General features: G+C 43.4%; 2 protein-coding genes, 2 long non-coding RNA genes and 4 pseudogenes across 6 annotated transcripts; 4 read left to right on the forward strand and 4 right to left on the reverse strand.

The window, feature by feature from the left end:
• Positions 1-13075: 13075 nt before the first annotated feature.
• Positions 13076-50716, reverse strand: LOC106992990 (uncharacterized). The gene is made up of 9 exons (XR_003722142.2): positions 50351-50716; positions 45218-45379; positions 44422-44495; positions 43499-43682; positions 34011-34183; positions 24989-25175; positions 22660-22837; positions 17817-18024; positions 13076-15100 (listed from the first exon to the last, which is right to left on the reverse strand). It is a non-coding gene; the product is annotated as an uncharacterized LOC106992990 (long non-coding RNA).
• A 42339-nt stretch (positions 50717-93055) lies between these two features.
• On the reverse strand, positions 93056-292497 carry LOC144333760 (uncharacterized). The gene is made up of 4 exons (XR_013402753.1): positions 291954-292497; positions 251904-251995; positions 160311-160422; positions 93056-93304 (listed from the first exon to the last, which is right to left on the reverse strand). It is a non-coding gene; the product is annotated as an uncharacterized LOC144333760 (long non-coding RNA).
• Positions 206115-207399, reverse strand: LOC144333950 (uncharacterized; annotated as a pseudogene).
• On the forward strand, positions 212092-212470 carry LOC144333951 (small ribosomal subunit protein uS8 pseudogene; annotated as a pseudogene).
• On the forward strand, positions 224914-225540 carry LOC144333952 (dnaJ homolog subfamily B member 12 pseudogene; annotated as a pseudogene).
• On the forward strand, positions 225829-226520 carry LOC100423759 (dnaJ homolog subfamily B member 12 pseudogene; annotated as a pseudogene).
• A 3738-nt stretch (positions 292498-296235) lies between the features above and the next one.
• On the forward strand, positions 296236-422718 carry SPRED2 (sprouty related EVH1 domain containing 2). Of its 3 annotated transcripts, XM_077958313.1 has the most exons (7): positions 296236-296306; positions 296748-296870; positions 386959-387136; positions 395141-395309; positions 397844-397908; positions 416674-416823; positions 419404-422718. In XM_077958313.1, exons 2-7 carry the CDS (start codon positions 296845-296847, stop codon positions 420070-420072), a joined length of 1257 nt encoding a protein of 418 aa, XP_077814439.1. In that variant the 5' UTR covers positions 296236-296306; positions 296748-296844; the 3' UTR covers positions 420073-422718.
• A 41405-nt stretch (positions 422719-464123) lies between these two features.
• ACTR2 (actin related protein 2) lies at positions 464124-505045 on the reverse strand. Its single transcript, NM_001266940.1, is given in 9 exon segments — positions 464124-466740; positions 469840-469972; positions 474096-474241; positions 480046-480195; positions 481844-481980; positions 485108-485180; positions 488838-489053; positions 495905-496015; positions 504855-505045. Coding segments are annotated over 9 exon segments (1185 nt in total). The 5' UTR covers positions 504903-505045; the 3' UTR covers positions 464124-466569.
• Positions 505046-576716: the final 71671 nt, after the last annotated feature.

Raw genomic sequence — 576716 nt, forward strand, 5'->3', positions numbered from 1 at the left:
CAGTCATGCAATTTCTTTAATTGCACCAAGTGAATCTGAAATGCCAGCATGTGCTTGAAGGCTGCTGGAAATCCCAAGACATAAAAATGGTAACTGGCAGGCAACTGGGACACCTCCTGAAATGTAATCCTGCAACAAGCTGAAAGTTAGATTGTAATACCATTATTTTCATGACTCAGGGTATTGTGGGTTTAAAGCCAAGTATTTGGCCCCCATCTTACCAAGTTTCTCTTTCTCATTTCTTACAAGCCCCAGGAAGGGGCAATACAGCTGCCAAGAAGGGGTCAGGCTGGGAGAAATGGGGTTCAGGCATTGCATAGGCTTCGTGGAGCAAAGCAGGTCACCAACTAGTACCCTACCTGAGAAAGTGGGGTTCTGGGGCCTAAGGCAGGTGAATGGTAGAGGCACAGGCAGACAGGTGGCAACAGAGACCCTGGCACTAGGACTAGGGACTTGGGTGCAAGAGCAGGTCCCCCGCTCCTGGAAATGCTGCTGAAAGCAACACAGAACTCAAATCTCTTAGAAACCATCGAATATGGTGAGATGAGGAAACCAAACGAAACTCAGGTAAGGGGGAATGTCACACCCAAACACAGACCAGGATCCAAGCAGGTGATTTGATCATAAGCAATAATGCAAGAAACCAAGCAACGGGCGAGTCCTTGAAAATTTAGAGCAAAACCAGTCCTGCTTCATCATCTTCCAAAACACCTAAGACCGGGCCTTCCTTCAAAGTAGCATGTTCAATAAACAAGAAAAATGTAGTCAAATAAAGCCTTGAATGTTAGAATCGAAAAAGATTCTAAGCGATATCTATTCCTTTGTACACACAGATAACATGAAGCCCCCAGATGTTTGGAATTAGTATAGCTTAGGAGATAAGACCTGAGACTCTGGAGTCAAAATCCTAACCCTATAATTCACTGAATGTGTTTCTTTGGACAGCTTTTGTGCTCATGTGAAAGATAATAATAGTAACTATTTCATAGGGTTGCTTTAAGAAATAAGTAAGAAAATTCATAGACAGCAATTGTAATAGTGTCTGGGCTAAGTAAGAACTCAATAAATGAAGCCTTCTATCATTATATTATTATTACTAGTTATTAGTTATTATTATCATTTTTATGTCTTTGGATTTCCAGCAGCCTTCTATTAATATTATATTATTATTATTACTATCACCATTATGAAGTGAATTGTGTCCCCCTAAATTCATATGTTAAAAGTCCTAACCCCTAGTATACCTCAGAACGTGACTGTATTTAGAGATGGAGCCTTTAAAGAGGGAATTGAGGTTAAGTGAGGTCATAAGGGTAGAGCCCCGATCCAAAATGACTGGTGTCCTTGCAAGAAGAGGAGGAGACACCAGGGAAGCTGGTGCACAGAGAAAAGGCCATGTGAGGACACAGCAAAAAGATGAGCCAAGGAGAGAAGCTTCAGGAGAAACCAAATCTGCCAACACCTTGATCTTGGACATCCAGCCTCCAAAACTGTGAGAAAATAAATTTCTGCTGTTTAAGCCATCTGGAATTTTTTATGGAAGCTCTAGAAAAATAGCATAGTCACCATCGTTATTATCTGGCCCAAGTCACACTGCCAACTGTGACAATGCAGAATGGGGACACAGCCTCCATGCTTGTTCCATCAGTTCTCCCTCCCATATTATTGCCCCAGATTTCCTGTTTGCTCTATTATACAAAAACACTGGTTCCTTGCCTGTTAAGAGAGGCCAAGCTATTATTCAAGAAAACATAGAAAGTCAAGGAAGGTGAATCACACACACAAGGAAGGCCACACTGAGACCAGTGTGGCCAATATGGAGAAACCCCATCACTACTAAAACTACAAAAATTAGCCAGGGTGGTGGTGCACACCTGTAATCCCAGCTACTTGGGAGGCTAAGACACAAGAATAGCTTGAACCTGAGAGGCAGAGGTTGCAGTGAGCCGAGACTCCACCACTGCACTCCAGCCTAGGTGACAGGGTGAGGCTCTGAAAAAGAGAAAAGAAGGGAAGGGAAGGAAAGGGAAGGGGGAAGGGAAGGGGGAAGTGAAGGGGGAAGGGAAGAGGGAAGGGAAAAGGGAAGGGAAGAGGGAAGGGAAGAGGGAAGGGAAGAGGGAAGGGAAGGGAAGGGAAAAGGGAAGGGAAGGGAAAAGGGAAAGAAGGAAGGGGAAGGGAAAGAAAGAAGGAAGGAGGGAGGGAAGGAGCGAAGGAAGGAAGGAAAGAAGGAAGGAAGGAAAAAGAAAGAAAGAAAACATAGAAAGTATAAAAAACATAAGTATCTGGGAGAAAATCAAGTGTCTCTATCTCAGAGAGATATACCGGTTCTGAAATTTATTCCCTCTGTTCTCTATTTGGAAGTTCAGACTGGAATCCAGTGCTTTTGTAGCAATTTCTCTCTCTCTCAGAATTTCAAGAGTTATTGCGTCTGAGCAAAGGGCCTGGCACATGAAAAGAGACAAGCTGAAACCCAGGGGCAATAGAACCAATAAGATGAAATGTTTTCAACTGGACTTACAATCCGAAACATTTTGAGAGCACATATTTGTCTAGTGACTTCCTTCCCTCCCAGGTGGTTTTCTTGGGTGCTGATGCTAGGCACGCTGTTGGTTGGTTGTACAGATACCCCAACCGAATCAGCTTCTCCAAGATGAAATTATGCCGTACACTAGGATTCCTAACTAAATGCATCCTTGCTCCCCATCAGTGAGTGTCCCAAGTGAGGAGAAATGGGTGGGTTGCATTTGTCTCTCTGAAAGCAACTGACATTCATCCCACACATTTTAATGTTTTGCCCTTCTTTCCCAGCACACCCATGTGCACACCCATGTGCAGGCCTGCCCACACGCCAATCCATAACCCCATTATTGTATTCATCTATGCCCTTAATAGCTTTTACTCTAATTGCACTCCAGCAAATACACTTCTACTAACCTCTCCTGAGGTTAGTGTTGGTAGGTTGAGTAGAGAAATCATTTTGATGCTCCCTAGTCTAGATTCCTTGGAAATATTTTCATTTATCTGCAAGCACTTTTTAAGATCTGTTTCATAATTAGGGATGTTTCTTGAGCTGTGCCTACAGGCATAGTGTGATGTCTGCAGAAGGAACACAATAAAGCAAAAAAATGCATCCCTGCCTCTCGGGACTAGTTCTCTGCTAGGTGGAGACAGGTATAGGTACTTGGAACAATTCCACAGCAACCTGAAGCTGTTCATAGTTAAGAGCCAACATGAGTGTGACCAGCTGGCAGTAGAGCACAGGGAATTCAGTACAAGAGAGAGAAACATGGGGACCTAGAAGCTCTTCACAAGCTGTTTTTACAGTGGACCTCAAGGGCCCAAGACCTGAGAGCAGAGAGTTTGATACAAATGCTGGCAACAATAGCTAAGGCTAGGCAATAAGTCAAGTTTGTAGAAGCAGGTAGATAAGTAGGTGAACTTTAGGTACCACATGCTAATGATTCTCAGATTTCTATCTCCACCCCCTTTCCTGGGCTCTGACTCACCTATCCAGCTGCTGAAAGACTTCAATGTCTTATAGGCCTGGGGAGAATGCATGATCTTCCATCGGTTGGCTGCATGTAAAAGAAACCCAAAATTGTAGTGGCTTAGCCAAGATTTATTTCTTGCTCACATAAAAGCCTGAGCTTGTTTGGGAGCTCAGCTCTGTAAAGTCATCAAGGGTCCAGGCTCCTTCTATGTTGCTGCATCGTCATCCCTAAGGTGTCATCCTTGTCCACTTGTTGCAGAAGGCTCATTACCATGGAGCAGCATTCCAGCCACCAGGAAGGGACAGCCATGCCCTTATCCTTTAAAGGCATGATCAAGCAAGAATTTGGTCACGTGCTTGTACCTAGCTGTAAGGAAGTCTGAGAAATACTGTACAGTCCTCATTACCAGGGATGCCATGTGCTTCCCAGGACAGCAGATGCTGGGAGCCAAGCAACAATCTGTGCTCCTCACCAGCAGACTCCTCCCATTGCTGCCAGCATCGTGTCGCACTGGACTCAGCACCTCTGTCTACCCACAATCGAGCAGTCGGTCTATCAGCTCTACCTTTAAATTAAATCTCAAATCTATCTATTTCTTTCCATTTCTAGTGCTGGGATGCTAGTTCACAACGTCATCCTCTCTTGCCTGAACTCTACAAAGGTCTCTAACTTTTCTTCGTGCTATCACTCCTGACATGGCAGCAGAGTATCTTTTAAAAATGCAATCCAGCCACGTTTCTACCTGCTGAAACCGTCCAGTGACTTCCTATTGTCACTTAGTGACTTAGAATGTGACTTAGAATGAAATCCCAAATTCTTGCCATGGTTTACAAGGTCCTACATAGTCTGGTGTCTGCCTAACCAATGACTTAAATGTTTTCTACTTTTGTTAATTGAAGAATAACATACATTTTTAAAATGCACAAGTCTTCAGTATACAGCTTGCTGAATTTTTACCTATATGTGTACACTCATATAACCACCACCCAGATCAAGATATAAAACACTTTTAGTATGCCAAAAAGCTCTCTGGTGTCCTCTCCCAGGTAATACCTCCCCACAGATACCATGATTCTTTCTATCACTATAGAGTATTTTACCTGTCCTTGGACTTCGTATAAATGAAATTACACAGTATGTACTCTTTTATGTCTGACTCTTTTTTCTTAGTATTGTACCTGTGGGATTCATCCATATCACTGCATACAGCATGAGTTCAGTCTTTTTCAGTACTAGATAGTATCCATCGTATGAATGTACCACATTAATTTTTTCATTCCATTGTTAATGGACATTTGGGTAGTTTCCAGCTTGAGGGTATTATAAATAAAATTACGTGAACATTTTGTACAGGTCTTTTGGTGGGCATATTCACTCATCTCTCTTAGATAAATACCTACAAGTAAAATAGCTAGGTCATAGAGCAGATAGTATGAACAACTACAGTCTTTGACCTAATTGTATGTTATTATCCCCATTGCTCACTGTTCTCCAGCACACTGACATTCTTTCTGTTCCTTGAACACACAAAGTTCATTCCTGCCTCAAGAGCTTTGTACACACTGTTCCCTCTTCCTAGAACACTCTTCCCCTGGTCTTTTACAGCCTGGCTTTTTCTCAAGACTCAAGTTTCACCTAGTACTGTAATTTCTAATTTGCTCTCCATTCATTATGCTCTATTTCCCCAAAGTCTCTGACATTCATCTGAAGGAAGTCAGATTTATCACAATGCACTCAAAAAATACCCCAATCCCAACAACCACAAGTATACTTCCCAAATCCAATGTGTCTATTCTACTCTCTCCCTCTTCCCATAGAGTGAGCACCTTCTGAAACCAGCATCATGCCTGGGCATTAACAGGTGACCTTTGTTCTCCTGTGGACAAGGAGTCAGTGACAGACCTGGAGAGTGCCTCTTCAAGAAAGAATTCACTTCTCCCTTCAAGAAAGAACTCTGTGTGACCTTCCAGGTCAAGCTCACATTGGCAACCTTGTGCCTTTGGTCTTTCAAATTCCCTGTATATGCACAGTTCTCCCTAACATTCCTCATTAAGACACATTTTATTTTCCAGAATTCCCTCATTTTTTCCAAGATCACTTTTTGGTATCTGATATGGTTTGGCTGTGTCCCCACCCAAATCTCATCTTGAATTGTAGCTCTCATTATTCCCATGTGTTGTGGAAGGGACCCAGTGGGAGGTAATTGAATCATGGGGGTGGGTCTTTCCCATGCTGGATTCGTGATAGTGAATAAGTCTCATGAAATCTGATGGTTTTATAAAGAGGAGTTCCCCTGCACGTGCTCTCTCACCTGCAACCAAGTAAGGCGTAACTTTGCTCCTCACTTACCTTCCACCATGATTGTGAGGCCTCCCCAGTCATGTGGAACTGTGAATCAATTAAACCTCTTTCCTTTATAAATTACAGTATCTTAAGGATAGATGGCAACTCTGCTTCCAAAAGGACAAGGATGAAAAGGTTAAGAGATCAAACTTTCATCTTAAAACTTTTTTTCCAAGCAGAGAGATGTCCCAGCCGCAGATGGAATGTCTGTTGCACAAAGAATGTACAACACTCACTCTTATTTGATTTTCAGATACTAAAATTTATAATTCCAGGAATGTTTGGAATTCCAAATTCACTTAACTGGAATTAAAAAGTAATTACTGAAGTGGAAAATATCTAAGGAGCCAGAAAGAAAACAGAAAAAAATTAACCTCCCAGACTATACTCATAATAAATGATTTCCCCACTTTCTGGTGGTTAATCATTTCTAAATACTACATTCATTCAAAATTATCTGCCTTCCTGAGCCTCCAAACTCAGTTATTACCTGAGTTTTGTGCCATGGGCATCTGCTCCTTAGCAGTAAACCAGATCATCGTGGTGCCATAAAACATCCGCTTGAAAACCGAGTGCGGTTAAAGAGCCCTTCAACACTTCAAGTAATTCAGCCTCCCTTGCTCAGGCAGAAAAGAAAAGATCGACGTGAAGAAACAAAGCAAGAAGATGCAAAAAGTCTCTTTGGCTTTTGTTATCTCTTTACTTCCTCCCATCTCTCTAGCCCATTTCCTTGCTTCTCACCATAAAATATAACTTCCCTGGAAAAAACAAGAGTGATTTTTCTTTAAAATGCAAACAGAAAAAAAAAAAAAAAAAAACAGAAGACTAGAAACAAAGATGCCATCTGTTAACAATGGACAATTCTGGGTACTAAGAATACAAATAGGCTTTAATTTTCTTCGTTTTACTCTCTTGTATTTTTCAGTTGTTCAAAAAATAATTTTTTAGATAAATAAAAATTTAAAACATGCCCTATGCATTTCAATGCTCTGTTCCCACCCACCTTAACCCCAAAACTATTTCAGTATAACATCCTGGCAATCCCTGGCCCCCAAATAAATGGGAAATATGATTTTTCTTTGAAATTTTTCTGCTCCCTTCTCCCTTTTCAATATTATCTCCCCTACCTACCATGACAGCCTCACCCTCCACCCAAGAATCAGTCCTTTCCCCTCTAGGGCTTAGAAGTCACTCCTTCAAGGATTATTGGATTTTATTATTTTTTATTTTGAGATAATTATAGATTCACAGGAAGTTGTAGAGAAATGTACAAGCAGGTCTTGGGCACCCTTCACCTAGCCCCCCATGCCTCCGTTCCAATATTAACATCTTGCTGAACTATTGTACTACAGTACAATATCAAAACCAGGAAATTGACAACACAAATCATAGAGCTTATTCAGATTTCACCAGTTATACCTGTGTTTGTACGTGTCTGTGTCTGTGTGTGTGTAGCTCTGTGCAATTTTATCACATGGTGCTTTGTATAACCACCAGTGTAATGAAGATACAGAATTATTGCATCACCACAAGACTCCCTTGTGCTACCCCTTTATATCCATGTCTACTGTACCCCCCTGACCCTACTACATCTCTAATTCTTGGCAACCACTCCATCTCTATGTTATTTCATAAATGTTTTATAAATGGAATCATGCAGTATGTATCCTTTTGCAAATGGCTTTTTTCCTTGAGCATAATTTCCTTGAGATTTATCCAAGTTGTTGCATGTGTCAATAGCTCTTTCCTTTTTAAGTTGAATTCTATGGTATAATGTACCACAGTTGGTTTTACCAACCACCCATTGAAGGACATTTGTGTGGTTTCCCATTTGGGGCTATTAATAAAGCTGTTGTGAACATTACTGTACAAGTTTCTGAGTGAACATAAGTTTCCTTTCTCTGGGATAAATGCCCAAGGAGAAGAATTGCTGAGTTGCATGGTAGTTGCATGTTTAGTTTCTTAAGCCACTGCCAAACTATTTTCCAGAATGATTGTATAGTCTTACATTTCCATTAACAATATATGAATGATTCTATTTCTCCAAAACTTTGCCAGCATTTGAAGTTATTACTATTTTTTATTTTAGACATCTGAGAGGTATAACTCATTGTCATTTAAAATTGCATTTCTCTAATGCCTAATGATGACGAACATTTTTTCATGTGCTTATCATCTGTACATCCTCTTCAAAAATGTCTGTTCATGTCTTTTTCCCATTTTATAAATGGATTGTTAGTTTTTTAATGTTCAATTTTGAGAGTTCTTTATATATTCTAGATACAAGTCCTTTGTCAGATACACAATTTGCAAATGTCTTCCCAGTCTGTCATTTGCCTTTTTATCCTCTTAATATGGTCTTTTGCAAAGCAAAAAGTTTTAAATTTCAATGAGGTTCAATTTATCAATATTTTATTTTCTGGACTATGCTTTTGGTGTCAAGTCTATAAACCTTTTGTCTACTCTAAGTTCACAAGGATTTCCTCTTATTTTTTTCCAGAAATTGTATAGTTCAGTGTTTCACATTTAAGTCCATGATCCATTTTGAGTTAATTTTGCATAAAGTGTGAGATTTTGGTTGACATCCGGTTTTTTGCCTATGGATATCCAATTGCCCCAGCACCATTTACTGAAGACTATTCCTCCTCCATTGAATTGCTTTGGCTCCTTTGTCAACAATTAACCGGGTATATTTGTGTGGATTTGTTTGAGTTCCCTATTCTGTGGCATTGATTCATGTGTTTAGCCTTCTGTAAACACCACACTGCCTTGATTATTAGAACTATATAATAAACCTTAACATTAAAATAATAATTTCTCCCATTTTCTTCTTTTTTCTCAAATTTATTCTGGCTATAATAGTGCCTCTCCTTTTTCATGTGAATTTTAGCAGGCTTTAATAGAAATAACATTATACCTATAGATCAATTTAGAGAGAACTGACATCTTTACTATGTTGAGTCTTCTAATCTGTGACATGTCTCTGCAAATATTTAGGTCTTTCATTTCTTTCATCAGCGTTTTGTCATTTTCAGTATACAGATCTTACACATATTTTGTGCCTAAGTATTTCTCTTTTTGCAGCATTTGTAAATAGCTTTTTTAAATTTTAGTTCATTGTCAGTATATAGCAATGCAATCGAGTTTTGTGTGTTGATCTTGTATCCTTCAACGTTGTTAAACTCATTTATTTCTAGAAGTTTTTTCATAGATTTGGGTGGATTTTTCTATATACACAATTATGTTATCTGAAAATAGAAGAAATGTACAAGCAGGTCTTGGATACCCTTCACCTAGCCCCGACGCCGCCATTCCAATGTTAACTTCTTGCTGAACTATTGTACTACAGTGCAATATCAAACCCAGGAAACTGACACAACACAAATCATAGAGTTTATTCAGATTTCACCAGTTACACCTGCATTGTGTCTGTGTGTGTGTAGAGGCAATTTTCTCTCTTCTTTTCCAGTCTGAATGCCTTTTCTTTCTTTTTCTTGCCTTGTTACAGTGGCTAGAAGTACTAATACTATGTTAAATAAGACTAGCGAGTGCAGACATTCTTGCTTTGTTCCCAGTCTCAGGGAAAGCATTTAGTTCTTCACCATTAAATACAATGTTAGCTGCATTTTTTCTAGAAGCTTTTTATGAGCTTGAGGAAGTTCTCATCTATTCATAATGTACTGAGAGTCTTTGTTATAAATAGGAATAAAATTGTGTTAAATTTGTTTTCTGCCCCAAGTGACATTATCAATGATGCTGGAATGGTAAATTATGTTGATTCATTTTTAAATATTGAATCAGCCTTGTATACCTGAAATAAATCCCACTTGGTCATAGTCTATTATTGTTTTTAATCATTGCTGGATTTGATTTGCTAAAATTATGTTGAATATTTTTGCATTTAAGTTTCTGAGAGATAATAGTCTATAGTTTTCTTTTTTTCTGTTGTGTTTGCCTGGTTTTGGAACAACAGTAATACTCACCTCATAAAATTAGTTGAATGATATTTCCCCCTCTTCTATTTTCTGTGGGAGACTGTATAAAATTGGTATTAATTTTTCCTTGAACATTTGATAAAAATCCTCTAGTAAAATCCTTCCATCTAGGCCTGGAAATTTTTTTCAGTAGCTATTTAATTACAAATTTAATTTTTAAATAGTTATACAACTATTTATGTTACCCATTTAATCTTGGCTGAGTTTCAGTAACTTGTGGTTTTTAAGGAATTGGTCTATTTCTTCTAAGTTTCTCATTTCTGAGCACAAATTTGTTCATAATATTCCCCTATTATCCCTTCAACAGCTACAGGATCTGTTGTGATAGCCTGTTTCATGCCTGATATTGGTTATTTGTATATTTTCTCTTTTTTAATCTCTGTCAATCTTGCTTGAGATTTATCAAATTCATTAATTTCTTTTGAATAACTAGTTTTTTGTTTCATTACTTTTTGTATTGTTTTCCAGTTTTCAGTGTCACTGACTTCTGTTCTTTATTATTTCATTCCTTCGATTTGCTTTGGGCTTGTTTTGCTCTTCTTTTTCCAGTTTCTTGGGATGAGAACTTAGGTTATTGATTTGAAATCTTTTATCTTTTTTACATAAGTAGTTGGTGTTATAAATTTTCCTCTCAACACTGCATCTCACAAATATTGATTACGTTTTTTTTCATTTTTATTTGGTTGTATTTTTGTTTTATTTCCTTTAAGGTTTCTTCTTTGATCTACAGATTCCCATTGTCTTTCCACTATCAATTTCTAGTTTGATTTCATTATGCTCCAAGAATATGTTCTGTACGATTTCAATCCTTTAAAACATTTTAGCTGGTTTTATGATCCAGGATATAGTCTTGGTGACTGTTTTGTGGGTACTTCAAAAGAATGCAGATTCTACTCCTGTTGGGTGAAGTATTCTATAAATGTCAGTTTGATCCTATTGTTTGACGATATTTTTCAATTCTACTGTATCCTTGCTGATCTTCTGTCTACTAGTTCTATCAACTGCTAAAAGTGAAATGTTGAAGTCCCCAACTATTCAATATTCTCTCCCCCATCTATCATCCCAATCCCACTCTCCACCCAAGGATCTAATACTTTGCCTTTTGGAAGCCAACCCCTTTAAAGGGTTTTAAGTAGGGAAGCCACTCCCTTAAGGATTATTGGCACTTTACACCAAGGCCCTGAGCACAGGTAAGATGTGGTAAAACCCAAGGCTGAGACTTGCTGAAGGTAGGTGCCAGCCACACATCAAAGTCAGTCCAGGAGACAGCAGATGAGTCAATCAAGCAAAGCCAAAATTAATTCCAACCAGTAGGCTGGGAGAGGCCAAGAGCCAAATAGAGTAGCCAAAAGCCAGAGTCTCAATCAGCAATGAAGTCAGAAAGCAGCCAAGAAGCTCAAGAAGTGTCAGGATCCAGGACCTGGGAGGACATGTGAGGGTGTTATTTAATTTTATCTGATCCTTGATGGCCTAGCACTCCTATGATAGGGTCAAGGAACACCTTCTGGGCCATACTGTTATTCACCTTAAAGGTGTTTGTAACTTCTAACACAACCCAAAGGATTGCTATTGGGATGATTTCTGTCATAGCAACAAAACAGCGAGGAAGATATTTTTGAGGTATATTTTCTGAATATTCTAAAATCACTCTAAATGAGTCTCATCTGACATCTCATTAGCCCTGGTCAGGAGCAGAAATGCCTGTTGAAGCGTCATTAGGCAAGGTGATGTCTAGGGGCAGTGATTTTAGGAAAAAGGGGTAAGACTTCCACAACTTCAACTGATAAGCAAGATGTCTAATAACCCACAAACTACTTATCCCAGATTTCTAAGAGGCAGAAGGCGCCATTTAGATGCACCTTCATGATTAACCCACCCCTACCTTATGGTATTCAATTGGGGATAGCTCTGAAATTATACTGACAATATTCTTTTTTAATTTTTATTTTAGATGCAAGGAATACATATGCAGGTTTGTTGCATGGGTATCTTGGATAATGCTGAGGTTTGGGGTATGAATGACCCTGCCACCCAAGTAGTGAGCATAGTAGATAGGTAGTTTTTAATCCTTGCCTCCCCTCTCTCCCTCCCTCCTTTTGGAGTCCCCAGTGACTACTGTTCCCATCATCTATAATGATGCTGACAATGTTCTCAACTACATTAGCAAACTGCTAATGACTCTTATTCTTTGATACCAACATTCCAACCTGCATGACAACCCAGTTCAAGGCCCTGCCCCTGTCCTGCAAGCATGAGGTTTGTCCTTAAATCCACAAAAGCACTCTGCCTGCGGTCTGGCCCAGAGCAGTGCCCTCAAAGTGATGTGACAGACCTGGAAGCAGAGGCCCTCAGGAGGTGCCGAGAGCTATACCTCTTTGCTCAGAAATGAGAGACAACAGCTTCATGTACTTCACAATCAACCAAAGTCAATCCCTTGCAGACCTCCACAGGACACCACCCATTGTCCTATCCCAGGCAATGAGAAAGTTGCTGGCCTCACAAGATTTTTCTCTCCAAGGTTTCAGAATTCCCCAAGATCAGGCATACAGGTGTGCAGCTGTAAAAGAAGTTCCAGGGTACCTTAGCAATCCTTCACATGCCACTGGTGCCAGTCTAATATGTATCGAGAAAAAGATGAAACAGAATGCACCCTTAGGAGATTACCGATTTATTTTATCACGTATTTTAAATGAGGCACAAAGTCTACATGAAAATAAAGTGGAACCAGGGCAACTGCAGAAAGTCCCGATCTCATGGCAAGTGAAAGTCTAAGTACACTGAGCCGGATCACTGTCTCATCAGACCAAGACACTATGTGGTGGTAATGTGCTGCTACAGTTCAGTACTGGACCCCAACAATAAAGCCGGGACTGTAATTACTATAATGACCTCCCACTGCTATTGTGTCTTTAATTAAGTCTTTATCAGTAGGCATTTGCCACTTAAACCTAACTCACTATAACTACGGCAGCGTATCATCTACATTTTCACAAAGAATTACTGAATCATATTTCTGTCACAAAGATGAAAGGGAATATTTCAGTTCAAGTGCCATTTGCAGACAAGCTGCATAAAGAAAAATCAAGCTGTCTTTTTGCGGCACTTTCTGACAAGCGAAACTCAACCGAGAGATGCCCGGGGGTTTGTGTATGTGTGTTTTGGCTGCGCTGGGTTTCTTTTTACCACAACTCCACTTCCTTTCTACACAAACTACGGGGAAAGAAAGACGCCAAATGAATAACACACTTGATTACATAAAATTTATTGAGGTAGAAAGGGGCTGAGACCCTCCTGTGAGGCCCAGAGATGCTGAGGGTGCTGTCCCCTCACACTGAGGGCGACAGGCCAGGCCAGACCCACAGCTTACACCTCACAGCTACGGGCTCTTCCCGCTCCATGGCAAGGCAGCTGAAAAAGCCTGTTTTACCCAACGAGGCACACTAGAAGTACCCTGGGCCTGGAGAGACCACATTCCAAGTTCAAGTTTCCAGTCCTAATCACTTCCTTACGTTAGCATGAAAGCCAGGGCTCAGATGGCTTTTTGGCAGAGCCCAGCTCAGCAAGCCAGACAGCCCTCTGTCAGGAAAAGCCGCCCCAATTCCAGGCCTCCTAAAGGGTGTCAGCCGGGAGCCTCTCCCTGCAGCGCTTGCCCCTTGAGGACAGAAGCATGAGCATCCCGCTCCAGTCCTCACTCCTCTGAGATGACTTGGTCCACCTAGGATCCAGGGAAAGCCCCCACCCCACGCCCAACCCCCAACCCCTGGGGCCAGCGAGTATGAGCCTCACTGGCCTGCACCCAGCGGCCGGGCCGTGGTGCCAGCCTTTGGGCTCTTGCACATCACCAAAAAGCCCTTTTGGCTTTAAAACCTGCTCCTCCAAAACGCATAAATCCCTTCAGAACTGGGGAAGGGCCTGTGCATTGCATGGGTAAGAGCTGGGGGTAGGGGGTGCTGTGAGGCCCCCTGAAGGAGAGGAAGGGGTGAGGGAGTCGGGAGGAGAGTCTGGATCTGCTCTGGGGTCAGCACGGCACTGGGTATCCCGTGGTGGGACCCAATGACTGAGCGGCCTGCAGCTCTGCTTTCCTGCCAACTTTCTGCCTGCTTATTTTAGGGGTGCAAACTCCAGCAGGGAAAACCTGATGCTGCCACCAATTTCCACCTTTTTTCAGTGTCATCTTTGGCCACAACTGCTCCCTGCTTCCTTTCGGTTCTAATTTCATTTTTAACAACATAAAGGTTTTGCCTGGGCACAGAGGAACTGAAAATGAGAGCCAAACGGAGAGTGGAGAAGGAAGCATGCTTCCTGGGGGGCGCCCCAGGGGAAATTTTATTCAATTTTCTCCCACATATTTGCACCCACTGGGGAGCATCTCAGGTTTTCCCACCTTGGCAGGGACACTTGCCTGGAAGGCGCGACCCAGCTTAGGTGTGGCCACTGCTGCTGGCTTGTTTCTACAACTGCACTGCTGAAGTCAAGGAGTCAAGCCTGCAAAATCCAGCAAACAATTCCATGTTCAGAGAAGAAATCGAAGCTGCCCTCATCCCCGAGTTCAGCAATAATTTCAGGATGCTTAATGTTTGTTTCCACCTATTGAACAAAAGTAGCCCTTTAGCCTAGAATCTACACACTTCCGATGACATAGGTGAGACCAGGAAGCTGGACTTGGTTTTGAATACTTTCAGGCATGGCACCTTGCTGGCCATTTGTCCTTGTTCTATGAAGAGCTCTTCTCAGTAGAGATATGTGTCTTCATATCTTCAGTCCTTTTTGCTTTGCCTCAGTCCTCTTTGCTTTGCTTTTCCCTCCTTGGCTGGCCATTGTGCCAGTGTTGCCACTATCGGTTAGTTCTCTCCGGGGTCTGCGCACAGCCAGGATGCATCTTGGTCAGTGTCAGTGGGAAAATGGGGCTCTGAGCACAGTGAGCCTGTGTTTATGAAGATCACTGCCACTGCTACTGCTGCAAGTGGACTTCTCATGACAGTCCACACCTGGGCTCCCAGCCCTCCTTGATTGAGTCTGCAGCTCTCACAGAGCGCTTAGCCCATTGACTGTTTCTGCTAATGCTCTCAGCTGCTACCTTTTCCGCTGATGAAGCACCCAGCCGAGTGATGAAAGATATAAGCCAGAATCCACTCTATGCTTCATCAGACAAATGCTTGGCTTTCTGGGGGCCAATACACCTTCTACTGACTGACATGTTTCTAGGTTCTTTACCACGCCCTGCTGCGGTACACATTAGGATGTTTCTCTGGGTAAATGCCAAGGTTCTCCCTGGAGGGGAAAAGAAATGTCAGAAACACCGCTCCTATTAAACAATCTGAAATTATCACATACCTAAAAAACATATTATCTAGAAAGAATCTCTCCTAGACATGATTTTCAACAGAGAGGTAATTCCCACCCCTCATAACATGCAGCTGAGCCCATAGCATGTCATAAATATTTGTTGAATATAAATGAATGATGCATGCATAGATGAATAAATGATTTTTCCCCTAGTGACATACCTGATTTCCTTCCCTGTTCCCTTGCTTGCTTTATTCTCAAGCATCTGGTTGCCATTGACTTACAAGAAGCCATGTTTTATTTTCTACATGGAAGCTGATGGGAACAGTGCAGGAGATAAGAGAACTAATATACATTACTATGAAAGAAAAATAAGAACAGGAAAACTGAGAAAAAGCAGGGGTATGTTTATCTTAGAATACCTGTTCTCAACCTTGTCTGTGCATGAGAATGTCCTGAGGAGCTTTAAAAAGTACTGACGCCGGCCAGGCACAATGGCTCACATGTAATCCCAGCACCTTGGGAGGTCAAGGTGGGAGGATCACATGAGGTCAGGAGTTTGAGACCAGCCTGGCCAATATGGTGAAACCCTGTCTCTACTACAAATACAAAAATTAGCCAAGTTTGGTGGCAGGTGCCTGTAATTCCAGCTACTTGGGAGGCTGAGACAGGAGAATCATTTGAACCCAGGAGGCAGAGGTTGCAGTGAGCCGACATCATGCCATTGCACTCCAGCCTGGGCAACAAGAGCAAAACTCCATCTCAAAAAAAAAAAAAAAAAAAAAAAAAGAAGTACTGATGCCTAAGTCCTACCCCCAGAGGTCCTGACTTAATTAATATGGGGTGTGTTCTAGCCATTGGGATTTTTCCAAGTGTCCCAGGTGATTACGCTGTACAGCCAAGTTTGGGAAACACTGGTTTATAAAATGTCTGCCCTAAAAGACTGGATGCCGGCTAGAGGAGAACAGCAAACTTGGCTCTGAGCCTCTTAGCAGCCAAAGTGAAAAGAAAAAAACATAATCCCTTGCATGATCCACAGTGTTCATGGGATAAAATCAAACCCCAGTTGTTTAGAAACAGTCAACCCTGAGACAGACAGTAAGAGATTGGCTGGGGGTCCTCATGAAGAAGACATGGAATGAACAAAGCAGCAGCATCTTCAACAGTGTCCCTATAGTATTCAATCAAGGAACATTTATTAAGCACCCACTATGAGGTCAACTCTGTTCCAGATAAACAGACAGACTTAAAACCTGTGGTGTGTGTCCAATATAGCATGTCTAGTAGGTGGTGGAGCTAAGATTCAAAACACAGGATTATCAGACTCAAGTCCATGCTCACTCCATTATAAAGTAGCATGGTACTACCTGGGAGTAAATATAATAAGTTTTGGATGACTTGTTGTTACAATATGCTTTACTATGAGATAATAGCATCATTTCAGCCACCATTCTTTTTTTTTTTTTTTTTTTTTTTTTTTTTGAGATGGAGTCTCGCTCTGTCGCCCAGGCTGGAGTGCAGTGGCGCGATCTCGGCTCACTGCAAGCTCCGCCTCCTGGGTTTACGCCATTCTCCTGCCTCAGCCTCCTGAGTAGCTGGGACTACAGGCGCCCGCCACCGCGCCCGGCTAATTTTTTGTATTTTTAGTAGAGACGGGGTTTCACCGTGGTCTCGATCTCCTGACCTTGTGATCCGCCCGCCTCGGCCTCCCAAAGTGCTGGGATTACAGGCGTGAGCCACCGCGCCCGGCCTCAGCCACCATTCTTAAAACAAATCTTCAAGAAGTTAGAACCACATGATTCCAGCTCTACTTAAACTACAGATGCATTTATCCTTTCTCCCAGCAGAGGTGTTCCTACAGGCATACCAGTAAACATAGGACGTACAACCCAGGATGTTCATTGTAGCATTATGTCTAATAGCAAAAGACTAGAAACCATGCAATGGGGTACTGGTTGAATAAACTATGATATATCCATGCTATAGCATAATATACATCTATGAAACATAAAGAAGACAGTCTGGGCAACATGGCAAGATCTTGTCTCTACAAAAAAAAAAAATTTTTTAATTAGCCAGTCATGGTGGTGTACCCCTGTGGTCCCAGATACTCTGGAGGCTGAGGCAGGAGGATTGCTTGAGCCCAGGAGGTGGTGGCTGCAGACAGCCATGTTTGCTCATTGTCATGGGTGACAGAATGAGACCCTACCTCAAAAAATAATAATAATTTTTAAATGTTTAAAGATAAGGAACATCTTTGTGTTCTGACACTATGAATGAAAAAAAAAACCAAGACAATGTTCAGGACAGTGTATATATAATAGGATGCTTTTTGGGTAAGGAAGGAAGAAAAATAATAATATATATAATAAATTTGCTTTTGTTTGCATAAAAAGCACCAGAAGAAACACTAAGAATCTAAGGACAATGGTCAGGGTAGAGGTGAGCACGATGAATAAGGACAGGACAGAACAGATTCCGAGCACACATATCCTTATATTGTTTAAGTCTTCAAACATGTCAAAGTATTCCCCATTCAAGAAGAGAAAATAAATAATGAAAAAGGGAACTGGATGAGGGCTGAAGTCCCTCAACTAGTAAGTGGTAGAGCTGAAATTTGAACCCAAGTCTATCTGTTCCCAAGTCCATAGTCTTGACACCATAGTGGTCACCTCCGCCAAAACTTAGGGAAGAAACTCACCAGGTGTTAGCCAGCTTGGGAGGCTGAATTGGCTGCAGAGGGCCCTGCTCCCACTCTCAGAGTTCCCCCAAAGGAGTTCAGGATCTAGGAGTTTCAAAGCACCATTGCAATCAGGTATGTTTGTTTGTTTGTTTTTTAATCTCCATCAAAGAATAGGGCAGCAGTAACCAACCAGTCCGGGTGGAAAGCCATGTGCTCTGGGTTCACTCTAACAAAGACAAGTTGGGTACATTTAAATTTACAGCCATTTGTAATCCAAGCATTTAGAACTCATCTGTTTAGGGTGAGTTGTGGGCTATAAACCCTCCTGGTAACAAATAACAATACATGCCAAACACATTATACCTGTCGACCTGGTTTATGGCTGTGTTTTGGCTTATATTAAGGAAAGGGCTGCTTCTGTCAATACAAAGATGCTGTTCTACACTGAAGAGAAATTTCAAACAAAATCTAGAACTTTACAGCCTGTCTGCTCTGATTTGGAATGGTATGTAATTTTTTACCCTCAGCTTCTTTTCTCAAGTTTGAAATCATCCCAAAGCTGCCTGAGAAGATACTTAGAAGAATTATTTTTGACATCTCAGGCACAGATGGTAGAGCTGCCCCCGAGATGACACAGCTGATCAGAAAGTGTTTATGCAAAATTCCCCCATTGCCCACCATGTTGGAGAAGCAGGTTCAGAGACAAAGGGTGGCACCACTGACCTGGACAGTGTAGAAACTCTTCCTAAGTTGTTGGTCCCTGCCTGACAGGGGATCTTGCCTAAGCTGAACTGATCTCCTTTTTCTCTTGGAGGGTAGGAAAGGAAAGACGGATCAATTTCCCTCCTTTCTCTTGAACCCAAGCCAGCCATGCTTGCTTTGCTTCCAAGAAAGTAACACGAACTGCCTGAGGTTTGCGGTTTTTCCAGGTCTGGATGGGGAATAAAGAATTATTCTATAAAAGGGGCCCAGATTGACAATACATTGAATTTTAAATTCAAATGTGTAGAGCCAGGGTCTATTTGATATAAGATGATTAAATGAGAGACTATTGTCGGCGGTCTTAGATTCCTCCCTTTCTGTCTTTATTCCCCCTTCTCTTCTCTTGGTAACCTAGTAATATCTACGTCAGTTTGACTAGCTTGGGCACCTACTAGGTCCTTAGTCCATGGTGCTAGAAATAAGATGGTAGTGGAAATTAGGGGAAAAAAAATCTAAAAAGATCACTCCAACAAAATACGGTGAACACTACAATAGAGGTGTTCAGACTGTGCTTTGAGAGCATAGATAGGGGGCTCTGGGAAGATCAGGGAAGGCTTCCTAGAGGAGGTGATATTTGAGCCCAATTTTTAAGGTTATATTAGGAGTTAGCCAAACACTGGCTTCAAGTTCAAGACTCTGCACTTCAAAATGCCACCAGAACCAGCAGCTGTAGCCTATTCTCAGTCTCAAGCAAAATGTCCTATCATGTAAATTTACCTGCCATTTTCAGAAACCATTGCTGTTTTCAAAGAACTAACTTTGTTTTAGTATTCTTGCATTCAAACGATTTTAGGTAAAGTGTTTCCAACTGTTGGCAGCTACCATACAGCACTTCATTTTCAACAAGTTCTTAACTCCCTTAACCCACCTAGGCTGAAAGTACTTCTGCTAGGGGAATTTAACTAGCATACCTGCATCCCCCATCCCATTATTTGGCCTATCTACCAAATAATCTGGTGGAATACATTTAAGCAGACCCACGGAAGCCATTAAATATCACTTTTAAAATGGGGTTCTATAAAAGTCAACCTACAGATGTTTGTTTCCTCACCTCACCACGCACCCCCCACCCACCATTCCGAAGCACACACACACGCAAGTCTCCTTTTTAACTTCCCTTTTGATGTCTTTTTGTTCTGATCCATGCCTAAAGAAGAGCCAAAGTACAATGCAGAAGGGGGCAGACCCTAATCTGTAAACTGTGTCCTGCTGTCCCAACTGAGAGCAGCTGGAACCCCTCACTCTTCACAGCTCTCTAGGCATCATCTGCAGTAGCCCCAGCCCATATAGTAACAAAAGCTGCTATTTTGTGACTGTCTTTGCCGTGTCAGGTGCTGCATTAAGCACCTGGTCTGCATTAGGCCATTTCATTCTCGCAACATCTCTATAACCTTATCGGAGAAACCTAGTAATAATCTCTTCAAGGGCAAGTTAACAGCAGGTAGGTATGTGATATTTGAATACAGAGTCTGGCTCTTGGACCCATACGACAGATACATCTTAACCACTTGTCATGATGAAGAATAGAGTCTTCAGGGCCCCAGACCAGAGTGTGAATCTCAGCTCTGCCATTTACTTAGGCGAAATGACACTAGGCAAGTTATTCATTCTCTCCAAGCTTCAGTGCCCTCATCTGCAAAATGGGATGAGTAATAGAACCACTTCATATGGTTATGGAGGGATAAATGATGCTGTCTTGCATGTATAGAACTTGGCATGGGGCCTAGTAGTTTGCAGGTGTTCAAACATGTTAGCTATTGCTATTACTACATATTTACAAATCTGTCTATCGCCCCACACACCATCTCATTAACCATGTCATCGAGGCCAGGGATCAAGTTTATTAATATCTTTCTCCCCAGGTGCCCAACTGAATGCCTTGGAAATGTTTGTTGAATGGATGGTTCAACAGCACTGGTTTTCTCCACTATTTCAAATGATCAAGCATGGCCCTCCTCTATTTTGACGCACAATATCCTCTTCTTGCTAAATTCTACTCCTTAACATTCAGAAATTAATTATCAAGTACCTAAAGAGATCATTCTCAAATTCTTAAATTAGAAGAGTTGTATGGTATTTCTTTTTTTTCTTGTCTCTAGAAAATGAGTGAAAGTCGGCCTCCCTTCCCTCTCCCAAATCTTCTTGGACTCTCAGAAGGAGAGACCTGGCATTTCAGGAAGGCCTCACTTTCACAAGTAGAGGGATGGAACTTGCAAAATAAACAATACCCAGGTTGGGACAGGGGTGGATTTTCACTTTACAAGGAGATTTCTACTTTCTTGAAATTTCAGTGATCTCTTCAAACTTCACTTTCTCCTAGAGAACTTCAAGAAAAATTTAGCTCCCCTGAAATACTTCGGGAGTGCATTCCTTTTGTAAAATGAGGCACACTCCTGTTGAACCCAGTTTGTTTCCCACAGCACTTTCTGGGCTCTCAGAAACCCCTTTAACACTGTCCACCACACAACCTACACATGTCTTTGCCCCATCTGAAGAGCGCATTCCTCCTGCTATCCACACCAAGCACAGCCCCAGCCAACATCAACTACCTGCCACCAAAATCTCCCTCCCACCCCTCCCTGTGACTGGGCCCACTAGGCCATCAGCAAGCATCCTGCTCAGTCAAGTATGTTAGTTTCCAAGGACTGCTGTAAGAAAGCACCACAAACTAGGTCGGGCACAGTGTCTCATTCCTGTAATCCCAGAACTTTGGGAGACTGAAGTGGGCAGATCATTTGCAGTCAGGAGTTTGAGACCAGCCTGGCCAACATGGCAAAAACCTGTCTCTACTAAAAATACAGAAAATTAGCTGGGCATGGTAGTACGCGCCTGTAATCCCAGCTACTCGGAAGGCTGAGGCAGGAGAATCACTTGAACCCAGGAGGTGGAGGATGCAGTGAGCCCAGACCACACCACTGTACTCCAGCCTGGGCAACAGAGCAAGACTCTCTCAAAAAAAAAAAAAAAAAAAAAAAAAAGAAGACCACAAACTAGGTGGCTTAAAATAGCAGAAGTGTATACTCTCCAAATCCTAAAGGCTAGAAGTTCAAACTCAAGGTGTTGCCCAGGCCATGCCTCCTCTGAAGGCTCTAAGGGAGAATCCTCCCTTGCCTCCTCCAGCTTCTAGTGGTTGCCAGCAAACTTTGTCATTCCTTGGCTTATAGATGCTTCACTCCTAGTGCTGCTGCTGTCTCCAAATAGCCTGATTCCTTCTAAGCCTACGTCTGTGGCCTAATGTCCTTCTTCTTATAAGGATATCAGTCATATTGAAGTTAAGGTTCACCGTAATCCAATATGATCTCATCTTAACTTGATTATATCTGCAGTAGGCCTATTTCCAAATAAAGTCACATTTACAGGTTCCAGCATGAATTTGGGGAGGACACTATTTCAACCCAGTGCAAAAAGAGATCCGTATGAGTAGAGAGACTCAGCATCGACCTATGGGGTATGACATAGAGGGTTTCAGGAAGAAAATCTTTCTCCCCTTCCATAAAGAAATGTGCTATAGCGCCTAAATCCCACCATTAAAGAGACTTCTCTTTGGCTCTCGATGCCTTTTTAGTGCCAAATAAAATAAAAGCAAAACCTGTAATAATCCAAATGCTGTCTGGAGGAATGACATTCATAAATCATATCATATCATATCATATCATGCTTGAGTGGTCATCAGTCCCTTTTTGAGCATGACAGCTAGCAGAAGTGAGGTTCTGTTCGAATGGAGCCTGAAATCTGTGACTAGAATGAAGCAGGTAGCATAGGAAACCTAGGTAATAAGGTACCACAGGTAGACATGCCTTAGTGCCCGCTTTGGTAACCTACCATATCCCAGGGAGCCCAGAGCCAGACCAGGCACTATGAGGGGGCAGGAGGGAGCAGAGTGCATGTGTACTCCAGTTCATATTTATTGAGCACCTACTGTATGACAGGGACCGTGCTTGGTGTTTCCACACACATTATCTCTTTATAGCAACCTCATGATGAAAAACATACCATCTCTCAATTCACAGATGAGAAAACTAAGCCTCAGGGGAGTTACGTGGCTTGGAAAAGGTTGGGAAATTAGCAGTAATTACCAAGTTCAAGTTCAGATACTGACATGTTTTCCCACATCACAGAGAAAAGGCAATAGAATCCAAGGTTTCCAGTCCCACTTCTGCTGGAAGCCAGTCCAGCCTGAAGCTCTCTCGCTATACATTCGAGTTTGCTCTTCTTAACTTCTGGTTTTAAATCTGCAGCCATTTTCTACTGCATTTCCAATGTGCCTCTGTATGTATCTTGGAGAGAGAAAAAAAGAGAATATATGGGTCAATATAAGCAGACTCTTAAAAGCGTATACTTTATCATTGTAATAATCATAATATATTTTACTTTACAGCCACTCATAACTGAAGCCTCTGGGCACCCTAAAAAAAACAGCTAAAAGAGAAAAAGAAATTATATTAAACAAAGGAAATACGACTATAAAACCCCAATAGCCAGGGAACTAAATGAACAACATAAAACCTCCAAACAACAAAACTACAGTGAAACCAAGAGGGGGAAAAAACCTTTTCACGAGTTTACCCTGAAGAATTCTATGCTGTGAGATCACATCTGTTTAAAGCACCATAATTTATCGATATGACATCAAACCAGGAACCAGCCATTGTAAACCTTTCCCGCAGAAACTCTCAGAAAACTAACCAGGTGGTCGGTGGGGGGGTCTGTAGCACATAGCTGGGGCAACAATGGCTTTAAAATTTTATGTTCAAATACATCTATGTGAAGTTCCAAATCTTGGTACTGAGATGCAAAAGTGAGTTCATTCCATGGGTAAACAGAATTTACAAACAGGGCTTTTTTAACAATATTCTTTTTTTCTGAGATAGTCCATCCATGATTACTCGCTGATGACTTCTCAAACTGCTGCTAAATGGACCATTTTCAAGAACGGGTCCTCTTTAGAACTAGCCACTGAGTCTCAAATACTATGAAAGGCTTTGGGGAGGATAAAAGCTCTTTCATTTATAAAGTAGCTGAGTTACTCAGCCTATCCTCCCATTCTGATGTTGCAGCCATTTCACAAACAGAAATTCCTGTTGACCCACGATACCACCATAAACCTTTGTTTAGGAACCACTGTGACTGCCATATTCATGTTTGTGAGGGCAATATTTCCCCTAAGCAATTGCTTCCCACATCCCTCCTACATGCTTTCCTGTTAAATATGGGAAGCAGATCCTGCTGGGGAAAAAAATCTTTAAAAGATTTGTAAGGTTACAACAGCACAAGCGTTTAGAAAACTACCTGGTTAGCAAAATGAAAGAAAATATTTAAAATGCTGAAAGACAACCCCTGCCTGTATGTAAAATGTTGTTCAAAATGTTCATCCTGAAGTACTTTCTAGGTCAGTATAGATCTGGCCCCAGGAATTAGGACACTCGTGGCAGAAATGTGGACCTCAAGCCCAATGTAGCTTCAATAGTAAAGCAGGTGAGAAAATAGTGCAGAGAGGAGAAAGAAGGCAGTATGGCAAGGAAAACTGACGATATAGGGGGAGCCAGGCATGCAGGAAAGTCAGCCCAGCCTGGGGTCTCACCTACGCTCTAATGCTTAGTAGCTAGAACACCTTGGATAAGTCACTTAACCTTCCTGGCCCCTGTTTTATCATCTCTGAAATGAAGAGAAAGTGCTAAGCAAACTCTGCTCTTTTTATTTTATGGAAGCCCATGCAGTTCTTCAGAGGAATGACCATCTCTCCATAGAACAACATGGCCAGCTCTCAGACACAGCATTCAGTTAAAAGAGCAAGCCATGGAATGACACACTGGGTAATACCATTCACATTTGGGAAAAAGAACCCACCCTGACAACTCTGGATGATTTCTACAGGCCCCTGGCTGTATGTGTAAGGGTACACAAAACTGTAGACTGAGGCACACAGGCCAAGGCACAAGGGTGGACTCTTCTGGAAGCAGGTTTAAACTAGGTCAGGGCAAGTGAAGAGAATATATTTATATATTGCTTGTGCAAGAGAGAAGAAAACTTTTATGTGGTCAGTAAAAACATCATCTAGCTTGTTTCAGGAATAAATACAGTAATTCTAGAAAAGTCTCCGCAGTCAATAAATGAGAGCTGGGGTTACAATGAGGCCAAAACTTGGAGAACCCCTGGGTTCAGGATGATGTAAATACGCTACCTTACTAAGCTGGGCTCAAAACCTACTTGAAATGGACCTTGTAAAGCATGATATGAAAAATGGAGTTGCAGCTGAGACTGGGGGAGCCCTGGGTGGGAGGAAAGCCTGGGGGGGTCCCCTCTATCCCAGTATGTCAATCAGAGGGCTTCTTGGTGAGCCATGCACTATGTACCTGCCAGGCATGGGACACACACTTTCATCAACACCCCAAACCAGTTACTGGGAGCACTACTATGATTGATGGTACCTCTACCCTGCCCCCATATTGACCAAGGCAGAGAACTTCTGGTTCTTCTCACTTGGAACTGCCCAGGTGGAGACACGTTGATCTGGAAGAGTTCAGAGCCAGGATCCAGACTTCCCATTGCCCTCTTCATTTTGATGAGCTCTGTAGCATTGCTCGATTTAAGCAAAAAGAGCTTCCATGGGCCTTCCTGGAAATACCACAAAGACATTTCTTTTTTATACACCAGAGGTAAAGGTATCACTAGCACACAAGCAGGAGAAAATGAAATGACCTCTGGCAGCCTGCGATTGTCTAGTGCTCAAAATGTCCCTCCTTACTTTAGATATAGACTGGGAGTCAAGGCAAAATTGTATTTAAATGTAGGTTAACTATTTTATTTAGATGGGCCAATCACAGCAGGAAGACTACAGAAGATGACTGGGGACATCACTTGGAATCTGCACCAAAATGATTACGTTTTCTTCAATGAGCAACTGGAAAAATATACATTCAACCACATAAATAAAGTAGACATTAATCCAGAATCCATGCTCCATTTCTAGCAAAGGCTGTCAAGCTCTGAAATACAAGAATATCAGGAGGAGAGGCAAATTTCCCCTCCTTTGTTCATTCCATTTTGCACAAGTCAAATCCCAGATAAAGCCTCTTGCTGGGAGGAGGTGCAAATAGGTGAGCAGAGAGGCTGATGGCCTGTGTGGCTACTAGCTTACCTGCTCCAGAGGTCAGACTCCACCCACAAAGCTTATTTTAAAAGAAAAAAATGTAGGTTTTAACCAACTTAAGTATCAGTTCACTTGGAGGGGAGGGGGATTATGTTGCAATTTTTTTCCATTTTGCCTGTGTAATAAAACAGTCCCTGTTCAATCTGGTGCACATCCTTTTAAAAAGTTTGAGTTCAATGTATGGGTATGTGGGTGGCGGGTGGTGGGGGTGTTAAATCAACTTTGGGTTTAGCAAATTAATGCAGGTTTGCCTGATTCTGGTGTATGGATCAGTTCCAGATCTGTTTTTAAGCACTAAGCTACTGAAGGATTATTATTTTTTGAATTTGTATTCCTTCTTAATCCCCTAATCCTTTCCGGAGAAATGTCCAGATTGTCAGGCCAACACATGAAAAAACCTCAGTGAAGCAGCAAGAAAAAAATATAAAACAATAGATAAATAACCATGGGATATATTGTTCAGCTTTTGTTGAGCTTGAAATGTGCCAAGTTGGAAATAGGAGAGAGAGGTTTGTGATATTCCACTGGAACATATTGTCACTGTTATAACCAGCCCACGTTCACCGGAGCTGCCAATTATTCCCCAGCCACCATTTTTTTCCTTTAGATTGATCTCCTGCTTGAGGCTGTTTCACACCCATGACTCTGAAGCTTCCCTAGTGGCATGTTGGCTAATTAAGAGCAAAATCCATCTCTTGATGAAATAATGCTGCCACTGAAAAGGAATTCTACATTTTTTTTAATTCTTAATCAGGCTGGAAGGAGTAGTATTCTAACACTTGTATTAAGCATAGGAAAAAAGGTCTATAGCTAGCAATTAGCAATGATGAAAAGGACAGCGATTTAAAGCATGTTGCAGTGACATTTTTATCAAATTAAATGAGTTTGCTAGGCCCACCAGCTGCATATGCTTATTGTCATTTACTGTTTGGACAGCAACACATCAGCCACTGAGTATCAGGAGGTGCCGAATTTAATAAGTCATTTTGACACTGGTGTGAAACGAACAGATCAGCATTCTGAGGAATGTGTTCACACTCTGAACAGACAGGCAGACATTCTAAGCATGTGAGGTGACACCAATCAACAGGAAGAAATGATGAAAGCCAGGCTAGGGAGCAGGCAATGGTGGTAGTGGTGACAACGGCAGGCGCGGAAACACACCACTGAGAAAAGAAAAAGATACGCACATGCACACATCGAACCTACCGTTTCCTGGTTTAGCTACACAGAGCATCTGAAGGGGAAAAGACTTTTCAGAAACACTGGGACATGTATCCATTCTAGATCCCGGACGTTTTCATGTATAATTTAAAAACCTACCCAGTTTTCTTAAAACCACCACTAAGAGAAGCTGATAAATCTTCAGATTCTGTTGTTGTTTTTGCTCCCTCATGTTTGAAATATGGCAAAAGAAACCAACAAAAACAAATTCTCTGCATGCTGGGAAAACAAATTTTCGTTTACCCTTTCTACCTAATATGTTTGCCCTAAACTGATTGCCTAGCTAGGATAAGAGGAGCTGGTATTACTTGGTTTTGATTTACAGTGAGGGAGGGTATATGTTGCTTTCAAAACTCTTGCTTGGAACGTGAGATGTGGAATGACATTCCGATAATCCCAGAAGCTATTTATGTCAAGGGTGAGATCTGATACCAATGTCTTAACCATGTACCTGGCATCAAAGTTAAAACACACCAGATAGTCGATTGCCAATTACCTCTTAAAACCTGCAGGTGTAATTTACAGCCTAACAAAGGTGACTAGTAATTAGTTCATGGCTTCAGAAGTTTCTAATGCCATCTAGTGGAAACGGTAAATCTGATCACTTCTGCATCAAAGGAGAGCCTCAAATTCCAGATAATATGTCATTACGTTGCTTCATATTGAGAAAAACTTTGTGCCAGAGTCCAATCTCAAACGTATCTCAAAAAAATTGCTACAGTGCTTTCATAAGACTAGAATACATTGCCTTGGGAAATAAGACTTGCCCAGAATACCCTTGGATGCCTGCCCACTGCAAATGAAATCATTATTAGCACCAGGCCACCACTGCCATGCCCGTAAGATCATTTTCTTCATCACTCTTCTCTTTCTTGTCTTCCAGACCCTAGAATCCAGAGATGGGTTCTTTGGTCAATTTTTAAAAATCATTTCGCACGTCTAGTGGGTTCCATAAAACCTGAAATATCTTTTGAAGTAAATTTTGCACTGATTTTAATCTAGAAAGTAGTTAAGGAAAGCTAAATACATGTTGATAGTTTAATACTGGAAGCTACTTAACTTTCAGCAGAATGTTCATAGATTTTCCTCCAGTGAAATTCTGTAGTGATATTCTGAGCAAGGACAGCATTGGAGACTTTCTGCCTCCTTTCAAGATGATCACCAAGCAGCTTTAGCCATGGAGCTATGACATGAGAATCAAATGGTGCCTCACATAATTGCAAACACAAAAATACTCCACATTTTATTTTGCATAGGAAGATGGGCAGGTGAACAGTCTCTGTTCACCTTTGCATATGTCACTCTCCTCTGTATCCACACTCAAAGGCAGTCCTCACTAGGAGCATGGTTATGGGAAGAGAAATTACTGTGCAGGGAATCTGGAACTGAGTTCCAGTGCAAATTAATGTGAAACTCAGAGCTACTCGTTTCAACTCTCCCCACTCAGTTTCCTTATCCATCAAATAAGGAAGTTAAATACAATATCAACTCAGAAGTCTTTTCTTCTCTAAAACCCTGTGGTTTAGAATTTCAAGTCCAAAATTCAGATCTTCTGTTTCATTGTAATACTTGTATTTAAAAGTACTAACTTCATTGTAGTTATTTCACTTAAAATAATAATGTTTATTAAAATGAGCTTTATTATTTATTTTATTTATATTATGTTATCTTTATTATAATTATTTGTTTTAAAATTATTGTATTATCCCACTGTTTGGACTGCCATTGATTTTAAAAGCAACTTATTGGCAAGAGGAGAGGGCTATAGTTTTTTGGTATTTTTAGACGGAGTTTTGCTGTTGTCACCCAGGCTGGAGTGCAATGGCACAATCTCGGCTCACTGCAACCTCTGCCTCCCGGGCTTAAGCGATTCTCCTGCCTCAGCCTCCCTAGTAGCTGAGATTACAGGTGCCTGCCACCACGCCCAGCTAATTTTTGTATTTTTAGTAGAGATGGGGTTTCACTATGTTGGCCAGGCTGGTTTCGAACTTCTGACCCCAGGCAATCCACCCGCCTCAGCCTCCCAAAATGCTGGGATTACAGGCATGAGCCACCGTGCCCGGCTGGAGTTTTAAAGAGTTAAAAATAGAAAATATGGTATACCTTTCCTATATATGCCCATTTAGCGTTGCTATGTTGGATAAAATATATTTTATTTTAGTATATTTGTAAAATAAAGAACTTTTTCAGTTGGAAAGAAATATATAGTCTTGCCACACATAAAGTCTTAAAAAAAAAAAAAAAAGATAAATCATTTGTAGCTCTAACATCCAAAGACTTGTCTTGTTCATTTAACACAACAGTGTACCCCCTCAATCTTCTCCTCATGTGTAATATTCACATAATTTTATCATATGGCATAGGTAAAATTGTACATGCTGATTTTCATAATAGCATTCATTTTTGTGACAAGAAATATACAGTTTATTATAAATATACAAATACACAAAGAAATTAAAATCACCCAGAATCTCATGACTCAGATATCCTCATTTACTATTTTATTTCTTTAAATTTTTTTCTATGCATAATTTAACATGGTTAAGATTATATTACATATTCTGATTTTAAGTACAATTAACCCAAGAAGAGTCATTCACAATTCCTAGTTGGAAGATGTTATAAAGAGGTTTTAATCACAGATTATATCTGCCACTGGTAGGTTATTCATTTTTCATAATTACGAAAAAACCCTATATACTCAGGTCATTCAAAATGAGTTCTTAGAAGCATAAAATTATTACTCAAGTTCTTTGTCAATGCAATTTTTTTGTATTGCTGAATAAAAATCAGTTTCAATGGAGGGATAAAAAAATACTTTCTGGGTTTAGTAATTCTGCAAACACAATGCCCTGTCATTTAAATATTGCAGGCCCTTTTTTTGTACTAGAAAAGAAGTAGGTTGTATTGTTTTAAGTAGAAGGTGATTCCATCTGACCCATGGGGTAAGGAATATTACCCAAAAAAAAGTATTTCCTGATTCTGAAAAAATAGCAAAACCCAACAATAACAACTAATGGAAAATAGCAAAAACCAACAACAACAACTAATGGAAGGGTTATAGACCCTAGCTTTTTTTGCCCCTGGGTTATAAATCCATTTGAAAATACCTAATATAATTAGATTTTTTTATTATGGAATCTAAACAGAATAAAAAGCTGTTTGTAAATCTTTTTACATCATGGTTTCCAAGTCCTTAATCCTTCAATTGGCTGGAGTAAAACTTTGAGTAATTTTTCCAGTTGTGTACAGCTTGGCATATTGTAGAATTTTTAATATTGTCTTCACAAATTAACGCAATTCTTGGGTTGTGACGTCCCCAATTCTTAATCTTCAAAACTCTGTAGGTGGGCATCAGCTTCTTTAGTTCTCTAGGGGGAACTCTGAGGCCAGCCTGATTTTTGTTCCTTTGTAGACTAATTTTGAACCCAGATGCTTAAAGAGCTTTCTTTAGCCTCATAATTCAAAGACAAAGGGGGAGTCTAAGGGTAGACCTCTTTTCTTGGACGATATCAGGACCTCTGTGAGTCCTTTCCATCTACATTCAAGACTTTCTTTGCCTCAGGAAACTTTCTGCTTATTACATCTCTGATGGCCCCTTTTGTGCAACATGGAGGGTGAGCTCTTCCTCAACAGCACCAATGGTCATGTTCGCTCTTCTCATTCCTCTGGCCGCCATCTCTACCCTACCCCACATCGTTTTAATCTTTATCTTATTTCCCTCCATATCCGAGAAAAGTTTTATTTTGTAGTATCTGTGCACCACCCTGCATAACTTCATTACAAATTTCTAACCTCCCACTCATTTCTAACTTCCATACACTCCATTATTTCATATTTTTTAATTCATTCTACATTGTTTTGTTTTTACATCAACACTACCGCCTTTTTTTAGGTGGTACAAATGTAAACATCCCTAATTGAAAAGATGTTCTTATTTCCCCCAATTTTTCCTTTATAAGAAGAAAAATTTGATCCAAGCATGGTGGCTCAAACCTGTAATCCCAGAATTTTGGGAGGCAGAGGCAGGAGGATCGCTTGAGTTCAGGAGTTCAAAACCAGCCTGGGTAACAAAGCAAGACCCTGTCTGTATATTAAAAAATAATTTAAAAAAAATAGTATGTAGAAAGAGTCTTCATCCACACATAACAGATGTTAATAGTTTATCATATTTGATTCTGATCTTTCTTAGACACATAAAATATCATAGATGAAGTTCAAGCCTCTATAATCCTCCAGTGTATTTGTTTTCGTGCTGCTGATAAAGACATACCCACGGCTGGGCAATTCACAAAAGAAAGAGGTTTATTGGACTTACAGTTCCACATGGCTGGAGAGGCCTCCAAATCATGGCAGAAGGTGAAAGGCACATCTCACATGATGGCAGACAAGAGAAGGGAGCTTGTTCAGGGGAACTCCCTTTTATAAAACCATCAGATCTCATGAGACATATTCAATCTCACGAGAATAATATGGGAAAGTCCCACCCCCATAATTCAATCACCTCCCATTGGGTTCCTCCCACAACACGTGGAAATTGTGGGAGTTACAATTCAAGATGAGATTTGAGTGGGGACATACCCAAACCATATCACCCAGATATAATTATTTTGAGGTTATTGTGTATCTAGTCATAGTTTCATACTTTTACTACTTATACATGGATTTATAAATAAATAACAGTGGGCTGTTTATTAAATTTCTATATGCAGTATCATATTGAAAATGGTATCATTTTACCACATTTGTTTCCTCTCAATATTATGTTCTGTGGAGAGGCCACATTTAGATGTTCCAGCTGACAGCCCCAGTTGAGGCATCACCCTACAGCCAGACTCCACCACCAGACATAAGAGTGCATGAGTCTCTTATACAATCCCACCCCTATTCCTTGAGCTGCTCCAGCTGATGCCAACTAGAGCAGAAACAAGTTGTACACATGGATTTCTGCCCAAATTGTAGATTTGCAGGCAAAGTAAGAGATGCCATAGTTTTAAGCCATTAAGTTTTGTGGTAATTTGTTATACAGCCACAGCAATGTGAATGGCTTCTTCCTGTTCCCTGTCCTGGTTCTTCCTCTTCCTTACCTGTTCTCCCGAGAGCACTGTCTCGATAAATTATTTGCATATGAATTCAAGAGACCCAGGCAGAGTTATGGGATAGTCCACACGAACAGAGAAATTCACAACTTCTCTTAAAAGCTCTGTTTTCATTAAAACTGTATTCTTCTGCAAATCAAAGCCACAATGAGATACCATCTCACATCAGTTAGAATGGTGATCATTAAAAAGTCAGGAAACAACAGGTGCTGAAGAGGATGTGGAGAAATAGGAACACTTTTACACTGTTGGTGGGACTGTAAACTAGTTCAACCATTGTGGAATACGGTGTGGCGATTCCTCAAGGATCTAGAACTAGAAATACCATTTGGCCCAGCCATCCCATTACTGGGCATCTACCCAAAGGACTATAAATCATGCTGCTATAAAGACACATGTACACATATGTTTATTGCAGCACTATTCACAATAGCAAAGACTTGGAACCAACCCAAATGTCTATCAATGACAGACTGGATTAAGAAAATGTGGCACAAATGCACAAGGAATACTATGCAGCCATAAAAAAGGATGAGTTTGTGTCCTTTGTAGGGACATAAATGAAGCTGGAAATCATCATTCTGAACAAACTATTGCAAGGACAGACCAAACACCACATGTTCTCACTCATAGGTGGGAACTGAAAAATGAGAACACTTGGACACAGGGTGGGGAACATCACACACCAGGGCCTGTCATGGAGTGGGGGGAGGGAGAGGGATAGCATTAGGAGATATACCTAATGTAAATGACGAGTTAATGGGTGCAGCACACCAACATGGCACATGTACACATATGTAACAAACCTGCATGTTGTGCACATGTACCCTAGAACTTAAAGTATAATAATAAATTTTTTAAAGATCTTAATAAAAATAAATAAATAAATAAATAACTCTTCTTCTGTGGTATCAGTCATTGGGCAAAATAAGCAATTGAACTAAAACGAAAAGGTGGCAAGAAGGAAGAAATATGCTCTCTGAATTCTCCTCTGAGTAAACACATTAACGGAGGAGTCAGAGAACCAAGAAGCACCCAGAATCACTGTTAACAATTATTTTGTAGAGAGTCCCATCTTGTAAAGGCAGTGCTTAAAACTTTCGCCTTAATAATCCTGAAAGAATCCCTAGGAGATTTTTCATCTCCCTCTCTCTGGTGGGGAAAAAAAAGAGCAAATCCCATTGCCCGCCTAATGTTTGCTCTCTAGTGAAATCACTGGGGTTCCTGTGAACAGGTGTCCTGCCAAATAGCTGGATACCAAGTGCAGGGAGGAGAGTGAGCATTAGTTCTGAGTCTCTAGTTCCACCCCTTGGAGGAAGAGCCTCTGCCAACAAATAGTTTACGGGGCAATAGAATTTCATTTGCTGATGAGTGTTGCTCCTCATAGTGATCTGAGCATTTCTTAGAAAATGACCTTCTCTTTACCCCCGGTGCTTGACTCTAGTCCAGTGACCTCAAGACAGCAACAAACAGCTGATATGCTTTATGGCAGGTATTTCACATACTAGGTCTTTGGAATGGATATCTCCTTCTGAAGTCTATTCTGCAGCCACTCCAGCATGGTGCATATTTCCAAGTGATTTTGACCTTGGCAAGCTCCAGTTTTAGAGTTCCTCTCAATGGTATCACTATCCAAGACTGCAAGTTCACAGACAAACCAACATCCTACGGCAATAGTCACATAATTACAGGCTTCTTTTAGTCTTCTACCAGGTCCCTTGGAAATAATTCAAAAATAATGAGCATACTTGGAGCACTGTGAAATAAGCCTTAGAGAATTTTCTAGGATGGGATGTATTTAAATTATTCTCCATCTTGGGGCTTTATTTGCATTACAAAATTCCTCCCACCTCCACCATGGAGGGCAGTTTATCTTTCCCAGGCTTTATGTTTCCCCAACCATCTGGAAAATGAAGCTAACCTAGGAGACACTGGAGCCCTTCACAAAAGGCTGCTCTATTTCCCTCCTAAACTCACCTTGGCCACTGTCTCATGCCCAGGAGAAAGCCTTACGCTGAGTCTGTCAAGAAGCTGAGCCTCTCCTGGTGTTCTTCCAACAGCAGTGTAACAGCACCCGTGGAAAACAAGGTCTCAGGTCAGCACCAGGGTTGCAAACTCCTGTGGCTCAGGAAAGTCCATCTGTCCTGTGCCTTCAATGGCCAAGAAAGAGAAGAAAACATTTGTATCACATGCAGTTGTGAGGTCCTCTGACGCAGATTCCAGAAAGCTGTATGGAAGGTCACTCCCAGAATGGCAATCACTTCATTTGGCCCATCCCCATAAGATACCTTTAAATTCTAGCAAACCTGAAGATGTCTTTAGAGCTTTGGCATTTGGCTTTTCATTTGTTTTTATTTTAACCTTTTTTTTTAACCTTTGCCTATGTTTCCCAGGATCAGTTAATTTAATCTGCAATAAACTGAAGTACCATAAAATTCATGGCAGAGTTCAGCCTTAGGGGTCAAGCAACCTAGATTTCAAGCCCCAGCTGGTTCTGTATCTTAATTTCTATTTTTGTGACCTTGGAGAAGTTATGTCAACTCTCTAAGCTTCCATTTTCTTTTCTCAAAAAAAAAAAAAAAAGTATAATTCTCTATAGAGTAATTGTGAACATTTCAGGAAATACTGCATGTAAAATACTAAGTTTAACACCTGACACCAAGTATGGATTCAGCTAATATTATCTATGTGAAGACAAATCCTATGAAACTCCATTTCATCCACTCATGCTCTGTCTGGAATATTCAGGACCAGGACTCTTCTAAAAACAAGGGGGATAATCTTGTAGCATGTGGTGAAACCCCATTTCAAAGGCACTAAAGTAGGTATTAGACACACACACACACACATACACACACACACACACACACACAAATAGAATAATCTGGATGATCTCCTGCAAGCACTAAACCTAAGAGAGAATAGGTTCCAGGCCAACACACATTTTCTGCAAAATTGAAGATCCACCCCACAATATGTACTATGTTGTTTAGACCTGGAAGCTTCTTTATGCTAGAGACCTCATTTGGGGACTCTTATGCAAATGGGATGGACACGGTTTTGAATTGTATTATTAGTTGTTGGGGATTCTTTCTGCAAAGTTGTCCAGAAATACAGAGATTTTTTTTATTATGAAAAACTTCAAAGATACGCAAAAGTAGACAAAATAGTATAATAAACCCCTATGTTCTCTTTATTCAGATTCTACAACTATGAATTCGTGGACAATTTTGTTTCACCTAGACCCCCACCCACTCTCCCCAGTCCTATTATTTCAAAGCCCATCCCCAAAATTATATCATTTCATCCATCAATATTTTCTATGTGTTTCTCAAAGGATTCACATTTGTAAGATCTAACTATATATCACTATCACACTTAAAAGCTTAATATCAATTCTTTAATATCAAATGTCCAGCTAATGTTTAAATTTCTAATTTGTCTAATAAATGTCATACTACTTTAACCGTGTATTTGTTTCAATAAGAATCCAAATAATGCCTATACATTTCAACTGATTTCTTTCTTTTCCATCTTTTTTCCATCTATAGATCTTCCTCAATATTTTCCCTTGCAACTTATTTGTTAAAGAAACCAAACTGTTCTGAGTATCCCAGAGTCTGGATTTTCCAAAAAGCCTGCTAAAGGGTTCTTAACTTTTCATAGTTAACCTCTAAACAGGAGGAGGGATAGAGAAGCTGAAGAAGCTATTAATCTGCTGGTGAGAACATTTTTATACTTTTCCTAAAGGCTGCTGATGCAATCGACAAGATCACTGTCATGTCAGTTGCAGGCTGCAGTGAGGAAGCCCAAGATTTGTTATGCCCCCAGGTCTTCCCCTATGTTCCTTCTAATGAAGACATCACAGGCACAAGGGCTCTGTGTACCTCATTATCACACACTGTTTTTCTTGAGACCCTGCTCCCTTCTCTCTCCCTGACATAGGCATGGGTCTGTGCAGTGGAACTAAGGGGATGAAGATGTGGGTTTAGCAGCAAAAGGCAACAGGTGGGAGAATGAAAGGGTGAAGAAATAGGTAGATGAAGCCAAAAGCAGGGGAGTCCAGGATTATGGATGGATAGGATGAGCAGACAGGGTATAACAGGGGTGTCACAGCGAAGGTGGTGGCTCTGCCGTGATCACTGAGTCTCATGCCTGGTGACAAGGAATTAGGCCACTTGGGCTGGGAATACATATGACCTTTTCCTCTGCCGTGAACACAACCTCTGCTACCTCAAACTAAAATCCTGTAAACAACTCAGCCATTGTAGGAGATGCATTATGACTTGAGTTGTTATGACAGATTAGATCTGGTTATGCAGTTATGGCAGCCCGTGCTAGGAAAGCTGTTAGCCCGCTGACTACTTTATTCTTCCCACACGAGAACCCTGCAGTGAGAACTGTTCCCCTTTTATATACCATAGTAAGATTCTAGAGCCTTCCCCTATGCTATAAAGGATCACATAAAAACAGCAATACCTTGCTGACAGAGAAATAATATAAAGCAGAGGTATATTTTCATAAAATAAAATGTTGATGCAATTCATGGACATTGAAGGTATACAGTCAGCCCTCCATATTCATGAGTTCTGCATCTGTGCGTTCAACCAATCAAGGCTCAAAAAAAATTCAAGAAAAATAATTGTTTAAAATACAAACTGTAAAATAATATAGTATAATAGCTATATATACAGCATTTACATTGTACTAGGTATTCTAAATAACCTAGAGATGATTTAAAGTAAACAGGAAGATGTTCGTACATAGGCTACATGCAAATACTATGCCATTTTATGTAGGGGAGTTAAGCACATACAGATTTTGGTATCTGCAGGGATCCTGGGACCAATTGCCCAAGGATACCGAGGAACAATCATCCTGTATCTTCTCCTTTTTATTCTCTTTTGTTCTCATAATAAGCTTTGAAAGTTAACAAATTTTTTTTCTCATGTAAAAATCCCTCATGAGAAAATAAAATTCCCTTCATGACACTAAACCCCTTCATGAGAAAAAAAAAAAAAAAAACTGATGATCTCCACTTCTGGCAATGGTGGCAATGCTTGTTAAATGCTCACCTTCCCACTGAAAACAACTAGAACACCTGGACTAGATACTTTTTAAAATGTATTTGTTGGCTTCAGAGACCTACCAAGCTGAGGAAGACTTGAGGAGCCACATTCCTGGAGAGAAAACTGCAGAGAATTGAGTCCAATATTCATCACTGCTTTTGCCCTCTTGGTGTTCACAGGTTTCAAAGCAATAGCTAAAAGGTTGAAAGCCTGAGCAGAAAGTGGCAGCTGAAAGACTAGACAGAGCATTGACAGTCTCAGGTGGGGAGGGAAGCAAAAATTGGAGTTCCAAGATCACCAAAGAGAAGGTGCCCTGGTAACCACATTATGCTTTCAGTTGGGACTCCCACTGGCTATACCCTAGGCATAATGGTGAACAAAAATTAATCCGACCTCACAAAATCTGAAGCCTACCTTCAAATCATCTCAATCCCAGGTCTGATCAAGGTGATCTGTCCCTGGGTTAACTTCATGCCAGACACAAAACAGGTCCTCTGGAAAAATGTAACATCATACGTAACTTCAAATTAGCTCTACAGTTCTTACATGCATGTCTAAGCATGCTAGGAGATGAGATCAAATAACCAAAAACCAACAGAAAAGAATAGACAGTAGAAACAGACTAACACAAAATCAAGACATTTGAGTTTCACAGATTATAAAGTAATTGAGATTAATTTGTTCAAGATATTATATGATGAAATGGAAAATATCAAACTGTAAACTTTTTTAAAAGGATCAAGTATAAATGCTAGAACAGAAAAATACAACAATTGGAATTAAAAATTCAAGAGTGGGGCTTAGCAGCAGTTAAAAAGATAATGGTTATATGGAAGATAGGCCAGAAGAAAATAGCCAGGCTGTGGGAAATCCAAATCTTAATAAGCAGAGTAAAATTTTGAAGGTCAAAGAAAAAGAGAAAATCCTAAAAGCAGATGGGACAGCGGTGGAGGGACACATTACCTTTAATAGAGTGACAATAAGACTGACAGCTGTATTCCCAACAGAAATAACTGAAGCTTGCCGGACATGTCCCCAGATGACATCGGTGACCAATTCTTACTTTCTTTTTTCGCTTACAATTCTCTAGAATAACTATAGAATATGCTGAGAATGCAATGGCCTGAGATAAGGAAGAACTAGCCAGAACAGCCTGGGCTCTGTTCCAGTCCCTCCTGGAACAAGATCTCCTGCAACACTGTAGCACAGTGAGTCCAGTTTCCTCTGGTATAAAACCCAAAGTGGAACACATTTTCAGGGACCCTCAGCTGTGGTGAAAAGTGGGATAAATCCATCCTCCCTGGGCAGATTTCCTGAGCCTTAGGGAACCAGCTCATCATGAATCCTAGGTTTCTACTGTCCTCTGCTGCCTATCTATGAGTAAAAAAGTTGCTTCACTTAATTTCTTGTGTTACCAGATTCATGCAAGTGAATTGAAACTAGTGCAGTGTTTAGAGTCCTTCCTTGAGATTGAAACCAGTACACAGTGAACATGCTTCACAAAGCCAGGAGACAATGGAATGATGCTTGCAAACTGCTGAAAAAAAGAACAGCTGAGCTTCCACTTCCAATATGGTAAAGTAGCTGCTACCATACCCAGATTTCCCACATATCACAACTATAAACTCTGGACAAAATTAGAAAAAATAAAAACCTGATGACATTGGAAAGTGAACAAACACAGGTAAATTGTGAAAGAAAGTAGACACTTGGAAAAAAGGAACAGCACGGGGTGAGTTGCCCATTTTTACAGCATTTTGCCTGAGTGTAGGCCAAAGTCGGTGCTGCACACTGTGGTTCTGATAGAACTCCACCAACACACCTCTACCGCACTGGCTTGAAAAAAGCAGAAGACAGAGTTTACGATAATCAGCCACTGGAAGGGAGAGGGAAGTCTCAGAAAGGATACAGTCAGAAAGAATGACCACAATGTCTGTGTTTAAACAGCCCAAATCTCTGGCTAACACCCAAAGCACAAAACCACAAGGCAGATTCTAGCTAAGAATATGAGCTTTGAATACCTGTGGGATGATATCAAAATGTCCAACATACATATAACTGGATCCCAGAAGAAGAAGAAGAGACAATAGGACATAAAAAATGAAGAAATAATTTCCAATTTTTTCCAAATTTAGTGACACACATAAATTTACAGACTCAAGAAACTCAGTGATTCATGAGCACGACATACACACATAAAATGACATCAATATCATCAGACTCAAACTGCTGAATACCAAAGATAAAGAGAAAATCTTGATAACAACCAGAGAAAAGAATACAAAACACACGGCTAAACAATGATTCAAAATATCACAAACTTCTCACTTGAAACTAAGATACCAGAGACATTGGTAAAACACTGAAAGTGCTGGAATAGAAAGCTATCAACCAAGAATTCTACATCCAGAGAAAATAAACTTCAAGAATCAAGGCAATATAATGTCATTTTCAGAAGAAAGGAAATAATTGCCAGCCTGGAAGTCTATACCAGTGAAAATATCCCTAAAGAAAGAGTGAAATAAAGATGTTTTACGATAAAGAAACATTGAAATAATGTATTGTCAGTAGATCTGTACCAAAGAAAATTCTAAAGCAGGTTCTTTGAGAAGATGAAAAGGATCTCAAATGGAGCTTAGAAATGCAGAAAGAATTAAGAGCCACAGAAAAGGTATGTGGGTAAACATAAAAGAATATATAATGTAAAAACTATAATAATCTTGTCAAGGGAGTTAAAATATACACAGAAAAAATATAAATGACAACAGTAATACAAATCAGAAGTCAAATGAAGTTAAAGTGTTCTAAGGTCTTTGAATCGCTTGGGTGGAGGTAAAAGTACTGTTTTACATGTAGCGTAATCTAACCCGTGCCAGTCAGACCTCCCCTTCAAGACTTAGGGACTTATTCCCTCAGCTGTCACCTCTCCTTATGAGTTGCCATCAGCTGAAAAGGGCCACCTTGCCCAGTGACATGCCTCCTTCCCGAGGCAGCCTACATCCCATAACTGCTTAATGTGTGGATATAAAAGCCTGGCCCCTCACCCAAACTCAAGACAATGCTGAAAAGCCATCCCCACTTCCAAGGTTCCCTGGAGAGCGCTTTAGTCTTTCATTCTAATTGCAGCACAACCCAACTTCTCCCTTTAACAAACCTGCTTCCTTTCCTTCCCTTCCACTGGTGTTAAGCCAAGAACATTTCCCCAGTAAACCTTCTGAACAATAACTACACCTCAAAGTCTGTCTCCTGGGAGACCCAACCTGAAACATTACATTCGACTTTCAAAAGTCTAGGAGCTATGTTTAAATTCTAGGATAACCTCTAAAAGAGTACAAAAACAAAATGTAAGATTAGCAAACTAAAAGAGGTAAAATAGAATAATAAAAAATAATCCAGGCTGGGTGTGGTGGTTCACGCCTGTAATCCCAGCACTTTGGGAGACTGAGGTGGGTGGATCACTTGAGGCCAGGAGTTCAAGACCAGCCTGGCCAACATGGCAAAACCCCATCTCTACTAAAAATATAAAAATTAGCAAGGCATGGGTGGTACATGCCTGTAATTCCAGCTACTCAGGAGGGCAAGGCACAAGAATTGCTTAAATCTGAGAAGACAAGGTTTCACTGAGCTGAGATCATTCCACTGCACTCCAGCCTGGGCAACAGAACAGAGACTCTGTCTCAAAAATAACAATCATCATCATCATCATCATCCAAAAGAAGGCAAGAAAGGAGACAAAAGGGAACGTAGAACAGGTGAATTAACCAGATGACTGTTAAACTTATGAAAAGACAATCAGTAATAATCAAGAAAATGCAAATTAAAGCAATACAATTATTCATCCAATAGATTTGGAAAGATTTAAAGAATGATACCATCCAGCACTGGCAAGGATTCCAGATTACGGACTCTTTCACATATTGCTAGTGGGAATGTAAACTGTTACCACCATTTGCAAAAGCAACTTGGTAATAGATATTTAAATTAAATATTCATTGACCCTTTGTAGCAGAAACTAACTATTCAAAAAATTGTTTCCTCTTGTTCTGGGCACACCTACACTACATTTTCCAGATTCTTCTGTAGGAGACAACTGAGTCCTAGCTCAGTTATGACATGACATTCCCTTGTCAAAGGTAGCAAGCTCCTGTGGCCTGAACCCTGGAGTGATTATGTGTAGGAGACCTCTGAGTACCTGGAACTAATGTGGACTATTTTACTTTTATTATGTTTGAAAGATGATATATTCTAGGGTCTATTTGTTACAGCAGTTAGCTTACTGTAACCTATATATCCTTTGACCCAACAATATTACTTACAGGCATCTGTCTTTAGAGGTAAAATTATAGAATACATAAGACCCTTTGTGTAAGGAAACATATGACCAGAGCAACCTGAATGTTCATTAATAAGAGAAAAGAGTTGCATCAGTTATAATACATCCATACTAAGGAATATTATGCAGCTATTAGGAGTTATCTCTGTGCCTACTGACCTGGAGAGACTACCATAATGGTTAAGGGGGAAAAAAACCAACCTGATACAAATGCTTAATATAATTTATTTTGTAAGAAAAGAGAAACTGACCCCAAAAAAATGGCATATACATGTGTGCATATATTTGCATGAGGATGGAGAAAGGTATGCAAAAATGTGAATCAAGTTTTTAACATTAATTATCTCAGTGATGTAAGAATGAGCAAATACAGGCTATGGGAAAGAAAAAAAGAATAACAGAATGGAAGCCTATCTCAGTGTAATATTGAATACAAATGTAGAATATAAAATTGAATCATTAAATATTAAATCAAATATGTAAAAATTAAATATATATGTATGTAGAGAAGGATGAGAAGGTAATATCAACTTATATAAAATTCACTTTTGTCTTAAATGTTAATATTTTAATGTTACTTTTATAATTTTAAAAAAACTGAAAAAAAAAAAAAGGAACAGGCTTAACCCCTACCTAGACTGGGCTTTTTATGCCACATAGTGACCATTTTTCTAAACTGACCAGCCTGGATTTGAGACTATGTAGTGGTGTTGGGGTTGTGTCAGTGTCTTGTCGAGCCCAAAAGTCCACTAAGCACTATGAGGGTGGAGTTTTCCCTGAAAAAAAAAAAAAAAAAGTCCCCATAGTCAGTCCTCCCAGGTAGAGTTCAAATCTGGAATAGGAAATGAAGGTGCGAGAGGCAAGTCTTAGACTAGAATAACTTCTTAAACTTTAATGTTCTTACAAATTGCCTAGAAGCCTTATTAAAATACAGATTATATTTCAGTGGGTCTAGGGCAGGGCCTATGATTCTGCATTTCTCATAACTTTCTAGGTGATGCTGACACTGCCAGTCCTTGGACCACACTTTGCACAGCCCAAGGACTAGTGTAAGGGAAATCTTTCTACTCTCTCTGGGGGCAGAAGCAGAATACAGGGAGCAGGGGGCGAGGTGTTAGCTAAGTTGCCCCAGACAAAGCAGGAATAAGACCGGGAGCTGGGCTACCAAGACACTCTGAAGATGGCCTGAGCCATGCATGCCTCAGTTGCGAGCTCCTGTGCACAGGCACTCCCCCTCCATCAACCTCAAACCTTCTGTGAAGTCTTGTTAAAAGTTACATCCCAGGCCCTGCTGCATTGTCAGGAATTACAAGTGATAATTCCTGGAAAGACTGATCCCATGCTTATGATGAAGTGTCAACAGTAACAGCTGGGTCTGTTTCCCCTGAGGTCAATGCAGTGGTTGCAAAGGGCTCCCCAGCAGGAGGAGCCCTGGTAGCCTCTGTCCAGGTGATATGAGGAGCAGAAGCTGCCAAATAGCACCCTTGATGGGAGAAGAACTGAGGCCGTTTCTGAACAGGGAGCAGCACTCTGGCACATCCACCAAATAAAAATGAACCAAGCTAAAATGGCTTGAGCAACAAAAAGGGGTTATTTTCTCATGTAACAAAGAGTCTGGAAGTCAAGGAATTTCAGGGTTGGCTGGTTCTCAATCCAACGACACCATTAAAGACCCAGGGACTTCCTGTCTTTCTGCTCTGCCCTCCCAGGCATGTTGGCTTTTGTCTCAGGCTGTCCCTTCATGGTGGCCAGATGACTGTGGATGGTTTAGGCATCACAAGGTCACACAACACGTAAGACAGAACACCCCGTCCTTGTATCCCTGGCAAAGATAACTTTCCCAGAAGCAGCACCCTCTTTCTCCAGTCCTCCTTGCAACTCAAGAGCCAGAATTGCACTACATGCCAAGTTCCTCTACCAACCACAGAACAGGGGAACAAGATTCCCTTGCTTGGCTTACAGGAATAAGATGATCTCTCTTTATGTGAGTGGGGTCTAAGCTTCCTTAACAATGCAGCTGCCTGATTCCCGAACAAAACTGTGGTCTGTGAGCAGGGAAATACCTGGACTGGGAACATGTACTGGTGTTGGGGTTGGATGGGAGAATGAATTTGGGAAAAGCAGACAGTGGTGTCTTCCATTCCTGAAAACACCCATAAATATATGGAAGGTTCTTTGAGGGGTGTTACTTTCCGTCAATAAAGGTAGTAGGTGGTCAAGACACCATCCTGCAGTCATAAATCAACCCTGGAAGACAAAGGAAAAGAAAAATTAAGGAAGTGGATAGAGATCAAGTTTCACCAAGAACTATAAAGATCCAAACAAAGGGCCCCGTGTGAACTATGCACATTCCTACTTCAGTGCTTTTACCTGTGCGGTCTGAACTGCCTCACCCCTACACACACACCTACCTGGCACACTCTCTTGTCTTTTATCACAGACCTTCATTCCCTCCATTTCAAGTCTGTCACACTTCAGAAACTTCTCTAACGAATCCAGCCTACAATAATTTATCCATTCTCTGTATTCCTTGAGCATTTGTAGTCTATAACACACTCTGTCATTTAACTATAGTGTGCATTTTCTGGAACTATTAGTTTTTATACATGATTATAACAGGATGTTAAAATGGAACTCTTTCTGACTCCTCTAGAGCACCTAGAAAATAGGTGTCAGCTATCCTCACTTTCCAAAGCAAGATGTCAAACCATCTATGCAAGAATTCCAAGGAAAAGGTCTCACAATTTTGAATGTTCTCACCACAAAGAAATGACGTCTTTGAGGTGATGGATAGGGTAATTCTCCTGATTTGATCATTACACAATGTATACATGTATCAAAACATCACACTGTGTCCCATAAATATGTACAATTATTGTGTCAATTAAAAACAAAATAAAACTTTTAAAAAATGGGGAAAAAATGGTCTGAGAAACAGTTTTGTGACCATTGTCCTTAATGGTATAAAATGTTGAAATTGAGCAACCTGGGAAGTAGACGTTTTCATTCTCCTATTAGTGTGCTTTCTGTCTTAACGTCCCGTTACAGGATTGGATTCAACTGCAAGTGAAAGAAAACACAAAGCAAATGACTTCTAAAAGAAAGAACTGTATTCCTCTCTCATGTAAATACTAAAGTAATGGCTCAAGGCTGATATGGTGAATCTATCCACATTCCCACCAGTAAGAAAGGAGAAAGGTCTAAGTCCTTTTAAGGAGACTTCCTGAACACAGCACACACACAGTCTTTATAGCCCATTGGCCAGAACTGAGTGACATAACTAACCCTAGTTACAAGGAAGACTGGGATATGTAATCTTTATTCTGAAAAGCCCTATGCCCAGTCAAAAGTCTAAGGCTACATCACTGCGGAAGACACAGTGAGGAAACTAGGTGTTTCTTCCATAATCCACCTCTTTTTTTTTTGTTTTCCTTGAGATAAGATCTCGCTGTGTTACCCAGGCTGAAGTGCAGTGGCACAATCATTGCTCACCTCAGCCTCAACCTCTCAGACTCAAACAATCCTCCCACCTCAGACTCCCAAGTAGCTGGAACTACAGGTGCACATCACCATGCTCGGCTAATTTTTTAATTTTTTGTAGAGAGGGGATCTCACTATGTTGCCCAAGCTGGTCTCAAACTCCTGGACTCAAGCAATCCTCTCTCCTTGGCCTCCCAAAGTTCTGAGATTACAGATATGAGCCACTGTGCCTAGCCCCACAATCCACCTCTTTAACCCTAAAAATGCCCATGTGCACCCATCTTGAAATACATAGAACATACCCATCCTTTCCATAAAAGAAGGCAATAACCCAATCAGTAACTGCATTCAGCTTAAATCCAGAGTGTATGACTGGTGCCCAGTCCTCTCCATCAGGCCCAGATGCAGCTCTCAGTGGTCAGGTGATCTATATGCTAATAGTGAGTTATCTTCCCATCACACACCTAAATTTAAAATGATAGAGAAGAAACAAGATAACAACAATTTCTAAAGACTCCCATTTGGAAATGGGGAGAAGGGGAAATGCCCAGAAGTCACTGGCCCATAACTATTACATAACCCACTGGGCAGGAACAGCAAAGGCTCCTGTCCTGATTCATAGTGAAGTCATTTCCTTGGTTGGACACTCTGGCAGCTTCTCACTCTCCTTTCTGAGAATAATTCCCTTGTCCACTGGCCCTGGCTTTTCCTTCTGGAAGTTTCTCCTTTATCCATCATCCTCTTGACCACATCTGAAATGGGCCTTGGAGGGCACACACAATCTCCTTTCACACACTCTTCCTGCTAATGCAGTCTCTGGAACACAGGCATTACTCTACAGAATGCTGCTCACAGGTTTTTTTGTTTCCAATATGATTCCCTCAAAATTTTAGTAGGCTTCCAGTTTATCTGTTTCCATGTGTGCAAAACCACAGATAACAATGTCATCTAGACACAGCTTTTAAGCCTAAAGTCTCAGGCTTTTTACTTACTGGCCAGTGTTTGGCCACACCTGTCTCTCTCTCTTAACATAGTAGCTACTGAAACAAAAGGTTTGGTAAGATTTGATTTTTGCAACCAGCTAAGCTGATTCCCATGATGGCAGAGAACTCGTAAAGTAAGTTGCTTGAAGAAGGTTTGGGGTCACAGTGCTACATGTTAGCGAGGCTGTCATTTTGCAGCCACCTCTTGGGGCAGGTTCAAGTTGGGGTACAGACACAGTCAGCTTAATTAACACTTCAAACACCTCCAAATTGCTAGACTCCCAGTCAAGTTAGAGTGCAGGCTGCATCCCAGAGTGCCTCCCTTAGCAAAGTGACATTTCCTTCCACATCCGCTTGTAGACTAGCTCTCAGCTGAATTCAACTCTCTCCTGTAGGACTTTGCTAAAAGCAGCAAAAAGCTGCCTGACCACCAATATTCTAGGCTTTTTCTACCATTTTCACTAACACATGGTCTGCCTTTTGAGGTGTAGCAGATGCAATTTTACCCAATGTTTTTTGCTACCATCTAATGGAGATGACCTTCTTCCTATTCTACAACATCTATGTTTCTGCAGCCTATCACCTTCCCAAGATAATGCTTAGCACTCCATTTCAAGACAAAATTCTGAATTACTTAGTATTAGGTTTAGTTGTGTCAGACAACCCATAACAATAGTGGATTTGCTTGTGGGTTGTTTGTTTGTTTGTTTATTTGTTTGTTTTGAGATGGAGTCTCGGTCTGTGGCCCAGACTGGAGTGCAGTGGTGCAATCCCAGCTCACTGCAACCTCTGCCTCCCAGGTTCAAGCGATTCTCCTGCCTCAGCCTCCCAAGTAGCTGGGACTACAGGCGCACTATGCTGCCACACCCACCTAATTTTTTTGTATTTTTAGTAGAGACGGGGTTTCACTGTGTTAGCCAGGATGGTCTCGATCCCCTGACCTCATGATCCACCCGCCTCGGCCTCCCAAAGTGCTGGGATTACAGGCATGAGCCACTGTGCCTGGCTTTTTTTTTTTTTTTTTCCTCTGAACTTTTCATTGGCCTCCTGCTGCCCAAAGGGTCCCCTGGTTCTGCTAACTTAATGTCTCAGAACTTTGGTGGTGTTGGTCTCAGACCCCACTTTGCCATCCACTATCCAGCGGGTGGTGGTCTTTTGGATGGTTTGCATGGAGTTGCTGCTGTCCAGGGCATCACCAAGATTGAAGTCCTTGCCATCTTCCAGCAGGCGGTGGTAGATGGCAATCTCAGCCTCCAGCTTGACCTTGATGCTCAGCAGGCCCTCGTACTTCTAGGCGTGGCACTGTTGCCCCGGCCCAGGTCTGTGCCAGCTCTGACTCCAGGTGCAGCAGGATCCTGTTGAACTGCTCCATCTGCAGGGAGTAGCAGGCCTCCACCTTCCTCAGGCCGTTCTCCAAGCTGGCCTTCAGATTTCTCATGGAGACCAGGTTGATCTCCAAGCAGCTCCGTGAGTGTCATCTCAGAAGCTCCAACCTTGGTGGACTGCATGGTGACTACTGTGATGCTCTCCTCAATCTGCTGAGACCAGTACTTGTCCAGCTCCTCTTGGCTCTTCTGAGCCAGCTCACCATATTGGGCCTGGATGTCTGCCGTGATCTTGGCGAGGTCCTGAGATTTGGGGACATCTACCTCCACAGTCAACCCAGAGTTGGCAATCTGGGCTTGTAGGCCTTTTATTTCCCCTTCTTGGTTCTTCTTCATGAAGAGCAGCTCCTCCTTGAGAGCCTCGATCTCTGTCTCCAGCTGTAGCCGAGTGACACTGGTGTCATCAATGACCTTGCAGAGCCCATGGATGTTGCTCTCCACAGACTGGCGCATGGCCAGTCTCTGACCTGGGCTCCCTTCTTCTCCAGGTGCTCCCAGATTTTGCTCTCCAGCTTCTGATTCTTGGTCTTCAGGCTCCTCACTCTGTCTAGGTAGGAGGCCAGGCGGTTATTCAGGCTTTGCATGGTCTCCTTCTTGTTCTGGATGTCTCCCATCCTGCCAGACCCCCGGCCATCCCCACAGCCAGGGCCCCAGACCCCATGCCACCCCGGAAACTGGTGGAGGGGGACACAGAGATCTGGGAACCAGAGCCCCCAACACCTGCATAGATGCTGGCCACACTGCTGACGGGCCGGGTGTCTTAGCTGGGTGCCTGGACAGAGCCCAGGGACCGGTAGTTGGTGGAGAAGGTGGAGCGAGTGGTGAAGCTCATGCTGTCCAGTGGGGGGAGAGAGAGAGGGGACAGGACTCAGGCTTTACCAATGATGAACAGTGGATTTTAAAAGATGGAAGTTTTTTTCTCTCACACATGCACGTTTCAGTAGTCAGTGTGTGTATGACTCATCAGGGGCCCAGGCTGCTTCCTGCCTACTGCCCGACCTCCTCAACATGCTGCTCCCACTTCTGCAAGCAAGATCTCAGCCAACTGCCTTCCATCCAGTGGAAAAGCGGGTTGAGGAGAAGGCCATGCCATCTCCTTTTGAAGATATTTCCTGGAAGTTGCCTACACTGCATGTACCCAATATGCCATTGATCAGAATTTAGTACCATGACAATGGGACTCCACACGCCATTGATCAGAGTTTAGTCCCATGGTGGTTAGCTGCTAGGGAAACTGAGAAATGTTGTCTTTATTCTGAAAAGCCATGTTTGCAGATGAAACTCACTCTATCATTGTAGGAAAACAAATGGAAAAAAAATTGGGGAACAACTAGTGTTTTCTGCCAAAGTGGTATTTCCCCTCACCTCAAACCTGGTGGAATGAGCTTCTGGGAGACAAAATCAAGCTTGTCCAAGGTCCCCTGAAGTCTGTGGGGTACCGGAGGGTGGTGCCAGAACGCTGGATGAATGAGCCTAAAGGGAAAGGGTGGGTACCAGGGCTGAAAGCAGAGAGAGGAGAGGAGGGCCTGCATGACTGAGGGAGAGCTGGCCTGGCACCCTCTTAAGGGACTTTGTCTAAGATGGCCTCCTGGGGGCCACTGGGACACAACAGAGTCTCCCTGTGTGAGTCGTCAGATCACTGGAAAACCAAAGAAACTGCAGAGAAGAGACTCCCAGAGAGGAAAGGCAATCTCCGAAGAATACACAAATTTTTGCTTCTGTCCCCAAAGCAAATCAACTTCAAACTTCTCCCACAGCCAGAATAAGCCATGTCAGGTGGCACTGATGCCAGTCACAGGAGACTCTCCCAGCCATTAGTTGTCCTCCCCTCCCGCCCACCCCAACCTCAGAACAGTCAGCAACATCGGTGAGCAAGCTGGCTAGGAGGAAAACACTCGTAAGGTCAGGTGAGAAGTCAAGGCTTCTCAAGCCTTCCTCCCTAACTCAGAATTGTAGGCCAGAGAAAGAGACCAGGAGAGCTTTTCATTTTAAATAAAATCGGAATTTTTCATGATTTATCTAGAATTGCACATTTCATTTCTGTGGTTCTCAACCCTGGCTATCCATCTGGAATTCCTGGGAAGGTTTAAAAATACTGCCGGGCGCGGTGGCTCAAGCCTGTAATCCCAGCACTTTGGGAGGCTGAGACGGGCGGATCACAAGGTCAGGAGATCGAGACCATCCTGGCTAACACGGTGAAACCCCGTCTCTACTAAAAATACAAAAAACTAGCCGGGCGAGGTGGTGGGCGCCTGTAGTCCCAGCTACTCAGGAGGCTGAGGCAGGAGAATGGCGTAAACCCGGGAAGCGGAGCTTGCAGTGAGCTGAGATCCGGCCACAGCACTCCAGCCTGGGTGACAGAGCAAGACTCCGTCTCAAAAAAAAAGAAAAAAAAAAATACTGATGTCTGGGCTTCATCCTCAAAGATTCTTTTTTTTTTTTTTTCATCACCAAAGATTCTTATTTCACTAGTCTTGGGGGTAGCCTGGGCATCAATATTTTTTAAGAGCTGCCCGGGCAATTCTGATGGGCCGGGTTGAAAACCACTGTGATAATATTGAATTAAGAACATTTTTGCAAACAAAAGATCCTGGAGTAGCCAGAAAAGTGATGGAACTTTCTCTAGATCCGACCCAAGGAATGGAGAGCTAACCCCACAGTCCAGGCTTAGACGGAAAGGATGACAACATTTTACAACTGCATCTGCAGGAGTCCTCACTTTCAATCTAACAGTTATATAAATCCTACTTCTTCAAAATCAGAAGCCTCTTCAGGGCAAAGGCCATGACAGGATTCTATGGACTTGCTACATTCATGGCAAGAGTTTAGTATATGCTTGTTGTCCTGTTGTTAATCTCTGACCTCCATGCTGGGATAAATCAAAGTGTCCTTTCTGATGCACTAAAGGCAAACTAAGGTGACTCCAAGAGAACCTTACATTGTCCCACATTTAAGCAAATTGTTGTCGCACTAATATAAGGAAAGGTCTTCCAGAAGGCTAAAATCACCAACATTGCATTGCAGATTTAAGGAGTAGGCTTAGTGTCTGGGAATGCTTGAAACCTACCTGGTTTAGTGAAGCTGATCCGGTTGATTAAGTCAGAACTTACCCCTCCATCTCTGTCTCATTCCCACATCTCCTAACCTGATGCAGAGGACAGTCTTACTGTTCACACCATCACCACGACCACCATCCTCAGTCACGGGAAATCCTGCCCCACTAAAACAGTCAAGGCACAATGACAGAATGCAGGAAAAAGCCAAAAACTTGAAAAACCACGAGCTGACCTCCAGGAATAGCTTTAGTCAGCCAACCCAAAAATGTCACATCCCAAAGTAGAGGCCTCCAGCATCAGGATTCCACCAGAGATGCTTCTCGAAATGTTCCTGATTCCCCCAAGCTCATGTTTATTGTACAACTCCATCAAACAGACAGGGGCTGATTGCCTAATGCATCGTGTGCCAAGACTTGACACTTGAGAAATCACCTTTTCCTGTGGGTGGATCCTGAAGCTTGGTATCAAGACAGCCTCCTTTCCATAACCTAAAAAGGAAAAGCAAATACTTTGAAGTATGTGCTAGTATGAGAACTGGCCTTCTCCATCACTACCTGCTGTCTTTTGTCTGATTCAAGGACTTTTTTTAACCTAGAAATAAAATGGACTCCACCATGAGCCCAAACCCAGACAGAAGTCTGCTTAAACTGCATTTGGTGAAAAGAGGCTTCTAACCCCAACATATTTTTCTAGACTTTTTCTAGCAGAGAGAAGCCCCCACATGAAAGGTAAGTTCAACCAGAGATGAAGTCCCTTGTTCATTCAGACACAAAAAGCTTCACCCTGTTGCCCTCCCCCTGCAACACTATGTCATCCTCAGGAAAGTCAGTTAACTTCTAGAGGGATCCATTTTAAAAGCTCCCCCAGATACTTGCAGTGCTGTCTGCAACGTCCATATTTTACCCTTTAGAAGCCCCACCTGCCGTGCGTTCTATCCTGGGTATTCCAACAGCACCAAGCCATGAGCCCCCCGTCTTTGGTTTTAATCAGGTATTAAACACTGAAACGTTAGATAAGCGAAGCATTTGATGATGACGATAACGAGTGGCCCATTAAAGGTAATTTTTTTTAAGTTAATGAGTTCTCCCCAAAGAACAGAGCCACGTACTGTACTGAAAAATGTCTGTAGGACGTACTGCACTTTCTCGTTATTTATTTAACTTTATGTGGATGCCATAAAACTTCTTTATTTGCTTTCAGTTAGCCCATAGGTTTTGACAAGATAAATTTTTATTTAGGTCTTTGCCCAGCTACAATCAGAAACAGGAGACTCACTTTCCAAAGCCAGGCTGATAGATGGATTAATCAAAGTACTCCCCACCCTCCTTTCCTTCTGGCAACCACAGGGATCCACAGACGGAGTTTTTCCTTAATTAAAGAAACTCAGCAACAAGGTGATTTATCGATGATGAATCTGGCAGGCCTTTTCATTGTGCGGTTACTTTTGGCCACTGTTTGAAATTTACCAACATAAATAAAGCCTCTCCATGACTAAACAAAGTTAAAGTAGCAATAAATTGAGCCTGCCATGTACTCTGGGCTAGATCTGAAGTCAACATAAATACCAGAATGCTTTGGCTGTGACACGCTTGACACGATGACATCATGCACTTCCCAACAGATACAGCCCAGCCCAAGCCAAAGCGAAAGCCTAATACAATTCCCCTAAATGAATCAAATTGCAGCGGTCTAGACTCGGCTGCGCTGAGTATTCAACTTCCTTGTTCTCCTCTGTCGAGCGGTCGCATTAAAAAATAATCTATATGCTGATCTAAATTTTGCTTTTTCTGCATGATTAAATTTTGGCAGGAGTAAATCTCTGTTATTCTCACTCCCCAGGAATGTTTGGAAAGTTACTAAAAATTCAGGATTTATCAGCTTAAGGTCCACCTGCTGTGATGGGATCCTGTAGCCGGCCTGCTGCTACCCTCAGCGGGAGACAGGACACTGAGTGTTCATACAGGAAGAGGGGGTGAAACTCTGCTCACTTCACAGAATGGCTCAACACTGGCTTCCCTCCCAAGGGACTTGCTCTGCCCACATCTAGCAACAGGCTGTCATGCAAGCCTTCACGAAACAAGAAAGTCAGCTAAACAGGGGCTCAACGCCCCCCAGCCCTGTTACTACTAAGAGATGAAAGGGGGGAAGAAACCTTTCAGAACGCACATGCAGGACAGCGAATTAAAAATGGAGAAAATCTAATAACTAATTGGTGAAACCATAAAAGCTGCCATAAAAGACATTTTCCTTAAACTACTTTACACAGGGCTGTATAATTTTATGTCACTTTTTATTTATGTTGCCGTAATGAAAGCTGCTCTGGGAGCTGAGGAGCTTGGGAAGAAAGAAATTGAACTACTTTTAAAAAGGAGGGGAGAAGTCCATTTACAGGGCTTCGAACAAGATTCCTTTTTGAAATATAGTGGGATTGGGGAGGAGAACCTATTTACTTCTAAAAGCCTCCAAGCAAAAATGTTTGCAATGAATAACTTTCTTCCACCACTATTCTCTCTACCCCGAAGGACTTAATTACTTAACATTCATAAAGTGGGTTTGATAGTATTTCACAAAACAAGGGCTGGGCATGGTGGCCCATGCCTGTAATCCCAGCACTTTGGGAGGCCAAAGCAGGCAGATCACTTGAGGTCAGGAATTTGAAACCAGCCTGGCCAACATGGCCAAACCCCGAATTCACTAAAAATACAAAAATTAGCCAGGCGTGGTGGTGCACACCTGTAGTCCCAGATATTCAGGAAGCTGAGGCATAAGAATTGCTTAAAACCGGGAGGTGGAGCCTGCAGTGAGCCAAGATTGCACCACTGCACTCCAGCCTGGGTGACAGAGTAAGACCCTGTCTCAAAAAAATAAAATAAAATAAATTGAATAAATATAGTATTTCACAAAACTAGGATGTGAGCTAGATAGACCAATGCTATTTAGACTCATCTGTGAAATCAGGCTTTTCTTGTGTACAACAGATAAAAAAGCAAGCTCTGAGCATCTAAAAGGATTCCTATAAAAATGAACCCCACTTTGGCAAGATATGGATGCATTTACAAAGCTCCATAGGACATTACAATGCCATATTCAAGGATTCTAGATAGGTGCTGTTTATTATGACCCAGCAGATCAGACAAGTTCTTTTCCCTTATTTGTATATGATGATTCAGGGAATGTTACACCATTGAGAAAAACAGAATAAGGTGCAATATAGAAAACCTTGAATAAATTATAAATAAGAGAAATTTAGAATAGTATATGTTCCCATGGAGAGGCATGAGGGGGCTTTTGGGGTGCTGACGATGTTCTGTTTCTTAATCTGGGGCCAGTTGCTAGAGTGTATTGGGTTTGTTAAAACTCACTGTATGCTTATTATATGTGCTGTCTTATCTATGCACATTATACTTTAATACAAAGCTTTTTAAAGTGACATATGTTCAGATGAATCCCTTTAAAAAGCTGCAAAGAGTGAGTAACATGCATACAAAAACACAGAAGTGTGCTATGATTTTCCCAGAGAAAATGTAGATCACCCCTTAAAATGCAGGGGCCCTCTGAACTCTGGCTAACTTTCAAAGCAAGATGAGGTTGTTTTTAGAAACAATTTCCCTTCTATTAACAATGAAATCCAATTCAGCCTCGAATATTAGAAAGTGAAACATATATACAACTCCGAGGGACTGTTGAAGTATCAAACAGATAGGGCATTATTTAGGGAGGCTCAACAGTCAAGGCCACTTTACACCATTACGGACCAGACTAAACAAACCTGACCCGCAGGGTGACCCTCCCAGGATCCCAAAAGATTGGAAACTCCGAAAAGGCAGCCCTGACCAGACTTTACAGCCTGGTAATGGCATGCAAACGACACTCCGTCTCTGTCACGCAGCCAAAGGTTGGTGTTGTATATGAGAGCAATTTCCTCAAGAATTCAGAGGAAAATGTGATACTTTCCCTTTTATGTATGGGACTCATACCAGCAAGTGGATTTACTCGTCGGGGACACCCAAACCTCCTGATGAATGCCCCATCATATCATTCCGCCCAATCAGTGGGTGGTGGCAGGGATGTCAGATGCAGGAGAAGGGGAGAACCCACTCGTGCAGAACAGGAAAAGCCTCATTTGCAGGATGTTTTAAATGCTGAAACCATGTGTAGGGAAACACCATTGAGATTCACAGTCTTCCCTGGGAGGCAGGTTTCTCTGTGTGTGTGTGTATGTGTGTGTTTGTGTGTCCCCCTCGCTGTCCTCAACACAGGCAATTCTTGCTGGCTTGGCTCCGAGCACCGAGGTCCAGCCTGCGTTTGTAATTCATTCTTGTTCACCTAGAAAATGTTGGCAGTGGGTGGCCCTGAGTCCAGCTTCATCAAGGGCCTGTTTTCACATGTTCCCCTGTCTTGTGGGGAACTAGTTCCCCCACACAGCCCTCAACAAGCAGTTGGCTGGGGAAAAGAATGTGTTTGCTGGGGGGCGGGGGGGAGGCTGCAGAGGGGGTGGGTGGTGAGCTGGGAGGGAAAAAAGGCAGGGGAAGAAAAGGAAAATACAGAAAAAACAGAAGCTACAACCATATGCTCTGATGAGGAGGATAAACTTTGGGGACAACTTCAAATTCAAGGATCACCATGATTTATCCAGAAACTTACTTTCCTCACTTTTTCCCCACAGAACAGGTCCGGAGCCCGGATCCTCATTACACATCTCGAACTGCTCCTTAGAGCCCTCTCGAGCCTGTAGAGAAGGCAGTGTGTCCCAGCCTCCGGACTTTCAGAACATCTTCTCTGACCTACTCAAACGCAGATCCCTTTCAGGACCATCAATGACATATCCCAGGCCCTCATTCCTCTTCAAGAGCAAACTGTCTGGGGATCACAAGAAAGGGACATCAAACCCATACTGGGAATTTAAAGGCCACTCACAACCTCTTTTAGAAATCCTCTTTACCCCTCTATGATAGAACACAGCATTTGGCTTTGATCCATCATATTTTTCAGATGACTGTTGGCCCCATATAAGTTCCAATGAGACATTCCTTTCAGCGTGGACCACAGCACGTTGCTGGCATTCCACAGGACAAGCCCTCGTTTTCAGGTGGATCACAAGCTCTGTGCTGGAGGTGGCAAATGCATATTATGTGTGTTGGGAAGCACGTGCATCTTGACTTTTTCCTTCCTTAAAACAATGATCCTGCTTTCAAAAGATAAAAAGAAAGTCAATGTGGCTACCGGATGAAGTGTAGACCTAGCCTGGCAGTTAAGAGGAAGCAGCCATCAGAAACACCTGCAGAACAGTGGTGTCCTCTCTGCCCTGGACAGAGAGGAGGGCACTGGCTCAAAGTAGCCCAGGCATTAAACACACAGCCTAGGCTCAAGATAACCAAGGCCTCCCATGGGGCAGAGCCACCAGGAAGCTGGGAGCTTCATTCACCTCCCAAAACGGAGAGCAAGTTCCTTCCTGAGCACCAACAAGCTTGAGCAGTTCCCTGCACCAGTTTCTGTATCCATCCCACCAGAAACCAGACACGAGGCAGGGAGGCCCAACCACCAGCCCAGGGGCCCCGTATCCTGCCGCCAGTCATCTCCCCTTTCATCTCTGTGAGAGTCACCTCCCAGGTGACCCCTGGCCCCACTCAAGTTTAAACGAGGCGAGGTGTTACTTTCAGCCCATACCCACAGCACATTTCGGTCCTCCCGTTCAAGGGGCCTCAGCCTCCACCCCCTACCTTCCTCTGCCCTTTAATCCCCGCTTGGGGAATTCAGTTATGCATATAGCTTGAAATGGGGACCACAGGCTGGGCCTCTACAAGCTGCTAATTGAAAACCTTGTCAGAAGTGGGAGGAAGAGGCAGAGGGGGAAAAACAACAACCCTTGACAGGACCCCACTCTCATGTTATGAACAGCAGCACGCCCTCCCAGAAGGGCGGTCCCTGCTCCACCTCGGCTGCATGGGAGGCCTTCCTCCCGGGCTTGAGGACTGAGTCTGTGGTAGACGCTGCCTACCACATCGGAAAGGATGCAGCTAAGGGGCCTCCAGCCCCTGCCTGACCCTGGGGCTGCCTTGCTCTCTGAGCATGCTGTTCCTGCTGCTTCTGGGGACAGGCTGCCTGGGTCAAGGCCTGGCTCCACTACTCTCAGCTGTGTGATCTTGGGCAAGCGACTCAACCTTTCTGAGCCTCAGTTTCTTCCCCTATGAAATGTGGATGAGAATTGTACCTATTTCAGAGGGTCATTGTGAGGATTAAATGCAATTATACATATAAACACTTCATACAGTGCCTGATACAGTATTCATAACTTTTAATGTTTTATTCTTGTTTATAACAATGAGAATTCTTGATCTTACCAAATTGGAGAACAGCCGGGGAGAGGGAGCTGAGGTTGTCATTCTATTTCCATTTCATAAGTAAATCTGGTACCAGATTTACCTGGTACCGTAACTAAATCTGGAAGCCTTTAAATGAAAACAGCCAAAGATGCATGTTTGTGTGAAGGTGGGGAGAGGAGGATGGTAAGACTTCAGTGGAGGGAAGAATACAAAGAGAATAGGGGAAGGAAAACAATGAATCAGCCAAGGTTTTTCAATCATCTATTGTATAACAGGCACATTTTCAGTGCTTTCATGACATGTCTGCACAATGCTATAAGGTAGTTATGATCACTCCTATTTTCCACTAAAAATTTGAGGCTCAGAAAATGCTTGGCTCCTAAATGTGGCACTGAATTGGCTTTGAATCCCAAAACCCCTATCCAGGCTCCACCTCCCACATGCTGTGCAATGGGGGCTCCTTCCTGCCTTTTAAAAGGGGCAAGAAATCCTCAGATGGTGGCATTTATCCAGTTTTCCGGAATTAGACACGTTTTTCTAATACTACATTTACAGAAGGTTCAGATTGGAATATGGGCACCTCTGGTGTGAAAGGTCTTGATCACCTTTTTTTTTTTTTTTTTTTTTTTTTTGAGACAGGGTCTCCCTCTGTTGCCCAGGCTGGAGTGGGCTCACTGCAACCTCCGTCTCCTGGGTTCAAGTGATTCTCCTACCTCAGCCTCCCCAGTAGCTGGGATTACAGGCATGCACCACCACAGCCCAGCTATTTTTTGTATTTTTAGTAGAGACAGGGTTTTATCATATTGGTCAGGCTGGTTTCGAACTTCTCACCTCAGGTGATCCACCCACTTCAGCCTCCCAAAGTGCTGGGATTACAGGCTTGAACCACCATGCCTGGCCTTGATCACCTTCTTTATTCAGAACAGAAGTTTCTAGTGCAGACTTTCATGCCAACGGTAGGTGGGAATGTGTCTGAAGCAATAAGTGGGAATACTTTAATACTTCCCTGTGAAGAGCTCTGGCTGAGGTGTTAACATCCAGGTTAAGAATATAAAAATCAAGCTAAATGAAAACACCATGATTACAATGGCGGTGACTTTATCCAAGGACCTCCAAAATCACTAGCAATTATGTGGTACGAAGCACCTACATTAGGAAAACGGCAATGATTTTGTATCTACTGATGAGGATAATGACTAATATATTCTGTCAACAGACATGACAGCTGTCTGTACATATTTGGAGGCATGTATTTTTAGAGGCTGTTACTGTATCTCCAGCTATTTTAACTACTAAATTTTGTTGACACCATGCAATCCAGTAACAAGGAGGTTTACGGGGAAAGGTTAAAATTCCTATTTCCAGCCGTTTCTCTTCCTTACATCATTTTTGTTTCATTATTCAATAGGACCCATAAATCTGCCACTCAGATCCCAGACTAAGTGACATGCTACAGGGAAATTGCTAATGTCAGTAGGAAACAAAATAAAACTGAACACTGGGTTTACAGCATTCAGCCCTCAAAAGCGTCATTCCTGGCCTGAGATTCATTCTAACACTCACACGCTGTCCGGAGAACTTCCGTCCGATGAAGAACCTGGGCTTCATTTCCTCTGCCCCCACTCCCCATTTTCCTAATTGGGGGCTGGGAAGAGAAGGGAGGTGGAGAGATTTGCAAGATGGGCTCTAATTTTAAGACAAAAGCCATCCCATTAAATCTTAACAGATGTTTCCCAAGTTTAGAAGATTAAGAAAGATTTCAGCATCAAAAATCAAAGAAAATACTCCATGACCTTAAAAAAGGATAAAACACAAAGCTCTAACAAACCCAAAGTCCACTTTGACAGCTGTCTCTGACGGAATTGACAAGGTGCTATTGATGTTTGGATTAAACCATGCCTCTGTGATCAAGTACTCAAACATGGGATAAAAGACGAATATATTCTTTAATCCTACCCACTAATTTTGTCTAGGCCCAGAAAAGCAATGAGTACTGAACAAATGTTGAAAGTGGTTTCGCTTCTGTTTATTGACAAAGCTATTTTTATTTCATTAATTTGCCACGTATCTTATCAGCATTTAAACTAACACAAGGAAATCTATACGAGGTACTGAACTCTCCACAAACAGATAGCTGCAACTTCCAAAGCCACTAAAGGTAAAATCAATAGAAAATGATTCTAGAAAGTGAGGAAGATGTCACAGGAAAATGTAATAGAAAAATTGTGTTCTGATTTATTTTTCATTTGTCTTTAAAAAAAAAAAAACTATAAGATAGCATTGGGAATTCTAGTTTTCAGCCTGGTGAGTTTTAAAGGAAAAGAAGAAAACCTTTTTTTTTTTTTTTTTTTTTTTTAAAAGGAAAGGGTGAAGAGGCAATTAAGTCATTAATTACTGTCTTTGTCTAGCGATGTCCAACCCATCAAACTTGGCCTCTTCTGTCTTCATCAAAGGTGCAGCTCACTCTACTTTACAATAAGTACCTCTTAATAAGACAATCTGATGTTTCAAAAGCTGCACTACGAGGAATTTAGATGAAGATAAATTAAAATAATACTTAGCAGCAGACACCAGAGTTTGACAGCCACACAGAGCCCACAATCACCCAAGGTTATCAAATGAGTAGTGAGAGGTTCAGGATACCAAGACACCACAGGGAAACAGGATGCTCTATGCCAAGGTCAAGGGGGATTGGGATTAGTTGGAGGAGAGACGAAACTGACACTAATTCTAAGAATTGAGGACTGTGATCCACACCTCACTCTAAAGGAGACAAGGAGGGACACAAGTTCTTTGTAGAAGCACCCAGCAAAAACACCAGAATATCCTAAGAAAGTAACTGAGGAGACGGGGTTCCAGGAGAAGAGTTAGATTAGCCTTAAGACCTCTTCAGTGGGAACACTATGGGCTGGCAGGTCGTGGCCCTGCCCTCCTAACTCTTCTGGGTAGCCACTTGGCTACTCTCCCCTGTATGCTCTGAGTTGCCCAGGCCCTGCACTGGCTCCTGCCTTGGAGAATCAGGCACAGTCTGGCTTCCTACAAGAGCAACACCTGACACCAGCGCTGACACCTGGTGTCTGCTGCACTGCCTCCCCGTACCCAAACCCAATCCTGCTCCATCCCTTCGACAGCAATGCTCTTCTCCCTTTGTCCTCACTTTGACTCTGACATCCTGGCACCCATCTGCTCTGCCCCCACCTGTGTTAATAGCACGGCAGGTGTTAAGAATGGGGTCCTAGGTCTGCACCACCACAGCTGGGAGGTTTTGCCTTGATAAGGAGGAGGAGGAACGACATGCAAGCTGCAAGAGAAAGATCCAACATGTATGCTCATGAACTTCAAAAGAGCACAATGTAATTACTTTGGTGGTTTCCAAAATGAAAGTTAAATTTCAAAAAAGAAAAAGAAAAAGGCCTGTCCAGTGGATGGGAATGACCTGAGGGAGATTTGCTCAGAGGGGGTCTCCATGTCTACCCCTGCAGCATACCTTCAGCCTCTTGAAGACCCCCTCTCCTAGACATATCTTCCAGGCATTGAGTGGCACCCCCATGAAAGGGCCCCTCTATTATATATATGATGAAGTACACTATTTTAGGGAGCTTAATGAGCTTCCTTGAAAGAAAAAAAAATTCTTTTAAAAAATTGACTAAGTGCCGGGCGCTGTGGCTCAAGCCTGTAATCCCAGCACTTCGGGAGGCTGAGGCGGGCGGATCACGAGGTCAGGAGATCTAGACCATCCTGGCTAACACGGTGAAACCCCGTCTCTACTAAAAAAAATACAAAAAACTAGCCAGGCAACGTGGCGGGCGCCTGTAGTCCCAGCTACTCGGGAGGCTGAGGCAGGAGAATGGCATAAGCCTGGGAAGCGGAGCTTGCAGTGAGCTGAGATCGGGCCACTGCACTGCAGCCTGGGCGACAGAGCCAGACTCCGTCTCAAAAAAAAAAAAAAAAAAAAAAAAATTGACTAAGTATGGCATGCCCACAGTGTGTTTTCTCACGTCAAGTTTCCTGTTGCTGATCCGGATGGAAGCATTCATTTCACAAGACCTTGAACCAATTCCCCCCCATGGCAAAGAAACAAAGCCACACCATATAAGGCAGATGCACGTACACGCAAAGGATGAGCAGGAGCATACATTTTACAGCTATTTTGGAAGACTGGACCACGCTTACAAAAGATTCTCCCCTTTCGTACCAATTTCCAAACATCCAACCACATTACATTCTAAGAAATGAGAAGATTCCACTAAGAATTTGTTGACTTCGCCCCCAGGTACTCTTCCTACAAGATACTGGAATTACATAAGTACTGGTATATTCACAACAGCTTTATTTTTGTGTGTTGCTATGGAATTTCAAAAACAAGAAAACCACTGATCAGTAGTTGTGATAAAACTTTTTAGCCACAGCATTGAGAATAAGGCCTAACTATTCTATAGACACGCTTTGTTTGCTCCAACGTCAAATTAACTTCAAATACGTAACAGCACACACTGATTTGATACGGTATGCAGTGCTGCTCAGACTGTGTTCCACGTACCTGGCATAAATCTCTCCTTCTAAAGACATTCATTTGTACAGGTGTCTCCATGGTATACGCCACCCACAAAACTAGGAACCAGAGGTGCATTCTATTGAAAAGAAAGTTGTTTCCAAGGTGGGGGGTGTATGTTTGTGATCGGATGGGTGGCTCACTCTCATTTGTCTCTTTACACAATAGAAACAGGGACATATTTTTAGGAAAATTAGCAGCTCGTGACTACGGAGATAGTTAAAGATACAACGTGAGCCAAGGAAAATTAAGAACTACGAAGAAACTTTTTAAATGGTTGGCAAAAATTGCCACATGCTGAGTGAGACAGGGCTGAACGCAGAGTGAGGCCTACACCTGTCATTTATCAACAAGCATGGATTAAATGCTTTTTCCATTATCATTCCTTTATTTAACTCTTACATAGAGCTTAGTTCTCTAAGCAGCTTATGAATATTAGCCCATGTATTCTTCCTCATAATGCTATGTGGTAGGTACGTACTATTAATATCCTCATTTTACAGAAGAGGGAAAGGAGGCACAGAGAGGTTAGTAATTTGTCCAAGGTCACACAGCTAGTAAGTAGCAGAGTCTGGGATTCAAATCTCAGCCCTCTGTCTCCCTAGTCCATACTATGCTACACTGCTTCTGACAATCATATATTCTGACCCTAATCTGGGCTCTGGTGTTACAAAACATGCTCCTTCTCTCAGGAAGCTTCTAGCCTAGAAGACAGTTATAACACAGTGTGGTAGAGCTGTGAAAGCAGTAAGCACAGGATAGTCCTGGGAGGCCCCAGGAGAGACACCCAACCAGTCTTAGAATAGCATACGGATCTATGTGGTTATAGCATACGTAGTATGTGTGTGTATACATAGTGGGGAGTGGATGGAAGGGTTGGTAAAGACCATTAAGATCTAGACCAGGGTCCTTCAAACTCACACTCTTGACATTTGGGGCCAGATAATTCTTTGTTGTGGAGGGCTATCCTGAGGGCTGAGGAACAGCCAGCACCATCCCTGGCCTCTACCAGCTGTTGGTAGCATAACTCCCCTCCAGCATGATGACCAAAAATGTCTCTAGACATTGCCAAATGCCCCCTGGGAACAAAAATCATCCCTGGTTGAGAACCACTGGTTTAAAGGAAGTGGTATCCAATCCAGACCTGAATTATGAGTAGTCATTATAAGAGAGAAGAATTGGAAGAGAGTTCCAGGCAGAGGATACAGCACATGCTAAAGGCCCCAAAGAGAGAGCCTGGCACTTCCTGAAAACTAAAAGTAATTCAGTATGAATGGCTCTTAGAATTAGATACAGGGGATTAGAAAACCGAGTCTGAAGAGTCAAGCAGGATCATCATAAAAGCTCCATACTCTCCTTTTGGGAGTTGCTCCTAAATGCAACTGGGAGCTATTAAAGGGAGAATGGCTTAATCAGACTTGCATTTTTTTCTTCCACACAGACAGGGAGTTAGAGACAAGACTAGAGACCAGCCAAGACACTGTTGTTTGTACTTTCTTTGCATGTTAATCATGTTTCCTTTTAAATATAAACTTATTTAAAATTAAATATGTGTTCTTCATATATAAAAAGTTCTTATGTGTCAATAAGAAAAAGATGATCACACTAATAGCAAAAGAACAAACTTCATGGAGGCAATTCACAAAGAAGTGGTACACAAGGTCAATACACTGTGAAAAACATGCTGCTTTTCTGATGCTCAAAGAAATGCTGTTTAAATTATGAAATCTCATTTTCCACCTATCATATTGGCAGTCAATTCTTAAAAATTGTAATTGCAGAGAAGCTGCGTTCTCCTAGACTGCTGGTGGGAGTTGACACTGATGCTGCTTCCCTAAAAGCAACTGAGGAAAAATAGTAATAAAACTAAGTTTTGTGAAGGACTAAATGACAAACTATTGAAATGATCTAAACATCTGATGAGAGAGTGGTTGACCACGTTTTAGAATAGTGTGTTTCCATTAGGAATACTTTTGTGGACTTCCGCTAGTTGAGATGGGAAAATATTTGATAAAAGGCAAAAAGTAAAAACATGGACAACATCCAGTGTCAGTAGACTGGATAACTGGCCGTGTAGTGCTGGCTACAGTGTAAGAAGGCTGGCTACAACGCTGGGGTAAGTTTTTATTTTCTCATCTGTACAAGGGCTAGAATAATTGTATCTAATCATAGAGTGGTGGTAAGGATTAAATAAAAGAATGCAAAATGCTTAGCACAAAACCCAACATATGGAAAGGTCTCTATAAGTACTAACCAACATTATTATTATCAAAAACAAAAAAGCTGTATGAATAATCATCTTCATCATAATATATAATAAAAAAAGAGGGATTTCAGTTTCCAGCTATAGGAGTATAATTAATTAAACAATAACATAGCCATTAAATGACATAGTATGTAACATTTAACTTTAGTGATTGTGCTTACACAATGGAACTTTAACATATATATGTGTGTGTGTACATATATGTATTTTTTCATGAAAAGTATATAATGACATGGAAAAATGCCTCCGTGACCAACATGACCTGTTTTAGAAGCTTCAGATATAAAATAAGGTCACATCACTTCCAATAGGAAATTAAAATGATTCAAGCCTCCATCTCTCTGAGAAAATCTATTTCTTCTTTCTCTGGGCTCTTTCCTCCTATAGAAGGCCCTCCAATACCCAAGGGGTCAGCCTGGGTTGCTCTCATCCTGTGGTCAGATCAGAGCTCAGATAGAGGACTCTGAACCCACTCAAAGGTGAAGAACTCTATACTGAATGTCCCAAAATAATAGCATCAGACACTAAAATGATTTGGGAAAAAAAACAAAAATTGAGGGAAAAATATGGTCCGTATTTCCATCATCCAAAGACGAACACAATTAACAGTTAGGGTCTTTCATTCCAGAGTTCCCTTCTATGTATAAGCTCTTTTTGTCAAGTTGTTATTGTACTGTGTTTTTAAAACTGTGTCTTCCAATACCAGAAATGAGAGAAAACCCCATCTTGGCAAGGTAGGATTTGCTCAATTGACCGTCCCGTCCTGAGCCTCCATGAATTCTCATGAGTCCCACAATATCTGTAGCAATCATTTTCCCCTCGATCCTAACAGGCCCCATGTGGCAAAATGTGCTAAAATTAAAAATTAAAAAATTTTAAAAAGTTGAAGCGTCTCCCCCGTGGTCCTGGATCGATAGTAGCGCCGTCATGGTTACCGTCTTTTTGCACACTGCCTAGTGATCCCGCCTCTCTGGAAAGAAAGGTGCTTGTCACATGGACATCCATTTTGTCTGTGGCCCTACTGCATTTTAAAAACTAAATTTAGGAGGTATGATAAGAGTAAGCGAAGACATTATTAAAGGTATTATGCTCTTATTGTTGTTTGCTTAGAAGATACTTTATTAGCCCCCATTGCAAAATTGAGAAGACTGATCCTTGAATATCATAAAAATGGAACTAAAGTAATCTAACGGGTCAAAGCCCACTCTAAAAGAGGGAACTCAGTTACTCCATAATCTTCAGTTGTGATTGTACCTAAGCCAATTTGGTGCATAATAACTGTTAGCAATTATTATGTTCTTCCTAGTAAACATGGATGGCATCTAAGAGTTAAAAGTGGTTGGAGTCTACAGATCCCTCCCCTCACCATTTGATAACAATGTAATTAAGTCAAGGCTTAATTCTGCCATATACACATTTATTCATTTAGCAAGCAGGCCCCCAAACAATCATACAATCTAGTCTGCAAGTTGGAAGAAGGTCCAGCTTTCTGCCCTTGTAGGAAGTCTGAAGTTCACCAAAGGCAAACATAACAATCATCTAGCAGGAGGTTTCAACTGAACTTACAATTAGATTTAGGAGACCAAAATTATCTGATCAATAACTGGGCATAAGGTCATTTCAGAATGAAGCCTCAGGCACCATACCTGAAAGGTATAGACTACTAGACTAGATTTCTATGGCCCATATATACAAGGGTAGAGGACCTCTGCAATATTTCTGGCCAATCAATAGATTTGAACACCACTTTTTTCACCTGTGAAAAATAACAAAGCCTCTGGTATTGGTTAGATATAAAGATAGCTAAAGTCTGTCTCTGGAGTGTGAGTTTCTGATTAGAAGCTTTCAAAACACTAAATATCTACCCCAAAAGTGTATGTTCCCTTTCAGGGCAACAGACTTCCCCTAGGATATACAGCAAAATAAATCTACACACAAACACACACACATCACATATGCCAACATGAGTTGCATTTGTACATGCACAGAATTGTGTATGTGTGTGTGTATATATATAAAAAATATATGTGTGTATATATATGCATATAATATATATGCATATAAAAATATACTCTCTCTATATATATATCAGGCTGTCTGTGGCAAAGTATTTTAAAGTAAATTACAGGCAATACAACATTTTCATATTAAAAACAAAAAGGTTTTAAAATCCAGATAAAAGAAGTAGGTAGGTAGGAACAACTTAAAGATCTCATTTCATTTTTAGGGATGGGTTTTAAACTCAATTCATTTGAAATAAGTCTGAATACATTAGACACATTGGGAAATAATCCCATTATTAGTATAATCACTTACATCTGTCAAATGTGCCCTGATGTATAATATGCTTTCTTTTACTCCAGAGGACCCCAAGGAAACAAAACTTTAGATGAAATTGCGAAGGAAAGAGAAAGAATATTATTACCCAGTGTTGAATCCTGTCACAAAAAGAAATGATACCCTGAAACCACTCATAGGCCAAACAATTACGATCCCATAGGATGCATGCAATTGAGGAGAGACAAAGACGTTCAAAAGAAGAATGAAGGAGGAGCTGCCATCACTGTGGGGGAAATCAGGAGACAGAATCTTAAGGAGTCACATTTGAGCTTGGTCTTGCAGGAGAGAAAGTTCGCCTGATTAAGACAGGGATGTCTACTTGACTCCCTTGTGTGTCGAGTGGGAAAGATAGAGCACCTCTCTCTCCGAGAAGTGAGAATTAGAGAGTATGTATTTAAAGCCTGGCACATGGTATGTATGTGCAGGAACCCACGTTATAAAATCTGAAACAGGCTGCAAAAATCTCTGGACCAAGAGTCAGAAGCCTGAATCCCAACCTGAGCTCTGTCCCCAGCTACCGGGATGACTTTATGTTCGTCTCTTCCCCTCCTTGTGTCATCATTCCTATGTGTCTACAATGAGGTCAGCAGAACTGTCCTGCCACCTCTCATGACAGGCAAGTGAAATCAAAGATCGGGAAGCACATTGAAGAGTTAAGTCCTTAGCAATGCAAGGCATTAGTTTTGTCACAAATACAGTACACTTTCCTGAGTCCAAATATGATAGGAAATCCATAAGGGTAGGGCAGGAAGGAAAGGAATCAAAAATCTGTTCTACTGCAGAGAGTAAAGAAGCCTTCCAAGGATGTCTGAGCCAAGCCTCCACCTTCAAGTCCTCTCTTCCCTGCCTCCATTTGGGATGGTGCTTTAGGCTCTTTTAACTGGACCATGAATATGTCCCTTCAAATCCAAAGCTGAACGGAAGGTTTCTCTCTGCTGAAGCTCTGGCATGAGGGTCACTCATCTCCCTTTCCCAGATAAAAGGAAAAAAAAAAAAAAAAAAAAAAAAAAAACCAGTTCTGGGGCTGGAGTGGCTTCCCCATTCTTCTCACAGAGTCAAGGGTCATGATGAGGGCTCTCCACAGTACAGAGGCAAAGGTGGTGCCCCATGCCACTTAGTCCCTTAATCCTCACTTTAAGCCAAATTTAAAAGTCTTCAAAGTGGATCTCTGATCAGAAGGAAAATGTTTAATTGAAAAAGCTGCTTTTCAGGCACAGTTAGTTGGTGCATGCCCCATTTTAAAGCATTCCCAGACATGAGAGTCTCTTGGTCTTAAGCATCAGCATCACCAGTACTAGTTCAGGGCTCTGGCAGGTACCAAGGGCCTGACTGGCCTTGCAGCTCACTTAGAAGTAAAAAGATGCTTGAAAAGAGGAAGTTAAACCAAGTCTCAACAAAGGATCTAAAACAGGTTCCTCCTTAAGCTGGTCATTGATGGTGCAAGAGTAACAGACCACTATTATTCTGATTGTTCACATGGACAAGAAGCATTTACTGAGCACCTTCTGTATGCTAGCAATAGACTAGTCATTGAGTCACCAAAGTTCAATTACTGATTGTTCCATGGGCAACAGACATTTATTGAGCACCTACTGTATGCTAACTAGTATAGTCACTGAGTCACCAAAGTCAGTTACTGATGGTTCACATGAGCAACAGGCATTTATTGAGCACCTACTGTATGCTAACTAGTATAGTCACTGGGTCACCAAAGTCAGTTGCTGATGGTTCACATGGGCAACAGGCATTTATTGAGCACCTACTGTATGCTAACTAGTATAGTCACTGAGTCACCAAAGTCAGTTACTGATTGTTCACATGGGCAACAGACATTTATTGAGCACCTACTGTATGCTAACTAGTATAGTCACTGGGTCACCAAAGTCAGTTACTGATTGTTCACATGGGCAACAGGCATTTATTGAGCACCTACTGTATGCTAGCACTAGAATAGTCACTGAGTCATCAAAGATGAATAAAATGTGGTCACAGCCCTCAGAATTCAGGACCTAGTAAGGAAGACAGGGAAGTAAACAGAAGATAACAATGCCTTCCACTAAGGTTTCAAGAGAGTACATGGGCTCAACTATCTGACCTTGTGGGTGGTGCAGAGGGATAGACCAGGCTGCCCACAGCAGGGCTTCCAGATCATCATCTAAATCTCTTGGAGTTCTTGTTAAATGAAGATTCCTGGCTCAGTAAGTCTGAGGTAGGCCTGGAATTCTGCACATCCAACAAGCTTCCAGGAGATGCTAAGATGCTGCTGATACACAGGCCACCCTTCGAGTAGGAAAGGTCTTAGAGGACGTGATACCTGAGCTGACTCTTGAAGGATGACTAGAAGTCAGGGTAAGAGGAAGTTGGGGTTGGGGAGCAGCCTCCTTACCCAGGTACAAAGGGGAGTATGTAGAGAGTTCAGGGAAGCACGGGTGCTTCCATTGGTTGGAGTGGGAAGTTGTGGGCAATGCTGGGGAGGAGGACAAGGACAAAGGCACACAGGGCCTTGTATGTCCTGTGATGGCATTTAGATTCATTCAAAAGACAGCAGGGAGCATCAAAAGACTTTTGAGCTGGGAACTGATATATTATGTTCAGGCAGCATTTTTTAAAGCTCGGTCAGCCAAAAGTATAGGAAATAGATGAGCAGCAATTAAGATGGGAGAGAAAGAGGCCAGTAAGGAGGCTATTGTTGCAGTACAAACAGATAAGTAAATGGAATCAGGAGGTATCAAGTAGACGCCATCAACGGGTGTCCTTTCCCCATAGCTTCAAATTTGCCTTCCCAAAAGTTCATTCACTTTGGTTAAGAGCTCTTCAGTGCCCTCAATACAATTTTGAAAGCTTTTAATATGGTTTTCAAAACATGCTCCAACCAGTTTTAGCCCATCTCTCTACTGGATCCCCACTGTAACCCAACGTGACCACCTGGCTGCTGCCCTCCTGCTGATGTTACCTTCCAGGCCAGGCTCCACCTCCACGCTTACTGTTCAAGTCACTGTTCAAGTCACCCAAGTGTCCCCAGTGCCTCTCTGCCTGCCCACGTTTCACTGTGCTGCTCGGCTCCGCAGTTGACAACCACATTGGCAAAGCTTCCCCAGACCATCCCAGTCCCATTGATCTGTGTAATGTACTGTCTGCTTCATTCTAGTTGCACTTGGTCCCAGAGGACCCCATGCTTTTAAATGCCTTTTTTATTTCCTTTTGCTTTTCATAAAATACTTCATCTTTCAGAAGTATACCTATGGCATATATGTGTAAATTAGATATGAATAATAAAAGGAAGCCAGGTGCAGTGGCTCACCCCTGTAATCCCAGCACCTCGGGAGGCTGAGGCGGGACCATCGCTTAAGCCTAGGAGTTTGATACCAGCCTGAGCAACTAGCAAAACCCCATCTCTACAAAAAATACAAAAAAAAAAAAAAATAGCTGGGTGTGGTGACACACACCTATAATCCCAGCTACTCGGGAGGCTGAGGCAGGAGGATCACTTGAACTCAAGAAGTCAAGGCTGCAGTGAGCTGAGATCATACCACTGAATTCCAGCCTGGGTGACAGAGCAAGACCCTGTCTCAAAAAATAAAAATAAAGAATAAAAGAAAACCTGAGCACCTTCCTTTTGGGTTCAGAAACAGGCGTTACCAAGATATTTGAGGCTCCTGTGTGCCCCTTCTTGGGGGCCTCTCCTAACAACATAACCTAAAATAAGACCTGAGAAACAAGAGCAGTCTTCTACATCTTTTGTTTCTTCCAAAGCTCTTGTCACAACACTTTTTTTTTTTTTTTTTTTTGGAAGAGACAGAGTCTCACTCTGTCACCCAGGCTGGAGTGCAGTGGCATGATCTCGGCTCACTGCAACCTCCACCTCCCAGGTTCAAGACATTCTCCTGCCTCAGCCTCCTGAGTAGCTGGGATTACAGGCATGAGCCACCACACCCAGCTAATTTTTGTTTTTTCAGTAGAGACAGGGTTTCACCATGTTGACCAGGCTGGTCTCAAACTCCTGACTTCATGTGATCTGCCTGCCTTGGCCTCCCAAAGTGCTGAGATTACAGGCATGAGGCACCGTGCCTGGCCAGCACTTTCTATACTAAAAATCTGGGCATGCAACCAGCCAGTATGAGTGTATTTGTGGGAAAGTGAGAGAGAGTATTTTAAATCAGATCTGCCTAGAATAATCCAGAGCATGGTATCACTATCACCCTCAGCATTTAGCAGACTATCCACCACCAGGCAGGCCCTCAGTGAATATTTCAATTGAATCCTGCTTTCTCTCCATCTAGCAGATGTAATGTAGATTCTAGCCAGATATAAAACCACTGCCCTCAGCAAGTGCTTTCCAAAGTAATGCCCAACTCGCACCCAAGTGTGCATTTATATCCAATGGGGTGTGGGAAAAAATATTAGAACTTGTTTACACTTAATTTTCTCATTCTTTTAAATGTTCTAATTTTTTGTATAGATCTCATGGTGGTTACAGCATTTGTATGTATATTTGTAATATATACTCCACAGTATAACATACTACATAGTGTAGGAGGTCCAGTATGGAGCCTAGCAGCATGGCAGTGATGGTACCAAGGCATCATACAGATGGCTAACTAGCATGGACAGCAAGAAAGAAAAAGGGAAGATCCAAAGTGGGGTCTTACCTGTCAGCTCCTAGAACTCATTCATTCATTCATTCATTCATTCATTCATTCATCCATCCATTCATTGACCCATCCAAAAAAAATTTTTATTGATCTCCTTGTGTATACCAGGCTCTACTGCCCAAACTACATCAGGCAGACGTGGTGTAGAAAGCATCTTTCAGAGGTTTGCCATGCTTGTCCTGTCTCACTACCCACAGGACTCAGGCAGCCAGAGTATAACACCAGGTGCTTCTCCCATGCCCAGAGTGAGCAACATACATCCAAATACATACCCCCTCCTAAGAGGACAAAGACGAAAGAGGTCAGCCAGACCCGGGCTGCTAATCCTGGTCACAAATGTGTGTTTGTTCACTGTGAGTTCAGAGCAACTACTTAACATGGCTCTTTTATTCACACCTGGCTTTTTCCACCAGCAAAGAAGGGAACTGCCTTCCAGATGTGATGCATAGGAAAAATCTCCTGCCCCTGAAAGACGCCTCTCCACCTGCTCCTAAATGTTTGGAACTGCTCTCAGAAGGAGGAAGTCCTGAAGATAAGACATGTGATTTTAAGTGTCCTTGCCATGGGGCCAGGGAACCTATTAAGGAATTTGCACTACATTGTAAATGACTCCTATCCAACACTCTCTGGAGGACCAGTTTTGATAGAGGAGAGAGATGGAAAAGAAGAGCAAACCAGAGTATCAGCCTACAATACCTACAGGTGAAGTTAGTGGGTCTCCTAGATGCAGAAACAGCCTTGGAAAGGAGTTATCAGGCCATGGGCCAGGGTGGGAATGTTGAACTCTGCAGTTTTGTCAAGTACAGCACTATTTCCAGCCCTGCACTTACTCACTGGCCTCAAAAACTTAGTTACTATAGAGAAAGTTAGTGCTATAAGGAAACTCAGAGAGGTGCCTACGTTACGGGAAGATGCTGAGATTCCAGAAGGTTACCATGACTCTGTCTGGGCTAGACCTGAGCCTCCCTGGTCACATCCCACTCCAGAGGTGAGCCTGGAAACAACAAATTGTTGTTTTGTTGGGTAAAATAAGACAAACAAAGAGACTTCACTTACTATGCAAGACTTGGGGTTAAATGTCCTGTGACAATTTTGGGGAATGATAGAAAAGAACAACATCTAAAAAGGTGCCTTCCTACTTCCAAAGGATGAGAAATTGAAACAGCCATGTAATTGTGTTGAATCCAGACACACATACTAAGTTCACTGGCAACTTACAGGGGGGTGATCAGTTCAATCATATGAGTTTCTTTAAATGTTTTATTTTGGGGCGGTTCCAAGATGGCCAAATAGGAACAGCTCCAGGTTACAGCTCCCAGCGTGAGCGGCACAGAAGAAGGGTGATTTCTGCATTTCCAAGTGAGGTACCAGGTTCATCTCACTGGGTCTTGTTGGACAGTGGGTGCAGGACAGTGGGTGCAGCCCACCGAGGGAGAGCCGAAGCAGGGAGAGGCATCACCTCACCCAGGAAGCACAAGGAGTGAGGGAATTCCCTTTCCTAGCCAAGGGAAACCCTGACACACAGCACCTGGAAAATCAGGTCACTCCCACCCTAATATTGCACTTTTCCAAGGGTCTTAGCAAACAGCACACCAGGAGATTATATCCTGCACCTGGCTCGGAGGGTCCCATGCCCATGGAGCCTCCCTCATTGCTAGCACAGCAGTCTGAGATCTAACTGCAAGGCAGCAACGAGGCTGGGGGAGGGGCACCCGCCATTGCTGAGGCTTGAGTAGGTAAACAAAGCAGCTGGGAAGCTCAAACTGGGTGGAGCCCACCACAGCTCAAAGAGGCCCGCCTGCCACTGTAGACTCCACCTCTGGGGACGGGGCATAGCCAAACAAAAGGCAGCAGAAACCTCTGCAGATCTAAATGTCTGTGTCTGACAGCTTTGAAGAGAGTAGTGGTTCTCCCAGCACAGAGTTTGAGATCTGAGAATGGTCAGACTGCCTCCTCAAGTGGGTCCCTGACCCCCGAGTAGCCTAACTGGGAGGCACACCCCAGTAGGGGCAGACTGACACCTCACACAGCTGGGTACCCCTCTGAGATGAAGCTTCCAGAGGAACGATCAGGCAGCAGCATTTGCTGTTGTTCAGCAATATTCACTCTTCTGCAGCCTCTGCTGCTGATACCCAGGCAAAAAGGTTATAAAGTGGACCTCAAGCAAACTCCAACAGACCTGCAGCTGAGGGTCCTGACTGTTAGAAGGAAAACTAACAAACAGAAAGGACATCCACACCAAAACCCCATCTGTACGTCACCATCATCAAAGACCAAAGGTAGATAAAACCACAAAGATGGGGAAAAAACAGAGGAGAAAAGCTGAAAATTCTAAAAATCAGAGCACCTCCCCCTTCTCCAAAGGAACACAGCTCCTTGCCAGCAATGGAACAAAGCTAGATGGAGAATTACTTTGACAAGTTGAGAGAAGAAGGCTTCAGATGATCGAACTTCTCCGAGCTAAAGGAGGAAGTTTGAACCCATCGCAAAGAAGCTAAAAACCTTGAAAAAAAGATTAGATGAATGGTTAACTAGAATAAACAGTGTAGAGAAGTCCTTAAATGACCCAGTGGAGCTGAAAACCATGGCACAAGAACTATATGATGCATGCACAAGCCTCAGTAACCGATTAGATCAACTGGAAGAAAGGGTATCAGTGATTGAAGATCAAATGAATGAAATGAAGTGAGAAGAGAAGTTTAGAGAAAAAAGAGTAAAAAGAAATGTACAAAGCCTCCAAGAAATATGGGACTTATGTGAAAAGACCAAATCTATGTCTTATTGGTGTACCTGAAAGTGATGGGGAGAATGGAACCAAGTTGGAAAACACTCTGCAGGATATTATACAGGAGAACTTCCCCAACCTAGCAAGGAAGGCCAACATTAAAATTCAGGAAATACAGAGAATGCCACAAAGGTACTCCTCGAGAAGAGCAACTCCAAGACACATAATTGCCAGATTCACTAAAGTTGAAACAAAGCAAAAAATGTTAAGGGCTTCCAGAGAGAAAGGTCAGGTTACCCACAAAGGAAAGCCCATCAGATCTTTCAAATCCATCACAAAGAAGCTAAAAATCTTGAAAAAAAGATTAGACGAATAGCTAACTAGAATAACCAATGTAGAGAAGTCCTTAAATGACCTAATGGAGCTGAAAACCATGGCAGTTTCTCAGCAGATCTCTCAGCAGAAACTCTACAAGCCAGAAGAGAGTGGGGGCCAATATTCAACATTCTTAAAGAAAAGAATTTTCAACCCAGAATTTCATATCCAGCCAAACTAAGTTTCATCAGTGAAAGAGAAATAAAATCCTTTACAGAGAAGTAAATGCTGAGAGATTTTGTCACCACCAGGCCTGCCCTACAAGAGCTCCTGAAGGAAGCACTAAACATGGAAAGAAACAACTGGTACCAGCCACTGCAAAAACATGCCACAATGTAAAGACCATCGATACTAGGAAGAAACTGCATCAACTAACAAGCAAAATAACCAGCTAACATCATAATGACAGGAACAAATTCACACAAAACAATATTAACCTTAAATGTAAATGGGCTAAATGCTCCAATTAAAAGACACAGACTGGCAAATTGGATAAAGAGTCAAGACCCATCAGTGTGCTGTATCCAGGAGACCCATCTCACATGTAGAGACACACATAGCCTCAAAAAAAAGGGATAGAGGAAGATCTACCAAGCAATGGAAAACAAAAAAGGCAGGGGTTGCAATCCTGGTCTCTGATAAAACAGATTATAAACCAACAAAGATCAAAAGAGACAAAGAAGGCCATTATATAATGGTAAAGGGATCAATTCAACAAGAAGAGCTAACTATCCTAAATATATATGCACCCAATACAGGAGCACCCAGATTCATAAAGAAAGTCCTTAGAGACTTAAAAAGAGACTTAGACTCCCAAACAATAATCATGGGAGACTCTAACACCCCACTGTCAACATTAGACAGATCAACGAGACAGAAAGTTAACAAGGATATCCAGGAACTGAACTCAGCTCTGCAGCAAGCAGACCTAATAGATATCTACAGAACTCTCCACCCCAAATCAACAGAATATACATTCTTCTCAGCACCACATTGCACTTATTCCAAAATTGACCACATAGTTGGAAGTAAAGCACTCCTCAGCAAATGTAAAAGAACAGAAATTATAACAAACTGTCTCTCAGACCACAGTGCAATCAAACTAGAACTCAGGATTAAGAAAATCACTCAAAACCACTCAACTACATGGAAACTGAACCACCTGTTCCTGAATAACTACTGGGTACATAACAAAATGAAGGCAGAAATAAAGATGTTCTTTGAAACCAATGAGAACAAAGATACAACATACCAGAATCTCTGGGACACATTTAAAGCAGTGAGTAGAGGGAAATTTATAGCACTAAATGCCCACAAGAGAAAGCAGGAAAGATCTAAAATTGACACCCTAACACCACAATTAAAAGAACTAGAGAAGCAAGAGCAAACACATTCAGAAGCTAGCAGAAGGTGAGAAATAACTAAGATCAGAGCAGAACTGAAGGAGATAGAGACACAAAAAAACCCTCCAAAAAATCAATGAATCCAGGAGCTGGTTTTTTGAAAAGATCAACAAAATTGACAGACCACTAGCAAGACTAATAAAGAAGAAAAGAGAGAAGAATCAAATAGACGCAATAAAAAATGATAAAGGGGATATCACCACCGACCCCACAGAAATACAAACTACCATCAGAGAATACTATAAACACTTCTACACAAATAAACTAGAAAACCTAGAAGAAATGGATAATTTCCTGGATACTTACACTCTCCCAAGACTAAACCAGGAAGAAGTTGAATCCCTAAATAGACCAATAACAGGCTCTGAAATTGAGGCAATAATTAATAGCCTACCAACCAAAAAAAGTCCAGGACCAGATGGATTCACAGCTGAATTCTACCAGAGGTACAAGGAGAAGCTGATACCATTCCTTCTAAAACTATTCCAATCAATAGAAAAAGGGAATCCTCCCTAACTCATTTTATGAGGCCAACATCATCCTGATACCAAAGCCTGGCAGAGACACAACAAAAAAAGAGAATTTTAGACCAATATCCCTGATGAACATCGATGCAAAAGTCCTCAATAAAATACTGGCAAACCGAATCCAGCAGCACATCAAAAAGCTTATCCACCATGATCAAGTGGTGGCTTCATCCCTGGGATGCAAGGCTGGTTCAACATATGCAAATCAATAAACGTAATCCAGCATATAAACAGAACCAAAGACAAAAACCACATGATTATCTCAATAGATGCAGAAAAGGCCTTTGACAAAATTCAACAGTCCTTCATGCTAAAAACTCTCAATAAATTTGGTATTGATGGAACATATCTCAAAATAATAAGAGCTATTTATGACAAACCCACAGCCAATATCATACTGAATGGGCAAAAACTGGAAGCATTCCCTTTGAAAACTGGCACAAGGCAGGGATGCCCTCTCTCACCACTCCTATTCAACATAGTGTTGGAAGTTCTGGCCAGGGCAATCAGGCAAGAGAAAGGAATAAAGGGTATTCGATCAAGAAAAGAGGAAGTCAAATTGTCCCTGTTTGCAGATGACATGATTGTATATTTAGAAAACCCCATCATCTCAGCCCAAAATCTCCTTAAGCTGATAAGCAACTTCAGCAAAGTCTCGGGATACAAAATCAACGTGCAAAAATCAGAAGCATTCTTTTACACCAATAACAGACAGAGAGCCAAATCATGAGTGAACTCCCATTCACAATTGCTTCAAATGGAATAAAATACCTAGGAATCCAATTTACAAGGGATGCAAAGGACCTCTTCAAGGAGAACAACAAACCATGCTCAACGAAATAAAAGAGGACACAAACAAATGGAAGAACATTCCATGCTCATGGATAGCAAGAATCGATATCATGAAAATGGCCATACTGCCCAAGGTTATTTATAGATTCAATGCCATCCCCACTAAGCTATCAATGACTTTCTTCATAGAATTGGAAAAAAATACTTTAAAGTTCATATGGAACCAAAAAGAGCCCACATTGCCAAGACAATCCTAAGCCAAAAGAACAAAGCTGGAGATATCACAGTACCTGACTTCAAACTATACTACAAGGCTACAGTAACCAAAGCAGCATGGTACTGGTACCAAAACAGAGATATAGACCAATGGAACAGAACAGAGCCCTCAGAAATAATATCACACATCTACAACCATCTGATCTTTGACAAACCTGACAAAAACAAGAAATGGGGAAAGGATTCCCTATTTAATAAATGGTGCTGGGAAAACTGGCTAGCCATAAGTAGAAAGCTGAAACTGGAACACTTCCTTACACCTTGTACAAAAATTAATTCAAGATGGATTAGAGACTTAAATGTTAGACCTAAAACCATAAAAACCCTAGAAGAAAACCTAGGCAATACCATTCAGGACATAGGCATGGGCAAGGACTTCATGTCTAAAACACCAAAAGCAATGGCAACAAAAGCCTAAATAGACAAATGGGATCTAATTAAACTAAAGAGCTTCTGCACAGCAAAGAAACTGCCATCAGAGTGAACAGGCAACCTACAGAATGCGAGAAAAATTTTGCAATCTACTCATCTGACAAAGGGCTAATATCTAGAACCCACAAAAAACTCAAACAAATTTACAAGAAGAAAACAAACAACCCCATCAAAAAGTGGGCAAAGGATATGAACAGACACTTCTCAAAAGAAGACATTTATGCAGCCAACAGACACACGAAAAAATGCTCATCATCACTCGCCAGCAGAGAAATGTAAATCAAAACCACAATGAGATACCAGCTCACACCAGTTAGAATGGTGATCATTAAAAAGTCAGGAAACAACAGATGCTGGAGAGGATGTGGAGAAACAGGAACACTTTTACACTGTTGGCAGGACTGTAAACTGTTCAACCATTGTGGAAAACAGTGTGGCAATTCCTCAAGGATCTAGAACTAGAAATACCATTTGACCCAGCCATCCCATTATGGATATATACCCAAAGGATTATAAATCATGCTGCTATAAAGACACATGCACATATATGTTTATTGTGGCACTATTCACAATAGCAAAGACTTGGAACCAACCCAAATGGCCATCAATGACAGACTGGATTAAGAAAATGCAGTCATAAAAAAGGATGAGTTAATGTTCTTTGTAGGGACACGGATGCAGCTGGAAACCATCATTCTCAGCAAACTGTCACAAGAACAGAAAACCAAACACCGCATGTTCTCACTCATAGGTGGGAATTGAACAATGAGGACACTTGGACACAAGAAGGGGAACATCACACACTGGGGCCCGTCCTGGGGCGGGGGGAGGGGGAATGGGTTAGCATTAGGAGATATACCTAATGTAAATGACGAGTTAATGGGTGCAGCACACCAACATGGCACATGTATACATATATAACAAACCTGTACGTTGTGCACATGTACCCTAGAACTTAAAGTATAATAAAAAATAAATAAATAAATAAACAATAAATATTTTATTTCACTTTCAACAATTCTACTTAAAAATTACTGATATTAGGCCAGGTGCAGTGGCTCATGCCTGTAATCCCAGCACTTTAGGAGGCCGAGATGGGTGGATCACTTGAGGCCAGGAGTTTGAGATCAACCTGGCCAATATGGTGACGCCCTAAAAATACAAAAAATTAGCTGGGCGTGGTAGCACGTGACTGTAGTCCCAGCTACTCATGAGGCTGAGGCACAAGAATCACTCGAACCCGGGAGGTAGAGGTTGAACTGAGCCAGGACGGCACCACTGCGCTCCAGCGTGGGCGACAGAATGAGACCCTGTCTCAGGAAAAAAAAAAAACTGATATTAAAATTGTTACAACCAAATCACAAGCTCTATTTCAAACATGCTAATATATCATTTTCACACATTGACTTTTGAAAACAATGTTGTATTTGTTATTCTGAAAACACTTTCACATCAAACAGCTCTGGAGGCTGGAAGTCCACGATGTCAGCAGGGTTGGTTCCTTCTGAGGCTTTGCTTTTGGGCTTGTAATTGTATAAGGCTGCCTGGTCCCTGTGTCTCCATATGGTCTTCCCTCTGTGTATGTCTGGGGCATCATTTCCTTTCAGGAGGACACCAGTCACACTGGATTAGGGCCCACCCTAATGACCTCATTTTACCACCTTTTTTTTTTTTTTTTTTTTTTTTTCCTGAGATGGAGTCTTGCTCTGTCGCCCAGGCTGGGGTGCAGTGGCACAAACTCGGCTCACTGCAAGCTCCACCTCCCAGGTTCACGCCATTCTCCTGTCTCAGCCTCCCGAGTAGCTGGGACTACAGGTGCCCGCCACCTCGCCCAGCTAATTTTCTTGTTGTTGTTGTATTTTGTAGTAGAGACGGGGTTTCACCATGTTAGCCAGGATTATCTCAATCTCTGACCTCATGATCCACCCACCTCGGCCTCTCAAAGTGCTGGGATTACAGGCATAAGCCACCGTGCCCAGCCAGCCACTTTTTAAGAAAATTTATTTATTTATTTATTTATTTATTTATTTATTTATTTGAGATGGAGTCTCACCCTGTCACCCAGGCTGGAGTACAGTGGTGCAATCACAGTTTACCATAGCATCAACCTCTGGGCTCAAGCAATCCTCCCACCTCAGCCTCCCAAATAACTGGGACTACAGGCATACCACCACACTGAGCTAATTTTTTTTAGAGAGATAGGGTCTTGCTATGTTACCCAGGCTGGTCTCAAACTCCAGGGCTCAAGCAGTCCTCCCTCCTTGGCCTCCCAAAGTGCTGGGATTGCAGGGATAAGCCACTAATTTTCACCTCTTTAAAGAGGCTCTAATCCCAGCCTCACTTTTGCCCCTTTAAAGACCCTATATCCAATTACAGTCATATTCTGAGATACTGAGGGTTAGGGCCTCAACCTATGAATCTTGGGGAGGCTCACAATTCAATCCATGACTATATGTATATACAAAGGTAGGCCTGCATATAGTATACTGTGCACAGATAACTGAGCATCTTGGCCCTAATTGTCACAAGATTTTTTTTTATAAAACCTGGGTATGATACATGTGGCTGTGCTTCTAATCGAATTTTTACATATTCTTAATAGAAATGATGAGAGTATGTAAATTATAATCTAGAATTCGTATAAAGAATAACACACACACACACGGCATTAGAATAACTTCCCTCAAAGGAACAGCTACTCCTTAATTCTGAACATTTTAAGACATCCAGAATCACTTTCCCTAAGCAATTATGATTTTACAAAATGCTGTCAAGACCATCACAAAGTTTTACTGCCCAGACAGAGCTAAATGCCTGAAGCTTTCAGCAGTGATTTATTATTTACTCTGGAGGTAAGCTGCTAAGCAAGATTTATTCAGTAAGAACAGAGCCACCCGTAACAGTACAGTATGAATTTTACTGGCGGGGGGCGGATTTTTTTTTTTAACCATTCCTGAAGAGAATTTGTTTTTTATAATCAGAAAAAAAAATACATCTGCATGTAAGTTTTCATCCTTTTGTGAAATCGAGGGCGCTGTTATGCGTCTGACAAACCAGTTTGGTTTCAAACATTCGTATTTGAATTTTAGATCTGAGAAATTTCAGTGAATTTTCGTAATAAAAACGTGAACAATTTCAAAGTCCATTGATAGAATCTGTTGGGTACCTGCTTTACCTACACAGGGCTTTTACTGGGGAGTGGCTTCTTTACACTATAGTAGCCTAACTCTCACACTCATACCATCTCAGAGAGACTTGGGATTCCTAACAAAAATAAAACACTAATAATGCAAATTTGCCAACTTTGGTTTTCAGAACTGATAACAAGTACTAGAGGCCAATTGCTGGCCTACTTCCGCCCCCTAGTGACGATAACGTATTTTTGCTTTTTGCAAAACGGAGGCTGGAGAGCTCGGACCAACGATTAAAGTGGCTGCCCCCATCCTGTCCCCACTTCAGCAACCTGTTCCCCAAGATACCCCAGGCCCTCTAGCTACCCCTTCACCAGATACAAACAAGGGATATGATAAATTCGTTCACATTTAGGTGGTTTCAACTTCAAGAACTTTGCTTCTCCCCAGACGGCGTGCATTTGCACAAAAACATTGAAGCAAGAAAATAATGCTGTGTAACTCAAAAAAGTAAGTCACAGGCCAGGCGCAGTGGTTCACGCCTGTGATCCCAGCACCTTGGGAGGTGGAGGTGGGCGGATCACGAGGTCAAGAGATCGAGACCATCCTAGCCAACATGGTGAAACTCCATCTCTACTAAAAATACAAAAATTAGCTGGGCGTGGTGCTGCGCGCCTGTAGTCCCAGCTACTCAGGAGGCTGAGGCAGGAGAATCGCTTGAATCCGGGAGGTGGAGGTTGCAGTGAACCGAGATCGCGCCACTGCAATTCAGCCTGGCGACAGAGGGAGACTCCGTCTCAAAAATAAATAAATAAATAAATAAAATTTTAAAAATAAATAAATAAAAAATAAAAAATATTTAAAAAGTAAGTCACAAATGGTGGAAATTTAGGCTTAAAGAGAAGGACTTTTGAGTTGTTTGGCTTTTAGGTTTTTTGGCAGGGGCGGCGGTTGGTTTTGTTTGGAGGAGAATTTTTGCTTGTTTTTTGGGAAGGTGTCTTTAAAAAGTCATATAATGCCTCCTTTTGGTAAAATCATTGCCCCTGCTATAGTCATAGGGGTGGAAATCAGCAGAAGACTTAAGAAAATGGTTCATTTCCCAGACTTCTCGCCTTCACTCCCATCCCTGTATCCAGCTAGAAGGTGCAGCTCTGGGGTGGCCACCGCATCCAATGGGGCATTTCACCCTGCAGACACGGAGTGGGTGGAAACATGAGCCAGGAATGTTCTGGTCAGACTCCAACCCTCCCACAGCTGCTAACAGGACTCCCTGCTGCAGTTCCTCAGCAGGTCAGGGAGTTTTTCAGGCAGGTAGCCAATCTCCAAGATGGCTTTAGATCAGGGGAGGCAGGGTTGAGTAAAGGGAGGTAGACAAGGAGGCAGGATCTGGGGAGTTTTACAGAGGCTCCAGGCAATGTTTCTAAACTCTGGTTTGAGCTGGTCATTAATCAAGCCCCTCCCAATGTTTGAAATTAGCCACACAACCCCATCAGGAGTCATGCCAGAGGGACACCCCTCCTGCCAGTGCCTAAATCCAATCTAGACAGAACCATGAAGAAAATGGAAAGAATGCACAGAGAGTGAGGTACCTTCATATTGCCAGTTAAACTTGCTGAGAAACCACAGGAGCTCTTCAGCTTCCAATCCACCATCACCAACTCCCACGGACACGGCATCTCTGGGGCAGCTGATGGAGCATGGCTAGGGGCTGGGAGTCAAAGGTCTCCATGTCAGGGCATAGTTTCAACTGTCTGTAGTAGTGCAATATGGAGAGAGTCTGGTATCAGGCAGACCTGAGTTTGAATCCCAGCTCTGCTGCGGGCTCGCCATGCAAGTTTTGACAGCTTCTACTCCATTCTTCAATCATCAGGGCAAAGGCTTATGCCCTCAGGGAGGCCATCTCTGACTCCACAAACTGGATCAGATCCCCTGTTTACAAATCTTGTGATCCCTTTAAATTTTCATTCATTACATATATCACTGTTTGTAATTTTATATATTTGATGATTTGTCTACTTTATTTTTTTTCCTTCTTGCATCCTAAGCTCAGAGAAAGCTGGGACCCATCTCCTTCATTCACTGTTTTACCCCAGGGACTAGCACATAGAATACACTTGATAGAGATTTGAGAAATGAATGAATTACACTGAGCTTTTACTGTCTATAAAATAGAATGTAGGTTTGTTGTGAAATTAATGAAAGAACACACATGTTAAAAAAATAATAAATCCTCCCTGTGTCTGACACAGAGTAATTGCTCAAAAGGAGGTGGTTCCTTTGCCACTGTCTCTTTGGGGACACTCCATAGGGGAATAGTTGTCCCTGACCTCCGGAGGTGCCACTGAGCAGTGAAATTAACCAAAACAGAAAACCAGGGACCTGAATAATCCACAAATTCCATCACAAGTCCCTGAATAATCAAAACTAGTTGGCACATTACAATTAATCGCCTCTCCTCTCTAGATGTCCCTTGATGGCAGGAAAAGTTATCTCCAGCTTCACTTTCTTTTCCATCCCAGATAGAGAGTAGCCAGAGGGACTGTAAATCCATTCCTAACATTTTCAGTTGTTTGAGTTATGTTCTACCAGAATTAAGAAGGTGACTTTAAAAACATGAAGGAGAAATAAAGGTTGCACTTTCCAGAGCAGAGTACAGGTGGAAAATGGAACTGAACTTTTAATATGAGGCTGCAGTAGAGGAGAGAGTACTAAGAATATTTTTATAGAATACTTGCATTATGGGTAATTTTTTTAAATCCAAGGTTCAACTTGCATGACACTGAGGCATAAGTCTACCACTTAATGACATTTACAACTCTGTAACAATACATTTTGTATAAATTACTGCTGAGGCTTAACATTTCTGATTATGATATATAGAATAAAGTGATGTCATAAAGGCGAAGTTTGTAAGTTACGATCTGTCCTGTTGCTTTAAATAAGAGGATTTCGGAGACAATTGCCTTGATGAATATAAACTCAAATGAACCTTGAATCTCTTCAATTATTCTTATTTAGAATTCATTTTCCTTTGAACTTTCATTTAACTCAAAGCACAATGGTTCCATTATAAATCAAATGCAAGCTTGTCTTTCCTGCAATAACAAGTATGCTTTAAATAATGAAGCAACACCTATGATCATAAAAGATAATGTATCAATGCACCAAAATACAGAAGGTAAAGAGATTTATTATCCTGGTTCAGTGAAGAGGAGTTGAATATTTTTGTAGCAACAGCCATCTCTATTGCAGACAACACTTTTTGCTTGACTTTTTTGTGTATTTCCTTTCCCAGAAGACTGGGTTGCCTTATTACCAATGACAGAAATCCAGGATTCAACATGCAATGCTTTTGGTGGCCAAGAAGCTCAAATCTCTCCTTGCTTCGTTTCCCCAAGAGACTAATGGGGATGAAATCTCTCAACTTCCCTGGGCCTGTTTTCTACTATGAAAGGGTTGGGTTAAATCATCCTAAATTCATCCCAAGCTCTAAAGACTATGACTCTGTATGCCTTTCCTTTTGCACAGAATTATGGAGAGGAACAATCAAGTTAATGGAAGCAAACATACTTTAAAAGGCATAAAAGTGCTATACATAGCACTTGATGGTTTTCACTCTGCATTTTGTAAATACCTTTACACATCCATTATGTGAACTCTGCTATCCAAACTATGCTAGAAAAACCTTGGCGCATCTCCAAGTCATTACAGATAAAAGAGTATAATAAACAAGATCTTCTAGAGTTCCCATAATAAATTCTCTTGAAGGAGATCTAAATCCCGCATAATAGGTCAAGTAGCCAAACCACCCCAAACAAGAGCCTGCTTCCCCATGGAAAATCTCATCAGCAGACAGGACACAGAACTAAACTAAACAGGTAGGCTGAGCAGCTGGAAGGCTCTCTTCCTGTTATCTCTTTATGCATTCCATCTTCAAAGAATTTTGACCTGTCTTCAATACACCCTCGGGTGTAGGATTTACATTTTTAATATTGGCATTTATGACGTGGTGCTTTCTCCTGGTTAATTGGTATCAGAGCAAAATGTTTGCCTCTCTCCTGAAATAAATCTCTTCAAGAGCTTCAATCACACATTCTTTTGTTCTATCCCTCATTTGAAACGGGTTCTATAAAGCCGCCAGACCACGCAACATAATCTTTCGCCTCTCACGTTTTTAAATCTGGGGGTTTATGCTTTAATGGCTTTGATGTGCTTACTATTCAGCCTGTTACTTAAACCACGTTCTTCCCCATCCAACACTCAGCTCTCCCTCAGCCTTGCAGCCTGTACCCTCTGAGGCTGAAAGGATTTATTTATCATCCAGAACGTTTCCATAATTTTGGAAACATATGTTTCGAAATTACATTCCAATATCTCATACTATGTTCTTTGTCTTGCATCTGTTCTATAAAAACAAACAAAACACGCATAATTATATTCCAATGGCTGCAAAGTCTACATTTTCCACAAGAGTTGGTTCTTCCACAAACAGTAAGAAACACAAAAAAGGCACTTACACACCCCTTCAATGTCATCTGAAATCACATTCTTGTGTTAATTAGAGCTAACCACTGATAATAACAAACTTCTACATCATAACTGTGTGAAACTTTAATTGACTCCTTTCCAAATCCATTTCAATTTTACAGCATAATCTCTTCATTGAAAATTAGCTATTGTTGAAAACTCAAATTCTCAACAAAATACTCAACTTTGCATGGACAATGACTCAGTAATCTTCTATTCTCCTAGGATATGACTTGCATTAAATAAATATACTTTTAAAAATCCACTTCTCTCTCTGTAATATCCTAGTGGAAAGACAGTAAGTCAATGCACAATTATAAAAAAGACCAGAAAACAAAGAAAAATAAACCTGAATGAAACAAGTAATTGACCAAAAAATTTATATACATATTTCATATAGCTATCTTAAAATATGTTATATTTCATGTAACATATACTATGTTCTTTGTCTTGCATCTGCTCAAAACTCTTACCCACCCACCACACAAACATCCTTCCTCCCTCCCTCTCCTCTCTCTCTCTCTCTCACACACACACTCACACACACATACCATTTAAATATAACCCAATTATTTTAAAGCTTTACACACACACACACTCACTCACATACCATTTAAACATAACCCAATCATTTGACATCCACCATGTTTTCCTAGAATGTCTGATGTCAAAATAGGACAAAATTAGATTAATTGGCATTGAAAAACCTCTCAAAACTAAGAACTTCTATTTATCCTATTAAAAATAAAATGTTACCACTAAAATAAGTTTCCTCTCCTAGTGATTCTGCCCCTGTTACCATGCTCCTTTTATTCTTAGGATTTTGGAACTGATAAGAGAGGTAAGCCTGATGTCTGTGGTGGTGCACTGGTAAATATTTAACAACCAGCTCCAAGTGAGGGAACAAAACTCTGATGTGTAGCATTTGTCAATTTCTATAATGTAAATACCTTTATCATGGCCAATTTCAAGCTACCAAATGGATGTTGCTGAATGATGGAGTTGGGAATGTCTTTGGACAATTGACTCCTCCAAGGTGGTACAAGCCGGTTCCACTACCACCACCAGATGCCTGGGACTCATCTCAGAGATTTTTAAATGTTCCCAGCACCTTTGACCTATGGCAACAGTTCTAGAGGCACTCTAATTCATAGAGCTCATGGTTTACTCTCAGCCATCTGTTTCTAGAATGTTTTCAGACATTCCTGTCAATTTCTTGGGCTAAAAATCACTTTCTAGGATCATGGGTGGAGAGGCCAATACTACTAATTCCCGTGTTCAGTCAATACACAACATGATCTATACAAATACTGGCCTCTGTGTGATCCAGTCTCAAAGATGTGTTCAAAGAAAACATGTGTAACATTCCAGAAGCTTTGAAAAACAGTATCAGTCTTGGGGTTTTCTTATAAAGTTTTATGCAAGTGTTTTACCCCAAAACCTTCCCAATCAACAACCCTCTTTAGACATTCTCATTCTGTCTCCAAAGTTTTATACTTATGTTAACAGCTAAACATACACACAGTTTCTCCCACATTCCCTCTCTCACGGTCCCCCCACGTTTATATACACATGCACACATGCACACACACACACACACACACACACAATCCTACATCATCATTCTGCTCCCTCATTCAATCCACACACCTTTATGTCAACACCACACTCTCTATCCATGACTGCCCTCATCATGCACAGTGCGCTAGGAAACACAGTTCTCCCAATCTGACTGTTTTTCTCTAGTTCTAGTGAGTGATCTTCTCTATTCCATTATAGTAACAGAAGCTATTTGTGAATGTGACTTTCCAGACCCCAATAATACTAGGGAACACTTACCTAGTTCCCATGCTATACCAGGTACTAAGCTAAGCACTTTAAGTAGAGACTCATTTAAATCATGGAGCCAGAACCAAAACCAGGCAGAGTGGCACAAGAGCCCATTGTTCCCAACCACCATGCCCGGCTGAGTCTCAGGTCAATCAGAACAAAACCCACTGTGGGACCTTAACCACATCAAAAGTTCTGTATCTCAGTGTCCTCATTTATAAAATGAGACTAACAATAATGCCTGTCTTTCAGGGTTTGGAGGAGAATTGAATGAGTTAACATATGTAAAGTCCTTAGAACAGTAGCTGGCACATAAAAAAAAAATTGATTATGTTAGCTAAGTGTCAGCTAGTGTTAACTAGTGCAAATCCACTCCTCATAGCCTATGGAATCCCATGACTTTTCATAGTGGCCTCTGATAGTGTCCCCTGGGCTGGCAATTTTTTTCTGTAAAGGGTCAGATAAGTATTTTAGGCTTTGCAAGCCACATACAGTTCTCTGTCACATAATTTTCTTAGTTTTTATTTTTTATGTCTTTAAAAATGTAAAAACCATTATTAACCTGTGGGCTAAAACAGATCACAGCCTGGATTTGGTCCACAGGCCATAGTTTGCTAACCCCCATGCTAGATGGAGAGAGAGAGCCCCATTTTAAATGCCATATGTTTTTAAAGAGGCAGCAGGTGCCATGTCTGGACACAAAGGTGGCAAAAAGCAGCCCCCGAAACAGCACAAGGAACAGGCCAAGGAGATGGACAAGGAAGATGTGGCTTTCAAGCAGAAACAAACAGAAGCTGAAGGGGCCCTGGACACAGGTGGAGTTAAGAAATCTGCCAAAAAAAAAAATTAGTACACCCACTGTAGAAAACAGTATGGAGGTTCCTCAAAAAAATAAAACTAGGACTACCGTATGAACAAGCAATTCCACTACTGGGAATGTATCCAAAGGGAATGAAATCAGTATGTCGGAGAGATACCTGCACTGTCATTTTTATTGCAGCACTTCTCACAATAGCCAACACATAAAATCAACCAATTATCCATCAATGGACGAAGGGACAAGGAAAATGTGGTGTATATACACACTGGAATATTATTCAGCCATAGAAAAAACTGAAATCCTGTCATTTTCAACAGAATGTTGAAATGGAAGACATCATGTTAAGTGAAATAAGCCAGGCACAGAAAGGCAAACACGGCATTATCTCACTCATATGTGAGCTCTAAAAAAAAATAGTTGATATCATAGAAGCAGAGAACAGAACAGTGGTTATGACTGGGAAGAGGAGGGAAGAAGGGAGGATGGGGAGAGGTTGGTCAATGGGTACAAAGTTACAATTAGAAAGATGGAATAAGTTATGTTGCTCTATTGTACACTAGGGTGACCATGGTTAACAGTAAGGTATTACATATTAGAAAATAGCTAGAAGGCTGGTCACAGCAACTCACGCCTATAATCCCAGCACTTTGGAGCCCAAGTCAGGAGATCACTTAAGCCCAAGAGTTTGAGACCAGCCTGGGAAACACAGAGAGACTCTAACTCTACAAAAAGATTTCAAAATTAGCCAGATGTGGTGGTGCACACCTGTGGTCCCAGCTGCCTGGGAGGTTAAGGTAGGAGGATCACTGGAGCCTAAGAGGTAGAGACTGCAGTGAGCCGTGATTGTGCCACTGGACTCCAGCCTGAGCCACAGAACGAGACCCTGTCTCAAAAAAAGAAAAGAAAAGAAGAGAAAAAAGAAAAGAAAAGAAAAGAAAAGAAAAGAAGAAAGAAAGAAAGAAAGAAAGAAAGAAAAGAAAAGAAAAGAAAAGAAAAGAAAGAAAGAAAGAAAGAAAGAAAGAAAGAAAGAAAGAAAGAAAGAAAGAAAGAAAGAAAGAAAGAAAGAAAGAAAGAAAGGAAGGAAGGAAGGAAGGAAGGAGGGAGGGAGGGAGGGAGGGAGGGAGGGAGGGGGAGAGGGGGAGGGGAGGAGGGGGGAGGGAGGGAGGGAGGGAGGGAGGGAGGGAAGGAAGGAAGGAAGGAAGGAAGGAAAGAAGGAAGGAAGGAAGGAAGGAAGGAAGGAAGGAAGGAAGGAAGGAAGGAAGGAAGGAAGGAAGGAAGGAAGGAAAGAAGGAAGGAGAAAAGAAAATAGCTAGAAGCAAGGATTTTAAAAGTTCTCACCACAAAGAAATTACAAATGTAGCCAGGCGTAGTGACTCACGCCTGTAATCTCAGCTCTTTGGGAGGGCAAGGCCAGTGGATCATCTGAGGTCAGGAGTTCAAGACCAGCCTGGCTAACATGGTGAAACCCCGTTTCTACTAAAAATACAAAAAATTAGCCGGGCGTGGTGGCATGCACCTGTAATCCCAGCTACTTGGGAGGCTGAGGCAGGAGGATTGCTTGAACCCGGGAGGCAGAGGTTGCAGTGATCCAAGATGGCACCATTGTACTCCAGCTTGGGCAACAAGAGCAAAACTCCATCTCAAAAAAAAAAAAAAACAGAAATTACAAATATATGAGGTGAAGAATATGCCAAATGCCCTAGTTTAATCATTATATGACATATACATGTATATAAACACCAAACTGTTCCCATAAATATGTACAATGTGCCAGTTTTTTTAGAAGTATTATAATGGGGAAAAAAAAAGAAATCTGGCAAAAAATAAGCTGCTCCTTGTGCCTGAGATGATGATGACCGTCAATTCCATTTCTATTTAAACATCTGGATTCTCTGCCATAATATCTTTTACCACCTATAACTAGAATAAACAGTTGTCTTGGGGCCTTTTGCACATTTAAGAATAAACTTGGCCGGGCACGGTGGCTCATGCCTGTAATCCCAGCACTTTGGGAGGCTGAGGCGGGTGGATCACAAGGTCAGGAGCTCAAGACCATTCTGGCTAACACAGTGAAACCCTGTCTCTACTACAAATACAAAAAGTTAGCTGGGCATGGTGGCATGCACCTATAGTCCCAGCTACTTGGGAGGCTGAGGCAGGAGAATTGCTTGAACCTGGGAGGTGGAGGTTGCAGTGAGCGGAGATCCGCACCACTGTACTCCAGCCTGGGCAACAGAGCAAGACTCCATCCCAAAAAATAAAATAAAATAAAAAATAAAATAAACTTTTGTAAAAAAATAAAAATGAATAAATAAATATCATATGTTTTTATGCAAGCAAATACAGGAACTCAGAAAAACAAACATGTAGCAATTCACATGTTGCCTTCACAAATGTTCACTTATCACTTATTAAGTGCCAGGCGCCATGTTGGTTGCTGAGGCGACAAAGATGGAGAAGGGTGTGGCTGGTCTCTGGGATGCTCACTGCTGGCTGGCAAGAAAGTTGCAGCACAGGGTGTGGTGAATGCTTTAATAAAGGAACCAGGGATCAGCTCTAGGTAGGGGAAGGTGATGGGTGAGGAGAGAGTCCAAAGAGGAAAAGATGCTGGAGATAAAGCTTGAGGGAGATGAGGAATTCACTCAACAGACAGAGGCACAAGAGAGTGAGGAGGTATTCATAAAATGGCAGTGCCTGGGATCCAAGGAAGTTCAAGAGGTCAGCAAGAGCCAGATTGGGAGGAGGAGAGGGCCCAGAAGACCCCGCTGTGGCACTAGGACTTTGTCCTGTAGACCTGTGGTTCTCAATCATGGCTCACCACACCCTTGACCTCCCAGCCTCAAGTGATCCTCCCACCCCAGCTTCCCAACTAGCTGGCACTATAGGCGCACACCACCATGCCTGACTAATTTTTGTATTTTTTGTAGAGATGAGGTTTCGCCCTGTTGCCCAGGCTGGTCTTGAATTCCTTCGCTCAGGGATCCACCTCCCTCAGCCTCCCAAAGTGCTATGATTACAAACATGAGCTACCACACCTGGTCAAGGAAAATCTTAATCTAGAGCCCTAGGTATAAAAGTAATCTGACTGAAGCCGGGAGGTGAGCCCACCCTCCCGCAAAGCCTCTTCACCATCAGCAGGTCACAGGTGAGCTTCCTGGTAGAACAGGTGAAATTTGTGGCTTCCGGCAGTGGGCAGCAAGCTGAGGGCCTGGGGAGTCCTTTGCAAATTCTTCTGAAGTCAATACATTCCATCTACCTATTTTTGTTTTGAACAGACATCCTGCTCTTCCCCAGTCCCTCTCCCTTTGCTGAGCTGCATGCTGACTTGCGTCATCACAGAATTGTTTCTTGAGCATGTTTTCTCCCCATCAAGATGAATCATCCTGAGGAAGGGAAGTGCATCTTGCTTCTCTTGTATCTCCCTCAACAAGCAGTGCAGGGCAAGACAGTACTGTTGAAAGGAAGGTCTCTTCCAACCTTAAGATATTTTTTCCTTTTTTGTTTTTTTAATTCTTAATGTTGCAAAATTGATGTCCCATTCCACCAACCTTAAGATCTTAAAACTCTCATAGGATAAAAGTATTTTCAGGCCGGACATGGTGGCTCACGCCTGTAATCCCAGCACTTTGAGAAGCCAAGGTAGGTAGATCACTTGAAATCAGAAGTTTGAGACCAGCCTGGCCATCATCGTGAAACCCTGTCTCTACTAAAAATACAAAAAAAAAAAAAAAATTAGCCAGGTATGGTGGCAGCCACCTGTAATCCCAGCTACTTGGGAGGCTGAGGTAGGAGAATCACTTGAACCTGGGAGGTGGAGGTGGCAGTGAGCCAAGATCACATCACTGCACTCCAGCCTGAGTGACAGAGCGAGACTCCATCTCAATCAATCAATCAATCAGTCAATCAATGGAAGTGGAGTATTTCATGGGAAAGTGTTTGTGTGTTTCAGGATTCAGGGTTGATTTGAACAAATTCTTCTGTTCATGAGACATTACTGTTTGAGGTCAACACACAACCCTGCATGCCCCACTTTTTACTAATTCTCTTTCTCTCCATTCCACAGACCAGTTTCTCTCCCCATATTGACAAGCATTGTATTGTGCTTATATGTATATGTGCTTTGACTATTGTCTTGTATGCATATATTTTAATGTATAGAAATGTTATGTTCTCATGCTTTAGATATCATCTGGTCTCTTCCTTTTTTCACCTAGCATGATGTTTTTGAGATCTATCCACATTGCCATGCATGCATCTAGTCATTTCTCCTAGATGCTGCATACTGTTCCATAATCTGTACCCACCAGATTTAACATATCCAGCCCCACAAGGATGGATAACTAGAATGTTTCCAACTCCTCACTACCACGAACAATGCTGTAATTATCTTCCCGTATATGTACTTATGAATCTGTATGGGAGGCTATGATGGGAGCGGTATACTCACAGCTGTAATCCCAGCACTTTGGGAGGCCAAGGCAGGCTGATCACTTGAGCTGAGGAGTTTGAGACCAGCCTAGACAACATGGTGAACCCCATCTCTACTAAAAATACACACAAAAAAATCTATATGGGAAATTCTCCAGCATGTATTCCTGGGATTAGGAAAGCTGCGTCACATGGTGTGAGTATACTTGGCTTCACTGAGTACTGCTAGGCTGCTCCCATTCTCCCTCCCACCAGCATAGCCTGAGGGTTTCGAAGGCTCACATCCCCACCAACGTTGCACAATACTCAGTGTTATGGATTGAAATATGTCCCCCAAGAAAGATATGTTAAAGTCATAACTCCCAGTAGCTCAGAATGTGACCACGTTTTAAAATGCAGTCAAGTTGAGGTCATTAGGAAGGGTCCCAATCCAACATGACTGGTGTCTTTGTAGAAAGGAAAATATTTGGATGCAAAGGCAGTCATGTATAGAGGGAAGACCATATGGACAGACACAGGAGAACATAATGTGAAGATGAAGGCAGAGATTGGGATGAGGCATCTACAAGCCAAGGAAGGCCAAAGATTGTCAGCAAACCACTGTAAGCTAGGAGAGAAGCCTGGAACTGATTCTTTCCCACACCTCTTAAAAGAACCCTACCCTGCTGACACCTCGATTTTGAACTTCTAGCCTCAGAAACTATAAGCAAATAAGTTCCTGTTATTTAAGCCACCGAGTGTTTGGTACTTTGCTATGGCAACCCTAAGAAACTAATAACCTCTACTCTCCAAGTTCTGCCACTCAGCTAGGTGTAACATAAAATCTTGATTTTTTTTTTTCTACTCATTTGTGAGTTTGCATACTTCATATGCTTTTTAGTCATATAAGCTTCCTTGTAAACTGAAAGTTTTCAGTCTTTGATTGCTTTTTCATAGGGGCTGCTTTTTTTTTTTCTTGATTTGCAACAGTTCCTTATAAATTCCAAATATTAGACTGTTGATATTTACAACTAGAGTCACCCAAACAATTATCTTTCTGTTCATTTTATCAATTTCTCATTGGGCAAAATTGCTTACCTCCTATTTAATCAAAGTCATCCATTTTGGGCACATGATTTGTGTATTTAGGATTTTGCTTAAGAAATCCTTCCCCACTCCTATGTTACAAAGATAGTCTATTATATAATATTCCACAAACTGTATTATCTTCAACATTTAGAACCAATATATGTATATGGTATGACACAGAGACCTGTTTAACACAGCAGTATAACAAAACACTCCAAAATGTAGTGGCTTAAAACAACAAAAACATTTATTTTGCTCATGTGTCTGCAGCACTGGCAAGGATCAGCAAGGATGGTTCATCTTTTTACCATGGAGTGTCAGCTGAAATGGCTCCACTGGGACTGAAAGATCCACCCTCAAGTTGGCTCACTCCTGTGGTTGGCAAGTTGGTGATGGCTGTCAGCTGAGAGTTCAGTTAAGACTGAGGGCAGGAGCACCTGAGTTCCTCTCCACTAGTGCCTCTGCACAGGCTGCTTGGGTTTCTTCACATTATGATGGCTGAGTTCCAAGACAAAGAAAAATTCAAAAGCTGTATGACTTTATAAAACCTTAACATCACTTGCTCAGGCTATATTAGCTTTATATATAACTTCAGAAATCATTTAGCATGACTTCCACTGTCATCACAAACCTGCCCAGAATCACAGCGAGGAAACATACATTTCACCTCTAACAGGAAGAGGCTCAAAGTCACTTTGTAAAGAAGCACACATGGGAGGGAGATAACGCTGCAATCCTCTTTGGGAATGGAATCTGCCACAGGATCCAATTCCCTTAGTAGGTCATCTTTATCATTCATTAAATTCCTTACGCACATGGGTCTGTCAACTGAGTGCTCTACTCTGTTACTCTGTTCTATTTTGCCACAATAAGGCTATGTCTTAATATCTTGATACAATATATCTTAATATCTGATAGGGCAACATTCCTCCCTGTGTTCTCCTTTCTCAAAGTTGTTATTCATGAACCTCTTAATCTTCCATACAACTTCTAAAATACATCATCAAGCTCCTTAAAAATATCCTGCTGGAATTTTGTTGAGATTGCCTTGATTTTATAGGTTAATTTGGGGAGAATTGTGGCCGGACACAGTGGTTCACACCTGTAATCCCAGCACTTTGGGAGGCCAAGGCAGGCAGATCACTTGAGGTCAGAAGTTTGAGACCAGCTTGGCCAATATGGTGATACTCCATCTCTGCTAAAAATAGAAAAATTAGCCAGGTGTGGTAGTGCACATCTGTAATCCCAGCTACTCAGGAGGCTGAGGCACCAGAATCGTTTGAACCCAGGAGGAGGAGGTTGCGGTGAGCCAAGATCATGCCACTGGACTCCAGCCTGAGCAACAGAGCTAGACTCTGTTTCAAAAATCAAAAAATTGAGGGAGAATTAACATAACTTTATATTGTCAACTTTATATTGACTAAAACATGTAAAAATTACTCCATTTATTCATGCTTCTTTTTATAGCTTTTAAAAGTTTTAATATTTTACCTATAGAGAGCTTGTTTATTTCCTAAATATGTAATAGTTTTTGTTGCTTTCATGAATATTATTTTTAAATTATATTTTCTAATCAGTTTTTGCTGGTATTGAGAAATTCTATTGCAATGCATAAGCTGATCTTGCATCTGGCAACCTTGCTTAACTCTAATGGTAGGATCTGCCATTTTTACTATGTAGATTATCACATTATCTGCAAATAGTGATAGTTTCATTCCTTCCCTTCTAATTCCCATCCTTTTTGTTCTTCATTTACAGTTGTCTAGAAAGTCCAGTGTTGTGCTAACAACAACGGGGGGTAATGGGTATTATCCTTGTCTTACTACTAGTCTTAAAATGTAATGCATCTTTCTCCATTAAGTATGATTTGTGTTCTAGGTTTTTCAGTATAAATAGGCATTTAACTTTATCATATCTTTTCTACATTTACTGAGATAATTATGTGATTTTTTTCTTTTTGTGTATTAATGTGGTGAATTATATTATGTTAAACCATCCTTTTACTTCTGAACAAACTTACCAAAAGACAATAAATACTTTCAATATTAACATTTAATAAGCTACAACAATTTTTTTAGGATTTTTGTATCTGGAATCATAAGCAAAAGAGGTCAGTAATTTTCTATTATTATCCTTATCTAATTGTGGGACAAATGTTATGTTCAGCTCAAAAACGAGAATGGTAGTTTTTGTTATTTTTCTATTTTCTAACTTTAGATGGCTAGAATTTTACTGTAAAACCGTCTGGGCCAGGTGCCTTTTTGGATTGGAGGTCTTTGATTACCACTTTAATGTTCTGGTGCCTACTGGTTTATTTAAGTTTTCTATTTCTTCTTTTACCAATATAGGCTTTTCTTTTACCAATATAGACCAATACCAATCGTGTTCTCTAAATATTTTCAGTTCATATAAGGTTTCCAAATTTAGCAAGATGAAGTTATTCATAATTTAGTTATCTTACCAGTTGTATCATATAGCTGTTTCTCCCTTTTCCATCTGTATCTTGTTTATTAATCTTTTTGCTGATTAGTCTTTGATTCACATTTTCATTAACTATGAAATATTAATAAGATACTTCCTGCTGTTTATATTTCCAAAAGGAAAAACAAGTTTTTTGTTGTGTTTGTCTAGTTTGTCTATTGTTTGTATTTGTTTGTTCATTCTTCATTGATTCTTGTCCCTATGTTTATTATTTCTTTCCTTCTTGTTTACTTTGATTTGTTCTGTTGTTCTTTTCAAGCCTTTTGGGTAGAATTCTTAACTCACTTGATATTAAGTTTTTTATTTCCGAAAAAGTAGATTTAAAGCAATAGATTCTTCTCTGACAACTGTTTTAGCTATGTCCTGCTTATTTGAATAGGAAGGATTCTTATTGTCATTTAGCATTAATCATTATTTATTTTTATTAATTTCTCTTATACTCATTAGGAATTTAACAAGTAAGCCTCCCTTTTAATTGAAGAATTTCTTAGTAATATTATTTCGTTTCCAGACATACGAGATTTTTCATTTTTTAATTTTATTCCGATGGGATTTTTCTAGGTAAGTTTTAGTCTTCTAGTGTTATATTCAAAGAACATAATCTGCATAATTATCATTCCTCGGAATTTATTGAGGCTTCCTTTGCAGCCTGGTATGTGGCCAGTTTTTACAAATGTTTCTTGCGTGCTCCAAAAGAAAATGTATCTCTATTGCTGTGCATAGCGTTCTACATAATTCTAATAGCATGAACTTGTTGTTATATTCGTCAAATTATCTATGCCTCTGCTTACTTTTGTTTGAGTTATAGTTTCTAACCCTGGTGTCTTAAAATAACTATTATTGTTGATTTATAAATGTCTTTTAAAAAGAATATTTTGTAGAGTAACAACAGAAGTAACAGAGAATAATTTGTCAGATCCCCTCAAATCAAAGGGATTTCATACTAGGAAATGAATGAAATTCAAGGCCCATACTCACTCAATCTTGGCTTGGACTGAGGGCTCCAAAGTGGCAACATAATATCTTGGCTACTTCATCTGCCCAAGGGAAACCTGTAAGTCTATGTGAAGGTAGGGTTAACCTTGATGTGCCCTTCAGGAGCTTGTGCCTCCAACATCTGAATCTAAATCGGGGATGGGCACAAGCCCCATCTTTGTAGCAGTGGTAGATCTCACCAATCACTCACTCACTCTTTAGGTAGCCCTCCAGAAGCCAGAATGAGCTTTTTTTGGCAACCTTTGTATCAACAACAAATAAATGCCACCCTGTTTTTTTTTGTTTGTTTGTTTGTTTGTTTGTTTGAGATGGAGTCTCACTGTGTCACCCAGGCTGGAGGGCAATGGCATAATCTCGGCTCACTGCAACCTCCGCCTCCCAGGTTCAAGCGGTTCTCCTGCCTCAGCCTCCTGAGTAGCTAGGATTACAGGCATGCACCATCACACCCAGCTAATTTTTGTATTTTTAATACAGACAGGGATTCACCATATCGGTCAAGCTGGTCTCAAACTCCTGACCTCATGATCTGCCCGCCTCAGCCTCCCAAAGTGCTGGGATTACAGGCATGAGCCACTGCACCTGACCAACCCTGACTTTTGAGACTTAAGGCATATCTAAGAAACTGAGGACTGTCTCTGAATTCTAGGTAGCAAAGTCAACCCAATGGCTCAATATTGATTTCTGACTGGCTCCAAAGCTCTGGACACAAGGATCACTCTATGCCCAAACTCCTCCAGTAACATGAAAACCCCTAGCATGTGAATAAGGTACCCACCTATTTTGTGAGATTTCTCAAAGCATTTCTGTTCTCCTGAGTCTGAATGAGGTTAATTTTCCTGAGCAAGAAGAACAAGTGTGAATGCCCACTCCTCAACTTGGAGTCTTCTACATAACTTGAATGTTGAGAACTTAAATACACCACTGTGAGCTGCAGGCTCTTCTTGCAGATATAACTATGCTCTTGGTTTAAGCAGGTGTACCAGTCAGGGTTGTTGGCCATAAACAACAGAAATGGCTCTGCCTGAACTGAGCAAACAAAGACTTTACTAAGGGCAGCTCAAAGACTCCAGAATGCCTGGAGAAAGAGGTTCAGGGAATGGGCAGGCGCAAAAGAAAGCCGGGTCCTGGAACCACAGCCCCAGATTCCCTACAGGCACATTTTGAAGAGTTCACCTGAGCCTGTGTCACCACTGCAAGTGCTTTCCTTGGTGACACAGACCCTGGAAACCCGATGTCACTGCCATTGCTGCTGCTGCCATCACCCTAGCGGGACCATCCCCACTTCTTGGCCTCACCAGCTCTCAATTCAGAGCCTCAGGCAGTGTCGTGCAATTGCCGAAGCATCAGTGCTTGCCTGCATCCTAGACACCCGGGGGGCTCAGGAGGGCAGGTATTGATTGGCCTTCTAGGCTTCTCTGCTGAAAGGCTAGCTCTGCTCACCCTAAGAATCACATGGTGGGAAGTTTCTCAAATGTAGGAAGGGGATTCCCATGCAGCACAGACCTAAAAAGACAAAAACCACTAAGCTGGTTAGGGTGGATTGCAGAATGGGTTCCTCAGCATCCTTCTGGGAGGGCACAGGTCCCAGAATAATTTGAACCCCATTTGGACCTTATTTTCATCTTAAAGATAGAGGATAATATCAACCAACACATGTGTTTGAAATAAGGTTTAAATGAAACGAACTATGTGTGGGTGATTTGTAAATTATACAATGTTATGTGGATGTTAGTGATTCCACTCACTCCTTTGTTCTTCCTGCAAATTTCTCATGCTTCATCTGGTGCTGGTCCATCACATAAATTTCACCTTCAGCCTCTCAGCAGACAATCTTGCCTCTTACTCCAGAGAGTCAACAGAACCCACATGAAAGAAACTCTACCAGCTTCCCACCACCAAACTGACAGACCTACCTGCATCTACTTCATCCTCTCCGCCTTCACTGCTGTTTCCATGGAGATACCCCTACTCCCTATCCACAGCCAATCTTGCCTTAGATAACTGGCTCCCACCCTTTCCTGCCTTCTCCAGAACGTTTCATTATCACTCGCCTTCTCTGTGTCCTGTATCTCTCTATTTCTTTGTCTCCACTAGATCCTTCCATCCTACTCTCTCCCATGTTATCCTCCCTACCTGACCCCCCAGACCCACATTTCCCGTTGGCTACCACCCACTCTTACTTCTTTCCTTCACAAACATCTCATGAGTTGCCTGCATTTACTCTCTCCTCTTCCTCATCTCCCATCTACTCCTCAGCCTGTTCCAGCCTGACTCTCACACTTATGTATCCACCAAGCCTGACTTTGCCAAGTCCAAGTTGCCCCTAACAGATACGTCTGTGGCTTTTGACACAGTGACCCACGGATCCCTCCTTCTAGAGACGACCCTTCCTTGGCATCCAGGACACTGTCCTCTCTCTCTCTGAATGCTCCTTGCAATCATCTTAGCCAGCTCCTGATTCTCAGGACAGTCTTTAAAGGTTGACTCTTCCTTCCCTTTTATGCCTCCCACATACACATCATCCATCCCTAAATTCTATCCATTCCACATTCCAAATATTTCTCTAATCTTTGTACTTCTACCCACAAGCACAGGACTGTAAAATCCTCCTATCTGGTCTTTCCACATCTACTTTGGCCTTCTGAACCATTCTCCATCCAGCAACCAGAGTAAGCTTTTTAACATATAAAAATAACCAAGTTGTTTCTTTGCTTAAAACCCTTCAATGACTTAAAATCCTTCAAATCCTTAACAGAGACTTCCATGTGCTACATATCTCAACCCCGGCCCACCTCTTCCCACTCCTCACTCTCTCTTTTCCCCTGGTTTGCCTGCATTCAGCTGGTTGCACAGAGCTTTCCTCTAACAGCCCGAGCTCCTGCTCACCCCGGGGCCATTCCTCTTCCTGAAGCCAGAGCCTCCCTTGCACTGTACCAGCCGTGCACTGCACGACTCCAGGGAACACCATTTGCCTCACTGGCATCACAGACGCAGAGTTACTACAATGATTCAGCAATAAACTGGCTTAAAGAGGTGTGTTCTTCTAATTATCAAAGAGTCTTTGCACTAGCTGGCATTAGGGCTGTCTGAACACCCTTCCTCTGCTCATCTTTTGGATCTCTTAAGTGTCATGTGGAGGGAGAATCCTTTCCTGACCCTCCAAACTAGTCAGGTCTCCCTGCAAGTCATGACCCCTCCATACTTTGCCTTTATGTTACTTACCGTAATTATATACATTTGGGTAACTATTCATAACGTATCTGTCTTCCTGATGGACTATAAGTTCCCAAGGAATTGTGACAGTTTCTGGGATGCTCTACCCTATGTCACCCTGAGTCCACCAAGGAGGGCATACTCAATTAACCGAGAAGTGACTTACGGATAAATGAAAGAATCAACCACACGGACTTCTGTTATGGCTAAACAGCTCTCCTCTGCTGTCTGAAAATATCTAAGGCCCCGTTCAGCAACTGTCTAAGTTTCCATGCTTCTAAGCCACAGGATAGAGGTCCAGTTGGTCGGTTTTCCACACACAACAAATGAAGTTCCCCAGGACCATAACACCACATTGTTCTGTTATCATTGGGGTTGCCATTTCTTTCTTTCCTTCCCTTCCCTCCCCTCCCCTCCCCTTCCCTCCCCTCCCCTCCCCTCCCCCCTCCCCTCCCTCCCCTCCCCTCCCCTCCCCTCCCCTCCCTTCCCTTCCCTTCCCTTCTCTTCCCTTTTCTTCCCTTTTCTTTCTTTCTTTCTTTCGAGATGAGATCTCACTATGTTGCCCAGGCTGGATTTGAACTCCTGGGGCTCAAGCTATCCTCCCAACTCAGCCTCCCGAGCAGCTGGGACTATAGGTGCATAGCACCATGCACCAGCTGGAGGCATATTTCAAACAAGCTAACCCACAGACCATGAGCCTGCCCAAACTCTCCTCTGCTGGCTAGGAAACAAGACTAACCTTCAGCCCAGAGCATGTGGATGACCAGGACCTCACCCACCACCCCATCCTGGAGACCAGCTCTCAGCCCTATACTCTTTCAGGCCAGAAGCCTGAGCCTGTGTCCCTTTGGGCCACTGCTCGAGTGTGCCCTCTAAGAGGTACTGACCCACAGGCTACAAGAGTATTTGTCCCATTTTTCTTATCCCTTCCCAAAAAGCAGCACCACTGAGTAACAATTACAGATTGCCTACTGTGTACCTGCCTTTGTACAAAGCAATACAAACCATAATATTTGCCCTAAACAGGCCGGGCGCGGTGGCTCAAGCCTGTAATCCCAACACTTTGGGAGGCCAAGACAGGCGGATCACGAGGTCAGGAGATCGAGACCATCCTGGCTAACACGGTGAAACCCCGTCTCTATTAAGAAATACAAAAAACTAGCCGGGCGAGGTGGCGGGCGCCTGTTGTCCCAGCTACTTGGGAGGCTGAGGCCGGAGAATGGCGCAAACCCGGGAGGCGGAGCTTGCAGTGAGCTGAGATCCGGCCACTGCACTCCAGCCTGGGTGACAGGGCGAGACTCCGTCTCAAAAAAAAAAAAAAAAAAAATATTTGCCCTAAACAAGTTTAGTCTCCAGCTGTGGAGACAAGAGTGCATGTGAACAGAGAAGGAACTCTGAGCAGGGATTTGGAACATCCCAACCTTGGTCTCAGCACTAAGCCCGTCTGAAAGCTGTAGAGGAAAGTGGTTCAACGTGAGGTCAGCACATTAGGAGGCCGAGGCGGGAGGATCTCTTGAGTCCAGGGGCGCAAGATCAGCGTGGGCAATATACTGAGACCTGTTCTCCAAAAATAAAAAATTAAAAAATTAGTTGGGCGTGGTGGCACGTGCTTATAGTACCAGCTACTTGGGAGGCTGAGGCAGGAGGATCGCTTGAACCCAGGAGTTGAAGGTTGTGGTGAGTTCTGATTGTGCCACTCCAGCCCAGGTGACAAAGTGAGACTCTGTTTTAAAAAAAAAAAAAAAAAAAAAAAAAAAAAAAAAAAAAAAAAAAAGTGAAAGCAGAGGTCCTAGCCAGAAACCTGGAACTCTACTCCCCTCTGCTGTTTTCTTGCAGACTAAATAAAGATCTGCCCTTGCAACCAAAGAGGGAAGCAGAAACACAGGGCAAATAAATAGGAGGGGAAGAACAGGACAGAAGGACAAAGAAGGGGGAACAAGTAAGGTGCAATAGTGAAATCAAAGCTATTAATACAGGGTGTGTCTGATTATGACAACTAATATTTGTGTAGTTTTTCACACAGCACTTACACAGGGACTTGCTCTCTGATTTCCCCAGCACTCCTGAGAAGTACATCATCCCAGCTTTACAGATGCTGAGACTGCATCCTCAAAGATGGTGAGGTACCCAGTCTTACATAGCTGGCAAGTGACGGAACTAGGACCTGAAACCCTGGCCTCTGACTCCAACACAGTCCTCATTCCTCTAAACTCCTTTCCTCCAGAAACAGCAAGTTTACAGGATAGACAAAGGAGAAGTGGCTCCCAGTTCTTCACACTTCTGCAAAGCCTCCTGCCACACTCACCTCCTGCCACACTCACCTCCTCCCCACCCCAACCCTCTGCACAGAAAACTGCAGGTCACCTTATTGGCTTCCTAAAGAACATGCTAGTGTTTATTCGCCAACAGCCTTGGCAGGACCTCTGTGCTGCCAAACATCCTGTCCTGGGAGCCAAAGGGTCAGCATGGGGAGGACATGAGGCTTATGCCATCCTCATCCTCCCCTGGGAGAGCTCATTACCTGTAGACACAGGTCTGGTAGATACTGGGAAGATGTCAAAGACCTTACAATGGGGCGTGATGATCTACCAAAATAATTATAATAACAGCAACGACAGCAGCTAACACTTCTTGAGTGCTTACTACCCACCACCACCATAAGAAGAGTTTTCAATGGCTTTGAATTGTGTTTAAGCCTCATGACTACCTAATGAGGTGTGCTCTAGTCTTCTGTGAGAAACCGAGGCTCAGGGAGTGAACTGTCATGTCAGAACCATACATCAGCAAGGGTCAGAGCCAGGACTCAAACCAGGTGAAGACTCCAGGGTCCAAACTCTTAACCATCATATATACTGCCTCTTTGCTTTATGAATACCCTAGGCGGGGCAGCAGGATGGTATAAACCCCAAACAACAGATGCGATTAATGTCTACCAACATCTGGAGTGGCGAGAAAGGTTCCAAAGAGGAAATAAGACTGATGTGGACCAGTAAGAAGGAAGAAGACAGATGAGGGGTCCAGGGTCACTTAGAAGAGAAAGGTCAGAGCAAAGGTGAGATGGGTTCTGGCAGAGCTTACACAGGGAAAGAAGGGAGACTGGAAGCAGCCCGAATGGTTCCATGGAAGTCGCTGCCATTGATGGCTCATCCTTCAGACTAACAGATTTGGCACCAGAAGCAGAACAGGGAGCAAAGGAGAACAGAGGAAAGGAAATCGTAGACACCGGGTGAGTTTCAAAAGTACCTAGTTGGAATGTGAGAATTTTTCCCATAATCTGATTATTTGGTCCTCTGGGGTGTCTGGGACAAAGTTTCCACCCTCAGAGTAGCTTCTTCCAAATAGTCCCAGTCGCCACCCTAGGAACCAAGCAGGTGTGTGCTCTTGAAACTTAGGAAGCCTTCTAGCTGTAAATAAAGGGAAAAGGATCTGGGAAAAGTGAGGCAATGGCAAGGGCGGGGAAGGCATTTGCAGTCAATTTGGGATGTCCCCACTGCATTGGATCCTCTCTGTTGCGGAAACGATCTATGCCCCTGTGTCATGCAATTTTCAGTCTTATCCAATTCCAGCCATATCTACACATCACAAAGTAGCACAGCGAGCTACCCACAGTCCGTCCAGTTTGCTTACTATGAACCTCCAAACAAAGTACCCAGGCTCCCGGGGGACAGGGGACTTCCTGTCAAGCCAGTTGGGTGCTCTGTCCAACAGTCTCAAGCCTAGGAATGGAAATGCACTGGAAAATCCTTGTCAATGCAACCAGTGCATTCAGACTCTCTACCGTAGCCACATAACCTGTGTCCTCTGTCCTCTGTATCACTGACTGTCACTGGAACATAGCTTCCTAACCTTCCCTGGGCCGCTGCAACCACTGAGAAACAAACAAAACAAAACCAGAGAGAACCTGTCTCCCGAAAGTTAACATTATTACTGGTCAGGAGAAAGGTTGGACATTTGGTCAAATTCCTCTAAGGTTTTGTAGTTCCCCATTATTAAGAAGTCCTGCTTCAGGAGCACAATGTTAACTGGTTCAAAGCTTTCATATGTGTGTCTATGTGTGTGTGTGTGTGTGTGTGTGTGTAATGATTTTACCATTTAGGCTATAGAAGACAGCAACCACAAAATTGAAATTCTGTCTTTCAAATTCTGTCTTTATGTACTCTCTAACCGAAAACAGCTTCACAATAAAAAGATCCAGTTTTACAAGTAAGTCCTACCCAAAATAGTAACTATGGCCTTAAGGGCTATTATCTCATTGCTGTATGAAGGATTTAGGGCATATAAATGTCCATTAACACAACTAAGCACAATAATCTGATTTATAAAGTACCCCTTGCCAGGGCCTTTACGGCACCCTACAATTACACTGCCCCAATTAAAACATCCTAGAAGCCTAATAGGCTTACCCTGAAAGAAACAGCCCTATAAAAGCATGACCCACTCCACCAAAAAATCTTGATGGAGGGGGTTCTACAGCAAGGTGGTGACAGCAAAGGGGGTTTTTGGATGGAAAGGAGAGCATTTTAAATGTCTGATTCCCATGCTCAAAGCCTGCCAAAGTATACAGGAGCGATAGTAACCCCAAAGCAAAGAAGCATTACCAGTATGGTTGTCTGGTTGTCCATCTGAGGCCTTCCTAGTAAATTTGGCGTTTGCTTCTTTACAAAAGAACACTTCTGGTTCCTAAGCTTGGGAAATCCAAATGACATTTGCAGCTGGAAAGCAAGAAGAACTCTTCTGTTCCAGAGACCTATTTGGAGCATGAAATTTGGACACCTTCTCTCAACCTTGGCCCAAGTCAACCCCAAGTTGCTCAGCTGAAATTTGCAGAGTCTCAGTCACTTGTGTGTATGTGTGTTGGGGCAGGTAGGGGTTGGGGGGTCTCGTCTGTCTTGACTAGTATTAGACAAGTCTATCACAACAAAATGGAAACATGCCTCTCAAAATTTACCCTTCATTCCCAGATATCAGTGGACAAATGAAATTTCCAAAAGACCTAAGAAATTGCTAAAGTAAACGTCTTCAAAGTTGGCTCAAAGGTAAAAAAAAAAAAAAAAAAAAAAAAAAAAAAAAGAGTGAAAACTGCCCGCTGAGCATTCTGTAGAGAAAAGCATGTAGCAAAGGAGAAAATTTCTAAAAATCTATTCACAGACAGGCAGAGGCAGCCATCCAGTGCTGTGTCCCACCCACCTCTTAACTCATTCACACCACCTTAGCAAAGATACTATTAATACTAATACTCAAAATGCTGGTGAGAGTTCAGCCGGACAGGTACTCTGACACTGCCAGTAGGAGGGTCAATTATTTGAGCCTCTCTAAAAGGCCATCTCTCAATAGCTACCAAAAGCCTTTAAAATGCCTAGATCCTTTGATCCGTTGGAAATGTATTCTAAGGAAATTGGCAAAACGTAGTCAAAGAGCAAAGCATACTAATGCTCCCTGTTACATCATTTAATCTAGAAAGAGATGGGAACTGATTCAGCAATAAGGGAAGAGTCATATAAATTATGGTAAATTCATAGGCAAAGTATTGTAAAACCTTTAAAGTTATGCTTACTGAGAAACACAAAATAAGATATGAATAAAATGAAATAAAAACTGTGTTCTTGGATAGGAAGTCTCAGTAATGTAAAGATGTCAGTTCTCTCCATCATAGTCTATAAATTCAATATAATCCCAATCAAAATCTCAAAAACAGTTTTGTTTGTTTTGTTGGGAGAGTAGAAATTTGACAAAATGATTCCATAGTCATCTGGAGAAATAGGCCATGTGAAAATAGCGAAGAAATGTTTTTTAAAAGGAAGATTAACAAGTATAGTCTAGACCTCATTGTTATAAACATACGTTTGAACTACAGTAATTAAAACAATAAGGTACAAATGTAGGACTAGAAAGAGTAGAACGTTCAAAGGAAGCCAAATCATATATACGAATTTAGTATATGATAAAGGTAGCATTTCAAATCAGAAGAGAAAATATAGATTATTCAACAAATGGTGTAAGATAACTAACTAAATGTTCGGGGAAAAGTTTATGCCAGTGCCCTATATTACATTTTTGTTTAATTTAAACATGAAAATAACATGATCTTATAACATGAAAATAATAACATTTTTTAAACTGGTAAAGGAAAGATAGTTGAATTGTCTAAATTATCTTGGAACAAATTAGACTCTTCTTAACATGAAATAAAATAATTGAGAAAAAAGACTAACAAGCTTGAGTACATAAACATTTTTAACTGCTGTAAAAGCACCATAACAGGTCAGAAGAAGACAAAAAAAAATTGTGGAACTACGCTATCACATATGACAAATAATTTTCTTAATATTTAAAGACATATAATGTATCAATTAGAAACTTATCAATAACATGATACAAAAATATACAAAGTATGTGAACTGCAGTTTATAGAATAAAAAATACAAGTGGCTAAATAAATGTGTGAATAAATGCACAGACTCACTCATAATGAATGACATGTAAATTTAAAGAGTGAGATTATTGTTTGTTTGGTTTTTGTGTATGTGTTTGTTTTTCATTTTTTGTCCCCATTATTGATAAGAGTATGGGAAACCAGAAAGATTATGCATAGCTGATGAGAATGTAAACGCATAAACATTTTTGGAGAGCAACTTGCCCATATCTTTTAATACTTTACATGTGAACCCTCCCTTTAGCCCAGAATTTCCATTTCGGGCATTAATCCTACATAAATACTTGTATACTGAAACATATGTGCAAAGATGTGCACAGAAATATATGCACAAAGATGCCTGATGCAGCATTGTTTATAAGAGGGGAAAAAAAAGGCCTGTGCATGTGGTTTATGCCTATAATCTCAACACATTGTGGGGCCAAGGCAGGATTGCTTGAGGCCAGGAGCTTGAAAACAGCCTAGGCAGCATAGTGAAACCCTGTCTCTACAAATATACATATATACATGTGTGTGTGTGTGTGTGTGTGTGTGTATATATATATATACATAATTTTTTTTTTTTAATTAGCCAGGCATGGTGGTATGAGCCTATAGTCCCAGCTACTCAGGAGGCTGAGGCGGAAGGATCACTTGAGCCCAGGAATTTGGGACTGCAGTGAGCTGTGAGTACACCATTGCACTCCAGCCTGGGCAACAAAGTGAGACCCTGTCTCAAAAAAAAATTTAAAAAAGGGAAACCACTTAAATAGCTATCAGTAGAAGTTTGGTTAAAGATGAGATTTTCCTGGAATGGAATACCCTTGCAGTAGTTTAAAAGAATAAGGTGGGTTTGTATGGAGTAACATAAAAGATGTCCAAGATATAATATGTGCAAAAATGTCGCAAAACTGTATGAATAATATGAACCCATGTTTTCTGTGCCTATGTATGCAAAAATAATGTCTGAATGGAAATATAAGAAATTGCTAAAAAGGAGTTACATCAACTGAGTGAAAAAAAGGAGAGAAGAGGAGAGAGGATATTTACTTTTCATTCCATATCCTTCATATCTTCAACTTTTTTTTTTTACAATTACATGCATTACTGTTGAAATCACAAACTAATAAAAAATAGTTGAAGTTTTAAAATTAAAATTCAAGTATTTTAATATTTGCCAAGACTCTTTTAAAGATCCAGAGAAGTAGTTATAATGTAGCATAAAAGGAAAATCCAGATCATGTAATTATAAAGAATGCTCTAAATTATTTTAAAATTTATATGTAAATATGTACATTTAATAAAATGCTGGCAGGAAACTCACCAAAACGGTCACGGTAATTACTTCTAGTACTAATGTTTCAACATTTTTTTAAATTTACTTATTTATATTTTTTCAAGTTTTCCAAAACTAACATATAATCAGAAAAAAATTTACTGAGCAATTCAGAATTTACTTAGCAAATTATTATATGTCCTACACTAGACTGGGAATCAAGGGGAGAGAAAATGTGGGACATAATTCCTTCCCTCAAGCAATTTACAGTTTCACAGATGAATCTGTACCTATGGTTAAAACATTTGTACATATAGAATCTGTACATGCTGTGATAACAGAGAACAACAATGAGCCAAGTGCTAAACTGAATCTTATCAAAGGTCAAAATATATGAAAGAGACAGTATGATTAATGGGACAACAAAAAGAGAAAAAGAAACACATGTCCCAATTATTAGCACCTCCCTAACCAGACAACCAGGGAAACAGCCTTGGGAAATAATATGAGAACTGTCTTCCAATGACAGAGTCAGAACTATATACAAGCTTGATTCTGGGCATTAAGAGGCTCACTTCCTCAAAACAATGCCTTCGCCACACACTGACAGCTAAAATTTTACTGTTAAAGATTTATCTCCTTATTTCATACTCTCTATCCCTCTTAAAAAGCAAATGCGATCTCGAAGTGCCAACACTTGACACTGGATGGGACCCTTCCAGGCCTCTGGTGCCCATGACAGACATCACTAGTCAATCTCAGCACTTCTTGCTTGTGAGAGAATCTCAGAATCTTTCTCAGCACAACACTGCAAGCAGCTACAACCCACTGAGCAAAGCTGGGATCTGAGTAGAACACTATTTGCCATCCCTTATTAAATTGATTGTAATAATAAACTTGCATTTGAATAGGAGCTGAGAATTTACAAAGCTCTGTCACATCCATTATCTCATTTGAGCTGGTGTTCTTTATGCCAAAATTGAGGATTTAAGAGTATCTGCAAATTGTTCAATGGCCACTCTTAAGAGGTAGGCCCCAGGTTCTAACAGGAAACAATCCTTGTTCCAAGTCCACTACTCTTCCTCTTAAACATCAGTCTAAAAGAATTGAGCCTATGCTATTCTCAGAGCCAGTTTGGGGAGGGGAGAGCATGAGGATCCTAGGAAGCACCGGGTTTCAGGAAAGAGCAACCCCGAAAAATGCAGGGCATCAGAACCCAGAGACCATAATTTTGCAAAAAGCCAGCTCTTTCCCCTGAAGAGAGCAGTAAATACATTCAGCTTCCCACCTACAACTGTTATCTGACTGGAATTCAACCAAGAATCCCATTAAGGGCAAGAACAATTCCAACCCTATGAAAATCTGACAGGTACTGAGCTGCACAGATAAGTTTCCATGCCTCGGGCTCTGTGGCCTCATTCTTGCCAGCTTCCCCACAGCCTCATTTCTGTTCTCTAGGTTGGGGAAGACCAGAGCCAGCCTGATGGTCCTCCCAAGTTCTCTCCCAAGTTCTCAACACCCAGTGGAAAATGCACAATCTATCAAGTCATTTTCTCCTTTGGTGCTTCAAACGTGACTCTCAGATTCCCTTGGGCTGCTCCATGATCATCTGAAGCTCCTCTCATCTGGCTCCATTTGGAGGTACATGAAGGTTAACTTCCATAAGCAAGAGGTCCACCTTGCACAGACATTGCACACATGCGCGTTTGTGTGTGTGTGTGTGTGTATGTGTGCAGGGACACCCATGAACTCATCCTCCAATCCAATCCAATATTAAAAGTGCAACGGTCCTAAAAGAGTTTTTAAAACACCAGGATTAGATAGCGTGCTGAATTTGAGGTTAACATATGGATTTTTGACTTTAAAAGGCTAGATTTTCACAACAAACACACGTTGCTATAGAGACGGCATAAGTCTATGTAAACTTCAGGCATTCATATTCATAGAAACTCCTGAAGCAAGACCAAATGTTGGCCCCAACATTCCTGTTCTTGCCAACTTCCAAAGAGTGCACAAATTATGCCAAAAATAAATGGGTGTGACTAATACAAGCTTAGAACATTTTTCAGAAATTTACCTTGAGGGCAACATTTGTTGATCTAGGAGCTGGGTGTGTAAAGCGTACTTCCCTCCTCCATAAATCCATCTGTTTTATTTACACTTCCTAAAAGACCTGCATGCACATTTTTTCCATAAATTGTACAACTGCTAGTAATCACGTATCATTTCAATCTGTGCCCCAGTTCTATTTTAACACTGTGTCTCTTCCTTTTTGTTTGTGTTCCATTAAGCACATACTAGAGGCAAAGCAGTCAAGACTTAACCCTTCCATTCCCAAATACCCACTAAAGGGCTGCAGAATTGGCCACAAGCTTTTGCATAGGTGACACTTCCCAGGTCTACAAGCCTGGGGTAAATCCTATTACAAAAGCTCAGAGATGTCAAATTGGTTTCTGCTACTGACCTTCTTTCTTGTGACCCCTGCCCCAACCCTCCAGGCCCCAATTCCAAATCCCTCATTTCTCCCACACCAAGGTCAACCTGTATGACGACTGAGCTCTGCCCTGAATCTGCTCTATCCTGTGCTGGATACTTGCTGCTAATTACTGTAGTCACACTTCTTAATTCAACAAGCGCCAGGCGGCTGCCCGCCATCTCCCCAGTGGGATGGGTCGCTAGCTATCTCATGCAGGTCACTAAGTCGGCATTTATTTCCTGATAGGAGATGGCATTACAAGGTAGCTGTTCCAACACGAATGGTAATCAACAGTAATTAAAAGTGATACACCTATTCTGACTCATATGATAGTGTTAAAAAAAAATCCAACAAGGGTGGTGGAAGGAGGGGGGAGAAAGAAAGAGAAAATAAACTGCTTAGCCAAGGCCAATAGGTTTTTCATTTCAACTTAGAATTTCTGGAAAATGTTTGCTTCTGTTTCCGTTTAGTTTACCCAGAAGGAGTACTTCCACATTGCAACCACAGTGAAAAGCAGTGAATTGGGTTTTTCCATAAGGGAAAGAAAAGCCAAATGCATCCCTTTACCTTGGCACTGGGGAGAACGGCAGAGCAGGGGGTCAGAGCACACTCAAAATCTCCCTGTCCTTGGAGGCCATCGTGAGTATCTCATGGGTGATGCCAACTTCCAATCTCAGAAACTGAAAAGATCAACTACAACCAACTCTCCAGCATCCAGAAGTGGTTTAGCCTGAGCTGCATAAATGACTGTGGCCCACTCAGATTCTCAGACGCCGTCTCAGTCCTCCTCTGGAGCACACGGGCAGCCCAGCCCCATGTATTACTCACCAGGCCCTACTGGGGAAATGGGCACTCCAGTCATACCACGGGCCTCTATGCAGGCCTCTATGCAGCTTTACTTCAGCTGTGATTAGGATTATCTATGATCCACACTCTCGTGCCATCCCCCCACCTTCTGCCACCCCCATCTTACAATGGGTCCCCCAGAATCAGATCTGGAGACTACAATTCACTTGTCAGTTATATACCAATAAAGTGCTCCCAGGAGAAAACGGGAAGGGAATGAGGGGAGCAGAACAGAAATGGGGAAAAAGCCAAGCACAGGTGAGATTCCAGCCCAGCCTCTGCCAGATTCCAGAGCATAAATTGGCACACATTGAGGCAATGCCTTTGTCACTCCCATATTCAGTTCTCTGCTACTGGCCACCTCAGGGCGAATGTAAACCCCCAGGCACTTCTGGCTCTCTGTACCTTTCCCCAAGCAGCTCCAGGGGCCCAAGGTCATCCTCCAAAGAAGGCCACTGGGGCCAGCCTGGAGGCAAAGGGAAGTGAGGCTGGATCATGGGCACTCTGAACTGGTGAAGGAATCCCAGGAACACCGACCTGTCTACTGCACCCCCAGGGAAGAGAACACTGTAGTATTTTAACATTAATTTCATAAAACAATTCTTAATATTAAAATCTTAAAGAAGCTGGCATGAATGGGGGAGAGTAAAACAACCCCATCACTGATTGTACCTACTATACAGGAAAACACCGAAATGTAAAGTCTGCTTATCGACTGTCACACCTGGACCAGGAAATAAGAGTGTGAGACCTGGACAACTGCGTATCCCAGTGCTGTCCTGAAGCACCTGTGGAATTTCAACATGCCACTTGATCACCTCCCCTCATGACCAGCATGCAAGCATGACTATCCAGCTCACACAGTGTGGCAGAATTTTAAGGGACTGCCTCCCATGCCCAAGACACCCTCCTGCCTTCTGACTCCTGTGTGGACTACATCTCACCTACTTTGGCCAGCTCAGGGAAGATAGAGAAATGGAGGGTAGGAATTGCACAGGAGCCCACATGCTCTCCATGAATGCCTCAGGACAAGAGCCTGCTCTGATTGATTGATCTATAGTGGCTCTGATGGAAAGAGTTGTCAGACTGAGGAGAGTGTGATGATCTAGTTTTGATGCCTAATGCAGGAGGAGGAAGTAAAGGCACATCCCTGGGGTATAGATGAGGCTAGAACCTCATCTACTCCTGAGGGTGCAACCTCCCTTCCAATGTCTGCCCTCCTCATTTCATATAAATTATACTCACACACACAAAAAGTAATGGGGGCCGAGTACAGTGTCTCACGTCTATAATCCCAGCACCCTGGGAGGCCAAGTCAGGCCGATCACTTCAGGTCAGGAGTTCAAGACCAGCCTGGCCAACATGGTGAAACCCCGTCTCTACTACAGATACAAGAATTAGCCAGGCGTGGTGGCATGCACCTATAATCCCAGCTACTCAGGAGGCTGAGGCAGGAGAATCACTTGAACCCAGGAGACAGAGGTTGCAGTGATCCAAGATCGTGCCATTGCACTCCAGCCTGGGCAACAAAACAAAACTCCATCTCAAAAAACAAAAAAACAAAAAAAAGAAAGAAAGAAAAGAAAAGAAGTAATGGATTTTTAAATGCTTACAAAGGGCCAGGCATGGTGGTGCACACCTGTAGTCCCAGCTACTCAAGAGGCTGAGTGAGTCAGGAGGATCACTTGAGCCCAGGAGGTCGAGGTTGCAGTAAACTCTGATTGCACCATTGCACTCCAGCCTGGGCAACAGAGCCAGTCTCAAAAAAATAAAATAAAAAATAAAGACAATGCTTACAAAGTTTAGAATTTAAAAGCATATCAAAGGACTAGACTGTATTGTTTGTCCTGAAGAAGTTAATAATCTCAAGAAGAACATGAGACATACAGAGAGCAAGTCTTAAGACATACATCATAAACTGGCAAGATAAATAAATGCCCAAGTGCCAACATATATGTAATTTCAGGTAATCAAGTGCCTGCTCCTGTGATGAGCATAAACAGGGTTCTGCGCGCTCATGCAGTGAAGAGACGACTGTTCTAGAAACATAGGAGGAGGTGGGATTTAAACAGTGCCCTGGAGTTTGAGTTGGATTTAGACAGGAGGAGCAAGAGAGGAAGGGTTTTTTACTCAATGGGAAGAACAACAGGAGAGAAACAAGCCATATTCTGGGAATGTCTGGTGAAGCTCTTGAAGATTCCGGAGTATAGAAAATCGTTTCTCCTATACCCCACACAGAAACAAAGTCCTGTTTCCGGCCACATCCCGCGGGCCGCTTTCAGAGAGGCTCTTCACACTCAGGGCTGCTCTCAGTGAACACAAGGGCTCGATTTGCCAGCCATTGGTGAAGGCAGAGGATGGAATTTCAACTCCCCAGCTCAGGGGTCTTCCTGTGCCGCCCAACCCAGTCGTGGGAATCCGGGCCAATCCGTGGCCTCTAGCTAATACTTGAGCATGTTCAACGCTCCCCCAAGAAAAGAATGAAAATAGCCAGCAAGGAGGCAAAGGCAGCCAGGGACGTCCCCCTTCCACTTCAAAAGAGTAATGGAAACCGTCACCTCCCTATAGGACAACAAATCACTCCCATAAACACCCATCAGCCACCTCTCGCCCCTTCGTGATTTATTTTCCAGCAATTGGCCCGCATTTAGCAAAATCTGAACAGCAGTGAGAATAATCATCAGATCCAGGACCTGACCACCTCAAACCCTCCCTCCTGCCTCCCCACCCACTCTCACCACCCCCAGGACTGGCTGACAATGCTGTGAGCCCCACACGGAAGCAGGCCTAAGAAGACAGGGTGCAAACTTGGACTTCGGTCTCCCGTCTCCTCCCAGCTCCCAGACTTCCCCCAGCGTGCACCCCTCTCCTCTTCCTGCAAACGCAAGCCCTTCTCCCCTCACTTAGCCAAGCCAAATACACACAGAACCAATTCAGTTTCCAGAAGTTAAAAATCAGCTCCAAGCCGAGACTTGTTCTAAAATAATGGAAGGGGGATGGGACGGTAGAGACGAGATGTGGGAACAGAGAGAAAGATTAAGGCTATAGGCTTTCTGTCATTTGGCAGTGAACCTGCCAAAACAAAGTTTGCCGTTTTTAGAGGCTTTAGAGTAGGATGGGAGGTGGGGGGTCAGAGGGAACCCTTCTCCATTCTGATTTTAAGAATAACTGTTCATCTTGTTCACTCACGGTATACACTGGGGGGCGATGTTTTTTGTTTTGTTTTGTTTTAAAGCAAGAAACCCATAAATGCCACCTCTTTCCAAATTGCCCCCAGTCTCCTTAGAGATGGGACTCTTCAAGAGGAGCACCTCCCCAACGGCTGTGGATTAAGAACAATAACAACTCATGCTTGTGAGGAGCTTTTAACTTTTCAAAGTCCTCTTCCATCCATCATCCCCCTTTATCCCCCTGACAGCCTGGTGATGCAGGTGGGGCAGGGAGTCCAGGGCCAGCCTTCAGTGTAAGCAGAGCAGATTATGTACCCAGCAGACCCGGGGGCCCAGGAAGGGACCGACCGCCTCAGAAAACCTCTCCCAACAAACTACACCTGAAAATCCCCTTAACGAAAACTACCCTTCCACTTCACAAGACAGATGAGGCTCAAGAAACAAATACCCTTTGGAAAGAGAATCCATCAACCAGTGTGTAATGTGGGGCAAAGCCGGCAGGAAGGCTTTTCAGAGGGCAGTGTTTAGTAGGGAAGGGAAAGGGTCCACCCCCAGGGAAGACACGGAGAATGGAGGAAACCTGGCTTGGCTCACAGTGTTGCCTGGGGTCACCCCCAGGAATTGCTAACCCTATTTTAGAGGTAGGAAGACACAAAGAGGTCAAATCACCCACGTGTTTACTCATTCCTGATTCAAACACTTTTTTAGTAGCTGCTATTGTGCCAGCCTAGCTCTGGTGTATAAGATGAAGACATAGAGCCTGCCTGCGAGAAGCCTGCAATGGAGCGCCGGAGGCAACATGACCGTCAGGATGGCATCAGATCCTCCCCTCCCCTCCATCCTCCTCATCCCCTTCTCTCTCCCCTCACTTTGGGCAACAGACCATTGCCTTCTAAGCTCACTGTCTAAAGAGAGGCCTATGTAGTTCAGGACGAAGAATATGATTGATTTCAGAATGTGTATTGTAGACATATAGCAGACACTTTTTTGAGAGATAAATTTTGAAATTCTAAAATCTCAGTTTTTATATCAAAAGGCAACTTCTGGAAGCCTCAGAGCATAGTTAGTGTCACAATTGGTAGAGAAGGGAAAAATTTTCAGCAGTGATGATTTCCCTTACCATAGGAGTGGACCCATCCCACCAGCTCTTTTTTTTGAAACTGAATTTCACTCTTGTTGCCCAGGCTGGAGTAGTGCAATGGCACCATCTTGGCTCACTGCAACCTCCGCCTCCCGGGCTCAAGTGATTCTCCTGCCTCAGCCTCCCGAGTAGCTGGGATTACAGGCATGTACCACCACGCCAGGCTAATTTTGTAGTTTTAGTAGAGACGGGGTTTCTCCATGTTGGTCAGGCTGGTCTCACACTCCCAAACTCAGGTGATCCGTCCGCCTCAGCCTCCCAAAGTGCTGGGATTACAGGCGTGAGCCACCGTGCCAGGCCCCACCTCACCAGCTCTTATCCCACCAGCTGTGAACCTTGTTTACAGAGCAGGAGAGTCCTTTGTGATCTGATCACATGAGGACACTGAGCCCTGAGGGTGTAGGAGGATTGAAGCCCTGATGCAACGCTTATCATTTTAGTCACCTATCACTCAGTCACAGTTCTGTCGGTTTAGCGATTTCTCTCCTCAAATGCACAGAAAACTGTGATTTGGGTCTCTACAAATGACACTTGGTTGTTGTCTTTGTTTTTCAAAATACCTTGGCACAATTCATCCAATAAGATTAGAATTTGTTGGTGAACTATTTTTCAGCTCAGTAGCCTATTTTTTAACTATGGTAAAAATAAAACCACAAAACATAAAGTGTACCATCTTAACCATTTTTAAGTGTACAGTTCAGTAGTACTATATATATTCACATCGCTGTGAGATACATCTCCAGAACTTTTTCATCCTGCAGAACTGAAACTCTGTAACTATAAATAACTCTCCTTTGCCCCTTCCCCCAGCTCTTGGCAACCACGCTTCTACTTCCCATTATCTACGAATTTGACTAATTTGGATATCTCGTGTGAGTGGAATTATACAATGTTTTTCCTTTTGTGTCCGGCTTGTTTCACAGAGCATAATGTCTTCAAGGTTCATCCACGGGGCACCAACTGTCAGAATTCCTCTCCCTTTTAAGGCTAAATAATATTCCATTGTAGGTAAATACCACATTTTGTTTATCCATTTGTCCATTGATGACTATGTAGGTTGCTTCTACCTCTTGGCTCTTGCAAATAACACTGGTATGAACATGAGTGTGCAAATACCCTTTCAAGACCCTGCTTTTATTTCTTTTGGATATAGGCCCAGAAGTGAGATTCTGGATCATAAGGTAGTCCTAGTTTCAATTTTTTGAGGAACCATGATACTGTTTCCCATAGCAGTGGCACCATTCTACATCCTCCAACAATTCCCAGGGTTCCAACTTCTCCACATCCCTTTCAACCCTTACTTTTTGTTACTGTTGTTGTTTATAGTAGCCACTGTAATGGTTGGGCAATGCCTCAGTTGTGGTCTTGATTTGCATTTCTCTGATAGTTAGTGATGTTGAGCATCTTTTCATTTGCTTTTTGGTCATTGGTAACTCAGCAACCATTTTTTAAAGTGTTGATTTTTGAAGCTCTGAAGTTTAGTTTTCCTGTTTTGGGGCAGGTCCCAACTGCCACCTTTCACACAGGAGGTCCCAGTGAAAAAGGGGCAGTTTCTGTTTATGACTTTAACGTATGACTAATGCAAGGTTTCTCAGCCTCATCACAATTGACATTTTGGTTGAGGAATGCCCCATACATTGTAGGGTGTTTAGCAGCGTCCGTGGCCTCTAGATGCCCAGTAGCATTCCGGCTCCCCTTGTGACAGCCAAAAATATCTCCGGACATTACCAAATGTCTCCTGGGAAATAAAACTGCCCCTGGTTGAGAGCCACTGGATTAGAGTTTTCAAACTAACATGTTTGAGTTGGCCAACATGACAATTTTAAATTGTTCAGTCAACATTAACAATTTTGTAGATATCACCTAAAAATTCAGATTTCCAGCTTCTCTTGAGGAAGCAGAGGATACAGGCTATCTGGGGCCTGCATTGACCCATGGCAATATTTGGTTGGGCTGAGTAGCTACTGCCCCACCCAAGTTTGAGTTGGTGCCCTCAATATAGCCCATAAAATAAAGCCAATGTGAATGCCAGATACATCTGCCTCCAGTTTATCCACTGAAATAATTCTGATTTGTCTGAGTTTTCCTACCAGTGTGCATGATAATGTAAAATCCCAGCCCACTGAACCAAAACCACTGGAATCATTTGATAGTCCAAAGTTTGCTCTCTGTCTTTGTCTATCTGTCTCTGTCTCTGTCTCTCTCTCTCTCTCACACACACACACACACACACACAAACACACAGAGACAGCAAGGTTCACAGAACACTGGACTAGAAGCTGGGAGAGCAAGGTTCTAATCCTGAGTCTGTGTCCCTCATTAATTCAATTTAACAAGTATTCATTTAACGCCTACTACATGAAAGATTTCAAGTTGAGGTCCAGAACTCATCTGGACCCTGGCTGCCTTAACTAATGCTCTCATTGAACAGGTGAGCTCCAAGAGCTGATTGAGCTCTAACCATCTACAATCCATACATGAACATAATACAGTAAAATCCTGCTGCTCCAGAAAAATTGAAGCTGGGAATAGAGAAAGGGATAGTTTGGACTAGTGGCCAGAAGAGACTATAAAATCCTTTTAAATAAATGCAGTTACATATTTTTCACACTCATGTAGTTATGCACACTGGGCTGTGTCAGACACGGTTGGCATGATATACATGGGGGTACGCCATCCTGATCCTCCAGCAGGGCAGGCCCTTCTGCTCAGCTATGAGGAATTTAGCCTTCCAAATCTGCCTCAGCTGCAGAGAGCTGCCTCTCCCAGCAGCCCACATCTGATGAGTCATCTCCTACGTATAAAGTCCTGGTCATTTCGACCCAATGCAGGATACAAGCAGGCAATACTTGCCCCAGAACCCTCCAAAGCCAAGAAATGGCCCAGACTTTTTCAGGCCTGCCTTGCAGTTCAACTCCTTCCGCTACCCAACCCTGCTTCCTCTCCCTTCGTTTCAAAGGAATTGAACCCTAATAACATTTTGCACCCCAAACTTGGCATCAGCATCTGCCTCTGGAGTGCACGCACTTCAGCAGTTGGCTATTATTGGATAGGTATGCATGTATGTACGTGTGTGAGATTTTGGTCAGGGATCCTCCTCTCCCCTACTTGACCCAGGGGGAAATTTTGATTCATCTATAGCTCTAAGTAGTCAGGGTGAGACCATTCACCTCCCTACTGACTTATTTAGGAAGCAATTGTGATCCAATGCTGGCCAATGAGATGTGAAAGAAGGTCAGTGAAGGGGTTTCTGAAAAATGTTACCTTAATAATAAAAAGCAACACATAGGGAGAATTTTCTTCTGCTGGACACGGTCATATCTGTTTTGATGTCAGAAATCTGGCTGCTATCTTGGCACAAGGAAAAGGCACCAAGCTCATTAAGAAGGGCAAAATGGAAAGAAGGGGAGACACTTGTATATCTGGGGATGTTGATTTTGGAACCAACCTGCAACTTACCCTAGGCAAGATAACAAATTATCCAGAATGGCCTAAACCATTCTTACATGTGCTTTCTATAACTTTAATTCAAAGGCATCCTACCCAATGTACAGGCAAATCAAGCACAGCTTAGTAGAGATTCTTGTGGAATCTTTTTTAATGCCTACATTAGAAATCATAAATACCATGCCAATCTTTTATATGTGAGGTAATTAAAAGTTTGTCATCACTGAGCAATTTATGCCTTTGAAATCCTATTTTGCTTGTAGTATATTAGGAGAATTTGCCAAGGAGAAGCAAATCTTATCCCAATTCTCACTAATTGTTGATTGTCAAAGTATTTCAAGTCCAAGATAGCAGCCTCAAAGTTAAGTTAAACCTGCATTCCACTCAGTATGGCTGACCCAGCCTGTGTATTCAAGTTATGCAGGGCATAGAACCTTGTGGTAGCATCTAACTCTTCCAGACTTCCAGGAGACAATTTCTAGGTATAAACCCAGAACTCACTGAATGATTTCCTAACAGCTACATTTCCAAAGGAAAACACAACAAAACTTGTTCATGATCGCCACTAAACTTCTTGTGGGCTAATAGAAAGAAAAATTATAAATGGAAAGAAATGCAAATTTCGGCACACAGAGCACGTGTGCAGGTCAGAGGGGCAATTCACTTGTGATCTGGTTGGGCCAGCAGGGCTCCACTCCCCAGCTGGACCTAGGCAATCTGTCTTCTGTCTCCATCAGCTTGTGGTTTCCAGAACTTGGGCTCAGAGACAGTTCCCTATGCCAATTCCCCTTGGCAGGAAAGACACCTTCTGGCAACACCGTTGCTATTCCCAGTCCTTCACCCCTGCCAACCTCCTCATGTTTTATCTATTTTTATTTGAATTGGTGATCAAGGGATTAACCCAGCTTATACAAATTCCATCTTCCAAAAGCCATTATGGTGCAGTTGCAATTGTGATATTTCACTCTCCAAATGAATCGAATTGGATTTTAATGACAGTAGACTCCATTAAGCAACACCTGATTGGGTTATTTCCTGGAAATTTCATCTTCGTTGTTTTCTCCATCCCTGCTACCAAAAAAGCCACATAGCGGGAGAGCTATCAGGGGCTGCCGCCAAGCTACATTGGATCATCCTTGAAATATGGTCATGTTTCCTTCTAATTAAGTCAAATGTCTCGGTTTTACTCATTTTTACTCATTCATTCCATAGGACACCCTCAACCCAGTGTCAGTTTCTACTAAAAAAGTCAGGGGTAAGGTAAATTGGTTTTTGTAGGGGACTTGGTAGTTGTAGGGGACTATAATTCCTCACAAGAAACTCTTATGTGGCGTATATAATTTGCATGTAATTTTCTATATTTATTGAAATGCATTTTAAGTAATATGAAAGCATTTTTCTCCTTACAATGGAAAAGCCAATTTGATTTTATATTTATTTATATAATCTGACTTAACTCTATGTAAGTCAAGTGAAAAAGGAAGCAATTGCTCTGTGGAATCAAGCTGAAGATGTCTAATTTTTCCTCTGATACCACCAGACTTAAAGCAGTTCACAATCCTCTCTACAAAGAAGTACATTTAGGGTTTACCAGAGTGCAACAATACAAGTCCCTGGAGGGCAAGATCATGTTTGTCTTGCCCTCACTGTATTTCTAGGGCTGTGCAATGCCTGCCATGCAATTGGTGATCAATACATCCTTGCTGAAAGAATGAATAGATGAAGGCCTGGGAATAACTGAGACGTGTCCACACTATAGAAAAACTACCCTAATGGTGTCTCCAACCAGTCTGCTTTCTATTTCACCTTCGTAAACAGTGCCTATCATCAGAAGAGGAGAAAATGGTAAAACCCATCCTGCATAGACGATTTTATGTGCATAAGATTATCAGAATAGGAGAGGTGAGAAAAGCATTTTTAAAGATAGCAACTTTGTCTTTCACCCCTCTCTCAAATCTAAATACTCTGATTTTGTTTCTTCTCCAAATAAAATCTTCATAAAATGAAACTCAACAAATTACCACTTTTGATTATCCAGAACTTTTTATTCTTTCTTAAGAACTAGTCAAACCACAACCGAACCAGGAGATAGCAAAGATTTACATGACCCCTATCACCCACCACAAGCAACATTTGGGCTTCATTCCTGGGTAGCAGATTTCAACTAATTTAATGCCAACTTGTGCTTATAAGGAAAAGTATTTACTGAGTATCTATAGTGTGATAATATTCTTCAAGTGATATAGAAGGCAAGAAATACAGGATATAGACTTAGACTACTCAAGGAGCTTACAATTTAGCTGGGGAGCTAAGACACATGTGGAAATAACCATAAAACACCACAGTGATTGATTCAACCAGGCAAAGCATAAACACAGACAAGTTAATGGGCAGAAAATAAGTGTTACACTTTAGAAGGTTGCATAATAAATCTCCCTCTTACTAAAGAGAGCAAACCGAAGTGCAAAATATTTTAAGGAGAATTCTAAATAATAAATTACATATTTTAATGGGCAGTTGCAAAATTATGTTATTTATCAAAAATGCTACATTAAGAATATTGGCCATGAAAAGATAGATTCCCAAATTTACAGGAAAGGAAGTTTTGACCCTATGCTATTAGGTATTTAAGAAGGTAACTTGCTTTTTTAGATCAAGTAGGTCTTCATGGATTACTTCTGTAACTTAAATAATTTTTTTAATATTTAGGGACAAAGCCTAATTTAGTTTTCTAATCTCCTCCTGAAGCCTATTTGGTATCCTTTCTCAACATTCTTCATGTTAATACGGCATATTAAACTGAATGTGGACAAATGTTAAGAATGGAATATTTGAATAATAACCTTCTTATGCTTTGATGAGTGCTCATTCACGTACTGTAAGGCAAAGCACAACGAGTTGGAAAATAAATTAATTCTGACACATCAAAAGCATTTTCTTTCCTCTGATATTTTATCTGTTTGTGGATTTTGAAATACTGTAGAATGTTATCATGAATTCTAAGTATAATTATGTGTTTCTAGAAAAGAGACATCATTATTTGATAGCATAAATGGCTTTGGTATGACATCCAATGCCATTTCCCCCACTCTGTTCTCGTAAGTCATCCTAATTGAACACTTGGAGGAAACTCAGGCCCTGTCCACATAGGCAAAATCAGAAATGGCATTAAAGCTATGATAGAACATCCTACTAAAGAATTACTTCTACATGATAATTAAATAAAAAACCAGACTTAAAGGTGGGGGACAAGCACTAATCTCATACTCTTTTCTCATAAAGACAATGACATCACCCCGAAACACAAGGGGTTTGTCTTTCACAAGACACAGAACAAAAGAAGGATCATGCTCACATCCTAATCTTCTTGATTTCACTCCAAATGAAAAATAGAGACAGGAAACTCTGAGTACAACATCATATCAGGATAATACCAATTCGTTCCTTCAACTTCGAGATTAATACACTCACACTGGGCAAAATATGGCATATATCAATATACCTGGGCACTGGTTTTTGTTTAAACAACTATTCTACTTGGTTACTTACTAAACAGTTTGTAGAATTTTCTACATCTATTCACATCCATTCTGGCCTCCATGGCAGTGGGGAGCATACAAACAGCTAGAAAACAGACGCCTCAGAAAGTTGTCATTTGCCTAGGCCTGTGACCAGCAAGCCAAAGGCTCAGGAATAATAAAAAGGCATATTCTTCCATGCCTGCTTCCTCCTTCCTGAACAGAAACACCTCCCTCCTTGGGGAGAGTACCCAATGGCAGAGCTACCCATAAAGGCCAAAGAGGGAGTTGAAATGTTTCCTCCCCAAGTTTGTGACAGTCCCACACTTAGCTCTCTGTCACAGTTTGTGAGGACTCCTAGACTGAAGAAGACTGCTAACAGAGATCCAGTCACTTCTGGATTCAAACAGTCACTCCACAGTAGAATATACTCAGAGTACCTCCATCCACCTGGATTCTAAAGCATCCACATCCTCTTTGCAATTAAAACTCCACACTCTCTGGAAAGATTAGGATCCACACACAAAGAGAGGTAGGTAAACCAGGCCAAAAAGGTATTCTACAAGCAATGACAGTGCCAAAATAAAAGATAAAACTCTATGTGATGCATTCCATATAACTAGATATCAGAAGGTCATACGCGGGCCACTCCTGCATACCCACCTCAAGAACTAGAAGGGTTTCAGAAAAGATCTCTAGTACCCTCTGAGTCCCTTTAGACCTAGATGATTTTGGAGTTTACTGTTAGAGAGCTAGACATTGACATCAAGGCCCTTCATGCACGTGTGTGTGTGCACATAAACACACTTATAGTGGCCGCCTTAGACAGCCCAACAGGAAGAGAATCTGAGGACCTATGCACAGCTTTGAGTCACAGAGTCTGTGGAAGAAACACAGCAGAGAATTTTGTATAGCACAAAATTTACTGCCCAGGCCCAAGAGGAGTCAAACAAAGAGCTTTCTCAAAAAAGGAAGCTATAAAGAGAGGAGAAGAGGGAACAACACTAGAAGAGCCCAACCATCTAAGGTGAATTAAAATAGCCATAACTTTAAAGGAGGAGCCCCTTTCTACTTGGATTAAAGAGAAGAAAGCAGATGGAATGGGTCATTAGATCAAAGAAGCATGGTGACTTCTAGTGTCAGCCAAGATAGAGTAAACTGCATCATAGCCTATCCTTCCCGCTAATTACAATTCAAAATTCTCATGGAGCACAAAAAGCAACTACCTGAGGACTCTGAAAGGTAAACAATGGGAGACAGCTCAGAGAGGAAAGTCAAAACTTGTAGAGGTTTTGGTACAACAGCGAGTTTCCTTCTCTATCTTCCTGCATTAATCCAAAAGGGACCAAATTATGGAACTGTGAAGCAGGTATAAACAGCAATACTCCAAGAGAAATCCTCATTTTCTGACCAGATGACTGGGAAAAAGACTCCTCTGGGCCTGAGAGTATGGGGGAAGTAACTATTTATTTATTTATTTATTTATGTATTTTCTCTCCAGCCCTGACCTAAGGCCAGTCCCAGTTTTTGAGCTGCACTGCCACCACTGCACAAACATCTAAAACCCCAAGAGAAAAGCCTGTCACTCTGGCCACAGGAAAATGTGGTCCCTGTGCTCCAACAAGTGTGGAGGGAATCCCTGTTATTTGTTCTCTCTCTTTTCTCCCACTACTTTGAACTTGAGGGCAGCCCCAGTTGTACAGAATTATGTGAGAGAATGTGGGGAATGGGTTAACACTGAGAGAAATCCATCTTTCTGGCCAGGAGAATAGGGAAGAGAAGGCTCTGGAAAGCTGAAGAGTCTGGGGACAATCACAGAGAACAGAGAGTTGGAGGAAGGGATCCCCTAATTCTGTGTCTGCACCAGTACAAGTCTGAGGTGCGCATATGTGAAACAGACCCAAAGAAGTATGTCAAAGACTCTGAGACCCAGCCAAGCCTCAGACTAATCCCTAAGTGGCACATGTTCAGAGAAGACCCAACAGCATAACAAATCTGTGGAAAACTGAACTGATACTGGATTCACTGCCCACAGAATGTGGGCCAGAACTCCCAGTCTGAACCTAATGGGGTTGGTTGTCTGCCCAAAAGCAAAGAAAAGTAATCAACATTCTCCAGAGGATTTCAACAGGACTCAGAGTCATGAAACATATACTCAAAATATCCAGGATACAATCCAAAATTGCTCGACATGATAAAAACAGGAAAATTTGATCAAATCTCTAGGAAAAAGACAATCAACAGATGCCATTCCCAAGACGACTCAGGTGTTGGAACTACAACATAATGACTTTAAAACAGCTACTATAACCATGCTATATAATTATACTGTAAAAGTAAATAATATTGGAATGAATAAAAAGACATTCTTAGTGGAGAAATATAAACTTTTTAAAAATGAACCAAGTGGAAATTTTTGATCTGAAAAATACAATACAGAAAGTTTAAAAATTCACTGAACCTTCCCCTTCAAAAAACAAAAATAAAAAATAAATTCAATAAATAAATAAATAATTCACTGAAAGAGCTCAATAGAGAATGGAAATGACATAGAAAAGAGTCAGTTGACCAGGTACAGTGCCTCACGCCTGTAATCCCAACACTTTGGGAAGCCGAAACAGGAGGATCTCTTGAGGACAGGAGTTCAAGACAAGCCTGGCTAACGTGGCGAAAGCCCATCTCTACTACAATTAGAAAATTAACTGGGCATGGTGGTGTGCCCCTGTAGTCTCAGCTACTGGGCTGGCTGAGGCATGAAAATCGCTTGAACCTAGGAGGCAGAGGTTGCAGTGAGCCAAGATGGTGCTGCTGTACTCCAGCCTGGGCAAGAGAGCAAGACTCTATCTCAAAAAAAGAAAACAAAACAACAACAAAACAAAACAAAACAAAAAAACAGAAAAGAGTCAGTAAACTTTTAGATAAATCAATGGAAATTATCCAGTCTAAAGATCAGAGAGGGCCGGGCATGGTAGCTCATGCCTGTAATCCCAACATTTTGGGAGGCTAAGGCGGGTGGATCACCTGAGGTCAGGAGTTTGAGACCAGCCTGACCAACATGGAGAAACTCCGTCTCTACTAAAAATACAAAATTACCTGGGCATGGTGGTGCATGTGGCAATAGAATTGCCAGCTACTCGGGAGGCTGAGGCAATAGAATTGCTTAAACCCGGGAGGCAGAGGTTGCAGTGAGCCGAGATCATGCCAATGCACTCCAGCCTGGGCAACAAGAGTGAAACTCTATCTCAAAAAAAAAAAAAAAGGATAGAAAACAAGATTGAAAACAATGAACAGTCTCAGGAACCTACAAGACAATATAAAGAAGATTAATATTCACTACATTTGGGTCCCAGAAGAGGAGAAAAAGATTTATACAAAAAAATGGAATAAATAATGGCTGAAATTTTTCCAAATCTGGTGAAAGACATAAATTACAAATTCAAGCTCAGATGAATCCCAAACAGGATTAACTCAAATAAAAACACACAACACATCCTGAAAAAAGTGCTGGAAAAAAAAATAAAAATAAAGAAAATGCCTTGAAAGCAGCCAGAGAAAAACAACAGATTATATCTAGGGAACAAACATCTGCAGATTTCTCCCCAAAAGCAGCAGAACATCTTTAAAGTACTGAAAGAAAAGACCTGTTAACGGATAATTCTATAGTCAGCAATAATATCCTTCAAGAATGGAAGAAAATAAAGACATTTTTGGATTAAGGAAAACTAATATAATTCATTGTCAGCAGACTTGCTCTGAAAGAAATGCTAGAGAAACACAAAAAGCTGAAGAAAAGTGATACCAGATGATACGGCTTTGCAAGTACCTGAGACTTTGTTATTTTTTGTCAATCTTTTTTTCTCTCCATTCTTCAGACTGGATCATTTCCACAGATTTATCTAAAAGTATACTGACTCCATTCTATGTCATCTCCATGAGTTCATTTAGTGAATTTTTTAACTCCATATATTGTATTTTTCAGATCAAAAATTTCCACTTGGTTCTTTTTAATAAAAATTTATATTGTTATTGACTACACAAATAAAAGCAAGCAATAAAATAATAAATGTCTGGGTAAACACAGTGGACTGTTTTTTCCTCTTAAATTCATTGAAATATTTATGACTGTTTACAAAAATTAGAACAGTGTTCAGTAGGGTTTTCAATATGCATAGATACAATACCTATGGCAACGGTGATGTTAAAGTGGTGAGGGTAAAAGGAACAAATAGCTAAGAAGATAAACAGAAAAGGAAAAGGCTAAACACTAAGTCAATCACATAAAATATAAATGGTTTAAATACGCCAAGTCAGAGATAAAGATTGTCAGATTCGATTTAAAAAAAAAAAAACAGCATATGCTACCTACAAAAAAAAATTAAATATAACTATGTAGATGGGTTAAGGACAAAATTATGAAAAATATATGCCATGCAATGCAACTATTAATTTTAAAAAGCTGGGGCTGGATGTAGTGCCTCTTTCCTATAATTCCAGCACTTTGGGAGGCCAAAACATGGGGATTGCTCGAGGCCAAGGGTTTGAGACCAGGCTGGGAAACATAGTGAGACCCTATCTCTATATTAAAAGAAAAAAAAAAAAATGCGGGGCGTAGTGGCTCACGCCTGTAATCCCAGCACTTTGGGAGGCCGAGGTGGGTGGATCATGAGGTCAGCAGTTCGAGACCAGCCTGACCAACAGGGTGAAACCTTGTCTCTACTAAAAATACAAAAATTAGCCAGGCATGGTGGTGGCATCTGCCTGTAATCACAGCTACTCAGGAGGCTGAGACAGAATTGCTTGAACCCAGGAGGCAGAGGTTGCAGTGAGCTGAGACAGTGCCACTGCACTCCAGTCTGAGCAACACAGCGAGACTCCATCTCAAAAAAAAAAAAAAAAAATTAGCCAGGCATAGTGGCATATGCCAGTAGTTCCAGATACTCAGGAGGCTACTGAGGTGGAAGGATTGCTTGAGCGCTCAGGAGTTCGAGGTTACAGTGAGCTATGATTATGATACTGCACTCCAGCCTGAGTGACAGAGTAAGACCCTGTATCAATAAACAAATACATAAATAAATAAATCTCTGGAGTGGCTACACCAGTATCAGAAAAATTCAACTTCAAAACAGGAAATTCACAGGGATAAAGAGAGACATGATATAATGACAAGAAGGCCAATTCACTGAGAAGACATAACAATTCTAAATGTGTATATATGTAACAACCATCTCAAAATACATGAAGCAAAACCTGATAGAAAAGCAAATATATACCAAAGAAGATAACTGGATACGAAATAAGCACATGAAAACGTGTTCAACATCAGTCAATAGGAAAATGCAAATATTAAAACAACAGTGAGGAATTACACACCTATTACAACGCTCCTCCCACCAAAATATAAGAGTGCCAAGTTCTGGGAAGGATATGGAGCAACTGGAACTCTCATACATTGCTGGCAGGAATGCAAAATGGCACAGCCACTTTGGAAAAGAGTTTGGCATTTCCTTATAAAATCAAACATATACTTACTATATGACTCAACAGTCCCACTCATAGGTGTTTATCCCAGAAAAATGAAGGCTTGTGGTGACACAAAAATCTTTACATGAATGTTCATAGAAGCTTTACTTACAATAACTGAAAACTATAAACAACCCAAATACCCTTTAGCTAGTATATTCAACAAATTGTGATACATCCACATAATGGAATACTACTCAACAATAAAAAACAACAGACTATTGATGAATCTAAAATCTATTAACCTAAGCTAAAGAAGCCAGACTCAGCCAGGCTCATACCTATAATCCCAGCACTTTAGGAGGCCAAGGCGGGTGGATCACCTGAGGTCAGGAGTTCAAGACCAGCCTGAACAACAAGGTGAAACCCCGTCTCTTCTAAAAGTATAAAAATTAGCCGGGCATGGTGGCAGGTGCCTGTCGTCCCAGCTACTCGAGAGGCTGAGACAGGACAATAGCTTGAACCTGGGAGGTGAAGGTTGCAGGGAGCTGAGATCGTGCCACTGCACTCCAGCCTAGCTGACGGAGCAAGACTCTGTCTCAAAAAAAAAAAAAAAGCCAGACTCAAAAGGCAATATACTGTACGATTCCATTTACATTTCAACATCCTGGAAAAGGCAAAAATCATAGTGTCCAAGAACAGATCAGAGGTTGCATGGGTAAAGAATGGGAGAGGAATTGACTTCAAAGGGACAGCATGAGGTTTCAGGGGTGATAGAACCATCTCCAGCATTCCCATTGTGGCTATGACCCTGAACTTCAGCTCCTGGCCCATGTCGTGATTACGATCAGGGTTATACGACTCTATGCATTTGTCAAAAACTCATTGAATTGAATACCAAAAGAATTAACTCTTACTATATGTACATTTTATAATAAATTTTGTTTAAAAAAAAAAAAGAAGTGTGGTCAGAGTCTATCAGGATCTAAAGCAGTGGTTTTAAAGTCTGAAATCACCTGGGAATCTCAGACCAATTAAATAAGAATCTCTGAGGGGGCTGGGCGCAGTGGCTCACACCTGTAATCCCAGCACTTTGGGAGGCAGAATCAGGTGGAGTCCAGGAGTTTGAGACCAGCCTGGGCAACACGGCAAAACCCCATCTCTACCAAAACTACAAAAATTAGCCAGTCTCATAACCCAGTCTCTAATAAATAAATAGAAATTTTAAAAACGAATCTCTGAGGGTAGGACTCAGGCATCAGTAGTTTAAAAAAAAAAAAAAAAAACCCCAGGCTATTAAAATATACAATAAATATAGAGAAACACAGTAGTCAAAGTGTGGGCTTGGCACCATAGCATCGGCATCACATGAAAACATGTTAGAGATGCAGATTCTTAGACCCCAGCCCAGCCCTACTGTATCTAAAACTCTGGGGATGGGCCCCTGGGATCTGTGTTTTAACAAGCCTTCCAGGTGGTTCTGATTCTTAAACTTAAGTTTGAGATCTACACCTATGTTGCCTTCAATGTTATGAAAATCCACCACCTGGGTGACCCTGGCTCCTGGCCTCTTCCTTCGCACTGGGGTCCTTGGTCTGCCATCCAATAGGCCAGCCCTGCCTCAGTACCCTAGTCTAAGCTTAATCTTGGACACGAGAAACTCAAAAGGCCAACATAGTGGACATTCACCAGCATTCTGTTAGAGCCATGACCTTGAACCTCAGCTCCTGGCCCATGTCTTCTTTGCTCTTTCTGAACCTCTATTGTAACGTAAATTCTCTCTAGGATTCAGACTTTGCCTTGTTTTTCCAGCCCAAAGACTAGAATTCCATTTCTAAACCCAGCCCAGCAGCTGGAAGTCTTCATGAAGCAGTCAACCTGCCCAGACATCCAGCTGCGCTCTGCTGCGCCATTCTATCCACCCATCAAGACTTCCCTCCCTTCTACTGTATGTCGCCAGAAGTTTTCGTGCCTGTTCTGCATGCTCAATTGAACTCCCCTCTAACAATCAGGTCACTCAAGCCATTCTCCTGTTCCCACTCTAACCTGCTTTGGAATCTATGGCTGCCTAATGACATGTACAAACAAGTACATTCAAGGTCAAACATCCTCAGGTCAAATTCGTGGCAAGAGGGATGATCTTTTAAACCTACATTTTTGAGCCGGGTGAGGTGGCTCACACCTGTAATCCCAGCACTTTGGGAGACTGAGGGGGCAGATCACCTGAAGTCAGGAGTTTGAGGCCAGCCTGGCCCACATGGCAAAACCCCATCTCTACTAAAAATGTTAAAAAAAAAAAAAAAAAATAGCCGAGTGTGGTGGCACACGCCTGTAGTCCCAACTACTCAAGAGGCTGAGGCAGGAGAATCACTTGAACCCAGAAGGCAGAGGTTGCAGTGGACTGAGATCGCACCACTGCACTCCAGCCTGAGTTGCAGAGCAAGACTCCGTCTCGGGGCGGGGGAAAAATTACATTCCCTCCACCCCTCCCTCTCTTTGTTTTAATGAAGCATGAGTAACTTCAGCTCTTATGATAAATTGAAATGGCTGCAAATCGACAAAACTCATGTTTGATGGGTTATCTTCTATCAAAGAATGAGAGATGCCTTGCCCTGATCATTCCTATTTCTAACATAAATTCCATTGAGTTCTTAGGTCTAAGAGGAAAGAAAGTAAAGAGAAGAGGAATGGACTGCAGAATGAAGCTATCAGATCAGCCCACGTTGGGATGGGGTCAATAGATGCAAAATGAACACCATTCTTCACAGTAATCATTTAACAGCATGGTAAACATCTACTGACCCCTTAGCAATAAAAACTGATTTAATACATTCTATTGGTTCTATTTGGCAGGGAGGAATGGGAGACATTTATCTCTTTGGGATGGATAATTGCACATGGCTGTTCTTTCCTTTCCATTCTCACTGCCACTAACCTGATCCAGAGCCTTAGCGCTACCCACCTAAAGAATGTTGCAGCAGCCCAGGATGAGTGCCGCTGGCTATGTGCTTTCCCATTCTAATGCAACCTACTCTATCCTAGGACAACCCTCCTAAAAGCCAACTGGGATTGAGTTACTCCTCTGCCAATAACCCTCTGCTGCACCTTATCCAAGGCCCTCCATAAAATGATCCCAACCCACCTCACCCAAAACCTCTTCCAGAAGGTCCCAGCTCCAGCCACCCTGGCTGTCTCCTCCACAGATGTCAGACCTGCATGTGGTCTGATGGCTCTCTCAGCCTCCTTCATTCTCTCCCCATTTCCACCACATTTTCCCCAATAAATCTTGTGTGTGTCTAATTCCATTTCGGTGTCTGCATCTCAGATTATCTGAACTAACACAAATGGAGAATGAAAAACAAAACAAAAAAATATCTGGCCACATTTATAAATTCATCCCGGGCTGCAGAGAGTTAGACAGCACTTCCCCAAAGAAAACTGTCACACAGCCGGGCACGGTGGCTCACGCCTGTAATCCCAGCACTTTGGGAGGCCGAGGCGGGTGGATCACAAGGTCAGGAGATCAAGACCATCCTGGCTAACATTGTGAAACCCCGTCTCTACTAAAAATACAAAAAATTAGCCGGGCGTGGTGGCGGCGCCTGTAGTCCCAGCTACTTGGGAAGCTGAGATGGGAGAATGGCGTGAACTTGAGAGGCGGAGCTTGCAGTGAGCCAAGATCGCGCCACTGCACTCCAACCTGGGCGACAGAGCAAGAGACTCCATCTCAAACAACAAAACAAAACAAAACTGTCATGCAAAACATTCTAAGATTCTCAGGTTAGCCATCATCTAGCCAGTTCTTCCCACTGATCACTGATCACATTATCACAATTTATAGATGGGAACACTGAGCCTCAAGAGGTTAAGTAAATCGCCTGAAGATCATATAGCTAAGTAAATGATGAAATCAGGCCTCTTGACTCAAAGTCCCAGTGTCATCCAACTACACTTGAGTGGGCTTGAAACGAATCCTAAGAATTTTGTACATGGTTAGCTAACATAAGGTCCTATGAACCACTGCCATAATCATCCTTATTTCTCTCTGAGGATCTTTGCAGTAAAGTGAAGGTAGTAATCTGTCATACTGAATGTTGAAGTCAGAATAATGGCTTCCCAAAGACGCCCAAACCCCAGCCTCCAAACCCTGTGATTATATAACCTTACATAGCAAAATGGACTTGGCAGATGTGATTAAGTTTAGGATTCTGAGATGGATAGATGACCCTGGATTATTCTAGGGTCTCAGCATAGTCACAAGTGTCCTTATGAGAATACAGCAGGAGCATCAGAGTCAAAGGATATACGAGGCTAGAGGGTGAGAGAGAGCCCTGAAGATGCCACTCTGCTGCTTTGGAGATAGAAGGGGCTACAAGTCAAGGAACACAGGCAGCCTCTAAAAGCTGGAAAAGTTGCTGGGCGCGGTGGCTCACACCTGTAATCCCAGCACTTTGGGAGGCCAAGGCTGGCAGATCACGAGGTCAGGAGATAGAGACCATCCTGGCTAACACTGTGAAACCCCGTCTCTACTAAAAATACAAAAATTAGCCAGGCATGCTGGCGGGCGCCTATAGTCCCAGTTACTCGGGAGGCTGAGGCAGGAGAATGGCATGAACCCGGGAGGCGGAGGTTGCAGTGAGCCGAGATGGCACCACTACACTCCAGCCTGGGTGACAGAGTGAGACTCTGTCTCTTTAAAAAAAAAAAAAAAAAAAAAGCTGGAAAAGTCTAAGAAGCAGACTCTTCCCTAGAACCTCTGGAAAAAAATACAGCCCCACTGACACCTTAATTTTAGGTTTTTTAACCTCCAGAATTGTAAGAGAATACATTTGTGGCCAGGGCAGTAGCTCATGACTGAAGTCCCAGCGCTTTAGATTGCCAAGGGAGGAGGATACCTTGAGGCCAGGAATTTGACACTAGCCTGGGCAACATGTCCAAACTCCATCCTACAAAAAAAAGTTTTTGTAATTAGCTTGACATAGTTGTTCACACCTGTAGTCCTGTCTACTCAGGAGGCTGTGGTGGGAGGATCCCTTGAGCCCAGGAGTTTGAGGCTGCAGTGAGCTACGACTGCACTACCATACTTCAGCCTGGGTGACAGACCAAGACCTCGTCTCTAAAAAAAAAAATTAAAACTTTAATAAATTTTAATAAATTTGTGTTGATTTAAGCCACTACGTTTATGGTCATTTGTTACAGCAGCAATGGGAACCCAATACACTGAATACTCTAGACGCACACTTCTCACTCATCCAAAAGACACATGCACTCACATGTGCACGCGCACACACACACACACACACTCAGATCTCTGCAGACTGTCCATCTCAACTCCCCAAACCTTAAGTCTTACTTTAGCCTCTACATAGACATCAAGGCTCATGGTTCTTGCTGGTGTCCACCTCACCCCCTCCTCTCAGAGCTGCCTCAGACCCCTTAAAGACTCTCTCCCAGTCTTCAGTTTTGTGGCTCTCATTCACTTACCAGTGGAGCTATGCTTTTTATTAAGCAATTAACAGAAAAAGTCCAGATTTCCCTAAGCCAAGCCTGGGAGTGACTATGCAAGAGAGGGGTCTTTTATGCAAGATGTAACGTACATTATATCAAGACCTGGAAAAAGCACAACTCCCTTAAAAATAAATATACAAATAAATGGGGACTTCCTCCAAGGAAGCTTGCAGGAAACTTTATATAAAAGTAGACTACCCACAGTAACTTTCTGAGCCAGTTATTTGGAGAACCCCCAAAAGAAAAAAAGGATTCCTGGCCTCTTGGAATCCATCCCCTGCCTTTGGGAAACTTCAGGGTTCAAGTGCACCAGGACTATGTCTGATGGCTTCTCTTGGACTTAATGAGAAGGACAGACCTACTGATACTGGATATTCTGGATATAGTAAATATCCCTGAAACCTGTAGACATAACAGAAACTAAAGGACAGCTCACAAAATCCCAAGGACATTTCAAAAGGCCTGGCTTGAAGGCCCCAGTGACAATGCAGTAACTAATTTGGAGGGTCACTGGAGTTAACAGTGACAGATATGTGAAATCATCAACCTCAACGAAGTGTCCACTGCCCTCTTTCCACTGCCTGGCGCCCATTGATCTCTGTGTGGCTAGTGCTGATAATTGTTAGGAAAAGGAGAAAATAGATTGATGATAGCCCTTGCAACTCCCAGCCTGGGATCTGACCACAGAATGCTCCCCTGAGCAGCGATCACGGAATCTATTGTTTTACGCAATTGAACAAATGAATTTATAAACTGTCTGAGCACAGGATGCTTTAGTTAATACCTCAATGGAGAATTAACATTTAAACTTCTTATCACATCCTAAGTGGATAATCAACTTTAAATCAGGGATATGGAGAATTACACAAGTAGTATTTATATGTTCAGTGCTAGCTTAAAGATTTCAAGGATTCTTTTACACAGTCAAAGGAAAATAAAAATGTTTCTGAAACAGAAATTATTAGGGCTGGGCACCCTGGCTCAAGCCTGTAATCCCAGCACTTCGGGAGGCCGAGGTGGGCGGATCACCTGAGGTCAGGAGTTCGAGACCAGCCTGGCCAACATGGTGAAACCCCGTCTTTACTAAAAATACAAACAAACAAACAAAAATTAGCCTGGCGTGGTAGCATTACGTCTGTAATCCCAGCTACTCAGGAGGCTGAGGCAGGAGAATCGCTTGAACTTGGGAGGCGGAGGTTGCAGTGAGCTGAGATCATGCCACTGCACTCCTGGGTGACAGAGTGAGACTGTGTCTCACAAAAAAAAAAAAAATTATTCGGTGAGCAAACGTACAGAGTATTTAGAAAAAGCATATTGCCCCACACTTAGACCTTTGCAGAGATCTGATAGTCTCTTTAAAAAAATGAAAGACCCTGCAGACACAGTATCAAAGATAAGAACCACGAACAATAAGATAGGAATGATCATTAAAAAATTTTTAATTTTGTAGGTCAAAGATATTGAATAATATTAAAATATAAACCACAAATGAGAGAAATAACTGCAACATATTTGACAATAAATAGGTTGATGTCCTAACAAAGACTTCTTTACTCAATAGGAAAAAGGCACACCACCAAAAATGTAAGCAAATAAGACAAAAGGAGGAAAACATATGATAAATATATGAATATAAAGTAATATCCAAGTTTGTTTAACCAAAAGGTGCATATTAAAACAATAAGTTTTTCCCATCAGATAACACTTTTTAAATTAGCAGAAATTTGGCCAGGCACAGTGGCTCACGTCTGTAATGCCAACACTTTTGGAGGCCAAGGTGGGCGGATCACTTGAGGTCAGGAGTTCGAGACCAGCCTAGCCAACATAGCAAAACCCCATCTCTACCAAAATTACAAAAATTAGCCAGGCGTGGTGGCACATACCTGTAATCCCAGCCAGCTACTCAGGAGGCTGAGACACAAGAATTGCTTAAACCCAGAGGCAGAGATTGCAATGAGCCAAGATCACACCACTGCATTCCAGCATGGGTAACAGAGCCAGACTGTGTCTCAAAAAAATAAATAAATAAAATAAAATAAAATAAGCAGAAATTCCCTGTAGTTGCAATCTCTGCTGTTAAAAAAAAAAAAATATATATATATATATATATATATATATATATATATATATATGGGAGGAACTACAAAACCTGTTCTTTCTATTGTTTAAGGAGCCCTTCCATACTTGTTTGGTTTTTATCCCAGGCTGTTTTCATCATCCATTTTCTTTTTTTTTTTTTTTTTTTTTTTTTTTTTTGAGACGGAGTCTGGCTCTGTCGCCCGGGCTAGAGTGCAGTGGCCGGATCTCAGCTCACTGCAAGCTCCGCCCCCCGGGTTTACGCCATTCTCCTGCCTCAGCCTCCCGAGTAGCTGGGACTACAGGCGCCCGCCGCCTCGCCCGGCTAGTTTTTTGTATTTTTTAGTAGAGACGGGGTTTCACCGTGTTCGCCAGGATGGTCTCGATCTCCTGACCTCGTGATCCGCCCGTCTCGGCCTCCCAAAGTGCTGGGATTACAGGCTTGAGCCACCGCGCCCGGCCTCATCATCCATTTTCTACCTAACTATGTAGGTTAGACCTTCTCTAAATAGAAAGGAGTGGTTTTTCAGAAAAAATAAATAAATAAAGTTAAATCAGATCAAAATAAATAAAAAAAAAATAAAATGGGCAGAAACCTCTCACACACCATCAGTAAAACTATAATTTAGGCTGGGTGCAGTGGCTCACACCTGTAATCCCAGCACTTTGGGAGGCCAAGGCAGGTAGATCACCTGAGGTCAGGAGTTTGAGACCAGCCTGGGCAACATGGTGAAACCCTGTCTCTACTAAAAATAGAAAAATTAGCCGGGCGTGGTGGCGCACACCTGTAATCCCAGCTACTCGGGCAGCCGAGATGGGAGAATCGCTTGAACCCAGGAGGCGGAGGTTGCAGTAAGCTGAGATCATGCCACTGCACTCCAGCCGGGGTGACAGAGCAAGACTCTGTCTCAAAAAAAAAAAAAAATATATATATATATATACACACACACACACACACACACACACACACACAACTTAACACAATGCTTCTGCCACAAAAAATGGAAAATACATCTTAAAACCTTAAAATTTCCTTTTTGCCAAAGATTTCAAAAGGAAAATAAGAGAAAAAAAAATCCCTTTGACTCACTAATCACTTCTAGAGCTGGGTGCAGCAGCTTATACCTGTAGTTCCAGCTACTCAGGAAGCTGAGGCAGGAGGATCACTTGAGGCCAGGAGTTCAAGGCCACAGTGAACTATGACTGTGCCACTGCAATGCAGTCTGGCCAACAGAGGCAGGAATGTGGGCAAACAGAAGAACAGCATTTATAACGGTGAAAAACTGGGAAGTTCCTACATATTCAAAACTAGAGATGATTTAACAAATTATGGGCCAGGCACGGGGGCTCACACCTGTACTCCCAGCACTTTGGGAGGCCGAGACGGGCAGATCTCTTGAGGTCAGCAGTTGGAGACCAGCCTAGCCAACATGGTGAAACCCCATCTCTACTAAAAAAAAAAAAATACAAAAAAATTAGCTGGGTGTGGTGGCACATGCTTGTAATCCTAACTACTCAGGAGGCTGAGGCAGGAGAATGGCTTGAACCTGGGAGGCAGAGGTTGCAGTGAGCCAAGATCGTGCCACTGCACTCCAGCCTGGGCGACAGAGCGAGACTCCATTTCAAAAAAAGAAAAAAAAAATTATAATAAGCCAAGCAATGGAATACCACATAACTACTGAAAGTGGGGTGTGTGTGTGTGTGTGTGTGTGTGTGTGTGTGTATAGACACAGAGAGAGAGAAGGGTAGAGAAATATTTATGGCATGTGGTTAGATGAGAAAAGAATGTACAAACAGGATATACAGTATAAATTTATTTTGGTAAGATTGATTAGATAGAGAAAGAAAAAAGGGAGAGAGAGGAAAAAAGGGATGGAGGGAGGAACTGGGAGATGCTGCATCCTGTTAGGAAAGAACACCTCCTCACCACTCGTTTCCCTGAGAAAGGATGTTCCATAAACTCTCCTGGTTTCTCTCCGTCGCCTTTAACTCACTCCACGTCAGGGAGGAAAAATGGCTTAACTGGTGGTAAATGTGGGAAGAATAAACAAGGGATCCCGGGCTCACTCCCCACTCCTTACTCCTGGGAGCAATCTGGCTGCTGTCCCTGCGGTTCCTCTGGGTCAGGATCACACCCAGTATGGTGCCACTTGTGCCTAATTGGCTACACCTGTCTCATTTTGGGGTTTGGTTTGCAGCCCTGTGTTGCTCCCACACTAAGTCAGACCTCCAGCTTTTCCTTCTTCAGTAATGAAGAAGGTGTCCTGGTCTCTATTTATACGCTTGGCCAGATTTCCCTGCTTTGGACGCAGATGGGGATGTAGGGTCTAACTTACTCTGTCCCCTCAGAAATTCAACATGCATCAGTTAGGGTTCTGGGTGAAAAGCAATGAAACCTTACTTGGCAAACTGAGGCAAAGAGGAATTTATTAAAAGAAGTAGCAAGGGTGAGAAGGCTATTTTTAGATTACACAGACCAGAGAACCAGGCTTAGGGAAGGTCATAAAGCAGGATGTTCAACAAGGGAGACCCAGCAGAGAGTCTGGGTCAGTGGCCTCCTCTTCAACCCTCCTTCTAACTGTTCCTGCCATTCTTGCATGGATTGCTTAAAATAAAGTTTTAAAACAAGCTGTCCAAGTGGCCAAAGGATAACCTACCTACCATCCCTCCCCGACTCCCCTCTTCCTACGAAACCCAGATTAATATGTATCCATTGCCCCTCCACTTATTATTTACGGAAAGTGGATCCCACCAGAATGATAACTGACCTAAGCCCATTGGCCTATTCTGTTCCCTTCATTACAGCCATTGGCTCACGAACGAGTGGGCCATCTGGGCTGGGCCAATGAGATGATGACTTTAAATTCTGGGGGGAAACGTCTCTCTGTATCCATCCCCCTGGACCTGGGCAGGTAAGCATGTGACTCTGTGGGGGTTGTTCGCCAATTTAAAATGCAGCTGACACCACAGAGGGCTAAACAGACAGACAGAAAGAGAGTCACTCAGTCAAACCAACCAGAAGGCAGAATGGAGGCTGGGCAAACCCAGATGATAAATGTGCACCAATCATTAAAAGGGGAAAGAGTGGACCCGATTAAGAAATCTTGGGTGTGCATCCTGGATCTACCCTTTTTAACTGGGTCATCTGGCTAAACTTAGCCTTTCTGAACCATACTTTTCTAATGTTGAAAATGGGGATAATAACAGTATTCTTCCTAGGGTTACTGGAGTCTGAAATGAGATAATCCATGTGAAGCACTTGGCACTGGGTCTAGCTTATAGTAACTGCTGGACATGTTGCTATTTTTGTATACCAAAACATAACCTTTTGCACATCACTTTTTTCTTTGTTAAGGCAGGGTCTCACTCTGTTGCCCCGGCTGGAGTGCGGTGGCACAAAACGGCTCACTGCAGCCTCAAATTCCTGGCTCAAGCAATCCTCCAGCCTTAACCTCCTGAGTAGCTGGGACTACAGGCATGCACCACCATGCTTAGCTAAATTTGTTTAATTTTCTGTAGAGACAAAGTCTCCCTATGTTGACGAAGCTAGGCTTGATCTCCTAGGCTCAAGCGATCCTTCCACTTCAGCCTCCCAAAGTGCTGGGATTATAGGCATGAACCACTGTGCCCAGCTGTTTGTTCTTGAGACAAGGTCTCATTCTGTCACCTTGGCTAGAACGTAGTGGTGGGATCGTGGCTCACTGCAGCCTCGACCTCTCGGGCTCAAGCCTCAGCCTCCCACATAACTGGGATTACAGGCATGAGCTACCATGCCCACTGTGCACCACCTCTGAATCTCACCTGTCTCTTAGTCCACTCAGACCAGTTCCTACAGCACCGAACTCAGGCCCACAGTGGTCTCCCCAATCTGTTTTCTCTGTGACACACTCACTCAATGTTCATGCATGCGTTGAGGGAAGACAGAGACCCTCTCATATTGTTTTATATTATTTTGTACTCAGAAAAGGAAAGAGAAGCAAAACTAAAGGCAGGTAGCCCGGCGCCTAGGAACCAGACCCGAAACCAAGGAACCAGACCCAAAACCAGGCCTGCACCTGCCTGACCTAAGCCTGGTAGTTAAAATTCGACCCCTGACCTAGCAACTGATGTTATCTATAGATTCCAGACATTGTATGGAAGGACATTGTGAAACCTCCCGTTCTGTTCTGTTTCACTCTGACCATCAGGTGCTCGTAGCCCCTGTCATGTACCCCCTGGCTTGCTCGATCGGTCACTACCCTCTCACGCGGACCCCCTCAGAGTTGTGAGCCCTTCAAAGGGACAGAAGTTGAGCACCTGAGGAACTCAGATTTTAAGATGCTAGCCTGCCGATGCTCCCAGCTGATTAAAGCCACTCCCTTCACTATCTTGGTGTCTGAGGGGTTTTGTCCGCAGCTCGTCCGCTACAGCATGACCCAAAAATGCAGGTGAGGTGACCTCCCATAGGCAAATGTTTGAACAGGGGAATGAAAGTGAATAAGTGCTGGCCTGCTGCCGTGGCTCACACCTGTAATCCTAGCACTTTGGGAGGCTGAGGTAGGTGGATCACCTGAGGTGAGGAGTTCAAGACCAGCCTGACCAATATGGTGAAACCCTGTCTTTACTAAAAATGCAAAAATTAGCTGGGTGTGGTGGCACGCACCTGTATTCCCAGCTACTCTGGAGGCTGAGACAGCAGAATTGCTTGAACCTGGGAGGCGAAGGTTGCAGTGAACCGAGATTGTGCCATTGCACTCCAGCCTGGGCGACAGAACAAGACTCCATCTCAAAAGAAAGAAAAAAAGAAAGTGGATGAGTGCTTTCCCCTCTCTTCTCCTCATGAAAGCTGCCAATATGTATTTCAAATGGCACAGAGCTCTTGAGGTCAACGAGTTGCCTATAGCATTGGTCAAACGCCAAATCAAATATGCATTCTTCTCCTGAAGCTCCCCTGCCCTACCTCAGTCCCCTGTCCCTCACCCCAGCTTCCTCTCAGGCTCCACTTTCTGGTAAACCCAGGCAGCTGAGCTCAGACTATCCGTAGGTGGCACATTTTAATGACTGTTTATTGTTCTTCCTTTCCCTTATCTCTATTTTCTAATTATTTTTACAATAAACACATCTTAATCTCACAATTTTAAAACGTTTTTCCCCCCTCAAGCCTATAATCACATCTTCAAGGCTAATTTACCTATGTTATAAAAGTAACATGAAATTAGGATTAGGGGAAAGTGCAGGCATGTGACATTAAACATTGCTAGGAAAACATATACCCAACACAGGTATGGGGAGTGGGGAGCAGGAAGTTGGAAAGAAGGAGACAGTTATTCTTCCTGATTGTTTCTGGATGTTCTACAGCCAGCTCTGAGGCTGCTTCTTAGAAGAGGAAAGAATCCTGTGGAGAAAGAAAAGGAGGGAGGGAGGCAGGGATGGAGGCGGAGAAGGAGGATGGGCATCCTGTCTTCCTTTGTTCTCCAGCCTGGTTCCCTGAGACAGTGGGGAGCAGGGCCCCTTCTGCTCCAGGCTTTCTGTTCAGCAGAGGTGCTAACTGGTTGGCAGGCCCAGGAAAAAGGCAGACTCAGAGGGGAGTGGGGAAGGCTGGAGGAGCCACAAACCAGGTGTGAAAACCCCTGCAGAGCTGGAGCAAGCCATTTGCCGGTGGCTCAGACCAGCAATTGGAAGAATGCACCAAGTTACTCTGTGTGAAGGGGCAGGAGCGCGCCTTGGGATATCTCATAATTAAAAAGCAGGAGGCTCTGCTGCAGATTGTGGACAAGGCCACCTCAACTGTTTCCACCACTAGGGAGAACTTGAGCCCCTACTGTTTAGGTGTCTCCTGCTGCCCGAGGATCACGGCACTGGATCTGGTACAACTCAGGGTCTGGGCATCCACCCCTCCTCCTGGGTCAGTGTGGCTGAGTGACAGAGAGAAGCACACACCATGGTCAGGGCTGGGGCAGAGGCTCAAGCAGCATGAGAGACTCAGTGGGGTGCCCTGAAATTGGATATCAAGGTCACCTCTGAAATAAGTAGGTAAAATCTCATAAATCAGCACAGAACAATGAGAGAAGCCACCTGAGCCCTGACTCCTAAATCCAATCAAGTCTCCCAAGGTATAGCCCCCATGGGTGATTTTTTTTTTTTTTTTTCTGTCGTCCAGGCTAGAATGCAGTGGCACGATCTTGGCTCACTGCAACCCCTGCCTCCTGGGTTCAAGTAATTCTCGTGCCTCAGCCTCCTGAGTAGCTAGGATCACAGGCGCCCACCACCGCACCCAGCTAATATTTGTATTTTTAGTAAAGACAAGGTTTCACCATGTTGGTCAGACTGGTCTCAAACTGCTGACCTCACGTGATTCACCTGCCTCAGCCTCCCAAAGTGCTGGGGTTACAGGGGTGAGCCACCGCACCCGGCCAGTTTTGTTTATTTTTTATTGATTGATTGATTGATTTCAAGAACAGGGTCTCACTATATTGCCCAAGCAGGTCTCAAACTACTGGGCTCAGGCTATCCTCCCGCCTCTGCCTCCCTAAGAGCTGGGATTTCAGCAGTGAGCCACCTTGCCTAGCGGGTAATTTTTTTTTTTAATTCTCACCAAATACCTTTTATTAATTATGGTTTTAAAAAACACAGGACATAAGATTTACCATCTTAGGCCAGGTGGGCATGGTGGCTCACACACTTTGGGGGACCGAGGCGTGTGGATCACTTGAGCTCAGGTGTTTGAGACCACCAGCATGGGCAACATGACGAAACCCCATCTCTACAAAAAGTGCAAAAATTAGGTAGGCGTGGTGATATGCCTATAGTCCCAGTTACTCAGGAGGCTGAGGTGAGAGGATTGCTTGAGCCCAGGAGGCGGAGGTTGCAGTGAGCCATGATGATGCCACTGCACTCCAGCCTGGCTGACAGAGCGAGACCCTGTCTCAAAAACAAACACACACACACACCTGTAATCCCAGCACTTTGGGAGGCCAAGGCAGTTAGATCACGGGGTCAGGAGTTGAAGATCAGCCTGGCCAAGATGGTGAAACCCCGTCTCTACCAAAAATACAAAAAATTGACCGGGCATGATGGTGGGCGCCTGTAATCCCAGCTACTCAGGAGGCTGAGGCAGAGAATTGCTTGAACCCGGGAGGCGGAGGTTGCAGTGAGCTGAGATTGCACCACTGCACTCCAGCCTGGGCAACAGAGCGAAACTCCATCTCAAAAGAAGAAAAAAAAAAAAGACTTACCATCTTAACTTTTTTTTTTTTTTTTAGATGGAGTCTTGCTCTGTTGCCCAGGCTGGAGTGCAGTGGTGCAATCTCGGCTCACTGCAACCTCTGTCTCCCGGGTTCAAGTGGTTCTCTGACCCCAGCCTCCTGAGTAGCTGGGATTACAGGTGCGCACCACGCCCAGCTAATTTTTTATTTTTTAGTAGAGATGGGGTTTCTCAATGTTGGCCAGGCTGGTCTCAAACTCCTAACCTCAGTCTATCTGCTTGTATCAGCCTCTCAAAGTGCTAGGATTACAGGCATGAGCCACCATGCCTAGTCCATCTTAACCACTTTTAGGTGTGCAGTACATTAATGTTAATTATGTACATTGCTGTGCGGCAGATCTCTAGAACTTTTTTATCTCGCAAAACTGAAATTCTATACCCATCGAATAACATCTTTTCTTTTCCTCCTTCCCTCAGCCCCAGGCAACCACCACTCTACCTCTACTTTGTTTCTAAGAGTGACTGTTTTGGATACCTCATATAAGAGGACTTATGCAGCATTTGCCTTGCTGCAACTGGCTGATTTCACTTAGCGTAGTGTCCTCCACATTCATCCGTGTTGTAGTCTATGACAGGATTTCCCTCTTAAGGCTGAATAATATTTCACTGTATATATGATGGATGATCTTGCTACATCATTTTACTGGCAAAAGGTGAATGGACTTGTGAAAATACCACTGTGTTGGCCAGGCGCAGTGTCTCACGCCTGTAATCCCAGCACTCTGGGAGACTGAGGTGGGTGGATCACCTGAGGTCAGGAATTTGAGACCAGCCTGGCCAAGATGGTGAAACCCCATCTCTTCTAAAAATATAAAAATTAGCTGGGCATGGTGGTGGATGCCTGTAATTCCAGCTACTTGGGAGGCTGAGGCAGAAGAATCTCTTGAACCCAGAAGGTGGAGGTTGCGGTGAGCAGAGATCACGCCATTGCACTCCAGCCTGGACAACAAGAGCGAAACTCCATCTCAAAAAAAAAATAAAGAAAAGAAAAAGAAAATTCCACTGTGTTGATTCAGTTCCTGCCCACAGAGAAAGAGATATTGCCTCTGACCAGCTCAAATATCTGAGTTATGAGTCATTCATTTGTCATTGATTTATTTACGTATTAGGCTCTACCAGTCCCAGTGTCCTGAATGCATGAGAGAAGACAGACTGAGTCCCTGCCTTCCCAGCATCTCCAGCCCAGTGGGGGCCAAACACACACCAAAGAGCCCCAAAATGCCCATCAAATGCCATAGTGAGAAGAGCCAGGGTGTGGAGAGATGACAAGGAGAAGGCAGCCCCCTGGACTTGTGAGAGAGGCTGGGGAGGGGCTCACCAGGCACTGAGAGAGGGGAGCAATGGCAGGTATAGAAATCCAGAAAAGCCAAGAGAACAAGCCTGTTGTGATGTAAAAGCAAGTACACAGTGCCCACAAAGCATCCTTGCCAAAAAAAGAAGTTAAATTTAATCAAATCTCTAGGTCAGAGTCTCTCGACCTCAGCAATATAGACATTTTGGGCCAGATAATTCTATGTTGCAAAGGAAAGAGCACTCTCTTACATACTGTAGCGGATTTAGCAGCATCCTTGACCTCTATCCACTGGGTGCCAGGAGCACCTACCCAGTTGTAGCAACCAAAAATGTCTCCAGATATTGCCAAATGTCCCTTCAGGAGCTAAATTGCCCCCAACTGGGAACAACTGCTGTACCTGAGAAGTTTAATGTAGTGACAGGTTCAGGAGTGGCTGGATCAGGGCTCTGACTCTGCATTTCTTTCATCAATTGTCTTCTCTCCTGTGTTAGCACCATCTCAAATCTAGCTGTGTTCAAGATACAAAAGTGGTTGCTACAGCTCCAGACCTCACAGCTATGTACACTAACTGGACAAACAGTTTCTTCTCCCCAAATCACTGAGCAAAGGCCTGACTTCATACTAATTGGGGTAACCTAAAACCTGTCCCCTTTCCTATCTCAATCACTGTTGTCAGGGGAAAGCTCCTTACTACCTGGCTTGAATTCACATTAAGTGTCTATCCCTGAATTAACTCATTTATTTATGACTCATGTTAGTCCAGGCGTGGTGGTGCACGCCTGTAATCCCAACACTTTGGGAGGCTGAGGTGGGTGGATCACCTGAGGTCAGGAGTTCGAGACCAGCTTGGCCAACATGGTGAAACCCCATCTCTACTAAAATAACAAAAATTAGCCAGACATTGTGTCAGGCACCTGTAATCCCAGCTACTTGGGAGGCTGAGGCAGGAGAATCACTTGAACCCAGGAGGCGGATGTTGCGGTGAGCTGAGATCACACCACTGCACTCCAGCCTGGACAACAGAGTGAGACTCCATCTAAAAAAAAAATTGAATGCCTACTCTTATAGCCACCTATGGAACCTTACAGTAAATTCTCTTTTCTGTTTAACCTGCTTTAAGGAGAGCTCTGTTATTTTCAACCATTCAACTATTCAACCATTCAACTATTAAGACAGACCACATCTGGAGCATTTGGAGAGGCAACCGTGACGATGAGGGGGGCCCTGAAAGCAGTCCTAATGCAACCGGTACATTGAATAAGCAAGATGTCTGATTATAGTGACCAAAACAGCTCATCTGCTCTATCTCTCAACCCTGTAATTTTTACTTACAATATCAGCCTGTTCCTCAGATGAAAACGTCATCAGTTTTTATGCCTACTTCTAGGTCAGAGACAATTCTTAGGTCACTGTAAATCCCAAACACAGTCTTGACTTCAAAATAAGGATGTCCTGTCAATATAATATTTGGCACGTACTTTTTTTTTTTTTTCTGAGAGACGAAGTCTCATTCTGTTGCCCAGGCTCCATGTCTTTCCCGTGGAAACCACTTTTCGAAATTCTCCAGCGGCCTCAAGCCTGGAGTTAGAATGAGCACTTCCCACTCCCACTCCTCCCTGAAAAGGGAAGTTGGGGGCCCAGAGCACAGCAACAACTCTCTCCAAAGAAACCTCTCACCAAGTCTTGTTCTTTTTCTTTCTCTCCTCTCTGTTTTTAAGGATGTCCAAGAGTCAGGGAGCACTTCCCCAGAGATTTCCCTTGAAAGTCTGCACATGAGGAATTGTCTTCCACACACCTTGCCAGGAAAAGTCTCATTCTAACACCTCTCACATTAGTATATAAAAAGACTTACTGCGGGAAAAAGTGTGCATCGCAAACGAGGAAAGTCATGGAGTATCCGCAAGTCATGTGGGGAAGATGGACTCTCAGGGTTAAGACAAGAATAGGAAGTTCAATAATACTCACTATGCCCCATACGCAGAAAAATTAATCCTAGTTATTTTAGGCCATAAAATATAAAAAAGAAAGTAGTTTTAAAACTAGAAATGTTATAAGTGTGTATTTCACTGGTTTTGTAATAATATAGAACTTTCTAAGCCTAAAGACAATGGGGAGAAAAGCACAGAAGAAAAGCTAACAGTTTAACATTTCTTTTTAACTAGAACACTTAGTAGACATTGAGAACCTGCTGCTATATTGAAACTCAGAAAATCCTCTCCTAGGATCAGAGGCAGTAAAGGTGCCAAGAAATCAACCAAAGTTGTATGACAGACCAAGAAACGTCTGTTTCAGATGTTTGGAATCCTATAAGATTCCATAAGTTACTTTCAGTTGAACCAAATATAACATGTCCTGTTTCACATCATATAACAGTCGTATTCCAGATTAATACAATCTGAGAGCATTCTCTATTTTTCTTCTTCTTTTTTTTTTTTTTTTTTTTTTGAGACAGTTTTTCGCTCTTGTTGCCCAGGCTGGAGTGCAATGGCGTGATCTCTGCTCACTGCAACCTCTGCCTCCCTGGTTCAAGCGATTCTCCTGCCTCCGCCTCCCAAGTAGTTGAGATTACAGGCACCCACCACTACGCCCGACTCATTTTTGCATTTTTAGTAGAGATGGGGTTTAAACAAGTTGCAGCCTGGTCTCCTGACCTCAGGTGATCCTCCCGCCTTGGCCTCCCAAAGTGCTGGGATTACAGCCGTGAGCTACCAGCGCCTGGGCCCATGCTCTATTTTTCATTCATTCATTTCGCGAAAGCTATTATGAGCCCAGACTGTGCAGCACTGTCCAGGCTCTTGGCATCCAAAAGCTAACCAGACCGTGCTCCCTCCCTCATGTATTTTACCTTCTTTGGAGGCAGAGAGACAATAAATAAATGCAGAAGTTAACAAACTTTTTCATATTGTGAGAAATGGCAACATAATACGAGCTCATATTTTTACATTCCAGAGTTGCTTTCATTGAGAATCTGTGGTTCTCAACCTTGGCTACACTTTGGACTAATGTAGAAAGCCCTTTTAAATACAAATGACTGGGTCCCATTCCCAGACTTTCTGGCATAATTGGCTAGGTAAAGCCTAGGCATTGCCTTCTTTTTTTTTTTTTTTTTTTTTTTGAGACGGAATCTTGCTCTGTCACCCAGGCTGGAGTGCAGTGGTGCCAGCCATCTCGGCTCACTGTAACCTCCACCTCCCCGGTTCAAGCGATTCTCCTGCCTCAGCCTCCCCAAGTAGCTGGGACTACAGGCACACACCTGGCTAATTTTTTGTATATATTTTTTTTGAAAGATGGGATTTCACTGTGTTGCCCAGGCTGCTCTCGATCTCCTAAGCTCAGGCAACCCACCTGCCCTGGCCTCCCAAAGTATTAGGATTACCGGCGTGAGCCCCCGCGCCTGGCCTTTTTTTTTTTTTTTTTTTTCCTCCATGCCCTCAAGTGATTCTAATGTACAGCCAGAAGAGAACTGAAACGGGTATATAAAAGAAACTACCACTAGATGTCGCTGTCCCCAAAGGTTTGAAGAGAAACAGTCCTCAAGTAGTCAATGGCTAAATTCCCACTAGATAAACAGACTGGATTTTGCCATATTTTGGATCCAAGCGAATGTCCAATTAAAAAAAAAAAAAAAAAAAAAAAAACCTCCTTAATTTCTCTTTCGCCTGAATGAAGCAAGTCACACAAAACCCAAATGTATTAGTTTGCTAGAGCTGCCATAACAAACTTGGGGGATTAACAGAAGCCCAAGGTGTTTTGTTGGAGAGTTATTTTCTCTTGAGGTCTCTTTTCTTGGTTTGCAAATGGCCATCTTTTTCTTTTCTTTTCTTTTCTTTTCTTTTTTTTTTTTTTTTTTTTGAGATAGGGTCTTCTCTGATGCCCAGACTGGAGTGCAGTGGCTGGATCTCAGCTCACTGCAACCTCCACCTCCTGGATTCAAGCGATTCTCCCACCTCAGCCTCCTGAGTAGCTGAGATTACAGGTGCACGCCACCATGCCTGGCTAATTTTTTGTATTTTTTTGTAGACACAGGGTTTCACCATGTTGCACAGGCTGGTCTCGAATTCCTGGGTTCGAGTAATCCTCCCACCTCAGCTTCCCAAAGTGCTGGAATTCCAGGCGTGAGCTACCACGCCCGGTCCTGCAGATACCCAGCTTTTCACTGTGTCCTCGCATGGCTGTCCCTCAGCCCCTGTTGGCTGGGTCCTAATCCCCACTTCTTTTAAAGATACCAGTAATATTGAATGAGGGTCCACCCTAACGACTCTATTTTAACCTAATGACTTCTTTAAAGGCCCTACCTCTAAATACAATCTACAGTCCCATTCTGAAGTTCTGGGCCAGTAAGAGCTTCAACATATGAATTTGTGGGGCGGGGCAGGGGAAGAGGGCAGATACACTTTTCAAGAAATCACCAAGATATCAAAAGCAAAACCAATCTACTTGATGAGTGGCAAATGAGTAGTTTCCCAGCCGTCCACAATTCTAAGGATCTCTCACATAGTAACTATGGAGCAAATTGGTTGCTTAAAAAAAAAAAAAAAAAAAAAAAACTTTAAATTATTTTTATTCTTTATTTCTTTAGTTTTTTTAGCCAGGACATATTCTTATCTGAATTTTTTTTTTTTTTCAAAAATCATACCTCTTGGCCAGGCACAGTGCCTCACGCCTGTAATCCCAGCACTTTGGGAGGCCGAGGCGGGCAGATCACCTGAATTAGCGAGTTGGAGACCAGCCTGACCAACATGGAGAAACCCCGTCTCTATTAAAAATACAAAATTAGCCAGGCATGGTGGCGCATCCCTGTAATCCCAGCTACTAGGGAGGCTGAGGCAGGAGAATCGCTGGAATCCGGGAGGCAGAGGCTGTGGTGAGCCAAGATTGCGGCATTGCACTCCAGCCTGGGAAACAAGAGCAAAACTCTGGCTCAAAAAAAAAAAAACAAAAACAAAAAACATACCTCTTATTCAGTTTTAGTTCTGCTTTCTAAATATTTCCCACACATTTAGAATTAAAGTATTCATTTGCTTATTTAACCCTGTTTCCTGAACCAGGACACTTCAGCTTTAAAAAATACCAAGGGCCTGAAAGAATGGGATAGAGCTTTCAGGTGGCACTTTCTAAATTATGTTCTCGTTATTATCATTATTATTATCTTTTTTTTTTTTGGAGACAGAGTCTCACTCTGTCGCCCAGGCTGGAGTGCAGTGGTACAATCTCAGCTCACTGCAAGCTCTGCCTCCGGGGTTCACGCCATTCTCCTGCCTCAGTCTCCCTAGTAGCTGGGACTTCAGGCACCTGCCACCATGCCTGTCTAATTTTTTTGTATTTTTAGTAGAGACGGGGTTTCACCATGTTAGCCAGGATGGTCTCGATCTCCTGACCTCGTGATCTGCCCGCCTCGGCCTCCCAAAGTGCTGGGATTACAGGTGTGAGCCACCGCGCCCGGCCATCATTATTATTTTTACAGTGCAAGTGATGCATCTTCATTGAAGAAAAACTAGAAAGTACAATACTAAAAATTACTTAAAATAATTCAAAACTGCACTATCAAAGTAACAGTATATATCTATCAAGACTTTTCCTCACTGCATACACCTGTGCGTTTTCAAAAAGGAACCATATGGCTTTGTAATCTGCTTAATTTTCACATAACAAAATATTCTGAGCACTTTTCCATGCCAATGGTAATGCAGTGAAGACTTAAGAGGCCTAATCTGGCCTGGCGCGGTGGCTCGTGCCTGTAATCCCAGCACTTTCGGAGGCTGAGGCAGGTGGATCACCCGAGGTCAGGAGTTTGAGACCAGCCTGGCCGACATGGTGAAACCCCGTCTCTACTAAAAATACAAAAATTAGCCAGGTGTGGTGGCGGGTGCCTGTAATCCCAGCTACTCAGGAGGCTGAGGCAGGACAATCGCTTGAACCCAGGAGGCAGAGGTTGCAGTGAGCTGAGATTGTGCCACTGCACTCCAGCCTGGGTGAGAGAGCGAGACTCTGTCTCAAAAAAAAAAAAAAGAAAGAAAGAAAAAGGCCTCCACCAAATAGGAAAAGAGGAAGACAAACTCTCTCTCTTTGCAGACAATATGATTTTTTTTTTTTAAGAGACAGGGTTTTACTTTTGTCAACCAGGCTGTGCAATGGTGTGATCTCGGCTCACTGCAACCTCCTCCTCCCGGGTTCAAGCAATTCTCCTGCCTCGGCCTCCCAAGTAGCTGGAATTATAGGTGCACACCACCACGACTGGCTAATATTTTTCTATTTTTAGTAGAGATGGAGTTTCACCACGTTGGCCGGGCTGGTCTTGAACTCCTAACCTCAGGTGATCTGCCTTCCTCGGCCTCCCAAAGTGCTGGGATTACAGGCATGAGCCACTGCACCTGGCCCAGACAACACAGTTCTGTACCTTGAAAACCCAATAGTCTCTGCCCAAAGGTTTCTTGATCTGATAAACAATTTCAGCAAAGTTTTAGGATACAAAATTAATGTACAAAAATTAGTAGCACTTCTATACACCAATAACATCCAAGCTGAGAGCCAAATCAAGAATGTAATCCCATTCACAATAGCCACACACAAAAATAAAGTACCTAGGAATATAGCTAACCAGAGAGGTGAAAGATCTCTACAAGGAGAATTATAAAACACTGCTGAAAAAACTCAGAGATAACACAGACAAATGGAAAAACATTCCATGTTCATGAATAGGAAGAATCAATATTGTTAAAATAGACATACTGTCCAAAGCTATCTACAGATTCAATGATATTCCTATCAAACTACCAATGACATTTTTCACAGAATTAGAAGGAAAAAAAAATTCTAAAATTCACTGGGGACCAAAAAAGGGCCTGAATAGCCAAAACAATCCTAAGCAAAATGAACATAGCTGGAGGCATCACACTATCCAGCTTTAAACTATGCTTAAGGATATGGTAACCAAAACTGCATGGTACTGATACAAAAACACACAGAGACCAATGGAACAGTTAGAGAACACAGAAATAAACCCACAAATCTACAACTATCTGATCTTTGACAAAACTGACAAAAACAAGGAATAGGAAAACGTCTCTGTATTCAATAAATGGTGCTGGGATAACTGGCTAGCCATATGCAGAAGATTGAAACTGGACCCTTTCCTTACACCACACACAAAAATCAACTCAAGATGGATTAAAGACTTAAATGTAAAACTTAAAACTATAAAAACCCAGGAAGAAAATCTAGGAAATAACATTCTAGACACTGACCCAGGCAAAGACTTCATTACGAAGACTCCAAAGGCGGTAACAACAACAACAAAAAAAATTGACAAGTGGGACCTAATTAAACTAAAAAGTCTCTGAAAAGCAAAATAAACTATCAGCCGGGCACAGTGGTTCACATCTGTAATCCCAGCACTTTGGGAGGCCAAGGCAGGCAGATCACAGGGTCAGGAGTTTGAGACCAGCCTGACCAACATTGTGAAACTCCATCTCTACCAAAAATACAAAAACTAGCCAGGCATAGTGGTGCATGCCTGTAATCCCAGCTACTCAGGAAGCTGAGGAAAGAGAATCGCTTGAAACCGGGAGGCAAAGGTTGCAGCGAGCCAAGATGGTGCCACTGCCTGGGCAACAGAGCGAGACTCTGTCTCAATAGGAGAGGTAGAGGGAAAGTGGGAGGGAGAGGGAGAGGGGAAGGGGAGGAAGGAGGAGGAGGAGGAAGAGGAGGAGGAGGAAGGAAGGAAGGAAGGAAGGAAGGAAGGAAGGAAGGAAGGAAGGAAGGAAGGAAGGAAGGAAGGAAGGAAGGAAGGAAGGATGGAAGGAAGGAAGGAAGGATGGATCTCCAGGCACAGTGGCTCACGCCTGTAATCCCAGCACTTTGGGAGGCCGAGGAGGGTGGATCACCTTAGGTCAGGAGTTTGAGACCAGCCTGGCCAACATGGTGAAACCCCGTCTCTACTAAAAATACAAAAATGAGCCAGGCGTGGTGGCAGGTGCCTGTAATCTCGGCTACTCAAGAGGCTGAGGCAGGAGAATCGCTTGAACCCAGGAGATGGAGGTTGCAGTGAGCAGAGATCGTGTCATTTCACTCCAGCCTGGGTGAAAGAGCAAAACTCTGTCTCAAAAAAATAAATAAATAAACTGTCAACAGAGTAAACAGGCAACCTACAGAATGGGAAAAATATTTGCAAACTATACATTTGACAAAGGTCTAATATCAAGAATCTATAAGGAACTCAAATGAACAGGCAAAAATCAACCCCCTAAAAAATAGACATGAACAGATAGATACTTCTCATAAAAAGACACTCACACAGCCAACAAGCATATAAGAAAAAATGCTCAATATCACTATCATTATAGAAATGCAAATCAAAACCACAATGAGATACTATCTCACACCAGTCGAATGGCTATTAGTAAAAAGTCAAAAAATAACAGATGCTGGCAAGGTTGCAGAGAAAAAGGAATGCTTATACACTGCTGGTGGGAATGTAAATTAATTCAGCCACTGTGAAAAGCAGTCTGGAGATTTCTCAAAGAACTTAAAATAGAACTATCATTTGATCCAGCAATCTCATTACTGGGTATATACCCAAAGGAATATAAATGGTTCTACCATAAAGACACAAGTACACGTATGTTCATTGTAGCACTAGTCACAGTAGCAAAGACATGAAATCAACATAAATGCCCCTCGATGGTAGGCTGAATTAAAAGAATGTGGTACATACACACCATGGAATGCCATACAGCTATTTTTTTAAAAAACGAGATCCTGGCCTTTGCAGCACATGGGTGGAGCTGCAGGCCACTATCGTAAGCAAATTAACACGGGAACAGAAAACCAAATGCCATGTGTTCTCACATACAAGTGGGAGCTAAACATCAAGTACACAAGGACACAAAGAAAGGAGCAATAAGGCTGGGCACGGTGGCTCATGCCCGTAATCCCAGCATTTTGGGAGGCCGAGGCGGGCAGATCACCTGAGGTCAGAAGTTCGAGACCAGCCTGATCAACATGGAGAAACCCCATCTCCACTAAAAATACAAAATTAGCCAGGCATGGTGGCATATGCCTGTAATCCCAGCTACTCGGGAGGCTGAAGCAGGAAAATCACTTGACCCCAGGAGGTGGAGGTTGCAGTGAGCCAAGATCACACCATTGCACTCTTCAGCCTGGAAAACAAGAGCAAAACTCCATCTCAAAAAAAAAAAGAGGAGGAGGAAGCAATAGACCAATGGACACAGGGGCCTATTTGAGGGTGGAGGGTGGAAGGACGGTGAGGATTGAAAAACTACCTATCAAGTATTATACGGATTACCTGAGTGACAAAATTATCTGTGCACCAAACCCTCACAACACATAATTCACCCATGTAACAAACCCATACGTGTAACCCTTGAGTCTAAAATAAAAGCTGCAAAAAAAAAGAGAGAGAGAGAGAGAAGAGAAATATAGTAATTTTATGTACTTACGTATTTTTTAAGATAAAAGTTACACAAGTACACAATCAAAATTTTAAGCCATAGGAGAGGCTATAAATGAAAAGGAAAACACTTCTTATCTTCATTCCCACTCCCAACCCCCAAACTCTTCATTCTAAGACAAAACGTATTGTACTAGGACTGTCCCCGAGTTCTGTAGAACATTGGATGACTCCATAGGAGTTATCCCCGTATCCTAGGAACATGTCTCCATGTGACAGCTGTGTGCTGGAGAATCGTGACCTGGGGGTTGCCGAAAGTCCCCATCTACTACCAAAAGAAAGAAAAAAATGCCTATCAGGTTATCTGCAAATCCCACCCCCAAAGCCACTCTTTAAGAGCCTTCTGGAGGCTCCCTGTCTCTGTGGGGTTAAGTTATGAAGTTGGCTGGGAAGCATGACTCACAGTCAACACGCTATCACACATTCCTGTTCCTGGAACCCCACCTACGAGGAGCCTCTAGAACTGCGCTCTCTAATAGCCACTAGATACATATGACTATTCAAATCTCAATTAGTTAACATTTAAAATTCAGCTAAACCGTGAAGTCTAGCACCCCCTTTCCTGCACCCCCCTCACGATTCCTGGGCAGCCACTGATCCTATGTACATGGGGTTGACCCCAGCTGTCCAGAGGCACAGATGGAAAGAAACTGGAAGGTATCACAGTGCCTAGAGTCAACTCAGCCCCCAGGACTCTCCTTTTAAATCTTTCTGCCACATCTCAACTGGCATTTTTGTTGAAGATGAACCACTTAGGACCTCACCAGGAGTCCAGAGTGGTGTGAGTACAACCGAGCAAGCCAAGCAAGAAAGGAGCCCCTATGAGGAAGAGCTCCCACCCACCAAACCCAAACCCATTTCTCTTCCACGTCTTGAGCCATATACAGCTTTCAGGACCCTGTGCCAAGACCCCGACAAGCTCAGGATCTTCTTCCAAAGTCAGAGCTAAAACAGCCTCAGCCCAAACCACAGCCGGAATCACATGTCCAGACCAGCACTGAACACGCCCATCTGCCGGCAGAACAAAAGAACACCTTCCCCCGGGTGCTCAAATCCATCTGCACAAGTAGCCCACAGGGATTCCAGCTTTATCAGAAAAGTCACGCTGGGCCCTTCGGTAAGGATTTGCTGAGAAGAGAGGGCACCACACCCCGATAACAAACCAAAACAGCCCTAGGACACCCTGAGCAAAAGAGAAATTTCCCAGAGCTTCTCCTGGCAGGAATGTATCTAAATTGCCACCCAAAAAAATCCCAGAATAACAGTGATTCCCCCACTGGTTCAAAAACACCAACAACGCAGCAAGCTAGCTTGAACTTCAAGCTGCCACATGCTATAATGAGTGTGTGGCTAAATACCTTTCACGAAATCTAAAATAAGCCACACAATATCTCCTCTCAGCAACTCAAGCATACACATGCACACACTCAACTGAGTGTTTTCACGGCAAATGAAATATACCCTGTGAAAAGTTCCTCTGAAACTTGTCTTCTGAATTTTCATACCAGCCAAGTGAGTTTCACAGAAGGCGAGAAATACAGAAGCAAGTTTTTGCCCTTTTTTGCCCTCCTTCCCCGCTCTCTTCTCCTCCTTCATGCCCTGCCTACTGCCCTCCCACTCCAGGCAAGTGAGCTCTGCCAGAGACAGCAGCCTGGGCATCTTTCACAGCTCAGAGTTCACTAGCCGCACAAGCCCAGGGCCACCTGGACCAATGAGAAGAGGGAGTGAGTTTAATCGTGCTGACCAGCATCCCAGGGGCCTCCCCTCAGGGTTCGTAGAAGGAAGGAGCAGTTGGAGCGATTCAAGCAGACCTGGAAGCAGGCTTTGGTTGCCCCCCTCGCAAGGCAGCAGATTGTGAGCCTGGGTTCCCGGAAATGAAGAAGCCTGCCCTCGGCTACCATCCAGGAGGAGGGGGAAAGCCTGGCAAGCTTCAGGTCCTTCTATGCCAGTGAAGCACACAGTGGACCAAGCGCAGTACCTGTGGACAGCAGCTCCAGCCTGTCGCAGGCCCAGCCCAGAAAGCTGCACCCTAGCCATAAACTTCTTTAGTGATTTATGGGCTTCTTATAAAGCAAATGGCCAAGAAAGGGAAAATCTTCAGGTTTATCAGTTACCAACATCCAGTTGCCATGAGGAAATAGGAAACAGCCTACATGAGGACCAGCAGGAGCTCAAAGCAAAGGCCAAGAAAACAGAGAGGATGGGCCAGGCACCGGTAGCTCACACCTGTAACTCCAGCACTTTGGGAGGCCAAAGCAGTGGATCACTTAAGCCCAAGAGTAGTCTCAAGACCAGCCTGGGCAACAGGGTGAAATCCTGTCTCTACTGGAAAAAAAAAAAAAAAAAAAAATCAGCTGGGCATAGTATTGCTCACCTGTAGTCCCAGCTACTGGGGAGGCTGAGGTGAGAAGATCACCTGAAGCCACTAAGTTGAGGCTGCAGTGAGCCATGATCATGGCACTGCACTCCAGCCTGGGGGACCAGGGTGAGACCCTGTCTCAAAAGAAAAGTAAGAGGGTGGTGGAGCAGAGGTGTCATTTTGGCGAAGTTCCAATCAAGTGCAAGTTCAGGGACCCCATATCTGGTCCACAAACTAGTTCCCAAGGGTTTAGCCAGAGCCCTGACTCAGGTCACATTGGGAACATCAGCTTTCTGCTGGGCAACCAGGGGAAACAAGACCCCAAAGCATCTGTCAGTCAGTGAGTCTGTCTGTCTGTCTGTGTCTACAAGAAGCCAGCTCTTGGCTCGAGCAGCCCTCGCCAAGGAGGCTAGATACAGAGGCCCTCCCGCGAAAGGGACTCACATATGTGTTCAGTTTGTCCATACAATATTGGCCCATGCAGAGTTTCTAAAGTTTGAAATCATTGCCAGCATTTAAAGATCAAGAGAAGGATTACACTTTAAAAAAAAAAAAAAAAATCCAGATCATTGATTCTCTTGAGCAATCAGCTCTCTGGCTCCATTGGGTTAACTTTCTGGCCAGAGCCGAGTCATCGCTGTCCCTTTGCAGCTGGGCATGTGCCCTCCACAGTCCCCCACTCTCCACTGTCTCCCGACGCTGGAGCCCCAGTTTCAGGCCATTCATCGCAGCTGTGGCTATAGCCTTAATACACACTCCCAGCCGCCTTCCCTGTGTGTGATGCCCCTGGCCCCATAGGCAATGGGCTGTGGCCTTACCCTAATGCATCTGAGCCAAGGCTGTAGCCTGGGGGCATAAAGGGGCCATGGCAGTCCCAGTGCCCCCCAACTGGAGGGCACAGGCTACTGGGGGGTTCAGAGGAGTATGTAGGAGAGGATTTTACCTAAGGACCCTATGTTCTGCCCCCTAGAAAGAGGAGGCTGCAGATTGGTCTGTCAACACCAATACTGGCCTTGGTGGAGGCTGGCAGGCCTGTATCCTTGCCAATCCAGTCAGGAGGAGCCACATGCAAACCCAAGGGAGGCTTCCACGGCCAGCTCTGCTGCAGAGGCTGCCCAGAGAACCTCCAGACACACACTCAGCGCGCCAAGGCTGCAGGAGCAGCAGCACCCCAGAGAAGCAGGACCTGATGTTGATGACATTGATGGCCAGGCTCAGTGGTATTGGGAGCCCAGGGACAGCAGAGGGGTCTCCCTTATGGGACAGGGGTTATCATCCTGAAGCCCCCCACTTTCTCAATCAGGGTCTCTGAAAAGAAGTGAATGGAACCATCAAAGGGTGTAACGGGGAGGGGGTAATGGGAACTCGTTACCCAGGTATTTAAACTGCTCTTAGAGACCAGTTAAACCCACGAATGTAGCTCTTACTGTGTCCTCAGGTTTGGAGCACTATTTGGAACTTGTGAGTGTCAGGATATTAGGCAGCATTCCTTTAGGTGTCATCAGGGCTTAGAGCAGGATGGGCCTTCAGCAATCATCTGATGGGCGTCTCTTCCATCAACAGAGAAATGAAGCCCAAGAGGTCAAAAAACGCATATGGGGGGCCAGAGCTAGTGACCAGCAGAACCAGAACTAAAAGCCAGGAGCCCTGACTTCCGACTCAGCCCTTCCCACTGCCCCACACTGCTGCCATCACCTGGAAAGGAAATGGAGCAATGGTGTAGGCAACTAAATTCTTACTCGATTGAGCCCAGATTTCTTTTTTTCTTTCTTTTTTTTTTTTTTCTCACTCTGTCGCCCAGGCTGGAGTGAAGTGGTGCGATCTCGGCTCACTGCAACCTCCGCCTCCCGGGTTCAAGCGATTCTCCTGCCTCAGCCTTCTGAGTAGCTGGGACTACAGGCGCCTGACATCACGACCAGCTAATTTTTGTATTTTCAGTAGAGATGGGGTTTCACCATGTTGGCCAGGCTGGTCTTGAACTCCTGACCTCAAGTGATCCACCCTCTTTGGCCTCCCAAAGTGCTGGGATTACAGGTGCGAGCCACCGTGCCCAGGCCCCAGATTTATTTTAAGTGCTGCCCTTTTTTCTGAAACTCGAGCTGTCCAGAGCCTTTCCACACAAGTTTCCTGGAAACCTCCAGGGCCTAGTCATGGCTCTGATCCACATTAGGGGTTGGGTGACCTGTAGCCAAATGGTGCCGGGTATTCTTTCCAAAGGAGACCTGGGGCCGCAGGGCAGCAGGAGAATCAGAGCCCCATTCATGAGAGAAAGCAAAGAGTTCCACCAGGGGTCCAGCAGGATGAGGAAGGCCAGGTTGAAGGGCATCAGGTGGAGTGAGGGAGGGCAGGGCTCCAGGGGGCACCATTCCCACTGTCATCTAAGAACTAGACCCCCTGGAGCTGTGCCGTGCACAGACTGTACAACTATACATAGTGGCCTTACCAGGAATGAGTAGGTGGCATGCATCAAACAAATATTGCTTTGGACAGCATGGGAGTGTATGTGGTTCACCCACATTTGTCAGTGACTAAGCGGCACAGAATATTGCAAGTGGACTTCAAAAGATGAAATCAGGGCAGATACCAGCTAGATGTTCTTTGCTAATTTGTAGGCTTCACACTGATCTGTGGATTTAAATGTATAGTTCACTTTACCAGATCATAAGTATGATTTTAAAGTCTTAATTTCTTAATTGCAAGACAAATCTGAGAAAGAATGCATAGGGAAATATCTGTGAGACATTAAAGCCTTTTTTTTTTTTTTTTTTTTTTTTTTAATTGAGATGGAGTCTCACTCTTGTTGCCCAGGCTGGAGTGCAGTGGCGGGATCTCGGCTCGCCGCAACCTCCACCTCCCTGGTTCAAGCGATTCTTCTGCCTCAGCCTCCAGAGTAGCTGGGAGTACAGGCGCCTGCCACCACGCCCAGCTAATTTTTGTATTTTTAGTAGAGACAGGGTCTCGCCATGTTGGCCAGGCTGGTCTCGAACTCCTGACCTCAGGTGATCCACCCGCCTCGGCCTCCCAAAGTGCTGGGGATTACAGGTGTGAGCCACAGCATCCGGCCGAGACATTAAAGCCTTTTTGTAAGTCCTGGTCATTCCTCCTTCCTAGCCAAGCCACAGCTCAGCCCCTGCTGAATCAATGCCATCCACTGTGCCCTGGGGAAGGAAGGACCACCACTCTGAGAAGTCATTGTTTGAGTTTCAACAAAGAATTTTTTTTAAACCATAAGGAGACAATAGCCCAGAAAGCCAGCTTTCATTTAGAAAGAAAAAGGCCTTCTAAATTCCAAAGTTTCCTTTTTTGATGTGAAGAGTAAAGCTTGAGATCTTAGTCCAAAATTATACCACAAACCATAGATGAAAAATACAAGATTTGATGTCAAGGTAGAGTTCTCTTGAGACTGAAGAGAAAAATAAATAAAAATGTAAATACAGGCAGAAAATAGTGAGGTCTAGGTCTCTGAGAAGGAGAAAAGCAGCGACTTACCATCCTGGGCTTGAAAGAAACTCTGTAATCTGAGGGCAAGCCCAATGCCTCCGAGGTTTGTGTCCCAGGTGCAGAAACGACCTCCTGCATTCAGGATGGTGTCCACCGTGGACAGGGGCACAGCGGGGCTACAGTGGAGGCGCTCATCATCTAGAGTCTATGTTGGTGAGCAGGACAGCCAGAGACGGCTGAGTTCATGGTCAGGACTCAGTAATGCTGACAGAATCAGGAAGCACAGAATACTCATGGTGGAAACAAGAACAGATTGTCATCAGTGGCAGCAAACATAGCCTGAAGCCAGGTCTGGCCAGCTGAGACCCAGCCCTCGCAGAGGCCACCCAGAGATTAGCAGGAAAGGCCACCCAGGGACCAGACCAGACCAGTCATGCCCCAGTGGGTCACAGCAATGGCCTGGACAACCACACCAAGACCCGAGGCTTCCCTGCCTCTGCCCTGGTGGCAGCCCAGAGAGAAGAGAAATCTCTAAGAGGAGGTTACAAGAAGGCACAAAAAGAGACTAATTTAAGCCAAAAGGGACCAAGTCTTAAACCAGAAGAAGCTAAAATAAATTTTATTGGCACGATCAAGGGTTTCTGCCATCAGAGGAATGGGAGCTGGAGAGGAGATCAAATCTGTTCTAGATAATGGTATCTATTTGGCTTACTGAGACTGTCATAGGTAAACTGCAAGGCTGCCATAGTTTTAGAATGGAAATGCACCAGACAACATAATTCTTACAGAATACCCTTTCCAGTAGCTTTCGGGAAATGACCCAGCTATAACACTACCCTAGGTATGAGCAAGGTGCCAGCTTGAACTACCTGTCCCCATCTAGTTACTCAATCTGGGAAGGGCAGTCACCCTATCCATGCCTGGGTCACTGCTGCAGAGTGAGCTGGGTGGCTCCCAAAGATAGGTGTCAGAGGTGGAAGCCGTACTCACGCCTGCCTGCTCCTTTTTGAACTTACTCCCCAGCCACCAGGCAAATGCCCAGGAGCTCTGCAGAGCATCCCAGTCAGGCCTCTTGCCCACACCTTGCCCAGGCATTGGCTGCCACCTTGGCCCAGTTACACCAGTAGGAAGAGAGCGGGGTGGGGAACTCAGAAGGTCACCACAGTAACCCAGATAATCCACTCATGCTGCAAAAATAGAAAGCAGCCTCCAGGCCAGAGGCATTCTAGGGTGGAGGGTGCCCTTTGAATTTTTTTAGTGAACTTGGGTAAAATCTCCTGGGAAGTCACTCCGCAAGGATTTTAAGGATTACCTAGAATGTTCAATAAATGTTCATTGATTGATGCTCTTAATATTCTTTGAGCTTTTAAGTAGAAACTGTTATTTCAAGGTAAGTCATCTTGTTTTCAGTTTCTTGGGATTACTGTGTAGGGACTAGCGATTGACAAATTCTTACACATTTTCCTGTAATTTCAAAAGTGTTTGCTCTTCACATTATGTGTGATATGGTTTGGATTTGTGCCCCCACCCAAATCTCATGTCAAATTATAATCCCCAGTGTTGGAGGTGGGGCCTGATGGGAGGCGACTGGATCATGGAGGCAGACTTCCCCCTTGCTGTTCCTCATGATAGTGAGTTCTCATGAGATCTGGTTGTTGAAAAGGGTGTGGTACCTTACCCGCCTCTCTCTTCTTTCTGCTCCAGCCATGTAAGACGTGCTTGCTTCCCCTTCACCTTCCGCCATGACTGTAAGTTTCCTGAGGCCTTCCCAGCCATGCTTCCTGTACAGCCTGCAAAACCATGAGCCAATTAAACCTCTTTTCTTTATAAATTACCCAGTCTCAGGTAGTTCTTTATAGCAGTGTGAGAATGCACTAATACAACGTGTGTGTGTGTGTGTGTGTGTGTGTGTGTGTGTGTTCTCTTAAATTGCTCAGGCATATATGTCCTGAAAAGGCTGTATTTTCCACCGTGGCTAAGTTGACTGTGGCCCAGCCCCGGTGCTGGTGGGAACTCAGGCTCCTGCTCTCTGAGAAGGGAAGACCTAAGCAGGCAGGAGGAGCCAAGACAGCAGCTGCCTGAAAGCAGCGGCTCTTTCAAGGACAGTCTTCAAGGTCCCAAATCCACAACAGGGAGGCAGAGAGGGAGGAGAGAGCACTAAAAAAGAAAGTAATCAAGTATGAAGATCATCCTCCGTGGCTTTAATTCTATTTTCCCACTTCCAAAGCAAACAGATGTACCAGTTTGCTTCTCAGGGCTGAGTGTGGTTAATACAACATTCCACAGCTCTCCACCCTCACCCCTGCCCTGCCAGGCCCGCAGGTGGGGAAACCGTGCAATTTATTGTCATATATATAGAATGTATATATACAATACATACAATTCATTCTTTATACACTATACACACACCATGTATATATACACACAATATATATACACACACACACTATATACTATGAATTGTTACTATATATACACATATATATTTAAAGCTTAAATATCTCCTGGGCCTTGAGCAGGGGAGACTGATAGGTCTTCCCTTGCATTGATCTGAAATCCATTCCTCTGTTACATGACATATATCCCCAGGAACTGAACATAACAAAGCACCAAGTTTCTTCTTTTCCACAGGATGAAACCTTGAGATAACTAAAAACTGCACTGACACCTTCCCTGAGTTTCTGTTTTCTATCCCAAATGTCCCTGGTTCCATTGCTCGTACACCTCATCACCATTCAGTATAGTTGCGGCCATCTTTTAAAATGCGGTGCTCAAGGACTCAACACACTGCTCAATCAGTGAATATTGCAGTTCTGTCAGCTCCCATTTGCCAGATGCTATAGTTCTGTATATAAAACCTAAGATTCTACTAACAGTTTGGGTAGCCTCATGGCATTCTTTTTTCTTTTAATCCATTTTACCAACCCTACTCTCTAGTGTATGCAGGATGCTTAATAAATGCAGGATGCTTAATAAATGATTTTTTTTTTTTTTACACAGAGTCTCATTCTGTCACCAAGGCTGGAGTGCAATGGCATGATCTCTGCCCACTGCAACCTCCCCACCCCCGGGGTTCAAGCGATTCTCCTGCCTCAGCCTCCCAAGTAGCTGGAATTACAGGCGCCTGCCACCACGCCTGGCTAATTTTTGTATTTTTAGTAAAGAGGGGGTTTCACCATCTTGGCCAGGCTGGTCTTGAACTCCTGACCTTGTGATCCACCTGCCTCGGCCTTCCACCACACCTGGCCAATAAATGACTCTTAATTAAATGAATAGGTAGAATGAGTGCTTGGTACACGTTGAGCTTTCTGTTGACTCACTTTTTTTTTTTTTCTGAGACAGAGTCTCACTCTGTCGCCAGGCAGTGGCGCAATCTCGGCTCACTGCAACCTCCACCTGGCCAGGTCCAAGCAATTCTCCTGCCTCAGCCAGGATGGTCCCGATCTCTTGACCTCGTGATCCGCCTGCCTCTGCCTCCCAAGGTGCTGGGATTACAGGGATTACAGGCCGGCCTAGACTCACTTTTAAAATATGTGCATTTCAGAATAGATAGTGTTGATGTTGCACAACAATGTCATGTAATTAATGCTATTGAATTGTACATTTAAAAATGGGAAATGGGGCCAGGAGTAATCCCAGCACTTTGGGAGGCCAAGGTGGGTAGATCATTTGAGGTCAGGAGTTCAAGACCAGCCTGGCCAACATGGCAAAACCCCGCCTCTAATAAAAATACAAAAATTACTTGGGTGTGGTGGGAGGCGCCTGTAATCCCAGCTACTTGAGAGGCTGAGGCAGGAGAATCACTTGAACATGGGAAGTGGAGGCTGCAGTGAGCCAAGATCGTGCCACTGCACTCCAGCCTGGGCAACAGAGTGGGACTCTGTCTCAAAAAATAAAAATAAACGGCTGGGCACGGTGGCTCACGCCTGTAAAACCCAGCACTTTGGGAGGCCAAGGCGGCCGGATCACGAGGTTAGGAAATCAAGACCATCCTGGCTAACACAGTGAAACCCTGTCTCTACTAAAAATACAAAAACTTAGGCGGGCGTGGTGGTGGATGTCTGTAGTCCCAGCTACTCAGGAGGCTGAGGCAGGAGAATGGTGTGAACCTGGGAGGCAGAGCTTGCAGTGAGCCGAGATTGTGTCACTGCACTACAGACTGGGCGACAGAGCGAGACTCTGTCTCAAAAAAAAAAAAAAAAGGAAATAATAAAATAAAAATAATTTTAAAAATAAAAATAGGAAATCGTAAATTTTATGGTATGTTTATCTAATCACAATAAAAAAATACCCAAAAACATGTTGCACAAATATTTCTCTTGACACATCTTTCATCCCTTCCTGATGTAGCTAGGTATTAGCAGAACTATGTATAGGACCTGACATTTATCCCAGTAAAATTCCATCTTACTATGTTGAGCCTATAAATTAAACTTTTGTTCATTCTGATTTCTGTCATCCAGCATATTCCTGTCCCTTCCTCCCTGATTGTGTCATTCATAACTTGATGACGATGCCTTCTGTGGTCAAGATGCCAACAAATACGTTGACTGGGTTGCTGGCTCTCAAGTTGTCATGCAGCTAGTTAGCTGAAGAGGCAGGACTAGAATGGGGCCAACAAACGCCACCCAGTGCTTTGCACCATTACACACTAGCTCTGAGATGCCTGAACCCCCCCACCCCAAGCCAAGAGCCAGAATACATCCTGGCACAGCCACACAGCTACAGAGGCAGTGCATAGGACTGACTATCCCCATACAGGGTCAGAAGGAACCGTTCTTACTCAGAGGCCCAGGAAGCCCTCACAATGTTAGGTTCATGATGTTCTAGTGTACAAGATGAGATTTATGAATGAAATTTATAAATGCTTAAATGCTTGTACTCAAAGGGGGTGGGGAGAATATAATATATATAATACGGCACTTCTCAAACCTTAGCATGAGCTTTTTCAAACACATAGCCAAGCCCTATACCCAGAGTTTTCTGGTTCAGCGAGTGTCTTAGTCCATTTTGTGTTGCTTTAACTAAAATACCTGAAACTAAGTGATTTGCAAAGAACTGAAACTTACTTTCTCTTACTTTCATCCCAGTTCTGGAAGCTGAGAAGTCCAAGATTAAGGCACCAACAGGTTCAATTACCAGACGAGAGACGTTGTCTGTTTCCAAGATGGTGCCTCGTTGCTGCATCCTCCAGAGGGCAGGAATGCTATTTCCTCACACAGTGGACGGTGGAGGGCAAACCAGCACGAAGTCCTCTATGAGGGAGGACCCTCATGGCCTAATCACCTCTTAAAGGCTCCACCTCTTAACACTATCACATGGTCCATTAAGTTTCAACACCTGATTTTTGGAGAAGACACATTCAAACCATAACACGAGGTCTAAGGTAGAGCCCAAGAATTTCTATTTCCAACAAGTCCACCGGCGACGCTGATGTTGCTGATTCAAGGGACTACATTTTGAGAACAATTAGTATAAGGAATTCATATCAACCTCATTCGAGGGACTCCATTTGAGAACAATCAGTGTAAGGAATTCCTATCAATCTGCAGGAAGATTCTGGGCTTCCGAGGTTTCCAAAACCCTTTTCCAGAGGGTTCACAGCACTATAGAAGTCGGCTCCAGATACCGCCAAGAGAATCTGCCTTTCTCACAAATCCTGAAGTCACGCCAGATCTCCGGTTTGGGGTGGGTTACATAATACCTCCTGGAGGCACAGGTGGTAAGACAATGATTCACAGGGACAAGACAAAAGAAACAACCCTCCCCACCAGCAGTACCTAACGCTTTGTGATTTACATACAGATAACAGAGCCAACACTCCTTCTTTCCTCCTCCCCCCACAAAAAGTAAAGGAAAGTATTAGGATTGCTCCTCTCCTTTTTGGTACTCACTCTCAGGCAGTATATTGTCCTTTTGCGATTTCAAGCTGAACCTGATGCTTATTTTAAAGCTAATTTCATCTACATGAGAATGATGGAGAAAATTAGCTTTGCCTGCAGCTAATTTTCCCTATAGACCTGGTCTGGGTCTCTCTGTGAGCTCCCAACCTGAGAGGATGAGCTCAGGAGGATGACAGAGAAGCTCATTGCCTTTGCTGTTCACTAGTCTCCAAACTCAGGGAGGAGGTCCAGATGGTGATGATGATGATGATGATGATGCCGAACATTTGTATCAAATACTTAAAACGTGCCAGGCACTGTTCTTATTTCATCCTTACAACAATGCAGTGGGTTAAGGCTGCTATGATCACCAGTTAATAGCCAGGGCAGCTGGAGCTAAGAATGATTATGTATCTTGCCCAAGGACACCTGCTATGGGCAGAATGGGGCACCCCTCCCCCAAAATTCGTATGTTGAAATCCTACCTCCAGCAGCTCAGAATGTACTGTTATTCAGAGAGATAGGGTCTTTACAGAGGTAATCAAATTAAAATGAGGTCACTAGGGTGAGCTCAAATCTAATCTGACTGGTGTCCTTATAAAAGCGGGAAATTGGGAGACAGACATGTATTAATAGAAAGAGGAAATGATATGAAAAGACAGTAAGGCCCAGGCACAGTGGCTCATGTCTGTAATCCCAGCACTGTGGGAAGCCAAGGCTTGAGTCCAGGAGCTGGAGACTGACCTGGGCAACATGGCAAAACTGCATCTCTACAAAAAAATACAAAAATTAGCCCGGCATGGTGACAAATGCCTATAGACCCACCTACTAGGGAGGCTGAAGAGGGAGGATCAACTGAGCCCAGGGAGGTTGAGGGTGTAGTGAGCTGTGATTGCACCACTGCACTCCAGCCTGGGGGACAGAGTGAGACTGTCTCCAAAAGAAGATGAAAGAGAGGAGGAGGAGAGGAAACAAGAGGAGGGAAGAGGAAGGGAGGGGAGGGGAGGGAGGGGAGACACAGGGAGAAGATGGCCATCTATGAGCCAAGAAGAGAGGCCTGGAACATATCTGTCCCTCATGGTCCTCAAAAGGAACCAACCTGACAAGCACCTTGATTTGACTCCTAACTCCAGAACTGTGAGACAACAAATTTCTCCTGCTGAAGCCCCTCGGTCTGTGGTACCTTGTTATGGCAGCCCTAGCAAACGAATGCAACACCCAACCCTTATTCAAACCAGATGCAACTGCTTCCACCGGTGGACTCTGGGGTGACTGTCATGCCACCTGGCCGAGAGAGCTCAGCAGCTGCTCCATTCAGGTCCTGACTAGGACCTGCAGCCAGTTTTGGTACCAAAACTACAGGCATCAAAGACGGGAGGACTCAGGCCCATTACTTATTCATAGTCGTCCCACACATCCTATCCACCCCATCCCATGTCTTCTCCTTCCTGCTAGCTGCCTTCCCCAGCTGGTTGCTTGGGCCACTGATAGCCACCCCACTTCCCCAAGGCCCTTACCTGACCTGGAATACCCCGGAGACCTTGTTCCCATGAAGACAACCCCCTCTGCTTCTCAACCTTTCTACTGAACGCACCATCCACCTCCTGCTTCCGCAAGGAGAGGCTGCTTATTGTCCCACATGTCCAGGACCCAAGGCAAGAAGACAGAGAAGATATGCTTCCTGCTCCCAGTTGCTTCCAGGACATTAGCTTCCACCCTTGGCTTTTTCTCTTCTGACATTCCTCTTTCCAGACCATGCCTTACCTCCATTGAGAACTTTGGCACTCACCATCGTCTTAAGAGATTTTAACATCCGTGTGAAGAACTCATCCAACATCCCAGGTTCAAAGATCCTCAACCACCAGGACTTTCACCTCCACTCCATCCACCCATGTTCATGGCTCACCCACGCCTACACCATCTCCCTGAACCATTCCACCGCTGACATCATAAATCGTGGTTTTGTGCACTTTGACCTCACTTCCACCATCCCTGCTCCCTGCCCTTCCCTCCAGTTCCAGCAAAAACCTGCATTTCCACCACCAAGCCAGGCCTCTTCTCTCCCCTCCCCTGGGTTCCTTCCCCACCCCCAGGAGTGAGCTGGCTACCAGTTCTCTCCCATCAGCCTTCCGTCTGTCTTCGCCGTTTTCTCTATATAGATCTTTTCCATCAGTATTTAAAGTCAGCCAAATCTCTCTCATCTTTAAAGAGAATTCCATATGTATAAAATTTTTTCTGGATGAATATATAAGAAATTGATCATAACTGTTACCTTTGGACAGGGAGAGATGAGGGAGTCTGAAAAGTACAGAATTTTACTTTTCATTTTATCTATTTGCTATAGTGTTTGATTTTTTTACCACATACATTAATATTTTTATTAAAAATAGCAAATAAGACCTGGCACGGTGGCTCACACCTGTAATCTCAGCACTTTGGGAGGCCACGGCAGGTGGATCACTTAAGGTCAAGAGTTCAAGACCAGCCTGGCCAACATGGTGAAACTCTGTCTGTACTAAAAATACAAAAATTAGCTGGGTGTGGTGGTGCATGCTTTTAATACCAGCTACTTGGGAGGCTGAGGAGGGAGGTGGGGGTTGCAGTGAGCTGAGATCGCGCCACTATACTCCAGCCTAGGCAACAGAGCAAGACTCCGTCTCAAAAAAAAAAAAAAAAAAAAAAAAAAAAAAAGCTAAATTTGGCTTAAGATTGCTCACTGCCAACCTACAACTAAGACCCGTCCATCTCACTCACCTCCAATAAAGGCTGAGTTCATCTCACAGTTCATAAGCCCTCCAGGACCTGGCCTTGTCTATGATCCAGCCTGATTTCCTACCACTCTCCACCTCAACTGCTAAGCTCTAGGCTTCCAGAAAATCTGACTTGACAAAACACCCTCTGCCATTTCACACCTCGACAGGCTCCCTGGGGACATTTGCAGGACCCCAGGGGCAACAGTGCAAATGAGGTCCATGTGTACCATGTGTCTGAATACCACAATTTTTTTTTTTTTTTTTTTTTTTTGAGACAGAGTCTCACTCTGTAGCCCACGCTGGAGTACAGTGGCGCCATCTCTGCTCACTGCAAGTTTTGCCTCCTGGGTTCACGCCATTCTCCTGCCTCGGCCTCCCGAGTAGCTGGGACTACAGGCGCCCGCCACCACGCCCGGCTAATTTTTTTGTATTTTTAGTAGAGACGGGGTTTCACCGTGTTAGCCAGGACGGTCTCGATCTCCTGACCTTGTGATCCGCCCGCCTAGACCTCCCAAAGTGCTGGGATTACAGGCATGAGCCACTGCGCCCGGCCCTGAATACTACAATCTTTAAATCAAGCTAACAACCTGTTCAATAAAATATTTCCTTTTAAAAATTGAGATGTAATTTGCATACCATAAAATCCACCATTTTAAAGCACACAATTCGGTTGGTTTTTGGTATTTGGTGTCCACACGCAGACAGCCCCAGGACCCCGGAGGTCTGCCCGGGCTGTGGTTGGGTGAGCCAAGGCGCCTGTGCCTTATCCCAGCCAGGAACACACATCTTAGCCGCAGCACCCCTTTCGGTAATTCTGTTCCTCCTCCCATCACGAGAAGGGAAAGACGGGAAAAGAGATCCCCAAGCCAGTTTGTTCCTTGTGATTTGCCCTGGGAGAGAGGTTTGCTGTGGGCCAACAACAAAATGATGGGCTAAAATTTTTTTAATCATCTGCGTATTCTAGTTATTCAACTTATACTCCCCCACCCAGTGACTTCCAATCCCTTTTGCAATACACAGCAAAATACAACTCTGTCTCAGACCATATTTTTCAGATCACATTTCCCGGGGCTGTTTCAGTAAAAGAGCATTTTCCTATATGCAGAGTCCCTTTTCTTCCCGCATGTTTTCTCCCCGTTCTCCACAAGAGGGAGCCAGCAGGTCCTATTTGGGCCACTGCTTCCCTGCTCCTCACATGCCTTCTCCAACCAGGGCAAAGGAGACATGGGATCAGAACCTGGGGGCGGTAAACCCAGCCCACAGCTCTCACACTCTTGGGTGAGCAGCGCTGTGTAGAACAACAGGATTTTTCAACAACTTATTTGAAGGGTATTAGAGGTGAACACCTGTTTCTGTTTTTTGTTTTTGTTGTTGTTTTTTGTTGTTGTTTTGAGACAGTCTCGCTCTGTCGCCCAGGCTAGAGTGCAGTGGTGTAATCTTGGCTCACTGCAACCTCTGCTCCCGGGTTCAAGTGATTCTCCTGCCTCAGCCTCCTGAGTAGCTGGGATTACAGACACACGCCACCACGCCCGGCTAATTTTCGTTCTTTCAGTAGACACGTGGTTTCACCATGTTGACCAGGCTGGTCTCAAACTCCTGACCTCGTGATCCGCCCGCCTGGGCCTCCCAAAGTCCTGGGATTACAGGCGTGAGCCACCGCACCCGGCGAACACCTGTTCTTTAAAAAAAAAAAAGAGAGAGAGAGAGAGAGACAGAGGCTGGGCACGGTGGCTCACGCCTGTAATCCCAGCACTTTGGGAGGCCGAGGCAGGTGGATCACGAGGTCAGGAGATCAAGATCATCCTGGCTAACATGGTTAAACCCCGTCCCTACTAAAAATACAAAAAAAAATAGCCGGGCTTGGTGGCGGGCGCCTGTAGTCCCAGCTACTCGGGAGGCTGAGGCAGGAGAATGGCGTGAACTCGGGAGGCGGAGCTTGCGGTGAGCTGAGATGGCGCCACTGCACTCCAGCCTGGGTGAAAGAGTGAGACTCCATCTCAAAAAAAAAAAGAGAGAGAGAGAGCGAGGGATCTGGAAACAATAGAAAAAGCTTCCTGTTCATTGCAGTCCATAATAGCATTGTACATACATGTTTACTGAGCACAAAATGATTCCACATATATAAATGAATTGGTTTTATAAAAAAAGTATGGAAGCCATTTTTATTAGGTCTCACTTGTTGTCCAATTTTTTTTTTTTTGAGACAGGGTCTCACTATGTTGTCCAGGCTGGTCTCCAACTCCTGGCCTCAAGGGATCCTCCTGCCTCAGCCTCCTAAAGTGCTGGGATTACAGGAACATGCCACCACACACGACTTAAATTAATGTATTTTAATGGAACACAAAACTGATTTTTTTTTTTTTTTAGACAGAGTCTCACTCTGTTGCCGGAGCTGGAGTTCAGTGATGCAATCTTGGCTCACTGCAACCTCTACCTCATGGGTTCAAGCAATTCTCCTGCCTCAGCTTCCCAAGCAGCTGGAATTACAGGCACCCGCCACCAGGCCTGGCTAATTTTTTGTATTTTTAGAAGAAACGGGGTTTCGCTATATTGGCCAGGCTAGTCTCAAACTCCTGACCTCATGATGTGCCTCAGCCTCCCAAAGTGCTGAGATTACAGGCGTGACTCACCACGCCTGACCACAAAACTGGGTTTTTAAAGTTGTTTTTTAAATATTAGACGATGTAAATGATAAGATGACTTGTTTTGTGTTCAAGAAATGGTTCTTCATGCCACACTGTAAAGCAGGTGGGATATCAGGTTAAGGAGACTGGAAGCCCTAAATATTTTTACACCAAGGACTCATGTGGGCCAGTAAGAAGATGTACTTGGTGGCAGTGGGAAGGATGCTCTGGATTCAGGCCTCGTGACCAGGTGGGCAGCCCTGGTCCCCATGAGTGGAGGAGTGACCAGTGTTGGGTGACAAAGGCTGAAGAAAGGACACATATGTGAGACTGTGAAGGAGTAACTGACAAGGCCTGGTTCCTGACTGAAGAGGTGGAAGTGGGAAGAAATCGGAAGCAAGCTAGGCGACCAATTTGACATTGGTTGTGGTTTGAGGCAAGAGTAGCAGAGGAATGACAATTCACTCCAAATTCCGCACTTTTTTTTTTTTTTTTAGACGGAGTCTGGCTCTGTCGCCCAGGCTGGAGTGCAGTGGCCGCATCTCAGCTCACTGCAAGCTCCGCCTCCCGAGTTTACGCCATTCTCCTGCCTCAGCCTCCCAAGTAACTGGGACTACAGGCGCCCGCCTCGTCGCCTGGCTAGTTTTTTGTATTTTTTAGTAGAGACAGGGTTTCACCGTATTAGCCAGGGTGGTCTCGATCTCCTGACCTCGTGATCCGCCCGTCTCGGCCTCCCAAAGTGCTGGGATTACAGGCTTGAGCCACCGCGCCCGGCCAATTCCGCACTTTTTAATCACTCCCTTTATTGTAATCACAGCAGTATTTACATATGTTTGAAAAACAGTAGAAGTGTGAAATACGCATTTGAAAAATAGTAGAACATACATGCGTAACACAGGATATACCTGCTGTGCAGGCACGGCCTGTTGCACGGTCACAGAGCCCCTTGCAATAACTCTGCAGCGTCTTCCACTCCACCCTGGGCTTTTCGGTGTAGACTATGAGGAATATAAGTCATGTCTCTTTAGAGACATGTTATGCTAGAAGCCCATCAGCAAAGAAACTGTCCTGGCATTCTTGTTCCAATGAAGCAGAAATGGGGACATATCCATAAATGGGCAGGGTGGAGTTAGGGCAGGCCCAGGCAGCCTTCGACTTTTATGCCTTGAGTACAGTTCATACCTTCTGGCTTTTCCATCACCCTCCAGCCCAAATTTCTTCTATGAAACAAACCTTCACAGTCCACTGACCTCGTATGGTTCAAAGTGCCATCAAGGGTGGTAAGAATGATTGAACTCTGATGACCAGATGATTTTCCTGCTCCAAAGCTCCCTTGCCAGGACACCTTCATGCAAGAACTGCCCTCCCGAGCAGGGCTTCCTGAGGCCAGATGTGGAGGCTTTTCTTCAGAAATCTCCTGGTCAGTCATGAATAATCACTGTTGTGCAAGAGGATGAGCTCTGGCCTCTCTTAGTCACCTTTGAGTCCATCCGAGTTACTGAAATGTCTGTCCTGTGGAGTGCGAGGCTACCCAGATGAGAAGAAGAACAGAAACAGCACAGGGACCAGCTGAACTCCCCCATACTGCACCATAGTACAGGTCCTGTAGGGAAGTTTCCAGCCCCACTCCTGAATGGATGACAGGCATTTGCTGAGAACAAAGGCCACCATTAGGCATCGCGCCTGATGCTGTGAGAGTCTAAGGGATACACATTCTACCTGGGGGCTTTCCGTTAGAGATGTGAATGTAAATGCACTAGATGAGAGAGCTGTGCAGACGCGCATCTCCCTCACTGGTCTTAGTCATCTTTTAGCATCCCGCTTACCCACAGTGCTGCACCTGGCACACAGATGATGCTCCCAAAATGTTTGGTAAGCATTACATGCAAAATACAACAGACAGTTCATAGGAGGAAGAGAATGTGTGCATGCAAGTGCAGTGCATTGGGGCACAGTTATAACAGGGTTTCTCAAGAGTGGCACTGTCAACATTTGGGGACAGGTAATTCTTTATTGTGGGGGCCGTCCTGGCTCTTGTAGGATCTTTAGCAGTATCCCTGGCCTCTCTGCACTGGATACCAGGAGCACTTCCCCTCTCAGCCATGATAACCAAAAGTGTCTGCAGCCATTGCCAGATATTCCCAGGGATAACGTCACCCCCACTGAGAATCACTAGGTTATAGCTTTTGTGTCATCCCGCTGTCCAATCCTCCTGCCACGGTCCTGTGTTCTGAGGTTTCTCTATTCCATTTCTAAGAAAATTACGCTTCCTAAAATCTGTGACCTCAGAACTTTATTCTCTGTTTTTCAAAATGTTGATCAATTCATGCAATAGTGAATTCAAATGAAACTGTTTAACGGAAAAAGATACTAGTAGTTCCCTCACCCCACATTCATCTCCAGAATCCATTTGTCACTGGAACATCTGAATAGGGCCACTTGGAAGTAGCCCTATGACATATTAACATCCTACGACATAAACCCCCAGATGGCACAAGGGAGGCTCCCACGCCAACACTTCACGAGAGCTGCCCCAACCAGCCACTGAGCAGAGGAGCTTCGGCTCAAAAGGCCGCTTGCTCCCACCTACCAGGATCACAGAGCATGGCAGAGTGGCCTAGTCACTTCTGAAAGATTGCCTACTCTGTCCAAGACCGAAAAACCATTGCTTAGACTGGTGACGGTTTTAAGCTACATCCAAATCTGGTTCTGAAACCACTTTCCAAGTGTCTGCGTGTCCCCACCTCCCGCTGCAAGGGCTGCTCAAGATGGGATGCAGGGTACATGACCTAAACGCCCCCAAACCCCAGTAAGCATTTCTCATTGAGATCCACCTGCTGGCCCTTCTAAAGGGACAGAACAAGCGAGTGGAGAGAAAGCCCAGGGACTCGGGTCAGCTGCACAAATGACAATCAGGAAAGCCGTGAGCCGGTTCCCCCACTGGGGTATATTCTGCTCTCTCCTCTTGCCTGAGTTGACTGTGACATGAAGACATTCCTCAGACCCAGTCCCAGTTACCAGTGGTGAGTCAGCTCAGACCAACAACTCCAATTCAATCCTTATTCACAAATTGTAATTTTAGTACAATAGGGCACAGCTTTAAATAAGAGCTATGAGAAACCCACCCACCTATGACACGGCAGTGGGCTGCTCATCTCCCCACTCTGGGTGGACATTCTGTTAGTCAGAGAGGAGCATCTGGGCCCAGCTCACTTGTCTCCCCACTTTTTTGTATCTCTAGACATTTTACCAAACAGACACTGAGTCAGAATAAGTAGGTTTAGCAATTAAAATCTGCGTGGAGGCTGCCTTCAGAAGCATTTGGAGGATTTGGAAATAAATATTCCTCCACTGCAAATCAAACACTCATTGTAAAAACCTGAATGTAATATGCATGAAGACAAACTCAAGCTGAAATCTCATGACATAATCTTTTTCTCCTTCAACAAGGAACATAAAGGACTTCCATTCGCTTGCAGGGCAGGCTGAGTAATTCAGAGTAGAAGCAGAATGGTCTCTAAGTACAAGAAGCAGTGAGATCCTGTCAAAGGAAGCATCTACCTGGTTCTGAACACAGAAATTTCCGTCGGAAACACTGTGCCGACAAGGAATGCCTCAAGATGACATACTGTCACACTAACGCCGGGGTGTTCAAACAAGATAGAGTCAGGGAGTCTGAACACACCCGATTTCTGATCGATGCTGTCCTTCAGCCTCAGAGGGGAAGTCAAGAGCTAGATGTTTCTGTATTTTGGCCAACTGGGGGAGGCCAGCTGGGGGAGGCCCGCTGCAGCACCTCATCCCAGATGGAAGGAAAGGTACCTGAGCCTCCAAGCCTGACATTATACCAGGAAGATTGTCCTTCAGGATAGGTCATCTTTGTCCTCTCCAGGTCTGTTGTGGGAGCTATGAGCCTCCTGGACCTGCTGGTCTGCTTTAACAGGAGGTGGTTAGAGCCCCAGCTTAATATGGCCGAGGCTTGTCTCTCATTTACATCAGGATCACTGGATATCCCCTTTTTATAAAGTTCCTGGATTACACACTGCACCTCCCACCCCGGCAGCTGGTACAAACATCTGCCACCCAGGATCCATGCAGATCCAGTCTCACGCACATGCATACACACACACACACACATACACACAACCCAAAAGCATCATTCCCAGAGCCAAAGCCTGCCACAGCCTCCTACAGGCAGCCCGGCTCCTCCTGTTCAAGGTGAGATCTAAGAGTTCCCAGTAGAACAGGGCCTGTCCCAAGGACATGAGCTATAACAAAGCCAAATTGTTTCACACTCTAGTCTCGACTAAGGAGCTCTCATTTTTCCATCTGGATGTCCAAAGCCACACTGCAGGCTGGCAGTGGATCCAGGATAGAAGGGACTTCTACTCTCAATGTAAGACACTGTTTCCATCATACTTTATGAGATATAAAAGCTACATTCAAATGTCTCAGTCTGTAAAACTCCAGGCTAGTGGTTCTTAACATTTTTAGGGTCACAGATTCCTCCAAGAAATTGATAAAAACCAAAGACTCTGCCCAGTCAAATGCACTTTCACATAAAATTGACGGTACAGTTTCAGGGCTTAAGAGAAGCCTTGAAAACCATCCGTGAATGACTAAAAACCTCTTCCCCGGTCACTGGATTGTAAAGCAATAGGGCACTTCCTAACCACTTTGCACCTGCCCAACTTCAGGTAACCTCAGTTAAAACATCTCTTGTGTTAGGGTAAAGCACCAGTATTTCCTGGACTGGTCAAGAGGTAAGCCTGCGTGTAGCAGCAACTTCCTGGCTCACTTCTATGTGCCAGTAACGGGCAACATCTCTCAGCAGCTATGATTTGTTGAGCAGTTACTACGTACCAGGCCCAAAGCAGGGCTCCCATGCATTTTTGTCCTTTAACCCTTAAAATGACCCTATAATTGCAGGATCAATGTTTCTATTTTACAGATGAGGGCATTAAGGCTCAGAGAGGTGAAGTGCCCTCCTCAAGAAGTCCTGCGAGCTGCCAAGTATGCCTGCCAACGCACTAAGGGCCCACCAATTGCACCAGGCATGGTCAGCCCGAGCAAATGCCTTCCTCTAAACTAGTAGGACTGGGCTAAAATCCCAGAGTACTTGGTGAGAGAGTTGCTAAAAATTTTGACTAACTTTGTTTGCAAACTGGGATTGTCTTCATTTTTATTTGCCTTTGGACTTCCTGTTTAGAGATGAAAACAAGCACAGAATTTTCCGGAGACCTACTCTTTCTGAATTTGTAATAGAACTGCAAAAAGAACACTAATTTCAAGGAAGCCTCCATCTCCTCTTATAGATAAGATGTGTGTGTGTGATGAAAGAAAACAAACACTTAGCTCAGTGTGGAAGATGATCATCAATAATGATATCAGCTCAGCTTTAGTCACATTTAAAAAAAACTAGGAGTCTAACAAGTACATTTTAAAATATCAGTGACTGAACAAGCTTGGTAAGGAAGGTCATTAGACAAACAGACATTTAGAGAGTGACTTAGCCCTGTGCCTGGCACTGTTCTATGCCCTGGCGATGCAGAGGTGGTAAGGCAAGGTCCTCTCCACAGCGAACTCATCATTAGCAGGGGAGGTGGGGAAGGCATGTGATTAACTGGAATAACAATGTGTTAACTGCTTTACCAGTGATTTGACTGAGGTGCCAAAGACCAGAGAGCAGGAAGTGAGCAATGCTGGGGAAAGGAGAGGCAAGGCCGCAGAGGCTCAGGGAAGGTCTCAGGAGGTCAGGAAAGAAAGATCTCTCCAAGTCCAGAAGGGCACTGTGGACAGAGGACACAGCGTCAGTGGGACCCAGAGGGAAACTCACTAGAGATGAGAGCTGGCTGAGGTGCACACTCCGTGTATGGCAGGAGGAGGTACAGGATGGGAGCCAGAAAAGGAAGGTGGTAGCCACATGCTGAAGGCTTTGGTGGCTGAGCTGTGGCTCACACCTGTAATTCCAACACTTTAGGAGGCCAAGGCAAGAGGATCGCTCAAGCCCGGGAGTTCTAGGCTATGATGTACCATGCCGATCAGGTGTCTACACTAGGTTTGTCATCAATATGGTGACCTCCCTGGAGCAGGGGACCACCAGGTTGCCTAGGCAGAGTGTACCAGGCCAGGTCGGAAACAAAGTGGGTCAAAACTCCCAGGCTGATCAGTAGTGGGATCATACCTGTGAAGAGCCACTCCACTCCAGCCTGGGCAACATGGTGAGATCCCATCTCAAAAAAAAAAAGGCCTTGGTCAACTATGAGGAGTCGCCAAGAGATTTTTTTCTTTGCTGTTGTTTTTTTAATGGAGCAAGGACTCAGTGACATTTTTATAGTAGAAAGATAGCTGTGGCAGACGCATGAAAGGTAGAATTTATCTGGGAGAAACAGGAAGCAAAGAATGGAAGAGAAAGTCTCTGCAATTAGTTTCAGCCAAGGACGAGGAAGGTTGGATTCCAGATATTCACAAACAAACATTCCCACAGCAAACCAGCAGGGTCAGATGGTGACAGGGAAGGCACAAAGCAGAAAAAGAAATGCCTCTGAGGTTTCTAAGTGGAGTCGTTGGTCGATGATGATGCTGGTCAGAGAAAGGAAGCCCAAGAAGAAAAGCTGGTCCCAAGGTAAGGAGACATTGAGATGATGCGCTGTGTTTTGGACAGGTTGATTTTTTTTTTTTTTTTTTTTTTTTTTTGAGACGGAGTCTCGGTCTGTCACCCAGGCTGGAGTGCAGTGGCTGGATCTCAGCTCACTGCAAGCTCCGCCTCCCGGGTTCACGCCATTCTCCTGCCTCAGCCTCCCGAGTAGCTGGGACTACAGGCACCCACCACCTCGCCCGGCTAGTTTTTTGTATTTTTTAGTAGAGATGGGGTTTCACCGGGTTAGCCAGGATGGTCTCGATCTCCTGACCTCGTGATCCGCCCATCTCGGCCTCCCAAAGTGCTGGGATTATAGGCTTGAGCCACCGCACCCGGCCTGGACAGGTTGATTTTGAAGTGGCCAAAGGAGAGTAGGTAAATCATCTGCAGATGACAGCTTTAGAGGATTATAAGCATAAAGCATGAAGAAAAAGAGACAAGAACCAAGGATAGAAGCTTAGGAATATTAATTTTTTTTTTTTTTTTTTTTGGAGACGGAGTCTTGCTCTGTCGCCTAGGCTGGAGTGCAGTGGCCGGATCTCAGCTCACTGCAAGCTCCGCCTCCCGGGTCTACGCCATTCTCCTGCCTCAGCCTCCTGAGTAGCTGGGACTACAGGCGCCCGCCACCTCGCCCGGCTAGTTTTTTTGTATTTTTTAGTAGAGACGGGGTTTCACTGTGTTAGCCAGGATGGTCTCGATCTCCTGACCTCGTGATCCGCCCGTCTCGGCCTCCCAAAGTGCTGGGATTACAGGCTTGAGCCACCGCGCCCGGCCAGGAATATTAATTTTTAAAGGGAACTGAAGGAGAGAAGAGCTAGCAAAAGACACTGAGTATGAACAGTTGAACCTGGGCTGTGGTCAAGACACCTTCCAAGAAGTCGAATACCAAAAGCCACAGAGAGGTGAGGGAGAATAAGACTCAAAAGGAAGGCCCTCAATCAGGCTGTTAGAAATTCCTGACTGCGTTTTCAATTTCAGCAGAACCTTACGGGATTTGGGAATGGAAGCAGAAAGTTGATACTACTCTTTGAAGAATTTTAACCAAGGATGGAAGAAAAGCCTTCCTTTGTCATGGAGGGAGTGTGTGACCTATTACATGCCAGACCATGTAAACTCACCAGCCTCATTATGTCACGTCTGTGTTTGAGTGAGGCAGGTGAAGAGGGACATGCCTATACTGTGGCTAATGTCCCGAACTGGCTAATGATGCTCATTGCTAGTACTGCCAAGTATTCATAGTTCAGAACTTAAATCGTCCTAGAAAATGTGGGGTGAAGACTACTGCTCAACATTCCAATGAGAAGTTGAGGCTTAAGTGGGCCATCGGAAGAGGAGACCTATTTACTAAGAAAACACAAAACCAGGCCAGGTGCAGTGGCTCATGCCTGTAATCCCAGCACTTTGGGAGATCAAGGCAGGAGATTGTTTGAGCCCAGAAGTTCAAGACCAGCCTGGGCAACATAGTGAGACTCCAGTTTCTTCAAAAAAATAATGTTTTTAATTAGCTGGGCTTGGTGGGATGCACCTGCAGTCCCAGCTACTCAGCAGGCGGAGGCAGGAGGATCATCTGAGCCCTGGAGATCGAGGCTCTAGTGAGCTGTGATTGTCCCACTGCACTCCAGCCTGGGTAACAGAGTGAGACTTCACCTCCTGCCCCCTCCCCCCCAAAAAGAAAAGAAAACATAAAACCAACAGTGAAAGTGGCAAATATACTGATGTTGATAATTTTGATAATACCAAGTTGAAGGGTCCAGGGAGCAAGCATTTTCAGACACCACCGGTGAGGATTTACAGTAGCACAACCTTAGCAACAAGTAACTCAGAAAAGGGGGAAGAAAAACCTAAAAGATTGCAGACACTGTAGCCCAGCCATTCAACGTACACAAACTTATTCTATAAAAGTCACAAGGGATATCTGCAAAGATTTATCTACAAGCATATTTATCATAGCTTTGTTTGTAAGAGTTTAAAACTGGAAACAATGTAAATTTCCAACAACAGGAAATTAAACACATCTTATACATCTCTATAGGATACAACACTCGGCAACCATTTAAAATGGTAAGTAGGCTGAGCATGGTGACTCATGCCTATAATCCCACCATTTTGGGAGGCCAAGGTGGGAGGATCACTTGAGACCAGCCTGGACAACATAGTGAAACCTCATCTCTGCAAAAGAATTTTTAAAAATTAGTTAGGCATTGTAATCCCAGCTACTAGGGAGGCTGAAGCATGAGAATCGCTTGAATCCAGGAGGTGGAGGTTACAGTGAGCCAAGATCACGCCACCGCACTCCAGCCTGGGCAGCAGAGTGAGACTGGGTCTCAAAAAAAAAAAAAAAAATTAGGCGTGGTGGTGCACACTTATAGTCCCAGCTACTCAGGAGGCTGAGGTGTGAGGAACACTTGTGCCCAGGACCTTAATGAGCAGTGAACGCATCACTGCACTCCAGCCTGGGTGACAAAGTGAGACCCTGTCTCAAAATAAAATAACATGAAATGTTAAACAGGCAACTATTTAGCAACCCAGAAAAATGGTAACATTATATTATTAAAATTTTAAAAATAGTTGACAAAAGATAATGAATACATTAAATATGTATGCATATATACACACATGCACTCATACACACTCAGACAAAAGACTAGAATAGACACCAAAATAGTAACACATTCAAATGAAAGAGGAAGAATATGCACCAAAATTGTAACAGTATCTAAATTTCTGGATGGCACAATAATGGGTGGTTTTAATTTACTTTTTGCTTCTCTGTATTTTCCAAAATATTTATAAGAAACACTCCATAGCTTTGGTAATTAAAAATAGTCTGTTATTTTTAATATAATAAAAATAGTTTCATATAATTAAATAGCTTAATATAATAAGATAGTCTTTTTAAATATAAAAGTAATAGAATCTGATCATTTAAAATTCAAAAAGTATTAAAGCGTATTAAGGAAAAATTAAAAGTGTTCCATTCCCCCTGATTCCTCCAAATCAGATTCCCCATTAAGAAAAAATCACAGAGGCCTTTATTACATTATTGTGGATTTTTTCTATCTAAATATATGTATACATTAAAAGTAATTTAAAAGATTTAAAAAAAAAATTTTAGCTAGTAGAAGACTAAGATCAGGAATCAGCAAATTTTTCTTTTTTCTTTTTTCTTTTTCTTTTTCTTTCTTTCTTTCTTTTTTTTTTTTTTTTTGGAGATGGAGTCTCGCTCTGTAGCCCAGGCTGGAGTGCAGTGGCGCGATCTCGGCTCACTGCAACCTCCGCCTCCTGGGTTCAAGCAATTCTCCTGCCTCAGCCTCCTGTGTAGCTGAGATTACAGGTGCACACTACCATGCCCAGCTAATTTTTTGTATTTTTAGTACAGACGGGGTTTCACCGTGATGGCCAAGCTGGTTTTGAACTCCTGACCTCAGGTGATCCACCCACCTCGACCTCCCAAAGTGCTAGGATTACAGGTGTGAGCCACCGAGCCCAGCCACAAACTTCTTCTATAAAGGTCCAGATAATTAATATTTCCAGTTCTTTTGCAACTATGCCACTCTGCCATTGCATCATGAAAGCAGCCATAGATGATATGTAACAAATGAGTACGGCTATCTTCCAATAAAACTTTATTTACAAAAAACAAGCAATATAGCTGGGCGCAGTGGCTCACACCTATAATCCCAGCAGTTTGGGAGGCCAGGGCGGGAGGATTGCTTGAGCCCAGGAGTTCAAGACCAGTCTGGGCAATAGAGTGAAACCCCCTTCTCTACAAAAATTTGAAAAATTAGCCAGGCGTGGTGGTGCGTGCCTGTGATCCTAACTACTCTGGAGGGTGAGACAAGAAGGTAGCTTGAGCTCGGGTGTTCAAGGCTACAATGAGCTGTGATGGCGCCACTGCACACCAGCCTGGGCAATAGACCCTATCTCTAAATAAATTAAATAAAAAAATAAAATAAAATAAAGCAATGGTCTGGACTTGGCTCGTGGGCCAGTTTTCAGACCCCTGGACTTAAGTGAACAAATAAAACAAAAAAATGCCAACTTAAAAAAAATGAAAATGCCAACTTACTGAGCATGCTGGCTGAAGAATGCAGCTTGTTTGTTTTCTGTTTCATGTTAACATCAATTTCAGTTCAAAATGTCCATGCTGGCCAGGCGTGGTGGCTCATGCCTGTAATCCTAGCACTTTGGGAGGCCAAGACAGGCGGATTGCCTGAGCTCAGGAGTTTGAGACCAGCCTGGGCAACAAGGTGAAACCCCATCTCTACTAAAATACAAAAAAAAAAAAAAAAAGCCAGGTGTGGCAGTGTGCACCTGTAGTCCCAGCTACTAGGGAGGCCGAGGCAGGAGAATCACTTGAACCTGGGAGGCGGAGGTTGCAGTCAGCCGAGATCACACCATTGCACTCCAGTCTGGGTGACAGAGCAAGACTCCATCTCAAAACAAACAAACAAACAAACAAAACGTCCATGCTTCTGAGTGGTCACATGGTACTTCTTCCTGTTTAACATCAGTAATAATGATGCCCTTTTATATATTGAGTTCCCCACCTTCAACCTGGGTTCCACATAGCAAGTTCCACCCCTACCCACTGCTCCATATCCAGGCTAGCTGGATAAGGGTCCCACACCAACCTGCTGGGATCTGCCACCTTGGAAACACTCACTGAGTACCTGCTGTGCAAGGCACTGTGCTGCCATCACAGCCACACAGAAATTATGAGCTCATTGTGATCAAGGCCCATGTCTTTTTCGCCTTTGCATTTCTAGTGCCAGCACACATCAATCACTAAATTAGAGTTAAATGAATGCATGAACAAGCTATATGCAACCAAAGGATCTTATTCTCAGGCTTGGTAGTGAGAAAGGCACCGGCACATAGTGTGTACTCAGTCAAGATGAGTCTCTTTAATGCCTGTACCTAATAAATTCCACAGCAGCAAATGCTGGTGCTGCAGTCACCAGTATTTTAGGTAAGTATTCCTCAGAGTTCTAGGTGGATGTGAATCATTTGGACTTCGTATAAAATGCAGATCTTGATTCAGGAGGTCTGAAGTTGGGCCCAGGACTCTGCATCTTTGACAAACTCCCAGGGGAGCCAGTGCTACTGGTTTAAGTAGCAACGTTGTAGCAGTATGAGGCAGAGGTAAGAGCTGGGCAGTGAGGACTTGGAGAAGACACTTGCCCCCACAAAAGCCTAGATAACATGGTCACTGTTCCCTGTGAAGCTTTGTTATGCTGGCTAAGAGAAGAAGCCTATTTCAAGATGGGTCTCTCAGAGAACTCCATCAGTATGGTCCTTCTTGGTCCAGGATTAGGTTCTCAGTTTTACAGACCTAGAAACTCACTTTTGTTAGTCTTCTGGCCTAACTAGAATGTCCTGATCACAAACCACCGGGAAAGAAGAAATAGACTAAAACTGGGGCAAGAGCTGGGAAAATTAACCAGGACAGATAGGACTTGTCACCACTCAAGAAAGAGTCCCCATTTCAAATGACCACATCTCAAAGGGCAGAGAAAACTCTGTAAAATGCAGCATAGCATGGGTACCCTAGGGTTCTATTCTGGAGGAGTAAAGGGACCCAGTGTTCAAATCAAAAAGGCTTCTTTGGTCAGATAGATGCATGACTCAGAGCTCAGGGAGGCCCTTGGAGTTGAGAGAGACGCCAGTTACAGGTTCCAAAAGAAAAGTAAAGCAGAGACCCGGGCACAAGGCTGGCCAGTGGACTGGCTGCATGAGGGAGGCTGTTCCTGACAGGGACGGGCTCCCACACCCTTAGGACACTCAGCACAGGCATGGAGACAATTTCCAGATCCACGCATTAGTGGGAAAGGAGCTAACACACTGCCCTCCCAGCGGCTGCTGGATTCCAGCCTGGCCCCCGTCCAGCCTGTAGCAGGTAATTATTGCTGACAGCTGGGTGGAGCAATGACTGGCAGGGACTCATACAGAAGCCATCAGGTAATACCAAGCTGAATCCTTGTTAGCCCCATAGCAAGATTACTATATAAAATAAGAAAGCCAGTTTATCATGAGAACTGCATGGCCAGTTGCAACAGGCAAGTCTTCCACATACCCTCCTCCTGGTGGAGGAAACTGAACTATAATCCGTAGGTTACTTACTAGATGCACCAAGTTCTAGGGATCTGGATGGTCCCAGTCAAGTTCACCCCTAGATCTGCCAAGGCCCCAGAACTCGCACCTTAGCCAGGCAATGAGCCCCTAGACCTTGGCTGGTGATCTAGGAAATCCTAATCTTCTGTCTGTTTCCTAGGCCTAAGCACAACTACATCCTCTCCATTTTCACTGCCATTAACAACCCAATTCTGGCCGGGCGTGGTGGCTCATGCCTGTAATCCCGGTACTTTGGGAGGCCGAGGCAGGTGGATCACTTGAGGTCGGGAGTTTGGGACCAGCCTGGCCAACATGGTGAAACCCGTCTTTACTAAAAATATAAAAATTAGCCATATTCAGTGGTTCACATCTGTAATCTCAGCTACTCAGGAGGCTGAGGCAGGAGAATCGCTTGAACCTGGGAGGCGCAGGGTGCAGTGAGCTGAGATGGCACCACTGCACTCCAGCCTGGGTGACAGAATGAGACTCCATCTCAAACAAAACAAAACAAAAACAACCCGATTCTTCTTTATTTTCCATGTTTTCATATCACATTGTGCTTTCCCAACTTCTCAGATTATTTTTCTTCGGTTACATTTTAAGTTGAATACCTCATTACCTAGCTAGAAGTTCTCTTTAATTTTGCCAGTAAGCTGCACCAAAAGGAGATGAATACCCAGGTAGGTATTCGCATGTCAACCCCACTCTGCTGTAATTTGTAGGCTGTTATCATCATGGCTTAGTCAATAAACATTTATCAAGTACTTACTTTATTCCTTACATGATACTAGGCACAGTGGAGACAAGTAGGAATAACATGTCCTTGCATGTCTCCTGAGTAGGAGTTCCTGGTCTAGGAAGAGAGACAATATGTAAACAAGTATAGATGAGGCTGATACAATGGGTGGGTTAATGAACAGGGTTCTGGCCAAAGCACCTGGGAGCTCAGAATGGTAAAAATGATGCCCCCAGAGAACTGAGTAAGGGAGTGAGTCATGAGAGATGTAGCAACTTTAGGGCTGGAGCTGGAAAGACAAATACTGAGTTCACCGGTTCTAAGACACACAGTTTTCACATTTTAACATCGGTAAATTCGTATATGTGTCATAGAATCATTGTCAGCCCGGGTAGCGGGGGAAGTAAGCCCTGGTTGTCATTGCCTGACACCATTAGCCACAGTCAGGAAAGCGTCAGCATTCAACCTTGCAGATAGGTGTCAGGAGCTTGAGAGAAAATTCCAGAGACAATAGTGGAGCACTCTTCTAAGAAAGGGTGCATCACCAATGCGTCTGACGGCAAAGAGGATGATACTGTGTGGAAAATCAGAGTTCAAAAGTGATAAAAGATCTTCTGCAAGTAGATAGTGGTGATGGTTGCACAACCTTGTGAATTAACCTAAAAGCCACTGAATTGTACACTGGAAAAAGGGTGTGTTTTATGATATGTGAAATGATAGCTCAATTTTTTTTTAAGTGGGGAAAACATTTGACAAGATTAGAAAAGTTCTAGATATGAATGGTGGTAATGGTTGCACAACAATGTGAATGCATTTAATATCATTGAACTATAGATTGATTGATTGATTGATTGATTGATTGATTGATTGAAACAGGGTCTTACTCTGTCACCCAGGCTGGAGTGCAGCGACACAGTCATGGCTCATTGCAGCCTTGACCTCCCAGGCTCAATCAATCCTCTGACCTCAGCTCCTGAATAGCTGAGACTACAGGTGCACACCACTGCGCCAGACTCATTTTTGTTCTTTTATTTTGTTTTGTTTTGTTTTTGGTAGAGATGGGGTTTCACCATGTTGCCCAGGCTGGTCTCAAACGCCTGGGCTCAAGCCATCAGCAGGCTTCGACCTCTCAAAAGGCTGGGATTACACATGTGAGCCACTGCACCTGGCCTGAAGTATATGCTTTAAAAATGGTAAAAATCGGCCAGGCGCAGTGGTTCACACCTGTAATCCCAGCACTTTGGGAGGGCAAGGCAGGCAGATCCTGAGGTCAGGAGATCAAGACCATCCTAGCTAACACGGTGAAACCCCGTCTCTACTAAAAATACAAAAAATTAGCCAGGCGTGGTGGCGGGCACCTGTAGTCCCAGCTACTCAGGAGGCTGAGGCAGGAGAATGGCGTGAACCCGGGAGGCAGAGCTTGCAGTGAGCCGAGATCGCGCCACTGCACTCCAGCCTGGGCGACAGAGCGAGACTCCGTCTCAAAAAAAAAAAAAAAAGGTACATTTTATGTCATCTATATTTTACCACAATAAAAGAAAGGGGAAAGAGTACCACTACGAGGTTTTCTCCCATCCACTAACAAAATCATGTGATGACTCAACCTTTGTTTCAATAGTTCTGTGGAAACCATCTATGTATGACGATCCCTTGTGTACTGCAGCTACAGGTGATTTAAGAGTGAAAGTGGGAAGTTGTAAAACTAATAAAATAGAAGCAAATCATTACTAACCTCCCAAGATAGCTACAGGAGAGGCTGGCGTGAATAAAAACTACATACCTATTGCGGCAAAACCCTAAAATTCTGGTTGGCAGCAGTTGCATGGATCAATAGAACCCCTATCTTGCCAGAGGGCCCCCCAGCTGGTGCTGAAGACAGAACTTCCGGCTCTCACAAGATTCCTTTTATCTCATCTCAACCACAGCAGGAGTTGCACACCAGAGCCTAAAAGCCTGGAGGACCGGGCAGCAATAAGAACAGTGACAAAGAACGGGTTATCACCAGGCTGGTCCCAGGTCTTCCTTCCAGAAGATGAAGGAGTTATTCCCTCTCCTGAGGGTTCACACAGCCAACCAATGGACTGTTCTTACAGCCAAGTGGAGATGCGACATCTCACTCCAGCATTAAAATGGCAGAGTTCCTCTGTGCAGCCTGCACAACCCCTTACTGTGAGCTACCTACCAAACTAAGAGCTAAGGTGGGAAGGCCCTACACTCACCACAGAGACCAAATCACTTGCCCGCCCAAACATCTGAAGATAAAAACTTTTTAAACAAATAAGTTAACTAAGATCAGAGCTCTCTATTTGAAGTGATCTGTGGGCAATAAATCTTCTCCGGGGGGCTTTATTTAACTTGATTTATAAAACGTGCTAAACAATAGGAAAGGATGTTGCCAGCTCCTACTGTCTGAACAGGTCCACAAACAGAGCAGGTAGCCTTCACTTACAAGCCGTGAACAGCCTCACAAGCAGCAACCAGGAGCTGAACTTCTGGCGTCTCTCCAAGGAAAATCCTACCAGGGAAACCACTCCAGAAACTCCGTATCAGCAAAGTGGATGATCAAGTTTAAAGTCTCCCTAGTTCATTTGTGGCAATGAAATGTTTGTATTGAGTTTTGTATTTCACGTGTTACTAGGTGGCCATTCATGATTTTCATTTCTCGTTTGTTGATGCCTGACTCAGGGCTTCTGTATGGACAATGAATAGAGAATGGTCTAGCACCTGGACTCTAGGGAAGTGTGATGGAGATGGAAGTCAATGTGAAGACCTTTCCAAAGTCAATGTGGAAAGAAAGCACAGCCCATTAGAACTGCCAGGATGAGTGACCAATTCAATGTGGGAAGTGAGAGCTTGACAGTTAAAGGTAAGTGAAATTTTCTAACACGGGTTAGAAACCCGGTGTGGCCTTTAGCCAATAGAGCATCCTAACTGGAAGTCAGTGCTCTCCCTTCTGAGACTGGACTTGGTCATCTCTTGAGAGCCCGCACTTACTTTGGGGGCCTCCTGGCATCTATATAATGACCACATGGAATTGGGGCCACTGTCAAGGATCCTGGTCAACTCGTTGAAGCTTTGTTTACACTCTAAAAATTGCTCAGGTGGAAGGAGGGGGATGACCCCCTCATTTCTGACCCTGAAACGCAGCACTCTGAGCTTTGGGGAAATCTGTATGTAGGTATGACACAGTCAAGTTGGAATTTGAGTCAAATACTTTCACGATCACTTGTAGGCTTTTTGCCATTCGGCCCTAAAGATTATTTTGTGGTCATATTTTCACCGCTTCATGATGAGCACCGTTGTTCTTCGAAGACCAAAACAGCACTCGTGCTCACACACACTGACTCCAGAGGAGGGAATGGAAGAGGGAGAGGGCATGGCTACTTGCTCATCCACACATTCCATCCTTCGGAAAACTGAAGCTCCTCTCACTTCCACAGCAAGCAATATTAAGTTTGGAGTCTTTGAGAGGGTTAGAAGCAGATAGCATAATAATTAAAAGCTTGGATTTTGTAGTCTAAGAGACCCAAGCCTCTGTTCTTCCATTACTAGCTGTGTGCCCTTGGGCCATCCATTTAACCTAAGCCTCAGTGTGTCTGTAAAATGAGGATAGGAGTAATACCCACTTTGCAAGAGCTCTTGTGAAGGTTAAATAAGATAATGCATGAAAACTGCTTAGCACAGTGCATGGAACATCATAAATACAAAATTATATTATCACTATGGATGACTTGAAAGTGAGTAGAGTTTGACAAGCTTCTCTATCTCTCCAACAGCAGGTACAGCTAAAAGGATATGGATGATGCAGTGCTTTTCTTTTCTTTATTATCATCATTATTATTATTATTATTATTATTATTATACTTTAAGTTCTAGGGTACATGTGCATAATGTGCAGATTTGTTACATATGTATACTTGTGCCATGTTGGTGTGCTGCACCCATCAACTCGTCAGCACCCATCAACTCGTCATTTATATCAGGTATAACTCCCAGTGCAATCCCTCCCTCCTCCCCCCTCCCCATGATAGGCCCCGGTGTGTGATGTTCCCCTTCCCGAGTCCAAGTGATCTCATTGTTCAGTTCCCACCTATGAGTGAGAACATGCGGTGTTTGGTTTTCTGTTCTTGCGATAGTTTGCTGAGAATGATGGTTTCCAGCTGCATCCATGTCCCTACAAAGGACACAAACTCATCCTTTTTTATGGCTGCATAGTATTCCATGGTGTGTATGTGCCACATTTTCTTAATCCAGTCTGTCACTGATGGACATTTGGGTTGATTCCAAGTCTTTGCTATTGTGAATAGTGCTGCAATAAACATACGTGTGCATGTGTCTTTATAGCAGCATGATTTATAATCCTTTGGGTATATACCCAGTAATGGGATGGCTGGGTCATATGGTACTTCTAGTTCTAGATCCTTGAGGAATCGCCATACTGTTTTCCATAATGGTTGACTAGTTTACAATCCCACCAACAGTGTAAAAGTGTTCCTATTTCTCCACATCCTCTCCAGCACCTGTTGTTTCCTGACTTTTTAATGATTGCCATTCTAACTGGTGTGAGATGGTATCTCATTGTGGTTTTGATTTGATGCAGTGCTTTTTAAACATCTAGAGCACAACACCTGTAAGAAATGCTTACATATTGCAGCCCAGTTCACACACCCATAGATAAATGACTGAAACAAAATAAGTGCTACCAAATAATTATCTTTACTGTGGCAACACGTGATGTACCGAGACGGTTTTTGTTTTTGTTTTTTTTTCCCCAGACGGAGTCTCACTCTGTCACCCAGGCTGGAGTGCAGTGGTGCAATCTCGGCTCACTACAACCTCTGCCTCCAGGGTTCAAGCGATTCTCCTGCCTCAGCCTCCCGAGTACCTGGGATTACAGGTGCCCACCACAACACCCAGCTAATTTTTGTATTTTTAGTAGAGGCAGGGTTTCACTATGTTGGCCAGGATGGTCTCGAACTCCTGACTTCAAGTGAGCCAGCTGCCTCGGCCTCCCAAAGTGCTGGGATTACAGGTGTGAGCCATGGCGCCTGGCCTGGGACTTCTTTATTAGTCTATGTGTTTCATTTATTTATTTACTTTCGACATTTTTCAAACTTACAGAAATGTTGAAAGAATGATACAAAAACGTTTTTCACCTAGAGCAGAGTTTCTCAACATCAGCACTATTGACACTCTGGGCTGGATAACTCTGCTGTGGGGGGCCATCTGTGCATTGTAGGATATTTAGGGCTATGCTTGGCCTTTACCCACTAGATGCCATTAGTACCCCATACACACACCCAGATATTACAACCCAAAATGTCCTGAGACATTGCCATTGTTTTCTGAGGGTTCAAATCACCCGCAGTCCATTGAGAACCTGAGAACCATTGACCTAGGCCTACCAATAGTCAACAGTGTACCATATTACTCTACCTTCCTCTCAATACAGGCACACATACACACATGCACACACGCACATGCACACACACACAGAGAGACATTTTTGGTTGAACTGTTTGAAAGTAATTACAAACTTCATGACATTCAACACCAAAATAGTTCATCGTGTATCTCCCGAGAACAATGACATTCTCTTACACAGCCACGCTGCCATTACTGTGCCTAAAAAATTAACATTAACATCTTCTCTTTCTCCTTGTTTTTCCATGTTGTGTGTAATCCACTGAATCAGTTTTTGCCCCACTCTGGGTCATGACCCATAGTTTGAAGATTCGAGAGGGAGGGTTACAGAAGCGAACATAACTCTCTTCTCCTAAAGATCTCTGAAAAGCCAGAACAGAAGCCCATGCCTGCCAGCACTGAAGGCACACAGCCAAGTGCACGTTTACAGGAGCCTCCCAACACGCCCTGCCGTTTCTCTCCCTGGCTGCTCCCACATCACGGCAGCACTGGGAGCAGATGACCCAGCCAGCCCCACCCTGCAGGGGACCCAGGAGCTCTCCCAGGCGCCAGCGGGCACCAAGTGGTGTGTGCCCTGGCCCGGCGTCTGCCCAGGGCTGGTGGGGCGCACTAGCCTGACCACATCACAGGCCCAGGCTCGGGTTCAAGTTCAGGCAGGCCGCCCACCCCTTCCCTGTTTGCTAAACTCCTTTCCTTTACCTGCACTGGCTCCAGGAAAGTGGTTACAAGTGGTTCCAGAAACTGCCAACAGGACAGGGCTGAGAAACATGAAAGTGTGTGAGTCATTGGCCATCTTTGATTCTCCTGACCTTATAAATCTGGCCTTTGAATCTAACATCAGGATCCAAACAGCAGAGAAATCTGAAAACTAACACGACCCAAAATGGATGGGGAAATTGCCTCCAGAGCCCCCTGCATAAGCCTCCCCAGGGGTCTGGAAAGATCAGTGAGGGGCAAGAGGTGAAGAAGAGCTTCTTACCTAGGCCTCAGCCAGCACCTCTGTCATCCAGGCAGGGAGACCCCTTTTGGACTTGCTCTTGCTTTTGTTTTCTTATAAAGGCTTGAAACCTGTAAAAGCCAGACTTCCTTGAAAGTCAAGAGTCTCTCCAGCTTGCAGGCTAGAGGCAGGGGAGTTAGATAAGCTCTGGCATTTGAGGAGAAAGCATTGCTTACGTCTGAAAAGCTGAGGAGAAACCTCCACTGAGGCTGACGGTTAAGGCTAGGAAGCAGTTGCTATGACAACAGCCCATCACCTCTAAGAAGAACCCAAAATACAGGTTCTGCATCCCAACTCCAAGAGTGTTGGAGCGATGTGCTGCCTGACAGGGGACAAGATGTAGGGGAGGGATTTCAGCGATGGGGCCACAAAAGGATAGAGTTGTCCCAGAAAACAAGAAGTGCCATCTCTGTGGCACGCCCTACACTGTTCCTGTGATTCAGGACAAAGGTGAAGAAGACATTTCCAAAGCTGGCAACGTAGCACGGACAGTGATCAGAGCAGCTGTGGGTGGGAGCGCCGCAAATATTCACTGATTGCAAACTATTTTCACCTACTATTATGTCCACAGTATCTTCAAGGCTATTATCACAATCTAAAATTATCTCATTTCTTTAGTTTTCTGTCTTTCTTCCCCCACTGAACTGTAGCGATGTGAGAGCCTGGTCTATTTTGTTCATCATTGTATCCTCACTTCTGAGAACAATGCTCAGAACACAATAAGCAGTGCTCAAAAGATATGAGACCAATGAGTGGGGGAGGGAGGGAACACAATGTCTTGGTCTGCTCGGGGTGCCATAACAAATGCCATGGACTGGGTGGCTTAAACAGCAGACATTGATTTCATAGCTCTGGAGTCTAGGGGAAAGTCCAAGATCAAGGGGCTGGTAGGTTCTATTCCTGGGGAGGGCTCTTTTCCTGGCTTGCAGATGGCCGCCTTCCCATTACAGCCTCACATAAAACACACACACACACACACACACACACACACACACACACACACAAAGAGATAGAAAGCAAGAGCATGTTCTATGATGCCTCTTCTGGTGAGGGCACTAATCCCATCATGAGTGTCCCACCTTCATGACTTCATCTAAACCTAATTATATCCCAAAAGATATATCCCTAACTCTATCCCATCTCCAAACACCAGCACACTAGGGGTTAGGTTTTAACGTAGGAATTTGGGGTGTGGCAGGACACAACTCAGTCCATAGCACATGATCTCCCCTCAACTACAACAAGTCAAGTACGATTTTCCCCCACTTAACAGAGGAAGAAAGTAAAGCCCAGAGATGTCAGGTCCACTGAGCTAATCAGTGGTAGGCCTGGGCCTCAAATCGAACTCCTGGCTCCGTTTCCCACAATGCCTAAAACTAGTGGAGAGACAAAAATTGTCTTTATCACTTCTGTCATCTCCTTGTGTCCTACAATTTGTCAGGACTCATAGGACAATCCCAAGGATGATGGCTTTGCTTTAACCAACTTGAGTCTAAAATTGACAGGACACCTTCTCAAACTGTGGGAAACTCCCTTTGTACCTTTCCCTTAAAGCAAGGATGCCCAACCCATGGGCCAGAGACCTGTACTGGTTCATGGCCTGTTAGAAACTGGACCACACAGCAGGAGGTGAGCAGCGGGCAAGCGAGCATTACTGCCTGAGCTCCACCTCCTGTCACATCAGCGGTGGTATTACATTCTCTGAGGAGCAAGAACACTATTGTGAACTATGCATGCAAGGGATCTAGGTTGCATGGTCCTTATGAGAATCTAATGCCTGATGATCTGAGGTGGAACAGTTTCATCCTGAAACCATCCCCATTTTCCCATCTACAGAAAAATTGTCTTCCACAAAACCAGTCCCTGATGCCAAAAAGGTTGGGGACTGCTGCCTTAAAGGCACCCACAGTGAGGCTGCGGCCTGCCTGAGAAGTGACTCAAGTTTGTCTTCAGCATCCCATGCAACCCTTACCCACCCACAGTTCCCTAGGATAGCTGAAGATGTCCACTCCAGAAGCCAACTCTGTGGGTAACAATCTTTTAATTTAGAATTGTGGATCTGGTTGGTTCTGGCAGAGGTTAAATAAGTGCCTAATTTTAAGAGGCTCAGAAAGACAAAGTGACTTAAATAAGGTCATACGCAGTTGTCCAGATTTCTCCAAACTAGTCCCAGACACAGCACGGTTTCAAAAGGAGCTACCTGGGTGTGTAGTTACAGGGAGCACAAAAAGAAAGAAACAAGGATTCCAGAGAGAGGAAAAAAAAAATAACTTGTGGTGTTTCAGGTATTTCAGAGTAGTACACAGGAGAAGAAACATTTAGGAACATGGAGGGGCATGGGGACCTTCCAGAGCCTCTCCCATTGTTGGCATAGGTGGTCATTCTCCTGCCTCTCCCCATTCACCTGTGACTGGCCAGTTGATCCCACTCCCTTCCTGTTAACAGCAGCCAGTGCTGGGCTGATTTATCTTCACAGAACCCAAGTTTCTTTTTTCGTTTCTTCAGCTACAGAAAATGGACACAGAACCCAAGTGTCTTTTGTTTGTTTTTGTTTGTTTTTTTGGTTTTTTTGGGGGGGTGTTTGAGATGGAGTTTTGCTCTCGTTGCCCAGGCTGGAGTGCAATGGCATCATCTTGGCTCACCACATCCTCCTCCTCCCCGGTTCAAGCGATTCTCCTGCCTCAGCCTCCCAAGTAGCTGGAATTACAGGCATGCGCCACCACACCCGGCTAATTTTGTATTTTTAGTAGAGACGCAGTTTCTCCATGTTGGTCAGGCTGGTCTCGAACTCCCGACCTCAGGTGATCCACCCGCCTCAGCCTCCCAACGTGCTGGGATTACAGGTGTGAGCCACCGTGCCCGGCCCCAAGTTTCTAATATCACAGGGATGTTGTATAAGATCAAGCTAAAACAGCTCCTTCTCTTGAAATCCCTAAAATTAGGCAGTTTCTCTCTCTCTCTCTCTGATACACACACACACACACACACATGCAAACACACACACACACACACACACACATTGTTCCTCCAACCCCATTTCTGCCACCACTACCAGAAACTCCCAAACTCAGCCTAGAAAGCCTATGCAGTCACCTTCAAATGGGTGTCCCTGACAATTTAGGACATCCCGGGCATCTATAGTTGATCCTCACATTGCTCTGGGGCACACCCACTGTACAGAAAGATAAAAGATAAAGAGCATCCTCTGTTACTGTCCTCCATCCCAGGCCCTGGCTGGTGCTTTACAAACAGTATCTAATTATCCCAACAACCGTGCAAAATTCCCCTTTTAACTAAAAGATGAAGAAACCAAGGCTCAGAAAGATAATGTGCTATATTGCAAACACCGCTGAAAATCTGACACTAGAACACGTGCTCTTTCCATTAAACAAAACTATTTCCCAACTCATCATTCTAATATATTTCAAGCTGAAAATACATAGCTTTCTATTCTCCAAAATAAAAGACTATATTTAATTTAGACTAGAAAATGAAAAGCTTTTTAAAAAATTAATCACAAATAATATTAAAATTGCAAATTAGGGTAAAAAATCAAGGGCAAATGCTAAGATTTTTGTCTCAAAGTAAAATGAACCCATATAGAAAAAAGACTGAATACTTTAGCATACGCTCATAAAGAGCCAGAACGTTATTCTTTGCCAAATCTAGCAATATCCCTGGCTCTCAGCAGAGACAGAGAGCAAACCAGGGTAGAAGGGAGTTCCCCACTTTACAACTGCAGCCTCCCCACACTAGAATGTGACCCCATCAAGGTTAAGCATGGCAGAAGGAATATGTTGCTTTGCAAAAGTTAACCTTTCTTGTTACCGCCTAGAGAGGATCCCAGGCATTCTCCCCTGGATGGAAAGCCTCCTTACATTCTCGTATGCTCTTTTCAGTGGAAGAAAAAGGTACGGGGTAAGGGCAAGTGTCCTAGAGCTGAATGTAACTCAGGGAATAGGCACGGGGTGAACTTGTCCATCTAGTGTCTCACTCATCAAACATAAAAAACTGCCAGGCATTGGTCCAAGGGAAAACTGGTAGACAAGGGCAAGATCCCATGGTGGATTTTTAATGTATTAAGTGGTCCCAGAGGCTCCCTGAGGGGTTTATCAGGGCTGAAAAATGGTCTCATTCTACAGAAAAGGAGCCAAGCCTTAGGCAGACACCAGAATGCAAATACATTATGGTACAAAGAGAAACGTAACTCCACCTGGGCCCAAATCACCTGCAGTAAGATCTGCATTGTTCACTCTTCATGCCAGCAACTTGGGAAGCCAAATCCTGACCTGCAGCTACTTTATTTATTTGCCATGAGCCATCCACATCACAAAGACCAGAAAGGCTCAAAGTCTCTATGATCAGCACTTTCATTGTAGGAGATCCATGTGTGAAACCAAATTGCAGCAGAAGAGGGCTTGGTGAATGAGACATCAGAGCAAAGGTGATTCAGTGAATCAAAGTTTAATGGCCTCAGCCTGAGAAGAGCCTGCTGCAGCTTGCTCACACAGAGCTGTCTTGACAAACCCTTTCCTTTCCATTCCTGCAGTGCTACTGAGGCCAGAAATACTCTAAGAGAGCTCAGTGAGAGTACTCCTCCTGCAAAGCAAGGATGACACCATCACCGTTTCTCTTGTTTTGCAGCCGACCAGTCTTGCTTCAAGGGCCACTCTGTCTTCAGATGCATCTGTTTCCTTGAAGGCTACACTCAAGTCCTTTCGGCTTAGGAACTCTCTTGTGTCTCTCTTTCTTTTTTTTTTTGAGATGGAGTCTCGCTGTGTCTCCCAGGCTGGAGTGCAGTGGCCGGATCTCGGCTCACTGCAAGCTCCGCCTCCCGGGTTCACGCCATTCTCCCGCCTCAGCCTCCCAAGTAGCTGAGACTACAGGCGCCCGCCACCACGCCCGGCTAGTTTTTTGTATTTTTAGTAGAGACGGGGTTTCACCATGTTAGCCAGGATAGTCTCGATCTCCTGACCTCGTGATCCACCCGCCTCGGCCTCCCAAAGTGCTGGGATTACAGGCTTGAGCCACCGCGCCCGGCCTTTGTGTCTCTCTTTCTAGTAGCTTGCTTATCCTGCTGTCATCCAGCACCTGTGACTCCCACAGAGATAGCTTAACTTCCTAAGTTCAGGGTTCAGTTCAGCACCCCCAACCCAAGCACACTGAAAAGAGTACTCCTAGGCAGAAAGAGGAGAAGCAGCATTTGGAAAAATGCACTTTGGACTTGACCTGCCTAGATAAGCAAAGCAAAATGTCTGGAGTTTACCAACTTTGCAAGGAGGTCTCTTTAATGAAATTCTCCAGGGCTGAAGAATGTAATAAAATTCTTCAGTGTCAGACACAGGCTTGGCTCCTCCAAAAGAGATCTAAAACAACTGTAGTTTAGACAAGGGAGAATGTAATTTCCCTTTTATGTAATAGTCTGGGTATATCTAGGGCTGACACAGTGGTGCCCAGGATTGAGACTCAGGTGCTTTCTATGTTGTTGATCTGCCATCCACGGGCATAGTCCTTATCTGCATGGTCTAGGATGTCTCATGATGATGTCCACATCTCTGTCATTGGCAGTAGGTGATAGGAGAAGTTCAGCAGAAGTGTCCTCCCTTAAAGGTATGACCTAGAAGCTGCACACCTCACTTCTGCTCATCCCATTGGCCAAAACTTGGTCCCAGCTGCAAGGCAGATTGGCCTTCCTGTCATCTTAGCTGGGCAGCCCTATGCTCAGCTGAAAATTCTATTTCTATATGAAAATGAAAGAACGGATATTGTCTCTGCCCAGTTACCCTTATTTCTCCTTTCTCTATTTCCATTACTTTCCTTTTAAAGTCAGGCTGTTCCACAGCTCTTTAATGAGAACAATTATAAACTGGCGTATAAAATTAGAAATATGCTGAATTACTGAGAGTAAAGATGGATTCAAATGTCCTATTAATAAATCAAAATGCAACATTCACACAATAGCATTCTAACGCTCAAGACTAGGAGTATTTCTCCATGAATACGTGAGTGGAGGTGTGGGCAAGTTTGCTTGAGAAAAGGTTTTCTGAGTGGGGAGAGTGGTAAATAGTATTGGGAAAGGAATTTGAAGTTCCACTGGGGAGGGCCTACATAGACAGACTAGAGAAGATGCTCTTCCTTTCTTGGGGCTGGATTTTAATTTTTGTTTACACATTCAGTTTTCTAGAAATTATTGTGTTTCTCTGTAAATAACCAGGGGGTACACAGCATTGGGTTGCTTAGACAAAATCTTTAGACAATATTTGTTCCTGAATGAGGGTTGTTCTATGCTCAGCTGTCATGGACCAAAGCATATATCCCAAGTGCACACTAACAAGGTGAATCTATTACCACACTTCCACCCTCCCTCTCCCAATCATCAGTGAAACGCCCTATACTGTTTTTAGCTGAAAGAGAAAACTCTAAGCTCTTTAAAAATAAATGAAATGAAAATAAGATATAATTATGTATAGTTGCAACCATAACCATAGGGTTCCTTGGTATAAATGTTGCAATATTTTATTGGTCAGCTTCTGATCTACCACATGAAACATTTTTTTTTTTAAACTTCAAACCCTTCTCCTCACCCCCACTCATTACATACTCATTCCAACCATTGTTCCCAAAGGACAACAGGGGGTTTCTCTGCAGCATCCATAGAAGGGAGGGGTTTAGTTCACATACTGTTGTCTTTTGTTGGGGTAGAAGGGGCATTTACAGTTGACGATTTTAATATTAGTTCCAGCTTTTTCTTGCCTAGAACACCTCACTTAAGAATGAGCTCAACTCTCTCTGTGGCTTCAAACACGAACACGCCACATTTCAAAGTGCATGAAACAGGAGTAGTAAAGTGTCGACTCAGTTTGAGGAAATTGAATTCCCAAATTTTATTCCCTTGGCCCGATTAGATTCCATTAGCTGGAGATGGTCTTTCCACAAAAAAGTATGTGTTCCTCCCCATTGTAAAATCCATCCAATAAAAATGTTTAACCAGAGAACAGAGGAAACTAGCTCCAGCAGGAAAGGAGAAGAAAGAAAATAGATGAGGTTCCCCATAAAATCCCAGATTGAAGACTCTCTGTGTTAGTGCAAAGGTCAGTCTCCCTCCCATAGAAGCTTCTGAAAATATACTCCTCTCTTGCAAATGGAAACTGTGCAGCCTTTCTTTCAAAAATATCCCTCCACGAAAGAACATATGTGGAGTTAGTCAACAAAAAATTTCATCTCTGGGTTGGTCAGCCTGTATTTGAAGACTGCAGACTGGAAAGACCCCGGAGGCCTGAGAGGGAAACTTCTGCCCCCAAGGAAAGACAGAATCCAAGCCAGGGACTCTTGGCCCTGTTTTAACAGCACGTAGAAACCTCAGAGTGTTGGGAGGAAAAAGAAAACAAACAGCTGAAAAATCAGCTTTTTCTTTCTCCCTCCTTAGACTTTTTTGAGTTAAGAAGGAAAAAAAAAAAAAACAAAAACCTCCTCCAATGTTTTACAAGGTCTGTAGCCCTCTAAATGTACCAATTAATAATTTTACAAGCAAATCAACTTGCTTGTGACACAATAATATATTCTTAAGCTAATAATGACATTTTGGAGCTATAAAGATAAATCATTGGGGTTTTTGTTTTTTATGTTGTACACATTCAGATTTTTTTTGAATTTTAATATCTAGCAATACCCCATATTGTCTAATTATGCCAAATTCATTTAATAAAAAATTATTGAATTTCTGCTATGTGTCAGGCACCATGCTAAAGCCCAGGGACAAAACAGTGAGCAAATAAAGACACAGGCTCTGCCCTCAGAAAGCTTACAGTCAAACAGAAGAGACGGACTTTCAAGCAATAATTATATGAGCAATTCATTTTTTTAATGTTCCCATTGATCTTAAACCCAAAATAAATTTGAATCTACCTTAGCACAAACATGTCACTACCATGTGACATTTTTATTATGGAAGTGGTGCCTCACACAGATGTGCATTCAGGGAAAATTCTAAGCAAGATCTTGCAGAAGCTGTCCATGCCACACCCATTTCCCCTCTCTGTTACCATCTCAGGGCAGCTGCCCAACTTCCAACTGCCAACCTGTCTCTCTTCGCCTAAGGGCTTTCTCTGCCTACTGGACCCACTCTGCCAGATAATGACCCAACACACCACCATCCAGCTGCCCTCAACCAGTGACTGACCGGGCTGCTGTATAAATATCCCAGCTCCCTCATCTCTTGGGTAGTATATGTGGGTGTGTTTTCTACAACCCTCCAAAGTTCCCAAGTGAGATTAAGCTCCACTTCCACATTTTGGTAACCTGCTTGATAAAGCATATTTCATTGGCTGCCTTCCCTTTCCATCTCACTTCCTCCCTCTCTTACAGTTGTTTCCTAGAATCATTTCCTAAATAATTTACTTGCAGTCAAATCCCTCCTTCAGGGTCCGCCTCTAAGCAGAATTGAAGAGCTTCTCTGATGTGTGCTGCTCCTTTATTAAATAAATCATTGTTTAACCGAAGTTTCTCAGCCCCTACTCTCATTTTTCTTATCTAATTTATTAATGTTCCATCTTTTTAAAGAAAGAAAGGTGGGAATGGGCATGGTGGCTCATGTCTGTAATCTCAGCATTTTGGGAGGCTGAGGCGGACAAATTGTTTTGAGCCCAAGAGGTCAAGACCAGCCTGGGCAACATGGAAAAACCCCATCTCTGCAAAAAAATACAAAAATTAGCTGGGAGTGGTGGCATGTACCTGTAATCCTAGCTACTCAGGAGGCTGAGATTGGGAGGATGACTTAAGCCTGGGAGGTTGCATTAAGCCAAGATAGTGCCATTGCACTCCAGCCTGGGTGACAAAGTCAGACTCTGTCTTTAAAAAAGAAAAAAAGTCAAGCTATGGACAAACAGAGATGCAGCTGAGCCTTGGGAATGACAGAAATCAGGGCTTTGGCCCCTTGGGATGGACTCTGCACCTTTTCCCTACCACTTTCTGAGAACTGAACTTACATTTCTCTTTCATTAAGAACTGGTTCTGGGCTGTAGGCAATAAAATCTACATGGCTTAAGAAGAAAAGGATTTTTGAAAGGACATTATTTGCCCTCGGACTGACAATCAGCTTGCGTACACCTGCACGGTCCTACTGGCTGTTTACAGCCACTTCCCTTCTGCCTGGTCACAGCACCCTGTCAGGTGCAGCAGGGCCCAGGCTGTGCCACTTGTGAAGTATTTTGAAAACTACCTTGGATTAGCTCACAGAATCATTGAGAGTGTGGAGAAACAGGTTTTAGGCTGGTCTTCTTAGAACAATTCCCAGAACCCTGCTAAAGAACTAACCTAATAAGGACCTGATACCAATTCCCTAGCCACTCACCCAAACTGCTTTCTCACGTATTTGCAAATCAAAATTCCACACAGGATTATCTGGTTAGGAGAACCTAGACAATGATTCTACTCTCTTGCTGCAATGGAAGCTGGGAATTGTAGGTTGGCTAGTTGGTTTACGGTTTTTAGAACCTACCTTGAGGTGACAAGATTCATGAAACATGGCACTATTGAAATGTGGAAATATTTACAAGATTTGGGCAGCCACACATGAGAGATTTCCATTATAACTCACAAGGCGGAAAGCAATGCCACAAACTGTACAGCTTATAGCTTCAACCACTGAAGAAAGATTGACCTGACTAGCTGTACTGCAGTCTAAAAATTGTGGGGGACAGATCGTTGCCCCCAAACCCTCAGGTGCCCATCTCAGACCAGGGTGGCAGGGTCATGGAAGCACATGGCTGCTCTTGAGGGACCCATGAATATAAAGGAGAGGGAAGTGAACAAGGAACAGCATCCAGAAAAATGGGGGTTTGGGGCAATCTAACAGAGAGGTAGAAAAGAAAAAGTGAAGGACACATGATGACTCTTACAGCTTCTGCTTAGAAGAGGACATGTCACTTCCACTCACAACTGATTGGCCCAAGCAAGTCACATGGCCAAGAGTGTCAAGGGATAAGGATTTCTCATTCTTCTGCAGGAGGGCCCGGTAGGGAAAGTACAGTAAGTATAGGCAGCTAACATTTTTGTAACACTGCAAGAAAGGAGGCACTATTATTTGGGTTGTCTATAGAATAACCACTCCCAGGACCATAACAACATATCTGGGGATATGTGCCTCTCTCTTTACCATTTTAAAAGTACATTTTAAAAACTCTCTTTTTATTTTTTTTATTGAGACGGAGTCTTGCTCTGTCGCCCAGGCTGGAGTGCAGTGGCACAATCTCAGCTCACAGTAACCACTGCCTCCTAGGTTCAAGAAATTCTCCTGCCTCAGCCTCCCAAGTAGCTGGGATAACAAGTATGCACCTGGCTAATTTTTATACTTTTATTAGAGACAGGATTTCACCATGTTGGTCAGACTTGTCTCAAACTCCTAACCTCAAGTGATCCACCCACCTCGGGCTCCCAAAGTGCTGAGATTACAGACATGAGCCACCATGCCCAGCCCATGTTTTAAACTTTCAATCATTCATTTAATCTTCACAAGCCCATGAAGTATTGTGAGACTCAGGTAAAACATGTGACTTGGCTAAGATCTCCCAGCCAGCAAGTATTCAAGGTGGAATCTGGACCAATTTCATTTCATACCAGATATAGGACCAAATTAAATTCCTATACTTTAAATCTCAGCTTTAAAGAAAAGGAAGAACAAAGATAGATTATACTATCTGATTTCAAGACTTGTTATAAAGCTATAGTAGAAAAGGCAGTGATGGTATCAGAACAAAATAGAAAGTCAAGAAAAAATTTATATGTATATGACAAATTGATTTTTACAAAGCTGCCCAGGCATTTCAATGGAGTAAAAACTAGACATCCAACAATGTCACAATGGAGCTGGGAGAATCAAATAGGCATGGGCAAAAGAAAATCTCAATCTCTACCTCATAGTATCTACAAAAAATTAAAATAAATTGGATCATAAACCTACACATAAGAGATAAAACTATAAAACAAACAGTAGAAAACATAGGAGAAAATCTTAGTAGCCTTGCGTTGGCAAAGATTTCTTTAAAATAGGGCACACAAAAAAATCGATGAATTGAACTTCATCACAACTTAAAATTTTACTCTTGAAAAGACACAGTTCAGAAACAAAATGAATGAGAAAAGACAGTTAAGGAATCAATAAGGAAAGCCAGAGACCAGGAGAAAATATTTGCAAAACAAACATCTGGTAAAAGATCTGTGTGCACAATACATCAAAAACTCTTGCTGGGCTTGGTGACTCACGCCTGTAATCCCAGCACTTTGGGAGGCCGAGGCAGGCAGATCACCTGAGGTCAGGAGTTTGAGACCAGCCCGACCAACATGGAGAAACCCTGTCTCTACTAACAATAGAAAATTAGCCGGGCGTGGTGATGCATGCCTGTAACCCCAGCTACTCAGGAGGCTGAGGCAGAAGAATCGCTTGAATGCAGGAGGCAGAGGTTGCAGTGAGCTGAGATCGCACCATTGTACTCCAGCCTGGGCAACAAGAACAAAACTCCGTCTCAAAAAACAAAGCAAAACAAAACAAAAACAAAAACAAAAAAACTCTTATAACTCTATAAGAAAAAATGGGCAAAAAAAATGAATACATACTTTATAAAAGATATATAAATGAAAAATAAGCACATGCAAAGATGTTCAATGTGATTATTCAATAGAGAAATGCAAATTAAAGCCATAGAGAAACACCACTGTATATACACACATTGGAATGGTTAAAATTTAAAAGACTGACAATATCAAACACTGATGAGGATGTGGAGTAAGTGGAATTCTCATACTTTGCTGGTGGGAGTACAGACACTTTAAAAAAATAATATGGCTGGGCAAGGTGGCTCATGCTTGTAATCCCAGCACTTTGGGAGTCTGAGGTGGGAGGATCCCGTGAGCCCAGGAGTTTGAGACCAGCCTGGGCAACATAGTAAGACCCTGTCTCTAAAAAAAAATTTGTTTTAATTAGCTGGGCATGGTGGTGCATACCTGTAGTCCCAGTTACTTGGGAGGCAGAGATGGGAGGATTGCTTGAACACAAAAGGTCAAGGCTGTAGTGAGCTGTGATGGTGCCACTTCCATCCAGCCTGGGCAACAGAGGAAGATCCTGTCTCAATAAATAAATAAATAAATAAACAAACAAACAAACAATATGACTCTCTCTCTCTCTCTGTTTCTTTCTTTCTTGATAAAGTTTCACTCTTGTTGCCCAGGCTGGAGTGCAATGGTGCAATCTCGGCTCACTGCAACCCTTGCCTCCCAGGTTCAAGTGATTCTCCTGCCTGAACCTCCTGAGTAGCTGGGATTACAGGCACCCACCACCATGCCCAGTTAATGTTTTGTATTGTTAGTAGAGACGGAGTTTCACCATGTTGGCCAGGCTGGTCTTGAACTTCTGACCTCAGCTGGTGAAGTGATAAACAAATTGTGGCACATCCATACAACAGAATACTACTCAGCAATAAAAAGGAATGAACTACTGACATATGCTGAAACATGGACAAATCTCAAATGCATTATGCCAAGTGCAAGAAGCCAGACTCAAAAGCTACAAACTGTATGATTCATTTCTGTGAAATTTTTTCTAAAAGATAAAACTAGGGTGACGGAACCACATCAGTGGTTGTCAGGGTCTAAGAGGTGGGAGTAGGAGATTGACTAAAATTAGGAAGGAAGAACTGTGTGGGAGTGATAGACATGTTCTACATCTTGATTGTGATGGTGGTTCACAAATGCCTACATTTGTCAAAGCTCATCAAATTGTGCACATGATATTGGTGAATTTTATGTTATATAAATGATACCTCAATAAAGCTCACAAAAGTAAAGGAAGGAAAATCTGACCAACTGTTTTCTGCCCTTTCTGAAGTCCTCCTGTTCTTGCTTGTACATTGTATGCTATATGGGCATCCTTGTTTGAAGTGCGGTTTTCCCCTAATTGTTCACTGATATGGTTTGGCTCTGTGTCCCCACCCAAATCTCATCTCAAACTGTAACCCCCACAACCTCCACATGTCGAGGGAGGAACTTGGTGAGAGGTGATTGGATCATGAGGGTCCTTGTGACAATGAGTGAGTTCTCACGAGATCTTATGGTTTTATAAGGCAGTTTTCCCTGATCTTGCTCACTGTCTCTCCTGCTGCCTTGTGAAGAAGGTGCCTGCCTCCCTTTTGGCCATGATTATAAGTTTTCTAAGGCCTTTCCAGCCATGCAGAACTGTGAGTCAATTAAACCTCCTTTGTTTATCAATTACCCAATCTTGGGTAGTATCTTCAAGTTATAAATTACCCAATCTTGGGTAGCCCATCTTCAGTGTGAAAATGGACTAATAGATTCATCTTTCTAGCTAAAATGCAAATTCTCTGAATGGAAGGAGTTATTGCAAACAGACTTAAGCCAATCTGAGTATATACAATTTTGGTTCTGTTTGGTGGAAACAGTAGTCACTGAAGAAGCTGTTGGAGGTGGGTGAGGTTAGAGGTGGGTGAGGTTTATCTGCTTCCCACACCCTCCGTGTCCCATGACATTGATGGGAAATCTCAAATCAAATTCTGCCACATATATGAACATTCACTAAAAAAGAACTTATTAACTAGTAAATGAAAGACAGTTTATAAAGCCTGTTCTTTAAGGGCCGTGAAACCCAAGCTCTCTACCCTTTGAAGTGTTTTGGCCACTGTCTTATATGAAAAGTTTATCTGAGACAGATATGACAACATTCCAGAAATAAAACTCTGTTACCCTCATATGTGGCATTGGGCAACCAGACATCCTCCTAACCAGTGGCTGCATGTAGAACCAGTTAGGGATCAAGTCTCTGATGCCTTCTCTGAGGGTACAGGCAACAGGCCTTCCTAGATTTCTCTACCCTATTTATGTGAGTGGTTCTGAAGTATTTTATCCCCATCCACGCATCTCAAATATCTTCAATTTCACCCAGTTGAGAGCCCACATTCACTATGCAGGCTACTAGCTACTACTTGAATTAATAAAACCCCTTTCTGACACTCACTATGCTAAGCCAAGCATAAGGTACTGATCAAGATATGGATATCATTGGTGCTCACAGCAGCTGCCTGAACTTCCTAATTGGAATGGAGCTGGCTATGCCCTGGTTGTGTTCTTGGCAAGAGGTGCTGCCCTTGGAGCTTCTACCAAATAGCACAAACTCAATATCTTCAGTCTATGCTGAACTTTGTGAAGATAAATTTAGATATCTTACTGAGAACATAGCCTCTCTTAAACTCTTCCCAAAATGTTTGACTTCTAATAGATGCTTAGTATCTGTTAAGGAGTATAAGCCAACCACATTAAGAACAGAGGGGTTGGCCGGGCGCGGTGGCTCACGCCTGTAATCCCAGCACTTTGGGAGGCCAAGACGGGCGGATCACGAGGTCAGGAGATCGAGACCATCCTGGCTAACACGGTGAAACCCCGTCTCTACTAAAAATACAAAAAACTAGCCGGGCGTGGTGGCGGCGCCTGTAGTGCCAGCTACTCGGGAGGCTGAGGCAGGAGAATGGCGTAAACCCGGGGGGCGGAGCTTGCAGTGAGCTGAGATCCGGCCACTGCACTCCAGCCTGGGCGACAGAGTGAGACTCCGTCTCAAAAAAAAAAAAAAAAAAAAAAGAACAGAGGGGTTTTAAGCAGAAAGAAAGGAGGTAAAGGAAGGATGGAGGGAGAAAGGAAAGAAGGGAAAGAAACAAGTGAGCATTGGCCTAAACTGCTTAAAATTGTTGCCTATGTGACTTTTAGCCCCCAGACCTTCCTTGCCTCTGAAGTTGCAGATACTTGACCCCGGGCTCAGCTTCCGGCCCAGCGTTTTGGAAGGCTTTGGGGACTGGAGGTTTTTTTCAAACAGAACCAAATATAAGGAAATGATTCTGTCTGTGAAAAGGCTAAATCACTCTGTGTAAATAAAACTGGGGAATTTCTGGAGTGAAAAATAATTGCCAGAGGCTAATGAACAGCCTAAAATTAGTCCAATTAGACCACAGAAGCAAGGCTCCTCTAGGTCTCTGAGTCTGCCATTTTAAGGAAGCTCCACTCCTCCACCTCCCAATCACCTTCCGGATCCTTTCTTAAAGAAAACCAGTTCTGGGGTCCTGGAGTTGGAGCCCCTCAGGGTTGAGCTAAAAGGCAGGAAAAAGAAGGGATGGTGTGAATAGACAGAGCGCCAAGCAGTCCCTGGACCCCGAAGACTACCCTGACACCTACCATTTCTGTCATTTCCAGTTTGTCTTTTTTTTTTTTGAGATGGAGTCTCTCTCTGTCCCCCAGGCTGCAGTACAATGGTGAGATCTCAGTTCACTGCAACCTCCGCCTCCTGGGTTCATGTGATTCTCATGCCTCAGCCTCCCGAGTAGCTGGGATTACAGGGACCTGCCACGATGCCCGGCTAATTTTTGTAGTTTTAGTAGAGATAGGGTTTCACCATGTTGGCCAGGCTGATCTCAAACTCCCAACCTCAGGTGATTGGCCCACCTCAGCCTCCCAAAGTGCTGGGAGTATAGGCGTGAGCCACTGTACCTGGCCAAGTTTGTCTTCTTATGACAAGACAAAAGCTTTGGGATTCAAATCCCAGCCCTGCCATACTCTAGGCCTATAGTCCTGGGAAAATCACTTAGCATTTATGAACCCTAGGTTCCTCATTCGTGAAAAACAAAAACAAAACCAAACAAAAAAAACAAGCAAACAAACAAAACACAGTGCTTGCCTATAATGGCCATCCAGTATTTTTCCTTGCCCAATATCCACCCCCTTATTTGCTTTTTGATTTTTTGAGTGTTTTTTTTTTTTAATGGAGTCTCACTCTGTCACCCAGGCTGGAGTGCAATGGCATGATCTCAGCTCACTGCAACTTCCACCCCTCGGGTTCAAGCAATACTCCTACCTCAGCCTCTGGAGTAGCTAGGACTACAGGTGCCCGCTACCAAGCCTGGCTAATTTTTTTTAGTATTGTTAGTAGAGACAGGGTTTCACCATATTGTTCAGGCTGGTCTTGAACTCCTGATCTCAGGTGATCTGCCCACCTTGCTCTCCCAAAGTGATGGGATTACAAGTGTGTGCCACCGTGCCTGGCCATCCTTTTACTTGTAATAGCACCCTGTTTATATTTGGTGGAACAGCTCCTCACCCACTCTTGGCCTATATGGCTCTGGTGATGCAAAATCAACACCATCCCCCAACCCATAGTTGAACAGGTTGTCACATGACCACGATCTGGCCAATCGGTATATTCTATCCTGGCCCCAGGGTGAAATGTTCAGTTATGAGTCAGGCACCCCACTGGGATCACTGAGACTCAGTCCTGAGACTTATTGGCACAAGCTTCTTTCTCTTCTAAACTCGAAGCTGAAAATGATGTGGACCCAGCGTTGCTGCGGTCACCACACACAGAGAGGCTGCCTGAGAATGAGGCTGAGATGAGAGAGAAGGGCACCAAATACTGACAGCACACTGGATAGCACCAGGCCTGAAGCAAGGTCTCCCCAGGGACTGGTCCATAATAGAAGGGAGTAAGTTCTACTTTTTACATAAACCAATTTGAGGTGGGTTTTTTATCATCTGAAAACCTTTCATTATGATTTCAGTGGACTCTGAAATCATAACGCCTGAGTTTAAATTGTGGCCCCATGCTTATTAACTGTTGGACTTTGAGTAGTTTACTTATTATCTCAATGACTCAGCTTCCTCATCTAATAAATGGATAATAATATCACCAGCTTCATAAAGCTGTTGTGAGGATTAAATCAGTGAATATACATAAAGCACTTATAATAATGCCTGGCACATAGAAAATGTATATTGGTGTTAGCTGTTTTTTTTTTTTTTTGAGACCAAGTCTCGCTCTGTTGCCCAGTCTGGAGTGCAATGGCGCCATCTCGGCTCATTGCAATCTCCACCTCCCGGGTTCAAGTGCTTCTCCTGCCTCGGCCTCCCAAGTAGCTGGGATTACAGGCGCCCACCACCATGCCCAGGTAATTTTTGTATTTTTAGTAGAGATGAGGTTTCATCAGGTTGGCCAGGCCGGTCTTGAACTCCCGACCTCAGGTGATCCACCTGCCTCGGTCTCCCAAAGTGTTGGGATTATAGGCGTGAGCCACCACTCGCGGCCTGAAACAGGGTTTTAAGCAAGGAGGTGACATCTGACTTTTGTTTCTAAAGATCACTCCAGTTTTTGTGTTGGAAGTAGACTGTGGAGCAAGGGTAGAAACGGGAAGACAAGTCAGGAAGCCCTTGCAGTATCCAGGAGAAAGATAATGCATCTCTCAGCATGTTGGCTTTATTCTCTCACACCACCTTTCTGCTGATGAAGGAACTATGTCTGCTGGTGGCTTCTAGGCTCACCATCTCATAGCTTATGACCAGAGGGCAACGGGCTTCTTCTGTTTAATTCAAATTTTGAAAATAAATAAGTAAAGTACAGTGGAGGGTATGTACCCACTCTACATTCCACTTGTCACCCTACCACAGATCTAGCACATACACAGCTGCCACTCGTTGAATGCATTTTGGAAAACAAATAAGTAGCACATAAACATGCAGACTTCTACCAGGTTGATAGTGTGAGATGGATTATAGTGCATCGTTTACAGCCTCTTGCTCGTTCTACTTTATGACCAATGGCTACATGTGCAAATTTGACTAGATAAATCTCACAGGGGTGGCCAATGACCATGAGAGAAGCATACAGTCATACCCAGAGAATTGGGTTCCTGGCCTCATTGCCATCATCTCCTTGTTGAGTTATTCTTTCCTAGACAATGAGAAGATATATATAGTTTCCATCTTAGGCAATGCATTTTGAATCATAACAGGCAATTTTATGATATCAATAAAAGGAAGAAGCTACTTTCAAATATTTTATCAATATTTTTATCCAAAAGAATAAGGGCAGAATCATCAAGTAAGACATAGAAGAGGACAGGGAGGACATATTAAAAATAGGGAGTGTCGAAATCAGACCCTGAAAACCAGCAGCTCAATAATTGAACCTGTAGACATGTACTGTTTGGCCAGCAGAGTAGTGACCCACTTGTTGATTTTAATTTTTTAAGTTACTGGCTGATATGTACATATCAGGGTTTTTCCTAGGAACTCAGATCTCCAATTTCTAGTTAAAATGTTGTAGTGTACTCCAGATATCTGGCAGTGCTGAGCCACCTTTGCCCAGTTCCTGATCCCTGGAGCAAGATTCCCTGGAGAAGGAGCCTCTCATTGTATGGTACCTCCTTAGCCTCCATAAAAAAATTAGAACTTGAACCTCTAATTTTTTTTTTTTTTTTTTGAGACAAAGTCTGGCTCTGTCACCCAGGCTGGAGTGCAGTGGCATGATCTCGGCTCACTGCAAGCTCCGCCTCCTGGGTTCACACCATTCTCCTGCCTCAGCCTCTCGTTAGCTGGGATTACAGGCGCCCGCCACCACACCCGGCTAATTTTTTGTATTTTTAGTAGAAACAGGGTTTCACCATGTTCGCCAGGATGGTCTCGATCTCCTGACCTTGTGATCCGCCCGCCTCAGCCTCCCAAAGTGCTGGGATTACAGGCATGAGCCACCGCGCCCGGCCTGAACCTCTAATTTTTAAGTATATTTTCTGAGACACCATACAAAATCCAGAATAGTGTTCTAGAACTAACATGGTAAAAGAAATCTCAAACCAGGCCGGGCGCGGTGGCTCAAGCCTGTAATCCCAGCACTTTGGGAGGCCGAGACGGGCGGATCACGAGGTCAGGAGATCGAGACCATCCTGGCTAACACGGTGAAACCTCGTCTCTATTAAGAAATACAAAAAACTAGCCGGGCGAGGTGGCGGGCGCCTGTAGTCCCAGCTACTCAGGAGGCTGAGGCAGGAGAATGGCGTGAACCTGGGAGGCGGGGCTTGCAGTGAGCTGAGATCCGGCCACTGCACTCCAGCCTGGGTGACAGAGCGAGACTCCGTCTCAGAAAAAAAAAAAAAGAAATCTCAAACCATGGGAATGCAAAACTTATGAGTAAGAACAGACATTTTCAATTAGGTGCATTTATATCATAGAACAAGTATAAAACAGGCTAATGTGTTAATTTTGGCACATCTATCACGAGTGAGACCCTTAGTCTTGCCAAATCACAGAGATAAATTTAGAGTCATTCAAATCCATTAGGATTATTAGCTCCTACATAAGAAAAGCAGTATTAATAAACTCCAGCCTCAGTGTAAACCAGTTCTTTGGCCCATGTCTGTGTTTTTAAGCCATAACTACAAAATGTCTAGGGTTTGGGTAGATACATCAGAACCAGGAACTGGAGTTGACTCAAATTATGAACCAAAAATTCAGAGATTTCTGAAACCGAGTACTGAACTGAAATACAACATTATGTTTTCTAAATTGTGGACTCATCCAAAAGGCTTTCCATGAAAACCAGTAAAATCCTACTGAACTACCATGAGCTAAAACAGAACCAGTTTTCTAAAATGATTTAACCAGAACATCAGAAAATTATCTGAACTAAACCAGTATTTTTTGTTTGAATATCTTCTGATAAATATCTTTAAAAGCTTACATATTTCTGTTTTGATTATTGTGCATATCAAAATTGTAGGAAACAACATTTCAATCAATAATTAACTCTTAAATTCCAGTGGATACTGCTACTTGCCTACTAAGTACCCATTCCATCCTCTTTCTTTAACAAAACCCAGATTTATTCAAGGAGACAATGTATCCAACTTCCTTTTCCTAACCTCCCTTGGAACCACATGTGGCCACTTACCTAAGTTTCAAACTATGAGATTTAAGTGGAAGTCGAGTGGAACTTCCAGGAAAACCTTTTGCCATGGATGCATTCTACATTCTTCCATCTTGGAATTTAGTTGAGCTGTATGGCTATAGCTTCAGTATCATAAGATAAATTTAAGGATGGAAGCCATACACGAAGAATTGTAAAACAGAACCAGAGGAGATGAGAACATTGTTGTCACCCTAAAGGTCCAAATTTCTTTCACAGATAAATAAATCTTTATTGTATATGAGCTAATGTTTTGGGGATTTTCTGTTATATGTAGTCACACCATATCCTAACTGATAAAGATAGCACATGCTAATATTATAGAAAGCAACTCAGTACATGTTTTTAATTCAACAAATATTCATTGAATACCTACTATGCACCAAGAATTGCATTAAGGATACTGACATGTCTCTTGCTCTCATGGAACACAGAAGAAAGAAAATTTGGCTAGGCAACTAGATGCAGACTCAGCCCAACTATTAACTAATACAGTCTTTGTACTTGGAGAAGTCACTTGACTTTTCTAAGCCTTAGGTGCTTCTTGCATAACATCCTGGGGTTTGACCACATTTTTCTTTTTTTTTTTTTTTCTTTTTTTTTTTTTTTGAGACGGAGTCTCGCTCTGTCACCCAGGCTGGTGTGCAGTGGCCGGATCTCAGCTCACTGCAAGCTCCGCCTCCCGGGTTCACGCCATTCTCCTGCCTCAGCCTCCGGAGTAGCTGGGACTACAGGCGCCCACCACCTCGCCCAGCTAGTTTTTTGTATTTTTTAGTAGAGACGGGGTTTCACCGTGTTAACCAGGATGGTCTCGATCTCCCGACCTCGTGATCCGCCCGTCTCGGCCTCCCAAAGTGCTGGGATTACAGGCTTGAGCCACTGCGCCCGGCCGACCACATTTTTCTAAGGTCACTTCCAGCTCTCTCATTCCATGATTCAGTTGGTTTTCATAGAAAGTCTGCCATTTCCTTGCTACCCATAGAGACTCACCCACGCTCAGTCCCCAAAGGCCAGTGAATATCCACATCCCTGCATAATGGAGCAGGAAAATGCGAAAGAGAAACAGAGATGCAAATCCCGAGCTGTCATCGCATCCTTAGGTGGATTTTCATTTGGCCCTCGACATTCTTTTAAATTTGGATGAGTTGCCAAGATTTTTTTAAGAGGTGATTCTGGACTGGGTGCGGTGGCTCACACCTGTAATCCCAGAATTTTGGGATGCCGAGGAGGGTGAATCACAAGGTCAGGAGATCAAGACCATCCTGGCTAACATAGTGAAACCCTGTCTCTACTAAAAATACAAAAACTAGCTGGGTGTGGTGGTGCATGCCTGTAGTCCCAGCTACTCAGCAGGTTGAGGCAGGAGAATGGCTCGATCCAGGGAGTCGGAGGTTGCAGTGAGCCGAGATTATACCACTGTACTCTAGCCTGGGTGACAGAGCAAGACTCCGTGAAAGAAAGAAAGAAAGAGAGAGAGAGAGAGAAAGAGAGAAAGAGAGAGAGAGAGAGAAAGGAAGGAAGGAAGGAAGGAAGGAAGGAAGGAAGGAAGGAAGGAAGGAAGGAAGGAAGGAAGGAAGGAAGGAAGGAAGGAAGGAAGGAAGGGGTAACTTTACGTAAAGTTATGGGTTTCCAGCTTCTCTGAAACTTTCCTAGAAGATCCAGCAGCACCAGGCCTTCTTTCTTCCATGGTCACAGGAGATGGGAGCAGAGTTGTCTAAACAAGTTGAGTTGTGTTCGTCCCCACCCCTTCCAGTTATCTTGCACCCATGTTTTCAATCATTTCCTCTCCCTAGAGAGCCCTTGTTGGTATATGAGTTTGAGGTCCTGTTTCAGCCAGCCATAACTGTCTAATTTCAGGGTCCCCTGTGTAGTGTCAGCACTGCTTTAATAACTCTGCTAGAGTATTTATTAGATTCCACAACCAGCAGTGAGAAAAGCCAAGAAACGACACAACTGACATCTAAGAACACCGAAAAGGCTCAGGAATAGTCAGTACCAGCTACTTCTGGAAGTGGAAGGTTAAGGTAGGGCTAGCAAAGGAATATTGGTTGAAAACTCAATTAAAAAGCAGTTCAAAGAGACTTCCACTTTGGCTAAGATGGAATAGCAGACCAAATTTACTCTTCTTCCACCAAATGCAACTTATAAAATAGACAAATATATGAAACAGTTGTTCTGAAGACATTGGGTATACGGCAATGAAGTATACCAATTCCTGAGAGACAGGAAATAAACAAAATGAGCTCTTTGAGTGCCCCGGCTTACTGGCTTGAGAAAGTTTCCAGGTCCACCCAAGATTGGCAGAATATACATTTTTTTTTAGTACACAAAAAAACATTTACCAAAATAGTCCAATTCTGGGCCATAAAATGAATTTCAATAATTTAAAAGGGTTCAAGTTATACAAAGTATGCTCTGTGACCAAAATGAAATCAATAGGAAAAATATATCTCAATAACACTGTGTGCTCTCCCCTCCCGTCCTCTTTCCTTTATCTCTCTGCACCGCCACAATGGTGTGCATGAATGTTCAGGCTGATGCTCTCAAGAGCATCAACAATGCTGAAAAGAGAGGTCACGAACTCAGGTTCTTATTAGGCTGTGCTCCGAAGTCATCGTCCAGTTTTTCACTGTGATGATGAAGCATGGTTACATTGGCAAAACTGAAATCATTGATGATCAAAGAGCTGCCTCACAGGCAGGCTAAACAAGTGTGGCGTGATCAGCCCCAGATGTGATGTGCAACTCAAAGATCCAGAAAAATGGCAGAGTAATCTTCTTCCATCCCACCAGTTTGGTTTCATTGTACTGACAGCCTCAGCTGGCATCATGGACCATGAAGAAGCAAGACAAAAACACACAAGAGGGAAAATTCTAGCATTCTTTTTCTAGAGATGTAATAGAGATTTACAAACAAAATGCCTCTTGGACAAAAAAATAAACAAACAAACAAATAAATAAAATCTCAAAAACACCCAAATGTTTGAAAACTAAATAACTCACTTCTTAACCCATGGGTCAAAGAAGAAATCAAAGATAAATTAGCATTGTGAACTGATGCAAAAGAAAACACAACATAACAAAATGGGTGGGGTGCAGGGAATGCAGAACTTAGAGGGAAATCCATAGCACTCAACTGTCTAAAGTAGGAGAAAAAGAGTGCTCAAATCGGCCGGGTGCGGTGGCTCAAGCCTGTAGTCCCAGCACTTTGGGAGGCCGAGACGGGCGGATCACGAGGTCAGGAGATCGAGACCATCCTGGCTAACACAATGAAACCCCGTCTCCACTAAAAATACAAAAAAATTAGCCGGGCGTGGTGGTGGCGCCTGTAGTCCCAGCTACTCGGGAGGCTGAGGCAGGAGAATGGCTCAAAAAAGAGTGCTCAAATCAACAACCTCAGCTTCCTTTTTTTTTTTTTTTTTTTGAGACGGAGTCTCACTCTGTGGCCCAGGCTGGAGTGCAGTGGCCGGATCTCAGCTCACTGCAAGCTCCACCTCCCGGGTTCACGCCATTCTCCTGCCTCAGCCTCCGGAGTAGCTGGGATTACAGGCGCCCGCCACCTCGCCCAGCTAGTTTTTTGTATTTTTTTATTAGAGACGGGGTTTCACCGTGTTAGCCAGGATGGTCTGGATCTCCTGACCTCGTGATCCGCCCGTCTCGGCCTCCCAAAGTGCTGGGATTACAGGCTTGAGCCACCGCGCCCGGCCCATAGCTACCTTCTTTCTTAAGAAACTACAGAAGAAGAGAAAGGGAAACTCGGAGTAAGCAGAAGAAAAAAATAATAATAATACCAAAATTTTAAAGAAGTCATACTAATACTATATGAACTCTTCCAGAAAGCTAAAGGGAGGGGTGGGGAATCCTATGAGATCAGCATTCTATGAATCAAACCAAAGACATTGCAAGAAAAGAAAACTTATGCCGGGCACGGTGGCTCACGCCTGTAATCCCAATACTTTGAGAGGCCGAGGCAGGCGGATCACAAGGTCAAGAGATCGAGACCATCCTGGCCAACATGGCGAAACCCTGTCTCTACTAAAAACACAAAAATTAGCCGGACGTGGTGGCACACGCCTGTAATCTCAGCTACTCGGGAGCCTGAGGCAGGAGAATCGCTTGAACCCGGGAGGCAGAGCTTGCAGTGAGCCGAGATCACGCCACTGTACTCCAGCCTGGGTGACAGAGCGGGACTCCGTCTCAAAAAGAAAAGAAAACTTATGAATGTAGGTGCAAATTTCTTAAAACAAAATTTTAGCAAATTGATTTCAATTATATACAAAAAGAATCATGTATTTTAACCAAGAAGGCTTTATCCCAGAATTGCAAGATTAGTTTAACATTTGAAAAATTTCAGGGTGGGGCACAGTGGCTCACGCCTATAATCCCAGCACTTTGGGAGGCCAAGGCAGGCAGATCACCTGAGGTCAGGAGTTCGAGACCCGCCTGACCTACATGGTGAAACCCTGTCTCTGCTAAAAATACAAAAAAATTAGCTGGGCATGGTGGCGTGCCTGCAGTTCTAGCTACTCAGGAGGCTGAGGCACGAGAATCACTTGAACCCGGGAGGTGGAGGTTGCAGTGAGCCGAGATTGCACCACTGCCCTCCAGCCCGGGGGACGGAGCCGGACTCCGTCTCAAAAAAAGAAAGAAAGAAAGAAAGAAAGAAAGAAAGAAAGAAAGAAAGAAAGAAAGAAAGAAAGAAAGAAAGAAAGAAAGAAAGAAAGAAAGAAAGAAAGAAAGAAAGAAAGAAAGAAAGAAAGAAAGAAAGAAAGAAAGAAAGAAAGAAAGAAAGAAAGAAAGAAAGAAAGAAAGAAAGAAAGAAAGAAAGAAAGAAAGAAAGAAAGAAAGAAAGAAAGAAAGAAAGAAAGAAAGAAAGAAAGAAAGAAAGAAAGAAAGAAAGAAAGAAAGAAAGAAAGAAAGAAAGAAAGAAAGAAAGAAAGAAAGAAAGAAAGAAAGAAAGAAAGAAAGAAAGAAAGAAAGAAAGAAAGAAAGAAAGAAAGAAAGAAAGAAAGAAAGAAAGAAAGAAAGAAAGAAAGAAAGAAAGAAAGAAAGAAAGAAAGAAAGAAAGAAAGAAAGAAAGAAAGAAAGAAAGAAAGAAAGAAAGAAAGAAAGAAAGAAAGAAAGAAAGAAAGAAAGAAAGAAAGAAAGAAAGAAAGAAAGAAAGAAAGAAAGAAAGAAAGAAAGAAAGAAAGAAAGAAAGAAAGAAAGAAAGAAAGAAAGAAAGAAAGAAAGAAAGAAAGAAAGAAAGAAAGAAAGAAAGAAAGAGAAAAAAGAGAAGAAAAATCTTGGCTGCACATGGTGGCTCATGCCTGTAATCCCAGAACTTTGGGAGGCCGAGGTGGGAGGATTGCTGGTGCTCAGGGGTTCAAGACCAACCTGGGCAACGTAGTGAAACCCTGTCTCTACAAAAAAAGAAAAAAAAAATTAGCCGGGCACAGTGGCACATGCTCATAGTCCCAGCTACTTGGGGCAGGGTTAGGGGTGGCGGGAGGTTGTTGAAGCAGGAAGATCACTTGAGCCCCGGAGGTCGAGGCTGCAGTAAGCTGTGTTCGCACCACTGCTCCAGCCAGAGAGACAAAGTGAGACCCTGTCTCAAAAAAAAAGCATTTGAAAATCAATCAATTTAATTCACTATATTAACAAATTAAAGGTCAGGTGTGGTGGCACACACCTGTAATCCCAGCACTTTGGGAGGCCAAGGCGGGAGGATCACTTGAGATCAGGAGTTCAAGACCAGGCTGGCCAACATGGTGAAACTCCATCTCTACTAAAAATACAAAAAAATTAGCCACGTGTGGTGGCAGGTGCCTGTAAACCCAGCTACTTGGGAGGCTGAGGCAGGAGAATCTTTTGAACCCCAGAGGTGGAGGTTACAGTGAGCCAAGATCACACCACTGCACTCCAGCCTGGGTGACACAGTAAGACTCCGTCTCAAACAAATAAAAAAACAAACAAACAAAAATTTAAAAAGAAAAACCATGTGACCAGCTCAATACATACAAAATAAGCATTTAACCTCCATTCCTGATGAAAATTTTCAACAAACTAGGAACAGATGGGAACTTCTACAACCTGATAATGGATAACTACGAAAACCCTACAGCTAGCATCATACTTAATGGTGAAAGACTGACTGCTTTCCCCAATATCAGAACAAGGAAAGAATGTCTGCTGTTACCACTTATATCCAACACTGAACTTGGTTAGATGTAAATTTTCCCCAATTTAATCTATAGCTATAATAAATCCAAGTCAAAATCCCAGCAGGCTTTTTATATTTTTTTATATTACACATTAAATCATACATATATGTATACATTAAACATTTACATTTTACATTATATGATTCATTTTTACATTAACAATGTGTTTTTTAAAATTGACAAGCTGATCATATAATTCATTTAGGGACAGGCGCGGTGGCTCATGCCTTGGGGCAGGGTTAGAGGTGGAGGGAGGTTGCTGAAGCAGGAAGATCACTTGAGCCCAGGAGGTGGAGGCTGCAGTGAGCCGTGTTCGCACCACTGCTACTTGGGGCGGGGTTAGGGGTAGAGGGAGGCGTGGTGGCTCATGCCTATAATCCCAGCACTTTGGGAGGCTGAGGTGGGCAGATCACTTGAGATCAGGAGTTCAAGACCAGCCTGTCCAAGAAGGTGAAACCCCGTCTCCACTGAAAAGAAAAAAATTAGCCGGGTGTGGTGGCGCATGCCTGTAGTCCCAGCTACTTGGGAGGCTGAGGCAGGAGAATGGCTTGAACCCGGGAGGTAGAGGTTGCAGTGAGCTGAGACCGTGCCATTGCACTCCAGCCTGCATGACAGAGCAAGACTCTGTTCAAAAAAAAAAGATAATAAAAAATAAAAATATAATTCATTTAGAAATGCAAAAGATTTGGAATAACCAATTCAACTTTGAAAAAGAAGAATAAATATGGAGAATTTACCCTATGTAACTTTAAGACTTAATATAAGCTACAATAATCAACATAGTGTGGTACTGAATTCAAAAGAGACAAATAGAAAAATAGATTAGAGACTAAGAAACAGTAACTTGCGTAAGTGCAAAGGCAATTTGATGGGGAAAACAGTCTTTTTTGACAAATAGTGTTGAAATAATTGGATATCCATGTACAAAAAAGAAAAAAAAAAAACCCAGAACTTTGACCCATCTCACACTATACAGAAAAAATTAACTGAAAATGGTTCAGGAACATGGCACTCCCCTGTAGTCCCAGCTACTCCAAAGGCTGAGGTAAAAGGACCATTTCAGCCCTGGCTTCAAGGCTGCAGTGAGCTATGATCGTGCCACTGAATTCCAGCCTGGACATCAGAGTGAGATTTTGTCTCCTTTTTTTTTTTTTTTTGGAGACAGAATCTCGCTCTATCGCCCAGGCTAGAGTAGTGCAGCGGTGCAATCTCGGCTCACTGCAACCTCTGCCTCTCGGGTTCAAGCAATTCTCCTGCCTCAGCCTCCCAAGTAGCTGGGACTACAGGCACATGCTGCCACGCTCAGCTAATTTTTTTATATTTTAGTAGAGACCAGGTTTCACCGTGTTGCCCAGGCTGGTCATGAACTCCTGAGCTCAGGCAATCCGCCCACCTCGGCCTCCCAAAGTGGTAGGATTACAGATGTGAGCCAGGGCGCCCGGCCGAGACTCTGTCTCTTTAAAAAAAAAAAAAAAGAAAGAAAATTAATTAAAAATAATTTACTCAAAATGGATCACAGACCTAAACCTAAAACCATTAATATCTAAGGAAACACACACACACACACACAAAAGAAACTCTTTGTGACCTTGGGTTAAGCAAATATTTCTTAGAAACAGCACCAAAAGCAAAATCAATAAAAGAAAATCAATACATTGGACTTCATCAAAATTAAGAACATTTATGGAAGATTCTAAAATCTCTTATGGAGAAAAAAAGAAATAAAACTGAGAACATTTGCTCTTTGAAAGACATTGTTAGGAGAATGAAAAGGCAAGCTGCAGACTAGGAGCAAATATATGCAAGTCACACATTTGATAACAGATTTGTATCCAAAATATGTAAAGAAATCTCAAAACTCAATAAAAAAACAAAACAACCAAATTTTATAAATGGGCAAGAGATTTGAACGATTTACCAAAGAGGATATACAGATGGCAAATAAGCACATGCAAAGATGCTCAACATCATTAGTCATTAGGAAATGCAAATTAAAACCATGAGATACCACTACATACTCATTAGAATATCTAAAATTTAAACGACTGACCAAATCACATGTTGGCAAGATGTTGAGCAACCTAGAACTTTCTGGTTCACTGCTGGTGGAAATATGAAATGGTACAACCAGTTTGGAGAACAGTGTGGCAGTTTCACTAAAGGTTAAACATGTTGTTCAAAGTTCAACTAAAAAAAAAAGTTAAACATGCACCTGCCATATGGCTCAGCCATTCCATTCCTAGGTGTTAACCCAAGAAAAATGAAAAACCATGTCCACACGAAGACCTGAACATGAATGTTCATAGCAGCATTATTTGTAATAACCAAAAACTGGAAACAATCCAGATATCCTTCAACAACTAAATGAATAAACGAATTCTGGTGTATGAATCCAACGAGATACCACTTAACAATAAAAAGGAATGAACTATTGATGTACTCAACGACATGAATGAATCTCAAAGTAATTATGCTGAGTGAAAAAAGGCAGAATCCCTCCCCACTAAAAAGAGCAAGTACTATATGATTACATTTACATAAAATCTTAGAAAATGCAAACCAATCTAGTGGCAGAAAGCAGATCAGCAGTTGCCTGAGTAGGCAGCGGAATCTTGAGGGGCAACTAATATGCTCACTGTCTTTTTTTTTTTTTTTTTTTTTTTTTTAGGTGGGGGACAGGGTCTCACTCTGTCACTCAGGCTGGAGGGCTGTGGGGTGATCACAGCTCACTGACTGCAGCCTCGACCTCCCAGGCTCAAGTGATCCTCCCACCTCAGCCTCCTGAGTAGCTGGGACTACAGGCATGCACCACCATGCCCAGCTAATTTTTTTTTTTTTTTTTTTTTTTTTGAGATGGAGTCTCGCTCTGTCACCTAGGCTGGAGTGCAGTGGCACGATCTTGGCTCACTCCCAGCTCCTCCTCCTGGGTTCACGCCATTCTCCTGCCTCAGCCTCCCGAGTAGCTGGGATTACAGGCGCCCACCACCAAGCCCAGCTAATTTTTTGTATTTTTTTTTTTAGTAGAGACGGGGTTTCACCATGTTAGCCAGGATGGTCGCGATCTCCTGACCTTGTGATCCACCTGCCTCGGCCTCCCAAAGTGCTGGGATTACAGGTGTGAGCCACCGCGCCCAGCTATGCCCGGCTAATTTTTAAATTTTTTGTAGAGACGGAGGTCTCACTTTGTTGCCCAGGATGTTCTCAAACTCCTGGACTCAAGTCATCCTCCTCCCTTGGACTCCCAAAATGCTGGGATTACAGGCATGAGCCACCATGCCCAGGTGCTCATTATCTTGACTGTTTATAATTTCATGGGTGTATACATATGTCAAAACTTATCAAATTGTACATTTTAAATAAGTGACATTTATTTTATGTCAATTATATCTCAATAAAACTGTTTTTTTAAAAAAAAAAACAATTTGATCCTTAGCTGCCTTCCCCAACTCTGTGCAACTGGGCAACTGCCCTCCCACAATCCTGCCACTAGGCTTAAGGTTTATTCTCTGGAGGAAGTTAATGGAGCCTCTAAGGACTGACTGGAGGACAGCGGGCACCATTGATGGCAAGGAATTACAACAAAAAAAGGAAAGTCCACAGAACGAATGCTGAGACTCACTGCTCTTTAGCCCTACCTGGGTCCCAGGACCCTGGCAGCCAGGTCTATCTCCTTGAGCAGAAGACTGGAAGACTTACTGGCCCAAGAAGAAATACTCAAACATCCTGACATTGGAGGTAGCAGAGCCAGATAACCCTATGGGGAAGATAGCAGTCAACAAGCTCCACTCACAAGATCAGAGCCTGTATTTGGCTTTTTAATACCCTACTCTTAAATATAAGCAGACAGCTAAAATTAGAATTTCACTGTTCTGAGAACATGAAAGGTCAAGAAAGGCTTGTACAGGGGGCTGGAGAGCACTGTCAGAAAGATACATTATATTCTTTAGAAAGAAGTCCTTTTAAAATGCCAAAACCAGAAAAACCATGAAGTAGCAATTTAAGCAAATTAGGATGTGTGAGGATAAATATTACAAGAATCAGCTGAAAGAATTGAAAGTGGTTGCCTCTTAGGAAAGGAAAATAGGGAGGAATGAGGAAATTACTGCAGCAACAAGTGTAGGAGAATTATGTGGCTCTTTAAATTATGTGCCCGTGGGCCGAGCATGGCGGCTTATGCCTGTAATCCTAGCACTTTGGGAGGCCAAGGTGAGAGAATCACTTGAGGCCAGGAGTTCCAGACCACGCTGGGTAACGTAGCAAGACTCTGTTTCTACAAAAGAAAAAAAAAATTATCCAGGCATGTGACACGCATCTATCTAGCTATTTGGGAAGCTGAGGTGGGAAGATCACTTGAAGTCAGGAGTTTGATGCTACAGTGAGCTATGATCAAGCACTGCACTCCAACCTGGGTAACAGAGTGAGACCTCGTCTCTTAAAAATATATTAATTTAAAAATAAAAAGATTATGTGCCCATGTAACTTTGATTAAAACTGGGGAAAAAGTGAAAGAAAATTCATTAGAGATGAATAAAGTTCTTGAAAAATCAATGGGTAGGATAATCACGTCTGTGTTTGCCAGAAACATTCCCAGTTTTCATCTATTAATAGCACTCCCTTTTACTCTCAAAACATGCCCATTTGGCTAATTTTATGATGTGTGAGGTTGACACCTCCTGAATCCACTGATCAACCTTAACATCACCTTAACATCAGACACAGTGTCCTCCTAATACGATGCAGCAGGAAGTACACGATTCCACCTATGAAATATCCTTGCCAAAAAAAAAAGCAAAACTTGAATCTCAAGTCTCCCGGTCAGGGTTTCTCAACCTCAGCACTACTGACATTTGGGGACACACAATTCTTTCTTGTGGGCAGCTGTCCTGTGCACTGCAGGATGTTTAGCAGCATCCCTGGCCTCTACTCACTAGATGCCTGTAGCACCCCCACCCCCAGGTGTGACAACCAAAAGTCTCCAGACATTGCCAATGTCCCCTGGGAGGTGAGGGAAGCAGAGTCTCCCCCAGCTGAAAATCACTGTTGTCTACATCTTCAGCACCAATGTACAGGAAACAGGATGGAAAAATAGGTTGAAGGACACCAGCAGAATATACCAGCCACGTTCAGAACGTGGGAAGTTCTGAAGGACAGATGACCCAACTATGTCAACAAACAAATGGCATGGGGAAGGTATAGGGGAGGGACCATGACAGTATAAAAGCCCTTAAAAAATGTCAACGAACACAATGTGTGGACTTGTTTGGATTCTCATTTAAACAAACTGCAAAAAGACATTTTTGACACAACCGGAGAAAACTGAATTCGAAGGTATTATGACACTAAGAAATAACGCTAATTTTGTGGATGTGATAATGGTAACTATGGTTACAGTATTTTTTAAAGCTTTCTGTTAGAGACACATATTGCTGTACTCGTGGATAAAGTGTTACGATGTCTGTCTGGTTGCAGTGGGGGAAAATGGGGACTAGATAAGACAACATCGAATCGGTGACCGGTACTGACATCGAGTGACGGGTACATAGATGTTCATTATACTCTTCTCTCAACTTTTGTGTATGTTTGAAAGGTTTTGTGATAAAAACTGAAATGTAATAAATCAAATCCATGAAATTAACAAAGCATGGCTCAATGGGAAGTTTCCAGAGTTTGCGGCTGTATCCCTGGCTCCTCCACTAATAGTTCTGTTCATTTTAAGCAGGGAAGTCACTTCTCTGGCCTACAGAAAAAGGATCTTGAATTGAGAGATGTTCATAGTTTCTTCCAAGTGAGATTTTTGATGACTCTGTGACATTTCTTGAATAAGTGTGCTGAGTAACAGCCCTGAGGACCCAGCAGTCTCAAAAGCTTGACTTTGTGGTAGAGATGCTGGTGGACTCACTGGTGGTGAGTGCTGGCCCAGGGCTCCCAGGTTCAGCAATGTGCCCCCTCCTCAGTCCCTTCACTAGTTTAGAAGTAGCAAGATCAACTGCCTCGGAACATTCTGAATTAGAAAGTGCCTGCTGAATAAGGCTTGCGTCAAGCTTCTCTTTAAGCGGCTGTGGCTGCAGTTTGAGTAACTTGTCAGGAAAGTGTGAACTACAAGTCAGTATTACAAAAGTGTTTATTTTCAGCCTTTCCAAAAAACAGTGAGAAAGAGGAAAGCATGCATAATAAAGCAGCCGGGCATCTGAGGCAAAAGTTGGCTTTTCCTTAATCCTCTCCTCCCATCCTCCTACCCTTTTTGACTACAGGTACCCCTTTTCTGTGAACTTGAATGCAGCCTCCCACAGGTTTGGACAAAAGAACGAGCAGGAAGAGGACAGTTGGAACGGGATGGAGGAAAGAGGTAGCCCTCATAGGTAGGGGTGCAGAGCTCAGAGTGGAAAACGAACAGCAGAAGTCCTGTTCTCCCATGCCCTTGCCAAGTCCTGCTGCAACAAAATGATGAGCTTGGAACTGACTGCCAACTGCCACAAAGGGAACCCTTATTACAGAGAGCTCCCCGAAACACCCGTGGAAACAGCGTCCAAAAGATCTCTCCTCGTGCTTTGAAGAATGCAGAAAACTTTCCTTGCCACCATATGTGGAGCATTGCCCACAGAGAAGGGAAGGGGGAAACACACCCATCTCCTCCCCTCCATCCCCAACTTGGGCCCCAATTAAAACCTCAGCCTGTCTCCCTCAGCCTATCACAAGGGCCTCCCACCAGTCTTCCATCCATGAGGGTGGCCTTCCGCAAATGCAAGCCTGCCCGAGCTACTTACTCTACTCTTTAAGATATTTTCACAAGCCCTCATAGCTGGGAGGAATAAAATCCAGTGTACAGAAGTTCCAGTAGAGGCAGTGAATACTAGTGATTTAAAAGCATCCTCAGAAATCACAGGTGATGCAAGAACCCCTGGATAAACCTAGAATAAGTTTCTCTATAATATTCAGATGCCAGGCCCAGGGCCAGAGCCAAAGGAATCCCACCTAGACTCTGGGGCCCTTGGCTTTGGGCCTGTTCCCCAGCTTCTCCTATGCTGCAGCTCTTCCATCTCCCCAGAAGAGAAGTGGTGAGGGCAAGGGGGGGTCAGTTACCAAACGGCAAGTCCCTCCCTGAAGAAAGTGCCGTGGAAAGGGCAGCCCCAAACAGCAGGTCCCCCAGCCTGAGGGAGTACGAAGGATGGAGCAGCCCTAGGAAGGCTAAAGTGTGTATTCCAAAAGTCTTATACACCTGAGTTGTCAATCAAAGCAGTTCAGCTGGCAGCCCAGAGACCAGCAGCAGAGGCAAACAAGAGCCCTGAAGGGTAGAGGGAGTCAGAGAGTCAGCAGAAGGTGGATCAGGTCAACTCTGAAGATGAAGTACAAATGCCTAAGGGGTTTTATCCTCCTTCAAAAAATGTGTAATTACCCAAGTAATGCATGAATAAATTCTACTGAGAAAATACATCACTTCAGGGCTGGGCTTGGTGGCTCACACCTGTAATCTCAGCACTTTGGGAGGCCGAGGTGGGCGGACCACCTGAGATTGGGAGTTCGAGACCAGCCTGACCAACGTGGAGAAATCACATCTCTACTAAAAATACAAAATTAGCCAGGCATGGTGGCACGCACCTGTAATCCCAGCTACTCGGGAGGCTGAGGCAGGAGAATCACTTAAACCTGGGAGGCAGAGGTTGTGGTGAGCTGAGATAGCGCCATTGCACTCCAGCCTGGGCAACAAGAGCAAAACTCCGTCTCAAAATAAATAAATAAATAAATAAATAAATAAATAAATAAAATACATCACTTCAGATTAAACTGCTATGTTGGTTAGGATGTGTTTTATTGTAACAGAACACCTGGCTAACAGTAGTTTAAGAAACAAAGGCTTTTAAATATCTCAGGTAACAATAAGTTTGGAGAAAAACAGTTTCTGCTTTGGAAAAGAAAGAAGGTATCAAGATGCTGGGGTGGGCCAGGATTATGCCTATAATCCCAGCAGGTTGGGAGGATGAGACAGGAGGATTGCTTGAGCCCAGGAATTCGAGACCAGCCTGGGCAATATAGTCAGACCCCCATCTCTATAAAAAATAAAAAATTAGCCAGGTGTGGTGGCACATACTTGTGGTTTCCACCACAGGAAGCTGAGGCAGGAGGATGGGTTGAGCCCAGGAGCTTGAGGCTGCAGTGAGTTATGATGGTGCCACTGAACTCCAGCCTGAGTGATAGAGCAAGAGATCTTGTCTCAAAAAAAAAAAAAAAAAAAAAAGGCAGAGTGCAGTGGCTCATGCCTATAATCCCAGCACTTTGGGAGGCAGAGGCCGGTGGATCACCTGAGGTCAGGAGTTCAAAACCAGCTTGGCCAACATGGAGAAACCCCCCCTACTAAAAAAAAAAAAAAAAAATACAAAATTAGCCAGGCATGGTGGCACATCCCTGTAATCCCAGCTACTCAGGAGGCTGAGGCAGGAGAATTGCTTGAACCAGGGAGGTGGAGGTTGTGGTGAGCTGAGGTCATGCCACTGCACTCCAGCCTGGGCAACAAGAGTGAAACTCCGTCTCAAAAAAAAAGAAAACAAAACAAACAAAAACAAAAAAATTAAGATGCTAAGCTGATGTCTCTACATTTCTCCATTTCTCCTGGCTTTTTTTTTTTTTTTTTTTTTTTTTTTTGAGAGGGAGTCTTGCTCTGTTGCCCAGGCTGGAGTGTAGGAGTGCAATCTTGGCTCACCACAACCTCTGCCTCCCAGGTTCAAGGATTTCTCCTGCCTCAGCCTCCCGAGCAGCTGGGACTACAGGTGCTCGGACCACATCCAGCTAATTTTTTATTTTTAGTAGAGACAGAGTTTCACCATGTTTGTCAGGCTGGTCTTGAACTCCTGACCTTGTGATCTGCCCGCCTTGGCCTCCCAAAGTCATGGGATTACAGGTGTGAGCCACCATGCCCGGCCTCTCCTGGCCTTTTCCCCTGGGTCAAAAGATGGTTGCTGTAACTCCAAGCATCACATTTTCAAAAACTCCATCCCAAGGCAGAAAGGAAAGGGAGAAGCAGAACTCTTCATCTTCATCTACTTGCTTCATCTACTATATACCCTGTCTGTTATTAGAACAACAACAACAAAAATACTTCTTAAAAGTCACCAGCAGGTTCCATACTCTGGTTCTGCCATGTAATCCAACAAGGATGAAGCCGAGCTCTGTATCAGCATTGCCCTCAAGGCCATCCAGCACAACCAGCCCGACCAGGCGCTCCTCTTCCTGCAGAAGGCACAGTGGCTGTACCCAATGCCGCGAGTTTGCATCTCGATGGAGTCCCTCAACTAGGAACCACAAACTGCTGGTGACTAGCCCCAACCCACAGATGCAACCCATGCCACCCACAGGAAAGCAGGTGGGACCGATACTCCCTAGGCCAATGGTGAAGCTGGAGGAGAAGAGAGCACCAAAGGCTACACTGAAGAAGGAGTTGCAGCTGTGGAAAGGGTCAAGCAATGTAAGGATTACTATGAGATCCTGGGGGCGAGTAGAGGGGTCTCAGATGAGGAACTGAAGAAGGCCTACCACAAACTGGCCCTCAAATTCCACCCAGACAAGAACCATGCACCTGGCGCCACTGAAGCAGCATATGCAGTACTCAGCAACCCGGAGAAGAGGAAGCAGTATGGCCCGGCGCAGTGGCTCATGCCGGTAATCCCAGCACTTTAGGAGGCCGAGGTGGGCAGATCATGAGGTCAGGAGTTTGAGACCAGCTGGTTTGAGACCAGCCTAGCCAACATGGTGAAACCCTGTCTCTACTAAAAATACAAAAATGAGCCGGCCGTGGTGGCCCATGTCTGTAATCCCAGCTACTCGGGAGGCTGAGGCAGGAGAATTGCTTGAACCCAGGAAGCAGAGGTTGCAGTGTACTGAGATTGAGCACTGCACTCCAGCCTAGGCGACAGAGCAAGACTGTCTCAGAAAAGAAAGAAGGAAAGAAGGAAAGAAGGAAGGAAGGGAGGGAGGGAGGGAGGGAGGGAAGAAGAGAGAGAGAGAGAGAGAGAGAGAGAGAGAGAGAGAGAGAGAGAGAAAGAAGGAGGAAGCAGTATGACCACTTCGGCTATAACAGGAGCTGGGCAGCCAGGCCCGGCATCGGCAGGGGACTTCCACCGTGGCTTTGAGGTTGACATCTCCCCCGAAGACCTTTTCAACATGTTCTTTGGCAGTGGCTTCCCTTCTAGTAAAGTCCACATCTACAGCAATGGCCGCATGCGCTATACCTCCCAACAAAGGCAGGGCCCCAGGGAGAAGCAGAGTGGCGGCGGGCTAGGGGTGTTTGTGCAGCTGATGCCCACCCTCATCCTCGTGTCAGCTCTCAGCCAGCTCATGGTCTGCAGTCTACCCTACAGTCTGAGCCCAAGACTGTCTGTGGGCCACATCACAGGCGAGTCACTGATCACCTGAGCACTTTCTCGGAGGAGTACACAGGCTCCAGCCTCCAAACAGTCAAACCGAATGTGGAAGATGATTATATCGCCAACCTCTGGAACAACTGCTGGAAGGAGCAGAAGAAGGAAGGCTTGCTGTACTGGGGCCGCTGCTTTGGCGACACAGATATGTACCACAAAGCACAGAAGATGGGCGGCCCCCTGCTGCAGCTGACTGTCACAGGTGCAGGCCTCCCTGCATAGATAATCTGGGGCCAGCCATGCCACTGAGGTCCAAACTCTGAAATTCTTGGAGAATTGTTGGTGACATGCACTGAGCCAAGGTGATGGACTATATTTAAGGAAAGACATACAAAGAAACAAAATCAAAACAGAATTGGAAGCCAAAAAAAAAAATAGTCAATAGCAGACTAGGTCACATGCCTACCCCTAGACAAATCACAGGCAAAGGGCAGTGGTATAAGCATACTTGGCTTAGATCAATCATGATTTGACACCTGGACCTACCTTCCCTGAGCACAATGCTGCCCTTTGATACCTGAACAAGATTTGAGTTGTTAGCATTAAAGAAGGGGGTGAGTGGGAAATGGCTGTTACTAAGCAGCCAGTACTATCTACCACAACTGAAGTCCCCTTTGACCAACCCCCGAATCTTGAACCGCCTCCCACCTCTCCAGAGCAAACCACTCTTACCAGTTTGATGTATATTATTCCAAACTTTGCATATGGACATATACATATAACAAAATACCATAAAAGACATGGGGCATTTAATAGACTTTTTTTTTTTTTGAGGCAAAGTTTCGCTCTTACCACCCAGGCTAGAGTGCAATGGTGTGATCTCGGGTCACTGCAACCTCCACCTCCCAGGTTCAAGCGTTTCTCCTGCCTCATCCTCCCAGAGTAGCTGAGATTACGGGCATGCGCCATCATGCGCGGCTAATTTTTGTATTTTCAGTAGAGATGGGGTTTCACCACGTTGGCCAGGCTGGTCTGGAACTCCTGACCTCAGGTGATCTGCCCACCTCGGCCTCCCAAAGTGTCGGGATTACAGGCGTGAGCCACCGCACAAGTGTTGGGATTATAGGCGTGAGCCACTGCGCTGCACCTTAATAGACTTATGATAGTGTATGTGGTTGGGGGGTTGGTGAGTATTGCAAACATGCCATCCTACTCTAGGCATTTTTCTGCAGTTTACTTCACCACTCAACAACAGGTCTCAGCAATCTCTCCACACCATAACTATTGACCTGTTCTGTCTTTTCAACTCCTGCCTAGGATTTCCTAGCACGGACACATCACAGTTTATTTAGATATTTCTCTATGGATAGCATCGTGGATTGTGTTCCTAGCAGTTTCTAAGTACATCTGTGGATAAAGGCAGAGGATGCTCTCTTTGCCCCTCAGATTCATCCTTGTCTGCTCTGCGTCCAGGCTGCTGATAGCATGAGCTGACTCCCTCACCTTTTGGCATCTGGTTGGATGAAACCGATGTGAGTGGCAGGAAATCAAAGGGTGAAAGAGAGAGAACTTGGAGTGTTTATCCACCGGCTCACTTCCTACCACACTGCAGTTTGGGCAGTGGCCGCGTTTCACTTGCAAAGGTCACAGGTCCTGTTAGGGGCCTGTCCTAGAGCTAAAGCTCTCAGGGCGTTCCTGTATCTGCTCTTGTCCTCTTGTCCCCCAGAAACATGGTAAGAGCCCAAAACCTCCCTGTCACCCCTCAGAGCTCTCTAATACCTTACCTCATACCTCCTCTTAAGCTCAGCACTAAGTACTCCAGGCTGCGAGATTAGTTTAGCAACCAGTCAACAAATTTCCAAAACTCTCAGCCTAGTCGTTAAGAATATGGGCTTTTCAGCAATTTCTCATCTGGGTGAATACCCCAAGGAGATGAAATCACCACCTCATAAACACATCTGCACTCCCATGCTCCTTGAAGCATTATTCACAATAGCCAAGATATAGAAACAACCTAAATGTCCATCTATGGACAAATGGATAAAGAAAATATGATGTGTACACACACAGACACACACACACACAGGAATATTATTCAGCCTTAAAAAAGGAGATCCTGTCATTTGCGCCAGAACTTGGATGAACCTAGAAGACATGTGCTGAGTGAATTAAGCCAGACACAGAAATAAAAATATTGCATGATCTCACCTATACGTGGATTTAAAAAAAAAAAAATCTCAATTACACAGAGACAGAGAATAAAACAGTGGTTACCATGGCAAGGGGGAGGGGAGAGGAAATGGGGACATGTAGGTCAAAGGACACAAAATAGCAGATGTGCAGGATGAACACATTTAGAAATCTAATGCACAACATTAGGGCTAAGTTCATAAAATCGCATTGCTCTGAAATTTGTGTTAAGTAAGTAGATTTTAGCTGCTCTTGTCACAAAAAAAGTAACTGTGAGATGATAGATATGTTAATCAGCTTCACTATAGTAACCATTTTACTATCTATATCTGTATCCTATAACAGCATGTTGTAAACCTCAAAGATACACAATAAAAATTATTTTTAAAGAAGAATATAGGTTGAAAAGATAAATCAAGGTTCAAATTTTGATTCCACCACTCAGCAGCTGAGAGGCCTCATGAAAGCTATTCCACTCTGTGCCTCAGTTTCTTCATTTGTAAAACTGAAATTATAAAATTACCTCATAAAGCCCAGGCATGGTGGCTCATGCCTGTAATCCCAGCACTTTGAGAGGCCGAGGCAGGTGGATCACCTGAGGTCAGGAGTTCAAGACCAGCCTGGACAACATGGTGAAACCCCATCTCTACTAAAAATACAAAATACAAAAATTAGCTGGGTGTGGTGGTGGGCACCTATAATCCTAGCTACTCGAGAGGCTGAGGCAGGAGAATCGCTTGAGTCCAGGAGGCAGAAGTTGTGGTGAGCCGAGATAGCGCCACTGCACTCCAGCCTAGGCAACAGAGCAAGACTCTGTCTCAAATAAAGTAAAATAAATAAATAAAATAAAATTACCTCACAGGATAGTTTCGAAGATTCCATAATATAATATATCTGAAAGATCTCGGCCAGGCACAGTAGCTCATACCTGTAATCCCAGCACTTTGGGAGGCCGAGGCGGGCAGATCATGAGGTCCGGAGATCGAGACTATTCTGGCTAAAACAGTGAAACCCCCTCTCTACTAAAAATACAAAAAATTAGCCAGGCGTGGTGACACACACCTGTAGTACCAGCTACTCGGAGGCTGAGGCAGGAGAATCGCTTGAACCCGGGAGGCAAAGGTTGCAGTGAGCCAAGATCACGCCACTGCACTCCAGCCTGGGCACCAGAGTGAGACTCCATCTCAAAAAAAAAAAAAAAAAAAAAGATCTTAACAAAGTGCCTAGTCGACAGAGAGCCCTCCATAAATGGTAACAGACAAGGTTTTTCTGAACTCCATATAAGTTGCTGTGGGACGAAAAAGAAGACATGGGCCTTACCCACAAGGAGCCTGCAATCTACTTTGGAAGATGAGACAAACATTATTATAATAATGAACAGCACAGATGACCCTATTTTTGTGTTTGTTTGTTTTGTTATTTTGTTTGAGACGGAGTCTTGCTCTGTCCCCCAGGATGGGGTGCAGTGGTGCAATCTCAGCTCACTGCAAGCTCTGCCTCCCGGGTTCACACCATTCTCCTGCCTCAGCCTCCCGAGTAGCTGGGACTACAGGTGCCCGCCACCACGCCCAGCTACTTTTTTGTATTTTTAGTAGAGATGGGGTTTCACCGCGTTAGCCAGGATGGTCTCAATCTCCTGACCTTGTGATGTGCCCGCCTCGGCCTCCCAAAGTGCTGGGATTACAGGCATGAGCCACTGCGCCCGGCCCATGATCCTATATTTTTAAGTGGTAAATTATCTGATATGAGCTACAGTGAAACAGTATTGGAACAGTATTGGAACTATCTTTTCCACATACCTGTCCATTCTTTTTTTTTTTTTTTTTTTTGGCAGGGTCTTGCTCTGTCACCTAGGCTGGCATGCAGTGGCACAATCACGGCTCACTGTAGCCTCAACCTCCTGGGCTCAAGTGATTCTCCTGCCTCAGTCTCCCAGGTAGCTGGGAGTACAGATGTCCACCACCATGCCTGACTAATGTTTTTAAATTTTTGTAGAGATGGGGCCTCACTGGGTTGCCCAGGCTGGTCTTGAACTCCTGGGCTCAGGTGATCCTCCTGCCTCAGTCTCCCAAAGTGCTGGGATTACAGGCATTAGCCACCACACCCAGCCTTTCTTTTTATATTGTCTGTAAATTTATTTATTTTATTTTATTTATTTTATTTTATTTTATTTTTGAGACAGAGCCTCACTCTGTCGCCCAGGCTGGAGTGCAGTGGCGCAATCTCGGCTCACTGCATCCTCTGCCTCCCGGATTCAAGCGATTCTTCTGCCTCAGCCTTCTTGAGTAGCTGGAACTACAGGCACGCCACCACACTCAGCTAATTTTTTGTATTTTTAGTAGAGATGGGGTTTTACCATGTTAGCCAGGATGGCCTCAATCTCCCGAACTTGTGATCCGTCTGCCTCAGCCTTCCAAAGTGCTGGGATTACAGGCGTGAGCCACTGTGCCTGGTCTGTCCATAAGTTTCTTGAGGGTAAGCACCAAGCATTATCTTGTATAATAATAATGTTATCATTTGTGTAATATATCCATTTTGTACACCCATTACTCTCTGTGTAGCCATCGCTCTGCACACAGCAGGCATGCAAACGCAGTTTGTCCATATAGCCAGAAAGTATTTGCATAGCACATTAGAACAAGCATTTAGTTCTTTACAAAGCACTCTGAAAGGGAAGATCATTTATTTTCATAACAACCCTGTGAGATAGTTACTATTATTATTAGAATCTGCATTTTCCAAATTAAACTGTGGCTCAAAACAACTAAGTATCTTGTTCAAGTCACACAATCAGTTTATGATGCAATTGCTCTGGGATCCAAGGCCTTTGACTAGAATAAATGTGGAGCTTCTTCCTATAAGGGCCACAGAAGTCCACAAGCTGAAGAAGTGTATCCTCTGCCAAATGTCTTTTTTCCAGCCTCAAGTATGTTCCCTTTTTTCTAACCTTTCTCTTTGCGCTCTCCAACTGAGACAGCTGGCTCCAGTTTTTTCTTTTAGCCAAAGGGAATCCAATTCATTAGGATTTCTTCTGAGGGAGGCAGAGACTCTCCTGTTTATCCAAGCCCGTATCAGACTTATAAATGTATAATATGGTCATTAAACTCTGAAATACATGACACAGTCATAACCACACACAAGCTATTAAAAAGTTCCTTACCTCCAGTGGGAGTTATTCACTATGCTTACTGTTCTCTCCTCTTGGCAGGGCCAAGAGAGAACATGGGCTCTGTTTGGGGGAAATCTTTTCTTTTCACCAGGAATCCTTCTAAAAGCAGTTATACTGCTGATAAAAACCTTATTTATTTGTATGCTTCTGAATGCATTGGAAGGCACTCACAAACAGCACAGTATGCCCTTTGCAAGGAAAAAAATCAAACAATACTGAAATATGTAAAGTAAAAACAGAAAGTTCTAAAGAGAATGAGAAGAAGTCACAAAGTGGGAGAAATTATTTTTAAAAGATATATCTGATAAAGGACTGTTATCCAAAATATACAAAGAACTCTTAAAACTCAACAATAAGAAAATGAACAATCCAATTTTTTAACATAACCAAATGACCTAAATAGACACCTCAACAAAGAAGATATCAGATGGAACACAGACGCATGAAAAGATGCTCAACATCATGTGCATCAGGGAATTTCAAATTAAAACACAGTAAGATGCTACTACCTACTTATTAGAATAGTTAAAAACCAAAACAGTAACACCACCAAATGCTGGCAAGGATGAACAGCAACAGGAACTTTCATTCATTGCATGTGGAAATGCAAAATGGTACCGCCACTTTGAAAGACAGTTTGGCAGTTTCCTACAAAACTAAACATACTCTTACCATATGATCCAGCAATCGTGCTCCTCGGTATTTACCCAAATGAGTTGAAAACATGTCCGCACAAAAACCTGCACATGAATGTTTATAACAACTTTATTCATAACTGCCAAAACTCGGAAGCAACCAAGATGACTTCCAGTCGGTGAATGGATAAACTGTGGTACATCCAGACAATGGAGTATTATTCAATGCTAAAAAGAAATGGGCTATCAAGCCATGAAAAGACACGAAGGAATCTTAAATGCATATTACTGAATGAACAAAGCCCATCTGAAAAGTCTACATACTGTATGACTCCAACTATATGACATTCTAGAAAAGGCAAAACTATGGAGACAGTAAAGATCAATGGTTGCCAGGAGCTGGCAGGGGCAGGGGTTGCCTGGATGAATAGGCAGAGTACATAGGATTTTTAGGGAAGTGAGGCTACTCTGTATGATTCTGTAACAGTGGATTCATGTCATTACACATTTGTTCCAATGCACAGACTGTACAGCACCAAGAGTGAACCCTAGGGTGAACTATGGACTTTGGGTGATAATGTGCAATGTAGGTTCACCATTTGTAACAAATATATACTTTGGTGCAGATTTTGATAGTGGGGAAGGCTGGGCATATGTGGGGACAGGAGGTATATGGAAAATCTCTGTAGCTTCTTACTATAGTTTGCTGTGAACCTAAAACTGCTCTTAAAAAATTGTCTATTTTTTTCAAGTAAAAGTTTTTTTCTCATGTCTCCCATGCCCAATCTACTCCCCTTGTGTAACTGTTAATGTTTAGTGTATTTTCTTTGTCTTTTTTTCTCACACACGCATGATGTCTATGTATCTGTAAGTTTTTTGTTTGTTTGTTTTTGTTTGTTTGTTTTTTAAGACAGAGTTTCACTCTTGTCACCCAGCCTGGAGTGCAATGGCGTGATCTCTGCTCACTGCAACCTCTGCCTCCCGGGTTCAAGCAGTTCTCCTGCCTCAGCCTCCTGAGTAGCTGGGATTACAGGCGCCCACCACGATGCCTGGCTAATTTTTGTATTTTTAGTAGAGACGGGGTTTCATCATGTTGGCCAGGCTGCTCTCAGACTCAGAAATACTTAAAAATAGCCAGCTGTTCCAAGCAAGGAATAGTTAAGCAAATTATTATTTATTGCTAACTGAGCACTGTGTAAAGGAAACAACTTTGGGCTCTAAGTTAGTTAGAGTAGAGTGGTAGTAGGAATAGCAGTGGTAGAGTCAGACAGAACTGGGTTTAAAATCCCCCATCACTATTTAAACAAGTAGTGAGTCCTCTCTAATCCTCATTTTTCATCTGTACCATAAAAATACTAGTGCTCACTCAGAGGATTGCTGTATGGATTAAATTAAAAGTGAGAATGTATACAGGGTCCTCAGCAAAGGGCTTGGCACCTAATAGATGCTCCATTAGCTCCAATCCCTTCCTGGCCATAGACCCTTGTCCTGGTGATCATTATTACCCAACAGCTTGCCTCAGTGCCTGGCACAAAATAAGCAGTAAAATAAATGTTGGCTGAGTTGAACTGCAGTGGAACAACATAGCTTTTAAAAATCAATATTTGGAGACATGGGATATGGTTTAGTATTTCAAGCAAGATGAGACTGAATAGAGAGAATGCGAAGTGGACTCAAGGCTGGAAGGTCAGGGTTGGTGGAGGTCAGGTAAGTCCCAGCCACCCTGCACAGCAGAAAGGGCAGAGAAGGAAGGAAACGATCGCAGGTGAGCTCAGCCTCTCTCAGCACCAAAGAGGTGGTGCCCAAGGGGCTGGAAAAGCTTCTGGTAAACTTTACATCTGCCCTGGTAACAAGGTTTTCTCTGCATTGCTGCCATGACTCTCTGTTGACACATTAAGAAAGAGAGCCCAATACTATGAAAAAAATGCAGAGAAGTGAGTTCTCATAAGAGAAAAGGAAGGAGGACGCTCATGGCACAACCTATAGAATACTGCAGGAGCATTTCTTGTTTTCTTTTTTTTGAGATGGAGTTTCACTCTGTTGCCCAGGATGGAGTGCAGTGGTGCCATCACAGTTGTTCACTGCAACCTCTGCCTCCCGGGTTCAAGCAATACTCCTGTCTCAGCCTCCCAAGTAGCTGGAACTACAGGCACCTGCCACATGCGTGGCTAATTTTTGTATTTTTAGTGGAGAGGGGGCTTCATCTTGTTGGTCAGGCTGGTCTCGACCTCCTGACCTCAGGTGATCCACCTGCCTCGGCCTCCCAAAGTGCTGGGATTACAGGCATGAGCTACTGCACCTGGCCTGCAGGAGCATTTCTTTTTTTTTTTTTCTCTTTTTGAGACAGAGTTTCACTCTTGTTGCTCAGGCTGGAGTACAGTGGCATGATCTCGGCTCACCGTAACTTCTGCCTCCTGGGTTCAAGCGATTCTCCTGCCTCAGCCTCCCGACTAGCTGGGATTATAGGCACGCGCTACCACACCCGGCTAATTTTGTATTTTTAGTAGAGACGTGGTTTCTCCATGTTGATTAGGCTGGTCTTGAACTCCTGACCTCAGGTGATCTGCCCGCCTTGGCCTCCCAAAGTTCTGGAATTACAGGGGTGAGCCACCGCGCCCGGCCCGGAGAATTTCTTACAACAAAAATAACTCTGTTTTATATTACAAAAATATATCCCCCAACTGTAAGAGGAAAAAATCATCCATTATCTAACCAGAGAAAATCCTTGCTAAGACCTTGCTCTTATGCCCTTGTAGATTTATTCCTATGCCTGCATATATATATCTTGCACATATCATAAGTATAAAGTATTATATGTGTTTTCCATAGAGGATATCCTCCTATCATGTCAATAAACAATCATCTATGACATCATTTTTAATGGCTGAATAAAATTCCAATGTCTGGCTAACCCATACCTTATCTAACCAATCATCTATTGTCAGACACTTGGGTCATTTCCAAAATCTTGCTACTATCAACAGAGCTGCCAGGAACTTCCTTAGAGCCATGCCCTGAACTTCTGATCCTCTTTCACAGAAGGGTGAAAGAGAACAATGAGCTATTTGCTAAAGTTGACTTCAACCCCAACCCACCACCCTCTTGTCCCCACCCATGGCGATACTCAGAAGTCCTCTGGAGACCAGCTGGGGCAATCCACGGTCAGGACCTTGGATGCCCGAGGATCTGCCCCCGCTCATAGAAGGAGCGTCTGAGTCTCTTTGAATCCACAGAATAATCATTATTATTTCTTTGAGACAGGCTCTTGCTCTGTCACCCGGGCAGGAATGCAGTGGCATTATCAGGGTTCACGGCAGCCTCGACCTCCTGGGCTCAAGCAATCGTCCCACCTCAGCCTCCTGGGAAGCTGGGACTACAGGTACGTATCAGCATACCCAGCTAATTTTTGTAATTTTTTGTAGAGATGGGGTTTCACCATGTTGCCCAGGCTGGTCTCAAACTCCTGAGCTCAAGCGATCCACCCACCTCAGCCTCACAGAGTTCTGAGATTACAGGCAGGAGCCACCATGGAATCCACAAAATTAGATGTGGGGGCCCAGAAACCAGGCCAGCTCTAGCCACAACTGGGAGACAGATTCAGGAGGTCTTGGGTCACCATCACCTCCCTCTTGAGTGTTTCCCTTCCCCAATACTGTCCTGTCCTCCCAAGAGGAAACCACCTAGTCCACAAACCCCAGAGTCCTGCTCTCAGATTGACAACCTCATTTCTACAGCTGTGACAGTAGTCAGGCTAGAAAGAGCCACATCTTCCAGCACCATCTTTTTATGAAGCTCCCTTTAACGTCTTGAGTCAGCCATGTTTGGAACTAAACAATGCAGAAAGGCATAAGATGAATAAACCATCATCCCTGCCCTCAGATGGCTTCCACTCTGGATTACTCTCCAGAGCTGTCAAAACAAAGTACCACAAACTGGGTGACTTCAAACAACAGAAATGTGTTGTCTCACAGTTCTAGAGGCTACAAGTCAGAAAGCAAGCTGTTGGCAAGCCCACACTCCCTCCCAAGGGTCTAGGGAAGAATCTTTCCTTGCTTCTTCCTAGCTTCTAAGGGTGGCTGGCAAACCTTGGCATTGCTTGGCTTGCAGCTACACTACTCCAATCTCTGCCTCCAACTTCACATGGCCTCCTTCCTGTGTATCTGTGTCTCTGTGTCCAAATTTCCCTTTTCTTATCAGACACTAACCGTACTGGATTGAGGGCCTCTCTAATCCAGCACGATTTCATCTTGACTAATTATTAGGTTGATGCGAAAGTAATTGCAGTTTTTGCTATTGAAAGTAATTGCAAAAACCGCAATTACTTTTGCACCGACCTAACAAATTTGCAAAGACCTTATCTTCAAATAAGATCACGTTCTGGGGTTCTGTGTAGACATGAATTTTGGGGAGACACTACTCAAACCAGTACACTCACAGATAGAGGCAAAGATGAATGTAAAACATCAGGCCTGGCACAGTGGTACACACCAGTAATCCCAACACTTTGGGAGGCCAAGGTGGGAGGATCACTTGAGGCCAGGAGTTCAAGAGCAGCCTGGGCAACAAAATGAGACTCTGTCTCTAAGAAACAACACGTAAATAAAAATAAATAAAAATCAAAACTGCAGGTATGAAAAATTACCTAAAGCTAAAAGCTAAAATAAGCTTTAAATGAACCAGGAGGGAAAAGATGTAAGTGTGAGTATGAGGTGTGAGGAATTGTGAGCCTGGGGGTTTCTTACAAGCACCTTTAAGTCACTTTGTCTTGTACCTCCTGGTCTGGCTATGCCTAGGAGTCAGACTTGCTGTGAGACCCCCGTGGGCCCTCTAAAACTCCCTGTGGAATAAGGAAGAGTTCTTGACTTCATCTTTTTTTTTTTTTTTTTTTTTTTTTTGCCACGACTATTTCAGTATAACTTCTTGATTTCTCTCCAGCTCTACTCACAAGCCCGTTTCCTTTCAACCATAAGTTCTGGAGACAATCATGGCAGGAAAAAGGCAAACCTTAATGAGGAACATACAAAGGCAAAACTGCAACAGCTTTTCCCCCAATTTGCTGTGCTTTCTGCACATTTTTTTCCCCTTGCCTCTGCTATTTCCAGTTTTGAAAAGTGGGGAAGGTGAGGGAAGCAGCATTATCCTTTTTGAATCTGTGAGGTTGCTCTTTCCTGCCCCAGCTGTGCACTGCTGCTCACACAGCAGGGTCGTAAAATCTCAGTGAGATAAGGAGGGTGGGGCCGTCCTCCAGCGAGCGCAGGCAAGAGTCTCTGCACTTCCAGAGCTGAACCTCTGTGGAGAAAGGGCTTGGTGTGTGCTGAGATTTCAGAGATACCACTTGACAATCAAGTCATTAAAGAGGCAGCAGGGGCCGGGCGCGGTGGCTCAAGCCTGTAATCCCAGCACTTTGGGAGGCCGAGACGGGCGGATCACAAGGTCAGGAGATCGAGACCATCCTGGCTAACACGGCGAAACCCCGTCTCTACTAAAAACACAAAAAATTAGCCGGGCGAGGTGGTGGCGCCTGTGGTCCCAGCTACTTGGGAGGCTGAGGCAGGAGAATGGCGGGAACCCGGGAGGCGGAGCTTGCAGTGAGCTGAGATCTGGCCACTGCACTCCAGCCTGGGCGACAGAGCGAGACTCCGTCTCAAAAAAAAAAATTTAAAAAAAAAAAAAAAAAAAAGAGGCAGCAGGGTTTTCTTCAGAAGCATATGCCCCCACACCTAAACCCTCCCCTTGAACAATCTCAAAAAAGTTATAATTTTTCTCCACCAACTCTTATGGATAACAGCAGAACTCAGAACAAGGGCTGCCACAGTCGATGCCCCATCCAGAGATTCCCCCCAGCACAGGGTCCAGTGGGACCATGACCCTGACCCCAGGCTTTCTTCTGCAAGCATCTTTGACTCTTGGCCTAAGAACTGTCTTTGGCTGCCTGGGGAGAGTGTCCTGAAAGTACAGGGGAGGAAACCTTTTGGGAGCAACCCTCAAGCAATGAGTAACAGGAGGTGATGAAAAAGACCCCAACTTTCTTGCCCTTGGCAAGAGGAGAGACAACTCTGAGGTTTGCTCTCTGCAGTCTCCCAGAGGTCCCCAGCAGGATTGAACCTGAGTGTCCACAGTGGGAACCTGCTCATTAATGTATCCTGTACTGTCTCACTTCCCCTCTTCCTTACCTGTGCCTCCTGGGGTCGCCTCTCAAATACACGACTTGCACTCAAATCTGTATCATCAGGCCAGTTTCTGAGGGCACCCAACTTAAAACACATAGTTGCATTAATGTATATTTTCCTTTTGGATGGTGAGCTCCCCACAGACAGCCAAAAACCATATTTCTCTGAGAACTCACCCTGCCAAATGCTTTCTGTGAATTACCTCATCTCATCTGCATGACAACCCTAAGAGGCCACCACTATTATTATTATCCTCATTTTACAAATGAGAAAAATGAAGCTCAGAGAGTTTAAGTCACTCGTCCAAGGTCACACAGAAGAGCTGGGATTTGAACCAAAGTGGTCTCTCTCTGAAGTTCACACTCTTAATGACTGCATATTACATATGGTATTCAATCATGGTGTGAAAGGAAGGAAGACGGTAGCAAGCAAACTTGACAAGCACCGGTACAATGTTCATTATTTGATGCTAGAGATCAGCCAATTTCTCAAACATGTTTAAGACCCAATGGAGACAGAGGCCATCACAGTGTCCCTCCCTACACTGTCATGTAACTTTTTTCTGTTCATTTATTGATTCTTAATTGTGTCTAAGACACTGAATTAGGACCTGTGGAGGTCACAAATTAAAGCAAATTTGAGGAGCTTACCGTCTACTAGAGGGTGTGGGAGAGGGACAAAGATAAGGTAGAAGTGCCTGGAAAGATAAATGACAAGACCAGAGCTTCCATCAGGCTCAGCTGATTCATGGCCAAGTGCACTGAGCAGAGAAGTGCCATGTTTTCAGAGAAGGTGGCCCCTGGGAACTGGAGTGGACAGTTGCCCTGGAAAAACAAGGCTTAGAGAATGAGGGGAGTTTGCTGGCTGGGAGCAGGGCTGGAGAGGGAGAATGAAAGGGGAGAGGCACATGAGCAAAGCTATAAAGCCAGGAGATACCAGGTGATTCTCTTCATCACTCTGCCTCCCCCACCTTTCCTCAGGTCAGAACAACTGGGGAGTCGAAGGGGGTGATTGAAAAAGATGTTTACCAGGAGGGAAACCAAGTTTCAAGAGACAATGGCTGAGGATTGTAGATACATGGTAATTCACGACTACTTTTCAAGCCAAGACATGGATAAAGTACACAAACCACATACTGAACAAGTCACCCTTCCTGCAGGTCTAAGAGGGCTGATTGATTAAGATGACGCCTGTGACCGCTGTGGCTCCCCAGTCTGAAAACTTGGCACCAGAAGACACTGTGTAACTGCCAGTCTTACTGTTGTGCTTGGATCGCACTGCTTGGAACTCAGGAGTGTCACAAACTTTGGGGGCTGAAGACATTTCCCTGAAGCCTTGGCAACTGAGACCTCATTTACAGCTCCTGTGCTGGGAGAGGATTTCTTCAGTGCTTACCTTCACCCTTCACCCCAGTGAGGGCGTGGGCAGGAGAGATTGGCACTCTGGGTAAGAAAGAGAGACAGCCTAGCCAAATACTCTGTACCATTTTGTAAGGAGAAATCAGGCATGGAAAGCCTTGAAGACTCTGGGCTACCTCAGGCAGAATTTGCTCAAGAATAATCTTACTCTTTTTGTTTTTAATTTATTTTCTCAAAAACTGAGATGGGCCAGGCATGATGGCTTATGCCTATTATCCTGGCACTTTGGGAGGCTGAGATGGGAGGATGGCTTGAGCCCAGGAGTTCGAGCCCAGACTGGGCAACATAGTGAGATGCTGTCTCTATAAAAAAAAATACAAAAATTAGCCGAGTGTGGTGGCACATGCCTGTAGTCCCAGCTACTTGGGAGGCTCAGGTGGGAGGATTGCCTGAGCCCGGGAGGTTGGGGCTGCGGTGAGCCAAGATCGCACGACCACATTCCAGCCTAGGCGACAGAGTGAGACCCCATCTCAAAATAAGAAGTGAAAAAAAAAAACAGGGATGGAGTCTGTGTTGCCCAGGCTGATCTCAAACTCCTGGGCTGAAGTTATCCATCCACCTCAGCCTCCCAAAGTGCTGGGATTACAGGCATGAGCCACTGTGCCCACAGGTCTTGCTCTTGGTGGCTGTGTTCAGAGCTAACAGCCCCTCATATTCCTTCAGCGTGCCCCAAATACATATACAATCTAAGTAAACACAATGTCTGTTCTTCACAACCTACCCCAAGTCCCAAACAGATGGCTGCCCCCAGGCTCCTTTCAGATAGATATTCCACAACCACCATTCTTACCAGCTTTACATTGCGGCACCTATAGAGTTTTATAGCCAGGGCTATAGGAAGGCAAGTCCCAGGATCCAAGTCCCAGGAGGTTAAAAATAGTTTGCCATTTCTTCAGCAAGATACCAGGCGCTGTTGAAGTGACACTGTGTAACCAACAAGTTTATGTAAGGATCATGCCCCTGGCTTTCCCCACACCCTGCCCTAGATGAGGCAAATACAAGTGTATTGATGCCTATGGGGCAATCTTTGCCCACTGGGGCCCGGGAGCAGAAGGGTAAATGCTTCCCCATTTCCTCTCCCCTGACCCTAGGATGTTCCTGAGATGCATTTCATAAATCTTCTCAGAAGGTTCTGCGTAGGGGTAGCCAACTCAATACCTCATTATTTTATTGTGATGGGGTTCAGAACACACTACCCCAAAATATGGCACCTTGGCATTTAAGGAAACAGCAGAAGCGGGAAAGTCTCTCTGACCTTTTCTTGACCTTCTCCCCTGAAACAGACCAGAAAAGAATGTTCTTACATTCTCCTAAAGTAGGTCATAAGGGCCAGGTGCAGTGGCTCATGCCTATAATCCCAGCATTTTGGGAGGCCAAGACAGAAGGACTGCTTGAGGCCAGGAATTCAAGACCAGCCTGGGCAACATAGTGAGACCCTGACTCTGCAAAAAAATAAAAAAATTAGCCAGGCACGGTGGTGCACGTCTATGGTCCCAGCTACTCAGGAAGCTGAGGATGGAGGATTGTTGGAGCCCATAAGGTCAAGGCTGCACACTGCAGCTTTGATGGTGCAGCTCCACTCCAGCCTAGGCACCAAAGCAAAATCTTGTCTTAAAAAAAAAAGTAGTTGATAGGTCATAAAACCCTCATTCAGGCCAGACGAGGCAGCTCACACCTGTAATCCTAGCACTATGGGAAGTGGAGGTGGGAGGATCACTTGAGTCCAGGAGTTCAAGACCAGCCTCAGCAACATCGTGAGACCTCATCTCTATAAAAATGTTAAACCATTAGCTGAGCATGGTGGCAAGGTGGGAGGATCACTTGAGCCTGGTAGGCAGAGTTGCAGTGAGCACTATACTCCAGCCTGGGCAACAGAGTGAGACTCTGTCACAAAATAAATAAATAAATACCCTAATTCCAGAGGTGCCCTCCCTATGCCTGAAGGAAAGAAATGTCCTTATCGCTGAAGACACAGAGACCCAGAGAATAATTTGAACAAATGAGCCTTGCTAAATTCCCCCCAGTGGATTACTGTTAGGTCCTACCTCCTTTGTCCAATCATACCTCTCCATGACTGGCCACTCTTCATCAAACCTAAACATAAAAAAAAAAAAAAAAAACCACAAGCTTGACTGGGCACAGTGGCTCACGCCTGTAATCCCAGCACTTTGTAGGCCAAGGTGGGCAGATCTCCTGAGGTCAGGAGTTCAAGACCAGCCTGGCCAACACGGTGAAACCCTGTCTCTACTAAAAATACAAAAAAATTAGCCAGGTGTGGTGGCGCTCGCCTGTAGTCCCAGCTACTCAGGAGGCTGAGGCAGAAGAATTGCTTGAACCTGGGAGGCAGAGGTTGCAGTGAGTTGAGATCATGCCACTGCACTCCAGCCTGGGTGATAGAGTGAGACTTCATCTCAAAAAAAAAAGAAAAAAAAAACACACACACAAGCTTCCCTCTTTCATGGTTCTTCATTTGTTTTTTTGCTTGTTTGTTTTGAGACAGAGTCTCACTCTGTTGCCCAGGCTGGAGTAAAGTGGTGTGATCTCGGTTCACTGCAACCTCTACCTCCCGGGTTCAAGCAATTCTCCTGCCTCAGCCTCCCAAGTAGCTGGGACAACAGGCGTGTGCCACCACACCCAGCTAATTTTGTATTTTTAGTAGAGTCAGGGTTTCACCATGTTGGCCAGGCTGGTCTCAAACTCCTGACATCAGGTGATCTGCCTGCCTCGGTCTCCTAAAGTGCTGGGATTATAGGGATAAGCCACCATGCTCAGCCGGTTCTTCATTTCTGAAGGCCCCATGTTACATCAAATGCATTAAATAAATTAATATGCTTCTTTTTATTTATTTGTTTGAGATGGAGTCTCACTGTGTCGCCCAGGCTGGAGTGCAGTGGTGTGATCTCGGCTCAGTGCAACCTCTGCCTCCAGGGTTCAAGTGATTCTCCTGCCTCAGCCTCCCAAGTAGCTGAAGCTACAGACGCCCACCACCACACCCAGCTAATTTTTTTGTATTTTTAGTAGAGATGGGATTTCACTATGTTGGCCAGGGTGGTCTCGAACTCCTGACCTCAGGTGATCCACATGCCACAGCCTCCCAAAGTGCTGGGATTACAGGCGCAAGCCACTGCGCCCAGCCTGAATATGCTTCTTTCTTGTTAACTTGTCTTTTATTATAGGTGCCTCAGCTAAGGTACTCAGGAATCTCAAAAGATATCACTTGGCTTCTGAAAGTGACCCAGTAGGGCACAGTGGTGTGGGTCTCCTTAGATCCCATCTTCTGTTGGTGCTGCACGTGAACCTTTTCTGTTGTAACCAGTCAGGCATTGAGTCTGAGAAGTCCTCATGCAACCCATAGAAGGAGGAGAAGATGATCCCTCTATCTACAGTGGATAGGCATAGCAGGTGAATTCTTTTCACTAAATCCTGTTTCATTTTGTTGATTCACTAGAACTCATCTTGTGGGAGGACCACTGACTCACCATGCAAAAATGGGAAGATCAGTTTCATTAGAAGTGGGATGTTTCACACGCTTCTTATATACACACTTCAGGACACAAAGTGGGGTGACGTGGTTTGGCTGATGTCTAAGTGCCCTAAACCCAACATCAAGATTTTAACCAAATATAGCAAGGAGTCTTCAATTTGAGAATCCAGCTCCTTCTTCCAAAGCAGATGATAGGTGAGAAGAAGGGAGGGGGGTGGGGAAGTGGGAGAAAGATGGGATTCCAGTTAAAATAAACCCAAGAGGAAAGAGCAGAATTCTAAAGAGAAGGAAAGAAAAACCTCATCTATACCTTCTTCTGTTTGAGTACCTAGGTCTGACCATAATCGTTTTCAAAGCGACAGAAAACATCCAGAAATATATGTGTCACGCATGGTAACGGTTGAGTTTTATCTTGAGTGGGAAACTAAGATGACAAGTAGTTAAAAAAAAAAAAAAGTAGTGTTTCAGTTTTTAGCACTCATCACAGATCAAAATTCACATTTTAAGCTCAAAACTAACTGTTTTATAAATTTTTTTTTTTTTTTTTTTTTTTTTTTTTTTTTTTTGAGACGGAGTCTCGCTCTGTCGCCCAGGCTGGAGTGCAGTGGCCGGATCTCAGCTCACTGCAAGCTCCGCCTCCCGGGTTTACGCCATTCTCCTGTCTCAGCCTCCTAAGTAGCTGGGACTACAGGCGCCCGCCACCTCGCCTGGCTAGTTTTTTGTATTTTTTAGTAGAGACGGGGTTTCACCGTGTTAGCCAGGATGGTCTCGATCTCCTGACCTAGTGATCCGCCCGTCTCGGCCTCCCAAAGTGCTGGGATTACAGGCTTGAGCCACCGCGCCCGGCCTGTTTTATAAATTATAAACTTCTTTTGATATATTAAAAATCTGAGTACTGGAACAAAAACTTATTTCTGAGTTTTTCAAAAGTGTGTGAAAAAAAAAACAAAAACAAAAAACAAAAAAAATCCTGTTTTCCATGTCCTTCTCTGGCAGCAGGGGGCTGTTGACATCTACCAAAGTCCTGAGTATCTAGTTATACAACATCCTGAAGGCTAGCTAGAAGCACGAGCTGTGCAATCCCACTCCTAGGTATTTACTCAAGAGAAATGAAAAGTTACATTCGCATGAAAACCTGCACAAATGTTGGCTGGCCGCAGTGGCTCACACCTGTAATCCCAGCACTTTGGAGCCCGAGGCGGGCGGATCACGAGGTCAGGAGATCGAGACCATTCTGGCTAATACGGTGAAACCCCGTCTCTATTAAAAATACAAAAATTAGCCGGGAGTGGTGGCAGGCGCCTGCAGTGCCAGCTACTGGGGAGGCTGAGGCAGGAGAATGGCATGAACCTAGGAGGCGGAGCTTGCAGTGAGTCGAGATCGCGCCACTGCACTCCCACCTGGGTGACAGAGCGAGATTCTGTCTCAAAAAAAAAAAAAAAAGAAAAAAGAAAAGAAAACCGCACAAATGTTTATGTACCTTTATTCATTCCACACTGGGCACAACCCACATGTTCTTCACCCGAAGAATGGATAAACGAACAGAGGCACATCCATACAATGTAATATTTCTCTGCAACAAAAAAGAACAAAAGATGGATGTATGCAGATTATGCTAAATGAAAGAAACTAGTCTCAAAGGGCTGTATGATTCCATTTGTATAACTAAAAAGCAAACAGAAAACTGACCGCTGGGCATACAGGGGGTAGGGGCAAATAGAAGGAAGGGATCGAGGCTGGGCGCAGTGGCTCATGCCTGTAATCGCAGCACTTTAGGTGGTCGAGGCAGGAGGATCATGTGAGGTCAGGAGTTTGAGATCAGCCTGGCCAACATGGTGAAACCCTGTCTCTACCAAAAGTACAAAAATTACCCAGGTGTAGTGGTGCACGCTGCAGTCCCATGTACTTGGGAGGCTGAGGCAGGAGAATCGCTTGAACCTGGGAGGCGGAGGTTGCAGTCAGTGAGCCGAGATTGCACCACTGACCTCCAGCCTGGGTGACAGAGGGAAACTCCGTTTCAAAAAAAAAAAAAAAATTGGAAGGGATTGATTACAAAAGGACGCAAGGGAATTTTTGAGGGTGATGGAGCTGTTCTATATCTTTATTACGGTGGTGAGGGTTACAAAGTTGTATTTCATTTGTCAATCCTCATAGAATTGTACACTGCCAAAACAAAGTGAATTTTACTTTATGTAGATTATACCTCCATTTAAATTATTTATTTATTTTTAAAGACAGAGGTCTCCTTATATTGCCCAATCATGCCTCAGCCTCCAGAGGAGCTGGGACTATAGGCGCACACCCTATAGGTTATATACATTAAAAAAAAAAAAAAAGACATGGGCCTTGGGGTCACCAGCCTTACAGAACCTCAGCCCCACCATTTCTTTAGCTGTGTGACCTTGAACAAGTTCCTTAAGCCTTCTGGGCCTTGGTATCCTCATCTGTACATGGTGATGTAATAGTTCCTGGTTCACAGGTTTGTTAGGAGGATGCAGTGAATGTGTATATGTAATGCAGTGCCCAACACCCATTCTGCATTAGGTCTCACTGTGACTAGCCGGCCAAGAGTCATAGCATGAAGTCCCTTCTCAGCTGGGCCTAATATCTGTCTGCCCTGTGCTCTATTTCCCACCTCCCTCCAAGTGGCCCTCTGCCCAGCCTGGATTCCTGGCAGGTACCACCCCAGGGCAGCTAGCTTCTTGGCATTTTATCAGACTACACTAAACATTGTTTGATTATAGGTTCTAATACTCTTTTTTCTTTAGTTTTGGGGGGCAAGTGTGTGTGTCATATCGCCTAGCTAACACTTTCTCTTGAAAACTTTCTGTCCAACTTCACCGTTTTAAAGATCCCAAGCAGACTTTTTCATAGTTAGTAAGTTATGTGAAATGTCCCATTCATTATATTAAGTAACAAGATGAACCCTTCCTGATAGATTTTCATGGGTTAGGATGAAGTTCGGGGCACTAACCACATGTGTACTGTGGGCAGGATTTGACAGGGACCATCACACTGTGAGAGTTTATGGAGCACCCTGTCTGTGCCAGGAGTGCTGGGCCTCTAGGCAGTCACACAGCTCCTTCCCAGCTTCTGAACCTGAGTATACATGCTGTCAATATGCAGACACCTCACCTCTTGGGGTCTCTGTTTCTTCACTGTGATTTTTTTTTTTTTTAAAGATGGACTCGGCCGGGCGCGGTGGCTCAAGCCTGTAATCCCAGCACTTTGGGAGGCCGAGATGGGCGGATCACGAGGTCAGGAGATCGAGACCATCCTGGCTAACACAATGAAACCCCGTCTCCACTAAAAATACAAAAAAAAAATTAGCCGGGCGTGGTGGCGGTGCCTGTAGTCCCAGCTACTCGGGAGGCTGAGGCAGGAGAATGGCGGGAACCCGGGAGGCGGAGCTTGCAGTGAGCCGAGATCGCGCCACTGCACTCCAGCCTGGGCGACAGAGCGAGACTCCGCCTCAAAAAAAAAAAAAAAAAAGATGGACTCTTGCCCGGTTGCCAGACTGGAGTGAAGTGGTGCAATCTCGGCTCAGCGCAACCTCCGCCTCCCAGGTTCAAGCGATTCTCCTACCTCAGCCTCCCGAGTAGCTGGGATTACATGCGCCCACCACCACACCTGGCTCATTTTTGTGCTTTTAGTAGAGACAGGGTTTTGCCATGTTGGCCAGGCTGGTCTCGACTCGGCCTCCCAAAGTGCTAGAATTACAGGTGTGAACCACCATGCCCGGCTTTTGTGTTTTTTGGAATTTTTATATTTTTAGTAGAGACAGGGTTTCACCATGTTGGCCAGGCTGGTCTCAAACTACTGACCTCAAGTGATCCACCCACCTCAGCCTCCCAAAGTGCGGGGATTACAGGCGTGAGCCACCGCGACTGGTCTCTCCACTCTGATTTTAAAGGCCCATTCTGGACCCATTCCAGGGGTCTATGACTTGGAAACGTCATTGTAATCAGTGGTGGCTATGGGAACTGATAATGGTGGTGACAGTGGTGGTGAAGATGAGGATGCTTCCAACCTGGAGAAGAGGAAGAAGTTAAAGGAGGGCAGGCACGATGGCTCATGCCACAGTCCCAGCACTTTGGGAGGCCAAGGTGGAAGAATCACTTGAGCCCAGGAGTTAAGGACCAGCCTGGGCAACAGAGCAAGGCCCGTTTCTATAATAATTGTTCTTAATTGAAAAAAAAAAGAAGTTAAAGGAGTGTTTTTAATGGAAGTAGCTAATTTACAAGTTTCCATTCCTTTTGCTGCTTTGAGACTACTTGTGAAGGACTAGAAAAATATATAGCCCCTCGAATGCAGTAGGAGAATGGGAAGAGAGCACAGGGCGGCTTCGACTGATATTTTTAAAGTTTTATTCCTTAAAAACATGTGTAAGTCAATTCATTAAAACCAAAAGTTCAATAGGGGTGTTCAGAGTCCATATCCATGAGTTATAATGCACTCTGCACTTTTTCACATGTTTGAAATATTTCTCAATCATTTTTTTTTAAACAGACACCATCCCTTCTTAAGTAGTCATGAAAACTGTGGTGCAGGGCATTTTTCATCACAGAAAGGGTATTTCTGTGTCTAGCTAAGCAATCAGTTATTCCTTGGAAACAACACCCCGCTGATTTGTTCTCCTTCTCCCCTCCGAATGTTGCACAGGATCCTGCCTATACCGATGCTTGGATAAACGAATAAACTAGCGGATACTTAAGTTCCTTTATTTTCTTACTTTTTGATTTTTTTAATTTTTGAGAAGGATTCTTGCTCTGTCACCCAGGCTGCAGTGCAGTTGCACAATCTCGGCTCACTGCAACCTCTGCCTTCCAGGTTCGAGCAATTCTGCCTCAGCCTCCCTAGTAGCTGGGATTACAGGCATGTGCCATCACACCCAGCTACTTTTTGTATTTTTAGTAGAGATAAGGTTTTACCATGTTGGCCAGACTGGTCTCAAACTCCTGACCTCCGGTGATCAGCCTGCCTTGGCCTCCCAAAGTGCTGGGATTACAGGCATCAGCCACCACGCCCGGCCTTAAATTCCTTTAAACCCTTCGTACTAGCAGGTCAGCTCCGCCTCCATACTCCTTGCCCCACCCGGGGCCGACATCCTGCTGATGGAGCAGCTTTGAGCAAGCTTTGCTCAAGGGCAGCTCCCGAGAGAACTCGGGTGCCCTGGCTGGGCCAGGAATAAATAGGACTGTGCGTTTCAAAGGAAGGGGCAAAGGGAGGGGTGAATCAGCCTCGCCTCAAAGGCTAAAAATAATCTGGCTTTGTAGACTCTTCCTCCAACTACTCAGGGCCCGGAAAACGGGAGGTGGGGAGAAAAGGGTGGGATCTTTGCATCAGTCCTAACTATTAAGCGTGTGTTTGTCAGAAAAGAGTTAAAAGGGAACCTTCATCCTAGGCTGTCTTCCAAGTCTACTTCTTATAACTTGAACTCGTCACTCATCTTGTTTGTAATAAATGCAATTAGAAGGAGCCAGGTGGGTTCCCTCTGTTGTCTTGTCCCACTGTTGTCTCTTGTCTCACAGTTTAGAGAAAAGCCCAGACAGGCACCGGACGCAAGTCAGCCTCCCTGGAGCCTGAATCCCCACATGCACCTGAGCCTGGACATGTGGCCTATCTGGGTATAGAATCCTATCTCTTTTCAGGTGGTTTGGGCTGATCCCCTACATACTTTCATAACAAAGGAGACAATGAGCAGGAGATGCTTGTACCCTCCTTGAGAAATCCAAGTGGCATTCCAGCCTTCCTGTGGTCAGATGCAAGCTTCCTGTGTGTGCCAGGGATGCATTTCTCTTTACTGGGTTTCCTTTCCTCCTGGTCTGCAAATTCTCTCAGTAAGACAAGGACTCCTTGCTGCCCAGCATGCTTCTCTACCCTACCTGAACCTGGGTGTTTGTAAACCTGTCAGAAATTCCAGAGGGCTGACTTCCTTTATAAACCAGGTTAGAGACAGTCAGGGAAACCTACTTACTGGCCAGCACCTGGGGATGTCAGAGCTACAGCCTTGTGATGGGTTCCAGGACTACACAATTTTCCCTGAGGCAGTAAGCAACATGGGAGGTTCTGCTCCTTTTCATCTGCTGAGTAAAACCTTTTGCCTGCAAACTAGGTCTTCCTAAGTGCAATGACTTGTGTGTGGAACTGCACACCATGACTGGCTCCAGCCTAGTCACCCTCCAACACAGAAGTCTCACCCAGTGGGTGAGTGGCTGCCACATAGCCACTTCCCTTTTCTTGGTGACTATGCCATCTCCATTGGTTGGAAAGGTATATCAAGGAGTCCAGCTTCCTTAACCCAGTTGTTATTGCCACATATTTGCCAGGATTTTATGTGCTGCAGAAACACTTCAATTTTTTCATAGGATCGTTCCGAGTCAGGATGGTTCTGAGCAGCTTCCAAATGAGGTGAGAAGGCAGTAAACTCCCTGGACGTGGACTTGAAAAACCATCAGATTCCACCCCCTTAAATCCCAAAATACACTTCTTTGTTCTTTGAATTACTTACAAAAAATAATATGAACAGCTGACATCTCCTCAAGACTTACTCTCTACCAGGCTGTACCTGTGCTAAGCTTTTAAATAGATCAACTCCTTCAGTCCCCACATTTACAGGAGTTGGGGGTTGGGGGTGGGGGGCTGAGGTTTTAACACAGTCATAAAAGGTTCCACTGTCATGCAACCCATAAAAGGGATTTGAACTCAGGTCTGTCTAACTCTACATCCAGAGCTGGTAACTATGATGTCCAGAAGTGCTCTGTTGAGACGCAAGTGGTCTAGTGTGGAAAGTGTATAAGAACAAACCTTGGCAGACTTGTGTTTGAATCTCTAGATCACATCCTAATTTTCTTTCTTTTTTTTTTTTTTTTTTTTAGAGATGGATTCTTGCTCTGTCACTCAGGCTGGAGTGCAGTGGCTCCATCATAGTTCACTGCATCCTTAAGCTCCTGGCCTCAACTCATCCTCCTGCTTCAGCTTTCCAAAGTGCTGGGATTGCAAGTGTGAGCCTACGTCCTAATTTTCTATATGACTGTGAGGACTAGCACCATCTCTCTGGGTGTCACAGCTGAAGAAAATAAACAATGGTATTAGGTCAGCCTGTTTCTCAAAAGTGCTTGCTTGTGTTTTACCGCTAATATCTAAAGGAAATGGAAAGGAGATAAGCAAACAACATACAAGAGGAAGCGACCAGGATTCTTCAGTCTTGCCAGGTCTTCTTAGAAAGATCACAGGAGGGTGGGGCCCCTTTTCTAGATGGCATCTGGAGACCAAACCCCTCCCACCTGCCTTCTCTGGGTTGTCTGAAACCTTCCCACTATCATTAGACAAAGAAGTCCTAAAAAACCACCTCAAAATGGGCCAATTTAGGAGTCCAGGTTTCAAGGGCTTCATTTACATCTCGAGGGAAATAAGCTGACCCCTTTTCCAGTTACTGAAGCCATTAAACTCAGAAAGGGCTCTCCCCAAAAACAAGCAAGAGAGGTGTCTGAACAGACCCTGAAAAGGCCCCATAATGGGCATCAAAATTATTTGAAGTTTGATCTACATCTTTTAAAATATAGGCCGGGCGCGGTGGCTCACGCCTGTAATCCCAGCACTTTGGGAGGCCGAGGCGGGCGGACCACAAGGTCAGGAGATCGAGACCACGGTGAAACCCCGTCTCTACTAAAAATACAAAAAATTAGCCGGGCGCGGTTGTGGGCGCCTGTAGTCCCAGCTACTCGGGAGGCTGAGGCAGGAGAATGGCGTGAACCCGGGAGGCGGAGCTTGCAGTGAGCCGAGATCGCGCCACTGCACTCCAGCCTGGGCGACAGAGCGAGACTCCGTCTCAAAAAAATAAATAAATAAATAAATAAATAAATAAATAAATAAATAAAATATAGACAAAGGGCTGGGCACGGTGGCTCACACCTGTAATCCCAGCACTTTGGGAGGCAGACGTGGGTGGATCACGAGGTCAAGAGATGGAGACCATCTTGGCCGACATGGTGAAACCCCATCTCTACTAAAAATACAAAAATTAGCCAAGCGTTGTGGCAGGCACCTGTAGTCCCAGCTATTCAGGAGGCTGAAGCAGGAGAATCTCTTGAACCTGGGAGGTGGAGGTGGCAGTGAGCCAAGATCTCACTGAGAGGTGAAGCCAGATGGACTTCCTGGGTCAAGTGGGGACTTGGAGAACTTTTCTGTCTTAGCAAGGGGATTGTAAAATGCACCAATCAGCGCTCTATAAAAACGCACAAATCAGTGCTCTGTAGGTACCAATAGGATTATAAAATGCATCAATCAGCACTCTGTAAAAATGCACCAATCAGCACTCCAGCTAGCAAGAGGATTGTAAAATGCACCAATCAGCACTCTGAAAAATGCACCAATCAGCACTCTGTAGCTAGCAAGAGGATTGTACAATGCACCAATCAGCACTCTGTAAAATGCACCAATCAGCGCTCTGTAAAATGCAATAATCAGCAGGATCCTAAAAGTAGCCAATCGCAGGGAGAATTGAAAAAAGGGCACTCTAGTTAGACAGAAATGGAATATGATAGGGGCCAATAAGGGAATAAAAGCTGGCCACCCCAGCCAGCACTGGCAACCCACTCTGTTCCCTTTCCATGCTGTGGAAGCTTTGTTCTTTAACTCTTTACAACAAATCTTGCTGCTGCTCACTCTTTGGGCTCATGCCACCTTTAAGAGCAATAACACTCACCGTGAAGGTCCACGGCTTCATTCTTGAAGTCAGTGAGACCACGAACCCACCGGCAGGAACAAACTGCAGACACAGCACCATTGCACTCCAGCCTGGTGACAGAGCAAGATGCCGTACTGTTATTCCTCCCACCTCATAGATAGGGAAACTATTCTCCACTTCATTGCTGCCTTTCCTTTAATTACACCCAAGGATGTACTACAATTGGCCTGTGGCTTCTCCCACTTTGGACATTATGGATGTGTGCCTTCCCTTCATGAAGATTGTATGAGAATCTTTATTATTATCATTTTCAAACTATAAAGTATATAATAAACATTATGGTAAGCATAATTCCCTCCAAGCTTCATCCTTCTGTAAGGCTGAGAAGCCCCTTCTACTCCTCTGAGAATCCCTGAAACATGAAGTTGCTTTGGGTGTTGCATTATTTCAGATAAAGACCCAGTTTAATGTGGTGATAAGCAGCTTGGACTCAAAGCATGGGCTCAGGAGTTACAAATCCCCACTCAGCCACCTCCCCCTTGTGTGATTTTGGGCTACTCATGTACCCTCTTAGCCTCAGTTACTTACCTGTAAAATGGGGGTAATAATAGGACTTACCCATAGGGATGTTGGGAGGATTAAATGAGCTAATGCATATATAATGCCTGTCACAGACTAAGTGATCAAGAAATATCAGCTGCTTTTCTTATTAAAGAGACTTTGGACGGAAGTTGCTTTAAGCAAGACCTTTTAGGTAACATACTTCCAAGGATGGGAAAATTACTGCCATTGATTTCAAATAATCTTCAGATGTCAGACCAGACATATTGACGTTTGGCTGAAAATGGGATCTCTAAAACAATGTCTTAGATTCTGAGCTGGGAGTGGGTATGGGGTAAAGTCTACTGACTCCTGTAACCCAACTGAGTACCTTTATGAACCTGAAAGCCATTTACAGGGAAGAGTGAATCCAAGAGATACTATAGGGTGATCCCTCTGAGACCACAGCAGAACTGAGCCTTGCTGGCTGCAGATGTAATGAGATCACAGTTGCCCTGCCCCAGGGGACAGCCCTACTCACTCTCAACCCCCACTGAGCTCACAGTACCAGTTCTCACCCTGGCTACCACCTCCCCTCCAGCTCCCATGTTCTCATCTCTTGTTGCACTGAGAACTCATAGAGACTGGGCCATGAGGCTTCATTCATGTCCATACACCCACACCTGGAACACAGTACATGTTCTGTAAACCTTTGCAGAACTCATTCACAGGAAGCTATTAAATGCCCTCCTCTCTTCTCTAAGGTGGATCTGTGTAATCAGTGCTAGTCCTGTGGCCTATATGTTTGGGTCAAAATGAATGCCGTCCAGCCTTTATATTCTTCCTTTCCCATATTTGGTCTGACAAAGATGCTTTGTTTGACCAAACTTTAGTCAGGCTCCTGAATCTTCTCCTAAGTTTATCTGTACACTTCCTTGTAAAGACAAGTTTAGCAAGAACCTGGCTAAATTGGTTTAGCCAGAATCCCCCACCCTCCATATCTGATCCCTCTTCATATCTGATTGGATTCCTCATCCTCCACCATCCCCAGGTGATGTCTGATCATCCTGCCCTGTCTTCAGTTAGCCAGAGTCCCCCTTATCCCACCTGCCAACCCCCACCCTGCTCCTGGCTAGAAATTCCCACTTGCCCATGCCATATTCAGAATTGAATCCAGTTCTATACTGTGATCTCTTTTCCCCTAGTGAGATAGTCATGAACAGAAACCTGTTTTTACCACTTCAGTTACTGTCCAGCTCTGGTTTTACCTTGTCAGTACATACGGCTGCCCTTCATTTAACAGTCACCTCAAAGAGACAGGCCACTCAGTCACAATCTTTATATTCTTTATATTTTAATTGTGTAAGTACCTTGCCTCTCTGGTGTCTTGTTCCCAAACATTTCTTCAGCTGGACCACTTAAGCCAATGAAAGAGCTAATCTATTTAACATTGATTCCATTAGCTTTGGTTTCCTGAACTCCTTTCCAACTTGGGGGGAATGATGGGAAAAGGGGCACCTCTCCATAGCCTTCTCGGACCTGCCACAGGAGAGGCAAGGGAGCTGTGGTTGCTCTCCCACACTCTCATTTGAGTGTGACCTTGTCTCCCTATCCCAATCCTACACATGAAGATAGCAGAGAAGTAACATACCTGTATAAACTTAATAAGAGCGTGTCTCAATGGACCTAGTGGAGCCTGTATCCCCTACGCATAAATAGATTAGTCTTGTATCCTGGCAAGAACCCTGGATTTATAATCATGGGCCTTGGCTCCTGTTGTGACATTTCGGATAATCACTTAGCCTCCTTAGACCTCAATTCTTCATTTCTAAAAGCAGGATTAGCCTAAAATATTTTAATGTTCTCTGTAACACTAAAGAGTGGAAAGCACTATACAAACATGAAGAATGACTGGTCTCCCTGGAAAATGCCTTCCTTTCCCCACAGCACAAGCTGGTAGCAAGTTTCTGAGGGCAAAGGTCCCTAGGGAAACAGAAAAGGCCAGCAGATCACAGATCACATTCAAAACAGAAGAGGCTGCAAAACTCCCCAGACATGACTTACTTGTGCAGAATATCTCCTGGAACCTTTGTGGAGACATGAGAATCTCCTGAAGTTACCTTCCCAATGGAAGAATCTAAGCATCAATTGTCCTCAAGTCATATCAATGAAAATCTTAGGCCTGAACTGGAAGCTCCTAATATATTAACCAATGTAGTAACTGGCCCTTTTAGAGGGCAGAATATGTCAAGAGTTGCCTAAAGAACTAATAGTGCAACCTGTGCTCTATTGTCCAAAGCTATTTTGGGTCTTAAACCATAAGTGCAATTAAAAAAAAAAAATCAATGCTTTCAACAACTGAAAGTCAATTGAGTTACTTAAGCCTTTCCCCAACATATATGGCCATTGACTCTCCAGGAGTCTGGCTACAGCATTTGGGCCTGGTGCAGACACAAACTACTTAGCTAGCAGATAAAGATTATAGGGAGCTCCAACCATCCAATCAAGAAACTATTAAAATATGGGTCATAAATCTTCAGTTCTGTCACAGTTCACCAAGGACAAAGTCTGACAACCTTTCATCCTCACTGAGAGGCAGCTCTACGGAGCTGGAATGACTGAGGGTCCTGTTTTCCCTTCTCTTAGCTGTAGCCTAAGGTATGGTGCACAAGCATCATCAGAGAACTTTTGTTTCCATACCTGAAAGGGAGTCTACTTTCCCCAAAGGTACCCAGAAGGTTTTTGCCAGTGTAGCCCCTCAACCTTAATCCTGAGTGCCTTCCACCTCCAGGAATGCTGCCCTTGACCATGAGCAGGCTCCTGAGGACTCCTTGAGTCCTGCCCCTCACCGGCAGAGCTGTGAGTGTCAGAGGATAGAGGAGCAGTATCTACCCCTGGATCTGAGCTCATTGAGGGTCTGTCCTGTGGCCAGAGTACCCAGGGAGTAAACTGACAGGGGCAGGATGCTCCAGGCACCTTGGGCCCCATCCCAGCACCACTAGCACTGAGAAGATCAATAGCTCAGCATACATTCATTATGCATTCCAGCATACCAACTGGGAAGCCCTGCTGGAGACCCTCTGCCCTCTAAGCCACGGTCATGGTTTCCTCATCTGCAAAATGGGAGAATAATACCAACGCCACTGAGTGATTGACTCCATGAGATAATTATGGCAGCCAAGTGCCCAATACAGTGCCTGACACACAGCAGGTACTCACCTGTGGTGGTGCATTTCCCTAGCCTCTCCCTCCACTCTAAAGTCCAATTGCTGAAGCCCCTAAGAAACACCTGATACTCCAGTTCCAGAGTGCTATGATCAATATCCAGCCCTTGAAAGAAAACTATAATGAATAGTTCAGTTCAGCTTTTCCTCTGTTAAGGAAAACCATCCAAGATGAAAGTAAAGTAAAAAAGATTACTGCATGTCTTTCCAATGTCATACAAGAGCATTTTCTAACAAGTTCACCTACAGGTTATCTGACATTCTATAACACAGGTTCTCAAAGTATGGTGCCTGGACCAGAAGCATCAACACTGCTATAAACACAAATTCTTAGGCACCACTCCAGACCTATTATCAGAAACTCTGGGATTTCTGTAATTAACAAGCTGTCCAGGATTGATGCACTCATCTGAGGAAACATGACTTTCCTCTGCTCTAAGTAAACATAATTTTGTGCTTACAAAAGTGCCTGACACAAAGTAAATGCTACGTAAGTACTGGCTGTCATAAATTAGCCTATGTAAATGTAAAATCGTGATGGTATATACATTGGAGCAAAAGGCACGGTCAGAGGACTAAAGATCTCTGAGTGGAAGCCTCAGGGCTGACCCAAAACTGTCACAACCAAGCAGGCAAAAATCAGGGAGGCAGAGAGTAATGTGGCTGTCTGTAGTTGATGAGCAAGGGGAAATCAGAGGCAGGGTATGGATGAGACAGACACAGCTGGAATGAAGTCTTTTTTTTTTTTTTTTTTTTCCAGACAGGGTGCCACTCTGTCACCCAGGCTGGAGTGCAATGGTACAAACCTAGCTCACTGGAACCTTCACCTGCTGGGCTGAAGTGATCCTCCTGCCTCAGCCTCCCCAGTAGCTAGAACTACAGGCACATACCACCACACCTGGCTAATTTAATATTTTGTAGAGATGGGGTCTTGCTATGTTGTCCAGGCTGGTCTTGAACTTCTGGCCTCAAGCAGTCCTCCTGCCTCAGCCTCCCAAAGTGTTGAGATTACTGGCATGAACCACCATGCCCAGCCAGATGAAGTCTTAAGATCATACCTGGGAAGCCTTCAAGCTGTCTGGAGCAAGTTTGACCTTTTAGCTGAGAAGATGTTGGTCTCTGCTGGCAGGCACTTCCGAGTCTGAAAGGTGTCAGGCCTACCCGTCTGTGCTTGTCTCCCCTGTTCCTGGCTGTGTTCCATTTCTCACATTTCTCCAATAGCCTCAGGACGGTGCCACTGCTATCTCTGGGGGCATGAAGCAGGCAGCGTAGAGCAGATGAAGTTTAATTCTGGAGCCCACTTCTATTAGTCCGTTTGGGACAAAATAACATGGACTAGGTGGCTAAACACCTGAAATTTATTTCTCACAGTTCTAGAGGCTGGGAAGTCCAAGATCAAGGTACCAGAAGATTCTGGTGAGGGTCCATTTCCTGGTTCTCTCTGTGTCCTCACATGGTAGAAGGGGTAAGCCTAGTTCTCTGGGGTCTCTTTATAAGGGCACTAATCCCATTCATGAGGATTCCACTCTCATGACCTGATCACCTCCCAGAGGCCTCACCTCCTAACCATTAACATGGGGATTAGGATTTCAACATATAAATGTTGGGGTTGGGGGACGAAGACATTCAGGCCATGAAACCACCCACCATCCTGCTCAGGTATCTTCCTGGCTCTCACAGCTTCACAGGGTTGAGGTCAGTTCCTTCTGAGGTCTGGGACCAGAGCCCTAAGAGCTAAGTTTGCAGTTAGGGCACTGTTAACTGATGTAAGAGATGGTTGGTTATAATGATTATCCTGGACAATACAAACATGAGGCTCATGGTCATACATATACCAGGTACTAGCAAAAATCTGGCTCCTTCACAAGTGGGTTGATCCACTTATAAATGGCTGCATAAACAACAAAAACTGGATTCGGGGTTTTTTTTTCTTTTTTAGTTATTATTATTTTTTATTTTTTAGAGACAGGGTCTCACTATGTAGCCCAGGCTGGTCTCGAGGTCCTGATCTCAAGCAATCCTCCTGCCTTAGCCTCCCAAAATGCTCAGATTATAGGCATGAGTCATTGTGCCCAGTCCTGGTTTTGATTATAAAATTAATTTTATAAATACTGGAATTCCAGCCAGGCACGGTGGCTCACACCTATAATCCCAGCACTTTGGAAGGCTGAGGTGGGTGGATCACTTGAGGCCAGGAGCTCAAGACCAGCTGGCCAACATAGCAAAACCCCGTCTCTACTAAAAATACAAAAATTAGCCAGTCGTGGTGACACACACCTGTAATCCTAGCTACTCGGGAGTCTGAGGCACGAGGATTGCTTGAACGTGGGAGGCGGAGGTTGCAATGAGCCAAGATTGCGTCACTACACTCCAGCCAGGGTGACAGTGAGACTCAGTCTCAAAAAATAAATAAATAAGTAAATACTGGAATTCCATTTGAAACATACGTTTGAAGAGAAATCATGTTGATAAGAGAGTCCCTTTCTTAAATGCTTGAAAGTTCTGTGTTCCTTATATTTCAAATCATTGCCAATTAATGCAGTAATGACAGTGGTGTTGCTTTAAAGCAATTTAACTGTTTTGTAATCACTGAAAATAATTTTTAAGTTAATTTTTTTTTTTTTTTTTTTTTTTTGAGACGGAGTCTCACGCTGTTGCCCAGGCTGGAGTGCAGTGGCGCGATCTCGGCTCACTGCAAGCTCCGCCTCCCGGGTTCCCGCCATTCTCCTGCCTCAGCCTCCTGAGTAGCTGGGACTACAGGCGCCCGCCGCCGCGCCCGGCTAATTTTTTGTATTTTTAGTAGAGACGGGGTTTCACTGTGGTCTCGATCTCCTGACCTTGTGATCCGCCCGCCTCGGCCTCCCAAAGTGCTGGGATTACAGGCTTGAGCCACCGCGCCCGGCTAAGTTAATTTTTTTTTAAAAGCATGGAATCAATCTGGTGAGAAAGGCGAGGAAGGAAGGGCAGAGAGGAGTACATCAGCAAATCGAGACTTGCCAGCCACTATTGCTGGGTACATTCTGCTACATACAGCTGCCATAAGGGGCAACTAAGGAATAATTGGCAAAGCTTGGGGGGTTGAGGAATGTCTGTACAAAACATGCATTATAAGGCAGGGCATGGTGGCTCATTCCTGTAATCCCAGCACTTTGGGAGGCCGAGGCAGGCGGATCACTTGAGGTCAGTAGTTTGAGATCAGCCTGGCCAACATGGTGAAACCCCATCTTTACTAAAAATACAAAAAATTAGCCAGATGTGGTGGCGCATGCCTATAATCACAGCTGCTTGGGAGGCTGACGCAGGAGAATCACTTGAACCCAGGAAGCAGAGGTTGCAATGAGCCGAGATCGAGCCATTGCACCCCAGCCTGGGCAACAGAGCAAGACTTTGTCTCAAAAAAACCCAACCGAACAAACAAACCCAAACAAAAAAACATGTATGAGAGAGAGAGAGGGAAATGGTAGAGATACTAATATAGGTAGTCCTGCTTGGCCTAGAGATATAGGTATATGTAAGCATGTGTAGCAATATTTCACAGTATTTCACAGTTTTCCAAATGCTTTTGCATAACATTCAAGGGATACTTAGTAAGCTTTTACTATATGTAAGGTATTAGGTCTACAAGGAGGACTTAGAGGCCCCTGCCCTCAAACAGTGCACTTTCCAGTTATTAGTAGGTAACATCCAAACGAATTTTTTGCTGTGGTCCATATGATAACCTGTTGTAGATATATATATGTATAGTGAAATTAAGATTGGAATCTCAGTGTATTTATTCATTTTTTTTTTTACAGTTCTGCATTGATCAGCCTAATGAAATTTCAGTTTAATTTACCCTTTATAAAGAAGATAATTAGGGAAGTAACTGGGAACACCAAGTCTGGAATCAAACTGCCTGGATCCAAATTTCAGCTATATTGTTTACTAGTTGTGTGATCCTGAACAAATAATTTAACTTCTCTGTGCCTCCATCTGCAAAACAGGGATAGTGATGGTACCCATCTCAGGGGGGCAACTGTAAGGATTAAATGAGTTAAGAATGTATGTAAGGCACTTGGAAGAGATCTTGGCACAGAGTAAGCACTACATGGATTTCCTATTCTATTTTTATTTATTTAGAGATCCACTTGAGCGGATATTTCATTCATTCCCTAGTGGATGGAACAATAACATAGCAAGAAAACGGAAATAGGGAGGAAGCAGGTTTGTATGGTTATTTGGTCAATTTCTGGCCCTAGAAAAATACACTGGCATCCTAACGGATGTTAGGGCATGATTTCTAGATAAGTCAACAGAAATTGCTCTTAGCTAGCACCATTCCTGAGCTTATGCTCTGGCATAGTGCCCACACATTTACCCCTATGTGATCTGACGCCCCAGGGAGCAGAGGATGAATGCCATTATCCAAGCCAACCAAGCCAGTTAGGATCCATACTAGTGGGGGATAAAACACACACAGAATGACAACCTGATGGGAGAGGGCTGCAAATAGAACTTTTAACCCTGACGGCCATCCACGATGAGTGAGTTCCATGGCTGGAAGCCATCACTCCATCTGTCTGACAAGTCATTCAAAAAAGTTCACCATCTTCTGGTCTTTAAAGATGAACGCCTATAAGGCCAAATGGCTGGAGCTGTGTACTGAAGCCCAGAGTCCCTGACTTCCCTTCCCCACTCCGACACCCCTTCTAAAAAGCCATCTAAGGAAGTCACTTAACCACTCAGTTTCCTTATCCACACAAAGAAGAAAGCATTTGGTGCCCTTTGTTCCTCCTTATCACCCTAGAGAGTTTACAGTGTCTGTGTAACTAGTGCTCTGAAGATGCAAAGAATCCTAACTAAAGTGTCCAATATTGCAGAGACCAGTAAAATGCCTGGTTAATTTACTTTGGAAACGTTGATGCTTCAGGAATTCAAATAAATGGGTGATGTGGAGGTAGGTGTTAGGTCTGGTCTCTGGGAATCTGGCAGTTTAAGGAGAGAAAATCCTGAACACATCCTTCCTAAAAGACACTCTTCTCAAGTATTAATGCTATCTTCTTGTTCATGGTCCTATACATAGCATATTCTGGTTCACTCATGTATTAAAGTAATTTCTTTCATTTACTCTGCCCATTGTGCACAGTAAATACGAAGTGATGTTGTTGCTGAAAGTAGTGCTTTTTGGAAACTGCCTCAGTATAAACCAAGTCTTCCAAGTTTTGAAGCCACAGGGAGTAGTAAAAGGCACACAACCAGGCCTTCTTTACCACTCTAAGTGGAGGGTCTGAGCAAGAATGGGGGGATTGGAAGTAACAGTAGAAAGTTAAAGCAAAAAAAAAAATTGAAGGCTGGGCACAGTGGCTCACACCTATAATCCCAACACTTTGGGAGGCCAAGGTGAAAGGATCACTTGAGCCCAGGAGTTCAATACCACCCTGAGAAATACAGTGGGAACCCATCTCTACCAAAAAAAAAAAAAAAATTAAAAGCATGGTGGCATGCACCTGTAGTCCCAGCTACTTAGAAGGCTGAGGCGGGAGGATTCACTTCAGTCTAGGAAGTCGAGGCTGTAGAGCAATGGCACAACCCCAGTTCACTGTGACACTGCACTATAGCATGGGCAACAGAGCAAGAACTTGTCTAAAAAAAAAAAAAATTTGAGGCCAGGCACGGTGGTTCACACCTGTAATCCCAGCACTTACGGAGGCTGAGGCGGGCAGATCACGAGGTCAGGAGACCGAGACCATCCTGACTAACACGGTAAAACCACATCTCTCCTAAAAATACAAAAAATTAGCCAGGCGAGGTGGCGGGCACCTGTAGTCCCAGCTACTCAGGAGGCTGAGGCAGGAGAATGGCGTGAACCCGGGAGGCGGAGCTTGCAGTAAGCCGAGATCACACCACTGCACTCCAGCCTGGGCAACAGAGCAAGACTCTATCTCAAAAAAAAAAAAAGAAAAAGAAAAAAAAAGAAAGAAAATTGAAATGGGATCATCTAAGTGGTCTACTTTTTGGGTTTATCTATTTACTTCCTGTTTGATCAAACAATGCTCAGATTGACAGTGCTTCTGATATTATCATGCAGCAGGGTAATACAGATTTCTGGGTCCACCCTAGTAATTTTCAGTGTATATATGTGCAGACATCCTGAGGACACAAGATGTACATCTGAATTGTTTGTCCTGCCACAAACAATTCAGTGGTTTCCCACAGCTCTTAGAATACGGACCAAGTAAGTCCAGGCTAATGATTCTTAACCCTGGCTGCTTTACCTCAGGAACTTTAAAACACTACCCATATCTGGCCTGGCGCAGTGGCTCACACCTGTAATCCCAGCACTTTGGGAGGCCGAAGCAGGCGGATCACTTGAGGTCGGGAGTTCAAGACCAGCCTGACCAACATGGAGAAACCACATCTCTACTAAAAATACAAAATTAACTGGGCGTGGTGGCACATGCCTGTAATCCCAGCTACTTGGGAGGCTGAGGCAAGAGAATCGCTTGAACCTGGGAGGCAGAGGTTGCAGTGAGCCGAGATCATGCCATTGCACTCTAGCCTGGGAGACAGAGTGAAAAAACAAAAAAACAAAAACAAAACCACAAAAAAAACCTACCCATATCTCTCCCCGTCTCTCCTAACTGAATCAGAATCTTTGTGGGTGGGGCTTGGGGGCTAAATGTTGCAAAAGCCTCATGGTCTAGCACTTCTTGCCTCTCCAGTCTCAGCTTCACCGTCTACCCCTCCCTTGTTCTGCTCGCCCTAACTGGCCGAGTCCCAGTACCAGACACAGTCCAGGGCTTTTGCACAGGCTGTTCTCCTCACTGGCTTAGACATCCATCCCCTGACCTCTCAGACTATATCAAATTGCACACTCTCCTAGCACCAGACACTTGCCTCCTTAGCACATTTTGTAGTTGCATTGTGATCCTTGGATTAATGTCAGCTTCCTCACTGGGCTGTGAAATTTTTTGCAATTAGAGGCTGGTTGGTTTCTGCGCACCGTTGTGTCTTCCCCAGCGCCAGTGCAGGGTCTGACAAATAAGAGGTGCTCATTACTTATAACAAATGTGGGAAACAAATGGCAGGACAGAAAATCCCAATATTCTCTGTCACAGATTTTAAACGATAAAAAAAGTATCTATTTTTTAAAAGTCATGTAAATCTAAGGAAGTATTGTCACAAAACATTGAACCCCATTTAATCTTAGCTACAGTTCCCCTAGCCAAGCTTCAAAGACAAGCATCATTTGGAAAATAAAATTACAGAACTAATATAACAAGCCATATCCTGTTGAAAGTTATTTTGGGAGGTGCCTACAAAAGGAGGGTTGTACGCTGCCTTTTCAATGCCTGGATGGGGATCTGCAATTTGAGGCCTCTCTCCTCCAGAGAGAATATTTTCTGAAAGAAGAGTTAGACCAAGTGATAACTGCACAGCAGAGCGTGGATCTGCTCCCATACTGCTTCCAATGGGGCCTCTCTGTCAGATAGTCAGTTACTTCATAACTACCATCTGTTGCTAATCCAGAAATGCAAATCGACATGACTTCGGTTCACATATTTGTAGGCCGAAACATCAGAAAGCTTGCACCTGCCAGAACCACCTCTTCTTTAGACCTCTGAAAAAAGCCGAAGCCGGCAATCCCAAGCAGAGGTTTCCAGAATAAGCTGAAATGCACAGCAGATAAAGTTAATTCACAAAAGGAAGAATGGTCTGTGTAGGGGGTGGCGGGCTGTAGATTTCACAGTCAAGAGGCATAGAAATTGATGCATTTGGGATATATGTATTTGAAAGACTGGAGGCAAATAGAAAAGATAATACAAGATTTTAAAGTTATAAATTAGCTCTAGTTCTCTCTTCTTTGTCCTCGACTTTTAAAATGCCCCTGCTTGGGAGGTGGAGGGTTCAGGAGGCCTGTGGCACTAAATTGCAATTACAGAACATATTGCTACATACCCATCTTCCACTGTAGCACAGAAAGTCCATGAGAGGTAGGGAGACACTGGCCTGCCGCAATTATTTTCACTGAATAAAACCAGCTGTGTTTCCTAGACCCGGAACTGCACAAAACTATGACGTTTGGCTTTAGCATCCTGCCACTCCCCTCCAGAAGCCTCTGTGTCTTCCCAGCCAGCCACAAATGTCAGAGGGCCTCAAGCAGCCATCAAGAATGCTCAGGGACCAGATTTGGGCTCCAACCTCTGAGACACCCATTTCCTTCTAACATAAAAGGAAGGTAATTAATTCTTACCGTGCAGGGCCATTGGGAGGGTTCTATAAAACAACACTTGTCAAATCCCACTTGGAGCCCAGTGAATGTTAATTTCGTGTGTGAAATACATTCTCCTCAATAGCAAAACTTCTAGCGTCTTGGTAATCTACTCTCAAGTGGACATGAAGTCATCTGAGAATCTAATTTACATGGCAGTGTGAATGACTGAAAACGGATTTCCCTATCAATTTCTCGGTGTAGACGGCTGCACAAAAAAAAAAAAAAAAAAAAAAAAGAAGACATTTACAGAGGTAAATTCCCAGTGCAGAGTCTAAATACCAGGGACAATTCAGTGTAGTAAACACCAGCCTAGACCCGGGAGCCAGGCTTCCCAGGTCCCAATCCTGCTTCCATCCCCAGCTGCCAGCGAGAGACCTTAGGCCAATTACTTAACCTTTCTGTATCTAGTTTTCCTTATCCCTAAAAAAGGTTTGATATTAATAGTGCCATATCTCATAGGATGGTTGGCAGACTCAATGAGGTAATACATGTGATATACTTCAAACAGTGCTGACACCATAATAAGTGCTCAATAAATATTAGTCATTATCACTGACAATGGCATTTCAAGCATAAGGTAGGATACCTGGGTGGCTGCTTCCTTCTGCAAGCTCAAGCCAAATGCCCTCTCACCAGATGGCCCCTGCTTATAGGAAAGGAAAACAATCTACTTTGTTCAGAATGACAGGAACACAGCTCCAGATTGAATGAGAAGGCTCCCTGCCTTGTAACAAAGGGAAAGTAGGTGCCAGAAGAAATGCACTTTCACATGTATTATTGCCACCAGAAGAAAGGAAGGAGTGGGGATTATACAACCTGTAAGTGCCTTTATATTTTAGTCAAGGAAAATTTAAAAGGAAACTAGGAAGCCATTCCCCAAAGCTCATCCATAACATCGATTCCTTGGTTTTCCACCCCACTCTCTATACAGAACACAGCTGTTCTACACCCCTTTACCTTTTTTTGTTTCGTTCACTCTGTCACCAGCTCCCATCCCCAAGCCCAGGAGAAGGCCACGTTACTCTGCCCCATCTAATGGCTAAGGACCAAATAGCATAGGAAGGGAGGACAAGAAATGGGAAAAAGAAGCTTGCTGAGAGTTTTCAAACCTACATCAACAGAGGTCTTGTATATTTTTGGTATATTAGTTTGCCAGGACTGCCATAACAAAGTACCACAGGCTGGGTGGCTTAAACAATAGAAACTGATTTTCTCACAGTTCTGGAGGCTGGAAGTCCAAGGTCAAGGTGTTGGCAGGGTTGGTTTCTTCTGAGGCCTCTCTCCTTGGTGTACATGACTTTCTCCTCCCTGAGTCTTCACATGATCTTCTATGTGTGCTTGTGTATGTAGTCACCTCTTCTTATAAGGACACCAGTCATATTGCAGTAGGGCTCACCCTAATGACCCCACATTAACTTAATTGCCTCTGTAAAAACTCTACCTCCAAATATAGTCACCTTCTGAGCGGTATTGGGAGCTAAGAGTTCAACATATAAAATTTGGAGGACCAGGACCATAATTCAGCTCATAACACTTGGTTAGGCTAATTCCTACATACTTTGTGGGTTTTGATGACCATTTTGAACGTTCTCATATTTTTAAACAATTTTTCTTTCTTTCTTTGTTTTCTTTTCATTCCTTCCTTTTTCTTTCTTTCTTTCTGCTTTCTTTCTCTCTCTTTTTTTCTCTTTCTCTCTTTTTGTCTCTTTTTTTTTTAATAGAGACAGGGTCTCATCATGTTACCTGGGCTAGTCTTGAACTCCCGAGCTCGAGCAACCCTCCTACGTTGGTCTCCCAAAGTGCTGGGATTAAAGGCCTAAGCCATTGCATCCACCCTCTCATATTGTTAATTACATTATTAGGAGGTTATTGCTTATATAGATAAATGCTATTACTTTTTATATGTTGACCAGCAACCTTCCTGAACTCATGTATTAGATCTAATTCTTTGTTGGTTGTTTCCTTCACCATCAAACAATAATACATTTGTCTCATTATCTGACAACTTCTTTCTCAACTAGCTTTTTTTCCCAAGGACTGCTATTTCCCATAGGAGTCCTCTTCCTTTTTCAGTTACATTCCCATAGACAATTCTGTATGGCCAAATCCAGAGGGAGATACGAGATCAAGCATGGGATTCTTAATTTGTATTTATTTATTTATTTTTTTAATAGAGGGAGGTCTCACTCTGTCACTCCAGGATGGAGTGATCATGGCTCACTGCAACCTCAAACTCCTGGGCTCAAGCGATCCTCCCACCTCAGTCTCCCAAGTAGCTCAGACTACAGGCATGAGCTACCATGCCTGGCTAGGTTTTTTCGGGTTTGTTTTGTTTTGTTTCAAAGGGAAGAAGCTTAAATGGCCAAAGAAATAAGCATGTGGTGAGAAAGAGATTGAAGATAGAAGAGAGAATGGGGGTCATTTGGTATATTGAAAATCTGGGATGATATTTTAACAGAGACGTCAGGATTAGCCTTGGACAGGAAAATGGAAGAAAGCAAAGGTAGATGGAGATATGGACAAGATGGCAGATGGGACATGCACAGAGAGGCCGCAGTGCCTTCTGTCTAATCATCTCAGCAGCAAAGTCATCTGCAATAAGACATAGCGGTGTTGGGTGGCATGAGGAAGCCTGGATGCAGATGGAGGGCTGAAGAAGAACTGCAAAGGTTTGTTGTAGCCACACTGTTTTTTCTTCATCCTACCATGATTTGTTACACAGGTTTAACTTAGAGAATACACCACTCCCTGCTCTTATTTCCATGAAAACTGAGAACAAGAGCTCTTGGCCAAGAATTTAGTCAAGTCCCTTCCAGAAAGTTCAAGAAGTAAGAGAACATCCATTAAGAGGTACATCACTCCCTTCTTATTCCTAGTAACTTATAATGCCTGTAAGAAATCGTGTTTGTCTTTGGGAAGGGAATGTGAAGTGTAGGCATATGTCCGTCTAGCAAGTTCAAAAATTGCCCATTGAAATTGTTAGAAGAATGACTATTTGTGCTGCAGCTATGTGCTGAGGGAAACCTAAAAGTCAACTCAGCTTAGAGAGACCATGTCCACATCCCCACACCCGCACCCTTCACCTTGGGCCCCAGAATGAGATAAAGGGAAGAGACTGAATGTCACTGGTCCAAGGAGGGCGAGGGACATAAGAAACACAACTGGATCCAACCTGGAGCTTGAAGCCCAAAGCAAAGAGCTAGCCTAGCTCAGTCCAAGTTGTAGCCCAAACTGTAGACCTTTGAGCATGAAAATAAATGATTGTTGTTTTAAGTAACTGAGCTTCAGAATAACTTGTTAGAGTAACTGTAGTAGTAACAGACAGATACACCACCTTATGTCAGAGGAAGTCAACTCTAGAAAAGGGAGTGAAGAAGCTGGGCACAGTGGCTCATGCTTGTAATCCCAGCACTTTGGGAGGCTGAGGCGGGCAGATCACGAGGTCAAGAGATCGAGATCATCCTGGCTAACATGGTGAAACCCCGTCTCTACTAAAAATACAAAAATTAGCTGGGTGTGGTGGTGCATGCCTATAGTCCCAGCTACTCAGGAGGCTGAGGCACAAAAATCACTTGAACCCAGAAGGCAGAGGTTGCAGTGAGCCGAGATCGCACCACTGCATTCCAGCCTGGAGCACTCCAGCCTGGTGACACAGTAAGACTCCATCTCCAAAAAAAAAAGAGAGAGAGAAAAGAAAAGGTAGTGAAGAGTAGAGGCTCACATTTTTGAGTTACATAAAAGTGGTAACTTACTGGGTAAGATGTATTTATTCACTTGTTCATTCATTCAAAAGTTGTCTAATGAGCTGTGTTTCAGATACTGGGAACAAAACATTGAATGAAACAGAGGAAATCCCTGCCCCCACAAAATTTGTACTCCAATATGTAATATGCAATATGCAAGAGGCATTTGCTATAGGCCTACGGTGAGCAGGGGAAATACTTTTTAAATGTCTTAACCTTGATGTAGTAAGCTCACTTACATTTGTTTAGCTACTGCATCACAGGTTCTCAGCCATTTATATAACCCAGCTGAGTTCCCTTCTCTGCTTCTCTTTCCAGAGAAGCAACTTGCCCTGAGTGCCCACTACTTGACAAGCAGGAAAACTACATCTTCTTCATCCTTACAAAATCTTTAGACTGGGTAACAGCATTCCCATTATATGAAGAAACTGAGGTGAGAAAGTGAAATAATTGTCCATGGGCACATAGCTAGGAAAAACCTGACATTTGAACCCAATTGTATACAGCTACAAAGCCCTGTTTCTGGGAACCATATTGCCTCCCACAAACTTGGTATTGCCCTGGAAGTTTCTAGGCTAAAATAAGATATTATTGATCCTTCATTGGATTTGAGGGTGGCAGGGGGAGTGTTCAAAGACATTTTCGGGACAACTACAAAAGTCTGGACTATATTTTAGGTAGTAGTATTATTGCACTAATGTTAAATCTTGTAAGTGTGATGATCATATCACGCTACGTCGGAAAAATAATGGCCTTATTCTTCGGAAATGCATGATAGAGTGTTTTAAGATGATATGTCAAGTTCGCTGCAATTTACTTTCAAAGGGTTTGTCACATTGTGTGTCATATGTGTGTTTATAGAAATGGATGGATACATGCATACATAGACAGGCAGACAGCTATCTCGTAAGAGGAAGAGGGAAAAAAAGGGAGACAGAGAAAGCAAATGTTAACAGCTGCTGAATCTAGGTGAAGAATATATTAATTTTGTGGGGTTTTTCTTTCAGCTTAACTGTAGATTTGAAATATTTTCAGAATAAAAATTGGGGGCAAGAAAAAAATGAAGGTTTTGGCAAGGATGGTGTCTCTGTCCCTTACTTTGCTGTCATTTGAAAAATGCCATAACTGGCCGGGCGCGGTGGATCATCCTTATAATCGCAGCACTTTGGGAGGCCAAGGTGAGTGGATCACGAGATCAGGAGATCGAGACCATCTTGGCTAACACAATGAAACCTGGTATCTACTAAAAATACAAAAAATTAGCCAGGTGTGGTGGCACATGCCTGTAATCCCAGCTACTTGGGAGACTGAGGCAGGAGAATCACTTGAACCTGGGAGGCAGAGGATGCAGTGAGTCATTATCACACCACTGCACTCTAGCCTGGGCGACAAAGCGAGACTCCGTCTCAAAAAAAGGAAAAAAGAAAAATGCCACAACCTGAAATAGATCATCCTTGCAGGACATAGTCCTGTCTGAATCCTGGGCCTAGTTAAAAATCCTCCCTGCAAACCCACACTGAGTGTCCATTCAGCATACTCAGGAGCTGACCAAAGAGGGTGCTGGCTCCTCTCCTCCTTCCTCCAGTCTGGTGCACCATGATGACTGTTTGGAAGTTGACTTTGATAGACAAGAGGATGTTCGTGCACTGCTGGAAGAGACTGTGAAGGGTGAGTCAGGAAAAGGCTAGGAAAGAGATGAGGGGGCAGAGAGATGGGATGTTTGTAGCCAGGAGACAACTTAAGGAATGTCTGAGAAATGTGGAGGAGGGGAGGCTGGGAAAGGGTCAAGGAGCAGTGGCTTATCTGAAAATCCTTTAATACAAGAACAACAGAGGAAGACTTATTTGGTGGTGTTTATTTACCTACTACAGGTTGATACTGAGGAGTAGGTGGGCAGCCCCTACCCCTGTTTTCTCATCCTCTAAGGGAGCATAAATTTCCTTCCCAACTCTTTCAGACAAGCCCTTCTTTCCTTGGCAAATCACTGGTCTTCTTCACCTCAGTGTGCCCAAAGCAGGAACACAGACATTTGGAGCTGGAATATGCATGAAGAAATTCTAAGAGGGCATGGGTGGAAACAGGAGGACCAGTCTGAAGGTCTCTGAAGCCTAGTGACCAATGAGAGTGGTCTAGACAGGGGGTTACAGAGGAGGTGGTGAGAGGTGGTTGGATTCCAGATGCATTTGAAGGCGGAAGTCAGCTTTCCATAGATGCCTTGCCTAGAAACATCACTGCCTTTTAGATTTCCCTTCAGTAGTCCCCTCTCTGTGGTTTATATTCTTGAACTGGAGGGCTCAGTTTCTTACAGCAACAAGGTGAGTTGGGGTATGGACAGATGAAGACAGATCCATCTCTGATCCTGGAAACACCATTCGAAGGGCACATCTTCCTAATGAAGATCGTTCAGCAACATCAAAAGAAGTTGAGTCCAGCTCAACACTCCATTTTTCCAGGAAGCCTCACTCTCCACAGTGTGATGGCTTCCTCCTATGAGCTCAAGGGCAGTCTCTACTATAGTAATAACATCCTACCTGACATGAGTATAGTACTTTACAGTTCTTTCATACCATTTGGGGAGGTCCTTCCTAACCCCTCGATTAAGTTGGGCCCCCTATTGTATGTTCCCATAGCACCTTGGTCTTCTCCTATTCCAATTTTCACTATATCTTATTGTAGATGCTTAATTACTTGTCTTTCCTGCTAGATTGAAAAGCTTTATAAGGAAAAGACAATGTTATAGCCTTAGTACCTACCACAGTGCCTGGCTCATAAGAAGCAATCAGCATATCCCTACAATTGAACGGATAAATGATCATTAACTTTTAATCTTCAAAAGATTAATCTTCAAAATTATTCTAAAGTGGGTGGTACTGACTCCACTTCATTGATGAGGTGAAGGAGCTGCTGAGAGACTATGGTCACATAGCAAGTTAGCAGAGGAAGTGGGAATAGTACCAGGGTCTAGGCTCTTTCCACTACACTCTACCTGGAACCAAAAAAAAAAAAACAAAAAAATCAATTCATTTAATCAATCAATAGATACTTACTGATTATTCTCTATGTCAGGCTCTATTGTATGCTGATAGAAGGACAAACAAAAAAGGTAAGATTTGCATTTGGATGCTATTAAAAGAAACCAAATGCTGGGAAACTGACACGCAAACACATAATTGTATCAGAGTGTAATAAATACCACAGAAGCTCTAGCAGGACTGTCTAACTCTGCTCATAGGAGGAATGTCTAACTCTGCCTTTAATGGGTTCCATTTGATCTGGGTTTTTTAAAAAAGTAGGCCGGCACGGTGGCTCATGCCTATAATCCCAGCACTTTGGGAGGCCAAGGCAGGTGGATCACGAGGTCAGGAGATTGAGACCATCCTGGCTAACACGGTGAAACCCCGTCTCTACTAAAAATACAAAAAATTAGCCGTGTGTGGTGGCGGGCACCTGTAGTCCCAGATGCTCGGGCGGCTGAGGCAGGAGAATGGCGTGAACCCGGAGGCGGAGCTTGCAGTGAGCCGAGATTGGGCCACTGCACTCCAGCCTAGGCGACAGAGCGAGACTCCGTTTCAAAAAAAAAAAAGAAAAGAAAGAAAAGAAAAGAAAAAAGTATATTGCTAGAACAGGATGGGGAAGGTTATTAAGGGAAAAGGTGAATGGCTGATGCCTCCAAAGCTGGGTACCCTTGTTTCCTGCTCTGTGGCTAAAGATTCTTAATCACACATTCCACCCTAACCCCGGCAGCTTGCCTCAGGAAGTATGGGAATCAGTCCCAGGAGCCCAGGATTGTTTAACTCAAAAGCAGCCAAGACAGGAGACCAATAATGTGGGCCCAGGTCGCATTATAAACATTCCTGGAGCTTGCCTACCTGGGCTACCACAAACTGATTAAAATTTCATCGTATGAATGGTATTTGTTATCGCTTCTCGCCTTTTGGTTAAGATCAAGTGTAGTATGAATAGTGTCTGTTGGATTCAGGCAGTGTTCAACCCTCACTTATCACACACAGTGGCCTGAACACTTCGTTTTGATCAATGTATAAAATTTATTTTCGTGACAAGTAAAAGAACACTGCAGGTCTTTTGGCCTGGAATAAAGTGAGGTACAGCTTGCTGTGGTAAGAGACAGTTGGGGCCAAAGGAAGATCACTGGTTTATGGAGACTTGGGAGAATTTGCCTCCTGAGAATACAATAAACCAGCCAGGGGCAGTCAACAGTCCTTCCTTCACTGAGAAATGGCACAGAAGGGCAGCCAAGAGGTTATCCTATGAGCATTGTTATGCCATAGTAGGAATTGGAGTGGCGGGGGGGCAGGAATTACCATTAGCAGTTGAAGTGGTAGGAAATTTTTACATAGGAGAGTATGGTGATCATATTCGCATGTTGGAAAATAATGGATGGCAGTTTGTTAGGGGAACAAAGGACAGAGACAGGGAGACTGTTTAAAACGTTAATAAAAAATACCAGTGACAGATCTACCTGATGGGAATGGAGAAGAGGAGATGGATTTGGAAACTACTCAGGAGGTAGAGTCATCAAGATCTGGATGACTAATTGCATGTAGGGGGTAAGAAAGTAGGAAGAAGAGAGGATGATGACTCCTGCCTTTCTGGCTTGGGAAAATGGTTACATTGTGGGCTGGATGTGTGCGTGATTGTGTGTGTGTGTAGCTGAAAGGCAATTTAGCTTTGTAACTGTTGAAGTGAATATGGACCATAGGCATAGACATCCACTAGGTAGCTGAATACGTATTCTGCAAACCAGGAGAAAATCCTAAGTGAAGATGGTAATTTAGAATCATCAGAGTCTAAATGTAAGTGGGAGTGGATGAGGCAGCCCATGTAGACCACAGAGGGAGGAGAAGGCCGAGGACCCAAACTTGCAGAACACCCACACGTGAGGGGCAGCCAGAAGCAGCTGCCTGTGAAGGAGATTGAGGAGTCAAGCCACACAAACTCAAAACTGTAAATACCATTGGGAGCCTTAGACAGTCTAGCTCAGTTGGAGTTGGATTTGACTATATATAACAGGAACCTGACTACAGTGGACTAACAGACTTCTTATCCAGAGGCAGGCAGTCCAAGGCTGATGCCCAAAGAAGCCATCAAGACCCGTGCTACTTCCAGCTCCTTCTGTCCTCATAATCATAGATGATCGCTCCACATCCAGGTATCAAGCTCTTATTCCAAGCAGGAAGGGGAAGGACAAAGGGCAAAAGGCATTTGCCAAGTCTCTCCCCTTTTATGAGGAAAAACAATGATTTTCTGATAAGCCCGATTCATTAGACTAAAAACTACAACCCATTGGACAGGATTGGGAATACGAATATCTCCCTGCAGGAGTACCTGGGGAAAATGAGTATTTTGAAAACTTTTTGCTTTGGAATGATTTCAAACAGACAAAATTTGCGAAAGTAGTACAAAGAATTCCTGTATTTTTTCACCCAAAATTTCCCAATACTAACATTTACCACAATTACTTTATCATTTTTTTTTCTCTCTCTCTCATGCATGCGTGATGCTCATTTACTTCTAGTTTGGTATGTGTTTCCTAAAAATAAAGACTTTCTCTTACATAACCACAGTACAATGATCCAAATCAGAATATTAACATGGATATAATGCTATGATTTAATCTACAGCTTTTGCCAATTGTCCCACTAATGTCCTTTGTAGCAAAGAAAAAGCTTTTTTTCTGGTCCAGGAACCAATCCAGGAGCAAACATTGCATTTCGTTGTCATGTTGCTTTAGTCTACTTTAATATGAAACAGTTCCTCAATATGTTTTTGCCTTTCATGTTGTTGGTATTTTTGAAAACCAAAGGCCAGTTACTTTGCAGAACATCCCTTATTTGGGTTTGTCTGACAGTTCCTCGTGATTCAGGTTAGGTATTTTTGGCTAGAATACCACAGAAGTGATGCTGCATCCTTCTCGACGCATCATAGCAGAAGGTACCCTATTTTGACTTGTTCTATTACTAATGATATTAGCTTTGATCACTTGGTTAAGGTGGTAAGGTCGTATCTGTCAGATTTCTCTACTATAAAGTTCCTATTTTACCCTTTGAAATTAACAAGAATCTGTGAGGAGAGGCTTTGAGATGATATAAATATCATGTTTCTCATCAAACCTTCACCCACTAGTTTTAGCATCCATTGATAAGTCTTGCCTGAAACAATAAGATGGTAATTTTCTAATTCTGTCTTTCCTTCTATATGTATTAGTTTGCCTTGTACCATACGGAAAGCTTTCCTTTCTCCACTTACTCATTTATTTCCGTATGGACTCAAAGATTTTTATTCTATTTGATGGGTGACAACCCATTACTATCATAATTTATTTTAACATGGAATTGTCCCAGATTAACCACTAGGAACCCCTTTAAGCTGGCTCTGTGTCCTATTGACATGTCCCCATCATTCTTTGGGGACTTTTCTTATTGAGATTATTATTTTTAACAGGGTACATTGCTACCTTGATAAAATTATCCTTCTGTTAATAAGGAACAAAAGGAGAAACAAAAATTGCATGGGCAACCGGAAGTGTCTACCACACCTAGCTCCTCATCAGCCAAGAGGTGGTGGCTTGAATCCAGGCTGACAGCCTTGCTTTGTTCTAACAAAACAACTTTGTGCAAACATTCCAAAAAGAGCCTTGAGGCCATTTAATTCCATCCATTCTTCTCCTCACTGTAATCCTTTATCACTATCCAAACTGAATGCTCCTAGAGCCAGGTCATCTGTGTTGCACAACTCCTGGAGGTGCCATTCGTATTGCAGACTATGAATGATGTGCTAGAACAGGGGCCAGCAAAATTTCTTTTTTTTTTTTTTTTTTGAGACAAGGTGGAATGCAATGGTACGAACACAAGGCTCACTACAACCTCTACCGCCTGGGCTCAAGCGATCCTCTCACCTCAGCCTCCTGAGTAGCTAGGACTACAGGTGCACACTGATATGCCTGGCTAATTTTTTTTTCTTTTTTTTTTTTAGAGATGGGATTTTGCCATGTTACCCAGGTTGGTCCCAAACTCCCGAGCTCAAGCAATCTGCCCATCCCAGCCTCCCAAAGTGCTGGGATTACAAGTGGCATGAGCCACTGTGCCCGGCTAACAAACTTCTAAAAAGGGCTCAATAGGGCCAACAGTTTCCACTGTGTGGGCCACACAATCTCTGTTGCAACTACTCATTTCTGCTGTTGTAGAGGGAATGCAGCCATTGACAATGTGTAAATGAGAGGGCATGGCTATGATACAAACAAGCTCAATTTATGGACACTGACATTGAACTTCATATCATTTTCATGTTTCATGAAATATTCTAAAATTCATTTTCAAAAACCCATTTAAAATGTAAACATTGTTCTTAGTTTGTGAGTTATACAAAAATAAGCAGCTGGCTAGATCCGGTCATAGTTCACCACCTCCTGCTCTGCTCAGCCTCAGCCATCTTGTGCAGTGCTCCTGCCTCCGGAGGTCTCTTCTCCCTTACCCTAATCTCCAATCTGTTATCCTGCTCTGGGCTTCCTCTCCACCTTCTACCTTCTTCCTTCCCAGATCTTTCCTCTGTGCCCTGCCTTCATTCAATTGTATAGAAACTTCTTTCCACTTTTAACCTCTGGCTCATTCCTTGCCTTAACTGAAAAGTGACTGTAATCCCTAAGGAACATGATTCCCTTGCTGAATTCTGGAAAAGATGCTACTCATTTTCCCATGCCCCACAACCCATGGGCATGGAAAGTGGTATTGGCCTTCTCCACATTCCTCAATCCTACTTCTAAACCTTTAGCTCTTCCAACCTCCTGCAAAACTCCCTCCTCCTTTAATGCTCTACCATCTGAGTCTTTGAGTAGTAGCTAACATACACTGAGCACTATCCTGAGCAAAACCAGGAGACAGGTACCATTGTTATCCCCCACTTTGCAGAGGCAACGAGGGGTTAAAGTCACACAGCCAATAGTAAGTGGCAGAGCCAGGATCTAATCCCAGCAGTCCACACTTATTCCCAAGATGTTACATCGCCTTTTCTCTATGATCACATGGATCACCATCCTCCATCCAAGCCTCTGAATCCCATTATCTCCTGGATCAGTTAGGTACCTGGGCGGAAACAGGTGCACATTCAGCCTGAGTCATTTGAAAAGGATCTAGTCAAGGAACTATTTACAAAGGTATAGGGCAGTGTTGCTCAACATTTTGTCATTGTCTCATTTCATCCTAAAGAGAAACATTTAAATTTCCCTTAACAAAATTTTGGTGAGTGGGGTTGAGCTTTGGAGGCCAACAAACCATTTTCATATCTAAGATTGTTTTGCTCCCCCAAACTAATTTTCACCCCTTTAGAGGCAATATTACCCCCATTTAGAAGGTGAGACTGCATGGGGAGGGGAACCATAGGGATAGCACAGCCCTCTAGGCTAGTGACTGAGATACCATCTCAAGGCCGGAAGTGGTGAGGAGGGAGGTATTACTGGAAGTTGGAGACATCTGAGAGCTGTGACCTTCTGTCAAGAGATTGGTATGGCCCCAGGACTGATCCATTCTTCACACTATAGTGAAAGTTATCTTTCTTTCTTTTTTTTTTTTTTTTCCCTAGAGATGGAGTCTTGCTCTGTCGCCCAGGCTGGAGTGCAGTGGCATGATCTTGGGTCACTGCAACCTCCGCCTCCCAGGTTCAAGTGATTCTCCTGCCTCAGCCTCCCGAGTAGCTGGGATTACAGGTATGTGCCACCACGTCCAGCTAATTTTGTGTGTTTTTAGTAGAGACAGGGCTTCTCCATGTTAATCAGGCTGGTCTCGAACTCCCGACCTCAGGTGATCACCCACCTTGGGCTCCCAAAGTGCTGGGATTACAGGCATGAGCCACTGCACCTGGCCGAAAGTCATCTTTCTAACTGGAAACAGTGGGCACCTTTGGAAGACGGAACTGGGTAGTGGAAACAAGCAGGAAGAAGACCTTTTCAGCTTTTGAAGGCTGTACAATATGCATGTATCATCTAATTTTAAAATAAAATGTAATTTTAAAAATTGACCTAAAATGCAAATATGGTCATTCTTTCCCATGCTCAAAACATTTCAGTAGCCCATCTGCCACCAAGTTAAAATCCAAATTCATCCACATGTCACACAAGGCCCCCGGCATATTTCTTTAGCCCATCTCTGCCACTCTCCACCTCAAACCCTGTGTCTAGACATGTGAATTGCTGAAAATTGAGTGCATTCCCTAAGCAATGTTTTTCCTTTATTGCCAGTTTGCTCATAATACCATGTTGTATCAGACATCTGTTTCTTATACCTGCAGTTTCCACATGCTAGAATGCAAAGCCTCTCCCTCTCCTCACTTTTCTTCCTGGTGAATTCTTCATTCTTCAAGATCCAGTTAAAATTACCTCTCCTGGCTCCCACTCCCACTTCCAAGAGAACAGCTGACAAGCTTCTCTGTGTCACCACTGTACAGTACGGTGATTAAGAATACAAGTCCTAATGTCAAACTATGTGGGTCTTGATCCTGGATTTGCCAATTCAGTTGGTCACATTGGCCATGCTACTTAACCATGTGCTTTGGCTGCCTTATTTATAAAACGGGGATTCAAATAGTTCCTATCTTAGAAAGAGAGCCTTTATTCATTAAATATTAACTGAGCATTTGTTTTTCTATATTGAAACCGACCAAAATTCCTGCCCTGGTGGAACTTAGATAGATTCTAGTGCAGGAGTTGGCAATCTACAGCTCCTGACCAAGCTTAGTCACTTGTTTTATAAAGTTTTATTGGTACATGGCCACACCCTTTAGTTTATGTATTATCTATGGCCACATTCATGCTACAAAGGTTGGGTTCAGTGGTTGCAACACAGACCATATGGCCTGTACAGCTGAAAATATTTACTATCTGGCCCTTAAAGAAAAGGTTTGCTGTCCCTTGTTCTAGTGAGATTAAAGTAGTTCACACATGTAAACATACACAGTGTTTAAATTTTTGAATCATTGCCTAGCACTTGGTAAGACACTCAATTAATACCAGCTTTATTAATATGATTGCATACCTTTACTGTAATATCTAACACCAGTACTCGGTTAAATTTTTTGCTGAATAAATCAATGAATGGAGAGGTAAAGAGGAACCAGAAGTTGGGGTTACGGAAGTCACTGATCAAAGAGTTTCAAGATAGTAGAAGTGGTCAGCCCTGTTAAGTGACAAGCCAAGGACTGAAGAAAAAGACTGGCAGATTTGGCAATCAGATGAAGTGACTTGACCAAAGAGCAGCTTGTGTGAAGTGGTGAGGACAGGCGCTGGTCTGCAATGGGTGTAGGAGGAAATGGAAATGAGGAAGAAGAGAGAGGAAAGTGGAGATTATATGATGGCAAGTATCAAGGTAAAAATGAACACATTTGGCCTGCTACCTGAATTTTTTAAATCAGCTCACCAAAAAATATCAGGCTTATTGAAATATTGGAATATCTGACGAAGTTTCCTCTTATCTTTGAGCTGTTCCGATTTGGGTAAAACTTCAATGCTTAAAATTCACGTCTAGAACTAGCAGGCAGAACCTATAGGCAGAACCTTAAAGTCCAGAACCATTAAAGGGTTTATAATGGTGAAGCATATGATGATGCTGATGGTGATAATGTTTCTTTCTTTCTTTTGTGATTTTAATTATTGTGTGATCTTAACTAGCTTGAAATGAGAATTGCAATGGAGACAGTAGTGTAAATTTACCAACAGAACAATTACAGTCATGACAAAACAAAACTATACAAGCATATTTTTGTGCATTCTATAAATATGTACTGAGTACTTTATATGCACTTGGCATTCTGACAGATATAATTATGTGGGTATAAAACTTAGGTTATTTGATAGTTGCTTTCCCCACCCCCTTCAGAAATTCATGATTTAGTTGGTAAAGAAAACCAGTTAAGCAAGTAAGTTCACTATTTGTAGAAGTGTAGATGGGTTATGGTGGGGGCACAAAATAACAAAATAATGTATTTAAAACTATTTTCTTGTCTGTGAAAAGCTCTATACATGTGTGGCATTAAGACTAAAGAGAAAGGTGTCAAGTCATAGCTGCCAAGACATTTAGGACCTCTGCATATTACCACTGAGTTGTTTTTCTTTTAAGGGGCTATATAGGAGTATGTTCAGCATGATCTTATTTTTATTAAAATTATACTTTCTATACAGAAAAAGACTATAAAGATACACACTTAAAACCTTAGCAGAGACCCAAAGTTAGTATCATACTGAATGGGGAATAACTAAAAGCCTTTTCTCCATGATCTGGAACACAACAAAAATGCACATTTTTACCACAACTATTCAACTTAGTACTGGAAGTTCTAGCTAGGGCAATCAGACACGAGAACGAAATAAAAGGCATCCAAATTTGAAAGGAAGAACTGAAATTATCCTTGTTTGCAGATGATATGATCTCATATTTGGAAAAATCTAACAACTGCACACACACAAAAATATCTATTAGAACTGATCACTGGGCGCGATGGCTCACGCCTGTAATCCCAGCACTTTGGGAGGCCAAGGTAGGTGGATCACGAGGTCAAGAGGTCGAGACCATCCTGGCCAACATGGTAAAACCCGGTCTATACTAAAAATACAAAAATTAGCTGGGCGTGGTGGTGTGTGCCTGTAGTCCCAGCTACTCGGGAGGCTGAGGCAGGAGAATCACTTGAACCTAGGAGGTGGAGGTTGCAGTGAGCCAAGATCACACCACTGCACTCCAGCATGGCAACAGAGCAAGACTCCGTCTCAAAAAAAAAGAAGAAGAAGAAAAAAAAAAAGAAACAAGAACTGATCAACAAATTTAGTAAAGTTGCAGGATACCAAATGTACACAGAGCCAGAAGTAGTGGCTCATGCCTGTAATCCCAGCACTTTGGGAGGCCGAGGTGGGTGGATCACTTGAGCTCAGGAATTCAAGATCAGTCTGAGCAACATGACGAAACAACATCGCTACAAAAAGTGCAAAAAATTAGCCAGGCATGGTGGCACACACCTGTGTTCCCAGCTACTAGGGAGGCTGAGGTGGCAGGATGCCTTGAGCCCAGGAAGCAGAGGTTCCAGTGAGTCAAGATCACATTACTGCACTCTAGCCTGGGCAACAGAGCCAGACCCTGTCTCAAAAAAAAGAAAAAGAAAAAGAAAAACTCAACACACAGAAATCAGTAGCATTTCTACATGCCAACAGTGAGCAATCTTAAAAAGAAATTTAAAAAAGTAATCCCATTTACAATAGCCACACATAAAATTAAATACCTAGGAATTAACCAAAGAAGTGAAAGATATCTATAATGAAAACAAAAAAACACTGATAAAAGGAATTGAAGAGGACACACAAAAAAGGAAACATATTCTATGTCCATGGATTGAAAGAATCAATATTGTTAAAATGTCCATACTGTGCAAAGCAATCTGCAGATTCAATGTAATTCCTATCAAAATACCAATGGCATTCTTCACAGAAATAGAAAAAAAAATCCTAAAACTTATATGGAACCACAAAAGACCCAGCATAGTCAAAGCTATCCCAAGCAAAAAGAACATAACTGGAGGAATCACATTACTGACTTCAAATTACACTACAGAGCTATAGTAAGCAAAACAGCATGGTACTGGCATAAAAACAGATACATAGACATATGGAACAGAATAGAGAACCCAGAAACAAATCCACACACCTACTGTGAACTCATTTTTAACAAAGGTGCCAAGAACATCCACTGGGGAAAAGACAGTCTCTTCAATAAATGGTGCTGGGAAAACTGGATAGCCATATGCAGAAAAATAAAACTAGATCCCTATCTCTCGCTATATAGAATAATCATATCAAAATGGATTAAAGACTTAAATCTAAGACCTCAAACTATGAAATGTCTACAAGAAAACATTAGGGGAACTCTCCAGGACATTGATCTGGGCAAACATTTCTTGAGTAATACCCTTCAAGCACAGGCAACCAAAGCAAAAATGGACAAATGGGATCACATCAAGTTTAAAAGCTTCCACACAACAAAGAAAGCAATCAACAAAGTGAAGAGACAACCCAGAGAATAGAAGAAAATATTTGCAAACTACCCATCAGAGATGGGATTTATAACCAGAATATATAAGGAACTCAAACAATGCTATAGGAAAAAAATCTAATAATACAATTTAAAAATGGGCAAAAGATTTGAATAAACATTTCTCAGAAGAAGAGATACAAATGGCAAACAGGCATATGAAAAGGTGCTCAGCTGGGCGCAGTGGCTCACACCTCTAATCCCAGCACTTTGGGAGGCTGAGGTGGGTAGATCACCTGAAGTGGATCAGTCTGGCCAACATGGTGAAACCCCGCCTCCACTAAAATACAAAAATTAGCCGGGTGTGGTGGTGTGTACTTGTAATCCCAGCTACTCAGGAGGCTGAGGCAGGAGAATCACTTGACCCTGGGAGGTGGAGGTTGCAGTAAGGAAGATCATGCCACCGTACTCCAGCCTGGGCAAAAAGAGCGAAACTCTGTCTCAAAAAAAAAAGAAAAGAAAAGAAAAGAAAAGAAAAGGTGCTCAACATCCCATCACTGATCATCAGAGAAATGCAAATCAAAACTACAATGAGATATCATCTTATTCCCAGTTAAAACAGCTTGTAAGCAAAAGACAGGCAATAACAAATGTTGGTGAGTGTGTGAAGAAAAGGGAACCCCTGTACACTGTTGATGAGAATGTAGATTAGTACAGCCACTATGGGGACAGTTTGGAGGTTCCTCAAGAAACTAAAAATACAATTACCAAATGACCCGGCAATACCACTGCTAGATGTGTACCCAAAAGAAAGGAAATCAGTATATTAAAGCGCTATCTGCACTCCTATATTTGTTGCAGCACTGTTCACAATAGTCAAGATTTGGAAGCAACCTACATGTCCATTAACAGATGAATAGATAAAGAAAATATGGTACAAGGCCAGGCATAGTGGCTCACACCTGTAATCTCAGCACTTTGGGAGGCCAAGGCAGGCAGATCATGAGGTCAGGAGTTTGAGACCAGCCTGGCCAACATGGTGAAACCTGTCTCTACCAAAAATACAAAAAGTAGCCGGGCATGGTGGTGCGTACCTATAATCCCAGCTACTCAGGAGGCTGAGGCAGGAGAATCACTTGAACCTGGGAAGCGGAGGTTGCAGTGAGCTGAGATCGTACCATTGCACTCCAGCCCGGGCAATAGAGTGAGACTCTGTCTCAAAAAAAACAAAAACAAAAAACACACACACACACAGAAAAAAGAAAGAAAGAAAATATGGTACATATACACAATGGAGTGCTACTCAGCCATAGAAGAAAATGAGCTCCTGTTACTTGCAACAACATGGATGGAACTGAAAATCGTTAAGTGAAATAAGCCAGGCACAAAAAGACAAACATCGCATGTCTTCACTTATGTGTGGGATCCCAAAAATCAGAACAATTGAACTCATGGAGACAGAGAGCAGAAGGATGGTTACCAGAGGCTGGGAAGGATAGTCGGGGGTGGCGGGGGTGAGATGGAGATAGTTAATGAGTAAAAAAATTAGTTAGAAAGAATGAATAAGACCTATTATTTGATAACACAACAGGGTGACTATAGTCAATAATAATTTAATTGTACATTTTAAAAGAACTTAAAAGAGTATAATTGGATTGTTTATAATACAAAAGATACATGTTTGAGGGGATGGATATCCCACCTTCCATGCGATTATTATGCATTGCATGTCTGTATCAAAATATCTCATGTATACCATAAATATATGCACCTACTATATACCCACAAAAATTAAAAATTAATTTTTTTTCTATCTTGGAGATGGAGTTTCGCTCTTGTTGCCCAGGCTGGAGTGCAAGGGTGTGATTTCGGCTCACTGCAACCTCCGCCTCCTGGGTTCAAGCAATTCTCATGCCTCAGCCTCTCAAGTAGCTGGGATTACAGGCATGCACCACCATGACTGGCAAATTTTGTATTTTTAGTAGAGATGGGGTTTCACCATGTTGGTCTGGCTGGTCTTGAACTCCTGACCTCAGGTGATCCAACTGCCTCAGCCTCCCAAAGTGCTGGGATTACAGGCGTGAGCCCAGCCCCCCAATTTTTTTTTTTTTTTTTTTTTTTAATGTAAAAACATGGCCAGGCACGGTGGCTCAAACCTGTAATCTCAGCACTTTGGGAGTTCAAGGCGGGTAGAGCACTTGAGCCCAGGAGTTAAATATCAGCCTGGGCAACATGGCAAAAACCCATTTATTCAAAAAATACAAAAATTAGCCGGGCATGGTGGCACACAACTGTAGTCCCAGCTACTTGAAAGGCTGAGGCAAGAGGATAGCTTGATCCCGGGAGGCAGAGGCTGCAGTAAGCCAAGATCGTGCCATGGCACGCCAACCTGGGAGAGAGACCGAGACCCTCTCTCAAAAAGGAAAAACCCGGTGGGGCGCGGTGGCTCACGCCTCTAATCCCAGCACTTTGGGAGGCCGAGGTGGGCAGATCACGAGGTCAAGAGATCGAGACTATCCTGGCCAACATGATGAAACCCTGTCTCTACTAAAATACAAAAATCAGCTGGGCCTGGTGGCATGCGCCTGTAGTCTCAGCTACTCGGGAGGCTTAGGCTTGAATCCCGGAGGAGGAGGTTGCAGTGAGCCGAGATCATGCCACTACCTCTAGCCTGGCGACAGAGCGAAACTTCTTTTAAAAAAAAAAAAAAAAAAGAGGCCGGGCATGGTGGCTCACGCCTGTAATCCCAGCACTTTGGGAGGGCGAGGCGGGCGGATCACGAGGTCAGGAGATCAAGACCATCCTGGCTAACAGGGTGAAACCATGTCTCTACTAAAAATAAAAAATTAGCCGGGCGAGGTGGCGGGTGCCTGTAGTCCCAGCTACTCGGGAGGCTGAGGCAGGAGAACAGTGTGAACCTGGGAGGCAGAGCTTGCAGTGAGCTGAGATCGCGCCACTGCACTCCAGCCTGGGTGACAGAGCAAGATTCCATCAGGAAAGAAAAAAGAAAAAAAGGAGAGGAGGGGGGAGGAGCGGGGAGGAGAGGAAAGGAAAGTCAGAACCATTAGCAAGGGTTATATCTGAGTGGTGAGATTACTGGGATATTATTCTTTTCTCGATACTTTTTTACACTTTTAACTGTTTATACAGTGAACAAGGCTTACATTTCTTTTTACTTTTCTTTTTTTAAAATTGAGACAGGGTCTTGCTATGTTGCCCAGCTAGTCTCGAACTCCTGAGCTCAAGCAATCTTCCTGCCTCGGCTTCCTGAGTGGCTGGGACTGCAGATGTGTGTCACTGCACTTGGCTTTTATTTATTTATTTTTTTAATTAAGGCTTATGTTATTTTATAATCACAAATAACAATGGAACAAAACCACTGAGTTTTGTAAAGCAACAATATGTTACAAGCATATAACACATGCTTGTAAGCATACATAGGCTAGAGGTTTTTACATTTTTGTAGATTGCCCAATGTTAAGTTGTTACACAAAAGCACCAAAAATTTCTCAGCCTACAAATATCAGCAGATGACATCTCAAAGAGATATGTCTAAAAACTGCTGCTTAGTCCTCTTCTGCAAGGTGGCAAACCAAGCCCAGGCACCCGCTGCTGGAAGACTGAGATTTACTTACAACCCTGCAGAGCAAGGAATGCACACAATGAAGCCATGTTGTGTGAATCACTTAGTTTGGCTGAAAGTAACAAGACACAGAATAAAGGTGGCTTAAATAATAAATGCTTACTACTTCACATAATGTGAAGTCCAGATATAGGTGGTTTCCAAGACTGGTTATGTCAGTTATCTTGACAATTTCAGGATTCTAGGTCAGTTTTCCTTTGACTTCCATGGCTTTCCCCTCCCGGTAGCTCCTGGCATCACTGTTTCACACAAGAACTTCTAAAGGCAGGAAGGGGTGGGTGGTGGCATTTCTGCTCACTCATCTCTCTTTTTCTCAGGGATTCAAATCTTTCCCAAAATGTCTGTTCCTAGCAGACATTTTCCTACATTTTATTCGCCATACTGACAGTTCAGTGTAAGGAAAAGCACAGGGAAAAAACTACGCTCAGTTAAAAGAAGAAACACGCTCAGTTAAAAGAAGAAAATCAAGAACTGGCCCAGAGAAGGGGATTACCATTATCATCATTATTGCCCTAGACCAGCAGTGTCCAATAGAATTTAATGTGAACCACAAATCCAAGCCATATAAATATCCCTGAGACAGTCTTTGGAAACCTAAAAGCAAGTCTTCATTTTCTCCTTTGTGAATGAGTTACAACAATCATAAGCAACACTGCCTCCCACCAGCATAATTAGCAGTGGGTGCCAAAGGTGTATCCAGCATTATTCCAACAAAGTCACCTTGATTATAAAATTTGGACTCTTGAGTTCCCGAGTTATGGTTTGGTGTTACTCTATCTGTGTGATCATAATTGAGTTACTTTTCTTATCTGGGCCCCAGTTTCCTCATCTTAAAACAGGTAGTTCCCTAATGTCCTTTAGAACTCTAGTACTGTACTCCATGGTTTTATGCTATAAAATCAGCTGGAGCACCTTCCCAGCCTGTTATCTGACAGGAGCAAGCCCAGGGCCTTGGGCAAGAACACTCCAGAAGTCATTCAGGATACTTTCTCTGATGCCTTGGAGCAAAATACACTTTTACAGGGAAAGAAGAAGGCAAGTTGTGCTGGCTTGTCATTCACTTACTCAGTAAGCATCACAGGGCATGCACTATGTGCCATAGTGGCTCAAGATTGAATAAGAGAGAATAAGATGTGTTCCCTGCCCTCAGTAAGCTTACAATCTAGTAGGAAGGAAATGTAGAAGAGCAATTACCAAAAGGTATGGAGAGGACTGGGACAGAGGAGAGGGTGTACAAGCCTTGTAATTGGAGAGTTGAGGTGAGATGAGAGAAGCCTTCCTGGAGGAAGTGATATCCAAATGAGGCCTGAAGGAAGAGTACTTGGTTGCCTCTCCTGGCATTCTGGGGAACTCTGGCCTAGCGGGAATGTCATCATATACTTTACCTGTTTTTCTTCTTTTCTGCGACTTGCTGTTTTTCTATTCTTTTTTTTTTTTTCTTCTTAACAGAGTCTCACTCAGTTTCCACGCTGGAGTGTAATGGCGTGATCTTGGCTCACTGCAACCTCTCCCTCCCGGCTTCAAGCGATTCCCCTGCTTCAGCCTCCCGAGTAGCTGGGACTACAGGCATGCACCACCATACCCGGTTAATTTTTTTTTTTTTTTTTTTTTTGTATTTTAGTAGAGACAGGGTTTCACCTTGTTGGCCAGGATGGTCTTGATCTCCTGACCTCGTGATCCACCCACCTTGGCCTCCCAAAGTGCTGGGATTACAGACTTGAGCCACCTTGCCCGGCCTTCTATTCCTTTTTCTAATGCATTTGCCCTAGCTATCTGTATAGCCTGAAATCTGGTAGACGGACCACAGGGAAACCACTGCAGCAAACTAAAAGTGTCTATCTCAGATCCTTCCATCACGATCATTTCCAAAATCATCCTCACTATCTCCACCAACATCACCTTTACCACTATCACCATCCTCACCCTTCTCATCACCATCTCCACTGCTATCTCTCAACACCATCATCACCACCACTACCATCATCACTATAAGTACCACCTCTGTCATCATCAAAAAGGCACACAGGTGAGCCTTGCTTTAACTAATCCCAAAACTATACATAAGATATGAGTTCTATGAACAAATTCAGGAATGATTATTTGCTTTTCCAAATTATCCAATCTAAAGTAACCCTAAATAGTTAAGCTTCCCTAGTGTTTTTAAAATGTGCTTTGGTTTACAAACATTTTAATTGCCCAGATCTCTTCAGGAACATACCTATTTTAAGATGTAAGCATAAAAGAAATAGGATTTTCAAGCTGACAGAGAAGTGCAAGTATAAGAAGTTTGTAAGGACTCTTTCTTGATTCATTAAAGTAATTGAGAATAATTTTATAGCATGCACAAATCTACTAAACATTAAGCAGTTTTAGTTACTGCTTTTAGTAACTCAATTATGATCACACAGATAGAGTAACACCAAACCATAACTCGGGAACTCAAGAGTCCAAATTTTATAATCAAGGTGACTTTGTTGGAATAATGCTGGATACACCTTTGGCACCCACTGCTAATTATGCTGGTGGGAGGCAGTGTTGCTTATGATTGTTGTAACTCATTCACAAAGGAGAAAATGAAGACTTGCTTTTAGGTTTCCAAAGACTGACTCAGGGATATTTATATGGCTTGGATTTGTGGTTCACATTAAATTCTATTGGACAAATCAGGAACTGTAAAGGGAAAAGTGAATTTCATCAACAGTACTCCTATATAGAAATAGTGTATCTATATAAAAATATACTTATTGTAAATACATGATACATGTACTTATATATGTATCATGTTTATATTTTATATTTGTATATGTAAGAATACAATATATCATATATGAGATAAATGTATATTATTATTACAAATATCCTGGCTGGGCAAGGTGGCTTACACCTGTATCCCAACACTGGGAGACCAAGGCAGTATTGTTTGATCTCAGGAGTTCAAGACCAGCCTGGACCACATAGCAAGACTTCGTCTGTACTAAAAATTTAAAAAATTAACTAGGCATGATGGTGACCCCCTATAGTCCCAGTCACTAGGGATACTGAGGTGGGAAGATCACTTGAGCCTGGGTTGAGGTTGCAGTGAGCCAGATCACAACACCGCACTCTAGCCTGGGTGACACAGCAAGACCCTGTCTCAAAAAAAAAAAGCCACAACAGGCCAGGCATGGTGGCTCATGCCTGTAATTCCAGCACTTTGGGAGGCCAAGGCAGGTGGGTCACTTGAGACCAGGAGTTCAAGACCAGCCTGGCCAACATAGTGAAACCTCATCTCTACTAAAAATAAAATTAGCTGGGCATGGTGGTGCATGCCTGTAATCCCAGTTACTTGGGAGGCTGAGGCAGGAGAATTGCATGAACCCAGGAGGTGGAGGTTGCAGTGAGCTGAGATCACACCACTGTACTCCATCCAGCCTAGATGACAAAGCAAGACTCCATCTCAAACAAACAAACAAACAAACAAAAAACCCACCAAAAACAAAAACAAAAAACAAATATCCTTTTCCACGTTGTAAAATTTGGGTTAGAGGTTGAAGTAGATTATTAAGTTGACTACAAATTCCTCTCATCTTATATGCATATCCTTTGTGATATGACTTTGCTATTCTTCTCATCAACAGGGAGAATCTATTTCACTACTCCTTGACTCTGGATTGACTGTGTGACTTCTTTTTTTCTTTTCTTTTTTTTTTTTTTTTTGAGATGGAGTTTCGTTCTTGTCACCCAGGCTGGAGTGCAATGGCGTGATCTCAGCTCACTGCAACCTTTGCCTCCCAGGTTCCAGCGGTTTTCCTGCCTCAGCCTCCCGAGTAGCTGGGATTACAGGTGCCTGCCACCACGCCCAGCTAATTTTTTATATTTTTAGTAGAGACAGGGTTTCACCATGTTGGCCAGGCTGGTCTTGAACTCCTGAACTCATATGATCCACCAGTCTCGGCCTCCCAAAATGCTGGGATTACAGGCCTGAGCCACCGTGCCCGGCCAACAGTGTGACTTCTTTAGCTAATGGGATAATAACAAATGTGATGCAAACAGAGGCTTAAGAAGTACATGCACATTGGGGTTTGTTCTCTCTTGCTGATCTGGGAACCCTGCCACCACTACCATGTGATGCAGTTCAGGCTGGCCTGTTGGAGGATAACAGATCATGTGGAGCAGAGATGAGCTGGCCCACCTCAGGCCCTACTAGAGCAATCAGCTTGCCAATCACAACATACATCAGCAAGGCCATCCTAGACCATCCAGCCCTAGCTGAGCCAGCTCAGACCAGAGACTCACGAGAAACAGTAAAATGTTCATCATTTTAAGCCACTAGATTTTGTGGTGATTTGTTATACACCAAAAGCTAACAGATACAGGGACCATATCATATTGTATTTTGTTTTCTTCCTTAATATTTCTCCATTCCAAAAAGCTTGGGTAAGATGTTTGATTTACTGAAGTCAGAGTTTCCACAATATATGATCCTTCATTTTCTTCTATTTTTTTTTTTAGACAGAGTCTCGCTCTGTCACCCAGGCTGGAGTGCAGTGGTGGGATCTCTGCTCACTGCAAGCTCCACCTCCTGGGTTCACACCATTCTCCTGTCTCAGCCTCCCAAGGAGCTGTGACTACAGGCGCCCACCACCACACCCGGCTAATTTTTTGTATTTTTTAGTAGAGATGGGGTTTCACTGTGTTTGCCAGGATGGTCTCTATCTCCTGACCTTGTGATCCACCCGCCTTGGCCTCCAAAGTGCTGGGATTACAGGCGTGAGCCACCGCACCCGGCCCATTTTCTTCCTATTCTAAAAGCTCTGATTCTCTTATATTATTAAGCTTCTTTCCCTAGCTTTGGTCTTTACAGAAGGGATGGGAAATAAAGGTAGTAAAAATGAGGTATGTTTTTAGGAGTGAGAAGGGAGGTGAACACGTGAATTAAGGTAGCGATGGTAGGATGCTGAGACTGAAAAGAGAGGACAGTGCAACCCATAAAGTGTTGACTAACTTCCTGGGAGAAGTTTGTTCTAGTAAATCAGAGTCTCTATGAAACTCCCTGGCAAAGACCCCAGATGTCCCTGTGTTAAATTGCAAACACACATTCTAAAATTCCCCTTATGTTCCATTCCTTAGTTCCTCTCAATCTTTTTCACTATCCAAAGTATGGTTTTCTACTTTGTTGGTTAGAATGTTGGGGGCTTCAACTGACAAAAGCCCAACTCAACCTAGCTCAAGCAAAAAACAATATATTGGCTTTTACATCTTGAAAGTCCAGATCATCCTCAGGCTTCAGGCAAGATTGAATCCAGTTGCTCAAATGATGTATTCGGGGAACTGTCTCCCCATCTCCACCTCCAGGATCTGCTGCACTCGGTCTTGTCCTATCTATATCCCTCAGTCCCTGACCTACTGTGTGAGTCCCAGACTTGTGTGGCAGCAACTGCCCATTGTGTCTCTCCATCCTGAGTGATCCCAGCCTTCTTCCTACTCCCCACTTATTACCGTAATCATGTTAAGGGACCAGAAAACACCCAATTTCCCAAGGAAAAGGGAAAGAAACTTGGAATTTATTCTAGACCTCTCCATGAGCCCCCATATCTAACAGATCATAAAGCCAAGTCATTTCTCCCCCATTTGTGTCTTTGGAATTGGTTACTTCTTTCCATGGCCCTTGTCACTGTGCTTTATCATGCACTGTTACTTCTGTCACGGAAGAGGAAAATTTCTCCCACACCAGTCTTTGCTCTGCTCCCAACAAACCATCCTTCAAACCTAGAGTAACCTATTAAAGTATAAAACCTGAGTCTAGCATTCCCTGCTTAAACTATTTGGTTATGTAACTTGTAAAACCACAAATTTGGTGATTTGCTCAGTTGATCACTTGAACCCCTCCAGCTCCCCTGGTGGGAGAGAGCCTAGTTCTCTTAGGTTGGGTTCCCTAGAAACAGAGCCCAAGTTGGGATCAGTGTTCATTGTTATTTTAGGAGCCTCACTGCTCCCTGCCTGCGGGCTGTGGGTAGGCCCATTCTAATCCAGTGTGCCTGGCCCACCTAGGTAGAATACAGTGTCTTTGGTAAGGAGATTGGGGACTGGCCTCCCAAGAGGCCCAGCGTTCCTCATGCAAATTGCTTTACCCAGGGACAAGCTCTACCTGCCTGGGGTCTCAGAGTGGGGCCTTCACCCCGTCACAAAACATCCTGTTATGCCAGGGGTCAAAAGCTCAAATGCCTCCAGGAACCAGAAGCCTGACAGACAGGGCAGCCTCCACTCAGCAACCATTGACTGTTACCCCGCAGAAATCTGGCACTCACAGTTGCTAAGTCTTTAATTTTTTTCAGGAGGAGCCAAAAATATTGAGTTTTATGTGAAATATTCTGGTTTTAAGCTGTTAGCTTGATTAAAAAATAACAACAACAAAACAAAAACAAACAAACAAAAAACAGGCAAAACAAAACTTGTCTGGGGCCTTATCTGGCCTAGGAGCTGTTTGTGAATTTGGTTTGAAGCCCCAATCCCATAACAATGGATGCCCACTTGCCCCACATTTGCATAACTTTGGGAGCCACTGCAGTGATCTGGGACTAAACAAAGATCAGCAGTGAATCGACTACAAAAGCTTCCATGATTTCAAAATAAAGGGTAACCTTCTTCAGCAAGGCCTGTGTGACCTCCCTGACCTGGCTTCTACCCTTCTCCACCCTTTCCCGCACCTCCTTCCCCCTACCCCCAATGTTATTTCACACCTAGGGCCTTTGTGGTAACCCGGCTCTTTATCCCGGAGATCCCTCCCTTCCAATTATCTAAGGGCACTCCCAGCATCTTTCAAGGATCCTTTCCTCCTTTCCCTGACCCCTGTTTTCTCTTCTGCTTCCTCCATTTTTTACAGTTGTTACCTCGTGACCCCATGTTTTTTACATGCCTGTTGCCCCAGCTGACCGAATCCCTGGAGGGAAGGAGTCTGGGTTTCTTCACCTCTGTATCCCCACTGCCTCATAGAGACCTGGTGCTTTCAACGCAGACTGGAGCAATGGAAAATCATGACTTTGACCATTGCCCTTCACATGTCAGAAATTCATTTGTGAAGAACGGGCCATTTTTATGTTAAAAAATTAAGTTGAAATCTGGTATTTATGAGATGAAAACTTGCTGCATCCTTTAATTTTTAAAATGACTACCTATTTTTGAAAAACAGTTGGAAAAAAAATACGTTTTAAAACCTACTCAGCTTTGGACCTCGCTGAGGCTTCCAAGATTCTGGAACTAGAGAATGGCTACAGTGACCAGCATTCGCTTTTTTTATAGACCCTCAAGGGTTCTCAGGGCTCATCTTAAAGTGGGGGATGAGACGGGAGAGGGGATGTGTGCTGTCTCCCTGGCAGGGCAGGAACTAGCTCCTCTGAATGAAATAGCACTTTCCACAGACAGCGGCCTAGGGTGTGAGGGCGAGCAAGCCGCAGTCGAAAGCCCCTTTGCATAATCCATTCTTAAATTGACTGAGGCTTGTACAGTTGTAAACTGAAACTCCAGAGGCAAACCCTGAGCGGTTACATTTTCTCGAAAAGAATGTTTCCCAGTCTGTCAATTATTTCCTGCTCTCCGTCCCTCCCCAACGCGCGCACACACCCAACTTTTGGTAGCCAGCTGCCTTGACATTGAGCCTCTCTCCTACCTGAAGTGGAGCACCTCAGGAAGCAGCGAGGCTGGCGTTTCATTCATAATACATGAACTCAGGGGAGGAGGGAGGCGGGGGCAGGGGCCTTTCATCTCTATTTAAAATTCCGGCATTGCAGCTGAAAGAGAAAACGACCTGGGAGTGAACGGCACCGGGGATGAAGCATTGCACGATAACGGCACAACCGAGAGCGTCAGCTGCCCGCCCGCCGGCTATTTATACCGCGCAGATTATGCAATCCGGCTCCAGCCATTCATGCCCCGACTGGGCCGCCGCACGCCCGGGGCGGGGGGGGCCTCATTCCCGGGCGCCGGGTCAGTTTCTAAGTTTGCATCATCCCCTGCATTACGAGAGAGCTTGGGTTTCCATTCCTGCCAGTGGGGCTTGGGGGAGACAGTTGGGCTACAAACTCACTTGGCACACACGACTGCTTACTTAAACATCATAATAAAGGCATCAGATCGCCCGAGGCGCGGCCCCGCCGCGCTCAGGGCTGAGCTCGGGGAGACCGGAAGGAACTGATAAACCGAGCGCTAATGACAACCCCTCCCTCCGGCGTCGGAAGTGTCCTCGGAGCGCCGGTCATTGAGAAATACCGAAGGGGCAGAGTGGGGGTGAGGCGAGGACAGGCCAGGGCGCAGCTGCGCGCGCCTCCCGGGGCGGGGAGCGGGGGCGCCGCGGCAGCTGGGGGCTTCTGGGGGCAGGGCCGCGGCGGGGCGGCGCGAACCTTTGGGCCCCGTGGAGTCCTCCCTAAATCACCCCCTCCCCGCCCCTGGGAGGGGGGAGGGCGAGTGATTACTCAGATCCCACCCCCGCCCCTGGGGAAATCTACACTCCCGGCCCTACCGGACGAGAGGGGGAGAAGGACACGAACGAGAGCGGATTGCAGAGGAGGCTAAAATGTCCGCTTCTCCTGGCGCCCGAGACAGGCGGGAGGGGTGGGGGCCGCGGCCGGCTTCCCAGTGAAACAGGACCTGCGGGGCTACTGAGCATGCCCGTCCCCGGCCGCGAAGGGTCGCTCCGGCTCCGCGCTCCGGGCTTTCCGGGCAGCCCGCGGGAAGGGCCCGGGTGTGGGTGCTCCCTCGCCCAGGACTCGGAACTGAGAAGCTTGTAGGTGGGGGACCTGCTGGGGGCCCCGCTGGGTTTGCGTGAAGTTGTGAGCAGATCGATATTACTTTTGAAGCTTTACGATCCTACTCTGACTGAACACTATTGATTTGTGTTCAGAGCTTCCCGCGCCCCCCTGTTCTGCTGGTTTTGGGGAGACAGGGATGTGGGTCCTTAGCTTTTTCAGCAGTGACATTCAATTAAAGCCCTAAATCTGTGATATCCCCTGTTCCAGCAACAATCCAATGGACTTTGATAACACCCTGTTGTTCAGATCAACAGGCGTATCCGAGTTATTCGCCCAATATCCTCATTTATTCTATGGAGCTGCAGGAGTCAGACTTACCTCAACCACGGTAATTGATGGGGAGGACCAAGAGGTGACCTGCCAGTAATGTTTCCATCAAAAGGCCCCTTTTGGGTGATGAACAAGGCAGCAGAGAACTGGCAGGCTTCATTTAAAGGAACATGAAGGACAGAGTGGAGGGGGCATTTGGTAAACCAACTTGCCAGAGAGAGCAAAGAGCTACCAGGAATCTGCATAGCACATTTAAGATTCCCAGCAACCCTATGTTGTGGGTATTATTCCCACACAACAGACACTGAACCCAAGGCTCAGTGGATCTAAGGGCCTACCTGAGATAGCCCAGCTGGAGTATGGCACCAGGTGATCCCAATGGGGACTTGGGGACTTCTGCACCTCAGAATATTTACCATTGTTCCCCTGGCAACCTGGTCCATAGGCTGGGCCAGTCGTTCACAGATATTAGCTGAGAGCTGGCTGAATGAGTGGTGATGACACCAATTTAACCTGCTCATAGAGCTGGCCTACCTGCAGAAATTAATAATCACCTCGCCTGCCACCTCGCCATTTGTGTACCTTGAAACTGGAGGGTGGAGCCCAAGAGATGCCCATAGGGTGGATAATTTTGACATGGGTAAGTGCTTGTGTTCTGGGAAGTTCAGGAATAACAGGGTGGGATCTCTTTCAGCACTCCCAGGGAGAAAAGCAACCGTGGCTAAAGGTGAGACCTGGGTGAGAGCAACCATGGCCAAAGGTGAGTCCTTAGCCTTCTGGGGATTTAAAGGACAATGAGATCTTGGCTTTGGTTAGTACTTTCTCACCAACTCTCAATGACCTCACAAACTGATAGACAAGCTTGGCCTTGTTATTCCTGTTTTATAAGGAAACTCACTTGGGGTCTCAGGACTGCTAGGAGAAAACCAGAACTAAGCTGTTCCATCCTCTGGTTCATGCCCTCCCCACCATCACACATCACCAGTGTGAACCCCACTCCATGTCCGCAGACATCATGGCTGTGATAAGCACAAAGCCCGGAGTAAACCATCAGTTTCTCCCTGACTCAAGGTGAAACTTTTTGGAGGATTTGTGGCTCCTAGATGCATGTAAATTTTAGGAATACTAAATGTGAGGCATTTATTTATTTGTTTAGAGACAAAGTTTCTTCTTGTTGCCCAGGCTGGAGTGCAATGGTGCAATCTTGGCACACTGCACCCTCTGACTCCTGGGTTCAAACAATTCTCCTGCCTCAGCCTCCGGAGTAGCTGGGATTATGGGCACCCACCACCACACCCAACTAATTTTTGTATTTTTAGTAGAGACAGGTTTTTGCCATGTTGGCCAGGCTGGTCTCAAACGCCTGACCTCAGGTGATCCGCCCACTTCGGCCTCCCAAAGTGCTGGGATTACAGGCATAAACCACTGCGCCCAGCCTGAGGCAAATATTTAATCTCTTAACCTGATGTTCAGTGGTTGCTATTTAGTTAACATCATATCTGGATTGTCCCGTGGACATTCAAGAGGATGGAAAAGTCTACTATGTTTGGAGAGCAGCAAGGGATAGGGACTATGTCCCTTGTTTCTTTTTCTTTCTTTCTTTCTTTCTTTTTTTTTTGAGATGGAGTTTCGCTCTTGTTGCCCAGGCTGGGGTGCAGTGGCGCAATCTTGGCTCACCGCAACCTTCACCTCCCGGGTTCAAGCGATTCTCCTGCCTCAGCCTCCCGGGTACCTAGGATTACAGGCACTCGCCACCACGCCCAGCTAATTTTGTATTTTTAGTAGAGACGATGTTTCACCATGTTGGTCAGGCTGGTCTCGAACTCCCAACCTCAGGTGATCTGCCCGCCTCGGCCTCCCAAAGTGCTGAGATTACAGGCGTCAGCCACTGCGCCCGGCCGGGGCTGCCTCTTAACGCGAGAATTTCCATAATTTCTACGGAAATGCAAACGTTTCTGGGCTGTGCTGGGCTTTGCACGAGTAATGATTCTTAAAAACATCCGTTCCTTGGCCGGGCGCGGTGGCCCATGCCTGTAATCCCAGCACTTTGGGAGGCCGAGGCGGGCGAATCACGAGGTCAAGAAATTGAGACCATCCTGGCCAACACGGTGAAACCCCGTCTCTACTAAAACTACAAAAATTAGCTGGGCGTGGTGGCGCGCGCCTGTAGTCGCAGCTACTTGGGAGGCTGAGGCAGGAGAATCACTTGAACCCAGGAGGTGGAGGTTGCAGTGAGCCTAGATCGCGCCACTGCACTCCAGCCTGGGCTGGGGACAGAGCGAGACTCCATCTCAAAACAAAACAAAAATCCGTTCCTCTATTGAGACAAAAAAGGAAAAAAAATCACAAGATTCACGTGAAACGGAAAAGCCTCTGCCTTTCAGAACCTTGGTAAAGTCGAACCCCCTCTCCTTTCTGGTTGGGTTGGGTTAGAGAAGCCAGCCCCTGGCACCTGCGCCGCCCCTACCTTCCCACCCTGCGGTGGGGGTAGTTGTTCCTCTGAGCCTGAGCACCTCTTCAGCTGTTTCACTCCCTCCCCTCCCTTGAGTTTCGCATCTCCGCCCCCGCCCAACCCCCCGATTTTTAATCTTGGGGTTTGGAAGGAGGGAGGGGGCAAAAACGGGAGCCAGATGTGTAAGAGTCCTCCGCTCCCGCCTCCTCTCTCCTCTCGGGCTTCCTAAAACCCGGAGCCCTAATCAAGGAGGATTCGGAGCCAGACGGTCGCGGCGAAAGCAAACAACTCGGCTCCGCGGCTCCCCCGGGAGTGGAAGCCAGGAGGGAGGGGGAGAGGAAGCCGGGCGTGCTCAGTAGGCGGGACAAAGTTTTTTTTTTTTTTTTCTCCCGTTTTTTTCGGTCGCAAGTAGGAAGCTTTTTGCACTCCACCACCTCTGGCCGCTGGGAAGACGTCATCGCTTCCGCCCTACTTCCTCCTCCTGTTGGCGGCGGTGAGAATCCAATATGGAGTAAATCGGTGGAGTCGAGAGATGGGGCTCGGACGGGGCGCCCTGCACTGCCTCCCAGGCGCACCTCCCCCGGCCGCCGACCGCTCCCCGGAACCGTGATTGGCCCGGCCCCCCGGGGGCGACCCCGGACCGAGTCCCCCCACCCGCGGCCGGCGCTCTCCTCCTCCTCGCAGCAGTCCCCGCCGCTCCAAGGCGCGCTTGTTTTTCTCCTGCTCTCCCCCACCGCCGTCCCCTTCCCAAATCTCGCCCCCTTTGCCCGCTCCCGAGCCCCCGGAGCCTCCGCCCGCCTCTCCCCACGGCGCTGCGGCGTTCACTCCCCTTGCAGCCTGCCTTTGCACCCCTTCCCCCAAACCTCACCCCGCTCCCTGCTTCCCCTTCTGCTGCGGCGCCCCCATCTCTAGCCGCCCCCCCTCCCCAAATCAGGCGATCTCCGGAGATGTGAAGAAGGGGGGCGAGCGGACAGGAAGATGAAGGGAGCAAAGCTGCCCGCCGCGGGACAGGCGTCTAGGTGAACAAGAAAATGACCGAAGAAACACACCCGGACGAGTAAGTTTGGTCGCGGGGTGGGACGAGGGTGCCCCGCGGGGGCAGCGTGGGGGCCGGGGCTGAGGATGCGGGCGGGGACGCTTATTGGGTGAACTTGGCGTGGGGTGCAGCGACTCGCTGACCTGTCGGGGTTGGGACGCGAGGCTTCCCTGCTTGTTGAAGTGAGGAGGGGGCAAAAACTGCTGCGGGCTGGCGGGCGCACGCCTAGGGTCGGCGGGCTGGTGGCCGCCCCGGGGGCCAAGGGCGTGCGGGTGACCTCCGGGCGGTCCCCGCTCCCTCTCCGAGGACTCACAGCACCCCCCCGCCCCCGAAATCCTCGGCGGCTGGAGCGGAAGACCTGACACCCCCACTCCGGCTTCCCGGGGCCGGTGGGTTTTTGCACAGTGACTTTGTGACTCCCGCCGCGCCGCGAGCCCCGCAGTCCGCTCCTGAGCCCACTGGGGCCTAGGCTCCGCCATTTCGTTTTCTTGAATCGCTCTCATTTGCATACCACATTTTCATTCATAAAAAACACGGCGGAGCGAGAGGAGGACGGGCGCGGGCTGCGCTGGGGTCTGGTGCGCCAGGGTCCCCGCGCGGGCCGGCGTGCTGGAGCCGCCCGAGGGGCCCCGCGGTGCGTGAGTGCCTGTGCACGCGCTTGTGGTCGGCACACGCGTCCTGCGGGGTCAGGCGCCTCGGGGCGGACCTAGGCGAGTGCGGCGGGGGCGTGCGGGGCAGCGCTCTGGGGGCGAGTGTGTGTGTGTGTCCTCGCGGGTGCGCGTGCACGGGCTTGTGCCCGGCCCGCAGGCCCGAGGGGAACAATGCTTGGGGCGCTCCGCCGGAGGGATCCCGGGCAGCCCCGCGCGGGACCCGTGACTGTCGCCAGCCCGGGGCGGAGGTGCAGCTGCCTCCTGCCTCGCGGTCCAGGGGTCCAGTTTGGCATTTTCTCTTCCTGGTCCGAGGCGTTTTCTGTTTCGGGTGCGACGGGGGCGGGGCCGCGGGGCCCGACACCTCAGGTCTTCTGCCTGGGGTCCGAGCGGTCATCGCGCGGCGGCCGCCGCTGCTGCTCAGTGGCTGTGCCCGCCACCAGCCACTTTTTTTTTTTTTTTTTTTTTTGTGAATAAGACGCTCTCCTTTATTGTCACATGATATCCCTCCCCTCCTCCCCTGCACATTCATAAATCCGGAGTCTGCATCGGTTCCTTTCATTCAGTGCTGCCATTAGCCAAGGTAGTGGCGGCGCGGGCTTGGGCTCAAAGAGCCGGTTGGCAGCCGCGGGGACGCGCCCTGGAGGGAGGCCCCGCGCGCGTCTTAGCAGTGGAGTGCGGGCTGCGGGAGGCGTGCTCCAGAGGCCCCAGGTCTTTTGCCCCCCGCAGGCATTGGGCCTCAAGAGTGCTGGGAGGGGAAGTGACTCAGGGCTGGGCGACAGGGAGGCTTGTCTCTTGCAGCAGGTGACAGTGTTGTGCTCTACTCTAAGAAATCTACTCACTTTATTAAATATACCCCCTTTATCCTTTGGCGTCTGCTGTTGCCAGTCTGGGCGGGAATGGGGCTGCTGTTTGGGGAAAGGAATTTCAATTTCCTTCCTGTGAGTCCCCAGGGAACTTTGACTGCAGTAACCCCTGATCTTCCAGACACCCGTCACAGGAGAGGATCCCTGCTGGTGTGCCTGTCGCAGATGTCCCACCACATCTGCTGGTGTTTCTATTTCAGACGTTTTGCTTTGTCTTCGTATATAGCATCTTAAAATGGTAAAATGAAAAAAAAGTTGCGCTTTTAGCGCTGAAATATAGAGAAGGATTATGCTTCTGGGCCTTGCTGCCTTGTGAACGTGGCCAATAAATCAGTATTTTTATGGGCCCTCGATTGTACCTGCACACAGAGTAGCAGCAGTGGCAGTGAGGTTGGTTGCTGTGCTCTGGCCTTGCAGATTCTTGGAGAGGTTTGACCGCTCTACCTTGGCTCCACTCCTTGGGAATACAGGCCTGACCTGGCCCTTTTTGTGGCAGCTTGTCAGCCTTGCATCTTTCTCCATCTGCTATCCAAAGCAGAAGGATTTCGAGTGGGATCACCAGCGAGGAAAGAATAGTTCCATTTTAGGCTCTCAGAGCAAGTTCAGCATGAAGCTGCAGCCTCCACTGCTGTCACAAGTCCAGTTGAGAGGATAGATATTTGAGGAGTTGTAGTTTCACTTAGAGGCTGAGAAAGCCTTGGCATCTTAGCCACTGAAGAAATGGGCTATAGGGGTTATTTTTAATGTGATGACCTTGGCACGAGACTTTACATGCCTGAGAAGAAAGCGACTTCGTGGGCTGTAAACTGCCATGGTAGCTACCGTCTATTATTATGTTCAACGTACCTGTGTAATGACGCATCTGAAAAATTCCTTTTAAGTGTTAGTGACAGTAAGGTTTCTCTCTCTGAATTACAGAGCTTGCTGTGATTGCTTTTTTGTTGTTCAGGTGTTGTTTGCTGCCACTGTCTTTAAGTCCAGAGCTAAAATTATTGTTTGATTAAGGTAGCCATATTTGCTTAGGTTCTTGCTAGATTCCTACTCTGGGTGAATTTTGTTCTATTTTTTTCTTGTAATGATTTTATGTTTGAGGTCTCTCAGATACCTTTTGGAACCAGGCAGGGGTTGTTACTTAAGAGAACTGTGGCATCAAACTGGAGACCTAGGGAAGATGTATTTGTACTTTTGGTAAAATAGACTTGATAGTCTACATATAGTAAAGCTTTTGTGGAATGGTCCAGATAATATGTTTCATTTAGCATCAGAATGCAGTAAATCAGAATCTTGCAAATGGTAAAACTGTGCTTAATTTAAAAACAGTTTTGTTTTCTAATGTTGTTTTCCATGTCAATTTAAAGTTCTTCTAATATATGGTAATTCAGGAAACTCTCTTTGCTCTTGTTGACGATGGTCCCAAAAGATACCTTGCATATAGAAAATACATTGACCATTCTTTCGTTCTCCCCCCCCCACAAAAATGCATGTTAAAATTTACAATTCTACAGACTTTTAAAAATATAATTTAAGAAGTAAAGAGCATCAGCAAACTATTGTAAGTCGTCCTCTGCGCATAGGAGTGGAAGTTTTTTAAAAATTAAAGCATTTGATCATGGCTATGAATGGCTTGGAAATTCGCAGACAAGATAAACCTTCCTGAACCAAGCTCTAACCCTGGAGACATCGAGCTGCCATTCAGCTTTCTCTTTTGTTCCTTTCATGAACTCTTCTCTGTAACTCACTCTTTGCTGGGAATGGATTTGCAGCTTCCCTTTCAGTCATATTTTTCCTAACGTCGAAAGGTTTCCCATTAATAAAACAGGCATAAGTATTTTTGCTGAAGCGTTTCAAAGACATTGCCGACATTGGGACTCTTGTACCTGAATAATTGAGCTTACTTCTCAAGAAATAAAAATACTGTTCTGTGAAACCACAATACTACTATCACATTTTACAAAATTAATAATTCCCTGATGTCTTTAACACTCTGCCTGAACTGTCTGCAAAAATGTCTTTTATAACTGGTTATTCAGCCAGAGACCAATAGAAGACCCCAAGTTAAATGCATTTGTAACATATATTTAAGGCTTAAGGCTTAGCCATTTTTATCACTTTATGATCTAAGGCAGTTTACTTTAGTATGTCATGTTGGTTTTATATGGAGTGGACAAAATGATAATAGACACTACCTATTTTGTGGAGCTGCTTTGAGAATTAAATGCGATAGCCTAGGTAAAGCTTATAGTACAGGACTAGGCATAAAACAGGTGTCCTGTGTGGCTCTGCAGGGCACTGAGATAGATTTCTTTCAAGCTCAGCTTAATTTTCAGATAACCCTGTGAAGAAGGTGTTACCCCATTTAACTGATGAGAAAGCCGAGGTCAAGTTAGCTGCCTGAGAAAGCAAACATTTTTAAAAGCACTTTATTCATTTAGTCTTCTTAAAAATCCTGCGAGGTAGATAGTATTATTATCTCTATTAAATACTGGGAGAAGTGAGGCCCAGAGAGGTGAAATCCTTTGCTCAAGGTCATGCTATGAGTAACTGAAGGAGCTGGGAATTGAGCACTCCAGTAGCGGGGTTCAGGAAGTGCTCTGTGCTCTTAACTAACCACTGTGAACCGCTGGGGGTGTCCAGCCTCAGTCGTTCTGACTCAGAGCTCGCAGCCTTTCTGCCAATCATGCTTGTTCATTATTCTTCTGAATTGGTGACAATCTGTCATTGCCATAATTTTTCTCACTTCACTTATCTTCCCAGAAAATGCTGTGAAGCATGAGGGGCATACTGAATTAAAATGGATTTAAATAAATTTGGGTTTGAGAATTCTGTGATACACCTTAAAGATAGTGGGAGTAGTGCAGATTCAGAGTTGGTTATTATTGGAATGTTAGATCTACATTAACTGAAATAACAGTTGTGGAAATTAAACTGATACAGTGAGTATTGATCCATTTTCTTTGTGTTAGCCTTAAAAAGGGGGGTATGTTTCTACTGTACATGAGTAGAACCCTTAAATGTTAAAAATATGGAGTTGTCTGTGCAGAATTAGAATATTGATTTATTCCTCAGAAAATCCCCACACTTCTGGAGACCCAGGCCCAGAGGATGGCTTGAGGCCAGGAGTTCAAGACCAGCCTGGGCAACATAGTGAGACCCTGTCTCTACCAAAAAATAAAAATAAAAAATTAGCCAGGTGTGGTAGCACACACCTGTAGTCCCAGCTACTCAGGAGGCTGAGGGGAGAGGATGGCTTCAGGCCAGGAGGTCGAGGCTGCAATGAGCTGTGATTGTGCCACTGCACTCTAGCCTGGGCGACAGAGTGACACCCTGTCTTAAGGAAAAAAAATGTTAAAAGCAAGACAAAACAAAACAAAAAAAACTGGAAAGACCTTAAGGAGCTTGTAAGCTAGGACCTGTCATAGTATAAAGTTAAGTGCCTAGTGCAAGGCTGAACAGCTAGTGAAGTAGTAGACCTGGAGTGGACTAAGCTCCATCAGCTGGTGGTGGTCTGGGTTTGTTTCCATGGGAATATTAGCAAGTGCAGCCTCCTTTCTGACTAAAGCTGGTCCCCTCTGCTTTCCTGTCCTTTTAACCAGTAAAATATATACAAAGTGGATCAGTAGCAATACCCAGAACTGTTTTGCCTTAGCAATTTGCTTACTTTTGCTTTTATTCTGAAATTCTCTTCTTTCTTCCTTCACTTCTCCAGTAGGTGACATTCTGCTTATGCCCCCAGCCATCTCTGAGCCATTGCGTTTGGGTGGTCCTTTTTGACTTTCCCACCACAACCCCTCCTCCCAGTCAAAATCAAGTTGAAGTCAAAATCCAAGTCAAAATTGATGCCTGTGTGTAGTATTTTTTTCCCTGCACTATATGGCAATTATCATTTCAAGTTAGGCTTATACCAAGCTACATTCTGCATCTGAATATGAGCTTTTTGGATTCAAGGTTACTTCTCAAATGCCTAGTTTTGGACCAACACCATTGGGCACATTGTGGTTGCTTAATGTCTATTGAATAAAATAATGGATTTAATTATTTTAAAGTGCTATTTCATCTCTACTGACTAATACAATAATTACAAATGTTGTATTTGGTTAACTTAGGGTATACATAAGCCTCCTTCTGAGAAACTCAACCATGAAGCCTCTGGTATTTTGTGGAAATTCCGCGCAGAACTATCTGGTGGTAGTGATCTGTCGTCATTGGTAACTCAAAACCAACTTTGATTCCATTATTGTTGCGAGAACTGACAAGTAGAAAATCTTGAGCACAATAAGACAGCGCCTGTTTCTGTGCCTCTGCAGGAGAACCTCTGCAGAAGTCACAATATTAACAATTTGCAATATCTGCAGGGTTCTGTCGGAGTCTTAACACTTGAGGGTGGATACAGCTGTGCCAATGAACTCCAATATTGGCATTATTCCTGTATTGCCAGCTGAACACAAATACAATCTAACGGCAAAATTTTCAGAAATTGAACAAGATTATAATAGAGGCAGACCAGAAAATTTTGGTGTATGTGATTATTTGTTTGGGCTTGTTTTTACTAAGATGAATTAGGCCAAGTTTTTAAAAAAGACTCCGTCATATCGATAAACTTGATAACTTACTCTTAGAAATATTTAAATATTAAATATTTAAAAATTACTATTTAAGACTAGAACATTGATGGTGCTTTTAAGGTATTTTCTAGGGCTTTTAGTGACTTTGAAGTAGAAGAAATATTTTGGGCTGGGCTTGGTGGCTCACACCTGTAATCCCAGCACTTTGGGAGGCCAAGGCGGGCGGATCACGAGGTCAGAAGATCGAGGCCATCCTGGCTAATACGGTGAAACCCCGTCTCTACTAAAAATACAAAAAATGTGGCGGGCGCCTGTAGTCCCAGCTACTCAGGAGGCTGAGGCAGGAGAATGGCGTGAACCCAGGAGGCAGAGGTTGCAGTGAGCTGAAATCGCGCCACTGTACTCCAGCCTGGGCGACAGAGCAAGACTGTCTCAAAAAAAAAAAAAAGAAATATTTTATATTGATGCTCCAGTGCCCCGTGGAGCAAAATATGTTTTTTTATATGCTTGCCCTGGGTAGGCATGAAGGATTGTTACACCTTGACATATGTCCTGTGTCATGGAAGGAAAGTCAGGCCAGGATCATAGGATTTTGCTAAATTAAGTAACAATTGTTTCCTAACTACCCATTTCCCTTTCTCAGGTAACCTTTATCAACATTATGTTCACATGTGGCATATTGCACACATATTATCAAATTGTGCTTATGTTCTTCCTGCTACTCTCAAAGGGTAGTTGAATATTTATTTAAAAACAAACTTTCTGTGTTTACTTGCACTTAGAGGGTAAAGGTAAAGAAACAGATTTTGACTTCACCCTTAGCATTTAACACTTGGAATGGAAGAGATTAGGACAAATATTGGAAGCTTCTAAAAGGTACGGTTTTGGCTCCTCTGTGTCCTGAAATAATGATTTTTTAGATCTGGTTGTTTTTGTTCTTCGATATATTTCCTGTGGTCCATTTATAAATGCTTAAACTTAATTATCAGTTACATTTTTTAATTGACTTTCATTTGTTCATCTGGTAATGACATTTTTGTCTTTCCATTTTCATTATTTATTCCTTTTGTTTCTTTTTCTTGTTGCTTTGCTTTGGCTCTGGCCTCCAGTACTGACCTTTCAGATACGCACTGTTTATTTTGTATTTGCATCACATACTAACTGAGAATGCACAGAGAAACTTGGCCCATCTGTCTTTCTAGGTGTAGGAATAGCTTTTTTTTTTTTTTTTGGAAACAAGGTCTTGCTGTGTTGTCCAGGCTGGAGTATTCAAAGCAATCCTTCTGCCTTGGCCTCCTGAGTAGCTGGGATTGTAGGTATGCGCCACCACACCTGGCTAATTTTTAAATATTTAGTAGAGATGAGGTCTTGTTATGTTGCCCAGGATGGCCTTGAACTCCTAGCCTTAAGCAGTCCTCCTGTCTCGACCTTCCAGCGTGCTGGGATTATAGGCATGAGCCACCTGCACCTGGCATGGGAATAGCTCTATTTTTTATTTTTATTACTTTTTTTTTTTTTTTAGAGCCACCTGCACCTGGCATGGGAATAGCTTTATTTTTTGCTTTTATTACTTTTTTTTTTTTTTTTTAGAGATGGGGTCTTGCTGTGTTGCCCAGGTTGGAGTGCAGGGGTGCAATCATGGCTTACTGGAGCCTTGAACTCCTGGGCTCAAGCAGTGCACCCATCTCAGCCTCCCAAGTAGCTGGGATCACAGGTATACACCACCATGCCCCGTGAGAATAATTTATTAACCCTCATACCCATGGCCTGGTAGAATGCTGAGCACATAGTAGGCTTTCTGTAAACATTTATCAATTGGTTGAAGTAAATATTCAGTAACTGAAAAAATAATTGTACCTTGTATAAAAATTTAACAATTTTTCACAATTTAAAGATAATTTAACAATTATCTTTTTTGGATACCTATATCCAAAAAAGACTTTGAGTTGCTTTTTCAAAACTACTAAAGGAGAGGCTGCCATGATGGTAGTGGAAGAATCATGGACTTTGGAGTGAGACCATACCTCTTCCCCCACAAAGGGACCCTGCTAAGTATCCTAAGCCACCAGCCCTGGGTTAATGTAAGTGAAGTTCATTATGCTGTATACCTGATAGGCTGTTAAAAAGTAGAAATGGGCGGGGCATGGTGGTTCATGCCTGTAATCCCATCACTTTGGGAGGCCGAGGCGGGCGGACCACCTGAGGTCGGAAGTTCGAGACCAGCCCAACCAACATGGAGAAACCCCATCTCTACTAAATATACAAAATTAGCTGGGCATGGTGGCACATGCCTGTAATACCAGCTACTTGGGAGGCTGGGGCAGGAGAATCGCTTGAACCTGAGAGGTAGAGGTTGCACCGAGCAGAGATAGTGCTGAGCAGAGATCGCGTCATTGCACTCCAGCCTGAGCAACGAGAGCGAAACTCCATCTCAAAAGTGTAAATGGGGTAGCCTAGGTAAAACATTTTAGCACAGCACCTGATAAATTGAGATTCAGTGGCATCCATCTACCCCAGGTCTGTCCCACATCATGTAATAAGGTGTTCTTTTCGGAATTTACAAGGCAGAGGAGATCCATGAACTTTTCAAGGCAGGAAATGAGATTTTCACTTTATACCTTAGAGAGCTGAAATGACTTGCTCAAGGCTCCTCAGGGAGCTTGTGGGAGGATAATTAGGATTTAGAAGTCATGTTCTAAGACTGACTGTTTCTTTTGGCTTTCTAATGCTGTCCTGGTAGTTTTTGTACTGTGATAATCAATGATGCCCAGCTGACCATTGGCCCCTTTACTCAGTGATCCCAGTTAGCTGTGCTTTTTGAGATTCTGAGTTTTATAGCTTGTCTGTTCTCTTAGGGTAAGAGTACCTACCTGTAGTAGCATCCTTGGCTCCCCTGCTATCCCTGTGCCATTCCTGATATGTGGTCTAGAAATCTTATTACCAACAGCATTCAAATTGTCTCTAAAACAAAAGTCAGTAGGCTTGGTGGGGATGGGTGGAACTGACCATCCTCTTAGGAGTCACTTGGCTTATGACATGTTTTGTCCACTTGAATGCCATGTTTGGAGTTTCATTTTATTTTTCCAGCCAAGGAATAAAATGGATGATGGAGTGGGAATACAGATGTAGCGCTAGACTAGAGGTTTAATTTGTCAACATCCCAGTAATTTTACTCATTTTTATAGATCTTTTAAAGCAGCATATGTGTGACTGTAGTCTTAATATAGTTATTAGATTTCTCCCCTTTGCTTAAAGGCTAAGTCAAGTTTGATTTTGCTCAGACTCAGACTCCCAAAGCAAATCTGCCTTGCTAGAATGATGTGCCTGGGCTCAACAGCTCACCTCTGGCCCTGGAGGCCTAATAATGGTTGCCTTCTCATTGATCTGTGTGTGAGCACATTTCAGAACAGTACTCTGCTGTTTGTAAAAACAAAAAACAACAACAAAAAACCTTTGAAGACCCTACCGTCCATTCTAAGATGTCTTTTGTACTAAGGAAAATCGGGGATACTAGATTATAGGTGTTGATTTGGAGTGTGGTAGACCATGAATCTGAATAACTTGAATTAGAATGTACTTAGGCCCCAATTGCAAAATTATGTATAAATTATTGTATTGGATAAAATAAATGAGTGGAAGTACAGCCAGAGGAGAGGTAGCCACTAGCCATTGAATGCCTACCACATGCCATTCACTTACTGCAAATATAGAGCACCTAGCCTGCCATACAATACCAGACCTGTGGCTCAGGAAGTCCCTGCCCTCAGGGCGCTTATATTCTAGGGTGCTAGACAGTTTCATCTGCTTTAAGGTGGGAGGACAGCCCTCTTGATGACTGACTGACTGATTACTAGAGTTGTTTTCCATTTTCTTCCCCTACTTCCTGCTGGGTTCCTCCTAGAGCTGCAAACTAGAAATGTGAAGTGTTGGGGTTCTCATATTTGGGGAGGGGAACTCTTCATGCACAGCATTGACAAAGGACCTACAGGCCCCTTGCCAGAATCTTCGAACAAGCAAGCTTTTCAAGTCGTTTTTAGGTATGAGAGAAAGAATGAGTGAAGGTGAGAGAGAGAGTGTGTGAGTGTGTGTGTGTGTGTGTGTTGTACGTACGTACAGGCACGTACACATTCACACATGGGTGGAATATGTCTAACAGTCAAGTGTCCACATACCACAGGTGAGGAAAAGATTCTGAGAGGGCACTGTCTTGCCTGGGGTCACACACACAGCAGGATTTGTTATTTTTAACCCAGGTCCTTTGACTTCAAATCTTAACATCTGTAGAACAACACTCTGGGTTACAAGCTCTCACAGGGCCTCAGTTTTCTCGTATTAAAAAATGTGTTGCCTGAATAGCTTAGTTTATATTACTGTTGAGCAAATGAAATTAGAACTCATTTAGAATCCTGTAAACACCTCACAACTATGCAGTGACATTTCTTCCTCGCATTCCTGTTCAGCTCTTCTATGAAGTAGGGAGCCAGTGCCCATCCAGGTGGCCTTTTCTGTACTGAGATATAAACAGCAACTCTACAAATACTTGTTTTGGAAAGAGTAAGCCAACTTACCCCTGATGGAAAGCTTGTGAGAGCAATATGTCCAATACCTGGACCTGCATTGTAGCCTTGCTGTTTTGAGGGGAGCATCCTGTAGCGGTCCTTCTCAAACCTGAACTTACATAGGGATTCCCTGGGGAAATCTGGTAAAATGAAGATTCTGATCCTGAGATTCTGCATTCTTAACAAACTTCCCAGTAATGATGCCACTGAGGGTTCATGGGCTTATCCATGGCTGTGATGGTTTGTCTTCATTGTCCAGACCCTAATAAAAAGATGACTTCACATCTTTGGCATTTTGAATGTTTGCTGAAGAGGCTCATTTGATAAGAAGGTGGTGCTCATGCACTGAGAGGTATCATCAGGTGCCTGCCCTTCCCCATTCTTGGCAGGACTTCCAACTTTGAGGTACAGCTTGATTTTAGATAGAAATGTACTAGAAGAATTTTTTCTTTTCTTATGGCTGAAAGAGTTCTTGGTGAATGCCAGAAGACCCACGAGATCCATCACTTAAAAAGAAACGTGAAGTCCCAAACTGTGTGTGTAATGTCTGACTGTCAGCTGGCATTCTGCACCTTCCAGACAAATCAGTCATGTATGCACGGAAAGGCTGCCGCCCTGGGAAGCTTGGGCGCTCAGCCCTAGAAGAAATCACAGGAAGTAATTAAACTGAGAAGGTCAGAGAAAGAGGAAGTGGTTGTGTTGTTTCTGATGCAAAGAGCATTGTTGTTACTGGGAATCAAGATGATGATGTTTAAATCTCTTGGAATGTGACTGCTTGGGAATTTGATTGTATTGTGGCCCTTTTAGTTTATTCTTTTAGACATCAATGTAGTTAGGAAATGAATTGCTTTTAGTTCTTATCAGGAATCCCCACGTGCCTAAGCAGAAGTCTTAAGCGGGAGTTGCTTGTAGCTTGGCAAATTGCACTTAAATGAAATGAATGTCAAGACTATTAGAGGTTAATTTTAGGTGTCTGGAGTTCTCCCTAATTCTCCTGATTAAACACTTTAACATAATAGTTTCCTTAATTGGAATAATGATGGAATATTAGCATGCATATTAAACCATTTACCCAAATTTGAATAGGGTTAAAATGCAAATTATCCATCACTTGTCAGTGCTTACTCTTTAGAGATAATTCTGGTGAGAAATCGGAAAGAGACTGGAATGTGAATTGGAATAGGGTTTTCTACTTGACGCAGCTTTGCTGGGAAAGACAAGAATAAACTAGAGGACTGAAATAAGTGAGAGGCCCCTTTGTTTCCCCCCAAAAGAGGTACTAAAAATACAAAGGCCTGTGCTGTCAGTAACTCCAACACGGAGGTGGGTACAATGGGGAATCTGAAACTAACCATAGACCCTCTGGTTGTATCTTCATTAGGTTGTCATATTTTTCCTTTTTTTTTTTTTTTTTGAGACAGAGTCATGCTCTATTGCCCAGGCTGGAATGCAGTGGTGCAGTCTTGGCTCACTGCAACTGCCGCCTCCCAGGTTCAAACGATCCTCCCACCTCTGCCTCCCAAGTAGCTGGGACTACAGGCAAGCACCACCACGCCCGGCTAATTTTTGTATTTTTAGTAGAGAAAGGTTTTCACCATGTTGCCCAGGCTGGGCTCGAACTCCTGACCTCAAGTGATCTGCCCGCCTCAGCCTCCCAAAATGCTGGGATTACAGGTGTGAGCCACGGCACCTGGCCTGGCTGTCATATTTTTCTTTCAGAGGAAGGTGACTAAAACTTAAGGTCTCTCCCCAGCATTTACATATCTCATCTGCAAGTCTTGAACTGTTGCTACCACCCAGTGGTTTCCAAACAAGTGTCTGGGAAACCATATGCACTCCATGCATTTTTGTGAACCAAATACGTAAGTCTCCCAAGTACATGTATTACTGTCTTTCAGTGTATGTAGCTACATTTATAGAATAATAAAATACAACCTTATGAAAATACTACTGAATTCACAGTGGATGTTTGGCATATATTTTTCTTGGCTCAACAGTTAATTAAAAAAAAAAAAAACCCCCCCACACAACTATAATCCCTGTGAAGGGAAGTGCTCCCTGAATTTTTTCCCTTTGAGTCCTTGTGCTTGGAAAGTTGGGAATTATTGTTATGAACCGCATTCTGGATATAAGAACGTAAGTGTGGGCACTCTTTGGGGGTGAGGGATGAATACACAGAGGGTGCCTTGGTACTCTAGAGTGGATTTAGTGGAAGGTCTGAAGGAAAGCAGAGGACGTTTAGTTGGAGTTGGATGGGGGGAATTGCAAGTGAGTCTAACCTAGAGACTAGGTATAAAGTTGGGTCTTCTGATTAAAGGAGGAAGAGTTAGGGTAGTGAATCTTCTGTCTTCCAGTTCTGTCCCCTTTCTACTCTTGGAGTTAGCATTTGTGTGAATACCTTGTCTGTGTGGTGCACAAGTGGAAAAGAGGATACACTCAACACTAAAAGCTCTTGAATGTGGATACCAAGTCTAAAGAAGATAGGTACCCGGTTGCCAAGTGTAATAAGTTCTGGGATGGGAGTCAGAAAACTTAGGTCTGCCACTGACCTGCTGTGTGACCTTGAGCAAGATAGTCAGCATCCCTAGACTCAGTTTTCTCATCTCTAAAATAAAGGGATTGAATAATAAAGTAATATTGAAGGACTCTTTTCATTCTAAATGTTGCAAGCAGAATTTATATTTTAAAAAAAAAAACTTTTTTTTTTTTTTTTTTTTTTTTGAGACGGAGTCTCGCTCTGCCGCCCAGGCTGGAGTGCAGTGGCCGGATCTCAGCTCACTGCAAGCTCCGCCTCCCGGGTTCACGCCATTCTCCTGCCTCAGCCTCCCGAGTAGCTGGGACTACAGGCGCCCGCCACCTCGCCCGGCTAGTTTTTTGTATTTTTAAAGTAGAAACGGGGTTTCACGGTGTCAGCCAGGATGGTCTCGATCTCCTGACCTCGTGATCCGCCCGTCTCGGCCTCCCAAAGTGCTGGGATTACAGGCTTGAGCCAAAAACTTTTTTCTTATAAGGATAATATTCTTGTTTTAAATAGAAAAAAAATTGATAAGAAATTAAAGGCCGGGTGCGGTGGATCATACCTGTAATCCCAGCACTTTGGGAGGCTGAGGCGGGCAGATCACTTCAGGTCAGGAGTTCGAGACCAGCCTGGCCAATATGGTGAAATCCTATCTCTACTAAATATACAAAAACTTATCCAGGGGTGGTGGCAGGCGCCTGTAGTCCCAGCTACTTGGGAGGCTGAGACATGAGAATCACTTGAACCCTGGAGACGGAGGTTGCAGTGAGCCAAGATTGTGCCAGTACACTCCAGCCTGGGCAAAAGAGTGAGACCCTGTCTCAAAAAAAAAAAAAAAAAAAAAAAAAAAAAAGAGAGAGAGAAAGAAAGAGAGAGAAAAAGAAAGAAAGAGAAAAGAAATACTTGTCACTGCACCAGCCAGGGGAGAGTTCACTTTCGACAAGGTGAGTCTTGAGTCTTTGAGGACTCAGAAAAAGATGATGGTAGTATTTGGGGGAGGACACAGGTCAGCAAGGTGGAGAGGAGACATCTCATGTCCAAAGGTTTCTTCCACAGATAGGGACACTGCATGTCTGAGTTTATGCTGGGGGAGCTCAGAGAAAGCCGGTCATGTCAGCTGAGGCTAAATTTGGGAGGATATTGAGTACCAGCCAGGCTGACAAAGTATGTATTTGGACTTTTGTTCTTTGAGTAGAACAGAGCTGGTTGAGACTTTGAAACAAAGAGACGATGAAGTGATATGTTGGTAGAATCAAACAGATTAGTTAGAGTGCAGGCTAGTATGGAGTCAGGGAGACCACTAATAATTCTGTCTGACAGATCTCAGCTGGATTTTTCTCTCTGACTTTAGTTAAATGCAGTGAGCATGGATATAGAAACCTATGTTCTGGCCGGGTACGGTGGCTCAAGCCTGTAATCCCAGCACTTTGGGAGGCCGAGACGGGTGAATCACGAGGTCAGGAGATCGAGACCATCCTGGCTAACACAGTGAAACCCCGTCTCTACTAAAAAATACAAAAAACTAGCCGGGCGAGGTGGCGGGCGCCTGTAGTCCCAGCTACTCGGGAGGCTGAGGCAGGAGAATGGCATGAACCCGGGAGGCGGAGCTTGCAGTGAGCTGAGATCCGGCCACTGCACTCCAGCCTGGGCGACAGAGCGAGACTCCGTCTCAAAAAAAAAAAAAAAAAGAAAGAAACCTATGTTCTGAAGAGGTGTTTGTTGGTGAAGATTGTCAAAGGGGCTGTGAAATTCAGAACAAAATTAGCCAACTTATTTTGTAAATTAGACATACGGCCTAAAATTACCCAAGTGAAGCTTTGTTTTTGTTTGGTTTCAGTATTGTTACTTCTCACAGCACTCATCAGCGAAGTGGTGAATGCTTTGCCCTTTCTCGTTTAAGTAAAATGGTTTCCATCTGACCATAACGTTTTAGAACTAGAGAGGATTTTAGGAAAATACCAGCGCAGCTCCCTCTTTTTCACACCTAATTTGCAATCTGGAGAGGCTGAGTGACTAACTCAGGGTCACAAAGCTAGTTAGTTTGGGCTACATCAATGAGATATCATCTGGTTCCAGGCCTGTTTTGGGTACTGTGTTAAACATTCATGACAACTACTTTGAGTTATTGAACCATCAGGAGATACGAAAAAGATGGTGGAAATTAATTGAGAAAAAGGTGGCCCAGGTAGATGTTGAACCACCAGCATTGAACAGATGGCTAGCCTTGGTCACACCCTGCATGAGTTGGAGGTAGATGAGCTTCCCAGATGCTGTTCTTGTGTAGTAGCTCTCCTGAACATGGTAGGGAGGGGTCTGGGTCTTAAGCTTTGGTTTCTGCATGTTGTGTTCCAGGTACAGGAGCACTGGGAGTGGAGGCAGGGAAGGGCCTCCAGCTCACTATCCTGGGAGAGAGAAGGTGGGTCCTTAGATGATCAGTTGAAATACATGTGAAGTTCCAAGGTTTTTGCACCTGGGCACCAGAAAAATGTTTATGAAACATTACCTATGCTTGTTCTTCCTCCCCTGCTCCAGCGCCTTCTGTTCTCCCCATGTGTTTGCTTTTGATGTTAACTGCCAAGGCGGTGTGGTCATAGACAGCAGGAAGTAATATCTGATATGCAGGTCTCCTGGGGTGGGGGAAGGTGGGTGCCAGGATGGGAAGGGTGGCGGTTTTGGCACATTATTGTGAGAACTCTGTGCACTTAGAAGCCAACAGGTGCTGTTATAGCAAAGAGAGAGAAGTAGTTGTTGACTGTCTGGTTGTACATATAACCAGCATTTTTTATGGTAGCTTTTTACTCTTAAGTTTTTATAAGGCCACTGCACCATAGATTAGCTCCAAATAAAGTGGGGCTTGTCCTCTGTACTGAATCACAGAGCTAGGAAGAAGTATCATGGCTAAGGGCATGTACAAACCTAGGTTTGAGACAGAATGAAAATAGTCCCCAAACCAAGACACACTATCCAGAGATCCCAAGGTCCCACAGACGCCTAGGAGGACACCCACCCAGCTTTGCCATGGTAAGGCTTGATCCATTTCCCAATCCTGCTTTGAAACTAGATTTTACCGTAAGGACTTCCATTGGGATAACAAGATTCATACTGCTTGTGTAGGACAGGAAACTTGTATTTTTTTAAAAATTTCCTTCTCTTGGGCTTCCAACTACCCCCTCCCCTCTGCTTTTCTTGTTAATCCGCATCAGCTGGGCATTCTTCTTAGCATAAAGGATCCCTTGTGAGGCTAAACAGTGAGGGGAGTTTGGTTATAATGGCTTACCTGTAGACCCACGCTTCCACACTCTCTTGTTCAGGATGGAGCAGTACAACAGTGACCAGGAGAACTAGATGTGTGTGGTTCATTTCCCATCCCCTCCCTGGGCAGTGTGTTGGTTGGCATGCAGCCTGAAATAGACACCCCCCCAACTGTCTTAACAAGGACAGTTTAGCAACAAAACCAGAGGCCCCAAGGAAGAACATATCTGAGGTTGCTTGGGGATGTCACCAAGGAGAAACAACACTCTTCATCTCTCCCATCTTAACCTTTCTTATCCCTAGACCGATTGAATCTGAATGTCACCCCCATCCTCCCATCCTCCTGAGTTGATATTTTAAAAATCCAAGAGATTCTAACATGCTTTAACTCATCGGGATTTGGAAGGGGCAACACCCAATCAAACCTAGAAGGTTGCAGCCAACCTAGGCAGTATTGACCAGGGAGCAGCTAGTCTTTTTAAAGATCCTTCTCTCTCTCTTCTGCCCATTAATTCATCACGATTTATCTGTCATACTGGGTGGTATTTAAAAGATGACACACATTCGTATTAGTGAGCTGAGGAGAGGAATGTTGCTCCTTCCCTCTCACCCTTTGTTCTTTCTCATTTCAAATTAGGTGACCGATAACCTCCCAGGGAGGCATATACCAAATGGATGTTACATGTGAAGAGAATCGTAAGAGTCAATAAAAAATAAATTCTAATTGTTGATCCAAAGAGTCTCTTTGAATAAATAACATAAAATAAAAATAAAATCACCTACAGTGGTCCAAAATTATAACTGGTTTTTATTTTTATTTTTAAAGGTTTGGCTGAAACTTTAAAAGGTCTATTAATGTTTTCAGAAATTTTCCTTGGTGATATAACACAGATGCCTTTAGGATATGAATTTAGCTATTTTAATGGTTAAAGCAGTAAATATAGAGGTGCTTTAAAATGTTGCCCCCTTTTGGTGGAGTGGGGGCCAGTTACTTTACAGGAAACAGGAATAATTCCTTGTATTTGAATTTTTTTTTTTTTTTGGACAAACCTTTGTTAACATAGGATTGGTATTTGCTTAAATTTAAAGGAAAGCAGAGCTATAAAATCATATGCTTTTACCTAGAAATAAAAATACATTCACTTAAAACAGATGTCTCTAACAAAGACTGATGCCAGGTTTTAAGATTGTATCTTGTCACCCAAAGTGTGGCACTGCGTGCAAATGTGGGGAAGGCCCAAAAGTTGTTTTAATGTCTTAGGAGAAAATGTGAAGGGCATACATAAAAATGGGACAGAATCTTACATATCAGTGTGAATGTACTTAATGCCACTAAATTGTATAAAAATGGTTAAAGTGGTAAATTTTATGTTATGTATATTTTAATATGATTAAAACATTTTGTTTACGCTAGTTGTGATGGCTCATGCCTGTAATCCCAACAATCTGGAAGGCCAAGACAGGAGAAGAGGAGTTCAAGACCAGCCTGAGCAATATAGCAAGACTCTCTCTCTACCAAAACAAAAAAAAAATTTTTTTAAACGGGACAGAGTCAACTAATGACTTTATAAGAACTCAGAGAAACACTTCCCTCCTGAAAAATGGAATCCTGGACACAACTATCTGGCTCATACTCCCCAGAAGCTGACTCTCCTATTTACATCCTTATTTATAGATTTCTAGCTCCCAGTCAATTTCTTCCTAGTCCCCTCTGCAACTCTGTTCTCCCTGTCCTGCCCCAAAAGCTCCCTTCACAGAAATTTAAAGATCAACTTTGCGATTACTCCAGTAATGGCCAAAGTCTTGCATCTCCTTAAGGTTCCTGCAGTTCACCAAGCATATACATTACTTTCTGTAGTACCAGTGCATCTTGACAAGGGGTTGGAACCTCTGAGAATGCTCTAGAAGTCTGAATTACCTGGCAGTAGAGCAAACAGCAGAGCTGGGTCTTAGTTGTGGGTGGTGGGGATGATGATCCCAGACATTCAGGGGACCAAGGTTGAAGAAAGACTCCTCCATGACAACTGATAGGCCCTTGGGCAAGCACTTCACATCCACAGCCTCCGTGGTTCTCGAGGGCAGCAAGAATAGGAGCTTCAGAGGTTATACCGATCATAGGTGATGATAATGTGAAAAAGGTAGTATTCACACACGTGTAAAAACCAAGCAAGGCAGCCCTTCCTCCTTTCCCCTATTTGGAAAAGGGACAATTCAGCATTTAGCAGATGAAATTAAGAATCACTTAATTCAAACAAACATGTTCGAGGATGCGTATGTGTTGTAGTGCATGCCTGTGAAAAAACAAATTGTTCTTTGAAAATGCTTGACCCCCCCACCTTTTTGTTTTGTTTTGTTTTTTAAGACTTAATGTTTCTCTCTTTAAGTAGTTTTACTAGTAGCATGTTGGTGTAAATTGGATTGTTAGCGTTTTCTGGGACGCTATATCCCTAGAGTGGGAATATTAACAACTTAGAGTTTTTTGTGACTTTTTCAATAAAACTACACACACTAACTCTTACCAACAAGTACTCATTCTTGATTGTTGAAAATTTATACTCATTCATAAACTGTTTATAGATTTGATGCTTTCTGGCCTTGTGGAATACTAAAGTCACCAAATTTGGCAATCTGTATGTTCAGTAGAAAAAATAAATGTCGTGATGAACCACTCTGATAAGCTTTGGAGTTAGGGCTATTTGTGATGGAAGCACTCAGACCCCACAGGGACTGAAACACAGGATCAGAAAATATGCAAATCAAGGGAGCTGAGAAGGATGCCCTGTCCTACCACACTGATTGGCCCTGCAGCTTATGTTTGGACGTGTGCTTGATGTGGAATGCCTGGGTCCCACTTGCACCGTGACTTGGGTATGCAGCTCTAATAGTCAGCGAGTTCTTCTGTGGAACCACTGTCCTCTGCAGCAGCGACAACCAATTCTCTGCTGTTTTGACCGTGCTGCAGACAACACAACACAGAGGGTTTCCTTTCTTCTCTTCTGTTGGCCAGACATTATCCTGGTCTCCTGATCAGTGGACAGATACAACCACATCTCTTCATAACGTGGGAACCCAGAAATGAGACGCTTTTCCAGAGGCCGCAGCCTCTTATGCACTGTGGGTATTTGCCTCCCTGTAAAGTCTGGGGTGACTCTGAGGCCACCGTCAGGGTAAAGGCTCCAGGCTGTTGGCATGGAAAATGCATGCTGTCCTTATGAAACCTGCAGCGTTGGTTTTCTCTTGAAAGTATGTTGGTCACCATCAATGGCACCTGGGCCTTAGAGGGGAAACATCTCTCCCCTTGAGATGGGGTGGGAAAAAAGAAGGTCCTCTTAGTGTCAGTATGATCACTTTCTGGACAATTTATTTGCTCCAAGGCAAGGATGGGGAAAGGAGTTCCTCCTGTTCCAAGGATCAGCCCACTTAGGTGAAGGACTCTGGTCTTTGTATTCCCTGGGTGGTATTCTTCAGCAGGGAAGAAGGTGAATGATCTGCTTATAGTGCCAAAATTGTGACCATAATAGGACAGTTGCTGATGTGCACTTAAGTCAATGCAATGAGGCACAGGATTGCAGCAGAGAAAAGTTTAACTGTAGGACCGCCGAATGAGGAGATGGGAGGAAACTTCAAATCCATCTTCCTGTGGAGTTTGAGACTAGGATTTTTAAGGGTTTTGGAGTGGGCCAAAGTGTGAAGATCATTGATTGATTAAAGAGTGCAGCATAAAGTCTCGGGGCAAGGAGATGAAGAAGCTGTATTCTCATACTGATCTCATTCCTCTTGGGGAGGGGGGTCTTCAAACTGGTTTCTGAAAAACATCTTAAAGGATCATTAAACAAAAGCCTCTGACTAATGTCAGAGATCGTGTCTACAGGAACAACAGGGATGCAAATCCACTCTTAAACGGTCACATGACCCTGATGCCAGAAATCTACCTCTAGGAATAATGGGATTGCAAATAGTCAATATCTAGTGCTAGGTGACTTTTAGCAACAAGGAAGTGGGCCAGAGTGCAGCCCGATTAGTGCTTAATTACAACTGTATTTCTATCCAGAATCTGGCATGCAGTTCTTGTGAACCCTGTAGGGATGGTTTCAAAATCATTTTTTCTTGAAGCTGGTCCTAAGCCACCTACTCAGAGTCAGTACTCCCGAGGGCTTGTTAAAATACAGGTGTCTGCAGCCCACCCAGGCCTCCTGAATCTGCCTGCATGGGTATGAGGTCCAGGGAATCTGCATTTTTGAAATTATCTCCAGGTGATTCCTCTGCCTACATCCACAGTTTGAGACTTACTTCCTAAATTGTCATTGCATCCTTGCTGTTCATTTTCTTTTTTTCTTTTCTTCTTTTTTTTTTTTTTTTTTTTTTTTGAGATGGAGTTTCACTGTGTCGCCCAGGCTGGAGTGCAGTGGTGCATCTCGGCTCACAGCAAGCTCCGCCTCCCGGGTTCACGCCATTCTCCTGCCTCAGCCTCCCCGAGTAGCTGGGACTACAGGCGCCCGCCACCACGCCCGGCTAATTTTTTTGTATTTTTAGTAGAGACAGGGTTTCATGGTGTTGGCCAGGATGGTCTCGATCTCTTGACCTCGTGATCCGACCACCTAGGCCTCCCAAAGTGCTAGGATTACACGGGTGAGCCCCACTGCACCTGGTCTTGCTGTTCATTTTCTTAAATGTTGAACTATGGAGTACTCAATCCTAAAGGCCACCTCTGTGCCTTACTCCAGCCACCCAGTGCTTTTTTAATAGTTCCTGAGTATGTGTTTACACAATCTGAATTTTATGAAGTCCATAAAGACATATTTACCCAACAAGTCACCAGCGTTCCAAAGGTTAGCTTTCCTTGATTTGTATGAAAGCCACTTACCTCAAAGTCAATTAACACTAAGATAGAAGCCAATTAAAGCAAGGAAGTGAGCTGTTCAAGCCAACATTCCATCCCTCACTTTTGTCCCCTGTTGTAGCTTAATTTCACAAGTCCCTTCAAGCCATTTACTTCACACAACCTATGCATGTGTGGCCCGTTTCAGCATATAGGAATAAGTACCATTTGTCATGTCATCATGTGGAGTGCTGTTTAAAAGCATGTAATTTAAGTAACTATTAAACAACGCCATATTAGCACTTTTGCAACCAATTCAGTCGCCCTCCCACTGCAAGTAGCAGGGATATCACAGCAATGTTAGGAAAGAAGCAAAGAGAGGCTCGGTGTCCCTCAATGTTGCTATCAGAGCCTGCTGTTGAATCTGAGCCTTGCCTGGGTCCAGAAAGTACAGAAAGTAATTCCTCAAAAGATTGCTGGAAGATTAAATGAAATAATGTGGGTCAAGCGCTCAGCACAGCACCTGGTACGTGGAAAGCAAACTTTTTTTTTTCTTTTAAAGGTAGTTGCTGCAGCAGATGATGATTATAATATAAAAATGGAAAACTCTGAAAGATAACTAAACCTTAGAGTTAGCAATTACAGTAGGTCAAGCGCATCCTCTGATAGGTTTTCCACAGTGAAGGAAAACCTTCCACAGTGAAGGAAAGTGTTTGCTTGAGGTGCAAAGAACCTGAGGTCCTCTTCTGCAGACCATGACCCCTGTCCCAATGGCAGTTGGTTGCCCTGCGCTGAGAACCGCTCTCCAAAGGAAAAGTCTGGAAGTACAATAGGCTCCTTTCGGTCTCATGATAGATCCTCTGCGTTACATCTTTCAGGCTAACTGATTATCTATAAAAGCCTCATCCTTTAGAGAAAAGCTAGGTTCTTTTTTGATTGGGAACCATTTTTACCTAGTGAGTTTAAGAACTGGGATGGCGAGTACAAGTAATGATTTTAAAAGGAGATTCTGCCTGAGAGGTATAATCAGATGCCATGAACAATGCTAAAGAACCCAGCACGGGCAGGAGAGAGACAGAGATTGAGAGAGAGAGAGCCCTGTGTAGGCTGCTTGCAGATCATTTGACACCTGCACATGAAGGATTTTTGTTTGTTTGCTTGTTCGTTTTCTTTTCAATTAAAAGACAAGGTCTCACTGCATCACCCAGGCTGCAGTGCAGTGGCACAATCAAAGCTCACTGCAGCCTCAAACTTCTGGCCTCAAGTGATCCTCCTGCCTCAGCCTCCCAGAGCATAGGTATTACAGCCTCAGCCTCCCAAAGCATAGGTATTACAGGCGTGAGCCATTATGCCTGGCCTTGCATAACATGTTGTACTTTTCTTTTTTGGCATTTAATTTTTTTTTTTTTTTTCCTGAGGCGGAGTCTCACTCTGTTGCCAAGCTGGAGTGCAATGGTGCACTCTTGGCTCACTGCAACCTCTTCCTCCCTGGTTCAAACGATTCTCCTACCTCAGCCTCCCGAGTAGCTGGGACTACAGGCAGGCACCACCATGCCCGGATAATTTTTGTATTTTTAGTAGAGACAGGGTTTCACCATATTGGCCCCCCACATAGTCTCCCAAAGTGCTAGGATTACAGGCGTGAGCCACCATGCCTGGCCTAAAATTACTCTTGAAAGTCTTCATCAGGAAACAAAATTCTTTTTTTTTTTTTTTTTTCCAGGAGACTGGAATTTTATTATCACTCAAATCAGTCCCTCCAGGAAACAAAATTCTTGTTCCTAGAAGTGAGAATGTCAAGGTGGCTTTATTCATTTTTAATTAGTGCATGAGATGTAAATTGCTAAAAGCTGTGTTATTATAGGGAGGCAGTAGAACTTCTTGGTAAACTCGTAGGATTTAGACTAGTGCTGTCCAATAGAAGTACAACACAGGCCATATACGTAAATTTTTTTTTTTTTTTTTTTTGAGACAGCCTCACTCTGTTGCCTGCCTGGAATACAATGGCGTGATCTCGGCTCACTGCAACCTCCACCTCCTGGGTTCAAGCGACTCTCCTGCCTCAGCCTTCCAAGTAGCTGAGATTACAGGCGCCTGCCACTACACCCGGCTAATTTTTGTATTTTAGTAGAGATGGAGTTTCACCATGTTGGTCAGGCTGGTCTCGAACTCTTGACCTCAGGTGATCCACCCACCTCGGCCTTCCAAAGTGCTGGGATTACAGGCGAGAGCCACTGCGCCTGGCCACATATGTGATTTTAAATGTTCTGATAGGGGTGTTAAAAATGTAAATAAAAACAGGTGAAATTGGCCGGGCGCGGTGGCTCAAGCCTGTAATCCCAGCACTTTGGGAGGCCGAGGCGGGCGGATCACAAGGTCAGGAGATCGAGACCACAGTGAAACCCCGTCTCTACTAAAAATACAAAAAATTAGCCGGGCGCGGTGGCGGGCACCTGTAGTCCCAGCTACTCAGGAGGCTGAGGCAGGAGAATGGCGGGAACCCGGGAGGCGGAGCTTGCAGTGAGCCGAGATCGCGCCACTGCACTCCAGCCTGGGCAACAGCGTGAGACTCCGTCTCAAAAAAAAAAAAAAAAAAAAAACAGGTGAAATTAATTTTAATCTATTCGTGTATCTAAAAATTATCATTTCAACAGTTAATGTTTTAAATTGCTAATGAAGTATTTCACATTCTTTTTTTGTACTACACCTGCAAAATGCCACTTGTATGTTATACTTGGAGCACATCTCCATTTTCATGTGCTCAGTGCCACTTGTGGCTGCTGGCTGCTACGGTGTTAGACAGTACCTCTAGACTAGGACAGACCTGGGTGTGAATTTCTTTTTGCTGCTTATTAGCTGTGTGACCAGGGTTAAATTACCTGAGCCTTTCAAAAACCTCAGTGTCCTTGAATATAGAAAAAGGGATCATAATACTTCCTTTTCTGGGCTGTTGTATTAAGTCAGTTGATTCATGTGCATAAAGGTCTGGGGTCAATGAAGAGGTGATCTGTAAATGACATCTGTGACTTTTGAGATATCTACAGATAATTGTGGTCTCACACAGGCTAAGGACTATAGGATATAAGGGTTATGATGAAAGGCAGAATTAGGGCAATATTTATGGGCTATTAAGAACTTCAGGGCCGGGAGCGGTGGCTCACGCTTGTAATCCCAGCACTTTGGGAGGCTGAGGCGGGCGGATCGCAAAGTCAGGAGTTTTAGACCAGCCTGGCCAATATGGTGAAACCCTATCTCTACTAAAAATATAAAAATTAGCTGGGCATGGTGGCGTGTGACTGTAGTCCCAGCTACTCGGGAGTCTGAGGCAGAAGAATTGCTTGATCCTAGAAGGCAGAGGTTGCAGATTGCACCACTGCACTCCAGTCTAGGCAACAGAGCGAGACTCTGTCTCAAAAAAAAAAAAAAACTTTATAATTCCCCTTATATAGTTGACTAATTCCTGTGACTGGCGACTGGGATTGTACATACGGACATTGGAAGGGGGCTCTGGTTCTAGTCCGAGCAATTTGCATGGTTCTGTGATCAATTCAGAGAAGAAGGGATACAGGGAATTCCTACAGGAATCACCGTGGCGTCATGAAAACAGCTTCTGCCTCAAAGCCAGGGGAGCTGATTTTGAATTCTGACTCTGCCTTATACAGCGTATTTATCTTCCCAAACTTTAGCTTTCTTGTCTGTCAAATAGGACTCATAGTATGAGGCTTGTGAGGATTAAATTAAATGTAGCACATGAAAGTGTCCTCAGCAGTGTCTGACACATTTGAGGTGCCTACTACATGCCGGGTGATCATTACTGGTGTCTGGAAAGCAGTTTCAGCCTAAAGCTTTGTTGAAAGGACCCACGTCCGGGCAGAAGGGAAGGATCTCGCTCCTCTGATAAGATCTTAAGAAGATGGAACCAGCAAGCCAGGAGAGAAGCTCAAGGGACTGGTTTTGTGAGGAGCTGAAATCAGACTGATAAAAGGAAGATAGCCTGGGTTGGTGGCCTATTGGGGAATGACATGACACAGGGACCATGTCATAATCGTTTTGATAACATTCTTTCTTCCTGCTCCTGTAGACCTCTGGCTTCCTTGCCCAGCTTTTGATATTTTGTTGTTGTTTGTTCTGAGAAGTAAAAATATAGCTAGAGCTTTGCACTCTGTCATGTTAGTATTTTAAGACTCTCCCAAGAGCAGAAGAGAGAACTGTCCTCCAGTTGGAGTTATGGGGAGGCTCCCTGTGCTCCACCTTCCCCACCCTTTTCTGTCTACCAGTGTGCATGCAGGCATGAGTGGATACAGTGTCTCCACGGGTGAAAGGACAAGTGGTCCAGCTGGAGAGAGTTGATCTTTTGGTTTAAGACACCCAAACCTAGATTTCCAAGGCATGTGAACAGGGGTGTGCATGACAGTCCTTGACATGAAGACTCAGAATGAGATAAGCTTTAAGTTCGCAACACCTCACACCCCCTGCAGAGAGGAAGTTTGCATGCGGTACATCCACCTTCTTAATTTACCTGCAGCTCTCATGGCTACACAGCAATAGATTAGAACCCCCTCGTGGATCTTGACTTGATGAAGACAATCAAAATGCCTCCCAATATTGTCATTTGATGGGTTTTCCCTGCATATGTTGTTTTCCTTCAATTCAGGCATAGGTATCAATCATCCTTCTCACAAACACACAACACACACGCGCGCGCGCGCACACACACACACACACACACCTGCAGCCACCTCGGTTTCCTGTTAAGTTATTGTGGTTTGGGAGTCTTCATTGTCAGTTCACATTAGCTGTGAAGTCAGAATCCTTGTGTTATGGAACTTCTAGCCAAAAATAAAGGAACCAGCACCCCATTTGAGAAAGAGACTAAACTTTCCACTGTCCGGTAACTTGGACCAGAGCCCTGCCTGAGCCTCCAGGACAGGCAGCTTGGTGGAGGGCCCTGCCTCGCTCTCAAGGCTGAGCTCTCAGGAAAGGTGGATTTTATCTCTAAGGAAGTGCGGCTCCCTTTATCAGGCCATTCTGGTGGAGCAGGTTAGCTCCCTGCAAGGGTGGAAAGGAAAACAATGTTACTATTTTTAGCCTGCCTCTTGTGTACACCAAGGTGGACTGATGTGCCAAGCAGAAGGAAAGTGAAGTGTGAGTTGCTTTCTGCCCCCAACCTTTCATCTCCACCCCTACTTCCCACAATCTCCCCAGAGATGGAATGTCAGGACATCTCACATGTGGTGCACGAAGAGTATAATGACCAACTTTATTTCTACAACTAGCGAGGCTCCTTGTCACTGCCTTCCTAAAAGAAACAAACTTGAGTGCACAAACATGAGTGGATGAAATAATGGGTCCTGCCTAGCAAAACCAGGCTCTTTGATTTGCGGGGAAAGGTTGGTGTTGCTCTCTGTGAACATTTCCATTTATTCTCGACCTCTATAAAGAGTGAATTACAAGAATGGTGTGGGAGGATTGGAAAGTTGGTGGATGGTAAGTTTGGGTGTCAAGTAATTAGAAATCCTGGCTTCTCAGCATTTTCTTTGCAGGGCACATGCGGCAGAATTTTCTGCCTCTAGCAGGGTCTTTGTGGCTCTGAAGGACCTGCCACCGTGGGGTGGTTCGCTCTTATGATCTCATGGCAGCACTCTCAGCCCAAAGGAGTGTCATCACCAACATAGAGGCCAGGAGCACCATTTAACAGATGAGGATGCTGAGGCCTGGGGAGGTAAACAGTTGGATAGTGAGAGAGTCTGGTTGCCTGGTTGTTTTGCTACAGGGCTCCTTCAAATGAGTGCCGGGAAGAAAATGTGGGGATGTTCTGCCCATTGCAAGAGGGTCAGCTTGGAGAAATAGGTTTGAATTACGGAGTGCCTGACAGAAAGTGGGAACAGTCACTTAGCAAAGAAGTCCGGGTCTTCTCAAATAGGAGTGCTCTGGGTGGGAGGAGAAGGGCGGGTAAGCCTGAGGACTTGTGGAGGAGCTCAGATGTAGCTGCTTAAATTAGTTCAAAGTGAGAAATGTAATTACTATACTTGCTCAAACCAAATGTCTGAACATTGTTATAAAATGAGGTGTAATCACAGAAAAGAGGATTGCAGTGCAGCATCACTCCCACAAAATAGCCTTTGTGTTCTCAGGAGCCCCACGGTGCTGATTAATCTTCTGGGGGCGTTGAAGCCCCATTAAGTTCAGGTGTGTGTATTGGACTTAATTGGGGGAGTTTTGTCCTGCTCGTTTGGACAGTCATTCACAGTTATTTGCATTTATAATGAGTGCGTGATGAGAGGGGGGGAAAAGACTCAGCCTTAAACATTTTAGCTAGGAATATTTGGGATCAGAATAAAATAAGATCCAAGCAAGAAGGAAAATTGAGGATTATTTACGGCAATTGGTCCTTGTGAACTGCTATTTGAATGATGAAAGGAAGGTTGAAAAGGACATTTCAGTAACTCCCTGGATAGGGACTTCCTCTATTACTATCACTATGTATCACCTCGATGACTATGTCATCTCTGTGCTCTTCTCCACCAAGGTGGAAAGTACCATAAGAAGGTCATTAAGTCCTGATTCTGCCATTTGTTGGTCATGAGACGTAGGGTAGTTACATAAACGCTAAGCCTTAATTTTCTCTCCTGGAAAATGGGCTGATATATATACATTTAGATGAGCTAATGCTTGGCACATAAGAAAATACACGGTAAATATTAGCAAGTTGTGATTATTGTCATCATTATTGTTTATAATAATCTCTACAATGTGTTTATAACGTGTGATAGAAGAAAAACACCTTGCCAGATGTAGCCACAAGGCAGGAGGGAAAGTGAGGAATGAAAGGCCTGTTAGGGAGCAGGTTTCTGGAGCTAAGTGAAGTTAGATCATAAAAGGGCCCAGGGATGTGCTGTTGTTGGGTGGGGGGAAGGGGGTTGTTTGTTTGGCAGAAGGGAAAGGTGGTCTGTTCATGCTGGGGAGGTAGTACATTGATAACTGGGCTGTGCCCTCATTTGTAAGAAACAGACACTTGTTTTTTATAGACCTACAGCCTGTCCTGTTTGCTCGCTAGGTGCCTTCTCTTGGATCTTGTGTCCCAAAGTTGGGGGTCTGTTGACACTCCAGCTCCCAGGGACCCCAGGTCCCCTTTCTCTGCACAGTAGGAAGCAGGGTGTCTGCCTGTTTTATTCATTGCTGTCTTCAGTGCCTGCCATAATAGAGGCTCAAGAAGTATCTGCTGAATGAATGAATGAATGAATGAATAGGGTATGGTATGAATGAATATCTGCATTAAATTATGTGCTTCTAGAGAAAACTCCCTGAGAAGCTAGCTCATTACTGAGATTGTTTAGCCATCCAATAAAGAGATGAGAGGAGATTTTGAAACAACTTGGTTTGGCCATAGAGAAGTAGTATATACTTGCGCTTATACCTAGTTTCCATGCAGTTCACTAATACATGTAATATATATGGTTAACTTTGTGAGTATATTTGATTACAGACTTTCCCTTTATTTAACATGGTTGCCTGCCTACACATAATTCTTAAAACAATTAAGGAGAACATTACTAGCACAGATGTTTCTTCTTTTTCTTTCTTTCTTTCCTTTTTTTTTTTTTTTTTTGAGACGGAGTCTCACTCTGTTGCCCAGGCTGGAGTGCAGTGGCGTGATCTCGGCTCACTGCAACCTCCGTCTCCTGGGGGTTCAAGAGATTCTCCTACCTCAGCCTCCTGAGTAGCTGGGACTACAGGCACCCGCCACCATGCCCAGTTAATTTTTGTATTTTTAGTAGAGATTGAGTTTCACCATGTTAGCCAGACTGGTCTCTAACTCCTGACCTCAGGTGATCCACCTGCCTCAGCCTCCCAAAGTACTGGGATTACAGGCTTGAGCCACCACACCTGGCCGCAATTGTTCCTTTTTAGGAAATGATTCTGCTGCTGCTTCTGGAGTAGAGTGTTGTGTATAGAATTTTGAGCATTATATTCACCTGATTATGGCTCAGAACAGGCAGTACCAAGCACCTGAGCTCTAATCCTTTCGGACCAGTGCTTTGATATGCATGTGAGTCACCTGGGGGTCTTCCTGCTAAGCTGCAGGTTCCCATTCAGCAGGCTTGGGGTGGGGCCTGAGATGGTGCTTTTTCCTTCAGCTTTTGGGTGCTGCCCATGCTGCTACTCCTTGGACCACATTTACGCTAATGAAATTTCAATTAGTCTAGTATTTTGAGGATTTCTTTGTGTCCTAAAAATGTCTATCCCAGCTGGGCGCAGTGGCTCATGCATGTAATCGCAGCACTTTGGGACGCCAAGGCGGGAGGATTGCTTGAACCCAGGAGTTCAAGACCAGCCTGGGCAACTCCACCTCTACACAAAGTTTTAAAAAAATTATCCAGGTGTAGTGGCACACGCCTGTAGTCCCAGCTACTCAGGAGGCCGAGGCAGGAGGATCACTTGAGCTCAAGAGTTTGAGGCTGCAATGAGCTTTGATGCGTGTACCGCTGCACTCCAGCCTGGGCAACAGAGTGAGACCCTGTCTCTTAAAGGAAATGGATGTCTATCTGAGCTTATTCTAAATGTTGACTGTACTATCTGTAACCCCTTCTGGAAATATTTAATAGTTGTCTCCTGAGGAGGCTGTTGTTTGGTTTGCACATGGTTCATGTAGTACTGCCGAGTTTATAGCCGCTCCTGAGCTTGGACATTTCAGCATTCACTGTGGACCTTTGGTGAAGTCTGAAGCTTTGTATTTGGTTGGCTTTTGGGAATGTATTTTGGCTTCTGGATGTAAATCAGATGTTATTAGTTCAGTGTTGGCTGAAAGATTGTGCCGATAAATTCTTTGGCAGAAGTGTAAAACGCCCCAAACATAGATTCATTTCTGTTTCTCAATTCAACCAAATGTGCTCATCGTTGTGTAACCCTTTTTTTTGTTAATAATGAAGCAAATCTTCTGTAGTCTTGCAAAATTAAAACCCTAATTATGATTCTCTACGTGACTGTACCGTGCCTATTGATTTTAAACATTTCTGAATTGTCAGAGGATTTCTTCAGACGCAGCTCTTTGTGGAATTATATTAATCCAATTCAGGCAATTACATAGGTGTGAGTTTAACTTCTAGTTTGTTTTGAGATGCTGTGATTCCATATGAGCTCTGGTAGGAATTCCTGTGCCTTCACTATGCCTGCTTTAGGCTCTGGAGCACCCCAGGGGCTCAGTGCTACCCCCTTCTCCTTTCCCTCTACCGGCCTGCCTGGATGGCATCTAATCCTGTGACTTCACATCCCATCTGTGTGCAGATGACTCTCAGATTGATTTCTCCAGCCTGGCCATTCTCAGAACTCCAGAGTTATATCAGTATCTCCATATGGTTGTCTAACAGGCATCTAAACTTAAATATTCAAAAGAGAACTTATCCCCTACAGTGGGCAGCCCGCTTACCCAGCCTTTCCTGACTTGACAGATGGCACCACCCTTCACTCAGTGATCCAGATCCCCAATAGCATGATTTATTTATTTATTTATTTATTTATTTTGAGACAGTCTCACTCTGTCTCCCAGGCTGGAGTGCAGTAGCCCGATCTCAGCTCAATGAAACCTTTGCCTCCTGGGCTCAAGTGATTCTCGTGCCTCAGGCTCCTGAGTAGCTGTGATTACAGGCGTGTGCCACCACGCCCAGCTAAGTTTTTGTATTTTTAGTAGAGATGGGGTTTCGCTATGTTGCCCAGGCTGGTTTCAAACTCCTGGCATCCCTGCACAGACAAGCCTGTATGAAATACCTGATCCTCCTGGTGATGAAACCTGTGTTCCTTTAGAATTACGTAAGACAAATTAATGTGTATGTGTATGTTAATATTCTCATCATTTTATAATTTATAATCTGAGTAGTCTAGATGTTAGCATGTAGTTAACTAAAATATTGACCAACTGTAAGTAGTAAATATTTATTTATTTATTTTTATTTATTTTTTTTTTTTGAGACGGAGTCTTGCTCTGTCACCCAGGATGGAGTGCAGTGGCGCCATCTCAGCTCACTGCTAGGCTCCACCTTCCAGGTTCACACCATTCTCCTGCCTCAGCCTCCTGAGTAGCTGGGACTACAGGTGCCCCCCACCATGCCCGGCTAATGTTTTTGTATTTTTTTAGTAGAGACGGGGTTTCACTGTGTTAGCCAGGATGGTCTCCATCTCCTGACCTCATGATCTGCCCGCCTCGGCCTCCTAAAGTGCTGGGATTACAGGCGTTAGCCTCCGCGCCCGGCCAATACTTCTTGAGCTCTCACTACTTACAAGTCTTTGTACTTGATGCTACCAGGAAAAAAAAAATGGTATGAGGCATGGCAACTAACTGTAATTCTGTTTGTAAATATTTGATATGCATGTGAGTCACCTGGGGGTCTTCTTGCTAAGCTGCAAGTTCCCATTCAGCAGGCTTCTGGTAAACTGAACAAGTGAATATATCTCTGCTTCCTCCCAAAACTGTGTAAAATGAAAATAAGGGGCTGGGCGCGGTGGCTTATGCCTGTAATCCCAGCACTTTGGGAGGCTGAGGCGGGTGGATCACTTGAGGTCAGGAGTTCAAGATCAGCCTGGCCAACGTGGTGAAACCCCATCTCTAAGAAATTAAAAAAAAAAAAAAAAAAAATTTGCCAGGCGTGGTGGTGCGCCTGTAGTCCCAGCTACTCAGGAGACAGAGGCAGAAGAATCACTTGAACCTGGGAGGCAGAGGTTGCAGTGAGCCAAGATTGCACCACTGCACTCCAGCCTAGGCGACAGAGTGAGACTCTGTCTCAAAAAACTAATAAAAATTTTAAAATGACGATAAGGAATAAAAACAGTATAAATCCAGAAACTTCCCAGAGAAATACCAACCACATTTTGTAAGATGGAAGGCCAGCGTGTGGATTTAGCAGAGCAGGGAAAGCTAGAACCGAACTGCCTTCCAGGGTGGGTGGTGCAAAGCTGAAGGTGGGATAGTTGGAGTTTTTGCTGCAGAATCCTGAATTCTGGATTCCAGATTCAAGACTGAACCAAAAACAGGACGTGAAAGGACATACCATCAGAGCAGGAAAGAAAAAGGAGAGAGAACCCCACAGAATCTGGGAAATAGGGACGAACACAGAACAGAAGGGAAGGGAAGAACCCCCATACCCCAGACCACACACTGAGGCCCTCAGAGCAGTTGGCCTAGATGGAACATGGGGCCACCACTAAAGAACTTACTCATGTAACCAAATGCCACCTATACCCCTGTAACCTATGGGGGGAAAAAAAAGATGGGGGATGGAGGGCCAATGGTCCCAGAAGGGATGGCATCAAGCAAAAATGCTTTTGATCTTACTGAGAGAATAGTATTTCAGTTTCTCTGAAAACTTGTTTTTTTTTTTTCTTTCTGACCCCATTTGTAGATGAAACAATAATTCACACATAGGAAATGAAGCAAAAGTAAACAGGGAGGCAATATTTAATATAGGAATAAAGCAGAAAGTTACAAGAAAGAAAATATAACCATAGACTATTCCAAGGTTGGCCCTGAATATTTATATAATCGTAAGTTTTCTCACCAAATCTTGACTTAGTTAAAAGTGTCATATAATTATTTAAGAAGGATTGAGGGGGAGGATTGTGGAGGGACCAGAATAATATGAGAGCTAAACCTCGGAAAGCTAATAGGTAATCACTGAATTTGATGTCGGAAGGATTATCAGTACCTTCACTGGACCTTCATTACACTTGTGTATACCCTGCAGTGCTGACATTAGCTCAGGTACTTTGTTGGGGGTTTTTGTTTTTTGTTTTTTCATTTTTATATTTCAATAGGTTTTGGGGGAACAGGTGGTGTTTGGTTACATGAATAAGTTCTTTAGTGGTATTTTCTGAGATTTTGGTACCCTTATCACCTGAGCAATGTACAGTGTACCCAAAGTGTAATCTTTTCTCCTTTGCCATCCCCACCCTTTTTCCTAACTCCCCAAAGTCCAATGTATGATTCTTATGCCTTTGCATCCTCATAGCTTAGCTCCCACATATGAGTGAGAATATATGATGTTTGGTCTCCATTCCTGAGTTACTTCACTTAGAATAATAGTTTCCAGTTCAGTCCGGGTGCGGTGGCTCATGCCTGTAATCCCAGCACTTTGGGAGTCCAAGGCAGGCAGATCACAAGGTCAGGAGTTCGAGACCAGCCTAGCCAACATGGTGAAACCCTGTCTCTACTAAAAATACAAAAAGTAGCCGGGCATGGTGGCAGGCGCCTGTAGTTCCAGCTACTCGGGAGGCTGAGGCAGAAGAATCACTTGAGCTGGAGGTTGCAGTGAGCTGAGATCACGCCACTGCACTCCAGCCTGGGCGACAGAGAAAGACTCCGTCTCAAAAAAAAAAAAAAAAAAGAAAAAAGAATAATAGTTTCCAGTTCCATCCAGGTTGCTGCAAATGCCATTATTTTGTTCGTTTTATGGCTGAGTAGTATTCCATGGTGTATATATATATACACTTATTTATTTATTTATTTATTTATTTATTTATTGAGACAGATTTTCGCTCTTGTTGACCAGGCTGGAGTGCAATGGCGTGATCTCGGCTCACCGCAACCTCTGCCTCCAGGTTCAAGTGATTCTCCTACCACAGCCTCCCGAGTAGCTGGGACTACAGGCGCGTGCCACCACACCTGGCTAATTTTTTGTATTTTTTAGGAGAGACAGGATTTAACCGTGTTAGCCAGGATGGTCTCGATCTCCTATCCTTGTGATCCGCCCGCCTTGGCCTTCCAAAGTGCTGGGATTACAGGCGTGAACCCAGCTACACCACATTTTCTCTGTCTGCTCATTGATTGATGGGCATTTGGGCTGTTTCCATATTTTTGCAGTTGCACATTGTGCTTCTATAAACATGTGTGCAGGTATCTTCTTCGTATAATTACTTCTTTTCTCTGGGTAGATACCCAGTAGTGGGATTGCTGGACCAAATGGTAGATCTGCTTTTAGTTCTTTAAGGAATCTCCACACTGTTTTCCACAGTGGTTGTACTAGTTGACATTCCCACCAACAGTGCAAAAGTGTTCCCTTTTCACCACATCCACACTAACATCTATTATTTTTGGATCTTTTGATTATGGCCATTCTTACAGGAGTGAGGTGGTATCTCATTGTGGTTTTGATTTGCATTGCCCTGATAATTAGTGATGCTGAGCATTTTTCCATATGCTTGTTGGTCATTTGTATGTCTTCTTTTGAGAATTGTTCATTCACGTCCTTAGCCCACTTTTTGATGGGATTTTTTTTTCTTGCTGATTTGTTTGAGTTCTTACAGATGCTGAATATTAGTCCTCTGTTGGATGTATAGATTGTGAAGATTTTCTCCCACTCTGTGGGTTGTCTGCTAACTGTTGATTATTTCTTTTGCTGTGCAGAAGCTTTTGAAGTCCCATATATCTTTGTTTTTGTTGCATTTGCTTTGGGGTTCTTGGTCATGAAGTCTTTGCCTAAGCCAATGTCTAGAAGGGTTTTTCCAATGTTATCTTCTAAAATCTTTGTGGTTTCAAACCTTAGATTTAAGTCTTTAATCCATCTTGAATTGATTTTTGTATAAGGTGAGAGATGAGAATCCAGTTTCATTCTTCTACATGTGGCTTGCCAATTATCCCAGTACCATTTGTTTAATAGGGTGTTCTTTTTCTGCTTTAAGTTTTTGTTTGCTTTGTCAAAGATCAATTGTCTACAAGTATTTGGGTTGATTTCTTGGTTCTTTATTCTGTTCCATTGGTCTGTGTGCCTATTTTTATACAGTACCATGCTGTTTGGGTGACTATGGCCTTATAATATAGCTTGAAGTCAGGTAATGTGATGCCTCCAGATTTGTTCTTTTTGCTTAGTCTTACTTAGGCTATGCAGGCTTTTTTTTGATTGGATGTGAATTTTAGGATTTTGTTTTTTTCTAGTTCTGTGAAGAATAATGGTGGTCTTTTGATGAGAATTGCATTTAATTTGTAGATTGCTTTTGGCAGTGTGGTCATTTTCACAATATCGATTCTACTCATCCATGTAGCTCAGGTACTTTGGAGTGGGGGATATGTCTGAAGGAGTCTAGCTAAGATGGGGCTCCTGTCTTCAGGAAGTGGGCAATCTATTTGAAAAGCCTGGGTCTGTGGATTATACATATGTTACCTTGTATTGTGAGTAAAGGGCAAAAAAAAAAAAAAAAGTGATGCCAGAAACAGATTGTAGAAATTTGAAGGGTCAGATTGGGACATTCTGCCCACAGCTGGGGCTGAAGGCAGTTGTCAGGGCTGGACCTAGTGATGGACCAAGAAATTATCTTGTTTAGGTAGTTGTGAAAATCTTCACAGAAGAGAAAGAAATTGAGCTTTGCCTTGAGTGATTAGTAGGGTTTAGGTAAAAAGGAAAAAGAGAGACATGTCATAAGCTACAACCCATTCTGGTTGCCAGTGAGAAAAGTTAACCCTGTTCATTTGTTCAGGATGGGGGCGGTGAGGGCTGGGTTTATTACTTGGCGCTGTCTGTGGCTAATTTCTGACAAGCATGAGTCATTTTCAGGGTACTCAGGAGTAAATACTGTGATAGGGGTCTCAGAGGCCAGGCCATGCAGATATGTAAGGCTGGTGCCAAGATGTAGTGTGTATCTGTTTCTCTATCAAAATTTTTCTACTTTGGTATTTCATTCAAAACAAGGAGAGAAAAGTCAAATCTTTTTCCTTTTCCCTTTTCTGATGGCCATGACTGAATTCTTTTTTTTTTTCATGAACGATTCTTGTGTTCTTATTTAAAAGAAGAATTTGGCATATGGCAGACCTCCTCAAGCTATCTTTAGTTGGTTGTGGGGTGTAAGTGATTAAGAATGCAGCTGTACTTGCTACCAGCACATGCTTTTAAGGAGTGAATTGCTAAGCAGACAGGCCTGGTTAGAAGTTTAGAATAGGCTCTTGGAAACAAAGATCTAATTTTTCAAGTGCATGGTATACAAGAGTCCCTCCCTTCAGGACTGAAGCACTGAGGGCTGTTTGCATCAGAGCAGGGTGACTTATTTGTTTAAAATGGCAGCCACCCTTGGCTCTGGGGAGGCGGCCATGCTTCACTTGGAGGAGACAGGAGAAGCTGACTTCACTTCACTTTGTATAGTTTGGCTTCACTGCTCCTTTGGAATAAAAAAATTCTTTACTTCTCTAGTATGTCCCAGGACAAACCCATCTCTGTCCTATTGCTCAGTTATACTACAGTGCTGGTTCCTTAGTCTTCAAAGCTTGGAACTCCCTCCTGCCTTTGCTCCAAAAATTTGTTCTTTCACTCAGCAAATATTTACCAAGTTTCTGCTATATGCAGGACCTTGTGGAGAACTCAAAGATGAATCAGACGTGGGGCCTGTCCACAAATGTTGTCAGTCAAGTATAGGACATAGGGCAAGCACACGGGAGCTTTTGCTGTTGTGTCCAAGAATAGCATGATGCACTGTAGGTATTTGGTGGGGGAAGGAGATTAGTGGGTGGGTTTCAAGTAGACCCACATGGAGAAGGTGACATTTGAGTTGAGCCTTGAAGGACAGGCTTATCTGTGCAGAGAGGGAAGTTGTAGGCAGAGATATAGCACAAAAGTTAGAAAACAAAAAGAAAAGAGGAAGAGTAATCAACCTTTAACTGCGTTCTAAATATTTGCCATGCCCTTGACTGAGGCCTCACCCACATTATCCCATCTAATCCTCCTCGTAAGAAAACTTTTTTCCTCGTAAGAAAACTAAGGCCTGCAGCATTAAAATAACTTGCCCAAGAATGCTCATAAGTGGTTAGAGTGGAGATGTGAACCCAAGACAGTTCAGTTCCAAATTTGAACTGAGCAGGCTATAGCCAGAGCAAAAGATATTTGAAGAGAAAAAGGAGTAGTTTGAAAAGGTAAAGTTTAGGAAATAAAGTTACTTGAGGCAGATGGAATAAAAGGACCCTGAGTCCTCAGCTAATTACTCTGTAAGCAGCAGGGAGCCATTGAAGGTTTTCAATGGAGTGTGACGTGGCCACAGCAGGACGTCCAGCAGTAACCGCAAAAATATTTGATATTTGAGTTCATGACTGTGTGCTGGACACTATCCCAGGTGCCCGATACCCCAACCTGTTTTAATTCTCATAACAGCCCTAAGAGATAGGTGCTATTGATGCCCACTTCTACCCGTAAGTAAACCAAGTAAACATTTAGAGACCTCAAATGACTTTTTACAAGTGGATCGAATATGATGTGCAAGATGAATTGAGGTCAGAGGCAGAGGTAAGTCAGGACACGACAGGAAGCCATGAGAGACAGGTAATGTGGGGTGTGGTAGAAAGAAATGGATGAGTGTGAGGGAGTTGGGGTTCAGTTGGGGCAGAGGCTTCTAACTTCCACTGTGTAGGGTACTGCTGTGGGGAGAATCCTGGGGAGTAGGCGAAGGGGGAAAGTCCTCTTCCTTTTCAACCCCACACCCAGACTTGAAGGTCAGGTTGGGACATTCTGCCCACATCCGGGGCTGAAGGCAGGTGTCAGGGCTGGACCTAGTGATAGACAAAATCCGTAGAGGGTTAATGTTGGTAAGGGAAGAGCGTGTGGAGGCCAGGAACTGGGGCCACGGAGCAAGAAGTGCTGGAGATCGTGGAACACTTAGATCCGAGGCCCAGTGGAATGACAGGGGTCAGACAGGGACACGGGGATGAACAGTCAGTGGGCTGGATACCTCGGGAGGAGTTAGCTTGGGTGATGGAGAGGAATGACTGGGGATGGCAAATCCTAGCCACCGGACATCTCTTGTACCCGTGCTACAACCCACGGCAGTCTCCTATTTTCCTCGGTCAGAAAATGGATAAAAATCACTACAATTAGCATACATTTGCCTAAGAAAAAGACAGAAGTAGCGTAATGTGAAAATGCAGTTGTTGTTTTACTTTCTCTTCATATAAAAACAAAAAGTCCTTTTAGCTAGCACTTGAATATCTAGTCCTTTGTGTTCAACCCTCCCTGCACCTCACTGTGATCTCGGAAGTGGACTTTGGTGTCCTGGGAAATAGAAATAGTAAGCAAAACCTCTCATGGCTCCCAGCAATCTTAGTACCGTAGCAGAAAAGCAGGGAGGCCTGGGACTGAGGTGCACACACAGCGGACAAAGCCCTGTCCTGATGGGTGTTTGTAAGCACCAGGGAGGGGGCAGGGCATGTGTTTGTTCTCTCTGTTGCAGTGGGTCCGATGAATCTAGCATCTGTGAAACATGTTGTCATAAAGTATGTTCCCCTCCGTTAGATTTGACCCAGAGGCCTTTCTCATTCTGCTTTTGTGTTCATTAAGGCTGCTTTGAAATGGAAGGTCCATTAAGCCCTTGTTCCTGTCCATTCACAGCTGCCTCTATCCAAGTGGTCCGTGCCGGGCGCGCCAGCTGCCACCCCGATGGAGGGCAGATCTCTAAAAGCAGCATCCTTTGCCAGGTGCCTGAGAATTTGAAAAGTGAGGATGCATCTGTGGCATCATCTTCCTAAACTAAATGATGTGTAATTGCATAGTTGTTGAACTGTGTGGTTGGTCTATTTCTAGCAGATTAGCTACCTGAGAGGAAATGAGAATTTAAATTGTTTGCTGGACTTTAAAAATTTTACATATGAGGGAGACATCTCATCCAGAGATGCATTGGGCACAGGGAAAGCTTTTTTTTCAAGTAGCAGCCGCTATTCATTGACATGTTACAATTTTCCTGCCTTAGTACTTTTCACACATCCTTAGTAGTCCTCATTTTTTACTTGTGTAGTTTTAGCCCCATTTCAGTAATGAGGAACCCAGGTTCAGAAGGTTTAGGAGCTTGCTCAAGACCCCCCAGCTAGTAGGTGCCAGAGCTGCAACTGGAATACAGCTTTGATTCCACTGTGGGTTTCTGTTCCATTATCAAGAGTAGCCTCACAGTTGGCAATAACAATTACTGAATGAATGAATAAATGAATTCTCCAAGAAAATAGTTCATGTTTCCCTAGTATGAGGGAATTCTTGAGATAGTTGTTTTGAGAAGGGGACCAGAGACCAGGAGACACCAATAAGTCTTTCTTATTTCTGGTAAATCGCTTTATAATGACCGTTATTACAAAGTGTAAAAACAACAACAACAAAATAGGCACAGTGGCTCACACCTATAATCCCAGCACTTTGGGAGGCAGAGGCAGGCAGATCATTTTAGGTCAGGAGTTCGATACCAGCCTGGCCAATATGGTGAAACCCTGTCTGTACTAAAAAAGCAGAAATTAGCCGGGCAGTAGTGGCACACGCCTGTAGTCACAGCTACTCGGGAGGCTGAGGCAGGAGAATCACTTGAACCTGAGAGGCGAAGGTTGCAGTGAGCCGAGATTACGCCACTGCACTCCAGCCTGGGAGACAGAGCCAGACTCCATCTCAAAAAAAAAAAAAAAAAAACCTTACAATTAATCACTAAACAGGTATTGCATAAAATAGCAATTTTCAGCTCTGGATTTTGGGAAAGGGAGTAGAGGTTGGAAATGCAGGTGGAGAGTCAGGCTGGGGAGAGATGCCACATTTGCAACACTGGGTATTTTTTACAACAGTACTCCATCTATCTCTGTGCAGGAATCTAAAAGTGGTTGAATGCTACATTTAGGATTATTTAAAATAACATACTGCCTTATTTTTATCTCTGTAGCAACAACTTTTTATAGGAAAAATAGCTAGTTCCATGATCTTTTGCCTTTTGAAAAGGAGAGATCTATTTTAAACTCTTGACAGGCTCCTGGAAGTTCCTTTTTTCACTATTGAGTGGCAGGTAGAATCTCTAGTTCGTGGAGGTCTGATGGATCCATGGTCCCCCTCCTCATATTGTGCAAACCTCTGCTTCTGTCCCTCATCCTTGCCACTCTCAATAGTCTTCCCCAACAACACTTAGGAAGACAAGGGCTTGGAGAAGGAGAAGGACTGAGTGTCCCTGGCACGTTCTGATTAATCCTATTCATTGTCAAGTACAGCTTTTTAATGAGCTGATTCATTACAGAGAGTAGGTCTCATGCAAATCCCTAGTTTGTATCCCGTGGATTTGATTTCTAACAATTTCCTCATTTCAGCACAACTCCATTTTACCACTGGCTTTATGATTTTCTAATGTAGAGCTTGACCTCACATTTTAAGACTATAAGATGAATGCTAAAAAAACGAAATCCTTAAAATAAAAATTCAACTAGAAGAACATGTAGGTGGATATTCAACTCATCTCTAAAGGAAGAAGGGTTGTCTACACATAAAAGTTTTGGAAGAGACTGGGTTTAGTGGCTTACACCTATAATCTCTGCACTTTGGGAGGCTGAGGTGGGAGAATCACTTGAGCCCAGGAGTTCGAGACCAGTCTGGGCAACATAATGATACCCTGTCTCTACAAAAATTTTAAAATTAGCCAGGTATGGTAGTGCACACCTGTGGCCACCTGTGTTTGGGAGACTGAGTGGATTGCTTGAGGCTTCAGTGAGCCATGATTGCACTACTGCACTCCAGTGTAGGTGACAGAGCAAGACCCTGTCTCAAAAAAAAAAAAAAAAAAAAAAGAAATTTTGGAAGAAATGACAGAGGAAATCACTGATAAATTTTGAAACATAAGTTTGTGCAGTATCACAGACAAATATAACAAATATGTAAAATTTGCGTCCATTATGGTATAAAGAGTTAATATAAAACTATGAAGAGTTCAGGAGATTATAAAAATAGACAAAGACAACCAGGAGAAAACAGATAACTTAATACTTTTTTAAAAAACACCAGGCTAACAAAAAGGAAATATATAATTGGCTAAATAAATATAGTACAAAATATTTAACCCTACAAATTTAATGCAATGAAAACATAATAGCAGCTTTTCAACTGTTATTATTACCAAAAAGAAAAATATTTTAAAATGCTCTTGTGGTTTTGGTGAGGGAACATTTTTCATGCACTGTTGTTGAGAGTAGTATTTAGTGCACCCTTTCTGGAAAGCAGTTTGGTAACTTGTAATACTTTTTTAAAACAAAATTCATCCTCTTGTCTAAAAATTTCTGCTCTAGAAACTTAATAGTCAAGTGAAAACACATTTATGGGCAGTGTTTAAAGTTTTGTGAGTGAAATTGTTGATAAGAACCTTTTAGAATGGTTAAGCCACATGGAACATACTATTTATATATTATGCAGCCTTGGAAAATGGTACTTTTAAGGTATGTTAATAAGATGGGCAATACAAAACTGGATGAAAACCCGATATAGAGCTCTGCCTACATAACATCCAAATTTTGCCTAAAATTTGCCTAAAACATGCATAGCAAAAGGATTTTAGGCACCACATCACAATGTTAGCATGGGTCCATCATTTCTGAGCTGTGGTGTTACTGGCATGACTCTTGTTTTCTTCTTTCTTCTTTTATGTTATATTAAGGTGACCACCTGTTCCAGTTGGCCTGGTACTGCCCTGGTTTTAGCACTGGAAGTCCTACTCTGGACAATTAATGACGTACGTGTGTGTGTGTGTGTGTGTGTACACATTAAAATGAGGTTGTGCCCATTTGAAAGGAAGGGCCAAAGATAAAGTGACAAGCTTATGGGGACTGTGTGGTAGTCAGGCAGTAGACTTTTTTTTTTTTTTTTTTTTTTTTTTGAGATGGAGTCTCACTCTTGTCACCCAGGCTGAAGTGCAGTGGCATGAACCTGGCTCACTGCAGTCTCTGCCTCCCAGGCTCAAGCGATCCTCCCACCTCACCCTCCCAAATAGCTGGGACTACAGGCATGCACCCCCACACCTAGCTAATTTTATTTTGCATTTTTTGTAGAGACGGGGTTTTACCACGTTGCCTAGGCTGGTCTCAAACTCCTGAGCTCCACCTGCCTCAGCCTCCCAGAGTGCTGGGATTACAGGCATGAGCCACTGCGCTTGGCCCAGGGAGTAGATTTTCTGATGATAAAATTAATATGACTTGTTCTAGAAAATACAGAAAAAGAATAAATGTGCAAAGACTTAAATAGCGTTTACATGTAGCCCGTAGTGCTCTAAATGCTTTTGGTGGTTCACACTGTAATCATCACAACCCTGTGAAGTAGATAGTGTTGTTGCATCCCCATTTACAGAGGCATAGAGAGATGGAGTAATTCACCCATGGCCACACAGCCCTTGACAGAATCTGGATTTGATCTCAGTCTGTTCAGATCCAGAGTGTGGGCCATTGACCACCACCTGCATCTCTATAGATCCCTGACTCCAGCCTCTCCTGCTGCTGCCCCTCTCAACAATAACGATGCTGTTAACTCCCCACGCCAGGCCTCTGGGCTGGCCAGGCTCACTCCAGCCCCACGGTCATGGCCAGGACTGCCTTTGACCTTACACAGAGGAAACATCTTCCACCTGTCGGGAGGGAGCCAGGCGGGGATTTCCATGGCAGAGTTACTGTTCTCTGGTGATAGAGTTCTTTCAGTTTTGCTACATGGTCTTGTGGCAAAGGACTGGGTCCAGGTGCAGTCTTGGTTATTTCTGGAAACACTTCTCCTTTTCTTTTATTTTGCCAGGTCTGGCTCATCAGTCACCTTCCTCTCGGAAAGGTGTTTTTGGCTCCTCTGCCCGGACCATCAAACATTTCTGTAGGTGTCACAAGTTTCTCTGAGGGTTCTGGTCTCTGTGAATTTCAGGAAGAATCCAAACATAGGAAGGGGGTGATGTATATCAGGGTGTCCATCCTCAACTTTGCTCGACAAAGACCCTCACACTTCCTCATTGTTTTGTTAACAGTATTATCTCTGGGTGGTGGGTTTATTCTTTTTTGCTTACCTGTTTTTTTAATTTAATTTTATTTTATTTTATTTATTTATTTTTTTGAGACGGACTCTCGCTCTGTTGCCAGGCTGGAGTGCAGTGGTGGTGTCTTGGCTCACTGCAACCTCCGCCTCCTGGGTTCAAGCGATTCTCCTGCCTCAGTCTCCCAAGTAGCTGGGATTACAGGCACGCGCCACCATGCCTGGCTAATGTTTGTATTTTTAGTAGAGATGGGGTTTCACCATGTTGGCCAGGCTGGTCTTGAACTCCTGACCTCGTGATCCACCCACCTCGGCCTCCCAGAGTGCTGGGATTACAGGCATGAGACACCGCGTCTGGCCTGCTTACCTGTTTTAAACACGTCTTCGGCAAACTTGCTTTACTTTCCATTTTTTAAAAATGCATTTCAATTTTTTTAAAATAATGTCGTTTTACTCCTGCAAAATTTCTCACTCCTTCAAAGTCTGTGTATGGCACAGATCTTCCTAACCATCATTCAAGTTAGAGCAACTCCATTTCTGTATCAAAAAGACACACCTTTAGTTATTGTCTGAACTTGTCAGAAATTCTGAGAACGATGCCAGAAATTCTGGTTAATTGTTTGTTTTGTCACATGAATTGAACAATGAGAGGGCACCAGCGTTCCTCACTCATGAGGTGGAAGCACCACATCTACATTTCTTTTTAGATAAGGGTGATGTTTTTGCTTTTAAATCTTAGAAATCTGTTAATTAACAAATAACACAACAAAGTTTGGGATACTTCCTTGTGGGGACTGGGATGCTTAAGCTAAAACGAAGTTTAAATTTGGACTGTGTGTGTTATGTTTCGCAGAATCTATTATGTTTCTCAAAAGTAGGTGTCACCCTCTTTCCTCCCCCAACACACGCTTCAGGGGTAAGAGGAAAAGTAATGTAGAAAAATTAACTCTTTCTCCTCCGTAAAAGTAGGGTGTCTTTAGAATGTTTCATGTTCAAAGGAAAGATTGTGCTTCCCCAAGACAAGATGTTCCCTTAAAAAAAAAAAAAAAAAAAAAAAAGGCGAGCATATCTTTGTATTGCTCTCTCTGGAAGAGGAAATGAGGCATCTCTTGGGGTTTTGGGGTGAGAACAAGGGAGAATTGAACTCTCTGGGCTAGCCAGATGGATTCCTTACACTAGCACAGAGCTGTGAAGGGAAGGGCCTTTCATCCTTCAGAGGAAAGAGGGCTGGGGTCTGAGAGGCCAGAGCATGGGGACAGGCAGGAGTCCTGCAGCCTGATGCCTGCCCCTCCCAATACAGGGTCTCTCCCCTGACCCCCACCTGTTGAACCTTTCGAATCTCAGTGACTCGCCAGCTTTCCCTGTGGATACTGGCTGAATTGGTGGCTTGTGTGGCTGCCCGGGAGAGCAATTTACCCCTGAGCCAAGGAGGGGATGGGCTACAGTGAGATGGAGAAAGACCATTTTAATTAAAGAATAGGGCCTTTATAATATGAAACCACATGCTCAGGGTTTGGGTTTTGCTTTGGGTACCTAGGAAACATCCGTGAACACAACAGTAATGTTTTTAGTTGGGGTGTGTGTGTGTGTGTGTGCGCGCGTGTGTTTTGGGGAAAAATTGCTTTTCACTACCCCCTTCCTGCTTTTGGTCCTTTGTCTGCCCTGGAAGAATCATTGGAGGGGACTGAGGGACTTCCTGCCCCATTGATAACAGCCCCTAAGAGCACAGGATGAACCCTGCAGTAGGAGACCAGGACATCTCCCAGCCACCCTCACTGTACTTACCATACTCTTATGGGCTTAAGAAGTCACTGAAAATGGAGCCATAAACCCATGGGCCTTGGCTAATTTTTCAAGGCCCAGGATCAAGTAGGAGCAGGTACTGTAGCTGGGAGCCAGGCACTGGGCAGGCAGGGCGGCCCTGCCTACATGCCGCCCAGGGCTGGCATGACCTCACTGTCATTTGTAGGGCACTGATAATGTCTTTGGCCCGGCCCCTAATAGGAGACATGCGATCTTTACCTTGAGGGCTCATATTCAGTTTCATAAGCACTGGATTCACTCAGGTTGAACTTTCTTTTCCCCATACACACTGTATTAAAATAAGAGACTGAACCTAGCGTGTGGGTGAGGTGCTGGCCCAGCTCTTTGTGTGGCTGTGTGATGTACTGAAGCTGAAGACGCGAGCTGCATGACTGCATCGTGGTGGCTTTTAGAAATTCGTTCTCCGCTGTGCGTGGTGGCTCACGCCTGTAATCCCAGCACTTTGGGAGGCCGAGGCAGGCGGATCACTTGAGGTCAGGAGTTCGAGACCAGCCTGGCCAGCATGGTGAAAATCCATCTCTACTGAAAATACAAAAATTAGCCGGACATGGTGGTGCACATCTGTAATCCCAGCCACTCAAGAGGCTGAGGCAGGAGAATCACTTTAACGTGGGAGGAGGTTGCAGGAACCAAGATCATGCTACTGCTCCCCAGCCTGGGCAACACAGCAAAACTCAAAAAAAAAAAAAAAAGAAAGAAAAAGAATTTGCTCTCCCTGGGAGTTCAGTGTGTATACATTTCCTTTCATATACATGTATATATATTATATGTTTATGGTAAATTGGCATTTTTAGTTTCATAGTCTTTAGATCTAAATTGGAAATGCATTTGTATATTTAAATTTTTAAATTTGTTTTAACCAAACTCTATAGTATCTTCGCGCTGGAGTTAGTATGCACACAAATACCTAACCTTTCCAGTGTAGGCCCTCGTTACTGCCGAAATAATTGAGAAGTGTTTACAGATGTTTTGACTATTTTGCTATGATTTTTCATTTATTAGTATCAGAATTGGATATATTTAGCTGTTGCTCTCTGCTAAATAAACTGAGACCTAGGTGTGCTTACCATTATTTTCTGTGAAAACCAGCTGATCCATGTTACAAATGACTGTAAAACAGCTATGGAAACGACACCTCTGTGAATGGGATTCCTTGTGTGGTGGGCATCGCTGTAGAGCAGTGACTGTATTCATTAAAGAGAAAGTGCGAGAGCGGCAGTACAGACTAAGGCAGAGGTGGCTGAGGAGATTGTTCCAGTCAGCCATGTAGAATTCCCGCCCCTGGTGTTCTGTGACCCCAACAGAGGGAGCCAGCACTCACTGCGCACCTCCCACACAGCCCACACCGTGCAAGGCATTTAGATAGTGCCTTAAACTCACTCCGTCAACACTTCGAGAGCCCCACCGGCTGCCCCTTTGGGGTTTTAGGTGCTTAGGGTATTCACTGGATACAGTTGAAGTGTTTTTCTATAACATTAAAACCAGCTTCAACTTAAAAAACAAAAACAAAAACATAGCTCTTAGCCATATGTAGAAAGCTGGTCATCCATGTGAGTTCTGGGTGAAGTGTGGCGGGAAAGCTGGGTCTCTAAAGTAGACATTAATTTTTTTTTTTTTTTTTTTTTTTTGAGACGGAGTCTCGCTCTGTCACCCAGGCTGGAGTGCAGTGGCCGGATCTCAGCTCACTGCAAGCTCCGCCTCCCGGGTTCACGCCATTCTCCGGCCTCAGCCTCCCGAGTAGCTGGGACTACAGGCGCCCGCCACCTCGCCTGGCTAGTTTTTTGTATTTCTTAATAGAGACGGGGTTTCACCGTGTTAGCCAGGATGGTCTCAATCTCCTGACCTCGTGATCCGCCCATCTCGGCCTCCCAAAGTGCTGGGATTACAGACATTATTTTTAAAAGATGCCTTTATGTCCAAGACCTCTGAAACAACGGAGTGCTCTGAATATACAGAATGACAGCTGAAGAGCCCAAACCTGAAATTTCCTTCCTTATATAGTTAGTCCGAGCTTTACTTGATCTCTCTTCCTCTATAAAAATGTAAGGATGAAGATGATATATATTTGACAAATTCATGATTGCATTACTAGCTTACTATGTTCACAGCACTGTTCTGGGTCTTGCATAATCAGAAGTGACCTTACATTCTTAAGAGGGAGATACACAATATGCATAGAAGCATGTAAACAAAAAGAGTACAGATGATACCAATGCCATGAGAGGTACGACAGAGAGGACATGACCTGGCCCTTACCTAGTGAATACTTGTCTCCATAATTGTTAGCTGCTGCTGCTACTATTGTGGTTGCTGAATGCCCTGTAGGAGTAAGAAGGTCCCTTGATTAAATCTGGTGAAGACCTTCTGATACCAGAGGGCACATGAAGTGAAGGCCTGTGCTTTTTTTTTTTTCTCTTTTGAGACAGAATCTCACTCTTGTCGCCCAGGCTGGAGTGCAATGGTGCAATCTCGGCTCACTGCAACCTCTATCTCCCCAGTTTGAGCGATTCTCCTGCCTCAGCCTCCCGAGTAACCGGGATTATAGGCACCTGCCACCATGCCCGGCTAATTTTTGTGTTTTTAGTAGAGACGAGGTTTCACCCTGTTGGCCAGGCTGGTCTCAAACTTCTGACCTCAGGCGATCCTCCTGCCCCCGCTTCCCAAAGTGCTGGGATTACAGCCGGGCCTGTGCTTTCTGATACAATATCATCCCCCCTCTCTGCCTCACCATCTCCCATGGGCATGATCAGTTAACAATTGCTGGAAAAATCAACTTTACCTGAACATTTTTAGGAAGCTATTTGGGATGTCCAGTGTTTTTCTTCCTCTTGAAAAACACTAAAGCAGGTCTACATTTATTAGGGGGAGTGGTGATCATCGTCTGTCTCTTCTACCACTTTGCTCTAAAGGAACTTAAGAGCCCACAAGCATTTTCCCTGAAAAGGTCATGATTTCCAAGGAAACGAGAGCTCATTTAAAGTTTCTAGATACGAAAACCCCAGGTTCTTGCCCTTCTCCTTCTACTTCTACTTCTTGGTGCCACTGGGTAGGGGATCAAACATGAGATGACCTTCTTCCTCTCTGGTTTCTCCCCACCACTGTATCAGACCAGGAAGGTGAACGAGGGTCATGCTGACTCTCCTAACTCCCATCCCTCTGCCACGCCGCCCCTCCACCGCTGCACTGGCGTGGTTACCTGTGAAGCAACTGCCAAAGACAACATGGGCAGCCTTTGTATCTGGGTAGCCCGGTTCACAGTGGCGGTTAATGGAAGTTCCTGTTCAGACGCCCTCCAGCTCCCCAGAGGGCGTGGGCATCTCCTCTTATGTAAAGGGAAAATCTTAGGAAATTTTTAATTTTTCCTTTAATCAGTCAGCAAAGTCATAAGAGGCTTTGTAAGTATTCATTAGAAGTGGAAAGCAGGCCGGGCGCGGTGGCTCATGCCTGTAATCCCAGCATTTTGGGAGGCCGAGGCAGGCGGATCACCTGAGGTCAGGAGTTTGAGACCAGCCTGGCAAACATGGTGAAACCCTGTCTCTACTAAAAACGCAAAAATTAGCCAGGTGTGGTGGTGCGCCTGTAATCCCAGCTACTTGGGAGGCTGAGACAGGAGAATCGCTTGAACCCAGGAGGCGAAGGTTGCAGTGAGCCAAGATGGTGCCACTGTACTCCAGCCTGGGCGACAGAGTGAGAGTCCATCTCAAAAAAAAAAAAAAAAAAAAAGAAGTGGAAAGCAAAATTTCTAGTGAACATGCCATAGAAATTTATAGCAGACCTATTGTGTGTCCAGTTTTGTTCTGAACAGGTGGAGAGGAGGGCACAGAAATGAAGAGGCAATGAACAGGAGCCTGGAACTCCTGGTGAATGGAGGTGTGCAGGAGAGACAGGCAAATGAGTAGGCATACTGTAAATCAGGGCCAGAGAGTGCGTCTGAATGGGGACCCGCCAGGGTGGAAACCGATTTTCTTGTCTTGAAGTCTTCCTTGAGGGAAAGGATGAGTTTCACTGCAGTGAGGAAGAGGTAAGGAGGGCTTTTCTCCATGGGGGTAGCATCTGCCTTCTGGGGTCGGTCTAAGGGAGGTGTGGGGAAGGGGCCGGCCACATGGGCCTGCAGCCTATGCTACCACACCAGGCTTGCTCTCAGAAGGGCCCCACACTTGGTTTAATTCTCTGCTGTTACTGTCTTGAAATTCTTACTAAGTTTTGAGCTAAGGATGGCTCCACAAATTATTTTCATTTTGCACCAGGCCCTGCAAATCATGCAGCTGGTCCTGCCTACGGAGATGGGACTGTAAAAGTAGATTTGGCTGGATTGTGAAGAGCTTTGCCCGTCAAGCTTGGGAACATCTGACTTTATTCCATTAGCAGTAGGGAGCCATGGAAAGTATGCTGACAGGGTCAGGAGAAGGGGCACTGGAGGCTGTGAGACCAGGGAGGCCGGCAGTCCACCGAGGGAGGCTGATAACACCATGCTGGGACAGACTCCGACAGCTACAGCTCACACACCTGGTGGAGATAGGCCGGCTCTGGGCACTGGGAAGGAGGCCGAGAGGACCGTTGCAAGTGACTGAGGCTTCTAGCTGAGCTACAGATCCCACACATCAAGAATGCAGGAGAAAGAAGTCTCTCAGCCAGTGGCAGCGAGGCAGATGTTTTGCAGGAGTGGGGCGAGGCTCTTTCCAGAAAGACCCGGAAATCTCTGGTGGGACAGCTTGTAGAAACATGCACTGCAGCTGCTCAGCTGCAGCAAATGACCTGCAGATCAAGGTTTTTGTCAGTATCGAGAGCTTCACTAGAACAAATATTCATCCAAAAATAAACTTCCCGTTCTTCCTGTTTTTATAACTTGCCTATTTCCTCTGAGTTTGAGGCTGGGCTCCAGTTCCATGGGTTATTAATCTTCAGAGGATCAAGACCTCTATAGAAGTATTTCCTGTACATGTTTATCTACCCAGCCCTAAATTATATTCTCCAAATGATAAGAGAACTTTTCCATACTGGTGTGTCAGACTCCTCCTTAGAGAGATTTCGATTAGGCACCACAGCAAGTAAGGCTAAACCAGAACGCCTTATCCCAGAACATAGGGAACCCACTATCGGTGGAGAGCGGCCTTTGGTGGGTTTTGATGGACACTCAGCCTCCCTCCTCCAGGTGAAAGGTAGCTTCTTTCTGGCCAGAATCCTAAGGATATAAAGTATTAGCTATAGTGGGCCCTATTTGAGGATATTTTAAATTCCCTGTTGAATACCACAGGGGATATTAGCTAAAGAAATTCTGCTCCTTTGAAGAGCTCATTGGACCATCAAAATACCCCTCATTGGACCATCACTTGTTCTTACAGCATCTTGCAACTAGAAACAGGGCCCCTGCCCTTATAGACAAGGGAACGAGAGTGAACTTGGTGCTCATGACAGCACAGAGAAAGAGGGAAAACCTCTGTTGAAGCTTGGGCCGAGTTCAGACCTGATAGACAAGGATAGTTAAGCAGGCGTGGGCGCTTTACTCTTAGGCCCGGTCCACCTGCCTCTGGAGCCCTTCCTTGCTCTCCTACTTTTTGTGCTTACAAACCCCAAGCTAGCATGCTGGTGTATTTTTAAAACGTAAGCCTTCTTGTATGACTCTTGCAGAGAGGCGGTGGTGACCGGGCTGCGTGGGTGGCGGCTTGTGCCGCAGCGGAACTTGGAGGAAGGCCAGCTGCCTTTTACTAAGGCCTTCCGAGGTGGGGCTGGGATGCCACATTTTTCAAACACACCACCGCAAGGCAGCACCCCTCCACCTTGGAGATCCAGGTGACTCCACTGAGAATTACTGCACCACACCGTGGCTTCTAGACCCATACTGTCAAGTATGTAGTCCTCGCCACCTGGGCTGTTGAACCTCGAAACGAGGCTAGTACGAGCTGACATGGGCCAAAAGTGCAAAATACACATTGGGTTTGAAGCCTTATTACAAAAAAAAAAAAAAAAAAAGAATGTAAAGTATCTCATTAATGATTATTTTATTTTGGTTACTGTGGAAACAAAAATATTTTAGATATCTTGGTTGTGTCAACTATGTTATAATTAATGACACCCGCTTTTTAATTACTCTTTAAATGTAACTAGTAGAAAATTTTAAATTTTGTACGTGACTCAAGTTCCATTTCTGTAGGCAGTGCCGCTAGTCTGTGCTGTGAGTTCAGCTGCCAGTTGTGGCTTTGAAACCAGTACATTCCCAGAGGTTCCTCTCCTTAGTGGCCTGGCTGAGGGGGTGACCCCGCCTTAACTGTGGACTGCCTAGGGCGATGGGTGGGGACAACCTGCTTCCAGGCAAAAAGTTAATAATTTAATAAGCAGCAGTAAGAATTTCTAAAAATCGTTTCCAAAGCACCCCTCCTGGCTTTTTTTTTTCTTCCTCTTCTTCTTAGCCTTCTTCCTGGACCAGCCTTCTTCCTGGAAATCTTTTTTTAAATGCAGAACTCTTCCCTTCTGTCCCACATGGGACCTGTGGGGGTGATGGTGTCCAGAGGGGCTATTGTTTTATTTTATTTTCTTGTTTAAATTGTTCTTTTGCCCACAGGTCAGGCTGCTCCAGTAGCTGCCTTTTAACCCTTCCTCTGCAGGACCATCTCAGAAACCACCCAGCAAAGACTGGGAAGCCACCCTTTTAGACCAGTTCCCCCTCCCTTCTCCCTTTGGAGTGGTTACTCAAGCGCAGACATATATTGGGAAAACACAAGGTGGATGTGAAACCAAGGAAACTCGGGCTTTGAGAAGTACAGAAGTGCAGACCCACAACCGACCTCCTAATGTCAAGCTGGCATTTTAGGAAAAAGGTGTGTGTGGTGGGGGGAATTCCACTGGTGTCTGAAAGCCCCCAAGTAATTCCCTGTTGCAAGGAGGACTCTCATGTTGACTTCAGAGGTCCAGGCAGAACCTGTTGAATTGCACAGTTCCCATTTGCTAGAGGATATTACACAGTGAGATCTCTGCTCAGGCACCCGGGCTGAGGGCTTCTGTCATCAGCCAGTGGAGCGGCCCTGCACCGAGGCACCTCCCTGCTTTTACCACATTTTGCCCACCCTGCTGTCTGTCATCTACTGAACCTTTGCTGGAATAATTGCCATACGTGTCAACATGTATTAAGTGCTTGCTGTATGAAGGTACTATGCAAAGTGCTTTTTGCCATGTGCAGCTAACTGGCATGACAAACCCCAAGATGCCCCAGAGGAGATACTCTTGCTTTCCTGTTTTGCAGATAGAGAAACTGCAGGTTAGAAAGATGAAATAAGTTGACCAAGCTAGAAATTGGTGGGCAGGGAACACAACTTGGGCCATGCTGCTTTAGAGCCGCCGAGTGTTTAACTGTTAAGGTGTCATTCTGCACTGCCTGTACCAGCCCATGTATGTTACCGTTCCATTCTGTATGAGCATTTGTTTATTATCAAGACATCTGCTGGTGCAGGCTGGGACACAGCACCAAAGGAGGGTTAAATTCTGGGCTGCCAAACCAGCTGAGCTAAGAGTTAAGCAGCACCGCGCCTCTGAGCTTTGCTGGACTAACTTGGTGAGGTCTAGAAATGAGCAAAGGGGTAAGAAAGAGCCGTGTCTGTCTGGTATCAGGCTGCCTATTTGGTTTGACCTCTCAATGGCTTCATAGGTTGGGCTACTCCTTCTCTGGGCAACAGTTTCCCCAGCTCTAAAATGGAGATCCTAAGAGCGCCTACCTCAGAGAACTGCAATGAGAATTAAAGAGGACACATAAAGGCGAAGTATACTTGGCACGTCAATGTCATTAATATCATTAAAGCCATTTAATGCTCTTTGATGGAGCATAATCCTATATAAAATAGAAGATATAATCATGTGGCTTGAATTTTTTGTTGTTTTAAGGCACATACATCAGAGCATGTACCTTTGCATCTGAACACATACGTTTGTATTTGAATGTTGTATCTTTCAAAGCCATGACCTCACCTCAGGAGACTCCTCTCTCAGCTTGATCTCACAGCCGTTTGCTGGAAACATTTTCAGAAGCCTTTGTGGAACTCTTTTCAGAAGAAAAAAAAGAGAAAGTGGGGGCCATACTTGGCACTAGTAAGTATTTATCTTGTAAAGGTAGATTTTTAAGTTTATTAGAGCTAAGTTTGGTAAATAAGTCCAGAACAAGCTTTGATCCACTAAAGTTTAAAAAATGGTGCTTAATTAATAGTAAGGATGAAATTTTTTTTTTAATGGCTGGCTCATTCATGATTGACTAGCCTTGAAGGCAGTTCCAGAAGAAAGGTTCCAGGTAGCTTTTGACTTCTGATACTGTCTCTGGAACACCAGTAGAGTCTCCTGGGGCAAAAGCTTTAATGACAGGGGTTTGGGGATGAGTATGCAGCCTTGACTAAGATCTACAAGGTTGAGTCTGGAGAGTAAAAATGTATCTTATTTACACCTACAGTATTAAGTGACACTGGCATCTGAGTTGACCTTGTCGTTGGGGCTGGCATAGCTACGAATGGGGTCAGTAACCGAGAAGGTTCTCTGCATCCAAGGAGTAGAGTCCAAAACCTGACTTTTGACCTAGGTTGACTTGCTCACTAGGTCTCTTTATACCTTATATACAGAATTCAAACCTGGATATGTGAGTGCAGGTCAAGGGAAGGACCCTGAGGTTGGTATTGAGTCCTTGCCTCAGCAAGGACTTTAGAGTTGGGTGTGTAAGAAGCACTCAGCCTCCTTGTACAGTGCCATGGACAGAGCAGCCAGGGTAGCTGGAAAGCAACACCCAGTTGGGGTGGATGGAGGAAGAATGCATGTCCCCATGGAACATGATAAAGCAAAGTTCAAGGCTCATGATGACTAATAGGTTCACTAGGAGGATGTGTGACCAAGCAACCTTTGTATTATTTCCTACAGGTGGAAATAAGAGGTGCCATGTTCATTCTAACCTAAAGTATCTCTTAGAGGACATTGCTATGGAAAAAGTGTAGTGCCTTAGAGTTCGGCTGGGTCAGATTCCAGCCCTGCTCTCTGTTGTGGTGTTGACTCAAGCATAGTAACTAAGGTTTCATGAGCCTCATTACGCTCATCTGTAAAATGGAAACATGATTATACTTCAGGGTTGTCATAGGAGGGAGGGTCATAGGAGTTACATAGATGAGGGGCCTCAACAGATGCAAGTGTTCCACCTCTCCCAGGCTCTGAGAATGACACCAGAATCTATCTTTTTGCAACAAGAAAGTAGGCAGAGGCTCATCGTTGCTCATCAGAGTATGCCACCTGCCACAGGAAAATAGCCCCAGTCTCTTTGTAAGGAGAGGCTTGCAGTCCTAAGAGAATTCTACTTCCTCTTTGCTTGAATAAGACCAGCTGTTAGGGCCCCAGTACTCAGCAGCTATGACAAATTTCACTGCTTAAGACCCCTCGGCCTCTTAAAACAGGAGTTTTTCTGTAGCTAACATAAGCTGCTCTCAGCAAGATGCACATTAGCACTTAATGCTGAGGTGGGTGAGGGGGAGCAGTCAGTGGAACACTTGGTATCCACTGCAATCCTGATTTTTTTTTTTTTTTTTTTGAGATGGAGTCTCGCTCTGTCGCCCAGGCTGGAGTGCAGTGGCCGCATCTCAGCTCACTGCAAGCTCCGCCTCCCGGGTTTACGCCATTCTCCTGCCTCAGCCTCCCCAGTAGCTGGGACTACAGGCGCCCGCCACCTCGCCCGGCTAGTTTTTTTTGTATTTTTTAGTAGAGACGGCGTTTCACCGTGTTAGCCAGGATGGTCTCGATCTCCTGACCTCGTGATCCGCCCGTCTCGGCCTCCCAAAGTGCTGGGATTACAGGCTTGAGCCACCGTGCCCGGCCTGCAATCCTGATACTGATAACGAGTCACTTCTCATCTGGCTTTAAAGTAGGTCCAGCTTCTGGTTTTAACCTGTTTGCCAAGTCCCTAGTTTTTACTATAGCTCTCGTGTCATCTTTGATTGCACCGGTAATTTAGGGATGCTCAGCCTGGACGCCAGACTTGGAGGCCCTAGAGAGACAGAAAATCAGGCCAGGGGGGTCCCAGGAAAGGCCCGAGCAGAGAGTATCCAGCTGTTCCTGTCCTTTCTCACTCACTTACCCTTGCTATCTTCCTGAACTAGTATGTTAGGTTCTCAGAGTACTAATTCTGAAACTTCACTGTACATTAGAATTACTGGGGAACTTTTTAAAATCCAGAAATTCAGGCTGTACCCCAAACAATTAAATTAGGCACCAATTAAAACAACAAAAATAAACCTCCCAGGTGATTCCAGCGTGCAGCCACATTTGAGAACCAGTGTGTTAGCTGATGGAATGTAAAATCGAGTGCAGTTACTTACTGGGTTCACTTTTGTGCGGTCACCAACTCTATCATCTGAGGATCATACAGGACAGAAGTGTCACCCCTGTGGGACCACACTGCCTGTTCTGGTCACTAGTGAGGTCTCAGTGGCATATAGCCATTATAACAGCCCTTTTTCCTTTTTACTATGAAACATTCATAAAGATAGAATAGTATATGCCCACACCCCATGTACTCATCACCCAGCTGTCATTCATGTCTCCTCCGCCCCACCACACACACTTTTTCTCGTATGGAGAGGGTGGACTGCAGTATTTTAAAGCAAATCCCTGGCATATAATTTCATCTATAAATACTTCAGTATGTATTTCCGAGAGATAAGGACTTTAAAACAAGAACCACAATACCATGATCGCACCTAAGAAAATTAACAGTAATTCTTTAATCTCATCTAATACCAAATTCATGTTCTATTTTCTCCAATTTGTCTGAAAAATACCTTTATACATTGGGTTTTTTCCAATTAAAGCCCAAACAAGTGTTACTCATTTTTAGTAGTTTGACTTTAACCCCAGGGTAATTAAACTGTCATTGTGTACACACACAGGTAATGATGCATATGCACTTCTGAAAAGAAGTGTAAATGGAATTTGGCTCAGCTGATGTTTACTGGATGGGCTTTCTCCTCCTTCCTTCCTTAGCCCTTCTGGTGGGATCTTGACATGTTACAGAGGAAATACTAATTGAAGCCCCAGCCACAACCACTTCTGTGCTCTGCTTCTGCCTAAAGGCATCTGCCCTTTGGTAAACTTAGAATAGAACCTTCAGGATGCGTGTGGAAAGACAGTATGAGTCAGCTCCGTGGACAGAATTTCCTGCCCCTTTGCTAGAGACTGTGTCTGAGAAGTGCTGGGACTGCCTCCTGGGTTCCAGACCTGGGTTCCTCTCTGGTCTCTACTGAGGACTGCTGCTTTGACAGTTACCTAGGGAGTTGCCCAGGACTTGTGTTCTGATGGAAGGACCAGCCAACACCCACACAGCCCTGCTTTCCTTGGTGTGCAGATGGCTCTGTGCAGCCTTACCTCCAGCTGGGCATCTGGGTTCAGGTCAGACGATGACCAGGAAAGGAGGGGGTGGCTTTCTGCCCTCTGAGGTAACACCTGCCACCTCATCAGTCAATGCTTTGCCACAGTGTTCCCCCTCTATGAGATCAAATGCTGTTAGAATTTCTTAGAGTCAGACGCTACAGCTTGAATGGGTGATGAGGCTTTGAGGGGGTCGGCAAGAGGAAGATAAGGATGGAGAATGGGCAGCCTAAATAATCAAACTGTATCACTCCTTCCACAAATACCAATCCAATGCTACCACATATGCGTCATTCATTAACCCAACAAATCTAAATTTTGTTTTGTTTTTCTGTAGCTTTTCTCTTCTTTAGAAGGGCTTTGTCTTGATTTCAGATGGGTTTGCAGTTGCAAGATTTTCTTCTTTCTCTGTATCATGGTCAGATGGTTACAGAACAGTAAACAAACATCTTAATATGTAAAGGCAACTCTAATGTATAAGGTTATTTATCACAGGATTATTTTAACAGCAAAAAGTTTGGAAAACACTAAATGTTCATTAATAATGACCTAGTTAAATAATTGTCATGGTACATCCTTATAGTGGAATATGGTGCAGATATAAAAAGAAAATGGATTAGGTTTTTTTTTGATGTGGAAAGACTGGGAAGAGATAAACAGTAAGGTCTCAAACATGTGAGTAACATTCTTGCTACCCCTTTTTTGTGAGATGAGGTTGTGAGAGAATACATGTTTATATTTGCATAAACCCTAGAAGGATACACAAAGCAAAGTGGGTACCACTGGCATGCGTGGTAGGAGAAGGAATGGGGCAGATGGGATGGTGGGAGTACGCCTTTGTATTTTGATTTATGAATCAAATCAATGTGATACCTATACAGAACAGTTAATAAAATTAAAAAGAAAAATGCATCTATTTTTACATTGTACAGATAAATTAATGGCTTTATTATGCCCCAGTTAATCTGTTTTGTAAGCTTCTGACCACTGCTTATCCACATTTAAACAGTCCAGAATCTGCTCTGAAACGGACCCATGTAACCAGCCCATGGAATGCATGCCCTATTCTTCCCATGATGTTTTCCTCAACAACAGATTATAAATACGTGGTTGACTCCTGGAGCCCGTGGTCTTTTCCCCTTCTTCACCCTGAAATATAAACTGAGCTGACAGCCTCTAAAGTTTAACTGTAGGGAACAGGGAAGGCAGGTGCCTATGTCCCACAGCACAATGGGGTTCTGTCTTCTGTCTCTGGAGGAGGTGCAGTGGGAGGATAGGGAGCAAAGGCATGGCCTCCTCTCCCACCTCAGTCTCTCAGTGCACTCTTGCTTACCTGTTGGCATTCTGTGCACCATATCGTCTGTATGTTTGTGTTTATTTCCTGCTCGTCCTGAGTGGTAGCAAAATCTCTCTGAGCTGAACTGGTCCCACCCTAGTAGCTTTGGAATGTTCAAAATGTTAAGACTTGCTCTTCACACTCGGCACATTCTTAGCATCGGGGGCAATTCCTCCAGGGCTCATGGGAAACAAACAAATGAAATCCATGGAACTCTTTTCTCCATCTTGAGTGGAGAAAGAGGCAGAGAAGATCTTTGGGGAAACTTGAAACAAAGAACCTGTGAGAGTGAACCTTGTTTAAAAGTGTTCTGAAAGATGAAATTCAAGGACACTTGGGATCTATTCTCGGCTCTGCCACAAATGTACCTCTTCTATTTTATTCCAGTTTGTGCATTACTATTAGGTTTTTAGCTACAGAATAAGTAGAGCCCACATTGGTTGTCCATTCCCCTTACTGTTTCTTCTTAGCCAGCTGACACTTACTTTAATGAAACTTGAGAACTGTCCTTTTAATGGCAGCTCAATGAAGAGAATGGATAAGCCCTCCTCCTTTGGCCCCTTTCTTCCTTGAATTAGGACTATAGTGAGTACTGTTCTGAGGATGAGTGCTGGTCAGTTGAGATTCGATCAGGGACTTGTTATCTCTCCTACAGATCTCTGTCCCTTCTGAATAGGGTTATACACACAGTGGAAATCACATGTGGTCACAGCTACCTGAGACCAGCATACAAGCCTTCGCCTCTTCCTCCAGTGCTGGGAAGGGTTAATGTTCCTGTGATGGAGTGCCAGATGAAGTCATTGGCTGGCATTTAGGAACCATGTTGACAAATGAGTATGTGCTGCAACTTTAAATGCTTGAGGCACGTCAGGGGTGGCAAGGTGCGTGGACAGGGGTCCCCAAATCTCAGCCAACTCCAGGGTATGTGTTCCTCAGAGGAAGGGCCTCTACTCTCTACATGTTCTCAGTCTCTTGCTGAGTGCATTGTTCAGTTGGGAAGGGTAACTGTGCACCTATGAGACTCCCCTGTAAAGCCCTCAGCTGCCAGATACAGCAAGCTTCTTTCTTGGTGAGGTGCTTTGGATCCCCACTTCTCTCCCCTCTCCCAGCAAGCTGTATTAGGCTCTCTCTTGGGGATACCTGAGAGGAGGAGATACTCGAAACAAGTTGGGTGCTCTCCACACATGCCTCCCCTATGCAGAATGCAGGTGAGCCATGGGCGGGAAGTTGGGCCCCAAGTCAGTGGTCTGTATGCTTTATCTGATAGTTTCCCATCTATTAACCAGTGAGCCCTGGCTCACATTCACTGGCCTATTTTTTAAATTTCTGATAGAGCTAAAATGTTTGTGGCAGAGCCAGAAAGAACTTTCAAGTGTTTAGTAACTTTGGCTGCCCTGCTGGTGATTTATTTAACCTACCACCTGAGAATTCTCATCCAGGTAAATATCCTAGATGTGATCATCTACTTTTAATTCTGGAATCATCGGAAACCACAAAGTTAACTGTGACAGAATTTTGGGATTGGTTATAGTTAGGTAGCTGATTCTTAGTATGGAGCAATGAGTTTACAATCTGAATTTAGAATCTTAGTAAGGAACAATGAATTTAGAATTTAGAACAATGAATTTAGAATCAGGCCCAGTTCTGCCTCCTGCAATTAAATTTGTACAAGGAACTTGATCAACAGCTGTAATTTTCTCTTCCATCAAGTATGCTTGGTCTGGACCTAGGTATTTCTAAGGTCCAGTTTAGAATTCCAGGCAGCTCTTCTAATTCTGTAGTTAAAGTCTAGGGTTCATAAGGTGTGAACCTCATAAATTATTTATTTGCCCCTCTGGGGAACTGAACGAAAGCAGAAGAAAATAAAATCTTGCTAAGCCCTGTGCACTATCTCTTTTGTTTTTATCAGGAATGAATAAATAGAAAAACAGGGGAATATTATTTTCCAGTAATTTTTTAAATGGATCTCAGTGGCGAAAAGTATGTTAAGTCAGCAAACGTGCCTCACATACTGTGGATGCCTGTAAGACTCTTACATTCCTCTGCCTAGATGTATTTCAGGTGAATGTTTTTCTTTGCATTTCCTAAATTTTCTGTAGTGAATTTATCTCTTTTTGTAATGAAGAAAAAAATACACATCACAGAAGTTTGCTATTGTCATTTCCTCCCCTCATATAATCCTTATCTCTACCCCCTGTAGAAGCCAATAAAGGATAATGTGTGTTTGTTGAATGAATGAAGAAACCCAGTCTCCCGTGGGTTTATCATGTGCCAAATGCGTAGCTACAAAAGGAAAAATGAACAAGAAAAGACCTAGAGAATCTCAAGTCCAGTGGTAAAGATGACATGCAAGTCATAACAAAATGCTGTAATTGTGGTACCAATTACCATGAAGACAGAAGAGGTTGTGCTGTAGACTCTGTCTCCCTATCTTGGGTCTTTTTCTGGGATAAAAGTCCAGTGTAATTCTAAAACTCAGTGCTTGCATATTATATAACCATAACTAATGTTGACATTAGCTGCTGCTGTTGACTAATGTTTGTTTGTAAGGAAAAGTGAGTTCTAGCTTTGGGGTAAGATCCACATCCTTTTGGACTGGTGTGTGAGTTTTGTGTGGTCTCTTAGATCCAGCATCAGGGACATAGCTTTCCTCCCAATCCGTTGGTCTTGATCCACCAACAGTGCCCAGCTTTCTTTCCACTCCCCTCTTCTTTATGGGGTACTTTTATTATTAGGCAGTTTTCTCATTTTGCTGTGTTGGAGCTTCAAGTACTAAACTAGTTTAAACCCTGCATTTTCTAGACAAGGAATTTGAAGCACAAAGAAGTTAAGTGACTCTACCTCAGGTTGTATAACTAGTGGCAGAGCTAGGCCAAAGCTACTGCCTCTCAATAGAATAAACTTGCAAGATGTCTAACTCCATTAATTGTGGGCTGTTTACCTAGGGGAATGATTACAAAGTATCGTTGAAGGTTCTTAGAAGACATTTCCATGTCCACAGCTGTATGGGCTTCTGACAAACAGATAGCTTCCATGTGAAAGGTTTATTTAGCTAGAATCTGTCTTGGATAAGTTTTTTGTGGCCAGCATCAAGGTGAGTAATAGATTTCTCCACTGAAGACTATTCTTAGAATTGTACAGAGCAGCTTCAGGTCTAATTCTGGCTTAGAGGTAGGGAAACAGCAGAATGGGTTGAGCTGGCCTGAGTGGCAGATTTGGGTCTAGCATGCTTAGTCCAGTTAATGATCCTCTTGGTGCAAGTGCACCTTAAGGAATAGGCCATTCAACTTTAAGCTGATTTCAAGTTCAGACTTCATTGTTCAGCCTGTCAGGTGCTAAATACATTAAATGATCACTCCTTAACTCCTTTTATCTCATTTCCAAGACTTGAGTTAACCCAATCCCTTGAACTTCAGATTCCACCTCTAGATCTAGACTTGGTCTGTCTGCAACCAGGTCTGAAGCCAGGCCTTGTCCTGGTTGGTCCTCAGCACTCTTTTGCCAGACTTGAAGGGGAAACTGGTCTCCTCTCATAGACACCTGGCCTCCCTCAGCCACATAATCAGCACCCTGAATGCCCCAACCATTCCCTGTCATTGCTAATCAAGCCCCTGGCTCTTCCCATGCTTTCCCAGAGTGACTTTCCCATATTTCTGATGTATTTTGGATTCTTCCTCTCTCATCAGTCCTGCCGCATTTGTGTAACATACTGTGTAGGAGAAACTCAGACTATCTAGACAAAGCCTGTGTACTAATCCAACCCCCTATTTTCCCTCCACACAGTCCAGGAACAAAATTTATGGGTGTGATGATAGAACCCCATGGAGCACCCCACACAGAGTGGGCTTTGGGAGAATGTGAGTTCCCTTTTCCTTTCTCTAAAGAAACCTGGGCTGAAACCACAATCCTAGCTCTGAAAGATCCTTACATTATAGACCCTTTTTTTTTTTTTTGAGACAGAGTCTCACTCAGTCTTCCAGGAGGGAGTACAGTGGTGCAATCTCTGTTCACTGCAACCTCCACTTCCTGGGCTCTAGCGATTCTTCTGTCTCAGCCTCCCAAGTAGCTGGGATTACAGGCGTCCACCACCACACCCAGATAATTTGTGTATTTTTAGTAGACGGGCTTTCACCATGTTGGCCAGGCTGGTTTCAAACTCCTGAACTCAAATGATCCACCTGCCTCGGCCTCCCAAAGTGCTGGGATTACAGGCGTGAGCCACCAAGCCCGGTTGAGCCTCTTACTTTTTTTTTTTTTTTCAGTCTACTTGGCATAATAACCCATATGCATTTCATCTGCGAGAGCCAGGTCTTCTGGCTCTGGCCAAGCTGAACATCCCCAAATTAACCCTGAGCTTTGGAGAGAGCTTTATTTTACCTCTCTTGCCAGCCTGTTACACTTTAAGAAACATAGCTGAAAACTGACTTAGCTTCAAGGAAGATTTGTCACCGTGTGTTCTGAAGTCCTGCTCTACCAGGTAACAATAGAAATCATCTGCCTCCCCTGCCTCCTTGACCGGCCCTCATCATTCTCGTCAGTATTTAACACAGGCATTTCTCTATTGGATTGACTTCTCAAAGATGTTGATATTTGCCAGTAAGGCAGCAAGTGACCACCAGAAAGACACTGTATATCTAAGTACACCCCAGTTTAATCTGTTCAAACAGCTGGCTGAGACTTCTTTTTTTCAAGAGAACATAACTGAAGGCAGCTAGAATGGTTTCTTTTGTTCAAATTTCCCCTCCCAGAGACCAGTCCCAGGAGTTCCTTCACCTGCATTATCCATTAATGCTGTGAATTCATTTCCCCCAAATAAACAAGCTTTCCTGCCAAAGAAAATATGCAGTATGATTGGATGCAGGGGTATGTCTTGGGACCTGATTTTGAGGCATGTTCTTCATTTTTCTAGGTTGGTTCTCTTTCTCCCTTACTGAGCTCTTATGCGCAGGAACAGTGTGGCTGTAGCCCTCATTTCTGAAGGTCCTCACTGCCTTGTTAATCCTGTGTGTGGCTATTCAACCCCCTTGAAAGCATCCTTCATTTCTGTTTGCTTAGTTTCCTGCATGCCTCTTCCAGATCATCTTTCACCTCTTGCTTCCACCTCTGGGGACATGTGTGGTTTCTACATAATGCACAAATGTGACTTCGGGGGAGGGGAAGATGGCGGTGGACTCATACACTTCAGCTGGAGTCACTGGACTCTGAAATAGGGGAGGTCCTTTCTGAGTGGGCTGGTCAGGGAAGAGGGGAGGTGGAAGGACCAGCAGGCAACCTCAGGCACTGTAGATACAGTGTCTGAGACAGAAAGCTATGTATGTGTTTTGCATTATAAGGAAATCGTGAACTACAGCTCCTGTGGACCAAATCACCATAAATAACACTCTTGTATCTGATTCTAAATTGAGACATTGAGGGGAATAAGGTATCAACAATCAACATTTCTATAGGAAAAAGATCTGGTTCTTTATTCACCCAAATGTTGATCACCAGGGGTCAACGAACTTTCTCTATGAAAGTTAGATGGTAAATATTTTCAGCTTTGGGGACCATATGGTTTCTGTCACAGCTGTTCAGGCCTGCCTTTGTAGCTCTCAAGCAGCCATAGACAGCATATAAACACTCAAATGTGTTGCTGGCCATAATTTGCCCACCTCTGAGAGAGTCTAAATTCATAAAATTTACTAATGTCATTATCATTGTTGTTCACATAAATTGACGAGTGTTCTGTATGCGGCCAGGCTCTGTGCTAAGTACTTGTTGCGAATGGTCGCATTTATATCATTCAAAACAATTCTGTAAGATTATTAATAGTGTTGTATCCATTTTACAGGTAAGGAAGCAAAGGCTTAGAGAAGTTAAATAACATTAAGTGTGGGCAAGGCTGAATTTTGAACCAAGAAAATTTCACTCCAAGCTCATGCTTTATACCACTACACAATACAGTCAGCCTATAGTACCTGCATCATTGATATCCACATTTGCTTTTAGATCCTTATTGTAGCCAGTATTTGGACTTGTTATATACATATATAGCTAAAGTTTTGCTTTACAGTTAGAGCTAATTTTGCTTCTTACCTGCCAAGGATCAGTGCTAGGAAATGAATACATGAAGGCCTGGAGAGCTCAGAGGCAGAAGACATATATGTCCAGGCTGGTTTCCAGGTTCTAAGACACCGTGCTCTGAAAATAGTGAGGTAGAGCCAGGCCTGCAGCAAGCTATACTACTCCTTGGAATGGCCTCACCCAGGCCCAGCGCTGGCATGAGCTGCCAAGCCATTGCACACAGGTGCAGGCTCCTCAGCTGCTGGTGGCACAGACCACACTAGTATGGTCAGGGGAGACTGAAAGTTGCATAATTAAGTTGTTTTCTAACTACTGGTATCATTAGCATGCAAGTTGACCAAACAGAAATGTCTGTTAAAGACAGCAGGAACCATGTCTTTGTTGTTACAATGAGTGAAGAAAACTTAGAGTAAAAGTAAAAGATCAGGGGAAAAGTATCCCATATGCTATCACCACCAAAGTTCTTTCTTCAGGCTCGTTGGAATGGTAATGGGGGTTGAGGGTGGGGATTCTGTGGTCAAATAAGTTTGGAAAATGCAAGCCTAGAAAAACTTGAACAATATTCTCAAGAATATAGTATGATGTTTTCCCAAAATGTGTCTCTGTGTGTGTGTGTGTGTGTGTGTGTGTGTGTGTGTGTGTGTGTGTGTCTCCCCTTATAAAAATGTTTATAAGGAATATCCTTTGAGAAACCCAAACCCAGAGGCATTTCCCAGTGTTAACATTTTGGTAAATTTCTTTATGGTCCAAGATTTTTCAAATGGGTGGGCATGTCAGCAGCAGTAACTGTGGTGATTATTAAATACATTTAAAAACTTTTTTTTTTTTTTTTTTTTTTGAGACATGGTCTTTTGCTCCATCACCCAGGCTGGAGTGCAGTGGCGCAAACACAGCTTACTGCAGCTTCAGCCTCTCAGGTTCAGGCTATCCTCCTGCCTCAGCTTTCTGTGTAGCTGGGACCACAGGCATGCACCACCATGCCCAGCTACTTTTTGTATTGTTTGTAGAGACAGGGTCTCACGTTGTTGCCTAGGCTGGTCTCCAGCCTCAAGCAGTCCTCCCATCTCAGCCTCCCAAAGTGTTGGGATTACGGGCATGAGCCACTGTACCCAATAATCTCTTTTTTAATTTTTTTAGGAATAAGGGTTATATATATTCATTCCTGTGTGTTTGTGAATGTTTAAGTTCATTTTGAAACAGTTCATAATTACAGAAATGTTGCAAAAACAGTATGAAGGACTCATTTCCCCATTTGTTACCATTTTACTGTCTTTACCTTATTGTGTGTGCATGTATGCACACATTATTATTGCTATTATTTTTGTATTTTTCATTACTGAAATCTGAATTATAAAATTCTTCAATGAACTGTGAACTTATTTCTCCAAAATACCACAGAAACTCAAATTAGACTAGAAGTTTATTAATTTCCCCCATTTCTAGCTGTTGCATTAAGGTAAATTATGCTTTTCAGGTGTGTGAAAGGTTATAAAATTTCAAGGAAACATTTTGATAAGGCTGCAGCCTGCAGTCCTCATGAGGAAAGAATTGTCAAATCCAAGGAAGTCTTCAGTTCAGGCCCAGGCAATCCTAATCAGTCTGGATTAGTGGGTTGTAATTTGATGTTGGATGGGACTGTCCCGGCCATTTGGAGCCAGTTTGAAGTCCTATTAGACAGGGTCCTTTAAGAATTAGAGTCAGCTGTTTGCTGAGGTGGGAACCTCAGCCTGAAACATGCTTCCGTTTTTAAGTTTCAGGACTAAGGAGGCCATGCAGGAGCTCTGGGCTTTAGTGACCCCTGTATTTTGTTTCCTGTGGTGACTTGTCATGTTTTCACAGCGCATCAATGTGGATAGTTTTTAAAGTGACAGCCAGTTTCAACAGTGGTTTTATTTCACATACATTGGAGCTTCCATATCTGGACTTTTTTTTGTCAGCCACTAAATCAAAGCTCTTCCTCCTCCAGATGGTTTAAGACACCCAATTTGAACATTAAGTGATTCAAGCAAACACTGTGCCACATTACCAAAGGACCTGTTGGTTTAAGAGACTATGGATGTGACTTACATAACCTCTCATGGAGCATTTCCAAAACCTTATAAGGAAGCTGGATATAGTCACCTCTACTTCATAATGTTAACACTGAGCTCACGAACGAAGCCAGGGCTTGTGTCCTCAGAGAATGCATAAGGAAACGATCACCAGATCGCCCTGGGAGAAGGCACTAGGCACTTGTTCAGGAGGTTGATGCAACACTCACAACAGCCATAGGACACGTGTATCATACCTCCCAGCTGGAAGGCAGAAACAACTTCAAGTTCAAGTTCAGCTCCCACACCCACAGGGCCGCACTGTGTAAATGGTGCCCTCCACTCACATGTGTGGTAGCTCTATACCTAACTAGAAAAGTGCCTTGTTTAGGTATAAATTAGATGGAAAAAAATATTTTTTAATTTTTAAAAACATTTTGTTATGAAAATTTTCAAAGATACTTCAAAGAAGAGAAATACAGTCAACCTGCATATATGCACTACACAGATGAAACCATTTATCAAGATTTTGCCACATTTCTTTACCCCCTCCCTTATTTATTTTTTTGCTAAAATGTTCACAAGAAACCCCAGATATCGTATCATTTTACCCCTAACATACTTCAACATGCCTCTCTTAAAAAGTAGACATTTTATAAACACAATGTCACTATCCCACCTATACAATTAATCCAGGACCAACATTTTGATGTGTACTTTTTACATAGCTTCTGCAGCTGGGTCACCTCACAGCACAAGAATCATTAAGTCCATGCCTACACGAATTCAGCTGATAACTTTTTTTTTTTTTTTTTTTTTGAGACGGAGTCTTGTCTGTCGCCCAGGCTGGAGTGCAGTGGCCGGATCTCAGCTCACTGCAAGCTCCGCCTCCCAGGTTCATGCCATTCTCCTGCCTCAGCCTCCCGAGTAGCTGGGACTACAGGTGCCCGCCACCTCGCCCAGCTAGTTTTTTTTTTTTTTTTTGTATTTTTTAGTAGAGACGGGGTTTCACTGTGTTAGCCAGGATGGTCTTGATCTCCTGACCTCGTGATCTGCCCGTCTCAGCCTCCCAAAGTGCTGGGATTACAGGCTTGAGCCACCGTGCCCAGCCTTCAGCTGATAACTTTAAAGAGAGGGATCCTTGCTCTCAACTTTGTACAAAATTCTTTGTTTTGGGGCTGGGGGCGGGTGAAGAATTTGCACTTGTGGTTCTCCAGAATGTAATCTCAGGTATTGAACTGTGCCATTTGCTTCCTGGGCATTTCATCCTCTCATCAATGATTGATAATCATAACTTACAGGAATTTTTTTAACCAATATTTTAATTGGAAAACGCATCTGTCAGCTGTCAGGCTTCCAGTTTCCACTTTTGAGAAGCAGGATGTTGAATGTGAGTAATGACACAACAGGCCTATAAAATGCGGACTAACCCTCGGATGACTCATCCAGTACAATGCAGTATATTTGTCAAGGAGACTGAATCATATATGGGGGAAACCACTTCTCAGGCAGCCAGCTGGTTCTCAGGTCAGCAAGAGACGATCCATTTTTATCGGAAGCTTTAGAGTAGCAATAATGCTAACACCCAGCACTCGGGCTCCACAATGTAGAGGAAATGGCATCGCCTGGCAGGTACGTGCTTACTGTTTACATGAACTTTATTTTTTCATTGTTCTCTTCTGCTTAACCTTTCTGGTGCTTGCTTTTAGCATTTTTTTAAAGGAGAAAAATTATCCTAGTTGTAGAAGACCACGGTGTGTATGTGTTTGTGTCTGTGTGTGCCCACGTGCAAGGACAGATAGGTAACCTCTGGTCTGTTGATAGACACAGGACTCTTACCCCCTCATCCCTCTTTCTGAAAACAAATTTCTCCTTAGATGTTCTGATAGACTTTTTTTTTTTTTTTTTTTTTAAATTAAGTCCTGAATCTAAAAGATGCTGCCTAGGAAACAGCTTGCAGAGATGGTATACCTTTTGGGTGGGTAGTGTAGAGCTTTAAAAAAAATGAGTAAGCAGAGGTGAGCTGAAGGAGGTGGTCTAATAATTACTGTTGTGTTATGTTGGATTTCTTTCAGTACTGTGCTTTTTTCCTACCCCTAAGATGCGTGACTTAATGCAAGAAAGCTTTTATTCCCCTACCGAGTGAATAGGGTGGGTTTTTTTGTTTGTTTTGTGTTTTTTTTATAAATCACAATTTGCTCATACTGAATTCATGCATTAACTTTTTCTAGGTGGGAGAAAGGGTAGTGGGGATTTGGTAGCAACATTTAATTATAGCGTTCACATGATCTGAAGGATCATTCTGCATAATTGGGAGGCCGTGTCTGCCTGTCTGACCCTCTCTCTTTCTTCACCCACTAAATTTAAACAATGTCTGACTAGTTAAAGCACATATCTTATTTATTTGAGTGTATAAAACATTCCTATGTGTGTTGACAGTCTATTCAGTGTCTCCTCATATTTTAAAAAAATACTTTGTGAGTCTTGCTTGTTAGGGACAGATGCTATAGTTAGTTTATAGCAGTACTATTTATGCTTTCCTGGTCTGTCTGTCCAGAATGGCTAGGTCAGGACCTATAACACAACTGCCCACAAATTTGCCTAAGATTTAGCATTTGTGGAGCAGCCCAGTGTATAGCAGTAAATCCTGTTATCACTCAGAGAGCATTAAAGAGATCTGGGGTTACCAAGCTGGAAAAATAGGCAATCTTTGTTTCTCTTCCCCTTTCTTATAAAGCCCATAATAATGACTTGTTTTCCTTGAAGTGTATGAATTTTAAGCTGTCAGTAAATGCGTTCAATTTACTTACTTAACTACATTCAGAAATTCCTATAATTTGGAAAGCCAGCATGAAGGGAGTTTGTTTCTGTTTGTTTTGTAGATTAAGGGGTGTACTTTTTATAGAATGGCCAATTTGTTTTTGGAGACAAGACCATCTCCAAATTTCATTAATTTTGCATTCTATAAATGAAAGCCACCTGTTATGCTGTAACGTGCTAATTATGGTAGAGGACAATAATGAGGAAGAACAGTATTTGAAATATGTGGGGGTTTTGCTAAGAATTTTCCTGCCCACATCTGTAGTGCTTATTTTTATATGTGTATACATGCATATATAGTACATATTTAATAATAGCACTTGGTGACATTAACAAATACTTCAGATTCAAAGTGAGGGCCATTTTTTATTAACAACATTTTTTTAAGTTGTGAAAGGAAGGCTACTTTAAAAATGTTATTGCCATGTTATAGTAAACGAGTTGTTTTCTTACAGTTTTGGTGAATGCCACACTCAACTTAGGGTTCACTTTATCACATTCATTAGAAAAATATAAATTAATTTTGTTTTATTTTAAAGACAGAATAGCTAATTTCCTGTGCTTTCACGGAAACATTAGGTTGCATGATAGCATTTTTTTTCTCCTTGAGGCCTATGGTAAATGATTATAGTCAGGGATTAAAAAAAATTCTTTTAAAGTTCTTGATTTAGTAACACTTTCTGTGAAAATGTCTTGTTTTTCTTTGATGTGTATGGTTGGGACTCGCTTAGGTCCTGTCCACATTCTTTCCAGAGCACCATATTCTGTTAGCTTTGGTTATACTACACAGAGGGTATACTGACCATTGAAACTGGACAGTGATAATCACTCCTAGGGTTGTGGCTGCCACGCCTCAGAGGCGTCTTTGCTGTTAAGCGCTGTGAGCCATCAGTCCAAAGGAACCACGTGGTTTTTAGATGCCTTCTTTCCCTTTTGAGGGAAAAGGAATACAGAGCCATGGCCAGTTCCAAAGGTCTCATATCATTCAACTTGGAAGCAATCAATAGATATTGAGTGAGACGCTGCCTATGCTCAGAGCAATGTGCTGGGGAGTGTTACATTTAAAAGCGCTTCAGATCTGAGCCCAGTCCAGTTCTTCTCTTAATTCCCGCCCTAGTGGGGATTCATTGTTATTGGAGATAAATTCCTCCCTGGGTTTTCTTTTATTCATAGATTTACTGGAGTCTACAATCCAGAGTCACTCATTGCTATTGTGTATAAGCAACTTTGAGCTATTCCTTTTTGGTTCTTCAAAACCTAACTCTGCTTGGATGGAAATCAAGAAAGAACTGCTCTACTCAAAAATCCATTTGATAGTTTTGGTGGCCATGTTTTCTGAGCCAAGTAGAGTGACATAACCTTGGACAAAAGATTTTTGTTTTTCCTTTTTCTTGGGGAGAGTGACAGGGAGAGCATTTGAATCCTGAAAGGTTAAGAGTGTCCAAGATATTTTAGTGGAACAGTTTTTCCCAATCTTTGCTGGCTTGCAGATTTTTAGCACTTACTAAAATTATATTCTAAAGACTCAAGCTATTGTGAATTCAATAAACATTTTATAAAAACAGGTTTATTTAAAATTAGTATAGATCACTTACCAACATTTAAACATCCTTATTTGTATTTAGAGGGAGACCTGTTTGTTACGGAGTCTGCAGTCTGTCCTTGCTGTCCGGATGTGTGGTTTATGGATGCGTGGTCGTGATGATCACTGCCTCAGGAGGCTTGGCCTGTCTATTGCCTGCTGTCCATTGCTCACTGTCTGCTGTGATATTGTCCTCCCCACATCTGGAGTTTATGGTCATTATGCCTACATACTGGTTGGGTTTAATAACACTTGTAGGTAAATCTTATATCATTATCTAGAAATAGCAACATTCCTGTGTAGCTCAGAAAAGCCAGAGACAAGTGTGGATCAGCCTTCTAACATAAACTCCTAAATGTATAAATGGGATGGATGATCACCCTCTTATCAAACTAGCATGGACTTCTGTGAGCCCTGAACATTCTTCTGGGTATACGTTTGCTGACAGCTTGTTGCATCAACTCCACCTGGATTGTCTTGAGCTATATGTGGCATAGTTGTGCAAACCGTGTGCATTCCCTTTTGGATTTGTTTGTTTGTTTGTTTTGTTTGTTATTAAGACAGAGTTTTGCTCTTATTGCCCAGGGTGGAGTGCAATGACACGATCTCAGCTCACTGCAACCTACGCCTCCCGAGTTCAAGCGATTCTCCTGCCTCAGCCTCCGAGTAGCTGGGATTACAGGCATGTGCCACCACACCCAGCTAATTTTGTATTTTTAGTAGAGACAGGTTTTCTCCACATTGGTCAGGCTGGTCTCAAACCTTTAAAAAAAAAAAAAAAGATGATGACCATAGAGAAAGCAAATGCTGCAGCTCGGCCTCCCTACAGGCGTGAGCCACTGTGCCCGGCCCTTTTTTCTTTTTTTCTTTTTTTTTTTTTTTTTGAAATGGAGTTTCAAAAAACCTCCACCTCCCTGGTTCAAGCGATTCTCCTGCCTCAGCCTCCCAGGTAGCTAGGATTATGGACGTGCGCCACCACGCCTGGCTAATTTTGCATTTTTGGTAGAGATGGGGGTTTCACCATGATGGCCAGGCTGGTCTCGAACTCCTGACCTTAGGTTATCCATCTGCCTTGGCCTCCCGACCCACTTGGATTCTTATTTGCCAAGGTTTCTTCATAATAGATGATGGCCAGGCGCAGTGGCTCACACCTGTAATCCCAGCACTTTGGGAGGCCGAGGTGGGCAGATCACGAGGTCAGGAGATCGAGACCATCCTGGCTAACACAGTGAAAATCCTGTCTCTACTAAAAATACAAAAAAATTAGCCAGGCGTGGTGTCAGGAGCCTGTAGTCGCAGCTACTGGGGAGGCTGAGGCAGGAGTCCGGCGTGAACCCGGGAGGTGGAGCTTGCGGTGAGCCGAGATAGTGCCACTGCACTCCAGCCTGGGCGACAGAGCGAGACTCCATCTCAAAAAACAAACAAACAAAAACAGATGATGACCATAGAGAAAGCAAGTGCTGCAGAAGCAGGCTGGCACTTCAGCCCTCTTAGAAAGAGCCTTTGGCTTGGGATGGGAGTAATACCTTCTGTACTGCACATCTGAGAGCAGCTCAGAGAGTTAGCTGCATCGTCTTCATAGAGTTCAGTGTATAGGAACTACAGCAAGATTACTATCTCTTTCCTGATTTCAATCGAAGAGATGACTTAGTTTTCAGTGTTAATTCATTCATTTGTAAAGATTCTTCAGATTAGAGATGTCCAAGCTAGATGTGGCTTTTTGTTGTTGTCTTCTTTTAAACACATGTTCCTTGTACCCATCCAGTGGAGGAGATGGGTTGCCTGTTGTTGCCCTGGCCCTGTGGGGCTCTGCTGTTTGACTGGGCCTCTTGAATTCCATTAAATGAAGCACAGACAGCATGTGTCATAAAGGCTGCTTGGGAAGGGTGAAGAGCAAAATTAGTGTCTGTGGGTGGGCATGTGTTCTCATCACGTCGCCAAAGAACTGCAATGTGCAAAATCTGGCAGGAACCTGTTCCAAAGAAAAATAAAACAGCCCCTTTTTTCCTGCTTTGAGTAATATTAAAAAACATTGCTAACCCCCATGTAGAAGAAATGGAACTGTTAGGAAATTCTTGTGATTATGTGTGAGTGTTTCATAATCTGTGTGTTTAATCTTTACAACTGAGGTTAGAGATGAAAAGGGACTAATCATGAAAAATATTTTGGTGTATTCTGTTGCTGGTGTTGTAGACATTGTAAGGGATTAGAGGAATTTGTCAGAGCTAACAATTTGGGGAAAATCTATTTTGTTTAACTTTCTTCTGTTCTTCTTTGAAATGATTTTGTAAGAAAAGCCATTTTTGTCTCAGTAAAACCAGTACCAAAGGAAATGTTTGTGTTTTTCTTATATATGATTTGCCTGGTACCCCAAGGAACAAAGCAAAGCCAACATTTACACTTAAATTTGAAGCATGAGATCTTCCTTTTATAGTTTCCTCGAGAAGGTCTTGCATATTTGTTAATTGCTCCTCATAGTATAGAAGAATGTTTTTTAAGGGAGGATTGTGATGTATGTAGTTTGCATAATGGGGACATGTGTTACTTTTGTAATTAGGGGAAAGTTAACTTTTTAATTTTAGTGTTATGTTTTAACACTAGTGTTAATGTTTACTCCTTTTTTATTTTAAAAGAATTTTTTAATAAAAATAGAGATGAGGTCTCACATTGTTGCACAGGCTGGTCTCAAACTCCTGGGCTTAAGCGATCCTCCTGCGTTGGCCTCCCAAAGTGAATGTTTACTTCTTAAGGACGGCAGAAATGTTCCTAAGCTAAACCCAACATTTCTAAATTTGAGGTTTTTTACCTATTTTAAGTAGCCTCTCTTTGTTTCACAGATTATCTTTATTTATTGTGGTAAAAAACACATAACATAGCATATATCATCTTAACCATTTTTAAGTGTACAGTACAGTAGTGTTAACTATATCCAAGTTTGTATAACAGATCTCTAGAACATTTTCATCATCCAAAACTGAAATTCTTTCCCAATTAAACAACAACTTACTCCCCTCCCCAGCCCCCAGCCTCTGGCAATCACTATTCTCCTTTCTGTTTCTAGGACTTTGACTAGTCACATTTAGATAGCTGGTGTAAGTGAAACAAATCATGCAGTATTTCTTTTTGTGACTGACGTTTCACTTTGCAAAATCTTCACGATTCATCCATGTTATAGCATATGACAATGTTTCCTTCTTTGTTAAGGCTGAATAATTCCATGGTATGTATGGACCACAAGTGTTAAAGTTAATTCCCTATATGCAAACACACAAGAAAAAGTTAACACAAGAGCTTCCATATATACATGCAACTCACTGCTGGGTGTGCAGCAGTTTTCAGGGGATGGCATATCCAGGATGCTTTCAGTGACTGTGACTTTCCCAGAGAATGAAACAGTGTGAAGTTAGTCCTGGGAAGTGGCTGAAGCACACCAGTGAGTAAAATGAGCCGAGAGTTGTTCCTCTTGACCGACATTAAGTCGGGGGCCCTTCCACCTGTCAGTAAAGCTCTCTGGTGGAAGAAGTTGGCAGTAGCCACTTGGTTGCCCTGTCTTGGGCAGTGGTCTTTCTTTTTTTTTTTTTTTTGAGACGGAGTCTCGCTGTGTCACCCAGGCTGGAGTGCGGTGGCACAACCTCGGCTCACTGCAACTTCCGCCTCCAGGGTTCTAGCGATTCTCCTGCCCCAGGCTCCCGAGTAGCTGGGATTACAGGCACCCAGCACCACACCAGGCTGATTTTTGTATTTTTAGTAGAGACAGGATTTCACCATGTTGGTCAGGCTGATCTCAAACTCCTGACCTCAGGTGATCCACCCTCCTGGGCCTCCCAAAGTGCTAGGATTACAGGCGTGAGCCCCCGCACCCGGCCTAATTTTTAGCATTTTTAGTAGAGACGGGGCTTCACCATGTTAGCCAGGATGGTCTGGATCTCCTGACCTCATGATCCACCCGCCTCAGCCTCCCACAGTGCTGGGATTACAGGCATGAGTCACCACACCCAGCCAGCAGTGGTCTTTAACCACCGCAGACTGCATGACAAAGCTTGGTTGGGCTCCCTGCTGCAAACATGTTGGTGATGGCCGGGAAAGCCCATCTTCAGCAGCTTAGCCACCAAGGGTTTCAGTTATCTGTGAAAATCATGAGTCTTGACATAAAATACCTTCTAGTGCCTCCACAAGCTAGTTGACTTTGGGAAGTGGAGATAGCTCTAGTATTTCCTGAAGGTTCTTTCTGAATCAAGTACTTTAAACTACTTCCTTATAAATGAAAAAATATTTTAAGACTAACGTGTTAAAACCGTGAGGAAGGTTGGTAGCTAGTTGGCCTTTACATTATCCTTGCTGCCTGGTTCTTTTATGTCAGGAAAGTAACATGGGAAATATGTGTACTGAGTGGATGGCTCTGTCTTGTTATAACTCGGAAGGAAATTGCGCTTGTAGGACAAATCCTGTCCCTCTGTGTAGTCAGCTAGCTAAGAATCCACTGCATCATGATTATATCCTATGAGCCTGACACTTGCCTTAATTGCTCGCCAACAGTCATTGTGACCCTAAAAGGAAAGAATTTCCCCAGTAACACTTAAGTTGGGATTTGTAAAATAACATCAGTACGGATCCTTTTAGAGCCATTCAAGATTCAGTGGTGCCACATTCTGAGGATCCCCATAAGTGAAGCCTAAATCAGAAGTTTAAGAAGAATTCCTCCTCCTTACCTTTTCTCCCTCACCCCACCCCTAGATAGGAAAACCCTTGACCAAAACCCAGCAAGAGCTGAGCGGAACTGGCCTTTCCTGCTGGCGGTGGGGAAAGAGGCTTCTTGTCAAGGAGACTGTCAGTAAGCAGTTGAAACATTTGGGAATATTTTTCCACCTTGATCAGGCTTTCGAGGGCTGGATTGGGAGCCCAGTTGCTCACCATTTTATGTTTTTTCTGTAGGGAAGATACATTCCAATTTCAAACAACCGATTTACTTTTGGACCAGAAATTATTTGTCACATTGAAGCAACTTAAACCTAAGTTGCAACTTGATGTGCACTGAGCTGGTTTATCAGAGGTCTGTAAGAAATGTCTTTCCCTATTTTTAAGCTAAACAATTGCTTTGTTACCTTTTCCTAACATTTTCTCCTTTTCAGTCTGAATGTAGTAAAGATTGGGGCTGGGGAGTTCATGTTGAGTCAACTGATAAGGCAGATAGAATCAACTGTTTGGGAGAAAAAGGGCAGATCTCTCTTCTCTTCTTGGCCTGCATTTGTTCCATAAATATGTCTTGGGGTTTTTCTTCCATGTGGCTAAAGAGGATCTCACATCTGTGAATGTGTAAAACCAGTTAGATGACCAGGTTGTACCTTTTTTTTTTTTTTCCCTCAGAGGATCTTATTAAACTTACTAAAACTCAATTTTCATCATTTTCTTGCTTTTTCAAAATACTTGGATAAACCAGTTTCGCTCCTGGAAACTTCATAATTGTGTAATAACAGTGGCACTGAGAGAATGTATCTGTTAGTTTGTCGTGGTTTCAGGTCTTTGTGGTTTCAAGTTTTTTCTCTACCCAAAATATATTCTCAGTTGCATTTTACTGCTGGAAGTTTTCTGATCTGCTTTTGTAGGATGTTTTAGTGGCTTAAGTTTGCTAAGCCCTCTGCCACAACTAAAGGACTTTAAGGCCATTTTTTTAAAACACAAAGCGTAAAAAGGGACCAAAGTTGAAAGGGTCTCAAAAGTCATTTGTGGTCTCTACCCCTCATTTTACATATAAGGAAACTGAAACTCAGTAATAGAGTTTGAGGTGCCTCACCCAGTTGTGAGAAGATGTGTAATGGAGGTTAGGTCACCTGTCCTGACTTATGGCACTCATTACAACAGATCCAAAAAGGAATTACCTCTGTTGGTGTGAAACTGTGGCAGGATGAGTAGGATCACCCTCTTGCTCTGTGATTTTTTCATGTAGCTGTGTTGCCAGTGTTACCTCTTCATTTCTCCTTAGAATTCCTTTCACAATCAGTTGCCTATCCAGTAAATTTCAAGGGACCAAGATAAGGAATAACTTATCCTCCAGAGCACCTAACTCGAATATAGGCACTTCTGCCACCACATGAGGACCTTTCAAAAGTGTGGTCAGGGGTTGGTCACAGGGACTGGTCTTAGTCCTTCATCTGTCCCTAATGTCAGTGACCTTGAACAAGTCCCTTCTGCAGTCTGGATTTTAATTTTCCATGTGAGAGAGGAGTCTAGCGTAGATGGTCTCCACAGTTCTTTGTATTAATAGCTTAAGAGGTGGAACTAATGTGAAGACCTGAACTCTGCCTTCGGGCTGACCTCTATTCCACTCTTCAGGAGGGAAGTGAAGCCGTGCAGCATGCTTCAGGGAGAACAGGTGCCTTGACTGTGTGTTGTTTGTTTATCTGTGTGTTTAGCTTTCCATCTCTAATGAGGGAGGTGGCAGAATCCTAGAAAAAAAGGAACTAAATGAATTAGTAATTCTTGCCGTCTGAGAGGGCATCCATTTCCAGTGGAGCTGTGGGAATCTAAACAGGCTCTTAAAAATCCTGTCAGCTTACAGCTTATTATTGCTAGGATGATCTGCTGATTTTCCTCCCTCCCCTTTGAGTTAAATTATCACCTTCTTTTGTTTGAGAACAGGTTTTTTGTTTTGTTTTGTTTTGTTTGAGACAGAGAGTCATTCTGTCGCCCAGGCTGGAGTGCAGTAATGCAATCTTAGCTTCTTTTTTTTTTTTTTTTTTTTTTTTTGAGATGGAGTCTCGCTCTGTCACCCAGGCTGGAGTACAGTGGCGCGATCTCGGCTCACTGCAAGCTCCACCTCCCGGGTTCACGCCATTCTCCTGCCTCCGCCTCCCGAGTAGCTGGGACTACGGGTGCCCGCCACCATGCCCGGCTAATTTTTTGTATTTTTAGTAGAGACGGGGTTTCACCATCCAGGATGGTCTCGATCTCCTGATCTCATGATCCGCCCGTCTCGGCCTCCCAAAGTGCTGGGATTACAAGCATGAGCCACCACACCCGGCCAATCTTAGCTCACTTCTAACTCTGCCTCTCAGGTTCAAGTAATTCTCCTGCCTCAGCCTCCCAAGTAGCTGGGATTACAGGTGCCCGCCATCATGCCCAGCTAATTTTTGTATTTTTTTAGTAGAGGCAGGGTTTCACCATGTTGGCCAGGTTGGTCTGGAACTCCTGACCTCAGGTGATCTGCCCGCCTCGATCTCCCAAAGTGCTGGGATAACAGGCGTGAGCCACCGCGCCCGGCCAGACAACAGGTCTTATTAAGGGCTGGCTTGTAAAGGATTTTGTAGGTTTAGAATTTGGTATTAACATAGTGTGGTAAAGTCATTTCCTGACCTTCTGATTAGGTTTACGTTGGGGTGGAGGGCAGGTGGTAGATAGCAGGTACAAAAAAAAAAATGGTGGAGGGAACTGCATTCTAAATAGCAGAAAGAAAAGTAATCAGATTTTGTTTAGTACCATTATCAGCATCTTATAGATTTAGCGTTGATTTCCATTTAGAAATCAATCATAACACTACAAATTCTCTCACTCTCCCGACACTTATGATTTTCAGTGTTCAGAAAAGTTCAAAGAAGTATATGCTTAACATCCATATGCCTACCACCTCAAGTCTGCAATTAGCATTTTGCTATTATTGTTTTATCATACACATATCTATCCATCTATCTCCATCCATGATTCTATGTTTTTTTAAATGCATTTCAAAGTAAGTTGCAAATATCATGGCATTTCTTCCTAGACATTTCAACAGGTGGGTTATTAAGTACTCCCTTCCTTTGTTTTCTCCAATAATGTGAAAGAAAGCAAAAAATATTCTGAGAAAGTCAGGCATAGGAGTTCAAGGGCTGCCATTTAAAGCCCTAAATTGGAGATTATTAACTTTAAACAACTCTCCTTTGCCATTTGTTTTTTGAAGTACCAATTTTTCTATCACATGCACACTTTAATGTGGTGAGAGTTAATTTTGTTTAGTAATCTGACATTTCTGTTAGCTGGCCTTTGGGGTTTAAATGTGGGTCACAAATACCATTTTTGGAAGTGTGTGTAAAACAGAGGGAAAGTCAGAAAATTACTGCTTTTGGAATAAAAAGTAGAAGAAACGGTCCTTCAGGGGTGGGTTATTTTGTTTGCTTTAAGATGGTAATCTTTTGATCTTGATTAATTATGAACTCCAGAAGTTCAGGCTCAGTAAAGCAGACAGACAATAAAAGCAAAATCACAAACCTAGATTCAGACTTTGGCCTCTCACCTCCCAGTACTCCCTCAGCCCCACTTCAGGCCATGTAATCACCCTGAAATTCAGCCCTTTAGGATAGACCATTTCATTCATTCTTTTTTGGTTGGAGTGAAGTAAAAAAAATTTTTTTTTTTTTTGAGACGGAGTTTCACTCTTTTGCCCAGGCTGGTGTAAAGTGGCGTGATCTTGGCTCGCTGCAACCTCCACCCCCTAGATTCAAGCGATTCTCCTGCCTCAGCCTCCTGAGTAGCTGGGATTACAGGTGTCCGCCACCACGCCCAGCTACTTTTTTGTATTTTTAGTGGAGACAGGCTTTCTCCATGTTGGCCAGGCTAGTCTCGAACTCCTGACCTTAGGTGATCCACCTGCCTTGGCCCCCCAAAGTGCTAGGATTACAAGCGTGAGCCACCACACCCAGCCCTAAATTTTACTTTTTTAAGCAGTTTACTCATGTCAGAGCCATTCGTGTTTTGGTGGTTTTGAGAAAAACTCAGAACTACCTCTGACACATGTCTTGAATGTCAACAAACTTTCACAGTAAAATCTTCCCATGATTTCCTAAAATATTTTGTTGTTGTTGTTGTTGTTGTTGTTGTTGTTGTTGTTGAGACAGAGTTTCTCTCTGTCGCCCAGGCTGGAGTGCAGTGGCACGATCTCAGCTTACTGCAACCTCTGCGTCCCAGATTCAGGCAGTTCTCTTGCCTCAGCCCCCTGAGTAGCTGAGATTACAGCCTCCTGCCACTACACTCGGCTACTTTTTTGTATTTTTAGTAGAGACTGGGTTTCACCACGCTGGCCAGGCTGGTCTCGAACTCCTGACCTCAAGTGATCCACCCACCATGGCTGGGATTACAGGTGTGAGCCACTGCACCCTGCACCCTAAAACGTTTTGAAGAACCTTAAAAGATTTGTGTTAACATTTAGAGAAGCTGTGTATAACATTTTAATAGATTTGCTACTACAATAAAACACATATACATGTCTATGTTTATCTTGTTACTTCAATAACTGTCTTCAGCAGATAGGATCTTTGGGTATGACAGATAAAAGGAAAGAGGACATGGGAACATGTCCATTGGGGTTTGGAAGGCTTGTCTGGCATAGGAGAACCTATAGAACCTATGCCTTTTGAGGAAGAACCTAAATATGAATCATCCACTTTATACCTGTGTTATCTTCACCTGGGCCAGTGCAGATAATTATTTGATGCTGGGCTTTAAATAAAGAAATCTTTAAAACAAATTTTTAACTTTATTGAATTTAGTGGAATTGTAAAATTGTTTAGATTTTACAGTTCTGTTACACTTACTTTCAAATCAGAGGATGTATTGTTGTTGCTGCTGTTGTCGTTATTGGAGGATAGTATGAGGTTAATTCCTAGAGCCAATGTTTTAGAATTCAAAAATAATTTTAAATACATTGTAGAGCCTTCTTTAAGGTGATTTATCTGCTGCACAGATATGTAACTGATACAGAGGCCCCTAACTGGTTGACCAGGAAACCCACCAAGGATTTAAGAGGCATATGCCCAGGAGTCTCCAGTTCCCTGGTCCCCCAGGGTGAGAAAATTAGGATTTCTGCTATTAGTAAGGATTATAGAGCAAAGAGTTTTCAAACTTCAAGAAAAAGTTGTTCCATTCTTCGCTGATTATAATCTAATGACTAAACTACCATACCTGTCCTGCCAGTCTCCCCAGGCCTGACCTCAGCCCTCTGCTGGACTTTCCTTCTTCTGGGCCAGGTACATTACTCACCTCAAGAGGTAATTGCACAAGAAGACCATATTGACAAGAGAAAGTTGCCCAGGAGCCATTTTTTTAAAAAATCTGTCTTAGACATTAGTCCTAAAATTGCCTGCCTGTGTGCTGAAGCTGAGATTTACTTCAGCGAACACTTCGTTGCCCATGTTTAAAACTGCCCCATGTTAGGGTTTTAGGTTGAACAACCTTAATGTCTTTATCTTTATTGTGTCCCAATTACAAGTGGTCAGTCATCTTATATATATTTAGTAGTATTGTGGTTTATAAATGTGAGTACTAAATTGAAATGCTGGAAAGATTTTGTTGTTTAAAAAAAAAACAAATATAGTGGCATCCTTAATATATTTTTGATAGATTAAATAAGTATTGATAAAATCAAAAGGTTTTTATTAAAACTTTTCTTTTTTTTTTTTTTTTCATGAGAGCACTGTAGATAGAATCCAGCCAAATCACTCTTTTCCCTGTGCAGGATTTATGTGTGTTCAAGCTACAGGAGATAAACACTTAGAGGTGAAATTTAAAATTGCGTTTTAAACACAGTACAGTGGAGTGAGTCTAATATAACTTTGTCAACCTTGCTGAAATGGAAACCAGAAAACCAACATTTTATGAGGTAACTTCCAGTGTGCCTGGGCATTGCTAATGCCATGGGTATCACCACCTTCTATTTACAGTCCATGCAGATTTGCCCCTAAAATTGGGGCTTTCTCTGAGAAGGTGATGGGGCACTAGTCACTCCAACTTCCATCTGCCACAGTAGGTTTTTCAAGCTCACCAGAACCGTCACTCAGGGCTCCCAGACTCGGGGGATGTCAGAGGATCCCTAATTGCCTGCCGGTATTTTCCCAACTACTTCCTCAAAGGCTCCTAAGCCTCTGTAAAGCTTACGTGTTTAACTTCCAGCCCTGATCTTTGTTCCTTTGTGTCTTTGCTTCATTTCCTTTTTTGTGTGTGTGGCCCTTGTGGGTCACAGGACACAGCAGGAAAGAAAGGAGGAGGCCAGACTGGTGCATGGCACACTGCCTTGTACCCTTGACTAGGGACAGCTGGGCAGAGCATCCATTCCACTCCCAAGGATGTCTGCAAGGCAGGTGCAAGATAGTGTGCCAGAATGTGCAGTATACATGCTGCTCTGGCTCTGGTGACCTGAAAGTGTAAGGTAGCACTCAGAGATGGGGAAATATTTATATTTAAATTAGGATTTAACGTCAGTGATAAGTTAAATCTGTATTATCTAAATATTAAATCTATAATATTCTCCTTTAAACTGAGGTTTAAAGGAAAGTATAGAGGCACATAGCATGCTAAATCAGCACCGTATGTTAAACAAGGTATGGGCATATATTTTGAATCAGAATTGCTCACTTATAAAAATAGGAATTCACAGCTTATTTTTAAAGAAGTATTTCTGTATTAAAATTTCATTAGGAAAACTAAAATACTAGAGGTCCAAGCCTAGCAAACTTTGACTTGTTAGTACTGGTTCTGAAGAATGATTGATAAATTATTAAGTTTAATAATCATTTATATGCTGACCAGTATCTTCCGTGATAATGGAGGAAACGGCCTCTTTTAATATGTGCACTGGAAAATAGCGTGTGGGTGAGAGGTTTATTTATATGCTTCGGTGTAGCTAGGTAGCATGAACAACAACAAAGATGCTCGGCTTATCCAAGGCATGAGGAGGGACATGCCCCTTACCTCCTCTTCAGGAGAGGGTAGAACTTGGACACAGAGGGCGCTAGTGACCTTGCAGGACAGCAGAACTTACTGGCTTTACTCACAGATTCTGAGCCCAACAGAGTGGAGAAGGAAAACCTATTTATCCCCCTTCTGAGGCTTCTGCACATAAGCAGGACCCCTGGCTTTTAGCCTAATTGGTTTCTGTATGAAGGTTATATCCCCAGTCATTGTAAAGCAAAGACCACCACCGCCACCTCCTATACACAGCTTTTAGGTACCATGTTTGTATAAGTGTTCCATTCCTAAAAGTCATTGCATGCCATTTAAAAAATACATAAGTTGATAATGAAGATAACATATTTTTAAAAATCAAAGCTGGCTGGGCCTGGTGGCTCACGCCTGTAATCCCAGTGGATGCTGAGGCAGGTGGATCATTTGAGGCCAAGAGTTTGAGACCAGCCTGGTCAATATGCCGAAACCCCATCTCAACTAAAAATACAAAAATTAGCCAGGCGTGGTGGAGCACACCTGTAATCCCAGCTACTCAGGAGGCTGAGGCAGGAGAATTGCTCAAACCTGGGAGGCAGAGGTTGCAGTGAGCTGAGATCGCGTCACTGCACTCCAGCCTGGACGACAAGAGCAAACCTCCGTCTCAAAAACAAAACAAAACAACAAAAAACCAAAGCTATGTTGTAGTCCTCTTTTTTTTTTTTTTTTTTTGAGACAGAGTCTCGCTCTGTCACCCAGGCTGGAGTACAGTGGTGCGATCTCAGCTCACTGCAAGCTCCGCCTCCCGGATTCAAGCCATTCTCCTGCCTCAGCCTCCTGAGTAGCTGGGACTACAGGCGCCCGCCACCACGCCCGGCTAATTTTTTGTATTTTTAGTAGAGACGGGGTTTCACCATGTTAGCCAGGATGGTCTCAAACTTCTGACCTCGTGATCCACCCAACTCAGCCTCCCAAAGTGCTGAGATTACAGGCTTGAGCCACCGCGCCCGGCTGCTATGTTGTAGTCCTCTAAGGGTAGGAGTTACTCTGCATGAGCAAGATTAGCTACAGCACCTCAGAAAAGCAGGGACACAGTGAAGAGCCTGTTTAGTCCTCTTGGTAAATGTGGTCAGAGCATAGTGCCCTGGCACTGTGAGCTCACATGGAAGTGTTAGTCCCTGTTTAAGTACATGGGTTCTTTTACTAGCAGATACTTTGAAGCTGGAGTAGGGCAGTTTCAAAGGTACTCTCTATTGAGTGTATTCGTTGGCTGATTTCACTGATGTTAAATAACTGTGGAGAAGCGTTTTGTTAAGTGATCTTAGCCCACTTTTCACCTTCCCTAATTCTTATATCATGCAAACTGGTTCCCTTTATGAAACAAACACTTAATGCTCAGAAAATCTCTTCTCTGCCTCACAGTGCCTGCTCATCCGTGTTTGAGAGAAGAGCTGATGGCCTTTGCCAAAATTAGCTACTGCGAGATCTGGCATCTTTGGATCGAGTCTTTCTACTGTGGGCATTAATGAGCTTTCGTTAACACTGTTTTCTGTAATGGCCTAACCTAACCACACAAACAGTACATATTTTGGTAGTTAACACAAAGGCCTTATTTTCTGGGCCATTATAGCGTGTAGAGCAAGTGTTCTACCTTCAGGGGCTTGTACAGAGCAGAAAATCATGTTACCACCATGCATAAAATTACGTTATGTTAACTTTCCTTGCCCATAAAGTTCAGAATATATAAACTTCCAAAACCAGGGCAGTCCGCTTTCAAAAAATTATTGAGTAGCTGATACTTAAGACAGCACCCACAAAACAAAACCACCACCTGACTTAACAAATAGAAAGTATGACCAGTACCCTCAGTTTCTCAACACATTTGATTCTACTGAAGTATTTTGTTGATTTTTTAAAAAAGATAACTAGTTATATATATTTTATATTCACATATAGTTCATACACACATATGTAATATTTTAAACATATAATTCGATGAAATCAAAGAGCCTGTATAAATCTATAAGCACGAGGAAGACCGGGGGCGGGGGATGTGATTAAAATAAAGTGAATGTGCCTGGCTCCCTGCAAGAAGTTGGTGTTATATTTGGCTCAGTTGGCGTCTGGGAGTTGGGCTGAAGAGGCTGGGATCTTGGCTAATCCCTCTCAAGGTCTGGTGAAGTGGAGAAGAGGCTGGGAGGAAGTGAATCTAATGTTGAGCATAATGGAGAGATAAAGGAGCCGTGTAATCAGATAAGGGTTGGCTGTGGGAAGTATTTATGGGGGAGGTGAAAGTCCCAGTCTCCATCCCTGAAAGAAACCGATGGGGAAGGGCAGGAGCAGAGGGCCAGCTCACAGACAGTGGACGGCATTATTTTCCTCTACAGGTATGCCTACAGTGGACAACTAAACCTGGTCTTTATAAACCTAACCTCTCATGACAGTTGCTGGAGGTCCATGTCAAATTTCCTCCTACTGTCAAGAGCCTGACAGCTTCCCTGCCCCTCCACTCTCTGATCGCTAGAAAGGGCAGGCATTCGAAACCTACTCCTCAGTGGCCAGGGAAGCTGGTGTTTCAAAGACCTGTTTCTGTCACTGAGGTAGGCTTTCAGCAAAAATGATGATGATTGCAATTTACCAAATGTCTGAATCTGTAACACTGCTTTCAGCCAGCAGGGTGAATCCCCTATTCATTTTGCAAAGGAGGAAACCGAAGCTCAAAAAGAGGTTTCTTCAGCTCCTGAGAGGACTGGGTGACTTCGGGGCCGCCTGGCCCTGGAGCACACATTCTTTGTGAGACCCGGTGCTGCCTCACCGTCATCTCCTCCAGTTCCTTGGTTTACATCTGTTAACGTGGCCCAGACAGGGCCTGCTTTGAAACTGGAGAACACTTAGAACATAAAGGCTGAGTGAGGTCTAAAACTTTTCTGTGGAGATGCTAATCCAGTTTTGAAAGCGTTTTTTTCTCTGCCTTCCTATCCTGCCTTACGATGTTACCTGCCTCTTTTGCATATTGCGTGATCCCGGGACAGGAAGTCCTGTTTTTACAAAAAGTCCACGTGTTGGGAACACAAAGCTTTTTCCATAAAGAAACCACATTTCAATGGAAGATCCTCAGTCCAGCCACTTTTGCCCATAACACACCTAAAGAATATGGTATTGAGCGCTGGCCGTCCAACACGATTTGTAATAACATTACTGGGGCTGTTCAGCTCAAGTTCAGACACTCGGGCTCCATTCAGTTGGGGTTTGGACCCTTGGCTGGAGCTTCACTAGATCCACACCATTACAGCAGTTGTTAATTTCAGAAGCATTCTTTTAAAATGTTGTTATTTTTGACAATGATAGCATGTTTTGACATTTTTTTTTCTAAGGCATACCAGCAGCAGTTTCCTTGTGCAAATTTTTAAAACTAATCTGCCCTTGCCCTTCCTGCCCCATTCCCCCCCACTAACCCTGCATCTGTTTTAAACAGATGTTGTTTAATTCTTTCCAGAAAGAGCGGGAGGGAAGGTGGGAAGAGAGTTTCCTCCTTTATACCTTTTTGGTAGTGAAGTTCATTGTCATTTCTGTGCTGGGTGGGGTGAAGTGCCTGAGTAACGTAAATACACCATGGATAGGAAGCAGTTGGCATGCAGCCATGCAGCTGGATTATCCAGACATCCTTCACAGCTTTTAGTGCAGCACTTTATCCCCCGCCTTGTTTTAAATAGCCAGATGCCTCAGTTAATGCTGGCTGTCGGGGCTCTTGCCGGAGGAGACAAAGGGGGCTTCTGCCCCTGAGCCTCCCTTTCCCCAAATCCCATCACAGAGAAGTCTATACCCTAGAGAAGGCACTTGATAGGAGGCATTGAGGCAGGAAGGAGGAGGCCTCAGAGTGCAAGCAAAGGCCAGAGTTAACAGCCTTGTAGTCTGGACACAGAAGGGTATGGTATTTTTAAATTCTGTAATAAATGGGTACTTTTTGGAAATAAGTTTATGGCACTAACATAAGCAATGCAGACTTCTCTTTTTTCATGTTTACTTAATCCCCTCAAAGAAACAGAGAACAGCACACAGCTGCAAAACAAAAAAAGTAAAAGCATGTTTTAACAAGAGGTGCACAGTTTCAATTCTTCACCTTGGCCATCTCCTGTTGAGATGAACCCATAGTACACTCATAGAAGATTTGAGAAAGCTGTGTTGCACACTCGAGAATTAAAAGTCATAGGACCCTTAATTTTTTTTTTTAAAATAAATGGGATTGGGGGAAAAGGATATTCTCAAATTGTATGCAGTTAATCTAAATAAATGTTACAGAAGGTTCTTAATCTAAGGGAATCCATGTTGAATCCTGAAATAGTTGGATTAGTCCTATATGTACATGTGTGTCCTATGATTTTTATATGTACTTCTACATGATTTTTTTATTTTTATGAATGGAAAAATACCGTGATCCCAATTTAGTAATTGTGGTTCATAAGTAAATAAGTATTGAACACTGTATATTTTTATAGGAATTCTGTTAGCTATAGATTTTTTTTTTTTTTTTTGAGATGGAGTTTTACTCTTGTTGCCCAAGGTAGAGTGCAGTGGCATGATCTCAGCTCTGCCTCTGGGGTTCAAGCTATTCTCCTGCCTCAGCCTCCCAAGTAACTGGGACTACAGGCACCCACCATCAAGCCCAGCTAATTTTTTGTATTTTTAGTAGAGATGGGGTTTCACCATGTTGGCCAGGCTGGTCTCGAACTCCTGACCTCAGGTTATCTGCCCACCTCAGCCTCCCAAAGTGCTGGGATTACAGGCATGAGCCACTGCATCCAGCCTGCTATAGATAATTTTTTTAAAAACCTGTTTATATTGTGAATTTAGCCCTATTCATTCCGCAACATATTACATGTAAGACACCATTCTAGGCCCTAGGGATATAGAATTGAACAAAAAAGGCAAAGTTTCTGCTCCTGTAGAATTTATATTCTGGTAGGCAAGCAGATATTTTATTGAGCAAGCATTGATTTAGTAGCATATAGAAAGCCAAAGCAGGGGGAGAAGATTTAAGAGGGGTAGAGGGTGCTATGCTGCTTTATATAGAGTGGGCAGGGAAGTCCTCTCTGAAATAACCTTGGACAGAGACTTAAGTGAAATAAGAGAATGAACCCAGTTGGTATGTGAGGAGTAGGGTTTGAACAGAAGAAATAGCAAGTGCAAAGGCCCTGAGGTAGAAGGATGCTTAATATGGAGGCCAGTGGGACCAAACTGGAATGAACAAGAAGAGTAGTAGGATAAAAGGTCCAGATTTTGACTTCTGCTTGGTGATACCACTGGAGGGTTTGAGTAGAGTGATCTGACTTACCTTTCTATTTTCTGGGTGAAGTTGGGCAAACATGGAAGCAAGGATGCCAGTTAGAAGGCTATTGCAGCAATCTCAATGGAAGGTGATGACAGTTGGATCAGGTCAGTGTCAGTAGAAGTGGTAAAAAGTGGATCCTGGATATATTTTGAAGAGAGAACTAGAAGGATGAGGAGGTGTCAGGAACCAAGAGTTCAACCTGAAACATGTTGATTGTGGTACATATTAGACACCTATGTAGAGACTTTACATGGGCCCTTGGTTCTACTGGACTGAATCTCACAGAAGAGACCTGGATGGAAATGTGAATTTGGGAACTGTTGGTATGTAGAAGGTGTTTAAGTGGAGGAAGTTGGTCCTAACTTGGATCATGGATGACTTAACCACAGTTACAGGAGGAAGGGCAGAGAGAGTGCTGGTACAAAGCGTAGGCATGGTGGTGGGCACAGGCAAAAGGTCTCCTGTGATTTTGTCTATTTTCTCAGTGAAGCTAAAGCAACTTCATCCATCATCTGAGAGTGAGGGGGTAGGAGGCCGTGTAAAGTTGTCTTTGGGGGACAGATCAGGGAAATGTAGCAGGATGCCAGGTGGCACTTAAGGACTCACTCGAGAGTAGTGTTTATGGCTTTCAAACTAGTCCTATGAGCATAGTAGAGTGGGGTTTTTCCCTTGCACTATGTTCAGCAGCCTGGGTGGGGTTACGGAGTAGGTAGATGATAGGATTTAACTCCACTGGGGTCATGCCAGGCAATGGCAATAAGCAAGGGGAGGGGTAGAGAATCAGTTGAGGATGTGGCGTTTGGGGGAGGGCAAAAGTGGTCAAAACAATAGATTGTTGGCCCCAACAGGGTAAAGAATTATTAGAGTCTGGAGGGAGAGAGCTGCAAAGTTACGAGGTGGTCGGAGAGCAGGATGCTTACAATTGAGTTATGGAGGTGGTGCAGATGTTGGTAATGACAAGATTCACGGTTGACCTGGGCATGAACAGCTAAAGTTGGTTGTAAGACAAGGGCATTGGAAGGAAAGAGGCCCAGAAATTGAGAGGCCAGGGAATTGGAGGGATCCTCCGAGTCAATAATGAAATTATCAAGAATCGGGCCAGGGATCATGGTGGAGATATGGAGAGTCAGTGAGCCTGGTTGCTGAAGTCTTCCAAGGATGAAGGAAAGTGAGGTCTGTGGAAGACCGAAGAAGGGTTGTGAGGGGGGCATGGTCAGGGTGTGAGCTTCACACTGGAGGGAGGCTGAACAGTCTGCAGCAGTGGCAAGCACCATACCCACATCTCGGCCCAGCAGGGTGCAGTGGGGAGACAGAAATCAGCCCTGGGAGAATGGGCCACAGAGGCCCAGCCGAGAGTGCATTTTAATTTAGGTTAGGAAAGGGAAAGGAACTTATATGAGGTACCTAGAGTATCAGATTCATAGAGACAAGACAGTAGAATGGTGGGTGCCAGGGGCTAAGGGGTAGGGGAAGTGGGGAAGGGGGAGTTAGTATTTTTCAGGGGTACAGAGTTTCAGTTTGGGATGATGAAAAGTTCTAGAGGTAGATGCGGGTGATGGTTGACCAACGGTGTGGGTATAATTAATGCCACTGAACTTGTATACTTAAAAGTGGTTAAAATGGGAAATTTTATACCATTCATATTTTACCGCAGTGAAAAAAAAAAATGAAAGGAATGATCAGAGGAGGGGATGAGGAAGTAAAGGAATGGTAGACCTTGGAGTTGGGGTGCCAAGGGAGGTCAGTTGGGTGACAGTGGAGGGTTAGCCGTAGGGGGTCATGGAAAATCTGGTGGCTTTGCCTTTAGCGGTGAGTGAGGTGAGCAGGGCTATGGGGCACTGCCTCCACGTCTCTGGCCAATTGCGGGGGCCAAGTTCTGAGTGCCCGGGCTGAGGGCGTCTTCCCTGAGGCCCAGGGAACGAGGGGGGTTCTTTGTTACTCTGCAGCTTTCTTTCCCGAGAATCTGTTATAACGCCTGGCATATGCAAGATGCAAATATATGTTTGAATGAGTAAAAATGAATTCTATCCAAAGAAAGAAAACAGCAAGTGAGAATGTAATGGCCTTGCCAAAAATCCAAATAAATTTCCCCCAAAAGTGATAAAGAATGAAAAGAAGCTAGAGTTGGTCTCTGGGGGAGAAAAAGGATTTTTGGCAAATGTACAGAAGAACTTATTGTGAAATTGAGGTTTTAGACTGGAAAAAATAAAATCATAAACAGAAGGCTACAAATGTGTAAAGGGTTATTGGAATTGAAATATTTTCCTACCTAGATATGTGATTTCATGGTGAATTTATGATTTGCAAGTAGATTATCCTATTTTATGCTAAATAAGATTCTTGACTTTATAAAATGTTAAAACTTGGTCATTCATTTTCAACTAATTTTAAAGGGTTGAAAACTTAATACCCTCTTAATGGGTTTGTAGTCTAGGTGCGGTGACTCATGCCTGTAATCCCAGCACTTTGGGAGGCCAAGGTGGGTGAATCACCTGAGGTCAGGAGTTCCAGACCAGCCTGCCAACATGGTGAAACTCCATGTCTACTAAAAATACCAAAAACTAACCAGGCATCGTGGCAGGTGCCTGTAATCCCAGCTACTTGGGAGGCTGAGTCAGGAGAATTACTCGAACCCAGGAGGCAGAGGTTGCAGTGAGCTGAGGTCATGCCATTGCACTCCAGCCTGGGCAACAAGAGCGAAACTCCGTCTCAAAAAAAAAAAAAAAAAAAAAAAAAAAACGGAAAACCAAAATAGGCATGTGTCTTTCCAACCTAAAGATACTAAATTATAGAAATCAACTCATTTATCAATACTGACACCTAGAAACTGGAGAATATTATGCCTGTATAATCTTTTGATCACAAGTAATTTTTAATTACTAGGTATCTTTTTAAAAATGTACTTTTACATTGAGTTTAAGTGTTTTGTTTTTTCCCTAAAAGTTGAGAGGGATCACTTTTTAAGGTTGCCTCCAGGCATAAATTTCTTTCTATAAGTCCAAAAAAGTGCTGACTGGTGGTCACCTTGCATTGTGAAACGTGTTCTGCAACTACTAGACCATTGTCATGCCCCATTCTTCTTGTTGTTGTCGTTTTAGTGACAGCTATATTGTGCGTGTCAAGGCTGTGGTTATGACCAGAGATGACTCCAGCGGGGGATGGTTCCCACAGGAAGGAGGCGGGATCAGTCGTGTCGGGGTCTGTAAGGTCATGCACCCTGAAGGCAATGGACGAAGCGGCTTTCTCATCCATGGTGAACGACAGAAAGACAAACTGGTAATGGCAGACATACATCACGTGGGTTAAATTAGTGACAACTGCTTTATTTACGTTAAATCATAGTACTCTTTCCTTAACGTATTTTTTTCTTTCTTTCTCTGACTTCAAACTCTTGCAAAAGCTTCAAAAGTTAGAACCCCGGAGCTGGTGCCAAATTGCAAAATGTGACTGTCCTTTCCAGCAAAGTCTCTTTTGGCCACACGCTTTATCTGAGATGCTTAGAAGTATATTTGGCTGTTTTATTTGCATCTTTGATTAAGATGTCTAACATTGTAAAAAGGTATTCAAAACAAAAGTGTACTCTTTTATTATTATGAATCACATTGTACTGAGCTGTGAAGTCAGTGTTTTAAAAATGTAGAGTTTATTCATGGAGCATGCCATTGAGGTTTGGATGGTGGCAGGTAAAATACAAAGGCAAGGTACCATCTGACATTAGGCTATTTATAAATAAATGTTTATCTAGCTTTTATTTCATGCCCTAATGAATAAAACATGCATGGAAAAAGAAAGTAAAAGTAGTGGTATCATACTTTGGTTTGTTTTTGTTTTTGTTTTTTGTTTTTTGTTTTGAGACAGAGTCTCGCTCTGTCACCCAGGCTGGAGTGCAGTGGCGCAATGTCGGCTCACTGCAAGCTCCGCCTCCCAGGTTCAAGCAGTTGTTCTGCTGAGTAACGGGACTACAGGTGTGCGCCACCACACCCAGCTAGTTTTTGTATCTTTAGTAGAGACAGGGTTTCACCATATTGACCAGGTTGGTCTCGAACTCCTGACCTGAGGTGATCCACCCACCTCGGCCTCCCAAAGTGCTGGGATTACGGGCATGAGCCACCGCGCCCAGCCCATACTTCTATAAATTATTATCCATGCTTATAGATAAATACTTTGGAGAGTAATCATCGTCTCCCAAGGGTGGGGGATTGATACTTCATAATATACAGTCTTGTGGAGGAACTCAAATGTTCAGTTCTATGTTATGAAGGAATCTATGGTAGGAAGGAAAATTGAACGTCCAAAATCTGTTTTAAATTAATGGCCCTAAACATGGAAGAACACTACTTCTATCTGTATTTGATCATGGAGTGTATACTCAGAAGCCAACAGATGATTCAGAATGTGCAGGATTGTGCAGGATCCCACAGAGAAAATGCAAAGACACCACAAGAATATGTCAGTGTTGCACTTGAGACCCTTTACAGCAGCATCTGTTGGGTTTTATGTGTTAAGTGTACAAATTTAATCTTCTTTTGCAAGCACTTCTTATAGTTTAAAAAATTTACAAAATAGATAAGACAGAACAATTTGTAAATGTTACATGTGGGTTAACAGAAATGTTATTTTCACATTTGATTTCATTTCTGAAAATTTGAAGGGAGAAGACAGCTAATTTTAAAAAGTGTTTGTTCAGGAAATACCGTATATAATAGTCGTATAATGAAAACATTCTTGTTTATAACATTTTTGCAATAAAAAGCAATGTAACTACATTACCAATAAAAAGTAAAATGACTACCATTTATCTAGCATTTACCAAGTACTAAGTACAATCCAGCCCTTCGGTTAGATCTGTCATTGTATCCTTACGGCAGCCTGTATAATTGTAATTGAAGAAATTATGATTCAGAAAGATTCCTTGTTCTTAGTGGCCTGTTTTGGGGGCCTGGAACCAGTATTTGATTCTCTTGTCACTCTGACCCCAAAACTGAACAACCACCCTTAGCCCTTTGATGTAATTTTCCCATTTTGTACTTTTTTAAATAAAAGACAGGATCTCACTTTGTTGCCCAGGCTGGCCTCCAACTCCTGAGCTTCAAATGGTCCTCCCACCTCATCCTCTGGAGTAGCTGGGGCTACAGACACATGCCACTGTGCCCAGCCATATTTTTAAACAGTCGTGTATCTCATTTATTTTGCCTTAAACATTCTCTTTCAAGACTATCATGAAACAGCATTGCCCTAACATTCTCATATGAAATTTTCCATGTTGCTGATATCAGTTCGATGTTTCATTATTTGACCACCTCCTTAGTGTCAAATATTAAGGTTCTTCCCCTCACCTCAGTGTTAGGAATACACCCGTGTGAATTTTCCACATTTATTATATTTTTGGAATAATTTAGGAGGTCATGTTTGTATGACTTTTGATACATGTGCAAGGAGCTGCCACCGGTATTAGAATTTCCTTTAACACATTGAGGGATATAAAATATACATATATATAATATATGTATAAATACTTATTGCTTACTAATGAGATAAAATGTTTTTCTGTTTGTTAAACAGTTGTAACTGTGAATTAATTATCTGTTGATGTCCTTTGTATATTTACTTATCGGGGCCTTATTTTTCTCCTTGATGTGTATGCCCTCTTGCATAATAAAGATATGAATCTCCATCTGTCATATTTGCTGCAAGTATATTTTTATAATCTGTTGCTTGCCCTTTAGTTCTTATTTTTATATATAGAGAAATTTTTTCCACGTCTTTGGTCTTTTCGTTTTTAGGGTTATTCTGTGTTTTACCAGATTATCTTGTCTGAAGGGTTATGTTTTTAGAGCTACTTTTTCCTGGTATTTCTATGGTTTGTCGTAGAATACTTCAACCTAAAGTGGTCCTTTAGCTTGTCTAATCTGGTCACTTTGAAGACATCATCTGGTCACTTTGAAGACATCACTAGTGCATAGTAAACTTTCACCATTTGTTCCAGGTCCTTTAAGTAAATTAACCTCAGTTAAATTCCTACAACATTTTGAAGGAGGAAGATACTACTATTTCCACATTGTAGTGGGGAAACTCAATGCTCTAAGAAGTGAGCCACGTCCTCGGCATGGGACGGGCAGTGTCACCAGCAGAGCCAGCGTTTGAGCTCATTTCTTTGCAAAATCAAGCCTGTCCCTTCACACTAACTCGGCATACTATTAGGGCAGTCCAGTCCTCTGTCCACCCCCACTGAGTCATGGACCAACTTATGTTGTTTGTTGCTAGTGTACACATAGATTGTGCTATCCTAAAAGTGTGCCTCATCCCCTCCCCCATCATGTTTCTCCATCTCCCCACCCCCTTTTCCTGTCCACTTTACATTCCTTGACTCCACACTTGTGGGCTTTTATATTCACTGGTACCTAAATCACACACCCATATGTCCTGTTGTACTTCTCTATCTTTGCATCCCTTACCTTGCCTGTTTCACACTCTGGGAAATTCTGGATTCCTGTACTGAGTGGTATTTAACCCTCCCCTCACCCATACCCAGCATATCCATGCCCATGCTTGCGCACGCACACACACACACACACACACACGAGCACACGCACACAGTCTCCCTCCCTCTCTCTCCCCCAACCCTCCACCCTCCCTCTCTCCCTCTCCTTCTCTCCTTAGAGATATGATAACTCTTCCTTTGGCCTCTCAAGCTTCTCTAATGCAACGCTAGTGCCCACTGGAGACTATGCACCCACATGGGAGCTCTGCAAATGTGGTGAGTTATTGAGGAACCCCCCTCTAAAAGGTGGAATGGCAAAGAAAAGATGAAGATTATTTTTAGGATATATTGGATGGATGGTATCAGAGTTCCCAGTATTCCAACTAGGGCATGAAGTGCTCTTTCTGCTAGAAACAGTGTTGTCAGTTTTTACAATGTAGTGCAGGTGTAGAATTCAGCACATCGTGGGAGTTTGTTTCGTTACATATTGAGGGCTGTGAACTTAACTACCATTGTTTCTATGGGAAAAGTCTCTGTTCCAGACACCCATTCACAAGTAGTTATTCAGATCATTTTTTAGTAAGCTGGGGACGGTCAAGCCTGAGAAATTATATGTAAATTAAAATTTTCTAAGTTGAATCTCATTTTAGATGGATTAAAGAAGTTTTTACTCCTTAAACAAATCTTGCAAGAAACCTCTTTATGGAGACTAAACCCAAAATCTAAGAGGTTGATCATTCCAGGCGTTGCCCATGTGTAGGTCAGTGAGCATTCTCACATAACATTTGGTGGGAATTTGAGCTGGCAAAGCTCTTTGAAAAGCAATTTGGCAGGATTTTAATTTTAAATGTGCATATCTTTTTACCTAGCAGTTCACATCTAGAACACTATCCTTTAGAAAAAGACTTAAACACACAGAGATTTATGGACAGCAACAGTTCTTAAACTTTTTTGGTCTCAGGATCCCTTTACACTCCAAAATTTTATTCAGGACCTCAAAGAGCTTTTGGTTTGGTGAGTTACAGCTATTTATAACTTACCATATTAGAAATTAAAACAAAAAACATTTAAAACTTTTAATTAAACAGTATTGTTACTATAAATGACATTTTTATGGCAAATAACTGTATAACTTTTCCAGAACAAAAGTAATTATGAGAAAAGTGGCATTGCTTTATGTTTTTAAAGATCTCATTACTATCTGGCTTACCAGAAAATAGCTGGATTCTGGTAGCTGCTCCTGCTTTTAATCTGTAATACATTATTTTGGTTGAAATATATAAAGAAAATTCAGCTACTCACAGAGAAGGGGAGTTGGTAAGGGGAGAAATATTTTAATAGCCTTTTCAGACAATTGTAGATATTCTTTGATACTACACTAGAACTCAACCACGTGGAATCTGAAACCTGTCAATGAACCTTTCATACCCTGTTACATTACAACCCACTGGTTTATCTTTCACTTTCAATAGATCTTTTCCTCATCCCTGATTTTGTAACATCATGCACTGGTCACCTGAAAAATAATGCTCCACTGAGTAAAGCAGATGTTCCAAATGTTGATACATTTTATTCGGTAATATAAAAAAACTACATTTCTTAATATCGCCACTGACTCATTAATATAAAAAAAAAAAAACTACATTTCTTAATATTGCCACTGACTCATTAGAAGAGGCTTTAAGTACCAGGAAGCTGTCTAGAATTCTGATTTATACTTGAAATATAGATCAGGATGTAAATTGCAGCATTGTCTTCAAGGTGACCAGTTCTCGTTGACATAAATGCCCGTGAGTATGGAGAATGGTTGAATAAATCTAATACATCCATACAGACTAATTAAACAATTCTTTTTACCTTCCTGTATCTGTATGACATATTTTTAAGGAAAATAAAAAGCAAGTTAAAAACAACTTATAGGTGTGGCTACATTTAAACACAGTTACCCTTACGCAGAAACTTACCTGTGTATATGTAAAAAGCCACAAAACGGAAACTGGGATTATGCCTGCTCTACTGACAGCGGGGAACTGGACAGAGAGAGATGTTGACAGGGAGGGGAGAGATGAGTAGGAATGGAGTTCTCATGGCTTCAGCTAATACTTAAATCTCTCACAACATGTATTTCTTGTGTAGTTGTTAAGTCTCCAACAAGAACATAATCACGTTTTTTCTCCTTATGCATCTTATTTAAACGGGTATTTTTTAAAGCCTTTCTCAAGTTTTAAGTTAGCGTCTAATTGTATGTGTGCCAAAACTTCACCAGAGTTTATATCTGTTGGGAAGATTAAAGCATCTAAACCTTTTCATTTTTGTCTTTAAACTTAGATACATATGATAAGTTTGCTTTAGAGGAGATAAAGAGATGGTATCTGATTTCCCCCTTCACTTAATTTAAGTGGCTGAACTATTTTACTTAACTTTTTTTTTTTTTTTTTTTAAGACAGAGTCTCGCTTTGTCTCGCTTTGTCACCCAGGCTGAAGTGCAGTGGCGCAATCTCGGCTTACTGCAAGCTCCGCCTCCAGGGTTCATGCCATTCTCCTGCCTCAGCCTCCCGAGTAGCTGGGACTACAGGCGCCCACCACCACGCCCAGCTAATTTTTTGTATTTTTGGTAGTGATGGAGTTTCACCATGTTAGCCAGGACGGTCTCGATCTCCTGACCTCATGATCTGCCTGCCTCGGCCTCCCAAAGTGCTGGTATTACAGGCATGAGCCACTGCGCCCGGTCATTTTACCTAAACTTTTCTAAGAAAATGTACCTTGGGAATAATTTCAGAGTTAGAAAATGTCAACCAAAGACTAATTTTTTTCACCCCGAAAATATGGAGAAACTAGGAGTCTTTGTTTTCATAATACAAAAAGTTTATTTTGAGACTTTGAATTGAGACTATTAAATTCTAAAATAGATAACATTTGTTAGTTAAATTCTTGATTATTTGGATTTCCCCAATGTGGAATGGGGCTGGGCTGACATTTAATCATTGTGCTATTCTTAGGGGGAAATGGCTATAATAAGCAATTTAATCATAAATAGATTTATGGGAGGGGACTGTTGTCCGATCTCAATACAATGTATAAAGTTAACTGCTTGGGACTACTATTTGATATACCAATTTGAATATTATTCTCATTTTTTTATTAAGTTAGGGAACATTCATTAGGCAGCCCTTAATTTATTTTTCATTTGTTCTTTCCTTTTGTTGAGACAGAGTCTCACTCTGTCACCTGGGCTGGAGTGCAGTGGCACAACACCTTCTCAGCTCACTGCAGCCTCAACCTCCCGGACTCAAGCAATCCTCCCACCTCAGTCTCCTGAGTAGCTAGGACTACAGACGTGCGCCACCACACCCAGCTAATTTTTGTATTTTAGGTAGAGACGGGGTCCTGCCATTTTGCCCAGACTGGTTTCAAACTCCTGGGCTCAAGTGATCCTCTTGCCTCAGCCCCCAAAAATGCTGGGATTACAGGCATGAGCCACTCTACTGGCCTCCTTCTTTTTCCTTTGATCTATTCTTAGAATTTATACTTATTTAAAGGTATTCTCTAATTTACGTGTATACTAATTTAGGCAGGTCTTTACTCTTGTCCTTCATTTAGTCTAAATTAATAAGATCACATTGTGGTAAACGCAGATCTTTGCCAGAACAAGATTGGGCTATTAAAACTTAGCAAAATCGTTACGGTGTTTGTAATGAAGCCATAGGAATAAACATTTTAAGGAGTTTGAGTTTTTTCATGAATAAAGAACGAAGTTTACTTTCAAATTATTGCAATATTATCTATAATATTAAATAAACTCTAGTATCTCTATCAACTGTGTTACACACAGGGAGTTATTTTATAATCTTGACTTTTTGTAGGCTAGTTAGGGGAACAAGACTAATATACATGAAACTTAGAAAATAGTTTGAAATCAGGTACTAAATTGTGAAGATGACAAGGAGAACTGGAGTACGTGTAAGAGTAAAACTTGACAGGGAAGATACACTGGACAATGAGTGTGAATTAGGGTTCTCATTTATTCAGTGTTTTCAGAGCATGTTCCTGTTCTCATTGATAACATTGGTGTTCTTTCCATCTTAGAGATAAAAAGATCAGTCTACTCATTATAACTCAGTAAAAGCCAGTTCTGAGACTAAATTGCTAGAAACTTGAAGATTGTTCTATTAATCCAAACATAAAGTTAATAGAGATGCAGATCAGTGTGGCAGCAACTGAAATGGGGTTGATATAAAAGCTGTTAAAGGAAAAATGAAATGGACCTGGTGATTAATAATACAGGAGATAGGCAGAGGAGGCAAAGATAACCACAGAGATGTTGAGCCAGAGAAAAAGAGTAGAGAGGGATTGGCATTGCCAGAAGTTGGAAGAGGAGAAATTTTAGAGTAAAGTTGATTTTTCAACTTTTGGAATTTGGAGCCTTAGGGGAGGGAAGCTAGATGGCCATCAATACAAAGACCGCAACATGAAAGCAGTAATCTGAAATACAGCAAAGACCCAAGACCTGGGCATCAGCTTAGTGCCCTGTAGCCAGGGGCCAGGAGGAAGAGGAATGACTGTGATGAAGAGAGAGTGGTGAAGTGGTACAGCCAGGACAGTGGGAAGCAGCGAAGATCAGATGGTCAGCAGCCAAGCAAAGCCTTCTTTCCAATTGGAGAGACTCACAGATATGTGAAGGCAGGGGTTGGAGGGATTTTGGTAGTTGCCACCAGTGATGGTTCCTAATTAGACTTCTGTAACCAGACATCATCATGGCTGTTCCACTAGTAACCAGCCTGTGTGTTTCCATCCTTCAGGTGGTATTGGAATGCTATGTAAGAAAGGACTTGGTCTACACCAAAGCCAATCCAACGTTTCATCATTGGAAGGTCGATAATAGGAAGTTTGGACTTACTTTCCAAAGCCCTGCTGATGCCCGAGCCTTTGACAGGGGAGTAAGGAAAGCAATCGAAGACCTTATAGAAGGTATTGAACTTGTCACTGCATTCTTAGTGGGACTATGGAAATGTTCCAAATTCTTTTTAATTCCAATAGTCTGCCATCATATATTTGTGGTTTATTTGTGGGAGGGTTTGGGGCCAGGTCAGTAGATGCCAAAACTTTTGGAATATCCAAGGAGAGTAATTAAAGTGACAATGCGGGCAAAAGGAGATGGGTTTCAGAGTAAGGAGTAATCCCAATTGATTTTTGGACTCTGCTGTGAAAACACAAACAGGCAGGTTCTGGATTTCCATGTGCATGTATTTTTGACTGCTTTCACCTTGTCCTGACTATTGAAACGGCTTTGGTCTGGTCTGTCTTGGCTCAGAAGTAGAGTATGGATTCTGGCGGGCCCAGACGGCTCCTGGCCTACCCACTGTCCTCCTGTAATCAGAGGCCCAGGGTGTACGGCTGCCACTGAAAAGGAAAGGGATCTGTGACCTCTGGAGCCCTGGTTCGGTTTAGGCCGTGGTCTATGGGTAAGTGAGTAGTAGGCATTGTGTTACATCTGATCATGGCCTGGAGGGCCCTTGGGCAGTCAGTTCTCATAGTGGACTTGGCGAGAGTCCACAGATGCAGACACAAAAATTCTCCACTGCAGCACATCCAGATATCAAATCAGAGCCTTAAAGAAGCCATAGACAGGGCCCTGTGAAGAAAGAAATATCAAGCAAGGCATATTAATGCCAAATTCAGATCTTGGGGAAATTAATCATCAAAGAATGTGTGTTTCATTTGCTTAAGAAATAAAAGTGTTCTGAAGTCATTTTCTTCATTGTGGATTTGGGGGAAGAGAAAAAAAGCCAGTCTTAAAAGACAAATTACCTAACATTATAATCAGTAGTAAGACAAGTCTAGCTAGAACATGAACCCATAAACAACTATGAGATAGCCAAAAAGAGATGATAAAAACCAGTGTTCAAATTATAGGTCTGACATAAGTGGCAAATATTTAAAATGTTATTAAACATAGCTTTTTCATGTTTAGAGAAAAAACAGCTCCTATATTATTGATAGACGTTCACATTGTGTCCATGTACTTAATTGCACCACATTTCATTCTCCTACTTGTAATTTTTTTCTCTATATACATTCCATCTAGCTTTTTTTCCACCAGTTTTCCTTGAATATTGGTTTAATGGAGTAATTCGGAGTAGAGAGAACTCCTGAAAGACCAATAGGAGTTGCACAGAGCATATTATGGAACTGTTGTTTTTTCTCCTGCAGTCTCTTATTGGAAATTTAAGTATTTCTCATCATTTCTGAGCAGTTCTTTTAATTTCAATTTCATGTAATAGCAAAATATTTTCTTTTTCTTTTTTCTTTTTTTTTTTGAGACGGAGTCTCACTCTGTTGCCCAGAATGGAGTGCAGTGGTGCGATCTCGGCTCATTGCAACCTCCGTCTCCCAGGTTCAAGCGATTCTCATGCCTCAGCCTCCCCAGTAGCTAAGATTACAGGCGTCCGCCACCACACCCAGCTAATTTTTGTATTTTTAGTAGAGACAGGGTTTCACTATGTTGGCCAGGCTGGTATCGAACTCCCCCTCGTGACCTGCCCGCCTCAGCCTCCCAAAGTGCTGGGATTACAGGCATGAGCCACCGCGCCCAGCCAACAAAGTATTTTCTAAATGCATATTTTAAAAGATCTAACCAAGAAAAGGAAAAGAGAGAGAATAAATTTCCCTTTTGGTATACCTGTCACTGATGCAATTTTAAATACGTTCTTCTTTTGGCCAATTAAGTTGATCCATGCATTATTGTCTGCTATTCAGGGTGGTGGGGGGAAGTAGGGCAGTTGTACCTGATTCGCATACCAGAATGAAGAAAAAGGTGAACAAGTGAATACATTGAACTTTAAAGTCCACTTGGTTCCATGATGGAATAAGGAGGGTTTTCTAGCAAGAGCTGTAATTTTGACTTGGAAAAATAAAGCAAACTCACTGATGCCTTGGTATTGCAAGAGAAAACCCCCTTGCACAGGTGTCCCCTTAGAAGGGAGCCCACAATTTAATTCAGAACTGGACACAACCATACAAGCTATTGAGCTAAAATGCCTTCACTGGTAGATGAAAAGACCAGAGGCGCTAAGTACAGTTTACACAGTGAGATTGTGGCAGGTCTCACTTAGAGGTTCCCTGTCCAGTGCTTTTCCCACTACACATCTGGGACCTCAGGGTCACTACAGAGGCTGGGCTCGATGCATGTCCCTCAGAGGAGCGGGCAGCCTCTCCCCTCCTCCACGGTGCCTCTCTGTGTGCTTATTCTGTAGCAGCCAGTGCAGAAGTTGGAGAGATTAATTGGGAACAACAGCAGGCAAAGTTAATTTAGGGAGCATCCTGGTAAAAATCAATTAAAGAAAAGTAAATTAAAAGCACTCAATTCCCAGGTAACTTATTTCTGCTGGTAATTCACATGCAAAAAGAATGGAATGTGGTTTTATTAAAATATCCTTTTTTAAAGGGTTGGATTTGATGTATCCTCTTGGGAAACACTTTTTATGACATTTTTGTCTTTTTAGGTTCAACAACATCATCTTCCACCATCCATAATGAAGCTGAGCTTGGAGATGATGACGTTTTTACAGTAAGTTTCCTTTGTCCTTTGCTTTCCAGATTAGTTGTTGAATAATCAGAGAAAGGTTTTGTTTAAGGGCATGAGGCACACTTTGCAATGTGGCGCTTGCTGTTGCTGTTTGGACGGCATCAGAGCGATCTCTGTCTTACTACAGTTTTTCTTGGGCTGGGTCTGTCCCTGTTGCTTACGGTGCAGTGGTGTCATCTGCCACACAGCACAGCATTGTCAGCTCTCTCAGGTCTGTCCAAGGTTCTTAAAGTCTTTGCTCAGATTTAGGATGACTGGCTGCCCCGGTTTGCCCAAGTCTGTCCTGGTTTTAGCACAGAATGTCCCTAGTCCTGGGGTACACCTCAATCCCAGGCAAACAAGAACAATTGCTTGCCCTATTTGGAGTCTTCTGTGAACAGGCTTCCCTCCCTGGCATCAAGGGGGAAAGCCAGCACTATCTTTCCTGATGAGTAATTAAACATCTGATAAGAAAGGCCTGAAGGCTGACTTAAGGTTAGGCCCAAATGTGCTAACGCAGGAAAGGGTTTAGCTGTTTTGACACAGCTTGAGTTAATGGGATGTAACTGGAAGCAGAATGATTTCTCAGCTTGCTGCTTCAATTAAATCCTGTGCTTCTAGAAGTTAATTAACAAATAGTTCATTGCCTGCCTGCTGTGTGCTTAGAGCAGCAAGTTACGCTGGACAGCATTTTTTCTTTCCTATTTATTTATTTATTTATTTTCAAAAATGGGGTTTCGCTGTGCTGCCTAGACTGGTCTTGAACTCTTGGGCTCAAGCCATCCTCCAACTTCAGCCTCCCAAAGTGCTGGGATTACAGGTTTATAGGCTTGAGCCACCACACCCAGCCTGGACAGCATTTTCAAATTCTGGGCCTTCACCTACAATAAGAAATATATGTATGTTGTGACCCAGGACACATATGTCAATAGATGCCTAAACCAAATCATATTTCATCCTCTGCATTCTGATTTTTTTCTGTTTCATTTTCTTCCATTTTTTATTATAAAACTTTTCAAGCACACAGAAAAATGTAAAGTGCAGTGAATGCCTGCATACCCTACACCTAACATTGAGCAGTTGTAACATTTGGGTACATTTGCTTGATCTGTGCAAGAGTGTGCTTAAACACACACAAATATTTTTGTTGTTGATCCATTTGAAAGTAAGTCACCTCTCACACTTTAGCATGTATCCCCTGAAGTTCACAAAGGAATTTCAGGGCAGTGAAACTACTCTGTATGTCACTGTAGTGGCAGATGCGTGTCATTATATATTTGTCCAAACCTGTAGCATGTATAACACCTGAATCCTAATGTAAACCGTAGCCTTTGGGTGATAGTGATGTGTCAGTGTACTTCATCGATTGTCACAAATGTGCCACTGTGGTGGTGGTGTTGATAATGGGGGACTTTGCATGTGTGGGGACAGGGGAGATCTCTACTTTCCACTCAGTTTTGCTGTGAAACTAAAACTGCTCCCAAAAAAAAGTCTAATAAAAATAATTTATAAAAGAAATAAGGCATTTTCCTGCATAAACATACCACCATTACTATCCCTTAGAAAATTAATAAGAATTTCATAGTGTTGTCTAATATCCACTTCATAGTTCCCCAGTTGCCCAGGAGTGTCTTTTGTAAGCTGGTTTTTATTTTATATTTTAATATATTGGGTGCAACCCATTAAACTTTCTTCCATTGTACTCATGGTTTGCAACTGGTGATTTGAAAAACCATTGCTTTGGGAATACAAAGGTATGTAAGCCATGGCTCCAACCCTCAAAGAGATCACAAGATGTTTTCCAGAAACGAGACTGACCCATGAGAGGCTTACAGACTGTGAAAAGTAGTCTGGTTGAGAGATGAAGGAGGGGCATGGGATCAAAAAAGTCCTCGCTGGGGGTGAGGCTGGACTGAACCTCTCAGTTGCATTTGAATGGGGTTCAGGAAGGGGCTTCAAGACCTGGGAGCCATATGGGCAAAGGTGGAAGCAGGGGTGTGCATGGTGTGTAGCCTGAGCATTGACGACCCAATCTGACTTGAACTGAGTGTGCCGAGGGGGTTTCAGGAAATGAACTCAGTTGTCCTTCCTTGGATTGGCTGGTGTGGTGTGGCTCCAAACAGGCTTCCTATAGTGCTCCAAGCAGATCCTCTCAACAGTTGGCATGTTGCTTACATCTGTTCCTTTGTCACATTTTGAGAGACAAACAACAGCAGGCGGGTTAAAGGTGGCTTCCTGTGCTCCAGAGCAAGCCTGTCATTCGCAGCTGCTTCCCAGCTACCTGCCAGAAGTGATTTATAGAATCAGAAGAGGGTGAGAGGGAAAGGGATGATGGAAGCCAGAATCCCTCCTGGTTTTGTCCTTTAATCCACAGGGGATCCATGTGCTACTCTAGGCTAACACCAAATGCCTGGAAGAAAGTTTAGAAGCAGCCCTGCTGCTTCCAGGCACTTGCATACTCACTGGAGAAAGAGCACCGCTTAATTTCTTGTATTCTGTGTAGACCGTGGTGTGTGTGATCAATTGCCTTCATTCCATTTGTTTACAAACAAGGACCTATTAACAATAGTACCTCCTTTCCCTAGAAAAGCCCAGTCATTAGGCCATTGACTCTTAGGAACACATTCCTTGGGAAAATGGGTCATTGGGACTTACAAACCAGGTCCCCCTTCCTTTATGAGCTCCCTGTCCTTAGATTTTCTGTCCTGAGGTAATAAAATGTCTGGAACCTAGGAGCCAGGAACATGAGCACTGCTTTAGCTCACGTGTAGTCGACAGCTTCCCAAAGTGTGGTTGTGTTCTAAAACTTACTGGTAAGACAGATATTTAGAACTTGGAACTCATTTATCATAGGGTATAAATGAGGATAAGACTCTCCTACAACGTATGATGGATCAGAATGACAACAATTTTCTGAGGGGACAGCATGTGTGTGGGAAAACCTTTAGTGTTGGAACATGAGGAACCAGGTGTGTAGCTTTTCTGTTTCTGCTGCTGGAGCCAGAGGTTTCCCTCTGTTTCAGGAGATTCCTGTGGCTGAGGAGGAAAACAGGATATTGATACACAAGAGCAAAGCACTCCTTAATATTCTACATTAACAAAGCCTGCGGGAAGAGGCTTCCCCAGCCGCCCTGTGGAGTGGCTGTTTGGACTTGGATGCTCACAAAGTATGGCTGTCTCTGCTCACACTTTCCCAGCTCTCATGGTTATCCCTCAGACCAGCTTGTCCTGACCTCTCAGGATGCTAAAACTGTGTTGCACTCCTCGGAAGCAAATGCTCTGCTGCCCGTTGCCTGCACCGTTGCCTCTGCGGTCTTCCCGTGCCGCTCCTTTCCATCTCACTGACCCCAGCTTGGTGTGTGATCACATCTTTCCTGCTGGAGTCTCCTTCTGAGTTTTGGGCTCTTTATTCCCTTCATGTTTCCTTATATTTCTCCTTAACCAATTATGATGTTCTTTCTTCTTTAAAATCCCATAGCACTTGGTATGTTGAAAGCCTGCCCTTTCTGTTTTCTTTTCACAATTTATTTGCTGGACGAATGAATCTTCCCCTGATTAGATTATAGGCAAGTAATTCATCATGGTAGTCTCTACAATCCAGCAAAGCTTTGCTCTGTAGATGCTCAATAAATAGGTAAAATGAAATGGGCTGGATGAATGGATATAGTATATATGATAATCATAGGTTTTCATATTTTATTCATTTGCTTTATTGTTATCCTCAGGGACTATTTAAAGGTAGGTGATTTTGAGGGATTCTAAGGTTTGTGTTGTTTCTTTTAGCTGTGTCTCTGCTCAATCCACAGTTAGGGTCTGAGCCCACAGTGCCATCACTCATGATAAGCCTGCTAAGGCATCTTCTTGCCCTCCCATCTACTCTCTCCCTTACAGCAGGTCCCTTCTCGGCCCCTCTGCTCTGTGGGGGACCTCAATTGTAGAGGTGAATCCAATTGAGCACAAACACCTAAGAGGCAAGGGTGTACCCCGGCATTAAATATGGGTGCATCACGGCTTTCCTGCATCTGAACCATTTGGTACAAACTTACAAGTTGAATAATACAAAGAATATAAAACAACAAGAACAAAAAATTTCAGCATTCCGTGTTGGGGAGTTTTTTGGCGTTGCCAAGAGTTAGCATACGGTTGTTGGTGCCTCTTCAGACAGCTTTTCTTTTACTCCGGAGCTGGGGAGACTTGAGAGGCATGGAGTTGAAAGACCCTGAAGTCTGTTTCCCCTGTTGGGTGTCTATAACTGACACGTCTTGAGGAGGCCCAGGTAAACCTGAGCTATGAAAAGTTTAGCTCTGTGGATAAGCTGAGCTGGTTTGCTCTCCAGCTTAGGACCAGCTTCCTCCCAGGGCCCTGCAGTTGGGGACTGGGTGAGGGTTTGGAGCTGGGCAAGGAGGTAATTGGGAATGGAGCATGGGAGTAGAGAAAAACTGGCTGATTATGGAGAACTGGAGAGGTTTTAGGCTTTCTGGTCCTTTAATGAACAAATTTCTAAATTTCCTGTGGGTAGGATTTGGTCCGTTAAAACCTGGTAGTTTATTTACTGCTACAGAATTCTAAAATTGTTTCTAAATTTTATTAGCATCTTCAGATGGACAAGGATAATTTCTAAGTGATCTTGGGAGAATGCGGCTGCAGTATATTCGTACTCGGAGAGCAGGCTCATCTGGAGTCTGTGTCGAGCGTTGTTGCTTCAGCTGCCGTTGTGCTGAGTGGCCGGACAATGGCCCTGAATCTGGGGGATTAGGGAAATAGTTGCTTTATAGGAAGATACTTGTGGGTGTATAAATTAGCCAAGTATTCATCTTCCATAATAAAAAGCCCTCAAATAGCATCTACATCTGAAAATCAGGAAGCAAAACCATGACATTTTGAAAACAGAGAAATACCAGAAGAAAGAGCCCCACAAGAATCGAAAATGAGTTTTTCTGGGGAGTGAGAAGCTGAGATGGGGAGGGCTGAAACAAGGGGTTACTGTTTGATTCATTAAACGGCATATATGCACTGCTTTGATTTTTTAAAAAGAAGAATGAGAGGGGGTTTTCGTGGAAGGGTTGCCAAGGGAGGAGTGAGGAGAGACACAGGAGTTCCAGCCATCCTGATTTCCGCCATCTGAGGGTTCAGATAGATTCGAGGGACTCAGCAGAGGTGGTGGTCTGTGGCCCCGGGCGCTCCCGGGAGTGGCCGCCACTGTTTTCTCAGCCTCATGTTAGGAAATAGGACATCTACCTGGTAAATAATGGCATATTAGAAGTAGGGTAAGTGACGAGAGTTAGCTGGAAGTATTTGGCTTGTTGGGAGGCAAGGGTAGCAGTAGATGTACCAAGTGCTTAGAGTTACAGATCTTGGAATTGGAAAGGATTGTGAATTCATCTGCTCCAGCCTTCTTTCTAGCACTGAAGTAGGATTTGCCTCATTTTACAGACACAGTTGCAGAAGCAGCTCAGAGTCAGATGGGTGACTTGCCTAAGATCTCACAGCTAGTTCATGGTGGAGGAGCAGCCAACACTATCTCCCAAGCTTTCCAGTTAATCGCTGCTGTTTTTATCTTCCTGGGTTAATAATTGTATAGTTTTGTGTTTGTTTTTTTTTATGACAGAGTCTTACCCCCATTGCCCAGACTGGAGTGCAGTAGGTTATGATTATGGCTCACTGCAGCTTCAACTTCCTGGGCTCAGGTGACTGTCCCACGTCAGCCTCCCAAGTAGCTGGGACTACAGGCACATGTCACCACACTCGACTAATTTTTTTGTAGTTTTAATAGAAACAGGGTTTTGTCATGTTGCCCAGGCTGGTCTTAAACTCCTGGGCTCAAGTGATCCACCCATCTCAGCCTCCCAAAGTGCTGGAATTACAGGCGTGAGCCACAACGTCTGGCAGCTTTTCTTCTTTTTTCACTTTTTTTGTTATTTTATTAGATTCAGGGTATATTTTAGATACATGTGCAGGTTTGTTACATGTAAGTATTGCATAATGGTGAGGTTTGCGCTTCTAGAGAACCTATTGCCCAAGTCCTCAAAATAACAATTAGAAGCATGACCATGGGAAACCTCTACCATATATAAGATTTTGATTTTTCTTTCCCCCTTCCAAGTTTCTACTGCCACCAAAGTATTTTGTTTCTGGATTTGGGCAGCCCATCTCAACCGGGATTCCTAATTAAGCCCTGGCACCATCAGACATCCATCGTATATAATTAATTGACTTCTGTGCACTTAGAATGGTACCAACTGCATACCATCCTTTGCAGAATTGAGAAGACTCATTCAACAGCATTTTGTGTGGCACTTAATGCTTTCCCAGAAGCCAGTCGAAAGGGGCTGGTATTTGGGTTATGTTTTTGTTGTTGTGGTGGTGGTGGTGGTGATGGTGTTTTGTTTTGGTTTTTTTGAGACAGTTTCGCTCTTGTCACCCAGGTTGGAGTGAAGTGGCACGATCTTGGTCACTGCAACCTCTACCTCCTAGGTTCAAGTGATTCTGCTGCCTCTGCCTTCTGAGTAGCTGGAATTACAGGCGCCCACCACCATGCCCAGCTGATTTTTTATTTTTAGTGGAGATGGGGTTTCACCATGTTGACCAGGCTGGTCCTAAACTCCTGACCTCAGGTGATCCACCTGCCTGGACCTCCCAAAGTGCTGGGATTACAGGCATGAGCCACTACACCTGGCCAGGTTATGTTTTGGTTTTTCATTATACCTTATTTCTTCAGGTAGGCAGTATTCCTCCTCATAGGAAAAAATGCCCTGTCCTTTGTAGCAGCATCACCTTCTAGCCATGTCTTGCCCTAGCTGGAAAGCTTGGCCCTTCCTCATGCCCTATGCTTGAACCCTTGACATCCTGTTTATTACAAGCTGCATTTTCTGACTGTCTGGCTATTCAGAGCAGTCGTGTCTAATGACATCCCAGCCCCCTCCCATCCACCTCAGGTGTTGTCTACAGCATGGATAGAGCACATAGTTAAAACTAAAGTACTGAGACAATGTTGGTTTTGCCCCAGATAGGCTTTTGGGTATTTGCAAGTTGAGTTTCTTTTCATTCTTAAGTGGAAAAATGAATTTGTTGAATTTTGTACTTATCAAGGTTTCATTTACAGAAGCAAAAGGGCAAGAATACAACATCTTCCTTTTCTTGAAGATTTTTTTTCTACCTACTCGATCCCCAACAAACATTAAAGCTGAGGGCAGATCTACCAGTTTTGTAATGAATGGGGTTCATCGACTGGCTTTCTAAGGAGTGTTTTCTTAAAGGTGAGGTGGCGTGTGATCCCTGTGTTTGGAGTCTGAAGAGAGGCCTACATTCTAAACTGGATTCTGCTTTTAGTTAGCTGTGCTTTGGACTCAAAGCCTTCTTGGGATGGACATATTTCCTTTGAGTCTCCATTCACTGGCCCAAGGGGAGGAGAAGGAAAGGGACAGTGATGTGGAACCATTACTGTCCCTGGCACTTCGCACTGCACTCCTGCATACGTGACTGCATTTGGTCCTCACAGCTACCCTGAGAGTACAGATCGACACTTCCATTTTTGCAGATAAAGCTACCACAGCTCAGCAAGATGAAGTGACTTGTCCTCAGTTCCACACTGCTCTCCCAGAACGCGAGCCGGTAAACTGCTTGCTGCCTTTCAGAGAAGCTTAAGAAAAGGAAATAGCTATCTAAGTTTCAGTACGTTTTACATTGTCAGTATACCAGATTCCTTTTATTGCAGAAAAGCTGCCTAAATGATGTGCATTTAAACTGGTACATTGGCTTAAGACCTCAGTCATCTCTTTGCTGGAGGTCTGAGGTTCCCCTGTCCCTGCTTGAAAGCCTCAGTCTCGTTTTAGAAGATCAGTTGATCAAAAATATTTTCTGGTGTCCTTACCTTTAGAAGTAAGGGATTGGGGCAGAGGAGGGAAGGGGTGACAAGTAAAAGAGAAAATAGTTTGAAAATATAAATTACTTCTACAGAGTTTAGTGAACCTGATCTATGGTGGTTGATTAAGAAAAGCAAAAATGTTTCGGGAGGGCAGCCCTCCGACCCCAGGGAGCAGTGCATCCCGTAACAACTACTGATTGAGACCCATCACTGCATGGGGTGTCAGAAGAAGGTCTCAGAAGATGGGTGGGGACTCCTTTATCTTCTAAATGACAATAACTCTCAAGCTCACATTACACTGTAAGAGGAGGATCTTTTTATCAACATGTAATACCTATAGTGGCTACATTAATTAAATGTCTAAGGATCTAAATAAAAGCTTTGGAATGCTCTCAGTTTCAGGAAGCCCAAAGGCATTTTGCAAGCCCTACCACTTGTGTCTTGCTTCATTTACATATATATCATCTCATCTTTTTAAGCTGTGGACAGTGAGACACTTTTATTTCCATTTTACTAATTCATACAGAGTATATATTCAGGGTTACCTGAAACGCAGCCTTCCTGCTCCCAGCCCCTCAGTCCCTCCAGTGAAGCTAAACTGTGGGTTTTTTAGAGTCCTTTTCTTTCATATCAACGTATCATCTAACTTTAAAATTTAGACGCCGAGCATGGTGGCTCACAACTGTAATCCCAGCACTTTGGGAGGCCGAGCGAGGTAGGAGGATCGCTTGAGGCCAGGAGTTTGACACCAGCCTGGGCAACATACAGAGACCCTGTCCTGTCTCCACATAAAATTTTTTCAAAAAAATTAGCCAGGCCTGGTGATGTACTCCTGTGGTCCCAGCTACTTAGGAGACTGAGGTGGGAGGATCTCTTGAGCCTGAGAGGTCAAGGCTGCAGTGAGCTGTGATTGTACCTCTGTACTCCAGCCTGGGCAATAGAGCAAGACCCTAACTAAAAAAAAAAATTTTTAAGAAACAAAACTTCTAAAAAATTGTTTTTGTTGACCTGGCGTGGTGGCTCACACCCATAATCCCAACACTTTGGGAGGCCGAGGCAGGAAGATCACTTGAGCCTAGGAGTTTGAGACCAGCCAGGGCTATAGTGAGACCCCATTTCTTTTTGTTCGTTGGCTGGTTGGTTGGTTTTTGTTGTTGTTAATTTCACAATGAAAGAATCCTCTAGGTCCTAGAGAGAGGATGATGTCCTAGAGTCTAGAACGGGGTCAGAGTCATCTCTCCCCCAAAGCCCCGACAGCAGCTGCCTCAAACCGCCTGCTAGCTGGGATTGTGAAAGAATACAAGTCTGGCCTACTTCCTGATCTGCTGCCCCTTTGAAAGAGGACACCTGGAACCAATGCAGGCCCTCAGGACAGATGAGCTGGAGCTACCTGTTCCCAAAGACCTGTTGACAAAATGGCAGATGACTTCCTGTTTGCCAAAGGAGAAAGGACTGATTGCAGGTTTCTCAGCCCTAGTAGACCTGCGGGGAAAATCTTGCAGCTTATGCAGTCTGAGCCAGTAGTCTTCTGAGACACTCAGGCTGAAGTTAAGAAAGGAATGAATATATATATATATATAGGGGGCGGGGGGAGTTGTAAATACTTATATATAAAATGAGAACCCCTTGCAAAAGGAAGAATATTGCTTTGGTTACATCAGCTATTGAGATGTATTTTGGCGGTAGATTGCAGCAAAAATAATGCAAACGTAGTGCGTAACTACTAGTTAGCTACCTTTAAAAATTCAGAATAGCAGTAGCATCTGCAGATAAGGCAGAAACTCTACTTAATCAATCTAAATTAATCCTGTAACTTTTTTTTTTTTTTTTTTTGAGACAGTCTTGCTCTGTCACCCAGGCTGGAGTGCAGTGGCATGATTTCAGTTCAGTGTAACCTCTGCCTCCCGGGTTCAAGTGATTTACCTGTCTCAGCCTTCTGAGTAGCTGGGATTACAGGCGCCCGCCACCACACCCAGCTAATTTTTGTATTTTTACAAAGATATTTTGTATTTTGTATACAAAATACTTTGTATTTTACAAAGATGCGGTTTCACCATGTTGACCAGGCTGATCTTGAACTCCTGATCTCAGGTGATCCACCCCTCCCTTGGCTTCCCAAAGTGCTGGGATTACAGGCATGAGCCACTGCACCCGTCCTAATCCCGTGGTTCTTGAATCAACTAAGCAACGGGCTTAGTCAAATTCCTCTAACCTGTAATGTTCTTAGGAGCAGGTGAGAAGCATTGCACATGAAATTGTTAGGGCTCAAACAGACCTTGGAAATCATCTAGTGCAACCCCCTCATTTTACACATGAGAAAACTGAGGCCCCCAAAAGTTAAACAGTTTGTCCAAGGTTCCTGGCCTGGCCTGAAGTTGAGGTTTTCGAATCTCTCTGTATAGTGCTGTTTTTGCTTAGCAGTGCTACGTGATTCCTGGATGATGTGTTCTAGCTCCTTAAGCCATTTCTTAACATTGTTTTCTATGGCCCTATTCAAAACATGTAGGCCCATTGATCTCCCAGACGGGCTGGTCAGAGAAGGCTTGGCTCTTTGCACATTGTGATTTCTGCAGTCAGCCCTTGTGTTCCTGGGAACATGAGGATGATGAAGTGGCTGTACTTGTTTCCTTGCCTCTCTAGAGGAGGGGTTTGTCCCTTTTATCTCCATCCCTAAGACGCAGGAAGAAATTACACATTGCCAGCCCTCTAATAGTCTCACCCATGTACTGGATGGGAGCATCCTACTTGAGAAGGCTGTGAACCAGGTGCCCCTTGATAATAATCCCAAGTGTCCTTGAGAAAACAGCCCAGGCACACCTTTTCTTTCCCATAGCACTTTTTGCCAACTGCTGCCTCCTTGTCCTCTGCCCCTACCTGCTCTTGGAAAGCAAAGGTTTAGCAGGAAAACCCAGGGGACTTGAGGGGATGCGCATAGTACTGAAAAGACCTGCGAAATGTGAACGTTGAAATCTGTCCAGCTCATCCTGAAGACACAGAAAGTGCCCCCAAAAAGCCCTTGGTCAGCAGCCAGGATTCCATCCCAGAATGGACAATTTAAGCAACCTGTCTCCTCAGCTGGTCTGGCCTGGTGGTTCCTTCCCTCCCTCCTTGAGCTTCCCTTGGTCTGAGAGGTGGCCTTCTACTTGAAGAAGGCTCATTCTTGGACCCAGGGCGTGTGAGCCACTGCACTTGCTTCTTTATGAATTTCCCAGTAAACTCAAGGTCCCTCCATAAGAAAGGGAAAGGTAGCCAAGCTTCCAAGAACAAGAGATCATATTGTACAAAAAAGGCTCATACAGCAGGAAGGAGCTGGCTCAGGTTTAACCTGAGGTGTTGCCCTGTTAGTCTGCTTTCTCCATTCAGACCAATTCCCACCCAAACCAGGCAGCATTGACCTTGGGAAAACTGCCAGTTTATTAGCCCAGGTACCTTCAGCCCAGTGTCTTTTGCACTCAGATTTTGATTTATTGTCAAGCCATCATAACATTAAGGTCAATTATTATTTTTTTTAAATTCTGTCTCAAGTTTTGAAGCTCCATGGAGTTGCTCTCATTTGTTGTCAAACTCTGTAGAGTTACGGGAAATATCTGAATTCTCAAAATAAGTACAGCCTGTGTCTGTAGAATCCGGCCACTGGAAGCCTGTTCTTTTTTGAAGATGTTGATCAGATGTTCACTGATAAACTTGAGCCCCCTTTTCTTCCTCTGGTCTACCAATCTAGAACGCTGTGACCCATCTCAGGCACACCCCTCTGAGGAACCACCTGACCCTGACCAGTGCTCTGAGGCCCATGCCCATTGGTGTATGAGGACTGCCCACCTGGCCTTGCCTCTGCCCGTACCACGTGGCATCTCCCCAACAACGTGGTCACTTTCTGTGTCTGAGCCCACATCCCACAAAGCACCCAGCCCAAACCCAAAAACCCTTTTGGGAAGGGATGGGATTTTTTTTTTTTTTTTTTTTTTTGAGTCTGAGTCTTGCTCTGTCACCCAGGCTGGAATGCAATGGCACGGTCTCAGCTCACTGCATCCTCTTCCTCCCAGGTTCACGCCATTCTCCTGCCTCAGCCTCCTGAGTAGCTGGGACTACAGGCACCCGCCACCATGCCTGGCTAATTTTTTTGAATTTTTAGTAGAGACGGAGTCTCACCGTGTTAGCCAGGATGGTCTCGATCTCTTGACCTCGTGGTCTGCCCGCCTCGGCCTCCCAAAATGCTGAGATTACAGGCATGAGTCACCGCACCCAGCCAGGGATGGATTTTTTTTTTTTTTTTTTTTTTTTTTTTACTACCGTAGAGGATTTGGACAGGCCAGCCCTGTCCCTATTTCTTGTTTTTTTAAATGTTGGCAGTGCCCACTTTCATTTCTGTACCCTCTGACACCTGCTTTCACACCCTTCCCTTCTCTTTTCTTACTCTCTCCTGTCTGGGTTCTCCCTCATCAAAGGCTTGTCTCAGCTCACTGCCCTGTTAGAGGGCTTTAGAAACCAGGTCACACAGAGTTTGTTATTTGCTACTCAAAGTATGTGGGTTTTTATAGTAACCATAGAAAAATTTGACAGTGGGCCAGGTGCAGTGGCTCATGCCTGTAATCCCAGCACTTTGGGAGGCCAAGGTGGGCGGATCACCTGAGGTCAGGAGTTGGAGACCAGCCTGGCCAACATGGTGAAACCTTGTCTCTACTAAAAATATAAAAAATTAGCCAGGTGTGGTGGCACGTGTCTGTGGTCCCAGCTACGCAGGAGGCTGAGGCACAAGAATCACTTGAACCCGGGAGGCGGAGTTTGCAGCAAGCCAAAATTGCGCCACTGCACTCCAGCCTGGGCGACAGAGCGAGACTCTGTCTCAAAAAATAAATCACATCACATCACATCACATATTAGTAAGACAAATTTAATGAAAGACCAGTAGAATATATCTGAGGCATGCAAAGAAAGGTTATGTTGGAAAAGCTGTTTAATTTACATATTGATAAAATAAAGACAAAAGATTGTGTAATCATCTCAGTGGACAGAAAAATCATCTAATAACATCTAATATCTGGTGAAAATCCTTAGCAATCTAGAATAGAAGGAAACTTTTGGAACTTTATAATCACTCCAATTACCTAGAAATATTATATCTAATAGAAATTCATTAGAAGTGGTTCTATCAAAGTCAGGTTCAAGACAAGCAGGGCACTGTCACCTCTGTTTTTCTATGTCATGTTGTGGAAGCTCTGGCAAAAGATGCAATGAGATAAGAAGATGGTATAAATATTGAAAAGGAGGCCAGGCACAGTGGCTCATGCCTATAATCCTAGCACTTTGGGAGGCCAAGGCAGGTAGATCATGAGGTCAGGAGTTCGAGACCATCCTGGCTAACAAGGTGAAATCCCATCTCTACTAAAAATACAATATATTAGCCGGGTGTGGTGGTGAGTGCCCGTAGTCCTAGCTACTCGGGAGGCTGAGGCAGGAAAATAGCGTGAACCTGGGAGGCAGAGCTTGCAGTGAACCGAGATGGCGCCACTGCACTCCAGCCTGGGTGACAGAGCGAGAGTGTCTCAAAATAAAAATATATGTATATAGGAAAAGAAACCAAACTATCTTTTGTGAGCAAAATGATTTACTTGGAAAAATCTAGTTTCATAAGGGAGCTAAGCAAAACAACCAGACACAGAATCAACACACAGAATCAGTAACTTTCATATACCAGCAGTCACAGTTTAAAACAGAAATTTTTAGGCCAGGCGTGGTGGCTTATCACTTTAGGAGGCCAAGGCAGGCAGGTTGCCTGAGCTCCGGAGTTCAAGACCAGCCTGGGCAACCGGGTGAAACCCCATCTCTACTAAAAAAATCAAAAACTTAGCCAAGCGTGATGGCACGCGCCTGTAATCCCAGCCACTCAGGAGGCTGAGGCATGAGAATTGCTTGAACCCAGGAGGCGGAGGTTGCAGTGAGTCAAGATTGTGCCGCTGCACTCCAGCCTGGGCGACAGATCAAGATTCTGTCTCAAAAACATATATAATAGAAATTTTAAATCCCATTTTATTTTTGCCATAACCCCAAGGAAGATTTTGGCCCCATTTTACAAATGTAAAAAGTGGAGTTAGACATTAACTTGACCAAAATCATCTTATAATTAGCAGAGAATGATTCAAATGTAGTCTGCCTGAGCTGAGACCCTGTTGTTTTCAGCATTGTAATACTCCCCTGCATTTCTTTTGTTTAGTGCCTCATATTAGGTTGCACGCTTCTTAATTGGACATCTTTTTTTTTTTTAGACAGGGTCTTGATTTGTTGCCCAGGCTGGTCTCGAACTCTTGGCTTTGAGCAATCCTCCTGCCTCAGCCTCCCAAAGCGCTGGGATTACAGGCATGAGTGACTGCACCCAGCTGGACATCTTTTTAGTAACAGGCATTGACATTGAGTCAGAGTCAAACCCAGAGGCAAGAGAGTTTTTAGAGGATACATTTGAAGGTGGCAAGGGCTGTGCTCCCTGCATCATAGTGCACAAGACCTCCCAGTGTCAGCTGGGCCCAGATGGCAATGCCAGCCTGGAGACATAATGTCTCCTGTCCACAGCAGGAGACATTAAACACCCACTCTGACCTGTTCTCTCAGGATGCTGCAGTCATGCCTCCTAGGAGCCTGAAGTCCCCGAACACAGAGTAGTCACAGAGGACCTCTGCTTTTGTTCTTCAAAGCCCTAACAGTTCATAGACCCCCCACTGGAGAGCAAGGCGAGTGTAGATACAGTTGGGAGCATGCGATTGCCAAGTCTTTGATTGAAGGTGACAGCTCTCAGGTTGGTAGGTTGGTAGGTGTCAGTAGCTTATGCACAGAAATAACAGAGAGATGTTTAAGAATCTTGCTTGTGTATTAGGTATGTGCATACCTCGGGTGGGCTGCTTTTCTGCAGCCCAAGGAAACCAGGGCAGAGTTACAGGAGAGCCAGTTCAGAGGTGCATGAGGGTAAAAGAAGATTTGTTTTCCCCTTGCCTTTCTTGGAGATGCCCTGGTAGTACATTCCTTTTGTTTGTAGGTCACACTAGCTGCTTTGTAAGGTTCGTCTGTTAGCATCGATCTGAAATAAGCCTTGGCTTCCAGTGGAGCATTCCCGGAGTTCAGATGGCCCTGAACAACTGGGCCTGTAAGGCTGCAGGCTGAGCTAGGACACACCCTCAGCTCTGCCCTCAGGAGGTAGTAGACTGTGGACGTGCCTCCCAAGTTCTTCTGGCCTTCTTGCTTCACTGTAGAAATTCCTCATCGGATAAGGCCTTTCTCAGTCTCACATCCTCTGACAAATGTCTAGGGAGCTTTACACGGATTGTGCAGGGAGAGAGGCTGCACAGGGAGGGAGGGCTGGGGAAGTGGGATGGGAGTATCGGAAGGTAGCGTTTCTGATCAACTCATGAGTCCTAGGAAAAGCTGGATGTGCCTCATTTCTCAGAAGGACTTTCTACACATTATTAACCCAAACATGGGTCACAGAAAATAGGCTGGGTTAGGGTGAACAGATGACTAACACAGTGGTGACCGTGATGTGTTAACTGGGTTTCTGAGAACTAAGTACTGAGAGCGTATTACAACGTTCGATACAAGGGTAACGTCTAACCTAATAGATGACTGTAACGTGACTGTTGGATAAGAATTTAACTCTTGAGACTTGAATCACACTGAAGGGCCCTGATTACTCATTTCAGAGGTATTTATTGACATCTGTAGTAACCTTTGTACTGTGAGACATCATCTCCTCATCTCCTGGGTTTGTATACAGCAGGGTGTGCCTTGTGACTTGGAGAAGTTGTGTTTTGTGTTAATCTCAACAAAATACCTCTCAGCGTAGGAGTTGGAAGTGGACTTACCTGGGTGTGAGAGGCAGCAGTGTGTGGGGCCCATTAGAAATCTCCCTGGGCTTTGTGGTCAGGGAGGCTGCATTTCAGTCCTAGCTCTGCCAGTGATTCTGTGCTGCCATGGCCTGGATTCCCCATCTCTCAGAGTCCCTTAGTGCCAGTGTGTGACGTGGAGATGATGTTTTACCTGTGACCTGCTGGCTGTGTTGAGGAACTGTGTCCACACGTAGCTCAGGGCCTGGCACATCATTAGCACTCACACATACAACACCAAGAAGAGCTGTTTGCGAGGAAGAGGAGGGACGCTGGGGAGGAGTAAGGGCTAGAGAGAAGCCAGGAGTGTGGTGCCTGTGGGACTGCTGCCACAGGAAGGAATCTAAAGTGAAGGGAAAGTGCACCCAAGTGACAAACCCAGTATATTCTGGCTTAAGTTACAAGAGAATTGGTTTTCATCACTGGGACATCCTAGAGTGGATCAGGATTCAGGCTTGGCTGGATCCAGCAGCTCAAAGGGTCTAAGGGTGGCTTCTCTTGTTCTCATCCTCAGACAAGTCCTTTCCCCACACCAGTGCCAGGATTCAAGGCTTATAGGACCCTTAGATCTTGATTACAGAAATGGAGACAGCTGCTTTTCTGACCTCTCTGTCAAAAATCTCTCTATATTGCTTCAGAGAGCACTGTGTGTTCATATTGAAATTAGTCACCATGGCTTGGGGGATCAGAAACAGGCATCAGCCATGCATGGCATAGACCAAACCCAAGTAGAGAAAAATCCAGGAGGGTTGGGTCCCCAGAGAGATGCTGCACGTGTGGACCAAGGTTTAAAAACTAACAGTGCTTATGTTGTATAATGGAAATATAGGTGTGTTTTTCCTAAATTCTTGTGCTATTTTTCTGAGTATGTATTACTTTATAAATGGGAGGAGGATAAAAATAACTTTTATTAGTCTGTTTGTTTTGATCTTGTCCCTAAAATGATTTATGATAGCTAACAAAAGCATGTAAAATAATAGACAAGTCCAGGTATGGTAGCTCATGGCAGTAATCCCAGCACATTGGGAGGCCAAAGCAGGAGGATCACTTGAACCCAGGAGTTCAAGACCAGCCTGGGCAACTTGGCAAGACCCCCATCTCTACAAAAAATACAAAAATTAGCCAGGGGTGGTGGTGCACACCTATTGTCCCGGCTACTCAGGAGGCTGAAGCAGGAGGATTACTTGAGCTGTGTTCGTGCCACGGCACTCCAGCTTGGGTGACAAAGCAAGATCCTGTCTCAAATACATAAATTAATAAATTTAAATATATATATATGCAAATGAGATGAGAGGAATATACAAGTAAAAAACAATAACCAAGGGAAAGTTCCTGTAGCTTTGCCAGAAAGAGAGCATCTAGATATCAGGAAAAACCTTTTCTTTTCATCTGTTTAGTTGGGGAATTGTGGAGGGTAGAGGGATATGTCACTCTAAGCACGCAGAAGGAAGGGTAGCAATTCTAGGGACCCTGGTTTTAAAGATGGTTGCCAGCTGCATCTAACAAGGCCCCTGGATAGCCCCTGGGCCCAGAGGGTTGTGGAGTATGACCACCACCTGGGGTCACCTGGCCTGCTCGGTTGTGTCTCAGGTGAGAGTATTAGTCTATTTTCTGGCTGCTGATAAAGACATACTGGAGAGTAGGCAATTTACAAAAGAAGTTTAATTGGACTTACAGTTCCACATGGCTGGGGAAGCCACACAATCATGGCAGAAGGCAAGGAGGAGCAAGTCACATCTTACGCGGATGGTGGCCCGCAGAAAAAGAGCTTGTGCAGGGGAACGTCTCTTTTTAAAACCATCAGATCTGAGACTTATTCATTGTCAGGAGGACAGCACGGGAAAGACTTGCCCAATGATTCAGTTACCTCCCGGCAGGTCCCTCCCACAAATTCATGATGAGTTTTGGGTGGGGACACAGCCAAACCATATCAGGTGGTATACTGGGGGCCTGTGGGATCTGCTTGTACAGTGCGCACTGATAGTTAATCATCTTCCGAAGACATGGTTACGGAGACTCCAGTCTTAAGTTGACATCTCTAGTGGGCAAAACAGCTCTGTACTCACCCTTCACAGAGGTGGCCTTTGTTCTTCTATGCAGTCATCCATCTCACTTCCAGTTTAAAGTGACGTCCAAGTCTTGCTCCCAACCCCAAAGATACAAAATTTATTCCTGGAAATCCAGTACTCAAGATACCCCAGAGGTATCCTTACCTCTGAGACTCTCCCAGGTGGAGATTTCCCCCCAGTATAAACATGTGGGTTTCATTTTTGCCTCTGTGCATCTTCCCAGCTTGCCATAATACCTCTCAGCCAGGGCCACAAATGGGATAACCATTCTTTTGTTTATGTTTCGTTTTTTGTTGTTGTTGTTGCTATTGTTGTTTTGTTTTGTTTTTTTTTCTTTTGTTTGAGATGGAATCTTGCTCTGTCACCCAAGCTGGAGTACAGTGACTCAATCTCAACTCACTGCAGCCTCTGCTTTCTGGGTTCAAACAATTCTCCTGCCTTAGCCTCCCAAGTAGCTGGGATTATAGGCGCCTGCCACCATGCCTGGCTAATTTTTGTATTTTTAGTAGAGACAGGGTTTTGCCATATTGGCCAGGCTGATCTTGAACTCCTTACCTCAGGTGATCTGCCTGCCTCGGCCTCCCAAAGTGCTGGCATTACAGGCCTGAGCCACCACACCTGGCCAGGGTAACCACTCTTGATCAAACTAGAACACACCTTTGGGGCGCCTGGTATATCCAGCCTTTCCCCTGCATCTGGTCACTATTCCCACATTTAAGAAAAAGCCACCTTTCTAGGGTCTGGTGGCTGGGCTTCTCTGCCTGTTGAGCCAGCCACATTGTGTTTAGACAATCTAGCCATTCAGGGGTCCTCCTGTTGTAGCCAAGACAAGCTCAATATTTTGGGAAGACCAGCAAGATGTCACAACGGGGGAATACGTAATATTTGAATAGTGCATGTTAGGTTTGGTACATGGGGTTTTTGTTGTTGTTTTTAAATTGACTCTTGGTTACCTCCCTCTACACAGACAGCTACAGACAGTTCTTCTAATTCCTCTCAGAAGAGAGAGCAACCTACTCGGACAATCTCCTCTCCCACATCCTGTGAGCACCGGAGGATTTATACCCTGGGCCACCTCCATGACTCATACCCCACGGACCACTATCACCTCGATCAGGTGAGCAGAGCCCTGTTCCTCTGAGGGCATCAGGGTGGTGCCTCTGATTCTGGAATGGCCTCTTTCCCCTCCTATTCAGCCAAATTCCATGACCACAGGCCTCTCCTGCTCTCCTGCTTTTACCCCCACTTCATACTGAAAGTGGCATTGGTGGTGGCACCTCAGCCTCATCCAGTGTTTTCTGTGTGCCAGACACCTTGCCAAACCCTTTATATGCTTTATGTGGTTTAATCCTCAGAAACTGCCCCACAAGGCAAGTCATTAGCCGCCCCAGGTTATAGATGAGGAAGCTGAGGCTTAGAGAGGTGGAGTATCTGATGGAATGAGATTCAAATCCAAGCCTGTTCTCACCCAGGGGGCTACACTGCCTCCTGCATTCCTCTGTCCAAAGGGCCTCCCGGCTTGTGTGGAAGCCCAGAGCCACAATCAGGACTAAGGAATGCTGCAGACTTGGCTCGACCCCCAGCCTTACAGGCTACAGGCCCAGTCTTGCTCAGGCAGATGTAGCTGGAGCTCAGAATTCAGTAGTTCAACAAATATTTACCAAGTGGCTGCTTTGCAGAGCAAGTTCCCAAATCATGGGGCATGGACTGGTGCCTGTGTGGGGTGCTGTGGCCACTAGGCTGCTTTTAAATGAGAAAAAACGGCAGTTAGTTGTTTTGTTTTGTTTTTAACATGAAACTAGATTTGACTCTTTTTTAAAAAATTATTTTAGATTGTGCTTCCTAGTATTTTGGGATTAAAATGTCCTATTTAAAAATCACGTTATTGGCCGGGCACAGTGGCTCACGCCTGTAATCCCAGCCCTTTGGGAGTCTGAGGCAGGTGGATCACGAGGTCAGGAGATCGAGATCATCCTGGCTAATGCGGTGAAACACCATGTCTACTAAAAATACAAAAAATTAGCTGGTCATGGCGACAGGTGCCTGTAGTCCCAGCTACTCAGGAGGCTGAGGGAGGAGAATGAACCCAGGAGGCAAAGCTGGCAGTGAGCCGAGATCGCGCCCCCGCATTCCAGCCTGGGCAACAGAGCGAGACTCCATCTCAAATAAATAAATAAATAAATAAAAATCACATTATGGTATCAGTAGATGGAAATTAACTTTTTTACTTTCCTTACTGTCCAGAGTAAAGAATTAATAAAGCCTGTGTCAGTTTCCGAGATTTGTTTTGAAATCCTTCTGAATCGTGAGTTTCAAAAATCTAGGCAACTCTGATACCAAGAATTTGACAGGAATTAAGGCAAACTGTGTGGGACATGGCCCTGCTGCCCTCTGGCAGGAAGTGATGGGTAAATCTAATAAGCACATGATCAGGTCTATAACAATATGATAATGACTGTGATGGCGACAGGTATCACGTTCATCCTGTGAGCGAGGCTGTGAGCTGACACCCTGTGTAGATTATTTCTCTTCATTCTCAAAACAATCCTATGCAGTTTGACAGAAAGGGAACCTGAGTCTTAGGTACCAGCTAGAAAATGTCAGCACTTGACTGCAGTGGGCCACTCCAGAGCCACGTTCCTCAGCCCCTGAAAAACCTTCCTGCCCAAAGTACATCAAAAGCAAGAAGTCTCAGTTCTCTGCCTCCACTGAGAGGCCCTGGGTGAGCCAGGGTTATGTGCATGTACTTAATAAATATTTATTCATTGTCTGCTGCTGTGGACAAGGCAGGGTTGCAGCCTGTAGCAGAACTAACTGCAGAGAAAAGCCTCTTCCACCCTGAGGGAGAATGCAGTTTAGATTTGCAGGTTTCTAGAGGGTGTGACTCTTGGTCTGGCCTCTCACTGTTTGTGACATCCTGGCAGGAGTGGAACTTCAGACAGTTTCCGGAGCCTTCACTCTATCCTTCTCCTGTCTGCATCTTATCTTCCCAACCAGATGACAGAGTGAGCCTTGTGTTTCCTAGTGTCCCCTGTCTCTTGAAGGAGAGACCCACAGGGAGAAATGCATCTCCTGTTGTGATCCTTTGTGGACATACTGTGCACATATGGATAATGAAGTTTCGTAAAACAGGACTTAACCTTATAACATGTATGGCACTCCAGTGTCCTTATTCTATTTCAATTTTCAAAAAGCCAGCCTTACAAAAGAGAACATACTGTACAAAAATAGGCAAAAGTACTGCAAGCCTTTAGAAGTCAGTGTAGCCCTCACACTCGGGCTAGGAGGGCCCTGAGGGAGGCGGAAGATACTCTGGGGCACAGGTCCTATTCTGCCTCTTGATCTGAGTGTGCCATGCTCCTGAGAACGCATCACACTGTGCCCCTGCCATATGCACACTCCCCTGCCTGTATGGCAGTGCGTCACCAGAAAGGGAAAATACTGCTGGTCTCAACCCACGAAATTGATTTCCTGGCCCAGTAATGGATTGAGACTCTTTGAAATACATCTTTGACTGGACGACAGGATATTCAGTAGTTTCAGGAGGGGTCTGTTTCTTCACGGAGCACCGTGGGGGAGTTCTTGAGAAAGGTGCATTTTGGACGACTAGGGAGGGAGAAGGTGGGGTTTTTTTGTTTTTTGTATGTTGGTTTTTTGGCCACTGCTGTAAAATAATGTCTCCTCTCTCACGGGACAGCCGATGCCAAGGCCCTACCGCCAGGTGAGCTTCCCAGACGACGACGAGGAGATCGTGCGCATCAACCCCCGGGAGAAGATCTGGATGACGGGGTACGAGGATTACCGGCACGCGCCCGTCAGGGGCAAGTACCCGGACCCCTCGGAGGACGCGGACTCCTCCTACGTGCGCTTCGCCAAGGGCGAGGTCCCCAAGCACGACTACAACTACCCCTACGTGGACTCCTCAGACTTTGGCCTCGGTGAGGACCCCAAAGGCCGCGGGGGCAGCGTGATCAAGACGCAGCCGTCCCGGGGCAAGTCGCGGCGGCGGAAGGAGGACGGAGAGCGCTCGCGGTGCGTGTACTGCAGGGACATGTTCAACCACGAGGAGAACCGCAGGGGTCACTGCCAGGACGCGCCCGACTCCGTGAGAACTTGCATCCGCCGGGTGAGCTGCATGTGGTGCGCGGACAGCATGCTCTATCACTGTATGTCGGACCCCGAGGGAGACTATACAGACCCTTGCTCGTGCGATACTAGCGACGAGAAGTTTTGCCTCCGGTGGATGGCTCTTATTGCCTTGTCTTTCCTGGCCCCCTGTATGTGCTGTTACCTGCCCCTTCGGGCCTGCTACCACTGCGGAGTGATGTGTAGGTGCTGTGGCGGGAAGCACAAAGCGGCCGCGTGACTCAGTTTCCCTCCCTTCTCCCTCCTCCATCCGCAGCCACAGGGGAACTCGTCTCTTACATACCCTCAACTTCTCCCCCGCTCCCTTCCACTCCAAGGAGCGAGGAGGGCAAGAGACCTCCCAGCTCCCTGGTACCTTGAGGCACCATTCCAGCCAGGGACGCTGCCGGGTAGACTCTCCACTCCCCCCGCCGCCCACACTGCAGCAGCCACACCCATACACACACGCTCGCACAGTGTTCTGAGGAAGGAACCTTCGCCACAGACTCCTGTACTATTAACAATCTGTAACCAAGCTAACTGTCTCATCCATGTGTTGATTTCCTGTTTCCTCCTCCCCCGCCTCTTCCAGTTCAAAGGAGTCTGCAGTTGGAACTGCTGATTTTCGGTGGGTTTTGTAATTGATTTTTCCAAGAGCGTCGAAGACTTTCTCTTGGTTCACCTTGCCTGTCGCTAGCAAGCATCTGGTTCTGCGGAAATGGGATGTGAGAATGATGAAACCCAACAGAAGTATCTCAGCCTACAGTCAGTTATTATGTATAGGAGGTGAGCTAGTTAACAAACTTGTACCACAAAACAATATCGCTTTAACTTTTCTAAAGCCAAATTTCCCATGTAAGCTGCAGTTTCTATCTTTAGCCCATCATCATTTTCTGCCCCCCCAAAATCTGTTGAAATGATTCACTGATGCAAAACACTCACCCGTAATAGACTGAGAATTGAGCCTTAACTTCAGATTAACTTGTGAGAATCAGGAAAATTCCTTAAACTGCATTGCATCCTCTTGGACCAGGGCTAGAATGGGGATTTCAGGTTTCTATGAGCCTCCCCGTTACCCCTAAAGTAGACCATTTTTTAAATTGTGTTGCCACCACTTCTAAAAATTTAGCAATATTAGAATAGGATACTAGTGAAGTAAGAAATTTTGCTTGTTGTTTTGCAAACCAAATAGTTTCCTCAAACACAAACCAGTGTTCCCACGAACAAGTTCCAATTGAGAAACACAAAGGTTATGGTGAATAAAACCATAGGGAGCTTCCCCCCAACCCCTGGCTATTTTATATTAATGGGGAGAGGGGATTTTTAAATGTCATGAAGAGTGGTGGGTTGCATTTTCTTCATGGGTTTATGTTTTTGTTTTCCTTTTGGACTCGATTTCACATCACCAAATTCCTCATTTATACTTGGGGAAAAAACAAGGCCATATGTAAAAACCCTTCCAATGCCTAAGTGTCTTTCTCCTGCAACTCCAAACCCAGACTCGCCACTTTAGGTGCACAGGTGGTTAGGTCAGCCAACTGGTTCTGCCTGTCGCCTTGCCACGGAGGAGGCTTCTGAGGAGGCTTCTAATAGCTGGAAAAGAGTATTTTTCTAATATGTCGCAAGGATTAGCCAAATCTTCTTATTGAAGAAAGAAGAAAAGTGAAGAGTGGTTACCTATACCTAGCATAGTACAATCAGAACCTCGTGGAGACCACCGGGGACGGGCTTGTGGACGCCGGCTGTTCTTCCTGCCACTATCTTTCTGTGGTAACGGCCATCCGAAGACGTGGCCTGCTCCCCACTTCCTTTCCCCACTCCTTTATTGCACACAGGACACCAGTCTTCAAGGAAAGGGACTTTTTTCCAGTCTGTCAATCATACTGGGCAAGTGCTAGCTGTGCTCACCTTCCTGGGGCTGTTTCCAGCTCGTCCGCAAGCTCATCACGTTTCTTTAGTAGATTACCGGTGTAAATACCCAGTGTGCTTATGAGTCTGTTAGTGACGTCTTCATTCGTTGGAGTAACTGGTTTAGGCTTTCCAGTTTGGAAAAGGAGCAGAGAGCTGTCCATCTGGATTGATGGAAGAAAAGAGAACCTCATCCATGCCTGGAGAACATCTAGAAAACCTTCAGCCAGCCTCCAGTGCTGTTGAGAGACCACCTGCCCCCGACCCAGAGGCACCTCCTTGGGGTCTTTCTCTAGGGTCTCTTCTCTACAAAGCACAACACTAATGTTCATTTCCTTAGACCTCAGTTCGAGTGCCCCTATTTATTTCAATAAGAACGCACATATCCCGGCAGTTTTTTGTTTGTCACCTCTATTTAGTTGTAACCTGTTTCTCTCCTTTCACCCCTTGTCCTTTTCCACCCTTTTAAGAGTTATGCTAGCAAATCTTACTCCACGTATACTTTTTGGTTTGCGAAGGCATCGGTTAAGGGCACAAAGACAGCCATGGGGACATTTATGTAAATACGTCTCTCTAATTGCCACACTGCAGCTGGACAGTGTGTAGTATTTTCCCAGTCAGCTTTGCCATACTGACATCAATCATTTGAGAGAAATTATTCAGATTTTATTTTTGTATCTGTGGTAACAAAACATTAACCAAAAGATTTTCTGTCCAGAAGCCTCCCCGACCCCCCAAGCTATTTGCTCACATTAACAAATTAAAGTGCCTGAAGCATAATTCATTCTTTACCTGTATACTAAAAACCCTGTTGTATTGATTTTTTTATAATAAGCCTTTTTACCTCTGTGTAAAAAATATATATACAAGTGTATGATGTACATTTTAGTTCTTAACTTTTTTTTATGGTTTCTAATATGTATGACCAATGTAGTCATTGCTTTAAAATGTACCGTGTAAATATAAACACATCCTATCAGATCGCTGGCTTTGGGGTATTTGTCTGGCTGGAGACGGGGTGATGCTAGAGCGTTGGCAGATCTTGGAGTTCCCACATACAGGATGGGACAGGGCTTCCTGTGCCGAAGGACATGTGGACACCAGTCTGTTTTTTCAAGGCCCTTTCCTCCTATGGTTATGTCATATTCCCAAGGGGAGACTGCAGCTCCTTGGGCTCGGATGCCTCAGTGAAAGGAAGGCTGCAGGCCACCGCCCAGGAACACCCCCTCTTCCTAGGCCTGGCTTCCCCAGTGAGCGCTCCTCCGAGGGAACAGCTGTACTTCCTCTAAGTTGTTTTCCACTGATCCCTGCTGAACCTCAGGGGTGTGTGTGTGTGTGTGTGTGTGTGTGTGTGTGTGTGTGTGTGTGTAGTTTGGAGGACAATTTCTTGCAGAAAACAGTTAACACTGTAAGATGCTTGGTCCCCTCCGAGCAGCTCTCTTTGGCCCACTTTCCTTTTCCAAATGGACTCTTTGGATGCTCCAGAGCTACAGTGACAATCCCCAGGAGGAAATAAAGTATGAGGTCTTTTGAGGGTCACAGAAAAACGTTTCTCTAGAGAAAGGAGTAGGGCCCTTAAAAGGAGATGTATAGGAGGGGCCCTATGTATCATTTCAGTTTTAACTCTTCCTAGAGGTGGTGATTTCCCCAAGCCACTGGCAAAGGTAAGAAGCATGGAGAGACGCTGGAAGTTAGGAAGGGAGAGGAGGACGTGGAGGAGTGGGGAAAGAGTCCTGCAAGCTCACTTGCCTTCATGCTCCCTGCAAGACAGGGCTCTCCTGTCATCCCTGTGTCACAGTTAAGCAACTGAAGCTTAGGGTGAGTAACAGGTAACCTGTGGTCCCAGGAGGCAAGGGCTGAACCAGGCTGAGCTGGGCTAGCCAACTCCTGAACCAGGCCTCACTCTGATGCCTCTGTTCCCTCCCTCCCTGCTGGTGGCCTTGACAAGTGGGCGACAGTCAAGAGCTTTATCCTGTCCGTCTGGTTTTCTGGGGTGCCCTCAGGCTGTCTCAAGTATAGCTTGTCTTTGGTGTCCTATGTGCTAGGCCAGGAACTAGGCATACCACCAACGTCATGTTTAACTTTCTGCGGAATACGGGATTCTTTTCCACCTTACAAGTGAGGAAGCACATGTAGAGAGAGAACAGTAACCCTCAGTATCCATGGGCGATTGGTTCCAGGACCCCCTGCAGATAGAAAATCCACAGATGCTCAAGTCCCTGATGTATTTGCATATAACCTATACACATCCTCCTTCTTGTATCCTTTTTTTTTCTTTTTTTTGAGACAGGGTTTCACTCTGTTGACCAGGCTGGAGTAGTGGTGCGACACTGCTCACCACAGCCTCAACCTCCCACTTCCTGTATACTTTAAATCATACTTATAATACCTAATACAATGTGAATGCTATGTGAATTGTTGTTATACTGTATTGTTTAGGGAATAATGACAACAACAAAAAGTCTGTACATGTTCAACCATCCCCCCCCTTTTTTTTTTTGAGACAGGGTCTCACTTTGTCACCTAGGCTGGAGTGCAGTGGCACAATCATGGCTCACTGTAGCCTTGACCTCCTGGACTCAAGTGATTCTCTCACCTCATCCCCCCGAGTAGCTAGGACTACAGGTGCATATCACCTTGCCCAGTTAACTGTTTTTTAAATTTTTTCATAGAGATGGAGGTCTCACTATGTTGCCCAGGCTGGTCCTGACCTCCTGGGCTCAAGAGATCCTCCCACCTCAGCCTCCCAAAGTGCTGGGATTACAGTCCTGAACCACTATGCCTGGCCCTTTTTTTGTTTTGTTTTTTTCTTTTCTTTTTTTTTTTTTTTTTTTTTTTTTTTTTTTTGAGACGGAGTCTCGCTCTGTTGCCCAGGCTGGAGTGCAGTGGCCGGATCTCAGCTCACTGCAAGCTCCGCCTCCCAGGTTTAGGCCATTCTCCTACCTCAGCCTCCCGAGCAGCCGGGACTACAGGCGCCTGCCAGCTCGCCCGGCTAGTTTTTTTGTATTTTTTAGTACAGGCGGGGTTTCACTGTGTTAGCTGGGATGGTCTCGATCTCCTGACCTCGTGATCCACCCATCTCGGCCTTCCAAAGTGCTGGGATTACAGGCTTGAGCCACTGCTCCCGGCCTGTTTTGTTTTTTTCTTAACCTCTATTAAAACACTAATGAATATTTTCTTTTCTTTCTTTTTTTTGAGACTGAGTTTCGCTCTTGTTGCCCAGGCTGGAGTGCAGTGTTACGATCTCCTGGGTTCAAGTGATTCTCCTGCCTCAGCCTCCCGTGTAGCTGGAATTACAGGCACCCGCCACCACACCCGGCTAATTTTGTATTTTTAGTAGAGACAGGGTTTCACTATGTTGGCCAGGCCGGTCTCAAGCACCTGACCTCAAGTGATCCACCCACCTTGGCCTCCCAAAATGTTGGGATTACAGGCATGAGCCACTGCGCCCGGCCTAAATGAATATATTTTCGATGTGAGGTTGGTTGAATCCACAGATGCAGAAAACATGGATACAGAGGACCGACTACACCTAACTCCATCAAGGTCGCTGGACAGCCTTTCTGCCATGGCAAGTGACTTCACCTTTCTGAGTTTCCTCAGATTTAACAAGTGGGATAATACCTACCCTCAGCTGGCATGAAGGTTAAACGGTATGCTTTAGTTACAGTGGGATACGCAGCAGGTGCTCCAAAAATGCTGGTTCTTTTCTCAGTCCCTTTTTTATTCTGAGGCCCTGAGGAAACGTCGGGAACTCGAGAGAACAGCCTCTTTCAAGGCACAGGAGGCTGAAGCGCATTATCAATATGTTGTGAGTATTTAGATCTACATCCTGTGTGTTGAGATTTCTATTTCTTAACTTCTATTTGATCTGAATTTGATTTCAGTTTCTTGCCAACCCCTCCAGGGATGTTCGTGGCTCCAGGGATGGCTGCAGAAGTGCACTAGGCTGGCTGGGTTTCTGGGAGCCAATGCATGCAACTGGGAAAAAGCCAGTGGCCTCTGTGGGAGCAGTTTTACCCAGAGGGCAGTGTCCTGCTCAGCGGCACTTGTCCTGGATCGGAGCACTGTCTCCAGAGGACTGCCTGCCTGAACCTTCCACCCCGCTTTTCTGGCCTTTGGGGGTTGCCTCCTGCAAGTCAAGCCTCTGCTCTTCCTCCCTGCTGCTGCCCTGATGCTGGTCCACCACCCACTCCCCTGAATGGTGGACACCTCCCAGAAAAGCAGGACGCTTCCCAGGGGAAAAAGTATTGTTAGAGGAGTTCTATTTTACAGGCCTCACAGGCTGGGTTTTGTTAGTTGTGTATTGTGGCATTGGAGCAGGCACTCACAGGGCCATCTGTGTGAATGGCAGGGGCAAGGGGTGTGGGGAGGATGCTCGTGAAAGTGCCCGCCGATGTAGTCATCCTCACTGCAAGCCTGTGGTCTTTCCAATTCGTGGGGTGAGATGGTTAGAAAAACGACTCTTCCTTTGTTAAGCACTGAACTAGGCGCATGGAATGAAGGGAGATGATCCTGTTAACATTTTGTAGGAACAGATGCCAGTTGTGACTGTGCAAAACAGGGCCTGCCCCATCTCCTCAGCTGGAGCAGCCCCTGGTGCTATTGGTGCTGTGGGGGAAAGCATGTGTATTTATAAAGGAGGAAAAAGGCAGTTATTATGTAATGATCATACCTGGTACCCTTTCCCCCTCATTATGTCTCTTTTTTTTTTTTTAAGAAGGGGTTGTGATTATAGAAGTAACATATGTAGTTATTAAAATGTCATACAGGCCAGGTGCAGTGGCTTATGCCTGTAATCTCAACACTTTGGGAGGCCGAGGCGGGTGGATCACTTGAGGTCAGAAGTTCAAGACCAGCCTGGCCAACGTGGTGAAACCCCGTCTCTACTAAAAATACAAAAATTAGCTAGGCGTGGTGGCGCACGCCTGTAATCGCAACTACTTAGGAAGCTGAGGCACAATAAATGCTTGGGCCTGGGAGGTGAAGGCTGCAGTGAGCTGAGATCAAGCCACTGCACTCCAGCCTGGGCAACAGCGCAAGACTCTGTCTCTAAATAAATAAATAAGTAAAATATCATACAATATAAAAATACCAGTCTCGTTTTGCTGGGGCTGCCATAACAAAATACCACAAACTTGGTGGCTTAAACAATAGAAATTTGTGGTCCCGCAGGCTGGTGGCTGCAAGTCCAAAGTAGGGTATCGCAGGGCTGCCAAGGCAGGATGTGCTCCAGGCCTCCTCCTTGGGTTGCACATCTCCATCTTCTCCAGGCCTGTTCTCATCATCTTCCCTCTGTGCATGTCTCTGTGTCCCAATGTCCCCTTCTTACAAGGATAGCAGTCATATTGGATTAGGGCCCACTCTGATGACCTGATTTTAACTTTATTATCTCCAAATAGAGATGTTATCTCCAAATAGGCACATTATGAGGTCTTGGAGGTTAGGATTCCAACCTCTGAATTTTATTGGGGTGTAGGAGGGGGACACAGTTCAACTCCTGACATTCCTCTGTCACATGAAAGGTAACCACTCTGTGTCCTTCTGGACTTTTTTCTGTGCATTTATACATAGATGTATGTGTGTGTGTGTTTGTATATGTGTACATGTGTGTTTTCCCTTTGGAGGGGAACTAAAATAGGGTCATGTATTCTACCTATATTGATTGCTCTGAAAGCTGTTTATGTTGTTTTAATTAAAAATATATCCTGGACATCTTTGCGTGTGAATACATACAGATTTACCTTATCCTTCTTTACAGTTTCACATGAAAAAACTTTTTTATCCAATTAGAAAAAGGTAAGATAACTGCCCAAACATTTGGTTAAATGGATATATGTCTCATCCATTTCCTTGAGTTCTCCAATGAATTCAGAGTAAATTTCTTGAGTGTTCTCTCCTCTTAAGGTTGTAAGGCATTCCCATTAATGTCCGAAGTCAGCAGTGAACTCAGCATTTTTAATCTTCTCAGTGAATATGAGTTGACTGGAAGGGCAAGAGGATTTTGTACCCAGGAAGAATACAAAAGTGATTTTTATTTTCTGAGCTTTGCATAAGCCAGAATGTCTTCTTGTTGCATGCACACACACCCAATGACTTGGCGGAATACAGAATCCTTGGCCAACATTTCCCTCTGAATGTCCTGTATAGATGACCTTTGTTTCTTGACATTTACTGTTGTGAAAAAGACCTGTGTGAGTGTTGACCAGTTTTTGTTCATCAGTAATGGTTTTTTAAAACGTGGATGATCTTGTCATTAAACCCTTTGGCTTGTGTATGGCATTAATTTTTCCTGAAACTCAGTGAGCCCTTTCATATATAGAATCAGATTTTTAACTCAGAATTTTTTTCTAGTATGTCTTTGATGATTTCTTCTTTTTTTAAATTTTTTTAAAAATTATTTTTGTAGAGACAGGGTTTCACTATGTTGCCCAGGCTGGTCTCAAACTCCTCAGCTCAATCGATCCTCCTACCTTGGCCTCTCAAAGTGCTGGGATTACAGATGTGAGCCGCCATGCCCGGCCTTCAATGATTGTTCCTGCTCCTTACAGTTCAAGTTTCTTCCTTTGGGTTATGTAATTCATAGGTTGACTCTCCAGTCTTCCGTATTTATTGTATTTGCTCATCATTTGCATCTTGCCCTTTTATTAAATTATACTCCTAACTTTGTCCTCTTTAAAATTATATATATATATATATATATTTTTTTTTTTTTTTTTTTTGCTATAGTACTCTTTTTCAAAGAGTGGTCTGCAGAGAGACCCCTGGAAATCCCTGAGGTTAAAATCATCTTAATAAGACGGTGTTTGATTTTTTCCACTGTGTTGATATTTACATTGATGATGCAGAAACAACGAAGGGTAAAACTTAGCGCTAGTCAAAGCGGGCTACCAAACTCTGCTAGTCTAATCGTTGCATGTTCTTAGAAAAAAATGCCGGTTTCACTTAAGAATGTACTTGATGAAACAGGCCAGGCGTGGTGGTTCATGCCTGTAATCCTAACACTTTGGGAGGCCGAGGCGGGTGAATTGCCTGAGGTCAGGAGTTCGAGACCAGCCTGAACAACGTGGAGAAACCCCATCTCTACTAAAAATACAAAATTAGCGGGGCATGGTGGTACACGCCTGTAATCCCAGCTATTCGGGAGGCTGAGGCAGGAGAATTGCTTGAACCTGTGGAGCGGAGGTTGCGGTGAGCTGAGATTGCGCCATTGCACTCCAGCCTGGGCAACAAGAGCGAAACTCCGTCTCAAAAAAAAAAAAAAAGAATGTACTTGATGAAGCAATAAATACTTTTAATACATATTGACCCTTGAGTTTTAAAATAAAAAGATATATTAAAAATATCTTTTTAATATTTTGTGTGACAAAATGGAATATATATGTAAAGCACTTCTGTTGCACAGTTAGGTATTGTTGTCTTGAAGTAAAGCTTTTGTGCAATTGTTTTGAGTTGCAAGCTGAAGTAACTGCTTTTGTCATGGGACACCACTTTTACTTGAAAGAGTGACGGACTGTCATTATGATTATCTTGTATGGTTATTCAGGAAGGGGTATTTGGCATACACATTCTCAAAAAAATGAGCAAACTGAGCCTATTACTTCAAAGAGACAACTGACAGTTTTGTTGTCAGTGACAAAATCTGAGCATTCAAGCAAAAATTAGAATTTTGTAAAATGTGTATCTGCTACTGTTGTCTTGACAGTTTCCCAATAGACTTTTTTTTTTTTTTCATGAAATTGGTGGTGACATTAAGAAATGCGGTTTTGGCCAGGTGCAGTGCCTCACGCCTGTAATCCCAGCACTTTGGGAGACCGAGGCTGGCGGATCAGGAGTTCGAGACCAGCCTGGCCAACATGGCAAAACCCCGTCTCTACTAAAAGTACAAAAATTAGTTAGGCGGCCGGGCGCGGTGGCTCAAGCCTGTAATCCCAGCACTTTGGGAGGCCGAGGCGGGTGGATCACGAGGTCAGGGGATCGAGACCATCCTGGCTAACATGGTGAAACCCTGTCTCTACTAAAAATACAAAAAACTAGCCGGGCGCGGTGGCGGGCACCTGTAGTCCCAGCTACTCGGAGGCTGAGGCGGGAGAATGGCGTGAACCCGGGAGGCGGAGCTTGCAGTGAGCCGAGATCGCGCCACTGCACTCCAGCCTGGGTGACAGAGTGAGACTCCGTCTCAAAAAAAAAAAAAAAAAAAAATTATTTAGGCATGGTGGCAGGTGCCTGTAATCCCAGCTACTCGAGAGGCTGAGGCAGGAGAATCGCTTGAACCCAGGAGGCAGAGGTTACAGTGAGCCAAGACCATGCCATTGCACTCCAGTTTGGGAGACAAGAGCAAAGGAAATGTGATTTTTAAATATATATTGTATAATGAAAATGAAACGTGTCAACTTTCAAATCTACATAATTCATAGAGCCAATATCTTCCAAATGACCAATGTATTCCTGTTAAAAAATCATGCATGGGTAAAAGATCCATTCAGAGTGAAAGACCCATAATGAATGTTGGGTTTTTGTTTTAGTATTTTTTGTTTGTTTTGTTTTGCTTTTTGAGATAGTGTTACTCTGCCGCCCAGGCTGTGGAGTGCAGTGGCGCGATCTCGGGTCACTGCAGCCTCGGACTCCCGGATTCAAGTGATTCTCGTGCCTGAGCATCCCTAGTAGCTGGGACTCTAGGCACACACCACCATGCCTGGCTAATCTTTGTATTTTTAGTAGAGACAGGGTTTCCCCATGTTGCCCAGGCTTGTCTTGAACTCCTGGCCTGAAGTGATCCTCCCGCCTTGGCCTCCCAAAGTGTTGGGATTACAGGCATGAGCCACCTTGCCCAGCCCCCATAATGAATTTTGATGTAACCAAGTGATGTGGTTTTAGATTCCACAACTAACCTTTCTTTTTCTGGAGGCGGAGTTTTGCTCGTATCACCCAGGCTGGAGTGCAGTGATGCGATCTCAGCTTACTGCAGTTTCCACCTCCAGGATTCAAGTGATTCTTGTGCCTCAGCCTCCCGAGTAGCTGGGATTACAGGCACCTGCCACTATGCCCAGCTAATTTTTGTATTTTTAGTAGAGATGGGGTTTTGCCATGTTGGCCAGGCTGGTCTTTAACTTCTGACCTTAGGTTATCTGCCCGCCTCAGCCTCCCAAAGTGCTGGGATTACAGGCGTGAGCCACCACGCCCAACCTCCCACAACTAACCTTTAAGAAACTATCACCTATGATTTTTGGCAGAGTATCAAAGACTACCTACAAGGATCTCTCAAAAGGCTATTAAAACTCTCTTCCCTTTTCCAACAATATATCTAAGATCAGGTTTTCTTCGTATACTTCAACCAAAACAACATATTACAACAGATTGAACTCAGAAGCAGATACGAGAATCCAGCTGTCTTCTATTAATTAAAGAGGTTTTCAAAATATAAGCCAGTAATTCTCTTCTCTAAAATATTTTTTATTTGGAAAATATAGTTGTTTCTTTGTCTTTTTTTTTTTTTTTTTTGAGACAAGGTCTCCCTCTGTCTCCCCAACTGGAGTGCAGTGGTGCAATCATAGCACACTAACCTCAAACTCCTGGGCTCAAGCAATTCTCCTGCCTTGGCCGCCCAAAAGACTGGGATTACAGGCGTGAGCCACCGTGCCTGGCCTCCTTAGTGATTTTTAAGAGTGTACAGAGATCCTGAGAACAAAGTGTGTGGCCTTTCCCTCTCTTTGGTTAACAGGCTATTTTGTAGTCAATACTGCTCTCATTCTCTTCAAATGCAGCTTTGACTCTGGTCTTCTATTTTTGGTTACTTTGTATTGCCTTCTTATTTTAGACAGCTCCCTTTGTATCTCTTGTCTTAGACTGTTTTGTTGTTCCCCTTCCTTCTTAGGCCAGTTCCATTGAAACCATATCTTCTTGTGTCTTTCAGAGGACACTAAATTGCACTTATCTAAGAGGAGCCTCTGTTTCTTGCAGAGTAGTAATGTTCAGAGAGATCTGCTACCTCTGGCCCTTGAGGGCAGTTTTCTCCCCTTCAGGCTATCTTTTCTCCAGCCCCTTGTTGGTATTTTTCCGTTGCGTTGCGTGGAGAGCCCTCTATCCAGGCTTGGCCTTGGCCATCAGACAAGGCAAATGCCTTGTCCTAAGCCTCCCACTTGGGTGCTGGCAGCTTCCGCTTGTGGATCTACGCCCGCCTAGCTCAGATGTTCATGCCTGGTGAGCATTATCTGGGGTATTTCTGAGCCAGCCTACAGTTGAATCTTCTGCTCAGCTCTTAAAATCTCTGATTAAACTAGAGAATCAAATGTAGTTTACATAGCTTCTTTGAGCAGCCACTGTTAGCACCCTCCCCTTTCTACCACTGTTGAAGATACTTCCTCTAGCAATTAAACACCTGAAAAATACGATGTGTGTCTTCAACTAGTGCTCTCTCTCTCTCTCTCTCTTTCTGTTGTATGCTGGAAGTCGCAGTCTTTGTTGCTTTGGAGAGAGGTGGAAAGAGAAGATGAAACTGGGTTCTGTCTGACCTAGACGATAATTCCTGCCCAAGTGGAAGACTATCACCGACAGAGATTGAGTGAAACAAAACTATTTCCTTCCTTCCTGGGGCTGTCTGCCCCGTTCTGGCTCGGAGGGGGCAACATGGATGGTGTGAAATCCAAGAATGTTCTAAATGCATCACCGGGACAGTGTGGTTGGGGAACATTCTGCCTGGCTCATGGTGTCGTCTTTCAGGGAGCTGATACCAGGTTTTTGTTTCTGTGAGGCTTCCCAGGAATCTGAAGGGGATGCCATGAGGGGTGTCAGGTGTGCCTGCTCTGCTTCTACACTCATCCTCGGGTCTGTGGAATTAATATTTGGGGCTTGATGCAAAATCCATCCCACGTTTTCTCCTCTTTTGTCAAGCCTGGGTAATAGCTGCCTCTGTCTCATGCTTGCCATGCTCCATCAGTAACTATGGTTGCCTTTTGAGTGTCTTCCAAAAAAGCCTTTTCCCTGCCAAAGGAGAGAAAATCGATCCTGTCTGCCTATCCCTAAAAGCTGACATTGTCGGCTGTCACAGAACCATCTTGTGCAACGTGCAGTGAAGGAGAAAGGTTGAAACACAGGCCTCAGAGCTGTGGTCCCTTTTGAGTCTACCCTCTGGGGCCAGGAAGTTGTGGTGTGGCTCCTGCGTGATGTTTTTGAATGAATGCCTTTGCTTCCTCGCAGGCTTGATGCGACAAACAGAAAAGCCACTTTCAGAATGCCTCGCCTCACCCCGGGCCCAGATATTTACATAGTGGCCTTTCATTCTGCGAACAGTGTGTGCCTCTGCAAATATTTCAGGCCTCCCGGCATGCTTGTGGGCCCCTACGTCCCATTCACCAGCTTTTAAGTTTGTTTTGCAGGCAGGGAGCCACTGAGAGGGAGGCCTGACTCAGAGCACAGGGGGCCCTGCTGTCTGCTGCCGCCGCCTCCTGCCACTGCAGACTTGGCGGGGAAGGAAGCAGTGGGTTTTACAGCTGGTGTTTTTGGTTTAGCAAAAAAAAAAAAAGGGGGGGGGGAGTGAAAGAGAAAAGAATTTTTAAAAAAAATACCTTGCACATGTAAAATGACACTAAATGTAAGTATATATGCAGTATTTTGGGATGATAGAAATTGCGTGTTTTGCATGATTCATCCTCCCTCTTGATGACAGCAAAGGAGGTTTGCACTCAGCCTCTGGTATTTTGGGAGTTTGTTCCAAATGCTCTGAAAAGAGAGAGTGAGAAGGCCCAAGCTCCTCGTCCCTTCCTCAGAAGGAGGGTTGTGTCTGGGCTAAATTAGGGCAGCGTGGCATTTGCTTCCTCTCCTCTCATCTGACTGGTAAAGATTTTCATTTTTCTACCAAAAACTGGGTCAGCTGCTCCATGGGTGCAGGGGGAGCAGTATGTGGAGCCAGGAGAGGGCCATGCTTTCCCAAGTCTGACTTGAGCCTAGAAATATGTGCTGGCAGAGCTGGCTGGAAGGCCTGGCCCAGTGCTGACTCCCAGCAGGTGCATCGGGCTTCCGGGGCGGGGGCGAGAGCATCACCAAGGCTGGCGTCCAGCGGCCAGGAACACGCGGTCTTTCTAGGATTCAGCCTCTGCAAGTTACCAAAACATTGTGTGCTGCCTTGAGGCTGACACATACCTTGGCAGGGGTGATGAGGCTTCTGCCCAGAGCTGGGAGTCCCTGAGGGTCAGGCTGACCTCCAGGCTGCAGCTTGGCCGGGAGGAGGGGCCACACGGTGGGTGTGGTGGCCTCTCGGGGAAAACTCAATGTTCTCTTGGAGCACCAGGGCCTAAGAAGCAGGATGATCCAGAGACCAAGTCCACAGTTAGTGAAAATGGAAGAGGCTCTCAGCTGCTTCCCAGGCCACTGGCTAGCCGGCCCCAGGAACCCCACCTTCCAACCTAACATCTACTGTGAGAAGGGAGGACTTCCGCACTCCTTGGTCACAGGCAGACTGCAAGTTCGCTGTTGAGGTTAGACAGCCCTCTGTTTAAAAGTGGAATATTATACCTCTGAAATTCAAAACTTCACTTTTCCAAAGCTGTGTTAGAAATGCTACGGCAAAATACAGCACTGAGTCCAAAAACTAAAATGATTAAGTTCTTCTTGCCTTCGGAGGTATTTATTTACTCAGCTTAAACTCTACATTTGTTTTGTGAGGTTTTCTGTGTATGTGTGTTTTGTTTTACATTAAGATGGTTAGGAAAAATAAATGACCCCTGCAGATGAATTAGCAATTGAGTAGCACCTGAAAGCTAATATTGGTCCCCAAATCAACTGTTAACAACCTCCCCACAGACCTGTGGTCATTCCGCTGCTTAAAGCAGCCCATATTTGCCAGCCCCACCAGCCCAGGAGCTTGGCAGAAACACATACTGCTCAAGACTATCCAGGAGACCCCTCTCTGCCATTGCAAGTCCCTTGCAGTTAGGCATGGCCATGTGACTAATTCTGGCCAGTGGGCTGTAAGTGACCTGGGTGAGACATTTGAGGGTCAGTGCGTGATCTGCCTGCATCCTCCATACCCCGTCCCAGCAATGTGCCCCTCCCCCAGGGCAGTTCTAGAGGCCACCCATTGAGGTGGCAAGCCACAAGATGAAAGCAGATTGGGTCACTGGGTCACCACAGGGAGGACAGCTGACGGGAGTGCCCTGAGTTGGGGGTGAATGACTAAGTGAAAAATAAATCTTGGTAATAAGCCAGTACAGTTTCGGGTTTTGTTACCCGAAATGTTGTTACCACCATATACTATCCTGACTAATAAAAAAATAGTGGGAATTTATATAAGAAATAGTGATGAGGCCAGGCGCAGTGGCTCACGCCTGTAATCCCAGCACTTTGGGAGGCCGAGGCAGGCAGACCACTTGAGGTCAGGAGTTTGAGACCAGCCTGGCCAACATGGTGAAACTCTGTCTCTACTAAAAATATAAAAATTAGCTAGGCATGGTGGCAGGCACCTGTAATCCCAGCTACTCAAGAGGCTGAGGCAGGAGAATCGCTTGAACCCAAGAGGTGGAGGTGGCAGTGAGCTGAGATCATGCCACTGCACTCCAACTTGGGCAACAGGCAAAAACTCCTTCGAAAGAAAGAAAGAGAGAGAGAAGGAGGGAGGGAGGGAAGGAAGGAAGGAAGGAAGGGAGGGAGGGAGGGAGGGAGGGAAAGAAAGAAATAGTGACAAGGGCACTACTCATTGGTACTGCACCCACTCCCCTGGGCCTAGAGGGGGCATCAGGATATCCTTGAGCCTTACTTAGTACCAACCAGAGACGAGACAAACCTCTGTTGTGCAGGTCTGCTAGAGCCAAGGTCCTCCCCACCTTGTGTGTGGCCTTGGGCAAGCTACTTCAACTCTCTGGACTTTGGTCCATGCCTCCTTCGGTGATCCAGGCATGAAGGTCCCCATCTGCCCAGGCAACAGTCTTCACAGACAATCTTTACAGTTCCTGGCTGCCCTAAGGGTGCTGGGATGAAATGGCGGCTGGAAAGAGGAACCCCTGCTATCCATATTCTTGTTTACATTCAGAAATGTCCCTGGGGTGCCCAGGTCTGTATCTCAAACCTGGAGGGTCGTTCATATGGAATATCCCAAAGCCAAGGGCCTGCACGGCCTTCTTGGTGCCATCCTCAATGCCTTGGCGATGCTACAAGTGAAATCTCTGAGCTAGTGACCTGGCCAGTGAACCCACCCGTCCTGGGGTATCATCTTGCTCTTATTATTAAAAGCACAGCATTGCTCACACACGTGTGCAGGGGCATTTCCCTGAAGATGACCGTTGCAGCATAGTTGCTGATGGCAAAAATCTAGACATCCTAAATGTCCCTAAGGAGCGGACTGGTTAAGTGCCTCTGTATCTATACTATGAACCATTATTCAGCCATATTAAAATCAGGCAGCTCTCTTTGTTAGGTTTTGCTAAAGCCTTCCAAGAAATGTTAAGTGCCAAAAGCAAGGTACAGACAGTGTGGACAGTGCACACCCATTTTATATATATACACGTAGACCATAGTGTACACATCTATGTGTGTATTCTCTTTAGTCGGAAGGTAAACAAGGAAGCAGTAACGGTAGTTGCCTCTGGACTTGGATCTGGTGGGACAGAGAGTTAATTTTTATTGTAAGCTCTTGTACTTTTTTTTTTTAAACCGTATATGGATGTAGTCTGTTTTCTTTTAGGTTATGTATTTATTTATTTACTTATTTATTTGAGATGGAGTTTCTTTCTTGTTGCCCAGACTGGAGTGCAATGGCGTGGTCTCAGCTCACTTCAACCTCCACCTCCTGGGTTCAAGCAATCCTCCAGCCTCAGCCTCCCAAGTAGCTGGAATTATAGGCACTCACCACCATGGCCAGCTAATTTTTTTGTATTTTTAGTAGAGACAGGGTTTCACCATGTTGGCCAGGCTGGTCTTGAACTCCTGACCTCAGGTGATCCTCCTGCCTCCACATCCCAAAGTGTTGGGGTTACAGGCATGAGCCACCGCGCCAGGCCACCTTTACGTTTTTTAATCAGAGAAGTAAAGAAGGAAAGCATTGGAATTGGCTTTGGAATCCCAATCTTAGATTTCAAGCCAAGCTTTGCAACATCATAACTGTGTGATCTTGGGCAAGCCTCAGTTTTTGCATCTGTGAAGTGGTGATAACAATAGCGCCTCCCTCTTGGGTTGCTGTGAAGATGAAAGGAGAAAATGTCTAAGAGTTTAGCACAGAACCTGGCACCCAGTAAGCTATTTTTGATGAAGCCCAAAAAACTCACTGTCCATTTGACCACAGGACCCAGATATCTGACAGAATCATTAAGACCATTCCTTGAAGCGCTAGTGTTGGTAATGGTTTTAATATTTTATCACCTGGCAGCGTCTTGTGGAAAACACTCATTCGTAGCCTCTTCCTGTGCTTTGCCCAGCCTGCTATTAACAGTCCCCAAAGCCTTCGTAAAAAGTATGCTTCTCCATATGATTTCCCAAAACTCGTAGTCAATAGACAGGATTGATGTATAGCTGGGTGAACATCCTTTTCTCCTTGAGCTTTTATGGAGGATGTGAGGGAAAGGGCTCTTCTTATCAAATGAGGGAGAAAAGACTCTCGAAACCATTATGTGTCTGACACCAATTCAATTATCCCACCCGTGCCCTTTTCAGCTAAGCACTTCCTAAACTTCATTAGTGCTGCAGCAATGCTGCCAGCTGACACCATACCCTTTACTGAAAGAATGTTGTACACAGAAGAGGACAAATCTCCACTGCGTCAGGTCATTGCGGCATTCCTGCTTCCTAAGGTGACCTGGGTCTTCCTCCTAGGCGGAAGGGTCCAGGTGAGGTTGCAGGGCTCGGTCGGAACCTGCCCCTGCCTGATTCCCATCACCCAGAGTTTCAAGTTCTTTCTAAAAAATCTTAAGGCTGGATATGGTGGCTCACGCCTGTAATTCCAGCATTTTGGGAGGCCAAGGAAGGCGAATCAATTGAGGTCAGGTGTTCGAGACCAGTCTGAGCAATATGGTGAAATCCCGTCTCTACGAAAAATACAAAAAAAAATTAGCCAGGCATGGGGGCACATGTCTGTAGTCCCAGCTACTTGGGAGGCTGAGGCAGGAGGATCACTTGAGACTGGGAAACGGAGGTTGCAGTAAGCCGAGATTGAGCCACTGCACTCTAGCCAGGGAGACAGAGCGAGATTCCGTCTCAAAAAATAAAAAATAGGGCCGGGCACAGTGGCTTACGCCTGTAATCCTAACACTTTGGGAGGCCAAGGTGGGCGGATCACGAGGTCAGGAGATGGAGACCATCCTGGGTAACACAGTGAAACCCCATCTGTACTAAAAATACAAAAAAAAAAAATTAGCCAAGCGTGGTGGCGGGCACCTGTAGTCCCAGCTACTCGGGAGGCTGAGGCAGGAGAATGGCGTGAACCCGGGAGGCGGAGCTTGCAGTGAGCTGAGATCGCACCACTGCACTCCAGCCTGGGGTCAGAGCAAGACTCTGTCTCAAAAAAAAAAAAAAAAAAAAAAATAGGCGGGGCGCGGTGGCTCACGCCTATAATCCCAGCACTTTGGGAGGCTGAGGCGGGCGGATCACGAGGTCAGGAGATTGAGACCATCCTGGCTAACACGGTGAAACCCCGTCTCTACTAAAAAATACAAAAAAAACTAGCCGAGCGGGGTGGCGGGCGCCTGTAGTCCCAGCTACTCGAGAGGCTGAGGCAGGAGAATGGCGTGAACCCGGGAGGCAGAGCTTGCAGTGAGCGAGATCGCACCACTGCACTCCAGCCTGGGTGACCAAGCAAGACTCCGTCTCAAAAAATAATAATAATAATAATAAATTAATAAATAATAAAAAACTTAAGACATGGAGTTGTGTACCCTACTTTGATTTATTTCTCATAAGGAAAACAGCCCTATGTTCTATCCCACTGCACCAGCAGAGCCCAGCCTCCCCCACCATAAACGCTGGTGTACTTGTCTGTTGGACCAAAGATTATAAGAGGTTTGAGGAAAGGTGACGGTGCTTCACCCATGCATGCAGCATCCACCAATACCCGACTGCCAATGGGTGGTGAGTAGATACCAGGAGACTGAGTTCTTAGAGCTCTGGTCCTGGACCCAAGGATCTTGGAAGCCCTGTTGGTTATGGAGGATAGAGCTGCTTGCCTTTGAAAAGAACAATGGACTTGGACCATGAGCATAAAGTTGCATTATCCATGATGGACTGGAGACCAGAGACCCTTCCCTTCCGAGGCACCTGTAAGTTGCTGGACTCATATGTAGCCATGGGTGAAAAGAAGACCTGCCTCTTGAAATATGACTGAGATCAAATTCCTTGCCACCATGGCAGATGGGAGCTTGGAGTACTGAATAAGTGTCTGCACAATGAATGGATGACCAGTCCCAAGGCCTTGCAAGTTCTTCAACCATCAAATGAAAATTCAACTACTTTTCATAAGTTATATTATGTTCAAAGGCAGAGAGCAGACTCTCCCCACTTAGAAAAGTGTTTATCCCTATTAGAAAGCAGAAATTCTGGCCGGGCGCGGTGGCTCAAGCCTGTAATCCCAGCACTTTGGGAGGCCGAGACGGGTGGATCACGAGGTCAGGAGATCGAGATCATCCTGGCTAACACGGTGAAACCCCATCTCTACTAAAAAATACAAAAAACTAGCCGGGCGAGGTGGCGGGCGCCTGTAGTCCCAGCTACTCAGGAGGCTGAGGCAGGAGAATGGCGTAAACCCAGGAGGTGGAGCTTGCAGTGAGCTGAGATCCGGCCACTGCACCCCAGCCTGGGCGACAGAGCAAGACTCCGTCTCAAAAAAAAAAAAAAAAAAAAAAAAGAAAGCAGAAATTCTTCCTTGTACCTCACATTATGCCCCTCCACTGGCTTCTCATCTCTGACTAAAAATCTGAAGTTCTTACCTTGACCTTCCAGTCCTAGGAGACCTGGCCCCCACTCACTCTGACCTCATCTCCTAACACGCTCCCCCTCTTTTATTCCCTTGAGCCACAATGTTCTCGTGTTCCTCTTCGTTCCTGCCTCAGGACGTTTGCCCTTGCTGTTTCTTCTGCCTGAATGCTCGGCCCTGGGATCTCCGCCTGGCTTTATCCCTCACTTCCTCCTAGTCTCTGCTCACATGTCACCTCTTTAGAAAAGGCTTCCCGGATCACTTTATCTAACAGAGTATCCCTCTCTCAGCCTTTCCACCCACACTTCTTGTTTACCATACTTTATTTATCTCCATAGTCCTTAGCTGACATATACATGATATAGTTATTACATTTGTCTGTAGTCTGTCTCCCCCAGATTTTATTTTACTGACTTTGGAATCCCCAATGCCTAGAACAGTACCTGGCACATAGTAAGAATTCAAGAAATATTTGTTGAATTAAATAAGTAAATTTATCCAGCAAATATGACTGCCCCAAGTTGCCACACTCCATGGATATTCCCTCGAAGTAAGATTTGATTGGCATGAGCTGCAGAAACAGGATAGAGTGCTGAAGCTGGAAGAGACCTGGGATCACTGACTTCTGCCCTCTCTCAGGGCTGCTTGGGCACACAGGGTGTAAACCTACAGTGAGGCCTGGGGCTTTCCCGTGATCTTAAGGAGGCTGCCTTGATGGGGGAGATGCCCAGCCCAGTGACTGCAGTGTCTTCTCCAACATCACTGGGCAGGAGCACGAGGGAAATTCCATAGGCAGTGAGAGCTGCCCGAGAAAATAAACGGGAAACCCAGGTTCTGCGGATCTCTTATTTCTCAGGGCTGCAGGTGAGTTTCCGTGCGTTGTGATTCTCCGAGATGGAATGACTGTACATCTCATTTCTCACACTTTTTTTTTCTTTTTTTTTGAGACGGAGTCTGGCTCTGTCGCCCGGGCTGGAGTGCAGTGGCCGGATCTCAGCTCACTGCAAGCTCCGCCTCCCGGGTTTACGCCATTCTCCTGCCTCAGCCTCCCGAGTAGCTGGGACTACAGGCGCCCGCCACCTCGCCCGGCTAGTTTTTTGTATTTTTTAGTAGAGACGGGGTTTCACCGTGTTAGCCAGGATGGTCTCGATCTTCTGACCTCGTGATCCGCCCGTCTCGGCCTCCCAAAGTGCTGGGATTACAGGCTTGAGCCACCGCACCCGGCCTCACACTTTTTTTAAAAGCCTTTTTTCTGGTGAACCCCTTCTATGGGTTTTGTCTTTCCAGGGACACATTTGGGAAAACGCTGCTTTTTTGCCTTTTTTCTGGCTGAAGCGCCTTCTGAACAGGCGTGGGGAAGCTGCAGGGGTCATTTGCTTTTGTTACCTAAAGAACCCAGAGACGGGACTTATCCTTTCCATACGGCCAAGGCTTGCCAGTTCCTTCCATCTTTTAGAGGAACCCTAAAGCATACCCTTTTCTACATTCTGCCAACCCCAGGACCCCCCAGACCCAAAACGGCTCCCTTCAGTCTCTGCTCCAGCCCCCAACACTTGTCTCACCAGGCCCAGCCTTTCCCTCTGGATGTGCTTGCAGCCCGCCCATCCTCCCACCTACCTCCTGAGGCCTGGCTTGGAGGTTTTCCTCCTTCCAGGAGCCCAACGCTGCCTCCAGGGTAGAGAATCATCCTGGAAAGGCCTCCTTCTCCCTGCCTGACGGGCAGCCCCTGCTGAACTCCACAGCGGCAGTGGGGAGCCATTTAAATAGCTGATGCAGGGTGGGCTGGTGGCTATTGCCTGTAATCCCACACTTTGGGAGGCTGAGGTGGGAGCACTGCTTCAGCCTAGGAGTTCAAAACCAGCCTGGGCACTATAGCAAGAACCCTGTCTCTAAAAAAGAAAAAAGAAAAAACTAGGTGATCTGCATCTGAAAGGAGATAAGCAGGATCCTGAGCGGTATACTGTGCAGTATCGAGCTTGGTAAAATAAGGACGTGCGCACTGTAGACATGTTCATGCATATCTGCACAAGGAAAGAAAACGCATGGAGGTGAGGGTGTCGGTGGCTAACTCTGGGTGGTGGGATTTGGGGTGATTTTTTTTTCCCCTGCGTTGCTTAGCTGTGCTTTTAAATTTTATTTTTTCACTTATGCTTGCAACAACAACAAAAACTCATGCTAAGTGTCAATAAATCGGCAGCTCTTGTTTGGTTCTTCACTAGCTGTGTGACCTCAAAGTACTTAACCTCTCAGGCTCCTCATCTCAAAGACATCCCACCTCCCTCCTCCTCTGAGATGCTGCGGGATTCATCTCTTTCCCACAGCTAGATTGAAAGCAGCTAGAGAGCAGGCGGTGAGGGTCTTCCCCTCTACCGACTCCCGTTTCCCCGCATGCCCATGCGGTGCCTGGCGCGCTGCAGCACAGTGATTTTTGTATTATTGCAGGTGCTAAATAAATCCTCAGTGACTGAGCCTGGAGCCAAACACATTTATCCTTGTCATCCGTCCAATTCTGTGCGGCTGGGATGGAGCCCAAGGCGCTGGGGACTACATAAATCTGCTCTTTGGGCCCCACCCATTTCTTCGCCAAGCAGATGTGGTAGCCGGCAGCCAAGGCCTGGGGACTTGGCGCTGGGCTGAGAGCGGGACGAGCTCCAGGTCCGGTGAGTTGGAAGTCTCGGAGAAGGACCGACTGGCTTTACCTCGCCTCCCCTGCCCAGGAGGTGTGTGAGCAGGCTTTGGCAGCGATTTCTCCAGAAGGAAGGGATAAAGCCCTGACCAGGTTCAGAGGCCGTGCCTGGGCTCAGTCCTGCCCTGGCTCCTTCGCTCCTTGCTGCTGTGAGCCTGGGCAGTGGCTTCGCTGCTCTGGGCCCCACTTTCCTCGCTCATTAGCAGGGCAGTGGCACTCTATTTTGGAATCTCATGAGAATAAAACGAGATGCATAGACAACCTGCACATAGCAAGTGCTAATAATTACCATCTCTTAAAGTGGTTTGAAGGTCCAAAGCCAGTCCCTAATTGAGTAGCCCCCAGGTAGCTCAAAGTACATGGCTGACTGATTTAAGGCCTGGAGCCTTCCCCAGTGCTAACCGAGCTGCCATAAGTAACTCATGGAAAGCATGCTCCAGGTCTGACATGGGCGGGGCCCATCCTACTGAGATACAGTATAGCCTCAAGTGGATTTATTAACCCAAAGAAACTAGCAGCACAACTTGTGCGCCGACACCTGCTAGTCACTTCATACGTCATGATCCCCTTTGCACTGAACGGGACATCCATCTAGGCACAGAGAGGATAAGGTTCTGTCCAAAGCCACAGAGCATGGTAAGTGGTGGAACCTGGGTCCAAATACTGCAACAAGAGAGTATCTCTGCTTACCCCTGTTTTGTTTTGCAATCTCTGGAATTTTCCATTCCATTTGTTTAACGCCACTTGTAATGAAGTCCTCCTCATGCATCTTGAGAAGGCATGTGTGCTCAATGGTACGGTATACAAACTCGCTTCTCCCACGTGCTGGCAACACTAAGTGCCACACCTTGAAATAATTCTGAGACATTCTTCTCAGGATGTTTGTGGCATGAGGAGGAAGTCCTTGGTGCCTTCGTGCAGCTGTGTTCCTCTAGGATAGGAATTGTGATAAAGACCCAGGGCTGGGTGGTGACTGAAACTGGAGTGGTTTCTACCAAATCCTGTGAGCAATTTAGACTCCCGTGGGTGTTCCCTAATCAGTCACCATCAGACTGGGAGAGAGCAAATATTACCTGAAATGAGGCCGCTTGGTGGAAGACACTGGAGAAATACAGCTGGAAAGATGGACACTCTGTACTTCAGAAACACCGGAGTTTCACATTTGACCTCCGGCTTTCATGTGAAATGAAGGGACAGAACACTTTTCCAACGTTATTTTCTCTTTACATGAGTTCAAGGGCTGTGGTGAAAGTGAGGAATCCAAAGTTTACCCAGACTACTTCTTATTTTGATTTATGCCCGTGGTTTATAACTTTTTATAATAAATATTTTGTAAACTCCCTTTAACATCCCAAATGAAATTCATGGACTACATCACCTCTCTATACACTTTTTTTTTTTCGAGACGGAGTTTTGATCTTGCTGCCCAGGCTGGAGTGCAATGGGGCGATCTCGGCTCACCGCAACCTCCGCCTCCCAGGTTCAAGCAATTCTATTTCCTCAGCCTCCTGAGTAGCTGGGATTACAGGGATGCGCCACCACGCCCAGCTAATTTTGTATTTTTAGTAGAGATGGGGTTTCTCCATGTTGGTCAGGCTGGTCTCGAACTCCCAACCTCAGGTAATCCACGTGCCTCAGCCTCCCAAAGTGCTGGGGTTACAGGGGTGAGCCACCGTGCTGGGCCACACATTTTTAAAATTTGGTGTAATACCCTAACCCTAACACAGGGTTTCTCAACCTCAACACTACTGACATTTTGGGCCCCTTTACTCTTGTGAGGGGGCTGTCCTGTGCATTGTGTGGACATTCGGCAGCACCCCATTAGATGCAAGAAGCACCTCACCCCCAGTTCTGGCAACCAAAAGTGAGTGTCCCAGGGTGAGGTGGGACAAAATACCCACAGCTGAGAATCACTTCTTTAACCTAAAAGAGAGATAGAAAAAGATAACAAATAATAAAATAACGTGTACTTTAAAATATAAATGCTCAGGCATGGCTGAACAGCAGGACACAATGAAGCCACCAGAGGCCTGCGCCTAATGATAATGAATGGGTTTGGATTTAAGGGAAATAAGAAGATCGGAAGCTATTTGTACAAGAAGAATAAAAAAATAAAAGAACAGGCCGGGCGTGGTGGTTCACGCCTGTAATCCCAGTACTTTGGGAGGCCGAGGCAGGTGGATCACCAGAGGTCAGGAGTTCGAGACCAGCCTGGCCAACACAGCGAAACCCCATCTCTACTAAAAATACAAAAATTAGCCGGACGTAGTGGTGCACGCCTGTAATCCCAGCTACTTGGGAGGCTGAGGCAGGAGAATCGTTTGAACCCAGGAGGCAGAGGTTGCAGTGAGCCGAGATCGCACCACTGCACTCCAGCTTGGGCAACAAGCAAGACTCTGTCTCAAAAAACAAAACAAAACAAAAGGCTGGGAGCAGTGTCTCATGACTGTCATCCCAGCTCTTTGGGAGGCCAAGGCAGGCAGATCACAAAGTCAGGAGATTGAGACCATCCTGGCTAACACAGTGAAACCCCATCTCTACTAAAAGTACAAAAAAAATCAGCCGGGCGTGGTGGTACATGCCTATAGTCCCAGCTACTTGGGAAGCTGAGGCAGGAGAGTCGCTTGAACCCGGGAGGTGGAGGTTGCAGTGAGCCGAGATCGCACCACTACACTCCAGCCTGGGCAACAGAGTGAGACTCTGTCTCAAAAAAAAAAAAAAAAAAAAGAGCAGAGGTATAAATGGACGTTAGAATAAAAACTAAAAATTAGTGTTAGGCCAAGTAATAACAGAGAACACTTATCTGTATATAAAAGAAAGAACAAAATAACCTTATTTAAAATAGAAATACAGGTTGAGCATCCCTATTCTGAAAATCCAAAACCCAAAATGCTCCAAAATCTGAATCTTTTTGAGTGCTGACATGATGCCACTCTGGGAAATTCCACACCTGACCTCATGTGATGGGTCACAGGCAAAACACAGTTAAAATGTTATTTTTCATGCACAAAATTATGTAAAATGTTATATAAAATTAACTTCAGGCTATCTGTATAAGGTGTATGTTAAACATAAATGAATTTTCTGTTTAGACTTGGGTCCCATTCCCCAAAATATCTTATTATATACGTGCAAATATCCCAAAATTCAGAAACTCTGAAACATTTCTCATCCCAGGCATTTCAGATAAGGGATACTCAACCTATAATATACTAAAACAAGCTACAGACTCAAAGTCATAAATGAGCTGGGGTTATTTGCAAAATACAGCATCAGTGTGGTTCCTCGTTTTTTGGCCTGGGATAAGGGTATGTTTTGGAGAGAGTCTCTAGCACTTAAAATAACCTGGGGGCCGTATCCTATGAGAAACAAAGGACGATGAGGACGGATTTGAAAGAGGCCACATCATAGTCAATATTAATTTTTTCTTTCTTTCTTTTTTTTTTTTGAGACAGAATCTCGCTCTGTTGCCCAGGCTAGAGTGCAGTGGTGCGATCTCGGCTCACTGCAACTTCTGCCTCCTGATTCAAGCGTTCAAGCAATTCTCCTACCTCAGCTTCCCTAGTAGCTGTGACTACAAGCGTGCACCACAACACCCAGGTGATTTTTGTATTTTTAGTAGAGACAGGGTTTTACCATGTTGGCCAGGCTGGTCTCGAACTCCTGACCTCAAGTGATCAACCACCTTGGCCTCCTAAAATGTTGGGATTACAGGCGTGAGCCACCATGCCCAGCCCACAGTCAATAATAAATTAATTGTACATTTTAAAATAAAGAGTGTAACTGGATTGTTTGTAACTCAAAGAATGAATGCTTGAAGGGATGGATACCCCATTCTTCATGACGTGCTTATTTCACATTGCATGCTTGTGTCAAAACTTCTCAGGCCAGTCGCAGTGGTTCACGCCTGTAATCCTAGCACTTGGGGAGAAGCCAAGGTGGGTGGGTCACCACAGCTCAGGAGTTTGAGACCAGCCTGGCTAACATGGCAAAGCCCCATTTCCACAAAAAAAAAAAAAATTAACCGGACACAGTGGCATGAACCTGTTAATCCTGGCTACTCAGGAGACTGAGGCAGGAGAATTGCTTGAGCCCAGGAGGTGGAGGTTGCAGTGAGACAAAATTGTGCCACTGCACTCCAGCCTGGGCAACAGAGTGAAACCTTGTCTCAAATTAAAAAAAAAAAACAAAAAAACAAAAAAAAAAAACAACCTATGAGATCCTTGCATTTCATGAGTTTGCTCTTTTATATTTGGCTCAAAATTTGTTTAAATAAATCTCAAATCTGTTTCTTATTTTCAGTTGGTTTCATTGTACAGTAAACTCTCTACTGTATTGAAACTCTTTTCAGTAAAATTTGTAATTAGAAATGCTCAATAGATAGAGCAGGCAACCAGCACAACATGAGTAAGTTAATCATTTCGAGACAAGATGTTTCTTCCATTTAAGTTTTTCTCTATAGGCCAGGTGCAGTGGCCCACGCTTGTAATCCCAGCACTTTGGGAGGCTGAGTGGGGGGGATGGATCACTTGAGGTCAGAAGTTCGAGACCAGCCTGGCCAACATGGTGAACCCTCGTCTCTACTAAAAATATAAAATTAGCTGGGTGTGGTGGTGCACACCTGTATGTAATCCTAGCTACTAGGGAGGCTGAGGCAGGATAATTGTTTGAACCTGGGAGGCAGAGGTTGAAATGAACTGGGATCACACCACTGCACTCCAGCCTGAGTGACAGAGTGAAAGTCCATCTCAAAAAAAAAAAAAAAAAATCTATGGAATGGTCTTCTAAATTACTGGCCTTTTCAAGTAACTTCTTTCAAGTTATTTTCAGGATCATTGTGTTCTAAGTATTGCTGATTTACATTTGTAGTGAGTTTAGGCTAGGGGAACATTTGAAAGTCACGTGGGACATGAGACAGTTCTTCGTTGTCTGGGACACATTGCAGGACATCTAGCTTCCTCCCCATTCCTAAATGCCAATGGCAGAGTCAACAAAAAAAGCACACATGACAATTTTCAAAACACCCCCTTTGGGCCACCACAGCTCTTGCTAAGTGCTTCAAGCTTACATGACCACACCCCAGATGTGGAGGCTTCCCCCAAGACCACATGTCAAGGCGCTCACTTTGGGTGGATACAGACACTTGGAGTGGATGCAGGCTCGTTCCCTCCCAAGGGCTGGCAAATGGGGCACAATATAGCTATTTCTATTATCTCCGCTACTATTATTTCTACTACTTCTAACCTATATGCAATTTTGATTTGCCATAAATCACTTAATAAAGCCCTCAATGTATGGTATTAGCAAGGAAAATAGGTAAGGTTTGTTGAGTTCCCTGTGTGTCAGATCCTGGGTGTTGGGTCTATTATTTCATTCAAACCTCACAATAACCCTACTATTATTAGCCCCCATTTTATAGATGAGAAGACTGAGGCACAGAGAGGAGAATTTAGGGAAGTTGTCCAAAATGTGCCAACTAGTGAGCGGCAGAGTCAGGATTTGAACCCGGGCTCCTACTCTACTTGCCATATTGCTTCCCTAGAACTGGCTTCTTTGTATTAAATTTAAGTAAAAGATGTAAATGGCAGCAAAACATATTTTATAAAAATTTTATTTATACCCAAAGTTTATCTGAACTCAGTATACATTCAGCACAGCCCCCACACCACCTGTCCTACAGCCCGGTGTATTTGGAGAGGATGGAGTGGAGGAAGGGTTGTTTGGAATCTTGCCTTTGAGGCCCCATTATGAAAGAAATACTGAGCTAAATTCACCAAACCCAAAATGGCAAATCAGTTTCATTTCAAGTGTCAGCTTTGACTGATTGGTTATGGCTGCCTAGAGGTGAGATGGATTTTTATGGCAAGTTGGAGGGTCAGTGTCTTCATCAATTAGTAATGTCTGCCCTGTCAAGGGAAGAGAGCATGTGGTGGCCTCCGTGTTATGAATTTATTGTCCCTGCTTCCCTAGACAGGAGGTTGGAATTTTACACATTAGGAAAGATTTCAAAAATAGAAATAAAAATGAAAAGGAATTTTTGGTGCTAAACTAGTAAGTACTAAATTCACCAGAAAACTTAGCTCCTCCAAATATCCTTCTCATGTAGTCATAGAAACTTTAAGGTAGGAAGGACCTTCAAGATTTTTTAAACTTTTCCACTTTAGAAGAGTTTTCAAAAATAGGAATAGAAACAAAAAGGAATTTCTGGTGGTGAATTCTAAGTTCATCAGAAAACTCAGTTCCTCAGAATATCCCATTCATGGACTCATAGAAACTTAAATCTAGGAAGGTTATTTAAGATTATTTAGGTCTGTGGTTCTCACATTCGGTTAAGAGCAGAATCCTCTGGGGGAATTTTCGAAAAATTCTAAAATCTGGGTTCTGATTCAAGTGGTCTGGGGATGGGTCCAGGAATTAGAATTTTTCAAAAAATTTCCCTAATGATTCTAATGCACAGCCCAGATTGAGAACTACAGATCTGGTCAAAACCCCTCATTTTGCAGATGAGAAAATGGAGACTTAGAGAAGATGGGTGGTTTTCCCAGAGACACACGGTGAATCGGCAGTAGGGCAGATTCAGCCTCACATTCCTGGCTTTTGGTCAGGGAATGGGGTGAAACCCTGAGACCTTGATTTTGCAGAGAACCCTAGGGCACGGGCAGTCTCATAGTCTGTGTCTCCTTGGCTATTTTCCTCACAGCTGACTCAAGCTGCGCATGAAGACGCCTTTCAAGATGATGCTTTTGTTGCTGCCTCTAGCCCCTGCTCCTGCCATTTCTAAAGAGGCCGTCTGTTGCATATCTGGTTTCTCATATCTCTTGCCATAGGTCGCATTGTATGATTCGCTTATCCTTGATGTCCATTCATAGCACTAGAAACAATAGTAAGAGATCAACAAACCACTGTCCTTGACTTTGGACTTTAAAGTAACTTTAAAAGTACCAAGTCTGGGTGCAGTGGTGCTACCTGAGTGCCAACAACTTAAGAGGCTGAGGCAGGAGGATTGCCTGAGCCCAGGAATTCAGGGCTGCTGTGAACTATGGTGGCACCTGTGACTAGCCACTGCACTCCAGCCTGGGCAATATAGCAAGACCCCATCTCTATTTTAGAAAAGCACAAAGTTAAAGTAACTTTAAAACACAGAAGAGAAGGCCCGAATCGGTGGCTCACACCTGTAATCCCAGCGTTTTAGGAGGCCAAGGCAAGTGTATCACTTGAGATTAGAGACCAGCCTGGCCAACATGGTGAAACTCCGTCTCTACTAAAAATACCAAAATTACCCAGGCATGGTGACGGGTGCCTGTAATCCCAGCTACTCAGGAGGCTGAGGCAGAAGAATCGCTTAAACTGAGGAGGCAGAAGTTGCAGTGAGCCGAGATCATGCCACTGCACTCCAGCCTGGGCAACAGAGTGAGACTCCATCTCAAAAAAAAAAAAAAAAAAAAAAAAAAAAAAGCAGAGGCGAATGAGAAGCACACTCGCATTGTAGAATATCTCCTGTGAGCCAAGTATCTTACATGTTTACTTATGTTTCCAACAATGGGAGGAAATATTATTATCCCATTTCACAGAAAAGGAACAGTGGTTCTGAGAAGTTAGAGAATTCGTCCAGGTCACACGGCTAGAGAATGACTGAGTGAGGGTTTGAGCTGGTTCTCACTACAGCCCTCTGTAGCCTCCATTAATATGGTATGTCCCAGTCCCTTAAAAGACAAGAGTATATGGCTGGGTACGGTGGCTCACGCCTGTAATCCCGTCACTTTGGGAGGCTGAGGCAGGTGGATTGCCTGAGGCCAGGAGTTCGAGACCAGCCTGGCCAACATGGTGAAACTCCATCTCTACTAAAAATACAAAAATTAGCTGGGCGTGTTTGTGCACAGCTGTAATCCCAGCCACTCAGGAGGCTGAGGCAGGAGAATCTCTTGAACCAGGGAGTCAGAGGTTGCAGTGAGCCGAGATGGTGCCACTACACTCCAGCCTGAGTGACAGGGCAGGACTCCATCTCAAAACAAAACAAGCAAACAAACAAACAAAAAACAAGAGTACATCACCCCACAGCTTGCTTATGAATTGCAAGGAGGAAAATATGGTAACTTGGCAATGAAGAAATGTGACCACACTTGACCAGGTGACTGAAATGAGCATTAACAGATGGACATTGCTCAACATCACCATCCAGTTTTCTGGCCAGAGCTATCTAACCTGAACCTAATCACAAGAAAACATCAGAGGAACCCAGATTGTGCTATGAGATAATTGGCTTCTCTTCTTCAAACATTTCACTGTTATAAAAGACAAAGAAAGGTTGAGGAAGTGTTCCAGAGTGACAAAAACAAAAGGAATATAGCTCAATGTATGTGATGCCGGATTTAATTCTGCAAAGGACAGGGAAACTGCTTTGAGGCCCTAATGGGACAATTCACAAAAGTGGAATATGGAGTGTAGAACATAAAAAATTGCATCCATGTTAAGTTTGCCAAAGTTGGTAACTGTGGCTATGTAAGTGAATATCCTTGTTCTTAGGAAATATACACTGAGGTGTTAAGAGGTAACAGGGCATGATGTGTCAAGCTACTCTCAAATGGTTCAGAAAAACTAAATATTGCTTCAATATTTTTTTACAGCAACCCTCAGATAGCCAAGCCCATATCAGGTAATGGATTTAAAATATTTGTTGATTATTTAATTTTTAATTAATTAATTAATGAATTTTGACTGAGTCTCGCTCTGTCAATCTGGCTGGAGTGCAGTGTCACGATCTCGGCTCACTGCAGCCTCCACCTCCCAGGTTCAAGTGATTCTCATGCCTCAGCCTCCCTAGTAGCTGGGATTACAGGTGCACACCACACCCGGCTAATTTTTGTATTTTTAGTATAGATGGGGCTTCACCATGTTGGCCAGACTGGTCTCAAACTCCTGGACTCATGTGATCCACCTGCTTCGGCCTCCCAAAATGCTGGGATTACAGGTTTGAGCCACCGCGCCCAGCCTATTAATTATTATTTTTTTTATTTTTTGGCCTTTTCCCTGCAGTATATTTTTTTTATTTTTCTGGCACCTTGATCTTGGACTTGTTGATTGATTAAATAAATAATTCCACGGTCTCCTGAGATCAAGGTAAATACTTTTCAGAGTGGCTTTCTTGGTGTCTAACATTTCTGCTTTATTTCAGAGAAGGCATGAATAAAATCCTGATCCTTTACCAGCCCCCTCCTTTCCCCCACCCTCAGCTCCTATCAGAAAGGGGAAAACCCTAGTGTGAATTTACTTTACATCATTATCATTTATAAATTCTTTCATCTTTCCTGGAAGTTTATTTGGGATTTCATTAATCCTACCATATTCATAGGGTGCAAAAACAAACTTGGCAGGATATAGCTGAGCTCACTGTCTGCTCTTTTCACCTTGTGCTCCGAAGGAAATCTTAAGTCAGAATCTCATTTCACTGGATGAAGGGACTGAACAAATGAATGGCACCTCTCTTTTGAGAAAGCTGACTTGAATTTGATAAATATTGAGCCCCTGCTACATGTGCATATAGAGCTCTTACCTTGGACACGTGAGAGAATAAACACACTCTATATTGCTGAACTAAATGTTTTGGAACTATCCAGTGTCTTTCATTGCCAAGCACTGGCTTCCTTAAGACAGAATTGCATCCCAGCCAGATATTGTCCGCATTTACCTATATTAGTCAGAGTCTTAGCTGCAAGCAACAAAGCCGACCCTGCCCTGGATGATTTAGACAGAAATAAACTAGGAAAGAATATGTAGGAGTTCGCAGAATCTCCAGGAGGGCCGCAGAGTCCAGTTGGAAGACATCCAGTCAGGACCAAGGCCCAACCATGCTGTGGGCCTTCAGCAGTGACTCTTGCCACCTCCCCTCCTGGACATCGTCTCTGCCACTCACACCTCTGACACTGGGCACTGAATACCAGCCGCCTTGCCCAGCTCTGCTTCAAAACCCCAGGCCTGTGGTGACCCCTGGCTAGGAAACAATTCCTCTGGGTACCTGCTTCTGGAGTGGGAGTGTCTAATGGGCAGATCTTTGCTACAAGAAAAGCTAGAAGGGTGAGTTGCTGACTTCCGCCTCAGGGAAGCGAGATTTGTAATGTAGAAAAATCCCTAATCATGGTAAGAGAATTCAAATGATGGTTGGTGGCCACAAGTCATGGCCAATGTCCACTAATAACCTCCCAGTTTCTAGGTTTTCTTTGCATTCATTAGTCTAATGTATTTGTCAGTTATAGTCTTCTCTCTCCTCCTATCTGCTGTTGTTTGACATTCTACAGCTTATTCTGTATATTGAAAACATCTATAATCCTTGAATCTTAGTTCTAAAGCGAACCCTTGAGGAAGGGAGTGTGAGTGATGACAATTCCTAGCACCTGGAAACCTGTTGTTGACAAAGGAGGAAACAGACAGGGCCCAGAAATGTGAAATTTCACCATAGCTACTACAGCTGTCCTACTGGCTAGGACCAGGATTTCCCAGAATGTGCTTTGCATAGTACTAACAGGTGGTGGGCCACAGAGGGAGGCTGTGAGGAAGAGGGGAAGAGAGAGAGGAGTGGGAGGAGGAGGGGAGGTAAAAAAGTGGAGAGGGAGAGGGAGGGAGAAAGAGTTGGGGAAGAAAGAAAGGAAAACAGAAAGAGGGACAGAGAGGGAGAGGGAGGGATACAGACGGAGTGAAGGAGGGGGAGAGAGAGAGAGAAAGGAAACACACACAGAGACAGAGAGTGAGAGAGAGAGAGAGAGAAGAAACAGAAAGACACCCCTTGCGCTGAATAAAGTCGGCTGCGTTTTCTTCCTGTAGGACATCTCTGAGACTTCAATATGCTGCAGGGAACGTTTATGCAGTATTTCCCTAACTCTTTAAACCACAAAACACACTTGGGATGTAGGGCATCTTGCTGGGACTCGCAGAATACTCTTGGGGAAATATCATAGCACTCTGTGTTCTGATGCATGTTAGAACTCTGAAGAACACTTAAAATTTGAAACTCAGTGATTTTCATGCAAATACAAGTAATTTTTTTTTTTTTTTTTTTTTTTTTGAGACAGAGTTTTGCTCCTATTGCCCAGGCTGGAGTGCAATGGTATAACCTCAGTTCTGTAAAGCCTCCGCCTCCCAGGTTCAAGTGATTCCCCTTCCTCAGCCTCCCAAGTAGCTGGGACTACAGGTGTGCACCACCATGCCCGGCTGATTTTTTGTATTTTTAGTAGAGACAGGGTTTCATCATGTTGGCCAGGCTGGTCTCAAACTTCTGACCTCAGGTGATTCACCAGTCTCGGCCTCCCAAAGCACTGGGATTACAGGCGTGAGACGTCACACCCAGCTGGCCAAATACAAGCAATTTTTAAATGTCACTTCTTTTTTTTGTTTTTCTAGACAGAGTCTCACTCTGTCACCCAGTCTGGAGTGCAGTGGCATGATCTCGGCTCACTGCAACCTCTGCCTCCCTCGTTCAAGCAATTCTCCTGCCTCAGCCTCCCGAGTAGCTGGGATTACAGGCTCCCGCCACCACGCCAGGCTAATTTTGTATTTTTAGTAGAGACGGAGTTTCTCCATGTTGGTCAGGCTGGTCTCAAACTCCGGACCTCAGGTGATCCGCCTGCCTTGCCTCCCAAAGTGCTGGGATTACAGACGTGAGCCACCGCGCCCAGTCGAGGGCTACTTTAAAAAGGGAAGGAGGGAACCGTACTCCAGTGCCCTTACAGTTCTCTAACTTGAGACTGGAACGCGAGCTCCCTTACAGGTAAACTTTATGGTCAAATGGCTGGAACTAACACAAGACAAAATAATGTTATCCAGTGAGGAAAAACATATTTGTCTCCTACGAAGTCAATTTAATACATACGAAATTACAAATGTGCTTATTTTGTGCAAACTGTAACATTGTCATGAACTGATTTTTAAAAAATTCATTGCCAAGTTAAACCTGACAGATCTTCTCCAAACTCATTTAACACATATACATGAACAAAACCTGCAAAAAATTCCTCGGCTCCCACAGGAGCTAGCCCCCAAGCCCCTCACAAGAATAGCTGCACAAGGCTAACACTTCCAACTACGGCACACAGTTCGGCTTAGTAATCCTTGGTGCACTTGATATTGAGATAATTTAGCAGCCTACCAAAATGCCCGCCACTCCTACTTTTTAAAGGTATTTGTTTGGTTCCATCTAAATGAACATTAAGATATTGAAAAACAAACAAACAAACAATCAAAAAAACTATCTTTGAGGTTTGATAAGCCCTGACAAATCTTTTTTATTTTAAAAACATTGAATTGCGCCCAGGTAAGGTGGCTCACGTCTGTAATCCCAGCACTTTGGGAGGCCGAGGCAGGCAGATCACCTGAGGTCAGGAGTTCAAGACCAGCCTGGCCAACATGGTGAAACCCCGTCTCTACTAAAAATTAAAAAAAAAAAAAAAAAAAAAATCTCTGGGTGCAGTGGTGCATGCTTGTAATCCCAGCTACTCAGGAGGCTGAGGCAGGAGAATTGCTTGAACCCGGGAGGCGGAGGTTGCGGTGAGCCGAGATCACGTGACTGTACTCCAGCCTGGGTTACAGAGCGAGACTTTGTCTCAAAAAACAAACGAACAAAAAACTCATTGAATTGTGAAGGTTGCCATGCAGCAAGCAGTCCAGTTACTCTAAAATATTGCCTTACTCGAGAGGCTTTCATAGTTATCAGTATATTCACTTCTTTGAAACCACATTTTCTTAAAAAGTGAATTATTTTCCACAAGATTATCAAACTACTGAATCTTGTCATGGGAAACTAAAGGCAAATTAGCAATGATCTTATAGTAAAACTTGCTAGATATAATTTTCCTTCTTTTTTTTTTCATGTGAGACTGAGAAGAACAGATATATTTTAAAACAATTTATATGTCGACCTTGATGTGTCTAAACATCCAGAAACAATAAGAGGACTCTGTTTCCAGGACTCTTTAAAACCAAGCCAGTCACCCCACTCTTCAGTTGCTTTGTTCTTGGTATTCCCATTCCATGTGAAAACATTTAATCCAGGTCCTAACCCTCAACTATCCCATGAGTATGTGAATTACAGATTCTTGCACATCTGAAGTACTTTCTTGCGGCTTTTTGGGGTTTTGCTTTGTTTTGTTTATCCTACACAACTTCCTTCCTTCCTTCCTACACTCTGCTCCCCAGGGCTTTTAGAGATAGGCTAACCACTAATCATGTCCTCTTGCCGCAGTGAGACAGGAGACCCAGATCCAGGCTCCTCCCTCTGCTCCTGGCTTGAGGAGGATGTAAGCAATAATGGCCATCTCAAACAGCACTGCTATTCACAGCATGGAGATCTGGGAAACATCCTTGAATTCAGATAGTGAAATTAGCTGCTTTTAAAGTAACACACAGCTGTTCTGCATGGAAGTGTTGTTACCTCTCTCAGGTGGTAACTTGCATGTTTTAGCCTCTACAGTCGGCCTCCCGTTAGGTGGTCCCCTCTGAAGACAGCTGGTCTGAGAGCTAGCTCATGTAGTCGCCATTCTCAGAGCGTTCCCAAAACACAGGGCAAGTTCTTAGGAGATTTAGGTGATTCAAATGCTTCCCCTCCCCAAGTGTTCTTCTCAAGGGCCACTTGGATTCCAGGGGCCACTGCTAACCTTAGTAACTGTCATTCTTTCCATTTCTTGCCTTTCTCTTGCAAGTGGAGAGTTTACAAACTCCATTGACTCATATGTGAAGCTCTGAGCCAAATCCAGGGCCTTGGACCAGAGTGTACACCTGCTGGTCAAAAATTAAACCTACCAAGGGGAATAAAGGCTCAGTTGATCAATCCTAAAAGCGCAACAAGCTCCTCTAGATCCAAATGCCTGTGGCCAACATTCCTTTCACTCGTTCACTCCCAGAGCTTCCACTTGTTTCTTCATGGAAATGGTTTGCTATAAACAGAAGAGCAAGCCCTTGTGGACACTTCATATCAAAGCACTTTTCAAATGGCACTTGGGGCACCAGCCACTCCAGGCTTGGGGCACTTGACTCACTGAGTTAAATTAAGGCACACAAAGGAAAAGTGCTTTTCCCAAGGCCCGTGATGAGGGGCAGGGTCAAGACAGCCTCCTAAACTGATCAAGGCTTTGAAGTAGGGCAGGGCTCGATGACCACCACACAGAGCCATCAATGGGTGTTGGAGAAGCAAGGGTTGTATAGCCAGGAAGATGCTTGAGCTCCACTCTGGCTCTACAACTTCTTAGCTCTGAGTCCTTGTTCTTGTTACTTTACCTCTTATGTCTCAGTCTCCTCATCTATAAAGTGGTGGTAATTCCTATTTGCGTTAAGTGAGAATACTGGCAAATGCTTAAGGTACAGTGCCTGGCACTTCACAGACACTCATAAATGGTGACCATTACTGCTTTCTTGTGTCCTCGTTGTTGTTGTCTTTGCTTCCTATGTAGCTCTCTTAATTAACGTAGAGTCTGAAGACCATGGCTGGCTCTGCCTGCAGAAAGTCAAGGAACTTGAAAAGTTCAATAAACACATTTGAGATGCATTCTTGTTCTCCAAAGGCAGTAAACCAAGGCAGAAAAATGCACTCCTTTTCCAAAAGGGATCTGAAACAAAGCCCTTTGGAAGCAGATGAGACTGGTAGAAGCAGATGAGACTGGTAGCATGTTCCTTTGTGAGCAAGATTAGGCACAAGAATGAAAAAGGCCAGTTTTCACAATGTACACAGTGAGACCCTGCGGAGTAAGCCCGAAGAGTCCTAAGAGTCCCCAGGCAGAAAAGCCTTTGCCTTCATTCTCTTAGGAAACTCCCAATTAAGTGAAACCTTCTGGACAAACATACCAAGATTTTTATTACTATCATTTAGTCTGTAGCTTAATTCTTACAAAATTTCCCTGGTTTCTGATTCATGTTTTTCTAAGTGCAAAAGACCCCTTCCTAAGAGTGTCACCTCAATTTCTGGAAGGGGGGCCAGGTATCTACATTGTCGTTAGCTCAAGAGAGTCTCAGGCACCCCAAAGTTTGAGAATCACTGGCCCGAGTGTTGCTAGAAATGCTAGAAGAAGGGGTGAAGGCGGGAAAAGATGAAGTACCACAGAGACTCGGAATTCTCAGTCTAAATGGAAATAGTTTACGCTGATATTGTCACAAATCCAAGCTATCTGGGGTGAATGGTTTCCTGATTTTTTCTCCATAAATCAGTGTGGATATTCTTGGCAAGCTCTGCTCCTCTGCAGGGTGGGCAGCTGTGAGTCAAGCTGCCTCCTCTTCTCCTGACCTTGTCTTCCTGCCTTTTGCAGATGCAATTCTTTCCCCGTCTGCCTCACAGCTAATTATTTTAGCAGACAAGCTCAGAGCCTGAAGAAAACAGGGTGTATTCTTGAAAGTAATAACTGTACTGAAATTTAGTGGGAAAAGTTTCTCCTTTAGCCCTATCTTCTGAATAAAATCAGCTAGTGGTGTGAGCTGCCATTTGGTTTAGGTTGCCAGTTAGCAAATCATGCCTTCTGAGTTTAAGGTACTCTTTAGTATTCCATTTTGTCCTAACAGTTCAGGGAACTTGGGAGCAGCAAAGGTTTTTGTGATCTGGGCCAAAGCAAGAAGTTTTCTAGTTTCAGTGGTGGGGATAGGGGTGGAAGAACCATAAATCCAAACCTCTTTAGACTCTTAAAACATGGAATTTCATTACATAAATCTTTCTCTTCACGTATTTGTTCAAAAGTGCAACAAAACAAAGCTTTCATTTAGGATACTCAAGGAAGCCTGTCTTACTGTTATTGAAGCACCTGAGGGAGGATTTTTGTTGGCTCACACCACAAATCTGAGCTTCTTTTGAATGGTATGAACAGAAAAAAAAATGTTTAAGGCATAAAAGAGTTGCTATGAAATGGAAACGATGAAGATCATTTTCATGCAACTCTGAGACTGGTCAGATTAACCAAAAGAAATAAACATAAAGTTGTCATACCATTTAAAAAATAGTAGCTTAAAGTCAGAAGATAGTTTTCCTCATACCACCTATACCTTGTGTTTCAAAAACACAAGTGGTGAACACTGGCACTCCCCAAATCTACATTATGAACTGCATTCTGTATTAGGGGACCATGTCAGTTTTGATATCATAAGAAACATAATTATAGCAGTCATTAATGTATGGACTCTTGGTCACCATGAACAATTCAATACTTCCACTTTTCAACAAGTTGCCTCCAAAAGTTCATTTGTCAGTTGCATGGAACTTGAAATACATACATGATCTCTAAAAGTAAAGCTACATCTGGTAGGTGGGTTTCTTGGCCTGACTATAAATCACTTTCATGTATCAAGCAGCTAAAACTTGTAGCATTAGCTGTACTAGCTTGAGTTCAGGAAGCTGGGAACACTGCAAGTTGGAAGTGAGGAGAAAGGAATGTTGAAATGAGCAGTTTGCTTTGGTTATTTTACCACTATCAGCACTCAACTCTCATCTACCAAGGTGAGCTTGCTCTAAAAACTGAATTTCCTCAGGAACCTATGCACTTTTCCAATACACTCCTTAGGCCAAAGTTACAGACCTTCCTTTCACTTAAATCACAAAGAGCCGCTAATCTACCCTAGGCGTCGGTGTGAGTCTCTGGACTTCCTTTTAATACAAATGGATGTGTAAATGACTGATGGTGCTTTAACCATCCCAGAATTTGCCTTTTTAATGAAAGGTGTTTATCATCCATTTGAACTGAAGATCCATTTGGGGGAGGTGGAACAGAGGTCAGCATACTGCCTAAACAGTTGGTCTCTAAGTGGTTCCGGCTTCGCAGGGCTGCTTCCTGTGTCACTTCTGAACCCATCTGCTAAAAGCTCTAGGAGTTTTCCCCAGGAAGAGGAGGAAAGAAGGGCACTGCAGGTGTGGGCCCAGGAGAGTGGTTCATACTTTGAAGCCTGATTGTCCTCTTAGCCCCTACAACAGGAGTGTGGGAGTTGTGGGGGAAGAGTCGGAAAACAAGCAAACCCTCAGGCTTGATTCGGTGGTCCAGAGTGGGGCTCAAGGAAGCCTGTTTTTTTTTGTTTGGTTTTCTTTTTTTATTTGAGACAGAGTCTTGCTCTGTTGCCCAGGCTGGAGTGCAGTGGCTGATCTCAGTTCACTGCAACCTCCGCCTCCTGGGTTCAAGCCATTCTCCTGCCTCAGCCTCCTAAGTAGGAGTAGTTGGGATTACAGGCGCCTGCCACCACGCCCGGCTAATTTTTGTACTGTTAGTAGAGATGGGGTTTGTCCTGTTGATCAGGCTGGTCTCGAACTCCTGACCTCAGGTGATTCCCGCCTCCCCTTGGCCTCCCAAAATGCTGGGATTACAGGAATGAGCCACCACGCCCCGCCTAAGAGCCTGCATTTTTAACAAAAGGAACACGTGATTCTGACCCCATACCGAAAAAGACATTTGAAAGACAAGTAATTTGTTTTAAAAATACGGATAATCATAATTTAGCTACATCACTTCCTGTGGGATGTTTTCATTTTAGAGACTCCTTTAGAATTTCAAGTTGTGTAAGCAGGGAACTTAAGAAGTTGAATATTATCTGCTTGAATTCCACTAAACTACTAAGTAAAAGCAAACCAAAGAGGACAGCCTCCTTAATTGATTCTTTGAATCAAGGTCCTTTAAATTCTCACCATAGTTTAGGTTTCACTCCTTTCTAATAGATCTTAAAAAAAAATGCCAGAAGTTTTCAAATGTAAATCTAAATTAGGGAAAAAAACTCCCACATTTGGAGGTAAATTGTGAGTTTCCAATAAAGAGGTCAACTGTGTATTATCAATTTAACAATTGAGTCTCAGTTAAGGCCCAAATTTCTTAGTCTTCAAACACTAAGTTGTCACAAAACATAAAAATATAAGAATATATACATATGTAAACATAAGAAAATATGAAAATATAAGAATTGACAACTCAGGAAACCCTTAGATTTTTATATTTTATTATTATTATTATTTTTGAGACAGAGTCTCGCTCTGTCACCTAGGCTGGAGTGCAGTGGCGTGATCTTGGCTCACTTCAGCCTTTGCCTCCTGGGTTCAAGCAATTCTCCTGCCTCAGCCTCTTGAGTAGCTGGGATTACAGGTATGCGCCACCAGGGCTAATTTTTTGTATTTTTAGTAGAGATGGGTTTTGCGATGTTGGCCAGGTTGGTCTCAAACTCCTGACCTCAAGTGATCCACCTGCCTCGGCCTCCCAAAGTGTTGGGATTACAGGCATGAGTCACCATGCCCAGCAAGATTTGGCTTCCTAAAGTAAAATAGATCTCTTAATTTTCTTGTGTATAGACACCTCGAAAAAAATCCCAACCCCTACAGAACATCAAGGCACTCACATAAACATATTAATTTAAAATGATCCAATTAATATTGTGGCAGACTTTAATTTTAGAATTTCTCTAATTTTTTTTTTTTTTTTTTTTTTTTTTTGAGATGGAGTCTTGCTCTGTCACCCAGGCTGGAGTGCAGTGTTGCGATTTCGGCTCACTGCAAGCTCCGCCTCTCAGGTTCACGCCATTCTCCTGCCTCGGCCTCCCAAGTAGCTGGGACTACAGGCACCCACCACCACAGCTGGCTAATTTGTTTAGTAGAGACGGGGTTTCACCGTGTTAGCCAGGATGGCCTCAATCTCCTGACCTCGTGATCCACCCACCTCGGCCTCCCAAAGTGCTGGGATTACAGATGTGAGCCACTGTGCTCAGCCTAATTATTATTATTATTTTTTTTTTTTGAGATGGAGTCTTGCTCTATTGCCCAGGCTGGAGTGCAGTGGCGCGATCTTTGGTCACTGCAAACTCTGCTGCCTCCCGGGTTCACGCCATTCTCCTGCCTCAGCCTCCCGAGAAGCTGGGACTACAGGCGCCCGCCACCACACTCGACTAATTTTTTTGTATTTTTAGTAGAGACGGGGTTTCACCGTGTTCGCCAGGATGGCCTCGATCCCCTGACCTCGTGATCCGCCCGCCTCGGCCTCCCAAAGTGCTGGGATTACAGGTGTGAGCCACCACACCCGGCAGAATTTCCCTAACTACTTAAAACCTTTGATATTAATGCATTTGCATTCACATTTTTATGATACTTTTTGTTTTTTGAGATGAGATTCCCTCTTGTTGCCCAGGCTGGAGTGCAATGGCGTGATTTCCGCTCACAACAACCTCTGCCTCCCGGGTTCAAGCGATTCTCCTGCCTCAGCCTCCCAAGGAGCTGGGAGTACAGGCATGCACCACCACACCCAGCTAATTTTGTATTTTTTAATAGAGGCAGGGTTTCTCCATGTTGGTCAGGCTGGTCTCGAACTCCGACCTCAGGTGAGCGGCCGGCCTCAGCCTCCCAAAGTGCTGGGATTACAGGCCTGAGCCACCGTGCCTGGCCATAATTACACTTTTATGCACAAAAAGTGTAATTTTAAGAATCCTTATCCTCAAGAGTTGAGGCCCTCTTTTTCAAACCCATGTTTAAGGAAGAGCAAATATGTTACTCACTGGAGTTTTCTTTTCACCGACTGTTTAAAGCGTTCATCAGGCAAAAGCTCCACTTGCTGTGAATGGCAAAGGGCACCGTTCTTAAAGGTCACCCTGGGCATAAGAATCACTCTGTAATACCTTTGTGATCGCTTTCTGCACTTGCCAAACCCAACCAAACCTTTCAACTGGTCCACGAAAATCTACTCAACATTCTCTAATTCTTCTATTCCTATGTCAAGTGTTTCATGGAAAATTATATGCAAAGTCTTTTCCAGTCTTTCCTTTTTCCTCTGGTGGGTGGGAGGAGTTGAGGGGGTAGATATGAAACCGAGAGGAACTCCATTCTGCCAAAAGGAAGAGATAAATCATTTGAATTCCCCCTACTCAGATATTTTACATCTGCAGATAACGCAAACTGAGATACTTATAATAGGCAACAAGACTGCCAGTCTAGACAATTTGAACAAAAGTAACTATGGTTCAATAGCTTATTTCTTCCTAATTTCAAACGTTAAACAATACAGAGAAAGATGCTTTAAAATGTTTTTAAAATGTTATGTGAACACCACTTGAAATTCATGTAATAGCTGCCTTATTTTCACCCCCCATAAATCAAGTTTATTTCTATTCTGTGACTACAAGTTACTTCCAATATAATGGTTAAAGTCACTAATTTTAGCCTTTTAGTTATATTCACACATGCAAACATGCTTTCCCAGGTACTACCCCTCACCTCCTCTACTTACCTCTGATGTGGCATTTTTCAACCTTCAAAGAGGTCAGGGATTTTTGAGCCAGAGGAAAAAAGTATCCCAGTATTGTGTGTAGTTGGCCAATTAGTCCAAGGTTAGACAGCATGTTAAATACTGAGCTTAGCCAGGTGCGGTGGCTCATGCCTGTAATCCCAGCACTTTGGGAGGCCGGGGCGGACAGATCACCTGAGGTTGGGAGTTCGAGACCAGCCTGACGAACATGGAGAAACCCTGTCTCTACTAAAAATACAAAATTAGCCAGGCTGGTGGCACATGCCTGTAATCTCAGTTACTTGGGAGGCTGAGGCAGGAGAATCACTTGAACCTGGGAGGCGGAGGCTGCGGTGAGCCGAGATTGTGCCATTGTGGTAAGCCGAGATCGCACCACTGTACTCTAGCCAGGCAACAAGAGTGAAACTCCGTCTCCAAAAAAAAATTAAGTTTAGATCAATCCTCGAGTTTCTGCTTCACTTTAGTTGGCTACCCTCTTTGATGGTTCTAAATACAGTTAATAAACTCACTCAATTGTATAACGGTCAAAGTTTGTGGGTGGAAGAAAAAAATGAAGGGCATTGAGAGACATTCATTCCATCAAGGGCACTATGCAGTGCCTGGTATTTTCTTCCTCCATTACATATAGAGATAGCTGTCATCACATTTTTCTTCTGCAACTCAGAAGAAACTTGATGAAACACCAGAGACAACCTTGCGATGTCTGGAAGGACTCTGGCCCTGAAGCGGGCAATGAGGTTTGCACATACAAGTCCGTGAAGAAGGAAAGGCAAAAATACTCTCTAATCTCCAGCCCTCATCCTCAAGGATAGTATAAAACAAGAAAAGGGCCGGGCGCGGTGGCTCACGCCTGTAATCCCAGCACTTTGGGAGGCCGAGGCGGGCGGATCACAAGGTCAGGAGATCGAGACCACGGTGAAACCCCGTCTCTACTAAAAATACAAAAAATTAGCCGGGCGCGGTTGTGGGCGCCTGTAGTCCCAGCTACTCGGGAAGCTGAGGCAGGAGAATGGCGTGAACCTGGGAGGCGGAGCTTGCAGTGAGCCGAGATCGCGCCACTGCACTCCAGCCTGGGCGACAGAGCCAGACTCCGTCTCAAAAAAAAAAAAAAAAAAAAAAAACAAGAAAAGGTCAGTTAAATGTATTTTCATCCTTCTTTTATTTTGTTAAATATGCCTAAAAGTCTGCAGGTGAGTTAATATGTCCTTGAAAGGGGGCATGTGACACCTCGGTCTTTTTAGCATTTCTAATTCTGTGAAAGCCACCTTAAATCTTTTGGGAGACAAAACGGTCTGTTGGAAGAAAACAGCCTCTGATGTAGCTATAAATCACTCTTCTATTTTCTTATTTATAAAATCATAACAGAAATAAGAAGTTGTTTTGTCAATAATAGAACACAGACATGAACTTGACCTAACAACGAGCATAAAGCTGTCAATTCATCTTGCATTAACAAAAATAAAAATACGAATAAAAGAAAATGAAACAAGAGAAAAATTAGAAAGAAATGACAAAATTCAAACTGACTTTGAAAAAATCTGATTTTATTTTCTGAATCAAAAAGAAGTATTTCATGTTAAATTTAGACTGTTTAGCTTTCCACTGATCTCTCAAGATACTTTCCAGATATTAACAGTACTCAGAACTGTGTAAAAGTTAACAACCAATACCATGTTTTAAAGAAAAAAGTTTAAATGTAAGATTGATGTCTTGGGAACATTACTAAATGTACTTCTAAGAAATCCTTCTCAAAGGTCAAAGTATTGACAATTCTGATTTAAAAATTTAAAATTTTTAATTATTGGAGATTTAAGTAACAATAGTTTCAAGAGCCAAGAATCAGATTGCTTTTTAAAACAGATTTTTTTTTTTTCCTGAGGGATTCACACTTGCCAACAACTCCAGTTAAATATAATAGTCCACCCAAATCCCAAATGTAAATGTATTATGTCACCTTGGAATAGTAACATTATAAAATGGGATTTCTAAATTATAATACATACACATAATATACCATTTTAACTGACATGTTTACCAGCAGAATTCTGAAATCAAAAACAAATTCTACATTCAAGGGACAAATGATAAATGCTCTTTCATTATTTTAAGAGTCCATTCCATTTTTTGTTGTTTTCTACTCCCAGATTTTAAAATGGACCAAGGGACCCAAGGCCAAGTCAATCCTATTTTCCTGAACCCAACTGCCAGTAGGTACTGGCCCTACATACGCGTCCTTTAACAAGCCCCATTCTCAAAAGGCTGGGGGTATTTACATAAGAACTTATTCCAAAGTGGCTCTAAGATCCATGTTCCCAAGATCTGGTACGGGCTATTCATGTGTTCTGAGGCATGTCCAGCATGCAAGCAAACTTATCTGTTCAAATTGAGGTAAAACAGACAAAAAACACTTAATATTAACAGAAGCTACATAATTAAAACTAACCTTTTGCTGCTTATTTAAGCTAATTATGTATTCTTACAAAACAGAGACCCTCAAGTCAATAATTTCTTTTGATTTTAGTCACCTCCAAATTAAGCCTCTTCTTTCAAAGACATTATTAGTTAAAAAGTTTTTAAATGAAGAAAAATATAATTTTTTCCAGAACTTGTATTTTGTCATTAGTGTGATGCAATTTCTTTTTATTTTTCAAACTTAGAAAGAACTCATGTATGGGTACTATTTGATATTTTTTTCAGATACCAAGGAATACCGACAGGATTCATAAATAGGATTTTCTGACACTGGCAGGAAAGTCTGCTAACGTTTACAAAATACCAAAGACTCTTCTTTCAAGCTTCAAAGATGGCTGAGAATTAACAGTTATGATTAGTTTTTCAGTGCAAATAAAAAATTTAAATCTTGATTTTTTTTTGGCCAACATTTTAAACAGTCAAATTTTACTGTACTTCCAGGTTTCAAATCAAAACAAACAAACAAAACAACTAATGAAAATTACCCAATTGGCAACAAGTCCCGTATTTCAATGTTATTTTTAAACCACCAATTATAACCTACTGCCAGTAATTATTTGTAAGTACCTGCTTGTTTTATTAAGCACTGGTCAGTTACATAAAAGAATAATTTGCAAGAATGATACTTGGCAATGGGTTACTTTAACGCTTCTGGAATAAACAGAAGCATTAACAAAACACCAGATCTTAAGCACTTTTAAATCTGTAATTTGAATTACCAAAAGGATTTTTAAATGTTACTTTTCCATTGAAGGACTGTAGGGAGTCTAGTCCCAGCTAACATGGTTGATTTTTAAAAATAAATAAATCCCTAAGCCACATAGTAATGGAATACTACACTTGCTTTTTATATCATATGGAAACAGCTCCAGACAGAGCACAAGTAGAAGAAAACCTGCCAAATCAAAGTACTGTAAATAAAGTTCCTCTATGTACTCCAGTGAGAAAACCTCAAAAATAAAAATCAGAAGACCACCCACTGTTACCCCTCCCCCCAACAAAACCCACCCAAAACACTTTAGTTCTGAACCTAACATTTCCCTAAGATGTTCACAGGAGAAGCTTTAAGGTACTTAAAGCTGCAGCAGTACAGCTGAAAGCGCCACATTACAGAGGAAATGCCCTAAAGGGTTCAGCAGCTGCCCACCCATCCCGAACCACCCCCCATCCCAGTAATATGTAAAAGCTCCTGAAGTTTTTTTCTTATGCTAATAAAGGCATACCACCTAGTGTGCTAAAGACTACGACTAGCAGCATTAGAGCAGTAAAGTGAAAACAGGAAGCCTACAGGAATGATCTAAATGCCTACTTAGAAGAAACAAAGCAGCAGACAGGATCCTGAGCCCTCTAGTCTATGTAGGGAAGCAGTTGAATTAAACTCAGATTTACCCACATTAACAAAAATTTAACAAAGCTTCCCCAAGACACCAGAATAAAACTTGACCTTTCCAGTCAAAGGGCAGAGAGAGGCCTCTTCCACGTCCTGGAGTTGAATGAGTTCAAAGATTGGCAATAAAGGAAAAAAGAAAGCATTAGGGGTGTGATGGGAACAAGCTTTGGAGTTTATCGAACAGTCACACCAAGTTTCTCCAGCACACGGACACCCTTTTCTTGGTACTCTTGTCGGGTCATCCAAAAGTTGTCTTTGTCTTTCATGATATCCGCTAGAACTGCACCACCCAGGAATACCATGTGCTTTCTGCGGGGTGGGTCTTCAATGCGGATCTTAAATTTCTAAAGGAGAAAGAAAGGATAATAAAATGGTACATGTGCACAGTGCTTTCTGCTTTATGAAAATGACTTTTAAATATATGCTCTCGCTCAACCTTGCAACAGTCCTGTGATATAAGTAGAACGGTAGGATTTGGTACCTGAGGTACAGGAACACTTAGTAATTTGCCCAAAGCTCATGTTTAGGAGACCACACATCCATCCCAGCATGCCTGGAACAGTCCTGATTTACACGTGGTGTCCCATCATTATTAACACCATCGCTTTTCATTCTTGAGTGTCCTAATTTGATCAGTAAATTACATGACTTAACACCCTACTGAGGGACCAAACATGAGAGACATAATTAGCGCAAATTTCCCATCCCCTGGCAGATGACCACTTGGGAAAGTCACTTTGCTATCAAACAAAGTCTGGATAAGAGGACTTGCATGACTTCTTAAAGGTCTAATACTGTTATGATTCTAGTCCAGTGCAACTGAGTAAAACTGAAGTTCTTTTCTTTTAAGCAAAGCTTACTTTCTATTGTCTCAAAATCAAATGAAATGTTCTTAAACAAGGCCAAATATGGTCAAAACAAATCATGGGGATGTTATGAGAAAATGAACACAGTAACCAAAATTAAAGACAACTGGGAAAAGTTTTATACTCTGTAGCTACTATTAAGTGTCTAGGAAGGACACACTCTCCTTATCTTTATGGTTGGTCAACACTGAAAGAGACCTTAAAATGACATAGCAAGTTTTTCATTTACAGTGTCACAATCCTGCAAAAAACACCCAATGTAACTATGTCATTCCAAATCATTTGTATATTTATGTCACATAAATGAATTGTAAGCGTTCTGAGAACTGTAAGGGTTTCCAAGATAAAGAAAAACATGAGTTTATTTACCAATTCTGAGACTATTTTAATTGTTCCTTTAGCTTTCTTGCTCTTAGGTAGGGGTCAGCAAATTTTTTTGGAAAGGGCCAGATACTTGAGGCTTTGCAGGTGTGACAAGTACCCAACCCCACATGTAGCTAGAAGGTGCCCACAGACAGTAAATGACAACAGGTAACATTATGTAAACAAATGGGCTTGGCTGTGTTCCAATAAAAGTTAAAACAAAACAAAACAAAAAAAAAACAGTTTTGGCATAAGGGCTATAAATGCCCACCTCTGCTCTAAGGGAAACTTAGCTAGCTCCTGAAGACGCTGCTTCTGTAAATATCTCAACTGCTTACTGTTTCTCTCTCACACACTACCTTAACCCTGGAGGTTTGGTAATATGAGTTCTTGCTCTTCATTGCTTCATCTTGCTCATCCCTAAAACTCCATAGCTCCAATGAAACTCATTCTATCAGATTACTCCATTTACCACTCCCTCCTTGCTGAACTCATGCACCTGCTCTCAAGCAGCTGAACAAGATAAGAAAGATACAAAACATCTTGCTTCAATGTATCACTAACCTCAACTGAGCTTGCTGCTGCATGGTAATCCTATTACATTTCTCTATTCTCTTCCATTCTCCAAAACAACCATTGCAACCTCCTCCTCTAGTCTAAAACTCTACCATCCCTTCCCTCCTCTCAGTGCCTCCTAACTGGTCTATGCCCACCTTTGTTCCCTCTTCCCCCAAGAGTCTATTCAACACACCAGACTTAATGAGCCCTTAAAAATATACATCAGATCCTATCATTTCTCTGCTTAAACCGCCCCGGCACCCAAGACTTTCCATTTCACCAGGAGTCAAGCCAAACCCTTTACCATGGCTGAACAAGACCTGCCCTCCTGCTACCCTTCTGACCTCATATCCCACGTGTCCTCCTCCCTTGCTCTTTCTGCTCCAGCCACACTGGCACACTCCCACCAACCTGGGGCTTTTGCATTGTTCCTGCCTATAAGATTCTTCCCCCAGATAGCTGCATGGCTCACTCCTCTCACGCTCAACTTAGGTCTCTGATCAAAAGTCACTTCACCCAGAAGGCCTTAGGCCTTTCCTGATCACAGTTTATGAAGGAGCACACAACCTCTCCAACCACTAAGAGTTTCCAGCTCTTCACCTTACTTTTCTTCATATCACTTATTACCACTAATACATTATTTAGACTAAAAGTAGGGATTCTGTTTTCATTGTTTTGTTTGTCCCCAGCACCTAGACCTATGTCTGGCACCCAGGAGTTCAAGAAATGTTTGCTGAATAAATGATCACCTGAGATCAATTATAAATTATATGTAAAACTCAATAAAATCAGAAAAATGAGTGAAGTACCTAGACAGCACGGCTCCTTTCGAGTCTGTTAATCTGTTTAATGTATGTGAGCCCATACTCAATTTAATTTCAACAATTTGAGTCATATATGAAAGATGTAACATACAGTACTCTATAATACATAATCTCATTATCCAAAATAGTTGATCAAAGTCAGTGAGACAAAGCTCAGAGATTAACTCAAGATTAGATAACTCTTGGTTGAGTATACAGCACATACTGTATATTTCACATAGTCCAGAGTTTGGTGGAAAAAACACACAAACCCATGCCAAAGAAACATCAACTATTACTAGTTAAAAAATTTCTTTCTACTGTACATACCAACAACTACCAATTAAAGTCTGTTTCAAGAGCTATGACAGTTACCGGGATGCAAAAAAATTTGAGACATGATGTTTTACAATCTGACGGAGGAGAGAAGACAACATATGTAACAAACAAAGTCAGAAATATGAGACAGCCCAAGAGAAGTGCTAAAGGCTGATTGCATATCCAAAATAAGTTTAAAAAAAAAAACAAAAAAAACCTCAAGTGGGGCATTTATTCCCCCATAGTACAGCAGGTTCTTCTTTTGCACATAGAGGCGCCTCGGAGTCTGTGCTGGTTGTTACAGATGAACCAGAACTTTTGGCCCTGACCTCACTGCCTCCATCCATTGACTATAGAGGTGACCAGAGCTTATCTTGAACTATTTCCCTCTTCCTGTCATTTCCAGACTGCACTTGACTGCAGTAGGAATTTGTTTTGGAAGACATCTTGCCCCCTCTGGTGGTTGTCAAGATTCACAAACTACTGTACAGTCTTTTAAAAGAATGTTAATAATAGTTGATTTACTAATACTTACAGAAAGTTTTTCCACATCACCCTTCAAAACTCGTTCTAAGTAAAGCTGTTTAAGTTCTCGTTCCAACCGTGATGGCAGGCCAGGATACATAGTAGACCCTCCAGAAAGCACAATGTGTTTGTAGAATTCAGATCTAGAAAGACACAATGGTTATTCATTTGGAGTTTTAGGTTAGGAAAATGGTATCTCACGGTTACTGTTACTTATGTCAGCCTCATGGGGTTGCTGGGAGAATTAAATAAAATTCCACATGTAAATCACAGGGCTGAATATTTGCTGTTATTACTACTGTGAAGTAATGACCCCTCTTTACACATAAAACCTTTTTATAATTTTGATGAAAATACTTCTAAAAGTATATAATACATTTTTTTTGTGTGAATGTAACTGAGACTTCTAATAATGACCAAGATTTACATTACAAACTTCTAGTACTTGGACTATGTTGTCACATGCTTCCCTAAAGCCATTGAAATGTGGTGATTTACTATAATTAGCCCTATTCTACTTTAATCCAGAATTCCTGCTTTTTAATTTTTTATTTATCTTTTGTAGTTTTCTCTTTTTTGTTCCTTTGCTTAGAGGCTGTCTGCTGTTATTTTTGGCTAGACTGATGTGTATGCTTCTTATAGCAGCACCCTCTTTTTTCCTTAAATATGCTGTTGTCTATGATATCAGATAATCCAACCTAAAAAGACTGCATATGTAGTAAAAGTAACAGAATCTGAGTGAGGGTCTGAGGAATAATACAAAGTTTGGGAGCTGATTTGCACTCATTTTGGCCTTATTCAAACTGGCTTCCAGGTTCTCAATGGCTAAAGCTACTGCAACTCCAACAAAGCATTGTTTTTGTATTTAATTGCCAAAGCAAGCCTGGTGAATGTCGCATAAACTAAGCAGTTGAAATACAGATTCACGTGATAAGTACACATAAGCATTTACATGTACATTTTCAACATGCAGAACACACAAAACAAAATTTGAGTTATTCCACTTTGCAATGCCAACTCTGTGGAGAAGGTACTGAATCTGACTCCACGCTTTGGGAACGTCGAAGCCCTAATCAGCAACAACAGGCATGTACTTTTTTTTTTTTTTTTTTTAAATATACAGAGTCTCACTTTGTCGCCTGGGTTGGAGAGCAGTGGCGTAATCTCGGCTCACTGCTCCGCCTCCTGGGTTCAAGCGATTCTCCTGCCTCAGCCTCCTGAGTAGCTGGGATTACAGATGCCTGCCACTACACCCAGCTAATTTCTTGTATTTTTAGTAGAGACAGGTTTCACCATGTTGGCCAGGATGGTCTCGAACTCCTGACCTCGTGATTCGCCCGCCTCAGCCTCCCAAAGTGCTAGGATTACAGGCGTGAGCCACCGCGCTTGGCCAGCATATACTTTTAAATACAATTCTGCTGTGAATGAACATCAAATCAAAGGACAAAATAATCTAATCCCTATCATGAGAATTTACCACGATTATGAAGGCTAGATTCGATTTCTGATCATCTTGCACAAGGTTTATAGCTTGTTATAAGTCAACTGCTATTTTTATTAATTTCTATTACTATCCTGGCTCCAAAGCCATCCCATCAAAATTAATTAGGTGGCTTCAGGGTCACACAAACAAATAAATGCTTGCTGTACAAAATGCTTCTGGGTGAATTCCTCTATAACCTGAGTGTAGAGAAGGGATTTCTAACGATGACTCAAGCTCTAGCTGTAATAAAATATGACTATAAATCTTCTTATATGACTAAATAAAAACAAACTTTTGCATGGCTAAAACACTAAGAGCAATAGACAAACGGCAAACAGAGGAAATATCTGTAAAAGACATCAGAAAGCTAAAAGAAAACTTTTCAAAACTGGAAAAAAAAAAAAACAAAAAACCCAAAACTCCAAAATCTACAGACAAAAAAGCCATGAACGATTTGCCAAAAAAAAAAAAAAAAAAAAAATCAAAAATGTCCCTTAAGGCTGGGTGCGGTGGCTTACGCCTGTAATCCCAGCACTTTGGGAGGCCGAGGTGGACGGATCACGAGGTCAAGAGATCAGAGACCATCCTGGCCAACATGGTGAAACCCCATCTCTACTAAAAATACAAAAATTAGCTGGGCGTGGTGGCACGCACCTGTAGTCCCAGCTACTTGGGAGGTTGAGGCAGGAGAATCGCTTTAACCCAGGAGATGGAGGTTGCAGTGAGCTGAGATTGCACCACTGCACTCCAGCCTGGCGACAGAGCAAGACTCTATTAAAAAAAAAAAGTCCCTTAAATATACAAAAATATGTTATATATATATATAATTTTCATAGTAACTTTTTTTTTGTGGAGGTGGGGAGAGACAGGGTCTCACTCTGTCACCCAGGCTGCAGTGCAGTGGCACAATCGTGGCTCACTGCAGCATCTACCTCTCAGGCTCAAGCGATCCTCCCACTTCAGCCTTCTGAGTAGCTAGGACTACAGGAGTACACCACCACCACACCTGGCTAATCTTTTTGAAAAAAATTTATGTAAAGACAGGATGTCCATATGTTGCCCAGGCTGGTCTTAAACTCCTGGGCTTAAAGCACACCTCCTACTCAGCCTCCCAAAGTGCTGCAATTACAGCCAGAAGCCACCACACCTGGCTTGACTTCACTCTTTTTTTTTTTTTTTTTTTTTTTGAGACGGAGTCTCGCTCTGTCACCCAGGCTGGAGTGCAGTGGCCGGATCTCAGCTCACTGCAAGCTCCACCTCCCGGGTTCACGCCATTCTCCTGCCTCAGCCTCCCGAGTAGCTGGGACTACAGGCGCCCGCCACCGCTCCCGGCTAATTTTTGTATTTTTTTAGTAGAGACGGGGTTTCACGTGTTAGCCAGGATGGTCTCGATCTCCTGACCTCGTGATCCACCCACCTCGGCCTCCCAAAGTGCTGGGATTACAGGCTTGAGCCACCGCGCCCGGCCGACTTCACTCTTAATGAGAGAAATAAAAAGTAAAATTACACTGAAATAATGTCTCACTCATCAGACTGGTGGAAAGGATAAATGATACAACTGCCAGAGAGGGAAATTTGGCAATATCTAACAAAAATACATGCATTTACATCAAACTAAGAAGTTTCTCTCAGCACTTTGGTAGGCTGAGGGGGGGGTGGATCACTTGAGGCCAGGAGTTCGAGACCAGCCTGGTCAATATGGCAAAACCCCATCTCTACTAAAAAATCCAAAAACAAACAAACAAACAAACAAACAAAAAACCTGGGCATGGTGGTGCATGCCTGTAATCCCAGCTACTTGGGAGGCTGAGGCACGAGAATCACTTGAAAACAGGAGGCAGAGGTTGCAGTGAGCCAAGATTGCACCACTACACTCCAGCCTGGGTGAGAGTAACATTCCATCTCAAAAAAACACAAAAAACAAACCAATAACAACAACAAAAGAAGTTTCTGCACAGCAAAGGAATAAATCAACAAAGTGAAGATACAACCTATAGAATGTGAGAATATACTTGCAAACCAGACATCTGATAAGGAGTTAATATCCCAAATATATAAGAAACTCAAATCTCAAATGACTCAATAGCAAAAAAACAAATAACCCAATTAATGGGCAAATGACCTGAATAAACATTTCTCAAAACACATACAAATGGAAAAAATGCTAAGCATCCCTAATCATCAGGGAAATAAATGCAAATTAAACCACAACGAGATATCACTTCACACCTGTTAGAATGGCTATTATCAAAAAAGAGAAAAGGTAACAAATACTGGCAAGGATGTGGAGGAAAGGAAACCCTTGTACACTGCTGGTGGGAGTGTGAATTAGTACAACTATTACGGAAAACAGTATGGAGGTTCCTCAAAAAGTTAAAAATAGAACTACCATATGATACAGCAATTCCACTACTGGGTATATCTCCAAAGGATCTGAAATCAGTATGACTATGTAAGAGAGTATCTTTATCCTTAGGAAACACCAACTGGTAAAGAATTGATGCATTTTATCTACTCTCAAACGGTTCAGAAAAAAAAAAACAGAATGAAAAAACAAACACGCAGAACATTATAATTAGTAAAATGGTAAATATAGATAAAGGATATAGATTAGGTTTTCTGTATTTTTCTTGCAACTTTTCCATAAGTCTGAAATTATTTCAAGTAAGTTTATAAACAACTTAGGCATTCTATTTAATTCCACCTATTTTTGATAAATAACTTTAAAATTTTTTTTATTATTTTTCTGATAAATAACTTTGAAATCACCATTTCTAATATACCTGGTATCAATGTCAGCCGCCTGAATTGTGTTAAAAAGCAATTCAGCAACACCAACTCCTTCAACATTGATCAAGTGAGGCTGAAATAAAGCTTCTGGTGCTTCAAATCTCTCTCCCCCAACTTTGATGATACGTCCATCTGGGAGCTAGAAACCAAGAATAATCAGGTACTAATCAGAAAAGATTAAAATTTCCCAGTGTTCTCCAGAACACTAGTACTTACAAATACATCTGTTCTGTAACCAAAATCATTACCAACAATAACTTTTCCTAAAAAATATTTTGGGGAAAAAAAGGTAAATTAAATAGATTCAGGTAACTGTTCTTATCATCACATTCTGTTTTGCTTTTAAAAGTGGTATGCCATGCCCCCAAATATCAGGAATTTCTTGGAGAAATCACTGATGCATGAGTGCATGACATTTGCAGCAAAGCAGAAACAGCCATCACTAACCAACCACTGTATTTTGATTACTGCTGCTATGTGTTACTGCAGTTTTATAATTTTAACATATTTGTGATTTTATGGATATTTCTGCTATGTAGAATAGACATGTTAAACATTGATTGACTGACTGAGATGGAGTTTCGCTCTTGTCACCCAGGCTGGAGCGCAATGGCGCAATCTCGGCTCACTCCAACCTCTGTCTCCTAGGTTCAAGCAATTCTCCTGCCTCAGCCTCCTGAGTTGCTGGGATTACAGGCATGCGCCACCACGCCAGCATATTTTTATATTTTTAGTAAAGACAGGGTTTCATCATGTTGACCAGGTATTGAACTCCTGGCCTCAGGTGATCTGCCCGCCTTGGCCTCCCAAAGTGTTGGGATTACAGGCATGAACCACTGCACCCAGCTACATCAAACATTTTAAATAATTTTATGTCACCAAATAATTACTCTGTGAAACTATTATTTTGCCATCAAAATACTTTATAACATGTGTGCCACTTCTATCAAATCATTTAATCCAAAAAATGTTTTATGATCAAAGAAGTTTACAGAACACTGATCTAGACTATTTTTATTAGGCAATTCTGTTGTATCCTACTAGGTCCTAATAAATTTTAAATAACTGATAAATATAATTTCAATTTAAGCAAATAAGATTTAAACAAATCAGGTGTCATATTATTATTATTATTTTTTTTTTTTTTATTTTTTTTTTTTGAGACGGAGTCTGGCTCTGTCGCCCAGGCTGGAGTGCAGTGGCGCGATCTCGGCTCACTGCAAGCTCCGCCTCCCGGGTTCACGCCATTCTCCTGCCTCAGCCTCCCAAGTAGCTGGGACTACAGGCGCCCACAACCGCGCCCGGCTAATTTTTTGTATTTTTAGTAGAGACGGGGTTTCACCGTGGTCTCGATCTCCTGACCTTGTGATCCGCCCGCCTCGGCCTCCCAAAGTGCTGGGATTACAGGCGTGAGCCACCGCGCCCGGCCACAGGTGTCATATTATGACTTTGTACAAAAAAACCTTGTCAGTCACACATCATGTTCATATTTAATTAAATGAGAAATGTTAAGTAGAAACTTCCTCTCATAACACCTCACAATTCACTGGATTGTCCTAAGTAATAAGCATGCCCATGTATGCTGGCATTTGACACATTTCTATACAAGATACCAGAATTAATTTTACATTAACAAGTCTAACAGTACATTTATAATATAATTACTTTTTTTTTTTTTGAGACAGAGTCTCGCTCTGTCACCCAGACTGGAGTGCAGTGGCTTGATCTTGGCTCAGTGCAACCTCTGCCTACCGGGTTCAAATGATTCTTATACCTCAGCCACCCAAGTAGCTGAGATTACAGGCATGTGCCACCATGCCTGGCTAATTTTTGTATTTTTAGTAGAGACAGTTTTTGCATGTTGGCCAGGGTGATCTCGAGCTCCTGGCCTCAAGTGATCTGCCCAGTTTGGCCTTCCAAAAGTGCTAGGATTACAGGCATGAGCCACCATGCCTGGCCCTACAATATATATATATATATTTTTTTTTGAGATAGGGTCTTGCTCTATTGTCCAGGCTAGAGGGCAGTGGTGTGATCATGGCTCACTGCAGCCTCAATCTCCCAGATTCAAGTGATCTTCCCACCTCAGCCTCCCAAGTAGCTGGCACTACAGGTGCACACTACTATGTCTGGCTCATTTTGTTTATTTTTGTAGAGATGGGGTCTTGCTTTGTTACTTAGGCTGTTTTTGAACTCCTGGGCTCGAATGATCCTCCCATCTCGGCCTCCCAAAGTACTGGGATTACAAGGATGAGCCACCACGCCTGGCCAATTACAATGATTGTTTAGATTCCAAAACTGACTGATTCTGGTCCCAGCTACCTAGGAGGCTAAGGTGGGAGGATCACCTAACTCTGGGAGATTGAGACTGAAGTGAGCCGAGATCATGCCACTGCACTGTAGCCTGGGCAACAGAGTGAGGAGACCCTGTCTCAAAAGAGAAAGAAAAAAAAGGTTACCAAAACTTACAACCTTAAAAAAGCCACCTCCGTCAGGTGGGTTCACATGAAATCATCCAAAATATTTGGAAAAACTTCGCACAGCAGATCTTACTAGCAAAACCTCCTTCCTTAAGCACTCGAAGCCTGATAGTGTGGCTTCTTTCCATGCTCTGGCTGCTGGCCAACATGGGGTCAAGTTTTCTAACCACCTTAATGAACTGTTAAACGTAGGCATCCCATTTCTTTGCACCAAATCTTACCCTGTTCTGTATTTGTCCACTCATGCCCCTCTTTACTTACTCACCAGCTTATTACTTTATACTTGTGTATATGTGTGTGTATATATCAAATATATATATATATGTAAATACATATATGGGTTTTTGCTTTGTTTTTTTGAGACAGGGTCTCGCTCCTTCACCCAGGCAGGAGTGCAGTGGTGCAATCCTAGCTCTGCCTCAAAACTTCAGCCTTGAACTCCTGGGCTCAAGCAATCTTCCCACCTCAGCCTCTCAACTAGCTAGGACTACATGCATGTGCCACTATGCCTGGCAAATTTTTGTATTTTTTGTAGAGACAGGGTCTTCTTGTTATATTGCCCAGGCTGGTCATGAACTCCTGGCCTCAAGTGATCCTCCTATCTCAGCCTTCCAAAATGCTGGGATTACAGGTGTGAGCCACTACACCCAGCCTATTTGTATATATCTTTGTAGTCTACCTCAAATGCTTTGAGAAAAGAGAGAAGAAATAAAACACGTTTTACATTTCTAGTTTGCTTATCTTTTGCCCTGTGCCAGCCACTTTCTTCCAAACTAATCAGGTAGATGGAAAATTAGACAACTAGAGAAACTATCAAGAAGACTTCAGGAAGGAATCTCCAGAGCAAATCTGGAGATGATTAAGTTACAAAATGGGTTTACTCCTAGAAGAAAACCTAGACAATACCATTCAGGACACAGGCATGGGCGAAGACTTCATGACTAAAACACCAAAAGCAATTGCAACAAAAGCCAAAATAGACAAATGGGATCTAATTAAACTAAAGAGCTTCTTGCACAGCAAAAGAAACTATCAACAGAGTGAACAGCCAACCTACAGAATGGGAAAATTTTTTGCAATCTATCCATCTGACAAAGGGTTAATATCCAGAATCTACAAGGAACTTAAACAAATTTACAAGAAAAAGACAAATAGCCCCATCAAAAAGTGGGCAAAGGATATGAACAGATACTTTTCAAAAGAAGACATTTATGTGGCCAATAAACATATGAAAAAACCTAGTCATCACTGGTCATTAGAGAAATACAAATCAAAACCACAAAATCTCATGCCAGTTAGAATGGTGATCCTTAAAAAGTCAGGGAACAACAGATGCCAGAGAGGATGTAGAGAAACAGGAACGCTTTTACACTGTTGGTGGGAGTGTAAATTAGTTCAACCATTGTGGAAGACAGTGTGGTGATTCCTCAAGAATCTAGAACTAGAAATACCATTTGACCCAGCGATCCCATTACTGGTTATATACCCAAAGGATTATAAATCATGCTACTATAAAGACACATGCATACATATGTTTATTGCAGCACCATTCACAACAGTAAAGACTTGGTACCAACCCAAATGCCCATCAATGTTGCAGTGGATAAAGAAAACGTGGCACATATACAACCATGGAATACCATGCAGCCATAAAAAAAGAATGAGTTCATGTCCTTTACAGGGACATGGGTGGAGCTGGAAACCATCATTCTCAGCAAATTAACACAGGAACAGAAAACCAAACACCAAATGTTCTCACTCATAAGTGGGAGTTGAACAATGAGACCATATGGGCACTGGAAGGGGAACATCACACATGGGGCCTGTCGTGGGTTGGGGGGCAAGGGGAGGGATAGCATTAGGAGAAATATCTAATGCAGATGACGGGTTGATGGGTGCAGCAAACCACCATAGCACATGTATACCTATGTAACAAACTTGCATTTTCTGCACATGTATCTCAGAACTTAAAGTGTAATAAAAAATAAATTTTAAAAAAATTTAAAATGGGTTTACTGAATATTTGGGTCACTATCTTAACAACTTTTTTTTTTTTTCCAACATGGAGTCTTGCTCTGTCACCCAGGTTGGAGTGCAGTGGCATGATCTCAGCTCACTGCAGCCTCCGCCTCCTGGGCTGAAGCAATTCTCCTGCCTCAGCCTGCTGAGTAGCTGAGATTACAGGTGCCCACTACCTTGCTCAGCTAATTTTTTGCATTTTTAGTAGATGGGGTTTACGCCATGTTGGCCAGGCTGGTCTCCAACTCCTGACCTCAGGTGATCCACCCTCCTCGGCCTCCCAAAGTGCTGGGATTTACAGGCGTGAGCCACTGCACCCAGCCAACAACAAATTTTTTATAATTATTTTTAAAATGACTATTTTGCACATATTTGTGAATATGTAGAGCTAGTATGCATCATATGGTTTTAAAATACTTGCCTTTATTGCCTATTACTATTTCATTTTAGTAATAACTAGTCAACTCCTCTGGTATTATAAACTATAACTAGGTCCTAAATCTCATTAGTTACAATTTCAAGTTAACATTTAACACCTCATTAAAAAATATTAAGTCAGGAAAGGCTGCCACCTACTGAATTAGTAAAGCAATGCTCCAGAATGACCATTTCCAAAGTACGTTTCTTAGACCACTAATCCCATGAAATTCTGAAAAGTCCTAGAGTGTAAGTCTGAGAAACACGCATACTATATTAATTGTGTATATATTAGCATACCAAAGGCTCTTGAGTTCTACAGTGATTTCCCAAACTTTTTTGACAATGTAATTCTTTTTAATTTTTGTGAAATGCTTATTAACATCTCAGGGAAATAAAGTTCTGTGAAACATATGTTAAGAAATGCTATGCCAAATACTAGAATCTCAAAATAACATCTCGCATCTAATTATATCCTAGTGTAGAGAGTAATTTATGATTCTTGCTTAAATTTGCATTATATGGTGCCCTAAAATAATTTTTTTTTTTTTTGAGACGGAGTCTCGCTCTGTCACCCAGGCTGGAGTGCAGTGGCCGGATCTCAGCTCACTGCAAGCTCCGCCTCCCGGGTTCACGCCATTCTCCTGCCTCCGCCTCCCGAGTAGCTGGGACTACAGGCGTCCGCCACCTCGGCCGGCTAGTTTTTTGTATTTTTTAGTAGAGACGGGGTTTCACCGTGTTAACCAGGATGGTCTCGATCTCCTGACCTCGTGATCCGCCTGTCTCGGCCTCCCAAAGTGCTGGGATTACAGGCTTGAGCCACCGCGCCCGGCCCGCCCTAAAATAATTAAATAGCATCTTAATGTAGAAAGAGACATTAAAAGTCACACATATACATATTGCAACAACCCAAGACAAAAATACTGACTCTTAAGAAAACCTCAAGCTGACACCAATAACCATGGCTGCCCACTTTAAAACATATATATATATATATATATATATAAAATACACTGGAAACACTTACTGTATAAGATTCAACTAGTACTGTGGTTTCTAAGGCCAGTTTCTGCTCTTGCTCAATATTATATCCCACGTAACACAGTTTTTCTTTAATCATGCGAACCGTTTCAAAATCAGCAGAGTGGTTGAAGGCATATCCTCGCAACAGAAGCAGCTGGTACAAAACAATAGCAATAAGTTCATAATAGATCTGAATGAGTTCTACTCTGCAAAAGCTATTACTGCTCATTAAATATGTCACATCAATAACAGAATGGGCAGTGGATTCTCAGCTCCTACTGAGTATTTCAGAAGTAGGAGTTTACCCCCCATAAAAGGATTTAGAGAGGGTAAAATAATTAACAATTCATAAATAAGTCAGTAAAATGACTAGAAAAGTCAGTTTTTGAAAAGCTCTACATGAGTACTAATGTTTTGATAAATAATCAAAGTATATTAATAAATATTATTTTAGTGCTGGACTCCTGTAGCCTGCAGTTTGTTCATACAATTAATGCCATATTTATGAAATGCCCCCAAGTCTTTATAAGTTTTATCTTTAGCTTCTAGTACTGCGTCTGGCACATATTAGAACGGCAATAGCATTTGTTTAACAAATGATAAGGGAATTATTGGGATACTCAAAGGTATAATCTCTATTCTTATGTTTCTTAAATGCTAGAAAATATTAGTTTTTTTTTAAAAAAACCCACTGAGAGAAAAAACATTACTAGACTTTAGAAATAAAAAAAATATCCTCTAATATTTGAGTCTGTGTTCTAAAGACAACCCCAGAAATTCTGTTGGTTACCCTTTGAATTTTGGCCTAAAATGAGAGTATTATAATTCTCATTAATTTAATCTCCCCTCATGAGGAGGATTACTTTAAATGACACTGAAGGAACCCAATGTCAAGGTAAAGACAGTGCAACCCAATTTAATGCAGAGACAGGGTTTCTTAACAGTAGCACCACTGACAGACTATACATTGTTTGTGGTGCAGCCAGCCCTATTCATTATAGAATGTTCAGCAGCATTCCTGCCCAGCTCAGACAACCAAAAATGCATCCAGAAATTGCTAATATCCCCCAGGGGACAGCACTGTCCCCTGGTGAGAACCACTGTCCTGGAGAGGATAGACTAATTACAGAATTCTGGTATAAACAATTTTCTAAATTTTAATATTCAAAATGATATATGTTAGCAAGTAGACGCCTTATGTACCTTCTCCAGCAATGTTTTAAAGAAAATTATAACTAGTTATAGTCACAAGTAAACTAAAATAGTAAATGTTAAAAACTGGATATATTCCATGAAAACTACTAAACATTAAAGTCTGGTGTATTTGGGCTGTTTTTCTCAAATATCATTAATTTGCTATCACTGTATTTTGTGGGAAAGGACAAGTGTAGGCAACCCAACCAAGAATATGGCTTAAAACATACCTCCTCAAAGAAAGGTTTTATGGCAGAAAAGGCTGCCTGAGCTGACCAAGAAAGTTTCAAGATAGGGGTCTCTTCCATCCTTGAAATATCTGTCTACTCATTCCTCAGGAATAACAAATATAATTAGGTAATGATATAACGTACTCTCATTAGTATACAGAGATCATGTTTGTACATCTTTTTTTCTTGTTTTTATGTATCTTTTTCTCTTCATGTGTATAAAACTTATATGGATTTTTATATAAATAAGGGAGGTAATTGGGTAATTTCTCTAGTGGTACAGATTTACTGGAATCCTAAAATGATACATTCAATTCTGTGTTAAGATGGTAAACAAATTACAAAATTTAATTTCCATGATATTTTCCTTTCACTTACCTTGATAAGATATCTAGTTATATCCCTCCCAGCAATATCCAGTCTCCTGGTAAGATGAGGGAGAGAAAAGCCTTCATATACTGGGCAAATGTGAGTCACACCATCTCCAGAGTCTACCACTACACCAGTCAATAAACCTGCATAAAAGCCGGGGGGGGGGGGTTAAATAAAAAGTCATATCAGAAAAATCAAAGCCAGCAAGTTCCAAATACAGTACGGAAGCCAAAATAGAAACGTAACCAACTAGAAGCCAGAATTTATTATTTACTTTGCAGGTTTTTCTAATGCATAAGTATTAAAGCGAGTGTTCTCTTTTCAGACTTCTGGTCTACTATTATGTGCTGCCCAAGGAGATGAGAAGAAACAGACCCTGAGACCGAGGACTGAAAAACAGGACTTTTTTTTTTTTTTTTTTGAGACAGGATCTGGCTCTGTCACCAAGGCTGGAGAAGTACCAGTGGCTCAATCTAGGCTCACTGCAACCTTCATTTCCTGGGTTCCAGTCATACCTCCCACATTAGCCTCCTGAGTAGCTGGGACTACAGACATGCTCCTCCATCATGCCTGGCTAATTTTTGTATTTTTTTGTATAGACAGGGTTTCACCATGTTGCCCAACCTGGTCTCGAACTCCCGGCCTCAAGTGATCTGTCCGCCTTGGCCTCCCAAACTGTTGGGGTTACAGGTATGAGCCACCATACCCAGCAGAACATGTTCTTAAAGCTCTGTACAATTCTTCGTTTTTTTCAACTTAGATAGTTTTGAATATACTACAAATAACATATACGGTGTATTCTGGAAAAATGCCTATGGATACTAGACAACTAGAAATCTGAGAAAAATTAAACGTGACTACCCAAAGCATCCCTTTGATTATTCACTGGAAACCTTATAATAAAAGGCAATGTCAGTTAAACCTCATAATAAAAGAACAGCAAAGAAGCTGCTTTGTTTCCCATGTTTCCTCAACCTCCTGGGCTCAAGTGATCCTCTCACCTCAGCCTCTCAAGTGGCTGAGACTATAGGCGTGTGCTACCACACCCAGATAATTTTATTTTTTGTAGAGACAGGGATCTCACTATGTTGCCCAGGCTGGTCCCAAACTCCAGAGATCCAGCAATTTGCCCGCCTTGGCTTCTCAAAGTGCTGGGATTACAGGCATGAGACACCATACCTAGTCAAAGAAACTTTTTTAAAATTTTATTTATTTTATTTTATTTTTTGAGACAGAGTCTCACTCTGTCACCCAGGCTGGAGTGCAATGGCGCGATCTTGGCTCACTGAAACTTCCACCTCCTGGGTTCAAGCAATTCTCCTGCCTCAGCCTCCCTAGTAGCTGGGATTACAGGCGCCTGCCACCACGCCTGGCTAATTTTTTGTATTTTTTTTTAGTAGAGACGGGGTTTCACCGTGTTAGTCAGGATGATCTTGATCTCCTGACCTCGTGATCTGCCCACCTCGGCCTCCCAAAGTGCTGGGATTACAGGCGCAAGCCACCGCGCCCGGCCCAAAAACTTATATTTTTTAATTTAAAAAGTTATTTTAAACCAAAATATGCAATTATCTATAACATGTCAGTATTATGTTATTTGGTTCTCATCCCTAATAGACTGTCTCCCTTTTTCTTATATAATTTTGCATGTATTATAGTATTTAATTACAATAATTTGTCTTGGGAAACATTTATTAAAACTACTTTTTTTTTTTTTTTGGTGAGACGGAGTCTCACTCTGTCGTCCAGACTGGAGTGCAGAGGCACGATCTTGGCTCACTGCAAGCTCCACCTTCCGGATTCATGTCATTCTCCTGCCTCAGTCTCCTGAGTAGCTGGGACTACAGGCACCCGCCACCACCATGCCTGGCTAATTTTTTGTATTTTTATAGTAGAGACAGGGTTTCACCACGTTAGTCTCAATCTCCTGACTTTGTGATCCACCCACCTTGGCCTCCCAAAGTGCTGGGATTACAGGTGTGAGCCACTGCGCCCAGCCTAAAACTACCTCCTTTTTAAGTTGATAACATTTTAAGTTGATATAATTATTGATGCAATAAGCCTCATAAATAAAACTCATATACGGACCTTGAATACTGTACTCTTCTAAAGAAGAGGCTTTCCATTGCAAAAAAAAAAAAAAGAGGAATCCACACCATCATCAATTCAAAAATACTCCCAGTAACACTGACTAAAGCAAGAATTTACATTTTATTTCCCAAAGAGCCCTTCCTACCCACCTCACCTTATTTTCTACCACTTCCATCAGGTCACACACTGGCCTTTCTCCAAACACACTTGACCCATTTCCAGTGCCACACCCTTTTCCCACTGGATTATCCCATTAAGTGCCTAAAAGACTCCTTGGCACATATCTGACAGGCCCAGACATTCTCAATAAGTTCCTGTTGAATTTGTAAGACCATAAAAAAAAAAAGAGCTCTCCCGACATGGCCAATATTTTATTTCCAATAACGAGGGAGGCAGCTGCTAATGGAAATATCAATGGAATATAAGTAGTCCCCTCCATTAAACCCACCTCAAAAGTTAGACATGCACTCCCAAATGTTTACCTTCTCCTTTTAAATCTACTATATATTTGACAGGCATGATTTTATGCTACCTTTTTGAATCTCTGTGTTTTTTATTTAACTCGAGTCAATTCTGAGGACAAATTCCATGCATAAAAAAATAGCTATGCCGGGCACAGTGACTCATGCATGTAATCCCAGCACTTCAGGAGGCTGAGGCAGGCGGATCACGTGAGATCGGGAGTTTGAGACCAGCCTGCCCAATATGGAGAAACCCCGTCTCTACTAAAAATACAAAATTAGCCGGGTGTGGTGGCACATGCCTGTAATCCCAACTACTCAGGAGGAGGCTGAAGCAGGAAAATCGCTTGAACCCAGGAGGTGGAGGTTGCGGTGAGCCGAGATTGCACTGTTGCACTCCAGCCTGGGTAACAAGAGCAAAAATCTGTCACACACACAAAAAAAATTAAAATAGCTTAAAAGAGGGAACATCCTATTTAAAAAAAAATAAGTTTTAAGCCTTTTTTTAACCTTAAATCCATATTTAGCAAAGCAAATAAAAATGTATATAAAATCTTATTTGACAAATTTTAGAAACTGTGAAAATATTTCAAAGTGTGGTATATAAATAATGTACTTTTCTGGGGCTTATAACTTATTGAGAAACCAAATTCTCTGACATAAAATGTACATAATAAATGTCTGATGAAGTGATTTTTTCTAACAGTTAAGCTTCACCTACCTTGAGCGTACAAAGTCAGAACTGCCTGGATGGCTACATATACACCGGAAAACTGGTAAGTTTCAAACATTACCTGTAAATGCAGACAGAAAGAAAAAAAACTGGTATTTAGAAATTTACATAATAAATATATGTTTTCTTCATGGTCACAAAGTGGAATTAATTGCCCAAAATAGAATCAAAGTGGACCTGAAATAGTCTTCCATTTTCATCAGCTCCTCTTGTTTATTAAAGTCCTGCTGCTACAGAGCTCCAAGTCTGAAGATAGACTTCTGGATACATACTAAGTCTCCAAGTATTTCATAAGGGCGACAAAGCAAAGATTTCTTAGTGTATTAGTTAATGACTAATTAGTGTGAAAGAAAGCTCTCTGTATTGAACAAGACTTTCTTAATTGATGTCCCTTAAGGGAAATATCTTTTTTTTTTCTGAGATGAAACCTCACTCTGTTGCCTAAGCTGGAGTACAGTGGTGCAACTTCGGCTCACTGCAACCTCCACCTCCTGGGTTCAAGCAATTCTCCTGCCTGAGCCTCCCGAGTAGCTGGAAATACAGGCACGCACCACCATGCCTGGCTAATTTTTGTATTTTTAGTAGAGACAGGGTTTCACTATGTTGGCCAGGCTGGTCTCGAACTCCTGACCTCATGATCCACCTGCCTCGGCCTCCCAAAGTGTTGGGATTACAGGTGTCAGCCACCACGTCTAGCCAGGGAAATATCTTTTAATTCAAAGACAAAATACAGAAATTGCTTTACAGAGCTTCACACCCCCTCCCTCAATCTGGGCCAAGAGTGTAGCTCTATCTACTCTGAGCAGCTTAAAAATTAAAAGAAAGAAAGAAAGAAAGAACAACAGTAAAATGGCATGGCAAAGGGTTATTTCCTGATTGCTGGAAAATACAGAAATGGCTTAGCTGCTAAGCCCAGTCCCTACTTGAATCAAGACTGTAATTACATCCTCCTAATGAACTATCCTGGAAGGAGGAGTTGTTTCCTTGGTGCCCTCACTGGTCACACACATGTTCATTCTCTGTAGCCCAGGTTGTCTGGGAATATCCTGCATGATTTTTTTTGGTGATCTAGACTGAGCACTCCTTGACTGGTAGGGTTGCCTATCACTCTGAATATCTATATATTTAGAAATTTTACAATGAAAATTACATAGAATTTAAATTCTACAACTCTGAAACACATACTCATCAATTAAACAATTAGATAGTCTGAATAGCATTTTATTCCATCATCCTTTATTCCACCTCCACAGGGATGAAAATAGAAGAATGATCATATATATGCACATACCAACTTGAAAGCATGTTAATGAGATTAAGGTAGGACACTATCAGTCATAGACATATTTGTACTCAAACAAATAAGAATATTAAAATGTAAGCCATAAGAAATCATACGGAATCTTTAAAAATGATCTTAGATTTTCAAAACACTTAATACAAAAATTGAGTTTTAATACAGGCTTTAAAAATACTGTCTAACAACATTTTCTTCTAAACCCTTTCAAAAATATCCATCAACATTTAAACATTCATAAACAAAACATTTACATTAAATAGTAACTGGAAAGCTACAGAAGTTATTATATTTCTACCTCATATATACAAAAATAAAAGAACCTTGAAAACTTACTTATTTAAACTGTGAGGACCATAGCTCTCTTGTTCTCTCTTTCCTCTGTAACTGCTTATTTCATTATTTCATTAGCATTTTTTTTTTCTGTTTCTTTTTTTTTTTTTGAGACAGAGTCTCACTCTGTTGCTCAGGCCAGAGTGCAGTGGGGTGATTTCAGCTCACTGCAACCTCCACCCTCCTGGGTTCAAGCAATTCTCCTGCCTCCGCCTCCTGAGTAGCTGGGATTACAGGTGTGCGCCACCACGCCCAGCTAATTTTGTATTTTTAGTAGAGATGGGGTTTTGCCATGTTGGCCAGGCTAGTCTCAAATTCCTGGTCTCAAGAGATCCACCCGCCTTGGCCTCCCAAAGTGCTGGGAGCCACCTCGCCCAGCCTCATTAGCGTTTTCAATCTCCTTCTGCTGGCTCCTCCTATCTCTCTGGTCCTTGGCCTTTTCACCACTGTCTACCCTCTCTTCTTTATTGAACCGTATCATTTATATCCGGATGACTCTCAAGTTTGTATCTCCAGCCCAGTCTTTTCTCTTGAACTTGATCTCATATATATAACTACCTGTTTTGACATTTCTGCTTGGATGTCTAATAAGGACCTACAAACTCAACATGTCCACAATTGAATTCTTGCTCATTTCCCTCCAAACCCTGCTCTACTTTTCTCAGTTTTTCTCCAGACCTCAGTTGATGGTAACTCCATTCTCCAGTCAAGCCAAAACCTTTGGAGTCATCTCTGACTCCTTATTCTCTATTACCCATACCAAATGCATTAGAAAATTCTTTGGCCCTACCTTCAAAATAGACCTATAATGTGGTAATTTCTATTTCTTCTACTACTACTCCTCCAATCCTAACAATCATTATCTTTTGCTTAAATGACTGACAAAGTCTCCAACTGTTCTATCTTTCCCTCCTTGTGGGATACTCACAACACAACAGAGAAATCTAAATCTGAGCATCTCCCTTTCCTGTAACAGCCTCATATTTCACCCAGAGTAAAAGCCCAATTCCTAATTAGAGCCCACAAAGCACCAATATTACTTATCCGACCTCATCTTCTGTGGCTCTCCCCTCAACCACACTGGCTTCCTTGCTTATTCTTTAATATGCCAGGCTTGTTCCTAACTTAAGACCTTTACATTGGCTACTCCCTTTATCTGGAACATCCTTTTCCTATATATCCTGGCTAACTCACTTACCCTGTCTGTTTAAACATCACCTTCTCACAACCTATGTAAAATTACAACCTCCCACTCCCCCTTAACCTGATTTATTTTGCCTTTAGCATCTACAGTTGAACCTTGAATAACAAGAAGATTGAACCACACAGGTCCACTTATACACAATTTTTGTCAATAAATCTTTCCTGCCTCCCCTTCCCTCCTCCACCTCTTCTGTCTCTGCCACCCGAGACTGCAAGACCAACCCCTCCTCTTCTTTGTCAGCGTGAAGACAATGAGGATGAAGATCTTTATGATGATCGACATCCATTTAAGGTATAGCAAATGTATTTTCTCTTCCTTATGATTTTCTTAATAGCATTTCCTCTAACTTACTTTATTATAAGAATATAGTATATAATACATAGTATGTTATCAGTAAGGCTTCTGGTCAACAGTAGGCTATTAGAAGTATTTTTGGGGGCAGTTAAGTTTGCACAAGAGTAGGGAGGGTTGGTGCCCCTAACCCCTGCATTGCTCAAGGGTCAACTGGATCGCTTACCTTCTAACAAACCATTTAATTAACTCTGTAACTGCTTATTGTATTAGCCTTTTCAATCTCCTTCTGCTGGCTCCTCCATAAAAACTTAATTAAATTAACTCACTAAATTAAAAACTTAAATTTTTTTGGCCTGTTTTTCCCTGTTAGAATATAGACACTCCATGGCAGTAGGATTTTTTGTTTACTGATCTATTCTTCTTTCCTATTTAGAATAACAACTAGCATATAGTAGATACTTAGTAAGATCTGAAGGAAAACAATTATTTTTATTCTCTTTATCCACAGCAACAGTAAAAAAAAAAACTTTTTTTTTATTTAACATAATATCACAGAAATACACATATGCATATCCTGCATAAAAACTCACCTCTACAATCTTCTCTCTGTTTTTGGTTGGGTTCATAGGAGGTTCTGTGAGTAAGATTTTACAATTTCTGGTATCTATATTAAGTTTCTCTGGTCCAAATGTGTAGTCCCACAGGTGTTTCATGTCATCCCAATTTCGTACTATGCCATTTTCCATAGGGTAGTTAACTTCTAACATTGATCGTAATTCACTTGCCTCATCTCCAACCATAAGATCCTAGAAAATTATGTCAAAGCTGTAGATCAAAGTTTTGCATATTTGCATATTTTAAGAAAACTGGGGAATAATTAATTTTAATCTTTCTGGCACTTGCAAAATAAAGCTTTTTATTCCACAAGTTAGAAAATCTTTTCTATCAAGAACAATGTCTTAGAAAGTTTAATCATGGATAATAAATTTTTATGTACAATGTGGTTTAAATCAATAAATTGACCTTACCTTTAACATAAATGTTTCCAAAAGAAGAGCATTAGCACAAATAAACCCCACATTTTCATATTTTGGAGGGTTTTGTATGAGGTTTCATCTGTTTCTTTTGCTCAATTGTTCAAAAAATAAGGCCTGTGATATGTGAAATAGTACATCAGGGGGAAAAAAACTTGTAGAAAAATGCTCAATGCATGCAGCACAATTCTTTGCACTAAATATCAAAATGATAAATGTAAGTACTATAAAGCATAATGAAAGAAGCAAAAAATAAAATGATTCTTTATTACTCTATAATAATGCATACATACACCAACGAACTTATAAATGGCACAAACTTCTATCTACATATGCCTGAATTAGAATTTAAACTGTTTCTACATATGCCTCACCAAGGTGAATGAAAATCTGTAGAGTTATAAAAAAATTAAGATATAGGCAAACAACCTATCCTTTAAAATCATCTCCTGAGCAACACTTTCAAGTTTAAAGTACAATATTGGAAAACTACACCATCACACATGAAGCATAATACTCACAAGTCTTGTCTCCAATGAGAGCATACTTAAGATGATCCACATTTGAAAGTCACATTTTGTATACATAATAAGGCTAAGGACGTCCTAGCATTTAGATTTATTTTTAGAAAACAGCTAGTCAACATGTTAAATAATATTAATTTCTACATATGTTGATAAATTCAATAAAACACAACTAGTATCAGAAGCAGATACTTGCTACAATACATTAAGTTTTAATTATGGAGAGACAAAAAAAAAAAGCAGCAGCAAAATTAACACAAGATTATTTTTCTGAGACTGAGTCTCGCTCTATTGCCTAGGCTAGAGTGCAGTGGCGTGATCTCAGCTCACTACAACCTCCTCCTCCCAGGTCCAAGCGATTCTCCTGCCTCAGCCTCCCGAGTAGCTGGGATTACAGGCACCTGCCACCACGCCTGGCTAATTTTTGTATTTTTAGTAGAGATGGGGTTTCACCATGTTGGCCAGGCTGGTCTCAAACTCCTGACCTCAAGTGATTCACCCATCTCAGCCTCCCAAAGTGTTGGGATTACAGGCATGAGTCACCGCGCCTGGCCAACATGAGATGTTTTAAAATGAAGGCTTAAAAATACATGTTTTTTTTTTTTTAAAAAAGGCAGGGCGCGGTGGCTCAAGCCTGTAATCCCAGCACTTTGGGAGGCCAAGACGGGCGGATCACGAGGTCAAGAGATCGAGACCATCCTGGCTAACACGGTGAAACCCCGTCTCTACTAAAAAAATACAAAAAACTAGCCGGGCGAGGTGGCGGGCACCTGTAGTCCCAGCTACTCAGGAGGCTGAGGCAGGAGAATGGCGTGAACCCGGGAGGCGGAGCTTGCAGTGAGCTGAGATCCGGCCACTGTACTCCAGCCTGGGTGACAGAGCGAGACTCCGTCTCAAAAAAAAAAAAAAAAAAAAAAAAAAAAAAAAAAAAAAAAAAAAATCAGAGATGAAACCAAGATGAGGACTCTAACAAAAAAACAAACAGATCTCTGGAAAATCCACTAAAAGCAACATCAAAAACTACAACAAAGTTAAAAACAGATGCTAGAAATGTTCAATAAAAATGTCTGTTGCAATTTCTGATGAAGTTAATTTAACATAACTTACTAACTTATTACTCAAAGTTCTGAAATATTAAATGTTTAGACTCTTTTTTTTTTAGATTGGGTCTCACTCTGTCACCCAAGCTGAAGTGCAGTGGTGCCATTATGGCTCACCACAGCCTCAACTTCCGCAGGCTCAGGTGATCCTCCCACCTCAGCCTCCCACGTAGCTGGGACTACAGGTTACATGCCCAGCCAATTCTTGTAGTTTTAGGGGTTTCACCATGTTTCCCAGGCTGGTCTTGAACTCCTGGGCTCAGGAGATCAGCCCACCTCAGCCTCCCAAAGTGCTAGGATTACAGGCATGACTCACCACGCCCAACCAACTGTTTAGATTCTTCTATGAGGAATATGCAAAACAGAAAATCTGTATTTGTGAATTCTAGTTAATAACATGCACATGTTGAAGTATACTGGTATCTGCAACTTACTTTGAAATCCATTAAAAAACAAGATGCAATGATGAATGAATAGATGAACAGATATGTAATAAATCAATATGATATATATTAATGTCAGAATCTAGGTGATGGATATACAAGTTTCATTGTAAAATCATTTCAGTATTGCTATGTTTTCTTAATACTGCTTAATAAAATGTTAGGAGTGAAATCTATACCTGTAATTATATATACTATTTTTGTTACTAACTTTCCTCTACATCCTTTTTTGTGTTGTACAATATAACAGATTAGATAGTTAGGTAATATAATCAGTATTATTTCAATCAATTTGAAATAAGTCTGATCTGATTTCAACAGAAATTTACTTTTTATTTAACGTACGAATAGGGGCTTACATTTACATGACCCAATGCCAACTCTAAATAAATGCCTCATGTATCAACTTCTAGGACCACACATACTATAAAGGATTAACTGAAAGAAATGTTTAGAAATGAATATCCTTGCCTTCCTTAGAACAAAGAGGACATTTAAAACGGAGTATTAACTTATTTAAGAAGTACAAAGTTTGACTATTCAAGCTATCCAATTAAAAAATTTTCATATCTAAAATTTTAAACAAAAAATCCTACTAAGTGTTATATAACTTGCCTTCATCACTCAGAACCAAGTTATAAGTGATCAGATCAGACCTCAGGTATTAACCACCTGCCCCACCACTGAACATCACCTAACTGAAAGAATGAAAAAAATCACAGTAACTGAGATGCTGTTTCAAAGGTATTTATACTTCATGAAAAGTGGGTAGTAGGGATTATATTTGCCAATAATCATTTTGAACAATGTCACCTCGTATTAGAATACAAGTAAACTCAAGTTCAAAAGCACAATTAAATCCCTAGAAGAAAACTCCACTGAAAACATTTGTTTGTTTGATTGTTCAATTAACTAACAGAGGTAGGGTCTTGCTCTGTCGCCCAGGCTGGAGTGCAGTGGCCCTGTCATCACCCACTGCAGCCTCAAACTTCTGGGCTCAAGCGATACTCCTGCCTTAACCTGCCAAGTAGCTAGGGAGGCACATATTACTATACCTGGTTACTTTTTTAAAAACTTTCTGTAGAGACAGGGTCTTGCCATGTTGCCTAGGCTGGTCTTGAACTTCTGGGCTCAAGGTATCCTCCCACCTAGTCCTGCCAAAGTGCTGGGATTAGAGGCATGAACCATCTCACTAGGTCAAAAACTTCTGTTAAAATAAGCCTACACCATTCTCTACAAGCACACCCTTTCCTTTTCTTTTTTTGAGATGGAGTCTCACTCTGTTGCCCAGGCTGGAGTGCAGCGGCGCGATCTCAGCTTACCGCAACCTCTGCCTCCTGGGTTCAAACGATTCTCCTGCCTCAGCCTCCTGAGTAGCTGGAATTACAGGCACGCGCCACCACACCTGGCTAATTTTTGTATTTTTAGTAGAGAAAAATTGAACTCCTGACCTTGTGATCTACCCGCCTGGGCCTCCCAAAGTGCTGGGATTACAGGCACGAGCCACTGTGCCCAGCAAGCACACATTTTCTTAATCTCATTAGAATATTAACACAAATATATGATCTTTTATTTATGATAAATTTCCTCTTTTAAATGGTTTTGTTTATTCAAAAGAAAACTTCACAAAGTTACTATTACTAGTTAAAATATATTGTATTAGAAGTGCCTGATTTTTGTCAGAGATTCTTACAAACAATATTAAAAACAAACCTGAAAAGTGTCTACTACAGAAGCACTTACACTATCACAGAAAAATACAACGAAAGAGTTAAATGTCTGAGATAAGCCCAGCAAGCTTTTAGTTGAAAAGAAAAAGGCACTGCACAATGTTATTTATTTGGGGGGGGAAATCTGTCGTTTATAGAAAAGCTTTACCTTTTTCTTATTTATCCTCAGATAACCTTGTGAAATCTGCTCATCAGTAAGGATGATATGGAAAGAATTCTCTTTTTTCTATCTATGGTTCATTTACATATTAAAATTTTACTCCGTTTATTAAGTACACATCTGATACCATACTAGATGCAAATATATATACAGGCTATGACAGTCAATGTTCAATTTAACACCGGTCAATAAAGTGAATTTATTCAAATGCAACAACTTCACTTGAATTTTCTGGATCACACATATCCAAATAAAGTCATTTTATTTCTAATATGCACAACACATTCCATTTTAACTATAACATTCATCTACAAGAAAAACAAGGAAAACAATTCAAAACTATGTTAGTAATTAGTTCTTGTTTGGTCCATTGTACGCAATCAGGAAAGTATAGGACTTAATTAGTTGCTATCAAATTGAAGCAATGAAAAAGGTTAAAAATCAAAGTATTTAAAATAAAAATATGGAATAACCCCCCCTCCCCACTACTAAAGGGACACAAAACAACAACTACTGTCCCATCAAGCAAGTGGAAAACAAACAGAGCATGTGTGTAACCTCACTTACCATCTTTTTGTTATTCTACTTCAACGGGTCAAGAAAGGTGAAGAGAGAGAAGGTAGAAGTAAGAGTCAGAAAAGGCCTAAATAAAATCCTCACTGAAATGTTTAAACATACAAGCAATAGAGACAATTAGGTTGAGGTCAGATGCAGTACTACTATATTTAATGGAGTTAATAATTAGGGCCAAATTAACAAGGACAGTTATTCCTGAATGCAAATTAACTCATTAAACGATTTAAATTTCCATTTTTTAGTCTACCACATTTTAGCTAACAAGACACAAAAAGTATAAGTCAAAATACTAAGCACAGGAATTCCAAAAAGTAAGCTTCTTTAATTCATTACTGAATTTAAGAACTTTAATTAAGAAAAATAAATGATAACAGCAAAGGTCTAGCTGAGTAGGCATAGAGTCAGATAGCTCAGGGTTGTTTTTCCAAGCTCTAATGTTCAAGTTAAATTTATTTGACATAGCTATCTTTTGCTGTTTTCTACTGGAAGAACAATTTAACTTGATAGGCTTACAAGATTGCACAGAGTGAACAGAATTGAGCCAATAGAATACAGAATGACAAACCATACAAGCAAATACTGCTAGGGAATTCCTTGGCAAAAATGTTTTATTAGCATATTGACAAATTTGATTTTTATCACTTGGCCTTAAAAACGAAGAACGTGGGCATGAAGAGATGTGTAGTTATTTGTGCCTATGTTGGAAAATAAAAATGGCTATACAAGGTATTTCTTCACACCTCAAAAATTTCATTGTCCCTCAGTATATAGCCATTCTTTAAAAACCTGACACTGAATAAAAAGTATAGCCTTCAACTTCATTAAACATTTATCCTTATCACTATTATTAGCTAATTTCAAGTCAAAGTTCATTTAAGATAGAATTCATTCAGAATGAAAGGAGTTCACAATAAGCAAATAAGGAATCCCACAAATATTCCAAAAGCTCCTTAAAAAGGAAAAACTTATATTGAGTGTCCCATTTTATTTTTTTTGTTAACAGGAGAGGCCAGAATAATTCACTACTTTAACTCTTTAAAAAAAAAACTAACACAGAACCCAAGTTTCAGCTTGTATTTTTATTCATTGTGTAACTCAACTCTCTATCCCAAAAGCAGAAAGCTACATGCAAATCTCTACCATCTATTACCAACTTCCTACATCAAACAAATGTCCCAAAGAGATATACTCTGATGCATATTTCATATAACTCATAACCTTACACTGAAGGCTTGCTAAAGACTATCCAGATAGGACCAACAATGCTAGCGTGTTCACAAACAATTCACTAAAAAAACCCCTAAATTCTACTGCATTCTGTATAACTTGATCCCTCAGTCAACTGAAGAACTTAAAGCCAATTGGTGACCACTGTCCTCTGACTGTTCTCTTTCTTCTCAAATATTCTAACTCCTACTTGATTTCTGATCCCTTTAATATGGGAGAAAAATCTATCATCTTTTCATGTAGTCTTTCATGTTAAATACAGCGAGTAGGCAGTGAAAACTTTCCTTCCTCTACATGGTAAAATATATAATGCAAGGCCAAATAAAGGCTCGCATGACTTCCTTCTGCACATTATGGAAATAAGTTGTATTAATGAAAAGAGGAATCAATGAGAGTTACACCCTGTGTTTTCCTAAATGGCTACATAAAAAAGTAGAGGGATCAGGCCATAAAAACATGAAGAGAAAAAGTCTAAGGTGCCAAAGAGACACTCACATACAACGACAAATATATGGAATTGAAAGACATAAAAATACCAGGCCGATTTATTTTAAAAATCATATTATGTACATAATAGGACTTAAGTCACTAACACAGTGTTTCACATTAATGTAACACACTTAAGTATTTTACTCCAACAAGTAATGGCATCAAGCCATACATAAACAAAATCAGATGAAATTAACTTCAATTTTTGTGCACCTGTTCAGGTGTTGATATAAATTAAAAAGATGAGAACTTCTGCCCTCCCCTTTGCTTTTTATGGCAACATATTTTAAAACTACTTAAAAGAACTGTTAAACTACTTTTATAAGAACACTTCACATGTCTTGATTATCATTTATCAATAAATAAAACATTACCTTGATTTCAATGTTTCCCACTTTGGTGGTTGATCTGATAATAGGTCTTCCAACCAAAGCTGGGAAGATGTGTTCTGGAAAGTTAGAGCCTGCATATCCACACTTCACAAACTGGAATGAAACAGTAAAATAAAAGTGGGTTAGCATCAGGGTATTTACTATATTTTAAGACAGCATCTGAAAAATATCACTTTGCATTTATATAACATTTTAAACTTTTGGTGCTTTCAGTCCACCCAAAGTAGCCACTCAATCTATTGCAACCTCTCCACTTTACTTCTTTCATGGCACTGACTACTTCCAGGGTTCATGTTTATTTACTGCTAAATTAGTGCCTAAGTCCCCTCACTAGAGCAAAAGCCTCATAAGAGCAGGGAGCTAAGCTGAGCAGTTCGTGCTGGAATCCGATACCTATCAGAGATCCTGGCACAGTACTCACTCCAGAAGTATCTGTGGGATGGACAAATTCGCTGAACAAATGCTAAGTTGTTTTTGTTTTTGTTTTGAGGTGGAGTTTCACTCTTGCTGCCCAGGCTGAAGTGCAATGGCATGATCTGGGTTCACTGCAACCTCCGTCTCCTGAGTTCAAGTGATTCTCCTGCCTCAGCCTCCCAAGTAGCTGGGATTACAGGCATGTGCCACCAAGCCCAGCTAATTTTGTATTTTCAGTAGAGACGGGGTTTCTCCATGTTGGTCAGGCTGGTCTCAAACTCCCAACCTTGGGTGATCCGCCCGCCTAGGCGTCCCAAAGTGCTGGGATTACAGGCGTTGAGCCACCATGCCCAGTCAAATGCTAAGTATTTTTAAAAAGAGAAATGTGAGAAAATGAACAGAACTAAAGCTTCAATTCTGAAGCAGACTTTCATTAATTTTGGGCAAATCGCTTAGACAATGTCATTTTCCAAAATGGGAAAACTAAGTATCATTTAAACTAATATCATGATACTATGAAAATAAACATTTATTAGGCATTTTTGGCTATTTGTTTATTTTTAGACGGAGTTTCACTCTTGTTGTCCAGGCTGGAGTGCAGTGGCGTGATCTCAGCTCACTGCAACCTCAGACTCCCGGGTCCAAGCAATTCTTCTGCCTTAGCCTCCCAAGTAGCTGGGATTACAGGCACCCACCACCATGCCAACTAATTTTTGCGTTTTTAGTAGAGACAGGGTTTCACCATGTTGGCCAGGTTGGTCTCGAACTCCTGACCTCAGGTGATCTGCCCACCTTGGCCTCACAAAGTGCTGAGATTGCAGGAGTTGAGTCACCATGCCTGGCTAGCTATTCACATTTTTATATTTAGATAAATGTATTTAGTAATACCAGGTAACATAATTTCATTTTCAGTGTACTGCTCCGAGGAGAACATATCATCGATGGTGATAAAACTTCCATTTTATACATAAGAAACTGATATTCTAGGGGATTTAACTACAGTAAAACTTAAGAGAGAATCAAGCTTTTAATATTTTTTTAATTTAAAAAATATTTAAAATTGGGCCGGGCGCGGTGGCTCAAGCCTCTAATCCCAGCACTTTGGGAGGCCAAGATGGGCGGATCACAAGGTCAGGAGATCGAGACCATCCTGGCTAACACAGTGAAACCCCGTCTCTACTAAAAAAATACAAAAGACTAGCCGGGCGAGGTGGTGGGCGCCTGTAGTCCCAGCTACTCGGGAGGCTGAGGCAGGAGAATGGCCTGAACCCAGGAGGCGGAGCTTGCAGTGAGCTGAGATCCGGCCACAGCACTCCAGCCTGGGCAAGAGAGCCAGACTCCGCCTCAAAAAAAAAAAAAAAAAAAAAAAAAAAAAAAAATTTAAAATTTAGAGTTCGGGTCTCGTATGTTGCCTAGGCTGGAGCGCAGTGGCACAAGTGCAGCTCACTGTGGCCTCTAACTCCTGGCCTCAAGTGATGCTCCCGCCTCAGCCTCCCAAGTAGCTGGGACTACAGGTATATGCCACCAGGCCCAAATAAGTTTTTATTTTTATTATTTTTTTTTGAGACAAGAGTCTCACTCTGTCGCCCAGTGCAGTGGCTCCATCTCAGTTCACTGCAACCTCCACCCCCCAGGTTCAAGTGATTCTCGTGCCCCAACCTTTTGAGTAGCTGGGACTACAGGTGTATCCCACCATGCCCAGGTCATTTTTTTTTTTTTTACCTTAATCCATCAAGATAGCAAAAATCGCACTATTTCACATTACTTCAAGTGTGAAAGCATTAACAGTTATAATAACAAGAACTAAAATAATTGGCTGGGAGTGGTGGCTCACACCTGTAATCCCGGCACTTTAGGAAGCCAAAGGGGGTGGATAACTTGGGCCCAGGAGTTTGAGACCAGCCTGAAACTACACAGCAAAACCCCCTTTCTACAAAAAATACAAAAATTAGCCAGGCATAGTGACACACACCTGTAGCCCCAGAAACTCGGGAGGCTGAGGTGGGAGGATCACCTGAGCCCGGGGAGGTCGAGGCTACGTTAATCCATGGATTGTACCACTGCACTCCAGCCTAGGCAACAGAGTGAGACCCTGTTTGGGAAAAAAAAAAAAAAATGGCTGAGTGTGGGTGCTCACGCCTGTAATCCCAGCACTTTGGGAGTTTGGGAGGCCGAGGCAGGTGGATCCCTTGAGGTCAGGAATTCGAAACCAGCTTGGCCAATATGGTGAAACCCCATCTCTACTAAAACTATAAAATTGGCCGGGCGTGGCGGTGCATACCTATAATCCCAGCTACTCGGGAGGCTGAGGCAGAAGAATCGCTTGAACCCAGGAGGTGGAGGTTGCAGTGAGCCGAGATTATATGAATGCACTCCAGCCTAGGTGACACAGTGAGACTCTGCCTCAAAAACAATAATAAAATAAAATAATTTTAAAAAAAAATTATACTGGCTATTCTGGGCACACTGCCTATAGGGTAGCCCTGCTCTGCAAGAAGCAGTAAAGAAAAAATAAAAATTATAATTTTAAAGTTATATTATTTTTCGTAGAGACAGGGGTCTCACTGTTGCTCAGGCTGGTCTTGAACTCCCAGCCTCAAGCAATCCTCCCACCTTTACCTCCAAAAGTGCTGGGATTATAGGCATCAGCCACAGTGCCTGACCCCAATTTTTCAATAATATAAAACTGACAATCTGATTACTTCTGCAAATAATAATAATAATTAGTATTTTTAAAAAATCAAGGCCGGGCGCAGTGCTCACGTCTATAATCCCAGCATCTTGTGATCCCAGCTACTGGGGAGGCTGAGGCAGAAGAACTGCTTGAACCCGGGAGATGGAGGCTGCAGTAAGACAAGATCACGCCACTGCACTCCAGCCTGGGCAACACGGCGAGACTCTGTCTTAAAAAAAAAAACAATAAAACACTAAACCATGATGTGATACAATACAAAGAAAACATTATTTTCTAAACTATCATTTGGTATCATTGGTATCATCTTAATCCTTGAAATTCCTCCTCTATGTCAATCATTTTAAGACTTGGTGACTTTGTTCTTTCATTGTGTGCAGTAAGGCTGTGTTTAAGAAATAGATTTTACCATATATAGTTTCCTCTTCATAGCAGTGTGGTTTAAACTAGTTCCCTTACTTCCCACTGAGTCATCAAATGGTTAAGAATATGAACAGTATAATATTCTTTCAAGCAAAAATGAAAAATTCTGTCTGCATCTGCTCTAAAAGTACATTTTTTTCTCTTCCAAAAAATAAAAATAATAACCTGGGATTTATAAAGCCCCATTTCGGCTTATTTAATATTTATTTTCCCCTTACTAATTTTATCTCATGGTACTGATGTTATTTAGTACGTTAACTGCACAGTGACAGTTCTGATCTTAGGCCACCAAAAGATTTATTCTACTTACTCCAAAGCATTTTGCAAGATGAAATCAAATTTGATTTTGGTTTGTTTCTGTTTCAAACACCCCTAAATTCAACATATAAAGTAGCAGAAGCCTGATAAAGCAGGCCACAATCAGCTACAAATGTCAATTACATAAATGCGAATGCAGTTATTCTAGCACTATAAGCTTCTCTGTACGACTGGACCTTATTAAGCACTATGCCAGCAACATAGCAAGCACTAGGGAAACCTTCATTTTGTTGGTGATCTAACTCACTGCTGATGAAATCACCCTAGTCTGGTAACAAGACACACAACACCAGGGGCCTGGGCCGAGCTCATGAAGAGGACCTAAACCTAGAGTTTCACAGACCTCCAGATTTTCACCTATCGCCCAAGTGGCTTGATTTCAGAAGGAGGTTTGAATGGTTAAAAACCACATAAACTATTGGATCAAATGAGTTTTCCTCCTCTGGGCAATCCTGCTGAGACACTGGTCAAGCTAGGAGATAGAAAATCGAGCAGGACCAACATCGGGCTCATGATCGTAAGGACACACTTGTTTCCAGGCAAGCTTGTCCAACCCATGGCCCAAGGGCTGCATGAGATCCAACACAATTTCATAAACTTTCTTAAAACATTTTTTTGGCGATTTTTTCAGTTCATCAGCTATTGTTAGTGTATTTTACGTGTGGCCCAAGACAATTCTTTCAATGTGGCCCAGGGAAGCCAAAAGACTGGACACTCCTGTCCTAGAATACTTAATTTGGGTCTGCCGGAGGGGTTAAAAAAAACATCAATTTTTCAAAAAGCTTGTAAGTTTATTTTTATTTTTTACTAGCTATGGGGTCTTGTTGTATCAACCCAGGCTGGTCTCAAACTCTTGGCCTCAAGAAATCCTCTCACCTCGGCCTCCCAAAATGCTGGAGATACAGGCATGAGGAACCACACCAGCCAGCCTACAATTTTATTTATTTATTTATTTATTTATTTTCTGAGACGGAGTCTCGCTCTGTCGCCCAGGCTGGAGTGCAGTGGCCGGATCTCAGCTCACTGCAAGCTCCACCTCCCGGGTTTATGTCATTCTCCTGCCTCAACCTCCCGAGTCTCGCCCGGCTAGTTTTTTGTATTTTTTAGTAGAGACGGGGTTTCACCGTGTTAGCCAGGATGGTCTCAATCTCCTGACCTCGTGATCCGCCCATCTCGGCCTCCCAAAGTGCTGGGATTACAGGCTTGAGCCACCGCGCCCGGCCCAGCCTACAATTTTAAAACCTAAGGCATGTAAGGAGCAAATGAAAACACCTTAGGGTAACAACTATTTCCATAAATTTTTCAAAATTACATCTGAATATCCTCTTTAATATTTAATTATAAAGCAATCATTATAACTTCAGGTATCTGAATAAAATCAAGATGACTATTCACGTTTACAAATGGTAAGAAACAGAATACACAATTTAAGTGGTTCCTAGTCCTCTACATACTCAGAACTATTACAGCATTCCTGTTACATGATTCATGTATTTTATCAGCACTGTTTCTTCATTTGAAACCAATCAGGTCCACACAAAATCTGAATAAAATTTTAAAATAACTAGAAGCATAAGAACAAATAAATTTTTATTTGAATTAACTACACTCACTTTTTTCATTTATATGACAGGAACTCATCATTTGTCTTAAGGAAAAGGATCTTAAAAATATGGATTAGACACCAGACTAACCAATAACATTATTACAATCAGCTTTCTTTTTGTGTGTGTGACAGTCTCTCACTCTGTTGCCCAGGCTGGAGTGCAGTGGCGCGATCTTGGCTCACTGCAACCTCCGCCTCCCAGGTTCAAGCAATTCTGCCTCAGCCTCTCAAGTAGCTGGGATTACAGGCAACAGCCACCATGCCCAGCTAATTTTTGTATTTTTAGTAGACACAGGGTTTCACCATGATAGCCAGGCTGGTCTCAAACTCCTGACCTCAAGTGATAATCCTGCCTCGGCCTCCCAAAGTGCTGGGATTACAGGAATGAGCCACCATGCCCAGCCTAAAATCAGCTTTCCAATGTTAGCTAACTAATGGAATAGTAACATAACATTAGCTTCTGACAGCAGGGTGCAGTGGCTCAAGCCTGTAATCCTGGCACTTTAGGAGGCTGAGGTGGGCAGATCTCTTAAGCCCAGGAGTTTAAGACTAGCCTGGGTAACATAGAGAGAACCACTCTCTACAAAATAAAAAATTAGCTGGGTGTGGTGGCACAAGCCTGTAGTCCCAGCTACTCGGGAGGCTGAAGCAGAATCACTGGAGCCCAGGAGGCAGAGGTTGCAGAGAGCCGAGATCACGCCACTGCTCTCCAGCCTGGGCAATAGAGCAAGATCCTGTGTCAAAAAAAAAACAAAAAACAAAAAACAAAAAACTCAGCTTACAGTTAACATTCCCATTCTAATATTTAAAAACTCATATATACGACAAATACAGGGCTCATTGCCTCAAACCCCTAAAAGAGGAAGAATTCATTAAAATATAACTGGCTTGACTTTCTAAAAAGAGTATCTGACACAATTACAAAACAAAAAATTTTAAATTCAATTTTTAAAGTTTTGAATTTATTTAGGGGCCAGTTTGAGACTATAGTGGAAACCAGGCTAATAATTTTTTAAAAAGCACCTTTAACTGAATTTTAACTGCACATGCAACATGTGTTTATAGTTAATTTAAATATAGTTTAATAATACATGCTTTGTTCAAATAAAGAACATTTTTCCAATAATTCAGAAAGGTCATGAAGTCCTTCCCTCACTCCCTTATCCTTTGTCTCACAGGTAACCATTATGAACATTTCTTATGTATCCCTCCAAAAACTTTATATGCAGATACAGGTTTGTGGACATACATCTTTAATAAGGAACATACACTTAAACTGAATCATTTTAAAACCTTTTTCAACTTAATAAATCTTAGACATGTTTCCATAGCAATGGATCTGCCTTTTTAAAAGTATTACATTCTTAAAAACCGCCCCATTAATATGTTTTGTTTGTTTGTTTGTTTTTGAGAGGAGTCTTGCTCTGTCGCCCAGGCTGGAGTGGCACCATCTTGGCTCACTGCAACCTCCCCCAAACGGGTTCAAGTGATTCTCCTGCCTCAGCCTCCCGAGTAGCTGAGATTACTGGGATTACAGGCACCCACCAACATGCCTGGCTAATTTTTGCATTTTTAGTAGACACGGGGTTTCACCATGTTGGCCAGGCTGGTCTCCAACTCCTGAACTCAGGTGATCCGCCCGCCTCGACCTCCCAAAGTGCTGGGATTAAAGGCATGAGCCACCGCATCTGGCCTCATTGTATGTTAACACTCTTTTTACTCTAGTCCATTTCTAACACAGTTCAGATGAAGCTAACGTAATCATTGCTTGTAAAATTCTGTAATAAATCTAATCATAGGCAGTATTATGGCAGTAAATACCAGCTCTTTTCCCCCTCAACAATTCAGATTCCAAAGTGTTTTGTTCAAGTAAAACGTACTTTAATTCATACATCATATGTATGAGAGGGAGAGAAAAGTCACAAAATGTTGCAACATCAAAATGGTTAGAAATCACTAAAGAAGTCATCCAGAATAAGTAATATTTCCATCTTCTAATTTGCTGACTTTGCTATCCGAAATACATTTTTTTTTTTTTTTTTTTTTTTTTTTTGAGACGGAGTCTCGCTCTGTCACCCAGGCTGGAGTGCTGTGGCCGGATCTCAGCTCACTGCAAGCTCCGCCTCCCGGGTTTACACCATTCTCCTGCCTCAGCCTCCGAGTAGCTGGGATTACAGGCGCCCGCCACCTCGCCCGGCTAGTTTTTTGTATTTTTTAGTAGAGACGGGGTTTCACTGGGTTAGCCAGGATGGTCTCGATCTCCTGACCTTGTGATCCACCCGTCTCGGCCTCCCAAAGTGCTGGGATTACAGGCTTGAGTCAACGCGCCCGGCCCGAAATACATTTTTTTAAAATCTGGCAAGACAGAGGTTTGAATGAAACAACTTTTTTTTTTTTTAATTGAGACGGAGTTTCACTCTTATCGCCCAGGCTGGAGTGCAGTGCCACTTCCTGGCTTCAAGCGATTCTCCTGCCTCAGCCTCCCAAGTAGCTGGGATTACAAGCATGCGCCACCACGCCCAGCTAGTTTTTGTATTTTTAGTAGACCGGGGTTTCACCACGTTGACCAGGCTGGTCTCGAACTCCTAACATCAGGTGATCCGCCCGCCTGGGCCTCCCAAAGTGCTGGGATTACAGAAACAATTTTCAAATAGTTTATAAATCAGTGCCTTAGTCAGATTTTACAATTTTTGAATCTTAAAGGTTAACATTACCTGTATTCTGAAACGAAAGGTGAAAAAGGGCCTGGGGGTAGGATAACCAACACTAATTAACTTCCCCTAAGGCCAGTGCAATTAACAGTCTTGTGGGGTCCTAGGTCACCCAAAACCACCCAATGGAACAGGCTGGTCTCGGCGGGCCTGCACCTGGGCCAAATCACCATTATGCAGAACAAAAAGTGAACGATGCGCTGCCAATCTGGACCCCTTCCCTCGAAAAAAACTAAAAGCCCAACAAACACAGCGAAAGGGCTGAGGTCCACACTCCATGACAGCACTTCCCTTTTTTTTTTTTCTTTAAAGTAAACCCGCTTCCTGCTTCTCGTTCGGTATATCTTCAACTATACAGGAAGAGGAAGGCCTCTAGGTCTTTCTCCGTTTTACACACCGGCGGCCCTGGGGAAAAGAGCCCTTCTCGGAACACACAAACCGAGCCTTTTACCCCTCCGTCCGCTATAGCCCAATTGCCCCCGCTTGAGCGCGAAGCCGGTCCCCGCCGGGCGGCCAGTAGGCTCTGCGTCCAGTGCCGGTCTCGCCAGCCGGAAAGTTGCGGGGGTGGCAGGCTAAATGGGCGGCAGGCTCAGGGGAGACCAGGGTAAGACCGGCTCGCTCCCACGCCCGCGGAGGTGGGAGGCACCGCCCCGCGCCCCTTCGCCCAGAGAGCCGGGAGGTGCAGCCCAGGAGGCCGAGGGCCCGCGCGCCCGCTGCTCGTCCCCGTCCGCGTCTGTGGCCGCCAAGGCCTCCTCGCCCGGCGCTTACCCCGGTGCCGTTGTCGCACACCACCACCTTCCTGCCCTGGCTGTCCATCGTTCGCCCAGGGGAGAGCCGCTGCCGCCGCACAACCTACAGCCGCCGCCGCCCGGCCGTTTTCTCTTCTTCCTCCTTCGTCTTCCCAGCCCCTCCTTCGGCCCAACTTCTCTCCCCCGACCGGAAGTCGCCGCCCGGCTCCGCGCGTCATTTAGCTGAATGTCTGCACGAAAAGGGTGGGACGGGCGGGCAGCGCGACTGGCAGCGGTGAGCTCCAATTAAAGATGGAGGAGCGTCGAGGTCCCTCCCGCAGCTCCGCTTCCGGCTCGCCTGTCCTGGTAGCTACCGAGCCGGGTTCTTTGCTGCTTCTAGTTCCCGGCGCTTTGCCGGGCGTTAATGGCGGCCAACGTTGCAGGTGCTGCGGCTTTCTCCCTAAAGTGTCACAGGAGCTAAGGGCGCCGCTTAACGAAGTGCAGAAGACGCAGGCAGGTGAAGGACACCGATTCTGCTGCGGCAGTGGAATGTGGCGGAGAAACCGGCGGGTAGGGCGGGGAGCAAGCCTGGTGGCCCTAGCGGACCCCACCATTCCACAGGGCTTGGTGTGTCATTGCTTCTGGGCCTTTTCCGCGGACAGAACTGGGATGGATACACACATGCTTATTTGAAATCATGCGTTTGTTCCATACTCCAATGTCAGCCCACCCCTTCTTTGCCCAAGTTGCTCTGTGGTCAAGCGAACGAGAGCAGGTGCCTGCATTTCCAGCCTCGTGGCCCACCGCCTCCTTCTTCCAGTAGTCCCATGTTGCTTCACACCTCTTCAGTACATGTACTTCTGTGAACCCAGAGCCTTGGCTTTGAAATCAGACAACCCCAGTTTCAAACGTGGCGCTGCCAATCACGAGTTTTGTGATTTTGGCATACCCCTGTCTGCATGGGGATAATAAGTTCTATCTCCATAGGTGTGGTGAGGATAAAATTCTATGCATAGAGGAAATGTTCATTCAGTGGTAGCTATTTCTAATTATGTTCTTCTGAACGTATGATTCTATCTACGATGCCTCATTTTTTTTTCCTTTTTAATCAATTGGCAAACTTGTGCTCTGAGACCCAGCTTGTCACATCTCTGATGACGGCTGATATCCTCAGGATGTTCCTTACTTCCTTTCTCGCTATTACTTTACTATGAATATATGAATAACGTGTTTATTACATGCAACAAATATTTATTAGATGAATGACATTAAAATTCACCTTTAAAATGCCATCCTTTATGAGAGGTGAGAACTAGAACTTTTCCTTCGACATGGCTGTACATGTTCAACAACTAGAATGAAACAGGGATCATGAACCCTCAATCCAGTATTCTTTTTATAATATAGCTGCCTGCCAGTTTTCACTGTTCTTTTATTAGACCAGTGATTTTCAAACTTTTTTAAAGGCATAGAGTGCTTTATTCAAATTTAATCTTATGTGGAACCCTCAACACATAAATATTAAAATAAAAATAAAGCTGCCATTGTTGTAGTTGGAAGTTTGAGAGGTTAGACTAGGTCTCAGAGGAACATCTCTTCCCTTTGCCTGCTTTAACAGTCAGAGAAGTACCTCAGCCAGCAGAAAAATTTATCTGTTTATAAATTCCTTGAGTATAGAGTCCATATCTTATTTTTTTGGCCTCCAATGCTAGTGCTGTGCAATTTTCTTGAAAGTACATTTTATTGGTCTCAGCAAATTGAACTCAAGCATTTCTGTGTTCTTTTACTTTTCCCCTTTGTGGAATTAAATGGATTGCTAATTTGTATTTTTAAAGAAAGAACATTAGGCCAGGCGCGGTGGCTCACACCTGTAATCCCAGCACTTAGGGAGGCCAAGGAGGACAGATCACCTGAGATCAAGAGTTCGAGACAAGCCTGGCCAACATGGCGAAACCCACTGCACTCCAGCCTAGCAACAGAGCGAGACTCCGTCTCAAAAAAAAAAAAAAAAAAAAAATTGTCAAGTTTGGTCCTGAGATTTATATGAAATGAAAAGGAACCAGAATAAAGGGATTTTGAAACACAAAAAGATGGAGAACTTCCACCAACTGAATTCAAAACCTATTATAAAGCTACAGTAATGAAGACTCTAATACTGGCATAGAGGCAGATATATCGATCAATGGAATTGAATAGATAGTCCACAAATAAACCTTTACATTATGGTAAACTGATTTTCAACAATGGTGCTAAAACAATCCATGGGGAAAGGGTAATCTTTTCAACGAATGATGTGGGAGGGGAAAAAAAGAACTTTGATTCTTAGCTCACATCATACATAAAAGTTGATTTAAGTGGATCGTGGGCCTAACTATTAAAGCTAAAACTATAAATTTCAGAAAAAAAAAGAGGAAAATCTTTTGATATTAAGCAAAGTTTGCTTAGATATGACACTAAAATCATGATCTACAAAAGAAAAAATTGGTAATTGACATAATAGAAATTTAAAGCTTTTAGTTCATATATTGAAACAAAAAATCTAGACCAGGACAATGGCTCACATCTGTAATCCCAGCAGTTTGGGAGGCCAAGGTGGGCGGATCGCTTGAGCTCAGGAGTTCAAGACCAGCCTGGGCCAGATGGTGAAACCCCATCTCTACAAAAAATACAAAAATTATCTGTAGTAGTCCCAGCTACTTGGGAGGCAGAGGTGGGAAGATGGTTTGGGCCCAGGAGGCGGAGTTTGCAGTGAGCTGAGATTCCGCCACTACACTACAGCCTGGATGACAGAGCCAGACGCTATCTCAAAAAAAGAAAAAAACGAAAAATCTTGGTCTGTCTTAGGCAAAAAGCAACAACAAAAAAAGTAGAAAATAAAGCAAAAGGGCCAGGCACAGTGGCTCACGCCTGTAATCCCAGCACTTTGGGAGACTGAGGCAAGTGGATCACCTGAGGTCAGGAGTTTGAGACCAGCCTGGCCAACATGGTGAAACCCCATCTCTACTAAAAATACAAAAATTAGCTGGGTGTGGTGGCGGGCGCCTGTAATACCAACAACTCAGGAGACTGAGGCAGGAGAATTGCTTAAATCCAGGAGGCAAAGGTTGCAGTGAGCCGAAATCGTGCCACTGCACTCCAGCCTGGGCAACAGAGCATAACTCAATCTCAAAAAAAAAAAAAAAAAAAAAAAAAAAAAGGCCATGAACTAGGAGAAAATATTTGCAAATCATATGTTCAACAAAAGATTTGTATCCAGAGCAAAGAACACAGAAGACAAATTACCTAATAGTGGGCAAAACATTTGAATAGATATTTTACCAAAGAAGATTTATGAATGGCAAGTAAGCACATAAAAAGATATTCAACATCATTAATCATTAGAGAAATGCAAATTGAAAGCATAATAAGATACCACTTAATACCCACTAGAATGGCTATAATCAGAAAAATAGAAAACAAGTTTCGGCAGGGCTAGGTGGCTCATGCTTGTAATCCCAACACTTTGGTAAGCCAAGGAGAATGGATCACCTGAGGTCAAGAGTTCGAGACCAGCCTGACCAACATGGTGAAACCCTGTCTCTACTAAAAATACAAAAATTAGCTGGGCGTGGTGGCAGGTGCCTGTAATCCCTGCTACTCGGGAGACTCCAGCAGGAGAATCACTTAAACTTGGGAGGCAGAGATTGCAGTGAGCTGAGATCGAGCCACTGCCCTCCAGCGTGGGTGACAGAGCGAGACTCCATCTCAAAAATAAACAAAACAAAAAAGTAGAAAACAAGTTTGGCAAGAACATGGAGAAACAAACACTCCTATATTCCTGGTGAGAATGTAAAATGGTACAGGCACTTTGGAAAGCAGTTTGACAGTGTTTTAAAAAATTAAGCATAAATTACCATATAACCCAACGATTTCACTCCTAGGTATATACCTAAAAGACATGAAAACATGTCCATGGACTCGTACCTAAATGTCCATTACAGGATTACTCATAAGAGGCAAAAGTGGAAACTATTCAAATGTCTATCAGTTTGTGAATAAGTAAACAATATGTAGTATAGCCACACAATAGAATATTAGTGATAAAAATAAACCAATACATGCTGTAACATGGATGAAAGTAAAAAAAAAAAAAAAAAAAGGCCAGGCGCAGTGGCTCATGCCTGTAATCCCAGCACTTTGGGAGGCCGAGGAGGGCAGATCGTGAGGTCAGGAGATCGAGACCATCCTGGCAAACACGGTGAAACCCCATCTCTATTAAAAATACAAAAAATTAGCCGGGTGTGGTGGTGGGCACCTGTAGTCCCAGCTGCTCGGGAGGCTGACGCAGGAGAATGGCGTGAACCCGGGAGGCAGAGCTTGCAGTGAACCGAGATCATGCCACTGTACTCCAGCCTGGGTGACAGAACAAGACTCCATCTCAAAGAAAAAAATTAAAAAATACTATAGCAGATAAAAAGACCATATACTGTGTGATTTCATAGGAAAATCACAAATACAGAAAAAGCAAGGTTATAGATACAGAAAGCAGATTAGTGATTGCTGGGGCTGAAACTGGAAGCCAGGTTTGGCTGCAAATGGTCATGGGACAACTTTATGGATTGATGGAATACTTAAATTAGATTTTGGTAATGATTACACAACCATAAAAATTTACTAAAAATCATCAAACTGCACACTTGTAATAGGTAAATTTTGAGATGTGTAAATTTCATGTTGTAACTCCAATAAGGTTTTAAAAAACTTAAGTTACCTGCCCAAATTTACCTATCATGTAGCAGAAGCAGGATTAGACACAGATGTGCCTGACTTCAAAACCTGAGCTCTGTTTACCCAGAGTTTTGGAAACTCCAGATCTATCATGAAAACCTAAGTCATTCCTAACCTGAGTCATCCTACTCAGGAATGACTTTTTTATTATAATTTTATTATTTTTTATTTTATTGTATTTAAAAGAAATAGAGATGGTGGCTGGGCACAGTGGCTCATGCCTGTAATGTCAGCACTTGGGGAGGCCAAGGCAGGTGGATCAGTTGAGGCCAGAAGTTCAATACCAGTCTAGCCAACAGGGTGAAACCCCATCTCTATTAAAAATACAAAAATTAGCTGATTGGCCTGGGAGGCAGAGGTTGTATTGAGCCGAAATCACGCCACAGCACTCCAGCCTGGGTGACAGAGTGAAACCCTGTCTCAAAAAAGGAGAAAGAAGGGAGGGAGGGAAAGGGAAAGGGAAGGAAAAGAAAGGAACAGGAGAAGAGAAGAGAAAAGAGAAAGAGGGAGGGAGGGAGGGAGAGAGAGAGAGAGAGAGATGGAGTCTCGCTATGTTAACCAGGCTGGTCTCCAACTCTGGTCTCAAGTGATCCTCCCATCTCACTGGGATCCTCCCTCCCAATCCCAACGTGTTAGGATTACAGGTGTAAACCACTGTGCCTGGCCAGGAAGGACTTTTTTGGAGGGATTCTATCATCTCGCTTGGACTTGGGATTACAGGTGTGAGCCACCGTGCCCAGCCTAAGAACAATACAATTATTCTTTTCTAGCTATTTTGAAATATACAATAAAATATTGTCAATTATAACTTCCCTATTGTATTTTCAACTAGAACTTCTATCTAGCTGTATTTTAACAATTAACCAGTTTGTCTTTGCCCTCCCCAGTTTCCCTTCCCGGCCTCTTCTAATGACCATTCTATTCTCTCTCTCCATGAGATCTACTATTTTACCTCCCACATATGAGTGAGAATATGTAATATTTGTCTTTCTATCCCTGGATCATTTCACTTAGCATAATGTCCTCCAGTTCCATCTATGCTGTTGCACATGACAGGATCTCATTCTTTTATGGCTAAATAGTACTTGATTGTGTATGTGTACTGCATTTTCTTTATCCATTCATCCATTGATGGACACTTAAGTTGATTCCCTTTCTTGGCTATTGTGAATAGTGCTGCAGTAAACATGGGAGTGCAGATATCTCGCCAATATACTGATTCCTTTCTAGGGATGTATACCTAGCAGTGGAGATTGCTGGATCATATGGTAGTTCTACAGATAAAGATCCTTTTAAAACAATTTCAGTACCTGCCAGGTGCGATGGCTCAACCCTGTAATCCCAGCACTTTGGGAGGCCAAGGCAGGTAAGTCACCTGAGGTCAGGGTTACGAGACCAGCCTGGCCAACATGGCGAAACTCCATCTCTGTTAAAAATACAAAAATTAGCTGGGTGTGGTGGCATGTGCCTGTAATCCCAGCTACTCCGGAGGCTGAGGCAGGAGAATCGCTTGAACCAGGAGGCAGACACAGTGAGCTGAGATCGTGCCACTGCACTCCAGTCTGGGTGACAGAGTGAGACTCTGTCTCAAAAAAAAAAAAAAAAAAGATAATAATTACAATACCTTTATTATGACTGACAAAATTAACAGTAATTTCTTATTGGGTAATATGCAACCCATATCCAGTTTTTCCTAATTGTCTCAAAAATGTTCTAAACAAGGTCCACAAATTACATTTGTTTGATATGTCTATTTTATTTGATCTTATTTTATTTTATTTTTTATTTTTATTTTTATTTTTTTGAGACGGAGTCTGGCTCTGTCGCCCAGGCTGGAGTGCAGTGGCCGGATCTCAGCTCACTGCAAGCTCCGCCTCCCGGGTTTACACCATTCTCCTGCCTCAGCCTCCCGAGTAGCTGGGACTACAGGCGCCCACCACCTCGCCCGGCTAGTTTTTTCTATTTTTTAGTAGAGACGGGGTTTCATCGTGTTAGCCAGGATGGTCTCGATCTCCTGACCTCGCGATCCGCCCGTCTCGGCCTCCCAAAGTGCTGGGATTACAGGCTTGAGCCACCACGCCCGGCCTTATTTTATTTTATTTTTGAGATAGTGTCTTGCTCTGTCACCCAGGCTGGAGTGCAGTGGTACTATCTCGGCTCACTGCAATCTCCGCCTCACAGGTTCAAGCGATTCTGCCGTGTCAGCCTCCCCAGTAGCTGAGAGTACAGGCTCATGCCACCACACTCAGCTAATTTCTGTATTTTTAGTCGAAATGGGTTTCCGCCATGTTGGCCAGGCTGGTCTTGAACTCTTGACCTCAGGTGATCCACCAGCCTTGGCCTCCCAAAGTGCTGGAATTATAGGCATGAGCCACTGCTCCCGGCTGATATGTCTATTTTAGTTTACAAAATGGTGCAACCACTTTGGAAAGCAGTCTGGCAGTTCCCCAGAAGGTTTAACATAGAGTTACCATATGACTCAGTAATTTTACTCCTAGGTATACACCCAAGAGAAATGAAAAAAGTTTTTTTTTTTCAATCATATTCTAAACAAGGTTCACAAATTGCATTTGCTTGATATTTCTGTTTTAGTTTATAACACTTTCTTCTCTCTCTGTCTGTCTCTTCTTGAGACAGGGTCTCTCTCTGTTGCTTGGGCTGGAGTGCAGCAGCATGATCATAACTCACGTAACCTTGAACTAGACTCAAGCAATCCTCCCACCTCAGCCTCCTAAAGAGCTGGGACTACAGGCATATACCACCATACCCAGCTAATTTTTAAAAATTATTTTGGAGAGATGGGGTCTTGCTGTGTTGCCCAGGCTGGTCTTAACTCCTGGCTTCAAGTGATCTCCCCTCTCAGCCTCCCAAAATGTTGGGATTACAAGCATGAGCCACCACACCTAGCCTCTCTCTTTTTGTATGCCATTTTTTTTTTTGGCTGAAGGCTGGGTCATTTGGCCTGTAGGATTTCTCACATTCTGGATTTGACTGACTATATCCATACTGTATTGTTCTTGTTCCTCTAGCCTCCATATTTTTATAAACTAGTAGTTAGATCTAGAAGCTCGATTAGGTTTAGGTTCAATTATTTTGGCAAGATTATTCATAGGCAGCAGCATGTACTTCTCATTGCATCACATTTGGAGATCTGTAATGTCTGGATGTCCCACATTTAGTGATGTTAAAATTATTCAGTGGGTTCTGGTGTTATCACATGATCTATCACAGAATTCCCACTGAACCTGTCACTTAATAGTTTTAGCAGCCATTAATAATTGTTGCCTTATTGGACCAGGTAACATGATTAAGTGCAGTTTGCCTAACTCATAACTTTTTATTTCCAAAAACTTATAGGTTTTGACCTTATTAGCCATTCCAGTTGCTTTCAAATAGAAGAATTATAGTTTTGAAGCTTGTTTAGTTAATAATTTTTTAAAATAAAAAAGAACTCCTAGGCACTTCATGTGTACAATATAAACTATAATTTTAGTAGACATTTTAGTTGTGATATTCCTTATTTGTTTTCTTTTTTTGAGACGGAGTCTCGTCCTGTCACCTAGGCTGGAGTGCAGTGGCATGATCTCGGCTCACTGCAATCTCCACTTCCTGGGTTCAAGCGATTCTCCTGCCTCAGTTCCTGAGTAGCTGGGATTACAGGCATGCACTACCATGCTCGGCTAATTTTTTGTGTTTTTAGTAGAGACGGGTTTCACCGTGTTAGCCAGGCTGGTCTCCATCTCCTGACCTCGTGATCCACCCGCTTCGGCCTCCCAAAGTGCTGGGATTACAGGCATGTGAGATTGAGTCTCGCTCTCTTGGCCAGACTGGAGTGCAGCAGCATGATCTCAGCTGACTGCAACCTCCACCTCCTGGGCTCCAGTGGTTTTCCTGCCTCAGCCTCCCAAGTAGCTGGGACTACTGATGTGTGCCACCACATACAGCTAATTTTTGTATTTTTAGTAGAAATGGGGTTTCACCATGTTGGTCAGGCTGGTCTCAAACTCTTGGCCTCAAGGGATCCTCCTGCCTCAGCTTCCCAAAGTGCTAGGATTATAGGTGTCAGCCACTGCGCCTGGCCCCTCATTCTTTTATCTCTCCCTCACCTCACATCATCTACAGACACTAACTCAAAATGGATCAAAGACCAAAATATAAGAGGTAAAATCATAAACTTAGGCGGGATAGGTATAAATGTTTATGACTTCAGATTAGGCAATAGATTTTTAGATATAACACCAAAGGTACAACAGCAAAATAAAAAATAGATAAATTGGACTTCATCAAAATTTAAAATGTGTGCACTACAAAAGACTCCATCAAGACAGTGAAAAGACAACTCACAGAAAAGTAGAAAATATTAGCAAGTCATATCCTATAAGGGATGTGTATGTAGAATATACAAAGAACTTTTACAACTCAGTGAGAAAAACAGCCAAAAAACAAAACAAAATAGCCAGGCACAGTGGCCGGCATCTGTAATCCCAGCTACTCGGGAGGCTAAGTTGGGAGCATCACTTGTTCCCAGGAGTTTGAGGCTGCAGTGAGCCATGCTGTACTCCAGCACACCACTGCTGTACTCCAGCCTGGGTGACAGAGTGAGATCCCAACTCTAAAAATAAAAAAACAAAGAAACAACCAAAATTTTAAAATGGGCCAAACAATTTGAGCAGACATTTGGCCAAAGAAGATATAAAAATGGCCGATAAGTACATGAATTATTAGCCATCAGGTAAATGCAAATCAAAATAGCAAGATTACATTTCATACCTACTAGGTTGGCTATCATCAAAAGAACAGTAAATGTTAATGAGGGTGTGGAGAAACTGGAACCCTCATGCGTGGCTGGTGGGAATGCAAAATGATGCAGCCACTTTGGAAAGCAGTCTGGCAGTTCCCCAAAAGGTTTAGCATAGATTTACCATACGACTCAATAATTTTACTACTAGGTATATACCCAAGGGAAATGAAAACATGTGTCCATACGAAAACTTGTACACAAAGGTTCATAGCAACATTCATCATAATACCCAAAAAGTGGAAACAACCCAAATGTCCATTACCTGGTGAGGGGATAAAGTGTGGGACTCATATAGCCATATAATAGACTATCTTTAGCCATAAAAGGGAATGAAGCACCGATACGTGCCACGACATGGATGAACCTCAAAAACATGTGCTGAGGGAAAGAAGCTGGTCACAAGAGGCCACATATTGTATGATTCCATTTATATTAAGTTTCCAGAATAGGCAAATCTATAGAGACAGAAAGTAGACTAGTGGTTGCTTGAACTGGGTGGGAGGTGGGGGAGCAGGTGGCAGAGAAATAAGGAGTGACTGCTAATGGGTATGAAATTTCATTTTACAATAATGAAAATGTTCTAAAATTGATTGTAGTGATGGTTGCACAACTTTACCATTGAATTATACACTTCAAATGAGTGAATTATATGGTATGTTAATTCTATCTCAATAAAACTATTAATATTATTTTAGGAAAAGAAGTTTGGGGATGAAAATTAAAGCAGTTCACTCAGGGATACGCTGCTCTACTGTTAGGACTAGAATTCGGTTCACTGATTTTGTCAGTACTTTTTCCAATCCAAAAGTTATACCAAATACTCTGATTCTGTGGCTGAACGAACTCCAAGTCCTAAATGCTGAGTCTTGCTTCACCAAATAAAGCTGAGATTTTTAGAGAGAAAAAAAATTCTGTTTAAGCCAGTTGAAGTGATGATCCAACTCAACACAGTAAGGCTGAAAGACTGACAAGGACAGTCACAGAGGCCTTTTAGTGTTGGCACAGTATAGAGGCTAAGAGCTAAGAATCCAGTATCATATCGTAAACTTGAATTTAAAACCTGGACCCCCTACTTCTTAGCTATCTCCTTGAGAAAATTGTTTAATCTCTTATATGGATTGTCTCATTTGATACTCCCATTGGTCCTAAAATGCAGATGTTACTATTCCCCTCTGTGTTTGTTTATATGTTTGTTTTTGGTTTTTTTATTTTTTTTTAAACAAATGAGAAAACTAAAGCTCAGCAAATTTAAGTAACTGGTCAAGTTCATACTTCCATAAACAGTAAAACTGCTCTTCATAGCTTTGTCTGCCTACCTCCAAAACTATGCACCCTAATCAATTATAAACCATAATCATCCCGGTTTATCAATTTAGAATGGAAGATATTCCATTTATTTATTTATTTATTCATTTGTTTATTTCAGACAGGGTCTGGCTCTGTCACCCAGGCTGGAGTGCAGTGGTACAATCGCGGCTCACTGCAACCTCTGCCTCCTAGGCTCAGACAGTCCTTCCACTTCAGCCTCCCCAGTAGCTGGGACTACAGGCAGGCACCACCAGGTCCAGCTAATTTTTGGTTGTATTTTTGTTTTTTTTTGTTTTTTGGTAGATACGGGGTTTCACCATGTTGGCCAGGCTGGTCTTGAACTCCTAAGCTCAAGCAATCCTCCATCCTTGGCCTCCCAAAGTGCTGGGATTACAGATGTGAGCCACCACGCCTGGCCCATACCTTTTATTAACCAACAGATGTGAGCCATCTCTTCAGAAGCCTTATTTTCTGGTTTTAAAACACTTGAAGGGTTGAATTTGTAATCAGAAAAGCGATAGGCAAGTGTGGTATCTGCACAGAGAGGCTGGAACTATTCCATGCAGAGAGAGCTTAGAGAATCTCCCTTTCTTCCTAACACCAGTAGGATTCTGACCTAATCAGGTGTTATTAGTCAACAAATATGTACAGAACACCCACGGTATGCCAGGCTCCATTCTAGGACCTTGGCATGGGTTTTGCCTTTATGAAGCTTACATTCTTGTTGGGAGAGACATATTGAACAAGTAAACTTAAAAAATGTGATAAATTCAGATAATGAGAAGTGCTATAAATAGGAAAAATAATTAAAAGTGACTTAGAGTGGGGAACACCGCTCTTAGGAGGTAGCACACAACCGGAACCTTTGCTCATTGCTAGATTCAGCTGTGAGCGACAGAAGACCCTGGTAACAGTGGCTTAGAACATGGATGTTTATTTCTCTGCCACCTGAATGAAGTTGGTAGGTAAATATTCTAGGGCTGAATGACACTCCACAGTAACAGGGATCTGGCCTCCTGTCCTTGTGGCTTTGCCATCTTCATCATACAGCTTCTGCTTCATAATATGTAATGGTCGTTTGTGCTACGGTTATCATTTTTACATCTCAGCCAGTAAGAAAGAGGAAGGGATGGGGGTTGGGACGTGGAGATGATGAAGTGCAAGCTGCTTCCTTTTAAGGACTCTTTCTGGAAGCTCCATGTCTTACAGTGTTTCTAGTTCCATCTCGCTGGCTAGAACTTTGCTAGTCCTATCTACCTGTCAGAGAGGCTGGAAAATGTAGTCTTTGTTCTGGATAGCCACGTGCCAAGCTAATAATTATGAGTTTTATTTCCAAGAAAGGGGAGGATGGATATTGGGGCACAACTAGTGATCTTTGCTTTGAAGAAAAGAAAGACAGAGAGAAAGAAAAAAAAATTAGTGTGTTCATTCAAGGAATAGAAGGCTCGTGAGGCTAGAGTATACTAAGTAAAGGGAAGAGTGATAGATGGAGGACTTTGTAAACCACAGTAAGATTAGCTTCTAGTTCAGTAAGAGTGGCATACCTTTGCAAGTTTTGTTTTAAAACTAGACTTTGAGAAATAATGAAATCTGGTCAAGCATGACACATTTTCTCCACTCTTTCCTTGATTCCAACAAAATGACAGCTAAGGTTTTGGGTTTTTTGAAAAAACAAAGCCCACAAGAAGACAAAAAGACATGGAAAAGAGAGAAAAGAAGATCAGCAAATATAAACCAGAGAGCAGATGAAGGAATGATAATTAACTAAGAAAACTTTAGAAAGCTGAAAACTTAATGCCTGAGGTGGAAATGGAGGGAAAAAAGCAAGCCTGCTCGTGAGGCAGAATTCCGAAAAGGACCTGGTTGAAAATATGTCCAACTCAGTTGCACGCTTAAATAACCTCCTTCAGCCCTTGCAGCCAATGACCCACTCCTTTGTAATGGAGTAGAGCAGTTTTACTCTCAGATTAGTTGAAGAAAAAGGCAGTCTGTTCTCAGGGACAAGCATATCTGAGGATGAGAGCCTTATTAAAAACAGGGAGGTAATGAGAAGTCTATATCCAAAGAGTGAGAAACCCAGTCTCCTTCCCAACAAGCCAGCAGTCAATTTGCCACTTCCACCCTACCTCGTTCGTCTTTCTGTTTTGGTGAAAAAGAAAAAAAAAAAAAAAAAAAAGCTATTCAGAGGCAACATTAACAGATATTTACAGCTGGTGGTCCCCTAACAAAAGCAGTCAAACCCCTGCTGACAGTGAAACCCACTAGTCAGCAAGACTCAGCATTCAACACACAGCTTCCAATCAGTGGGGCTTTTTGGGTTTTGTTTTATTTTTAGTGTTTTATTTATTTATTTATTTATTTATTTATTTATTTATTTATTTTCTTTCTTTCTTTCTTTCCTTCTTTAGAGACAGTCTTGATTTGTCAGCCAGGCTGGAGTGCAGTGGCTCAATCAGAGCTCACTGCAGTTTTGAATTCCTGGCCTCAAGTAATCCTTCCACCTCGGTCTCCCAATGTGCTGGGATTACAGGCATGACAGCCTAGACTCATCAGACCAATATCAGAATATTATTTCTAGAAAGAAAGAGCAGAAAGCAGAGATAAAAAATTATTTGAGAAAAATAAAACATTATTTTCAAGAGCCTAGAAACAATTTTCTAGATATGCTCTCTTCCTCAGGTAGTTACTGAAGGGAAGTGGGGGAGCTACTCAAGAAATATGAAATCAGAGGAACTAGGAGGCCAGGGATCCAATACAGGAGGGAGACAAGAATTCCATGAATGCTGATGGAACAAAAATCCCAAGGAAGGAAATCAACCTCTCTCTCTCTCTCATTCACTCTGACTCACACAAACAATAGATTTTCTGATGTATTTTAAAACTTTGAGAAATACATACTTGTAGTTTGGTGATGAATTAGTGGTAGCAAGAACAAAGAAAAACTAAGGGCCGGGCACGGTGGCTCACGCCTATAATCTCAGCACTTTGGGAGGCTGAGGCGGGCGGATCACCTGACGTCAGGAGTTCAAGACCAGCCTGGCAAACATGGTAAAACCCTGTTTCTACTAAAAAAGAAAATACAAAAAATTACCTGAGCGTGGTGGTATGTGCCTATAATCCCAGCTACTCAGGAGGCTGAGGCAGGAGAATCTCTTGAACCCAGGAGGCAGAGGTTGCAGTGAGTGGAGATCGCACCACTGCACTCAAGCTCAGGCAACAAGAGTGAAACTCCATCTCAAAAAAAAGATAAAGAAAAGAAAAGAAAAAAAATAAAAACTAAAGAAAAAATGAGGTAATAATTAAGTCTAGGAAAAAATTTAAAAACTGTAGGCTGCGTGTAGTGGCTCACACCTATAATTCTAGCACATTGGAGGGCCGAAGCAGGCAGATCAGTGGAGGTCAGGAGTTCCAGACCAGCCAAGATGGTGAAACCCTGTCTCTACTAAAAATGCAAAAATTAGCCAGGCGTGGTGGCGCACACCTGTAATCCCAGCTACTCAGGAGGCTGAGGCAGGAGAATCGCTTGAACCTGGAAGCAGAGGTTGCAGTGAACCAGGATCCCACCACTACACTCCAGTCTGGGTGACAGAGTGAGATGCCATGTCATAAATAAATAAATAAATAAAATTGTAATATCAAGGAAATGTCATCTTATGGACTGTATGACTCAGAATGAATGTAAATATTGAATACTGGTCTAATCAAATATGATATATTGGTGTTAGGATGATAAGGGGAAAAGAAAAAAAGAAATATATCTTAGGGAGGTGTCTTAAGAGAATTAAATGATCTTCCACAGTAGATGGTTAATAGGTGATGTCTATACTGAAAAAGATCAAGAAATAGTCAAATAAGCATGTTTAGAAATAGAGGGTTAAATATCAGAAGAAACAACTAAAAGAGTTAAAGTTGTTGCCTTATGTGAGCAGAAATTAGGAGTAGAGAGAATAAGAAATTAAGAGTAAAAAGAATAAGGCAGGGGTCTGATGCTCATCTTCATAAATCTTGTTAAACCATTTAACTTTCTAACCTGTGCGTGTGCATGTGTATGTGTGTGCACGCGTGTATGCATACGTATTTGTAGGTAAGTAGGTAGGTTGTGGATGGAATACTCCGTACTAAATAAACAATGGCAGATTTTTTGCTTTTTGTTTCTCCTTTTGTCAAGGCTCCATTACCTTACACACTATCAATTGCAAGATGATAGTGTATCCTTCAGTTAAATGTTAAGCCTAGAGCTCCCTTGGGCTTCTGGATAAAATATGGAAGACACTCTACTATAAATTCATCAACAGCACTTTTACGAACTTTTGCAACATTTTAATACATGTTCTTACCAAAACTCAGCCACTTACTGTTGATTCTTTTAGGCTTTTGTTTCCAAGTTTAATTTTTTTGTCCTTGAGGCCTGCTGACCCAGTGTGCTGTCCAACAAGTGAACAATGATGCTCCTGTTTAAGTTTTATTGTAAGTTGTATAACAGGTCTACAGTGTAATTAAATGTCTATTACTCATAAACATAAACATATATGCAATATAACGCATAGATGATAAAATTTATGCCTATAGGATCTATTACACAATGATGTATCATTTTTATTGCTCTCAGAATTTGACTTCTAGTAGCTGACTTTTCAATAAATGTCCAGTGCCCCTAGTTTTAAAATTAAATAAATTTGAGTTTATCTTTTCATATGATTTTAAGGAAAAAAAAAGCTTGACAACAGTATTTAACATCAAAATGTGAACTTCTGACCTCCACATGAGCTGTCATCACCAAAAGAAAAGTAAATGATCACAGCAATTGCAAATGTTTAAACTTAAGAATCATTTGTACTATCTAGATAAGATGTATAAAATGTGATTAAATTCAGAATTTATAAATCTTTAACCTAAATAAGATATGCTATAGTCTCAACTTTGTGATTAAAATCTGATATAATAGTTTGCAATTAAAAAGAGAACAGTCTGGATGCGGTGGCTCATACCTGTAATCCCAGCTCTTAGGGAGGCAGAGGCGGGAGGATGGCTTGAGCCCAGGAGTTCAAGACCTGCCTGAGCAATATATCAAGACCCCGTTTAAGAAAAAAAAAAAAAAAAATGAAAAGAGAACACATCAGGTATGGCGGCTCACGCCTGTAATCCCAGCACTTTAGGAGGTCGAGGTGAGCGTATCACTTGAGCCCAGGAGCTCGAGACCACCCTGGCCAACATGTCAAAACACTGTCTCTATTAAAAATACAAAGATTAGCTAGGCATGGTGGTGCAGGCCTGTGGTCTCAGCTTCTTAGGTGGCTGAGGCACGAGAATTGCTTGAGCCTGGGAGGTGGAGGTTGCAGTGAGCTGAGCTCACACCACTGCACTCCATCCTGTGCGACACAGTGAGACTCTGTCTCAAAATAAAAAAAAATTAAAAAAAAAGAAAGGAAAGAGAACAAACAGAAGACTTGTGTGTTCAGTGATAAATTTACATCTCTAATGAAAGATTAAAAAGGAATATATTCCATGGCCAAGTCCCCCAAAGGCAGTGTGCCTGGAACAGAATGAGCTTTTTTTCACAAGCTGTTTCAGGCCTTGAAGCTTAACAAACAAGTCCAAAATAAAAAATATGTGAATTTATGGAAATAAAAATAGAGCCTAGTAAAACTAAGCTCAGATCCTGCCTCTTTCATTGGCCTGGAGGCCTAAGGTCTATATTGTCTACCTCCCTGGGGGATTACTTCTTTTTCTTTAATTGATACATAATAATTGTACATATTCATGGATACAGGTGATATTTTGATGCATACATGCAATATGTAATGATCACATCGGGGTAATTGGGATATCCATCACCTCAAACATTTATCAGTTCTGTTTTTTGGGTTTTTTTTTTTTTGGAGACGGAGTTTTGCTCTTGTTGCCAAGTGCAATGGCTTGATCTCAGCTCACTGCAACTTCTGCCTCCCAGGTTTAAGAGATTCTCCTGCCTCAGCCTCCTGAGTAGCTGGGATTACAGGCACCCACCACTACGCCTGGCTAATTTTTGTATTTTTATTAGAGACAGGGTTTCACCACATTGTCCAGGCTGGTCTCGAACTCCTGACCTCAGGTGATCTGCCCGCCTCAGCCTCCCAAAGTGCTGGGATTACAGGCGTGAGCCACCATGCCCGGCCGAGTTTGTTCTCTTTTTAACATATAGAACATTTTAGATGTACCATGAGTCCCCTTTTCTTCCCAGTATCACTCCCAGTTTCCTCTCCTTTTCCCAAGAAGTAGTATTGCCTTAAGTCGTGATGAGTTCTTAGAGACCATTTTTGAAAACACTCATTAGATACACATGAAAAGATGTTCAACATCATGAGCCATTATGGAAATGCAAATTAAAACCACAACGAGGCCAGACATGGTGGCTCACACCCTTAATCCCAGCACGTCAGGAGGCCAAGGCAGAAAAATCATTTGAGCCCAAGGGTTGGAGACCAGCCCAGGCAACATAGTGAGGCCCCCATCTCTTCAAAAAATAAAAACTTAGCCTGGAATGGTGGCTCACACCTGTGATCCCAGCTACTTGGGGGGCTGAGGTGGGAGGATCATTTGAGCCCAGGAGTTTGAAACCAACCTGGGCAACATAGTGAGACCTCATCTCTACAAAAAATTTAAATATTAGCTGGACGTGATGGTAAGCTACGGTAAGCTTACAGTGAGCTGTAAGCTGCACTCCAGCCTGGACAATGGAGCAAGACTCTGTCTCCAAAACAAACAAAAAAAATGAAAAAAACCACAATGATATACTACTACATACCTATTAAAATATTAGAATGACTAAAATTTTTTAAAATAATGCCAAATGCTATTGAGATACCAAATACAGAAACTGTATTTCTCATATATTTCTGGTCAGCCTGTGAAATGATACACTCAGTGTAGAAAATACTATTTCTTATAAAACTAAACATGTACTTACTATACAACTCAGCAACTGTACAACTGATGTGCACTTACCATACAACCCAGCAACTGTACAATTGGGCACTTACCCCAGAGAAATGAAAACATTCATTCACACGGAAACATGTGCATGAATGTTCATAACAGTTTTATTTGCAATAACCAAAAACTGGAAACAACCAGTTTTTGTCCTTCAATGAATGAATGGTTAAACAAAATGTGATACACTATCCCATGGAGTACTATACAGCAATAAAAAGAAAGAAACTTTTGATACACACAACTTGAATGGATCCCAAAGTAATTATGCTAAGTTTTAAAAAACTCATTGTTAAAAAGTTACATACTGACATACTGTATACTTCCATTTCCATAACATTCTTGAAGTGACAAAATTATAGAGATGAAGAACAAATTAGTGGTTGCCAGGCATTACGTGTGGGGGGCAGGGAGTGGGATGGATGCGACTATAAACAGGTAGCATGAGGCATCTTTGTGATGATGAAGCAGTTCTGTATCATGACTGTGGTGGTGGTTACACAAATCTACTCATATGATAAAATTGCATAGAAGTACACACACAAATGAGTGCATATAAAACTGGTGAAATTTGAATAAGGTTGTGGATTATATCAATGTCAATTTAATAGTTTTGATATTGAACTGTGCTTATGTAATATGTTATCACTGGGGAAAACTGAATGAAGGGGACGTGGGATCTCCCTGTACTATTTTTTGCAATTTCTGTTTATTTATAATTATTAAAAAGTTAAAAAGCCAAATTGAAAAGTATCCACTAAATGCATATATACTCCTGTATGAAATTCATACTATTGATTGCCGTATTTGTCTTTTCCATAAATAGTATCATCCCGAAAGTGTCATTCTGCAAACTTGCCAGCTCACTCAACATTCCAATTTCGAGATCCATCCAAACTGATACATAGAGAACTAATTCCTCTAAATACTGCATACGATTCTATTATATGAATATGTCACATTTTATTTATCCCTTCCCCAACTTACGAACATTTAGATTTTTTTTACTGTTACAAAGCTTGCTGCAATGAATATCCTTGTATGTGACTTGTGCACATACAAGTTTTTCTAGTGTAGTATTTCCTAGACCTAGAAGTAATAAAAATACTAGCTGTCAATATTTCCTGAGCACTGACTGTAATATTACTATGATTGGTGAGCAAACCTAGAAGTTAGCTTACTTGCCAAAGGTCACATAGCTAGTCAAACCTATCATGTCCAGCTCCAGCATCTGCATTCTTATCCACTGCAGCACATGACTGCCTCTAGCAGTCGGATAAAAAACTGTTTCACAGGCCAGATGTGGTGGCTGACGCCTGTAATCCCAGCACTTTGGGAGGCCGAGGCGGGCAGATCACCTGAGGTCAGGAGTTCCAGACCAGGCTGGCCAACATGGTGAAACCCCGTCTCTACTAAAAATACAAAAATTAGCCTGGTGTGGTGGCGTGTGCCTGTAATCCCAACTACTCGGGAGGCAGAAGAATTGCTTGAACCCGGGAGGTACGGGCAGATTGCCTGAGGTCAGGAGTTCCAGACCAGCCTGGCCAACATGGTGAAACCCTGTCTCTACCAAAAATACAAAAATTAGCCAGGTGTGGTGGCACGTGCCTGTAATCCCAGCTACTCGGGAGACTGAGGCAGGAGATTTGCTTGAACCCGGGAGGCAGAGGCTGCAGCGAGTCAAGATCTCGCCACTGTACTCCAGCTAGGCAACAGAGTGAGATCCTGTCTAAAACAAACAAACAAACAAACAAACAAAAAACTGTTTCACCAAGGCCAGTCTCAGTGGCTCACACCTGTAATCCCTGCGCTTTGGGAGGCCGAGGTGGGCAGATCACCTGAGGTTGGTAGTTCCAGAGCAGCCTGGCCAACATGACAAAATCCTGTCTCTACTAAAAATACAAAAAGAAAAGAAAAAAAAAAATGCTGGACATGGTGGCAGGTGCTTGTAATTCCAGCTACTCAGGAAGCTGAAGCAGGAGAATCATTTGAACCCGGGAGGCAGAGGTTGCGTGAGCAAGGCCACACCACTGGGTGACAGAGTGACACAAGACTCTTTCTCCAAAAAACGAAAACGAAAACAAAAACCTGTTTCACCGCCCGCAAAGGACACACTAGAAAAGTGCAGTGAAACATTACCTTTTACCAATTATATCATACAGTTTTCTTATTTTGAACTCATGTTCAGTTAAAATTTTCTGGTCTTCTTCCCGAATGCTTATTCAAGTGTCTTCAATTTGTACTTTGCGATTTAATGTTTAAACCTAAAACAAGGTCTTTTAAAATCTTATTCTGGTTAATTTAATCTTCTTGATTTGAGACTAATTCCAGGATGTTGAGATAAATATTTATTTTAAACACAAGAGTTTTCAGAGCATTACCTATAAAGTATTCCTGCCAAAAATGTTGAACCAGAATAAAATTGGATTTTTAGAGCTAACTTCCATTTAGAGGAAATAAAAAGGGTAGAGGAATAAGTTAAATGATACCATAGGGAAGCAAATACACACATCCATAGTGCGTATTATTCTGTACAACGGTTAACACAGTTTTTGCAACAAATCGATGACATGATTAAAGTGTGTGTGTGCACTTGGGTGCGCATGTGTGTGTCGGCAGGGAGGGGAAATCTTCTCTAAATGAAAAGAAATCTAAGAAACCAAACAACCAATTGTAATATGTAGACCTTCTTTCTACCTGAATTTGAATAAACCAACTAAAAAAAAAAGATATTTGGAGACAATTTTGAAAGTAGGATTATGGGGATTAGATGGTATTGGAGGATACCAAGAGATTATTGTTAATTTACATAAGTACTATAAAGGCATTGTGGTAATGACAGAAAATATCCGTTAAAAAAACAAAAGATTCTTACCAAGTACTTGTAGGTGAAATGACATGATATCTGGAATTTGCTTTAAAATACTTCAAGAAGAAAAGGTTACATTCAGCAAATGGGGCAAAATCTTGGTGATGATTGAATCTGGGACATAAATATATAGGAGTGCATCTTACTCTTCTCTAAGTATGTTTTAATATGTTTAATCAGTTTTATAATAAAATTTAAGGTGTTTTATTATAAAAGTAACAGAAAACATGTCATGGGGAGAGTTTAGAAGCTTCGAAAAGTAAGAGAAAAAAATTAAGTTTATAATCCCCTACCTACTACCCACTGTTACAGTTTGGATGCATTTTTTTCCTAGTATTTTTCTCTTTTCTTTTCTTTTCTTTCCTTTTCTTTTCTTTCCTCCTTCACCTTCTTCTTCTTCTTTTTTTTTTTTTTGAGACAGGGTCTTGCTCTGTTGCCTAGGCTGGAGTGCAGTGGCATGATCTCAGCTTACTGCAACCTCTGCCTCCCAAGTTCAAGTGATTCTCCTGCCTCAGCCTCCCAAGTAGCTGGTATTACAGGTGCGTGCCACCACACCTGGCTAGTTTTTGTATTTTTAGTACAGACAGGGTTTTACCATGTTGGCCAGGCTGGTCTCAAACTCCTGACCTCAAGTGACCTGCCTGCCTTGGCCTCTCAAAGTGCTAGGATTATAGGCGTGAGCTACCGCACCTGGCAGCATTTTCTTCTAGTATTTTTCTATGTCTCTTCTGATTTGATTTTCATAATTGAGATGAAATTATATAATTTTATGTCTCATTTTTCCATTTACATACATAAGCATTTTAAAATATCATGAGTTTTCTTAAGTATCACACTTAATGATGAACATAGTACCGAAAAGTACCCAAGTTAAAATATTTTTTTCTTTTACCTTAAAAATATGTTATTGAGGAATAATTTGCAAAGACTATACTGCATCTATTTAAAGTATGCAATTTTATTAATTTAGACAATGGTGATCTTATCTTTTTTTTTTAAAGACAGGGTCTCTGTTGCCCAGGCTGGAGTGCAGTGGCTCAGTTATAGCTCACTGCAGCCTCGAGCTCCTAGGCTCAAGTGATTCTCCTATCTCAGCCTCCCAAGTAGCTGGGACTACAGGTATGTGCCACCACGCCTGGCTGTTTTTAAAATTTTTATTTTTGTAGAGATTGAGTCTAACTATGTTACCCAGGCTGATCTTGATCCTCCTGCCTCGGCCTCCCAAAGTGCTGGGATTACAGGTGTGAGTGACCACACCCAGCTGGTATTCCTGTCTTGAGGTTTATTTTATCTTATGTTAACACAAAAACTTTGGTTTTCTTAGACTTTTTGTTTGCATGATTTATTTGTTCTTCCATTTACAATCAACCTCTCTGTGCCATTTATTTATTTATAATTGACAATAATTGTATATATTTATGGTGTACAACATGATGTTTTGAAATATGTATACACTGTGGAATAGCTCAATCAAGCTAATTAGTGTATGCATTACCTCACGTATTCATCATTTATTTATGGTGACAGCACTTAAAATTTACTCTCTTAGCAATCGTCAAGCATACAGTACATTGTTATTAACCACAGTCACCATATGGTGCAATAGATCTCTTGAATGTGTTCCTCTTGTCTAACTGAAATTTTGCAACCTTTGACCAACCTCTCTTAATTTGCCTCTCATTCCCCCAGCCTCTGGTAACCACTATTCTACCCTCTGCTTCTGAGTTCAATTTTTTGAGATTTCACATACAAGTTAGATCATGTGGAATTTGTTTATAAGAGGAGTCTAACAAGCAATTGGCTTAACGAAATTAAATTAGACTGGCTTAATCAAAATATGGAATTTGTTGACGTGTGGCTGAAAAGTTTAGGAGTAGACCTCAAGCATAGTGTGACCAGGGACTCAAATAATGCTATTAAGACACAGTCTCTCTTTTGCATCTCATGGCTACATTTCCACTGTGTCGGTTTTGTTTCAGGCAGGATTTACTTTGAGGTGGTAAGACGATGTCAGCAATTCTCCATCCTATATCATTCTAGGTTCAAAGTTACTTGAAGAGAAGTATTTTCCCATGGCTCATTATGATTAGATAAGGCTCTAATCCATTTTGATTTGATTTTTGTGTATGGCGAGAGATAGGTATCTAGTTTCATTCTTCTGCATATGTTCTTGGCACCTTTGTTGAAAATGAGTTCACTGTAAATGTATGGATTTATCTCTGGGTTCACTATTATGTTTCATTTGTCAACGTGTCTGTTTTTATGCCTTGCTGTTCTGGTTACTACTGTTCTGTAATACAAAAAAAAAAAAAAATTTTTTTTGAGACAGGGTCTCACTATGTTGCCCAGGCTGGTTTCAAACTCCTGGGCTTATGCAATCCTCCTGCCTTGGCCTCCCAAAGTGCTGGGATTATAGGCACAAGCCACCATGCTTAGCTCTGTAATATAATTTTAAGTCAGGTAGAACAGAGGGGACAGGAGTGCAGGGGTTCACATGCAGAGTCAGAAAGGGAAAGAAGAAGCAAGAAACTCAGACTCCATGTGTTTGAGAAATCAAGAAAGACTAAAAGCCAGTCTGCAGCAAGCACTTTGGAGAGTGAATCTGAGTGGAGAGTAACGTGGAAGTGTCAAGAGATGTGCAGAAAATCCAAAGAAGTCTGAGGACACTGTGTGTGTCAAGAAAATAAGAACCAGAAGTCACTGGGACAGGGACGGTATTTAACATAGAAATCTAAGTGGGAAAAATATAATAAAGTTAGTTTTGTGATTAAAAAAAATTTTAAGTCAGGTAATATGATTCCTCCAGTTTTGTTCTTTCTGCTCAGGATGACTTTGGCTATTCTGGGTCTTTTGTGGTTCCATATAAATTTTAGGTTTTTTTTTTCTTTTTAATTTCCATGAAGAATGTCATTAGTATTTTAATAGGGATTGCATTGAATCTATAGATTGCTTCGGGCAGTATGGACATTTTAACAATATTGATTCTTCCAATCCATGAACATGAAATATCTTTCAATTTTTTGTGTCCTCTTAAATTTCTTTACTTTCTTTTTTTCTTTTTTTTGGAGACAAAGTCTTGCTCTGTTACCCAGGCTGGAGTGCAATGGTGTGATCCTAGATTACTACAGCCTTGAACTTGAACTCCTGGGCTCAACTGATCCTGCCACCTCAGCCTCCCAAGTAACTAGGACTACAGCTGCACACCACCATGTCCAGCTAAATTTTAAAATCTTTTGTAGAGATAGTATCTCACTATTTTGCCCAGGCTGGGAATTTATTTCACCAATGTTTTATAGTTTTCATTGTAGATATCTTTCACTTCTTTGGTTAAGTTTATTCCTAGGCATTTTATTTTGTTTGTAGCTGTTGTAAATGGGATTCCTTTAAAAAAAATTTTTTTTTTCAGATTGTTCACTGTTGGCATATAGAAATGCTACTGATTTTTTGGCCGGGCACGGTGGCTCAAGCCTGTAATCCCAGCACTTTGGGAGGCTGAGACGGGCGGATCACGAGGTCAGGAGATCGAGACCATCCTGGCTAACACGGTGAAACCCCCCTCTACTAAAAAAATACAAAAAAAAAAAAAACTAACCGGGCGAGGTGGCGGGCGCCTGTAGTCCCAGCTACTCGGGAGGCTGAGGCAGGAGAATGGTGGGAACCCGGGAGGCGGAGCTTGCAGTGAGCTGAGATCCGTCCACTGCACTCCAGCCTGGGCGACAGAGTGAGACTCCATCTCCAAAAAAAAAAAAAAAGAAAAAATGCTACTGATTTTTGTATGTTTGATTTTGTATCCTGAAACTACTGAACTTATTAGTTATAATAATTTTTGATGGAGTCATTAGGTTTTTCCAAATATATGACTATATCACTTGCAAACAAGGATAATTTGACTTTTTTGTTTCCAATTTGGATGTTCTTTATTTCTTTCTCTATCTCATTGCTCTAGCTAGCTAGTACTATGTTAAATAACAGTGGTAAAAGTGGGCATCCCTGTCATGTTCCAGATCTTACAGGAAAGGCTTTCAGTTTTTCCTCATTCAGTATGATGCTAGCTGTGGGTCTATCATATATGGCTTTTATTGTGTCAAGTTACGGTCCTTCTATACCAAGTTTTTTGAGAGATGTTGGATTTTTATTGAATACTTTTTCAGCATCAATCATGCTCAATCATGGTCAACAAATATGATCAATTGAAATGATCATACGGCTTTTGTCCTTCATTCTGTTGGTAGATCACATTGATTGATTTGCATATGTTGAACCATCATTGCATCCCTTGGATAAATCCCACTTGGTCATGATGAATGACCTTTTTGCTACGTTGTTGAATTTGGTTTGCTAGTATTTTGTTGAGGATTTTTGCATCAATGTTTATCAGGAATATTGGCCAGTGGCTTTTTTTTTTTGATGCATCTTTGTCTGATTTTGGTATCAGGGTAATACTAACCTTGTAGAATGAGTTCAAAAATATTCCCTCCTCCTCTGTGTTTTGGAATAATCTGAATAAGATTGGTATTAGTTCTTCTTTACATATTTGGTAAAATTCAGCAGTGAAGCCATCTGGTCCTGTGCTTTTCTTTGCTGGGAGACTTTTTATTATGGCTTTAATCTCATTAGATGTTATTCATTTGTTCATATTTTGGATTTCTTCGTAGTTCAATCTTGCTAGGTTGTATGTGTCTAGGAATTTACCAATTTCTTCTAAGTTTTCCAATTTATTGACATATAGATGCTCATAGTACCCTCCAATGATCCTTTGAAATTCTGTGGTATCAGTTGTAATGTCTCCTTTTTTATCTCAGATTTTATTTATTTGGGTCTTCTCTCTTTCTTAGTCATATTAACCATCTGTAAGTTTTGTTTTTCTTTTTAAAAAATCAATGTCTTGTTTCATCGATCTTTTGTATTTTTTTCATTTCAATTTGATTTATTTCTGCTCTGATGTTAACTATTTCTTTTCATCTACTAATTTTGGGTTTGGTTTGCTTCTTGCATTTCTACTTCTTTAAGATGCATTGTTAGGTTATTTGAAGTTTTTTTTTTTTTTTTTTTTTTTTTGAGACGGAGTCTCGCTCTGTCGCCCAGGCTGGAGTGCAGTGGTCGGATCTCAGCTCACTACAAGCTCCGCCTCCCGGGTTTACGCCATTCTCCTGCCTCAGCTTCCCGAGTAGCTGGGACTACAGGCGCCCGCCACCTTGCCTGGCTAGTTTTTTGTATTTTTTAGTAGAGACGGGGTTTCACCATGTTAGCCAGGATGGTCTCGGTCTCCTGACCTTGTGATCCACCTGTCTTGGCCTCCCAAAGTGCTGGGATTGCCGGCTTGAGCCACCGCGCCCGGCCATTATTTGAAGTTTTTCTACTTTTTGATGTAGGCACATATTGCTGTAGGCTTTCCTTTTAGTACTGCTTTTGCTGTATCCCATAGATTTTGGTATCTTGTGCTTCTATTTTCATTTGTTTTAATAACTTTTTAAATTTCTTTATTAATTTCTTCATTGACTCACTGGTCATTCAGGAGCATATTATTTAATTTCCATGTGTTTGTATAGTTTCCAAAATTCCTCGTTATTGATTTCTAGTTTTATTCCATTGTTGTCAGAGAAGATACTTGACATTATTTCAATTTTTAAAATGCTTTAAGACTTGTTTTGTAGCCTAACATATAGTCTATCCTTGAGAATTATCCATATGCTGAGCAGAAGAATATGTAATCTGTAGCTTTTGGATGAAGTGTTCTATAACTATCTATTGGGTCCATCTGGTTCATAGTGCAGATTATATCCAATTTTTTTTGTTGTTGATTTTTCTGTCTGGATAATCTGTCCAGTGTGAAAGTGGAGTGTTGAAGTCCCCAGCTATTAGTGTATTGGGGTATATCTTTCTCTTTAGTTCTTGTAATAGTTGCTTTATAAACCTGAGTGCTCCAGTGTTGGGTGCATATATATGTACAATTGTTATATCCTCTTGCTGAATCGACTCCTTTATTATTACATAATGACCTTCTTTGTCTCTGTTTATAGTTTTTGTCTTGAAATCTACTTTGTGTAATACAAGTATAGCTACTCCTACTCTTTTTTGGTTTAGCCTTTTCAAGCTCACTTGATTTGTTTTACTTGATCTATCCTGCTGTTGAGAGACTCTGATGCATCCTTCATTAGGTCAATTGCATTTTTCAACACCAGAATTTCTGCTTGATTCTTTTAAATTATTTCTATCTTTTGTTTAATTTATCTGATAGGATTCTGAATTCCTTCTCTGTGTTATCTTGTATTTTGTTGAGCTTCCTCAAAACAGCTATTTTGAATTCTCTGTCTGAAAGGCCACATATCTCTGTCTCTCTGGAATTGGTCACTGGTGCCTTAGTAAGTTCATTTGGTGAGATCTTGTTTTCCTGGATCGTTGTGATGCTTGTGGATATTTGTCAGTGTCTAGGCATTGAAGTTAGGTATTTATTGTAAGCAGTCTGGGCTTTTTGTACACACCCTTTTTGGGAAGGCTTTTCAGGTATTCAAAAAGACTTGGATGTTGTGATCTAAGTCTTTGGTCACTGCAGCCATATCTCCTTTAGGGGACACCCAAGCCCAGTAACATTGTGGATCCTACAGACCTGTAGAAGTACCTCCTTGATGGTCTAGGTAAGATCCAGGAGAATTCTCTGGATTACCAGGTAGAGACTCTTGTTCCCTTCCCTTACTTTCCCCTAAACAGAGTCTCTCTCTGTGCTGAGCTGCCTGGAGCTGGGGGAAGGGTGACATAAACACCCCTGTGGACACCACCACTGGGACTCTGCTGGGTTAAACCCGAAGTCAGCACAGTACTGAGTCACTCCCAAGGCCTGCGGTGACCACTGCCTGGATACTGCCTATGTTCACTCAAGGCCCAAAGGCTCTACAATCAGCAGTTGGCAAATCCAGCCAGGCTTGTCCTTTCCTTCAGGGCAGCAAGCTCCCCCAAACCCCGGGTGGGTCCAGAGATGCCATCCAGGAGCCAGAGCCTAGAGTTGGGAACCTGAGGAATCTATCTGGTGCTCTATTCTACTGCAGCTGAGTTGGCACCAAAGCCACAAGACAAAGTCCTTCCTATTCTTCTTTTCCCTTTCCTCGAGCAGGGGAGTCTCTCCCTATGGCCAACACTGCCTCAAACCCATAGTGAATACTGCCTGGCTACCCCCGATGTTCATTCAAGTCCCAAGGCATCTTCAATAAGCTTTTGGTGAATGCTGCCAGGCCTGAGTGTCTCCCTTCAGGGTAGTGGGCTCCCCTCTGGCCCAGGGCAGGTCCATAAATGCTGCCCAGGGGCCAACACCTGGAATTGGGGACCCCAAGAGCCCACTTGTTGCTCTACCCCACCACGGCTGAGCTGGTGCCCAAGCTGCACGACGAAGTCCCCTTTACTCTTCTCTTTCCTTTCCTCAAGCGGAAGGGGACTCTCCCTGTAGCCACCACAACTAGGAATGTGTTGGGTCATGCCTGAAGCTAGCATGGCTCTGAGTGTCACCCAGGGCTCACGACAAGTACTGTCTGGCTACCACTGCTAATTATTCAGGGCTCAAGTAGTCAGCAGGTGATTAATTCTACCCGGGATGGGTCCTTCTCTTCAAGGTGGTGGGTTCCCTTCTGGCCAAGGGTGTGTCTAGAAATGTTGTCTAGGAAATAAGGCCTGGAATGGGGACCTCAGGACTCCACCTGGTGCCCTGTCCTGCTGTGTCTGAGCTGGTATCCAAGTTGCAAGACAAAGTCCTCTTTACTCTCCCCTCTCCTCAAGCAGAGGGAAGGAGTGTCTCCTGGAGCTGCAAGCTGTGCTGCCTGAGGTTGGGGGAAAGGTGATGCAAGCACTTTATTGGCTGCCCCAGCTGGTGTCTCACTATGTCGCCTGCATCCCAAGTCTACCGGCTCTAAGCCCAGCACAGCACCAAGTCTTGCCCAAGAACTGCAGTCCTTGTGGCCTAGATTTCCTTTCAATTATATTTAGAACCCCAGAGCACTTTAGCCGATGGTGTTGGGGCTTGCCAGAACTCAAGTTCTGACTGCTGGGTTGGACTATTTTCCTCCAGTGAGGACTGGCCTAAATGCTTCCTCTATGGGTGGCTGCTGAGTTCTGCCCCATGTTGCTTTCTACTGTGACAGGACAGCACTGAGTTCCAACAAAGTCTCACAATCACTGCAATCTCCTTCCCCCAAGTGCACAGAGTCTCCCTCTGCACTGTATGGCTGCTGCTGGGGGATGACAGATGGGTGTTATAGGTGGGACTTTCTTCGGTATCTCTTTTCTTAATGTAATATTAAAGCCAGGTACTGTGATTGTTCACCTGATTTTGGGTTCTTATGACAGTGCTTTTTTGTGCGGATAATTGTTAAATTTGGTGTTCCTGTGAGGGGACAATTGCTGGTGGTGTCTCTTTGGCCATCTTGCTCTACCTCCTCCTAGTCCTCACTCTTATTGTCCAGATTTGGGCCACACGCTCATCATTAGTCCAATCTGTAGCCAAGGGGTTGGGAGTTGCTTATTGATTTAGGGAGCATCCCTAGCCTCAAACCACAAGGGCTGAGAAGAGAAGAGGGGTGGTTTCTGAGGGCATTCTGGCATGCCATTTTCCCAGAAAAATCGTGAATGGATGCTGAGAAGTAAAAGCAACAGCTGTCCACTACATACTAATTCTTTGTAAACAGTGTTATGCATGTTTACCCTGCAGTAGCTATTACCTTGCTGACTTATTTAGCATTACTTTGAGTAACACTTTTTATCTAGTAACATATGCAATAAAAAACTGTAGTATTTTAAAATGGCCCACTAATACTCAGAAGTTGAGAACCACTGTTCAACGGGTTGGTTTAAGTTGATATATTTGTTGATATAGTTGATCTCCCATCTATGTCTTACCATCCCCACCCACACCTTTTAATACTGTCTACAAATGCCTATAACAATATTTAATCTATTTTTCAAGATTTCTCAAATTACTATCAGCAGTTCCATGATCGTGTCTGCAAAGTTTTATTACAATACATTGCAGTTTATCTTGACATTTGAATTCTGCCACGATAGGCTTCAATTTCATCTTTAAAAATACATTTTACTGGCTGGGCGTGGTGGCTCACACTTGTAATCCCAGCACTTTGGGAGGCTGAGGTGGGCAGATCGTGAGGTCAGGAGATCGAAACCATCCTGGCTAACATGGTGAAACCCCGTCTCTACTAAAAATACAAACAATTAGCCAGGCGTGGTGGCAGGCGCCTGTAGTCCCAGCTACTCGGGAGGCTGAGGCAGAAGAATGGCGTGAACCTGGGAGGCAGAGCTTGCAGTGAGCCAAGATGGTGCCACTGCACTCCAGCCTGGGCGACACAGAGAGACTCCATCTCAAAAAATACATATATATGTATATATATACACACACACACACACACACACACACACACACATTTCACCAACATCCATTCACTGCTTGCTCATACTGTAGCAGCTACAAGACTTGGGGGGCATATGGATGGATCCCCATCTCTAGCTCCAAGAGAGGTCTCTGACTGGTTTAATTCAATCAGGGTAATTCCATCTCCCTTGCAACAGTCATGTTTAAGTAATCTAAATATAAACAGGAGTTTTGAGACAGAGTCTCGTTCTTCACTCCCAGCTGGTGTACAGTGGCATAATCATAGCTCACTGCAGCCTCAAACTCCTGGACTCGAGTGATCCTCCCACTTCAGCCTCCTGAGTAGCTGGGACTACAGGCACATGCCTCCACACTCAGCTAATTTTTTTTTTTTTTTCAATTTTTAGTAGAGGCAGGGTCTCACTATGTTACCCAGGCTTGTCTCAAATTCCTGAGCTCAAACAATCCTCAGCCTCCCAAAAGTGCTGGGATTACAGGCGTGAGCCTTATTTTCATTCTTCATCTAGATGGTATTATGTCCCTACTTTCATTGAATTTACAGTGTAGTTTAGAAATAACATATAAAAATATGAAAAATAAAGTAATTTCCCCAGAGCATCCCCTCTAAAGCTTTCTCACCCTCCTTGCCCTGCTCCCTTATGCTGCCTTCCCTGCTCCCATGGCAATTTAGGTGGTGATCATGGAAGAAACCTCCAATATCAACAGGAGACTGTAGTTTCATCTCAATTTTAATACCAATACGTTTGAGCAATGCGTTGTTAGTTCTGTCTTCAGAAGTTCATACTGTTGTGTGTGTGTGTGCGTGCGCGTGCGTGTGTCTATATAGCTGTATTTTTGTTAGTCATTTTAGTATTGTGGATCAAAAGATCATAATGATTTATTTTTATTAGCAAGGTTGGAAGTTTTTATAGATAGAACTTTAAGAAATAATGGGTCGGGTGCAGTGGCTCACACCTATAATCCCAGCACTTTGGGAGGCCGAGGCAGGTGGATCACCTGAGGTCAGGAGTTTGAGACCAGCCTGACCAACATGGTGAAACTCTGTGTCTACTAAAAATACAAAAATCAGCCAGGCATGGTGGCACATGCCTGTAATGTTTGGGAGACTGAGGCAGGAGAATCGCTTGAACCTGGGAGGCGGAGATTGCAGTGAGCCGAAATTATGCCACTGCCACTGCACTCCAGCCTGGGCAACAAGAGCAAAGCTCCTTGCCCGCCGACCCCCAGAGAAAGAAATAATGAAGAATGTGTGCAAAGATTTAAGATTGCTCTTAGAAGTGTTTTCAGAAAAATTTTATAAATGTTTATAAATGGTTTATAGCAACATTGCAATAAGCATCTTTAGTAGTGAAATCTTTGTGTACATAAGTATTTCCTTAGGATATAAATTCCCAGAAGCAGATTGGCTTTATGTACACATCTTTAAGGCCTTTGCTGTCTTCGATAAGCACCTTAACTTTCTAATTTTCCTGCCTCTGGTTTCCCTCCGTCTCCATTCTGAATGTCTTATGCTGGTAAATGTATCTCCCTAAAATACCATGTTCATCATTTCACATACTTGCTGAAAATCCTTCCTTACTCCTTCCTTGCTGGAGCCCAGTTCCTTGCCCTGACATCTGAGGACTCTCACAATCTGCCTCTGCTGCGGATTTCTAGTCTTCCCCGGCACCACCCCCCTACATGAACCTTCCATTATAACTAAACTCATCTACTCCCTCTCCTCCCTTATGCCATGCAATTTCCCATCTTTGTAATTTTGTTGAATTTATTACCCTTGTAATAAAGGGGGTGGGGAATCATATAATAAAGGAAATGTTAGGACTAGAAATGAGTAATTTAGTTTATCGCAACCCTCTGTGAACCTTTTCCCCATCTGCTTTTGTCCACCTCAACCCAAACTGTGGAGTTGTCCTAACCTCAGTGCTAAAAGTATCAAAGTGTTATGTGCTGATACTCCCTCCCTTCCCATTCAGCCCCTGACCCTTCCTAGGCTGAGGTCTACGCCATCTTTCCACCATTTTTGCTTCTTTCCCTCTCTCCTGAGGTGGCTGGGTTCAACCTCTTTTGCTCAGGACTGTCTCTACCAGATTCTTTGCTCCTCTGTTCCCTGTTTGTAGCCTTCTGTGTTACTTTTTGCTCATTGTTTCGAATCTTCCTTGTTTCTGCTATCATTCTCTTCTCTCTCTTTTGGTATGCTTTCTTGTTTTGTTATGTTTCTTGTCTCTCAGCTTGGAGCCTCTTAGTTCTTGTGTGGAGAGAAAAGCCTTCACAGTGCCAAGAGCATGTCTTTCTGTCATTTTCAATAATTACTTTCTCAGTGTCCATTAATCAGAACATGCTTTTCCATCTTTCTAGGCTCGTGTTGTCATTGCTTTCCTTCTTTTCCGTTCCTTCCGTATATATTTTACAGCTGTTCCTGATGCTTGAATGCCCTGATCTCAAAATAACAAAGACCTAAGCCTTGGTGAAAGAATTTTATCAGTTGGGATGAGCTGAGAAGATAACGTAAAATAACTACAAAGGGTTTAAAGAGAGTAAAATATATTATTTGCTTAATAAGGTTTTCCTAGCATCAGTTTTGGTTTCTACAGCACATCACTTAAAAAAGCATGAAAGTGATATATATGGGATTGAGGAAAAAATAAGTATAGAATACATAAATTCTCAAGTGTTATTAGAGTAAGGGGAACTGATATAAATTAGCATAAAGTTAAAAGGCTTACATAAAGTACAACCAAATTGTTAACAACTCTGAGATTGTGACAGTTGCTAATGATAAAGGGAGAGTTCAGAAATAAAAACACGTAATTTGGTTAGAGAATTTAGATCTAATCAAAGGAGACATATATATATATAATTCTCAGACAGCACAGACAAGTAGATTTTTAAAAACAGTTTCCTTAACTTCATTTGGCTGTCTGGCGTTCTTATTCCCCTTAAGAAACCAATTCAAAGATAAAATAAGAGATAAAAATTAGACTTTTTAATACATTATAGGTTTTTCTGAGAGTAGATTCAAATGATGACGCCCTATTTTGTTTTTTCTTAGCAAAGAGAATTATTTTTTATATTATGTCAATTTGTAGTAACTTGAATTTGGACATTACATATAATAAAATAATTATTTTCATTTGTTTCTATGTCCTTTGTTCATGGAATTCTGTTTGAAATGAAAAGGACTTTGAAATCAATTTAGCACAAGACATACAAACACATAAAAATGTGATTTGGTTGGCCGGGCGCGGTGGCTCAAGCCTGTAATCCCAGCACTTTGGGAGGCCGAGACGGGCGGATCACGAGGTCAGGAGATCGAGACCATCCTGGCTAACACGGTGAAACCCCGTCTCTACTAAAAAATACAAAAAACTAGCCGGGCGAAGTGGTGGGCGCCTGTAGTCCCAGCTACTCGGGAGGCTGAGGCAGGAGAATGGCGTGAACCCGGGAGGCGGAGCTTGCAGTGAGCTGAGATCCGGCCACTGCACTCCAGCCTGGGCGACAGAGCATGACTCCGTCTCAAAAAAAAAAAAAAAAAATGTGATTTGTTAAGAGTAAAAGGAGAGAGAGAAAATGATCAAGTAGAAAAATATCATTATCAATATTTTTAATATTCTCACTGTTCAAACATCTTACAGGATTAAATAATAATTTTTCAAAGCTTCTCATAGTCTTTTAGGTAAAGTTACCTGCAAGCACTATTTTCTTTGGTATTTTGAATTATTTCATCAATTTCCTTTTGGAAACTTGTAACTCATTTACTTCTGTTTTTTTAAAAAAAAGCTTTATTGGCTCATGCCTGTAATCCCGGCACTTTGGGAGGCCAAGGCGGGCAGATCACACGAGGTCAAGAGTTCGAGACTAGCCTGGCCAACATGGTGAAACCCCATCTTTACTAAAAAAAAAAAAATTAGCTGGGCATGGTGGCAGGCGCCTGTGGTCCCAGCTGCTCGGGAGGCTGAATCAGGAGAATCACTTGAACCCAGGAGGTGGGGGTTGCAGGAGCTGAGATTGCACCACTGCATTTCAGCCTGGGTGACAGAGCAAGACTCTGACAAAAAAAAAAAAAAGTTATTAAGATATAATTTGCATATCATGCAATTCACCCATTTAAAGTATACAATTTGATGACTTTTAATATGTTCACAGAGTTGTGCAACCATCACCACAATCAATTTTAGAATTTTTTATTACCCCCAAATGAAACCACATACCCCTTAGCCATCACTCCTAACTCCCCCATCCCCTGAGACCTAGGCAACTACTAATCTACTTTCTGTCTGTTTAGATTTGCCTGTCCTGGACTTTTTTTATTTATTTTTTTTTGAGATGGAGTTTTGCTCTTGTTGCCCAGGCTAGACTGCAATGGCACGATCTTGGCTCACTGCAATCTCCGTCTCCCAGGTTCAAGCGATTCTCCTGTCTTAGCCTGCCGAGTAGCTGGGATTACAGGCGCATGCCATCACGCCCAGCTAATTTTTGTATTTTTAGTAGAGACGGCGTTTCATCATATCAATCAGGCTGGTCTCGAACTCCTGACCTAGGTGATCTGCCCGCCTCGGCCTCCCAAAGTGCTGGGATTACAGGCATGAGCCACCACGCCTGGCCCTATCTTGGACATTTTATATAAATGGAATAATATACTATATGGCTCCTTTGTGACTGGCTTCTTTCATTTGGTGTAGTGTTTTCAAAGTTCATCCATGTTGTGGTATGTATCAGTACTTCACGTCTTTTTATTGCTGAATAATATTCTATTGTATGAGTATACCATATTTTATTTATCCACTCATCAGTTGATGGACATTTGGGTCATTTCCACTTTTTTGCTGTTATAAATAATAATGCTGTACAAATTTTCATATGGATGTATGTTTTTATTTCTCACTTCTCTTAGATATATATCTAGTAGTAGAATTGCTGTATCACATAATAACTCTATGTATAACTTTTTCAGGAACTGCCAGACGATTTTCCAAAGTGGCTACACTTTATACACCAGCAGTGTAGAAGGGCTCCAATTTTTCCATATCCTTGTCAACACTTGTTATTATCTATTTTTTTATTATACCTATCCTAGCAAGTGTGAAGTGGCATCTCATTGTGGTTTTCATTTACATTTACCTGATATACATTACCTAATAGCTAATGGTATTGAGCATCTTTCGATGTGTCTTCTGGCCATTTGTGTATTTTATTGGGAGAACTGTCCATTCAGAATCTTTGCCTATTTTTAATTAGGTTATTTGTCTTCTTCTCATTATTGTTGAGACAGAGTCTCACTCTGTTGCCCAGGCTGGAGTGCAATGGTGCAATCTCAGTCCACTGCGGCCTTGACATCCCAGGCTCAGGTCATTCTCCCACCTCAGCCTCCCAAGTAGCTGGGACTACAGGTGCATGCCACTGTGCCTAGCTAATTTTATTTTTTGTAGAGGTGAGGTCTCACTATGTTGCCCAGGCTGGACTCAAGCAATGTTCTCACCTTGGCCTCCCAAAGTGCTGAGATTACAGGCGTGAGCCTATGCCTGGCCTTGTCTTTTTATTATTAAGTTGTAATAGTTTGTTATATATCCCAGGTACAAGTCCCATTATCTATTTTATTTTTTGTTGCTCATGCTTTAGATGTCATATTTAAGAAACTATAATAGTTTCACAGTTTAGCTCTTATATTTAGGTCTTTGATCCATTTTGAGTTGATTTTTGTATATTGTTTTTGTAAGAGTCCAACTTCATTGTTTCGTGTGTGACTATCCAGATGTCCAAGCACCATTTGCTGAGAAGGCTGTTCTTTCCCTGTTGAATTGGCTTAGCTCCTATGTCAAAAATCAACTGACCATAAATGTAATAGTTTATTTCTGGACTCCTAATTTTATTCAATTGATCTATCTATCTATCTATCTATCTATCTATCTATCTATCTATCTTTATTCCAGTACCACACTGTATTAATTCCTGTAGCTTTGTAGTAAATTTTGAAATCAGGAAAGGTGGGTCCTCCCATTTTATTATTCATTTTCAAGATTGTTTTGGCTATTCTGAGTTTCTGTATGAATTTTAGGATCAGTTTGTCAATTTCTGCAAAGAAACAAGCTGGAATTTTAGTAGAGATTGAGTTAAAACTATAGATCAATTTGAAGAGGACAGATCTCTTAACAATATTGAGGCTTCTGTTTGATGGCTGTGGGATATCTTTCCATCTATTAAATGTTCTTTAATTTCTTTGAAAAATGTCTTGTGGTTTTCAGAGTACTGGTCTTAAACTTCTTCTGTTAAATTTATTCCTAAATAACAGTTTGTTCTCATTTGTAGATTCAGAATTGTAAATTTGCCTATTTGCTAAAATTTATTTGCGACTCCAAAATCGATACTTGCAGCACTTTTACAGTCATTTGGGGACATACACAGAACAACGAAAAGTCTGAGTGATCTGACACCTGGCTGAAGTCAACTGCCTTTTTTTTTTTTTTTTTCTGTCACCCAGGCTTTAGAGTGCAGTGGTGCCATCATAGCTCACTGTAACCTTCTGGGCTCAAACGATTCTCCTGCCTCAGGCTACAAAGTAGCTAGGAATATAGGCACACGCCACCATGCTTGACTAATTTTTTATTACTTTGTAGACATGGATTCTCACTCTGTCACCCAGGCAGGCAGCTCACTGCAACCTCCCCAGGTTCAAGCGATTCTCCCACCTCAGCCTCCCAAGTAGCTGGGATTACAGGCACCCGCCACCACATACCACTAATTTTTGAATTTTTAGTAGAGACAGGGTTTCACCATGTTGGCCAGGCTGGTCTTGAACTCCTGACCTCAAGTGATCTGTCTGCCTCAGCCTCCCAAAGTGCTGGGATTACAGGCATGAGTCACCACGCCTGGCCCAAATGGATATTTTAAAGTATACAAATAAACAGCCACATGAAGAGCTACATAGGGCGAGGCCTGGAAGGGCCCTGAGCACAGGAGTTTCCGTCCCCGTGCAGTTGGGAGTACATCACCCTCCCAGCATGTGGATGAGCTCGTCACCTTCGTGCCAGCCTCCACGTGCTTACCTCTCCAGAAGCTCTCTGAACCCCGTCCTTTTGGGTTTTTATAGAGGCTGTGTTACATAGGCATGATTGACAACTGTGTAGAAATGTTATTGGACAGAAAGCACATGATCTAAACCCACCGAGGCCTGTCTGTTCAGACTTTTCTTGGCCTCTCTGTGTAGCATTCCTCCCTCCAGGGTATGGGGCAGGACATTCTCTGGAATAAGCATCTTTTGATATACAATTAGATTAGAGTCCTGCCCTGGGCAGGTAAAAGGAGGACGGGATAAAATCAGAGAGAGATTTTTGTTTCCTGAGGCCTACTTCTTTTTTTTTTTTTTTTTGAGACAGAGTCTCGCTCCGTCACCAGGCTGGAGTGCAGTGGCGCAATCTCGGCATGCTGCAACTTCCACCTCCCGGGAACAAGCAATTCTCCTGCCTCAGCCTTCCGAGTAGCTGGGACTACAGGCGCGCACCACCACGCTCAGCTAATTTTTGTATTTTTAGTAGAGATGGAGTTTCACCATGTTGGCCAGGCTGGTCTCGAACTCCTGACCTCAAGTGATCTACCCGCCTCGGCCTCCTAAAATGCTGGGATTATAGGCGTGAGCCACTGCACCCAGCCTTCTGAGGCCTACTTCTGAGGCCTAAAATGTCCCAAAATTATAACAAACACTGTAATAAAGGTTATGATAGTTATGAGCCGGGAACCGTGGGCTAAAACATATGTGTGTGTAATAGGATCACAGGTGTATAAATATTTCTGTTATATTTTCCAAATTGATTCACTGTTTTAGCGTTATAAAATGTTCCTGTTTATCTCTAGTAACTTTTGTTTTAATGCCTGTTTTGTCTGAGATAAGTATAACCACTTCAGTTTCTTTTTTTTTTTTTTCTTTTTTTTTTGAGATGGGGTCTCACTGTTACCTAGACTGGAATGCAGTGGTGTGATCTTGGCTCACTGTAGCCTCCACCTTCTGGGCTCAAGTGATCCTCCCACCTCAGCCCCCTGAGTAGCTGGGACTACAGGCGCTTGCCACTTTACCAGGCTAAGTTTTTGTATTTTTGGTAGAGACAAGGTCTCACTATGTTGCCCAGGCTGGTACCACTCAGTTTCTTATTTGCATATTTGAATCTAAAATTGGATAGCATATACTTAGGTCTTTTCTTTTTTTTTATCCAGTCTGATAATGTCTGCCTTTTGTCTTTTGTTGTTTTTTTTAAGCCAGTCAAATTTAGCAGTTGGGGGTTGTATACCAACTTTAGTGACACTAATGTTAGTAAGTTCTGATAACCCACTACCACGGGACCAGCCTAATGTCTGTCTTTGATTAAATTATTTAATTAATTCACTTCTAATGTTACTATTGATACTTTTACGTCTACCATTTTACTTTTTATTTTCTATACGTCTCACTTTTTTTGTTCCTCAACTGCTCTTTTACTGCTATTGCTTGCATTAAATGAATATTTTCTAGTTCAATATTTTAATCTCTTTACCTTTTTTTGACAGGTTTTTTTTCTTAATTACTGCCTTAGCAATTGGTCTAGGGCTTACTGCATACGTCTCAACTTATCAAAATCTACTTAAGAGCCGGGCGTGGTGGTTCATGCCTATAATCCCAGCACTTTGGGAAGCCGAGGAGGGCAGATAACTTGAGGTCAGGAGTTCAAGACCAGTCTGACCAACACGGTGAAACCCTGTCTCTACTAAAAATACAAAAATTAGCCAGGTTTGGTAGTGGGTGCCTGTAATCCCAGCTACTTGGGAGGCTGAGGCAAGAGAATCACTTGAGCCTGGGAGGCAGAGGTTGCAGTGAGCTGAGATTGCATCACTGCACTCCAGCCTAGGTGACAGAGACTCCATCTCCAAACAAACAAACAAACAAACAAAGAAAAAACCTACTTCAGACTCATACTAACTCAATTCCATTAAGATAGAGAAATGTTACTCCTACATATCTCTACTTTTGTCCCCCTTTGTACTATTATTCTCGTATATATTATGTCTGTATATGATACCAACCCCAAATATATTGTTATAACTATCACTTTATATGTTTTTATGTCTGGTAAGGAAGAGGAGAAAGGAGAAAGCAGGTATATATTCAGAGTTTATTTTATTAACCTTAAAACCATTTTTTTTAAAGGAGATGGCATCTCTCTCATCACCCAGGTTGGAGTAGAGTGGTGTGATCATTGCTTACTACAGCCTTGAACTCCTGGGCTCAAGTGATCCTCCTCCCTCAGCCTCCTGGGTGGTTAGGATTACAGGCACGTGCCACCATGCCCAGCTAAGTTTTTAAAAATATATTTTTATAGAGACAAAGGTCTCACTATGCTGCTCAGCCTGGTCTTGGACTCCTGGCCTCAAGTGATCCTCCTGCCTCAGCCTCCCCAAAGGGTTGGGATTATGAGCTGATCCACCATACCCAGCCTATTCACCTTCTTATTTACCATTTCTTGTGTATTCATTTGTTCCTGTGGATTAGAGTTACCATGTGGTACAATTTTTTTACTCCTTAAAGCTTTGCTTCCACCACCTATTTTGTGCTACTATTGTAAAATATAACACATTCTTACATGGTATAGATCAAACAACACAATTATATACATATTGTTTTATACATTTCCTTTAAAATCAGTTAAGAGAAGGTGAAGTAGGCCGGGCGCGGTGGCTCACGCCTGTAATCCCAGCACTTTGGGAGGCCGAGACGGGCGGATCACGAGGTCAGGAGATCGAGACCATCCTGGCTAACACGGTGAAACCCCGTCTCTACTAAAAAATACAAAAAACTAGCCGGGCAAGGTGGCGGGCGCCTATAGTCCCAGCTACTCGGGAGGCTGAGGCAGGAGAATGGCGTGAACCCGGGGGGCGGAGCTTGCAGTGAGCTGAGATGCGGCCACTGCACTCCAGCCTGGGCGACAGAGCGAGACTCCGTCTCAAAAAAAAAAAAAAAAAGAAAAAAGAGGTGAAGTAATGTAAGTTTATCCTTTTTAAAAAGAATTACATAATTACCTTTATCAGTACTGTTTATTTTTTCATGTGGATTTGAATTCTTCTCTAGAGTCACTTGCTTTCAGTTTGAAAAACTTTCTTTAATATTTCTTGTAAGAAGGGTCTGCTAACAATGGATTACATGTTTTCATTTATGTTTATCTTTTTTTTTTTTTTTTTTTTTGAGACAGAGTCCTGCTCTGTTGCTCAGGGTGGATTGCAGTGGTGTGATCATAGCTCAATGCAGCCTTAAATTCCTGGGTACAAAGGATCCTCCTGCCTTAGCCTCCTGAGCAGCTAGGACTATAAACACATGCCACTATGCCTGGCTAATTTTTTTTTGTAGAGAGGTAGTCTTGCTATGTTGCCCATGCTGGTCTCAAACTCTTGGCTACAAGTGATCTTCTCACCTTGGCCTGCCAAAGTATTGGGACCATGGATGTGAGCCACCACACCAGCCTGTTTATTTTGAAATGTTATTATTTTGCCTTCATTTTTGAAAGATATTTTTCCTGGATGTAAAATTATTGGTTGACATTAGGCAATTTGAATATATCATTCCACTACTTTCTGGCCTCTGTTGTTTCAAATGAGAAGTCAGTTGTTAATCTTATTTTTTATTTTTTCAGACAGAGTCTATCTCTGTAACCCAGGCTGGAGTGCAGTGGCGTGATCTCAGCTCACTGCAGCCTCCACCTCCCGGGTTCAAGCGATTCTCATGCCTCATCCTCCCAAGTAACTAGAATTACAGGCACGTGCCACCATGTCCAGCTAATTTTTGTATTTTTAGTACAGATGGGGTTTCACCACATTAGTCAGGCTGCGCGTGAACTCCTGACCTCAAGTGATCCACCTGCCTTGGCCTCCCAAAGTGCTGGGATTACAGGTGTGAGCTACTGTGCCTGGTCCAGTTGTTAATCCTATTAAGTTTCCTTTGTTCATGACAAGTTGCTTTTCTTTTGCGGCTTTCAAGATTTTCTCTTTGTCTTTTAGCAACTTTACAACTATGTGTTTGGGTGTGATCTCTTTGCATTTATCCTACTTGGAGTTCTTTGAGCTTCTTGGATATATAAATTAATGTTTTTTATCAAATGTGGGGAGCTTTTAACCATTAATTCTTTGTTGTTGTTGTTTTGTTTTGTTTTTTGAGACGGAGTCCAGCTCTGTTGCCAGACTGGAGTGCAATGGTGTGATCTCGGCTCACTGCAATCTCTGCCTCCTGGGTTCAAGTGATTCTCCTGCCTCAGCCTCCCTGGTAGCTGGGATTACAGGAATGCACTGCCATGCCCAGCTAATTTTTGTATTTTTAGTAGAGATGGGGCTTCAACATGTTGGCCAGGGTGGTCTCGATCTCCTGACCATGTGATCCACCCACCTCAGCCTCCCAAAGTGCTGTGATTACAGGCATGAGCCATTGCGTCCAGAACTTTGAATATTTTTTCAGGTCCCTTCTTTCCTCTTTTTCTACTACTTTCATTTGACGTATGTCAGGATGCTTCATGATGTCTCAGTTTTTCAGTTTCTCCTGTGGCCCTGCTCTATTTTCTTCTTTTTTTTTTTTTTTTTCTGTTTTTGTTGTTGTTGTTGTTTGTTTGTTTACAAAATCTTTATTGATCTATCTTTAAGTTTGTTGATTCTTTCTTCTGCCCATTCAAATAAAGTCAGTTCCTTGGGGAGAGCTTTGGAACTTTCTTATAGATTGTTTATCCTTCTAGCCAGTATTTCTGAACCACTGCTCTGGAGCTGGGGGCATGAATGACAATCATGCTTTACAAACATGATGCTAGATGAGGATGGTGGCCTCTGGTCTTCTTATCCTGCCTCATCAGTGTGAAACCTCCACCCTAGAAGTTATCTGGGGTAAGACCAGTAGGGGCTCCATCATTCTCAGCCTGCTGTGCCTGGAGTAGAGCCTCCACCTATGAGTAAGTGCTAGGTAGAGGAAAGAAGCCTTCAACTTCTTAGCCACACTCAGGAATTTAGCTTCTGCAACTCATAGCTGAAGAAGATGAGGGATGCTGGTGGCACTCTTGGTGCGATGTTGTATCCATTGACTGGGAACTGAAGAGAAAGGAAGCTGTCTTCTTGGTCAAACCTGTCTGGAGTGGAGTTTCTATCAAGCTGAGCTGGATGAGGGCAGACAGGAATTGAGATGGGATATTTCCCTTGACCTTGACCCCCTTCATGGGCAGGAACTGGAGTGGCTCATTTCACTCAGCCTGCAGTCTGTGGATGGCTAAGTGTTAACAGCTCAGTGAAGGCTCAGGGTGACAGCCTCCTGCACCTGCCATTTTTGACGCCCAGGTTCTTGTTTGGTGTCCAGCAAGAATCAGGTTACGCAAACTGTTTGAATGATGATGAATGCAGAAGACTTTATCGAGCAGTGGAAGTGGCTCTGGGCAGAAAAGGAGCTGGAAAGGGGATGGTACAGGAAGAAGGTGATCTTTCCCCGAAGCCCAGCCATCTTTGGCTGGGTTACCCTCTGAAACTACACCATCTGAAGTTAGTTATGTTTATCTATAGTCTCTGATGCTCACTTGTAGCTTTTCTGCTCACCTCTCAGCAGCTTGTATCCCTGCCGGTCAGCTGCTTGTGTTGCTCTTTTCTTCTCTTTTTTCTGCCAGCTGGTCTGATTTTTATGGGCACAGGATAGGGGATGGGGTAGGCCAAAAAAGCAATCATTTGGGTGGGAAAATAGGGTCAGCTGCTTTCACTGAGGGCCAAGGTTCCAGGATTGAGGGTGGAGTTTAGTTGGGAGCCCAGCTGTTATGTATCAGAATCAGGTTGTGGCTCAAGTGTCACAAACTCTTACAGCTCATAAGGAAATTTAATAGATTTCCTTGAATAAATGTTTCTTCGTTTGCTGTATGATTTTGGGAAAATTTTCAGGGACTTCAAATGAGTCGTTTTTTTATTTTTTATTTTTTTATAGTCTCCACCAGTTACAGTTGTTTCACTGAAGAACCGATCAATGCAGCATTTCATGCTGCCAGTTTGCAGTAGAACCCCTTGAATTTTATCTTAGAATAGCTAAAGTAACTGAAGTTTTGGGGGGAAACAGTTTTCATTTGTAAATGAATAACTTTATTATATGCTCAATACTTTTGCACATAATTCTGTTGGCTGGATTAACAAACATTTTCATGAAAACAAAATGTTCATTTTAAAGCCATAGCTTAATGTTTTTATATTTATCAACACCAGACACAAACATGTATTTCTCCTTTATTAGATGGACTTAATTAGATTTAAACATAACAGTGATGATTATAAAACACAATGAAACTCTAAGACATTATATTTGTTTTAAAAACCCCATATTTGGATGGACATAGTGGCTCACACCTGTAATCTCAGCATTTTGGGAGGTTGAGGTGGGATAATTGCCTGAGGCCAGGAGTTTGAGACCAGCCTGAATGATATAACAAGACCCTGTATCTACAAAATAAAATAAATTAGCTGAGTGTGGTTGTGCACACCTGTAGTCCCAGCTACTTGGAAGACTAAGGCAGATCACCTGAGCCCAAGAGTTCGCGCCTGCATTGAGCCAAAATAGGGCCACTGCACTCCAACCTCAGTGACAGCGTGAGACCCTGACTCAAAAAACAAAAACAAAAAACAAAAACAAAAAAACTCATATTCACAAGTAGTTATGTGTAAATCAAACTCTCATCTACTGGGTTGAGATCATCTGCCCAGAATATATGTTATTTATCTTGTATAAAAAATTCCTTTTGTTTTTCCATGAGATGCAGCAGTCACATGACAACTAAGACAGAAATCTTTCATGTGACCCACTCAGTGGAAAGCAGCAGTAAGAAATGGTATCATTGGCTGGGCGCAGGGGCTCACGCCTGTAATCCCAGCACTTTGGGAGGCCGAGGTGGGCAGATCACCTGAGGTCAGGAGTTCAAGACCAGCCTGGCCAATATGGTGAAACCCTGTCTGTACTAAAAATACCAAAATTAGGCCGGGCACGGTGGCTCAAGCCTGTAATCCCAGCACTTTGGGAGGCCGAGATGGGCGGATCACGAGGTCAGGAGATTGAGACCATCCTGGCTAACACGGTGAAACCCCGTCTCTACTAAAAAATACAAAAAACTAGCCGGGCGAGGTGGCCGGCGCCTGTAGTCCCAGCTACTCGGGAGGCTGAGGCAGGAGAATGGCATAAACCTGGGAGGCGGAGCTTGCAGTGAGCTGAGATCTGGCCACTGGACTCCAGCCTAGGCAGCAGAGTGAGACTCCGTCTCAAACAAACAAACAAACAAACAAACAAAAATTAGCCAGGTGTAGTGATGGCCATCTGTAATCCCAGCTACTTGGGAGGCTGAGGCAGGAGAATCACTCGAACCTGGGAGGCAGAGGTTGCAGTGAGCCAAGATTGTGACATTACATTCCAGCCTGGGTGACAGGAGCGAGACTTCATCTCAAAAAAAAAAAAAAAAAAAAATCCAATAATTTAAATATTTGCTCTTTTGATGCTATTCCATACATCTTGTAAGCTTTCTTCATTCTTTTTCATTCTTTTTCCCCCTTTGACTGTATATTTTCAAACAACCTGTCTTTGAATCCACAGATTCTTTCTTCTGCTTGATCAATTATTTTGTTGGTGCACTCTATTGCATTTTTTAATTTCATTCATTGTGTTGCTTAGCTCCAGAATTTGTTTGATTTTTTAAAACATATTTTCAATCTCTGTTAAATTTCTCACATTGGTCATTTCTTTTTCCTATTTTCATTGAATTGCTTTCTATGTTTTCTTAAAGTTCACTGAGCTTTCTTATTTTGAAGTCTTTGTTATACAGTTCATAAATCTTCATTTCTTTAGAGTCAGTTGCTGATGCTTTATTTCGTTCCTTTAGTGGTGTCACTTTTCCCTGGTTGTTGTTGTTGTTATTCTTCTTTGAGATAGGGTCTCACTCTGTTGCCCAGGCTGGAGTGCAGTAGCATGATCATGGCCCACTGCAGCCTCGACCTCCTGGGCTCCAGGGATCCTCCCACCTCAGCCTCCCAAGTAGCTGGAACTACAGGTGTGTGCTACCATACTCAGCTAATTTTTGTATTTTTGTAGAGGCAGGATTTTACTATTTTCCCAGACTGATCTTGAACTCTTGGCACACGTGATCCTCCAGCTTTGGTCTCCCAAAGTGCTGGGATTACAGGTATGAGCCACTGGGCTCAGCCTCCTTGGTTCTTATTGATGCTGGTGGTCACATATTGGTGCCTGTGCACTTGAAGAAGTAGGGACTTATTCTGGTCTTTGCAGACTGGCTTTGTCTGGGAAAGTCCTTTGCCAATCAGTTTATCCAGAGATTCTGAGCAGGCCATCTGGCATGGTCTGCGGATGGGCTTGCTGTTCAAGACCTCAGGCAAGCTGGCCTGGTGCCTAGATCAGCTGGTGGGTGGGCTTGGTACCTAGGTTAGTGAGTTAGGCCTGGAACCTGGATCCACTGGAATGGACTTATTGGTTGGGCATAAAACCTGGGTCCACGGGAGCTGATCTAGCACTAACGTAGACCTTTAGCATGAGTCTGCAGGGACTGGCCATACTCTGGGATGGGCCTGGTGCCTGGGTCTGCAGGGGTGGTCTTAGAACCTTAGTCTGTGGGATCCAGCCTGGTACTGGTATCTACTGGGGCTGGCCTGGCTCCTGGGCCTGCTAGAGCAGACCTGGGCACTGGATCCACTGGACACTGGAGCCATTGGGATTAGCCTAGAGCCTGTGGCTGGCCTGGTGCTAGAGATCTTGGATGCAGTCTGGATCCACAGCGGCCAGTTTGGAGCCTGGGATTATGAGGGCTAGTCTGGTATCATGGGGACTAGTCTGGAGCCTGGGTCTGTGGGTGCCATGCTGGAGGTTAGGTGTGGCCAAGAGGGTAGGTCTGTGAGGGCTAGCCTGAGTCCTGAGGCCTTGGGGGCCAACCTATAACCTGGGTCGGCAGTGATGGTCCTGGAGTCTGGGTTTGTGGGAGCTGGCTCAACACTGGGGTCTACTGGGATGGGCCTGGACCCCGAGTCTGCTGGAGCAAGACTGCTCCTTATGTCTGCTGGGGTATGGAGCTGCAGTGGCCAGCCTGGAGGGTGGGACTGCATGGGCTAGCCTGGTACTGGGCAGACCTGGAGCATATGTCCATGAATGCTGGCCTGATACCTGAGGTCAGGAGTACTGATGTGGCACTGGAGTGGGCCAGAAGCCTGGGGCTGTCTGGGTAGACCTGGCTTTGGGCTGGCCTGGAATCTAGAGCAGGTCTGAAGCCTGGGGCTGTCTGGGTAGACCTGGCTTTGGGCTGGCCTGGAATCTGGAGCAGTCTGAAACCTGGGGCTGCAGGGGCTAGCCTGGCACTAGATAGGCTTAGAGCATGTATCCACAAGGAAAAGGCATAGAAGCTGGGTCCAGGGTGCAGGCCTGATGACCAGGACTGTGGGGGCTGGCCTGGTGGTAGGGTGGGCCTGGAGACTGAGTCTCCCAGGCAGGCCTGGAGTCCGGAGCTGTGGGAGTTTCCTGGCACTGGGGCAGGCCTGAGGCCCAATCTGTGGGTATTGATCTGGAATCTAGGACTATGTGGGCTTGACCACGGCATTTTACTGGGGTGACCCTAGTGTTGAGGTCTGAGACAAAGTTTGTTGCTTACTTCCCTCTCCTTCCCCTAAGTGGAGGGTATGCCTGACCACACTGTGCTGACTGAGGTCGAGGCAGGGGTGCTATGGGTAATGCAAAACTGTCCTTCATACCCTCCTCAATATGTCTCAATATGTCTTTTCTTATTTCTTTCTTTCTTTCTTTTTTTTTTTTTTTTTTTTTTTGAGACGGAGTCTTGCTTTGTCACCCAGGCTGGAGTGCAGTGGCGCAATCTCGGCTCACTGCAACCTCTGCCTCCCAGGTTCACGCCTTTCTCCTGCCTCAGACTCCCAAGTAGCTGGGACTACAGGCACCTGCCACCATGCCCGGCTAATTATTTGTATTTTTAGTAGAGACGGGGTTTCACCATGTTAGCCAGGATGGTCTTGATCTCCTGACCTCATGATCCACCCGCCTCGGCCTCCCAAAGTGCTGGGATTACAGGAGTCTTTTCTTATTTCTGCACTACAATCGGGTGCTGTAATCTCTCACCTGGTATCCTTAGTGCTTGTGAAGGTATTGTCACATGTGGATAGTTGTTCAAATTGATGTTTCTGTGGGAAACACGTGCTGCATTGGCCCATTTTGCCAACTTACTGATGTCTAGACCGTGTCTTCTTCTAGGGAGGAAGATGTTTGAGCAGCAAGAGGAACAGATGCACAGGTCACCATGTGGAAGTCCACATGCATGCAATCCCGACCATTTCTTCGTATTGGATTGTGTGGAATGTGAATTAGTGGCAACCACAATCATTTCACTTCAATGAGTTATCAGTTATCTCCTTAGGTTTGGCTTTTTATTTTGAAGATTTAGCCTTTAGTGGCACATGAGTGTACTACAGAGGGACAGAGCATTTCTTTGTAAACTTAGAAAACCTATGAACATCAGGAAATATTTTCCAATTCAAGGGAAAAACTTAAACCAATAGATTAAAGAAAATGAGGACGGGTACAGCGGCTCACTCCTGTGGCTCAATCCCAACACTTTGGGAGGCTGAGGTGGGCAAATCACTTGAGTCCAGGAGTTCAACACCAGCCTGGGCAAATATGGCAAAACCCCGTCTCCTCAAAAAATTAGCCAGGCATTGGTGGCACATGCCTGTAGTCCCAGCTACTGGGGAGGCTGAGGCAGGAGGATCACTTCAGCTCAGGAGGTTGAAGCTGTAGTGAGCCAAGGTCATGCCACTCCACTGCAGCCTAGGTGACAGAGTAAGATTCCTGTCTCAATAAATAAATAAATAAATAAGGAAATCAGAAAACCTATAAGCTGTACTAATGCTTAGTTTCTGAATGTTGGCCCACAATGAATAATTCAGGACATCCAAAATACAGTAAACACCAAAAACTTGCTTGACCACTCTCCCATTTCAGAACATGAAGCATATTGAAGTAGAGATGGCAGGATTCTGTCATGCATGGAATATGGGATGTGAATGAAAACAGAAGGATCACTTGATGGCTGTGGACCTGAGCAACTGGAGGGATGGAGTTGCGATTGGGTGAAGTGAGGAATTCTGCAGGGGAAGCAAGTTTTGAGGCAGAAGATTTTATCAGGGATATTTTAGTAATTAAATATTTAGTTTAGTGTCTTAATCACAACACCACACTCTTACCTGATTTGGAGCTTCTGTCAGTCTCCCAGCTCTGAGCTGCTTCAGGCTGGGAGGCCGACAGTTGGGGAGAAAGCATGGATAGCTTCTGGTCCTCTTTTCCCACTGTGGCTCTCCTCTTCCCCAGCCCTCACCATGTTGTCTTCAGCTCCTCTTCTGGGACAGGAAGGGACAGAAAGATCTTACTGACAGGTACCCCTTGAAGGTGCCCCCTAGGGGATGGAGATCCCAGGGCTGGCCCCTCCTTGAGTCCCTTAGAGATTCCTGGCAATGCCCGGCATCTGTCATTTTGACTGCTCCCTGTCATCTTTCAGGCCACCTCTCTTTTGGGACCCCGTGGTCTTTCTAGGGAAGGATCCAAGAGGGACCCAGGATCTACATGTGGTCCATAAGAACCACCCATGCTTTGCCCCATCCTCAGAGGGCATGTAGTCCACATCTAACACAGCCCTCTCTACTCTGCCGCCACTGGCCACTTTGGCCTAGAGAATGTTTTCAGAACTCATTTCTGTACTACACAAACTCCAAGGACCTCAAGTCAAACTCTCCAAGTGGTTCTCTTGAGGTCCTTTCTGTTGCCTACTTAAAGTGACCTGGCAACTAACCAAACATATGTGTGTGTGTATATGTGTGCATGTGTATGTTTGAGTGTATATAGGCATACATATTCTGTACATATATGTATGTGTGTATGCATACACACACACAATACATATATACATATACACACACACACATACAATTAACAGAAGACATTTGGATGGATGGCCATAGCAGCATAATAGTCATAATCCGGAAACAATCCAAATTTTAATCAGCAATAGAATGGATAAATAATGGGCTGGGCACAGTGGCTCACATCTGTAACCTTAGCACTTGGGGAGGCTGAGCTGGGAGAATTGCTTGAGCCCAGGAGTTTAAGACCAGCCTGGGCAACATGGCAAAACCCCATCTCTAGCAAAAAAAAAATACAAAAATTAGCCAGTCGTGATGGTGCTCACTTGTAGTCTCAGCTACCACTTGGGAGGCTTAGGTGGGAGGATTGCTTGAGGCTGGGAGGTGAGGTTGCAGTGAGATGAGATCTCACCACTGCCCTCCAGCCTGGGTGACAGAGCAAGACCCTGTCTCAAAAAAAAAAAAAAAAAAAAAAGGCTGGGTGCAGTGGCTCACGCCTGTAATCCCAGCACATTGGGAGGCCGAGGCGGGTGGATCACAAGGTCAAGAGATCAAGACCATCCTGGCTGGCCGGGCGCGGTGGCTCAAGCCTGTAATCCCAGCACTTTGGGAGGCCGAGACGGGCGGATCACGAGGTCAGGAGATCGAGACCATCCTGGCTAACATGGTGAAACCCCGTCTCTACTAAAAAAAAAAAAAAAAAATACAAAAAAAAAAAAAAAAAGACCATCCTGGCTAACACGGTGAAACCCCGTCTCTACTAAAAATACAAAAAATTAGCTGGGCGTGGTGGCATGCGCCTGTATCCCAGCTACTTGGGAGGCTGAGGCAGGAGAATCGCTTGAACCCGAGAGGTGGAGGTTGTAGTGAGCCGAGATTGCACCATTGCACTCCAGCCTGGGCGACAGAGCAAGACTCCATCTCAAAAAAAGAAAAGAAAAAGAAACAAAATACAAAAGAATGCATACTGTTTGATTCCATTTATATGACTTTCAACAACAGGCAAAATTAATCTATGCTGTTAGAAGTCAAGATAGTAGGGTAAGTAGTGAGTGGGCAAGAGGGAGGTTTTGGGGAGATCTACTGGAATATGCTTTAACTTAATCTGAGTGATGATTACATTTGTTATGTCATGGGCTTATACATATTTTGTTTGTTTGTTTGTTTGTTTTTTAGAAGGAGTCTCACTCTGTCGCCCAGATTGGAGTGCAGTGGCGCGATCTCGGCTCACTGCAAGCTCTGCCTCCCGGGGTTCATGCCATTCTCCTGCCTCAGCCTCCTGAGTAGCTGGGACCACAGGCGCCTGCCACCACGCCCGGCTAATTTTTTGTATTTTTTAAGTAGAGACGGGGTTTCACCGTGTTAGCCAGGATGGTCTCGATCTCCTGACCTCATGATCCACCCGTCTCGGCCTCCCAAAGTGCTGGGATTACAGGCTTGAGCCACCGCGCCCGGCCGGGCTTATACATTTTTACAATTTCATCTAGTTCTACAGTTGAGATGTCTGCATTTTATTACATACATGTTATACTTCACTAAGAAAGTGAAAAGACAATTCACGGAGAAATTTTTCTCCCAATTCATACATTGCATTTTCATCATTTGATAACATGAGTTGGAGATTATTTACAAAGAATGCTTTAGTTGTGAGGACATTCTGAGCCTAAAACTGGCAGAGACATTTCAAAAGTGAAAATGTTATGTCTAAGTAAAAACAGCCCTCTTCCTTTGCTGCCTGTGACGGCTGTTCTCACCACGCTTCTCAGGGTTCTCCTAAGCGAGCAGCTTGGCTTCCCGGGCTTCTACCAGAATTTACCAGCAGGGGTCAGCCCTGTACAAAACGCAGAAGCTTGAGCCTCCCATGAATTGCAACTTGCTCTCTGGTTCCATCAAGCTATTCTGGCCTTTTAGCTTTCTCACTTCACATTCCCAGCTACACTTCCTTCTGCGCTGTTACCGCCACCCACTCCCGTGATCACAACATGGACCAGAAACTTCACAGCCTTTCTCACTCATTCAAATACCCTCTCCTCTCCTTCCATGCTCTCAAGTAACCCCCGCAGCAACACTCCTTTCACCTTACCAAGCCCTTCAGTCCAAGACCTGCTGCTTTCTCTCCATCCTGCAGTCGCCTCCTCTCTTCACTCTCCCCTTTTCAGCCCAGACATCACGGGTCATCAATGAAATCACTTTTGCAAACACCTCCAACTCTTTGACCATCCTAGGCCTCAGCTTTTAACTCCTTAAGGATTTTCTGACAGGACGTGGTGGCTCACGCCTGTAATCTCAGCACTTTGGGAAGCCGAGGTGGGGGGATCATTTGAGGTCAGGGGTTCCAGACCAGTCTGGCCAACATGGTGAACCCCGTCTCCACTAAAAATACAAAAACTAGCTGGGTGTGGTGGCAGGCGCCTGCAATCCCAGCTACTTGGGAGGCTGAGGCAGGAGAATCACTTGAGCCCAGGAGGCAGAGGTTGCAGTGAGCCGAGATTGCGCCCCCACAGCATTCCAGCCTGAGCAACAAGAGCGGGGGAAAAAAAAAGAATTTTCTTTTGCACTTGGGATAAAGTACAAAACCCAATACAGGGCCCCCAAGGCCTTGAATGACCCAGCCTTGGGCTGGTATCTCCCACCATGACTCAGGCATAGCACTCCCCTCTCCATGTTTTCCACTCTTCCCTCCCCCACTGGAGAAAAGTCGTTTCCTCCAAATCCACTCTCTCATTCTCTTTCCTAACAAGGTGTTTATTGCTTCAAGACACAATGTAAAACTTTATCATATTTGTATAATTTCTTATTTAATGTTTGTCTTTCACTTGGGGCTGTGCACTCAACAGAAGCAGTGCCAAGTACTTGCTAGGTTCATAGAAGACACTTAAGAAGTGTTTCTTGGCCAGGCGTGATGGCTCATGCCTATAATCCCAGCACTTTGGGAGGCTGAGGTGCGCAGATAGCTTGACCCGAGGAGTTTGAGACCAGCCTGAGCAACACGGCGAAACATCGCCTCTACGAAAAATTGAAAAAATTAGCCGGGTACGGCCAGGTGTGGTGGCTCACGCCTGTAATCCCAGCACGTTGGGAGGCTGAGGCGGGTGGATCACAGGGTCAGGAGTTCGAGACCAGCCTGGCCAATATGGTGAAACCCCGTCTGTACCAAAAATGCAAAAATTAGCTGGGCGTGGTGGTGCTCGCCTGTAGTCCCAGCTACTCAGGAGGCTGAGAAGGAAGAATCGCTTAAACCCAGGAGGTGGAGGTTGCAGTGAGCAGAGATCGTGCCACTGCACTCCAGCCAGGGCGACAGAGCCTCCAGAGTGAGACTCCACCTCAAAAAAAAAAAAAAAAAAAAATTATCTGGGTGCGGTGCACCTTTGACCCCCCAGCTACTCGGGAAGATGAGGTGGGAAGATAGCTGGAACCTGGGTTGTTGAGCCTGCAGTGAGCTGAGATTGTGCCACTGTATTCCAGCCAGCCTGGGTAACAGAGTGAGACCCTGTCTTAAAAAAAAAAAAAAAAAAGAAAGAAAGAAAAGAGAGAAAGAAAGAAGGAAGGAAGGAAGGAAGGAAGGAAGGAAGGAAGGAAGGAAGGAAGGAAGGAAGGAAGGAAGGAAGGAAAGAAAGATTTGTTGAATTAGAATGTCAGTCTAGACCTTGATCCCACCAAGACAGGAGACAGGTGTTATGCTCTCCGTTATTTAGAAAAATAATCGTAGTAGCACTTTACGTTTGTATAGTATTTGTCTTTTCAAAGTACTTTAACATCTATTGTAATAATAAAGATAGGTAAAAATAGGTTATACAATAGATAAGTGCTATTTTCCCATTTGACAGGTAAAAAAAAAAATAAGTCACAAAGAAAGTTGGCTAAAATATAAGAGTAAGGACTAGTGCCAAAATCTCTAACCTACCCATCTGTGCATCTTAATTAGTATGTAAATCTTCTGTCTTATCACAGACTGTTCAGTTTCCAAACCCAACTCCAGTACTTAACTTGCTGTGTGACCTGGCACAAGTTACCTAACTTCCCTGAGCTTCAGTTTCTCCACCCTTAAAGTGTGAATAATAACGCCTATCTGAGGTGGTTGTAGTGAGGTTATAAAGAGTGTATTGCCGGGCGCGGTGGCTCAAGCCTGTAATCCCAGCACTTTGGGAGGCCGAGACGGGCGGATCACGAGGTCAGGAGATCGAGACCATCCTGGGTAACACAGTGAAACCCCGTCTCTACTAAAAATACAAAAACTTAGCCGGGCGAGGTGGCAGGCGCCTGTAGTCCCAGCTACTCGGGAGGCTGAGGCAGGAGAATGGCGTGAACCCGGGAGGCGGAGCTTGCAGTGAGCTGAGATCTGGCCACTGCACTCCAGCCTGGGTGACAGAGCGAGACTCCGTCTCAAAAAAAAAAAAAAAAAGAGTGTATTGCTGGGAGTGGTGGCTCATGCCTATAATCCCAGCACTTTGGGAGGCCAAGGTGGGCGGATCACCTGAGGTCGGGAGTTGGAGACCAGCCTGACCAACATGGAGAAACCCCATTTCTGGCCGGGCGCGGTGGCTCAAGCCTGTAATCCCAGCACTTTGGGAGGCCGAGACAGGCGGATCACGAGGTCAGGAGATCGAGACCATCCTGGCTAACACAATGAAACCCCGTCTCCACTAAAAATACAAAAAAATTAGCCGGGCGTGGTGGCGGCGCCTGTAGTCCCAGCTACTCGGGAGGCTGAGGCAGGAGAATGGCGGGAACCCGGGAGGCGGAGCTTGCAGTGAGCCGAGATGGCGCCACTGCACTCCAGCCTGGGCGACAGAGCGAGACTCCGCCTCAAAAAAAAAAAAAGAAACCCCATTTCTACTAAAAATACCAAATAAGCCGGGCGTGGTGGCACATGCCTGTAATCCCAACTACTCAGGAGGCTGAGGCAGAAGAACCGCTTGAGCCTGGGAGGCAGAGGTTGCGGCGAGCCGAGATGGCACTATTGCACTCCAGCATGGGCAACAAGAGCGAAACTCCGTCTCAAAAACAAAAAAGGAAAAAAAAAAGAAAAAGAAAAAATCTCTTGCTGTAATATTTTTCTCTCCTGCAATTATTAACATAAATATATAGGAATAATGACCCTTAATGAAACTTGCGAAGCAGATAAATCCATATTTAAATGGAGGTTTCCCTGGAAAGCTAACACAAATGATTAATGGGTTGCAATCTGTTAGAACAGACTAAAACACTTTGTTTGTTTACGATGAGGCCTCTTTCTCTATCTTTCTCATAATCTATTAACAGTTATTGCATGGCTACCTGAGGTGAAGAATCTGCAGGAAAAATTTGTTAAAAGTACAATAAAAGCATTCTTCCCTATTCCAGTATTTTATAGAATTCAATAAACTATTAACAGCATAGGACAGAATGGTCTGTATCCTAATTAATGTTCAAGGATGCAAAGTAATGAGGTCCAACCTTCCAGTTTTCATTAAAAAAACTACAAAGTTTTCTCTCGTACCCATAGTTGACTTTTCAGAAGTGTTTGATTCCTTCCTTTTATTTAATTTTCAAAATAATGAGTTGGTTTTCTAGCATTCTCCAAAAATGACCAATGAGATTTTTAAAGTAGAATTTTGGACTTAATATTTACACCTATTTAATGTGCTTTCATTAATTGCAACTATTATTCTTATTGAGGCTTAAAATGTCGCAACTCTGGCTGGTGAGAATGTCTCCAAATTTCTCTGAGTCATGTTGACAGGACCCTGAATCTCTGATGGCTTCCTTGCTTTCTAGTAGAATAAGATGGTCCACAGCTCATCTTGCATATTTCCTGTTTCAGACTTTCAGTTAGCCATTTCTCCAAGAAGTTTGGTTCCTTTTAGTAAGAAATTTTATTTAGAAACTACAATCTAATTGTTAAATGTGTTAATTGTTACTGAGTTCATAATTATTTGTAGGATTTTTCAGCAAACTACCTTTAACAAAAATTCTAATTGATCCATTCGACGTATGTTGTATCTCATCCTACCACACTTAGAATGCCTTGTTTTCCCCAGGTTCCTTGTGACTACTTGTATGGTCGTAACACTCATCTTCCTACCCGGCTTTATAGAAAGTGCCCTTTCCTTCTCTCGCGCACCGTGCAAGCTGTCAGTGGATCTACCATTCTGGGGTCTGGAGGACGGTGACCTTCTCACAGCTCCACTAGGCAGTGCCCCAGTAGGGACTCTGTGTGGGGGCTCCAACCCCTTATTCCCCTTCTGCACTGCCCTAGCAGAGGTTCTCCATGAGGACCCAACATGATGAAGCAAACTTCTGTGTAGGCATCCAGCTGTTCGCCTTACATCCTTTGAAATCTAGGCACAGCTTCCCAGACCTCAATTCTTGACTTCTGTGTGCCCACAGCCTCAACACCACATGGAATCTGCCAAGGCTCAGGGGGCTTCCACCCTCTGAAGCAACAGACTGAACTGGACCTTGGCCCCTTTTAGTCACAGCTAGAGTGGCTGGGACGCAGGGCACCAAGTCCCTAGCCTGCACACAGCATGGGGACCCTGGGCCTGGCCCACAAAACCATTTTTTCCTCCTAAATCTCTGGGCCTGTGATGAGAGGGGCTGCCACAAAGGTCTCTGACAGGCCCTGGAGACATTTTATCCATTGTCTTCATGATTAACATTTGGCACCTCAATACTTAGGCAAATTGCTGCAGCAGGCTTGAATTTCTCCTCAGAAAATGGGATTCTCTTCTTGTTTTTCTTTTTTTCTTTTTTTCTTTTTTTTTTTTTTTTTGAGATGGAGTTTCACTCTTGTTGCCCAGGCTGAAGTGCAATGGCACCATCTCAGCTCACTGCAATCTCCGCTGCCTGGGTTCAAGCGATTCTTCTACCTCAGCTTCCCCAGTAACTGGGATTACAGGCATGTGTCACCACACCCAGCTAATTTTGTATTTTTAGTAGAGATGGGATTTCTCCATGTTGGTCAGGCTGGTCTCAATCTCCCAACCTCAGGTGATCCACCCACCTTGGCCTCCCAAAATGCTGGAATTACAGGTGTGAGCCACCACGCCCGGCTGGGATTCTCTTTTCTATTGCATTGTCAGGCTGCAAATTTTCCAAACTTCTTTGCTCTGGTTCCCCTTTAAAATGGAATGCCTTTAACAGCACCCAAGTCATCTCTTGAATGCTTTGCTGCTTAGAAATTTATTCCTCCAGATACACTAAATCATCTCTCTCAAGTTCAAAAGTCACCTTTGCTCCACTTCCCAAGTTCCTCATCTCCATCTGAGACCACCTCAGCCTGGACCGTATTGTTCATATCATTCGCAGCATTTTTGTCAAAGCCATTAAACAAATCTCTAGGAGGTTCCAACTTTCCCACATTTTCCTGTCTTCTTCTGAGCCCTCCAAACTGTTCCAACCTCTGCCTGTTATCCAATTCCAAAGTCACTTCCACAGTTTTGGGTATCTTTTCAGCAATGCCCCACGCTACTGGCACCAATTTATTGTATTAGTTTGTTTTCACACTGCTGATAAAGACATACGTGAAACTGGGAACAAAAAAAGGTTTAATTGGGCTGGGCGCGTGGCTCATGCCTGTAATCCCAGCACTTTGGAAAGCTGAGGTGGGTGGATCACGAGATCAGGAGTTCAAGACCAGCCTGGCCAACACAGTGAAACCCCGTCTCTACTAAAAATACAAAAATTAGCCGGGCATGGTGATGTGAGCCTGTAATTCCCGCTACTCGGGAGGCTGAGGCAGGAGAATTGCTTGAACCCAGGAGGCGGAGGTTGCAGTGATCCAAGATTGTGCCGCGGCACTCCAGCCTGGGTGACAGAGCAAGACTTTGTCTCAAAAAAAAAAAAAAAAAAGGTCGAACTGGACTTCCAGTTCCATGTGGCTGGGGAGGCCTCAGAATCATGGCCGGAGGTGAAAGGCACTTCTTATGTCATGGCAGCAAGAGAAAATTAAGATAAAGCAAAAGCAGAAACCCCAATAAACCCATCAGATCTTATGAGACTTGTTCACTATCACGAGAATAGCACAGGAAAGACCGGCTCCCATGATTCAATTACCTCCCCCTGGGTCCCTCCCACAATACGTGAGAACTCTGGGAGATAGAATTCAAGCTGAGATATGAATGGGGACACAGCCAAACCATATCACTCCAGTTCCCAACAAGTTCTTCATCTCCATGTGAGACCATCTCAGCCCAAATTTCATCCTTCATATCATTATCAGCATTTTGGTCAAAGCCATTCAACAAATCTCTAGGGAATTCCAAACTTTCCCACATTTTCCTGTCTTCTTCTGAGCCCTCTGAACTGTTCCCATCTCTTCCTGCTACCCAGTTCCAAAGTTGCTTCCACATTTTTGAGTATCTTTTCAGCAGCACCCCACTCTGCTGGTACCAATTTACTGTATTAGTCCGTTTTCACGCTGCTGATGAAGACATACCAGAGACTGGGTAACTTACAAAAGAAAGAGGTTTATTGGACTTACAGTTCCACGTGGCGGGGGAAGCCTCACAATCATGGCAGAAGGTGAAAGGCACATCTCATGTGGTGGCAGACAAGGGAAGAGTGCTTGTGCAGGGAAACTCCTGTTTTTATATAATCATCAGATCTCGTGAGACTTATTCACTATCATGAGAACAGCATGGGAAAGACCTGCCCCAGTGATTCAATTACCTCCTACTGGGTTCCTCCCACAACAGTAGGAATTCAAGATGAGATTTGGGTGGGGACACGACCAAACTATATCATATAGTTCTTAAGATAATGGGCTTTGGAGTCAGATTGCCTGGATTTTCATCTAGAATATGGGAAATTAAGTTGATGCAATGGTGACTTTCAAGCATTCTCCCAGGCATGCTATCCTAGGCTAGATCATAGTACAGAATGGCTCACACATAAAATAAAGATGCTTGAATTACTTTAAAACATACAAGTAGGCTGGGCATGGTGGCTCATGCCTGTAATCCGGCACTTTGGGAGGCGAGTGTGGGCAGATCACCTGAGGACAGGAATTTGAGACCAGCCTGGCCAACATGGTGAAACCCCATCTCTACTAAAAATACACAAAAATTAGCTAGGCATGGTGATGTGAGTCTGTAATCCCAGCTACTCTAGAGGCTGAGGCAAAAGAATCACTTGAACCTGGGGACAGAGGTTGCAGTGAGCCGAGATTGTGCCACTGCACTCCAACCTGGGTGACATAGCGGGACTCCATCTCAAAAAACAACAACAAACAAACAAACAAAAATACAACTAGAAGCAAGAGGGTAAGAGATGGGGAAGGCTGACACATTTAGGAGTGGATCTCAGGGTTGTGGAGGACCACACTACCTGAATGTCCTCTCTCTCTCTCTCCTCCCACCCCCAACATTAGTCTTCCCTCCTGAATCATTTGATTACAAAGACCAAAGCTGAGAATGAACAAGGGTGCTCTCAGCAGATGGAAGGTGCCTGAAGCAAACATACTTATACTTTCTCTGGGAGAGAAGTAGGGACAAGCACTTCTGATACAAAAGTGTAGTTTACCAGTTAGCCTGCTGAACAGCTGTGGATTGTGTCTGCATCTCTTGAATTGAGCACAATGGGTGCCTGATTTTGGAGATACCATTAAAATATGATAAAAATATTGTGTTATATTTAGAAAAAAGGGTATTTATCTTATAGAGAGACACGCAAAAATATGTATGGATAAAGGGAAACAGGTGGGGATGTAAATGAAAGTAGATTGACCATGAGTTGATAATTGTTAAAGTTGGGTGTGGGCCCAGGTTGCAGTGAGCTGTGATTGTGCCACTGCACTCCAGTCTGAGCAACAGAGTGAGACCCTGTCTCTCTAAAAAAAAAGAAAGGCTGGGTTTGTGGGTAAATGGAGACACATTACTTCATTCTCTCAATTTATGTCTATGTATGACTTTTTCATATAAAAAGCCTTTTTTTTTTTTTTTTTTTTTTTTTAACAAACAGGGTCTCATTGTATCCCCAGAATGGAGTGCAGTGGTATGATCATAACTCACTGCAGCCTTGGACTCCTATGCTCAAGCAATCCTCCCACCTCAGCTTCCCGAGTAGCTGGGACTATCGGCATGCATCACCACACCAGATAATTTTTAAAAACTTTTATAGAGACAGGGGTCTCACTGTCTACACACTCTGGTCTGGAATTCCTAGTCTCAAGGTCTCAAGCAGTCCTCTCACCTTGGCCTTCTAAAGCACTGAGATTACAGGTGTGAGCCACCTTTTTTCATAATAAAAAACTTTTTAAAATGAACTTGTATCCACACACACAAAATCTTGTTTATTTGACAAATAAATGGCATGAAAAATAGGAAGAAGGAACCATTGTAAATTAAAAGAGAATTCAAGAGATATGTGTTTGAAACAACACAAGAGAGCTTGACTTCCTCATGTTCTTAGTGCATTTTAGCTCTTGGGGTTTGTAGAGGAGTTGCCTTATATTTCTGTTTGTTGATTTTATTTTTATTTTTATTTTTATTTTATTTTATTTTATTTTTTGAAATGGAGCCTGGCTCCATCGCCCAGGCTGGAGTGCAGTGGCATGATCTTGGCTTACTGCAACGTCTACCTCCTGGGTTCAAGTGATTCTCCCAACTCAGCCACCCCAGTAGCTGGGACTATAAGCATGAACCACCAAGCCCAGCTAGTTTTTGCATTTTAGTAGAGATGGGGTTTCACCGTGTTGGCCAGGCTGATCTTGAACTCTCGACCTCAAGTGATCTGCCTGCCTTGACCTCAGCCTCCCAAAGTGCTGGGGTGACAGGCATGAGCCACTATGCCCAGCCTGTTTCTCGGTTTTAAATCCACATTAGCAGTTTAGAAGGTGGTATACAGAGTGTGCTCTTCAGAACTGGCCCTCTCAAGAATTTTTCAGTGCTCCATGAGCTGAGCAGGATAACAGCTCAGCAGGATAAGGGAGAGGGATAGGGAGTAGGAAGTAGGACTGCAGGGTTACAGGGGACACCACCACATTCACCACTACAGATTAATGGTTTCGTGGGCAAATACACTTTGAAAAGTGGTGGTTGAACCAGCTCAAGCTTCATTCTTAATGGCCAGACTTCTTAAAACATTAAGTAACTATAATAATGATGGCAGTGGTAGCCTGTCTGGAGTGGCTGCTGCCATGACGCCAAGGGAGGCGCCGACAGGGCTGCACGCCCCTTGGAGCCAGGGAGCCAAGAATAGATGGGAGCCCTGCCCCCTTTTGACTTGGAAAGGAGGGAGCCCTGCCCTTCAGGGGACAGCTGCAGCTGCCCAGTCGCAGATGTGGAATCCAGTATCCCTGAACTCTCAGGGACCAGGAAGGCCCCCTTCCCCCTGCAGTCTTGGATGTGTCTGCTTCCACTGCTTGGCCTCTCCCCGCTCCTGGTACCTGCTCCAATTTTGGAGCAAAGGTGAGGCCAAGCCCAGGTGCTGTCACAACCTGGCCAGGTGTGCTCATGCTCAGGACAGCACTGACACGCCTGCTGCTTCAGCCCCCCTTCAGACTGTGGGCACCTAACGAGCATGGGAGGGAGGCTGAGTGGGGGCTGAGGGCAGCTTGGTGTGGGTCTGCAGGCGCCCCTCAGCATGAACAGCCTGGGTGCCATGGGCACCATGGATGGCAGAGTGATGGCAACAGGAGGCAGACAGGCTCCTGGGCAGAAAAAGGCGGGTACCGGTGAAGCGTCACCTTCAAGCTGGGTATGGCCTGAAGCCTGGTGGCCACACTATCAGTTCCGTTGACTGGAGTGAGAACTTACGGTGTTTTTTTTTGGGCCTGCCCATGGCCACCCATGGACCAATCAGCATGCATTTCCTCCCCTCTGAAGCCCGTAAAAACCCCCAGACTCAGCCAGACTCAGACAGACTACTGCACGACCTGCCTGCAGAGAGGAGATACCCACTGTGGGTCTCCCCTCCACTGAGAGCTGGACACTTGACAGGACAACTTGCCTGTGGAAAGGAGCTACCCACTTTGGTCTTGAACTCCTGCCCTCAAGTGATCCTCCCATTTCAGCCTCCCAAAGTATTGGGATAACAGGCATTAGCCACCATGCCTCGCCAGGAGCTACCCACTTTGGGTCTCCTGAGAACTGTTCTGCTGCTCAGTGAAGCTCTTCTCCACCTTGTTCACCCTACAGTTGTCTGCATACCTCATTCTTCCTGGATGCAGGACAAGAACTCAGGACCCACTGAATGGCGGGACTAAAAGAGCTGTAACAGGCTAGGCTTTACAGAGGCTCACTCCTGTAATCCCAGCACTTTGGAAGGCCTATGTGGGTAGATCACTTGAGGTCAGGAGTTCAAGACCAGCCTGGCCAACATGGTGAGACCCTGTCTTTACTAAAAATACAAAACTTAGTCAGGCATGGTGGCGTGTGCCTGTAATCTCAGCTACCCGAGAGGGTGAGGCACGAGAATTGCTTGAACCCAGGAGGTGGATGTTGCAGTGAGCTGAGATTGCGCCATTGCACTCTATCTGAGTGACAGAAAAAGACTTCCTCTCAAAAAAAAAAAAAAAAAAGCTGTAATAGAAACAGGGGAAACATGACCCCCCACCGCCGACACACACACACACACACACACACACACACACTCGCCACATTGCACAATGAGAAGGAGAGAAGAGCCGTGGCCCTCTGGGGAGCCCAGACCTAGGGGTACCCCAAAGCAGGACTGTGACACCCTTTTTGGGGTTCTACAGTTCCTGCTGCCTCCAAGCTTCCAGGTGCCACTGCATTCCCCTTGTCCAGGTACAGGTGCCTGCAGCAGAAGCTGCGTGCAGTACATCTGGTTCAGCCACAGCCTTGCACGGAGCCAGCACCTGTGCCAGCGCCTGGAGCTGCTTGCCCTGCTGTAGCAGCGAGCGTGCCTGGCTCGCACAATGGGTGGACGCCGCGCTTGCTCACTTACACAATCCTCGCCCTCTGTGCCTGGTTTGCGTTTAGCAGGTATGGGATCCAGGCCGGTAGCGTGAGCTGAATACAGCCTGCTGGACAGAGTGGGCGGAATGAGCCCAGTGGATGCAAGCAATACTCAGGGGGAAGGCGCCGCTGGCCACAGAGGTTTCTGGTTGGCAAAGCGACACCTTAAGGATCCTGTGACAATAATATATATGGTGATTCTCCCAGAGATGGAATTTAGAATGAAGTCATTCTGAAGTGTATCTGACTACAGACTCCTTTTTCAAAGAGCATCTCAAGAAATTTTCATCCGAGCCATTAATTTGCTGTGAGAACTTATATGATTAAGCCTCTTTAAGCCTCAGTTTCTTTATTTAGAAAATAGAGATAATAATCCTATCCCATTGCTATCATGGAGATTAAGTTAGAAATTGGATAACAAGTTTATGGTCCCCAGCACAAACTCTTTAAAAGCTGTAACTATTATTAGTAATACATTCTGTCCAATTTAAATACAAAGCATTGTGTGTGTGTGTGTGTGTGTGTGTGTGTGTGTGTGTGTGTGTGTGTATTTAGAGAGAGGGTCTCACTCTGTCATACAGTCTGGAGTGCAGTGCCATGATCATAGCTCACTGCAGCCTCAAACTTCTAGGCTCAAATGATCCTCCTGCCCCAGCCTCCCAAAGTGCTGGTATCATAGGTGTTAGCCACCAGGCCCAGCCCTAATAATCATTTTAATTCCTCGTATTTTCCTTTGTTGATGTACCATAGTTTACTAAGCTATTCTAATGTCAAATTCTCAGTTTGTTTTCCACTTTTTAAAATATATCATAGTCAGTGCTGTAAGGAAAAACTGTACTGTTGCTTGCTTTTTACTTTACTTTAAAAATTGTCTTTAGGATAATGTTTTAGAAGTCAAATTACAATAAAATAGTATGAGCTTCATTCAGTGTTTGCTATATATAGTCTCATTGTTCCTAAAAGAATTGTATCATGCACATTTTTTACATGGTATGATATTAGGCAGTAGTTCCTAATCTATTTCAAAATGTTTATCTAAACTCCTTTAAAAATGCTGTTAAGGCTGGGCGTGGTGGCTCATGCCTGTAATCTCAACACTTTGGGAGGCTGAGGCGGGTGGATCACCTGAGGACTAGAGTTCAAGACCAGTCTGGCCAACATGGTGAAACTTCATCTCTACTAAAAATACAAAAAATTAGCCCGGCATGCTGACAGGCACCTGTAATCCCAGCTACTTGGGAGGCTGAGGCAGAAGAATCGCTTGAACCCGGGGGGCGGAGGTTGCAGTGAGTGGAGAGCACGCCATTGCGCTCCAGACTGGGCAACAAGAGCGAAATTCTGTCTCAAAAAAAAAAAGGCCGGGCGCGGTGGCTCAAGCCTGTAATCCCAGCACTTTGGGAGGCCGAGACGGGTGGATCACGAGGTCAGGAGATCGAGACCATCCTGGATAACACGGTGAAACCCCGTCTCTACTAAGAAATACAAAAAACTAGCCGGGCGAGGTGGCGGGCGCCTGTAGTCCCAGCTACTCGGGAGGCTGAGGCCGGAGAATGGCGTGAACCCGGGAGGCGGAGCTTGCAGTGAGCTGAGATCCGGCCACTGCACTCCAGCCTGGGCTACAGAGCGAGACTCCGTCTCAAAAAAAAAAAAAAAAAAAAAAAAAATGCTGTAATATTCATACATCTAAAAGTCAGTCCTTGAACAGCAATTAATATAACATTAATAATCAACAGAAATTCTTCTCATTTACCTAAAGAGTTTAAAAATAATTTTAGGGGCCGGGCGCGGTGGCTCAAGCCTGTAATCCCAGCACTTTGGGAGGCCGAGACGGGTGGATCACGAGGTCAGGAGATCGAGACCATCCTGGATAACACGGTGAAACCCCGTCTCTACTAAAAAAAAAAAAAATACAAAAAACTAGCCGGGCGAGGTGGCGGGCGCCTGTAGTCCCAGCTACTCGGGAGGCTGAGGCAGGAGAATGGCGGGAACCCGGGAGGCGGAGCTTGCAGTGAGCTGAGATCCGGCCACTGCACTCCAGCCTGGACGACAGAGCAAGACTCTGTCTCAAAAAAAAAAAAAATAAATAATAATAATAATAATTTTAGGCCAGGAGCAATGAGTCATGCCTGTAATCCCAGCACTTTGGGAGGCCAAGGCGGGGATTCCTTGGGTCAGGAGTTCTTGACCAGCCTGACCAACATGGTGAAACCCCATCTATACTAAAAATACAAAATTAGCTGGGCATGGTAGTGCACATCTGTAACCCCAGCTACTTAGGAGGCTGAGGCAGGAGAATCACTTGAACCTGGGATGCGGAGGTTGTAGTGAGCTGAGATCGCCCCACTGTACTCAAGCCCGGGCAACAGAGCAAGACTCTGTCTCAAATAAATAAATAAATAAAAATAATTTAATAATATAATTAATTAATGTATTAATTAATTATACATTTTCTTCTCTCTTTGAACCTCTTATTGGAAAAATTATCAATAGTCACTGACATAGCATATAGGCAGCATGAAGAAAAACAGAATAATTTACAGAATTTATCCCAATTTTGTAAAATGTATCCTTTCTGGAGAAATAAAAACCTTAATTTGAGGGAGAAGTTACACCAATTACCAAATAAAATTTACTTCAGCAACTCACCCTAGCATCCAGAGCTACCTTCCTGCTGTTAAAAGTGTTAGAATTCAGCCGGGTGTGGTGGCTCACGCCTGTAATTCCAGGGCTTTGGGAGGCCGAGGAGGCAAATCACAAGGTTAGGAGTTCGAGACCAGCCTGGCCAACATGGCGAAACCAAGTCTCTACTAAAAGTACAAAAATTAACCAGGTGTGGTGGCACGTGCCTGTAATCCCAGCTACTCGGGAGGCTGAGGTGGGAGGATCGTTTGAACCGGGGAGGCAGAGGTTGCAGTGAGCTGAGATCATGCCACTGCACTCCAGCCTGGGTGACAGAGTGAGACTCTGGATCAAAAAACAAAAAAACAAAAGAAAAAAAAATGACGGAAAATACCAAGTATTGGTGAGAAGGTAGAACAAACAGAAAGAACGCTCATACAATCAGACATACAAAAGTGCTTTCTTTATGATCTTATTTACATAAAGTACAAAGACCAGCCAAAACTAATCTATTAGTTTGAAGTCAGCATAGAGGTTATCTCCGTGGGAGGGAGGGTAGTGATTAAAAGGGAACACAAGGAAGTTTGGGAATAGTGATACGGTACTGTTTCTGGATCTTGGTGCTGATGACATAGTTGTTTTCAGTTCATAACAATTCACCAAGCTTTATACTTATGATATGTGCACTTTTATGTATGTATAGTATACTCAATAAAAGTCTTTCTTAAAACTACAATGCAATACCACTTCATACCCAGCAGAATGGCTAAAATAAAAGAGACACAAAATACGGTTGTCCCTTGGTATCCATGGAGGATTGGTTCCAGGATCTCCCTTGGATACCAAAATCTGCAGATGTTCATGTCCCTGATATAAAGTGGTGTAGTGTTTGCATATAACCTATGACATCCTCCTGTATACTTTAAATCACTCTAGATTACTTATAATGCTTAATGCAATGTAAATGCTGTGTAAATAGTGGTTATACTTTTAAAAAAATTTTTATTGTTTATTGTTGTTTTTTATTGTGTTTTTTCCTGCAAATATTTTCCATCTTCGGTTGGTTGAACTCACATATGTGGAACCCACGGATATGGAGAGCTGACTGTACTAAGTATTGGCAAAGATATACAGCAACAAGTATGCTCACATGAGGAGGGCGTGGTGGTTCACATCTGTAATCCCAGCACTTTGGGAGGCTGAGATGGGAGGATTGTTTGAGGCCAGGAGTTCCAGAACAGCCTGGGTAACATAGCAAGAAAAATAAAAAATAAAAATAAGTCAGGTGTGGTGGTGCATGTCTGTAGTCTCAGCTGCTCGGGAGGCTGAGGCAGGAAGATTGCTTGAGCCCAGGAGGTCAAGTCTGCAGTGAATTGTGATCATGCCACTGCCCTCCAGCCTAGGCAACAGAGCAAAACCTGTCTCTAAAAAAATAAAAAAAAATTTAGAAAAAGAATGCTCAGATATATGGTTGGACACATCTGGTAACTATATATATATATATAAAAATATATACACACATATAGATATGTAATTTTATTTATATTACACAGGTGTACATACCCAATAGAAATAAGTATATATGATCAACAAAGGACACTTTTTTTTTTTTGAGACGGAGTTTCCCTCTTGTTGCCCAAGCTGGAGCACAATGGCGCGATCTCAGCTAACTGCAACTTCCGCCTTCTGGGTTCAAGCAATTCTGCCTCAGCTTCCGTAGTAGCTGGGATTACAGGTGCCCGCCACCATGCCTGACTGATTTTTTGTATTTTTAGTAGAAACAGGGTTTCACTGTATTGGCCAGGCTGGTCTCGAAATCCTGACTTCAGGTGATCCGCCACCTCGGCCTCCCAAAGTGCTGGGATTACAGGTGTGAGCCACTGCGCCCAGCCTAAAACACACACTTAAGAATATTAAGAGCAGCAGTATCCCTAATAACCAAAGCTGGAAGCTGCCCAAATGTCCATCAATGGTAGAATGAATAAATTGTGGCATATACACATGATGGAATGCTAAGTATCAATGAGAATGAACAAATGACAGCTGCATAAAACCACATAGGTGAACTTCACAAACTTAAAGTTGAGAATCTAGATGTCAAAACATAGTGTTCTGTCCCAGAGCGGTGCCTCATGCCTGTAATCCCAGCACTTTCAGAGGGTGAGGCAGGCGGATCACCTGAGGTCTGGAGTTTGAGACCAGCCTGGTCAACATGGAGAAATCCCGTCTCTACTAGAAATACAAAATTAGGGCCTGGTGGGATTGCTCACGGCTGTAATCCCAGCACCTGGGGAAGCCGAGGCAGGCAGATCACCTGAGGTCGGGAGTTTGAGACCAGCTTGACCAACACCGAAAAACCCCGTCTCTAGTAAAAATACAAAAATTAGCTAGATTTGGTGGTGCATGCCTGTAATCCCAGCTACTCTGGAGAATTGTTTGAAACTGGGAGGTGGAGGTTGCGGTGAGCGAGATCGTGCTATTGCACTCCAGCCTGGGCAACAAGAACGAGACTCCATCGCAAAAAAAAAAAAAAAAATTAGCCGGATGTGGTGGCGCATGCCTGTAATCCCAGCTACTCAAGAGGTTGAGACAGGAGAATCGCTTGAACCCGAGAGACAGAGATTGCAGTGAGCCAAGATCGTGCCATTGCACTCCAACCTAGGCAACAAGAGGGAAACTCCATCTCAAAAAAAAAAAAAAAAAAAAAAGTGCCCTTTGATCTGAGATCCAGTCTGATTTAAACATTACCTGAATGCTATCTTGTTTCTTTGGGTCACTGTTTTTTCTTTTTTCTTCCAGGGCTTTCAGAAAGACTGTAACTATTAAAAAGGGAAGTTCTTTGTTGCTTCTTTCAGCACTGTGAACATAATATACATAAATGTTCTAGAACAGCCTAGTGACACAGCATTAAGCTACATCATTAGTGTGCAGTAGTTAACTAGTTTGGAAAAATAGTCTGAAACGCAGCATTGCAATAGCATATGGCTTTTACCTCATTTAGATGAATCATTAACCCAGCCACTCTGTGGTACAGGGTATTTGACTAACCTTGTAAACCAAGTCAGGGAGCAAATGCAGAGGCTGTGGTTGCCTTCCTCCCTGAAGGAACAAGGAAGTGAAATGATTTGGTGAAGAGTTCCCAACACCAAGTGTCCCCTGTTCAGCTTTTGATTCTCACCACTAAATGTGTCTTTTCTCTGATTTCAAAGGGAAGAAACACCTTCAGAGAGGATTTTTTAAGTGACTGTAAAGAAATGTCAAACCAAAATATCCTATTCCCCTGTCAATTAACCCATGGGAAAATTTCAGGGGAGTTGGAACAAGCTGTTGGTTTATCTACCACCAGATGTCGACAAATAATCTAATGAAAGTTCACGTTTTATCTTTCTGTGTTAAGCACTTCCGCGCTCGCTCTTTTTTTTTTTTTTTTTTTTTTTTGAGATGGAGTCTTGCTCTGTCACCCAGGCTGGAATGCAGTGGTGCATCTCGGCTCACTGCAACCTCCACCTCCCTGGTTCAAGTGATTCTCCTGCCTCAGCCTCCTCAGCCTCCTGAGGAGCATCATTTAGCGATGAGCTCTTACTCAGCCAGAAGGGGGCGTGCAGAAACAGCAACCGAACATTTTGATTAAGTCTGAGATCTGTTTAAATCCCATCTATGGCTGCCAGATTAAGCTAGCTGAAGTTAGAGTGAGACTTCCTCGAAGACTTTGAGCAGCTCTCCACCGCTTAATGTATTAGGTGCAAACTCTCAGAAATTCAAGCTTAGCTCAAAATAATTATTTCAGTTAAGGATGATGGTGTATTTTGGTCTCTGTTGGAAAAGTCTGAAATCAGATACTGTATATTGTAGCAGTGTGAGTAGTGGGAGCTATGGCAATTTTTTTGTTTCTTTCTTTATTTCTTTGAGACAGGGTCTCACTCTGTCGCCCAGGCTGGAGTGCAACCGCACTTTCTTGGCTCACTGCAATCTCCGCCTCCCGGGTTCAAGTGATTCTCCTGCCTCAGCCTCCCCAGTAGCAGGGATTACAGACACACACCACTATGCCTGGCTAATTTTTGTATTTTTAGTAGAGATGGGGTTTCACCATGTTGGCCAAGCTGTTGAACTCCTGACCTCAGGTGATTCACCCTCCTCGGCCTCCCAAAGTGCTGGGATTACAGGCATGAGCCACCGTGCCTGGCCAATTTTTTTGTTTAGTGACCTCATTTCCTCCATCTCCTTGCCATTGTCAAAAAGTACATTACTCTTGAAGGCAGGTCTTATGAGAACAAAGCAAAGAGAGCTTTGCATTGGTAAATACCGAACACCCCAAATGGCGCTCTCCAGTATTTAAATTTAAGCAATTATTTGCACCTATTCTTAATACTCATCCCTAGGCCTTGTAAAGTAACTAGAATATTTTCAAGGACTATCACGTTTTTCAAGTAACGTTGAGAAAAAAGTCACAGATTAAAGATCCTCATCTACACATACCTATACAGTCCCAGCTGCTTGAAAGGCTGCAGTGGGAGGATTGCTTGAAGCCAGGAGTTCAAGACTCGACTGGGCAACAAAGCAAGAACCACCCCCCCAACCATCTCAACAAAAAACAATTTAAAGTAATTCTTATCTGCATTTTAAAACATTTTAAATTTAAATTAAATTTTTACAATTATATGTATTTTAAAATTAAAATACATATAAAAATCATCTGTAGGCTGGGTGTGGTGGCTTACGCCTATAATCCCAGCACTTTGGGAGACCGAGGTGGGCGGATCACCTGAGGTCGGAAGTTCGAGAGCAGCCTGACCAACGTGGAGAAATCCCATCTCTACTAAAAATATAAAAATTAGCTGGGCATGGTGGTGCATACCTGTAATCCCAGCTACTAGGGAGGCTAAGGCAGAAGAATTGCTTGAACCTGGGAGGCAGAAGTTGCAGCGAGCCAAGATCGTGCCACTGTACTCCATCCAGGGTGACAGAGCAAGACTCCATCTCAAAAAATAATAAAATAAAATAAAATGCCTCCTAAAAGTAATAAGCAAGGAAAAATCCAACAGAAAAATAGGCCAATAATATGAAAAGGAAATTCATAGAAGAGGAAACAGGAGAAAGCCCTCAGTCTCACTAGAAGTCAGGAAAAATGCAATGAATTCATGGACATAAATACATTGATGTGAAGGTATAAAAATACACAATTTATGAGTGGTTGAAGGGTTAAGGAGAGAGTAATGGGACTGGGATTGAAAGTCAAAGGAGGCTTCAACTGTAATTGCAGTGCTTAATGTCTTTTATTAAAGTATATTGCCGGGTACAGTGGCTCACCCCTGTAATCCCAGCACTTTGGGAGGCCTAGGCAGGCAGATCACCTGAGGTCGGGAGTTCGAGAGCAGCCTGACCAACACGAAGAAACCCTGTCTGTACTAAAAATACAAAATTAGCTAGGCGTGGTGGCACGTGCCTATAATCCCAGCTACTCGGGAGACCAAGTCAGGAGAATAGCTTGAACCTGGGAGGCAGAGGTTGCAGTGAGCTGAGACTGCGCTATTGCACTCCAGCCTGAGCAGCAAGAGCAAACCTCCGTCTCCCCACCACGCCCCCACCAAAAAAAAAAAAAAAATATATATATATATATATATATATATATATATATATATGTTAGGCTGGGGCTGGGTACGGTGGCTCACGCCTGTAATCCCAGCATTTTGGGAGGCCGAGGCGGGTGAATCACCTGAAGTCAGAAGTTCGAGACCAGCCTTGCCAACATGGTGAAACCCAGTCCCTACTAAAAATACAAAAATAAGACGGGTGTAGTGGCACATGCTTGTAATCCCAGCTACCTGGGAGACTGAGGCAGGAGAATTGCTTGAACCCAAGAGGTGGAGGTTCTAGTGAGCCAAGATCGCACCACTGCACTCCAGTCTGGGTGAGACAGCAAGACTTTGTCTCAAAAAAAAAAAAAAAAAAAAAGAGAAAGAAAATTAGGATTTAAGGTGAAAGTGACAAAATGGTAAGAGTTATCACACTTCAGTAGTGTCTTTTGGTGAACACATATTTGCATTTCTGTTGGGTATGTACCTAGGAGTAGATTCGCTAGGTGATAGAATATGCACATGTTCTAGTAATGTTCTGTTTCTTAATCTATTTTTTTTTTTTTGAAACAGGGTCTTGCTCTGTTGCCCAGGCTACAGTGCAGTGACATGATCATGGCCCACTGCAGCCTCAACCTCCTGGGCTCAATCAATCCTCCCACCTCAGCCTCCCAAGTAGCTGGGATTACAGGTATGCACCACCATGCCCAGCTAACTTTTTAATTTTTTTCTAGAGACAGGGTCTTGCCATGTTGCCTGGGCAGGCTATTTTTAATTTTAAACTTACTAATCAAGTGAAGTCAAAAGTTATTCAATGGCGGGCCAGGCACAGTGGCTCATGCCTGTAATTCCAACACTCTGGGAGACCGAGGTGGGTGGATCACCTGAGGTCAGGAGTTCAAGAACAGCCTGGCCAACATGGTGAAACCCTGTCTCTACTAAAAATACGAAAATTAGCCGGGTGTGGTGGTGTGCGCCTGTAGTCCCAGCTACTCGGCAGGCTGAGGCAGGAGAATCACTTGAACCCGGGAGGTGGAGGTTGCAGTGAGCTGAGATTGTGCCACTGCACTCCAGCCTGGGCGACAGAGTAAGACTCTGTCTCAAAAAAAGAAAAAAAAAAAAGGTTATTCAGTGACAAGGATTGTGATGCTGAGGCAGGAAATGCTAGTGAAGTAGGTAGGAAAGGAGCAAGGGAGGTGGAATGCAATTAATGTTAGTAGATCGCCTGGCCCTGCAAAATGGACGTGTGGGCTTTTACAAGACACGGATATTTTCATATAAACTCTAGATGCTTTGTTACTGGGGACCAACTTGAGAAAAAGGGAAATGTCTCCATACAACGTTAACAAGGGAAACTCACTATGTAGCCAAAACAGGGAGGAAAACAAGAACTTGTAAAAGATCATGTGTTACTAAGTCAGTTCATTCATTTATTCAACTATTCAATCAGCATAAACTCCCAGCACTGTGCGGGAGGTCAAGAACATGGCGATAAATGAGGTCGGAAAACAGTACCGCAAGCCACCCCCCGGTCAAGTCTTCTCCTGGTTGGGTGCTGCCATCTCAAAGGAAAGGTGGGGCTGAGAAGGCTGTACCCGCTCCAAGCCTACCTCCCACCCCTTCTCAGCCCCACTAATAGTAATACCACTTTCCCTTCCTCTTCAATTCTCTACCTTCTACCCATGGGGCTTGGCTCCTCCCATCCTCCCATTCACCTTCCCCCAATTACCAAGATAGTCTTCAAACAGTAATAATCCCAAGCAATCTACTTCTGAGGCTGAGTTT

This window comes from Macaca mulatta, chromosome 13 (genome assembly GCF_049350105.2).
Source record: "Macaca mulatta isolate MMU2019108-1 chromosome 13, T2T-MMU8v2.0, whole genome shotgun sequence".
NCBI classification, from domain to species: domain Eukaryota; kingdom Metazoa; phylum Chordata; class Mammalia; order Primates; family Cercopithecidae; genus Macaca; species Macaca mulatta.

Excerpts from the sequence above, each read along its gene's own strand:
- SPRED2 (XM_077958313.1), top strand. The coding sequence starts at position 296,845 with ATGACCGAAGAAACACACCCGGACGA. Across the intron at positions 387,137-395,140 it reads AACGACAGAAAGACAAACTG|GTGGTATTGGAATGCTATGT; the intron begins GTAATGGCAGAC and ends TCCATCCTTCAG. Across the intron at positions 397,909-416,673 it reads GAGATGATGACGTTTTTACA|ACAGCTACAGACAGTTCTTC; the intron begins GTAAGTTTCCTT and ends CCCTCTACACAG.